Below are 473013 nucleotides of genomic sequence, written 5' to 3' on the forward strand. Positions count from 1 at the left end.
TGGCACTTTAACCCACATGGCTGAAACACTGGAGGGTAAGTGAGGAGAAATTCAGCAGACTGATACAACAAAGTGGAAGCTAACAGCAGATTTGGCCCGAGGTCCAATGTTGTGCAATGTGTCTTTAAGAAAATGGATAAAATGGTGTGTGAACTTACACACATAGGCAGATTTCCTTAAGCTGTATTAAAAAAAAAAAAGCATAGCCATGTTTTCCTCACTCTCTCACCATAAATTGGGCTAAACCTGTTTTCTGAACTGCAGTTCTCAGCTAAATTGTTTTAGGCATCGCTCCCCAATTCTCACAATTGATTGCTGGAACTTTGCTTCTTTCCTCTTGACAGAGCTGCTGTATCCGAGTCAGGTTTGTTGGCTGACTTGTTCACATACGACTTTTTTGTTCTCCCCTAGAAATCCCCCAAATTTTATGAGACTGAGATCAGGGCTTTGACTTTGTTGTCGTTAGGTCACTTTTTAACGATTTGTAGACAGTAGAGTCACTGTTGATTCAGAAGACCGACTTGGGCCGAAAATTTGACTTTCTATCTGAAATATTGAGATGATGCTATAATATTTACACATAATGTATTTTTTTTCTTATCATGCTATTTGTTATGTACTTTAAAAAAAAAAAAGACCAAAAAAGATGCTGCCACCTCTGTGCTTCACAGTTTAGATTATAATCTCAAGCTTTCGTTTCAGTTTTATCAGATGACATAAAATCTTCAGGCATCTCAGAATTACACAAAGGATGAGCCAGACTTTTGGAGGCCCTCAGTTCTCCTCCTGGTGATTTCATTTGATTGTCCCATGTCGTCACGTAACGAAGCACTAGGTTTGAGCTGTTGCATTGAATTGCACCCAGTGCCTCAGTTTAACTCAAATGTTGTGATTTAACCTATCAGAAGCTCACAGAGGCATGATATTATAGCCTAGGCTTTAATAAATTGTCTAGAAATCTTAGAGTATGCAAACGTCTGAATGAAAGTAATACAATGCTCTACACGAGATCGACGTGTTGCTTTACATGCTCCGCGCAAATATCTAGACACAAGAAGCTGCGCCATCGCATAAATAACTTAATATCTGGATCAACAGTGTAAGTAACACAGCTGCCACTTAAACCCTGATTCGAGCACAGCGTATTCGGTAAACTGTTTCACTGCAGAGCAGCAGAAGAGTGTGTGTTGCTCATTAAAATTGCCATCTTGAGTGTTCAACCCAGCTGAGGCTCAGTTAGAGAAAACAAGTGGAGAGTGAATGTAATTCCCCCTTGCAAATGAGGGAAACTCTAAATATGGTTGACCTGACACAGAGGGCATTTAAAAATGCTGCCGATGTCACAAACTGGACGCTCGGTGATGAACTATGTAATGAAAAACACATACTCTGTTTTAGAGCCACATCAGTGTATCAGTATTACCCCGTTTTGGTAAATGCACAGAATGGTGTCACTTTAAAATAATAAAAAAGAAAATCTCAATCTTCTTAAACTACAATTGATCATCAATCTCTTCCAAACACATCACAGTAATAAAAAAAAAAAAGATAAATGTGCACAAGAACATAAGCTTTCCACTGTGTCAACTAGTATCCAGAAATTATTAAGTTAAAAAGACGTCAGGGCTGTTGATGTACAGGCTGTAATGTCAAGAGCGCTCCCTGCTGGTTCAACTGCAGAACTACAGGGTGTGAAGCCTTTCAACATGATTAGCTTAATGCTGCTCATCACAGCCAATAACAGCAAGATTTCAACATAATCACCAGGCAGTGGAAGGAAAACATGTTTGTGAATAACAAATCTGAGTTTAAACTCCGTATTTACAGTACAACTTATTCACTGGCTTCAGTAGTCGCCTAATTAGCACAGTCCACCCATGACTGATTCAACCTCAGCATGAAAACGGCCATTCTGTAAAGGTCTAAGAGGCTTGTTAGAGAAGAAAAACGTCATTGTCGGGAAAAAAAAAGCCAGAAGGAAACCAATTTGCATTTAAACAAAGGTCCCATTGTCACATAAGATCAACACTGGATAGAATACAAAAATAAACTATTGATGGAGGAAAACTAACTTAAATACCATGAGCACATTATTTCTCACAATGAAATACATGGTGATGTGAGCGTCATGCTTCGGGGTTATTTGCAGGTGTAATTGAAGCAAAAGATGGAGCATGAAGTCAGAGGCCACAGATATATAAATGCACAACAAACCTTTCAGATTTTTGGCTGTAAACTGTTTTGAAAATCCCATATCATCTCTTCTTTCATTTCACTATTACGTAATGTTGGTATTCCCTGTAACATCTTCATAAAAATACTTTCAAGCTTGTGGTTGGGATGTGATAAAATGTAAAACAAAATAAATTTAAAAAAAAAAAATCAAGCATCATCCCAACAAACGCAAGGATCTCGTAATTTCTACTCTTCTTGTTTTATCATCCATTCTTTAGTTCACTTCTCACCTCCATTATCCAGGTCAACATGAGTGTCTGCCTTCATTCTTGATTTCCTCTGCCATGCCTCAGTCACAGCATCTAACTCTCTACATTTGCTTTTCCTCTCACCATGACGTCATTCCCTCAAATTTCCTTTTTTTTTTTTTTTTTTTTTTTTTTTTGCTTTAATTCACTAACTCCTCCCTACCTTCCCTCTCTAAAAGTTAGCCTCGTTCAGATGAAGTCTTTTCTGATTGGCCTGTATTTATAACAAGTAGGTCCCGGTGCCACATGGGAGAACGGTCTTCAGTCAGATCCAGGTCACAGCGAGCGGAACCACTCGTTTCTCTGCGTGGATCGGCCCAGTCCAGTGGAGTTCAGTCCAGCTGGTTCCATTACAAACACAGTGTTCACTTCACAGACAGACTTCGCCTCCACTGCCATCTCACAGACGCAGGCAGGCAGGAGGAACACAAGTCAGATGGTGTTGCATCCTTGCTCATGCAGAGCAGGTGTGATGCACACAGGTTAATATTTGCAAATGGCTTGCCTCTAAACCTGGAAATACTCTGTTGGAGTTCAACAACAGACAAAGGTAAGTGGATTTATCAATGACCTGCATGCTTGGTATAAATCTAGGATGCTCTGCATATGCTGCCAAGACTGACAACATTATTGCATATGCACACAGAACTAAAAAAAAACCTGCACTGCCTTAACATGCATGTGATATATTAAGCACAGCAAATTGTAGTCATCACACAATGATAATACCTATTTTCATGAATGCACTTAAACTGCAGGGTGTATCTGCTATTAGTGGCTGTGCAGTATACTAACTTACCTCAGTGTTGGTACCCACTCAGCTCTGGTGGTTCACAGTTAGTGGAGTAGTTTACACAGGATTACCAGGGGATAATCCATTTACAGCATTTAGAGACATGAGTCGCCATCTGTTTATTTATCCCAGAGAGGGAGCCGTCACCGCCGACTGACTGAAAACAAACAAGCCTGCAATGTTAGGACGGAACTGTTCGGAGAAAAGTAAGAAATTACCTCAATCTTCTTTTTATTTACTTCGCTGGTGACCTTTAAGCTGCGCGCGCACTTTAATCGAAGGAGGTTGCGTTCACAGACTGTCGTAAATTTGCGCACTCGCGTTAGTTTTCGATTTTCAATGTAAAGACTCATAAAAGTATTTATTCATGGAGGGCATTTTTATTATTTTAATTTTATATATATTATTTTTGTTGGACTTTGGTAATGAATCATCCCAGATTTATTGGTGGCTCTCATCTGATCACCTTATAAAACTTTCATTAGCTGCCCCTGGACCAATTTATTTATTTAAAGGTGGCAATAAAACATTAACATTTAGAATTCAAACAAAAGCTACAAATTTATGGTTTTATTGTGTAGAAATTGCAAACTTTTTATTATCCATGTGTTTGTTTTTTGTTTTGTTTTGGCAGATTAATTACATTTGTTTCGTTATTGTGACTCATGTCGTCTTTAAATGTCCTCAATCGGGCATTTTTACCGACAGCGCGTTTGAGTGCACCTAACAATTATGCATACGGGCCGCTGAATGAAGTAAATGCCGATACCTGTGTCAAGCAGTGCGCGGCAGCGAGTCACGGTTTGGTTTTCTTCACAGTTCTGACTATTGGAAACCTTCCACCTGCGCCGTGAGTTTAAGTAATCCTGAGAGCTTTAAAGTTTAATTTTAGCAGCGATTAAGTTGCTTGGTAGCTTCCGTTGTTTGCAACAGAACTGTGAGTTTTTCCTCGCCCGCATCGATGATGTTGAACATCCGGGTCAAATTTCGGAGCTTTTTCAACAAATTAATTCTGTCAGCCGAGACAACAAGCTCTTATTTGATTGTTCTTTTTTTCTTTCTCTCTTTTAGGTGTAAATATGTCTTTCTGAATTGGAGAAACAGCCAGCTTGGCAAATGCCCCACAAATATAGAAAATAATTGAATCATACAGAATTTTAATTTTTTATTTTTTGCCTTCTTGCAACCACTGCAGCAACTAATTTTTTGTGTGGTGCCCCTCTTTTCAGTGAGCTGTCCCATTTACAGCTTTTTTTTTTTTACAATTTTCTCTAACCCTACATAGACTAATTGCAGATGATGCGGACAGACAGCAGAGGCCGAAGTGCCTCCCCTCACCGGATAACATACAAATCTGACTTTCATGCTATCAAATGCACATTTGACACTGGAATTAGTCTGCAAGGAGGGCCCAAATCTGCTGCTGCCAGCCAGGGTTCTGCAGTGCCCTCTGACGACCTGTCCAACAGCAGCATCACAGGGAGCCGAGGTCGGATCCAAGGCACCAGGGGTACCAAGATAAGAGAAAACATTTTTCTTCAAATGGACAGCCAGCAGTCAAGACAAGACGGTGCTCCAGTCTCGGTTTCTGGCTCCATGCCTCTCCTTTCTGCGTCGCATACCAGCTTCCAACTCAACACTTCTCCTTTCCCTGAATCCAGGCATTCAGTCATGAGTTTCTCCCCCTCTTTTTTGAGCAGTCTAGCGAGTATTTCGTCCACAGAAAAACTGCTGCAAGATAAACCATCCAGATCAGAGAAAAAAGTGGATATTGACAGAGTTGCTCTGGCTCAGAAGTTTTCGGTGACCCGGAGGCTGTTTGAGAGTAAGATGTTGGAGGTTGGCGGAGGAGTAGGAAAAGGAGGAGGACAGGTTTTAAAACCTCAGATCATCAGGGGAAGCAAGGGGGCTGCCGATGGAAAAGGAGAAGTAGAAAAGCTGCAAGAGGCAAGTGAGAAAACCAAAGAGGATGTGTCGGATAAAGACGTATCTATAAACCACAATATAAACACGAAGGCCCCTCAAGCTGAGTCACTGATGAGGCATTCTGAATCGTCAGTACTGAACGGGCCTGGTGAGGTTGCAACATCACAATCAAACGAAGAGACGGGAGTCGGCTTGGCACCGGAGGAGACCCTGAGGGCAGAACTCGTCAACGTAAAGAATGATTCTTCAGAAAGCGACGAGAACGAAGAAGAGAGAGTGCAGAAGGACAAATGCTGGGCAGAAGGTGAGATTGAAATGCATCTGCACAAAGCTGATGAGGAAGATGAGAAAGTCTCGGTAGATGAGGACGTCTTTGAGGAGGACGTCTTTGAGAAGGATGTCTTTGTGGAAACACCTGAAAGTCTTCATGCGTTCACTGAAGGAAGAGATAATCTCACCGCTTCCTCAGAACGCCTCACAGAGTTATCAGAAGACATGCAGTGGAAAACAACTGGGAATGGAGGGGAACGCAGAGGAGACATGTATCAGCAGGTGAACAAACAATGGGAGGGCGGAAGGGAGGAGGAGCAGCACAGACACTTCACTGCACAAACTAAGAAGAATCAAACAGAAGAAAGGGAAGACGAGGAGAAAACCACTGATGGTGGATTTAGAGAAAGTGCTGCTGGATTAGAGGTTTCGATCCAAGAGATGTTTTCTGACAAGGAAGGAGGGGCGAAGGTGGAAGGTGGAGAAGAAGACTTTAGACACAGTCCGAGAACGGAAATCAAAGAAGTCGGCACAACATCAGGGACACAAGAGAACGTTGTCACTGAGAAGACGATGCATGTTTCATGTAGAGATGCTGGTGATGAAGAAGGAGGCAAAGATGACCAAACGGAAGCTGCAGGAGTCTGTGGGATTGAGAACAGAGCTTTTTGGTGTGATAAGGACTCCCAGTCCCATCCAGAGCTCTCAGCATCACTACAAGAAGAACAGCAGAGCTGTACGAAGGGGGGAAACCAGCTGGTAGCAGAATATGAAGAGATTCCCGGTGTGCCTGAACTGGACTGTCAGGATGAGGATTCACCGGAAGCTGCTAAGAGGAAGGTCAGGTTCTCCACAGCACCAATCAAGGTAATGCCATCGTGGAAAATATTACACCAATTTCAAACTATTTAAGTTTAATTTGCTTTCTGTCTGAGATGGAAATTGTTTCATTTACGTGTTTGTAACTGGCAGCTCCTGCAGCTGTTAGAATCCATGCAGGAGAGGTCGTAGCCCAAAGCTATGCTTTTTTATCTATTAGGGGAGGAGAACAGGCAGGAGCCTACATGCCTCAGTCTGTCAGCATCTTGCTCGGAGCTGCTCTTACATAAATGCACTAAAACTCCTGTGTACTGACAGAAATCTGTTGCCACCAGCGATAAAGACATGTAAAAGGCCTCAAATTGAATCCTCAGTCCAGCCTTTAATTTTAGAGCTTTTTAAATAATGAGAATGTATAATATTCCACAAGGTTGGTGGCTACAGAGAAACTAAACATTTTTGTAGTCTTTTGATTGTCCTCAGGTTTTCTGTAAGATTTAGGTCCCACCGACTGAGATGGACATGGAGGAAGGCCATCTCAGTCCAAAACTGGCGAGCCATTTCTGTGTAGATGAGCCGATATGTTTTGCACCATCATCATCCTCTTGAATATTTTGAGTTTACTGTCAAAACCCAGCCAAATTGTGTGTGAAATCTGATATTTCAGATTCCCAGTGCCCTGTGACGAGGCGCCCAGTCCCTTTGAAGGATCCTCCGCCCTACTTAGCAGTGGGGAAATATGTTTTACTGCATATCCATTGTGTGTATTTCCTGCTTAGTTTTATTCCCATCTGGGCAAACTGTACAATTAAAGTCTCAGTGAAAAATCAACATGTTTGCAATTCTAATAGAAAAGAAATTATTTTCGCCCAGGAAATCACTCCTTATCAGCTGGTTGGCATGGTGATGGTGTCTCATGGTCGCTATAGAGATTTGTTTACCTCAATGTACTCTTTGCTGCGGGACTCTAAAAGTAAACCTTGGGTATTTTATTTTGCGTCCCCTACCATCCTGCTCACTTCTCGCCTTGTCACATCTCTCCAGATAGAGCTGCACTGCATACCCGTCCACACTCATCATCCCGGTATTTACTGTGTGCACTACTGCAATCACAAAAGACTGCTTGGATCCAGCTATTGGTTGGACATCATTTTCAAATTTGGGTCTAACCTCCCGTCTGCACCAGTAACCTGATGGAGGGTGCTACACACGTTATGTAATGTAACATCCTGCTCCGTGCGTGGCGGATAAGTGAACATCTGTGGTTACGCAGTCTAGTGGCAGGAACTGTGCTTCAGTGTCATGTCATATTTTTACCGTGGGGAATCAGAAAGTTCTTACTCACCGATGAAAAGTTCATGAAAGTAAAGCATAAATCGGAATGAATTGCTTCAGTAACATGCATTTCAAAGCAATTGCTAAGGGTGCCAACAAGTACAACTGTAATTTCTTGTTCAGTGAATAAATGCACTCAAATTAAAGGTGGAATCTCATTGTGGGTTAAGCTACTACAGTAGAAGATTCATATATTTTAAGGCTCTTTACACATCAAATCTGGATTAAGAATGATTGTAGCAGAAGACACGGTAGTAACGTAGCGTCCCGTATTGTGTCGGGACATCTGAGATCTTTAGCGATCCTATAATTATGCGTGTACCATATGCTCTCTGTAACACTTCCCAAGTCTCTTGCCTCACACACTGTCATTGACAGATTTTCCAGGCATAAACAGTGTCTTGTGGTGTCAATAACTGCAGATGGTTCTTTTTACAGTTGGCTCATTTATTAAATATGAGTGTATAAAACAGCTATTTCAGAAGGCCAATTCCTTTTTCTTTTTTCCCCCGCTTCCATCAGTGTTTATCGCTATCTCCATAGGGTTTTTGAATTGGACATTTATTGTGATTTTCAGGTGTACAGCACATACTCCAACGCAGATTACGACAGACACAATGAGGACATCGATCCGGTGTCTGCTTCGGCTGAGTTCGAGCTGGAGAAGCGAGTGGAGAGGATGGATGTTTTCCCAGTGGACATAGAAAAAGGTTTGTGCCTACGTTGTGCCTGATGTCCATGGTAGAAGCGTCTGGGCTGGAAAAGTTGAAAATGCCAGGTCATGATGTTTTTCTTGCTCCCGTCACCTCCAGGAGTGGACGGACTGGGCATTAGTATCATCGGAATGGGTGTGGGGGCTGACCAGGGGCTGGAAAAACTGGGAATCTTTGTTAAAACAATCACAGAAGGAGGAGCAACCCACAAGGATGGAAGGTAAAATTGCACATAATTCATTTGGCAGGTTATGAAAAACAAAAACTAAATATATACATTTTTTTTCCCCCGTGCATGTTAGGATTCAGGTGAACGATCAGATCGTGGAAGTGGACGGTGTAAGTCTGGTTGGAGTTTCCCAGCTGTTCGCCGCTACGGTCCTTAAAAACACGTCGGGCCTGGTCAAGTAAGCCATTTAAAAATGATTTTCTTCAGACAGTCAAAGGTTTGCTTTTTGGAAACTTGTCAACACAGTGCAAGTTGACCCTCACTGTTGATGACACAGTGTAAAACAAAAAAACGCCTGAAACATTAATCACTATAGACTTTTAAGACTTCTTAAGGTCTATTGTAATAGATTATTTTTAGATGAAGTGAGATAAATATAGCTTTCCATCCCCCTTTCTTTCCTGATGTTTTTTTTTTCATTAATAGATGTAGAAATGCACCGACAGGAACAAAGGATGTAAAAATAGAAACCTTAATACCTACAGTGAGTTTACACATTAGATCCTGTACGTCTTGATAGTCTAAATTTTAAACCCATCCAATCAAATGTATCTTATTACTTTTTAAACAGAAACTGAATACATTTTTCTCTTGCAGATGTTCTGTTTTCGTTGTTTGCGACACGTTTCAGACCATCACATTGTAACGTCATAGAAATTGTGTAAATACTGTATAATGTCAGTTTGCAAACAAGGACTTATTAAAGCTGCAGTATGTGATTTTTATAAACACTTTTTATAAAAACTTGTCCAGCAACATGACTTAGGCTTAAAGCTCTAAAGGAGGTCGCTGAAATCTGTCTGGAAGGGGCTCCTAAAGCCATTTTGATAACCACCATACTCAAATTATCTGCAAGTGGGAAAATATAGAACAGCTCTAACAGCATTTGGATAAAAGTTCAGCGGGAATAAACAATGTTGCTGACATCTCTCGTAGTAGCACACCAGAGACGCCATGTCATGTAGTGCAAGTCAAGTCCCACTTTGTTCCTGTTGCTTTACGTCCTTCCTGTTAGCTGCTGCTGTGCAGCTCCAAAGCCATGTGGCCATGCTAAAGATTGGGGGAAAAAAAATTTATATAGATCACATGTAAACTAAAATAAGCAGCTGCTGGTTCAAATCCAGCTTTTCTAGAGTCTGGATGAAATGGCAGCCGGTGTGCTTTAACCAGGACAAGGGTGAAAATAGCAACCGTAAAATTGGACACATAAAGGCACAGAGAGGAAAATTGTTGTGTTGACCCCATTCAGCTGCTGTCGCCTGCTGAGAATCACTCGTTTGTGTCATGATCCTATTTTCACAGCTTGCGAGCTGTATTCTGAACACATAAGTTGACTTTATGAAGGAACTCATTGTGACACAGGCTCTCTAATCCATGACAGGCCAAGTATCTGGACTCTGTTATGTATGTTGAGTCATTCTAATTGTTTAGCATCCAGTCAGTCATTGTTGTCATTAACACCTGTGCTCCACATTTGAGGTGCTGGAGGCTATCCCACGATGCAGTGTGAAGAGGTGTGTCAGAGTAAGGAGCTGCAGGTGTGACAGATTTGTTTTTGTTTCTTTTTCTGTGCAGGTTTTTGATTGGCCGAGAGAAGGAAGGGGTGGAGAGCGAGGTGGCGAGACTAATCAACGAGAGTCTGGAAATGGACAAAACAAAAAAGGTTTCTTTAGGGTGATTTTTTTTTTTTTTCTTTAAGAAAAATAAATCATTTCATTATACTGTTTTTTTTTTTTTTTTTTTTTGCTTTTCCTGCATTTGAAGAGAGAAAGCAGAAACAGTGTAGATGACAACAATGACAGCAGTGTGTCGGAGAGAGACTCCATCTTTGAGGAGGAAGAAGGGGAGGAGGAGGAGGAGGATGAAGAGGAAGATGTGTCTGTTTTGTCCAGTCTGGACAACTACCAACTCTGTCTCAAATACCAGCAGGTACAACTTCTTGATCAGATGAGATATACCTTATCTAATCCTGATTAGATAAAGTAAAACAAAATGACATTTTGTGAAATATTACGCTTTTCACAAACCACTTTAGTGAAAGAAATGTTAAAACAGCTTCACGTGAGAACTTATATGGTTACTACCTAAATCTGTAAACATTTTGTTGTATTTGAACATATAAATTAGCAAATTGCATTTCACATTGATTTTCAGATGTGAATCTAGACTACATTCTGTTGATATTATTCTCATATCAGATTTCTCACTTCAGAGCCATTACTTGTAGAACTAGCTCACTTTTGTCCCATTTTAGTTGAGTCCACTCCACCACACTTCTGACATGTTTCTGGTAAAACAAAGACTGACGTGCTTAACGAACTGGTCCTTTCACTATTCAATCTTATTACTTTGTTTTACATTTACCTTGAAAATAACCAAACTCAGTTCTAAGTGCCACTTAAAGCATTCCAACAGTCCTACTTGTGGTGGTACTTGTACCACATTTTGAAAATACAGCAAACTGTAATCGCAGCAGCTTGAATGACTATCTCCAAACTGATTCATGTGCATCTTTTTAACAGCTCCAGTCCAAACTGAGAAGCAGAACAGCAAGGCTGCGCCGAGCTAAAGAGAAGGTAGGCCGAGATTTGAATCTCGCACACAAACCTATAGCTGCACTCGTTGTAAGACGCTACCTTTGTGTCCAGATTTGGAAACGGCCTGACCTATTTTACTGGGTATGAGATGGCTCATGCCCAGTTATTAGGACACGGGCCTTGTTCCAACTCTGAGCCACGTCGGTCCCACTCTCCAGCCTGTGCCTTGATGTAATCACCACTGTGGATATGACTGGGTTTTCAAAGTCTTTCAGAAAAAAAAAGAAGAAAAAAATCTTGCTTTTGTCCATCTTGCTTTATATGAATACTTTTTTTTTTTTAATTTGTGCTGAAACAGTTTGCAGTTCATATGTTCTGAAGGAATTGTCTCTGTTGTAATAATATACTGGAAGCTTCTTTCCTAAAGTCTCTTTATTTCTTGCTGTTTCTATGCCAGTTAAAGGCATGGGAGGAGCAGCGAGCCCGTTGGCAGAGCCTGAGAGCCGAGTTGGAACAAAGAGCGCAGGATGGAGAGGAGAAAGCAGAGAAACTAGAGAAGTACGCTGACGGTTTGTCATAAATGTTATTTGGCTGAGGGTGGATTAACACTGGAACTGCCAATGGGGCCAATCCCCTGTAGATCCACCAGAGGGTCTCATTTTGAACATGGGTCCATAAAAGCCTGAAAGAGGCTGTTTATTTTTTTTATAGTAAAGTATGGTTGAGGAAAAATAAGACATGGGATTTTTTTTTTTTTTTTTTTTTTTTTTTTTGATACAGTGAAAATATTATTTGTTTTTAAATGTTGCTTTGGAGCACCAGGAACAAAGTATTATCTGAACATGCCACATGCAAAGCCTCTGTCACTTTTGTTTTTAGCTCAGGCCAAAAAAAAATAATTACAACTTAAATCTTTATCTCCCTGTTGCACATTTTGTTTCATTCTTTAAATGCATCATAGTTACACATTTGCTAAGAAACATTTTTATGAATACAGAAATGCAACAATAATATAGTGCCAACTTCTTTTAAATCAAGACTATTGCTCTTTTCCTTATAAACTAAGCTATTGTGATATGGTGTGGCATATATGTATATAAACTTTTTTTTCTATAGCCACATATTGAGATCTTATTTCTAATGTAAGAATGTAACAGGACATTAATATTGCTATGGTTACCGCTAGTGCACCTTCAGGAGCAATAGTAGTGTCAGTGTCTTAATCCTCAGCCAGGTTCATATTGATCACTGACCTCATTCTGTTTAGCTTCCTCCCATATTCATCATAATCCCCCGTGCATCATTTGTGCTCATGTTTCAAATGTATTCTTCGTTCAAGTTTCAACTACTCCCTCTAGTCTGTAGTCTGCAACTCCAGACCCTGAACTGCAACTTTTAGATGCATCCCCTCTCACACACACACCTGAATCAATCTTTTAAATAAGGTGTTTTGGAGCAGGGGTAATTTTTCATCGTGTATTTGAACAATTCTTTGTCCAAATCGACAAAAGAATTGTCATTATCCTCAAGTGTTCTTGGCTTATGGTGTTGCCATAGCAACAAACCATTTGGTCCAGCACCGCTAAGCATTCAACATTTTATATTGATATTCAGTGGGTTGAAATGATTCCCCTTGGTGGTTCTCGGTATCCATGCTTTTAACTCCAATTTTATGACAAATATCCCATATTTAAAGGGATATTAGAGGAAAGAATGAGGAAAAGGCATAAAATTAAACGTGTCGGGATCAGATTAAGAGACTTGCGAAGGGAAGATTAAGATGTACCCCTTCGTGGGTCTAGTCTTATGGCTGTAGTCGGCAGAATGATGTTGTTTGTTGAGAACATGGTAATAAGACTTGCTCTAATTATTAGCTACTGGCAAGAGGCCCAAACGCTGTGCAGAGTCGTGAGTCAGCGACTGGCCGATACCCAGGGCCAGACGGAGAGCCTGGAGATCAAATACAGCAAAGCCAAGAGACTGGTCAGAGATTACCAGAGCAGGTATGATCAAAATACAGTAATTATTATTTTAACTGTATGTACCTCGTTGCGGCAAAAATGTCTCATTTCTCCTCCCAGAGAGGACGAGATGGACAAAAAACTCGCAGATATGACTAATGACATGGAGGAGAGAGAAAAGCAGCACAGAGAAACTGTAGAAAGGCTACAGACCCAGGTGAGGAGGAGATTTTATAAGTCTGTGTGGATTCATTTCCTTCATGGCTCCTGACTCTTTCATCATTTCTCGCTATTTATCAGATAGCGCAGCTTGGAGGAAAAGAGCCTGAACTAGAAACAAGGAACCACACCGTGGACCCTTCAGTCACAGGTCTGTGTGTCAAGAGGAACTAGATAAACATTCTTTAAATGCATCAAACAGTGGCATCCACATTTATGTTTTTTTTTTAATAAAATAAGATAAACGTTAATGTTTGATACACATATAGGTGGATAATCTTGTTTCTTTTGTAGTAGTTTGATTAAAAAAAAAATTCTACCTGTATCAAGTATTGCTATGCGTTTTAAAAAGATCAAAGTAAACTTTTGTATGCCAAAAACAATAAAAGAAATCTGTTTTCCTCAGAGTGGTATCTTCCGGTTCCTAATACTGGACGTCTCGACTCCAGCGCTCACATAGCCCGAGCTCAGCTGGCCCAGAAATCAAAACGCAACCCACCGTCGCGGGACAAACTCCGAGAGAGCTTCAAAAAACAGGTAAGGGAACAAAAACATACGTGTCCGTTTAAAAACTTGCTTGTATCCTAACTGGTCCGCCTGTTTTCCGTTGTAGCAGGAGGAAGACGTCGTTAAACCTCAGGAGAGTCTGTCTCTGTCCACTTCCACTGTAGCCCAAAGCAACAGAAGTGACCGGTCCAGTACCTCCACTTCCTCAGCACTTAGTCCGCAGCCGACCAGCTCTCCCCTCTCCGCCCCACCCGTCTACATCCGCGACTCCGTCACATCCTCGCCACGCAAATCCTCGGCATCCAGAAAGTCCAGAAGGATCTTTCCAAACTTGAGGTGGAAGATTGAAGACGCTCTGAACTCTTCTAGAGCAAATGTAATTATAGGATTTGTCTTTACTGTACTTGAACTCTGCGATTTCTTTTCTTCAGTGGCCTTCGGAAGTCGCTTGGCAAAAAGAGAAGTGAAAAATGCAGCAGATCAGCCAACAGCAGGTGTGAAAATTTTCTTCAGACCCCTAAATGACTAAATCTTGGATGTCTTTATTTTACAAATGGTAATTGAGTTTAGTCATTTCTAAGGTAAACCGATTCTGAGGTATGAACCAGGCTTTTTTTTCCCCATCTGAGGTAAATTATCCCAAAAGGATACAGGCAAAACCCTGTATTCTTGTAACAACTTTACTGTCTCCAGCGGATCGTGTGGCGATCTAATCGACGAGCCGCCAGACATTCCCCCATCTGGCTTGTTCACCTCTGTGCCCTCCTGCTTGCACCTGCCCTGGTTTGGGGATAGAGGGAAAGAAAAGGAGGAGGTGGAGCAAAACAGGCCAAGGTTGCGATCGGTGTCCAGCAGCAGTTTGCCTTATCTGACCGCCGCAGACAGAAGAGATCAGGTAAGGAACGTCTCCTGTTTTTGCAATGGTTCCCTGGTTCTGGACGCTCCCAGCTCTTCAGACTAATTGTGTTTCTACACATCTTGTTGGAGATGGCGTTTCTCTCTAAAATAAGCATCCATGCAGATGTAAAGTACATAGGTAGTCTGGGAGTCTTTCTTCTGGTTCTAGAGCATTGGCTCTCCGGTGGACAGCTCCAGCATGGTGGGCCACGTTTCTGATCACTCCCTCTCTGGACATTCTCACACTTGCACCTTTTCCTCCTCTGAGGTAAGGCTGTCCTCTTCCTTCTGTTCCTTTTTTTTTCTTCCTTTCCTCTCTCCCTGTGGAGCAATTAGTCTAGACATTTTTTTTTTCCCCAAACGTCCTCTGCTTCTTTAGTTCCAGTTTCCTTTTTCTTTCTCACTTCTCTGATCTCCCATCAGACGTTGGACGACTATCCAATTCCCAACAACAACAACAATCGCTGGCAGTGCCAGCCCGTCTCTGAGTGGAACAACCAACAGGTGTGTCTGTGGCTAATCAGCATGAGCATGAATCGGTACACCAAAGAGTTCACTGCCAGAGAGGTGGATGGCACACAGCTGCTCAACATGGACAGTCAGAAACTCAAGGTGAGGAAAAATGCCGACGCCTACGACTTTCAGCGTCAGTTCTCTGAAATTGCTGCGCTGTTGAATTATATCGTTATCTACATGTTACACGCTGAGGCTTGGACCTCTTCAGATTCATCGCATTGCAACCATAAAGTATTGTATTGTATTGTATTGCTCAGACTTGGTTTGGATTGAGAAGTGAGATTGTTGGAGCCACATGTGACTTGCACATTAACCCTCCCAGACCAAAAGGAGCGCCCACAATCCAGCCAAATTTGCAGTACCGTGATTCCAACCACATTTGCGCTGTCTGAAAAAATCCAGCTGTTTCTGAAAGGGGAGACGTTGCGTTTCCTGCCAATAATCAAGCCTGCCATCGCTTGATTATGGTAATTTAACCCCCGCCTCTGCAGGGAGTGAAATTAATCCGAGGGGCGCTCTTTTAATGGACGGTAAATTGGGAAAATAACTCGCTGCATATTGAAAGTTCCAGTTGTTATGGATAAGTGTGCAAATATATTTACTCATAGGACATTTAAAGAACTGCATGCAGTTAAAATAAGCAAAAAATATCCAGGCGGACATTTGAAACTTGGGTCATAAAGGGTTAATAGGCAGGACTTCTTGGTGATGCCTGAAAGCAGGTTCCTTCCCAAGTCCCATTTGCAAGGTCTTCCATCAGAGCCAATGCATCGATTGCACAGCGTTGCGCACAGGTGTATTTTGGATAGTTACAGCAGTGAGTGCGATTGCTTCACACCTCGTCACATTTTATGTTGATCTGTGGCACGCGCCCTCCAACAGGCTCTCGGCGTGTCAAGTCAAAATGACCGCTCTGTCCTCAAGAAGAAGCTGAAGGAAATGAGAAGAGAGGAGAAGGATCAAAGGAAGGAAGACAAGAAGCCGAAGGAAGGTGAAGGCGGGGAGAGAGCAAGGATGGCGAGTGACACGTCGGTAAATGACGTCGGCGGGGGTGGCAAAACCGTAAGAACAGAGTCTCTGTTGTAAAACCAGCTTGAGAGGTGAAATCACCTGCAGCACCAGCATTTTTGGAATGGAAACCAGTGCTTTGTGCAAATAGAAATGGATAGATCTACTTCACACATCTTGTTTTTAAATGCACCATGGGGGGCTTATTTGAATCACTACCACAGATTGATTCCAGCATCGTGATTCTGACGAATTAAATGTATTTAACTGGGAAGTGTGTAATTACTCATCTTGCAGCGATGGGGTTTATAATCAAGTGTTATTTATTCTTCAACTAATTTTTAAATGTGTGCTGATTTTATTTTTTTTGCACTCAGGAATTTGCTGTAAATGCTTTTGTGTGTTTAATAAATGATTTAAACTGCATTGCATTGCTTGAAATTCTGATTTAACAAAATATGAATAGGGAAACTCAAGAAAATGAACATTTTATTAAAAAGCATAAAAAAAACATGAATTTGAACTCGACATATCTGGCAGCTGTGCATTAGACAAAGGTTTACTGTATGGCAACATATGAACAACTGACTAGAAGTAAAAACTGTGGCAAAAATGTGATCTGCACTGAAGTGCAGAATACAAATGTGTGATCTGGTAATGCAAACTGTATGCTGGGAAAAGGTTGCATTTTGGTTTCATCATGAGTATTTACACTTCATGCTTGTTGACTTGAAAATAGTCTTTGCAAGAGAAGAATAAATTCCTTTAAAAATATAAAAACGTTTCTTTACAGTTGCCAAACTAAGGTGCTATCTGCCAAAAGTATGCACCACACTTTTGGCTCTGCAAAACCCGTCACTTTCACTTTTTTTTTCTCATAAATTTAACTTAAAAACGGCTTAGCCCTCCCTTCCCCCCAACAACGGTGTTTCATATTTGATCCTCAGCACCTTAATTTTCAAAATTATATTGTATTTCCAAATTTTCGTCTCTCAACGTACAGTAAAAAACAGCAAAAATATGACTATCTACATTCTTGTCATGAAGAATTCTTGTCATGCGACGTTACCCGCACTTCTCCCCTCCCACAAAGGTTTTTCTTTCTTCTCATCCAGTGTTGTAAACGTGGCTCTGTCTGGTAACATTTGAAAAATAATGTACTTCCATCTTTGGCGCCCTGTGGAGAAAAGAAAACATTTTAAATTCTAATGAACACAAGACTTTCATACAGACCAAGTCACTTGGTGTTGAACTGAAACAGAACGAGCTAAAAGATCATCTGTGTTGATATTCAAACCTATAAGCCGGTCTCTTTGTCTGCTCTTCCCTCTCTTAAATTAATGTTACTAATAAAACCTTTTTTATATATAATTTTTTGTCAAAAACGTTAACTTAACTTGTACAATAATCCAAATGTGCCTCAATTTGTATTTAGATTGAACAGAAGTTTATTCTAGCAATCGCATTCAAATAAATATACACGAAGACTCAAAATTCAGCTCAATTCTCAGAAAATAAAAATGTTTCATAAGAACAAAAGAACAGGAAAGTAGAAATGTTATAGCCTGCATAACACCGGGATAGTTGCCGACATCCTCCATGAGGAGGGTAAGCTAAAGATGCTGGCCGTCACGACTGACTGCTGTATCCAATTGCATTAATTGAAATGTTGAGTGGAAGGAAAAAATTGCTCTATGAATAACTGCGGATTTGAGAGGATTTTAAAATAAAGCTCATTCTACAGTGTGAATTTTATTTTCCAATAGGACGAGACGCCAGCCAACAATGCTTAAAACACCAGTGTCTGCTTTATTGGCCATTTTGTCACTTTATTGATTAGCCACCTCACCGAAATCCCACAGACAATCTATAAAGTTTTCAGGGCAAAGATGAGACACCAGAGCAAAAGAATCGTTTCATTGCAAGCCCACAATAGCTGAATTTACAGAAAAAAATATACTGTACAATGAACCTGTTTCACTTTTTGCATTAACTTTGACATTGTAATGTGACGAGATGCAGTTGTAACGGAAAGTGGCGCGACTGTGCCAAGAAAGGCCAACGCAAGACAAAAACCATGAAATCTCACCGCTGACTTTTCATGCGTTTGACGTCAGCTTCTCTTTGTCTGATGGATCCTCCTTATTTTTCCGAAAGACTCCACACTGAAATGAGGCATGTCGATAAAAACGTTATTGCAAAGGGCTTTTATGTCTGCCATTTGCTGACGGTGATGAAGTCTTTTATTCGTACCTTCCAAAGAAGGAAAGCCAGCAGGGCCAGCAACATCAGGATCAACAGGACGGACAGAAAAATGATCCACCAGGCCACTCCTCCCAACCGAGCCAAGCGTCTCTCTGGAAAGACGGTCAACCTCACCTGGGAATCACGGCAGAAAAAGCAAGAACATTAGTATGAGGTTATTTGGTAATGTGAAACATAGAGATGTATATATATAAAAATGTGCAGCCTCAAACAGATTTCCCAGGACTTCTCTGTATTTACCTGCATCACTTGTCCCCATCACTCCTGATTAGCTTATTAAATGCTAATTTGTAGAGATCACAAGTCTGTCAGCAGATTCTGAGCTCAAAATTTCTGTAGCTCCTTCACATGAGAATCACCGTGGGCGTTTTTGTCTGCCCTTGTCTGGACTGTCAGGTGTGGTGTACCGCCATCTATTGGTAGGTTTGCGAACGTGCCACACATTTTCAGTTTTTTAGATCACAGATGGTGATGATCATACGACATAGTGGGGATACGACTTTCATGCCAAAATTAAAAATTTTCTTGAAATGAAGAAAAAATTGGTAAAACAATGAGTGTCGATTTTTATTTATGTCTTATTTTTGCTTTCATTTCATTTTTATAGCAAGTCCAATTAAAAGCGTCTGTCAGGTTCTATTTTTTCTCTTCCATTCACCTGAGTGTGCCTCTTGTCTTATCCAATTTGTATTGTTTAACATTGTTTTATGTTTTTTTTTCTCTTAATGTTGTTTAATGTTTCAATGTTGAAAAGTGTCCTTGGGTGTTTTGAAAGGCGCTGACAAATAAAATGTATTAGTATTATTATTATTATTATTAACAGGCAACTTTGCTGTACTTACTCATTAAATGTGGTTAAACAGAAAATGTTTTCAGACAAACCGTGAGACATATATCCCATTTTCTTTCCCCGTAAACATTAAAGCCTTTTTCTGCACCAACAAAATGGAAAACATTAAGTAACTGTGCAGCTTTTAAGAAACTAAATAAGTTGAAAAACCTTCTATGTTTAAGATTTACAATGAATTTTTGTTTTGTTTTGTCAAAATTGTGCTTGTTTTACTGAGCAGAGGTGAAAAAAAACTCCAAATTATTTTTCTTTCTATGAACAAATCCATACACAATAGATGGATGCACAGATTAAATTACTATTTAAAAGACCTTTTTACTAACTTAGGTAACTTGTTCCACTTTATAACTCTACATGACTAATTATAAAGTATAATTATGCACAATTTTATAATGATCTATTATGTGAAATACCCAAAAAAACATTACGCTTTGTGGTTACAATGCCTACAAATTAAAGGGCCATGACTACATTTGAAGGGTGCTATGCATATAATTCAAGTCAAATTTAGTTGTAGTACAGCGACCAAGAAATAATCAAAATATTTTAATATTTTGGTCATTTTATGGTCCCACAGTGTCGGGATTGCTTAAAAACATTTCTGCGTCTATTCTCCTGACTCTGTTTTGGGTTCATCAGTGTCACACAGATAATTTTCTATTTGTGTGTCCTCACCTGGGTCTCAGCACCCTCCTCCATTGCTATCGTTGTCGTGCTGTTAACATGCAGCGACGCCTCCACCATCACATCCACATAATCGAAGCCTGAAAATTCCTTTTATTTAAGGAGAAGGGAGAAAGTCAGGTTTATTTTTGCAATAATATCAAACATACACGTGGACTTTACGACAGAATAAAGGCATTTTCTTTCTCTTGCACAGATTCAGGACAAATGCTTTTTCAAACTTAGCTTTAATTGTTCTAAAAGGAATCGAAGAATATAATTAAGATCAGTAAATAAGGCTTCTGTTAGGATAGGCTCAACAATAAGAATCTACAACGGCAAGTCAAATTAGACTAACAAAAAGGTTTTAATTTCACATAATCCACACAAAACAAGCAAACTTCATTCTTAAAGACCAGACAACCTGCAGCTCATCTTAAATCCCCACTATTAGTGGAACAAACACAACAGTCTGTCTTTCATACCTCTATGAAAGTGTTATTCCACAGGCGAGAGTCCAGAGTGATGGTCGCCTTGTAGTCCAGGTCCCCCAGGAGGCACTTCATTGTCACACATTTTGCTCCATTGCCACACGACTGTACACAGACAGATCATTGTGTCGTTACCCTCACTGGTGGGGAGGTTAAGTTAAATATAGTATTTAATAAAGTCTGAAGAGAAGGAAGTGCTTGTGTCGTAATACCAAAGTCTGGTGCTTCTTATCTCCAATTAAGCGTGAAAGTGTCCCATTGATTCCTTTGGTAATGTCTCTTCTCTTTCTGTTAACCGATTTCTTAAAGAAGAAGAAGAAAAAAAAACATAAATTATAATTTTTCTTTGTATTCCTCAACATGTATTCAGTCAGTGGAAATAACACTAGTCAAATAGCCAAAAAATAAAGTCTGGGGGGTTTTAGACTAATTTTGATGCACTCAATCAGGTCAACTTTCTGAACTAAGCTGCATATTAGTTTGGGATGCTGGGATGCAGTCATGACGGCTGATCACTGTTGAGATATCCCTGCTGCCGAGAAAATGAAGCGTTCGAAGAAACAAAAATTCTTGCCCTGCGTTTTGCACAATAAAGATTTAATTTTCAATTTACATGTACTTACCCTTATCGGTGTTTATTACTCATTTTAAAGAAATCCAATTTTTAAGAAATACACTCTGTTAGACAAATGAGACTAACAGCAAAAAACAGCATGTTTGTCATCAATGTCATCAATTTAGTCAGAAGATCAGATTTCTCTAAATCGAATAAGAATAAAATCTTGACCTGATTGAGAAAAGTGGATGTTATTTTAGGATTCAGCCATGCAAAGATAATCTTAATTCCTAACTCAGTCCTAATTCAGCTGAAAAAACATTGACAACTTCGAAAAAATCTATTTTTTTTACCTGGTGTAATCCATGTACTACACAAAATTATACGGAAGCGCATTGCTGTCACGCAGGAAAAAAATTTTTTCGATCGCTATCTCGTTATAACGAGATACGTATCTCGTTTTAACGAGATACGTATCTCGTTAAAACGAGATACTATCACATTTTAACGAGATACTTATCTTGTTATAACGAGATAGCGATCGAAAAAAATTTTTCCTGTGTGATAGCAATGCGCTTCCGTAAAATTATACTTCAATCTTTTGATATTTAAATACAGACAAGAAGGCAGATGAAGACGTTCTCTTCGGGCCGAGGTGGGAGTCCAAACTTCACTTTTCTAAGTTGTCCATCTCCTCTTGGGGGATCTCAGAAATTCCCAAACACTGATAGCTGTTAAATATGCTAAATGTTAAATGGCCTGTGATTGTATAGAGCTTTGTCAAGACCTGAAAGTCCACACCTCTGGACTTGGTTCACAATCATTTCTCAACTCGGTCTAACTGGTCCGCCCAGTGGTCTTCTGCTTGATTCACTTTTTTCCTCACCTTTCCAAGATGGTTGATCTCCTCTTTGGGAGAGCACTCCATCTTCTTCAGGCCTGTGGAGCTGATCTTCATCAGGTAGAGCAGATGATGGTTTTTGTCTGTCATCTTTGGCCACTTTACGTTAAGGGTGACTTGTCCAATGTCTTTCAGACGCTTTCCTCGGTTGATGATCTGTTTTAATGGGGACATCAGTTCAAACCTTGGAAATATGCAAGTCTAAAATTTGGGACATCACTTAATAAGAAGGCAAGGTTATGCTCGGAATGAACAGCTTGTAATTGTGACACGCAATTTCATGTCAAGACCAATTTTTCGGACCATGGGATTTTAAATTAATCAAATTAATTATTTTTTATTTATTTCTGCAAGTAAAGCTCAATTTATTCAAATGTTTTTTTTTACACATGATCAGATGGGTAAATGTCTGTTTGTATGAGCCTTATATCAGCTTTTTTTATTTATTTTGTTTTGTTTTTTAAGCAAAACGTACACGGTGGCATCAGACAGGGTGGACGCGTTTCTATACTCACAGTGAACCAGTGTTTGATGGCACTGCCCATGTCACTTTCACTCTTAACGTCCGTCACACCTTTGGCGTCTCCATTGTAGTAGACCTGAGATGATTCAATTTGCCTGGAAAGAAAGCAGTTTGCGGTCAGTTGGCTGAATTAGTGCATGGCTGCGTCTCTTCCCTGTGAAAATGTCTTACCCCGATAAGGACAGCTTCAGTGTGACGGCCACCTTGGCCTTTGCTTTCACGGTCATCAGATTCTGCTGCGTACTTGTCCTGGTAAAAATGCACACAAGATCTATGCTAAAAGAAGTGAACTGAAAGCTACCCAAAGGTTTACAGAAGCAGAATCAGACACTTACGTTTTTAACTTGAGCTCAATTTCCACTTCGGTCCTGTTAGTGATATCGAACAGGATGTAGAAGGTTGTCTGTAAACAAACGCGCATATTAAATAAATTACAGTATGCATTCTGATGGGACTTTCTACATTATCTAAACTTAAATAGGTGCTGAATAGAAGCTCAGAGTAACTTTTTCTCACCACTGAGTCACGTTTGAAAGGGTTCCCAACGTCACAGTCAACCTTAGATCCATTTTGGTTTGGGTTGCAGGAGACTTGCTGCAATCAATGATAACTCACCATTTAGAACCAGAAAGTACATGTGCGGGAGACTGATTGTCGGATAAGAGAAACTCACTCCAGCTCCAAGCATGTATGTAGCGTAGGTCACAGATCTGGGGAAGTTAGCAACCACAAAAGCCTCATATGCATCATCTCCCTTTTGATTGGTCACTGTCACTTCCAGGGCAGCGCTTTTTTGGCCACTTAGCGAGATCACCGGTACTCCATTTTCCCTTTAAACACATTAGATTACAAGCAACAGTCCGTATGCTGATCAGTGTAGCTTTGCTTGCTTCAGTAGCAACCCTTTTGGTTAAATCTGTAAATCCTCTTACATTTCTAAAGAATCAACTTTATCTCCATCTTTGCAGACGTAGCGATATTTTAGCATCAGGTTGCTCTTGCACACGTCATTGTCGCCACATCCGTCTTTCAAAAATGCCACCTGCAAGCATGTTGATGCACATCAGAAGCACTATTAAAGCAAGACGTGGTTATTTCACGTATACAGCGAGAAAATACAAACGTACGTTTGATCGAAATGGTTCTACGTCTTTGGGATCCAGGACAGGTGCAAGCGGAGCGTTTTGGGCCTGTCTTCGTTTGCGTTTAGCATTCTGGATGTTCACAGAAACATCGATGGGGATCCCATGCATCTTGTCCTTAATGTTGTCCTGTTAAGAGGGGAACGTCACACAATGTTTGTCATGTCACACAATACGTTTTTAGATAAGCAACGGAGAGAGACATGCGTGGACGTATACCTTCATGACAAGAGAACGAGTGACACATTTTCGCGGCTCTTTTGCATCCATGGTAATGAGCCCGGTGGACAGACTTTCCAGACCTGTGAATGTCCCCCTGGGATCGAGATTGTTTCTCTTGCGATCAGCATCCACTTCAAAATGGTACTTCATCGCTAAATGCAATACAAGAGGCGACGCAGCACAAGAAAAAGATACTTATGTGCAAATTCACGCAAAATAAGAATGATAGGCTGTATATTAAGGGCTAATTTACAACATCAGGAAAATAATACAGTACATGCTGTTTGTAACAGAATGTAACAGAAAATATACTTTCCAATAAGTTAATCTCATGTTTAGTCAGACCAGATAATAATTTCACTAAAGTGTTTGGAGTCAAGAAGATATTTTTGATGTGATGCATCAAAAATATCTATATAACCTTTTGTATATGATGCGGGCTTTGGGGTTCTTTTGGTCAGTTGTTTTGGATGTTGTTTTGCTCTTGGTACTTTCTTATAGTTGTCATTTTCTGTCATTGTTGAATCATGGACCTTGACTAATGAGATCATGGTTCATGGTTCTTTTGTGACTTCCTGGATAAGTTGTGGATGCACTCCTGTAGATAATTTGCCACTTGATTCAGTGCTGTTCTGTGTTTTTTTTTTTTTTTCATCTATCTATTCTCTATCTTATAGGCTTATCCTTCGAGGGGTCAGACAGACAGGACAAATAGGACAAAAACTAAGGAGAGTTTAGCGAGACTAATTAATCTGCCAGTCATGTTTGAACCCCAGACCTACTTGCTGTAAGGCAACAGTGCTACCAACTGTGCACCTGTGCAGCCTGTTTGTTTCATTTGTGCATGCTGGCTTCTGCTGTGGTTCACTGATGTCCCACAGCCTTGGTCATCTATTCAACACATTCTGTGTTCTTGAATTTCTCCAGGTTGAGAGATTATGCCAATCTGTGTTGCGGTTTGCGATCTTTTGGCGTGCTTCGTGTTGACAAACTGGTTGTCTTTAAGTGATTTCTTGAGTCTACAGGTCAGAGAAGTAATCAGGTACGTTTGTTTGCTTGCATAATAAGACTCGCCTTTCCATAGAGATGTTGAATGAAACATTTAGGCGTGACTAAACAACAAACGCAGTGCAAATGTACAAGGAAGCAAACACTTTTTTCATTACAATATATTGCTGTTATCTACATTGTGAAAATGCAATAAAAAAAACTGTTTTAGCAAAAATGATTCGAAAGGAAAATGAGGTTCTGCTCACTCAGCGGGGTAGAAGAGCTCTGCACGCCACCGTTGAAGCTGAAGCATGCTTCAACTTTCAGGCTGTGGGAACAAAAAAGGTAAACTATAATCAGACATACAGCATCTCTGGCAAGTTAATTTTTGAGCAGATTTTCACATGTCTAAAAGTTAAAAGCACATAATGAATATAAAATTAGACAATGGCACAAAACAGTATGAAATACCATGAAAAAGAAATCCTCTTGTGTTCAAATCATAATTGTAGATTTGAACGAATCTACAATTATGGCAACACAAAAATGTGAAAAGGGGAAAGAGACAAAAACTGAACTTAAGAAAGATTAAATAATATTTCTAGCAATACTTCTGGAAGATTTAACAAAAATATTTTTTTAACAGATTATATTTATGTAACCAAGTTAGAATTGTCAGTAATTATTAGGTCTTTGCAAGGATGATGTTGAAGGACGAGGTGGGCGCTCTTACCAGACCCCTTGAGGACAGTTCTTCTTGGTGAGGTCAATTTTTTCTGGCGTAATAGTGATTTTCTTCTCAATGCTAACAACTGGTCGGGTTCTGTGAAGAAACAATTCAGTGAGCATCTCTGTAAATATTGCTAAGCGGCGCTAGGTCAGAGCAATGCATCGGCGCATCAGCTTTAAATTTCTCACTTATAGATGAAGACAGAGTCTGAGAGGGATCCAACAGCCAGGTCTGGATATGAGTTCATGTCCAGGTCCATGTTGCCTGCTAATGAATAGCCAAACTGCTTCACTCCAGACTTGGCGGACAAAACCTAAAACACAAGCTTTGTTAATGCAGATGTCTTGTATCCTACTGGATACAAGAAAAAGACATCTGCATTTGGTGTCCAATGGAAACAAAATACTAAATGTATTATTTTGTCTTTTAGAAGTTTAAAATCTTTAATTTAATTTGACAAAAACTTTCAAAGACATCTTGAAAATGTGCAATGCAGATAAGAGACAGAAAGATAGCTTTGTATCAACTAGAGTACAAATATCTATATAAAGAAATAACAGATCCACTGGAAATATCCCCATCCAGACATCATTTAAATGAGAATTAAGAAATTCCTACATAAAAGTCCTATAAAAAATAGTTTGATCCACACCAAATATGCTTTGGCCCCTTCCTAATTATCCAAAGCAAAACGCTGAGGGAGAGTCTCAAATAGGAAGATTTAGAAAGTGATTGTACTACTTTCCACACCTGTGTGGCTTTTTTCCTGAATCCTTCTGTGGCTGACCCGTGGAAAATGTAGACCTTTCCTGCCCCGTTGTCCTCATAAGGAGCTCCGACTGCAAAATCTGACAGCGAGGCAGTTTGCTTGAGCATCTTTACAACATAAAGGGGGTCAAATACAGACACACAAATAATGCCTCCTTACCATGGTAACCGTCCTGGTTGATGTCGCCAAGGTTCTCCACGGCGAGGCCAAACATAGAATCTGCGGGTCCATCTATTCTTGTTGGTGTGACTTCGTTCCAATTTCCAGCCTTGTTGATGTAAACGTAGACAGCTCCTCCAATATCCGAGTCCTTCTCAAAGTACTGAGGGGCTCCAACAACTATGTCATCCCAGCTAACGAAGAAGAAGATCACAGACTCAGAGGAGTACAGTCAAAATTACAGTGAAAGCAGAAGTGAAGTGTCTGTGGCTCAATCTGCACTCTTACCCATCCCCGTTGAGATCCAGCACAGTCAGATCGTATCCAAAGGAGGAAGCCAGGCCCTCGCCTTCGAGGCTGAACTCCTCCCGCATGTCTTTGCGCTCCTTAGAGCCTTTCTTTAGCAGAATCACCGCTCCACTGAAGTAAGCCCTGGGAGCTCCTGCCACCACCGTCAGCTGACCCTTGTTGGTCAAAGCTTTTCCAACGGCCATGGAGAAACCTAAAACAGAGTTCAACATAGTTAATAGTTAATAGTCAACATAGTTAACATTGTTACTAAAAAATTTTTATAACTGGCATAATGATAAAACAAAAGTATTTTACCCAAGTAGCTGTTGTCAGGAGTGGGGACGTCATTGGGATTTTTCGCCTCCTCACCTCCCGTTTCCAATGGCACCTCGTCAAATAAATCCAAGTCAAAAAGAGTGTCGTTCCTTTGCTCCATGTGCACCAAGCCTTAATTAAAAAAAAAAGTACACCAAAGGAGAGAAGAGACAAGTTTAGTTGATGTTTTACAAAAGTCTACTAAACTCTTAAGACTGCAGTGTATATCTTTTACAAAAAAAAAGTTTCTTTTTACATATTTGTTAAAACCGCCATGATGTCGTGACACTATAGAATGAGATGAGATGAGAATTTGCTCCTCTGCCTTTTCTCTGTACTCCCAGTACTAACTAACCAGAAACAACCAATCAGAAGCAGGACTATAGTCAATCAAGCTTGTGTACACACTGCTCACATCCCTCCCTTTTGCTCTCAGCTTCTTCCTGCTACAAATCCTTTTGTAAGGATAAGATAAGACTTTATTTGTCTTCATGGGAACTGGGAGCGGTGCATGTTGAGCCAAAAACATCTCTTTCCATCCTAGTTTTCCATTTTTACTGAAGCCCTTGCAGAAGCATTTTGTCAAAACATTCTTATGAAAGGAATGCCAATTAAATCAACAAAACAAAACAAAAATTTGTTTATATGCTGACAACATCCTGCTATTACTTAAGACCCGTATTCTTCAGTGGCTGAAACAATCAAAAATAATTAATCAATTCTCAAAAATATCTATTTAGTCCAAAACATAAGTTATAGGGAAGAGGAATCCTAACTGTTCAACTGCCCTGGTTCCTAAAGTAAGTATATAGGTAATTTTCACAGAAATAAAGTCACAACGCTCCGTACAACAAAAAGCAAAGTTATACAAAGAATGAAAACGAGCATAAGAAGCACAATAAAAACAAAAGAGCTTTGAGTCGGTCTTTAAAAACTAACTAAAAAGCAAACTGTTTCAAAGTCTTGCAGCCCATGGCAAGTTTAACCTAAACACGTTACCTTTCCAGTCGTAAGCTCCTGGAGCTCCAAAGATGAAGTAGCGGTGTTCCATGTCGAATGCGACAGAGACGCCCTGCTGGCAGGAACCAAACAGCTGATGGCCCGGGTTCCGACCTTTACAAAAATGCCAGTCACCTCCATCTCTCACTCCATCTTCTGCTGAGCGCTTCAGAGTTACATCTTGGCTTAGCACGTAGCAGCGGCCGAGGATGTTACGGGTTTGAGATTTCAACTCCTGGTACCGATGGGCGCACGTCTACCATGGACAGAGAAGGACATAATGACCAAGAGATTCTGACTGACACCTTGACCATAAATCTTTGGGGGGGGGAAAAAATTCAAAATGTCTTTTTGGAACGGCATTCTCACTATAATTTTGCCTCCTGGCCCTTGACTGTTGACTGACACCCCCATCCACTGATTTTCTTTTTTTTCGGTTAACACATTTTCTGTGAAAGAACAGACAAAAGTCGAAAGATAAACAACACAATAAAACTATTTTTTTAAGTAAATAAAAAGATTGAAACTGGAAAAACAGAAAAGCCAGTCAGAATATAACTTACCATCATTATCAAACATAACTCTTTGGCAATCACTGGGGTTTGGGCTGATTTCACACTTGTAGAGTCCTCCTGTCACCTTAGATTTCTGATTATTCAGCGCTTTCTCTTGCGGCGCTCCAACCAGCAGTCTGCAACAGAAGCACATGTATATCAAGGCAATTCTTTCACATAGCATCAACAAAATCTTAAGGTGTCTTTTTTCTTCTGTGATAACATTTCCAGCATCTAGGGACATTTTCTGAGGGCATTTTTTTGTTTTTGTTTTTCTGCTCCCAACATAAGGACCAAGCCCAGTCTAGCAAATTAAATGAGGTGCGACTTTTTTAAATGTCACTCTCTGACAATGAATCAGATTGAACATTTCCTGATTCATCTACTAAAGAAAAAAAAAGTGAAGAGTTGCCTTTTGCCAGCAATCAAGTCTCTCTCTGCTACAGCAGAAAGATCCAGCAATTGGATGTTTATTTAAAAAATCACGAGCTGAAAGAGAAGGACTGGAAGCACAGCAGACCTTTAGAAAACAGTTACGACTTAATGCAATTCTGTAGTAATGATACTGATTACAAATGCAATCCTGGGCATCGTCCCAAACATGATAACTCAGTTTTTCACCACAAAGAGTCGACAGTGCTAAAAAATGATCCTCTGTTTTTAGAGGCAGAATCCTGGAGAATTTTATCTTTCATTTAAAAGGTAAAATTATCAAAACACTGGGAATGCAGAAACATAAAGATTGAGGTGAAGCACAGACAGAACAAATGAGACTTAATCTGAACTAAAAAGGCACTTCTGGAAAACCAACTAGAGAGGATTTAATGCATCGTGGAGGATGTGTATTTAAGATAAAGTGTCAGAACATTATCTTAACTGAGTCAGCTAAAGTTGGGTCAACATATTGCAAGCGCCAGCTTGGACAAAAACATATGAAGCATTAAATATATTAAATATATGAAGAATAATGGAAGAGACTGAAGCATCTGGAAAGTAGTAGTTCCTGAGCTGAAACAATATAATGATACAAAAACACAACAGGCATATATCACGATGAACATGATGTAAGTGCAAAGGCCCTGAACAAGACTGAATAAAATACTGACTACAAACTAAATCTAACTAAAACTAAAATAACATAGCAGTGACTTGGCAAGAAAAACAAAACGATAAACTAAAATCCCAAGAGTCATGAAAATTCATGGCAGTGGCTTGATGAACTTTAATGAAGCACTGGGATTCGGTATTAATCAATGCATGTTCTTAAATGCCTGGTCAGAATGAAGGAACAAAAGAAATCCTGATTAGGACAGATGTTGTTCATTCAGTTTCTCTCTCAGATATACCTATTATATTCGCTTGCACAAGTTAGTGCATGCGCAACTAACTTCAGTATAAAATGTTAGTTTCTCCCAGTAAATTCTTGAATCACTTTTGCACTGACTGTTTGGTTTTTGTGGTTTACTTTTAGTTGCTCCTCTTCCCATTTTTTTTTCCAAATTCCTTTCACTTTTTTCAGCAGCATCACTGACATTCATATACTCACACATTTCCCCTCCTAAATCTCTAAAACGTACATTCATTCCCACTATGAACACCTTTTCAAGGTGGACCTCTCTTCCACGTTCTCGAGGAGACAGCCTCATCTTGCAGATGTCAGACCATAACACAAGCAGACATTCACGGGTTCCCACCCACTCCTGTCGGTACAAGAACTAATGTCCCCTCAGGACATAAAAGTCTGGAACGCGTACGTCTGACTAAAGGTTGGCATGGACAGAATGAAAAACAGTGCTGTGACTCACTGTGCACACCCAGCTGTATCATCCAAACATGCCAGCAAACATGTTGGTGCAAAAACACCTCCGAGAACTCCGAGGACAAATTAATTACCTGCCTTTTCTTTTGCTTCGAGCTAAGCGTGCATCAAGCACCACGCTGACCTCTGGTGCTCTCCCAAGTGACAAAGGTTAATACCTCAATGCTTTGCTGGTGTTTGCCTTACTACCAATGAAAGACTCCGGGAACACTTTAATAGCCTTCAGGTTTTTGTTAATCAAATGCAAATAAGCACACAACAGTAAGCAGTAGCACCTTTGGGCAAAACAAAGGAAAGGAAGTCGTCACTCAAGAAGTTACTTCCCCTATCACAGCTGCTCTGCTTCAGAGGTGCAAATCTAAAACTTTACTACATTATCAAATTAAGAGAAAAAAAAAACTTGATCTGGTTCCCAAACTCTTTACCTGCGAGTCAACAATGGCAGAGATGCATAACCCTAACAAATACATGCAAGTATTCATGTAGGTAGCCATTCCATTGAGCCAACTAAATGACAGCACAGTAAAAAAGACGACTTGTAAACCACCTGATTATGAATGAAGTCGTCATAATCTGGCCATTTTCAAATTTATCTAAGGTTCTGAGAGCTAAACAACTCCTAATTGGTGTTTCCTGGCCCACTTCTGGGCTCTAACCCCCGGTTTATTTTAGCTTTTCAAGCACACTATTAACATGATTGCAAGCTGCCTTCATGTGGCATGAAAAAGAAAAACATTTTCTTCTGATCTCACCTGAAGACAACCTAAAAAGAAAGAAGAAGAGAGCAAAACAACTGCAAGTCTAAAAATTTGTAACCTGGAAAGAAAGTGACACAAGCAAATACAGTTGATGCAAAAACCTAAGACTTAGACTTAGACTTGAAGAATACAGAAATAAATTCCTTTCCACATATAAGTTTCCTCTAAACTCATGCTTTGGTTCTTACATTCTCTTGTCCTGTGGTCTAAGTTGTTGGTGCATTGCGAGAGAAAAGCCGAACAGGCTCCCCGGGCTTCCATCTCTCTGCAGGACATTTTCCGTGTCCAGATTGAATGCAGAGAGTCGCCTACATCCTAGTAACAAGATGAACAGAAACAGCCCGCTGTTGGTGCAGCCCTCCATTAGAGCGTAAATCTTCCCCGAAGAGGCAAAAAGGTGAGTCTTTGGGGAAGAAGGTGCAGAGTGCAATACAAGAGACACCGGATGAGAGTTAAATGCCATTTCACGTTCTGCTCCTCCCTCCCGTCCTTCACCACACCTTAAATGCTTTATACCTAACTCACGGTCGCACTTACAATTCTGTAACCTCGGGGTGTTTTTTTAATGCACCAACTTGCAGCTGTTTTCAATGAACAAAAAAAAAAATTCAATAGTCTAGCACAACTAATATTAGAAGTAGCTTCTCTAAATTCAACAGAAAATTCATCTTTATATGATTACTGCAAGCTCTAGATTTTTAATTCCTATGTGAAGGTATCTTCAATTCTTAATGAATCACTATTAACTGTTATATATGTCTGCAAATGTGACTTGTAACCAGACACCAGCTGGTTCCTAATGAATCTTTATCCACTCTTTATGAGTAAATATCTCTGTTTACTTCATATTATCAGGGCTGAGCGCTGCAGCTTCAGAATTAGCACCATCTGATGGAGCTTGTTTCACTGAATGAGCAAAAACAAATATATTAAATAGCCAAATATTCATAATTATTTACTAAATATACTAAGCTTTTGAAATAGTCAAAAATCTGAATGCAAATGATTTGACTGCACTGCTGAATATGTTATTGGATTTTTATTTCCTTTTCATTTATGTTTGATGATTACTAGCGTTGCATAAGTTTAATGTCTTTTAGTGATGTTTTCTTTAAAGTCATCATTTTAAATAAATTAATTAAAATTGAAATCTTGATGGGTCTTTCCTGTTTAAGTAGTGCAATAACAACAACAACAACAACAACAATAATAATAACTAGAACATTTCTGAAGAAATTTAAATGGGGCCTGCCAAAGTGTGCCCGTCTGATGCTACAAATTAGCATCAATGATAAAGTAAGCTGCAATGTACTCAATAGCATGTGGAGAGTCACAAACATGTTGAGTAACATGGACTTACTCCATTTTGTATGTTAAAATTAGTGTACAAGTTAAAATGAGCCAAATTGCTAATATTAGCCTAAATGCTGTCAGCATGTTGTTTTACATTTACTTCCTCCATTCAGTGTACTAAGTGTGACTAATAAATAAGAAAAACAGATAAAAGCTATTTTTAGGGAAAAGGCTAATGCTAATAGGGAGCAGTGAAATGCTCATGTTTGTGGTTTGTGGCAGTGTATTAACCGACAAAAGAGATGCCATTTCTATCATGAATATAGATTAGCCAAAAACCCTATAAATTACAATGAAATAATGCTACTTCCGCTAGCCGCCAGAAGTAAGACCCATAATCGTTTCCCCAGTAAGCCTCTCAGGAAGGTGGATAGAATGTTCAGTTCCAATGGTATCCAATGGTATACGTTCTCCACGAACATGCTGTGCGCAAACGGAGAAGGGTGGCCATTGTCCGGCCACGCCCCGGCCCAGTCGCGGAAGGCTCTCCTCGCCACCGGAGTCGGACTGTTTTGTTGATATTCACTTTAGTGCAGCTCCATCGAGTGGATGCATAAGGTAACTCCAGCCTCTACTGTACCGTCTATTCTATGCGCCGTATAATGCGGTGCCCCTTATATATGTAAAAGTTTTAAAATAGGCCATTCATTGAAGATGCACCTTATAATCCAGTGCGCCTTATAGTGCGGAAAATACAGTAATTTGCAGTGAGAACTTGGAAATTGTGGTTATTATTATTATCTTTACTATTATTATTGTTGTTCCATTATCAAAACAAAGCTCTATACCAAGTGTGCTAAGGTCCTGTCTTCAATTTATTATCTTTCAACTTCTAGATGCATCTCTGCACCACCACACCTGAATCAAATAGCTACATTCCTTCATCAGAAACCATCCTGCTCTGCAGGGGCCTGATAATGAGCCATTCAGGTGTGGTGGAGAAGGGATGCATCTAATAGTTACTGGACAGTAGCTCTCAACGATTAGATCCCTGATCAAAACGTGTATTTGTTTTAGAGAGAAGTGGAAAAAAGTGGCCGTATTACCTTGTTTTTAGGTATCTTAGGGTCAAAGGTCAAATGGGCAGCCAGATGTACAGGTTGAGTATTAATCCACTGATGTCCACTCATGATCTAGGAAAGGAAAAGGTGTTCCAATCTAGTGCAGAAAGAAAGAAAATATTAATTCACTGACAAAAACTGAACAATAAACTGCAGTAGTTTCTCCCTGCCAGCATGCGTAGGTGGGCCCCATATGGGGAAAAGGAGGGAAGACCAGATGGGTCCCATATGGGTTTGTCCGCGGGTTCCATGGTGGCCCCACATGGGTTTGCCCATGTAGGGCCAAGCCCAGATGGGCCCTACATGCTGGTGGGCCACATGGGTTTGCCCATTTAGGGCCCATGTAGGGCCCACATAGGCTGTGGCCCCACATCGGCAAACCCATGTGGGGCCACCGTGGAACCCATGGACAAACCCATATGGGACCCATATGTCTGCCCACATATGGGTGCCATATGTGGCACTAATATGTGCCACATATGGCTGCTATGTGCAGCCATTTAATACATTTGTAGTAAATGGGTGTTGGGTGACAGAACACCAAAAAGTAGCACGTAACTGTGAAGAGATTCTCCAAACGCTTTAAACATGTAAATCTGAGAGTCATGGCATGAATTTGTAGTACAATTTATATGCAATGTAAGTTTTACATTACACCAGGAATTAATTCACAAGGCCAGAAAGTTACAAATTTGTGAGTTTTGTGGTGGTGAATCTTAACTGGGATTTCATGGCATTCGTTCAACAGCGTTTTTCTTTCTTCTTGCCACTTTTACGTAGAGGTCAGATTTATGGTCAATAAATCTGTGCTGTCCACAGCTCAGGGCCTCTTTGCTGTCATACTGGTCTATCCCTTAAAAAGAAAAGAAAATCTGGGGGTGTAATGTAATAAAGTAAGTTATGAATATTTTGTGATGTACTTTATATTTGCAAGCTGTCTCCTCTATTTATCATTGGGTTTTTTGTTTCAGAATATTTCTGAAAAAAATATTCTGAATTTCAGTTTGAGGTTTTCCCAAAAAGCACATTATTGTACTCCTAAACTATGTCCTACCTGCAGATAAATATTTGTATTAAATGAGATCTTACTAAAGTGAAGAGTTGTGCCATGTGTACTGTTCTGTGTACTGGTTGTTCTGTAGCTAAAAACAAAAAGAAACAAGCCCCGAGGTGCTGAAGAAGAGCAGTAATATGATGTGAAGCCAGTTCTCTGACACAGACACACGGGAGTTGAAGAGGCTGCGCCTGGACTCGCCTGCACCTCGGCCAGTTTTGTTTTTAAAGCTGCAGGTCCAGCACTGGAGGATAGAGACATGTGAGTGAAGCACAGTGTCCTGCATGGTAAAACACATTCTTCAGTCAGTTTTAAAGTCATAAGAAATGCCTGATCTTAGTTTTTACGGAACTACAGCAATGATTCATTAACATGCATACACGTGTCTATGAGTTGATGCTTCTTTGCAGTATGCCCATCATGTTCCTGTATTTCCAGTTTAAATCTACCAGTTTACTTTGGACTTTGGGTGGGTTTTGTAACAAAAATCTGTTTTTACATTTTTGTCAAACCCTTTTTTTTTTGTTTTTTTTGTTTGGCAACTTCCACTGCATCCAGACGTTACCTCTCAAGAGAAACAAGATCTCAGATGCTCAGACCTGTTTTTACCCGTCATAATATTCTCACTTTCATAGTAATCACCATGCGCTCTGACAAGTTCATGCATTCCTCAACCTTATTCAACCTTCCAACATTTCCAGGTCTCCCAATGTAGTGTTTACCATTTGTCCACAAAGACAAGTGTTAACACCATCATTTGCCTTTATCATTTCTCTGCAAAGACAAATTATAAAAGTTTTAGTAAACATTAAATATATAACCATGTCAGGCATATCTGATATACAGTCCCTGGCCAGTTTATTAGGTTAGGACATGCTGCTCCTCCTCAGCAAACCAATATTTTTTGTCTTGTTACTAACCTGAGTGCTCGCAATCAGGGTTTTATGTTTTGTTTTTTTTTATTACAAGAGGCCTTTGTTAAAAAAAAAAACCTTTGGCCAATTACAGGAAGACTGGTGTTAACATAGTAACCATTTCAATATGTCGGTAGGCGGTCAGTTGTTCAAACTGCTGATCTTTTTTTTTCTCCTCACTGGACAAATTTTCCCGTTTGATCTCGCATCTGAAGCGAAAACATATTTCTAAGCTTCCCATCGTGGATATTGTGAGCTACAATAATTTTGAACACAACTGAGCAAGAAAAAAAAAGCTGTAAAGTAGTTAAAAGTATTTATTAAAAAAACAAAAAGACATTTAAGTCCCTGTCACACTTTCCATGGCGCCATGGTTTTTGTTGTGGCCTGGTTACAGTTGTCAGCTTGCACTCAAGATACAGAATATGTACAAACAGAGGCAGAGGAAACAGGCCAACCACTGGGACAGACTTAGAGGACTGAGGTGAGGGGGTATATATACAGAAATTATTATTTTTGTGTTATCTTTTGGGAGCATACCTTGCATACCTCTTCAAACAAAAACCAAAATATTCCATGCAAGAATAAATACAAACAGTTCAAGTCATTCAAATGTACAAAACACTATGATAAAAGTTTATAACTTCCATTATTTCTAGGCGTCACTGAATGAACCGAATAAGCTCAAAATGCTTAAGAGGCAGCTTTTGAGAAAGTCCATCTCATACATTTAGCTTAAGAACATCGAGGTCCCTTAACGACAGTGTTTGATTCAGTCCTTGAGACTTATTTTTCAAATGATTTAGTTTTCTATCTCAACATTACAAGTCCTCAATGTGCAAAGGCAGGGGCAGCAAAAAAAAATGGGACTCTGCTGATCCATCAATAGGTGATAGATTTTTGTTGTTGTTAGGAATAGTGTTCCTTGTCATGCCATGTCGTCATCCATGGCTTCGTTTCCAAGTTGCCCCAATTGTCTTTTGCAGAATGTACCGCTCTCTCCTCCCGTCTGATCCGAACAGCGCTGTAACTGGGAACCTTGTCCTCGTATTTGGCACGATTAAAAAAGCCGCACTGCGGACAAATAGAAGAATATCGTGAAATTATTTGTAAGAAATACGTTTTGACAACCTCCAGAGACAGCAAAGCAGATGCAGATTGCTGCACAGCATAATTAAGTTAATCAACTAAGAAGTATGTTGATTTGACTGTGCCTACTTCTGGAGAAGGGATCTATTTAAATAGCACTGTTATTTCAGACAGAGAGCAAAAAACACCTGCAGACCAAGTGACTGCATCTTCAGAGGCAACAAAATGAGGAAAAATAGAAAAGATCAGTGAGTGGAGATAATCTTTAAAGCAATAGGTAACCCAGTTGTTGCGTGTCAGCCATCACCTTGGCCATGCAAGTAAAACCATACACATATTACCATGTGTGAAGACCTTATTTGCATAATTTATTTTGCAGACACTGTGATTCAGCGCCTATATTAGTATATCTTTCGCAGAGCCAGAATTGCCCACTGCCTCATTTACTGGAAAGAAGCGCTTTTACAGCAAGACGGAGCAGGATGGAAAAAGTTGAATATCTGACAGATCCAATATGTTACCCTCTCACTTTTTATGCATTTGATGTCAGCTTCTCTTTTTCTGATGGGTCCTCTTTATTCTTTTTCTCAAAGACTCCACACTGGAGAGAGGCAAATCGTTAGAAACGTGTTTGATCACTTTACCTGCAGTCGCTCTGCTCGTGGTGTTAGCAGTGCAACAAGTGTAGAGCATTCAAATCACACACGTACATGTGCAGAATGTGTTTAATACGAGTTAGGACAGCGTGAACCGTAGCTCACTTTTACCTTCCAAAGAAGGAAAGCCAGCAAAGCCAACAGCAAGAGGCCGAGTAGGATGGACAGCACAATGATCCACCATGGCACTCCTCCGTACTGAGCAGAACGCCTCTCAGGAAACACGGTCAGTTTCACCTGGAAACCAAAACAAAACAAATAAATGGAAAAAAAAAAAAAAAACCAAAAAACATCAGTGTTATTTTAGTAATAGTAGGTTATCTAGGCGAAGCAGCAGATACTCTTTAAAACATTACACTCACTGTTCTATGCTTTCTAACAATCTTACGTATTGCATGTAATATTCACTTGTCGTCTTCTACTCCGCTCATATTAAACCAATTGACGAAAACTTGTGATACATCTGACATTTAGTTCTTTGTTTCGGATATATTAGCAAAATATTAGTAAAATCTTATTTAACTGCGGAGCGGTTTGCAATCGACGATCCAAGAGCGGAGAGTTCTTGACCCTTCAAAAATATTTCACTATACACTGCAAAAAAAAATAAAAATAAAATAAAATATATCACATCTCTAATTAACGAGAAAGGACCGGCAGCTGTGGTTGCCAGAATTGTGCCGTATAAACATGGTAAAATACGTATTCATATGGGTTTTTTAACAGTATTTTAGACGTTTTATGGAAAACTGAATGTAATGCAATAAAAGAAAACTAAATAATGTTCCTGGTTGTTTTATTGCATGTATCATAAAACATGTTTGTACTGTTGTCTCGGGGTTCTTCAGCATAGTATTTGTCGTCGCGCTGCCAACGTGGAGAGAGGCCTTTACCACCACCTCCACATGGTGGAACTTGGGATAGTCCTGTTTCGAGAGAAAAGAGGGGGAAACACTGACTTCAATCCTGTGTTTGTTTGAAAAACACATTTCCAAGATAATTTAACACAGAAACGTTTCTTTAATTCAGTCATTGTCTTCACAGTCCATGAAAACTTCATATGACTACAATGTGACTTAAAGTAAACATGGTGTTTTGTGTGAAAACTATAATAGTTTGACTTTGAAATCTTTTAATGAAAGAAGCACATTTAAATTCAGTTTGGTCATGTCACATTTTCTTATGTTGGTATGTTTGGTATGTCAACCTAGCACTCTTTGCTTGTGCAATAACACAAATCTACAACCATCAACTAAGTTTGTTAAATAACACAAGTTAATTGTAACTATGTTTTTTGTTTTTTTTCAAGAAGTATTTATGTTGCAGCTCATCTCAAACCAACGTGAAGACGTTGAGTTAGAACGGTCCATCCTGGTTACCTCTATAAAGGTGCTATTCCACAGTCGGGAGTTCAGAGTGATGAGTGCGTTCCTGTCCAGGCCCCCCAGAGCGCATCTGATGGTCACACATTTTGCTGTGCCGTCACATGACTGTACACACACAGAGCAGAGTTATAATTGAAGCTTTCACTCTTAACTTGTGGAGGAAAAACTGTCTGTGTCTCGTTACCAAAGTTTCCTTGTTGTGATCTAGGCGTGAAAAAGCGTAATCCGTCCTTTCCCCTGTGATTTCTGCTGCTCTCCTCTTTCTGGTTTTAACTGGCTCCTTAAAGCGAAGCAGGAGATCAATCAGTTTTCTGCACATTTTAAAAATACCTGGGTCGCATGAGAATGTATTCAGTGCTCCTTGAAAACTGATCAAATTAGTTTCCTCTAGAAGTCTTTTAATTAATCAATAGAGTACCAGTGTGCAGTTTCGTTTTATCTGTACGGTTAGAGGTTTGTTTGATTCCTATTTGCTGCAATGGCAGATGGAGGGAACAGGAACTATGTGGGAAGACGGTTTCCTTTCACTTTACCAACTATGCACTACTTTCTAAACGTTTGTCAAGCTTACAATGGTAACATAAAATATTTAAGCGTACGAATACTAAATATCTGAATATATTTACTCACCAAGTTCAGAAGGTTCTCTTCGTTGGGCGTGCATTGTATTCGCTCCACTCCCGTGGAGCTGATCTTCATCAGGTAGAGCAGCCATTTTTCATACTTCGTAGACTTTGGCCACTCTATTTGGAGGGTGGCAGTTCCGAGCTCTGTCAGTCTCTTTCCCAAGTTGACTATCTGTGATTGGTTGATGAAAGCGTTACTCTCCAATCCAGTCAAAAAAGAATGTCAGCTTACGAAGTCAATTTGATACAAATACAGATTGTGTACACAGCGTGTGTGAGAAGCAGCTTCTCTGCACTCACCCTGAACTGGAACGCGACTGCGCTGCCGACGTCGCTTTCGGTCTTCATGGCCATCTCACCTCTGACGTTCCCACTGAAGTAAACCTGAGACGGCTGGACTTGTCTGGTGGGGATGTCGACGTACAGTTAGTAGCCTGACTCGGTACAAGTAGCCTGACTCGGTACATCAAAAATCCTTACCCCGACAAGGACATCTGCAACACAATGGCCACCTTAGCCTTTGCTTTCACGGGCATTAGGTTATCCTGGTTACTCGTCCTGTAAAAGTTCACACACTGGTCAACTGAACATCAGATTTTTGCGAACTGCTGAATAAGGAAGCGAAGTCAGAGACGTTCAACATTTGGTGAGAGGCAGAATCGGGTATTTACGTTTTTAGCACAAGTTCGACCTCCAGTTCAGAAGTGCTGGCTGAGATGCCCGCTGTACCCAAAATAAGGTAGAATGTCGTCTACAAACACACACATCAAATATGGCATGTTAAAGAGTTTCCGATGCGCTTAAAAGAAATTAAAAAGTTATTTAAACACAACGTCTTACCTCGGAGTCACGTTTGAACGGGTTCCCAAGCTCACAGTCAGCCATAGATCCGTTTTTATTTGCTATGCAGGTGATTTGCAGCTTCTGCAATTGGTAATAAAGCACACTGAGAACCAGAAACCGGGACCCTGGTGTTGTATGACACAGAAAGTGCTAAGAGAGCATGCAACACCTCTGGTGAGACACGGTAAGCAGAATAGGTCAATGAACTGGGGAAGTTAGCAGTCACAGAAGCTTCGTATGCGTCGTCTCCATGTGGATTGGTCACCGTCACCTCTAGGGCAATGTGTTTTTGGCTGGTGAATGAGAACACTGGCACGCCATTCTCCCTTTAAAACAAAGTCCTTTTTGAATATATGTCCTGATGACCTTGTGACGTACACAGTTCCATCGATTGCACTGTATTGTCTCTCTCTGGCGTTAGGGTTGTTACCAGAAAGCCACTAGAACAATCAGACAACGTGAAAAACAAGAGGGAATATCCGCTTACATGTTCAAAGGAGTGAATTCATCTACATCAGTCGTTCTGTAGACGTAGCGATATTCTATCATGAGGTTGCTCTGACACACATTATCGTTGCCACATCCCTCTTTAATAAATTCCACCTGCAAACGGGTCACAGTTAAAGTGCAACGTTACAGACACATTCGATTAATTCACTTCACACGACGGGTTTCTGTAGAAAAACACCTTCTTTCTAGTTGGCTGGGCATCGTTGGCGTCAAGGGCGGGTGAAAGCTGAGGAGCTTGGGTCTGCCTGCGTTTACGTTGAGCGTCTTGAATATTCACAGAAACATCAATGGGGATTGCACGCAGCTTGTCTTTAATATTTTCCTGCGGGAGAGAAACATAACGCAAAGTGATTTCCAATCCAGGACGTATTTTATCACAAATCCGAAAGTAAACCTACCTGTATAGCAAGTTGACGTGTAAAACATTGTTCCCTTCCTTTTGTGTCCATGGTAATGGTCCCTTTGTATATATAGTCACTATCAGAGTCAGAAGGCTCTGTGAAGATTGCTCTCGGTAAAAGATTGGTTTTCCTCCGGTCAGCATCCGCCTCGAGAGAGTAACCCACCGCTTTACAGGACAGGAGAGAGGGTACAGAGCGCAAGATAAATCAACAAATGACTATAAGTTTGGTTTCAGGGTTTTGTTGTTTGTTAAAAGAAAACACAAAAACATAATACAGTTTTGCTCAAAGCTGCATCAATATTTGTCAGCTTACTTAGTCTTGGAGCATAACTGCTTGGGTTAGCAGTGTAGGTGAAACACGTCTTTACTTTCAAGCTGTAGACACAGAAAAGTTAAACCACAATCAGAACCAGCAAACATCTGGCAAGCACATTGTTTTTTTAAGATTTAAAAGAATAAAAAAGCATAATAGTTAAAACCTAGTTTGAACCCCAGGCCCAAAGGTATTTTTCACAATCAACAGATTAGTTGTTGACAGGTGACAGTAGGAGAGTCTGGCATGAAAAGCACATTCATGGATAATTTCCTCTTCTCTTTATTTTTGTCCAGACAGCCAGTAGATGAAAAACATATCTCTCCTTCTGGGAGATTCCTGAAATGTTTTCAAGCTACACATGAAGACTCACCAGTTTACAGATTCTATAAAAAAAACTTTGCTGTCATTTGGAAATAATTTATTCTACTTGTAAAGAAAAATAGAAATGGGGATTCTCTGTTTTACCATCTGATTTTCATGAACCCCAAATTGTGTATCATACTCACTAGGGAGAGAGATGTCCTTGTTTTAGTAGATAAAGAAAAATGAAGCTTTTGTTCAAAACAAGCAACCTTTATTTTTCTTTTTTCTTTTCAAGAAATGGGGTTTGCGGTAAGTAAAGTTCCTCCACAGACTGAAGGAGAGACAAACAAGTCAGCCGTACCAGAAAGTGTTGCCACAGTTCTTCTGGCTGAGGTTGATTCTACTTGGTGAAAATGTAATTTTCTTCTGGATGTTTACAACCGGTCTGGCTCTGTGAAGAAACAACAAACAATCTGAGCAAATACACTAAGCGGCAGTCCATCAGTGTATCAGCTTTGACTTTCTCACCTGTAGACAAAGACAGAGTCTGAGAGGGATCCAACGGCCAGGTCTGGATACGAGTTCTTGTCCAGGTCCATGTTGCCTGCTAATGAATAGCCAAACTGCCTCACTCCAGCAGACTTGCTGGACAAAACCTAAAACACAAGCTTTGTTAATAAATGGGCTGCCTACTGGATAAAAAGACATCTGCACTTGGTGTCCAATGGAAACAAAATACTAACTACGTTGTTTTGAAGACTAAAGACACGACGGTAGGTTGAACGGCAACAGCAAAGTCGGTAATTCAGCATTAAAACATGGAAAAAATAATATGTTTTAAAATGCGAAACAAATCAGATGTGTCTTGTTAAGAATTTAATGTAAAAAAAAAAAACACTGATGTGGACATGCTGACAAATAAGCTGAACACATTTTCAATAGTCTCAAGAGTCACTTGAATCAAACAGATCGAAACCCAAAACACAGAAAGAACAGACTGACATCATGGATTAAAAAATTCACGGTGCTGTTCACTGTCTTGTTTTGTAAGTGTTACTTATTTGACTGCGTCATGTAAACTTATAACGACAGTAAAACAATCTTAGATAAAGATACAATAAATGTTGGTTAGATTTTGTCACGATAAAAACACTATTTTTAACAAATATCATCTGAAATATGATGGTGTTGATAACTAGTAATGTCTGACCTCTGCTCAGGCCAGACATTTTTAACTCATCTCTGTGTTTTTCCTATTTTTTGATTTTGTGAGTTTACCGTTTATAATTCTGTGCAGTACTTTGGCTGCTTCTGCTACGAAATACGTTGCACTATTTTACGTACCTGTGATGCCTTGTCTGTGATTTCTCCTCTGGCTGATCCATGGTAAATGTAAACTTTGCCTGCACCGCTGTCTTCATGAGGAGCTCCCACTGCAAAATCTGACAGCAGGGCAGTAAGCTTCAACGTCTCACACACGCACACGCACGCACGCACGCACGCACGCACACACACACACAAATAATGCCTCCTTACCATGGTAGCCGTCCTGGTTGATGTCGCCAAGGTTCTCCACGGCGAGGCCAAACATAGAAACTGCGGGTCCATCTATTCTTGTTGGTGTGACTTTGTTCCAATTTCCAGCCTTGTTGATGTAAACGTAGACAGCTCCTCCAATCTCCGAGTCCTTCTCAAAGTACTGAGGGGCTCCAACAACTATGTCGTCCCAGCTAACGAAGAAGAAGATCACAGACTCAGAGGAGTACAGTGAAATTGTGGACAGTGAGAGCAGACGTTAAGGATGTGTTGATTAACTCTGCACTCTTACCCATCCCCGTTGAGATCCAGCACAGTCAGGTCGTATCCAAAGGAGGAGGCCAGGCCCTCGCCTTTAAGGATGTACTCCTTTTCAAGGATCCTGCTTAATTCCCCACCTTTCTTTAGCAGAATCACTGCTCCACTGAAATAAGCTCTGGGAGCTCCTGCCACCACCGTCAGCTGACCCTTGTTGGTCAAAGCTTTTCCAGAGTCCAGAGAGAAACCTAAAACAACCAGTTTATGAAATAATTCACATGAGAGGGAAGTAAGTTGGTAACATTGACATATTTGGTGTTGCTGCAGCATCATATTGCATTATTCATACTGCTGCCTTTTCATCTTTCACATTTTGTCCCAACACAGCCATTTTAAAAAAATTATATTAATCTATTTTATTAGCAGGTAATGTGATAGACCAAGGACAGGATACTCCTGGATCTAAAAAAAAAATCCATAAAAGTGTCTGGTTGAAACATGGGAAAATGTGGAAAAGTTACATAGGTGTAAATATAACTGCGTATTTTACCCATGTAGCTGTTGGGAGGAGCGGGAACCAGATCAGGCTTCTTCTCAGTCTCATCTCCTGCCTCAAATGGTCCATCGTCATAGATGCCCATGTCTATTAAGGTGTCGTTCTTTTGTTCCAATCGTACCACGCCTTAAAGCAGGGGGCGGACGAAGAAAAGCAGAAAAAGATGATCTTACTTGCAATCAAAATTTGTCAAATTCTATCTATTTCTCTATCTAAGCGCTTTTTTATGAATCATAATGTCAAACATATGGCACAGCATTTAAGTGAGTAGCAAATTCATCTGTCAATAAAACCGAGCTTCAAGAAAAAGTATGACATAAATGTGAGCTACCTTTCCAGTTGTAAGCTCCAGGAGCCCCGAAGATGAAGTAGTGGAAGTCCTTGTCGAATGTAGCAGAGAGGCCCTGCTGGCAGGAGCCGAACCTTTCGTGGCCTCTGTTCCGGTTGTTGCAGAAATGCCAGCTTCCGCCATCTTCACTTGAACTGGGATCGATAGTTAGGTCCTGACTCAGCACATAGCAACGGCCAATGATGTCGCGAGATTCATGAGGAGAGTTGACGTTTCTCTGCCGCTTGTAGCGATGGGCGCAAGTCTGCCAGGGAGAGGGGTTAGAAATGAGGACGGATAAGTTGTTGTCTTTAAGAAGTGTGTTTTTGCGTGTGTGCGTGTGTGTGCATGTGTATGCGTGTGTGTGTGTGTGTTAAGTTGGTTTATCTCAGTGTGGTCTAGTGTGATGACGAAATGAGATACTTACTAAAACTTTGCCTCCTGGTCCTTGACTGCTGACTGTCACCCCCATCCACTGGTTCTCTTTGTTTTCATTTTCTGAATCCTCTATGAAAAGAGAGAAAAAAGACGAGAGATGGACAAAAAGTTTATAACAAAGCAAATCCAAAAGTGGGATATCTTTTGATGTGTTGATTCCACAGACTGAGCTTGTGAGTCAAGTACAGTTTATGATTAAAATTGGTTTATTTTACAACCCCTAAAATGTAATGCAATAAAAGCATGAAGATATTAGGGTAATTATTTTTAAAAATTTCAAAGGGTGATTCTCAAAAAACTATAAATCAGTGAGCGAAACGAGGGCTTATTGACAAAGTGAATTTACTCATTTTATTGATTTGGGAGAGAAAAGTAATGTACCAACATATATTAAGGAGACTATTAACATTTTTTACGCATTTAATGATCAACCGACTGTATTTATAATTCCCTACGTGTGTGTAAAGCCTTATCTTACCGTTATTATCAAAGACAACTCTTGAGCACGCATCAGAGTTGGAGCTCATTTCACATTTGTAGATTCCTCCTGTCACATTAGATTTTTGACCATTCAGTGCTTTGGCTTGTGGCGCTCCAACCAGTAGTCTGCAATAAACACACAAGCGTGAATACAGTTTATTATTTTTATAAGTGCAAAGCAGTCTCTTGCATTCCCCTCTTCCATGTGTCAAATGGTAGTCAGGAAAAGAAACAAATGAGTGAGAGTGCTCTCCTGTGGATGGCTGAATCAGGGTTTCTACTGTGTAGAAGATTTCACATGCACACATACAATTCTTTGTATGGAAAATTGTCCCACTCATGACTACAAAAACAGTCAAATACAGTGTACTTTGGCTTTAAATAGCTGCAAGTCCTGATATTACTTCAAGTGATTTTAATGAGATGCTAGAAAATCACCAGATGCACAGATAATGCAGATGTTTCTACACACTACTGACCAGGTGCCAGAAAAAAATACTGCAATCTTCCCCCACTTGCAAGAGAAACAAATAATTAAAAACATTTCATGAGCAATATTAAAACTAGAGGAGCACCACGCAACTCTCTTATTATGGTAGCTTCAGCTTGTTGGACTTCCAGTGTCACTTCACGAAGGCCACAATAACAAAAAGTAATAATTGTTACAATTACAAAGTAGACTTCACAAACTTATTCTGCTTTTACCAATGCTATTTAAAAAACTGTAAGTTTTTTTTAATAGCATTTAATACCTGATCCAACTATCATTACCAGGGTGATAAAGTGGTACCATTTTTTGAGCGTTATTTTGTAATAATTATTGCAATAATGGTATAATTGATAGCGAAACATACTTTATAGTCCTTTTGACATTTCATCTGACTAGATATACAGTCGGATCTCCACAAACAGAAAAACTGCTTGGAAAATTATTACCATAACGCAATACTGGACCATGTCTCCTTGCAGCTAACAATATCTGTATCAAATACACAAATCACATGCTTAATGAACAACTCTCAGTCTATGGACACATATTCGTCACCCTTCAAATGATCTTTGAAGTTAAGCATACAGTCTGTGCACCAGACTGTCTTCATTAGATTAAATCAAATAAACTGTTTTTAGCTGGAAAACAATGCATCCTCAGAGAATCTGCTGAGAATGGCTGTACAGTAGAGCAGCGACCCACCAAATGCGATTAGCATGTTTGCAACACAGACCTAACTTGTCTACTTTTCAGTCTGGGAGATATTAAACTATTTATCTACATTTCAGAGAGCATAAATTATGATAAATGCGAACATACCGAACACTCAGAAGAGTTAGCAAAAACAATAAATCCTTTTAGGGAATCCTTCACATTCTGTTAACAGTCCCTTTGTATATTTAAATATACATTTTAGGATTTGTTAATTTTGTAAGACTAGGCAGCAGATAAGCGACTGCATGTAGGAACATACTTCTTTTTTTTTTTTGCAAAACAGACAAGTGTACAATGTTTATCCCATTTCTCACCACTGGATGGGTTTGGCCTTGTGTCAGAACCACACAACTATAATTTGTGTCCTCATCCACCCATCATGTGTCCAATCAAACATTTTTCTGAATTGGAAGCAGGAACTGTGTGAGACTTGAAATTTGATATCACAGAGGCTGGAGACAATTCTACACATTGAGTAAACAAACAGGAATTATCCTGGACAATCTGAGAGATGTGGGACGACAGACGGTGTCTACCTGGGAGGGGAGAATAATTAATGGGAAAAGTGTCAGATTAGATACATGTTAGTAGAAGAAAAGGTCAAAATGGAGAGCTGTTTCTTTCTGAAAATCTATGGCAGCGCAACTTAGATTTGCATGGCTGCCTGTGAATGAATCATAAGACATCCAAAACAGGATCCACCAAAGTAGAGATTGAAGATTATAACTTAGCAGCCACAGAACCTGGGAACCTCACAATGGCAAAAATCAAACTTTAATTCCTTTACATCGTGATCCCAAACACAGCAGCAAATTGACAACACAAAGTTTGGGGGAGGGCGTAAAATGACATGTTGCAACATCTCAGTCAAAGTCCAGACTTCAACCTGATTGAAAAGATGTGGCAGGGCCTCAAGAGAGCTGTGCGAAAACAAATGCCCGCAAGCCACAAGAAACTGAAGCAATGCTGGGCAACAACTACCCACAGCAATGTGTGAGAATCATTAAGTCATATGGAATAACCACTTGTAATTCCTGCTAAAGATGGTTCTATAAGCCAATGAAAGATGGAGTGTAGTTTTTCCAATAATGGTATTAGCAGCTGTAGAAACTTTATTTCTGCATGGGCAGGAATCTTGTTTATTACGTTTGGTATGTCAAAAATGACTCAACATATTCTTAAAAATCTCCCAAGCTTCAGCTGCATTATTATGCAAATTAAAAACAGCTACAGTCACAAATTACTTCATAAACATGTAATTGTTTTATATGTCATTGCATAATTCAGAACAATAACTTATGAAAAGGAACGGAGGCTGATGCCAACAGACACGTTGCATCTTCATCAGCACACAAGGCTTCGAGACAAAGGGTTGAAGTGCTGACAAGATGTGATAAAACTGACCCACTGCTCCAATGACAGCCACTCAGTTGCTTATCATTTACCACCAGCAGAGGCAGCCCTGAGAGGCAGGCTTTGACCACAGGAGGAGTGTGTTTGGGCCCAAGTGAAAGCAGGCCTGACACACACAAACCCTAACCAGCCACTTTATGAGGCGCCCTTGTTAACAGGGAAACAGCCAATCCCACAGCAGCCACTCCATCCATTTACACATCAACATTACGAGAATCAGAATCAGCTTCTTTGCCCAAGACTGAGAGGAAATAAAATGAAGGATAAAGTATTAGTATGCATATGTATGTACAGCCATTTTTTATGTTAAAAAGTGAAAAATGTCGACTGTGGCCATAAAAATGTGCTTATTTTGTTTGACAGAGGAATAGATGACTGTTCAGTCTGTAAGGTGATCATCGTGTCCATCAAAGAGGCAGCCTGCAGGAATGAACTGTCTGTGTGGCAGCTGGTTTTAGCAAATCGCATACCGTAGAAAAAACATTTCAGGCTGTTTTTTTTTTTTTTTTTTTACATTTCATTCTTTTACATTTTGTGCACCAACATTGTGGAACAGTCTACTTCCAGATGTTTGAGTCACAACTGAGGATCCATTTGCTTAAAATGGTGAATATAACATGAAATGTAGCCTTTTTCTGTCATAACTTTACCACATTTTACTTGTTTTTCAATTTTTTTTATGTATATTTTTGATTTTGAATTTTTATGTTTTTAAATTGTAACTTTAACCTCATTCTTGGTTGCAAATTTTCAGTGAAGCACTTGATTTAAAGATTTTTTTTTTCCTTTTTTTAGCGTATGTTGGGAACCTTTAGGTTTTTTTAACCAGTGTGCTCATCTTCTAATCACTGATTGCACCATGTTAATGCACCATAACACAATGCTCTAATCATCACAAACTGATACCTACATGACAGTGAGTTTACTACCCCTCCACCTCAACCAAATCTCAATTCAGTAGAGCACCTTTGAAAGGTGGCGCAACAGGAGTTTCATTACCATGGATGTGAGCAAGACAAATCCACAATTGCTTGATGCTATCGTGTCAATAAGGACCAAAAGCAGAGCTTCGAAACACCTCGTTGAATCTTGAAAAAAACGCAGAAGCATGTACTAGAAAGTATCGTCTGATAAAGTGATTACTTTCAGAGGCGGCAGCAGGGCACAGACTGGCTCCAGTGCCCACTGGAGAAACGTCCTAATGAAAGAGGTATGCTGTTTGCATAACAGCTGACTTTCTACCTTCTTGGACAGAGTGTGTTGCTTAGCAGCATCCTGTAGCTCTCTATGAACTGCCAAATGGGTTGCAGATCCGCAAATCCATGACAACAGTTACCCAACTTTCCCCTCTGTCTGCATTGAGTTTGCTGGATTTGACAGGCTGAATAATAGCTGGGTTTGGTGCCCAGATATCAAACTGATTTACAGCCTTTTCAACATTCCTGAAGCAGTTACCTTCAGCTCCTTCCCCTTTGATGTTAGATAACCTTAAATAACCGGAGGCCACGGGGACGGAGGCCTAAATCTGATGCTCGTGCTTCTTCTTTATCAAATACACAAGCCACATGCTTCCACATATAACGCTAACCTCAGCACAAACATTCACGGTACCTCCCAGTTTCACCAACTGGCTGCGTTGCTTTCTCCTCTGTCTAACGGCACATTATCTGAGCGCTTCGTGCTTCTTGCTCGTCTTCTTTCTTCCTTTAATTATCAAACACACGTGCGTATATTTACAGCACCCTGCACCCATACAGGTTTCCTCCTACCCTGAAGGTACAAATGAAAGTCGTCGTTTCAGGAAATAAGAGACCGTGAATTGATATAAGTGTGACCAAGCGCTGCTATGAATGACAGGCAATGAAAGGGCTGTGACTCACCAAGCACACCCAGCTGTAAAACAAGCCAACACTTAAGCATACATGCTGTTGCAAAAGACCTCCAAGAACACTCAGGGGGGAAAATAAAAATAAAAAAATTAACAGTAAGCATAATTTAACTATCTTTCTCCTCTTCTTAGGTTTAGGATGCACAAAGCAGCACAGTGAGAGGTCGCTAAATATGATTAGTGCTCAGTTGCAACATGCGATTGCACCATTAAAGCAGCATACAGTGATACAGAAAATGACACATATCAGAGATTACAGTTTTATAACAGTAACATGAGCACCATGCACCATTTCAGTAAAACAACCCACAGTAATCTGACATATAGTTGCATTTTCAGTTTAGCAAACAACAATAGTTATACTGCTCTTTTAAAAAAACAATCTTATGAGAACCAGACAAAACTCCAAGATTGATTTTCGTCCCAGACAATAATAATAAACACCGTCGTGAGATGCCAGAACAAGCCGACGTTTGGCTCGTTTCTCTCCAATTTAGCGGATCCGTCTGCGCTCAGTGGTTTAGTATTTAACTTTATAACCTTAAGGGTGTGGGGGGAGGGGGGGGGGGGCTCGGTCTCATGCTGGTGACCATGTGTCTTTCATTTAAACACAGATTGGAATAATCTGTGTTTAAATGGAATAATCTGTGTTTAAATTCTTTTACTGCAGCTCGGTAAGCTGCAGTAAAAGAATATAAAAAATGATACATTTGACATGAGATAATTTGAGAGCTTTAGACACATCTGAATGTAAACAGGTCAAAGGAAGTTACACCGGGGGAAAATCTGTCCTGTTGTTCAGACAGTGGCAGTTTTTGATAGGAGCAATGCGGCTCACTGACCAGGGCGGGGCAGCCTGGGTGTGGCCTGTGTACTTGAAAGTTGGAGGGGTTTTTTTTGTTTGTTTGCTTTGTCACTTGCATTTTTCTGTTGTACATATTCATATTACCACAATAGCAAGGTGGTATTCCCTGAGGTTGTGCAAACAAGGTAAGAAAATATGACGGTGCACTGTATTTGCCTGAGGTTGCCATCGGATTTGCTACTATTTTATCCATATTTTTGGATTTGTAGATTCTTATTTGGGACTTCCACAAAGGGTAGTTTTTTTTGTTGTTTTTTTTTTCATTTTAAGGTTTTAATTTGACTTTTATCCTGTGCAGTTCTGCCGAATAATTTAGAAATCTGTTAGTGGGAATGTGTGAAGAAACAACTTAAAATGAAAGCATTCCCACCCTTAAATAAATACTTTGTTGAAGCAACTTTTCACCCAACTACTGTATCCAAGGTAAAAGTCTATCAGCATGTCACATCTTGACTCACTACTATTTGCTCACTCTACCTTGCAGAAAGTTTCCTAATCTGTTAAGATTATCAGGATAAATCTCTTGCCCGCAGTCATCTTTCAATTATTTGGACGTACACTCAGACTCACTGTGATGCCGAAAATGAAACCTCTCAACGCTTTCAGCTTTCTAGCAGATACCTGAAGGTTTCGGGGTCCAAACTGGACAATGGTTGGAAGACCTGATCATTGTATGCACATAAGCAAAACCCTGCAACATTTAGATGTATTCCTTGTCATACACATGTGAATTAAATGTCTAAACTGCCTCACTAGCATGCAGTCAAGCTTCACAGAGTTATGTTAATGAGCTAATATTGAAGCCAGGTGTGTTGAAGCAGAGAGACATAAAAGTTGCAGGACGCCGGCCCTTAAAGAGTGAAGTTTGAATTTTACGACAACTGTGAAATCAAGAAAGCTGAATGATGCCGTCGGATTAAAAGGCGTTTCAGCAACGTATTTGTTTTAAAGGTGTGTACAGTTATGCAACCGGGTTTCTGCGACTTTTTACACTTCCCTTCAAACAGATTTGTTAGTTTTTATTTGACGCATACAGGATATGTGTCATATTAAATGCGGAAAATGTTTTTGAAGAATTTAGCAGTCCAAGCAACAAAAACTTGGCATTGTTACAGGGGTTTGTCCTGTTTTGAGAGGTGCTGTACTCTGAAAAAGCAGATGGAAAAGCCTGAGTATTGATCATTTCTGCGTTAAAAGCAACGACTAAAAGCATTTTACGCATTATTCAGACATGGTTTGTACTACTCTCTGTAAATACAGTCTGTCTGAAATGTTCAAAACCTGCATGTATTACATTAACAAATGAAGATCTCTGTTCACAGACAAATTAAATTAACTTGACAATTAAAATATATAATATCAATTAGCACACTTTGACTATTAATAGTGTTTTTCAATCCTTACTAGAAGCACATTTAGTCTAACTTTGAAGGCTTTCCTCAGATACTGAACATACAAATAAAATACAATATTCACTGTGGTCCAGATCAAATAGATTATCTGTTGTGATTTCTGGTCACACCCAGCATCTATTTGAAAGCAAGTTGAATTTAACAAAATCTCATGCTTCGATTGTTGATTATGTGTTTCATGACTTTGTACCTTTTGCGTTTTTTATGATGTAAACCACTCTGAACTCCCTTGTTGCTGAAATGTGTTACACAAATAAACTTGAGTGATTATGCAGGATAACTGTTCAAAACTCTTCAAATTTTCTCTAGGCAGATGCTTATAGTCTCTTTTTTTTTTTTTTAAATGGCCTCATCTAAACACAACATCAGAAGACAGAAGAGGGGTAATGCGCAAGCGTATTGGAAACCTTTGGAGGAAGTCCAATAAAAACTGATAATGAGTAACCTAGGGAAATATTAACAAGTGCATACTTGGTGTTTAACTCACGACAGGTGCTCAAATGTACAGAAGGAGCTACATTAACGATGGAATGCGGCGGGTTTAAAGACATTCAGGCGAAAAGAAAAAAAAACTTTTAACAACCTGTCACATACCTGAGCTCACATTACTGCGTTATAGCACTCTGTTGATACTTAATTGGCTCCCAGGCTCGTTTCTAAAACGAGTTCATTGGCCCTGAAGACACTTCAAGAACCTAAAATAAACTAACTTCCGTCTAATCTGCAGTGAAGTCTTAATTACATGGATACTAAGAGTTATTTTTAAATAAAAGAAGAAAAAGACGCAGTTTAAACTCGTAGGACGCCGCAAGCAATGGTGTCCCTCTAAGACAAGACATTGTTTCCTTACATTCTCTTGTCCTCCGGGTGAAGCTGCCGGTGCATGGCGAGAGAGAATCCGAACAGGCTGCCTGGGTCCCCGTCTCTCCTCAGGACGTCCTCGGTGTCCAAGTTAAACGCAGACAGCAGCCCGCCACATGCCAGTAACAAGGCGAGCAGCCGCAGTCCGCGGGTGGTGTCGTTGCCCTCCATGAGAGAGTGCAAGTTCCCAGACGAGAAGAAAGGTGAGTCTTTGGTGCAGAAGGTGCAGAGTGCGACAGATAGGGACTTGGAGGGCTGGAGTGTAGTCCACAGGCAGCCCCTCCTACTGGTCTTTCTGCCACACTCACCAGCCCACCACACCTCAAAACAACAAAACAAAGCGATACAAAACGGGAGGAAACGACAAGATTTAGAGTAACTTATTTTTTCATAAATAAAAAAAAAAAATCTGAGCTTTGTGACAAGCATGTTGTAACTCTTATGCTACTAGATGAATTCATTTCAGACAACATCTAAACAAAATCTACATTTGTGTCATCTAAGTGTGAATATAGTGTTTCCAGAGAAGGCCTCAAAGTACGTGTGAGTATTAATATTAATGAAGAAACAGCAACATTAAAGACAAAGGAAAACAGCGGACAGGTGAGCAGCAAAGTTGTTCCCGAGTTTAAAATAGAGTACTGAAAGATTTAAATATCTACCAGAGAGCTGCTCAGTCCATCGCCCTCAGGTAAGATCAGGTAAAGGGAGCATGAAGAAAAACAGACAGGAGAACCGTCTATTGAAATAATCCGTAAAGAGGGTTAGTCATAGACCTTTATTTAAGAGTGGCAAGAAGAAAAGATAACCATAACAACGCTTAATGCTTTGAGTTTGGGACACTATAAACATGTGAAAGAAATTGCTCCAGTCAGATGAAACCAAAATGAAACCTTTTTTTTTATTTTTTAACAACATCCAAAATACTATTTGGAATTTAAAAAGTAAAAATAATTCCACACATACAGTGTTGACCTAACTCTGTTTTGTTCTGTATGATGTCAAAAGTCCAGACATAAATCCAATTGAAACTCTACAGCAGGCCTTGAAAATTACTGTTGCAAGGTTGTTTCATTTCAATCCGACTGGACTTCAGATATTTAGCTAAAAAGAACGGAGAAAAACATGCTATCATCCTCGACAATCTTTGGGAAAGAGTCCAAGTTCGACAAGACATTGTCCATGTGCAGCGACTGAAACAGTGCTTCAGATTACACTGGCACTATCAGACAGTAAATCTCCTCCATGTAACACCATAGTAAAGCCTTTAAACTCCCTTGGAAACGGGCATAAACACACGAGTTCCACGGCAGAGAAAAATGCTGGCAAAAATAATTTGCACTCTTGTTCTGATTGTAGCCCGCATGTCCCTCATCAGACATTTATGTTGCTCTGGATGTTCATTTTGCCATAAATACCAATCTGTACTCACTTCCTCTGGAGAACAGTCGCAGAGACAATGATCTAGAGTGGAAGTGACAGAGGTGAGAGCGGTTCAAAGATTTAATGTTGTAATAAATCTACATCAGATTTAGAAGTGCAGAAGAAACAACCACCCTTTAAATATTTAATGCTCAAAATGTGTCGCTCTTTGAAATAACAATCCCCATTGAAAAATCCTTCGAAACGAAGCATCGCCATAGCTGTCACGTCGCCTCTTTAGCATGCGTGAGTCACCAAACCAGAAGAAGTGCGATTATTAAAGAGGGCACAGACCAATGCATTTAAGAGAGTGCCTTCACCAGACGATTTCCGAGGCATTCCATTAGATGCTGACCCAAAGCAACACAGAATTTCAGCGGACAACGCCGGCTTTGTCTGCACAGAGAAAGAGGGCAGAGAGAAACAGGAGAGGGAGGAAGAAACTGCCCTCACATAGTTCTATAAAAGGCCCAAATAATTGTGGAAAAAGGCACAGCAGAAAACGAAAAGGTCAGAGGAGGAATGCGGTCCCCCTGCACAGCTGTTATCTACTTAAGTCTTCGTTAACAGGATGAGATTAATTTAGTATCGACCCGTTGGAAGTTCAACTTCAAGTTGACTTCTGACTTCTTATATTAGATTCCGGAAAACAAGGTCCATTTGATTCATATTTGAAGACTAATGAAATCAGAATCACACACACATTCTTCTTGTCCCCATTAGACAGATGTCCTGATCATTTCAAAATCTAATTTTTGTGGTATTCCAAAGTCTGGAGACCACTTACCTGTTAACTCTGTGCTGGCATTCAATCATGCTTGCCTTGCAAAAGTATTCACGTCCCTTGAAGCTTTTCCTTGACTCCAGTCCCCCTAAAGAAAATCCAGTGCCAATAACCAACTTAAGAAGTTACCTACTTCTAGAGTAATTTAATCTCATAAATGTTGCATTTCTCTGAAGGCCTCAGAGGTTGATCAGAGAACATTAGTGAACAAACAACACCATGGAGATAAAGAAATTCAAGTTCTGAGCAGGGTTAGGTCATAAAGAAGTATACCAAGGTTTCTACATTTCAAGAATCACCATTCAGTCCGTGAGCTTAAAAAAACAGAACCCTGAAAACCTCATGCTCTCTGTGAAACATAGTGGTGGCAGTATTATGTCGTGGGGAGGCTTTTCTTCAGCCTGGACATGGAAGCCGGACCAGACAAGCCATTGACATTGCTTTCTTGATCAGTCAGAGGTCTGATCTGTCATTTTTTGGTGGGAACTGAAGAATGATGCATATTCGATTCCCACGAAGATGCATCATTAAAAACAGTGACAATGATGATGAGAAATACATTTCATTCAAATTTATCAAATATCCCATATCAACGGAATATTCACTGTGACAGAATGAGTCCAAAACGTCAACAGTGATCAAGTCATTATTCACAAGTCATTTCTTTTCCTATAGAAACTAAAGCTTATTATTTTACTCAACAGCAAATTATGCCACTGATTTCCACTGAAGATCGGAGTCATGTACTCCCCTCTCCATACAGCACGTTCTGCAGCTGAGGAGCCCAAGCATTCCCTCAGATGCTGAAGAATAGCTGTAATGGTGAGAGCAATCCTCTGACACACAAAGCACACAGGACGGGGTGGGGGAGGACGGCAGCGCCCGGACCTGCCCGATTCACAGCCCTTTATTTGTCCTTAAAGCCGCAGCTCAGGATAAAGTCAAGAAACTCCCCTGAGGGTGGAGCACAGTTCACTGTGGGGTGTTTTATCAACTTAAATACTCATACTGAACTCCAAATCTGGACTCTTTCACAACTAAGGCAAACTAAAACGCAGCACTTTGCCTGAGTTCTTCTCCCTCACCTTAGTATTTAAGATATCTGGCAAAAGAAACGAGTGAAACACCTGAGATTTGAAACATTTGAACATGAATCTCTTTCAGAACATACATAAATCTGGCATAAGACTGCAAGGCACTGACCAGAGACAAGCTGAGTGTTCTTCTGGGTTTCATACTTTGAAACGTTGAACTGTGTCAGTTCAAAAACAGTAGCCGGCTCTTTGCACTCTTGCAGTGTTTTTGTAAGAACACCAACTTAAGGTGGCAAACATGTATTCTCTATTTCGACATTTCTAAAGCCAGAGAAACATTTCTGCAGAAGGGAATATATATCCCTTCTGCATTCATGTGAAAGTTTGTCTGTATAATCATGCTTTGACATTTGCTTATCAGGTCAGGATGTTTGGCATTAATACCACACCAAACATTGTGAGTGTCGAACGGATTAGGGTGTGTTATGCACAATCAAACAGAGTGAAAGTGGTTTTATCAATTAGCAGTTAGGTGAAACCTAATTTACATCCTGCCTCATATCACTGTATTGATTCAATATGATAGAAGATAAACAGGCTAAACTAGAGATTTTAATGAGCGCGTTGATTACAGTTGACATAAAGTAACTGCAGCTGTCTGGTCTAGTCTGGTGGTTACCACAACACCTTCAGTTCTTTGTACATTTACCTTGGGAGTTAACTGTGTCTGTGTGTGTGTGTGTGTGTGTGCGCGTGTGTGTGTGTGTGTGTGTGTGTGTGTGTGTGTGTGTGTGTGTGTGTGTGTGTGTGTGTGTGTGTGTGTGTGTGTGTGTGTGTGTGTGTGTGTGTGTGTGTGTGTGTGTGTGTGTGTCCCAGCCCTGGCCAGGGGATGTAACGCGAGATAGCTGTTGTTGTTGGGCTGTGCCTCAATCTTAATGGGCCCAGGTGTAAAAAAAAAAAGTAAAGTAATCTGACTGGTTCACAAAGTGTAAAAGGTTCATTTGGTGAAGGAAAAACACATTCTAAGAAACAATGTTACTGAAAAGATAATGTTTGTTTCATGTGTTATCAGGTGCATTGTCTTTATACCTTATCTTCTCATACATGTGCTCTTTAATCTTATCTGATTTACAGGGAAGTCATATTGCTATTGTGAGCTGTGCTCTAGTATTTAGAATAATGTGGGGGGATTTTCAAAAAAGAAACATTTATAATCTAAAATCTGCACAAGATGCACATTATTAGATGTCTTGCCAATCAAAAATGACATACATGTATGTTGCAGAGTTTTCTGGAAGAGTGGGCTCTCTCTTCTCCTTTAAAGTGAAAGGGGTTCTAGAACATCATGAAAAGGTCAAACTTTATTTCTCTGATTTACTGCTTTACTCTGACACAAGGAGTGTCCACCCTACCCTGAAAAATGGCAGTAATTTGCTTTGTAACAGAAAGATTGTATAGTCAAAGAAGTCAAGATAGATGTTATTACAAGGCCAAATGTCCCTGTTCAAAGGCATTATTGACTAAGCATAATGCATCTTAGCTCTGATACTTGGTAGCAGCTGGAAAGCAAAGAAGGGTGAAAAGGTTAAGTTTGTTTCCACTTTTTATGTCCACTTTTCTCTCAACTAGTGTGTTTTCTTGTCATTAACAGCAGCAATACCATTTCACTGACTACTGAGCTCAATAGTAAGTCAGTCTTCAGCTGGGTCACATATTCCAGGGAGTAAAATGCAGAAAACTGGAGGAAGAACATTTTATTTTAACACACTGTTTCTGTTAGCCAGTAGCAGTTTGCATTAGCATAAAATCCAGACATTCTCCATTGGATGTCACTTTTCATTTTGAAAGTAACTTTTTTTTACTCTATGTTCTATATCAAAATTTCTCAGTATAATCCAGTCTAAAATATGGGCAAATTATATAATTAACAATTATTTTAATACAAATATTAATGTGACCGAGCTTGGTCTTCTTCAGAGTCTTTGTCTGCTGTTTCATTCATAACTGAATCAGTTTCAGAATCTCAACTGTATATTGAATGACATATTTAGCAAGCAGAAATAAAACAAATAAAACATCCATGTGTGCATTTCATCTACAGATTGAAATGCACATATGGATGTTTTTAGGATTGACAAGAGAAAGATTAAACCCGTTATTGTAGTTGCAGAGAGCAGGAATGCTATTCTGACAACTGACTCTGACATGGCTTCATATTATGTAAAAACATGACGAGCTTCTCCAAGGTGATTGAAAGGGACTGTCTTTGTTTGTTTTTTTTACTAGGCAGTTTATTTTTTCTCCTTTTGTAAATATTAACTTTTTAGCTTTTTAGCTTTGCAGTTTATTTCTTCTCTTATCCATTTTTCTTCTCTACTCTTCTTTTCTTTGTCAAAATGTGACACTATGACTAGCAGTAAGTTGGGTGCACAGTTGTTTTTGCAATCGGCTTGTTAAGGTAACACAGAACAGGAGCATATCCCACAGCAGATTATGACTGATGAGGACCAAGTCCGGTCACAACAGGCTCATCAGTACTGATTTTATTCTTTTTTTTTTTTCAAACTGTCACGTAAAACAAAAGGATTTTATCCTTTCCAAAGTGCCATTTTTATAGCCACTGCCTGTTTTACAAGTGGGATCTTTTCAATTTTGATGCTGAAAGCACAAAGTTTGATGCGTGACCCAGACGTCATGCATCAAAGAAGCTACAATACCATTTTGTTTAGCCCTGAGGAACTCTGATTTCTACCGTGCTTAATGGATTATTCAGTCAGACTCAGCTTTGTGCGAGAGAGATCTGCCTGAACAAGCCTGAAGATGATGCATCACTTCTTTGATACTGCAGCTTCACACGCCCTGGTGGAAACCAGTACTTTCCACTCTTCACTGTAAAAACCTAGGCAAATTAAACATCACACAGAGAATTATATTATCTGAGCTCATGGCATTTCTTTATCATAAGATCAACTTAATGTATATTGCAGCAAATCGAGATTTACTAATCCATGTTTTGAACACATTTCTTCTCAGAATAGACTGCGATTTTGTACAAGTTGAAACCCAAAACTCAAACTGTTAAAGCCAAAGAAAACACCATCACACAGATCATTTATTACACAAAACCTTTGAAATTAACAGAGAGGTTGCATGTTCTTTTTACCACGAGTACATTTGTGCCACAAAACTTTTTTTTTTTTATTAAAAATTAGTTTATTTAACTTTGAAAAATTATGTAACCAATCAAGGGAAATGTGTTTGGTTTGGGTAAAGGATTTATATATATATATATATATATATATATATATATATATATATATATATATATATATATATATATATATATATATATATATATATATATAAGCTGTAAAACCTGTTTTTCTCTAGTCCAAAGAAAAAGAGGATTGCACTGAGTGCTGTGTTCCTAGTGAACATTTAAGTGATGTGAATCTTTAAACAATAGAAACAACAAGGCATAATTTATCAGTCTCTTTGGAGCAGCCTTGGGCAATGCATACCATCCACTCACACACCCACACACCCACACATGCCCACGCGCACACACACACAGTACATGTAACACAGCGCTCCTGTTCATAGTTTGGCAAGCTGCTTTGGTTGTTCAGGATCAAGAAGTTTTTCAGAGGAACAAAGACTCACACAGACTGAAAAGATATAAACAGTTATCACGGCAACACAATGGGAGAGTAGATGAATTGCTTATTCCAGGAGCTCACAGCAAGATTTACACTGTACTAAGACTCCAGAAATTTCAAATTCAAAGTCTAGTTCATTTTAAACCTTGTAAATATCAGAGAAAACACCCCATGCTTGTCTGCAGATCTCAGTTTACTTTTTTTTTTTCATATCCATGCACCCACGTTTTAAGAGTTTGTTTGCTAGAACATGCGGGCCAATTTTAAATCCATGCGTACATATGTTTAGTTAACCTAATTAAGGAGACTTATCAATTAAATCTAACCTAAACTAAAAACATACAAACAAATGAATGCAAATACAAGAAGATGTGTTTGAATGTTTTGTTGTCTTTATTTCCACTTTCTTATCCTCCAGTTTGTAGAAACCCTCAGGAATTGGGCGTCACCCAGTCTGGTTCAGCCTGAGGCCAGATGTCCTGGTTCAGCAAAGCTCAGGTGTTAGTTTAGCCCTTGGATTCACTGACGAATCAAATCATTACAGAGTATGAATAAGCAGATAACATTTGTCTGTCGTGCATAAGGCATATCTGCCTGCACAGGTTTGGGAACGATGCGTCACTCTGTTAATGTCACAACGCTGCAGATCACCAGGGAAACCACAAATGTCTGTGGTGCTTCACGGTGAAAAGTCCCAGAAAGGCGTGAAATATAACAGCTTCACTCACAGAAAGACAGGGATTTAGGCATGCGCACCTGGAAAGTGAAACAGGCTTGAGGAACATCTTTAGGTAACAAATTTATAAAAGCTGGGTTAAAAAAAAATAAAATAAAATCTTACGCTCCCCAGTATTAAGATTTCCACTTCTCCACCGGCTGAGGATTTTTACAATAAAACTGCAAAGAAAGGGTTTAGGATTGAGTCCCAACATGCAGGAAAATAATGAAAGACAGCAGCAAAAATTCCCTCAAGTACCCCCACCTCCCCTCGCTTTATCTACTTCTTCTATGTTACGTATCTCTGCCTTCACTTCTCCACTTTTGCTGAATCTATCATCATCATAAAAATCCCATGCTCAAGCTGAACGTTAGGCTCTTCGTCAATCATTTGCAGGATGCCGATTATAAAAAAAATGTATGCGTCATCACAATCTGATTCATAAGGAGTGCAAGCTCCTTCAGGTTTGCACGTCCCGCCCTGAAAATCAAAGATCTTTAACAAATAACTAAAACTGTGATCAAATGTAGAGTCTGGGAATTTGGAGGGTTTTTTCTGTACGTTAAATGAAAGTGTCACAAAAACATAAGTGAGTTGTGTCACATGATATTAATCATTTAATATGTTAAAACTTGAATCATATCCTGGCTGAACACGACCCACCTTTATTTGATTAATCCTTCCTGCTTCGCCCACAAACTGTTGGCATGATCACACATACCCACTCTGCCTCACACACACACACACACACACACACACACACACACACACACACACACACACACACACCAGCAGGAAATGAAAACACACCCTTACAATGGGCTGGGATCGCATATTACCGAGCCTCTTGAGATTTATCAGCATTTACGCAAACATTCATAGCGGTGTAGCGGCTAAAGCGGTAGCCAACCTCTTAGTTGCGCTCAAGATACTTTAAGAGCCTCGTCTGAACTTGTTCTCGCGTTTTGCTCAACATTGCATCAATCTGAAGACCGGATGCAGAGACAGGTCACAGTAAAGAAAAGTCAATAGATTGCTTTTACTTCCACGGAGCAAATACTTAACGCCTTCCTTTTTTAATTTGACCTAAAAATATAAAGTCAAGATATTACATTGCACAGTGCTTATCAAGCCTCTGAGCAATTAGTTTCAGGCTCTGCAACTTGGGGATGGTGCATAACTGATGACAGCTGCTTTAGATTAACGTCAACATGGAGACTTCAGTGTCAAGAGGCAGGCTTGCTTAAACTCAGATTTACACACGGGTTTTTCCACCCCTGCAATGAGAAACAAATACAAAAGGGTCAAATGGGGTGTAGAGCTGCTTCTATTTAACAGACTGAAAGGGCGTGAAACATTATCGGCAAAGTCCGAGTTTGTGCTGCCACCTCCTGGAATATCCTATTCAAATATCTTCTGAATTTGGATAGGAAGAGTTCAGAGCTAAGTATTTCAAGAAAAATTAATTTCAAGCTTAAACACACAAAGGGAGTAAAACTCAAAAAAAAAAAAGAACATTATTTTATTTTCTTAATGTAACTTAGAAAGTTACATTAAAAGGTTTACACAAAAGGGGAAACTGGCATTTAGCTTAAGAAAAACGTAATTTGTAAGACAATGAAATGCCTCAACCACATAATTAGGTCAGCTTCAGCAGTAAGACTCGAGCTCCCGTACAACATACGGAACAAGATTGAAAACCTTGGTTTCTACATTAAGATCTGGTAGCATAACTGTTTTTCTTTTTTAAAATCACAAAAAGTAGCTGAGACCCACAACTGATGTGCCATTCGAGGTAGCAGTCCATTTCTGTCACAGATTGTTTTCTTCTGGTAGTTTGGTGAGAATCTTCACTCCGTCGGCTGTGATGAGCACCGTGTGTTCAAACTGAGCTGACCTGTACAACCAAATTTAAACAACATTTTGTAAGGAGCAAATTCAATTTTAAACAGAATAATCCACTTAGCCCCCTTTCAGCCCTTTCCTCTCATCTTTCACCCTTAATTCTATGTTTGTAAAATGTAGGGTAACCCGATTGTTTCTATCAAATATGCGTGCTCAAGTAAACCAACAAGTGTAAATATTTTCTCAGTTGCTATGTTTACAAAAGCACAAATACAACTGTGATGTATACTTTCTGTGCATTACCAAATGTAATGAGTACACTTCATTTCTGAAATAGACTAATCATCTTTATTCTAGTATGTTTGTTTAGTTTAGTTTAGTTATGTTGTTTTCAAGCAATATACACCACGTGGTACAGTATATTTGTCTGCTCTCTAAATCCATTTAGATACATTAAAGTACATGTATTTTTCAAAAGGTTACAATAGGCTTATATATAATTTCGTCTAAATGAGCATAAAAGTAATGAATGCTGAACTAATGGAACTAACAGTGCATCAGCTTCTATCCGTGAATTAAGTGTTTAAGGGCAAAGACACAGTATTCAATCTAAAATCCAAACTATTTATTCTGCTGTCAACCTTTTTTTGTGTGTGTGTGTATCAAATTATGTTGTGAGCAAAAAACTTCAGAGTTTATTCTGTGGCGATTTGCAGATTTGTAACAACCTCCTGCAAAAAAATGTAACAAGCCGAGCATAACTCACTCCCCAGTTGAGCCCTCCTAAAACGTCCATATCTCACTCAGTATGGTCCAGGAGACTCTGCATGCCACATGCTGAACAAAGCTCAGCAGTACACTGCTACTTACTAACACTATCATTCTGCTTCAGTGGAATAAAACGTTACAAATACAAAGCAATTCTTACCTTTTATCGTCGACCGACACCGCGGTCCATTTGTCCTTAAGGATTCTGAACTCTGGAGACCCCTCCATCACTATAGGCTCTAACAGATCGAGATTAACAGACGTTAACAACCACTGATTCCAGACATTTGCATATTTAGGTACAGAAAAAAAAAAAAAAAAACTGGATTTTCCTACCTATTGTGAAAGACATCCCTTCGTCCATGGTTATGTCGTTATCATTAGCTGAAAAGAGAAGCATTCTTTATCAAACTGGACCAATACAAGCCCTGTTTTTTTCTTGTGAATGTATAATAATAAATTCATAGCAATAAAAAATCTCATTGTCTAAATCACATTACTGCAATTAGGAACCAACTTACCGTGGTGCCAAATCTCAGGATGGCAATGAAAATACGAGCCTATTCCATGTCCAATGAAATACGGACAAACTTGAAAGCCATCGGACTGGGCTATTTCACTGCAGATACAGAACCGATTTAACGTAAAGTGGTCAAACAGAAAAAGAACAACATCCCAGTTGCATGTAAACATTTGACGCGCGTATTCGCCGCAAAGTATACCTGATAGTATTTCCTATAACACAAAGCTCCGCTCCTGGTTTGCATACGGCGATGGCCTCGTCTCTGCAACGCCTCGCCGTCTCCACCAGCCGCTGCCCGACCTCATCCACCTGACCAATCAAGAAGGTTTCTGAGGTGTCACCATGGTAGCCATCCAAATACACCTGTTCCAAACAAATCAGAGGTAAGAAACGTGAGTTGTGCTGTTGACATCTGCAGCATAAGGTTTTATTTGTAAAATGTGGAACACTGCATAAGCTTACTGTGACGTCGACGTTGATAATGTCACCGTCTTCAAGTTTGCGGCTGCAGATCAGAAGGTATCGCATTACATTTTAAAACGCCTTACATTTGCTACCTTGCTACACGTGGATTTCGTGGAAGTTCCCTTTATTCAGCACTTTTTTTTGTTTGTTTGTTTTTGTTCTTTAAAGATTTGACATTGTGGAAAGATGTTACCCAAGTTTAGTTTATTTAATAAAAAGAAAAACAGCTTTGAAAACAGAATTAATCTAAAGATTTACCCCGACTTTAAAAAGAAATTCGCCAACTATTCAAACCGTTTACCTGTCAGGTATGCCATGACACACCACGTTGTTCACAGACGTACAGACCGACTTAGGAAAACCTCCATATCCAAGAGGGGAGGGGTAAGCATTGTGCCTGATTGTCTCCTGGTGCACAATGAAGTCTATTTCATCTGTTGTCATGCCAACCTGAAAGCCACAAATAACAGACGTTGTTGTTTCTATTCTGATGACACATAAACTTAAACAAGACATGCGGCGGTTTTATTCCTACTTTCAGACTGCCTCCAGCCAGTAGAAGTACATGTCTGGCAAGTTGACATGCTCTAGCGAGGCCTTCAATCTGCTCTTGGTTCTTGATCTCGATGTAGTCTGGCCATTCTGGAACCAGCCCAGTGCTGACGTAGTCAGGCTGCACGATGTGCTTCAGTCAGAGGGAAGGTAAGAAGAGATGCATGTAAATTAAACTGAACTGAACTCTGAAATTAAATAGTTTCTGTTTAGATTAAACTAGCATCAATTAATGAAGCCAGTTGAAAACTAAAAGGGAAAAAATAGACTAGTAGGCTTCAGGAATGTGAAATTCAAACATGCAAGTTGTTACAATATGGATAACTGAGAAAACGTCCTTCGCCTTGCATTCACTTTCATGTTTTTCTATTCAGCTCATCTGCGTTTACTTTTTGACGCATGGCTTTATTGTTCAAAAGCATCAATGTTTAAGCAGAAGTTCGAACTAAAAGACCCATCAATGAATCAAAAATCTTTTTTTTTTTTCCAGAGTGTAATGATACCTTAGGTACTGCGTAGGCTGGCCGAACAGTAGCAGGCCGAACCACGTTGTGAGAACTTTTCCATTTCCGCCAGAAAAAGCTACGATGTTGCTCACAGAGGAGATCTTTGGAGCGACTCCACCTTCCGAGAGATGCAACTCTTCGAAGGAAACAACCCACTCCTACAAAAAAACATGATGTTTATTGTTCTTAATAAAAAGCTCATGCTCTTGTTAAAAGAATAGATATGATTTCCTTCGTTCAGACTTTTGAGAGTCCTACTTATTTATGCTTTCTTTGCATTACTAACTACTGAATGATGCATGCGACAAGGAAGTATGCAACTCGAATATAAAGTGCCATGCAAAACTATTTAAAACCCTTGATCATTGTTGTTTTATTTTGTCATGTTACAATCAAAAACCTAAATGTTTTATAACAGGATTACTTATGTTTTTGGCCAACACAAAGGAGTGTACAATTTTGAAGTGGAAGAAAAATGATCAATAGATTTCAAATTGGTATATGTGAAAAATATTTTTAAAAGTCTATATTCTGTCCCTCTGAGTCAAATATTTTGTTGAACTTTTCACAGTTTTTTGGGGTAGGTTTCTGCTAGCTCTACACATCCACAGACTGAACTATCTGCCCATTCTTCTTTGTACAGTGAGCCCACGCTCAGTCAGTATATGAAGAATATCTGTAAACACTTGTTTTCAAGTCTTGCTAAAGACTCAACACATTTTAAGACTGGATTTTGACTGTACCATTGTAGTTCATAAATATGCTTTGATCTAAACTGCTCCACAGCAGTTTTGGTTGTTTGTTTAAGGTTGTTGTTCTGCTATAAGGTGAACCTCTATCCTGGTCTAAATTGTCTTGCAGCCTCTTGCAACCTAAAGCCGTCAGCCTTGACCTTTCTGCTGTGTTATTTTGTTCTTTATAAATGCTGCTTGGTCACAAATAAGCCTGATCCTTCACAGGAAAGTTGGATGAGACAGCGTTAAACACTTGATATCAAAACTGTGCACCTTCTCCCATCCAGTTTACGATTATCCGCTGTATCACTCACATAAACTAGTAATAAAATGCTAGTAATAAAATCAGAATTGGCGGCTGTAGCATAAAAGCTGTTCTTACGTTACCTTATTCATAGCAATCAATACAAATATAGATTAATGATATAAATAAATATAGATAAATATAGATTAGTGTTCTACTCATAAATAAGCTAAATAAATAATTTACAGTGTATTCAAAAGGGATTTTCGTAAAGGTTGCTATAGACTATATGTCGCTGTTTTAAATTAAGCCGCTAATGTTAGCTGACTAACACTGAAGTAGCTGAATCGAAGTGCTAAATTCATTAAATACCTTTCCTGCTGGGGAGCCCCACAGAGCAACGAGCAACGGCGGCCGCCATTAAATATAACCTGTTGTGGTCACGTGATCGAAAAATGATTGGTCACGTGACTATAACTGGTTAACTTTGCAACTGTCACGTGACTCAGGTCTTGTGTAACGACTCAGCTTTAATTACATTAGGCCTTTTTTTTGGCGTATCCATTCCCATCTTTCAGTCAAACCACAGAGTTAAGTGTCTGTTATGGAGTTAGTTTTGTGAAACAAAACTAACTCCATAGTCTGTTGTTACTCCTGTAGTTTTCAAATGATTAAGCTACAGAAATGTTTAAGCCTTTTTGGCGCCCTCTATTGAACATTATGAGGAACTGTCAAATGTGTCAAACCCACCAGCACACAGATTTAGCCCAAAATGTCAGATAACAGGAGTAGATTTAAAAGTTGCCATCTCCTCCTTTTTTTCTACTGCCTAATTACCAAATAAATAAAATATCTCTTTTATTTTAGTTGTTTTGATTGTTTAATTTCTAAATAATCAAACATAATCACATATATAAAGCTAGGACTTTATCATACACTTCACATTGTATGGACTGAGCTATTGTAATACTGGATTCTAAATGTTGAGGTCAGTAGTATATTTGACCCCTTTTGTTTACCCTTACCATAAATAACTAAAAATAGATAACATTACCTCTATTTTAAGGAAAGTTACATAACACAACCCCTGGTAAGTCACACAGCAGAGGGTCACAGCCTTATCAGTGAAAACAAACATTAGTCATATCACCTGTGAACACACAGTCACAGTCAGTCAAGATAAACAGTTGTAAATATTTTTTTTTAATAAAAGAAATCCTAAAAACGCTTAAAAAAATGAAATGTATGTTATAATTAAAAAAAACTTAAAAATCATATTCAATTAACTGAATAAAAAAACTAGTCTAACTAGTAAGTGCCTTCTGCTTGAATAATATTTTTAAAAACCTTTACTAAAACGTGATGTGCTAAGAATAGTTTTTCAATTACAAATACAATGTAGCTTGTTATTAAAATTATTTACTTTCATTTTTTTCTTTTTAAATTTGATACGGGCAAAATGTTTCCAGCCTGTTAAGTAATCATAATCTGATTATAATTAGTTATGTCTTTATAATAGGAACATCGGTGTAGGAATGTAGCTATGCTAGAGAAGATGGCTTTCTATGACTCTATGTTGGAACATACTTTATTCTTAATTATTTAATTAAAAGGAGAAAGTGGTTCTTCACATTACCGGGCAGTCTTCCAAGTGTTTCTGAGTCAAACTTGATTTTATAAATGTTGACTCAATAAATAGAGTCGACATTTATTGAGTCAACATCAATAAATGTTGACTCTATATTGGAACATACTTTATCCTTAATTATTTAATTGAAAGGAGAAAGTGGTTCATCACATTGCAGGGCAGTCTTCCAAGTGTTTCTGAGTCAAACTTGATTTTAAGCATTACAAGCATTGTCCCAATTTTTATAAAGATATAGTTAAATTTAAACATTGGACTTATTTCAGTGAAATAAATTATTTTGTCATTTTAATGTTTTGAACCTTCTTCTAAAACGTGGTTGAGCTGATCTACTTTCAGATTTGTTGTAGAGTACTGGTGACGCAGGTCGTTATTGTTGACTAATAGTCCAGGTATTAAAAAAACAGGCAACAATCCGCAGCTTGTTCACACACGCTGAGAGTGATGTAAGATTTCTCACATAAGCTCCACTGTATTTGAGTGTTATCGCATTATAGAAGTATAGTAAGACCCCTGAGTCACATTTAATCCGAAATTGTTCTGTTTCGGTTATTTTGTGATGATTTGTGCGTTAAGTTTTATTTTTTTAACCGGTCGCTCCTCACTTTCCTCCTCAGACCTGGGGCTGAGGTGCGTCTGCGCTGCTCGCTCGCCCACTGCGTGTGACGTCAAACCAGCATGGCGGTCAAGGTGACTTGGGCATTGGTCTTTTATCCATTTTCCCACTTTTACTCTCGTGACTATTGGTGTTTTCTGCTCTTTTTGCCGCGTATGAGTTATTGAAGCACGGCTGCGTGGTCGTGTCCGGGGAGGGCGTCTCGGGTGCGGTGCAGTCCGACGCTGTAGCATCACTAGGGCTAACTGCCGTCCCTGCGGCGGTTGGCCTTGATGAGACATTAACGACTCAGAATTAGCCGGAAACCATAAGAAACCGCTTGTATGAGAGCCTGGTTAGCAGCAGAAGTGGCACTGTTTGTGAAGACTCGGACTTTTGCTTGTACTCTTCGTTTCGCATTTTGTGGACGCAAACGTTAACATGTCGTGGCAGTTTGCCTCTCTATGCTAGCTTGCTACCCGGTTTCTCCATCTCTAGGTCTTTGCCAGTAGAGTGTAATATAATTTTGTCCACCTAACTTTTCCAGCTTAGCGACGACGAGCTAACAGCTTTGACATTCCTGTGACATTTCCTGCTTTTGTTGAATGGAGTTAGCTCGTTTCGTTTTCTGCTGCGATGAGTGTAGCGCCTTGTAAAAACCTGACTGAATCAGCAGCTTGCTTGCTTGGAAACCTGACAACCTACACTGTCACTGTTGAATTGCTTATTCGTTCTGTGTGTTTGCTTGTAGGTGCAATCTACCAAACGTGGGGACCCAAATGAGCTGAAAACCATTTTCCAGAAGGTAAAAAGCTTTAACAGTTTTTATTCCTATAAAACTAACATCGGTTGTGCAGAACGACATATTACCAGTTTGCAAATAGCCTTCTTTTCTTAGATGAGTAAAAGTTTTCACCAGTTGTCCTTGGAGTCAATGACGTTGCAATCTACTGAGCTCCTTTTAATAGATAACTTTTTACCCGGTGACATTATATGATCAACAGACCTTGATCAAACTGGTATAAATAGGACTATATGATTGATTTTTGTACTTGAATTAAGATGACACTGATTATAATTTAACACTACATCAATAAACTGATTTGAAGTAAGTGCCCTTTGCAGAGAAATCAGTTGAAAATCTCAATTGAAAAGTGTCATTTGTGCTTTTTGTAGTTTGCATGACTTTTAAATATATTTATTTTTTTATGCAGTACTATCAGACAGTAGTTTCTGTCTGGTTCTTGAATGCTGCAAAGCTTAGCTTAAAGCTAGCACTCTATCCAAAATTGAAAAAATAATTTCTGAATTGTAAACCTGCCAGTAAAGAACGTCACACTAGCTCTCATGCTATGTTTAAATAAGAAATACTACAGTCAAACTAAAACTGCTGTTTACCAGAAAACACAGAGCAAGTGTGGGGCAGTGACAGAACCAGCATCAACGTTGTTTCCAAAACTACTAAAATTAGCAGTTTAAGCACTTCCCCTCCCAACCTGCTGCCCTCAGCTGCCTGAAAGTTCTTGACTAACTTGTTACATTTATGTTACTCTATAAAAAGTAGAATAGCAATATTAGATGCTGTTATGTCCAATTACTATGTTTTCTTAAACTTAGCATCCTTTTGCTTCAGTTTTGGTTTCAAACTCAAAACGTCAATAAATGTTGTAGATGACTTGATTACAATTTCCTAAAACGTTTTTTTTAAGATATATATATATATATATATATATATATATATATATATATATATATATATATATATATATATATATATATAATATATACACATATATTATATATATTCTAGCAGCATTGCTTTAAAGAAAAAAGCAATTGGATCATTTCAAATGTTTTGGTTTTAATTGCTATTCATGGTAATTATACCATGAGACTCTCTATGTAATCACGGTGCTGCTTTGTGTGCCTACACCTTGCTCTGCTGTCCGCTACATGACGAGTGTGTGACCCGGCGTGTGATCTGTAAGTGGGTCAGCAGATTTTAGTGTCCTGACATTAACAGGTCAGATAACCGAGGAGCTCGAGCCAAAAGCATCAGCGCACATTTGTTTGCACACCTTCACATGTGCCCAGGCGCGTGCGGTCAATGCCGCGCTACAAATACTGTATTAGCTACTCCAGTTTTTCAAATGTAATGCCTGAGTATTACTGAAAAGGGTTGTTTGTCTTTTCTCTTTTGTTAGTACGCCAGCGTAGTGGACAAGGATGGCGATAGGTTTATGACCCCGGAAGACTTTGTCCAGAAGTATCTTGGACTGCACACACGGATTCACCACAACCCCAAAACGGTCCAACTCATCGCCGCGGTAGCCGACACCACGAAGGACGGGTAAGCTGCTGCAGTCAGCGCACAGACACACAAAACCCCTGGCTTATCATTAGTAATTCATTTCTTATGACATTTGCAGGTCAGTAGCAGTAATTATGCTTAAAGATAAGATAGGACTGCGTGTGATTCAGCAGCAGGCCTTGTGTCATACATATACAGCAACATGCACACAATTGCTGTTTAAGTGTGTTTTTTTGCTAATAACGCCTACGTGAAATCAGAGAGTTCTTTGTCTGACGGTGTTGTATGATCCAGCTTTGCTTTTTAATTTTGCCTTCCGTTATGAGATAATTGATTTTGTGCTCCTTTTGTTCAACCTACACCCAATTGTAGGCTGATCTCATTCCAGGAGTTTCTTGCTTTTGAATCGGTGCTGTGTGCGCCCGACGCCCTCTTCATAGTCGCCTTCCAGCTGTTTGATAACACTGGGACCGGCACCGTCTCATTTGGTATGTGTTTTTCACTTAACAAAAAATACTGTACGACGCTGAAGTGTTTTGGTCTAAGCTTGTTCTTATCGCTGAAGCTTTTGGTTAAAATTTTCTTGAATTATTTCAGCATCCTGACGAGGTATCCATTAAAAAATATATAACATCCGGTGTCAAAAAGACACTTTTGTATTTGAAGTGACCCTTTATCTTATGTTGAACTTTACCACTTAAAGTTCAACATAACTTTAATTTGACCTTATATTTGTGGAAATCATTACCCAGCATAGAATTGTTAACCAGATTAGTCAGTGGGCACATGAGTGGAATTTCGTAATCACTCTCATGACCGGTTTCTTTCCTCCTTTATTTACTTTCCTGTGTTACACGCAGACTTTTTGTTGTGGCATTAACAAGATCAGACAAAATATAGTTCAATTACAAAATGATGCCTTGGTGAAAGTGTTCATACACCTTGGAATTTTTTCACATTTTGTCATTCTACAACTACAAACTTCCATGTTTATCATATGTCAGTTTGATATGATAAACCGACACAAAGCAGTGTGTAACTGTAAAGTGGAAGAAAAATAAAATTGAAAACATTTTTAACAAATATACTGTAAATTTATGTCCTGTACCTTTTGGTAAAATCTTAAATAAAACACAGTGCAACTAATTGTCGAAAGAGGTCAACCAGTGTTTAAACAAAGTCCATTTGTGTGTCATTTAATCTCAGTGTAAATTCAGCTGTTTGGTAGCCGCCGGAAAGTTTTGTTAGGGAACAAACAGTATTATGCTGTGAACATATTTTTCCTGAACAAGGTAGAATGGTCTAGTCAAAGTGGAGACTGGAAACCTATTGCAAGCCTTGAAAGTTGACGTTCCCAGACACACTCCATCAACTCTGATTAAGCACGATCCATGTCGTCAGGAGGAATTGTAAAAACTCTTCATCTCTGTAACCTGAAAAAGTTCTGTCATTTTGCAGGGCACCGTGTGCGCGGAATTTTATTCATGTCTTGTGTTTTCGCTGTAGAGAATGTGCGAGACATCTTCAGCCAGACCACAGTGCACCACCACATTCCCTTCAACTGGGACTGCGAGTTCATCCGTCTCCACTTTGGCAACAACCGCCAGAAACAGCTCAGCTACTTGGAGTTCACCCAGTTCCTGCAGGTTCGCCGCATGCGCACACACTTGTTTTTACCTTCGATCCCTGTCCGTATTGAGTTTCCGTTACACATTTTGACCGTTCCTTACGCTCGGCCTCGTGACGTGGTTTTCAGGAACTGCAGCTGGAGCACGCACGCCAGGCGTTTGCCCAGAAGGACAAGGGGAAGAATGGCGCCATCTCCGCGCTGGACTTCAGTGACATTATGTCCACAATCCGGCACCACATGCTCACACCGTTCGTGGAGGAGAATCTCGTTTCAGTGAGTGGTTTTTTGCGTGCACTGATGTCTTCATTCAAGCCTACAAGAGAGATGGACAAAAGTCAAAACAGAAACTATGATTTGATAGTAAGATTTTTTTTTTTTTTTTTGACAATTCCTCACACTAACTTTCAGAGGACCGTAAATCTCCTCACTCAGGAAATCTTTTTCTTTTCTTCATTTGGGTTTCATGATCAAAGGTGATAAAAGTTCTTAAGATCCTTGAGAAATTCTTGTTGCGATCATCTTTTAAGTTCTGTTCAGACCTTGTCTCCAAGTTCTGTCCCCATCAGTCCCGAGTTTTTGTGTCACGATAAAATGTGATTTACCTCATGTCTTTATAACAAACCAAACTTTTTTTTTTTTGTTCTTTTCACAAGAAGGACCCAAAATTATGTGTCAGGTAGATGAATTTCATTCTTTGAAATGAATAAATTAAATGTGCTATTGTGTTGTTCCCCCCCCCCTCTAGGCTGCAGGGGGCAGCACTGCTCACATGGTCAGCTTCTCCTACTTCAATGCCTTCAACTCCCTCCTGAACAACATGGAGATGATCCGTAAGATCTACAGCACAATGGCCGGCACACGGAAGGACACACAAGTGACTAAAGGTGTGAGACCGCATTGCTCTCGTTTTAAAGTTTTGTATTTCACAAGTCTGTTTAGTTTGCAGTCATTCATTCCCGTCTTTCTCTGTTTCTGCAGAGGAATTTGTTCATGCTGCCAACAAGTTTGGTCAAATTACTCCTATGGAAATTGATATTCTGTACCAGTTGTCAGGCCTGCACTCTGCTTCTGGGTAAAACCTCTTCTACTCACGTAATCTGGCAAATTTACATCTTGATTATATACCATTACTAAATTTACTGGAATTCCCAGGAAATATTCTGAACTTTGTGCATTACTGTGATGTAGGTAAATAATAAAACAATGTTTTTCAGACGTCTGAACCTGGCCGACATTGAAAGGGTAGCTCCACTAGAGGAGGGCAGTCTCCCCTATAATCTGGTTGAATCCCAGAAACAGGTGGGATTAACTGTTCAAGCATTTCTGATTGATGTCACTGTAGATTTTTTTTCCTGTTTAATTAAACGATCCTACTTGATTTGCAAAAACATTAGTCAGCTGTTAAAGGTGTACATCCTTATTGGCTAAAATATTTATCCTATGCCTGTAATTAGGCCCTTCTGTCCTCACACAGGATGTCGCATAAACAGGAACATTTTTTGACAAATAAGAGTTAATTTATTTGGAGAGAGGAACCCATTACATTAAATGCTTCTTTGGGAGCCTTTTTTTTTTTTTTTTCCCCTCTTTGTTCCCTATTTTCACGCACTTCATGTGAGTATTGTATGACGGGACAATGCTAAGGTAACTGAAGACGTGTTTTGCACAGTCTGGAATTTGATTCCAGTTTAAAGCATGAAAGGGTTTAAAAGTGCAATGTGATCAAAAAAGAGGTAATTTACCGGTATGTTTAAATATCTTGAAGCAGCAAAGCTTCTCACACTTTAGAAGACATTCAGTATTAATAGCAAAATACTTTATATATATATATATATATATATATATATATATATATATATATATATATATATATATATATATATATTATATAAAAACTTCAGAGTTGTTGATCTTCATTTGTAAAGTCACATTTCTGTTGCATCTCCACCAGTCCCAGGGGGAATCGTCCAGGCCTGTGTGGCTCCAGGTTGCAGAGTCGGCCTACAGGTTCACTCTGGGCTCCATCGCTGGCGGTAGGTTATCCTCGGACCGGTCAGTCCAATATGTCTTTGGATCAGTTACGCCTGACCTTAAAAAATCTTTTCCGTTTGTTCTAAAGCCACCGGAGCTACAGCAGTGTATCCCATCGACTTGGTGAAGACCCGAATGCAGAACCAGAGGTCCACCGGATCATTTGTCGGAGAGCTGATGTACAAGAACAGCTTCGACTGCGCAAAGAAGGTTCTCCGCTACGAAGGTTTCTTTGGCTTCTACAGAGGTAGGCAGCACTCCCAGTGCTTTCTATCTAATCTCTTGTTCACATTACAATCCCTTTCTTATTCATATGAACTTTAATGCTTGTGTTTTTATGACGGATTCATTAAAGTAGTAGTTTATTTCTCTTACCTTATCTTGTTGGAGATAATGTCACCATGCAACTTCTTGTTCTCTCCTTTCAATGTTCTCAACTACTGATTCATTTTATTTCCTCTTAATTTCGCCTACACTGCTGTTTTTTCTGTTTTTGGCAATGGCCTAAGTGTCGTCTGTCACTCCACAGGTCTGGTTCCTCAGCTCATCGGTGTGGCGCCTGAGAAGGCTATCAAACTCACTGTGAGTGTCTGCTCTTTTTTTTTATATATATATTTATATTATTCTAAAGATAAGATACACCAGATTTAGAGTCTTTAATCAAGATTGTGAGAGATGCTTTCACATTTATTCCATCCTGCTTCTACCGGCATCATGTGTGTGAAGGTATTGCTCAATGATTAACTTTTTCACATTTAGTCCTGGTAAAACCAGAAACGTTATTGTGTTCTGCACACAGTAGCACATTATTGTGAAGTGAAAACAAAAAGATAAAGGTTTACTGAACAGAAACGCACATTGCAGTTCAGATTCTTAAAACTATGAATCCTTTTCCTTCTACTTCAGTTATGTATTACGTTTTATGTCAAATAAAATGGATTAAAGTGTAATCTTCTGTTTTGTATTTGTCTTTCACAGGTGAATGACTTTGTAAGAGATAAATTCACCGACAAAGACGACACAATTCCTTTATTTGCTGAGATTATGGCTGGTGGTTGTGTAAGTAGCAAACAGTTTTTTATTTTATTTTTATTTTTTATTTTTCCTTAGGGTGCACTTATTGAATAAGTTGCAGTTTCATTATGCGTTGTTAAATTGCATGGATACCTTTTTAAAAATCCTTCACTATAAATAGCGGCAAAAAAAAAATTGCTTCTAGAGCAACATTTCAGACCGTATCCAAGGGAATATGTTTTTTTTTCTGTTTTTGATAACTTTGCTTTAAGCTTTACATACCTTAGAAGGTGACGTAAAGCTTTCATCTAAATTCAATATTCCCCTTTGAGCTCAGTGAAGTTTAATTTTAAAGAACTGCTTCCCAGCTCGTCGTTTTTTTTTGTTTTTTTTCTGTTATAAAAATGAATAATCATCCCTGGACTCTCCTTTAATTCAGGCCGGAGGCTCGCAGGTAATCTTCACCAACCCTCTGGAGATTGTGAAGATTCGCTTGCAGGTCGCAGGTGAGATCACCACTGGGCCTCGGGTCAGCGCTTTGAGCGTGGTCCGTGACCTTGGCTTCTTCGGCCTGTATAAGGTCAGTGCACAGATATTTTAGTATTTTCCTCCTTCTGGCATTTACATTTACTGTTTTTTCACCTCCCCTCTTCCCCGTGGAATTCATTGCGTCTTAATGTTGTCTGTCCAGGGTGCTAAAGCTTGCTTCCTAAGGGACATTCCCTTCTCGGCCATCTACTTCCCTGCGTACGCTCACCTTAAGACTCAATTTGCCGATGAACAAGGCAGACTAGGACCTCTGCAGCTTCTTACTGCTGGAGCAATCGCAGGTAACATAGAATTACAGTTGTGCTTAAATTTAGCTTGAGAAAAAATGTGTCTCATGGTTATGTTAAAACAAATTCTTTCATTAGGTCAAGCAAAGTCGGTTATTTAGCTGGAGGAATATTGCTAAAATATGTTTTCTGTTTCAACTCTGCACTGCAGAACTGACTGTCTCTCCGGCCTAATCTGTGTAGCTGTATTATTCAAAAGTTGAGGTTGTGTATAAATGCAGTACAGGATTACTTCAAAACTGATTAGGTTTTAGTTAGGAAAAAAAAGCCAACTAGTGTTAGCTGGGATGTTTTATCAGAAATCCTTCCTTCATCAACAAACTTGATAACATCTGTTTGTCCTTGAGTACTAAATGAGAAAATATAAATAAAAACCATATTTTTAAAAATATTTGTAATTGTTTCCCCAGGTATCCCTGCGGCCTCCCTCGTTACACCTGCTGATGTCGTTAAGACGCGTCTGCAGGTCGCAGCACGAGCAGGACAGACCACCTACTCAGGGGTGATCGATTGCTTCAGAAAGATCATGAGGGAGGAAGGGTTCAGCGCTTTGTGGAAGGGAGCAGGAGGTGCGTTTCTCTCCGTACTCCTGAACACACACACACACACACACACACACACACACTTGTACTTTCCTTCCCACTTAAGATGCGACGTGTCTTTTCCTCCTCTAGCTCGAATGTGTCGGTCCTCCCCTCAGTTTGGTGTGACTCTGGTGACTTACGAACTTTTGCAGCGATGGTTCTACATTGATTTTGGTGGACAGTAAGTATTTTTATTATTTGTTTTTTGTTCTGTAATTAAAGTTTTTTTGTGCGTTATTTTCCTAAAGAAGTAAAGCTGATTAGAGAGAAATTGAATAAAAATATTTAGGATTCCAGCCTGGAAAAATCTGGATTTTCAATTTGAAGATTTTTCAGGTACGGATAAAAGAAGATAAATTGTGGGAACATGTATGTATTTTCACTCTCAATGCTTTGTCCCATTTTCTAAATTATCATAAAATGTAATTCATGCGATAAACTCTGCATATTGATGTTTTACAAACTGAAAAACTCAAAAGCCATAAAATCTTATCAATTTTGAAAAAATACTTAATTCATTATTACAATAAATCCCACAAGTAATCATTATAAACTTTTTAAGACCCCATCGTCCTATTTGGACAAACTTTAATCGGGAAAAGTATCGAATTTGGACACAAAATGTGTAGGAGTGGTGGCGAACTGAAAAGCGATACTCTGCTTCGATTTTGATTTCGTCGCTCATTTATAGATTAGAATACACAAGTGACCCACTCATCATCTCTGCTCTCTGCAGTCGCCCGGCAGGAAGAGAACCGTCACCCAAGTCTCCCAATCTAGAGCTTCCTCCCATCAACGCGGAACACGTCGGAGGCTACCGCCTGGCCGCAGCCACTTTTGCCGGAGTGGAGAACAAGTTCGGCCTCCACCTCCCCAAATTCAAGTCGTCTGGCGTCGCCTCCATCCATCACCCAGAGCCAGCTGTGTCCGGTCCAGCTAAGGCACCATAAGTGCCAAGCATCTTCATATCGCCTCTCCACTACCAGGAGCCAGACACGTAGATAAAACACAAACAAAAACACGCACACACACACGACTCCACACGTTAGGGACCATTACCATAGGATCAAACACCACCAGCCTGTTGCCCTATCCAGGGTGACGGTGTGCTCCAGTGGTCAGCGGTCAGCTTGCGGGCGTGGACACGGACGGGCGTGGCTGCAGGCCACCAGGCAGTCGGCCGGCGTCAGGAGAGGAGCGCTGACTGTGTTGCATCTTCAGTGGCTGTGTGCTCCTGGGAACTCCATCTTTTTGTGTTCCTTCTTTCAAAACGTTTATGTAAAGCTGAACCTCGGGCACTCCTTTCTGTCTCTCATGAGTAGATGATTTTTTTTTTTCTTTTTCTTTTTTTTGTCTGATACTCAGTATGAGTAGGACTTCTCTTTTCGGGCAGTGGGCATAGGATATATCCGATTTGACGTGTGCAGTGTGTGAGGTTTTTTTCTCACCGCGACTCCTCACACGGGAGGCTACATACTGTATATATTGTATAACTGTACTGAGGAAAAGTTACAAGATCAGCCTGCATCATTACACAGCAGCTGTAATGCCATGGCAACGGTGGGGCCTTTTGGTCCTGGTCTCTGAGAATCACTCTTACTGATGTACAGAGCTTTTCCTTTTTTGTTTTCTTGTTAAAACAAGAATCACGAGCAGAGAATTAGGTATTAATAAATTAAATGTATCTCAATTCATTCATTGTATTTTAAATAAATAAATAATCCATATGTTTTATCTTTACCTGTATTCGGAGTTTAGTTTTTTTTTTTATTTCAATGAAAAAAAGGGAGAGCAATTCTTGTTTCAGGAACATCATTACAATGCAAGTGTTTGGAAAGAAGTCATCCTGTATATACAATACATCTGGCATGGTTAGTTCAGTAGACTAGAATAATGAATGAGGGGAAATAAAGATTGAGGTTCTGTATGGAGGAGGAAGGGGCAGAAGATGCACCAATCAGATTTTTGACTGACTTCCAATCCTTTTTTTTGTAAAGCTATAACCCTGCTGGTGCCAATTTTAATCTCTCTTTACAGAATCAATCAATTATAGGAGGAGCAGACATGAAGTCACCCTGTGTGAGAAAAGTCTCGGTAATAAGATTTTTTTTTTTTCTTCTCATTTTAAACGGAAGACGAAATTAGGAAGAACTACATGTAGCATATTTACTTGTGGCCAACATTAAAAACAGCAGCCTCAGTCTTTCCAAAAGATGGACATTTCCAAATCCACTATGCTCTATAAAGGAAAGCTACTTGTCTGTAATACAAGTAGCTTTCCTTTTATCATCTAAAAGTGTGGCTCTCTCTCACTGTTTCACAGTCACAACTGTGTGCTGTATAAAACACTCTAGATGGATTTTTAAATCTCTGCCCCAATTTCATTTTTAGAAACGCCTCACTTGACCTTTTGAGTCTGCGCTCAGCAACGGCATCCACACTGAAGGCTGTTGCTGTAACAACGAACCTGGCAACAGTTAGCCTGGTTCAGTAATCAGAACTAGACTACATTATTGGCTTTCCAATCGGTGGATCAAATTGAAAATCAGACAAAATTTCTTGGTGCATCTCTAGAAAAAAAAAAAAGAAAAAGCTTCCAACCTCCGTGTTACACCTTCATTTAAAAGAATATATTTTACATTTCTCTTCAAGAGAATAGTCAACAAATGCGTCCTGCTTTTTAGTACAAGAGCACAGGATTAATCACTAACCATGGTTACAGAGAGAAACAATTGTAGTGTCATTAAATTCAAACTACCAACATATTAAAAGCTTGTAGTGCCAAATTCAGGACTGTACTCCTCAAGTACAAAGAAACGTTTTCAGAATAATAAAAATATTTAAATAAGTGCAGCCACAGTAATAAATATTAAATAGAGTAGCAATTAGAATGTAAGCATGACGCTCTTCAGGCCTGGAGTGTGTATGTGTGTGTGTGAGCACATTCACTGTCCTGCCGAAGACGTACAACTCAGATGTTCAGACACTCAATAGTGTGCCAGCTTCAGCATAAGCGTGTCTGTAAAATATGTAAAACACCCGAATGGCAATAAAAAGGTGCGTGTAGAAAGGTTTTGCATATGTAAAAAAAATAATGGTCGAGGCCTCAGGAGAACAGCAGTTCCTGGAGCCCTGAGGATGCGGTCGAAGCTAGAAGTCCAGATCGGGCTGAAAATCACCTTCGCGTATCCCTTCCTAAATTCATCTTTTAACTACACACGAACTCTAAACCTCTTTTGTTCTCTCTAAAACCTAAATCTAAAACTCTCCTGTCTGTCTAGCTCAGTGCATCTCCTCAGGCCCAAGTTCTGGCGGAAGGAAAAGCTGGAAATCAGAGAAGACGGTGCGACTCCCCCTGGCTGTGTCTTATATAATGTGCTATAGATGTGTAACATACTGGAGAGGAATCTAGTAACGGTTAGCAGGGAGTGGTCGCAGGATCAGACGTTAGCCAGCTCCTCAGCTTCGTCTCTGTTTTCGTTGATCTCAGCCAGAGTCCTGACGAAACGCGTCCACTCGTCGGCTTTGGGAACGCAGATTTGCTGTTGGAAGACAGAAAAGAACGTCGGGTTAAGTTCTCAATAACAACTGATTTCTAGAGTGACGTCTGAAAGATTTTTCCAGAATAGTTTGGGGCTTTTAGATAAAGTTCTTCCTCCCAGGTAGAACAATGATGATGCAACAAAGAATGACTTTTTAAAGGTTAAATGTCCCTTCGCAAGTTGTAGGGGCAACACACACACACACGCTTTCTGGCATAAGTCTGGCCAGAAAGAGTGTGTGTAATGGTAGTGCTCCTTTCAGTTAGTCGGTCTCCTGAAACGTAACAAATTCAGATGAAAAAAAATTGCCGAGGATGTTCCAGAACAACCCAGAAACCACAAAAGGGTCAAATGTATATTGCGGAAAATCCTTAAACCTCGATGCCAGATTGTTCAGCTTCACTTCAAGTCAAAAGCTGAAGTCAAACTCGGTTTCCCAGCACCGTTCCTGAAGATTTTACAGCAAAAGGCTGAAAACTCAAACTCACCTCCCCTACGTCGTACACCTGCACCTGTCCGTCTGAGTCTCCGGTGGCGATCTCCTTTCCAGAGTGAGACCATCTCACGCGGTTCAGGGCCGAAGACCCTTCCACACACACACTCGCAGTCGGAACCTAAAACGCACACACAATCGTTCACTCAGAAGGAGCATAAACTACTATATTCCAGGCATGAGTGTCTGCGACGCGTTCGCGGGTTAAAAAGGCAAACGGTTAAAGTTTCGTAGCCCAAAAAACGGATGAGCACTGTGTGCGTACTTCGGTGTCGTTGTTGAGGTTCCACAGATCCAGCCGTCCGGACAGGTCCACGCAGGCGAACAGAGCGGGATGCGCCGGAGACCACATCGAGTCGTAGACATAGTCGGAGCTGTCCTCGAACGAGTACAGAGGACGGGTGCTCTGCAGCGGAACAATCACAACGAGAAATTTAGCGAAGGAGTTGTGTACAGAAAAAATCAAAACCCGCAAGTTGGTGCGTCTGACCAGCGGGATGTCTGACCTTTGTGCTCCACAGTTTGACGGTCCAGTCAAAAGAGGAGGAGATGAAGAGGTGAGAGAAATCAACAGGTCCTGCAGCACTGTGGCAGCTCAGTCCAGTCACAGGACCGTGGTGGCCTTCAAACACCTCTGTGATGCCCGCCTTACTGCAGCACACGAGAGAAAGGAAAACGACTTCACAAGGGCCTTACCGGAACGCCCGTCGCTCATAAAGGAACCGCTTTTCCGAAGGCCTCACCTGCCATGACGACAGGCGGTGTAGACCGAGCCGTCCTCGCTGCCCACCACAAAGTTATTCACATCCCCCAGAGGAAACGCCATGGACGTCACGGCCACCGCCTTGCTCTGTTTGAACACCAGCTCCAGGCTGTCCTGCGGGCCAGACACGGGCAGCTTTAGACCCCTCGGATCCTCTCCCCACAGCATCTCTGCGGTCGCGAGCGCGGCAAACCTGCGGCTGGGAGAGCATGTCCAGACTCCAGGAGCACATCTTGCCGTCGGTGGAAATGCTGATCAGGTTGTGAGCGTTCTGGGTTCCGACGACGTTCACGCAGTAGACCGGGTGCTGGAGGGAATACACAAAACTTTCAATAAAAGCGGCTCAGATTTGAAGAGGCGGAGGGAGGTGCAATGAGGAGCGTTACCGTGTGCGCCGACGCCGACAGGGGAGTTCTCTGAACAGGAGTGCGTTTGTTGCTTCTGTTGTCCCACAGGACTATCTGTCCGGAATAAGTCCCGCCCACCACCAGGTTAGGGTGAAACTTTGCGAAGCCAGCCGACATCACCTCAGACTGCAAGCAAGGCGACACAAAAGAGTCTCTAAACGCACCCTTCTTCTCAGACTGCAGGGACTCTTTGGAGAGCACGCGGAGCACTTACCTGGCAGTGGAAGATGTACTCCGGCGTGGCCTTCTTGTACTTCATGTTCCAGACTAGAGCCACGCCGTCCGGCTCGTGCGGAGCGTCCTCGTTGTTGTTATACGAGGCAACCAGCAACTCTGGGTACTGAGACAATCAGAGCAGCGGGAAGGCGTTAAAGTGAGACCAAAACAAGTTCTCTCCCAAAGCCGACTGGCGCGAAACGGTTTTCTTTCAAAGCGTCAAGGAATGTTTCAAACTACCGGTCCAGGTTTTCTGCAAAATACATTCAACTCTTATATGTAGTTTGTCAGCTACAAAATGACACGTCAGATTTTGACTGGGATAAAATCTACCCTCCCAAAAACAAACTCTTTATGTCCACAAGTCATAAGATGGCTAATCTTTTATATGCATGTATAGCTTTGCCTATAGATTCAGATACACACAAAATAAAGTTAGTTGTTTAAACTGCTGCTGTGGAAATTTATCATTAATTACACAATTTGTTTGGCCAAACCCCAACCCTAGGCATTCATCACATCGTTTATCAATTATCGTGATAAATATTTAAATTTATCACCGTCATGACGAAGTCCAATTAATGATGCGGATTTTCTTTGCTGTCTATTCAATGAGAGAGTCAATAATTATCAATAAATTTGAAAATATGACTAAACGCGTGCAGTATGGTCATACAAATCGCACTTCTTCATGTGACTGGTGTCCTAAAGAAGCACGTTACAAATTGGTTTATTTTTCAAGAGCAGTATTTGTGTTTATGGGGCTCTGATTGCTATACCACACAGTTACCTAAAAAATATCTTATCGTCGCTTTTGTTGTTATCACAATGGTGCCACAAAATATCACGATAAAACCTTAAGTCCATATCGCCCACCCCTAATCTCCTGTATATTTGTTGGTAAAAAATACACCAATGGAAAGTCTCTTTAACAGTATTAGTACTTAGAATCTTGCCGCAGCAGGTGATTTGTCTGAATTCAGCCCACCTGAGGTGACCAGTCGAGGCAGGTCACCACTCGGTTCTTGGTCCAGCGCTCATCTGCAAACTGTCTGTTCTGAACCAGTTTCGCTCCCGCCTGCAAGTCGCTGAAAAGGGCAGGAAAAGAAAAAACATTAAAATGTTAACAATTCCAGCAAAATTACTGTTCGATGTCTGTGAGGTCGCTTTGCCCTCATGCCTCACCCTTCCTTATCCTCCAGATCCCTCCCGCTGTAGTCGAAGCAGACGTCCACCTGCTCGGCCAGAGCTCGCTCCACGATCCGGCTGCCGCGCTCGAAAAACGACAAGAACTCGTCAGAGTGAAGGACCTGCAGCTTCTCTTCCTCTGTCAGCTCCTTGGGGGTGTCTGCGCACGGAAACATAAACGTTACAGGAAGAGAAATACAGAGAGGGCTCTTTTTTTTTTTTGTAGGCAACACGTTGTACTTGTCATAGATCGATTAAGACTGGAACGTACAGTAGGAGAAGAAAACGGTTCAAACAAGTAGCGATTAATAATAACATAAATTAGACACAAAGTTAAAATCAGAAAAGGAAAAAAAAGAAAAATCTGAAATCCTTTCAGGTTTTTTTTTTTGTTTTGTTGTTTTCTGCAGAAGTCTCTTAATCTCTAGCAGCCTGAATAAGGAGCAGCTAATGGCTTCTTTTGACGTAGCTTTTGAGACCCTCGTGGTTTAAATTTCAGAGCTACATCAATGGGGAAAACTCTCCTTGTTAGTTATTGGTAACAGGTAACATGAATGTTTTGTAATTTAATAAACAGAACACCAATTTCTGATTTGCTACATAAAATGACCCCTGGATTCTACAAAAAAAAAATAACAAAAGAGAAGCAATGAATGATTTCATGGAGAATATCAAGATGTTACTACAGTTTAGGAACTATTATGAAAAACCTCAACCTAATTGGCACATAAAATTGAGATTCATCTCATGACTTGTTTATACCCTGCAGAAATCCTGCAGAACGTAGCGCGATCTCTGATCGGAAAAGGTCGGATTTTTGAGGTTCCGACCAGGGAGTCGACCGATCAAACTGAAAATTGTCCAATTCTGGGTCAGCAAGCAAATTTTTTTTTTCCTGTACGCCTACATAACCCGCTGTCCTCACCTTCCTCCTGCTGTTCGCTCTGCTCATTTTTCTCATCCTGGGCGTCCTCTGTGAGCGGGGGAGCGCTTATCTCCTCATCCTCTTCTTCGTCTAGACACAGAACGCAGATCGCCGTGAATCAACTTGAGTAAAGGGAAACAAGAACAGAAACGCCACGCCAGCGGTGAGTTACCCGCTTTCTGATCCGTGTGAGCCGACGCCTCTGTGGGCGTCTGCGTCTCCTTGGAGTAGGACACCATTTCCTTCGGGACAAAATCCACCTGGATGAGTTTGGACATCCCAAGTCTCACCGTTCCACGTCTACACGATTGGAATAAAATGAAGTTTGAATTATTAGACTGGAAGTAGGTAAAAAAAAAAAACATATATCTATATACTACATTTTAAATCTTTTCTCAAATGGACATAAACAATGGTATACAGACAAATTTAATGCAAAAAGCTAACACGTTTGGACAAATCTAAGATGAAAGCACAAATAGTCGGAAGACGAGCTAAAGGAAAGAGGAGGAGCAGTACCCCATCAGCTCAGAGTCGGAGTGGAGTTGCAGAGTGGAGGGGTCAGGATCCCAATGCAAAGTCCTTATACAGCCAAATCACCAGACGGTGTTAGTAAAGAGAAATGCAGGACAGAGTAAACAAGAGAAACGCAAACAAAGATGAAGGGCCAAAACATATCAGATGTTAAAGATGGGAAAGACGGGGAAATAATAAAAACAACAAAAAAAAAAAAAAACAGAGCGAGAAAGACCCGGAAACAAAAATGAAATGGCATTAAACATTAGCGTGGTGGCGAGAAGACATAGAGAAAGGTCAGAATTTATTCATGTGTCGTTACAAAGTTTACACACACACACACACACACGCACATAAAATTCCATGCAGGTACTTGTAAAAAAAAAAATTAACAAAAAAACAATATAAAATAAAAGCAGCAAATTCAACCTCTTATGTCTCAAACAAACAGACTCCCACACAGACCTTGGTCCTGCGTTTCCGTCCCCGGAATCTTGGCTTCCAGCATCGCTGCCCACTGATTTGTTGGAGGGAGACATGGGGGCGGGGACTAGGTAGTGAAACAGACACGTATCTTCTGTTACTACCCTCAGGGGCTGAGCTGTGAACGCGTGTGCGTTTCGCAGTACGTGACCAACGGATGAGTGAGTGAGTGAGTGAGTGAGTGAGTGAGTGAGTGAGTGAGTGAGTGAGTGAGGGAGTGAGGGAGACAGTGAATGTTTGAAGGTGGGGAGACGGAGCGGGATGCGCGTGGAGGAGTGAGTGGATGAGTTTTCATGCAGCAAGGACGACAAAACACAAGAGAACAGACAGAGGGGAGAGAAGAGAGAATGAAAATAAATGGCAGGCAGGTTTTAAGGTGTCATGCGCAAAACACATAACATGTGCACATATTGTGTGTGTGTGTGTGTGTGTGTGTGTGTGTGTGTGTGTGTCGTGGAGAGGAAATGAGAGTGATATAAAAGCTGGGCAAAACAAAAAACAAAAACATTAAGACAGACATTTTATAAAAACGCTCCAAAAGACATCAAGCGAATGGCCAGAACAAGATGAGCTGTTAAAAACGACGGTTTGGGATAAAGGAGCGAGACGACACTGTACATTTACCGTGCGGGACGTCGGGGGTGATGCCAACGCTCTGGAGAAGGGCCTCGGCTTCTCTCCTCTTCCTCTCCAGATCCGAGTCTTCGCCGCCAGCCGGCCCCCCCTCCGCGCCACGCTTGGATTCTCCCTGCGGAGAAGGAACAGGCTCACCGTCAGCATGGCAACGTCTTCGCAACGTAGCCGCTAAAGCGACGAGGTGTCCCTCACATCCTTCTTTTTTTTCTCCTCTTCTTTCCTCTTCTTTTCCTCGCGGATCTGGGCGATCCGTTGCTTCTTCCTCTCCAGCTCAGCCTTCAGCTCGCTCTTGTCAGACATGCTGCAAACGAGGGGAAGGCCATCAGCAAAGAAGCACTAACCACACCACATGCAAATAATATATTTGTCACATTATGTTGCACCAATTAACTGGTCATTGAACAAAATTAGACAAGAGTTTTTCCTTGAAAATTCTCCAATAAAAGGTTTGTGGATAAATGCTTACATGTATAAATAGAGAGATTTTTGCAGTTGTCTCAGTTTCTACTCAATGCAAAACCACTGACTCTAAAGAAATATTTCTTTCCATTCATAATAAGTGTTAAAACATCTAAAGTCAATATTTTGAATTAAACCAAAGTTTACACAAATATGTTTCCGTGTTTGAAAATTTAATGTTCAGCCTAGTTAAATAAACATATTGGGAGTGCATGCAGTGCAATTTAATTATGAGGCAAAAAGACATTGTTTAAAATTAGTTTATTACTGCTTCTTAGGAATGTATCACATATTAGTAAAAAAAAATCATTAACAGATATTGTGATGCACAAATATATAAACACACAAAAGATATCAAACATAAAACAAGCATGATGGCTGTGGTTCAAAACAAATTTTATGGTAAATGACATTTTAATTTAATTATCGTAATTTATTTATTTTATTTTACTATACAAATGTCTTATGTCATTGTTCCAGTTTTTCTCTGTTTTTTATTTAGTACATCGTAGCCCTGGGCCTGTCACACTGGTAACATGTGGGAAAAGCTGCCTGCAGTTGGAAACAATGTCCTCTTTATCTGCTTTATTAACACCATAGATCAACCAGGTATGTATTATTTTTATTAGAAATATAGTAAGTACAATAAGCTATGATAATAAAAAAATCGGAAGCTTCTTAAACAATATTATAACATCCACAAATAATTATATTAAAGTTTAACCCTGCTGGTATTTAATATGCTAAACTCACTCCACCCACTGCTCAAAATAACTGCAGACAAATCAGGAAAAGTAGCAGCTGTGAGCATTTTTATCGTCTCTCTTTGCAATAACTCGCCGATTTGAATCACGTTTTATCATAATCTCTGGTTAGAGTGGCTAATGTGTTTATAATCCAGCTGGCGGCTACACCTCCAAACCGGACAGCTAGCCGTGCTAGCATGCTAATCTCCATGGTAGCCCCGGCTGCGGGCCTACTGTCACAATACTAACTACAACCGCAACAAAGCGACGGGACAGCTTTACTGTTTTCTGTCTCCAGACCAAAGGGACAAAATGCCACAGTCAAGAGGAAGTAATTCAATACCTGGTGTCGGAAGTTAGGTTTAGGTGCCGAAGTGAAGAAAGAATCCAGTTTTGTGGCCGCTTATTCCCAAGAAAAGATGATGGAGGGTGGAGATGATGATGCTGGAAGAGGCTGCGTCGATCTTCGTCTTTAATGGTTGGACGCAAAACAGCAGGAGAGAATTACCGCCCTCTCCTGGTGGAGTGAAGACATTCTTACCAAAATAGTTATTCACTTTTTTGTCATTACTTTCCACTTTTTTTCCTTTTTCTTCAAATGTGTAGGAATTTGTGTAATTGGGGCATGCCATTAGCAATGCATAAGGAGAGCAGTGACTGACCTGCGAAGCAGGTCAGTCACTGCCTCCATGCATTGCATGGCAGGCACCTATTGTTCTTCACCTAATAGAATGTCTCTTTATTTCTTTATATCTTTATTTTTCTTCCATTACCGTTAATGCGGCTCGTACCGCTGCGTGCCCACCCACAAAAGTGGTATCAAATCGTGCGGCTCGATGCCGAGAAGGGAGCTATTACTTTTAGTGGGGATCGGAGTTACGACGGCGACGTAAAAAGCGAAAAACGAGCGAAATTTCCAACTGCCGAAACGCAGAGTGTAACTGACACCAACTGCCGCTTTTTTTAGAGTGAGAAAAAGAGTGGATTTTTGACCCCAAAATAATTTTGAAATCGCTCTCATGGGTGCAAAAATTGCTCTATCGGTATGAAAGTCGGTCATGACACTGATACGCATGCCTGCTCCGGTAAAATGTCTTCGAAACTTCTCTAGGGCTGACGGTTTTCTGTCAAGGTGCTTCAGAGCAAAATCAAGTGACAGGGTACCTTCAGGCACTCCACCATTCATTTTCAGACTTTTCTGAAAAATTTCTGAGCTCAGCGCACACCATTTTTCTCTCATCACTGCAATTACTGTGATTGAGCTACAGATATGAATCGCGGTAATAGATGAGATGAGAAATAGCCCTCTCATATGCTTCAAACGGTTTTTGGATCGGACTTACGGAACCCAAACGGGAAGCAGTCGTTCGGACTGCTTTTTCCATTAAAACTGACTGGGTGTCTCATAAAGATAAGTCTGACACACCCAGGGCACTTTCATCACCATAGCAACAGAATGCAGAGGAAGGCACAGCTGCTGGTTGGACTACAAAGACTCTGTAGTTCTAAATATGGCAGAACACTTTAATACCGAGGGCAGAGCAGAAGGTCAGAACTACAACATGGCGGAACACTCAATTATTACAGAGGAGGGCTGAGCTGGCAGTTAGAACTACTTCCTGTTTTGGGCATTATGCAGGTGGATTAACCAAACCACTGTTACACATTGGATTAGTGTGGTTATGAAAATTAAGTTTACTGAAAGTTTCAAAATAAAACTCTGCAAATTGCACTGACAAAAGTGCACCGCCGTAGGCGGTGCATAATATAAATCTTTTTTTATGTTTTTTTTCTCAGGATAGTGAACTGCCTTGCGCAGCAAGGCAGTTCATTAACATTAGCATTTCATGGTTGTCTCAAAGATAGAAATCCTTCCCCAGCTTTCTGTCTCACATACAGCAGTTGGCTGAGGGCCAATCGCTATAGCAACAGAATCCAGAGAAAGGAACTGCCATAACTGTAGTTCTATCTATGGCCAAGACTCAGTTAAAACAGAGGCCTGAGCAGCATGTCAGAACTACAACATGGCGGAACACTCAATTATTACAGAGGAGGAGTTGGCTGGTATTATAAACTACTTGCGCTTTGAGCATTATATAACTGATTTAACCCGATCACTATTACACATGAAATTAGTGTGACCATTTCAAATGAAGCTTATTGAAAATTTTCAAAATAAAAGCCTTGACAATTTTTACATCATGTAATTGCTCTTTTTTGTGTTAGATAACTGGTTTAACCAAACCACTGTTACACATGGGATTAGTGTTACCATTTCAAATGAAGCTTACTGAAAGTTTCAAAATAAAAGCCTGCATACTCCCCTCACGTCAGTGCACCGCCGCAGGCGGTGCAAAAATATTCTTCTTCTTTTATGTTTTTTTTCTCAGGATAGTGAACTGCTTTGCGTAGCAAGGCAGTTCATTAACATCAGCACAAACATTAGCATTTCACTGCCACCCACTAGTGCACTTCCTTGCACGCATTAGCATTTGACCTAAAATAAGCTTTTAGCCAATTTCTTTACTTATTAGCCATGTTTAGAATACTGGTTGGACTGAGTCAGTGGGTGACATCTTGGTGGTGATACCCCACATTCTACTGATACCATTCATGCTATTATTAGCATTTTGGCTAATTTTACCGTATGCGACATACTGAATGGTACAAGTACAGCTTAGTCCACATGCTTCTGACTCTCCACAGGTTATTGACTACATTGAAGCTTTCTTTAGCATTAATGCTAATTTTTTGCATCAGAACGCTTGATTAAAAACCGACGGGCAAACTTTGGCATGCCCCTTAAAATTTCTGCGGAATTTTCTAGTTTGTGTTTAAAAATCTCGTGCAAACAAAAATCAGAGGTATTCGTCAGCTTCTCGTGTCTTGAGATCTTGACTTTCTCCTCTGCAAAAATGCTCAAGCTCATTTAGATTGGAGATAACGAGTGCTGCCTGTTGCTGTGATAATTTGCCTTAACAACTTTAGGAAAACTCCCCCATGATTACCATGGTTTCATGCACAACGGAACGTCTTAGAGACACTGATGTCCTGACATACCGTACCTTGCAAAACATATTAAAGTTGTAGTTTCCTGTTACACATAGATTTATTTGTCTAATCTGTGAGTAAGAAGACGTAACTTACACATTGGAAGAAAAAGATAAAAAAATAGAAATTGCTAGAATTAAGACATTGTTTTATTTTACTGCTATATAAAATATAAAGGGATGGATGTTCTGTCAACTGCATAGAAATAAAAACCCCTGTAAAGGCATTTGTCTGATAGGCATTTTTATTCATTTATGTTTTCATGTGAACAGAGGTTATTGTGCATTGGTCACTCACATTGTATAGGCACTGTATTGTTTTTTTTGTTTTTTTTCATCTGAGAAATTGTGTAATATTTGCAGCTTAACCTGCATTACTGAACCATACTCTTGTTTTGGTCTGGCTGTCGATCGATTTGAACAGTCTGTTTTTATTGTGGATCCGGAGCTGGCTCAGCATAACGGTAGGGGTCATACAGGTCACTTTTGAAGTCATAAGGGTCAAAATAAGGGCCGGGCCTCTTCTTTTTAGCTACATTTAAAACAACAGGAACATTCCCTTCATCTGCTGTTTCTTCGTCTGATGCTACAGGGGATGATGCTTCCTGCGCAGGATGGGGAGGCTGGTCGACGAGGCAGTCTGGATCCCAGTACGGGTCACAGTCGTATTCCATCCCCTTCTTGGTGACCGGTGGAGGGACGGGTGGGACAGCCCTTCCAGGAGCAGGAGTGGCTGGGGTTGGTTGAGATGGGGTAATATTTCTAACCCCCTCTTCTTTTGTAGCACTGCATGCAAGGTTGAGTCTAGGGTCACACAGTATTGGGACAGCTCCCGTCGGCAGGTAGACAATCCGAGGTTTGCACAGAGGGTCCCTGGGGTTGCACAGATAGAACTTCTCAGCGTTCTCCAGTGGGTCTGGAGTGGGAGCCGGGGCGGTGGGGGGTGCAGGAGGGCGAGTTGTTGTAGCTGGTACTGCGGTGCTGGTTGCAGCACCCATTTTGTTTTGGTAGCTGGCAGCGTCGGGCCCATAGTTCAGCTCCAGGTGACGCATCTGCTGATACAACATCCGGATCCGGTCTATCTCATAAAGCTGAAACCAAGAGGGACGTTAGAGGAAAAATGTAACATTGACGCAGATAAAACCCATGAAATTCAGCGATCGTTCAAGCTTATTTCAATCAGGGCTCTGCGTGTCGTCAACTTACTCCTTCAACGTGTCCGATGCTGTTGTAGAAGCTGTAGTAGGACTGAAAGTCGGGGTCACCTTGGTACCATTTAGGATCGACGTTCCTCTTGGGTCGAAAGTTCGCCAAGAAATCGTTGGCTTTAGCGGAACCGATCCGGACAGGATTTGCTTTGGAGGGGGAAAGAGGATTGTCGAAGACAAAATGAAAATTGGTTTAGATTTCATATTTTTTTTAAATTACAGATAAAATCTTTTGGTGGACTTGAGAAATGTACTCATGTTAAGGTATTTCTTTTATTTTCACTTTCACACATGAATCTGATCACGGTTTGAAATGATAGCAGATGAAATACCATCAGGGGGTTTTACTTTCGTCAGAGACGTTGCTCCTATGAAACCTAAAGGGACGACAGGTATTTTAAGCTAAGCGCCAAAAATAAAAGAAAATGAAATTAAAGATTCAGTAAACACATGTGACAACATGAACAAGACTTCAAGATAAGCAGAAAACAAAGGCAGTAAAAATGACTAAGCTTGAATAAGGACAAAGATTCTTGTGTCTTATTTGTTTTGTTTTTTTCTTTTATGCTTAAAATCTTTTACATGCATTTAAAGGCAGTTTATTTTTGCAGGACAATATAGGAATTATACTAATAATCTTACTGACAGACCTGGTATTACCAGCAGGCAGCAGAGTTTTCTCAATAATGAAGCCAGGAAAACCACCTCTGACATCTGGAATTACATTAACACACCAATAAATTCATATAATTTCACAAATTGTTTTCTATCAGTGTTCATCAGAGTTTGTCCCAAAAAGTTAAAAACATATCTTCCTCTCTCTCTCTCTCTCTCTCTCTCTCTCTCTCTCTCTCTTTCTCTCTTTCATTTTTTAAAGCATGATTTCAAAATAATTGTAGCGCACTTACCTTTTGCTCCATCTTCATGTTTCTGATCTCATCCTCAGCTGCACATCACTGGACATCAGAATCTCCAAGGAAACTCGGGCCTTCTGATTGGAAGGCTTGCCAAAGCCAGAGGGCCAAACTCCACCCATTCTGCATTTTTTTCTTCATATGGGTTGGGGTGGAGGGGGATCATTAGACCAGTGCACATAAAACACCAGCATATTACCAGCTTCAAACAAAATAGGAGCTCCCATAAAGCAACAAGAGTGCTGTTGCAGCAGAAGAGCCACATGCGGCAAAGGTAGCTCACCTTCTTTGCGAGACCTTCTTAAAGCGTACGACTGACAAAAAGAGTCACTCAAGCGTCATAGTCAATAAAAATAAGAAAGTAAAACAATTATGTTGGAGAGAAACACGTATTTTATGCCTGCTTCAATGGGTTGATTGTGTCCCGCCATCAGAGAGTTCCCCTACAGGTAACAATTTTCTCCCTGCGAGGTACACAGCTGGATATGGCTTTTTAACTGCGGTTAAAAGGGGCGAGAAGCTGAGTCAACTATAGTGTAAGTTGCCTGGAAATATGCAGGAATAATGGGTTTGCACAAAGAACAAGCCAATGTAACACAGGTTGGTACATTTGTTTATGAATCCCGAACAGCTTGCTTTAACCAAAGTATTTAAAATAAAAGATGAATGATACGAACCCTATCCAATGGCCAACGTTTAGGCCATTATGTAATTTTTTTTTTTTTTTTTTTACATATGCCTCATTACGATCACAAGCCTTAATTGAATTTACTAGGATTTTAGGTGATGGACTGGCACAAAGTGGTGTTTAGTCCTGTTTAATCTTGGAGTATAGGAGAACATTGTTCTGTTTTATTTACTCTGTTCATGTGGTTCAACCCCACCCAAATGGGAGTGTCGCAGAAACTCATTAACTAGTTGGTCAGCCCAATCTCTTTGATGTTAGAAAGTCAATAGAAAGTGACTCTTTGTGTAGAATCTTCCAAAACACGACTGCCTGTGATTTGCTTTTTGATTGTAACCCGATTCCCCATTTGAGAAAGGACGGGACCACTGTTTGAGCCAACACATATATGTTGTCATTCCTGTTAATAATTGATCAATTCTGCATGCACTCTCATGTGTGATTTCTCTCTCTGAAGAGATCTTGAACAGTCGGGGCCATATCGACATGGAGAACGGGTACGGCGGGTAAACCGATGAAAATTCAAACATCCATGCATCCATGTAGGAGTCAAAACAAACATAGAAGGGAGTGTCCTGGTAAGATGAGATATGAACTTTCTGGGCAATATACGCAACATTTTGGGTGAAGATAAATAATTAGAACGGACATAGTTGGTGGTAGTATCATGCTGTGGGGATGTGTTTTATCAACACACATAAAAAGAGGCAACAAGATGGATGTACGATTGCTAAAACTTTAACTGTCGGTGTTTGGATCTAGAGCAAAACACCATACAAACATGAAAGAGTGTAGCTTTATTTATTAATGTTTAAATCACCTCTGTGTTTGTCACTTCAGCTGCAGAGCAAATCCCATCTATCAGAGCAGCAGGTGAGGCTGTGATCAAAGAGACCCAGAGAGAGACAGAGCGTCTGAGGGTTTCTGCCAGGTGGCTAATGGTTAACATGGTCCTATAATTGCTCAGTTGACATGACAGAAATGGAAGGGTCTTCTCTTTAAATCATATACATTTATTTCAACTGCCTCACACCATAAATCTGCCAATATTGCTTAACCGTGCCCTCCGCAGCACAATATTTTGTCATATTTGAATAGATAGCACAGGATCACTGTTTTACTTCCTGTACAACACCTTTTGTTGCACAACACTGAAGGCAGCAATCATCATAACATCCATCCCTGTGAACTTTAAATTACACCTTTCCCTGAAGCTCTCTGCAGGACATATGCTTTTCTCTAATACCCAACTTTTATATGCATCTCTTTTCAAACACACCTAAATCATACTACTGCACCTTTAGAATGCAATAATCTTGAGGGTTTGTTTAATGACCTTTAGAAAGAGTCGGGAATTTAAGAAGTAAAAATTTAAGACTGTATGTTCTGTGCTTCACCTGTAAGAAGTTATGGAGCTACAAAAAACACTGCATTGGGTGAAAATGACTTAAATTTGTAAACAGGTAAATAAAATGTAATAAATTACAGTTTAACTTTGTAGGACATAGCACTTATTGTAAAATGAAGCAAAACATAGCTATAAACAACTGTAATGACTTTTTGGGAGTGTTTTATTCAGTTATTTGACTTGGCAATAGTCCTTATTGTTTCTGCTACACAAAACCGCTCAAGCAACTATAACTATAGTAACTATTGAATAATGTGGAATTGATATTGAATCTTTTCTTTCAATATCAAAAAAGATTTGATAGTGAGATCTTCTTTAAGGAAAAGTTTTGTCAATATTGTATCTATCTGTTATTCATTCATTAATCCATGATTACGTTTTACCCAACTTTGACCTTTGAATTGTCCAGACTCAAAAAAACAAATGAATTTCCCCTTATTTCTAACTACAGAGTCATATTCAAAAATATTAAATGAGTTGGAAAATTGGGACTTGGTAGAAAATGGGTGAATAAGCAGATAGAGCTAAAAGCTAGATTTCACAAGACTCATTTTAAAATTTTGCAAAAACATCTGCTCAAACACAAAAAAAACATGTATTTTTATTGTATGCTTTGAAAACCACATATTGTTTTTTCTTCCACTTTTGCTATCTGCTGCTTTGGAGTAGTCTGTCATAAGACTCCTAAGACATATTGAAGTTTGAAGTAAGAATCCTTAAGCAAGGCCGAGCATTTGCATGCATAAAACATTATGTCCACTAGACGGCGCCACAACAAAAACAGTTAACCGGAAACGCGTTGTTTGGTATTTCCTGTTAGGATGTCTTAGGTTTGTAGTTCTTGTGTTGGTGACCTGTCAGCGTTGTAGTACAGGCTGTCACTGCTAATACACTATCCATCTTCTCGGCGGTCGCTTAGTTGTCGCCACTGACGCAGCCGGAACCGGTTCTTTGGTCGCTCATGGAGTTTTATTCACGCTAATGATGTCAGATGAGCACCTAGCTAACGGTTTAAGCTAACTAACTTAGCCACACAACTTGACAGCTAGCTTTCGAAGGCGGCTAGCGGCGTTAGCTAAGACCACTGGCAGGACGAGGTGTTGGAATCCGCCCACCCTTTTAAATCAGGGTTCCGGGACAAAGGAGTGCACGGTAAGTTGGCAACAACTTGAGACAGTTGTTAAATCTTAAGCCAATATCGCAGGTCGAGTGTTTGGTGTTTTAAATTAAATGAAGCTTTAATGTAAACAACCAACAGGTCAGGGTTTTAACGGCTGATCTACTCAAGCAGTGCCACCAGAATAACCACTCCGTCAGCTGCTTTTGATCACTTTCAGACCGAGGGAAGAGTTTACCTTTTTGCAATCATATATTAATTTTTAAATCTGCAAAAATGTGCAGTGATATTTCACTCCTATCGAGAAAAATGTTGGGAAATGAAGCTGAAGCCCTTAGACTGGAAAGGTGGCGATCAGCAAGACAGAAGAACTTATTAGAAATATTTCTGTATTAAAGAGGCAAACATGTTTAATGTCTGATTTCCAGGGGAGGAAAGCTGTCCTGAAACATTTTTTTAGTCCTACAGTGTTTTTCCACTTTCAAAGATATCAGTAAGCTCATTATTAAAACACAACCATCTCAGTTTGGCTCAGTAAACCCTATTACATGAAGCTAAAAGCCCCCAAAGCCCCCTGCCCTTGTTCGCTTCTTTTTGTGGTCAGATAAGACTTTGGCACCATCTCTTGTTCCTTTCTTATTATAGCAGTCAGTTTCAATGAGAATGACATCTGCTGTTCATGTAAATCTCCTGTCAGTGTGGAAGCCCTGCAGGACTTCCTGCTGCAGCTAAAAGAAAAGGGAGTAGAGGGGTGGGGGGGGGAACGCTTGTACAAGTTGCCCAGTGTGAGATCGGGTCACCATCACCACCTGGAACGTGTACTGTTACATTATTTACTGATAACACTTAGTCACACTCTCATAACTTGTGGATTTCAGCAAACATTGACGTCCAGCAAAAAAATAAAATAAAATAAAAAAAAGTGATAGGTGTAAATAATGAAGTATGGTTATTATGTAAATACAAGATAAGGAAATGGCGTATGAATGGTGACCACTCCCTTTAATCGACTTTTGGCTTCTGTTTTAGTGGTGTGATGGAATGTGAGGAATGGGGCAGAGTCGCAACCCATAACACAGGAACCCTTGCAATGTTATGCATGCACTGAGTTACTTGCTTTTGCTGTATTCTGACATATAGATTGGAGGAGTGTGCGAGTTGGGATCACAGGCAGATTTAAAACTCTGCTCCAGAGGTCAGCAACCTCTGTGATCCCAACCGGCATTTCTGCCCTCACCTACTTAAAATAGAAAATGCCCAGGCCTGCAAAACCCTCTCGAGTTTTGTAAATATATTCCATCTAAAAATGGTTTATGCCATTGTAAAATCAAATAACCAGCAACTATTGTATTTTTATTTTTGCTTTTGTAGAGTAGAGAAGCATAAAACTTTTACAATGAGACGAAAATTATAATTTCTCACAAATCCTATGTGGCTTCTGGACGTTTTGCGTACAGGCTGACAAAGTCGCCGACCAATCCAGGCTGTAATTTGATCGCATTCATTCAGTGAGACGGGAAAATATCCGAGCAGTTTTATTAATAAACTCTTATAAGCACTGCAGCAATTAGTGCCTCCAGCAACTCCTTCAAAGTAAATGTGGGTGATTCATTTTATTTAACCTATGCTTCACTTGTTTTTTGAGATGATCGGAATTCATGGAAACTTTTAATTCAAGATTACCGACTTACTGTTTCCGTAATGTGTAATTATAGCATTATGACAGAGGCCTGTTTCTTTTTTTTGAAACTGCCATGTGTCATTTTGTCACCAAAACAGGATGGTAGAAGATGTGAGGAAACCTCCACAGCAAAGCAAGACTTCCTGTGTGTGTTATTGGTTTGTTTTAAGTGTCAAAAGATAAACTGGGAGGTAAACTACAGATGTTGGAACTGTCTTTTTAATTAATAAAATACTATCAGTGTTTTTCTAAAGCAAACCCACGTTAAAAGATGTCTAGAAGGACATTTAACAATCTGTAGCCCTAAATACAACACCTCTGAGCAAAATCAGTTTTTATTTTAAATCTAGTAAAAACTGGAAGTTATTTATTGTTTTTGTTTTAATATGCATATAAATGTAATCAGAAAATAAAAATTATCTAATGCATAAGTGCATCACTTCTCAGTCAGACATTTTAGAAAAAAAAAAAATCATCCTTTGTCCCCGACATAAAAACAAAAAATTTATTAGTTCTGTTTTTATTTATTTTCTAAATATCACTACGAGTTTATTCTCGTTTTGTTTAATTTTGTATTTAGTCAAATAGAAGGCTAAAGAGCACGACTCGCATTGCGTTTTTCTCTACTGGGCCAAAGTTCACCAAGCACATGACAGCCTCCGTAGCGTCACAGCTGTCCAGATTTGCAGTCAGTCCAGTCTTCTAAAATGATGCAACAGTGCCCCCGGCATTGCCCTCTGACGCAGCATGAAGTTGAGGGCGTGTATCTGTGCGGCGTGTTTTAAAGGATGCTGTACGCCCGAGTGTGTGAACTGTGGCGCGTTTTAGACATACATCTCTTTGCCTGTGAGCCCAGATGGCGGCCCAGAGCTCCAACGAGCTGGTGATGTCCAGGAAAAGAAAAAGAGACGGCTCCAACGGGGAGACGGAAGAGGGGGAACGACTTGGGAAAATCCCCAGATGTACCGTGGTGAGTCAGTTCCGTCTTTCAGCTTTTAATTTTTTGAAATGTGCCTGACTTGTGTTTTCTGTTCGCCCAACATGCTCTGCTGATTCCTTTATGTTCCAAGCGTTGCAAATAGCATTACGCAGCAGAGTTTCAAAAGTGCTGCTGATCTCTGTTAAGAAGTGCTCAGTTCAAACACATGACCATTTATTACCACATCCTTATGCTTTGTTAAAGGGAAAAACATTACAAAACTAGAGCAAAAGCAACATTTTTCCTGCTTGAGGGTGATGCTAGTGAATCATTTTGGGTTAATCTAAAGGACATTGATTGTATTACAAATGTATATATATATTTTTTTCCCCCACACACATTTGGATGGTTTAGGGACTGAAAAACCCTGCGCCTTTTGCCGATGAGCTCGAGCCAGCTGATAAAAAACCTTACCAGAGAGTCACCATGGAAGAGGCAAAGAAGGGAACACCGCGTGAGTTTCACATCAACTCCCTGCTTTTTGACTTCATTCGTACTGTGCCGTCTCTGGTTTTTGTAAACTTGTGTTGGGCGTCTGCAAGTTTCCTCTCAGTCCTTATTGCCTTCACCTCCAGTGGCTCGTTTATTAATTCCTCTCTTGTCTTGTTTCTCTCCCTCCAGTCAGCAGACCCGTCCGAGTCTATGCAGATGGCATCTTTGATGTTTTCCACTCAGGTCACGCCAGAGCTCTGATGCAGGCGAAGCGCCTCTTTCCAAACTCGCATCTTATCGTCGGAGGTGAGTCGAGTGTAAAAGTCTGGATTTTGGGTAAACTTAACCGTGACGTGGCAAGGAAAGGACAAAACTTTGCACATATTGAGACTTTTTGCACACTAAATGATCATTTAAAGTCTAAATGAAACTTAAATGACAGTAAGCCGTGCTTTTAACATAAAAATCCCTTCTTCTGAGTGTGCTTACAGAATTTGAAAAATATGGAAAAAATAAATCCAGGCGCATTGTGATCCATGCTTCAAGTGGATTAACGATTAAAACAACATTCTTTGCAAACATACATTTTTGTTTACCCTTAGAATAACATCCAGAAGCAACTGATTAGTTTGTACATTTTGGAGCACAGGTTTGCAATATCTAAGTAAATAATACAGTAATAACTTAGTAAGGGAAGGGGAACACCATCTAGATTTGGAAAATTAATGACTTGATGAGAAAAAAAATACCACATCTTTTCGATATTTACATGAAGCGATAAGCTCGTGTGTTTTTTAGATTCACGGTAAAATAAAATTGGATAAAAAAAAAGCTCTAGGTCAATCTTATATTGAGCAATTTCAGGTTTATTCTCTCATTACATGCACATTGGAGAATTCAGATGGTTGTCATGGTAACAAGCTTCTAAAAGGTGTTACATCCTGATATTTGATCTCTGAACAGAGAGAGATGGCGGATAAAAGTACCAATAGCTTTTTTTTAGAAAAATAAAATATCTGGACTAGTTTACTAAGGAAACTTGGCAAAGTTTATTTTTTGTCATTCTCTCATACAAACTAATGTAAGGTTTCAAGTGGCAAGAGCTGCAGTTTGTTTATCTTCTGAAAAAGGAGGTAATTGGTGATAAAAGCATCAGAAGCACCGGTTTATATAATCAAATGCAGAAACGTGATCACAAATCCAAATCTTTACCTTTTGGATATAGTACCTTCCTCATCTGAAATAATGAAATATATTCCAATTCATGTATCTGCAATTTCTTTATAAAGCCTATAAAACACCATGCATATTTCTCTGTAGTTGTGCAATATGACTTCCTGCTTGATTATTCACTTTTTTCTTATGAGGATTTTGGTGTCAAACGTCCTTAAACGCAGCTTTTCTTTTCCTTGCATGTAAAACGCTAACTTCCACAGCAGTTCTTTACTCATGCTTCTGAGAGTGTTCTGGGCTTATGTTAGATGGATGTTTTCTGTCAAGAGTATTTGCAAAGCAAATAAAGAAGATTGTTTAGGTTCAGCTTTCCATATCCAGACCTACACAACCCACATTGCTATCATCATAAAAGCTGAAATTGCACAGCTCAGGAGAGTTGGCAAATCAACAATATGAAGTCCTATAGAAAGATTACTGAGAACAATTTAATGATGAAAAATGTATTTCACTATGTCATTTCAATAGAGTACAAATATTTCGGCGGTGAAACTGTTCGGGATAAATCAACATTATGCCACCCGCTGATATAATTTGGCATCTGCACAAGATTTAATCTTAGTTGAATGTTTTAGAGGAAAACAGGCATTTACAATTTAGGCATTTTGTAAACTAAACATTAATTTAGATACTTAGTAGATAAACAAAAGTTAAGTATAATTTATCATAACTATATCCACTAGGTGGCAGTAAAGTGAATCCAATATGATCTTTGGTATGTGTAGATTAGGCATCAACAGGCATTAGGAGGTTTTACATACACCAGCTTGGTTGTGTGGGGAGTTTTTGCAACACTACTCCTAAAGGGGTTAACCCAGTGATTTAATGTAAACATTTCCTTGGTTTCACAGTCTGCAGTGATGAGCTCACCCACAAATACAAGGGCTTCACTGTGATGAACGAGGATGAGCGTTACGACGCCATCAGACACTGCCGCTACGTGGACGAAGTGGTGCGAAACGCTCCCTGGACGTTAACACCAGAGTTCCTTGCAAAACATCGCGTGAGTTTTTAACATAAAGACACATGCGAGTGAAACGACTGTCTGGATTCTTGTTCTCGAGCAAACCATCAATCCGAATCTGCTCTGATGAATGATGTGTGTCTTAATGCCCTGTTCAGATTGATTTTGTGGCCCACGATGACATCCCGTACTCATCAGCAGGGAGTGATGACGTGTACAAGCACATTAAAGAAGCAGGTGAGTCATGGCGGCAAAGGAAATGGATGATGTACCCTGCAAAGATTTAAGTTTTTTCTTTTTGTTTGACACAATGGATGCTGGGCTTCATGTATGCGTTTCCTCTGGGTTAAATGCTTTAAACCCCCTGGAATACACACAATGTTCTGAAAACCTCTGATTGTTGAAATGACAAATGCGCAATTTTGGTTACAGTGTGTTGCAAAAGCATTTATGCTAGTCTCTTGAACTTTTTCAGTAAGAACCAGTCAAACCAAAATTGAACTTCCTGTCCCACAAACCTTACATGCTGAGGAAGAGTAACGCTGAACTTCGCCCTAAACAATGTTGGAACATTCTTCTCATGGTCCATTTCTGCAGGCATGTTTGCTCCCACCCAGCGGACAGAGGGCATCTCCACCTCTGACATCATCACTCGCATCGTCCGCGACTACGACGTGTACGTCAGACGCAACCTGCAGCGAGGTTACACAGCCAAAGAACTCAACGTCAGCTTCATCAACGTACGATTTTTCTGCTTCGTCACAGACGTGGCCGCCTCCGTGGCTTCGTCCTCTGCTGTCTCACCGTTTCCAAGAAGGTCAAGAAAAACAATCTCTCTAAATAACCAAATAACTGCTGTTCTCACACCAGGAGAAGAAGTACCACCTGCAGGAGCGCGTCGATAAGGTAAAGAGGAAGGTGCGTGATGTGGAGGAGAAGAGCAAAGAGTTCGTCCAGAAGGTGGAGGAGAAGAGCATCGACCTCATCCAGAAATGGGAGGAGAAGTCCAGGGAGTTCATTGGCAACTTCTTGCAGATGTTCGGCCCTGAGGGAGCTCTGGTGAGCACGCTGCTCGTTTGTGGTTCCAAATGATTGTGTAATCAGCAAGGTTTGTTAAGAAAACGTCGCGGTAACGGTGTGGGGATGCGTTGCTGCGGTCTGAATACTCGTCCTTCATACTCGTGTTTTACGATGCCTCGTCGCTACAACAATTGATGGGGATTTGGTTGATGTCTGGTCTCCAAAATCTTAACTAATCTTTTCCAAAAACAATTGAAGGTACAAATTTTCATAAAGGTGAGAACTGAGGAACACATTTCCAATCTAAGCTGGGCCATTGTTTCTGACGAGGACTGGAATGGAATAAGTGAAAATGACCAAAACTGCGACAGAGTATGTGACAATCATACGACGTGGTTTACCAGATGGAAAAATCAACATCCTATTTCTATAACAGTTCTCAAACCTGATCGCTATGGAACAGGAGCGTTCAACTCCAGTCACTGTTCTGCATGTTTACTCTACTTTTCCTGTTCCAAAATACCTAAAGCAAAAAGCAAAAAAAAAAAAAAAAGTTCCATTACAGAACTGGATGACATGCTGTGGAGATAATTCAGCGTTTTGCAGCCGTGTTATGGGAAAAATCTGTCTTACCAAATATTTTTGCTCTAGTTTCTAGTGAAAATATCTCACCACATTCGAAATGAGACAAAACTAACTTAAAAGTAACTTTTCAACAAGATGTAGGAGCTCGTTTCAAGTCAATAACTTCGTGTTTGTTGCATTGACAGTTTATTTCAAAATAAACTTCCAATCAGACATGTGCTTTTTCATCAATATTAAGGAATTATTTATTCAAAACAAGCTCATACACCTTGCTGTAAAGTACTTGTAAACTAGCGTTGTCTTATTTCACGTATACTAAGATATTTGCAGTAGGTCAAAAATACTTGGGTAAAATTTTGTCTTTGCAGTGTAGAGAGAGCTCCCACTGTATTATAAACTTGTTAAATGTTGTAGAAAGCTAATCTCACCCCGGGGTCCCAAGTCAGATAAAATCCTCAAAGTACATGTTAACAAATGCTGTGTAAATGTTCACACAGAAAGGAAAAGCTTCATAAGTTTGAATGTTATAATTTTAAGCTAAATCACTCATTCCAGCCACTTATATTTAATCTTGGAAAACACTTATACGCACCGTAACTGTTTGCAAACAACATTGTTTGCTTTTTTTTCTTTTCTTAGTTCCTTATAAACATAATATTAAAATTAACTCCGGTTCTACCATATCCCAAAATGCAAATTGTTTTCCTTTTCCTTTCTTTTTGAATTTAGTTCTGTTTTGTTAGTTCTGCTCTGCTTTTCCCCAAGATGAGGAATGCATTTATATCTGAATATTTATGCAGGCAAGCAGATAGAATTTCATGTCAGAACTTGCTGCTCAGCTTCATGACGCAGCAGGGAGCAGGGAGTGGCGGCCAGCGGAGCGTCGTGTCGATGGATGATAACAAACAGCCAGGGAGTTTCTGTGACCATAGAAACCTGTCTGGAGGTTTCCCTAAAATGAAACGGGGAAAACTAACGTACTCTGCAAGAAGCCGATGGGAACATATTTTTAGTTTTCCTCTGATTTCATTATAGGTCACCTCCATCAGGCTACGGTGACTTATGTTGGAATTCAACAAATATTTTGCAGTGCTTTATAATTTTCTTTTTTTTTTTTTTTTCGGAGCTCCATGTTCAGTCGGTCAAACTTTATTCATAGAGCACTTTTCATGCTGCAAAGTGATTTGCAGAGGTTAAAAACATGCGGACAGAGATAAAACCACTAGAAAACTGTAGGAATCAAGAGGGACAACGCAAAGGGTAATAATACTAATAATAAGACAAAGAATGAGAGGAGATGAATAAATTGTAAGAGTCAGTAGCAAAGTTTACTTCATGAATGCCAGTGAGGATTAAAACCCTGCTGTAGAGCCGGCCCACGGCATATTTGAGTTATGAGCGCCAAGCTGGCATAATAAAATATATACATAATAAAAAAAAAAAGACTAAATTCTATTTCACATTTCTATATTATTTTTATAGTTGTTGCACAAATAATAGGCTGATATCTTCCAGCTGTTGGGGAAATATAAGATATTGTTAACTTGTTTTCTGTACATTTAGTGTTTACAAATAGTTAAAATAGTATAACACACTTAAATGCCACCCTGCATTTTAATATCATCTATTTTTTTTCCTTTCAAGGTTAAAAATCATTAGCCGTAACAACATTAATATGATGTATGCTAGTTATAAGTGATGCTAAAGACACCATAGACTAGCTAGGAATGATGAAGCATCTGGTGTTGACATGCTGGTATGGGGTGGCCTCAAATGAAAATCTGCTTAGGGCCCCAAAAAAGCTTGGGCCGGTCCTGCCCTGCTGACTGTACACTGAACTCCTCTGTGCCCTACAGAAGCACATGCTGAAGGAGGGCAAGGGCCGCATGCTGCAGGCCATCAGCCCGAGGCAGAGCCCCAACAGCAGCCCCAGCCGAGACGAGCGCTCGCCCTCCCCCACCTTCCGTCTCCCCTTCTTCTCCAAGACCTCCCCTCCGCCCTCGCCGCCCCATCCCAGCGGAGCACGTGGATACCTCATCAGCGAGGACGACGATGAAGACGACGAGGAGGAAGAAGAGGAGGAGGACGACAACTGAACCCAAGTCTGATGACGTCGGCGCCGTCGGGTTGAGTTAGCACTACCAGTAACGAGAGCTGTCAACGCTGGGTGGCCTTCGAGGAGCTCCTGGCTGCGGCTGTTGTTTTTTTGTTTTTTTTCAAAATCGTGTTCATTGATGATTTTTATTGCTATTTTTTTTTCTTTTTTTTTTTTTTGTCTTTTAGCACTTCAGCGTCATGTTACCTTTGACAGCCAGGTTGTTAACAGCTCCTGTTATTTTTTTAACAGCCAATTCCCATCTTCTCTGTTTCTGTGTACTGGTCAGTAAATTACAACTAGACACCCCGAGTTCTTTGAAAGATAGTTTATGAATCTGTTGCTATTTTTTTTTTTTTTCTGTTGGTAATTAGTCACTCACTGTCACGTAGCAATATTTTCAGGTGTTAGCGTTGGTGCACTGCCTCCATCTGTGACTGTATTACTAAAGCTTGCATCGTGGCTCCGGGGGACGTTCTGGTTACGGCTTTAGCGGTGGGTGGTGGGTGGTGGGCTCGCTGTGTTTTTTTTTTTTTGTTTGTTTCTTTGTTTTTTGGGTCACTTGTTGCAGCAGAAGGTTTAATATGGATTCACAATCATGACACGGTTTTAATTATCTGCTTATTCGCTGCAGATTTTACCCTCACGCTAACGTTAAAATAAGGCACCCGAAACCAAGAACATCCGATTACATCAGATCTCAGCTGAAACTGAGTATAACATGTCAACCAAGCAGCAGCATTTTTTTTTCCTGAGTTTTAGCCTGTCTGTGCTGGAGCTTGGTGTGTCCATGTATATGCATGGCATTGTTTGTATGTCAGCATGTTTAGCGTGTCTCTTAACGGCATTTGTCTTGTTACCAGATGCTGGGTTCAGCTTACTAGTTCCCGCATATAGTAAATAAATTAGCTTTGAAATTTTTACTATCTGCTGACGAGAATCGGTCTTTGAAAGACTAGTTTAAAACTAGACGCCTTTAAGCGGCGTGGATGAATGGATGACACTTTTAAATCTTGGTGTGGAAATGTTTATTTTTGTAGTGTTTCATCCCAGTTTTTTTTTTTAAATCTCTCTTTTGTTTTCCCCCCTTATTCTTCCTTGAGCAGAGAATCAATATAAGCAAGGTGCAATTTACATATTGTTTTGTGTCCTGTAAGATTGTCCTACAGATCTGGAACTGTAAGAAAGTGATTTTAACTTTGATATGTTGTGACAAGACAAAGTATTAGGTTTTTAAATTTCAGAATATACACATTTGTAAAAAAAAAAAAAAAAAAAGTTAAGAATAACCCAGTCCAGGTTTAAAGAGTCTACATGTGGTAGTTTTTTTTTTTAAAAACTAGAATAGATTGAAGATGCTGGAGGTAGTGAAAAATTTGGTGGAATCGTCCTTTAGCCATTTCCTGGATTGGAAATGGCTAAAGCTGAAGAAACCAACTTCAGCTTTGTCTCAAAAGGCCCTTTTAGTAATTCCCATTTACTTTAGTAAATTAAGCTGGTATGACTTAAATGGTGTACTGCAAGTTTAGTCATTGGCAAATGGGAAGACTGGCATGAGAAACTAAATAAATAAATGTAAAACAGGACTTCCTCTGATGCAGATTGGATGGTTTCATCACTTTGAGTGAGCTGCCCTCCTTCCCCAAATTATTATTTTTCTTAGATAAGCACAGTTTCCTCACCATGTGGCTGCTGGGGGCTGGGGGGAACGTGAGTTAAGTATTTTAAATTTATAGTTCTCCATCTCCAGTGAAAAAGCATGTCGTCTCTGAATTAAAGTGATCTTTTTAGTGATGAAACGTTGACGGATTAGCATCTGTTGGCGTGAACCACCTCTGAAACCTCTGCTAGTACGTGCAGACATGGTTTTCATGTCTACAGTAAAAAAAAATAAATAAAAAGAATCAGTATAGTCTGGAAAGAGGAAAAGCAAATTCTGTCTGGATTCTGGTGCTAAACAACCTAGTCTTGATTTTTTCTTTTTAAAATCAGTAACTTCAGTTCGAGCATGTCCATGTAAAGGCAAGCCGATAAGAGCCGCAGTTTTAATCATGGTTTGTGTTACGTTTTGAGGTTTATGTTTGTCCTGCATCCTGGATGTACAGGAAGAGCAAAGATGCATTAAAACTTGTCCAAAAACATTTTGACTGTCTTGGTTTTAAGGATTCCACACTTAATAGTTCATACCTGTGTTATCTGTAGGATGAAACAGAATTTGATCATTTATGACATCCCATCTCAAACTAGAATATAATTGAAAAGTTTGGGTGAATAAGTAAATAAATAAAAATACATTCACATACAGCATTTAAAAAAAAGATGGCCCATAGTAAGTTATACGATATTAAGAGACCAATTAATCTTAAACTGTTGCAGCCTACAAAGTCATGGAGTAAACTGCAAAAAAATATTGCAAAGTTGTAATATACAGTTATATTAATGGAAAGTAGCAGCAAGGAGAGCTGGAGCCTTGAGAGGATTGTAAGGCAAAGCCTGTTCAAGAGTCTGGAGGTGTGGACTGAAGCTACCACAGATTTATCAGCGCATAAAATTTGCATTTCATTTGGGAATCAAAGAGTGTGGCGAGGGACAGAATCCACTCTGCTCGACGTCCATTAGAAATGTTGAGTGATGACGTGGGGAGCCGCGTTTCCTGCTGCTGTCGGTCCACACAACACAAATTTTATGACACCCAATGCTTCCTTTTGCAGACGATATTTGTCGATTTCAGTTCCCAGCAGGACATTTCACTTGCCAAAACTCTACTACCTCCCATGCTGTCATTACATCACACCAGTTTGTTGGACAAACAGAATCTGAGGTTTGGTCAAGAGGGAAGTAAACGTTTCAGAACCAACAATGCAGACAAGCTCAAAGTCACCATAAAAACAGAGTCATTAATTTATGTAAAAGTAATCCTGTGCAGCATGCAATGTTTTTCAGTAATTGTTTTCTTAGATCTTCATTGGCTGCAAAACAGTTAACATAAGAAATTAACTTTTTAAATATGTGGAATTAAACTACATAGAAGTTTCACTTCTGAACAGAATTTAAGTTTTAGCTTTTCACAAGCACAAGACTTTTTTGTTTTTAAATTGGCAAACAAATTTTGACCAGCTTTGTAGGAAAAGCTTTGCTCCAACAATATCAGAGAAAGGAAAAACCAGGCAGCAGGTTTGGTTACATAGATTTTATTGGACAGAACGGTCACCAGGGCTACAAACAAGAAGAAGCAGACAGTGGTGAAGCAAACACCAGGGGGAGACCTCACCTCGCTGCAAACCCTGCAGACTGATCTTTGAATTGAAAATAGTGTGGCAATGATCATCTTAGTGCTTATAAAATATCTGGGGGGAAATGAGTCACAATACCCTAATGAGGACGATGGTCTGACCTCAAATGACCTGACGTGTCTCTGAAAGGAACGCATGCTAGCAGTATAAAACCAACTTGAACAATGTCGATTTCTGGATCAGCTACCAAAACATCAAAGTCGGGAATGATTTCACCCTCTTGGGTGAGAGAAATGCACAGGGGTCCATCCACAAGAACACAAATCTGTCAATTTATTCAGACGGTAAACTTTACTGGAGTACATGTGAATAGAAACCATCTGGACTCGTCTTTATTAGGCACCTTAACCAGGTAGAAGTGACAATGAGGACCTTAACAGGAGAGAGTAGATAGAAGAATAACACTGAACAATCTGAGCACTCATTCAAACCTTCCGTCCTCTCCCCCTGAGACTCCAGCATCACACGTCTTTTTCTTTCAGATGGTTCACAACTGTACTCGTCACTACTAGATATATACGATACAATGGTTCACATTTTGCATATATCTGTGCATTACACCATATTTACTTTTTTTTTTCTCTTTAAACGATGTAAATTCGATCTCCAACACCTAGTTAAGAAGGAATGGGGGAGGAGAGGAGGAGAAGAAGTGATAGGAAGAGAACAAAGACAAAGTAGGGAGAAGAGGACAGAAGAAAAAATTCTTAACAGGGATAGATGAGAGCAGTTGGGGGGGAAGTGGTCGGTTTTGCTGCCTTGCTAGGGTGGAAATTCAGCAGCGGGTTTCGTAGATGCCGGAGCGGCCGATGTACCGCACCCATTTGATGACGTCGTGGTCACTGTAGTTGAGCTTGGACTCAAACACCTTCAAGTAGCGCACCTTCAGGCCAGACGGAGCAAAAGGAACCTGCGGGGGACAGGAAGAGGGACGTTTGAACAAGCCAGAACGTGTGGACCACACAGGCTGCTGTAGTGGGAAGGAAGCCAGACAGCTGGGGATTTGCATCAGATACTGAAAACATTTGATCCACTTCGTCTGGTCGGCTACTTTGTATTTTTTATTCTACGGCGAGTTTGTTGAGCAGGGTTTTTTTTTTTTTTTAAACTGCAGCTGTGAAACAAGATTGTATCTTTGAGGAGACAGAGATCCAACCATCATCACCTCAAAGTTCATAGAGATAGGAGGCCTGGCCCATTTCTTCTTGTCGTTGGTGGGCAGCAGCTCGATCTCAGCACTGATCTGAGATTCCTTCATTCCAGCCATTCGTTTGATCCTGCAGAGCACACACAAAAAAAAAAAACAATGCGCTTAAAAACATAACTAGGACTACTTTGATGCCATGTTCACACCAAAAAGTGTTGCTTCATGGAAGCAAACAAGTCGAGGGTGTGCAAGGCTCACACAAAAGAGGTTAGGCGGTTAATTATTAAGCTGCTGCGACTCACTTCCAAACGATGGCGTTCTCACTGGCCTTGTATTTGGCTTTTCCCTTCATGCAAATCACCTGGACACCGCTGGTGTTGAGTGGTGTTGGGATTCGCACCTGAGAAATAAACACACATTGAAAAAAGGAAAGTGAGGCATACAAAGCATTTCAAAATCTAATTTAGATTTTACAACGTAGATGGAACGAGATGAACCGAGAAATGAACTGGTGATTAATTGGATGATTTCTAGCCTGATCAGGCAGTTGAAACTCAAATCTTACATTAGTGCTAATCACACCACCCTTTTGCATGGATGTTTGTATTCATACAAGACTCAATGTTACCCATTTTGAAAATCAGACAAAGCACAGGGGCATTTGAAGTTTGTTGGTTTTTCAGAGGGCGAACTTGCATTATGCCCGTATCAATATATTATTTATCACAATGACTTTTTTGGTACAGATTATCATCCAGCAAAATTTGTTGTTATTGTGACGGGATCACAAAATCTCACCTCAATCTTTTGAGCCAGCAGTGAGGGTTTAAAGTTCGACTTAATGACCACTTTAACTTCCAGTTTAGTGCGCCCCACCTCCCTGACCAGAGGAATAACTCGGAATGGAAGGATGATATCTTTAGTGGTGCGATATCTGCAATGAGGCAAAAGGGAAAAAAAACTAAACAAAAGCTGTTATGCCAACATAATTCCTGACTTGTGACTTTGCCATGTTTTGCATTTAGAAAATCTTGAAAGGCAATTTTAAAGCTGAAACAAAAACAAAAAATCTAACTGACCTCATGAGCTCATACTCTCCATCCGGAGGGATGAAGCTGATGCTGCGCTCCGAGTCAAACTTACTGAGACGCACACACTGGTGGAAAGTGCAGTCGTCGATGGCTATGGACTGCTTCCCACTGAGAAAAATAATAATAAAGGTTAGAAAGAGAGTAATGAATAACAAACTTGTACTCTTCCTATATGTCCAGCAGTTGAAGACGCAACACATGAGCACATACAGAAAAATAGCTGGTAGCCACACACACACACGAAGGTACTATTCTTAAATTATAGTTTGGGCGAAAGCGTACAAAAACAAGCAGGGAGGTCAGCTACACAGATGCTCAATACAAAAAACAGAGAAAGAAAATAATGTTTCAATGGCAATGCAACAGAGGATGAGATCTTAATATGGTTGAAGGTTCAGACAGAACAGGAATGAATAATGATGTTGGGGGAGAGGAATTGGTAGCACAGTACCTTCCTCCCCCTAAATCACTGAAGAACAGCACATAGAAAAGAAAGAAAGGGAAAAAAGACAGGAGAGATCCATGCAAAGGAAAGCAAAAAAAGAAAAAAACAAAAACTGTAAAGCCTGACTGTAATCAGCACTGATAACAAGCAGAACAAACTGAAAGTTGCTTTTTGAATCTCAGTACAAAACTTCCTTTTTTTTTTTTTTAAGCTTCCAAAGACAGAACCAGTCAATGAAAGCACAGAAGCAAAAATGTGATTTATATCATAACCAGTAGTAATTTAGTCAGTGTTACGTTAGGTGCTGCATCTCCTACCTCTTTCCTGCATCGTCAGACGCTCCTCCCTTTCCCTGTTTGTCGATGACAATCTTGTCATTCATGCCAAACTTGCACTCGGGCATTCCGCTCAGGTAGCTCTTCATCACGACTCGGCCCGACACGTGCGCGCTCAGGACCTGACCTGAATCGTGATCAGTGGCAGATAACCGGGCCAAGGGTTTTATTCCGTGTTCTTTTGGAGGATTTTCTGAAAGCTTTCTCTAAATCTATCGGAAAAGAGCTTTATTATGCTACAGGAACGCTGTGGTTTTGTTGGACCTGCATTTTATGTTTTAGTACTTAAGAAACCAATCAGGAAAATAAAACAAAGGAAGAGTCGAATAAAGTCATTAGGTCTGACTAACTGAATGTTCCTAAAATCCATTGTTGTCACTGATCTCCATCTACAGGGCAAGAACACAAACAGACCTTGAGGTGACATGAGTAGATTGACGCTTTCCAGTACGTCCAGGAAAAGCTCGTTGCGGCGATATTTGATGCCCTCACGCCGCCAGCCGATCTGCCCCGTCACCTGGCTGGTGATCTGAGACTGCTCCTCCTTTGTCTGAGAGACAGAGGGGAACGACATCATAGCAACCAACAAAAGACCCGACAAGCAGTGACTTCAAATTTCAAAGAGACAAGTAGGAAATGCAGCACTATATGGAAAGTGATGCTTTTTGAAAAAGGAAATAAAAAGGTTAAAAAAAATTTTAAGTAAGCATATTACCTGATGCTGAAGTTTCCAAAAAACCACAGTTGTGAAAAATGGCAGGAAAAAGAAAGAGAGAGATATTCAAGTAAAAAACACAATTCAGTCCACTTTATTTTTTATCTCTATCATCTATACAAAATCAAAATGACTGCAACAAGATCGGGCAATACACAAAGTATATAGACCTGGCGCAATCAGATCAAGCAAGGTCTAAAACTAAACATTTTCCATTAGATCAGGTCAGTTTACTTTTCATTTCAATCAAATGGACAGAAGTTTTAACAGGCTACCACAAACTGAACTAAATTTCTTCATCCATTTATTGAATCAGAGTTGAGGCATTAAAGTTTTAATCAGAGAGTAAACATGTCTTGCTTACTTGTCCCTTGATGCCCTGCTGGGTGATGAAGGTCTTCAGGGCACCGGTCTCTGAGTTCTGGGGGTATCCGAAGTCCAGGATCTCTTCACAAACACGGAGAGACAACTTTCAGTAAAAGATAAGCGTTGCAACAGAGGGGACCTGAAACGTGCTGCGTTGAAACAAACGAGCGCTGATAATACCGTCCAGCAGCTCGTAGATGAGCACGAAGTTGTTCTTGATGTTCTCCTCGCTGATCTTGCCGAAGTAGGCCGTCATCACGTCACACATTTTGTAAAGGAACTCGAACACCATGGCGGCGTTGACGTTCTGCTTGGTGACGGCAGCCAGCCATATGTTGGAGCGCTTGACGTGGAAGAAGCTGGTGCGGGCGATGTTGGTCACCGGGGACCGAACCTGCTGCCGGGCGTGAATCACGTTCACGCGGAACGCGTCCACCGCATTACGCCTGCAACGCAACGAACGGGAGGAAACTTTTAGGTTACGGTGTGAAAAAAAAAATAAAAATAAATATATATGTATAAAATCAAGCGCTTTTCTGCATCCTGTGAAGACATTTGCGAAAACGTTTTCAATTTTAGAATCGTATGTTCATTGTTAGATATGGGACGTAGATGTCAATAACAACTTTCATTGACAAAGCTACAATGGGAAACCCTCCAACATGGTTAACATGAATCCAAAGAAAGACTGCTGCAAGGAAACAGCAAGGAAGTCATGGTCGAGACAGTTTCATGGCCTGAAACACTTCTAGTCAAACTGTAAATCTGTCAATATGAGAGTTTAGTATGTTCAAAATAGGGAAAGAAATCCTGCATCATTATTGCCTTATGTGCAGGGCACAGTGCAGTTGGGATTTCTAAGTAAGCATTACTGTGATAAGTTTTACCAAGCTCAGCAATTCTTTTTTACAGAGCCTTGCAGAATTAGTCATACCGCTTGAAGTTTCTCATTTTGTCACATTACAAACTTAAATGTATTTTATTAAAATTTAAAGTGACAGACCAACACAAAGTGCCAAAATTGAGAGAAGGTAAAGTTTCATGGTTTTCAAAATATCTTCCAAACAAAAATCCATGGTTCCTTTAAATTCATACACTCCACAGTCAGTAATTTGAACCCATATTTCACTACAATTACCGTTGGAAGTATTTTGGCCTATATCTCAGCCAGACTGGCAATTGTCAGTTTATTCCCCTCCACTCGCCCACTGGCTTTACTAGATAACTCAAACTCACTCAGATTGAGTGGAGAACACTTATGAACATGCTACAAATTCTTAAACCACATCTAGCCCTGATAAAAGTGTGCTCAGGATGTGACGCAGGCATCAGTTTCTGCCTCATAATTTACATACAGACCAAACTGCTTAATTTTGGTTTCATCTGATTGGTGTACCTTCTTCCACATGTCTGCCATCTCTCCTACGAGTATTTGTAGAAAACTACAAACAGGGTGTTTTGGGTCCGTTTCTACAATGTCTCTTCGTTAGTTATCCGTAGAAGGCTGATTTTTAAATACAAAAACCTCCATGACCCATTCCTGTTTTCCACTTTACTACTTTGTCCCTCACATGTCTGCCGTTAGTCAACTAATGTTCTCCAAACTTCTCACGCCATGACAGAACAGCACGTTTTATGCCGAGGAGAAATTAAATGCAGCTGGACTCGGTTTAATTGGGTGACTTTTGACTGCACTGGATTTTTATTAGGGGCTCTAGGAGTGGATAAGTACATGTGCATGACATTTCATGTAATTATGCAACAGAAATTCTTAGACAATGTATCTTTTTTTTATTTTACTAATTATATGCAACTTTATGTTGGTCAAGCACATACAACCTTAATACAATACAATGAAGCTTGCCGATGCAACATAAAAATGGGGAATAAAAGCTCGAGCAGTGTGAATACTTCGGCAAGGCACTGCAGCTTACAATATGTAGAAAGATCCGTCTAAAGCCAAGACATTATAAAGTAAGAAGGCACCGTATGAATTCACATCGTCTCTAAACACAAGTTAAAAAAAAAAAAAAATTTAAAATGTTTACCCCCAAATAACAGCTCTAGACAATACTGCTTAGTTAAAATGACACAGCAAATTTAATCTTACAAATTATCCAACTAATCTCCTAAATTTCTGAGAGACGACAGGGCAGAGCAGAAAGAAAGCAGCGCTACATGAACCTTCGTTTCTCATGCTCAGACTACATGCTACGGCGCTGGCTCAGCTGATCAACAATTACACTCCTCCATTTCAGCTGATTTGGAGCTTTATTTCGGTAAAAGGTGGTCTAATCATCACCAGTGTATGAAGAGGTGACTCATGCTTACGGGTATTTAACCATCGCATAAATGCTCATGCAGGTCAGGGGTCATGGGGGCGAGGGGTCATTGATCGGTGGCCATGAGAGGGAAGAGTCATGCTTTAAAAGCTGCAGGAACTCTTACCTATTTCTACATGGGGAGGGGGGCCAAGATGAACAGATGGAGGAAAATGGTTAAACAATGGTTAACAGAGGATAGATAGTAGAAAAACAAAGATGAAAGAAGAGGACAGACAAAAATGTACAAGACATTTTCGTGCATCATGTAGACAGAGTGAGGAAAAAAAACAAAAAAAAAAAACGGTATATTGTTCATGATGCCATATTTGGACGAGAACTTCTCCACTCTTTGGTTTATGCTTTAATACGCAGGATGATGGTGTGTGCATTACTGAATAGAACACCGCTGCCGTGTTATTTCTAGCAGACAAGTCCTGTTACCGAGCTCTTTTGCTCAACATAATATGAATTATAGTAGTTTGAGCCATTTAGTGGCATTTTCATGCACAGACCTTTTGACCACACCTGAAGCAAACTAGTTACAAACAAACCTCCATAAAGAAAAAATAGTTATTTTACACATTTCTAAATGTCACTGTAAGCAACTTCGAACATCCAATGCCATTTAAGTCGCACTCAACACCTCTGCAGTGGATTATTTGTCACTATATTTTTTTAGGGTTTCAGCATCACAACTGCTAAAAGCTAAATTAGTGGCTTTTACAGTAAGAGCTATGAATACTTACATTTTTCTACTTTAAGTGAAAAATGAAAGAAATGTACAAAGCATATTCTTTTCAGACAAATGAAGTGTCAAATCTGAAACTGGATACATTTTTGGGGAAAAAAAAAACTCAAAACAAAAAAATATAACTTGATATGACAGAGAGAACTGTGTTTAGAAGATTTGAATAATACCTGGGAAATGAAATGCCCACAGAGTTGCATGCTGATGGAGAATAAAATTATTTATTTGAGTCGTATTGTTGCATCGATAATTTTAAGTTTTCCCCTAGCCAAGTTAGCTTGGAAATTAGTTTCCCACACAACAGCGCATAATCTTGTAATACGAGGGTGTGATTTGACAAACATGAGTGAACCAAATCCTTACATTAGACAATTGGAAAGGAAAACAAATTGTGACCATGTGGTTCTTCCCTACCATTTATAACTTTATTTTACGTAAAGTAAATCATTCATCTGGAATGACAGGTTTACGAGAATACTTGTAAATTTAATTTTACAGTTAAACCTTGTCATTTGGAATTCCGTCATTTTAAATGTTCTCCTGGCTTAGCTTTGTTTCTTCTGCTTCCCAACGACACAACAAACATTAATTTACACAGGTTCAGCGACATAATCCTCTGATCTGGGATAAACTCAAATCACTCCACCCGCATATTAGGTTCTCACTGAAGTTTCCCAGAAATCTAGAAGCCTTTCCACAGGTTTGCTGCAGTAAAACATACCCTATATCATCTCGGTAAACGCGGGAGATGAGGACCTCCCCCTTGTGGTTGTAGATGAACAATCCTCCAATCATTGTGGCTGCTTCTCACTCCCAGCGTGACATTGTGAAACCAAACGCCTCCTGAGAAGAGACAGACATTAGGGAAGGAAACTGGCTAAGGGAAAAAAAAAAAAAAAGGGATGATAGAGAAGTGAAAGCAGTGAAAAGTGTGAGAGCGGCCAACGGTACAGAGAAGCATTTGTCCCTCATATCCGCTTTTCCGTCTTCCTCTCCCTCACAAGTACACATCATCCCACTGACAGCCGAATGCATCCTGCAGCTGCACCACTCCATCGGTGACTTTGTTTAAACATCCATTTGCATACACTTGATTCCAATATTTGCCATCCTTGGTTTCCCAAGGAAACCAAGGAAATTCCTTGGTTTCCCAAGGAAAATTAACAGCAGATTAGCAGCCACCAGTTTGAGGCAGGTAGCTGGCTTTAAATCTACTCTCGTTTAACACTTCCTGCAAAATGCTCCCTAATCTCATGACACCAAAACTAAAATCAAATTTATGATTTATAACCCAAAGACATTATTTTCCATTCATAGCCTGTGCTGCTGTTGTACAACTGATTTGTTTAACTTGGACCTCCAGACATAGCAATCTGTCCCACTTAAAAAAAATAATTTTCTGGCATAGCGATGAAGGACATCCTTGAAAATTTCTAATCAGAAACTTGACATTAAAAACAAGACGTTACTTGGAAAACACCATGGAAAAGACAAACATCAGATTTCTAATAACAGAGCGAATAATTATCGCCAAACCAAAGGGTTTTATCGACGCTATCTCGCCGAAGTCAAGATGTCTGCTCATTCAGGCCATTCCGTAACGTTTGTGATTTTCTTCATTCTACTCATTTGCTTCTCTTAGTTAAGTAAAATCCCAGCGTCATACAATTTGACATTAACATTTTTTTAATACAAGTCGACATCAACGAAGGCCTGACCTTCAGTGAGATTTAAGTGATGGAGAACGAACCGAGAGGTAGCAGGCTAATTTAGCTAGCCATAGCAGGCTAGCTGTCGACACCGCCGAGCCAATCGGATTTTTAACGGGTTTCCGGTGAGAGGAACGGAGAAAATGACACGACAGGTTGTCATAAATCATTAAAAGTTATGAATACGCTTGTTGCTTATGTTATTGCAGAATTGAGAACACTTATTATGCATAAATTAGCCACATAACTGGTTAGCTGCATTTTTCTACTAAATGAAAGAAATTGCCTCCTTTCCGTTATCAGAGCTAACCGCTACTAGTAGCTGGACGTTAGCTGCTAACGTTGCTAATATTAGCATTGCTGAATTAAAACACTCGCCGGTTATCCCTGACGATAACTAAGCTAAGTTACTTATTTTCTCCGAAAGAACGTAACGTTTGTAAACTTACCCCGATTATTCCACAAAAGCCGCCACTGCTTTACTCCCAGTTCAGCTTCGAGTGTCCAGCGTATTCCCACCTCATTCACCCGCAAGCTTCGCTTCTTTCCCTGCTGCTCTGGAAGCTGTCAGCTGACCCGCCGTCTTTACGCACTGTCGTTCCGCTGTGACAGGAAAAGGCGCGGCTGGAGCGCTGCATAAACCGCACCCAGGCCAAGTTATAAGCAAATGGGCGACTAATTATTTATTTTTATTACTTAGATATTAGCCAAGGAGCTTGTAGTTATGCAGAATGGCAAAGCGTCTTGTTCTTACAAAAGGACATAACTTGTTAAATATTAATGAGTTGCAATTCCTCAGGCGAACCAGAGGGGGGCCTACAGGCTATTAACATTTAGTATCGAGAACAAGGAATGTCCCTTTTATGCTAAGATATTAATTATTCGGATATCCCCGCACTAAACAGGTGGTAGTATATTTTTCTAGGGTTCCTACTGTTTTATTGATATTTTTGCAGTTTTCGATTTATCTCTTGGCGTTTTTAATGTATAAATACAAAACATTCCCATCAGTTTTGTGATACGTTCATGACGATTTCTACGTTGAAACTGGGGAAACGACATGATTTAAGGGATGTAATAAATGCTGGACAGGAGGATGGACGAACAGAATAGAAATGGATGGAGGGGGACATATTTAAAATAACCGGGTGGTTAGATAATACATAAAAATATGGATGTACATATGGGCAAATTACCAAAATAATGAAAGTAATGATAGATGTGAAAAAATGATTTACGGCTTGCACAGAAATGGATGGATAAAACAGATGAATGAAGGGGAAGGCAACGGAAATGGATGATTGAATGCAAAACAATCTGAAAGTACATTAATTTTTATTCCATGCCTTTTCCGTTTTCAGTTCTTGAGACCCTTGACCTAAATCGAACTTGTTTTTAAGATTCTGTAACTGCACAGACAGGCATCCAGTTGCATAGGTTCAAAAAAAGTCAGCTTTTTCTTTTTTTTTTTAGGAAAAGAAGCAACATCAGCTTAACGCACAAGTTTTTCCACCTGAATACACAGAAAACAGTTTGTCCAGGGTCATTCAGTTCTAAGGCCAATTTAACTTCACACATAATGCTCTTTTTATACCCTTTCCCCCATCCCACACACACACATCTGCAAACCAGACTGCCCAACCTTCACATTCCTATTTTGGAGTCTGGAATCCACTGCTTTCAAATGCAAATAAGACCTGAGGTAGCATGGGAAAAATAAGCCCAAGAAAGTTTTTTTTTTTGTTTTTTTTTCATATTTTTTACCCTTACACACTGAATCACAAACACACAAAAAAGACCCCACAACAAACATTTATGTCATAAAACTATATTTATAAATAAAAAGACATTTTTTTCCTTGATAAAAGAGTAGTGTGAAAGGCATGGTAAGAAATGTTCCACTATACATCATCATGAGACTGAAAGTTCTCTGGTTAGCTGATAAAATGCAACATTGTAGTGTAAAAAGGACTCTTAATGTTCAATGCTGCTGTTAAGCTTCAAAACGAACCTAGTTGTGACCAACTATGTATATAACAAAACAAATGCAACATTACAGTAAAAAACGACTGTAATCCTACATACAAAATGTCTCATTTCTTTCTATCCTTCTCTCTTATGCCAAGCAAACACTTTAAACATTTGAATCAAGGTTAAGGTTTAGTGTTCTTCAGATTTATTTCCTTGTTAGAGGTCAGAGAGTGGGGACTAAAAGAACAGAGGAAAAGTGCTTCATCCTCTTATTTTTTTTCCTGACAAGGATAGGAGAGAGGGGGAGGGCTGAAGAGTTAGATAAGGAAAGCAGAGCGGAGGTGGGAATAGCAGCACAAATGAAAACCATCCATGTGGATTTGAGCCGAGTCATCTTCCCAGTTGAGCGTTTCCACCAGATCCCTCCCACTCCGGCTTTGTCCTTAAACAAACTTTTCCCAACCCTGAGAAAGACACTTTGGTTCCATCTTGAGCTTAGGGTGTTTCTTCACTGAAGAAAGTATGGGCATTACTATTTGGGAGAAAAGTATAAGTGATGAAGACATTTTTTTTAAATCAGCATGCAAAACTGGGTTGGTTTTATGCTTTTGGAAAAAAAAAAAGTTATCAAGACTTTGAGTTACAGCTTTTGCGATCTCTCCTGCCTCCGTTGACATGTCATGATGTCCTCCTCACCCGAAAGGAGATGGGAACATCTGACCTGCTACTTTACTACCAACTCCAACACATTGTCACATCACGTCAACAAAGAACTCTCCGGCGTTGCCCACCGCCATACGCAGAGACTGGCGAGAAGCGGTCAGCTCGGGAGGCACCGACGTCAGCTCTCTGCCTTGCGGAGCACCGGGTGCGGCGGTGGACAGATGAGTGGGCTGGGGAGGCAGCCCGGGGGGGCCGTAGACGAGGCCGGGCCCGTAGGCTATAGAGTGCGAGTTGGCACTGCGGTGGCTGACAGAGCTACGGATGCTGCGCTCGCTAGGGGGAGCTACTGAGCGCTCGCTAGGAGCTCTGTGGCTCCTGATCTCGGACTCGCTGCCGCTGCCGCCGGATTTCCGACCCTCGTGCTTGCTGCAGTTAGAGCCGCTGCTTCCTGTAAAGAAAAGAATCGGAAAAGCAGGCAATTAAAGTATGAGTTTTGATTTTGTTCCTATAAACAATTAAGAGCAAATTATTTTGTGGAAACTCTTTAGACTGCTGAAGTTAATGTAGCCATTCATACACTGAAAAAAAGCTCTGGCAAAGCTGTTTTTAAAAGTTTTAAAATAAAGTATTCTTCAATTCCATTAAAATTAATTGACGATAAGAATTTTAGTACATTTATTCAGTGGGGCTGAAAAAAAGTCGTTAGAAAAAAAAAAAAAAAGGATAATTATCAGAACTGACAAAACAATGAAGCCCTTTTTAAACAAATATGTACCTTTTTAAAATAAAAATTTATAAAAAACTTGGATAAGGACTGGTTTATCGTTCTATCACGCAGAGTGAACAGCAGAGTAAGGAAGGTTAAAGAATGTCTTCAAAGGCCACTGCAGCAAATAGTGGCATCTAAGTGACTTCCACAATGTCTGTGTATTTTTTACCCCACTGATAATAAACTTATCATTCCCTTTAATGGTTTTTATTTCAGTGGCCTTTTAATTGTTTCACAAGCATTAGCTTGAACATTATATTGTGTTTCTACTTTATGATGTATCAAAGTTTGATTAAATAAATACACTCAAATAAAAAGTCAAATGCATTTTTCCTCAGTGCCAGATTGAACTCCTGTAATAACAATAATACAAGTCTTTATCATACATATATTTTTCAAACTTTCCAACAAGTTTGTCTCGTATCGCTGCATTGATTAAAATTTAACTCAACGCAACACAACATTCACAAAAACAAATGCTGAGAGCAAATAAGCATCCGTTTAAAACGTCATAAAAACACACTCGGGCTGTTTAAGGATTGCTTCATGTTGCACATTTTAAATCACGAAACACAACACAACTCCTGCCCCCACAAAACAAAACAGCACAACTAAGATGTTGTCTCTGTGAGTCCAGCTGTTGTTAGTCAGGAAATATCTGAAAATCGCAAGCAGACGCCTCATAAAACCACAAAGTCTGCTTTTCCTCCCCCAGACATTAAATACACGCAAAATTCCTGGACGTAAATATGGCCAGTTTTTTTTGTGTTTTTTTTAATAGGTTTTCCCTCATTTCTCTCTAAGCTCAGTTGTGTCTCATAAAGCCAATCGAAACCAGCGATCAAACCTGTAAATATATTCATAGTATGAATACAAAAACTGTTTGACTTCTGTCAGTGGAGCAGGGAGACAACAGGAAACTAGTTATCAGAATTGAAATTAGCCACCTGTGTCAGACACAGCAGGAGATGTCTAAAACTTAACAAAAATAAATAAATTATTTATATATATATATATATATATATATATATATATATATATATTTTTTTTTTTTTTTTTTTTTTTTTTTTTTTTTTGAATGTGGACATGAATTTCACATCAGATTGTCAAACGAGTAAGAATAAGAAACAGCTTCTCCACCCTGGAGGAATAAGTAGAGGACTAACAAGCAGGATGTTTGCGTACTAGGGGTCTGAACCTACAGCCCCAGCGCCAAAAGTGGCTCATTAATGTTAACCTCCTCTCGGAGGAAATATGTTCTCGTGAAACTTGTTGGTTACGTTTTTTTTGGTCTGTCTGTGTGCAAAGTTGGAGATGTTTTAGATTGTACAAGTACAATCTAAAATGTCTAACAGTAGATGGAAAAAAAAAAAGATGTTTTGTTTCCAAAAAGGGCTTTGAGGATTTCAAACACTGCTGATCTAGACTACAGACTAATTTGGAAATAGTATTAACAAGGTACATATGCTCGTCTATGATATGAATGTAAGCTTACATCTGTTTTTAATGCTGAACTGTACACAAACTGGCTGTGTGATTTGTGTGCTGATGGGAACCAGGAGGGATTTTAAACTCAACTAGGGCTGTTGTAAACGAATATTTTAGTAATCGAGTAATCTAACGATTATTCTTACGATTAATCGAGTAATCGGATAAAAAAAAATTATAAAATGAAATATTGGTAAATCTGGCATAATACCGGTGTTACTATCAGATATCAATATCAGTCCAATTTTTCATATTTGAGCATCCCTAACAGTTGCTTTTTTGTAGTTTAGAAAACTAACCTGTAACAATAATAGCTCACTTTCTAAGTTAACCAGAAGAAAAGTTATAGAAAAATCTGAAATTATATTGAATTTAATAACAAAGAGGCAGGCTCATAAATATGCTTATAAAAAATGTCTACAATCCAGCTTTTAGTTTATGTATTCATCTTCAGTGAGTTTAATAGATTAATTAAACTCACCTTGCCACCTAACCTGTCACGCTTTGGGTTTGAAAATACGGGAAATGCCGCCTGGAGTGGGAGGAGAGGGCGGATGAAGAACGTATGATGGGTGGAGGGGAGGAAATAGACCAGCGGACTGACGAACCGTTAGACCGGGGGACGAACACGGGGGGAAGCAATACGGGATATTTACGACACCTTCACTGGTCACACTCAGAAACTCATCTACCAGCCATGTACGATGCGCTCCGCCACCCGTTTCTTCAGACCGGGATATGAAATTTATTGTGCGGTTCGTCGGTAAAGCTACATTTACACGGTAAGCATCAGCTACTCAGCCGCCCGCCCTGTTCAGTCTACCGCTCACCTCAGCGCTCTTCCCGCCGTTCGCTTTCAACCAGCAGCCCCGGAGGAGAAATGCTGCCGTACTCCAGGCATTCCCCCAGTCATTTTAAGGATGCTTATTGGTTCCCCAAAAACGATAAAAAGTCGGGCATTATCATCAATCAATAAAATCCCCACGGGCCAATCTTGAAGATTGGACTTTATGCCGCTGAGACTTAGCTTTTGTCAACAACTCAGAGGCGGAAGTGAGAGCTCCGCGCAACGCAAATGAAGTCCCGGCCGGAACACGGTGCGCTAACTAATAAAACATAAATTAACGAAGCTTCGAGGCAGGTAAATTTTCCTCGAGGAATTTTAGTAATCGAGGTACTCGAATCATTCGAGGAATCGTTTCAGCCCTAAACTCAACTCACCACTGTGCTGGCTCCCAGCGCTCCCAGCTGCCGGCCCCCCGTGGAAAGGCTGCGGCAGGTCGTAAGGATGCGGGATGGGAAACTGATAAGGCAGAGGCATTGGCCAGGGAGCAGCACCTGGGTGAGGCAGAGGAGGGACTGTGTCCTGGTCCGAAGCGCCTCCGCTGGAACCGTCGTGGTCATGTAGTGAGAGGTGGGCCATATCTAAAAAAACAGAAAAAAAAAAACACAATTTGATTTAGACTCCCCACTGTGTGCGTTGAGTCTTTCTATCCGTATATAACATGTTGCTTTGTAGATGTTGGTTAGTTAGCACTCGTCTCCCTTGTTTAAGCAAATATTACGACACACACACACAAAAAGATCCGCTTACTGCCACAAAGGTCCCCGAAGACATAGTAGCACTGTTCAGAAAAGGTTATCTTGTTGACAGTGTGGCGTATGTAGCCGGCTTTCAGCAGGTTGCTGGCGTACTTCCGCGCTTCCCGACGATCTGAGAACCCTTCCACATGATGGAAGAGCCAGTCCACCACATCGGACCCTGAGATGGAGAGGGCCAAACACATTTTAGAAAACACAAAGCTCACATTTCTAATGAACCTAATCTTCACCGACTAGGTCACACGACATTCTTTACATGTCCACACTAGATTGCTGTGAAATCTCATAAGAAATCAAACAAATATGCAAAAAAAAAAAAAAAAAAAAAGTATTTAGGCACTACAGACAATCCTGAACTACATACTAAGCAGAGACCATCTAAAAAATAAGAATGATGTGAAGGCCACAGGACTCATGGTTTTCAAGCATTTTCTCAAATATTATGACTATGCTCTGAATTGCTCCACTGTAGCTGTGGCCGCATGTTCAAGGTCATTGTGCCGTTGCAAGGTGAAACTCTGCCACAGCCTCACAGTAGTCTCCAAAAAAAAAAGAAAAAAAAAAGAAAAGAAATTGTTTGGATCCAGAGTTAGCCTGAAATGACTCATCCACCTTCCCATCAACTCTGAACAACTTTCTCCATACATGCCCTTGATGAAAATAAGAAGTCCCACTGAAGTTTTCTAACACACCTTTCCTTTCACAATTATGCTCTCCGTCGTGCTGGTCTATCACACAAACTTGTGATAAAATATACTGAATTTTGTGTCTGAGACATGATTACATGTAGAGAAATTCAAGAGGTATGTATGAACACTTTTGTGAGGCGGTGTATGTAAACTGACTCTCAACCATGTCCCCCCTTCTCCGATAAACACACCAATAAAGGCGTTGGCGATTGTTATCTTCAGCCACATCCTGTCCCGCACCTCCAGACCCGACTCTGGACAGGCCATGGCCTTAGCAACCGTTGTCATGTCGCTATGGATCGATAGATGAAAGTCATCAAATCCTGTGGGACGCAAGACAACAAATCTTAGTAGTTTGCAGGACAGAAATATCAGACAATATCATGTAAGAAACTGAGCTACATTGTTGTTGTTGTTTTTTTTCCCCACAGTGATTCCAGAACCACTCAATTGTGTTACTGGGACAAATGCAAAAAAAAAAAAAAATGTTTTGGAATTTGCCTTAAATAATGTCTGGTTTCCTGTAGTCTGAGCTGAAATGGGTTTGCTGGGCTGTTTTCATTGTGATTTTAAAACTAGCTTTAGCCAAACAAACATCTTAGCAGCTGCAAAACAACCAGATTGTAGAAAATGTACGTCAATCTACCTCATAAATCATTAAACTCGGGGCTCACCACATTCCAAGATAGAATATTTTTGATAAAGAATGGAGAAAAAAAATCTGTAGCTAACTAAATCCACCCTTAGATGCAAAGCCATCTGCAATATTACACATAAAACTAGCTATGCTGAAGATGCCATAAATGTTTTTAACTGCAATATTTTTCTTTCTACTAAACTTCTTTGTTGCTGCATTTGAAATAAAGCCAGCATTCCAAAGCAATGATACGTCTTTTATGACTTTTTGTAAGTGTATGACACACATGTTTCATCTCAGAGCGAAAAAACTACAGAAATGCAAATCGAATCAAAAGCCGGTCGAAAACGTCGCAGAAAGAGGATACGCGTCTCTCCTGGAAACGAAGCCAAAACTTCTTGTTTCCAACGATTACAGGGAAGATTAAAACTTGTGAGTTATAGCTCAGTTTTGGGGGAAGAGTTATTGAACAGATGGAAGCTGTGGGCCTGAAAACTGGGACAGAGAGCCATCCCAGGAATGCAGTGTAAGGGCGAGGCCACGCTTCGAGTCTTAGCAGCGTGTTGGTGAGAGATGATGTTGCTGCATTATTAAAAGTCAGAAGGTTTGTGATAGCAGAGCTGCTAAACAATCACACTGCAATACTGAAAACAAACCCGAAGCAACGGCTTTCACATGGTAGCAGACTACGTGGAGCCTTAGCAAAAGTGACGACAGTTGGGATACAAATGCCGCAATAACAAGCCACAGCAGGCAGCGGTGGAGGGCGATATGACTCACTTTCTGTCTCGGGAATGGAGCTGCTGATGGAGGAGCTGGTGGAGGTGACGGTGCTCATGGAAGGGCTCATGCCGTACGGAGGGTAAACCCCGGTCATGGCGGCTGTGTGGGACACCCATGCAGCTGGGTCGATGGGCCGGATGGGCTCGCCTGTTGAATGCGAGGAGGAAAGCGGTTAAAAGCGGTTCGCCTTGATGCCAAGACAGGCGAGTTATGTTGCTTTCATTTGCAGAAATCCAATTTGTTTTCCCAAAGACATTTAATTAAACCAAACCTGCACGTTCAATTCATTTGAAATAAAATAGCTGAAACGAAAACGAGGTATTATTACTGTTAGAAATTGTGACATCCCCTCCCTCATCGCCATGTTGTCCATCACCACAATGTCTCCCACAATCCACTTGGGTTTTAGCAGCTCAGCCATCTTTACGCATATGCAGACCTTTCAACAGTGCCAAACGCATTGCTAGATTTCAAATGATGCTGAATTATAACAGTCTATTAAACATTGCAGGCGAGCAGTTCTTTACAATCGCAATTATTGCAAACAGCAACATTTTGATGACGACTGTGATTCAATGTGTCCTGCCAATTTAACACATTTCCAATTAGGAAAGAAAAAAAAAAAACGTGTCTCTTCACCCTCTCCGTCTATTTCCCAACCTGTCTAAAAAGAATAATAAAAGAAGAAACGACCACTCACTCCTGGGGAGAGCGAAACAGCTTCGAGGGTTCGGGTCCCAGCACTTTGCAACAGTCAGAGTAATGGGGCTGTTTGAAACACAGACCATTAGCATTAAATATAACCATTAGAAAATTATCTCCAACTTGAACAGACTCCTGTTTTATGGGGATTATTATGCGGAGCATATTAATGGTGGCAACTAACCCAGGTTTGTGCACGATGTCCCTCAGCACCCGGACCGCGTCGTCGTTGCTCATATTCTCAAAGTTTATGTCGTTCACCTACACAGGGAACAAAGGTCAGAAAATTAAACAGAGTCAGGCTGTCTGCGTTTTGCCAACAGCATAGTACACTCTAAATTAATTCCCACACAACAGTTCCTCTGTTGTGCCAGTAAATCCCACTGTGCAAAGCCATTATTTGGACTTGCTGCATGTCTCAAACTACAGCATATAAGAGTTTGGGAAAGAAATTTTTCCCCCCCATAAACATAGTTTACAAGATATTAAGGGCTTGCTTAAAAAAACTAAATGTCAGGAAAAATATTAAAAGCAATTGCACTTCCAATTTGAAGGACTCAGGTATGGAGTAATTATAAGGAGTTAAATCTGTGTTTTTCACTGTTTAAATAAAAAAAAAAAAAAAAACGAAAAATAACTTACTAAACAAATAGAGAAAGGTTTGATTATGGTTATTTTCTTTTACGAGTTTGTTAACAGTGACTCTGCTGTTTTGATTTTGATTATGCTGTATGTGTAAAAAAAACGCTAAGGTGAAATAATCCAACACTTTAGTTCTTGGTATTGACAGTAATTTAAGTCTGTCTAGGTCTGTACTATATTTTTTTTCTTTTTGCTTTGTGTATGTTTTCTTTTTTGACCAGTGCATGTAAATGTTGAAAATTACCAAACAAATAAAACTGCATAGCCAGTTAAAAACAGTTGCATTCGGAGGAAATACCCTGAGAAAAATTATGATTTCAAACTAGATGCAACTGTGCAGTGTTATAAATGCATACGTGCATCTGATGCAAGAAAGCTCTTTTCTATTCAATGTGTAAAGTATGCCCCCCCCACAAAAAACTTTTGGGAAATCCATTTCTCTTTTAGTTTTTGTACATATTCACACCTGCAAGAGCATGTCGCCTGGCTCTATCCGTCCATCTGCAGCCACAGCTCCTCCCTTCATGATAGAACCGATGTAGATTCCTCCATCTCCCCTCTCATTACTCTGACCCACAATACTGATGCCCAAGAAGTTGTACTTCTCTGTGAAGGAAGGAAGGGAGAGAGGCAGGGTTTAAAAAGTGAAAGAAGACAGTTTGTGGTGACAGCCAAGTCTAACATGGACATGTGACTTACCCATGTTAAGAGTTACGGTGATAATGTTCAGAGACATGGTGGAATCTGTGATGCTGCTGAATGATGAAGACTGCAAAGAGCGTTGAAGAAAATGAGTGAATAGCTTAGTGGGGGGGGGGGGAATCAAAGCAAAAAGAAACATTTAAATCTGGAGGGAACTTTCATCAGAACATCTGTAGTTGAATTGCTGTGGTTTACTCAAAGGTCTGTCTCACCCTGTCCATGTTGGAGGCCTTCGGTTTCCGTCGGCGACGGCGATGTCGTCTCATTAATCTTGATGAGCTCTGCTCAGTGGAGCTACTAAACCTAAACAAGCAACAATTTTTTTTTATTTTTTTTTTTTAGAATTTTACATATAGTGTAGAAACTACAACTCTAGAATACATTAAGAGTATTTAACACTTTACAAAATTAGTCATAAACAAGTCTTTTTTTTTTTATGAGCAGCATTTAAGCACCGGTACGGAAGCTGCCAAGTCAAAATTCACATTTTAGTAATAAAGGTGAGGCTAAAAGCCAAAACAAAGAAAAAACATGTGTTTCTCTTACATGTGCTTGAATCACAGAGCGTTTTATATGAAGTGGAAACTGTCAAAGCTTCACAAAAACTTGATAACAAAAACTGATCGATAGTTCTGATGGACATTTCCCAGAACTAAACTAAAATCTGCATTTTACAGCAAAAAGTTGCTGTCAACTTTCTTGCTTTTCTTTGCTTTTGATATTATGGGTTTTCTTTAAATTAACCAAATTGGTAAAAACTTCATTGTTGTAGTAAAACTGAGATCACTTTTGCACTTATGTACATGTGAACTGTTGCCCCTGAGTAGAAATCTGAACTATGTGAATATTTGTGAACAACAAAAGACGGTTACAATTTTGCTTCACTCTGACATAAACAATCAACTAAATGTCCTAAAATTCTCAGGACAGCCGTATAGAACCTCTGACCTGCTGGTTGCGTCGTCGTCCTCTGAATCGAAGCAGGAAGTGGACTCCAGCTCGCTGCTCATGAAGGATGAACAGCTGTCGTAGTCGGCTGCTCCGCGTCCCATCGTTCGTGATGAATACCCGTTCTGCCTCCCACCTGCAGCAGCACAGCACTTTAATTAAACGTCAGAACTGAGCAGTGGCACTCCAGAATACAAAAAAAACATCAAATCAAACATCTCTAAATGGATATTAAAGCTCCATGTAGTTTTGTTTCCAAGTAACTACTTTGAGTTAAGTTAAATGTAATGCTTTTTGTCATGTCAAACTTTTTTTTTTCATCCTCACCTTAATGGAAATAATCTACCTTACATATCACCAAAGCTCAATAAGATAAACAAAATCACTTTTCATTGTAACAAGGTAACTGTAGCTATATGAACGTCCAAATGACTGACACAGAATTTTGCAAATCCAACAAACTGAACAATGCATTAAGAGCTCAGCAGGCGGCAGGACTTTCTGACCATGGTCGTTTGTGTGTTTCCGTCTCGGCCTCTCCCTGTCTCTGTCTCTCCTTTGCGACACAATGGAGCCGGTTTCTGTGTCATTGTCCAAGCTGTTCCGCCCGCTTGCTGCTTTCCCACTGAAGACGGAGCGAAAGCAAGAGAGAGAGAGAGAGACACTCAGACACAGAGCGACTCCTGGTCAGTATCAGAGCAGCTGGGTCATTAAAATAAATGTTTACAACTAATCTCTCTTGGTCGAAATCATCTGCATGGAGAGAGGCTGTTTGGCGGAAATGACAAGAACTTCTTTTGTGAGCGTTGCATTTGTTTGACCATCATGCCTGCGTGGAATATTTTAGAATCATATTACAGCATTGACGGGTTTCCTAAAGAGATTTCCTCTTTTAATAAGTAAACTGTAAAGAAGATGGGAAGAAAAACGTAACTGCTACATTTTGTACTCCTACACAAACCCAAGGACAAAAAGATTAAATGTTCTTTCTTCAGAGAATAGGAAGCAAAAGCCTGTTTAGTTTTCTCAGCCATGGCACAGAAAAAATAAAAAATAAAACAGACAAAACCGATCTGTCGTTCAATATGCTCACTGGTAGGAAGGTGGTCTCGAGTCTCCGATTCCCCCGGTTCTCTCCAGAGGGGGCGTCTGCTCTAAACTGTCGGCCACCGAGCCTCCGTCCGTGTGAGCTCCATCTCCTGACACCAACTATCCACAGACAGAGTAGAAATCAGTCAGAGAGCGAGGAAAGACTGCCGAGTACTAGTGTCCAACTAAACAGTGTGTTAAAGCTATTAGACACGCTTCTGGAAGATTCTTCAAACTGATCTTGAGGCGTTTGTCACGTGCGAGACGGGGATTTTTTAAAAAAATATATTGACATTTTTTGTTTGTAAAACATTTTCTAATAAACCCTACCTTCCCAAAAACAAGCACTCACATGCCTCAGATGACATCACTTTAAGGCAAAAGGCAACTGATCAGACTTCTTGATCACACCCATTTGGATTTTCTCCCCTTTGTTTGCATTATTTAATAGTTTTTTTCCCTTCAAAGCCTCTGAAATTATGATGTCTAAGAAAAAGATTGAATCTCACAAGATGAAAAGTAAAAGTTCCAGATGAAGACTGTTCAGTTCAAGATAGAGCTGCTTAACGTTGTAATTTCACTATATCCAGCATCGTCAATGCAGAGGACCGCTTACATCCAATAATCGGGAGGCCGTCAAAACAAAGTGCAATACATTCCAAATATGCTTGCTATTAGTTTATCTGGCCAATTGGATGGACTTTTTCATTCCCACCAATAATTTGGATGTTGGTGACCAGGATTTTGCAAAAATACTGATATTCTAGCAACAGCTGCAGCGTTTTGAAATGGGGGAGAAAAGTAGTGGGACATTTTTTCCACAAAGAAATTTGGTTCTAGAATCATGCAGCCTTAGTTTAGAACCAGTAAATTAAAAACATTCACAGTGTAAGAACACGACGCGTTTAAGTAAAGTTAAACAACAGTACATTTTCTTTTACCTCAATTTGCACTGAGAGTTAAAACTCAGTGGAAAAACCAGGTGCTGCAGCTTAATAGAGGTAACCGTTTTGAATCTGGCAGAAAATTACACATTATTCCCACCTATGAAAAACACATGTCCTTAACCTTTACCTAATTTACTACCAAGTAAAAAATAAATAAATAAAAGCACACTGAAGTACATTTTGGTGTTTGACGCAATTATAGATTAAAAATAATGGAGGTTCTGAGTTTTGATAGATATAACGAAAATAATTTTTAAAACGGGTTTTTCAGTATTTGACCTGCCAGTCCCTGGGCGGAGCTGATTGGAAGATTTGATTTTGATCTCCAGGCGACTGATTGGTGAATTACTAAATAGGTTTATGAAGAGGAAATGGGTCATCCAAAATGAGACTTTAACACTCATGTCAAAAAATGACGTTAACTGATGCAGTCTCATTGGTTTGCTTCTTGAGATGTCATCAACACATCTGTGCACAAAGCCAAATTCAAAAACTCATTTTTGTAACTCTTTTCATTGCATACATTTTTGGGTGAAAAACAAAACGAACCAGATAGTGTCTTTAACACCATGTTGGAGGCAGAGTTTAAATTTTCAACAAAAGGACCAGATGGAAAAAACTTCCAAAATATTTTTATGATACGTTTAATTACTCGGCCGACAGTAAAGCACGGCATCATTCCGTTTGTCGAGCAGCGCCGAGATCTGCCGCCGGACGCCCGGAGGACAACCGATCAGATGACTGAAACAACAGATGAGCGCTGTAGACAAACAAATGGATGTAGCAGAAATAACTCTGCGCCCGTTTGTGGAAAATTTCAACAGCCCTACAGAGGTGAGCGTCGTCGTGCACGTGGACGACGGAGGATGTGATTTATTATTTTTTTAAAAATCCAGTCACACAATCTCTAAACACGCTAATGAAAATTACCACAAAAAAGGAGAAGTAAACAGACAGCAGCAACTCTGTGTTGATTAAGCTTAGAGAGAGAAAAAAAAATTAAAAAAAATAAAAGCTATAATTGTAACCACATGGTGGGGCATTAACAAGAGGCATCCATCTCTTCCATCCAGACACAGAACATTCTTCCTCTTTAAGTTTACTCTCTCCTCCCTGTGAGATTCAATCTTCTCGTTAGATGAAGAGAAGTGAGAGGCTTTGTCATTGGGCATTTTCCTGCTATCCTGTGATTTCACTTGCTTTTAATTTCATTTGGGCAAACAGGAAGGGAGGCTATGAACCAGCACCAGATCTACTTCTTGACATAGGAGAGTTACTGGTAGAAGCTCTAAAGGAGATAAATACTAAACGATGATCTACGTGTTGACTAGTCGTGTTGATTAGTTTGTGCAGCGACTTTGGAGGAAATGTTTGAAAGCTGTTGAGGTTTATTTGTTCATCGACGAGTTGAAAACGAAAAACTGTCGGGGACAAAAAAAAAAAAAAAAAGAAGCGTCCGTGTGTTCATTCGAGGATCATTATCTGATAATAACATTACTGCACAGATGCTTAAGGCCACTCCCTGGAGATGATGTATGGTCATGGTTGGTGCACAACAGATGGTAATTACCGATACACTTCAATGGTACTCAATTACAACTCGAGCACAGTGAACAAACACACACACACACGCACAAAGCAAACAAAGCATACTCCAGGACTCATTCGGAGCTTACCCATGACACCACTCTTCCATTGAAGCAGGGCAGCCTGGCGTTGTCGTCAGAAATCTCCTCCTTTACCACTCTGCAAAGAGAGAGAGAGAGAGAGGGAGAGAGAGAGAGAGTTTTTTCAGTCAAAAGTTACTAATACAAAAACAAAGAATGAGTAAATACGAGGGCGCATTTTGAAGCAATGAAGATGATAATGCATCCATTTGCAATAACAAACACTGAGGCAACTTTTGCTTTTTTTCCCTCTCTTTTAAAGTGTTGTTCAAAGCACAAGACCTCAGGTGACAAGAGTTAAACAAAGAAACTTTTTCTTAAAGTTACAAGTTTGGAAACTGCTAAAAGGTGGCTACAACAGCACATAGCCCAGCTAATTCACAAGTAACACCAGCTTGTTACACTCACATGACACGGATGGGAAAAACTGATGTTTATGCTCGATAACTACAACTTCACTGAAAGGGTGTTTATTCTATATTAGTGAACAGGAACTATACACCTGCAATGAAATTAAAGTAAATCTCAGAAGAGATTATTGTGGTTATAAACAGTGGTAAATTATTTTAGGACGAGTGTGAAAAGTTGCTGCTCGTTTTTAAAGAGAAGCGTCCAAACCATTTTATGCATCTTTGTTTACATTTTTATGTAAAAAAAACAGAATCCAGTTTTTCATAAGACATGGGGTTCATAAACTGCTTAGTAAGTTTTCAACTTGAGTAAAAATTGTTTCCATTCTGAATGTTACAAAACATGATTGAAAGTCTGTCTAATAACTGAGCTGAAACCACTTTTAATAAAATACCTTTTGCTTCTGCTTCAAATTGTACATCTTTATTGTTCTGGATCTTCCGTTGTGTATTTTATGCACACCAGATATAAGTAATTTGGTATATCATTGCTATATTTAAGCCAAATGTTTTTTTCTTTTGCAAAATGAACTAAATACCATGACACCCAGATTTAAAAAAATAAAAATAAACTCATACAGTTCCTCACATTCTGCAGCAATAATGTATTCTTACAGATGGCCATATAAAGCAAAACTTAGACTTTAACAACGCTTTGCCTCACAAGAATAAAATTGGCAGAAATTCAATGTTCCGTTACAGCTATATATATATCCAAGGAAAAATATCAAAGCTTAATGAAACTTCCTCAAAAAAAATGGCATAAAAACTACATGAGTATGTCATTAAATAGTCACAGTTCAGAGCTGAGGTTTAGGTGGCTTTTTTCCTCATTATATAATAAACAGGAATGAGTATTTCCCTCTTGCAATTTATTTTACAAGTTTTTGCCCCACCCTAGTGGGAGTTTATTCAGGGGCAACATTGGAAAACTGGCGCAAGTGTTGCCAAAAATGTTACATACAGTCTTTCTAATTCTTAGAAATCTAGACAGACTCTGTCTAAAGGAGGATAAATTGTCCACTTTTCCCTGCTGTGTTTTAACACAAAAGGCAATGCTCATAAAGCTGCCAGAGTGATGAAGAGGACATTCCTGTGTCCAACTCTACATTCCTCTGGCTAATAGACAACAACAGCAGCAGGGGCCTGCAGGTCTCACCGACTCAAACTGGCCCTGGACATTTTTGACACTAGCAAGTTACCATATATGCTTTCAACGCATGGACCTACATCTGACAGTACTAAAGTCAGACCAAGAATCCACCACTCAGGTCAGTGACCACAATTTCAGTTTTGTCTATTAAATATTTAAAAGTCATTCCAGTAATTTTTTTTTCATTGTTTCTGATTCGGGGGACTGTAACACCAAACTTGGTCAAACAAATTCGAGACAAGCAATGTAAACAAACGAGGTCTGGACGCAGAGCAGATCCGGGGTGTAAGCTAGCAGCTAACAAAGAAACGACAAGAGCACCAACAACCTGGCAATGTAAAAGAAAAATGGGGAGAACACAACTGGATCGGGAGTGAATTAGTTAACAACAGCCTATTTCAGCAGCATAGTCATTAAGACAACATAGGGTCGTTATCCTAACCCCGCGGTACACACACAATGATAATAACCCCCTTTAGTTACCCGAAGTCATCGTCCATAGATTTGAAGAAGAACTTGTAGTTTGGCTTCTTCAGGACATTTTTGAAGTCCGCTAGCGTGACTTTGTCCGCAGGCACGGGAAGCTTTACAAGGTACGGTGTCTCCTGGTCGTCGAGGTGGTAGATAATTTTGGTTTCCCCCATCCCGGACTGTCGCTGTGGCAGCAAGGCAGGCTGGGTGCATCAAGCCGAGGGCCTGGCAGGCTCCCTCTCGGGCCCCGACTCCCCGTTGCGCTGGCGGCGGCGGCTGGGGCCGCGGTTCTCCGGTGTATTTCTGGTTCGTCAACTCGCCGCTTTTAGTCCTGGTTCGGTTTTTTTCCCCAGTGGCAGCTCAACAAAACGACTAAGCACTGAAAAGAAAGGGGAAAAAAACTTGCTCCTCCACAAAGCGTCCCAACACTGACCAAAAGACCGAACAACGGTTGGTTCAGGTTCAGTTAAACTCCTGATATGTTGCAGAAAGGTTTTGGGGAAATGTGAAAAATCAGCTATGAAACTGGAGCAAAATAAAGATTCTCAGAAAGGGTGGCTTTCCCTTCTTCGTAACTGTCGAGCTCGGTACTTTGTTGCACACGAAACAGTAAAAAAAAAAAAAAAAAAAAAAAAACAATCATCGAAGCTTGTCTAAGAGGGGCGTCATCTACAGGTCAGGAGGAGAACTGCAACAGAGGGGTCTGACTAAAGATGGGAGAATGAGGATAATGCATTAAAAATACAGTGGCTTTTGAAAGACTTTAAAAGTTTATGCCATAATAAATCATTTTCACCTTTTTCCTACTCTTTATGAGACGTATCCTATACAACTAAACTAAAAAACATACAGAAATAAATATTTGTAATCTACAATAACCTGGTTGCTTTCATCCATACTGTGAAGCTACTACGAGACAAGCCAACTTTTGATTCAATCTCGAGCGGGGGCAGGGTAAATTATGTTTTGTCAGTTTGTTTTTAAAGCAATAATCTGACACCAGTGGTAGCTAATTAAAAATGAGCTACTTTCATATAGTACTTAGCTCAACAGCGTCATACTAGTTTGAAAAATATGATTTAATGAGTTTTGGAGCATCCTTAGACATTAGTTCACCAAGTTGCATTGAAATATACAGGATCATGAATTCGAGACAAAGTTTTGCTTAAGTTTCATTTTATGAGAAAATAATTGGAATGCTTTTAATGATACAAAATGACTGCTTCATTTTTCTTACTGTCATCTAAATGGGTATGTGGTTTATATGTGGTCACTTTAAGTTTTAAAATGGAATACAGTGTCAGGTTATTACAAAAGATTTATACTCCTTAAACTTTTTCAGATGTTACATCACATACGTTGGTGTTTTTTGGTGTATGAAGTAAAAAAACAAACTGGAAATAAAATAACTTTTAGGTAAACATAGATGTGGAAGATAAATGTGTTGATTAATCTAAATTAAGTTGATTACAAGTACACGAAATTAGACTTTTTATCAAAGGAGTGGGATTTTTTTAGATTCATAACTTCATAATTTACAAGTTATGAATTACTTTAAAAATGGAGTGACGATTCTGTTTGAAAAGAAGAAACGGAAATTCTTAAGAGCAAAATGTTAATATATATACAGCAACCAGAATTTATTGGACTTATTCAACACTGACATGACATTACAGAAAAGCGCAGAGGGAAAGCATAAATGAAGTTAACCCATAGACTGTTAATCTAAACTTTCATTTGATAAAGAGTGTACAAAATGGAGCAGCTGTGGGCCCTCTACTTTAGTTCTCATTCAAACATTGTTGATGTCATAGTTTTCTAATAAAACTGGTATGACAACATACATTTTTTGATACAAGTACAAAAAAAAATAAGGAAGGGATGTTGGTCTCTTTTGTTTAAATATGATGTGAAGAGCGCTGAGGAGGACGGTGGAAACTTCAATCGTCTAGAAAGTCGTCATCGAGGTTGACGTCTGTGGTGTCGATGTCATCCAGCTCCATGTTGTCCAGGTCCACTTCCAACTCATCTAGAGTCTGCAGAGAAACCCAGATGAGATGTTCTTCACTTAAGATGCCCTATATAAATTGGACTATGCACATGTGAAATGAAGAGAAGAAAGCCCAACCTTCTCTTTCTCTGACTGTGCGAATGTAAGCTTTTCCTCCTCTTCCTCCTCCTCATCCTCCTCGTTGTGAACTGCTGCTTCAGGAGTTGCGGGTTTGGGCTGTGAAGGCGTCTCGGAGGCTGCTGGCACCAAGCTGGATTCATCGCTCTCTTTTGTCTGCCAAGGAAGGCGTGATGAATGATCAGAGACAAGAAATGTACCGAGGGTTTGACTTTTAGGCTGCCTACCAGCAGAATCCCATCTTTGCAGATTACAGAAGGGAGACTTGTGATTTATCATTTTAAGAGAAAAACGGTACTGTAAACAAACCTGGGGCATGAAGGGAACAAAGGTGCCTTTGGGTTCGTAACCCTGAGCCTCCTCCAGAATATTTCTGTCTTCATTGGGCTTAAAATAGAAAGAAAGATCATTTTGTTACATGATTAGCATCCATTTTACCCAGTTCTAAATCACTGCTAGCCTTACAGAGCAAGACACATGGCTTTTTTTCATTTACCACCAGCCATTGGACTTACTGTAACAAGTGGATAATCTTTGGCGGGCCTGGAGCTGCCGATGCAGGTCTCTCTCAGGTAATGTTCGGCTGCAAATGCTTCTCTCAGCCCAGGGAAGAGATTTTCATACTCTGTGGGGTCTGCGAGTGATTCAGCTGCCTGCAGTGGAGACGAAATAGACAAATATTTAATAGTCTTGCAATGTACAATACAGCAGAAATATCAGGAAAAAGGGGTTTAATTTTAGCCATTTATATTATTTATAAAGATACGATGGTGGTGATGGATCTGACCTTCTGGTTGACTTTAGCCAAACTCTCCCTCCACAGTTTGACCACACGGGACACCTGGCTGGGCAGGTATGTCCGCGCCAGGAATGCTGCCTCCGGTAGTCTGTTAGTCTTGATGAGGAGCTCCAGACACTGATCCAGTCTGGAAAAGTAGATTTTTTTTTAAAAGTGCTACAAAGGCTGCCACTTTTTAAGGTATGTTGCACAAGTACGCACACACAGATCCGATACTTACTTCCCTTGGAGGAAATACGTCATGAAGGCCACGTTGTTCTTGCCGTCCCTTTCTGCCCCTTCGGCCAGCTTGCCCACCATGGTGGCGTTCCCCGAGGCGGTGGCGAGAAGGAGCAGGCCGCCGTAATCCTGAGCGTGGTGCAGGCACTCCTGGGCCAAGCCGAACTGGCACTTACTGATAGCCAGCTCAGCTAGCTGCTTCCATTTCTGCTCAGACTATTAAAATGTCAAAACGACAATGATTAGCAATGGACTTGATGATGTCAACTGAAATATTAAGAATTGCAATGATTAGGGAAAACGATGCAGTAATGAGGTTGCTCCTACTTCTGCTTCCACAGCCAGCTGGTAGGCGATCTTCAGCTCCCCCAGTTGTAAAGCCAACTCAAACCTGTGCTCTGGGTCTGTAGACACGGCCAGCGCCTGCTGTTTGAAACCCTGAAGAGACAAGACAAACCAAAGCCATCAGGCTGCAGGAAAACAAAGCTGACTTCATAAAAGAAAAACAAGGGCTGCAACTAACACGTATGTCTGTTACTGATTATTCTATCGATGAATTAGAGATAAAAATAAAAAGAACACACAGTCTGCAGATTTTTCACTTGAGCCTTTTCATACAATATTAAAAATACATTAAAAGATGCAAATAACTAATTCAATTCCTTTTTAAAATAAAAAATAAATACATTTTTAGTGAATGTTTGATCATTTGTAGCCAAGGATGCATCTGCAGCTAAAATACACTTTTAATATCAACATGTGAAGAGCTCAACGCTTTATGCTTCACTTAACATTAATACAGTGTACTGCTGATCTGCTGATTAGTTTTTGTATGAACCAATTAATAACTGTATAGCAAAAAGTACATAATAGGAGACTTTATTTATGTATTTTATTTATTTTTTTTCACAGAATTTGAACCAGGTCAAGTCAAAACGACACCCGTTCAGGAGTTCTGGCTAGAACATATTTACAGTAAGATTTTTTTTTTCTTTAATCTTAAATGCAAAATGTATATTGCTGCCCAGGTTTGGCTTAATTGCTACTCTTGACTATGTTGTTCTTACATCAAATGACCTTTTGAGTCTGGATTCTCCAGTTAACGATTAATCGCTTACTAAATTAGTTATTTAAATAATTGACTCGTCAAAATTAATCTGATGAATCGTTTCAGTCCCAAGTAAGAACGGGAGGGGGAAAAAAAAGACACTTAAGTGTGTAAAATGAACTCAGTTATCTGTAAGACTTGTGAAAAGCATTGTAAGGACTAAGTTATTTTTAAAACACATTTCTTACAGTTTTTTTCCCTGTTTGCTAAACTTTTACTCCATATGCAAAAAAAAAAACATAAAGAAGGGGTGTTTCTCGCTTGAATAAAAAGAAATTTGCCCTGACTGAATCGTCTTACCTGTTTCTCCAGGAAATGTGCAACCCTGGTCCGTTGCTCTTTGGGGATTGTGGGGAGCACCTTGTCTGCCATCCCAAAGTCTCTTCTCATCACAGCAGTCTGATACTCCAGGACAGAAACCAGGAGGGAGAAGCTGACTATGTTGAGCTCCTTGTCTCCAAGGTAAAGACGGTCGTCCTTTGGGATGTAACCCAGCAGGTACATGGTCCTGCAGGGAGAAAAAAAAAAACAAGAACGATGAAGACGTCTGGATCACTCACGGCAGGGGGTAAAAGTATATTTCTTTGCATTGCCCCATCCCAAGACAACCAAATGTAAGCAATCGGTCCCACCTGTCCAGATGTGCAATAGTCACAATCTCTCCTCCTACGTAGTAGTTGAGTCTGTTTACAGAACTGGTGTAGATGAAGCAGTCTCCAACCCAAAGCCCAGTCTTCACGATCTCCTGGATTTCTCCCAGCACCTGGGCACATATCAATACAAATGAATGTTACACATTTATAATAAAAATGTTTGAATTATTACAATGTTTGAATGTATGATGATGAATGTATGATGGATAAGGTTTTTGAAAATATTTCCTCCAGTATTGTGTCTTATTTTTGTGCATTCTTGTAATTAAAAAAAAAAAAAAGATTTTGCATAAGAATAAAAATCCAAAGATCTTCATTCTAAATACAAACAATTTGAATACTTTGTAACCCAGAGGACAAAAATCTACAACAAAAAAAAGTATTGTAGTTGTAATTTCAGCATCTTCATTCAACTTGAAAACTCTAGACGTTGTCTCTTCTGTAGACAACATGGCCACATTGTAAACAGTAGAAACAGCAGCAATGAACAGTGATTTAGGCAATCTGTCACAGACAATAAACCAAATGTTGCATAAGAGGAAATTCATTCAAATACTGACCTCAAAGGCGTCTTCGATTCCATCCTCTGTTACGCCCTCATTGTTTTCCTGAGAGGCGGCTACTTTTTCTGCCATGTAACGGAGAATGAAGAAGGACTCCTCTGTGGCAATGCAAACCAACTCACCAGAGTCTGACCAAAAGATCTATATGAAATATGAAAGAGGAGAAGGAAAAAAAGATTAGAAGAACCCATTTGAAGAGGACTCATGGAGAACAGCCAACGGTAGGGCTTTATTCAGGGTTTCTGCAAGCTTTAGTTAAATTTTAAATCTATATGAGTCACGAAGGAATGTGTGCAAACTAAACTAATAATTGCATTTATAATGCTTGATAACATCAGAAAATATCAAGGTTAATTCCTTAAATAAGCAACAATAAGCAGGCTTATTTTAGGTGAAGCGTGAATTTCTGGGTCTTCTGGTTTAGGTAGGAATAACCCAGATTTATCAGCCAGCACTCCAATAAATAGAACAAAGAATTGCTCCAAGTATATTTCTAAAAAAACATAAATACGTAAAATAACCAGTAGAAACATGAAAAACACAAGGGAAGACGAGTAATTTTAAAATTATGTGGATAATGTGAATTTATTTAAGCCTAATATTGAGCTAACAACTTTAAAGACCCTGCAGAAACACTGTCATTATACAATGCAAACATAAATATTCCAAAATTATCCAAATAGGTAAAACCCAGGAAGCGAATGGCTTACGTGCTTGGGCTGGATCTCAATGCGGCGAATTAGCTCCGTGTTCTCCCAGTCATAAAATGCCAGGCCGTTCACAGACCTCACCCCGAGTAAGAAACCCCCGTAGATCCCTGAAAAGCCAACACATTCAGTGAATCAAATCTATTTATTTGCTTCCAAAACCACAAATTTGGCAAGAAACAGTGAGTGGATTACCTTCTGCTCCAAAGTCGGGTTTAAAGGATTTCTTTTCTTTAAAGTTTTTGAAGATTTTGACAATACTGTTGCTTTCTCTGATGGCATATCTGTTACAAAGCACACATTTCATCGGATGGTTGTTAATAGCAACCCAATGAAAATAATATATCAACGCTTACTTTTCAAACTGTGAATACTCACTCGGACGAGTCGTGGGCCCAGACGAACTCCTGAGCTGAACCGAAGCTCTTGTTCCTCAGAGCCATAGCGGTGTAGATGATATACTCCCCATCGCCACATACCACAACAAACCTGGCAACACACAAATTAGTAACATATGATTACGAATGTTTTCTTTTACATGCAGCATTTTTACCAGAAGAAGCCGTTTCATACCGTCCATTCGGGTTATGCTGGATGGTTTGAGGGTAAATCTCACAGCTGCCCATATCTTTGACAGCCAGCGGCAGTCTCTCCCCGTCCTTGATTTCAGCTTCGCCCATGGCCTTCAGGTTGGCTTGCTGTATTTCGCTGTGTTTAGCCCAGATGATCTTTCCATTGGTGTCCATAGACATGGCTGGTTCTTCCCGACCAACCTACCCAGAATATTAACAATGTACGTTAGAATTTTTACTTCAAAAAAAAAAAAAAAAAAAAAAAAAACCTTTACAGCTTTCTCTAAACAACTTTTCCATCCACTCACTTTGATGATGATGCTGCCTTCGTCATATCCCAGTGCCACATTGTTGGAGCCTCTAAGACCACACACACACCACACTCGCTCCATGCCATAGTTGAGTGTGCTTTCCAGGCGGTATGTGCTGGAGTGCCAGATTCGCACCGTACCTTGAGGGGAAAAAAAAGAAAGAAAGATTAATCAATGAGCAATTGGTCAACGTTAGAAATATGTGTATCGGCGTGTGAGACTGAGAGGGATTTCTGCGCACCATCCTCAGATCCTGTGATAATAATGGGCAGCTCAGGGTGAAAGCTGACACAGGAGACATTCTGGGCGTGGCCCTCCAGAGTCTGAACGCAGGTCTTGTTCTGCAACAAATAGAAATATTAATATAAAGAAATTACATGTAGAGAAACAGAATTTTTGAGCACTGTACGCTGCAATCTTTGTGAAAAAAATAAAGAAAACATTTTTTCAAAATAAAAACACACACTAAAAGGATTGATAAGTTTTCTAACCTGGTAGTCCCAAATCTTGACCTGGCGGTCATCTGCACCTGAAATCAGGTAGGGCTTGTCTCCTCCGCTGTAGTAGTCAATGCAGTTCACTCCTTTCTCATGACCCTCCAAAGTGAAGTTGGGAGAAGAAGAGCCCAGCTGCCAAACCTGTGCAAGACAAGAATGTGCTACAATCTTTACAAAGTGCTCCCTAGCAGATGGTGAATTGCAATCTGATCTGGGTGTGTCATAACACATTCAACAATAAGGTATAATAAGCATTTTTTTTTTAGATGCACAAATAAATAGGTCAGAGATCAGAAAGACACTTTGATTGGTTCTGTTCGATACATAAAAAATGGTAAATTAATTGTTTCCCCTATTCATTAAATATTTCAAAACTAAGAACTCTCACTATGTTTATTCATTATAGACATATACTAACGGTAGGTACTTTGATGCACTGTTGAGATAAAAAATAGAACATAATAATAATAATAATAATAATAAAGGAGTAATATTATGCATTCATACAAAATTTGGGATTATCTTGTAAATCTCTTGTTTTGTTGGAATCAAAACTAACACCTCCTAATCTCCTAATCTTCTGAAGTATTTACATTAAATACTTCAGAAGCATTTCAGAAGTATTTCTGAAATGTCTAATGACATTAGACATTAGATGTCTAATGTCATTAGACATCTAATGTCTAATGACATTAGATGTCATTATCGGCATAAAATACAGATTAGAAACACGACTACAGTGACAGCAAATGTGGCAACTTGCTCGCTGCAAGACACATACCTTAATCGTTCTGTCCAATGAGGCGCTGGCAAACTGGTTGTTGTCCTTGGGGTTGATGACAATCTGCATAACATAATGAGTGTGACCCTCAAACACTTGGCTGCACGTCCACTTCTTTTCCCAGTCCCACAGCTTGATCAGCATATCATCTGCACAGACACAAAAACACAATCATCCTCATGTGCACCAAAATATACACAGCAGAAGCCTATCGTGTGTCTTAGTCAATAGCCTACCACTGCTGGTTAGGATGTACGGCTGGGTTGGATGAACAGCAATGCAACGGATATAGTCAGAATGGGCCTCAAACATATGGACCCTCTCCAAGGTGTTGTAGTTAAACACACGGATCTGCATGTCATCCTGTCAGGACAGAAATAAGCATGAATACATTAACATAATGTACAGTATGATGTGGAATAATTACTATCCACATCATACTGTACATGTGGATAGTAATGTACAGCATTACATTACTATCCACTTTAGGTGATGTGAATAAACAAATAAACATGTTACTCACTGCTCCGGTGATGACCCAGTTCTTCCTGGCCACAAACTTGGACGCTCTGACAGGCAGGTCACACACCTCAAAAGTCTTGACCAGAGTCTAAAAATACACACAGAGGTTAGTGAATATAGAATACGATGTTATCCCCTTTGTCTCCAAAACAAATGTGATCATTATTTAGAGTAACATTTTTACTATCAGGATGTATTATCATTATCATTGCATTACTCAAAAAAGTGCATATTTTGTGCAACCCCACTCGGTGATTTCTCTTTAAATCGTTTTCATACCTGCGTTTCGTGGTTCCATACGCAGACGCTGCCGTTGTAGAGACTGGCCAGCATCCATGGCTCGGTTGGGTGAAGATCCACACTCTTTACTCGGTCCGACCGGGCTGTTAGCCTCCTCTTAATGTCCAGCCTCAGAGGCTTCATAGATAAAAACAATAATGTGATTCCATACGCTGAGAAAACACACTATACAGCTAAGAACCGAAATGTGATTTATATCAACAGTTAGCGGCTAACACTGAACATGAAGGAGTTTACGCGACATAAGTTATTTAATATTATGTACACATTATGAGACGTAAAATACGAAACCCAACTCTACCAAGAAAGGTCTTAACATTTAAGGCCGAGGAAACATTTCAGCCTAAGCATTTTTTTAAGAAAGTTATCTCATATTAACTGACGCTCATTAGCTGCTAAGCTAACTCCAAGAGACTACTTCCATTTGACATTTCCTCAACATTTTTAAAGTTAATCGAGCATCTCAGCTGAAATATATCGAAACAATGCAAACGCATATGCCTTTAAAATGTAACTTACCATGTTTTATCCCCGTGTTATCGCAGTTTGATTGAATAAAATCGTTGCTAGCACTTCGGTCGGGGGGTTCTATTACAGTGATCAGTGCATTGGACACTGACGTGGAACTTCCTGGAAGAAAATCTCGCGAGAATCGTGTTCTGTAAATGGTGACGTGACATGTTGGGTTTTTAAATGACGGTGCCACAGTGGCAAATATGACTGATGTTAGTTCTCTAAGAATCAATATTGTTATATAACATATTTGCATCATATTGTATTCGACATTGTTCTATTAGACATTATTACGTTGAAACACCAATCATCCATAAGTTTATACAGTTACTAAAGTGTGTTATCAAAAAGTGTTGACCTGGGTATTCAAAAGCTTATGTATGGTAGAGGCACAGAAAACCAGGTATGCCAGCTCATGCTTTTAAAATAATTCATATTTTGCTCTAGACACACCAGCTGAATGTTTTACCTGGGTTCAGGACAAGTCAATCATATAGAACCTACATCCATGGTAACTAGCCGAAAATGTATTAATATTTACGATACTGCACTATATAAACTATATATAGTTTATATAGTGCTGGGACTTCAGTTGAATACCTGTGCTTTATTAAGATGAGATTTAGATTGAGTTTACCAGTTGAAAACATGCTCAAGTTAACATGGCTGCAAGCAAATACCATGTATAAAAGAGCTTCATCAGACTTTTTTTTTTTTCTTCGTGTGTGGTGGTAATCTTTCTTTTCCAAAAGTCCTTTGGAACCTTATTAGAGTGCAAAGTATCATATACCCTGAAACCTTTCAAGATTTTAAGCAAAAATCTGCTGGCCCCTGACTAAAAACCAGAGGGCATGACGAGGGTCTTTCAAACAAGATGATGATCTGAAATGATTGGGAAAAAGCTAACCTTTTTCAGTGGTCATTTTACATATAAAACTTTTAAAAACTCAAATGGGCCTGTAGAGGAGAGTCCATGGGGAAAAACCTGTGTCTCTGGATGACCTGGAGAAATTATTATGAAAAGAGGTCAAGGATTCCACTCTCTGTCATGTATACAAAACGTGTTATGATCCAACCTTCTGATTTACTAAAGGAAAGAAAAAGAGATACATTTCATTTATTTATTTAGCTAGTTATTTTTATATCTATTTTTTTTGCAAGTAATTGTTTCTCAATTGTTTTTTCATATTTTGCTATTAAATTACAAATTCATGTTAAGGGCTTCTACTCATCTGTACTTGTAATGATTTGTAATGTTGTGTAAGCATTTCTGGTTCAGTACAGGGTCAACTAATTATGGCAAAATAATCCTGCATGATACAGTTTAGAACACAGGAAATTCATTGTCTGCTGGACAATCTGATTAGGGAAAAGCTTGCCGATTGAAGGTGGACCACTTGTTCAGCTTTCTTGTCCAGCTGAGCTGCTGCAAAATCTCTGACGTTAGATTAAACTTTGGGAGTTTTGCACACTTTAGAGATGAAATAAGTGATGTCAAATGTCAAAAGGGAATAAAAAGTAACAGCATTAAGGGGACTTGTGTTATAAAACTGAGTATGCAACATTTAGAAAGAACATTTTATGGAGGCTAAATTTAAATGTACTCCTATGGCGTCAGACTTTGTTTTGACCCCAGCCTCACATCATCATCTTTATTAGCCTAAAAAGCCAGAAAGAGAAGTCAGTGGCCCTCTGGGGAACCATAAATACACACAACCCACAGGTCAAATCGTGGCAACATGAGAAAGCGCATGAAACCAGAGGAGGCAGAACAACAGTGCGAGAAGCAAAAGCAGCAATGGATGAACAAAGAGATTCAGGCACAACCTGGAAAAATTAGTGCTGGCAATGCAAACATTGAGCTACAATGCCTACTCATTTGGAGCTCAGTGTGGGCAGAGTGATTGGCTCTTATTTCCATAATCTGAATGTGTAGCTGGAGACATCTTCTGTTCTGACAACTGTTCACTTCGGTGTCAGATCAAGAAAATGATGGAATATAGTCAAATAATAGGTTTGATACTTTTATTACCTTTTTATTACCAACATTACTGTAGTTATATTCGTCAATAGCTCATTCTTCTTGGTAACGCTACATGTGATCCCACGTTTGTCTCGTCTACAAAGTTGAGAGTATTGAGGAAATGCATAGATTCATTGAGATCTCTCAACCTCTTATGTGCCATCTGGACTCACTTCCTGCCCTGGTGGTTTCATCATGTTTATACAGTGAATATATAGTAAACTGGAAGAAAGCAGTTCAGAGACTGCAAAAGAGTTGGACGGCGAGTTCGGCCTGAAAACCAAAATTTATCCTCAGTGCATTTTTGTATTTATCTTTCATGCTTAATAGTGGATTATAACACCAGGAAAGAACATGGAAAAAATCAGAAAGCCAATTTTTTTTATATAGATTTCTTTTTCTAATTATGTCAACCATTAAAGGCAAATTTGAATGAATAAATGGATGAATGACTCATGTAGCGTGTTTTGTGCACCTCAGCAAATTTCTCATTTTAGTTTTGCTAACTTTTTGTGTCTTTCTGCTGCTGGAGGCACAGAACAAGCCTCTTTGTCCCAATGCTCATTTAGAATAGAGCAAAGTTATGGTTCTAGAAAAACTGCTACCACACCTTCTGAAACAAACAGACTGATCTGCAGCAAATTACATATCCATTGTTTGTTCTCATGTAGCATTTTATATTTTTAATACTTATTTGAACATTTTGACGTAAAAGCTTTGACTTTTACTTGACTTTTGAGAAGCATTTCACCTGGGGACACATGCATCGTTTGATTTAGAGTCGTGGACCCCAGCTCTGGACATTGGTAAAATCTGCAGGATGGTGGCTAATAAGATTTGCAAATTGGAGACCATGACACAGGGTTCCAGACACAGAAATTGACACGTGACACTGTTGAGAGGTGCTTCATTTATTGATTAACTCCTGTTAATATCAGCTGTACACTCTCAAAGAACTTCAGAGAAATAGAATCTGCGCACCGCATCTCGTTTGATTCTAATTCTGGGGACTGATTTGATCGAAAAAGGAAGACCAGAGCAATTCGGCCCAGTCAGATGTCATCAGTTTACATCAAAAACAGTTTGTTAAAGATCTTCCTCATTTCCACTAAACTTTTTCTCAATCTGGCTCAACTTTCAGATCAGCTAGCAGTGTGCAAACGTTCAGCTCATCTAAACCTGCTCATCAAAGCATCCGCTCTGAGACAAAATAATACAGCATTACTTCATTGTTTCGTGCCTCCCTGGCTTGACAACTAAGGCAACAATTCAAATTGAATACAACTGATTTCAGTGATTGTGAAATCAACGTGAGTAGTAGCAGGGTCAAAGAATGCTGGACGTTGCTGGGTATGGTGAATCTGGTGAGTCTTTTTGAGCCAGTTTCTGTTGGATCACTCTGTGTTGGTGAATAAGGCCAGGTTAGGTTTTCTTGAAAACCTGCTTGCAAACAGCGCCTCCAGCTCTCAGCTCCTGCAGAAGAAATATAAAATGAAATTTAAAAAAAAGAACTTCAGCACTTATAGATTTACCGACAAGAGACGACGTTTCCACTGACAATGTCAGCTTGATGGAAATTTCACAATAAGTTCAACATTAACCCACATTAAACCCCATGCTTTAGGATTGGAGCGGCTGCAAAAAAATATTTATATTATTGATAAAAGATAGAAGTTAAAAAACCCTACTCATTAATAAATCTAGATTTTCAATCAAAAAATAAATACCCTTCCTTTTTGTAAAAGAATTATGTTTTAGTTATAATGTAAAAACCAAATAAATAAATAAAATGAGCTTTTTTATTATTATTTATACTGTTGGCAGCTATAAAACTATTTGATCCATGTTAGAGCATTCAAACAAATGCAGCCATTTTTCTGAAAAACTATCCATCCCACACTTTCACTTAGTGAAATAAAAATATGATCTCAATAAATATCGTGTCTACTATCGTTTGTTCAAACATGCAATATATTTTCCACCACCAGAGGTCCCTGTTGCCCTGAAATCAGCCGCTCCTCAAAATGTTGGGAGAAATCCTGTAATGCCTAATTTCATGGCCGCAGCCCGAAAACATCTGCTGGCATCACTTAAACCAAATAATTTGGGAAATTACTTTTACTTTGCTTTCATAGCAGTAATCACACTGGAGAAAATCTTATATTATCGAGCTAATAAAATGGTAATGCGCTTGTCATTACTCGTGATTAAGGCTTTTGAATGATTTTTTTAAACTGCAAATACATCAGAATATTAAGAATCTGTTACGCATGCATAATTTCACTGATCTCATTGCAAGTCAGTTTAAGGGAAATATATTCCGAAGGCACAGAGCTGGTTGGCGAATTCAAACTGGAGTCACACATGAAGAGATATATGCGTTTCACATACTGTGCCGAGAGCCATTCTTGATCTGGATTAAAGTGTCTAAATTGCTTCGATTAATATTCATGCCAGGAGCCGCTGTTTTCTCACCAGATGAAGCTCGTCTCCCTCCACCCATTGGGTCCATCCTCTTCCTTCTATTTCTCCCTTCTGAACACACACTAGTTTGTCTCCCTCCCAGGTGACGGTGGTCTGTCAGGAGCCACAAGAATAAAAATAAAAGTAAGCATTACTTACAGAGGCATTTCAAAAAGATACATACAAGTAGAACGATAAAACAACCAGAGGCGAAATAAAAAAAGCTGAAATTGTGGAAGCTCTGGAAGCAGGTTAAAATAAAACGTGAATTAAATTTTAAATAATAAAATAAAGAGTTAATGAATGTACTTTAAAAGCTGATTACAAACAGACTATCTAAACGCACTCCCTTCCATCCGACATCCATAAATTAAACACCAGTCTCCCTTGTTCCCCGTTTTCTAATTATTCCCACACACGTGAATCTCTCTTGAGCAGCCTCCTACCAGTCAAGAGCTTATCTGTAATCAGCCTATCAGTATACAAACCTCTCTTTCAATGGGATCGCAGGCTAATCTTTGATCCTATTCAGCATTCAGAAACACAGTCTGGTTAAATAAGTCCTGACTTTGACGCTGCCCGTTTCAGCGCTCCCCCCTACCCCCAGTCACGGAGAAGACTGCTTAAAAAAATATAATAATAATAATAATAATAATAATAATAATAATAATAATAATAATAATAATAATAATAATAATAATAATAAAAAGTCTGTGGAGAAAGTTTTGGAGTGAGAGGGAAAGTTGTGTAAAAAAAAAAAAATGACCAGCTCTCACCACACCATCTGCTCATTAAACTGTAGTCTGGAGAGGTGGTGGTGGGGGTGGGCTCCTACTAAATCAGCCCACAGATTGCAGCATCCGAGTCTATCCGCGCCACAGGCATCCACACTTCTTTTTTTTTTTTTTTTTTTTTTTAGCAATGCAACTACCAGCTGCTTGTGATGCACCACTGGTGGTGCTCCGCATAAATCCTCTCACCATGCATTTTCTGTCATCGACTCCTGTGAGATCCTCCTCAAACTCCTTGCCCACGTGGAAGTCCATGTTGTAGTTCTTGAAGGTACTGAGGGTCTTGATCATCAGGTGGTCCCCGTCTTGAACGATGTCCTTGTCAGGTTTCAGTAAAAGGGCAATTTTTCTGATGGCAACATTTACATCTGCAACAATATGCAATTGCAATACATTTAGTTTTTTTTTTAATGAATGTAAAAACTATATAACTTTATGACAATTATCTACTTAGTCAGATCTAAATAAGGCTGGCCTGATGTGAACTCACCCAGAGCCTTCATGTACTCCTCAAAGTTGTCATTGGAAACCATTTTCCAGTATCCATTCATGTCGACGGGCATTTCGACTGCGTCTCTGCGGCTCTTTCTGGGAGGCTGGCCGGGGCAGATCCGCTGCGCTGTGCTCGGCCGCTGGAGAGGAGAGTGAGGGAAACGCTGCTAAAAGTCCCAATTTGAACCAAACTCGCTCTAATCCGATTACCTGCCGACTCTAATTTTTTTTAATTGAAATTATCGTTCGCACCTCCCTCTTCACCTCCCACAGCCGATAATCCGTATAATGTCTCAATCCCCTCAGCATACATACAGTAGGGAACCTGACGCGTGCAGATAGGATGTATAATGTAAGAGGGGGGAAAAAAAATACACAAAGACTTCTGTGTGCTTTATGCTGATGCAGGCTGTGCTTGTCTATGTGGGATTAGAATTAAAACCACATTGATTTTACACGCAGTTCTAAGCTGATTTTGTGGAGGCCTGCTTTATCGGCAAAATTAGCCTTAAATCTGACTGCAGGGCAATTTAAAAATAGAATATCAAACTCCCAGAGGTGTGTTACAGTCCTTATGTAACACACATTACAACCACACAATTCAATTTGATGGATTGTTGTGAGGTTAAAAGAGACAAGAAAAATAGTTTCTTAACAAATAAAGTATGCAGTGTGTTTGCACTCAGCCTACCAGACACACCATAAAAAAACTTTATTAATTCTTCAAAGAAAAAAATACTCAAGCTTAGTCCAATATGATGCAATTCATCTGTGAGTGTGAATTTTGAAGTCTTGCTACAGATTGTCATGTGAATTCAGGTCTGGACTTCTGTTAGTCAGACCAATCTCATATATTGTGATCCAAACCATTTCTGGTGGTACTTTTATAGTCATGGGTGAACCTCCACTCACAGTCTCAAGTCTTATTTATTTTATTGGTAACACTTTATTTGAAGGGGGATGAATAAGACTGACATGACACTGTGGTAAACACCTGTCGTGAACATGAATAAGCCTTCATGAATATTTATGACTGTTGTCATAAAGCGTCATTCGGTAAATTATGACACTTTTAATACAAAGTTGACATTATTCAAAATGTCTTTGTTATGACAACTTGACATTAACCAAGAAATCATTACTGATATAAATTTGTTATAAAAGTATTACTGATTTCACTTTAAAAACTAGGAAACTATGTTATTAAAGGTAAAGTTTAAACAGTAATGATTTATTTGTTAATGTCAAGTTGTCATAACAAAGACATTTTGAATAATGTCAACTTTGTATTAAAAGTGTCATAATTTACCGAATGACGCTTTATGACAACAGTCATAAATATTCATGAAGGCTTATTCATGTTCATGACATGTGTTATGTCATGTTTATGATGGTGTCATGACAGTCTTATTTCACCCCCCTTCAAATAAAGTGTTACCATTTTATTTTTTATTTTTTTAGCCTCCAACAAGTTTTCTTCCACAATTATCCTGTGTTTACCTCCATCCATCATCCCAGCAACTCTGACCAGCTTCCCTGTGCCTGAAGATGAGCATACCAAGCACCTGACTTTACATGTTTACTGTTTCCTCTAGTTTGGAAAACTGTACACAGAACTTGTAATTTTCCTTTCAGGGCATGCTTACTGGTGGGTGCTCATTTGTGTTGGTAGACTCCTAAAATCCTTTTAGGAAATTGCAACAATACAAAATGAGGAAACAATTCGAGGGATGAATACCCTTGCATGGGACTATGCAAATGACAGGATGTAGAAAGGAACATTGACAGCACAGCTAAATCACCTGAGCTTTAACCAATCTAAATTAAACCATTACACAGAGCACAATAGGCCTGCCACTTCTTTTGTCTTCCCTAAATAACTCAATTAATTTGCTAATCTCTCTTTTGAGCCCGCCGAGTTGCATGGCACGGCGCAAACATATCCGCGCAGACACACACACACACACACACACGCATGCACGCACGCACGCACGCACGCACGCACGCACGCACGCACACAGAGCAACACACCATCCTCATCCTTTCTGAGGATGCCATCCGGCATCAGCAGTGTGGCAGCAATTGCAGCCATGGGCCTGGGTGAGAAAACACCTCCTGTAGCCGAGCAACTGTCAGGATTACTTTAAATCCTTCTGTGAAAATAATATCGGCCTCCCAGACACAGCGTGGGGAGGATAATGGGGAGACCGAATGGATCCAGAATGAATTGCTGTTTGGAAGGAGCTGCAGAGAACAGACACCCACACTGGAATTCGAAGGACAAAGCGGGGAGGTAAAAAAGGGATAGTTGATGATCTGTGCAAGCAGTGTTGTGGTGGCCTGCTGCTAACCTGTAAAATAACACATACTTTCCCAACTTTTTAGGACTACAGGCGACACAGACGGGTGAATGTTCCCTTCAAAACCTCATAAGCATTTTATTTTGAGAAAGAAAAAAGAAAATTCTTAAATGTTAAATCTGTTATGTACGTTCACTCCTCTTTATACAACAAGAACCGTCTCAACACATTGTAAGGTTTCCAGGCACCACTGGAAGCTACTGGATATTTTAGCTGTAGTACAACAAAAGTTTGACTTTTTTCCATTTAGTTTTTAATTAAAATGTCAAAAATTCCTAGTTGGGGTGGGGTGGGGGGGGAGTGGGGGGGACAGGAAGTTGAAATTCTGAACAAAAAGGTCAGAGGCTTTTTACCAACCAGGAGAGTAAAATCCAATATGGCTGCTGCATGTAGTAAGGTGTATTTTTTGCACTTCTGATCGTCAACTGAGAATTTGAAGCTAACATATTTCATTTTATATCCAGCTCCGTGTGTGAGATGCTTGATATGAGAACGTAGTTTGTCCAAAATGACTTGTCGTAGTGCAAAGTCCTCTAAAACACGTTCCAGTCGACCAGTTTATATTCTGCTTAACAAGCCGATGAGGCAACAACATGAAAGTTGTTGCCTTCAACCACCAATGAGCAACAATCCTTAAATGTACTGAAGGTGTGTGTTTTTAACTTAACAAGGAAAGCTTGTTTTGATTTTTTTTTTTTTTGTCATTACAGTGATAATATATTGCTTTAGCTTTGATCGCAGCACATATTCATTGTGGCGTCGTTTTGTTTGAGCTAGAGTAACACAACATTTATCTCCACCTATATAGAGTTACTCACTGATGAGTGTTTCTCTTAAGGCTATAAAATATATGGGTTGCTCTGTTGAACTGTGGTTAGCGTTGTTACCTTGCAGCAAGAATGTCCTGTGTTTGAATACCGACACGGGGCATTTCGATATGGGGTTTGCCTGTATTGTATAAGTGTGTGTGTGTGTGTGTCGTAGTTTGTCTTGTGTGCCCCTGTCATGGACAGGCGATCTGTCCAGGGTGTACCCTGTATTGAAACTACTGAAGATGACCTTTGTAAAGCAGTCAATTAAGCAATTTTCTTAGTTTCTATGTAAGTGGAGTGTGAGGTTGAGAGTGGTGAGAAATACAAAACAGAAACATAAAAAAAAATGGTTCAAATATAAAGATTTTATTCCATTTTATGGCATAATATGAGGAGGAAATAAGATGGGGAAAGACAGCAAAACCTTATAAAAATAAAGTGACCATAAGTGTAAGTCTCTGCTATTACAACATATTATTTATTTGCATGCATTAAAAGGCACAGGAGCCAGTCCAGATGTGCTCTTTTGCAGACCGTTTCACGCTGTGCGAATCGCGTTAAAGTCTACGAATCCTCCACGACGGGCTGATGGATGGGAGCTTAGTTTGCTTTATCAGTCGTCCAGACTCTTTATCGGCTGATGTGCCTGTTTGATAAGCGGCCTGAGCGCCGTGCCCTCGTTTCTCCTCTCGCTGTCCTCCGTGTAGAGCTCGTGCTGGCGAATGTACTCTATCACGGAGTCTGGGATCAGGTACTTCACGCTCTGGTCCCGTCTGAGCGCCCGACGGATCTCCGTGGCGCTCGTCTCGTTCCTCACCCACTCCCTCACCAGGAAAACGTTCCGCCTGTGGCGGAAGAGCGTGTCCGACTCGTGCACCGCCCGCTCGGGCTGCAGACTCCCTCTGCTGACGCAGACGAGGCCGAAGCGTTGGACCAACTCCTCCACGTGGTCGTCCAGCCACAGGCCCGGGATCTTGAAGCTGGAAAGGAAATCGGCTCCGCACAGCAGCTTCAGCTGGGGCAACGGGCCTGAGAGGAGAGGGAAACGGCATCGTTACGACAGCTTGACACAAAAATCTTCCTGTCAGTGTTGTGAAACTGCAGTTTGGTGTCGAATCCAACACAAACATCTGTTACAGCAGTCATCTTATGAGTTAACAGCAGAACATTACCTCATCTCAGACCCCTTCATATTAATCCATTAATCATTTGTACAGTTTTTATGATAAACCTGCAACTAGCGGGATATTCCATTGCAAAGATGATATGAGAATATATTAAAGTCAATTTTCTAAATACTATTTTACTTATTTTAGGAATAAATCTGCACAAACCATCCTACCGTGTACGTCACAAAATAGTGGTCCCACTATTTTTCCCACTAACGAACGGTGATTGACCAGATTTTTAAAAAGCTAAGCTCAACAAACCAAGTGTTGTTACTCAAAGACTTTGAGATGGAGATGATCAGCAATCATAGGGAGAAAAATTTGTCCAAGGGCAATAATGTGTAAAAAAAATAAAAGAATTACCAGTTCATAAAATATTTTAAATATTCAAGGTTGGACCAAAGTCATGAGCATAGACTTTTAATTTTAAAAAAGGCATTTGTTTTTATAGAAAATACCTATTTCAGTCATTTTCATTTCCCCAGTGACTCAGGAGTCTTACTTGATGGAGAAGCAAACTTCTCACTGGCGTCGCTGTGCCTTCCTGCGCTTTGCTCATATTCTTTCAGAATCCGCCCATGATGATACCTGGTGAACAAAGACACAAAAGAAATCTAGGTTTGTGTGTATACGTATACACGTCGGAGTTTACTCAAACTAAACATTAATGGAAGTCAAATATCACTGACCAGATCAGGAACCAGAACAGTTTTCAAATAAAGCTCCTTAAAGTTTGGTGTGCATGTGGTGTGACACGGCCTCCCTACGGCGCCACGACAACGGCCCACTTAATTTCTGATAATAAGCGCCTGATGGCTCTCAATGTAGATTACTGGAGTCCCAAAGCCATAGAAATGATTTTTATTCACGCATGTCAATAGCTTGTTTAATAATTGTCCGTTTAGCCTACTTCAAGTTGTAATACGGGTTCTGTTTAACAGATTTCTTGTTACTGCAGATCCGATGGAAATCCAGCCTGCGTGTGGCAAGTGAAATTGAACTTAGCCAGCTGAAAAATATAGTTAATCATAATTAATTTATGACAAGTACGAGCAATTACATGTTTCCATTTATGGAAAGGTTAGTGTGGATTCACGTCTTAAACAAAGTCATCGTTTGAAAATTTCTATTCACTTAGATTATCTTTCTTGGATATTAAAATCTGTTGTGTGATCTGAAAAATTTGCAAAAAAGTGGAAAAGAAGATATTTATAAAAGATCAAACACATTTTTTGTGTGTAAGTTTTGTATTCTGAGCTTTCAACGCTGAGTACTTTGATCAAGAGTTGATTTCTTTTGCACATGTAAAAAACAAAAAAAACACAACCTAAGCTCACTAGATTGTTATACAAGCTATGAGCATATCACCGACAAACACCAAAAATGAGCAAGAAATATGAACTGCAAAAGCCATACAGCAGCATTCCATATAACAAAAACAAAATATACAGACATTTTCCCAGAATATTTCCTTTTCAATCTGAAAATCTAATAATTAAGGATCTAGATTTACCCAGATGCACCAAGAAAAGTTGCACAATCTTAGATTTTGGGGACGAGTGTGCAAAGAATTACAATAATATGAACAAAAGATATCTTACGTCCTTACAGCAAAGAAGACCCTCACCCAGGGAAAACAAATTGCTTTAGCAACAAGAGGCAACCAGTTTAGCAGTCTTGAGAGAGCAGTCTCCATCTTTCTGCCTCTTCCTGGCTTCACAGAGGCTTTTGCCACTGTTTATACAATGAACTTAACAGCCTGGGACCTTGTTTTCACTCCATAGGAAATCAAGTTCAGCCTGGCGGCCATTCAGACAGTAAACCTGCATCTCAGGAACAGCGACAGCGGTAGAAAACTGCTGACGTGGTGAAGGGCCGACATCATCTCCCTCGTAAAGCCCATTAGAACAGCAGTAAAACTATAATAGCTGCTTCCGAATTAAAATGCGATTCAAAACATGTTGCTTGCAATAAATACGCTCACAAATTAATTAGTAATTTTAATTAGTGATTACTTTTAAGCGGAGTCTCACATACGATGATGAACGGTGGCTCGGAAAGTCGTTCATAAACTTTAAGCTCCTTATATTTTTGCCATGCTGAAATCACGATTCCACGTACGTCGTCGGACTTTCAAGGAAGCGATTTACTGCGAAGCGTAAAGGAAATGATACCGTGAAAGCTTAGCCGGTAACACTTTATTTGAAGGGGGTTGAATAAGACTGTCATGACACCATCATAAACATGACATAACACCTGTCATTAACATGAATAAGCCTTCATGAATATTTATGACTGTCATCATAAAGCGTCATTCGGTAAATTATGACACTTTTAATACAAAGTTGACATTATTCAAAATGTCTTTGTTATGACAACTTGACATTAATCAAGAAATCATTACTGTTTAAACTTTACCTTTAATAACATAAAGTTACCTAATTTTTAAAGTGCAATCAGTAATACTTTTATAACAAATTTATATCAGTAATGATTTCTTGGTTAATGTCAAGTTGTCATAAAGTCTTTTTGAATAATGTCAACTTTGTATTAAAAGTGTCATAATTTACCGAATGACGCTTTATGACAACAGTCATAAATATTCATGAAGGCTTATTCATGTTCATGACAGGTGTTATTTCATGTTTATGACAGTGTCATGACAGTCTTATTCACCCCCCTTCAAATAAAGTGTTACCGCTTAGCCAGTGTGCACGTATTGATCATTCTGTCACATCCTTTAATCTAAACCATTGTTTTTGTAGCTCTCACTGCATGTTTAGGGTCATTTTCTTGCTATACAGTCTCAAGTCTTTTGCATCCTCTTAACGGCGTTTCCTCCAGTTCTACATTTAAACTTTACGTATCCACATGAAACTCCAGTTAAGCGTATTGAAGTTTGTGGTTGTAACATGACAAAATCCAGGAGCATGCTCTGCATTTTTCAGTTTCGCTTCAGTGTGAAGCCACTAATGAGGCTACTGCTGCCACACAGTCGAAAGCACTTCTGGACTTGAGCTTCTGTACGTTTTACGTATCTACTCTGTCCTCCTCAGTCCCCAGTCGCTGTTTCCTGTTGGACTGTAGACAGATAATGTTTCATCAACGTGTGTTTTAAATTCTATTACAATTAGAACTGAATTGGAGTGAACTGAATTGTGGATCTGCTTGATTTGAGCTCGGTTTTCTCACATCACTTTCCCTTATCCTCAGCTAGCCTCACCATGTCCCCAGCAACATTTGCTCCCTGGTTCTCATTTACTTAACTTCTATCCACTCACCTCATTATCCCCCGCACTACTTAAGCTCCTCTCTTTCTGCCAGATACATGTTGCCGTTAACCGTTTTAGTGGATGCATACGCCACTGTGATTTCTACCGAAGACGGCTCACTCGTCTCCCTTAGTTATTCGTATGATTCTGTTGTTTTCGACTCCTCTTCACCGCAGTGCTCCGGTTGCTTCTTTAGATTTTACCCAAGTAATCCATCTACCGTCCAGAGATGCATTTCTGCACGTACCAGAGCAGGTTAAACCCAAAGAAACGGCATTTTTCCTCCCCCCCACCACTTCTCAGTCTGCTTTTCCCAAACGTGGCCGTTTTTAAGCCGTACAGTAAATGTGTTTTGTACCTCATAGTGACCACTGTCTCCGTCCAGTCTGGCTGCTGGCTCTCCCATTCATCAACCGTGACCCAGTTAGAGCTCTGAAGGGCCAGTTTAGCCATAGAAATCCGATGCTTCGCAGGGACCAGGCCTTGCTTTCCATATCCGTCACTCACTGGAGACACGATGCCCCCCACCACCTCGAAGCGGCCTGAGGAGGGAGATTATTAAAGCCGTTTTTTTTCCAGGTCATGACAGTCAATAAAGAAAAAGAACATTATTCAGAAGATAAAGTATCCTCATGGAGATTATGAGGTTGTATCCTGAATGTTTCATTAGATCTGACATTTAAATATGACTCGCTTTTATTATAACTCGGCGATACGAGTGCTCGCCCATGACTTAATCGATCTACGCTGTGCTGTACTTCATAGCCTAGGCTTTGCAGCATTACTTTGTTTTTGCAAAAAAACAAACAAACAAAAAAAAAAAAACAGGACTGCAATGCAACTGTGGCACAAACAAAAAGGAATATGCGTGCACTTTAAGGCAAATCAGATAAAAATGGTAAAAAGCATGAAAGAGCATTAATTATCCATCCATCCATTCAACTATCCTACATGTATGTAAGATGTTCTCTTATATAGAAACATAGTCCCTCCTGTATGTCCTGGGTCCTCCAGGATGTGTGTTCATGGAAACTATAATGTGCACTATGCATAGATTCACAAAGGAACCAGCACAGGGACGATATAACCGTTAAGTATAATGATGCTGTTAGGACCTTGTGACAAACCCAGCCGTATTTTACTGCAACTAAAGCTGCTACATGGGAAAGATTTATAAATGTTAACATTAGTTGTTTTTCTTCTTGTTACTAACACTTCTGCTGTGATGTGTTGTGTGTGTGTGTATATATATATAAGATGATTTATGTTTTGTATGATTCTGGCATTATGAAAATGTAGCTAAATCCTGCTTCCATATTTAAAAAATGGAACAACATTTTCTAGGTTGTATTTATGATAGCCACAAAGATCTAATGATCCTTCTGTAATATCGTTAACAAAAGCAGGTTCCAGCTCATCAGGTATGCATGACATGCTGTCTGTATGCAGATATGCATCGACACACAGGGTATAGCAGTCTTTATTAACAAAACCCTTTTCATACACAAACAGAAGTGACACGGATGCAGAAGAATTTAAACTTAAGTGTTTGTTCAGTTCCATGTTAGAACTTCCTAAAACAGATTTATTTACTGAGATTACATCACACACAGGTGGACTGTTTTTTTTTTTTTGCTTCTCAATAACTTTTGCAAAGCATATATCATTTTCCTTCCAGTTCACAGTTATGCATTAATCCGTGTTGGCTGGAGTTCATGACATAAAATCTCCATAAAATGACAAAAATGCAAGAAATGTTTCGGCTTTTCGAGCGCCGTGTGCAGAGACCCATGCAGTCTCTGACCAGGTGCTTTTAGGTGGATTCTGCACTGCTTCCTATAAGCCTGTGTGCGGCATTGCAGAAGGTTTGGACCAGCTACTTGAGGTGCAGAATATAATCCTAGTTAAATAACGGATCGCTAAGATTATTTCTTATTTACCAATTTCTTCACCCTATACATTCAACTCTTTGGATTACGTAGTTGAGAAGAGGTTAAACAACAATAATTTTACAACCCGAGGCTGCTCAGTGGCACAGTTGGTAGCACTGGTGCCTGGTGTGGGTTCTCTCCGGGTACTCCGGTTTCCTCCCACTGCCCAAAAACATGACTGTGTCTGTACTGCTCTACAACGGACTGGCGACCTGTTAAGCGTGTACGCCGCCTCTCGTCAGCACCCCTCACAGCTCCACAAGGGATAAGCGTGTTGGATAATGGATGGATGGATGAATTTTATAACCAAAGCTTTAAATAACTACTTTGGTGAGAACAATAAGTAAGTCTAAACAGTTTTGTTGATCTGCACAAATCACATTACATTCACTTGACGGACGTCAGTCTAATGATCTAGCTGCTTTGACGCTAAGGGGATAGCTTTAATGCCAAGCAAAAACACAGATGGCAGACGCTGCGTCTGTTATGTTCGGACCTGACCTGTGCTGTGCATGTGGTCCCTGGCCAGCTCAAATAGCCGCATGTGCTGATTGGTGATTGGATTAAAAGAGCCGCAGGCTAACAAAACCAGTGGAACACGGCAGGAGGCCATCCTGGTTGACTCGCTCACACTGTTGGTCTCCGAGTAACCTGAGAGGAAAGCAGAGGAAAGTCTTATTCCAAACTTTTCAGTGAAATTGAGAGGAAGAACTAAAAGGTATTCTTTATTTACAAGTTGTTCTGAGTGAATAAGTTGAATAAGATGAACATATTGGCAATCTCATTCATTTTCTGTACAGTTTACAAGTTTAAACAGTGTTGCTATCGGCGTAACTATGACCAACAAGTTCTCGGCTCATTTTAAAGGAGGAGTTTGAAGTAAATAGATTAGTACCTCCATGAGAAATGGCTGAAAGTTGTTTACGTTTTGAAAAGAACGTATAGCAAAACCAAGCAGATTTAGAAAGTTATGATCTGATGCAACATTGAGAGGTGCAGTGCAACCCCTGAGTTTTTGCTTCTTTTTTTGTCACACATAATTGTTTCAAATCATCCAACGCATATTAAGTTCAAATAAAGATAAATACAAAAGCAGCTTTCAAATGTTGTTTGAATCATAAAACATAAGAAAAGAATACTCCACAAACTAACCTGGCCCTTTTTTAAACAAGTAAAAAATATAATTTAAATAGAATCTGTCAAACAATATGAAGCAGGGGGAAAAGTTCTGAAAAAGCAGCACATAATGCCCATATCTAAGGAAATTTAAAAACAGATCAGAAACAAATCAGGTGACATCTATCAGTAAAAAAAAAAGTTTGGAAGGACATTTTTAAAACTTTCTGATCACGTGAGACCAATTATTCACAAATGGAGAAAACATGGAAGAGTGTTGAACCTTCTCAGTAGCCAACAAACAAGAATTACTCTAAAGACGGTGGCACTTTGATGATCTGGAACTGCTTTGCTAATTCAGGACTTTGATGACTTAATAATACTGAAATAAAGTGCTTTTCGGTGATACTCCAATGTTAAAGTTATAAAACAACAACACTCTGATAAACACCGATTTGACATTGAGATGCAAGGAAGCAATAAACGGCTTAGCTGATCGAGAGCAGTGCCCTATACGACATTTTAACCATTTAAATACTGTGAAATAAAATACAAAATAACTCTATATTACAACCCACACATCATTTCACATCATTTCAAAAGCCTTCATCGGTTTGTTACCTTCAATTTCCACATTTGGTCGGCGTGTTACTATTATTCCACTCCCCCTGCTCTGTGAAGTAAACGATTAAAGGTTCCGCAGTTTAAAACAGGCAAAAGTGCGACCCCTTGTGGGGAAAAGTTAAACAGCAGTGAAGGAACTGTCCATGGTTCTTAAGTATGGAGCTACAATGATACTCACTTTAAAAACACTGTAATTGTGTTGCAATTAGTTTCCTTTACATTTTTACCCCATAAATCAAACTTTTCCCTGTTGTTTTAAAATAATTGCTGCAACAATGTAAAATTAATGTGTGTGACATTATAAGTTTGAGCTTTAGAAAAACAATCTGTAGGTGTAATTAATTAATTATCATCATCATCATCATCATCATCATCATCAAACAAATGTATTTGAGTATATTCAGCTCCTATTCTTTTGCACAAATGTCAGTTTTCTTGTGCTTATTGGACACATTAGGAGACCATTAATCAAACAAAATATTGACACCAAAAGAGGTTGTGCCAGAGAATGAATGTAAGCACAAAGGAGAAGTGGTACAAGCAGAGGACTGAGAAACTGGTAGACGATGGGGTTCATGTCTTCATGTGGGGCATGACCATCCCTACAGATCGTACCATCTCTGCAAACGGATCAGACATTGTGCTCCATGACAAGAACAACAAAATATGATGAAGATGACAAAGAACAAAGATGTTGAGAAAGAAGTCACGTGTATGTGGGATACAAAAACTTGAGCTACAGCAATTGTAAATGGAGATTTGGGAAGGATTAATAAAGGTATCCAAGAGCAACTGGACAAACTCCTAATGCAGAGTCAGTGCCAAAGAAATACAAAAGACTATATGGTGCAGGAATTGTTTGCAAACTTACTAAGAGGCTGGGCAGGTCTGCTGTCCATTAACATCTTTGAGTTCCATCTGATTTTAGTATTGTAGTTACTCAATGGATTGTGATGGGAGTTGTCCAGCATGGATCCCCTCACAACCTCTCATGGATCCCTGTAACATTTACCATATGAAACACTGACATTTGTAGAGATGCACTAATGCAAAATCCATATACTCCAAGTAACTTTTCACTCTTTGTGGTTGCAAACTGCTTGGTACATGCAAACAGGACGTACTATTGATGTCTATTTGATTATTTGTAAAGTAAGTTAAACCACAGCAGCAGGTACTTTCAGTGAAGTCGTCATCAGTCAGAAAAACAATGTTGGTTTGTTTAGCGTGGTTTTTCAGTGAATAAAATGTTGTGGCTACTACTATAACTACTGTTAGTTAGTGTGTGTTCATCTATATGCACCTTCACAAGTTTTGTGAAGGTACATATGTTCTGTGCTGTGTTTATGTTCTGTATCTCTGTTATTCGCCTAAGTCACTCGAGGTCTTCTCCTCTCTCTAATCCCCAGAATGCACACCTATATTCAGGAGAAGAAGAAGCACAGGGGAATTGCTCAACAACACACAGCAGCGATTCTGCTACAGGGGAAAAAAAACAAAAACTTTAAGACTGGGAGTTTTGTGAGGGGGAGTAAAGCTGCAATGATCAGAGTCTCTTGTTAGGTGAAAACAGCAAAAAAAAAAAAAAAAAAATATCACATCGTGCTGATTCCGATCCGGCAAATAAAAGAGAAAAACATCAAAATGACACAGATTGGAAAAGACAGCAGTAGGATTTTAATGAAATAGTTGAAACAGCTTGCAAAAACGACACCAAACAGACATGGAAGGGAGCAATCAGGAAAACTCCAAACCGACATTAACATGAAATGCGGTGACATAAGTGAATGTGAATCGTTGAATTATACAGGTTATATGTCACAATAAAAATTACAAAAACTTAAACGAACGACAATGACTCACAGTGCTCTTTTGTCTCAAAAGCCGTATCTTTTATCAGAGGTGTGTACGCGTGAGAGCCGCTTGAAACTCTTCTCATTATCTACACAAATCACTTTTTTTTTTAAATTTTCCATCGCCTTTTACTATTTTATTTTTCTATAAACTGTAACGTCAAGAATGCCAAAAAAAGCCACGATATCGCAACAATTTTATTCTTCAAAATAAAATTGCACAACGTGTGAACTTCAGTTGTGTATGGTTTAAAAGCTAAAAAAAAATCTAAATAAACTGAGCGAAATTCCTAATATTTTAGCTTTTGTGTTTATACAGACTTTTATAAAAGTATTTCCATGACTGAAAGTAACACAATCGTCCAACCTTGCTTTATTTTGAAACGTCATATCCGTAAACCATAGTTAATTGACGCTGCTTAGACGGCGGCACCGCTCTCTCTCTTTCCTCGCGCTACCATTGATAGTCTCTCGACCCTCCAAGATTCCTTCGCGCGACCGTCCAGCTGAGTAGATCCCCGCGCTCGCGAGGTGAGCCAGGATTTGAGGAGAGGAGAGCACGCGAAGACGTTTCACGCTCAGCTCGATAAAACATGCACATCCTCGGCGTCCCGTTTGCGCTGCTTTGGCTTCTCTCCGGCTCCTCCTGCGCTCTCGGTGGGAAAGGTAGGAGCACGAAAATAAAGTAGACGGGAAAATAAGCTTCGTTGGTTTGGAACAGAAGTCGTTATTTGGAGGCTTGAGTTGCGCAAGTTGGAAATTGAAGTGACAGTCGTTGTTATGATTTTCAGATGAGATTAGAATGGGACTCTGGTTAAGTTCTGCTGAATATTCAGTAGTTGTACTTCCCTTTATTGACTTGAGGTTCGTTAAGAAGCCAGCTTCTGGCCCGCAGTTAATGTGGAGCAGGTGCTCAATTCAAGTGAAGGCAGATTATAGTTGTTTTGAGTGGTTCTTGCCTAGATAATTGCTATTTATTTATCCTTTGGGAAGAATACTGTGGTTATTTTGTGCATCATCATGATGTACTGTATATAAATATGTTTAATGTAGTGTTAGTCCATGTCAGGTAATTTGTAAGGTTCACGTTTGATTTATTTGTTTTAAGCGACAATATTCATAGTTGGTATATAAGCTAAATGCCATTTATTTATTCATTTATTTCAGTTTCAGTTCTTTGACAAAACATGAATTCTTGGTTTTATATTTGTATGTTTGAAATCTTTTACATTTTAAGCTTTGCACACAGACGCATGAACAAGAGTACCGACAGCAAAAAGTGAATGTTTCACCTTTTTTTTCCAGTGAGAAATATTAGATTCTGGTAAACTTTCATTAGTTTTGCCAGGAATCCCTGAGGCATTAGTTATTTTCTCAGTCTTGATCGTCTGAATGGGGTTAGAAAATTAATTTAGGTAGAGGGAGAAAGTGAATTCTTGTAATTTTTAATCTGAGTGAAGTGGAGGAAGTATTGGCTAGTCAGGGTACATTGCTTGAAAAATCTTTTTATTTAACTGGAAATGTAAACTTTTATTTTGACAAAAACAATTAAAAAATGATCAAAGCTGTAAAAATAAGAAATTGTACATTGGGTTTTAAAATGCTTAAAACCCAGTGCAAATATTTTTTGTCAATCTTGCTGATTGAAGGACCAACTGCCCTGCTTTCATACAGCTAATTCAAATTGATTGGTGATTAATAAGCTTCCGGTGAAACTGATGACCTGCTAAGGAGGTCAATCGTTCATTTGTATCAGATTTGTAGGAGCAAATAATATTTAAAACATGCAGCTGGGGAACAAGCTCTATGGTCCGGGTTTGAAGAAAAATATATTATTTATAAAGAAATGGATGATTTTACTCATCTTTTAAACTCCTTTTGCTTGAAGTGCATCAAAATTCACATTCCAAAAATGTTGTTGGAAAACAACAGAATTTATGCTGTTTATTGCTGAATACCTTTTGAGATGTCCACCATAAGTGTGAACATATAGTTTGTCTAATGTTGATGCTTAGTAGCTTGTTGCAAAGCAATCCTAAGAGGGCAGCCATGCTGTATTTAATCACATCCTTACCCTATGATATTTTCACATCTTCTACTTCTTCTGTCTCTCTCTCTCTCTCTCTCTCTCTCACACGCACACACACACACACACACACACACACACACACACACACACACACACACACACACAGACAGACAGACGTGTGACACACGTGGTGACTGGTGTTGCCAGCGAAGGGAAGCGGTGGTTTACACTGGTATTAATTGGGTCTCTAGAGGGAGGAGCGCCAGGATGGGCTGTCTGCGCGAAAGCAAACATTATCATTATTTCTGCTGTTTATAAAAGTCATCCATATGGTCAATAGCCAGTGAGAAGACTAAGTAGGTTTGCATTAAGTTTAGAGAAGTGTCAGTTTCTTTGGAGATTTCATCATCTCATTTAGGTTTCAAAGATGGATATATTCAGCTCAGCTCTTCTAATGAAAGTCTACAAGCCAAAACAAGAGTGTCTGTCTGGTGTTGGCTGAAACAGTTGCATGTCTTCATAATTAATGTCTCCTCACATGTCACTAATGCATTTGGCAAGAAGACAAGATGAAATAACGCCATGCAAGATTTGTACGCAGCCTGCACAAGTCTCAAAGATGGTGCAATTTCTTTTAGGTATTTTTCAGGTTTTGGTAATGATGGGAAAGGAAAACATACCTTATTATGCGCACACTAACAATAATCCACCCTTATAGCCTTCATTTATCCAAGTAGGATGGAAAAACCTCTTACTGCATTACCAGGTTGCTAAAAACTTGATTGGTTTTAATGGTGTAAATGAATATCACTGACAAATTTTATGAAAATTTGTCAAATCTTATTTTGTTTAATTTATGAATAGACATGTCATTTACAGATTTACAATTCAGAGAACATTCATGTAAACTGACATAGGATTCAGTTGCTATTATAATTAAAAATGCTATCTTCCACTCAGTTTTATCTTAATGTTGTTTTTCAAAATCTAATCTAATCAAGTGATCTAACCTGATAAGCCTTAGCAAAGTAAAATCAGATGTAAAAAAAACAAACCGCAACTAATTTAATCTAAATAATTAGTTTGTGTCTTCTGAACACAGTTGGAGGGTGATTGTGACTACACAAAATTACAAAATATAAATCTTGGTTTAGGGTACTTACTGTTTTGCAGACACTAGCAAATGTATTTATCATTGAACGTGAGCTCCAAACACTCACTCTTCTGAATTCAGTCCCTGTTTTCCTTTTCTGTTTTTTACCTGCCAGTTGGCTTGATGCTAGCTGACCAGCTGTGGTCCAGGGAAGTATTATGTCACTCATTTTCCAGCACTTGATTGGAGTTCTCGTTGTCGAGCGAAGCCATTTCCTCTTTTTAAAAGTAGATCCATTTCTCAGAGTGCTTCCTGGATCTTTGGTTTTTGCATAAGAGACATTGAGGGATGTTTTGTGTATGTGCAGATTTTCTATTTTGAAGCTTTACAAGCTCAGCAGAATACAGTTTACAGTATGCATGAGACGGATGACTTTCAGCTGAATACCTTTACATAAGACACTGTAAAGTAGAGCAGGGTGGATGAGTGCCAGACAACACGGCCCGAGAGGTTGTGAGGGGGGATCTAAAGCAAAAAGGTAGACGGAAAAAAACAACAAAAAAACAGAAAGAAACAAGATCAGATTTATAGGCACCTTTCCAACAGAGCCATCCAGTTGTTACCCATGCCAGGACATAAATCGTGAGAGCAATGAGGAATAACTCAGGTTTCCCTCTTCTGTGCAGTGACTGGTGAAACAGTGTCTGATGGGAAGTGCTCTGCTCGTCCTGTTGCTCCTCACCTCTTTACTGTCACTCATGTCCTCTCTGTTCTCTTTCTTCCCTCTGTTGTGTTTTTCTGCCTGCCTCCTTCTCTTTATTCCTTTGACTCTGCATCACTCTTGGCTGTTCTGCTCCGCTGAGCTGATGCCATTCAGAGGGCAAATGCCACAGAGAGAGCGATGTTTTGTCACTCTGCTCCTCACTTCTTTTCCCCATGCTTGAACAGCCCTGCTCCTGATTTTGAGAACTGCTGCTGGTCTCCTTTCTTCAGTCACGGATTTTACTCCAAAGGTTTATGGGCTTAAGTGAGATGTATAAATGGGGCAGCTGTATAGCCTGTATCTTACTTTGCCTTTTCTTACTTTTGAAAGGGTTGCATTATTATTCTTCCGTGGTTGCGTCTTTAGGAAACCTCTCCATATAGCCCTCCTATAGTTTTTCTAGATTCCCAGAGTCTTTCGATTTTGTCCATCTTTACATGTTCCTACCAGCCTACTTTATTTTTACGGTTCTCATCTTTTAAACTTTATTGTATTGAGGTGTGAAGAAGTGTTAACATCTTTAAAGATTTTGATATATATTTTTAATGTTTTATATCACAAACAATTTAAATATCAGATGAAGACAACCAGATTTTAAAATGATCCAAGTGTGAAAAATGTGCAACAAAAGAAAATACTTTCGAGGGGGCAAATATTTTTTTTACAGCTTGGTATGGGATGCTTTTTATGGCTGCTTGAGTTGTTGGATAAAATAATTGTGCTTCTTCCTGGTTCTTTGCAGCATGAGCAGGAATGTTAGGTGCGTGTGCTCCTGGGCATATATGCAAATGATGGTAGATATGCAAATATGGGTCCTAATTTTGATGTTAATTACTCTGCACTGATAATTATAATATGTGTGATGAGGCGTAAGGTGGAGGAGACGACTGAACCAAAGGGCTATGTGAGGTGATATCGTTGTTTGCTGTGTGTTTGTTTCTCCGTCTGGGGGAGAGATGTTTGTTTTTAGGGCAGTGCGTGTGTGTGCGTGTTCGTGTGTGTGCGTGTGTGCCAGGACTACAGCAGCTGGTGTAAGAGCCCCAGTGGGCCTTTCTGGTCAACACTGCTCAATATGTGGTGGGTAAACACTGCATGCAGTGCTGACTTCAGAGGGACAGCCTCATGGGCTCTTCTTATCTCACTCAGGCCAAAAAAAAAATTCACAAATGCAGACACTCATGTACTTCTAAATTACTGAAGTGAAGACACTATCCACTGCATACTTAAACATTTACACACATTGATTGACTGTAATGTTGCTCGGTAGATGTAAAATGGACAAGAATCCTGTATTTTAATATATCTGCACAAAGATGTCCTAAAATAAAAATTTTTAATCTTCTTTGATAACAAAAATAATAAGACACCCAAAGAAAATCTCTTTCCCATCAGATTAGTGTTTTTTATTTATGTCACTGTATTAGTTTTTTTCTGTCAAATAACAAGTTTAACTACCAACTGTATGTCAAGAAGCTGGATTAAAGAGTAAAAACATTGTTGTGCAGATTAAGTATTTTTATATCGATACCCATTAAGTAAAAGCTTAACATTCAGAGTTTTGATGTAATGAACATTCACACTAACGAACCTCGTAATGATTTTATGAGGTAAACTATTTTATTGAAGAAAGGAAATAAGATGGAGCTTCCTAAATTTAAATCTGCAAAAGTTGTAAATGACATTTACTTACTAAATAATAAAATCCAGCTGAAGACCTGAAATAGGCAGAAGACCGAACTTGAAAGAGTCAAGTTTGGTTCAGTCTACAGAGGAAACTAAAGCGTGATCAAAATCATGGAAAGCATCATTAAGAATTGCTTACAGGATTAGTTTGTCCTTGGGATTTCAAAGTGACAGTTTCTGTCCTGTTGGGACGACCTGTTGCAGACGTGTCTCTGAGAAGTTCCACACGTTTTTTTTTCTCCATTGTGGAAAATTTAGTGAAAAGTTCACTGTAGAAAATAAACTCGAAATCCAGCGCAGATATTTCTTACACTCTTGCAATATAAAATCCCAAAGTTTAGTTTACTAAACAGAGCATTCTCTAGAAACAACATTCAGGTGAAAATGGGTTGTAGTGTTCCTTAAATATCTAACCTGAAAGTCAGGAGAATGTATAAATACTTTTATAGTGTGGTCATGTTTTGTGATTACTGTTTATCAGAAAAAGTGATTATGTTTCAGTCTAGCTTTCTCAACACACCATCTGGAGTCACAATTTCTGGTGATCCTAGAATCTGCTGTGCACCGGACAGCTGTCAATTTACTAAAGGCATATTCCCCGTTTTGAATCTGGCCTGGGATTTACCTCCGGCATGACGACCTGTTGCAGACGTGTCTCTGAGAAGTTGCTGAGGAGAGCCATGAGCCACCAGCTGTTCATGAATAGGCATGCCCTTCTTGGAGTTTGAGGTGACAGGTAATTGGACCAGCGGTCTCATATGTCTCAGAGGAAAGGGAACTTGTCTGGCCTCTTCAGGCAGTGTTCTGGTCTGGTTATCTGGTCACTGAATCGGATCGACCATGCGTCTCAGAGCAAAAGGTAGCTTTAGGGACACGTTGGCCCTGTAGAGTTGGGCCAGCCTCAGAAGTTGCAGGAGTTTTTAATCTATATGTAGTTAAAGTATTGCCACCAGGCAAAAAATAATTAAAACTAAAATTCCTACTAGGGATCTTTGAAAACACAGATTAAGCTTTGAATTCATGCTGCAAGGGCAGCGTATCAGTCGTGCAAACACTGATGAAGAGTAAAACCTATACATATTATTTTTAGTATTTTGAGGTAGCAGTGACATTTAGTCAGTTTTCCAGACAGGAAATGGGCAGTGAAAGAAGAGTGCAAAGACATTCATCCTGAGGTCGGGAATTGAACCTTCAGGAGCTGTGTCGAGGACTAACAGCCTCCGTATATAGGGCGCCCACTCTATCACTATGTCACATGATTATTTTTGTTACAGAGTGCATTAAAGGTTACCGAAAAATGGGCTGCACAATATGAGGAAAAACAGAGAGATATTGTTTATATCAACTTTGGTTTAGACACATTTCTTTCCTTTACTATCTCAGCCACTACATTGGGATGTGAGTTTTAAGGGCAGTTAGTCCACACAGCCTGGAAAATGTATTATTGATGCACTTTCACACTTGAAATATAACATTCAATCAACTACTACATCCACACAGTCCTGTGTGATTGCAAATTTGTGTACGCTGATATTGTATGAATGGTTGAAATTTGATATATTGTCCTGCTACAATAAAAACATTCCTGTTGCCATTTGCATCTGCAGAGTCACAATTATCAACAAAAACTGTTGAAACATTGAAAATACTAGTGCCACAAAAGGATTAACTCAAGTTTCCTCTGGAATAACTTTTTATTTATTGAATCAATACACTGATCAGATGTAGCTTCTTTGCAGAAGAGAGGAAGATTTACACAGCATACAGTGCAGCAAAAACAGATTCAAGGACAGATATAACAGGTTGAACCATAATACAGTTAATTTAGGATCATGTGTTGATTTTTTTTCTTCTTTCAGATAATCACACACAAAAAAATACAAATTTCAATGTCTCCTGTTGCACAGTTACAAACTGAAGTGAGATTTTGTACCTTTGCTGTGACGCCATATTTTTGTTTTTCTAAAGAAACTCTATTAAACAACAGAGAATCTATTGTGACTCCTGATTGAGCCTGAACTTATGAAGATGGGTTTCTCAGAGCACGATTTCAATTAGGACTTCAACAAACGTCTTATTCAGCTGTTGATTTGTACACTTAATAAAATGTTAGCACTGAATAGTGCGTTTGGTTCCGACCAAAAGCAATAATAGAAAGAAAGACCAGGAAAAACCACCCACACATACATACATACACACACACACACACACACACACACACACACACACACACGTAAGCAAGCATATATGCATTTCTTTTCATGTTACCCTGGACTCGATTGAGTCATCGCCTTCATCTTCCTTTCAAGTCGTCTTGTGTGGGTCTCTTCTGTGGTCCGTCCAACGAATTACAATATGCTTTGATATGGCTTTATGTACAATTTTTCATTGCCTCTCGCTCCAGCTTGTTGAAGGCACAAAAAGCCTTGCATTTTTTTCATCATTTTGTGGAATATCGGAGGGGCAGGTTTAAAGTGAAACACTGGTGCAACATCACAGGTGTCAGACTAAGCTGTGCCTGAAGAAATGCTTTTATGTTTTTTTGTTTTGTTTTTGTTTTTTTCAATTCTTTGCCTACAATTGAGTTGGGGTGCGACTGAAAAATAAATATTTTCAGCAAATACTTTGAGAGTAAACTGAGAGACATTTGTGCAAGTGTGTGCTTAAGGGATCGCTGTTTGCAGGAGTCTGTATACGCAAACCGATACACCTGGTGTTCCTGCAGCTACAGTCGCTGCTCAGGAAAATAACGGATTACGGTGTGCAGGGAAAATAAAAACATGTTTCCTAGAAGAAATGTTTTAATTTTTATGAGTCATCAGTCAGAAAAGTTCTCTCTTTTTCTCTGTTTATATCCTCTTTTGTCCTCCGTGTCTGTTATACTCTTATCTCCACAGTCTCCTCTTTGTCAGTGGATGTCTTGTATTATTTGCCTCTTAGCAATAACAATAGAAGAGATATATGAATGTGTGTAAATGTCACATAAAATATCCAAGCTTCATTGCACAGATCACTCAAATTCAAAATCCATTTTCTTCCTTCCTTATAAACTCTGTGGACCTGAGTGTCATCTCCCTACAGTCTGTCACCTCGGTTATAGTCGTCTCTTTCATTTTCTCCTTCTCCTTGTCTGTTTCCTCTTCCTCTCGGTCTTTCTTGCTCTCTTCTGCTGTCGCATTTTTAAATAATTTATGGTGTACTTAAAAAAATGTGGTCGTGTACTGAGGTTGTGTCATTCGTTGTAAATGTAGATTCTTTCAAACGCTGAAAGAAACGACACAGATTTTTTTTTCTGTCCTTTCTGCATTACAATAAATACTACCACAAATATTAACATTAAAATTGAAACTGATGAATTTTCACACAATTATTATGATGCAAAATTTTCATTCTTCAACAAACTTATGAGCTAGTAGGAGTAAATTGAGTTGTTTGAAATTACAATACGTAGTTTTGAGTTGGACATGTTTGCATGTATAGTGCACTTTAATCCTTATCAGTGGTAACATGTTGATTAAATAGAAATTGTGTTTGCCATTGAGAAAACTGATTAGAATATGTTTATGAATACTGTTTTCCCTTTGCTATGCGACGCATCTTTTCCTTTAAGAACTGTGTTAAAGGGACGTTGTAACAAAATAAATAATTTAAATGGGCTTCTACCTCATTGCTGCGTTAAATAGAGGTGGTGACTTTTTTTTGGGACAGGCAGAGAATTTAGATTTGAATTAAATTATATTTGAGATTAGGCTTGGCCTGCATGATTATTATCTTAGATTGTGAAAGGATTATAAGATGCTGATGAGTTACCAGATCACAAGATTATCTAGATTGGCACATTCTATGCATTTCAGTTCTATGTCCATGAATACATCTCCTTCTCTTCCTTTTTCTTAATTAAAAAAAAGTATGTATGTAGTCGGGACAAAATGGTGACTGGTTTTGATGATTACCCAGGTAGTGGAAGTAAGGCAGGAATTTTAAAACAAAAGATAATCAGCTGTTACCTGCATGTGATATTTGAACTTTACAACTGGAAAATAAGATTTTTTTTTTGTTACTACAGGAGCATCACTCTCCTCCAGATGCTATTTGCTAGTGACTAATAGTGAGTTAGTAAACATTTATCTGGACGTTCTGGTTCATCCAACTTTATACCTCCATTTATAGTGTCAATACAGCAAACTTTCAGCATAAGAGCCTCATCCAGATGTAATGCTCTCTGAACTTCAAATAGCATAAAGCTAACTAGAACATCTTACTGTCCATTTTCTTTTCTTAAAATCTGCATGAATGTTGAGTACTTTGTGTTGAGGATGTAATTTATCCCTGACAGATTCCAGTTAGCATTCAAGACATTATGAGGGTGATGCCGAGAGAGTGATGAAACCTTGAAAAATACAATGAAAAAATCCACAATTTAAATTAATATTGTTGCATGAATATAAGGTGGCAAGAATGAATTTTTCCTCTATAAAAAAGTCCCTTGTGATTTAGTGCGAGTTGCCTTAAACCATACAGACGGTTCATATACCCACAAACAGTCAGACTGAGAGTTGAAACAAGCTCAAAAGTACACTGGTGTTTCAGACAACACAGCGTAGTTTGAAAAGTACCTATTTTATGTGGATTATTTGCAGATATACTGTAGCTAAGTTCTGAAGCAATGTAGCAGGGCATCTAAATGCTTTTCAGATTTAGTTAAGCAGTCTAGAATCAAGAAAACTAACGTATTACATTATAGATGAATCGATCTGTGCATTTTGTGTCTGAAGCAAAGGTTTAAAGCCTTTAGAAGCGGAGCAGGTTGGAACCGTTTTTCCAGCAGTAACGGGTGAAAAGTAAACATCTGGTAGTACTTGTACATTTTTAATCAAATCCAAAATCAAATAAAATTTTATTTGTATAGCACATTTCAACAGCAAGGCATTTCAAAGTGCTTTACATAATTCTTTAATGCTTCCTTTCTATATAAAACATTTTCTGCAATAATCACCTGCACTTTAATGGTTTTGCAACTTATTTTTAGTAAACCCCTTGGTGTGATTGCTGTTTGTTCGTGGCGCTTGATTGCAGCACAAAGTCACTACAAATTGTCTCATGCCAGAGGCACAGTACACACTGCAGCATAGGTAAAAAAGATATTTTCTTTCCCTTTAGCGCCTCTCTCTAGCCACACCATCTAACAATTTTATGCAGCAGGAGCTATTATTTTTGTTTAGCCGCAAAAACGGTGAATATGCAGAAAAATATTTCAAGGCTGTGTTTCAGATCGACCTTATTTGGTTTATTTTCTAATGCCCGATAATTTCTGATTTAAAAAAAAAAAAAAAGTTTCATCCAGTCAAACTAATTCATTCTTTTAATGTTTTTTTATTCATGTTTTTTAGATGAGTTTATGCAGTATACTTTATTGGCTTCCATGAATTTGAATTTCTTGATGAAGAGCAGTTTTCTTTTTATAAAAATCTTATCTGACTTGCAGTTTTATTTTCAGAGGGATCCTCTCCACTGGCCTTCTGATTTTGTCCTCTAATGCTCAGCGAGCGTTTTACCTAAGGAGCAAAAACTGTTCTTGCTGCTGTAGGTTTTGAACAAGCTCCCCAATTCTACTCACACATGCAAGAAATCCCCCATTTCTCTGTTTTTTTTTTTTTTTGTGTCACTGCATCCATCGTTCCCGTTTAGCCTCATAGAAATGAGAACAGTTCACCACCCGCCACACTTGTGCTAACATGGCAACATTTCCCATCAAGTTTTAATTTTTACTTACTCTGGTATAATGACATTTTCTGTTTTGTTTTTATTCATGGCCCACGGCTTTCGCCATTACAGTTCTTCTCTCCGTCAGCAAGAAATTCCATTGTTTTTGTGCCTATTCAGCGTTGTTTGTGCATACATTGCTAATGGTGCTTATGTGCATTTTTTGAGTACATTATTGTTAATCAATTGACATTTGCCATCATGGATACAAAATGAAATATCCTCTTATTCAGAATAGCTCCGCTGGGCCTCTGTGTATTATAATGGAGGAAAATCTTACACAAGCTTACCCTGAAACACAATGATGACTCTGTTCTCTGGGGGAATATTTTCTTTTACATGCTGACAGGAATAGACTTAGGAAGGGCACTTTTTTGATTCACGCACACTACAAAGTGTTCATTCTGCTGCTGTAGTGCAAAGACATGCAGTTTATGTTATCTGCTTGGTGTGCCCTGAAACTTTATAAAAACACACTCGCTTTGTTGTGTCTTACAATTTAACGTTAATTTAAATAACTCCAGAAGACTTGCTGTGAATTACTTTCTTTCGGTTAAATAATGCTTTCTGGCTTCTTTTTGAGCGACCGCTACAGTCATATCAAAGGAATCACTGTCTTGCAAACAAAAACCAAGCAAGAGGACATTCCAAGTAAGAATGCACCTGTCATAATTAAACCCACGACTGAACTGTTGAATTTCTATTGAAATGTCAAAGCTTTGTAAGTACACTGCTCAACCCATATCTCGGTGGCACTGTTTCTCTGTAATTACAGTCAGTTTTCTCCACGAACAGACAATAACTTCATTGTATTATGTTGAAAAGACATCAGCGCGCCACTGGCATGTCGGAGTCAAGTGTGCAAAATTATTTTTGATCGTTGAGAGCAAGGAAGTAGATGAAACAATCCGCCTTCATGCTATAGCAAGATAAGTGCAGTGCTTTGCTTGGAGTATTTCACATTTTGTCACGTTTTAACTACAAACCACAACACAACGCAGCACACAGTATTTACAAATAGAAACCTTGAAGATGTGGAGCTATATATACCTTTACGCTAACAAAAACAAACGCTATGAAAAGGTATATGGGAGGAAACAAGGCGATCATTAAACAAAAGCCAGACGATTCATTGAAAGTTTGCCAGGAGCCATGTAGAGGACGCTGGAAATGTGTGGAAGAATGTGCTCTGCTCAGATGAACTCAAAGCATCATTTATTAGAGTGGCCTAGTCAAAGTTCGATGTTCAACAACCAATATACCTGGGCTCCTACCAAGAAAACAATTTAGTCTCCTATATGTAAAACGCTGGTAGACAGTCCCAAATTGAACAAAATTTGGCTCCACATCGTCATAATTTTAAGATTTTAATTTGCAGGATATGTTAAAAACACAAATCTTTATCCTTCCATTTCATATTTATCACTTAAAATCCAGATCATACATTCAAGTTTGTGTTTGTGGCATGACAAAAAGTTCAGTTGGTCTGAATATTTTCGTGAGGCATCGTAAAATCCTCAGACTGAACATTTTTTCCACCAGATGAATTAAAGGAATAAATTCAGCTCTACAGCAGAGAAAATCTACAGCTTTCATTTTAGCATCTAGCAAATTAAAGAACATCATTTCACGTTTATTAAGTATAAGACTGAATTTGTGCTCTGTGCAATGATTTTAAAAAACAAACGACCCATTTCAATGTTAAATGTAACTTTTCATTAAGCTTTAAATCAGAATAGCTTTCGTTTTCTTTGCCGTTCCCAGTTACTGTTTCATTACAGGATGCAGGATATTTGATTAGAGAAAACCATGTTGAGCCTCGGGGCAGAGAGGAGGAAAGGTTTGTAAAATAAATAAATAAAATAAAAAAAAACAGCAACTGAAAAGAAAGTATGTCGAAGTAAGCAAGAGGGAAAGCTGGCTTCACTCCTGATGTATTGATTTCAGATGAGCTAAACGGTTTAATTAAACCCCTCTTTGACATTCCCCTGTCCTTTCCTTTGTGACTATTTTCCCATAATGTTGTAACCTAAACTAATTGTCCAGAAAGTGGTTGTGACTTGTCTTCAAAGTAAGAAAATCAAAAAGCTTTCATCTATAGGAAGTAACTCCTTGTGTCGGGCTTTGTCCTTTGACCCTTGGCTTTTGCATTGCTGTCCTCCCACCTTCTCGCGTGAACAATTGAGCTCAGTCTTTTCTTAGCAGCTGCCCACAGGCTCTGAATGAGGTCTGTTGTCTTTGTAAGTAACTGTGATACATGGTGGAAGCTCTTTAGAGACTCTGACAAATGCTTTGGAGAGGAACAGGAGATGGCCTGCTCTCGTCGTCATTTTTTTGTTTCCATCTTATAACCTTCATCTTCGTCCCCCATTTTTTTTTTTAACTCTCCTCTGTCCTACTGTTCAACCTGATTTCAGCATGGACTAAAATCTCTGTGTATTACAGAGATGCACCATGTGCATATCAAGGTGATGTGTGCCTCATAATTTTTTGAGAAGGTAGCCTTCGGCAGCAAAGTGAAGCTGGATAGTTGGAGACAGTGAGTCAGAATACAAACTAACCACAATTTTAGCATTTATTAAAGTCTCTCCACTGATCGAGACCGAATTAGTTTGAGTTTGAAGGGGGGAAAAATGATGGTACCCTTTCTGTTATAGCAGAACGTGTAATGGATCCCTTTTGTCAGATATTGATTTTGGGCGAAAACTGATGATAAACAATGTTTCCTTCCCCGCTCTGATCCCTGTGGTAGATTAAAACAAACTGCTAAGAGTAATATGGCCTGACTTGATCTTAAATTCTGAAAATGTCTCCCCGTGGCAATCTTACTGCTGGCACTATGCAAGAATAATGTTCTGAACTTACTTAATACTTTCCAGAAACAATCTCGCCGCCCTTTTTTGTTTGCATTGAGAGATGATGTGGAGATCAAATGCCATAAAGCAAAGATCAGAACTCTGATATGAATGACTTATTATAAAGATTAATAACTGCAGGATAAAGGAGAAAATGGCTTAACATCATGACTATCAACTGGAGATAATTTGACATTTCAAATCATTATAGGAATTTTGTTTAATAGACCAACACAGTTCAGTGCATTGAGGGTAAAATGTCAGACTATGATCAAAATATTCATACATATGAAACTTCTTAAAAGGATGCCATGCATTTGTTTGCTTCCTATGCTTCTTATTACCGTTAATTGCAGCATCTCCGATACATGCAGAGCAAAAGAAGAGCTTCAAGTGTCGATTTAAATGTAAGCATACTTTAACATGTTATATGCATGATACAAAATGCTCATCTGGTTATACATGCAGTTTACTTGGGCATTGTCATTATTACCTTTGAAGTTTATAATACGTTTTTCTGATTTGGCCAAAATGCTAATCTACACTGAAATGATTTAGATCAGAACTTATTCATGTGCTGGGAAGGTCCAGTCAAAGTTCAAGTCTAAATGTAATTGAGAGTATATAGCAACATTTGAAAATTGATGTTTGCAGATGCTGCTTGTCCAATATAATGGAGCTGGAGTGATTTTGCAAAAATTGACACCTCTGAATGTGCAAAGCTGGTAGAGATATTTATAAAGTCAATTAAATGAAACTACAATAAAAGATGGTTCTGCAATCTGTTAACTCAAGGTGGCTGAATACAAATGCAGGCCACACTTTTGAGATTTTATTTCCTTAAAATGTCAGCCATATATCACCATTTTCTTTTTTTATGACTTTACAATATATGAAGCGTTTACAGTGCCACTCACAAGAATTTCTTTTCATCTAAATTTTAAGTGGAAGCTCAACAGCTATGCACATAAATTACTGAGTAAACTTGCTGAAGTTGTCAAGTATCATAGCTAATACGGTGTCTGTCCGGGACACGCCGCCTCCAATGTCCTTCAGTTTATTGAATCTTTTTTTTCCCCCCCTTCCTCTGGTTTCCTGCTCCCCCTTGAAGATGAAAGAAGAAATGGAGGGCAGAGATGAATCAGGCAACACAAAAGAAATGAAAAAGAATCAGACCAGCCCGAAGAGGAGGTGTTGAAGGGAGACGAGATGGGGGAGAAAATACAAGATGCAAAATAGGAGACTGGAAGAATTTTTTTTGTGAAAAAGAGAGCCAGAGATCCAAAAATAATAACATTAATAATGATAATAAAGAAATGCCACCGCTGTGGCTGAAAAGGAGAAAGATGAAGAGAACGGTGGCAGATCGCATCGATGTTTGCCATCGCCACTTTGTGTTTGGCACCGTGAGCGTTTGGTGGTCGGTAGCAAACCCTGGAGCGATTCATCATGATTATGCGGTTGTAGGCAGGTAATGTCACAGCAGTCGGGGCTGGGCACACCTAAGATAGAGACTGCCACTTGCTTTGAGCAAGACCTATTTTTCCTCCTACAAAAGACGTATTTCTGAACCGCATGTTTGACTCTTGAAAATGTCTGGTCACAGCAACAGCAACATATGACAGCAAATTCTCTCCACTCTGCTCTCACGCCTCTGGATTCTGCTCTCCTCTTACGTTTGCCTTGTCACCTGAAGCTTCAGGGTCTGATTAATGATATTTTAAATGTCAAATGTCAGGTTCTGTCTCCGTTCGTTAGTCTCTCATCTTTCACTCTCTCCTCCCTTTCTATATTTTATATTTCTACCTTCTCGTATCTCTGATTTCCTTTGTGGTGTTTGATGTCATTTCTAACCTTGATCATTTACATCTTTCATGTTTTTCGTTGCTTATCCCAGTCGGCCACCTTTCGGTTCCTCTGAAAGCAGCAAAGCGCTGTTTTGCTGTGTGTGTTTGCACCGATGAAGCAACATTGCCATTAGTCCAAACATCAGCCGTTTTAGGTAAAACCTGATGTTGCTGTGTACTAGATTGTGAATTAAGACAAAAAGTTTGTAACTTGCGTGAATGCATGTGCTGAAACGGGGAGCTGAAATGAGTCACGTTTAGAGCAGTCCACCTAAAACACACACCTACATGTACATAATCATCATAGTTAAACACTTTCTGTTGACTAAGGCTCAGATGCACGGTGACGGTCGACGACTAAATGATTGATGATAGTTGCTGTGGCATGTCTGCCAAGGCTGCATCTAAAACCAGTGTCATTTGCTCTCACTGCTGTCACTTCATTAATATTGTATATGGTATTTTCTTGCTTGCCTTTAAAAATAACGCTCATCTTTTACCACCAGTAATCCATTTTCAGTCCACTCATGTTTAGTCCAATTGTCCAGGGAATCATTTGCTTACGTGGCAAAGTGATGCTATTTTGTTGAGTCCCGGTGTGTTGTCAGAGTCTCACCTGCAGCTGGTCAGAGCCGGTTTAGTTTAAGGAATCGGGAATTGTTGTTTTAATTTGGGATGGCATCAGAGTTACCTCTTACACAGAACACAGAGTGCAGAAAGCAAATTTCTGCCCAGCAAAACGGCTCCAACTCAGAACTTTCCTAAAAGTGGGCCAGCCAGGAACTGCCTGGGGTGAGGGTTGCTTTTACACATCATCACTTTTGCATGAGAGGGATATGTATGTTTATCATTTAATAGAAGATGCACTCCCTTTTACAGTCTGCCGTAAAAAAAAAAAAAAAAAAATTAGATGCACAACAACGGCCCAAAGTGTTTGGTCATCATTGAATTCTGGTCTGGTTAATTCAGGAATTTTCTCGTTCAAGTCAAAAATCTTGATCCATCGACTATGTGATTATCAGGATGAAGATGGCCTGGCTGTCGATCAAAAAACATGACAGGATTTGCATTACTTGGTTGTAAACACTGTTCTCATCTGCTAATATCATTTCCATATTTCCTGAGGAAAGAATAGTTTGGTTTTTTTGGACATCATCGGGAGCTTGGGTTAAATATATTTGGTTCATGCAGACATGTGCTTGGCAACTGGTTTTATGATATAAATATATTTTCCACTGCTCATAAATGCACAAAACCCATCTAGACAGTAACTGCTAATTAAATTATTTTAGAAATGCTGGGAAAATGTTGAACTGCCATAACTCAACATAATGAATATGTTGACTTGCTGCAGTGTAATTTTTAATTTGAGCTGTTGTCTTCAAATTAAAAACTTGTGCCCTGTAGCACTAGCTAATGGTGAAAACTAATACAGTTAATTTCTTACCTTGGCAAGAACAACAGCCATGTTTTTCTTTTGTCTAGGCCACTGAAACATTTTGTGTACTAACTAGGCATAATGTACTTGTGTGCTTCACTGAAAACACCAAGTTGTTCTCCATATTTATGATCCCCCCATATAACTTAATTATAATCTGTATGGCTGGACATTGCTTTCCAGTCTCTGTATGCTCTCTTAAATTGATTCAAACTTTTAAAAAAGGCTTTATCTTGATGGCATTAAATCTCAAGACCACATTAACGTAACTTGATAAGAATATCACAACTCTGCTCATGTAGATGCACTGATGTGGGCTTTTTGGCTAATTTGTGATCCCCAGTTTTAGTTAATTTTTATGAGAGTTCAGTTTGGCTTTAGGGGCTATACTTTCTAGAATTCAAAATACTCTTTTTTTTCTAAGCCTCTCCACCATGAGGCAGATTAAATATTTAATTTGGTAGCAGATGTGACATCCCACTGTGACTGAAAGAGCTTTATTAATTTAAATCAAAGATATAATTCTTCTCCATCTAGGGGTGATTCACACAAAACAGTTAGAAGCCATCAGTACAATAAGCCTGGTTCACAGTACTGACTATAAACGCCACACTCTGCGCATTTCTTTAAGAAAACAGACCTTTATATTCAAAGATTTGAAAAGGGTTGCTAACTCTTACAAATATGACATTGAAAGGTTGAAAGCTCAAGAGAATAAAGCGGTAACTTTGCTTTAATGTGTTGAAGCTACTTGGTATCTTACATAATCAATGTTATCTCTTTATGACTTTGTTGACAGTCAACATCATAGAGAAGCATCGCTGTGCCAGTGGGCTGATGTGCTGCAAACGGGTAATGATTTATCAGCAGATCCCCAGAAACTAATGAAGCAGATTTTAAATTTTTTATTTTCTTGTTGTGAACTTGGTGCCTGGAAATTTGCTCAAGTGTCCAAGCACCTGGACACTTGAGCAATCTTAATGAAACATGTATCAGTCTGAATATTTATTTTGATGTTATATTTTTGAGAATATGCTGGTAGTTTTCTGCTCAGATTTTTGCTTCAGAGGTTGTCAGTTTTTTCTAATGGATACAAAAAGTTGGTCACAAGAATAGTCTGAAAATATAACTATAATGCTGTATATAACATACATGTAGTAGACAAGAGTGATTGCTATGAAACAAGGTCTTACGACAAACCTCATGCAACAAAATTATTGTAAAGTTGAAAGTTGCCTTAGCGTCTTATTTTAGAAGTAACCATGGTTACTTTGGATAGCATCACTAAAACAGGTATATTTATAGAAAATGTAGATTCTTACCTTAACTCTCCCAACATTTGCAAACGCAACATGTTCCAAAATAGCATAAAGCTTTCACGTCAGGTGAAGAGCTAAATGAAGACTGTTTACCCATCCAGATCACCCACGTACCGATCAGCCAATATGAATCCGTTATATTAATGTCGCTAAGCTTGTTTGGGTAATTTTTACTTAAGTCCATGTATTCTAATCAAAGTAAAGAAGTGTGGCGTACAATATATGCGGTAACCAGAATGTCAGGCTATTTTAACAGCAATGGGACTGATTGTTGATTTTGCTTTAAGTGAAAACCTCACAATCATTTTATACATTTTCTTTAAGTTTTTTTTTTTTGTAAATACTGCAATGCTGTTTTTATTAAAATGATCAGGCTTTAGCCATGGACTAGAAGCTCCTCAGTCTAACTGTACGACTGAATTATTTAACTTATTTTAAACACAGCACACTTCTGTCTTATATAATAACATTATAATAATACTTAGAGATTAGTATGTTTTCCAAGCTGAGACCATGACGTACTCCAATTGTGTAATTTTAGTATTTTATCGAGAGGTAATCGATGTGTGGTAAAAACTTCTTGTTGCTAAAAAAATAAATAAATAAATGACATGAACAGCTGAAATGCATCTTTCCTTTCTTCAATAATGGGGACATTTCAAAGCATCATTGGAGTGTTTGGACACTGGTGTTGTCCTTTTAAGAACTTGTGATTACGTCCATCATTATAATTTAAACGAACAGCTGCAGTCTGCTGTCCCTGAGATCCACTAATCAACAAGACATAAATGGAGCCGGCCTCCTGTAACGTCACATAAATTCCTCATAAAGCTGCAAACGGCGTCTCCTAGGCCACAAATCACATGGTCTGAAATGGAGAGGTCAGCAACCATGTGTTTTTGCAAATGTCTGAAAGCAGTGTGGCATGAAATGGCGATTGAAGAAAAGGGAGAATATCACATCTTATAAAGAACCTTATGAATTATGTTTGAGAATCTTTTTTGTGTTCACTCGCCCACTTTATACATGTCGGCTTTAACAAAATTAGACAACGCAGGTTTCTTGACTGCTAAGCCTGACTGGCAGACTAAATGAGACACAGGCAGGTCAGCAGATGGTGGAGAGAAACGCAGGACAACCTTAGAGTGAAGAGAAGGGCATCTGATGTTTGACTTTGAAAGGGAGAAAAGAACAGATTAAAAAAAAAGTTATTTAAAGCCACTCTCACACGCACCGTTCACCATGCATTAGGCAAAGAAAATTCACTGCTTTAAATTGTTTAATTAAAAAAAAAAAATCTGCTGATCAGAAGATTTTTTGGGATGTATTGGCTCGTTATTAGTTGTAGTTTGAATTAAACTGGCAAAAGAACAATATTATCCATTTACTCCTCATCGGAGCATTTGTCACTAACCTTTAGATAATTTGCATCAAAATACATCCTAAGAATTCTTCCTTTTGGTGCCTTTTCCCAGTTTGGCCTGTCGATTATTATTTTTTTGGTTGCGTCAGCCATTAATTTAAACAGTGGTGTGTAAATTAATGGCTGAATAAGATTGTTCTCATGAGTTATTTTAGTTTGAATGAGCAGAGTATTGTACTGATCTGTGGAATCATGAAATGTAGGGTGTGGGTGTCTCAACCCTTCGTTTCATAAGGATTATTGTTCCCTTTTGTTGTGAAACCGGAAAAGTCTTTTAATGAAGGACTGACTAAATCTGTGTGTTTAGTCATGCTTTATGGCTGTTTTTAATACCAGCAGTTGTATACATTTCTCAAAAGAAGTAATCATATCATCTAATAGGCAAAAGATTAGAAAGATACAGTGGGCTTTTATCTGTGGAAGGAAGGGGGAAAAAAAACACCTAAAAAACATTAGCTAATGCATGCTGTTCAGCAGCGTAGGCAAAACAAGATCCAATGGGATAACAACAACAATTTTCATAATATGTGTGTGGGAGCATAATACCAAGCTTTTCTTTTACATTTTTTGTCCATGTGAACTTTCTCTGCACTGACTCATGATAAGAGGAAAATGCATTATTGGACAACTGAGTGATTTCTGATTTGATTTTACCTCCTGGAAAAAAAATGGTAGGCTGGCCAAAAATGGCCTCAGAGAAACAATTTCTTGCTCCTTTTTTCCGTTGTACTTCCTTCCTTCTTTCATTCTGTCTGTTCCTGTTCTGCAAAGCCCTTTTTCTAGATTTGCTAATAGATGCCTCAGTTTTATTTATACACAAGCGCAAACACACAGTGCAGTGAAACATCTGCACAGAGAAAGACCACTCTGTGAGGGGAAGGTCATTACTCTAAAACAAACATAAAAAGAGCCAGATTACTTTTTAAACTTCTAACTTCCTCACATCTGCATTGTCGTCATTCTTTCCACTCTTACACCTTTGTCTCTGAATTGCATTATCTTTTTGCCATGCTCAAAATAGATCTTTTATACCTATTACATGATTTTTGCATATCCATTAGCACCTCATTTCTCAGTCCTTTTTTATTTCACCATGGTGAAATAAAGCTTGGAAAGTTCCATAAATGTTTATCAATGTGTAATTTGCTCCTTTACACATTTTGACTTATTAATGAATAATTGGCATCTTTTCTAGCTTGTATTTTTGTTTTCATCTTATTCACATATTGTAGGTTGTAAAAGATGCAATTCTGAGAAGTTTGGTTTCTTTTGTATCTACGCATTTAAAAAAAAAAAATTCCAATTAAATTATATATATATATATATATATATATATATATATATATATATATATATATATATATATATATATATATATATATATATATATATATATATATATATATATAATCTTCCTAAGACTTCAGGAATTGTTCCTTTTCTCTTTTCTCATGCAGTGGAGAAGATGCTGCTAATTCTAAATGGGGTACTTCAGGCTGTTATCTCCTCTTGAGCACTCGGTCTCCAGTCGCTTGTACCCAAACCCCATCAATGTTTGAGAACGTCGGCTGGTTTTAAGTGTCGTTAAATACTTAAGACAAGATGTCCCTTGATGGCTCGAAGTGTCTGAGAATCTGCCAACATTGCCTCACTAGAACTCCACGTTTATCCCCAGCATCACTTTCTCCTTTTCAGCCATACGGAGTTTCTAATGAATATGTACATATGCAGCATCACTGTGAATTGTAGAAATGCAACATGCACATGCCTCCTCATTGAGAACAAAGTTTCATTAACCTGAATTTATCTCTCGTCCTACATCTTTTTACTGTATTTTTTATTTTTTTTTGGAATTGGAACTTTGGTTCCAAAAATGAAGTATTTCAAATCTATATCTGCCAGGTGTGTGGAAAATTTAGAGCCTTGTTATTTGTCGTGTCTCATTTTTATGCCACTAGTTTAAAACCTGGCAATTAATAGAAATGTAAACATTTTTAAAATACACAGTGAATGCTAATATTAAGCAGCTTATTATCTGTATGCCTTTATCACTGCTGTTCATGTTAGTTACTGCAAAAATACTTAAACACTAATAAGCAATATGACTGGAAGAAAGTTAATGGATGGAGATCAGTTTTAACTGAACCTGCTCCAAAACTAAGAACATGTTCTTGATTTTCACTGAAAACGACAAACAAGGCTTCTCATGTTTTCCAAAATGTCCAAATAAATTTTAAGTGAAGCAAGTCTAAATCTTGAAAAGAGTGTTTTTGTTTTACCGTTTGTGTTTTCTTTTTGCCATGAACGCCACTGTATAAATCATTGCTAATTAAAATTTCTCGTTTGCACCCGACGGCTTAACTCGGCAACTTGATGAGGTGTGTTGAGCAAGTTTTGCCTGTAGCTGTTGCTCATTAGAGTGTAAAGTTGGTGAAATTGTATTTCTTTCTCCAGAAAATCCAGGCTATACCGTTTTTAGTTTGGAGCCCACTCTGCACAGAGCTTCAGTAATTTGGCCAACTTAACTGAAGAGCTGAAACAAACTCTTGCGTACACACAATTGTACAAGTGTGTGTCAAATTGGAGGACCCTCATTAGTTTTTCTTAACATTTTCAAACCAGGCCAAAAAAGTAAGGAGAAAAAAAGCCCTCAGGGGAGCAAGGGATGACTGCAAAACCTAATTTTCCAGAGATTTCTATTCCTTAGTTTAACTTGCAAAGCAGCACACAAACATACCCAGCAGTGCTTTGTCAGCTGTACTGCTGGTAATGTCAGCCAGACGTGGCCAGCCCCTCTGTCTGAGTGTGTGTTTTTGTGTGTAATGTAAACGCATGTGTGTGCGTGTGTGTGCATTGTCCCAGCAGAAACAGATTGTGCTCCGACTCGGGAATAGATCACTGGTAGATGCAGGAACTTTATCATCAGCAGGATGTTTACTCCGAGTCGACCATACACTCCATCAGTGTGCAGAGCCCCCCCCCAATACATTACACTGGACTACAACAACAAAGGGGACGTTGCAATAAAAATGAATGCAGTGCAGCAAGTATGGCATACCAATATTTTAATCCCCTGTGTGGCATGCAGTATTGCTGCATTTACCAGATGGTATTTCTTGCTCTTATGGCATTGTCTCTTTGATGAACTGTTTTGTCAATCAGAAATGAGGCATGGTGCAATTAAGCAGTGAGAGACAAAAACGACAAACTTAAAAATGTCACAACTCAAGCTTAACTGTGCAATCAATGAGATTCACTTAAAGTTTGAAAACTTTTAAGGTAAATGAGCAGAGGTGCATTTCCTTGTCAACAATTACAATTAGCATTTTATAAGAAGCATCATGCAGAAATGATATTTTCCGTTGCAAGATTAAAGTTTTAAATAAGCAGGCTAGTTGAAAAAACAAACATTTCTTTCTTGGTGAACATTTGCGTCACCTGATCTTACAGGAGGTTGTAAGGATTGATGGTAGAATTGGAAACAAAAAGGACAAAATAAGCCAGATTTAGATTGATCGCTTGACTTTCGGTAAACACTGGGCTGTGGTCAGAAACCAAAGTGGGTTTTGAAGCATTTTCATCTTTCCTGGCAGAGTTTTTCCCTGAGGAATACCGCTCAGATGGAGGCAGGTGAGTCAAAGCCCCTTTTTGACTCCGATTCTGATGAGCCGCAATCCATGACGGAAAATAATTCTGAGGCTGAAAGAAGCAGTGACAACAAAAATGACAGTCTTTAGAAGTTAAACTGGTATAAATCTCAGTGCTCAGATTTGATTTTTGTTTGATTTCTGTGCGTGTTATGCCCTTCTGACTGCTGTATTCTGCTTGTGTTGCCTCAATTATGTGAGAGCATTAGTCATACAAAGCAATGTTCTGTAGACTAATGCGTACTAAGATTGAGTTACATTTACAGAATGCAGAAGCTTTGTTTTCAGTGTGAATCTTATCAGGTTACATAAATAGAGTGGCAAAGCAAAAAAAAATCTAAAAAATCTAAAAGTGACTGAGACTATAATTGTATAAATTTTGTGAAACCTGTTTTTTCTACGTCCTTTAAAAGAGACGCTTCCTTGTTGTGTTGGGCATAAAGGTGCACACTGCTGCTCCTCCCCAACCTGTTGCTGTTCACCGCCTATCAGCAAACTAAACAGAAGGCTGCTACACTTTTCTCTCACAACAATGAACATTTCTACTGGTGTTTTGAAATATTAAAGGCATCAAAAAAAACGTAGAGTCATTGTGTGGAGCAACACAAATCGCTCTTATTCTGGTAAACCTATTGTTAAGAGGGATGTCTGTGAAGCAGCTGGGATTTGAATGGTTTTGAATGAAGTCACTGCAGTTTGGGATCCTCTAAAATTCTCGTTACAGGTGTGACCGCCACAGGAGAAAACTGTTAAAGATATGCAGCATCCCTAAAATCTTCCATTGTGCTTTTAATGTTCAAAATTCAAGTGTCTGGCAAAGTCTTACTGCTGCATTTGGATAAAAGTTGAACATTAGGAACGAAAAAGAAATCCCATAGCTGAAATCACGGCACTCATTGTTCCCTACATATAAAAATGTTTCGTCCAAACTTTTGACTGCTAATTCCTTTCTGCTCCTAGAAATGCCTGTTAAACTAAAGACAAACCTATGGATAAAATATTATTTTTTTTAAAATTTGAGCAATAAGGAGAGAGATGCAGGAATATTCTTTGTTTTTTTTCCATCCCACTACTCCATTTCATTTCATCCACATCCCTATCCTCTGCAGGTATACATGCACACAGAGAATGTTAACAAGAAAATAGTGCAGACAATTGTTTGTGGGTACCAAAAAATATTGAGATCCAATACCCAGGATATAACCTTGAGCAGTAAGGGGAGAAAAAATGCTAAAACGTCTTTCATTCCCAGTAGTTACGTTTCAGTATAGTCTATTTTTAATGGGTTGTGTCGGGTATTTTTAGGAGCGTTTTATGAACTACAACCTATAAAACAGTTTTTGATGTCTGAGTTCATTTAAAATTTTAGCATTGTCGTGATGCTGCACCGTTCCTGCGCACAGACACAAGCACACAGCACGTAAAAAAGAAATTACCACAGCTAGCCTGTGAGGCATGCAGAGACTAAATGTGATGTGGCAACTTTTAAGATAATGTCTTGGAACATTAGCCTTTATGAGTAGCATCGCTTGGTGAAAGGAGAGAGGGAGGCGCCGGGATTCAGCACTAACCGTCCCACTACATCAAATTTATTTTCTGCTGGATTTTTGCAGAGAATCTGAGGAAATCTTTCTCCTACATGCAGCATTAAACACCCTGTGTTAAAGTGCAACAAAGACGATCAACAAGAAATTGAGTAGTATTATTTACTTTGGTATATTACATCCACATATATTGAAACTTTTAACACAGAAAGCTCAAAGGCACTTCTCTAATATTTCAGTTTGCATCATTGGTCTAAAATAAAAGAAAACAGTTATTTTCAGCTTAAAATCACATATACTGGTGCCCACATTCAATGTCCTGGATATGGAGACAATTTCTGACTAACTTCATCTTTCTGTTAGTTCTAAAATACACAGCAATATTCAATAAATTGATTAAGTGTTCATGAGGCCCATTTGTCAGATTGAAGCTGCTTTTAGAAATGAACGACCTGTGTTGTGTTTAATTCAGCTCACGTTTCTGCGTTGAAGATGTTTGTTTTTTGCTGTGACACATTATTCTACTCTTGAATGTTGTTTCTTTTCATTGGCTACAGCTGGAAAAACACAAGTAACAGAAATAACTTGAAAATGTAAATCTGTGTGTAATTAAGCTATGTTTCACTCAGTGAATGGAGCTACTAAAAAAACTAATTTATTGAGTAAATTAGAATATCCTACTTGTTTTGCTTGTGCATAGAAGACTGATTTTGCAAGTTCTGATTATTGTTCAATTTCTTTACTTTAGAGAAGTAAAGAATCTTTAAAGAAATTGATCCAGTGAATGTTGGAGAATTTGTGGTGGCTTTCAAACCACTCATTTTGTAAAGCTGTGACCTGCCAAATCCAAATTTAGTTTATTCTGATTTCTGAGTGTTCTCTAAAGAAAATTCAACCAAATATATTTGACTTACTTATACATAAATTTAAAACTTTGCTGTTCTTAATATAATGTTTATGGTAAAATAAACTGAGTTCTCCGAAACAGTCACAAAGCTGTTTTGTAATACAATTCAGGTTGTGGGACAGATAAATAAACCAAGCCAAAATATTTAAGGAACATCTCATTTTACAAAACTGATTATAGGTCACGAAGAGCTAAAACATATAATTTTTTCTGCAAAATTATACAAAAACGTATAAATAAGGAAAATATCCATTTTCTTTTTTTCGTGGTCTGATCACTTTAGAGTCACGTTGAGTTGGCAAGTTACAATTATCATTAGAAAAAGTATAAAGAAACGGAACAAACTGAGTTCCAGAATTTCTTAATGATTTTTGTATTTTATTTTTTTCATATTGACTTGATTTTAATTTGGCTCTGATTAGGACTTGTCTTGTGAAAGACTGACAGATTTGGCTGAAAGGTTTTATTAATTTTATTTAATAAAGAACCGCTTGCCACCAGCCTTGTATTTTAACATCTTTATTATTGTTCAGGGTTTTCTGTGCTATTGTCTTTTTTTATTATTATTAATTCATTGATGAATTCTGCTAAAAATGTCTTTACCGTTTTCGAATCTTGTACAAAAACATGTTTGCTGTATATTTTCATGACCACGATCCCATTAATTTGCCGAGCTAAAAAAACATTTTCCAGCCTCTGAGCGATTGTAGCCAATAGGAGAATTAAGTCTAGTCCTTCTGCTGGTGAATGACCAGGCTGGGTCATTTATATAAGCAGGAATACTTTGGATTGTTGGAGCATCATGAAAAAGCTGCCATATGGGCACACCACCTGCAAGGCTATTTTGCTGTGCCAAACAAGTGACGGGCACAAATCTGTGACCCAAAAGACTTATTAGTCTGAAAATGGTCACCTGAGATGCATGGACTCACTACTGCCAACTGTCAGCACTGATGAATTGGATTAATAGAGTCAAAAATGGAGTAACAGGCTGGATCTAATACTCCTGAATGTGAATAGATGGGGTTAAAGGCGTGCAAAATTAAGCAGATATCAGAAAAGAAATTATTCTAGCAAGAAAAAGGAAATACACCGCTTCATTTACATGCTTGTCTCTGTAAGCATCTGATTGTGCTCAAGTGTGGCCCAATTTATTTGAAATGAAGAGTTTAAGATAGTTTGTTCTCTCCTGGTTTTCATTTTTTCTCTCTGTGTGTGGCCATCAAAGTCAGGGAGCAACACCTGCAGAGCTCAGTGAATCCATAAACTGCATCCATGGCTACATTTTACTTTATCCTCTTCATGGAAAGTAATAAAGCATATGCAGAAATGTCTTTTTTTTTTTTTTTTTTTAATAGATACTACATGTACAGAGCCCTGCAAAAGTAATCCTTAGAGGGATTAGTTGGCCTAAATATGTTGTAATTTTCTGATTGCATAAAAAGATTACTGCGTGTGATGCTCCAAAACTCAAAATTACTTCAAAAAAATGTACATATTTTGATATAGTCTTCACCCATGGAGGTCGCCATTTTTTTCACCTGTGCAATGCATGCTGGGTTGATGATGTCATTAGGTCCGTTCTGGAACCTACAGAGTAAACACAGTAAGGCTAACGTCACCGGAGTTGTTGTTTTATCATATTGCGTTTGGTGGAAATTTAGACTGTCGCACTGTGATTCTGGATAATTTCCCACATGGGGAAGAAAAACAAAAAAGAAGCACAGTGGGAAAGAGCCAAACACGACTTCTGGAGGACCCTCATTTGTGCCCTCAACATTTCACATTTTGTCATGATATAAACACAGATTCAGAAATGCGGAAAATTGAAAGAAAAAGCCCGAAGATTTCTAAAGTTTGTACAAATAAAAATCTGAAAAGTGTAACAAGTATTTGTTTTGAGCTATTTATTTTGAGAACCATAAATAAGATGCTGTGCAAATAACTATAAATTCATTTACAACTTTTGTCCCTCTGTGTCTATATTAATCTGGAAGAAAATATGTGACAGAAAATAGACTTTATAATTGCTTGAGGTTCAGCAGCAAGACAACAATGAACAGAGCACAACCATGTGTTAAATACCCCAATTGAGATTTTGTGGCAAGAAAGAAGAAGGACGGGGAAATAAAATAATATTTTAGATGTGCACAGCTAGTAGAAACGTTCTCCAAAACAGCTGGACCGGAACCAAGAGGTGGTTCCACAAAGGATTGACTGAAGTTGGACTGAATCCAAGTTCATGCTACGTTTTCCAGGTTTCCATTTGAAAACAGCATCTTCTTTCCTCATCCACTTTATCATTTTGCACAACTCTGTTGGTCTGTCAAATAAAATCCCAACAAAGTTGAAATTTGTGGCTGTGACGAGACAAAATGTGAGAAAGTTCAAGCGGCATGACCGTTTTTGCAAGACAAAAAGGGTCATTGCTACATGTAAAAGTTATCGCTTGTTGTATTTAAAATCGCAATTAAAAATCTGGGTGGGGCATTACATGTGTGTAGCTTGTCGTATTTTATTACAGATTCAAACAAATTCAAATTGACCCTGGACACACATGGGCTGTAAGATGCAGATGAAATCAAAATCTTGTTTTTCTTTTCTGTTCTTGTGAATCTCATCAGTGACCCACACAGCGCTACAAGGAATGGAGATGCAAACCGATTCGCATATCAAACTTTTTTTTTTTTTTTCCTCCCTCCTCCTTTCCTGGAGTGGACAACTTTAAAGAAAGGCTTGCGATGGTGATAAACGTGTATCGTGTCACGGCAGCTGTCCGAGCGAACTGCAAAAACAAGACGAAAAGCTTTGTTAAGAAATCCGAAGAGACAGAGCGGGGGAATTCGAGTGCCTCAATAAATTGGAAGGACTGACATTTAGTTTGGAGGAAGACGATAATTTGCATCATGCTGCTGAACAAATCATCCTGATGGAGACTGCGAGCCTCACGGAGGGTTTAACACTGAATGTTTTAAGAGCAGGAAATTGTATTGCTTTTCCTGCTTTCTTTAATTCATCAAGGCTACTCCGGCTGATGTTGTGATGCAACATTCATTGCAGGAACGTCTGAAAACACAAAATATGCTCAGCAAGAAGCCGTAAAAGGTCTTGTTAAATCAGGGGTGCATGGCTTCCAGATGTTGTTTTGCGAGGGGAGCTGAATTGGCGTCGTTTTCTCCAGTGAAAACTTTAGTAATCACAGAAATGTCCTGAGTGGAGCATTCTCATTTTTCTCAAAATGGGGAAATTAAAGCATTTCTCTTTGTCTATGTGCCAGGCCACGAAGCAAAAAATAAAAACAACTCAAATTCTTTGTGAATGAGTTGTAAAGAAGTTTAACATTGTTTTCAAAGCCATGAAGCAATAGAAAGAAGGCTGCTTTTCCCCCCCTCTTATCCTCTTAATTAGGCTGTTTCACATAGGAAGTTGTAACAAATTCCTCGAATAAACGGGAAATGTACACGCTCAAGTGAGTTCTTTTTATACGAATTTAGTAATAAGCATGACCATCAAACAATGCTAGAAAAATGATTTCATTCAAATGAAAAGAAATAGGGGACACATCAGCGCACTGAAGCGGCTACAAGCTGCCCGCTACATTTAATAATCAATTATGTTCCTGAAATCATAGTATTTTACCCGTCACTCTTTAATTTTTTACAATCAAACAACGAAACAGTCAAATCTAAGTCTATAACCCAGCCTATAAATCAAAAGAAAAAGAAATAGTTCATCAATAATAATAGTCCATCAAAAAAGTCCATAATTAGGCAATCCAAAAAAATAAAGTTCCGTTTGCGCAAAAAAAAAAAAAACAACGTTGGGGCCCAAAAAATATTAATCCGTCTTCGTGCACCAAAAATACAAGAAAGAAAGAAAAAAAAATTGGAAGGGTCTCACCGGGTCGGCGTTTGTGTGCCCGGGCGGTTCCCTTCGTCAGGCCTGGATCACGAGCGCCTCGGGTCCGGTCAACGCTCCGTGTGGCTCTACCTTGCCTCCAGAAGACTTTTGACCCCTTTGCGAATTGCTCTGGCAACGCTTTTAGTCCAGCAGTCAGTTCTCTCCGGGCTAATCTTGCAAGCTCCTCGGACCGTCGCTCGGCGTCTCTTCCAGCGTGCTGCCACACCCCTTTCTCTCTCTCTCCTCCGTTTCCTTTGATCCTTTTTATAAGTTCCGGTAAAAGTTGTGTCCCAGATATATTTTTACTAAGTGGACTTTCACAAATAATATACATACATACAAGACATCCTTGTATACATATCAATACAACAAAAATTATGTGTACTTTATTAACCTATATTTTATTCTCGGAGGTTAATTTTTTTTTTTTTTTTTGCTTGGGATACCTTATTTCATTGTGATGTCACAGATCCCCCCCCCCTGCCGGAGGCACTTGGACCTGAACTCCATAATAGCGTTTTAAGTTCACCACATTTACTGTATCCGTCTTTCTATTCTGGTCTGTCCACTGTATCTGGTAATTCACAGGACCCAGTTGTTTCCTCACTACTGCTGGACCTGACCATTTAGGCGCTAGCTTAGAGGAAAACTTATCAGTAGCTTTGGAGAGGGGATGAGACCGAACCCAGACTAAGTCTCCCGGAAAGAGCTGTACACTTCTCCTACGGGCATTATAATACTTAGCTTGTCTGACCTGGCTCAACCCTATCTTCCGCTTAACCTGTTCAGTCATTTCTTTATGTCTGTCCAAAAGTTTATAGGGCGTCTGTTGAGGGCTAGGAGAGTGGCCAATGATTCTCTCCAGAGGACCTTTGAGAGGCCGACCCAGAGTGAGCTCTGCAGGAGACCTTCCAGTTGTCTCATGCTGAGCGGCATTGATGGCAAATCTAAACTCTTGGATCCATTGGTCCCAGTTGGAATGGTGTTCTCCCACAAAAGAGGCTATCATGGTCTTTATTGTTCGATTTGACCTTTCAGTGAGATTGGCCTGGGGATGATAACTTGTAGTAAACTTTTGAATCACCCCCCATGTGCGACAGAACTTTTCCATCTCATGGCTTGTAAACTGAGGGCCACGATCTGATACTAGCTCTTGAGGGACTCCAAAGTGGGTAAATATTTCATTCTTCAAGATGCTGGTAATTTTCTGAGCTTTGCTGTCTTTGAGAGGAAACACCTCTATCCACTTGGTAAAATAGTCAATGATTACCAGCAGGTATTTATTTCCATTCTTACTGCGAGGTAGAGGACCCATTAGGTCAACACCGATCTTCTCCCATGCTTCGGTTACTGCAGTAGGCTGCATAAGCCCTGCAGGCTTTTTGTTGTCAGGTTTATATTTTTGGCAGATGACACAGGCTTTAACGTAGGCCCAGACATCTTTTCTGACCGAGGGCCACCAGGCTACTTCCAGTATCCTTAACAGGGTTTTTAATTTCCCTAGGTGCCCACTTAGAGGATGATCATGGAAGTAACTGAGAAACTGGATTATCATAGACTTGGGCACGACCAGCTGAAACTTTTCGCCTTGGTTCTTGATAAAGGACTTCCTGTACCAGACATCCTGTACTTGACAGAACCCTATTCTGTTGGGGTCTTTATCAGCAGACATCTGGACCATGTCAAGAAGAGCAGAGTCCTGCTCTTGTGCCAGTTTGATTTCGGCCAATGATGAAGGTAGCACTGACTCAGATTTGGACATGACTGCTGCAACATACATCAGGTCGGTTTTCTGCACTGCTCTTGACAGTGCGTCGGGTACTAGATTATGTAACCCTTTTCTGTATCGAACGTTGAAATGGTATTCTTGCAGCCGAAGCACCCACCGGGTCAAACGAGAGGATGCCTTTGGACAATTAAAGGCCCAAGTCAACGCTGCATGGTCAGTAAATAATGTAAACTCAGATCCATCTATGAAATGCCGCCACTTCTCAACTGCCCACACTACAGCCAAGCACTCTTTCTCTGAGGTTGAATAATTACACTCTGCACCCCTCAGAGCTCTAGACGCATAGGCAATGACCCTCTCGCCCTCAGGTGTCATTTGCACAAGTACTGCGCCGAGGCCTACATCACTGGCATCTGTGTGTATCTCAAACGGCCGTTGGAAGTCAGGTTGCATAAGTATAGGGGCCTCCACCAGGGCCCGTTTTAACTTTTCAAAGGCCTGCTGGCAGTCTGGACACCAGTCCCATTTGCTGTCTTTTTTAAGAAGATGGTATAAAGGTGCAGCTATGTCAGCAAAATGGGCAATAAATTTGTGGTACCAGCCCACTAGCCCCAAGAATCGCTGAAGCGATCTCTTATCTGTCGGTTCGGGGTAATTTGTGATGGCCAAGCTTTTACTGGCGTCTACTTGAACCCCCTGCCCCGACACTATGTGACCCAAAAATTTGAGTTCTGATTGGAAAAAATTACATTTTCCCAGATTGAGGGTCAAATTTGCCTGGTGTAATTTGGAAAAAACTGCCTCCAGATCTTTCATATGTTGTTCAGGTGAGGGAGAGAAAATGATCACATCATCAATGTAGACAAAACAAATTTTTCCTCTCAACTCTCCAAGCACTCGTTCCATGAGTCTCTGAAATGAGGCACCCGCATTTTTCAGTCCAAAAGGCATACATTTAAACTGATACAGCCCAAAAGGTGTTATTACAGCTGTCTTGGCTTTACTTTCTTCAGCCACTGCCATTTGCCAGTACCCCGATTTCAAGTCCAATGTGCTGAAAACTGAAGCTCCATTCATGGATTCTAGCAACTCATGAATCAGAGGCATGGGATAAGCATCTTGGCGAGTTTTGGTATTTAAGGCCCTGTAATCCACACAAAACCTAAATGACTTGTCTGGTTTTGGGACGAGGACCACAGGAGATGCCCAAGAGGATTGAGAGGGCTCGATGATGCCATCTTGGAGCATTTTCTCAATATGCTCTTTGATTATCTGCCGTTTAAAGGGTGACACCCTGTAGGCTCTAGATCGAACTGGTATCTCATCTGTCGTGTAAATGTGATGCACTTCCAGGGATGTCTTACCCAAAGTATCGGTGCACACTGTTGGCCAGGCCTGCAGGAGATGCGTAACTTCAGGGGTTTGATTCAAATCTGCTGGTCCTCTCTTTGCAGGGAAGTCATCCGTGTCGTTAATGGGCAGTGCCATGATCAGACTCAGCGAAGATGAACTAGGACGCCCAGTGGAATTGCTCGGGGGTGGAGCAATGAAAGGGTAAAATGAATAACCTCTGGGCCCTTTGACTCCATAAGTATGATCACCTAAGTTGATGATGGTTGAAGTTCTTGTCAGGAAATCCAGGCCTAGAATAATGGGAAATGTGAGGTTAGCATCTTCAACCACAAACGTGTCTAACGACCACATCATGCCATGCCAACAATAGAGGATAGTTGTTTTTCCCATGGCGCTGTAGGTTTTCCCATTTGCCAGGGCAAACTTTTGGTTGTCGGCTTGTTTTAAATGTTCATCTGTCCGGGCCATTTCCTGCCACTGGCTATGCCTCATTAGTGTAAAAGTGCAGGCTGTATCCAAGACAGCATGATATTTCTTATCTCTGATCTCTACAGGAACATATAAAAGTGAAGACGCCAGCCTCGGCCCTCGTTGAACAACAGACATTACATCTGCTGGTCTTCTAAAGTTCCCTTTAGATGGTGGTTTTGCTGGAGCTTTGCCTTTGGACTTTTGTTGATCAACCTTCCCCGTACGGGCCACCACTCTGTAACAAATTCCTCGAATAAACGGGAAATGTACACGCTCAAGTGAGTTCTTTTTATACGAATTTAGTAATAAGCATGACCATCAAACAATGCTAGAAAAATGATTTCATTCAAATGAAAAGAAATAGGGGACACATCAGCGCACTGAAGCGGCTACAAGCTGCCCGCTACATTTAATAATCAATTATGTTCCTGAAATCATAGTATTTTACCCGTCACTCTTTAATTTTTTACAATCAAACAACGAAACAGTCAAATCTAAGTCTATAACCCAGCCTATAAATCAAAAGAAAAAGAAATAGTTCATCAATAATAATAGTCCATCAAAAAAGTCCATAATTAGGCAATCCAAAAAAATAAAGTTCCGTTTGCGCAAAAAAAAAAAAAACAACGTTGGGGCCCAAAAAATATTAATCCGTCTTCGTGCACCAAAAATACAAGAAAGAAAGAAAAAAAAATTGGAAGGGTCTCACCGGGTCGGCGTTTGTGTGCCCGGGCGGTTCCCTTCGTCAGGCCTGGATCACGAGCGCCTCGGGTCCGGTCAACGCTCCGTGTGGCTCTACCTTGCCTCCAGAAGACTTTTGACCCCTTTGCGAATTGCTCTGGCAACGCTTTTAGTCCAGCAGTCAGTTCTCTCCGGGCTAATCTTGCAAGCTCCTCGGACCGTCGCTCGGCGTCTCTTCCAGCGTGCTGCCACACCCCTTTCTCTCTCTCTCCTCCGTTTCCTTTGATCCTTTTTATAAGTTCCGGTAAAAGTTGTGTCCCAGATATATTTTTACTAAGTGGACTTTCACAAATAATATACATACATACAAGACATCCTTGTATACATATCAATACAACAAAAATTATGTGTACTTTATTAACCTATATTTTATTCTCGGAGGTTAATTTTTTTTTTTTTTTTGCTTGGGATACCTTATTTCATTGTGATGTCACAAAGTCATCAAATGCATTTATGTTGCACGCATATAAATCAAGCTGTCTTGTACACCTTGAGGTTTTTTAATTATATGCTCAATTATTAAGAAAAGAGATTAGCTGTCTGTAATTAATATAAATGTTGCTCACTAAATTAGGCTGTCAGTTTTCAAGCCATTTTGTGAAAAAAAAAAAAAAAAAATAAAATAAATGTCTTCTCTGTCACTGAGAATATGGTGGCTCGGTTTAAGAAGGGAAGAAATACCATATCTGACTGAGGGGCGAAACCATAACTCCTCACACGAGAGAACATTTCCTCGAGCACAATGAGGCCCTCCCTCCGCCTCGGTCTGCGTCTGAAAGGTCAGCGAATGAGAGCCGTTTCTTCAAAGCAATGAGCTTTGCAGCTCTTTGGCTCTTGCTGTTTTTTTCATGCAGTCTTATGATCCATTCTTTATGGTCTCTAATAAAATTTACCTGCTCTGTCTATTGCATTACTTCCCATCCCCGTCTGCTCTGTGAGACAGCTCTGATGGGGGGCTATCGGGCCACAGCGACGCCTGGGACAATTACTCAGCCATTAGGCCAAGCAGGAGGTTTGATTAGCTCCTTCTGCGCACATCTGCCATCCCATCTGCAACAAGAAACTACAACACAGGAAATCGGTTCATTTTTATTGGCCGTGGCAAGCCTGTGGGTCTGTGCTTGGGATGGGCCACGTAGACGGTTGCCAAGAGCGGCAACTGCTAATGGAGGCTCTGATGTCACCTCTAACTAAATAACGTATAAGAAAATGTAGAAAAAAAAGAAAATAAAGGCAGCAATGTGCAGCCTGACTGATGCCCTTTTCTGATGTGCTGTATTTAAAATGGTAATTAAGAGAATATAAACAGCAACCCCTTCCCCTGAGACGCAATTGTTCCTCCTCTCGACGGACGACCAATTACTGTCAATCACGTGAACCAAAAGAAAAAAAAAACTCGACCCGTTTACTCACGCGCCACAACCAAGCCAGCCGATTCAGTGCAAACAGGTTAAGAAATGTTTAAATGAATCTGGAAAGTGCCTGAGAGTGATTGCCAAATTATTTAACATGGTCTGTAAGTTACAGTTGAGCTAAATAGAGTTAGCAGCCAGATTTTTACAGCTGAAGTTAGCATATCCTTCGTAGCTTGTGAAAGAGCCGTTTCACTTATTTATTCATTAAAGAGGTTACCTTCAGTGTTTTTTTTTTTTTTTTCCTCCTGATGTTAGAACAGCGTTATATGAGCAATATGCAACACCCAGCATGCACTTTGAATTGACTTGTTGCTCAAAATGTGCTATATAAATTAAATTAAATTTCTTAATTGTTTGGACAAAATGAGTCACTGCTTACTTTTTCTATCAAGTAAGTTCCACTATCTGCTCTTTTTTTACTGTAGAAATTAGTTCAGAGAAACATGGGAACACTCTATTCCTGTGAAGGACAAAACAATTAAGAGACTACTTCACATTGACTTATTTGCTTTTATCTTAAATCTATATATATATATATATTATAATCAAATCGTCAAATTCTTAGTGATAACAGAAAAAATATATTTTACTCCACCATTTCCATCTTAAAATGGTTACCTTGAGTGACAGATTAAATAATTGCTTTCCTTTTAATGCTACTTGTAGATACTCTAGCTGTGTAATTCAACCTCATTTTATTTAATAAACCCATAAACTTAACATTTTATTTTATTTTTTTATCATATCTAGTAGTTTGCATGTTTTACTTGTTCTGTTCGGTAAAATCTCATCTATATCTGTTCTGGACAGCTTGACAGAGGACATTTCTGTCACATCTGTCCAGCCATGATTGCTCTGAACGTCGATCTTTACTGTGGGAATAAAATCCCTAAGCCTTTCAACTTTTCCAAACCTCTTCAAAAACCCAAAACAATGTAAACGGTACCTTCCACATAGATTCTAATTCTCTTTAAAACTGTTTTACTGCATATTTGACTTTCTGCATTTTAGAAAACCAACAGGATCTATCATTAAAAACTATGTCTACATGTCTGTGGGTTATTGACGTTTCGTCCAGTCAGATTTTAGCCTCCGTGCTGCCAGGAGCAATCTAATCTGCCGAGGGCCTTCAGAATCGTAGAGCAGGTCTTTGTTAGCTGAACTACTTTTACCAACATGTTTCCTCTGGCTGGAGGTAACATCAAAGATCTAGACTTGAACCTGATAGCGAATCTGTGGAAGGAGCTAAAGATTAGCATGATGGCAAAAAATAAATCATAAATCAAAACGCCAGTAGACGCATGCAGAAAGCATAATTATATGAAGAGTTTAATTGCTCTAAAGCGGTTTTCCATCTATTGAGAAGGGTATAAATAATTTTGAACATGCCATTTTTAATACAACAAAAGTAATTGTATTCTCAACTCGGCCCCCTTTAATAATTTTTCAGAGATGCCCGTTTCATTTCCCCATCAGAAACAAACGATTTTGAATGTAAATCTGCCAGGGGTGTGAACAAAACAGTGAAAGATATACTGGGGAAAAAAAAGAGAAAAAAAAGGAGACTCGAACCAGAAATGAGCCACACTAATCATTTGTATATAAAATGAAAATACAGCAAAAATAACAACAGCAGCAGCAGCAAAAAGATGCGCCTATTTTCTCTGATATTGCTTTGCATATTCAGTCTCTTTTGATCCTGGGAGACCAAAGCACAGGCTGCAAATGGTCCCGTCACTCAGCACTGGCCTCCCTCTCAGCAGCATTTTATAGTGGTTTTATTTGAACATTTCCTTTAAGCATGAAGTGGATGTTTTTGAGAGATACGTGTGGGTAGATTATGTTTTGGATATGAAAAGCCACATCACGATTGACCTTTGATCATTTCCCACATACTGATGTAGAGTCGCACACATTAGGATACGTCCGCATTATGGAAGTGACCTTTCCCTTACAGCGGTCAGATAAGTATCTGCTGTCCTTGCTGTATGCACTTTGTTTACCACCAGCGTTTTTTTTTTCTGCTTCCCTCTTAATAACCCTCATGTGATCTTGGTGGGAGATACGGAGATGGGGTGGAAAAAACGGTGAAATCTTGAGATTTTGTGGAGAGATGACAGTTTGAAAGGGATTTGTTTCAAAAAACACTTTGATGACGGTAGATAAAGCACGCAGGGTAAAACACCGGGAATTTATTGTATCGCTGCATTTTTTCTTTTATGCCAATGTACACGGACAATGAAGTGATTGTTTTTGCTGTTCTGTGAGATCTTTCTACATTTTTATTCCCTTTATTGTGGAAGTTGAGAGCAGCATTAAGGGGGGACAAAGAGAAAAAGATTATTTTCAGTAAACACGGATGAGTGAGGACTGATACCCAGGCCTGCTGAGAGAAGGACTTCATCCTCTGCACACAACAGGGGTTCACAGTCAAGCAGTTAAACTTCCTGATGCCCACCGGTTTAATGATACAGAGATCGCCACTGTGACCTGAATTTATAATTCCCGTTTTTATGTTGCCACGCCTCACGTTTTCGCATGTGTCGCTGCGGTGAATTAGACTTTCCTCAGCCTATTTTACAAGGGCAGACTGACGAAAGGGGAGACGGTGGCCGAACTCTGGTGATGTTGGGTTAGGTTGGAGATCGCGGCGACTCTCCACGTAAGCTGGAAAAGCCTGGATCACCTGGGAACTGATTAAAACAGGACTGATGGAGGTTAAAGGGAGGACGACGGTGGGAGGACTCCACATGAAGGAGCTCAGGAAAATATCTATTTTTATACCGTCACATGGTGCAGCTGGGAGGGGTTTCACACCAAATTCAGTTATTTTTAACTTAACTTTAATGTGTAAAAGTCAGCTTTTTTTTTTTGGTCTGGTGATGAAGAGAATCTAATTTGTGTCAAGAAACAGGACAGGCGTTCTTTTTGTTGACGATCTGAGCTGATTAAAATCCTGAAGAACATTTTTATGACCATTTAGGAGTGCTATGACAAAACTGTAGTCTTTTAAAGGAAACATCTGAAAAAGGAAAAGAGATGACTTAAAGTTACAAATGTCACCTCAGCATCCTGCGCCTCAGACCGAACTCTACAGTTGGAACAGTGAAGGACGGGCTTTACTGGGTCTGACGAGGCCGTTTCAGTCCATTGGAACCAGCGGAGTTGCAGTTTGGTGGCTTGCCCGCCCGTCTCCAGCCTCCTCCGACTGGAGGGATTTTCACTTTAATGTCCCTGCTGGATCAGTCCATAATCATGGAAAACCGAGCTGAACTGAACCGTCTTGCTGCCGGTTTGTAGGATGCCTGGGGGCTCTTTGCTTCAGATTCAGATCCGGATTATTAATCCCATGAGTGCGCGCTGAGAAACAAGCTCCTAAAGGCTTTCACACTCCTCTCAGATGAACGAAAAGTACAAAAATCACGTCTCGCAAACCTTTATTAGAAATAAGTATTTCAGAATACAATGACAAACCAACAAATTTAACAATCACAAACGTCAGCTAGAGCTAATGGGCAAAGTAAAAACTAACATTCAGTTTGGTCGTATTATCGAGCCAATGAGACTGGGTCTGAAATCAACCAATCAGAGAGAGCTCTTCATGTGGTCTTTCTTTCTAGAACCGTCAGCTGATTATTTCTTTGCACATCGGTTCCTCCGCTAAGCAAAAACATTCACTTTAGGCATGAGGCATCTGTGCATGCATCGTCATGCCTTGGGTGAACAATATGAATAATTCTTGTTTTACAAAAAAATGTGTTTAATGAAAACTCTTTCTGTGAGTAATTGTGAGAAAATTATGCTTTTGCAAACCCTTCACCTTTACTGATTATGGAGGTATTATAATTTGAACTCAGACTTTCTTCTTTAGCCAGCCTATAGATTCACATTGATGACAACTTTTAGCAAGTGTTCACATCAGGAATTCGAAAATGTTTAATCGTCCAGATGTTACAGACTAGAAATAAACAAAAGCCTCTAATTATCTCCATTGGAAATAAAATTATTTCAGTTCAATGTACCTAAGAGAAAGAAATTGATAAGATATTAAGACATTTACTTAATATGCTTTGGCCAGAGGTGTTGAAAAGTAATATAAGGAGTAATGAACAAAAATTTAGTATTTTTTTAAGGTTTATAAAGACAAACTTGTACTACTGCATTACACCGTGTGCTTAAAATTAAATGGTTTAAGTGAATAATGGGTCCTCGCTATAAATTTCCTCCACACGCTTTTTCGGAGACTGTCAGGTGGCGGCGGAGGGAGTATGATGAAAATACCGGCAAACCTAGGAAATATGTAAAACAGGAACAAGCCAGAAGGAACATTTTAAGGCGGCGTCCTCATGGGAAATCTGTAACTTGAGTTTACTAGCTTGGGAAATTACCTGCGGCTGATTAATGTCTATTTTATTCATGAAAGTTAGCTGCAAAAGTGTTTGGTTCTGCCCGTTTGTAAACGGAAAGTCGGCGTCCGTGTTCTAAAGTTTGTGTGGATTGAAGTGACGAGAGACTCCAGCTGTAAACTCTAACAAATATAGGAGGTGGGTTCGATTTGAGCGGGGACAGGGACGAAGAAAGGAACGAAGTTTAGGCAATGTGAGAGAGGGAAATTCAATTTGATTGTAATCAGATGAACATGTTCTACTGTTAGTTTGGTAAATTAAATTTTAGATTTGTTTCCTTTTCCCCCCCTCGCAGTATTCAGGAAGGTGAATTATCTGGTAAGATCTATGGTTGTGTCTGATTGAAGAATCATACTGTGGGAATAGTGGGCAGATGGTAATCTATCAAACGGACAACAAAATGTTTTACTACTTTTTCCGTTGCCAAGGGACTGGGGGGGATGAAATTTTATTTTATTGTCTGATATAAAAGCTTTGCTTTATAGAAAAGAAAAACTGTTCCACAAATGACTGTCCTTTAAAAGCCTGAGCATTGCATTTCTTTTTTTTTTTTTAAGTTGACAGTTTTTGCTGGTTTTCCTCATCACTAGTTTCACAGTGCTCCACAATTTTATTTTTTCCGTTTTCCACTCTTGGCTTATTAAACTTCTTGAAACAGCAGAGTTGGCTTTTTAGATGTTGCAAAGTCTTACAGATGAATAATCTTCAGAACTTGAAAAACATTCCAGCTAACAGCAGAAAATATGGACGCCAAGTGAGGACATGTTCTCTCCTGCGATTTATTGGAATACCGACCGAGTTTCCTGATCTCTTGTAAACGAAGCTTATTTTTGCTGTGATAATACATTAATTAGAACGAAGCTGGGTTTCTCAGGATAAAAGGTTAATGCATATTAATATAAAAACAGTCATTTTCTGCTTAAAAATATAATAGAGCGTGGTCATAAATAGACATGTTCAGAAACAAAACTCAACAAGGCTGTGATGCTGATCTGGTCCAGAAAATGTTAGGAAACTTTCTCCCAAACGTTCACACTGCCACCATTAGTTGTATGCCCAGTTCTGACTCTACCATCTGAATGTTGCATCTTTCATTGAAACTTACTGAGCGAGGCTAGATGAGATTTTCCAATTTGTTTTGTCTAATTTTGATCAGCCTGTGCAAATTGTAACCTCACTTTAGTGTTCTTAGTTGACAGGAGAGGCAGACATCTGCTGCTGGTGTTCAGTGTTGTGCATTCAGAGATGATATTTTGCATTCCTGAGTCGTAATGGCTATTTGAGCTAAAGCTGCCTTTCTGTCAGCTTAAACCGTTCTGCCCATTTTCTTCTGACCTCTGACATCAATGAGATACTTTCTCCATCACAGCTGTCCTTCCCTGAATCTTTGCTTTTTGACACTGTAATCTGTAAACTTGAGAAACGGTCATAAGTAAAAAAAAAAAAAACTTCATTGGATCACCTGCAGTTTCTGAAATATTCAGATCGGCTCATCTGACACCAACTCATGTTCAAAGTCACGTAAATCCCCTTTCTTCCTCTTTGATCCTCACTTTGATCTTCAGCAAGTCATTTTCACCAGATCCCCAGATACATTAAGTTGCTGCCATGTGATCGGTTGATTTGTGAATCATACTGATTTGCACACAAACTTGGTTTATTGTCAATTTCACAGTTTCAATGAAATTCAATTAAGTGCAATGTCTACTATAACATTTTGCATGTAATTCATTCAAACGTTTCTTACCAATATCTGGTCCGTTCATGTCCTCAAGCCACCATCTGATGAAACTCAGAGGTGAAGGACATTGTGATTATGTGAAAGAGAAGACTGAGCCGAATCAGTGTTATGCCATCATCGCAAATATTCAGCAGTAACATCCTGATTTCATATTTTGCAGTGCCATCAACGATGTGGGCAACGACAAATGTGTTTTGTAATTCCTAGACAGATTTAGCTTGTATTTTCTTAGTTCAGGTTGGAAATATTAGAGTTCGTCCTACACATGTATGTATGCGCCTTTCCAAGAGGGCCACGCAGAAGATATTTTATATTTTACAAATCAGATAAATATAAAAAGACGGTTTTCTTTTTCTCACTCGGACATTAAAGCAGACAAAACTTATCTTCAGGTTAGTGGAGATTATCCGAATTATAAATGCTAAAATAATGGGAGAGTGATTTCTCTTACTGCTGCAGTTTATGTGCGAGTATAAATTGCACAGTGATGTCCAGGAGAAGAGACAGAAGAAAAGTTCATCACACTAGATATGGACGTGTTTCGGTGTGAAATGTGTGCATCAACCCCAAAGCAAAACATCTTCAGAAAAGGCTGAGTACAGCTGGTAAAAGTGTTACCCACAGAAAAACAAGTCCTGGACTGTAATTGGATGAAAGGCAAGGAAGAAGAAACCATTATTCCAAAAGTAATTACAGTTTACAAATGCACTTAAGGGGGGAAAAAAAAGATACATTTTTGGAGACAGTGCAGTTTTCTGGTGAAACTAAAATTAAAATATCACATTTGTAGAAAAACATGATGGGCTTGCAACATCTGGACTGTGAAGCGCAGGGTAACGTCATCGTGTTATGGGTGTGTTTTACTGTAGAAGCGACTGTGTGTCCTATGGTGTGGTTGTTGATGGTGAGGAGATGAACGCTGGACCCAGGTTATGGTGATGAATAAGATGTATTTAATAATAAAGATGCTCAACACAGTCCAAGGCAGGCAGCACGGCAGGAACAAGCACGCAGCTAGATACCGGTAGCAACTGTCCAAAACGGACTAGACGGAACAGACACAAACCAGGACTTAACAGTTCCACTGGCGAGCGAACGGAAACCAACACAAGCCAGGACTTAGCAGTTCAACTGGCGAGTGAGAACAAACTGAGACGAGAGACAAACGACGAGGATCCGACGAGGAACACAGACAACAGGTGGGGTTAAATACACACGGGGTAATTAAGGGAATGAGACACACCTGGGGAGCAATCAACGGGGAGGACAGGACAGAGACTCACAGGGAAACAGGAAAACATAGAAAAACTCAAAAATAAACATACAGAAACACGGAACCTAACAGTACCCCCCCCTCAAGGGCGGATACCAGACGCCCACAAAAACAGTTCAACAAAAAACAACCCAACTGGGTGGGCGGAGGGGCGAGGGCCGGAGGGCAAGTGTCCAGAAAACAACAAAGAAAAACAACCCAACTGGGTGGGTGGAGGGGCGATGGCCGGAGGGCAAGTGTCCAGAAAACAACAAAGAAAAACAACCCAACAGGTGGGCGGAGGGGCGGATCCGGCGGGCGTCGCCGGCTCAGGAAGCGGAGTCCCGGAGGCGGGTCCGGCGGGCGTCGCCGGCGCAGGAAGCGGAGTCCCGGAGGCGGGTCCGGCGGGCGTCGCCGGCGCAGGAAGCGGAGTCCCGGAGGCGGGTCCGGCGGGCGTCGCCGGCGCAGGAAGCGGAGTCCCGGAGGCGGGTCCGGCGGGCGTCGCCGGCGCAGGAAGCGGAGTCCCGGAGGCGGGTCCGGCGGGCGTCGCCGGCGCAGGAAGCGGAGTCCCGGAGGCGGGTCCGGCGGGCGTCGCCGGCGCAGGAAGCGGAGTCCCGGAGCCGGGTCCGGCGGGCGTCGCCGGCGCAGGAACCAGAGACGTGGAGCCGGGTCCGGTGGTCTCTTCCGCAGGCGCAGGAAGCAGAGACGTGAAGCCGGGTCCGGCGGTCGTTCCCGCCACCGCAGCCGGAGGCCCTCGGGCCCGTGGGGCCGGCTGGAGGCCCTAGAAGGCCAGCAGAGGGGCCAGCCGGCAGGAGGCTCGGACGGAGCTGGCTCGAGGAGCTCGGGAAGCTCGGGGTGCTGCGCACCGGCAGCAGGCTGCGCACATGCAGGCTCAGGAAACTCGGGCGGAGCAGGCTCAGGAAACTCGGGCGGAGCAGGCTCAGGAAACTCGGGCGGAGCAGACTCAGGAAACTCGGGCGGAGCAGACTCAGGAAACTCGGGCGGAGCAGACTCAGGAAACTCGGGCGGAGCAGACTCAGGAAACTCGGGCGGAGCAGACTCAGGAAACTCGGGCGGAGCAGACTCTGGAAACTCGGGCGGAGCAGACTCTGGAAACTCGGGCGGAGCAGACTCTGGAAACTCGGGCGGAGCAGACTCTGGAAACTCGGGCGGAGCAGACTCTGGAAACTCGGGGGGCTGCGCTCCGGCAGCAGACTCGGGGAGCTCGGGCGGCTGCGCTCCGGCAGCAGACTCGGGGAGCTCGGGCGGCTGCGCTCCGGCAGCAGACTCGGGGAGCTCGGGCGGCTGCGCTCCGGCAGCAGACTCGGGGAGCTCGGGAAGCTCGGGGGGCTGCCCACATGCAGCGAACGGATGAAACTCTGGCTGCTGAAACGGAGCAGACTCTGGGGGCTCGGACGGCGGCTGGGACCTCAGAGGAACAGGAGCGGTAACAGGTGGATGTGTGACGGGCGCAGGAAACCATGAAGAGGCTGACGGAGCGAGGTTGGAGGTAGGTCGTTCCTGCAGGTAGATATCGTATAGTCCCAGAACTAGTTCGAAGAGGGTCGGGTGAGCTCTGTACTGCTGGAGGAGGCGGAGGTAGTCTGCTTCCGTATACTCACTCCAGGTCTCAGGCCCCATAATGAAAATTGCGTTCCTCACCGTAGTGGTCGGATCCTTCTGTCGTATGGTGTGGTTGTTGATGGTGAGGAGATGAACGCTGGACCCAGGTTATGGTGATGAATAAGATGTATTTAATAATAAAGATGCTCAACACAGTCCAAGGCAGGCAGCACGGCAGGAACAAGCACGCAGCTAGATACCGGTAGCAACTGTCCAAAACGGACTAGACGGAACAGACACAAACCAGGACTTAACAGTTCCACTGGCGAGCGAACGGAAACCAACACAAGCCAGGACTTAGCAGTTCAACTGGCGAGTGAGAACAAACTGAGACGAGAGACAAACGACGAGGATCCGACGAGGAACACAGACAACAGGTGGGGTTAAATACACACGGGGTAATTAAGGGAATGAGACACACCTGGGGAGCAATCAACGGGGAGGACAGGACAGAGACTCACAGGGAAACAGGAAAACATAGAAAAACTCAAAAATAAACATACAGAAACACGGAACCTAACAGTACCCCCCCCTCAAGGGCGGATACCAGATGCCCACAAAAACAGTTCAACAAAAAACAACCCAACTGGGTGGGCGGAGGGGCGAGGGCCGGAGGGCAAGTGTCCAGAAAACAACAAAGAAAAACAACCCAACTGGGTGGGCGGAGGGGCGATGGCCGGAGGGCAAGTGTCCAGAAAACAACAAAGAAAAACAACCCAACAGGTGGGCGGAGGGGCGGATCCGGCGGGCGTCGCCGGCTCAGGAAGCGGAGTCCCGGAGGCGGGTCCGGCGGGCGTCGCCGGCGCAGGAAGCGGAGTCCCGGAGGCGGGTCCGGCGGGCGTCGCCGGCGCAGGAAGCGGAGTCCCGGAGGCGGGTCCGGCGGGCGTCGCCGGCGCAGGAAGCGGAGTCCCGGAGGCGGGTCCGGCGGGCGTCGCCGGCGCAGGAAGCGGAGTCCCGGAGGCGGGTCCGGCGGGCGTCGCCGGCGCAGGAAGCGGAGTCCCGGAGCCGGGTCCGGCGGGCGTCGCCGGCGCAGAAGGCGGAGTCCCGGAGCCGGGTCCGGCGGGCGTCGCCGGCGCAGGAACCAGAGACGTGGAGCCGGGTCCGGTGGTCTCTTCCGCAGGCGCAGGAAGCAGAGACGTGAAGCCGGGTCCGGCGGTCGTTCCCGCCACCGCAGCCGGAGGCCCTCGGGCCCGTGGGGCCGGCTGGAGGCCCTAGAAGGCCGGCAGAGGGGCCAGCCGGCAGGAGGCTCGGACGGAGCTGGCTCGAGGAGCTCGGGAAGCTCGGGGTGCTGCGCACCGGCAGCAGGCTGCGCACATGCAGGCTCAGGAGGCTCGGACGGAGCTGGCTCGAGGAGCTCGGGAAGCTCGGGGTGCTGCGCACCGGCAGCAGGCTGCGCACATGCAGGCTCAGGAAACTCGGGCGGAGCAGGCTCAGGAAACTCGGGCGGAGCAGGCTCAGGAAACTCGGGCGGAGCAGACTCAGGAAACTCGGGCGGAGCAGACTCAGGAAACTCGGGCGGAGCAGACTCAGGAAACTCGGGCGGAGCAGACTCAGGAAACTCGGGCGGAGCAGACTCAGGAAACTCGGGCGGAGCAGACTCAGGAAACTCGGGCGGAGCAGACTCAGGAAACTCGGGCGGAGCAGACTCTGGAAACTCGGGCGGAGCAGACTCTGGAAACTCGGGCGGAGCAGACTCTGGAAACTCGGGGGGCTGCGCTCCGGCAGCAGACTCGGGGAGCTCGGGCGGCTGCGCTCCGGCAGCAGACTCGGGGAGCTCGGGCGGCTGCGCTCCGGCAGCAGACTCGGGGAGCTCGGGCGGCTGCGCTCCGGCAGCAGACTCGGGGAGCTCGGGAAGCTCGGGGGGCTGCCCACATGCAGCGAACGGATGAAACTCTGGCTGCTGAAACGGAGCAGACTCTGGGGGCTCGGACGGCGGCTGGGACCTCAGAGGAACAGGAGCGGTAACAGGTGGATGTGTGACGGGCGCGGGAAACCATGAAGAGGCTGACGGAGCGAGGTTGGAGGTAGGTCGTTCCTGCAGGTAGATATCGTATAGTCCCAGAACTAGTTCGAAGAGGGTCGGGTGAGCTCTGTACTGCTGGAGGAGGCGGAGGTAGTCTGCTTCCGTATACTCACTCCAGGTCTCAGGCCCCATAATGAAAATTGCGTTCCTCACCGTAGTGGTCGGATCCTTCTGTCGTATGGTGTGGTTGTTGATGGTGAGGAGATGAACGCTGGACCCAGGTTATGGTGATGAATAAGATGTATTTAATAATAAAGATGCTCAACACAGTCCAAGGCAGGCAGCACGGCAGGAACAAGCACGCAGCTAGATACCGGTAGCAACTGTCCAAAACGGACTAGACGGAACAGACACAAACCAGGACTTAACAGTTCCACTGGCGAGCGAACGGAAACCAACACAAGCCAGGACTTAGCAGTTCAACTGGCGAGTGAGAACAAACTGAGACGAGAGACAAACGACGAGGATCCGACGAGGAACACAGACAACAGGTGGGGTTAAATACACACGGGGTAATTAAGGGAATGAGACACACCTGGGGAGCAATCAACGGGGAGGACAGGACAGAGACTCACAGGGAAACAGGAAAACATAGAAAAACTCAAAAATAAACATACAGAAACACGGAACCTAACACTGTGCATTAATTAAAATAGATGGCATCACGAGGAACAAACATTATGTGGAAACATGGAAGCAGCACATCAAGACATCGGCTATAAAGTCAAAGCTTGGGCACAAATAAGTCTTCCAAGTGAACAACGACCCTAATCATACAGACAAATTAGACACACAGTGACTTCCGGACAAAGAAGTCAGTATTTTTGTAGTGTTCATAACAAAGCACTGTTCTCTGTGCCATAGATAATTTGTGGCCGGAGATGAAAAGGTAAGTCCAAACCTTGAGGCAGCGACAAACTTGACTCGGTCACAGCGGTTCTGTCAGGAGTAACGTGCCAAAATGTTGGGACGTTTGGGGAAGGACATCCAACATGTTTAACCCAAGTCATGCAGTTTAAAAGCACTCGATTTTAAGGTAAAATTTGTAAAGGGAAAAAAAAATATATATATATATATATTTTTTTAATGTGGAAAATCTAAAAGATTTTGGTAGTCTTAACTGAAAAACCCGGGAAAAGTTTCGTCTGATTTAATGCCAGACTCAAAAGGTTTGTCTTTGTAATCTTGTGATATTTATTGCTTGTTTCATAAATGGTTGATATATTCAACAGACTCACAGTCCACATAAACATAAAAAATAAAGACATGATGCACAACAACAACAAAAAAACTCTACACTGTAAAACTGGTTAAAAAAAAAGGTTACTCTGTGATTTTTTTATTTATTTTTTTATCATGTAAATCGCTTTGAACTCCCTTGGTGCTGAACGAATATGTTTATCATCAAACAAACTTGACCAACTGAAACTCGACTTAACGCGGCAGCTGGCGTGGGAAAATAAGCGTGATTTGGAGCTTTGTTTTCTTGTACTCACTTCATTGGAACAAGTGCAACAAGTGGCAGCGATAAATTACTTAAAAGTTGCAGTGTTTTCGTAACTCCTCCACAGCTGGCCAGGACTCTGGTGCTTTTAAATCGTAAGAGAAAGCAGAGAGCTGACAGTATCTGAAGGGGGGAGACGGAGGACGATGTGCAGCCGCGGTCTCTGGCCTGACTCGACTCGATGATGTGATTTGGTCAGCGTCTCAAACCTTCAGGCCAGCTAATGTCACCCATCTTGCCCATGCTTTCTTTTCTTTTTCCCTTTCTGACCTGCCCATAGCTTGCCTTGCTTGCATTGAGGGAAACAAACAACAACAACAACAATATATTTTCACCCTCTGGCTGTCTCAGAAAGTAGCATGAACAAATCACCTGCTGTATACCTCAGTTGTGTGCACCTTGTCTAAATTCAAATCGAGAGCAAAAAGCCAGGGAGAGTGTGAAGGTGTTGGGGAGCAAGAGAGGTTGCAGGGGAAGACTGTCATGGTGGGGGTCAGAGAAATGTTTATGTGGAGAAAATAAAAATAGTTTGTTCTTCCTCCAGTCTGGTTTTCTCTTCGTAGGCATAGATCCTGACGTTTCTTCAGACCTTGATGATTTTTCTCTACTGAAAGAGAAAAGTCTGAACATTTGGATGCTGACTTGGAGTGACTTTTATAACTTAACCTTTGAGATAAAGTTGATGTTTATCCCTCACCTGCCACATGTTGAGACGGTGTCTGGTTAGCGAATAAATATCCGATTGTCAGCAAGCAGCTTTGACTCACAAAGCAAGTTTCAGCAATTATTATGGGCTGGATCAGTAGGTGAGGCTTTTATTCGCTTGACACTGTTGTGTCTTTGTTTGTTTTTAAATTTTAAAGTAATTAGTAGAAGTGGCAGAAGTGGAGGGAGTAAGCTCTGGCAAACATTTGGATTTTTTTCCCCCCCAAGTACTCTAAAGTCATAGAAATTTTAAAGAAAGTTTTCAGACTTTTCTAAAAACAGCTTTCTCATTCTGGGACTTAACAAATAAAAGCAACTTGGATAATACTAAATAATGTAAAATAGTAAAGGTTAATTTGCTTAATTAATTGATAGAGAAGATGCTGAGTGTCTTTATATGCAGTGGATATAATAATCTGGTTACAAATATGTGTTTGTTTATGGTAAAATCTCACATTTTTAAAAGATATTTCCTTTATTCTAGATGAAAATCAAATGTCATAACTTGTATCATCAGAGTTGTTGTTGATGGTGATACTTTGAGCAGGATAGATCAGTGGGAGTCAGTTTTGCAACACATTTGTGCTCGACATTGTCCAGCAGAGAATATATTTTACATCCTGAATGAGACTTAGAAGTCAGGATCTCTGCCTGTTATGATTAATGAAAATGATGGTTTGTACTTCCCTTTTGTTTTAATTTCTGCTCTTTGATCCTGCTCTGCATTCATGAAGCCTCCTTTTCAACTCTTCTGGGTTTTGGGATCATAGGTCATATATCATTTGAGCTTTTGAGATCGTAATAAGTTGCTCCTGGGTAGGGAAAAATATGATTGTCCAAAAAAAAAAAAAAAAAAAAAACGTATGCAAGAACAAAAAAAAAAAAAAAACTACAACAAAAACAAGTCACAAGTGGCATAACGGAGCTAATCCAACATGCTCCTAATGCAAGTGGTGCAATTCTAGAGAACGCATTAAATTTTTATTTAACCAAAAACAAAACAAACAAAAGACTTGCCCTTAAAACCTCCTTTTTTTTCCTGCTATGGTACTGATAATTTCGTGAAGCTACCTTGAAGAGTCTCGAGCATTCACGGTGTGTAGCGCCCATCAACCCAGCAGCTCAATGGTTGCTGCACAACCACTGTGCTGTTGGGTCAGATGTGTAAAATAAAACACTGGAAATGTTCAGGGGCAAGAAGAGCAGCTAAATTACTCTGACATAACGTTGTTCTCTTTTTTTTTTTTTTCCCCTTCGTTTGCATCTGCTGCCATTGAAGTAGTATCATTCATGTAACTTTATTTTGTGTTGTGTTATCGGCAGCAGGGATTTCTTTTATTTTACCTAATATTAAGCTGTAAATGTTTTGAGAAATATTCTTTAGTGCCAAGACTCTGCATGAAGCTGACTCGCTGAGCTGTGGACATTACAAGTGTTTAAAATGTTCTCATTATGAGCGCTAAGTGAATCTAACTCAAAGATCGGGGATTTCATGGCAAATAGCGAGTAGTGCTCAACTGAGAATTTTGATTGTTTACCCAATAATATTTTCCTATGAATGGTGATTATATCAAATATAGTGTCAAACACACCATCAGTGGTAAAAAGAGAGTTTTTTTCTGTGTGTATGTGGTGTGGGGGGCGGGGGGTGGGGGGGTGGCTTACCGTTGAACTTTCACCCCAATAGGGTTGCACAACAAAAAACTTCTATAATATTGATGGAAAACCTCCAGGAATATTCAGGTCCTGGCTTTCTGCTACATATGGAGGCGTGCTAAACTGTCCAATACAAACGAGCAAATGGTGAATTTTCTAAGTGCCTTTAGGCAGAGAGAAAGGTATACATGTGGGACAGCGCACTTTTCACTTCACTAACCACTTGAGATCAACACAATGGGTATGCTCTCACAAATGCCTTTCTTACTACCATCCATTTGCCCAGTGATGTTTCTGTCTTTTGGAGCACAAAGAAAGCGAAGCTGATGTGAAAGATTGGAAAGAGTCGGTGAACAGCGACGGCAGACCGAGAGCTGACTGATGACACAGTGTGAGATGGGAGTCTGGTGCTTCAAAAGTAAATTACAATGACTTCAAAAAAAAAAAAAAAATAAAATAACTTCTGTTCCTCTCAGTGCTGTCCCTTCCTTCTTTGGGTGAAGCACTTTCTGGTGATAAATACGGCCTCGGAGTGACCGACTCACCCGCCTATGACTTTGTCTCGTCTGTCCTTATTGGATTATTGACTGGTCCTCTCACTGTGCCAGGGCACATTTTTTCTTCTCTCACGTATTGTTGCAAGGCTGCTACTGACACTGAGGTCATGTCCCTGGATTTGTAATGCGCACTTCTATTTTTCAGCAAATAGTCATTTTTTATTTTATTCATTATTTTTTGCAAGTCGCGGTGGGATGAGAGGCAGTGGCCAGCCTCATAACTCTCCTGCGGCCAGCCTCATAACTCTCCTGTGGTTTTTACAGAAATGAAATGGAAGTTAATTAAGTTAGCTTCTGTCAGATTATATTTATTTAGATATCATTAAGTTATATTTTCATCCTGTATTGGGTGTCACTTTTGATATTCTGTCACTTATTTCTGACGTTGGCCTTCTCTCGTCTTTTTACACAATGATCCCAGTATATCACATTTTATAAATGCACACAAAAAATAAAGTTTAGCATTAATTTAAAAAATCTCACAATCTTTCAGCACCCTCCCTGGTCAAACCTCTTATTACATGCTGCTAATTTCCTGATGTAGACACAAACCAATACCAAAAATATCAACTTTTACATGCTCATTCTCTAGTGCAGTAATTTTGTTTTATAAAACTTTTTATTATTTTATGTAGATGGCTCTATTTCTGCCTAGGCACATTTTGAAATTTTTGAGCAATTCTATACAATTTAAAAAGCAAAGCATTGAGTTGTGCCTGTAGCTTCATAAGAAACAAGTGGATGCCATGTCAGTAAATGAAGAAAAAAAACAACAAAAAACTACCGTGTTTTCCGGACTTGGTTTCGTTCACGCTGCGTTTATGTACAGCGGCTCCGTTTACCTCCTGTCCTGCTAGATCGATGACCCTCAACTTAAAAGCTGCATATGAGTTTGAAGAAATTTCTCTGTCGTGCCTGCTACTAGCATGTGCTTGTTCTAAATGAAAATTAGCACTTTGTTCTTTGATTTCCAATTTTGACTTCCAATGATGCACTTCCTGCTAAAGAGCCCCCTGGTGGTTGAAGAAAAATCCACAGAAAAGACGCACCGGGCTACAAGACACATGGTTCAAAGCGTGGGGAATAATTAGCGGCTTATAGTCTGAAAAATACGGTAATTTGCATCATGTTTTAGATAATCATGTATTTGCAAGGACCCCCTCTTAATGTTGTTTAAACAGACATCATAAATAAACAAAAATAAAGGGATTAGTAGCAATGTTAGGACGCTATAACTGCAGGGATTTATTTTACTTTCTAGTGAAATAACTTGATGGTAGCATCATTTTGTTTTTGCCATGCCTGAACAAATGAGCACGGTATATATATATATGTTTTTCTTTTTTGTAGTAAAATCTCATCCCTTTGATCTCTGTGGTGTTGCATGGCATATTTGCTGACCCCGAGACTGCAGGCTGTGTTGGAGAGCCATCTCTAATGAGGGTGGTTCCAGCAGTGTTTGTTTCCCCTGCTGCCCAAGTGTTGATAATAGTTCTTTGAACAACAGAGGGGAGGCTGCCTTCACAAGTAACCACTAAAACATAATCAGTGGCTCTTCAAGCTTATCAATAGTAATGGTAGAGAGCGATATTGGTCTTTTGAACAATAGATTTAAAAATATGGACTGGAGGGGAGATCAAGTATGGCGTGTTAAGATGTAGGTTTAGGTTTTAAAAGATTAAATGTGATGAAAACGGGTAAAAAAGATAAATAAAAACAAACATGATCTTCTGCAATGTTATTTGGAAAAATATATGAAAATTGTGAAATATGATCAAATTAACTTTAGATTTAGATGCTCACTTTTGCATCACTCTGCTAATGTTTTTTACGTGCTTACAGTAAGGAAGCCACCAGCTACATGTTGGTAAGCAGAAAGCTTGACTAAATAGGAAGCTAATATTGTGTTATGTAAAAAGGAGATGGGCAAGAGAAGATCAAAGAACTTGAAAAATACGACTAAATTATTTTTATGGTGAAAAATCTGTCACCGTCAATATCTGTCACCAGCTGATGCTAAACAATTTTTCACTATTGGACGTTTAGTTTTGTTGAACATACGACACAAGTGGTGTCTGTTGATGGAGTAGAAATGTGGGCGGTTTGCAGACTGGCTGCAGCATTGATCTACTTTCCTTTAAATAAATAAAACTGGCTACATCATCAGCAAATCCAGCATGTTAGTGGTGTGTATGCGCCATAGGGGTCTGCTCCACAAATGTAAAAATAGGACAGTCTTCTATTTATATTATCTGCAGGAGGTGTGTGTGGCACAGAGAAACGGGTCAGAAAATCTCCGTTTTTTAAAATTAAAGTACCAGCGCACAGGAAATGACTAAAGCATCGGCGTTTCAGAGCTCTGTTTTGGGGCCAAGAAATGGACACAATAAAGTCCGCCCCCAAAAAACTTTTTTTTTTTTTTTTTTTTTTCCCTGTTTTGTCTTTTTTGTGACTTTAGACCGAATGTGCAGTAGCCAAAAGGAAGATGCAAAGCCCTGAGAATATTTGGGGCAAAAAATCCGACATTCTCCATCAGCAACAAATGACCCTCACCAGTTCCACAGAGCTCATGAAATATGAAAGGGCTCCAGCAGAGACAATAATGCTGTGAGATATTAAAAATGATTTAAGTTAAAGGCTTTATAATGTGTTGCACTTACCTAGGCATTGCTGTGTCTTAGTGCAAACTGCAATGTTCGAGGGCAACCATGATGTAACGCAGTGCAAATGCTTCTCTGTGTTACCGCGGGTTGTTTTGAGTATTTTAATTCAGCTGATTGTTACACAGGCTCTCACTGCTTGTTAATCTCATGTTTCCTCCCAAGTGCCAACTTCCCAATTACCTCCCTTGTTTTGCCTGGTTTCCTTTGTCACCGTTTTCTTCAGGACATCCCCCCCCACCCTCCTCCGGCTTTTTTTTTGTCAAAGTCTCCTCCTCGCTGCCATCGCCTCGTGAAATCTCAAACAGCGAAAAATTTAGTTTAATTTATTTATTATGTCTTCCTGGCCACTGAACAACAATTCGATTCAGGTGTAGTCTTTATGCAACTTCCATTCTAGTTTCAATGTAAAGTTCTCTACATGCAAATAAAGCAATGAAAGTTATTTTGTTTTTCTTTTCAGAAATAAATTAAAAAGTGTGTTATGTGTTTAAGGAGTTCCCAATCAGTAATAGAAATCCAGATAAGTGTTGATTTAAGTTTTTAAAAATTTAAATTGGAGCTGATCAGACAAATGTTTCCAAACTCCCATTTCACAAGTTATATTATTTTTCTAAGACACAGGCGCACACTTGAAAAGGTGCAGCAAAACACGAAGGAGTACTGGAAACAGAAAACGCTTCAATAGACAGAACAGAAGGATTGAAATAAACCTTGACCAGTCAACTAAATGGAAAAACGTATTCATGGACGAGTCGACTACCAAAATAATCATTAGCTGCTGCCCTTCTTGTGATGCAATCAAGTTGAAAATCGTGATGTTACATTTCCCTAGCACATGAAAATTTATGCTGGTGTTATCGTGGATGTTGCCCAGTAATTGTGCTGTGATGAATTTAGAATCTGTTTTTCAGGTTCTGGGCGGCACTAAACGAAAAGTCGACTCCACTGTTTTTAAAGACGCAGGACTGCAGTTCATCACCTCAAGGTTAAGGACTAAAGCACTTGGAGGGATCTACACTGAACAGACATTTATGAGGCCTTTATTTTTTATGTTAAAAAAAACACACGCACACACAGAAAGCGCTGATATTACGACCACTTTGAACTGAGAAAGACGATAAAACTCCAATATGTGGATTTGTCAAACTTAGACTGAATTATTCAGCAATTATAGATTCCTATACAAGATGGCGAATAGTAAAATGTTTAGTTGCCAAAATAAAAAAAAAGTTTTCTCCAAATGTTGCTGAAATCTCTCATAAACCCAATATTGTCTCAACTCCTGAACTGACTTTATTGTCACTCCCCCAGTGAATTCACATTAAAACTTTGAGGTTTAATGATGTTCACTAGTATAAAAAGCAATGTTTTTTTTTTTTCTTCATCAAATAGTCAGCATCTCTCTGCTGGGCTCTATATGTAGCAGGTGACATTGTGCCAGGGACCCTTGGAAAATTGCTGTCGGATTTAAAAGCAAAAGGTTTCATTATGAGGATTTGAGATGTTTTTTTTTCTATGTCTCAACCAAGAGGCATTCAGCACACTCACTGCTTAATTGTCTGCAGAAATGGAGGCAAAAACAAAAGCACAGCCTTGTTGTTTTTGCAAGTGAACATGTTCTGTTGCAGTTGTAAAGAACCAATACAGTATTTGCAGATGTGTTTGCCCGTAGGCTTGTGTCCCCAATGATGCATTTGACAAGCCTCCTATAGGGACTCTGCTGTCGTTGAATCATTTATTTTATTTATTTTTGCATAACCAGCTGTTTAATAAGTGTCAGATTTATATTCTGCTCCCAAAAATACTCTACTTTTTTTTTTTTCAGCAGTAGTCGAATAAAATTTTTCAGAGGTGGGATCTGTGCTTTAAAAAGTCATAAATATATCAGATCTGTAATTAAAAAAATAAAAGCTTTCACACTCTAATTGATTCTACATTTAATTAATAACTTTTGTTTTTTCACCTTGACACCTTTAATTGCTGTTTTCATCACGCTTTAGCAGGATTTTAACCACCACCGCACGAGTGAATGTGTGTCTGTCAGCATGATCTCGGCACCCACAGGGAACAGTGTGAGTCTGCGGAGGAAGCGCCGCGTCTGCCAGCCTGGCACATTTTTATATAATGTGGACTTAGTTTGCCGTGAAAGCTTATGCTTATTGGATATCCCGAAATAAAAACTGGAGTGGGGTTAAAGGAAATACAGTTTCTTACTTAGCGTATTTAACTTCAGCGAAGGAAAAAAAAAAAGAAGCGAAAACAAGGAGAAGAAGTTTTTGTGGGCTTTTTTTTTTTGCTTTATGATAGTAAAGCTTACTACAAGCGCAGAGGGTTAAAATGAGGTTGCACACAAGTTGTGTTTACTGTGTGGGTTTAAGTATTTTGTGTCAAAATACATCTTTAACTTTTGATTTTTATAATGTGTAGCGTTCCATTAGAAAGCACTCTGAGACGAGGCGATGTGTTGTGATGCATGCGGTCTTCTCCCTGTGTTGCCTGACTTCTCGCAGTGCGTTGCTTGTCCTGTTGTCAAGCCTTAGATAATTTAGCATGAAGCTTTGGGCTTCAGTGCAAAAGACCTCATTTTCTACAAAACACAGCAACACAGAAAATATTCTACAATGTAAGGAATAGAAAGAATTTAGCAAATGGCAAGATGACGATATATTTCTGCCCTTTTGGTCACATTGGGACAAAAGAGAAGGTAGAAAATAATTCAGGTAAATCAAGAGTCGGTAAAGAAACGTGTTAAAGAATTAAAACAATGTTTTACGAAAGCATGCTACATGCAAAACGGTAACTAAAGGAAAACATACAAACTCTGATAAAGAATTATTTCATGACATTTTAGAGAAAAACTGAAACGGGAGCAAGGTTTTGGAAAACGCTACTTCACTGATGCGCAGGCGTTGTTCATTCGCGTCACCATTTCATCTTTGGAGTTTTATCTTTACGTATGTGGCTTTTTAATTTTGTACCAACATTGGCATTTGATGATATAAAATAGTTTTCCATGATTTACTCAGTCTGAGAAACACATCTGTGGCACTCTAATAACCTGTGAGAGGTTAATTACAGTTACTTTAGTTTAATAACGAGTCGTAAGCCTGACCTTTCGACAGGCTCAAATAGAGATTATAGCCTCAATCAATGAAACTGGTATAGAGTAAAAATATTTAGAAAGTAATATTCAGATACATTTTTATTAAATGTTTCATTATTAACCTCTGCAATTCATGAAAACGCTCAACTAATACGAAAAATAACTTGATCTGCAATGTTTAGGTATATGGGTATGAAATGGTTTGTCTACTGGTGGGATTGAGGAATGAACTGGAAATTAAAACGTGATACGTAGCATAAACAAAACCCTGCTTTCTAAATGACAAACAAGAACAAATCAGTCATTTTGACAGTAGTTTTAATTGCATTTTAAAAAATGTTGTTATGCTCTGTTAGATGTCGTCTTTTTCATGTTTGGCGAACCCCACCCAGTTTTTGTTGCCCCCCTCACCAACAACTTTAGTAATTAGCAGCAGATAACACTTTATGCTTGGCATGCTGGCGTCTTCACGACTATGCTGGCATTCGATGCAATCACCGTACCACATGATGGAAAAGTTACCTGCATTTCTAAGCATTTAAACTCGTGTTTAGGTTGTAGATTTATTTCCTTTTCAACAGCTTTTAGGATGGGTTTTTCTCAGATGAACTTCAATTGTGTAGCACTTATTTGTAAGAAAGCTTGGATGGTAAGCAAAAAAAAAAAAGAGATTTTCTTTCTTTTTCTTTCCACCCAACTAAATCCAGTATTAGAGGGCTGCTGTTAGATTACAGTCATTTATCTTTTCTATGTGAATATGGCATTGTGAGTAATGGTACTTTCACGCTTTTCAGCTCCCCTGATTACTTTGGCCCCAACTTCTCCTCCCACATGCCTTTTTTATTCCAATGACATATTCTTTCAAATGTATTTCAGACAACTTTGACAAAGTCAGATGCAAACTTCAGAGGATATTTCTGTTGACATGCAGCTTGTATGGGGTGCAGAGGGGAAATGTCTTGGAAGTGAAACAATATTAGAACAACAAGAAAAGAAGCGTTCTGATGCTATTAGCGTCACGTTGTGGAAAACATGGCTGCCAGGGTTTTGCATACTTGGTATTTTGTCATATTTTCACCAGGCAGTTGATTGAAATAATTGCTAGAAATATCACATGTAGATCTTTTTGGTGTGGGACAGACAGAAATAGTAAAAAAAAAAATAGTTTGAGCTAACATAAAGGCATTATTTGCCAACCTCTATTAGTCAGTGTGTGGATCAAATTGCACTTTATCATTAAGCTATGTATTTAAAGCATTATCAAGACCTTGTTATTTGGCTAGTGGAGTTTATGATCCAGTTTTGTGCTGCTCCAGATAAAAGCATGATTAGTGGTACTGACAGAGGTAGTCTGACGGTCTTTGCCCACGTTTTCTATTTTTCTAAGCACACGTTAAACGTTAATGTCGGTCAACATTTTGGAGTCTGTAGTTTCCGAAATCCATGTCACTTTCCAACTCCACCAGAGTTGAGTTTGAAGAGCCGCTGATTAAATTTTAATGGGTGCTTCTGAAAGGAGCTGTCCTGTTGTTTGAAGAACTATTATCAACACTTGCATACGGGGAGAGAGACACGCTGCGTAGGAACTAGCCTCATTAGAGATGGCTCTTCAAGAAAAGCGTCAGTGAAGGGATGAAGTGCGGGCGCAGACCGAAGACACTCAGAAACACTGCTGGCTTTTCCTTTTGCCTCCTTGTGCTGCTTGAATTGATCAAAGGGCTCTTCTCCAGGGTGGGTATGACTGACTTTGCTAACTTGAACTAATAAGTCTCTAACAACTTTAGTTGGCAGTAAGAATTCACATGCCTGTAAAATTCTCTGCTGATTAGGAAACGAGTGTCGTTGGGATCATTAGGAAGCCCTTTCCATGCTTTGGATACCAAGCTGGGCCTGATAAACCTCTACTGTAGATCTATGGCGTGTCGGAGTACAAAGGTAGAGTGTGGAGTCAAAGTCGAGCTTTCCGTCTCTGAGCCAGCAGCATAGGTAGTCACAGAGCTCAAATGGCACGATTGAACCGAGTGGGATGCCGCTCGTTTTTCCTCCCAATGATATGGGCCAACTTCCCCACGACGCACACAAAACCCAACTTTGGTAGAAGTTAGCATCAGCTAGCATCAGTTGCAATGGTCATTCTTTGTCATTTCAATCATTTTATCTAACTTATATTTCATGTATACTGTTCTCTACGAAACAGGTTACACCTGATGCTGATGTGCATGAATATCATAGCTATTTGGGGATTTTTTTGTTTTTTTTTAGGGTGGGATGATTATAAAATATATATATTAAATGACTTTAAGCTTAGTGCTTACAATTTTAAAATGGGTTAAGGTGGGTCCATTTCAAAATCTTGATGTATCCAAGTGTTAAGTCATTTGACCCCAACTGTCACCTTCAGAAAAAAAGAAATTGATTATAGGATGTTCTTAAGCATCCCTGCATCTATAATGGGTGAAGCCACATAATGAAAACGACTCGAAACTCTTCGAATTTCCCTCAAATCAACAGATAGCTGGTTGAAGCTTGAACGCAACTGGGTGAACCAATTGGATAATAAACACATCGTTGGTCTTGGAATGGAAGAAGAATGCTGACATCAAGTGTCTGGAATCGCCCTGAAAATCACTTGTGGATTATGCAAAAAAAAAACAACAAACAAACAAAAAACCCCACAGCATTCAGGAAACCAAATAGTTTAAATGAGCTGTGTGAGTTCTGCCCAGAAAACCACCCACTTACAACTATGCCAGGATGTTTTTGATGGCTACAAAATCACATTTTCTGTGCAAATTGCTAAGGGACAGCTATATTAGTTTTGATTAGGACTGCTTCATGCTAGGAAAACATTCCATTGCTGTGATTGTGAATGGGATGATAATTTATCCACATTTCCTCCACAGCTTCCTTGTTTTCCATTATCACAACGTGACTCCATGAGCCACTAAAAACCTCTCTGTTGTGCACATGAAGAACAGCAAAAGTGGCCAAAATGATCACTGGAAACAAGAGCTTTAATGCACAGGCTTTATAAAAGTATAGCCTATTAAGAATGGCACACTAGACACACTATCATTGTGTCTAGTTGTATATATTTTAACCTAAATGTTGAGTTTTTGCACTCTCTGGATTAAAGTACTATTTGAAAGCTTAAAAAAACAGCATAAGGAATGTTTTAAGAATATTAGAAAACAAAGATATAAAATAAAATGTTGATAACGTTGACTTCTCCGGCTCATTTTTATTTCCATCAATGTCTTTTTGATGCTTTTTTTCACATATTCATAAGCCGTTTTATTTCCTTGGATGGTGTTTACTTTTCCACATGACTGACTGTCTTTTGTGGCATTGGTACATACAGATAAAGGAGAATGTGGCAGATGAGCGCCCTGTGGTCTCAGCATGTGGCAGCGTGGATTAAATGTATCAGTGTGTGTACTTAAGATAGTGTAAAAGGATCAAAGTCTCTTACCAGCTGCAGCTTAAAGCTCAGTTGCCAGGAGTCCTATAATCCTGCTGTTTTCACTCTTTCCATGTGACCACTTGACGTTGTTTTGTGTAAAAAACACACGAAAAAAAACCCAACTAAATCTGTGGAAGTTTGGGTGTTGCAAGGGCCGTGGTGTTCGCTATAATCTAGGTGTGTATCGTTATGCAACTCTTCATGGATCCCTATCCCCGTCCTTGAGTTGGAAATTAAATCTTACTACTTCCTGCAGATTAAATTGAAAAACATGAGAGATGGCTTGAACTTCTATCCTGCGCTGCCGCCTTTAGGTGCAGGAGATTTATCTCCCGCTCTACCCTCTGGTCTGGAACTAATCCCTGAGATATCCTCCCATCTTTTTCTTTCTCATTGCAGTCTTTTTTCCCTGAACTCTTTCCCTTTTTTTTTTATTTCTTTACTTCCTCCCCAAGCTCTCATCTAGCCCCACTTACAAAAAACGCCTCCAAACACCCCACCCTACACACACTCGCGCAAATACGCGCAAAGACGCTTTTTAACCAGTGCACTGCTCTTAGACCCTGCGTTTTGCCAACCCCTTCACGTATGCGTCTGCAGATCCCCGTCTTCCTGTGCGTGGAGCACACACACACACACACACACAATGCATTCTCTCTGACATTGTGTTCATAAAGCCCGATAGCCTAACCCCACTGGCCGCCGCTGTACTTTATCTTTGCTCGTCAGGTGACACAGTGCCTGTCATTCCATCGGTCTGCAGCAAGACAAAAAAAACAAAACAACATGCAAACCCAAGTCCACACAAACGGACCTGAATGCGCAGCGGCCAGTGGTAGCCGGTTGCCGAGGGCTGTTTCTGAAATGACTGGCTAACCACCAAGAGTTACATGGACTGGTTGAACTCGATCAGTCAATAGTCCATCACCCCTGGTTCTCTCCGTCATGGTGGTTTGGATGTAGCCGCGGGCTGTCTGGGTAAGTCAGTGTGTTTGTGATTCTGGAAGCATAAAAAACAGGTATGAAGAGACATGGAGACTGAAACGGGGAGACAGAGTGAAGGGAAGCACTGAAATATTTATCCGCGGATTAGGGAAATTGTTCTCCAATAAGGCAGTCATCTATTTAGTCCTAATGACTCGCCACAAGCTGATTGATTATCTTTAATACCACAACGGTCGAGGCTAAAGTGAAGCTGCATCATTTATGGGGTTAAAACAGATGAAGACATTCTCCGTTTTTTTCTCATTTCAGTGTCAAAACACAAGACAGACACAAACAGATTATTCTGTTGCCTTTTCTTGCTCAAGAGTCAGCCGTGCCAGGACTAAGCAAGACCTACCATCTGCACACTAAACGCTGGTTGTTTGATTACACATTTCATTATTTTCGCTGCTTTGTTTTGAATTATGTCTGCCTTTGTGACTTATTTAGCCATTAAGTAGATTATGTGAAATGGGAGCATCTAGATAAAAATGGAATGTCATTGAGAAGTGATGTTCTTCAAGCATTGATTTAATTTCCTCGGTAGCGATGGCTGACAGCCAACCGAAATTCAAAGTTCAGTTTCTTAGAAGATGAGAAGTTTACAGAGAACCTTTAATAAAGATTTTTAAAAAAGAAATTCCAACAACTTATAAAGTTGGACAATAAATGCACTCTACTTGTTCAAGGCCTCTTCATGAATTACTTCAACTCGTGTACATTGATGGGTCCGGTGTCTCTCATCTTCCTCTTGAAGATGACTAGTCCTCTCTAAGCAGGACTTGAAACACAGACTCGAGCCGCTGTCTGCACACCTTTTGACGTTTTTCCAAATTTTTGAATGCACCTTTGAAAGGCTGCAGTTGTTCCTGTTGCTTGTTCAGCTATTTCTACCACATTTTCTCCTTCGGCTCTATTCATATCTCTGTATACGACCCTCTGTGAGCAGCGAGCGTATTGAGAAGAGCCTTTTTGTGGTTCAACCTGCCCTGTGACTGTATGCTTGACTATTTGACTACAGCAGACTTTACCGTTATGTAATCTGTAACATTTTTGAATCCCTTAAAATATTCAGATTTTACGATAAGCTAAATTTCATGTTTTAATTAACAGAAATAGGTGCTTAAAACATCTTTAAAACTGCTTGTGTGTAATCTGTATATACATACAGTAGGAATTCTAACTTTATTATTGAAATAACCTAATTTCTTTTAAAGTTGGCTGAGATATCTGACGTTTCTAAGCACTCAGAGCAGATGATTTAGGGACGATCTGGACTGCACGAAGCTACATTTTCATCACGTTTCTATTGTTCTGGTACACAAACGTAGAACCTCCTTTCTTGTCGATGTACGCTTGTTTTCATCACCTGTATAGGCAATTATTCTGCCTACAGAAACACCCATTTTCTGCAAGTATGTGCTTACAGCCTACAAGGCAATCAAGCTCATTGGTGTTGCAGAATAGTAACTTAAATTACTGTAATTTTGCAACATAAATTGTATAACAGGAATTTTAAACTAAATCTAAACTGTTTGTTCAGATTTACTATAAAATCTGTTTGGAAATTACGTATGGTATTACATAAATGTATATAAAGTTTAGTTTGTATTAAATACTGACATGAGAATTCCCTTATATATAATCCAAGAAGATCATCTGCATTTTTAAAGCATAGTTTTAAGGTTGTTAGTTTTTATTTCACGCAGAATCAAAATGCTAAACATAAAGCTAAGCTCCTTGGGGCAAAGACGACCAACGAACATAACCTCTGAATGCATTGCACAAAACAAGTTGGTGTTTGCCCTTTTGATGAATTTGCTTTCTATCTCAGATTTCTATCCATTTAAGAGAGAGGATATTTATTGTTAATTTTAACCGTGCCATTCTACAGTGTCGCTTTAATTTGCGAAGAGAAAGCTTGAGCTTGCTGGCTTAATTAAAACCCAAATGTTCCATGTTTTGTGTATTTAAATTTCCTCCTAAATGAGCAAACTGAAAGGAAACGACACCACTTGCACGCAGAAGCATGCATCTTTCTAACCAGAGCTCATAAGAAATCCATTTCCTAATGACTCTGTCTTTATTTCTTCCCGCAGCACCAGCTGTCACTACACACACTGTTAAGAAAATGAACGCAGTAAAGTTGTTTTGAAAACTAAAGCCAGGTACAGGCATAGATTATTAGTAACGGCTTGTACGTGCCGACTAATTTCAAAGACAAATAGGCTCCCATGTAAAATGTCTTTAGGATTTATTTGTGTTGAATCTGTACAATGGTTTCTTGATGAACATAAAAAAAAAACATTGTATCCATGCCTTCTTCTTTATCGTTCATTGACGAGTTTCTTATGATGCAACCAAATTTACTTTCATATGAGGTTTTCTGCTTCTTCTTGTGAGTCTTTTGTTCTTTTAAAACAATCTCACAATTGGGCAGTGGCAAGTGACACTTCTCACAGTTGTTTACATACCCTGGACCCTTCATTTTCTTACTTATACCTCCATATTGCATGTCATTTAATACACCTGCACACATGGCAGGATAGGAAGCATGGAAAGTATCAAATTCTTGCTAATGCCACACATCCTTATCAGCTCAACCAGAGATTGTATCCAGCACCAGAATCTCCCGAGAGAGTTACTCAAATGACATTTTATGGCTTAGTCAACTTAACCCCATAACCCTTACTAATTGCATTCTCTGTGTCCCCAATCATCTCGTCTGTCAATTAAAAACTTTTCTAAGTGAAAATGCCCTATGAAAATAAGCCATGAGGTCTGCTCGAACACCTTGGACCAGAGAAGAAAACGTCCAATGGCGGTTCTCGTTTAGTCCGTCAGAACTCCTGCTTTGTTTAAAACTTAATTTATGCACACGAGGAAGCAAAATAGACAAAAATGCCCATCTAGAAGCTAGGTTTAAATTTCTGATTTGATATTTTTTATGTTGTACAGAGCTACTGCACTGTGCATGTTTTTACACCCTCATATGATAGAGAAGCATTTGAGTATTTTAACATGTAGCCCAAATTGTGTCCATTTCTGATGCAATATATTATTATTCCTTTATTGTGAAATTGGCCTCTCGTCACGGCACTGTTTTATAAAACATAACATCAGTGTTCATGTTAGAGCCTTCTGTTAATATTTGTAGGCCTAGATGACTGGAGACAAATATTGTGTAATAATATAATTATATGTTTTCTTATATTAGATTATGTGTTTATTAGAGTTCCTGTTGTAAACTAGCAATCTGTGCGAGGAATAGCCATCATAGGTTTCTGTTCAGGCCTGTGCCAGTATTAACTGTTCCATCAGCAACCTGAGAACATCTCACTGATGATGAACTCATAACCTACAAGAAACTGTATTGTGCTTCTTCTTCTTTTTTTTTTTTCTTAAGTGTCTAATGGTTGGAGTGCAAATCCACCCTTAGCATTAATGTGTAAGGCGAAAGGCTACTTCATTAAAATATGAGAGACATTCAAAAATCCAGGTGTCACTGGAGCAGGGCTCAGCTTTGTGAAGGCGTTGGGTGTATGTGTGTTGATAAATGCTTGCATGTGAAAACCTTTTTTTTTTCACATTGACTTTTCTTGAGGAACTTGGACTGTAGACCTGTTCAGCTTTAAAATGCCCCTGCCAGCAACTTTAACCTCCCTCGGGTCGATCCTTACTCTTTATCAATAGCACCATATACACGGATTTGCAACTGTTTTCTTGCCATATGCGGTTGATCTTTGCATTTTAAGTGCTTTAGGCCAGTATTTGCCTTCAGGGTCATTCTCTTGCATATTACTTCTTGCGTAAAAATAAATCTAAAGATATTTTTCTTTCACTGTGTTAGAAAGATGGAAGAAAAATGACCGAAAGGTATTCTGAAAAGAAATATCTGTATTGCTGGTCGCTATGTTTGTATAAAGCAAATGCTTTCTGACAGCTGAGACACTTTTTATTTTTTTATTATTTTTTTTAAGTGTTTGTGTTTTATTGTTCATCATCCAAATTTTTTCAAAGTGGTAATATGTGCCACTCTAGTATATTTTGCAAATATTTTTGTCTCCAAAAGAACAGCCTGTCTGCTGTCAAACTCTCTTATGTTGTCGCTGTGCCACTCTGCGAGCTACATTTAGGCCAGAGATGAAGTAATTTCCTGCATCTGTCCTGGTAAAGTACTGTTGGCACAGATTTTATTTTTTTATTTTTTCTGCTGTAATTGAATTGGATGTCTTGGAGGAAGGACAGCTGTTTTCTGCTCCCTTTTGAACCATTATTCCTCTGGTTGACTTGTAGATTGTCCAAAGGGAACTGAACCGACGTCGTGGGCTTGCAGATCTAGGTATCAACTAAATGCTGCAGTGTTGCGCTCCCCGTAGATTCGAGTTTTTTATCTTTTAAAGTTTCTTTCATTCGCAAATGCATCCTGCAACCTTTGTCATTGGAACTCATCGTGGAGATCTTAAATGTGTTCAAAATGTCCAAATTTGACTGAGCTTCTTTCACTGTGAATGTGGCAAGTGCAGGAATAAATAGAAACACTGGCAGTTTACACCCGTCACCTGATAACCAGGAACGGGTGAAAAAAACATGACAGGCAGCAAAAGAATAAGAAAGACACTGTGGAGTGGGTTGGGATAACAGATTTATTATGACAGGCAGTGATAGGCAAAGGATCAGAGACAGACGGTAAGAGACTTTTAAAAATGTCAGATTTGGAGCAGATGATGTGGAGATTTAAGGTGACAGAATAGTTTTTTTTTTTAAAGAACAGCAGATCAACCTTTGTGAGTGGATTGACTCAACGTGTCTGCCATCTAGCACTTTCAATATCAAAAGAACAACTGATGGAGAAAAGGAGGATGTATTCTCTCGGCATTGGTTATCCGGGAACTTGAATACATTACGTATGTTCAGCATTAGTGGTTTATGTAGCTGAGAGACTTGTAGTTTGCCAGAGATTTGGCATGAAAACACAAAGATAAGAGAACTAGTTTCAACACATTGCGTGAACACAAGACAAATTCATCTTCTCTTCGCTAAACCAGAGGAGAATCCTTTATGCAAAAGATGCAAATCCTCATGTTCTTAGTGGAGCTTTTGTTTTAGAAGGTGAGGAATATCCACAAGCTGAGATTCAGAGTAAATGGATAACAAGGCACTGATATATGACGTTTAAGTTGGTACTATACTGAATGTTAAAAAATTGCAGATTACCTTCATTATAATGAAAAGGTTTAGATTTTATGTCTGGCAAGTATACAGAAGATAAAAAGCATATTGTAACAGGGATTGTTACATCGGTGTGCTCATATCTGAAGGCCTGGATATTTTTTTAAACAGCTGACCTTTAGAAATGCATATCTATTAAAACTTGAGCCTGTATAAAAACCTTTATTTTGCATTTCTTGCAACCTGCATATGAACTCCTCATCATCAGAAAACCAGGTGCTCTATGCCAAAAGAAATTGGTAATTTCTGTTTAACCTTCCAGAGTTGTCCTGCCTCATTTGACTGACGGAAACAAAAACAAATGCCACCAGCTAACAGTGTGTAATTAGTGATCACTCAATCTTGTAAACTAATTATTTTCACACTAGATTGTTTCAGCTGAATTATATTTATTGTGTGATGCATGCATCTCTTTATATGGAACACTGTTGATTTTTGCTTTTCGTTTTTGAGTAAAAATGTGGTGTTTAGCGGACAGTGTGGCGTGTGTCCAGGGTAGTATTCCTTCACATTTATTTTTATTTTTTCTAAAGAGAACCGAAATGCCACATAGCACCCAAAACTAGATGTGAACAGATGGAGGAGGGGTCATTGTCGCCAGGCAGTCATGGTTTAGATTCCCTTCTGAAAGTGTGTTAAAAATGTTGAAATGAGTTTAAATTTGTCGTCTGTTTATCTTGGCCAATTGTCACGTGATCTGCGGAGTGGGACTGCTTCTAATTCAATCCAGTCGGCCACACTGCCGCACGTTTCCCCTCTGCACAGCTGCTCTCGTCTCCTGCTGCTTTCTGTTAATGGAGATATCACCTTCTCTCTCCCCGTTCTCCTCTCTCCGCTCTGTCTTTGTTGTCCTTCTCCATCCACTCCACTTTCACTTGACTTCTTTCAAATCCTGCAGCTGTGCTTCTTCATTTGTGCACTCGCCGAGACTAATCGACACCAGCCCATCACTGAGAGCACTCTGCGACTTATTTTTTTGTGCAGAAACTAATCAGTCATTGTTGATTATCCATGACACGTTTTCTACCTCCCGCTCCCAACATGCTGCTCGACGGCGAATAATTCCTAATGTGGGATAAAGTGGGAAAGGCAGACCAGAAAGAAAACAAATTAAGTTTATTACCGAGTGTAATTTTGGAGAGCATGAAGACGGAGTTTCATTCAACACGACCTAATATTTCCTTGCACTGTATACTAAATGTTCTACCCTAAATAGTTGAACTGTTGAAGGCGTAAACCAAATTTATGTTCAGAAACCAATTAACCCTTTGATGCATGAATTATGATCCTTTGTGTCAGGATTTGTTTGTTTTTTTTCAAAATTTGTGTTTGATTTTCTTAAGGCATAAAAAAAGGGTAGGAAAATTTTTTTTAAAGATTTATTTTATTTCTTTTATTTTTTTCAGGTGATCAGTTGTAATTTTCTCCAAATACAAAGTTGTTGTTTGAAGAATACATCAGTAGTATTGTTCTTTATGGGTTATCTGATGTCACAATATTTTTTTTTTACCTGCAAAAGTCGTCTACAGTAGAAGGAAGGACTGGGTCGGTTGGCCATATTGGATTTAACTAAAATAATTTATTGCATTTGCAGCTGATAGCCAGTAGTTGATGGTGCATTTTATGATGCATTAGTGTCCACTTCAGTGGTCTGTGTGCATTTATAACATAAAAATCCACAAGAAGCACAAGAAAATGGCTTTTAGACAGCTGTCCACTGTAGTGACCACTATGCATGAAAGGGTTAATCTCATAATCTATCTTAAACTGATTTTAGCTATGAATTCTTGACCTTTTCATTTAGCAATGTGATTTACAAATAAAACCAGAATCATAAAAAAAATCAATGGGATCTGGTAATCAGTGTAATCAAAATAAATATTAATAAAAGTAAGATCAATTTACTAATTTAATCAAGCTGAATAAAGAAAAGTCAAATAAAGTGCAGAGATGTGAACACTAAGTTTTAACCCATTATTATCTAAAGTTAAATAAAAATCCCACATCTATCAGAAACTTGTTGATCCATTAGGAGTCTAAGGAAGCGAATTTTGATTCGAATCTCCACTTTAATCTGAGACGGGAAGGAAAAAGAAAAGATGATCTCAGAGTCTGGGAACCGGTGGGGATCCGTCAACTTTCAGCAGCAGAACTAAAAAAAGAATCGAGCACATCAGCAAAATCAGAATGTTTTCTCATCACTCGTGGGAAGCTGCAGGGCCTCTCCAGATGTGTGGTTTGACGCCCCCTCTCTTCAGCTTGGATGACGGGGAAATTTTGGCACAAACGGCAAACGTTCAACAAGGTCACTCGTACAAAAAAATAAAAAATAAAGAAAGCTGCTGGCTGTGGCTTAGGTCTTTAGGATGTCTTGGTATTTGTTCACCTCTGATTCCTGACCATTTTAGATATAAAGAGATGAGAAAGCGTTAGTGAAACCAGTCCAGTATCAATATGATCTGGTCTGATGCAGCAGACAAACTTCCCACCGGCGCCTTCTGTTCTCTCTTGCAGCTCGTCAATCATTCTCTCCTCCCACTTCAAACTTGTGAACTTCTTATAATCGTTCCTCTTTGCCGTGATTGCTTACCATTGTTTTAAGCCACACGTATGATAAAACACCGTGACGTGTACTGCAGCGGGAGGATTTCCTCAGGTGTGTCTTGTGGACCTCGAGGGGTGTGCGTGTGTGTGCGTGTGTGTGAAAATACAATAAATAATCAGGATGTACCACCACTAATTAATAACTAAAGTTCTTACTGTTTGAAAGCTTTTTGGATTTCTGTTGTAATTTACCAAGTAAGTACTTGGTAATGTGATATGTGCTAACATTAAGACAATCTGTGTGGAATAAATGGTTAATTGGGCAAAACCTAAAATTCAGCCGAGGGCATTTTTAGAAAAACAGTCAAATTAAAAGACAAAAAAAAAAAAAAAAACTCAGAATAGGACACTTGGATCTGGAACCAAAGAAGATCAGAAGAAGCTTTACTGGTGGGAGATAACATCCATAATTCTTAAACTAAAGGTCCTTATCTAATAAGTGTTACTTTGATATCTACTTTGCTTTGTGGCATCGGTTTTGTAGTAATCTTCTGCTTTGGGCCTTTTGCTTCAGAGTTGGGATTCAGTACTTTGAGGATGCCGTGTTTTGGTTATTTCAATCGTGTCGCATATTGTGCTGGATGAAAGCAGAGCAGAGATCCATGTCATTAACACTATTTTTGAACACTGATAACAGATATTAATTTCAGAATCGGTATGATTTTCCGTGACGACTCCTCCCATGTCCCCTCTGCAGTTTTCACATTTTCTACTCCCACTTCTCAAAAATACCACATCAGAAAATTAACTCCCTGCTCGCTACTCAACACATTCGTTCTTTTCTTGGCTTGTGCAAATAAATGTTCCCTTCTCTCTGTGCTCTTACCTTTTTCCTGCAGCTATTTTTCCTTTATATTTTTATTATTTATGGCCACGGTCGTCTAGTCTAAATCACACTCGTGCATCTGAGCATCATGTCCTTAGGCACCTCTGGATAATGTCGTGCTGAAGTTGTTTTTCCCGTAGGCTTATAGACTGAGCTATGCTATCTAGAAGTATGGGACGCCAATTATACACAGCAGCGTTTTCTCTTGCCTATGCCGGTTTTGATGTAGTCAGCAGGAAGGAAATGAAAAAAAGATTTGTTTTGTGCGGTGTCCCACTGCAATTAGGCCACATCTGTGTCTCAAACACAGCCTTTTAGATTGGAAAGCTACCAGTGGACTTCCTTACATAGGACTGTGCACAAACCCAAATTAAATCAACCTTTCTAAAAACTAATTGTCTTCACAACTGGGGGTTTTAAGTCTTTTAGTTGGTGGAGATCAGAGTTTATGGACCCTTTAATGTGTTGGGAGGGGGAGGGCACAATAAATTACTACAATCTGCAAATCTTATAATACAGAGAAATGGTTCTGTATGGGAGGAATTAATGTTCTGGGAATAAACCAATGGTCAACTCTGACTTAGATCTGCCTAAAGGGAATTTAAATGAAGCGTTCAAATGTGCTTATTTTTTTACACCACTAACTGGATCTTTCATTGAAGCTGTGGGGCTTTAAGTTTATACTCATAGCTCTCATGGCTCTCATAGAAAGACGTTCTGAGAGGTTTTGTGTGTGTAAACTGTTGGTTTCCTCTTGAATTGTTCCTGTGGGGCAGTGATATTTTACATTATTATTTCTGGGTGTTAATTTTACTTCACTTTACAGTCCCTCGCCAAACTCTAATGTGAATGCAAAGAAGTGTATGTATGGGTGAAGCGTTTTATGTCAGGTCAGTAGTGCATTCACCGACTGCAGGTTTGTAATGGCATCTTGTGAGGAGTTCTGCTGATTGCTTTTCTATTTAGCAGACATAAAGCTACAGCACTGCTTAATTGCTCTTCTCACTGGCCTACAAGATAACTCCTAGTTGTTAAAAGTGTCATAGACGTTGGATAGTTAATGTTGAACGCTGCATTACCATGATTAAGGGCTTTGGACCACGTGGCCTTTGTGCCCTTTGAACTTTTTCACATTTTGTATAATCACTGCCATACATAAATGAGAAGTGGAAGGAAAATGAAACAAGTTTTTTAATTTTTTTTTTTTTTTTTTTTTACAAATAAAACATAAGTGTGAGGAGTCCTTTACTCTGACGCCCCAAAATGAAAAAATTGCTTTTTAGATATTCCCCATTTAGTAAATGGTCCATTTGTGTGCACTTCATTAAAAATACAGTTGCAGGCCTAGTAGGCTTTGTAGAGAATATTAGTGAACAAACAACATCATTAAGGGTTATTACACAGCAGACAGGTCAGAGATGAGGTAATATTTCCAAGAACTGTTCAGTCCATAATCTGAAAATGGAAAGAATATAACATACTGCATATCTAAGGAGAACCATGTTGATACAGTCCATCACCATGGAGACACCATCCACATCATGAAACTTGATGGTACAGGGACACTTGGATTCAGCAGCTAAATATATGACTGTACTGAATGTACAGTACAGCCATGTACTGCAATACAATAATTTTAAATGGCCCAGTCAAAGTCCAGCTCAAATCCTGTTACATGCCCCAAAATGTTCCCAGGGTAGATTATGTGAAAAGGTGGTTAATAGAAATATTTTAAAGAAATGTTAACCATGCATCATTTACCACACTGAGCTGGTCACTGTGAGAAAATCCCAGTAACATTATTGAATGTGATCGTGAAGGGGGTTTTGGGGAGGGATGTGAATACTTTTGCACATCACTGTATGTTACATCATGGCCCCTGCATCTGTGTGATCGGTATGGGCTTTTAAGCATATTATGACGATCTTGCATAGCGGATGTGACATGTATGCAGTCATACTGTGTTAGAGACTTGGCTTTCGCCTTCATTGCCAAGAGGTAATGTGTGTCTGTCTTTTTTAAAGTTAAGGATTTTAAAGCTAAGCTTTTCAATTTGCTGGTGTTAAACTTTTGTTCCAACTGTGGAAATGATCGATGCCTGCAATGTGTTCATAATTAACCATCTGCACAGTGCTGTAGTCATTTCTGTTTCTTTCTGACAGCAAACACTAACTTCTAATGAGTTTAGTTGAGAATGTTTCCAGCGCAGAAAACTTGCACTGATTGTGACCATCACATCCGCTCACTCTGTGCTTAAAACCGCTACACACAAAGTCCTTTTAGCTCTTAAGCTGCCATTAATTATTGTTGGAAGTACGATATGATAAGAGTCGGCGATTACCACTGAAGCAATTATCACCTCCTAAACAGAACAAAAAGCTGTGAACCATCCTCATCGCCTTAAGTGCTAAAGAATATCAAAAACCCTTCTTCTATATGGATATTTAGCTTTAAAAGCAAGAAAGTTTTTTTTTTTTTTTTTTTCCACTTCATTAGAGAAACCAAGAATTATTCTATAATATTTGACACACTTTATGACAATAGGGCAATACTTTTGTCAGGTTAAGATAATTAGCCTGTAAATGTTTTGTGCGGGGGAACTAAAAAGTTTCAAACATTTGCGTATAATGAAAATGCGTTCAGTCAGAAATAATTGGATACAAGTCTATACTTGTTCTGTTAATGAAGCTTGTGTTTAGGTGGCGAGACGGGATGTTCTATCTCTCGAGAAAGAAATTGTATAGACTTAAGACGAAACCAAAACTAATTAGCATGGGTATGGAAAGTGTTTTGTTATTTATAAATCATAGCTCAAGTGCGTAATTTACAGGGCGGTCAAATGTGTTGTTTTTAGTCGGCATTTAGGGTTTATTTTATATTAAATTCACAATATAGATCGAGCTTTCCTACGTTTCATGACGCACCAGCATTATGACTAAAGCAGTATAAAGTAAGACTAACAGTAAACATGTCCCTACTCTAATCGTTTTCACACATCGTCACGTTTCAGCTAGAAATTCCAACCTAGGTCACAATTTTGAAGTGGAACAAAGATGATGGATGGTTATGGGATTCTTTCACAAAAGTCTAGAAAACTGGGGTATGCATTTGCAGGAGAACCATCAGACTTCTCCTGCAGTAACCAGTGAAAGGTTTTCAGTTCAAATCTTTCTTTCCTGTTTAGGATTACCAACAAACAACTTTGACCAATTCTCCTGTCTCTGTTTAAAAAAAGAAAAAGTATCTCCACAGCCTGATGCTTCCACCTCCATGTTCCGCTACGACGACTGTGTGTTTTGCTGTGTTTTCTGGATAGCAGAGAGCAAACTACGAACGACTCTCTTTCAACAAAGAGTTTTCTCGTCACTATTCCTTAAGCACCATATTTGTGGACAACTAATAATTGTTCTGCCAACATAATCTTTCACCTGAGTCATGACTCTCCACAGCTCCTCCAGAAATACAATAGGGCCTATTCACTGATTCTGATCAATGCATTCAGTTTGTAGGTCAAAGATGGAGCTTGAAAGCATGAAAAGTCCAAAAACAACATTAGGTTATGTTGTTTCATAACCTAACCCTGCCTTTGACTTCTGCACTTCCTGATGTTGTTTGTCCACTAATGTCCTCCACCATCTCACACCTGACGTACGTTATATTGAGACTAAATTACACGTCGGTTTCATTTTTCCTTGTAAGAGTGAGGGGTGTTGGATAAAAATGCTTTCCACACTTTTCATATTTTTATGCATGAAACATTTTGAAAATCATGTACCTTTTTTACCTCTGCTTCCAATAATAGCCTACGGATTTGATCCATATATATAAGAAAAATAAATAAATTGTTTTGCAAAGGTTTAAAACGTGCAAAAGTGTGAATAGTTTTGCCAGGAGCTGTATGAAAGGCCCTTCAGACAGAATCAACCTTTCATCTCTGACTGCCTTCCATGATTATCTCCCACTCTTGACCCAATATCCATCCTATCCTGGCCTCTTCTCTGTTACTTTTATCACACACCCTTTCTTCTCTCTGTGCTTTTATTTGCTTCTGTCATCTTGCTGCACATTTTGAACTGTGTTCTCCTTTTCCACATTCGGCTGAGAAGCAGTCTTGTACCCAGTGTGAGAGGGTTAAAGTGCACTCGTGTGTGTGTGTGTGTGTGTGTGTGTGCATTTGTTTGTAATACCTTGTGGGGATGATTTTCCTGACATATACTACTTTGTGGGGACCAATCGCTCCTTGTGGGGACCGGAGCCTGGTCCCCACGAGGGGAAACCCTGTTTTTGGGTCAGGAGTCAGATTTAGGGCTAAGGTATGAATTGAGTTTTGGTTAGGGTTAGGTATGTGATGGGTAGGGTTAGGAAAAGGGTAAAGGTAAGGTTTAGGCTGTAGAAATGAGTGGAAGTCAATGGAAAGTCTCCACAAAGATAGCCAGAGAAACATATGTGTGTGTGTGTGTGTGTGTGTGTGTGTGTGGTGTGTGTGTGTGCACGTTTGCGCAGGTTTAATTACTGCTCATTCTGCCGGGGCACGGGGAGGTCACCGTAGATTTACACATACTCTGTCTGCTTCATGACTGGTCGATGGTAGGTTTTGTCATTATTCTTTTAAATGACTAAAATATTGATGCGCCCTGTTGGATAGTTTTTCTCTTCATTCTTAGTCCTGTGCTACTGATCCACTCTTTCTTTGCTGCTTTTATCTTTATTGGTGCACATTTTCCCACTAATCCCCCTCAGTGAGCAGCAGAGTACAAGTGTAGCACTGGAAAGTCAGCTCTAACTACCTGGTTTATGTTGATGTTGACCTTGAATCATGTTTGGATAAATCTTGAAATTCTTTTTTTTTTTTTTTTTTTAGCAAAAAAAACCAAAACAGATCCATCAGCTTCAAATTATACTATAAAAATGACACAACAAACAAAAAAAAATCTGAATTTCTTATCTAATACTCTATTCTTGCAAAAGTATTTGCAAATGTACATTTTCAGCATTTTTCACACTACATTCAGCTTTGATGCCTTTTATGTTACCCCTAAATAAAATATAGTGCAATAAATTAGAGGTCCTCTAATTGGTAAATAACGTGTATTTTACTCAGTCATAAACCCAGCTTGTTCTGTGACAGACTCAGAGATTTATTGGAGAACAAGCGGCATCACAAAGACTGAAAAATCCAGCACATAGGTCAGGGGGTAAAGCTGCGGAGACATTTAATTACAAGTTGTGTTATAAAACTCTATCCCAATCTTCAAGCTTCTGACGCTTCTCTGTTCAGTCCATCAGCAGAAAAACTGTGGCACAAACTGAAAACCTTCCAAGATCAAAAAGTGACATGTCAGGCAACGAGAGCATTAATCAGAGGAGCAGCCAAGAGACCCGTGGCTGCTAGAGGAGCTGCAGACATCCACAGCTGAGGTGGGAAAATCTATTGACTGGAAAGCTATTAGTGGTGTACTTCACAAATTTTGCCCTCATGGAAGAGTGGGAAGAAGAAAAAAAACCTTTGCTGGAAGAAAACCAAAAATAGTCCTATTTGAAGAAAATGTACAGAAGATGACGTTCTGCTGCAGCGTCTCCCGTAATGGATCCTTGTGGTGTACATCCATTATGCTGTGTGTGAAGGAACACTAACAATGTACCAGTATCACCATGGATACAAAAGCCAGGAGACGACTCCGACCATAATGGATGAGAAGAAGAAAGAGGCCAGTTTAAGCTTCTTTTCAGTCCTAGAAGAATGGCCTCTGTTCAAATTACGTTTTTGGTTTACGTAGAAAACGTGGAGGAACATCACCCTGAACCAACACTGACGTCGTTTCTTCTGCAGAAACAGGGAAGTAATGGAAAGTTGTCGGAAAACTTGTTGGTCTGCAAAAGATTTTGAACTTGGGAAAATGTTCCCCTCAACAATATCAACCCCCCCCCCAAAAAAACCCCCATAAAAACAGAATTACAGTTTATAGTTTATATTAAAACATATTTATGCGTTTCGTCAAAAGCTTTCAACCTAATTTCAATCAGGAATCTATGGCGAGATTTAGAAATTGACGTTCACACCAGCTCTAAGTCCACTGGAAAAAGTCAAAAATATCATTGTCTTCGTATTAGACATTTCAAAAGGCCTTTCAGCTGTGATTTCACTGAAAGGAGGTTTTCTCATGACTCGGTGTCTAAATCCAAAGCTATGCTTTTCACATCTTTGTGAAAATTTTTGAAAGCTTTGCATCATTGTCCTCCCACTTCACAATTAAGTGAAAGGTGAAAAAGTTGAGTCAGTACTTTTGAAAGGCACTGTACTTTACCCCCATCCCCCCTATTTTAAATCCTTTCTTTGAAAGCTGTTTGACACATTTATTGGTATTTGACTTCATGGGCAAGTTTTCTATTCAGGCTTTGGGCATCACCACCCATAAATCGAGACTTATTGTTGTTTGCTTTGCCACGGCGTTGGCCTGGTCGGTGAAAAGGACACTTTGTTTCGCTTATCAAATGGAAACTAGGAAACACACGCAGTAGGAGCAGTAGTGTGGTAGGGTTGAGGACATGACCTGGACACAGGAATGAAAAGATTATTTGTTTCTGCACAAAGAGTTTTTCAAGCCTCCACATGCTGATATTTGATCCTACACAAAGACACTAATGCTATTTACTAGAAATCACTGTCCTGTTTCCTTTTTTTGTGTCTGCATTAGTGTCATATCAGATTTTATCCATAGCTGTGTTCAATATGCTTTTAGACTGTTTTCTTAAGTGAATTAGTCTCCTTCATTGTGCAGTCTTGTGCTCTAATGGCTGCAGATGTTTTATATAATGGCCAAAGACAGAATGCGTTTTTCAGCGGAACTTGTCATTAAAAAAAAAAAAAAAACAATATAGGATGCTGTCTTAATGGATATTATTAACCACACAAGAGCAGCTTGGCTCAAGGCTTGGGATCATCTGGCTTGTCTGAGGCCATTTCTATCATTTTAGTCTAGACTGATGTATTTCCGTGGCTGTCTCATAACAGGTTTGTGCGCATGATGCTGTTGCTTCTTCACGTCTCAAAATGGCACCTGCACACAGCGCAGAGGAGCCAGAATGTGTAAGTGACTTAATGACTCGGCAGCAGTTCATGGAGGGGGAAAGTAAATAAGCTAAATAAACAAAATGTAATTAGCATGAAATATTAGCCACTTGGTGTACAGGCTAGAAAGCCTCATGCATATTTATACCCCTGGCAAGTTTAAATTCAAAATATCAAGTTGGGGAAAAAAGAAAAATCATTTGCATTTTTTTAAATGACCTGTTAAAAAGGTTGTATTCATTTCTTAATCAGTTGAAATTACAGCAATCTCCTTGTAATTGCTGAGCAGCTTTTTTGCAACCTTTGGACAATTGTTCACGATGAGCTTTAAGTTTGATGTTGGAAGGAAAGCATTCTCACCATCGCCCCTTATCTTCAGATTCAACCTGGACTCTGGCTTGGCTGCTCAAAAATGTTAAGATATATTTATAAACTGTAATTTTAGAGACTGAATCCCATTGTGAACAGATAAGTGGGTATATGGTCAGACTGATGATCATGATTGCAGGATTCAAAGAGTTGTGTAAAGCAGAAACTTTTCTAAAAAAAAAAAAAAAACCCGTACTGGATAATCTTATAGAGAGCTTTAAATGTTAAAATCAATGCTGGGTTGGAGAGAAAGTCCATGGAGTTGCTTAGAAATGAGAGTGATATGATGGGCTTCAGGTCACAACGCAGGCAGCAAAGCTAACAACCACTTGGACTTTACAGATGGACTTGTGGGGCAAGACAGAGAGCAGAGAGTTGCAATAATCAATACAAGAGGTGACAAAAAAAAAAAAGCCTCAATGGGAGCAGCAGAATCACCGAGTGTGAGAAACAGACAAAGACAATGCTTGAGTAAATGAAAGTAGGCAGGCTGAATACGGTTATTGATGTGTTTTTCTAAAGAGAGTGTGTCAGTGAGGGTGAAACCCGGAGTCGCATCTCTGAGGCGAAACACGGAGTTCAGGGAATTTTCCAAGAAATTAGCGAGATAATCCAAAACCTCGTGTGCTGAAACGCATCACAGCTGCAAGTATGGGATGTTGTTAAAGTTTTTTTAAGCTTTAAAGACAAGCAGTTCAATACTTTTGGCTATTTGATGTAGGTAGAGTTGGGTCCTCCATCTGCCCATCTATCCATTATTTTTATTTTTTTCATCTCAAGTAAATCTATTGGATTAGTTTTTTTTTATTTTTTATTTTTGCTTTTCTATATCTTGACTGCCCCGCTACCAGCTATTGTGAAGTTAAAATTAAAACTATAATGAAAACAAATGGAGAACAAGCAGCTGTTTCTCATGAATGAGTGATTTGTTTTTAGTCTTGAGTCAGTTTGTGAGATGATTTGAAAACTGTATATAAAACTGCAGCAATATTACATTTGTCTTTACATAATCTGCTCTTCTAGGGTTTTTTTTCCCCTCTGTCATTCTATGCGGGCTTTCTTCCATTTTTGTTTTATTGAGTTCAGTGCCATGTTGCCAAGGAGGTAAACCTTAAATGGATCACTAATGAAGTTCGTGCAACGAGAAGCGTTTTGGAAATAGTTAATTTACCCAATCTGATGAATGCTTTCCCCAGAAACGGCACTTTTATTAGACTCCCCTTAATGAGCCACAACTCTACTGTGTCATCCACCAACCAATTTGTTTGTAATAAATGTAGGACCTTGTGCTGAAAATGAAACGGAGAGCAAAACGGCACTTTTCCGTGGGACGCACGTCAATAACCGAAGACATCTTTAAGTGTACAGAAAACACCGCGGTATGTTGTTTTGAGTAGCTGGCGGAGGCATAAATAGCTTTTTCAATACATACAAATTTTCATGCATTTTATGGTTGTTACCTTACTTTAACATTATCTTGGTTTTGAAGAGTAGCTTTTAGGAGATTGTCCCTCTTCATTTCACCTCTGCCTTTTCACGGAAGTTACCGACGCTGAATTGTAAATTGAAGAAGGCTGGAAGGACGAGGTAGATGCCGTAGTGGCAGCGCAGAATAAAAGTCATGCACTTCGAAATGCGCCACTGAATCATCCATTACAGGTACAATATTACAGGTGTAGCCTAGAGATATCTTCATTTCACTCGAAGACAGACCACTCTCCTCTTTCCCCTCTCCAGCTGAGACGACCCATGCTGGGTACTGCAGTGCTTCTCATCTACCACATGTGCATAATGGCTTGTATAATGTCTTGGTGTTTTTTTTTTTTTCTTCCTTTCACTTCATATTAACCACTATGGAGTCTCTCTTGAGTGTAGCAGGATTCGTATAAGGAGGTGTCTCGGTGAAATCTAGCGAATGTGAATGAGAATTGCAATTGTTTAATATTGTTTTTGCCATCAAAAGCCCAATTCCCTCAATAATGTCTTTGTTTTTAATCATTCAAATCCAATAAAATTCAAGAATGCTCTCTATTGATCCCAAAGGGAAATAAAATAATCACGATGAGCCCACCACTCTGCCTTAGATTTAGGATCTTAGTCATTGAAACCTACGTCAGGCGTGTGCAGAAGTTCTGCGAAAGTCCGTCCAATTGGCCAAGTATTCAGACCACACTTTTCATATTTTTATTCATAAAACGTGTTCAAAGAAATGTCTAATTTTCCTACTTTGTGCTTGTTTATCTCACAGCATCTCTGTGAAATCTATTATGTTTGTGGTTAAAACATGACAAAAGGGCTAAAACAAACGAGGTCTGAGTAATTCAACATCTTAGACGTAAAACCTGTGAAATCTTATCGTTGTTTGTTTGCAGTTATTCCAGTTTTCATTTCATCGTTGCGACCCTGTCCTTTGAGTGTGTTGATGGCTTCTGGGGAAAACGGGATAGTGGGACAAAAACCGCCAAAGTTTCACGCAGACGGATGAAAAGCTATACGAGAAGGCTTTAGGAACGGGTTGGTACATTTTAAATCGCTGCCAGCTGGACGCGTCATCTGCTCATTGGCAGGAGACAAAGCGATCCTCGTCAGTGGATTAGAAGGTCAGGGTGTCAGGCCGGTTCCCTGCGGAGCGCGACTCTTGGACACCAGAGATGATGCGGCCTGTGTGTGTATGTGCGGGCTCACCAATGCACATGGTATCCACATATGTTTATGCGGCTTGTGTGTTAGCTCCCGCTGTGAGGAAGTTTAATTTAGAGCACATTACATTACACTAGATTCAATAAGCGCATGTTTTCATCCAAAGGGACTCCACAAGTACTAGAGGGACGAGAGAGTTTAATATCCAGCCTGTGAACATGCAGATTTAGGAATGCGGGGAATCGGATCAACGCCTGAGCTGCAGTGGCAGCATTCACTTTGTGTGTGATGGTGGGTCTCTGGTTTATCCACCCTACAAAACAAGGGTGGTGTTTGAGTTCACCATTTTGTGGAAATGGACAAAGAGGAGAGAAAAGGGGCCAACAAAAGAAACAAATAGTATAAATTTACTGTGGAAAAAAAAAAGAAAGTGCTGGTGGTAGAGGAAGCTATGCAAAGGTTCATAATAACACAGATCTAAAAACAGAAATGTGTTTGTTCAAAGTGTCGCACTGTGTTTGTGGTAAACCTCTCGTCAAAATGAATATTAGTGAAAGTCTCAAAAACCAAAACTAACTGGTCATAAAAGCTTTCTTTTTGAGATAAACATGTTTTTCTCACCTTTATTATTATTTACATCAGTGGATAAGACTGCAAAACGAAGAGACACTGTTGTTCATCTCATTCTTTCTTCTCCTTTCACAGTCAACAAGCACAAGCCGTGGATAGAGACCTCCTACCATGGAGTGATCACAGAGAACATGGACACGGTGCTGCTGGACCCTCCGCTGGTGGCGCTGGACAAGGACGCCCCGGTTCCTTATGCTGGTAGGGAACCTTCAATCCCAAATGGCAAAACACTCAGATATGTGCGGTTTATCCAACCGGCAGTTATTTTTCTTACATTTTCACACAATTTATTGGCGCAGAAAGCAGGGTGCTCTCACACGTTTCCTCACTAACACACTCAGGACAAAGATGCCACAGCTCTGTGCTCGGGCAGCTGTAGCAGCTTCACACTGCAGGACAAAAACAGATGATCCAGCAGTTCTCTGTGCCCACTGCTTGTCATGGAGCGTGAATTTCATTTATCACTTGCAGACGTGTAAAACAAATGCCGTATTTTTTAATTTATTTTTCAGAAAGGGAGCATTTTTTCTCACCATGTAACAGGACAACTCTACAAACAAACAAAGGAATAAAATATTCAAGGCTGCATACGAGTATTTTTAACTACAAATTCAGGAAAAGAGAGAGTGAATCCTTTTCACTTCTAAGACCAAATACGTTTTTATGCTGCGAGAAGATTCTGGGTTCAACTCCCAACCTGGTTCTTTCTGTATGGAGTTTGCATGTTTTCTACCATGTTATATGGCATCTTTTGCAAACGCTGTGTTGTTTTTTTTGTTTTTTTTCACAGCTTCAGCATACCGATGAAATGTTTGTCCGATAAATATTTTTATCGCTGCAGTAGACGGCTGCATCTGACGGATACCGCCCAAGATGCTGAAGGTCACAGAAACGATTGAAAGCATTGAAATGACAGATAAAAAGAAAGAGAAAATGAGGAACTCAGTGTATTTATTACAGCCAATATCACATTTAACAATGTTATACCAGTGGCTCGATTTTCAGTTTGTTCAACCCTATGTTGGAGTTCACTTTAGGTTTCATTAACCAAAGAACTGATGAGGAAGAAAAGCGAAAACGAGCTGAAAGAGGGATTCGCTTTGATATTTGTATTTGAGAAAGATAAATGTATTTCTGCATCTATGGTTTATGTTAAAGTAAAAGTTCCTACTTGTACACAATCTTTGCTGATAAAATGTTATTTTTCTGTCTGCTAAGCTCATGTGGCATTTCTGTACGGTGTAACCTAGCTGCCTTACAGCATAATCGATTATGCTTTTTAGTCTGCAATACGTTTTTAAAAGCGGAACCCATTTTCGTTAAACATAAGCAGAAACACTGAAAACCCTCCTCAGAGCTGCTGTTCCTTTCCGCTCAGATGGGCTTACAGTGATTTGCAGCACATTGTTTTACCTGGTAAACAAATCTGCGATGCACTGAATGTTTAATGACACCACAACAACCAGGCTGACACAAGGGAAAATTTATTTTAGATGCTTTTCTCAGTGATTAACATGTGGTTTGTTTGCTTGAGAAGGTCAACGTTGGTGAGAAATCACCCGGGAGAGAGAGAGGGAGAAAAAAAAAAACAGAAGCGTCTGACTGGTGATATTTCTCTCCTTGAATGTTTTTTATTGCTTGTGGTCTAATGAATGAAACCGGCACAATAGCTTCCAAGGAGACAGAAAAAATGGCCGTAAAAGAGCAGCTCCGTTCCAATTTATCTTCCTTGGCTTACCCTGTATTTTGTACAAACACCTCCATCCACTCCCCACCTCAACCCCACACAATCTAACTATTCTGTCACATTTTTATCTGGATCTCTACCCTCATTTGTGCCTTTTTTCCCCTCCCCTCCAATCCTGGCACCTCATTCCCTCTTCCTGATTCCTATAGTCCTTCTTCCTCCTCTCTATCTCAACGCATTGCTCCCAGCGAGCCCATAGTCAGCCAGTCACTTAGATTATAGACGCCCTCATCAATCCTGGTTTTGTTTTATGGCAGGAAGGAGTGGGCTACCCCTCTGGCTTCACATTAATTGCAGAGCGAGAACACAGATGAGAATTGTTAAGCAGTTTCTGCAACTTTTATACAGCGCCGTAAAAGATATTTGGTCTCTTCCAGGTTTTTTTTCTGTTCTTGGATTTTTGGCGCACCGACATGTTTCAAATAAACATCATAAAAAAACATAAACAAAAAGGGAACATATTACACAAAGATAACCTGAGTACACATCAAAATGTAATTACTTCATTTATTAGGAGAAAATTACATTGTAAAAAACAAAACAAAAAAAAAATAGTTTCCATGTTAGATGAATGAATTAACTTTAATTAACCACGTTTTTGCTAAGATATTAATCGAAGGCTCAAGCTCCAACTCTTAAAACTACCAGCATGCACTGTGAATTGGTGCTATGTATAGTAAACTGAATTAATTTTTGTTTTTGGTGCTTAATTTCTTTGTTGCTTAAATTATGAGAGATGAATCAAGGATGTGCACTGAACCTGCAGCTTCGCGCTCTTCTTCCCAAGTAAGTAACTGAAAGAGCAACAAATTTAATTAATTTTCACGGCTATTCAATTTACATGCATAATATTCTTAAACTATTTTTTGTCAGAGTTCTGGTGGGTTGATTACCTAATGATCAAAATTATGTATAGTTTTGACTGAGTCTAGCTGTATTTATCTAAAAGATGTGCAGTGTGTCGTCTTGTTCAAGACAACTTCACATTTCAATCTTTATCACCGTTACTGCATGTTTTCTTCTGCACAAAAATGGTTTAAGTGGATACAGAAAAGCAAATTAAAATGAACTTTCTGGTAAATCCTGTCTTCAGTCAGTGACTGAACCTTCAAACTCCATCTAAATTTACGGGTTTCAGTCGATGTGCCGTTTTCTGTTGACCAAATTATTTTAATCTGTGAATGACAGCAGCTGTTTTGGCAATTCAGGCATCACTGCAGCTTTGGGGTGGATTTCTTTTTAATTTTATGTCAACTAAGTGCAAGGTAGATGTGGCTACACGAATGAACTTGTCTATCTACATAAGCTATTAAAATGTAGTTCATATTTGAAAGAAAACGGAGAAAATCCATTAAAGGAAAATACTTTTTACAGTTTTTTTTGTTTTGCTGTTTCCTTTCTCCTGTAAAGTCCTTTTCTTTTTTTCTTTTTTTCTTCTTCTTACCAAACATTTTTATGCATATCCTCTTTACTCTCCATTGCCTTTGGCTGCGTCTGTCCCTCCTCTGCCACAGAACATTTCACTTTGATGTAAACAACCAACACTGCGCCTACCGACAGAAGCACAAAGGTGTGTGGGTCGAGGAGCGCTGCGTGCACCGATAGTCTTCTCAATCAAAAGTAGCGTGAGCAACGGTGGCTTAGGGCTTCAGGGGGCTACAAGGCAAACAGACAGTTTCGTTTGCTTATTCTTTATCTCAAGGCCACAGTCAACAGGCACCAATACTTTTCCATTCATCATACCACCAGAAAAATGTCCTACGGTACATTGTTTCCTCTGGACGCACAGAGGGTGGAAGAACAAAAGTACTCTGAGAAGAAAGGGAGAATGGATAGCTGAAGGGGACCGGGGAGACAAAGAGCTGTTGAATGTAAGTGGAGGATGTTATAACCAGCTTCTTGGAGACAACTCTTATTATTCTTGTAGGGTGTTTGTGTGAGTGGCATGTAATTTTCATGATTGCGCAAACATAGTTATGATTCTGAATCGGTTTTCGACCCCTTTGCCTCCTCCCCCGTGTACTTGAGATGAAGATCATCGCCTGCACTCACCAATCGAGACTCGGCCAACATGAATCAGACTTCGAATGAATAATGGGTAATTTACCCATAAACTTCTTTCACACGCCGCCCCTCAAACCGGATCTAGTAATTCCTTTAATTTGCTTCAGCATCATTTGTGAAAGTACTTGCATAACGAGAAGGTTGAAGGTTTTCCACCTCTCATCCCTCCAAGCTGTGGTAGAAACACAGGTAGAGATCCATTCCTGGCTGATTTGATTTTCTGGGTTTTGGACTATTACACAAAAGAGAGAAAAAAAAGTTGAGGGGTTTCAACATAAAATATCAAGATTGATCCCATGCATTCATTTAAGTTTATGCCGTGAACCTTTTTCTGATTTTATTAATCCCAAAACGTGCTGCTGTGTTTAGTTCTGATGCATGTAAAGAACTGGAGAGCTGGGAATCTGCATTGCAAATTAGCTAAGGTTGTAAATGTTATCATGCTTGATATTATGAATACTAAGTACTTGTCCCCCACTCAAAACAAAACAAAACAAAACATCCAGAGTCTGAAAACAAACTATTTAATTTTACATTTTTAATTAGGTTTTATCCATCTTTTGTTTTCAGTTTAGAGTCAGAAAGCTCTATATCAAATTTGTAGCATGATCAGGAAAAAAAAAGAGATTGCCACTTGCTTGGAAATGTAGCACTGGTGTAATGATTTTAAAATCTGTGTTTAACTAGTTCAGTGTTGAAGAAAATTTGTGGCAATTGGTAAAAAAAAAAGTGCATGTAGAGGTAAATTTCTGATCCACTCTTTGAAGGATTTGGTACTTTTAGAAGAACAGACGCCCTCGGATCATAACAAACAGGTGTGTTTGTACCGTGTGACGGTCATTCAGCCGAGAAACATAAATCTGCTAAATCCAGTCAGTTAATGGGAAATGCCAAGCTTCCCATTGCTATGAAAGTTGTGCAGCATGTCCTCAGTTTTAGAAATGACTTGGTAACCATTTCCAGACCGACGGAGTCGCTTTGTGATGCTTCTTCAGATCATTCAGCTTTCATCTTGTCAGTTCTGTCCAGTCGCTCCTCGACTCCAGCGGTCTTGCTAATGAAGTCGCGTCCAAAAAGCGGTCAATAAAAATATTTTTTATTTATTTATTTTTTTACAATGCCATACACAGGAACATTAATCACGCAACACTACTACGGGAGTTCAGTCAGGTAGATTTATGCTTTGTCTTTTAGCAGAAGTAATGACAAAAATTACTGCCGTACAAGTAATGAAAAATTATGAGACTTAGTCACCATCCGAAAAGATGAACACAATAAGCAAGAAAAATGAACGTTAAAAAGGGAAATTAACTGCATGATTGCATAACAGAACAAATTCACCTCTGATTGCAGAAACACTTTTGGCTCGTCTACAAAGTCATTTATAGCCGGTCTCCCACTGCCAAGTCCCACTGTACCGGCTACACTGCACCGAGGTGAAAATAGCTGAGAAGCTAATTACACTATAGGACCCAACAAAGCAGAAACTGTGACACATTTCAAAGAGAATGGAGCAAAAGAGGAAGTGGAATGGAGAGGAAGAAATGTTTGGGGGAGAAAAAATAAGGCTGGCAATGTGAGAGGAGGAGATGAAAGAGTGAGACAAAGGTAGACCAGATAATGGGGATGTGCAGTGTGTACGTGTGTAACAAGGAGACGGAGAGAAGTAGAGAGGAAGATGATGTGATGGATCATCAAAGGATAAGAGAGGATATTGAAGCGAAAGTCTGATCAAACCAGGCTGGTGTCTTTCTCTGCCCTGAGGAGAGGAGGAACATATCGCTGTGCCTGGCTGCCACTCCCCCCGCCCCCCTGCTCTGCTCTCTGTTCTCTTTGCCTTTCTAAAGTGCTTAAATTTCTGCAGTGGGACCGCCGTAGTTTGCAGGTTATGGATCGGCATGTTGCAACGCAAAACAGATGCAATCATATGCTCGTTTGAGAGCTGATCTCTATCTTTGTGAACAAGGTTTCTGTTTTGGTTGTGCAAAAAAAAATAAAAAAGTAGAATTTGAACATCAGATCTGAATATCTTCCCTTCTCTGGAAAGAATCGGGCACTTCTGGGATTCCTGCTCAATGTGAGGGTTTAAGTTGTTTATTATTCCAGATCATTTAAAGAAAACACACTCCAGTGATAGACGTATATTAAGGACACAGTCTCACGTCGTTACGATGTTTGTGGGCCATTGTTTGTGAAGTAATGAGTTGATCTAGAGCCAGAAACAGACCAACCTGAGCCAATGAGATGTGCAGTGAGACAAAGGACCAGCAGAGCATCACCAGGGGAAACCACAATCCCTAAAGATAATGGTGAAGGTCCGGTGTTCTGAAAGGATTCATTAAAAAAGGTATTACTGGTAATTATTTTTAGTCTAAACATAAGTCAAAGACAATTGAACATTGTTTTTTGTTGTTTGCATATGGCTTTTAAACAAATTGGTTAATTACCAAATACGTTGCAATGCAGCAACTGCAAATCAGAAAGGATCATTTAAATGAGCTTTGATCTTAGATTTAATCCCCACCATCTATCAAAGATGTTGGTGACAAAATATCTGAATGTCAGAAATTTTTCAAGATGTTGTTTTTTTTTCTTTCTTTTTTTTTTTTTTGTCCTTAGATTTTGAATTAGAGAACAATAATTTTAGTTGTAACTTTGATTAAAAAGATAAAAGTTCAGTTTCAAAGTTTCTCCTGTAATGGATAATAAAAGGTAGTAAAAAATAAATAAATAAAAGTAATTCACTTTTGTCTTTGAACAATTTACATCTTGCTTTATTATTATTTTGAGCTTGAAAATCCTTGAAGAGGAGTCGGACCACAAAATTGTCCAAATGCACACTGGGTCGTGGATTGCTAAACAGGTAGGGTCAGTGGTGCCATCTGCTAATTAGCATTACTTGTAAGACAACATAAGCAAGTCCACAGCCATGTAATAATGGGAGGCCAGATATTGCGGATACAGCCAATTAAAAACAAGACACCAGTTATTTAATAAATGTACAGGAGAATACAGTGTCATGTCAGACAAGTTTCCCAAAGCCGATCGACGCAGGTCCGTTCTTTACCCAATTTCAAACCACAAGTTTACAGCTCTGCATGGTAATTAGTTTTTACTGAGTAAGGTTTTTACTGAGGCAGAAAATAAACACATTTATTTTGATGTTTGAAATGAAAATTTTTGTCAGAAATAAAGCCAAACTTCCACATCTTGTCAGACTAGTAGCTGTTTGCTTCTGATGAGCGGCTCTGTGTGTGGCTCCTCTGAGGCAGCTACTGAAATCTTTACTCTTTAATGTGCTTTATGTTACATTTGCTGCCTTGTTTTTAACTGGCTGATTAAAGCATCCACCTTAAACAGCAGGTGTCTTAAACATCATGATGTCACAGCAGCTAATAAAATGTTTTTGTTTTTGGATGATTTTTAAGATATGACTTAACTATGGAAAGCTTACAATTCTGAAGGCAATTTGAGAAGTTGTTGTAAATACATGCGAGTATTTATTGGGGTGAATTATGCTCACTTAGAGCTCTGTAGCCTTTTGAAATGGGTTTTTTTTTCTCCTTAGAATATGACGGTGCTGGTTGGTAACCTTGAGCCTGAGTTACATCCTGCCACTGGTTTATGCTGTTTTAATGTTTCTGAACCATTTTCTTAGAAAACTAAGAGGAATGTTTTGTGAAGACTAGATTCTGTTTTGACCTTGGTTTTGAAATGTGTCATTAACAAGCATTTTCTGAAGGTGTAATTTATGATGGCATAACAATAAGTTATTATGTGAGCGGTCTAATGCTTACTCACATTGTATCCTGGACCAAAGCTAAGATTGTTTAATATATGGCTGTTAAGAGAAATTGTTTTTTTTTTTTACTACACTTTTAGTAGGTTTTACTGTTATTTTGTTTGTTTGCCTTCTCTTCCTGCAAGCATAGTTTGGATTTCACACACCTGCCATATAGAGAGCTTACATTTTATGCAGCAGGCTTGTTTTCTGTACTGTTTTCAATTCAGTGGTCTTCTAAAAGTTGGGTCAGATATTTATAGAACAACTCAAAATTATGTACAAAGTTTGGATTTAAGTTTATGAGCTAGAGGTGGATTGATAACATTAGATAATGGTATTAATGTATTTATTTAACATTGAGAATGCCCCATCTTAACATGAATTAGTCATTTTGTCATATTTTTATGTCATTTCTGTCAGTCACTTTAGCTTGACCTGCACATTTTCCTCAGTTTGTTACCGTACCCATCTCTTTTGGAGCCATTCGTCAGGCTTAGAGAGTCTTAAGGAATGTATTAAAGTGATTTAAATGATGTATGTGTGTTATTTTAGACAATTATTTTCCATCCTTCCATTTTTAAATCTAATTTTGCTTTTGATCAACGGCTGCATCCAGTCTCTCCATTGCTGACTGTTGCGTTATTCAGTGTTATCTAATCTTATCTTTGTCTAATAATAGCTACATGTGCAGACTTGAATTAGTTTTTAAATGAAAACCACTGGCAAACATTTAATCCTGATTCTTTTATTTAGTGGGAGTCACCTTCCCTCTAGGTAATTGGGTCCGTCTTGACTCCAGGACTAATTACACATCCAGTAATGCCGGGCCGAAGCTCTGTTGTCAGTGTTTTGTCCGATCGCTCTCGGCGTCAGACAACCTCTTAGCCTATGATTGATTTTATGAAAGACCCAATCTGTTCTGTTATTAGCCTACTGCCCCATTTTTTGAAATTGCCTTGGCTCTTTCTCTCTTGTCTTGACACCATGGGTTTTTCCATTTTCTTTCTTTCTTTTTTTTTTATTTGTGTGTGTTTTTCGTAAACTTACCATTAGCCAAGGTTGTGGGTATTTTGTGCAAAGCACCTCATGCAGGTTTGCTGTGTCTATATTTTAAACATTTAAAATGCATGTACATTTTGCTAAATAAAACTGACAATGCTAGCTAAAAAAAAAAAAAGCCACTCCTCGTTGCATTCTGAGCATTATTTTTTTTTTTATCTGTGTTTTTTGGTAGATGGACACAAACAGTGGGTTGCTGCTTATTTTTTTTATTTTTTATTTTTGAAATAACAGATGCATCTGCTTCTCAAGGACAAGCAGTGACCCTGGGCCTGATGTGAGCTAAATTGGCCTAAAGTAATGTGCAGTGAAGAGCTCCTCTAACAAATCCAGATCATCTCTGTATTCTCCTTTCTCTCCCCTTTTGTCTGTGTGACGGAGGCTTCAGAGCCTCGACGTGCTGACAGGTCAATTAGACGTCAATTTCCATATATTCCTCAGTCCATTTGCCTTATCCATTTGAGCATGAAAAATGATTATGAGCCTTTTTGACCTGTGCACCATATCAATGTTGCTCAGACGACTTTATCCTTAATTATCTGTGACCCATTCACCCTTAAAACTTCCGACTTCCCTCCCCGTCTCTTTATCATTGTAATAAAGTTAGACTCCTATTTTTTTATTGGCTCTCATTTCCATCCCAGACTCTACTCACCATAAAGCCCAACAAAGCTTTATAGAGTAGTCACTCCTCCCAAAATGCTTATGGAGTCCTTTTAACATAACAACTGGCATGACATCACACCCTATTCTTCTTCAAGTCGATGCAGAAACCTGAAATGTGTCGCTCCTTAATATTTCTATACGTTTTTGATGGCGTTGTGATTTGTATTTGTTGGTCTCAAAGTTAAGCTGCAGCTGCACATTTAACTGGCATTTTAGAGTTTATAGTAAAGCTACAAGTCATTGATCTGCCTGAAACAATATTATTTTCATTAGTGCTTGTGAACTCTGACTCTTGTAGTGAAGTGCCGTTTTCAAATGTCTCCTAAGCTAAAGTCCTGCTAAGCTAAATGGAGCCATATGTCCCTGGTTTGATTTTTTTTATCTATTGATTTATTCTGAAGGATGATGTCTGATCATTGGTGTGTGATCTAAAGCTTAAACCTAATTGAGTTAGGTAATATATCAATAATCTGAGGCACACAAAATGGTGTGCCACTAAGAATTAGTGTTTTGGAGTGACCTTGTCTGGACTTAAATCTGTTTTGCTTTATTATAAATCTTAAAAAAAAAAAGCAATGTTCATTTTACTCAAACATATACCTATAAAAAGTAAAGTAAGACAAACTAATCATTTAAGTGGTCTCTTAATTTTATTCGTACCAATACAACAATCGAACCAGATATATACTTTTTTCACTCTCGTAATTTGGTATTTAGTTTTCACCGAGGGGTTCGATCATCTCTGAAGTGGCTCAACATGATCTGACAGCTGTGCGAGTGAAATAAGATGTTTCTACATCTTCCCCTGCCACCGCGCGCTCTCTCTGCTCCACAGACAAAAAGAGGGAGTGTTCGGTTTTTCCAGAAGTGCCAGAACATTTGAAGGGCAATTTCAGTCGAGTGACAGAGTAATGGATGAAGGCAGCCAGAGCCATCAGTCAAGTGCCGAACAGTACCAAGTCAAAGTTCTAACAAACACCCAATCTTCAGTCTCGGCACTCGCTGCAAACTCAATTTCCCTGCCCGGCTGTGGAGTGCAACAGGCCATTTCGTAGGATTGTTATTTTTCCCGTTGACCACATGAAAGAGCGATAAAGACGTCAATATTTAAGCACTTTAAAAGGGGCTTTTAGTGCTTCACTTTGACCACAAATTAGTTTCAGTTGACTGCATGTTAACCTCTGCTGGTATTTTTGGTCCGTTTTGAAAGTCGGCTGGTCTCGTCCTTAAGGTTATAGACCTTGAGCTCTGAAAAGGTGACAGCTGCTGATCTAATTCAAATTTTCTGCAAGGTAATTAGTATTCTTTCTGAGTTTTTTTTTTTTTTACCCAGTGTTAGATCCCCGAGTACCTCTTTGTCTCTATTCCCTGCTAATTGTGACAATGAGGATGATGCTTAGATAAAAGAGGGGGTGCTGGTGAGAGTAAGTAAGCAGATCTCTCTCATCATCCGGTTTCTACCTCCCAGGGCACAAATAATTGAAGACGCTGTAACACCAGTCCCTTCCTGCCCTTCTAAGACCTTTTGCTGACCTTTTTCTGTCATTTAACTGTATTGCAAAGTGCTGCTGTCCCTGTGTGATGATAATTAAGTCAACTCACACTCCACATGTATTGGGTATAGCAGACAAAACAATTTCAACATGATGAGAATTAGTTGTCATGGTAGGAAGTCGCTGGATTAGCTGGACTGACCTTAAAGACGATGTTTAAATGGGGATTTGGCAAGATTATGAGCTAAGATGCAGTATGCTACATCTTTGTTAGCATGCTGCATCTTGCTAATATATTGGCATTTATTGTGGTAAATGACCTATATATTGTTAGCTGAAACATTTAGCTGACAGGAAGTGTTTTGCTTCATCTATTCACAATAAATGTTTTCTATTGACTTATTGAAGAGACTGCACATTAATTAGCATGTCAAAAAATGTACAAAAAGAAATTTCTAACAATGCCAAAGTTTATCTCAGCCTGGCTTTGCATGCAAACATTTGTTTTTACATAATCACTGACTTCATGCTGAATTGACTCAAGTTCATTTTGTATTTTCAAATAGATGCATTTGTTACGACAATATTGGATTTTGAAGCAAGAAACATGTAGACAATCGGCTAAACCAGAGAGATAACATGCTGAGTAAGACCCATAATTTTCCACATGATCAAAAACAAGAAAAAAACCCAAAAACTGAATCCACTTTAAAATGTGGAATGTTGTAGAATTTCTTAATCTGTGGATGAGACATAATTGTGCATTTTTGGTCCTTTTACAGTGTTGTGCAACTTAAAAAAAAACTATCAAAGACTTTGATGGTCACCGCAGCTCCCAGTCTACCAGCTGGATGCGACTCACTCAGCCAACTCTCATTTCTGCTTCAAACAAACAAGCGACCAAAGCGTAAAGGAAAATTCTCTTTTTTTTTTTAAGGCAGAAGAACAACCCATTCTGTAAGATGTTTATTTCAGAAAACAATAAATGACCAATGAAGTGCTATTGCAGCAAAGAAACAAATTGCTCTAGTTGCACACAAAATATTTTAGTTAAAAAAAGAAAATTGTTTACTCTGATTCTGAGCATGATATCCCTCTGCTGCCTTGATTTTAAATATTAATCAGTCACTTTCATTTTCAACAGAAGAAACCTTATTGCTTATTGTAAAAAAAAAAAAAAAAAAAAAAACAAGCAACACAAATCTTTCATTCTTTTTATTTTTACTGCACCGGAGTAAAGGTTAGATTTTTATTTTTTCTTTAAAGACAGTACGTCTCTACGAAAATGAAGCGCATTTATGTATTTATGTGCGTCTCAAAAAGATATGAGGGTTTTGATGTGCTTCAGAAATGCTGTTGGTTTTGCAGCTTCTCAGTCTCTCACTGAAATTTATGCTTGCAAATTTGTTTAAATAAATAGAGCCGTTCCCCCGAAAACAAATAGACGGTTTTAAATTTACTCTAGCCGAGGAGTCGACAAATGATCAAACATGACAGCGACGCATGCTTGAGCTATTGCTTGCTGTCTGTTATGATGAACATAACTAGCATGCAGAGATCAATGAATGATGACAAATTAGGTTATCTTAACTCCCACAGAATATCAAACATGTACTCCTCTTTATGTTGGGAGAAATTCTGGTGAATTCTGCACGCAGTCTCAGCCTGCGGTCCAACACCCTGCTGGCCTATCAGACAGCTGACGTCTGTCATTTTAATAATTCTGCATTAGTATGCAAAAGCTCTCCTGGGGAACTCAATTTCCACCTGTCACATTTCATATATGTTGTGCTTGCTTTAACTCATGCGAAAGTTTAACCTCAAACAGTTAATCTGAACATCATTTCAATTCATTTCATTCTGAAAGAAAAGACGTGAAAGAGAGTAATGCAAGCTTAACAGGATAAGAACGCTACGTGCCGGGATTTGTGTGATTCAGACTGTTTATGGCTTTGCAACAAACTTGTCTTGTTTGCGTAACAAGTCAAGTTTTTATTGCAAAGAATAAATCTACCCACAGCTACAGTGCCAAACAAAAATATCCATGTCCTTTGGACTTTTCCGCATTTTGTTAAAATCAGTGTATGGTGACGTGGAAAAGTGTTTGCTCCCGTCCCGATTTCACTTTTTCTAGCATCTTTGTCACACTTGTGTGTTTCAGAACGTCAAACCAGTTTAAATATTAGTCAAAGCCACACAAGTAAATATGACGTACAGGTTTTAAATGAAGGTGTTTATTATTTAGGGAGGGAAAAAAAACAAAAAACCTACATAACCCATTAAAACATAACAGTGGCTTAGCACACCTGAGTGAAACATGGCGGTGGTAGTGCTATGACCAGCAACTGTTGACAAAATGTAAAGAGAAATCAAAAAATAAAAGCGTGACAGGTGTGAGCGTTTCTGGGAGCCACTGTAGGTTACCTGGTTTGTGTTCAGTACTCTTCTCAAAGACGAAGGAAAACTGAAAACTACATTTTATTTCTAGACGGCCTGCTCTGAACCCCACAGGCTTATTTTACCTGCATAAAGCCGGGACCTAACTGCGTCTGATAGTTGATGAATGTCGTATCAAGCAAGTCAGGCGGATCCTGATTTCAAACTGCAGCTGAAAGAGTTATTAATAATGGACTTTTCCAAATATACAAAAGGAAATTAATTGCTCACCAATATCTTAGTCACACAAGGATAAGGACTTACCATCTGCTTACTTATAGAGTCACTTTATAAGTAAGTGACTCTATACACTATGTTTTACAAACAAACTTACAAAAGTTTGTTTGTAAAAAGAAAAACAAACTTTATAGAGAATTTCTAAAACATAGAACGTCTGAATCAGAAAACAAATATAATAAATATAAAAATAAGTTAACTAATATTATAAAAACATGTAAAAAGGACTATTATCATAAATTACTGGATAGGAATAAAAACAACATTAAGGAAACATGGAATATTTTAAATAGAGTTATTAGAAAATCTAACAATAACAACTATCCAGACTATTTTATAGATAATGAACAGAATATTACTGATTTGAAAAGTGTCGTCAATAATTTCAATAGATTTTTTGTTAATATAGGACCTCAATTAGCAGAAAAAATACCGACTACAAAAACTGCAACTCAGCAATATCTAATTGAGAATAATCCCAGCTCCTTATATCTCAACCCTGTACTAGAAGAAGAAATCATAAACATTGTGAATAACTGTAAAAATAAGACTTCCACTGACTGTGATGATCTGGACATGAAAACTATTAAAATAGTAATTAAAGGAATCTCTAAACCACTAACTTATATTTGCAATTTATCATTTCAAACAGGATCATTTCCCAACAAAATGAAAATAGCTAAGGTCAAACCAATGTATAAAACTGGCAACAAACACCTCTTCACTAACTACAGGCCTGTCTCTCTTCTCCCACAATTTTCTAAAATCCTGGAAAAACTCTTTAAGAAAAGACTGGAACAATTCATAGAAAAACATTCGCTACTTATTAGCAGTCAATATGGATTCAGAGCAAACCGGTCAACATCGCTGGCTGTAACTGACTTAATAGAAGAAATAACCAACGCAACAGATAGTAAGAAACTGGCAGTAGGGATATTTATAGATCTAAAGAAAGCTTTTGATACAATAAATCATGAAATCTTACTTAAAAAATTAGAACGCTATGGAATTAGGGGAGTAGTTTCTGACTGGATGAGGAGTTATTTAAAGAGCCGGAAACAATTTGTGAAATTGGGAGATGTGGAATCTGATTGGCAGGAGACTGTCTGTGGAGTACCACAAGGATCAGTATTGGGACCAATTTTATTTAATCTTTATATAAATGATATCAGTAAAGTGTCCAATGTATTAAAATTTATCTTATTCGCTGATGACACAAATATTCTAGCCTCTGGCGACAATTTAGAGCATCTTCTCTCAACAGTCACTTCAGAGATTAGTAAGTTAAAGATATGGTTTGACCATAACAAATTATCCCTAAATTTGGACAAGACGAAAATCATGGTCTTTGGGAACTGTTATAAAAATACTGAAATCCAAGTTCAAATAGAGGACGTAACTCTACAAAGGGTTTTTGCTAATAAGTTCCTCGGTCTAATAATAGATGACAAAATCAGTTGGAAACCTCATATTAAACATTTACAGAGTAAACTCAGTAGAAGTATATCCATATTGGCTAGAGCTAGACATGTATTGAATGCTAAATCACTTCATATTCTATATAACTCTCTGATTTTACCATATCTATCATATTGCTGTGAAGTGTGGGGAGTTAATTACAAGAGCTCTTTACATCCGGTAACCGTCCTACAGAAACGAGCCATTAGAATCATCCATAATGTCGGTTATTATGAGCATACAAACCCACTCTTCATAAAATCCAGAATTCTCAAATTTGACGAGCTTGTAGAATTTAAAATGGCTCAGTTTATGTTCAAAGTATCTAAAAAGTTGTTACCTGAGCACATACAGAGCACGTTTTCTGAAAGAGAAGGGGGGTATAACTTAAGGGGTCACTCAAACTTCAAGATCCGCAATTTTAGAACAACAAGAAAAAGCTTCTGTATTTCAATTAAAGGTGTAAAGTTATGGAACAAGTTACATGAAGATTTAAAACAAAGCAATAGTTTAACACAATTCAAAAGAAAGTACAAAGAGGTAATTTTCAATAGATACACATATGGGTGACAGAAAGCAATAAGGTGTGTATTGCAGATAACTTGGTGTAAGGGTTTAGAAAGACAAACCAGCATAAAATGGGAAAATGTATAGGTAAATATTAGTAACTGTTACTTCTGACTGCCACTTTGATTTTGATTTTTTTAATGACAGTAGGACTCTAAAGTTTCAAGTGTTTTGGGGGTAGGAGTTTATAAGTTCTCACTTCTTCCTACCCCATTTTGAGCATGATATGTTAACTGAAACAAAAAAATCTGTATTTTCTCTTCTTTCTTATGCACTTCTTGTTACTGTGCACTATTTTATTTTTATATTTGTATCATGTTCGAATAAATTTCATGTACATATATATGTACTTTGTACGCTTCATTTTTTGGTTATACGTATCTAGGGCATCATCCACCTTTGCAGGTAGGAGATGCAGTGTGCGAGCCGCTCCATTTGATCTTCCTCTCATTAACATTTTCTGTAGTGTAGATGCACATACAGCTCTGATGCTGCACATTCTGCACATTTTCACTTGGTAGAAGTGAGGCTGAAATGCTTTTTGTTGGAAAAACTGCATGAACCAGTCTAAAGTGCTTTTTACAAAGTACCTAAAACTGCAAGTGATGCTTCTATGAAGCTGCTTTTATGTGCAAAGTGGTTTTCCTCCATGCATTTGCAGCGCAGGTAACTTAAACTGAATCCTGATTGTTTTTATGCTTGGACTTCTATTAAGTTAAGCTCACCTGTCAGAATATGACTGGTTTTATTTAAGTGCTTCTTTTTTTTTATTAGTATTATTATTTTGCTGTCACTTAAACATTGCGATTGTCAATTTAGAAGAGCAACTTACTAAATAGAAACTATTTTGCCGTCATGCTGTATGATCAGGTGAAACCAGCAGTTTTCCCACTGACTTTCATATCAAGCTATTTTTCACACATTAAGCTGAGATCCACAGGAAAATTTTCAGACAATTTGATCCAGACCTTTCATGCAGTATCTGTCCATATTTTGACTTCCCAGCAGATTTTTTTTCCTGTTGAAGCTTCACTTTCACAGCTGGAAATATGAGGACTGGGTGGCAGGGGAGCATTTAACCTTGAGTTACCAGGAGGCAGAACATAATTCAGTGTAGTTTGATGTGAAACTTTTTATTCCGCCTGTCAGCAGTGGTGGATGAGGGCAGTCAGTAATGTTTCTGGAATTGTATACACGATATCAACAAGTAAGTGGAAAGTGTCATTTAAGTGGCAGCTGAAGGTGCGAAGCAATAACTCGCACATTTAATGGCAGAAGATTATCCAGCTAATTTGGTTGTTGTGCCTAAATGGACATTTAGCTGTTTAGATTTTAGCTTTTTGGTTTTTTTTAGCAGTGTTTTGTTGCGATGTGAAGCATGTGACGGAAAACCTAACGTGTGCGTTCATCTGTCAGACTGTAGGTATTCTGCAGACCACTAGGCCATGTCCTCCTCTTTTCTGTATGCCACTAACCTGACGGAGGTCGCGGTTGGAGAAAAAGTGACATTTACAGGTTGGAGGCTTTTGGAGGCTGAAAATGTGTGATTTGTTTTAGAGCTATGGCAGCCAGTGGTCCAGTAAAAAATGTTTGACATATGTGGAAAGAGATGAAAAGTACTACTGAGAAATACAACTTTTCTATGTGGAAACAGGTGATTTATCCAAAGATGACATAAACCATTATAGTTAAAAGAACAGATCTGCTTTTCATTGTCATATACCTGCATATTTACACTTATCTCTCAGAATTATTAACCAGATTAATATTTTTTACCTAGATGATAAGACCAATCTAAAGCGCCTTCGGTCACACTCTGCTTTTGTTCTGCTACAATTAGCGATGGCGATCTGAAAGGCTGAGTCTGAATAAGATCAGTTTCATCAAAACACACACTGCTGTGATAAGTGCTGATTTACCGTGTAATCACCTTTTTAGATATTTCCAACTGGTTGTTTAAGAAATTAAAAATCCCACTTATTCCCAGAGGCCTTGTTTTGGTCAAACATGTAGAAAATACCTCCACAAGAAGATGGATAGAAGACATCTAGAAAAAATATCCAAATTCCAAGTCCCTTTTTCAGTGCAGTTTAAAAGTCACTCCACTCAGACATGTAGGATATTTTCCCGAATGGCTGCCATTTTCTCCCCAACAGTGAGATCCAGTCAGCCTTTAGATTAAAGCTGGTAAATTAACAGTTTTGTCTTTCGCTTATTTGTTTTTTCACCATAACAAAATGGTTGTGTTTGCATCATTACAGATGTTAGTTTGGTATTTTATTTAATCTTTAAAGTCATTGTGCTCACACACTTTTAACCCTCCTGTTGTGTTGTGGGACGAATTGACCCATTTACTCAGGTTAAAACGTGACAATTAAAGTGTCATTACTTGCAAAATAATGCCAAATTGGCACTTTTGATGGACTTTTAATGCAACTTTGCATTGAAAGTGTCATTATTTACTGAATGACACTAAATGACAACAGTCAGACATTCATAAAGACTCCTTCATCTTCATGAAAAGATGTTTATATCAATGTCATTCCAGTCTTATGCACACTCCATCAAATAAAGTAATACCAATTTTTTTTTCTTTCCTAAAAGGTTTAATCAGCATAATGAATTGAAATGTTTCATTTCACATATTTTCAAATGCTGCCTGTGCATGTCAGATAAAATAGTCTGCAGAAAACATAACAGACAGCGCCAATATCCTCTGTGATAACAGAGAGAGACATCACGTCAGTTTTTCCATGAATATTTCATGTTTTTCTTGTGTGTGTGTGCGTGCGTGCGTGTGTGAGGCTCTTCCCTGCTGAGCAGATCTCCACTGGTGAGCTTGGTCAGCAATCTGCAGCTCTCACACCTCACTGCAAAGAAGCTGCTGTTCCCGCCATTCTTTGCCTGACGATCAACCAACGTGGTTCAAGCTATTGCTGGATTGCTACCAAATGTGAATTCATTTGAGCCATTACGTCCCTGACAGATCTTCTCCCTGGAAAAACTCTCCTGCTCTGCAGTCGTCTTGCGCAGCTCCATTTATCTCTGTTGTTGCCCGCCTGGCTGCCTGCTCTCCAGCTCCCTGTTCTGCTCCACCCAGAAATCTCACACAAGCTCCCACCACGTGGGTCATTTAACTATGCCCCCCAAGCCTCAGAGTAAAACCCACCACCAGAGTCACTAAGAAAATGAACTATTCTTTCCTTCTCGTCTCCTCCTTAAGAGGAAAACCTGCATCATCCATTGTATATTCTCATGTTGTAAATAAACCACTCACCGGTGCAATCTTTGATTCTGAATGATTTCGGCACGTGGGTCAGGAAATTAGACATGGACATGACACTTTTGATCAGGTCCTGCTCATCGCAGTACAGAAAACATGTTTCTAATTTGTTGTATTTTTTAGGGTAGAAGTTGAAGTAGCTGGATAACATGCAAATTTATTTTCATCATCCTGGAAGTCAAAGGATGAATTATCAGTCTGTGGAGAGAAAGGCAGGGGGATATATGTTATTTCCACAATGTCTGGAGACTACAACCCGAGGCCCTAATGTCACAGTGGATAATAAGCCAGCAGCATGAAGAGATTGATACCCATTTGGTAAAATAAACATGCGGGAGCATGTGCAGGCTGTGTATTGTGAGTTTACTCTTGAGAGCCTGTTGGAGGAGCTGCAGAGAAGAATTTGATATATTTAATTTGAGCCTGAACAGAGGAGAAGTTTATGTTCATTTATCAACATCACTCTACAGATAAAGCAAAATGTCAAGTAAAACCATTACATTATAAATGGTAGGTCAGTCAGTTCTGTATTGCTGGATAGAAAATTGCTTTCTGACAATTTTATATAATTAAATAAACAGACATCAAATATGGAGACGAGAACGAGAGTCCAGTTGTATTCTGTCACTCGCCTCTGTCGGTGTGGCTAAAACACAGAAATCAGAGGAAAGATTAAAGATCTGAACCCGTTTTTGTTTATAACAATGAACACAAATAGTCTGAGACTTTTTTCCTCACCCAAATGGGAAGCACTTTTTACGTCTCGAGGAAAAACTCTACATTTTTAGCTGCGAGTGAATGTGCATTAACTAACAATCCCCCATCTTGGCCACAGGGGTATAATTTTAAGTACTTAAGCATACAACCTGCTTCTGCAAACACTTCTGAAAGAGTAGGTTACTCCCAGGAGCTCAAGTAATTTCAGGTAGTATGCCACCTGTGGAACAAGTCGGGTTGTGAAACTGTGAATGGTATCGTAATGTATTGGAAGCAACTGCAAGTAACAGCAATTCTGCCGTCAAAATGTACATGAAGGATCACTGAACGGGGCCAGTGGATAGTCAGAAAGCATCAATTTTCTCCAAAGTTAGTAGCTACAAACTTTTATTGACTTTAACTTATGTGTTTCCATTGCCAAGCAGCTGCATCTAAACCTGCAAAGCACTGAATGCAGAAGTTTGAAGCAAACTACCACTGGACTCTGGAGTTGAATCAACTTTTTCTCTGGTAACTCAGTAGACTAGTCTGGGTTATTTTACATCAGGAGAGTGTAACCAGCTTGATGGCATTGTGTTAAATGTGAGTTTTGCTGCACAGGAGATTATGTGTTGTGGAACATAGTGAAATGAACTCGGGATGCAACAGTTTGAACAAGTTTGCGCTCCTGAATCTGTGCGAACAGTTTAAAGAACGGCCCCTTCGGTTTCAATAAGACTGGCACCACTGTAACAAGCAAAATCCAAAAAGACATAAAACAGCAAGTTTACTTTGGAGGATCTTGGCTGATCTCCACAGAGACCTGATCTCAACCTCAGAACACATTTGAAATCAATTAGAGTGGAGACTTGGAACATGGCCGCCTTGTCCAACATCAGGGTCTGGCCTTTCAGATGCTCTGCTGGAAGTCGTTCCTAGAAGATTGAGGGAGGCTGTTGAACTGCATAGGTTGTGCCAGCTCTATAATATCAGCTTTGCATGACAGATGGGATGCAATTAATATTTTTGTGTGTGTAAAATCAAGTGACCGAGTATTTTTGACAATATCATGATTTTTTGTGTTTTTCTTTAATAGGTTTTACTTAGGACAGTAACACTGGTGCAAAACATTTTTGGGGATTCTGACTCTCATGTCTGCACATCAGGTCATGCGTGATCTAGTGGATCCATATGTAGAAAAGAGGCAGCAGGGGTCATGATGAAAGCCGATCTATAAAGCAGGAAATGGGACAGAAAACAACTAACTAATATTAGGTTCTTCTATTTTATCCAACTAAAGTGAAACAATTGTTGAAGATTTTGTCAGAATTTGGCAAAAGCCTTAAAACTCAGCTGATGCATTGTTTGCAAATTCACAGGATGTTTCGAACACTGGCTTTTGTTCATAGTATAATGGCAGGCGAAGCACTTCAGAACACTTTTAGTATCACTGCAGCCTGTTTTTACATTGCTTGTTTTTTGAACGTTGTTTGTCGCAGTACATAGAGCGTAGTATCGCGAGTAAGCGTGCCACGTCAAAGCTGCGAACTTTCTCCGTGCAGGAAGCCACTCGGCTGTCACCCGGTGACCCGCTGAGCTCTCGAGAACAGCATCTGTGTGAGAGGAGCGCAGGAGGAGAAGGAGGAAGGTGTAGAACAGGGCGACCAGATGAGCGCGTGAGGTGTGTCGGGGAGTAAAGGAAGGGCAAGGCTGAGTGCTGAATCTGAGTGCTCGTGTTAAGGGCTAAATAATTGCTTACTGCTGCGAAACCTGCTGTGGAGGAAGGGAGAGGTGGCTTTGGGAGGAGAAGGTGAGGAGCAGAAGGAGAAGCGCGCTAATATACTCAAGAGGCTCATGGTGCTGTTTTTAGCTGCATTAGTTATCTTACACACAAGAGGCTTCTCTGATAAATCCATCTCCTCATCCCGTCTAACTCTTTTTTCTTCTACAGTTTCATTTTATTTTAAATTTTTAAGTCTCCTCTTCAGTCTTAAATCCACTAGTTTTATTATGGTCCTTATTTACCTTTTTTCAGATCTTCTCACAGAATGAGTTTCTTTGGGGCTTAAATAATATCGGCGCTTTAGTCAACTTTAAGTCACACTGCCTTGCTGCTGAGCACCTTCTGCATGCTTTTTTTTTTTTTTTTTTTTACAGTTTTTCATGCTTAGTTTCTTTTGTCATGTAATTTAGTTTTTATAATACATTTGTGACGAAGCAAAAGAATTGCTGTAAACCAGTTATTGAAAATAGAGATGCATCCATCAGAGTTGTGATCCATGTATGATCTGCGTTTTAAACCTTTCGTCTGATGGTGTGAATTTTAGCAAAGTAATTTCAAAGAACTTTAACTTTAGACGCAGACTTGATGTTTGACGGAGGAGTGGTGGTACATTGTAAACTGTCTTTTCTGTCATATTTAGACCCAATGCATTTTTATGTTCACTTCCTAAATTTTCTGTGCATGTACATGTCACTTGTTATAGCAAAATTAACACATCAATGTACAACAGCGCTTTGTAAATTTGACAATTGTCGTCCTACATGAAATAAGGCTATACATCTCATGGATACGACAGGACTTGACAGCTACATTTCTTCAGATTTATACCAACATAAACCATTTTGTTTATGGTAACACGACCGGCAGCCTGACGGCAGCCTCAGCGGTGACACTCCATCTCTTTGCTAATTTGTAACACTGACGGAAAATAAGCAGAAGAGTTCATCTGATGAATTACAATCTCTGTCTCAGAGGCTGCTGTTAACATTAATTTTTATCCCAGACCACCAAAGCCCCTAGCATTGAATAATTAATATGCCCCATTCCTTTTTGTGTGTGTGTGTGTGTGTTGGCTAAAAGACAACGGCAGTCCTGGCTGAAAAGACGGATTGAATGTAATCTTGCTTTAGTGTGTTTGATCTGCGTTCTTTTCTCTCGCGTGAGCTGCGAGTTTTTCAGTCTGAGGTCAAACAAAGACGTGGTGACAGTCCTCCCAAGTGCAAGTTACAGCGGCCTGCTATCTTAAAGAGCCTCTGATGAATTGCTTCAGATTCTATTTTATTTTAAACTACAATGGTTAGCTACAATGGCTGCACTGAGTAAAAAAAAAAAAAAAAAAAATTCAAGAATTATTTATATTAGCAACAAAGGTGATGGAGTATTGTATGTTTTTGAAAGCAGTCACTGTAAAACTTCATTATTCTAAAACAAAGATGAAACGAGACATTTCAAGATGTCTTTGGATGGGTAAGTTAAAATAAATTTTAAAAAAGCACTGTTGAAAGATTAGCTTCTAATATCAGCCAAGGAAAAAAATGTTTACAATTCTTTTGGTACTTTTATCTTTCATTTCAATAAGTAGGAATTATCAGATTTTATTTTTTTATTTTTATTATTATTTTTCAACAGAGTTACTTGGCCATGCCTTGGATTTTCAAATGTGGCTCATCTCAAATAAAACCTGGGTCTGGAGTAAGTTAGGTGTCCAAAAGTAAGTAACCATGGCAATCTAGCCCTGTAAGGCGTTAAGCTGCATTCATGTCCCTGCAAACCCCAGGTTAAACCTCACTAAGCCTGAAATCCTTTGTGATGGTTTCGGGCCTCGGGTGATTCAAAGTTCAAAGCTTTATAAATACTTGGACTTCTCAAACCTTCACCCTGCAATCAGCCAATACGAGCTCTTCTAAGGTGCCTGAACATTAACATGACTGATGTTCACAAATTGAATATCGTGCAAGTTTGTAATCCCTTTGGGATTAATGAAGTGTTTTTGGATGGAATTGAATTAATTGGTGTGCCTTTTGTGTTATTGAGGAACTTTAAAACGAGCAAAAACAACAAAGGAGCTAATTAAACGTTAGCTTGATAATAAAAACACATGGAAAGATGAAAGCTTCCTGCGTAGTCAATCAAAACAAATCAAAGAAACAACATTTAAACCGGCCTGATGCCTTTCAAATTGATGCCATTAAAACAGAATGTCTCGGCCGCATTTTGCAAGAATATGTTTTAGGAAAAGGATTTAGAAATTTCGAGCTAACATTCACGGCTGACATCTACCGAAGTCGACACTTTCATTATCTCTCGTCGAGAAACGATATCCAGACCTATGACGGCAGTTAACTGCACGCCAGTCTTTGTCCTCATTGTGTCCTCATTATACACCTTAGAGATAGAGAAGATAAAATCAAATTACAGCCAGCAGAGGAAAAGCTCATTGAAAGGCCATGAACCCTAATTTGTTTTTATCCTCCTCCTCCCATTTGCATTTTCATTGCTCGAAGTAGCCGAAGAGCAGCTCCTTTCGACTTGTTTTCAGGTCTACTTAGTGGCTTACTGGTATTTTTCTACGTTTTGAATAAAAGGGTTACTCAGAGTGCTCTTTCATCTGCATAGAGTCTTAATAAAATCAAAGACTGCAGTGTATTTTACACTGTTATTATTATTTAAATGACACACCAACACAAAATAGTGCAATAACACGGAGCCCCCGGTGAAACATGTGGGAAAACCTTTTCTTTTGAGTTCCCTCACAAAGTGCTTACTGCAATATTTGCTGGTCTGTTTTGTATACAGTCACAAATGCTAATTTAAAATTTCAAATCTATACACATTTAAAGAGCCTCAGTGAAAACATGTTTATTCTTAGCTCTTTGGTGCAAAAAAACTGATTGAAAATTGATTTATTCACTGCATGTTTATGTCCGTTTGTGTCAGGCTGAGATGGGAACGGGCATTTAAACCATTCAGACCACCAAAATAAAAGAGACACAATCAAAACTGTCAGATGACTTATTACCTTGTGATAATAACTCAGAAATATTCCACATATTTGGATGTATTTCTTTCTTTTTCCTTCTTAAGTTTATGTTTAAATCATCGGTTTGTGGTGCATTTTTATCCTAAAGTAAAAGATAAAACTAAAGATATTTCACAATGACATACACATGAAAAAAAACCCTCACAAAAACCTTAGAGTATAGCAGAAAGTATGACGGCGACCAGTAGAAAGGTTTACAGTATGTAATTATGCCACATAAACTGAACAAAAATCCTCCATGTCCCCTAGGGGGCGCCGTAAATAATGAGATATTAAAGTAAAATGGTACTTTATTTTCAAAAAAAAGCCGAATGGGGCTTTTCATAGTACGTTACAAAAATCCTAAACAAAACACTGCTGAGTTTTTTTTTTCTTTTTTTAAATATACCCTCCACTGCATTTTTAGGTCAGTCTGCAGAAACCTGTTACACACAGAGACGGCTTGTGTTGCTGTGTGGATGCAGAAGCATTACGGTGGTTAATGATTCAGTAAAGAAGTGCAGTTCATTCCGGTCTTTAATTAAAGTGGAGCAGTAATGACGACAGTGAGCTGGGCAACGAGGGAGCGTGAGGGACGGGAGGCTTAAGGCCCACTGATACTCTGCATGCTTTGAAAGTTCCTTTAATCAAGGTTTACCGCTCCCTCCCACCATGTTCGCAGCCTCCAACACAAACACACAGAACCCACCGTGAGATGGGAGCTTCTTGCATCTCCTTCTCTCCACTCAGGAACAAAAACACCAGATGGATTGTCGGCACTGTTTTGATTAAGAAGAGATTTAAATTTTCTGTTTCTATTTTGAGGTCTGTCTGGGAGCTTGTGCTTTAAGCTCACTCCGGAGATCGCTTCTTCTTGTTTTCACAATTGTGTTTGCAGATACTAAGAAATAAACAGATCCTGTTTGTCTGCTCTTCTTTAACTGTGGGTTCTAGTATTGAAGAGCAGCTTGTAATGCATTTTCTGTCCTAATGATGTGCAGTTGCTGTGGTGCAGCTTTAATCTAAAGGACTTTAAATTCTCCAAAACTCTCGAATTAAAAGGGAAGCTTCCCAACCTGTTCTCTCCACGCTTCAATTTATCACACTTTATTAAGACTTATACGCCTGTATGTATACATTAGCCGTCAAGAGTTTGTCTTAACCTTCTAATTCGGCGCGCGCCCTACGCCTTCAAGAAATAAAAGTGTGGCCCTCGGGTTTTATTGGAAAGTCCTTCTTTGTTTCACCTACATGCAGATGAGTTTGATGTATCACTCGGTGTGATTCAAGACAAAGTGTGAGCAACTGGTAAACTCGACAAATTGAAATAAAATTGGAAGAAATTAAATGCTCTGTCAAGTCCTTTGTACACAGGGAATGCACAAATTAGTTTTGGCTGCTTGTGACAACACGTTCGCTCATGGAGAATCATTTTCTCATTAATCGTGCTCATCCTGTCCGCTTCCATTATATTAGCAATTTTACATTTCGTGAGATGCATATTTCCTGACAGCTTGACATTTCTGTGGATGGAGTTTATTGGACTCGGGCTTCCTGTGGAGCGCCATCTATTTTGGATGATTGTTGCTATTGAATTCATTTCAGCTGACTTCTTTCCTGTTCTACATTAGTATTGCATGGTCAGGGGTCAAGTTCCTACTGGAAAAAAAAAAAAACTATTTCGATATGTATTTACTGGAAAACATTGCATCTTTTTCTACCTGACATGCAGTGCTCTGATAAAGTATTGAACCCACTTGAACTTCTTTAATAGTCAGTAATGTTGCAGCTACAGACTTCAGTGTATTTCATTGGGGTTTTATGCGATTGATATTATTATTATTATTATTATTATTATTATTTCAGAATGATCCAGTCAAAGCTTGTAGCTACAACATGATGGGATGTTGAAAAAGTTTCAGGGGTACCAATAATTTAGCAAAAGATGCTGCAAAGGAGGCAATAATTGAAATGGACTTCTTTTTTCTTTTTTTTTTTTTTTCTGATGCTTCACAGCGGTGAGAAAATTCTTTGTTCCGTCTGGTAAGGCAAAGTAAAACGGCAAGTGTGTAAAGTATGCATTAGTTGGCAAAAATATCTGCCACAACAATTTACATATACATTGGGGCCATCAAATTTGTCCTCATTTCCTTTCCTCCGCTCCACACTTCTGTCATGTTCTCATATAAAAAGCAATCCAAGGAAATGCATTTCCTGCAACAGATGGAGCAGAAAATGGATTTGCATTCATCCTCAAAGTGTTAAGTAGAAACATCTTTTCCCCCCCTTTGCACCAGAATGTCAAGGTTTATGCGTAAAGGTAGCACCACTATATTAAATTCATATTATTGGGGATTTTTTTTCCACTTATGTAAGACTTGCAAGTGGAAGTGGGTTCAAGGCTATTCTTTCCTTCCTGCTTTTTATAGCTGAGAATGTATTTTCCATACATCTGTGTTGAACTGCATCTCTGCAATTGCTTTGCCTACTTTGCACAGACTTTAAGTGTGAAAATACATGTCGCCTCGAAGCCCTGTGTTGCGGACAGGACCATTATTTTTTCAGAAAAACTGGATTCAAACAATTGAGTCAGCTTGTGAAAAGGCTAAGATCTCAAAACGTGACTGGCGGACAGTTTGGAAAGGGGTTTGGACGTTTAGACGCGCATCCTCTACCGCTGAAAGGTTCTTTTAGTTTCTTTTCCAAAGCGCTTCTCGATATCAAAGAGTCAAAAACCTGTGCATGAAATGAACTTCTAAAGCCACGTGAGAGACATACCTTCACTCGGTGGAGTCAGCTGGTGCACACGAAGAAAAATCAGAAGCAATATAATTCTCCACACCGCTCACCAGGAGCTGACAAAGTTTCTGTGCAGAGAAATGAAACAGAGGCTGAAATTTGAAATAATAGCTGCACTGTAAGAACAAAGCAAAAAGCCAGCTGCTGTGTTTTCTTGTTAGTTCAGATTCATTACCCACATGTTTGAATTCTCTGAGTGGTTTCAGAGCTACTGCTGGGTTTGATAATATTACTCTGGGAGGGCAATGAGCGTGTGTGTGTGTGTGTGTGTGTGTGTGTGTGTGTGGAGGGGAAGACAAAACATACAATGTTATACAAAATTATATTAAAATTCTTCTTCTATCTTCTGCCAAAGAATTTCAGCCAAAGATCAGACTTTGGCTTTGGAGGGTTTATTTTCAGCAAACACACAAAAGACACTGCCAGAGTGAGATTTTTTTGTTTTCCAAACATGACAGAAGGGTTTTACTGGTGAACAATCATTTTTAAATACTTTTGTATTTTTTAAGAATTACTTCCTTAGCTGACTCAGCAACAGACATAAACCCTTGAATCATTCACTAAAACACAACAATCGCTCAATTTGTTCATTTTGTGCCACCAGGTTGAATTCAATTTTTTTTTTCTTTTCTTCCCAGGGGAGATTTGCTCCTTCAAGATCTTTGGTCAGGATGCCCCTTTTGAGGCAGTGGTGTTGAATCGCACATCAGGAGAAGGAGTCCTGAGAGCCAGCAGTCATGTGGACTGTGAGAGCCAGAAGGAATACACCTTCATCATCCAGGCTTACGACTGCGGCGCCGGCCCCGGTGGAGCTAACTGGAAAAAATCTCACAAGTAAGTCCAGCGCCAGGGTTACAAATCTTTATGTAACTCTGGATGTTGGCCTTAAAAAACTCCCTTTCAACAGCAAGGAGCCTCCAGCAGCGACCTGCCACGGCTGACTGGGTGTTTGAGACGACAGAAAAAAAAAAAAAAAAAAGAAAAGAAACACAAAGGAGGAGTACTTTCTGTGGCAGAGAAAAAGTGTATCTAGAACAGAAACGAAGCTAAACGGACAAGTCGGAGCCAGTTTTCTAGTCTGGTTGGTAGACGGCACATAACGTTAGTCGCAGCAAAAGCTCAGCCGTTGTCCAGGAGAGACACAGGAGAACATGAAGTTGTTGGGAGCAGTCGCAATTAATGCCTGGACAGATGTAGCTTCTATGAAGAGGAACATAAAAGACAACACAAAATTAAAAGCTGGAATAATACTAAATAATGCAACACTGGCAAGCAGTAGGGGAACGTATGAACATTTCTAGTGTGTTGTTAGCTGTCAATCAGGAGAAAACTTAATCAGCGAAGAGGAATAGTTCACAGAAACAATCCATATCAATAGCTACAATATTTTACATATAAACTATCACTATCTATTTTAATTAGTACAGGAGACGGATCTAAAATTTGTTTATGCAAGAATATTTTGTGCTTATTGCCTTTCGATGAGATTTGTCTGCCTTTGCCTTTCCGGCTCAGGAATTAGACTGGCAGACAGGCATAGTGGTGCGGACAACATCAAATCAAACTCTCTGCTCTTTGAGTCAGAGTTGGAATTATGCTAAAGTAAACTACTGCTCTGTAGTGGGGGAAAAAGCAACAAGAGAGAAGGATGCGTGATGGTCTTTCTCAGGAGAAATTCAAATTAAAGAGCGCACGCATGTCTGCTTGTGTGTGTGGCTTTGTGACACGCTACAGAGCACAACACCTTAAATACTCCTCATTAGGCTAATGGCATTAACTGGCCAGATGTGCCTTCTTAGATGCACAGTAAAATGTTGATGGTGACGACTGCTGCTGAAGAAGACTGCATCTAATGTTGGTTCATTTGCAGACATTAGTGCAGAAACACCAGTAAAATGGGCAAATGTATTAGTTTTAGTAGAGATTTCCTTGTGTGTGCTAGAAAACACACTGAGCTGCACATTCTTGTGACTAACAAAAACGTTGCTATACGATAAATGATAAAGAGCATTCTTTATCAGGAGCTCTTAAGCTTGTGAAGAGCAAATCCTCTTTGTTATATTTGCCTAGATATTATACAACAGAAATATGACATTTATTTTAACTCAACTTTGTTGAAATTACCATATTTTATGAGTCAATAAAATATGACTCATAAAATACACATTTTCTTTACCTGAAAATGTGGGCTGGGATCCGGATCTGGATTCACCTGCTGTTCAATCCAGATCCAGATTGGATTCTGTACTTTGAGAATAACTTTACTTGTTTTGGAAGAAAAAATATGTTTTCTTTCAAAAAAAAAAAAAAATGCAACAACAGAATCTAAAGATAAATACTAGATTTTTCAGTGCCGTGGTCAAATCATTAATGGTGAAAGCAAAATCTCTAATGCCGCCACAGCACAGTTGAGACAAAAGGTTTAATTTACTGTATATAATCATCTCTCTAGCCTGCAGCTATGCCAAGCTGCCTATTAAATCCTTCATATTCAGCTTTCAGACTTTGGCCTTGCCCTCTCGTTTTGTCCTTTTATCGCCCTCTTGTGAAATTGGCTTTTGTTTCTGTTTTCATTGTCGGTTTGTCTCAGTGTCTACTCTGGGAACACTCCTGCAAGATCACAGTAATCTACATAATCGTTGTGCTTCCTCTTACTCTTTTGTTCATGTCGTCCATTAATCCTCTTGAAAGCTGAATTTTATAGTTGCTCTGCATCAGTTAATCAAAGCGCAATTAGCTTTTAGATGCAAATATGATGCATACATATCTATATATATTTTAATAAGCAGACCCATGACACACAAACTTTATCCAGAGATCCAATGCACATTCTCACATCCCATCAAAAGATGTGGCAACATTGAGCTGGCACGCTGTCATTTTCTTCTCAAACAAATGCTTTGACATTGCCGCTTGTGAGACCCTGAAGACTGCACACTCTCATGCTCGTGAGTCTGACGACGAATTAAACTTTGGGGCATTTCAGTCCCCACTCATGACTCAAATTTTCTTTCTGTCATCTCTTCTTCCATACCTATTTTTCTTTTATCATTGCACTCCTTTTTGCTTTTTTTTTTTTTTTTTAAATCAAACATCCATGCTTTTTTTATGTCCATATTTTACAATGGGCTCCCTTCTTTCATCTTGTCTTCCTGAATTCAGGGCTGTGGTCCACATTCAGGTGGATGATGTCAACGAGTTCAGCCCCGTGTTTAGAGAGTCTCTTTACAAGGCGTCAGTGACTGAAGGCAAGATCTATGACAGCATCCTGCAGGTATTTATTCAGATATTGATTGTGGGGTCGTTAAACTGAATCACCAAGCAATGTCAGTTCTTTTTTTCTTGGTCATTCTTTTATATGATGTGAAGGGGGTAGTGAATAAATCAGATCCTGTTTTTTTTTGTTTTTTTTCTTGGTGCATCCCTAGTGAGAACACTAGCCTTTAGCTAAAATGTTTTAAAACTTCCTCCATTATTATTTTTTTATGTCTCTTATTTGAGATATTACATGTTAAAGGACCATTTGTCTGAACTTAATTTCAGGTGGAGGCTTGGGACCAGGACTGTTCACCACAGTACAGTCAGATCTGTAACTATGAAATTGTGACTGGGGGAACCCCATTTGCCATAGACCGCAATGGTAAGTTTTTTGCATGCATGTATGGGGAAGTGAGGTATTGTATTATAACAGGGAAAATAAACTGTTCAATATGAAGGAGACCAAGTTCAAGAAAGTAAAATTGAAAATTTTTCTTAATTTTTCTGAATTTTAAACCAGGTTTACAGTGCCCTCACAAGAAATAATCTGTGATTCAGCCCCTTTGGACTCCTCTGCAATCATAAGCATCTCGTTTGGAATATATGATTAAATTGTATTACAAGCAGCAGGCTGTTTTCTGCTAACTGTGTTATTTCAGCCTCATTTAAACACAAACAGAATGGTTAATGGCTTGATGAGAGAAACGGGACATTTTCTCTTTTGTACATGTTTTCCTTGTGATCTCTCAAACCTTGTGTAAACATGAAACGTCTGTGCTAAATATAGATGCGGCCAACTTTGAAAACAAATCCCTCAGCATTCTGTGGAAGCTAGCAATCAAAGATATACTATTAAAGTAGGTTCAAAATGAAAAAAGGAATTTCTCACAATTTAAAAAAGTGCAAAATATGTCAGCATTTTATCTCTCCGAAGTTGCAGAACATTTACAGAATCTACCACAAAACCAAAACTTGTTTCTTTTTCATCATTTGCTAATTTATTTCTTCCCACCTGTCCTATTTGCTTAAATGCTTGTATTCTATTTCTGTTGGATGCACTATTTAAAGCGTATCTGTCTGTATAAAATTTCACTTTGGGATTTAGGCTGCCTCTAGCCCGGCGTGATCTGAGTGCAGTGTAATGCAAGCTGAAGGCAGACTGCGTGTGCACGTGTGTGTGTTGCGTGTGCGTGTGCGTGCGTGTGTGTGTGTGTGTGTGTGTGTGTATTTGCTGTTCAGTCAGACAGAAACACGAACTTTCTCTGCAGTTACTCACCTCTCTCTGGGTGGTTCATGCTTTTATTAATATTTTTTTTTTGTCTTATTGCTTTGTGATTTTAATCTCCACGTATTTTTTTTCTCTGTATTTGACACCAGTCTGACTTACTCTCCTCGTTCGCTCAATAATACTGCTTGGAGGGCAGGGTAAGCCGCAGGTTATTGGTTAGATTTCCTCTGTAGAGCCGTGGTAACTTTGTAATGTGGAAGGGAGCATAAAATAGAAAAAGTAATTGAACTGCTCTGCAGCAAATACTTAATGTTAGATGGGGAGTTCATTTTATTAAAGACTAGAGAGTGAATTGAAAATGAATCAGGGATACTCTATTTCAAATAGCCATTAAAATGAAAAAAAAAAAAATAGTCCTTAAATAGCAGATTTTCTAAATGAGGTTTTTTAAGACGTTATAAACAGGTAGTACTACACCTGCACATTACTTGAGCCTGGAAGCTAATGCTCACGGCTAGTCAGAGAAGGACTAAGAGTAAGGCAGACTTCCTTTTTATGTGAATGCGGTTTTATTCAACTTTAGACCGTAGTTAAGTTTGACATAATGGTAATATAAGGAGATAGTTTTTAGGAAATGGAGGCTGTTTTAGACAGTTTGCCACTCTTGGTCTTCTTGTATGAGAATAGAGCCTCTAAAATGTTTCTTGTCACAGTAGAAAAGTAGGACCGGCTCTTCCAATGTTTTACTTTCATATTTCATGTAAAGCTCCTAGAAATACATGTTTTATTCTGAGTGCATGGTTCACACGTGTAGCACTTTATCTATAACTGACCACCAGCTTCTCTGCAAATAAGCACCTAATGTAAACATTACGACAGCCAAGACGGGGCGAACGCCTAACCCTAACCCACAACTCCAGCATCCCTCGTTTCCAACACTGTCCTGCTATTAAAAAGCCCAACATGTGATGAATATCAGCAAGTCTCCATGCATGTAACTCTTGTATCTTCGTCTCAAAAGATCGACTTCAGACAGACACATTCAGGTTCATTGTATGTATTCTAAGAAAAGAGAAAATCAAGTTGGTGGTTAACATCAGTCCACCAGCTTAAGGCCCTACACATTCAATAAAATACATACAATAAATGACTCTAAACAAACTGTAATCAGTTACCGTTTGTACAATTAGCTTGTTCCACCTGTTGTCAAGTGGCAGAAACATTGTTGATATATGTTTCTGTTTTATTTGGGTCTCAGACTGTCAGGGAAAGAGATTTTCCCTGTCTGACTTTGATTCCTCGCTTGTCGTCTTCTGTCATGTCAGCTTATCTTTCTTTTACATTCTGATGTTCTCTGAGCCGACTGGATCTCACTCGCTTCCTTCATTCCTCTTTACCGAAGCAGAGTGAGGGGGCTTTGTACCGTCAAGCCTTTAGATTGAGACAGCAATGATATTTTCAGTGTTGCTAAAAAAAACTAAACTAAACATGTCCTGGGTTTGCAAGAAAACCAAAAAGTGATACCTGAGCTCAAGCCAAACTGGCTTCATAGAATCCCTGGAAAATAAGTAAAAGGATTAAAAATGTATAATAATTTTTTTTATTTTTAATAAAAGCTAAAATGCATGACATGTCCTAGAAATGACTAGTTTGGATTTAGGTTAAGTTTAATGCATAATGAACTAAACAAATGGCCAGTAGTAGAGAATGCTTGTTCTTGTTTCTCATTGTCTTTATGTTTAGAATGTCTAAACAATTATTATTTTAATATTCATGGCAAGATCCAAGATGTATTTTGAAGCATTTCTATCTAAGCAGCCATTTACTGAAGATTTTTAGTATTGGCTTCTGAAAGATTTTGCCCAAACTTAACTCCCGCAACCTTTCTGGAAACCTCAGTCATTTTGTTGGGCGCGTTTCAACAGCAGGGATTACGACCAGGCCATTTTCTTAGATTATATCCTCTGACGCTGAAGACTCTCCACACGATCCAGAGTGGCTTTAAAGGCTGTGAAATCAGACCGAAGCAGCATCAATTTCAGATTGTCTCACAGTGATTATGGTTTGAAAGCCACAGACTGCCACTCCAAACTGTGTGGAAATCTGTACTTGGATTGATTTTCAAATTAACTACGCCCCTTCTTGACATTTTGTGCAGGAAAACCAAAGAAAAGATAAGGAGAGGTCTGATTGGGATGGCAACATCTAAAGACAGTTTATGACAGTTTCACGGCAATTAAGCTTTGAAACTGCATTAAAAATAATTTGTAGCTCAGAGGAAGTTTGTAACAATCTGCTGATCTTTAATAATTAAAGCCTGTGAGGTGCGTGTCTCGTTGAAACGGTAACAACACAGACGTGCAGTAGTGCAACAACTCAGTATCTCTGAATGATCAACGATCCTGGACAGTTGTGATTTCTTTTAATCTGTACTCCAGAAAATAAACACTATAAAATAATCATGACATTAGCAGTCCACATATCTTTAAAAGGCTTTAATGAGAGCGGGACTCTCTTTTTTTTCCGTCTCCGTTGAGACTCTGTTGGTGAGAGTCTGTGCTTATTTTAACTAAATATTTTCACTGAAGTTGGTGGATTTTTTATCAGTGCATTCAAATGCAAACTATCTGAAAAGCGGCATCAGTGGCTGCTTTTTATATTACTACCAAAATCCTAATAAGCAATAGAAAATATAAACTGGTGAGAAGAAATATTTTTGCATCCTCTTACTACAACGCTGCGCATTTAGTTTAGGATTTATCCAAAATATTTGATTTCCCCTCAGCAATGTTTCCTGGGTTCCTGGAAAAGTTTCCTGCAGTGGAACCACACCTTTAGGCTCGAGCTGTTTTATTATTTAATAAGGTTACTTTTGCTGCTATTTCTTTGATTTAGAGAGTATAAAAGTGGAGGAAAAAAAGGGCCAGAAAAATGTTTTCATCTCATATCTCTGTCACTATGTGATAATGTTGAATCTTAACTTTTCCACAAACATGACTGAAAATGGGGAACGTTGACGCAGAAAGAGAGAAAATCGGCAACATTTAAGCCTTGATAAGCCTCCTGTGTGGCTTTAAAAGATGAATTTCCACATAAACATGAATATGTAACAGTAAAGATCTTATGTCTTGTTACATTGCTTTCTGAATTCAGTAACATTTGGCTGCTTTTATGCAGACTGAAAAAGACAATCTGTCCATCCTGCTTTATACAAAATGTTCACAGGGAGGTTGTTTATTTTTCAGTGCAATAGAAGTTCACTGAACTGAGGCATCAGGCTAAAAGTTATTTTCCTTTCAGTTCCACGGTTTGCTTTCGCCTCTTTTTCCTTTTTTTTTTTTTTATTTAACTCTGCATATAATTGCAGTTTCCTCAGCTGAGGAATAATCCCTTTTTCTTTCTCTTTGTTTTCATTTCCCCCCGTAGGTAACATCAGAAACACAGAGCGACTGAGTTATGAAAAGCAGCAGAGCTACAGGATTATGGTGTCTGCCTTTGACTGCGGTCAGAAGAAAGCAAAAGAGGATGTGGCGATTCACATTGAAGTCAAGCCTGTGTGCAAACCCGGATGGCAAGGTCAGAAACAACCACTGAATTGCACACATGATGTCTTGCCTTGAAATCCTCAACAGAAACTCACCGACTGGTGTTTATACATTGCTTTCAGGCACCTAAATGTAGCCGATGCATTCAAAGTTGAAGATTGCAATTCAGAGCAGTCTTTTGGGCAGACTCTGCTTTGTTCAGGAACTTCTCTCTCATTTTATACTGAATGTCTCTGAAGGAAATCAAAGGACCTGACACAAACCTCAGGAGGGAAAGCTGACCAGACTGGTCCTTTTTTCTTCTTCTTTAACATGCCAACGGCTTGGCATTCAGTTCAGCCCATCTCCCCTGCTGCTTCACCTGTCTGCTCTGACAGCAGCTCAGGAACCGGGCTGAGAGAGAGAGAGAGAGAGAGAGAGAGAGAGAGAGAAAGACAGGAGGAGAGAGAGAAGGAGGCGAAGGATGAGGTTAAATGAACAGATTACAAGAGAAACAAACAAAGTTCCAGTGATGGATCGAGCGTGACGGCTGTTTTTTATAACCTTGATGAAAGAAAAACTAGTCTGGGTGGAGATATTTTACTTATTTTATCATCTTAGAAATTAATGTGCTACAAAGTTGTGACTTTGGTGCAGCTCAAAGTTAACAGCAATGCCTTCAAACCAAAAGTCACAACCTCATGTCGATTTTTAGTCAAGATTTATTGTATTTGTTCAAATTGTTGAAATCATTCAATTAAGCCATTAGCAGTATTGATTATATTTCAATTGTGTGAACAGTTTAAGGTGCTTACAACAAACAGCAAGTGAGACAAAAGAGAAATTAATCAGTTTGGTGTTTGCAATCAATGCAGAAAGAAAAAAACATCAGAAAAAAAAATTCTCTAAAATTTCCATTTTTGTTGATCCAAGCAACACAACAAACTTTAATGTTCAAAATGAATTGTAGAGTTTTCTACCATGCAGATGTTGTTATTAAACTTTTGAACAATGCAACCTTGAAGTCGAGTTTAAACCAACATAAAGCACTACATAACTATATATGTAAATATAGAAGCAGCATGGTTTCAGAACGTTTTAGTCAGGCCTTTGTAATCAGTTTTAGAAATTACTGCTCTCAGATGCTTTAAATCAAATTTGATTTATTTGACTTGAATTGGAGGAATTGTTCAATTTTGCAAAGCGGCTCAAGACACACTCTGTCAGACTTGCAGCTATAACTTCAGTATATTGACTCAGGTTCTGAATGCACATTAATTAATGTCACACTTTGCTGATTGTGTCTTTGGAAAACAATTTCAAAGGTATTTTACTTCCACTACACAATTATACACCACTTTTTGTGGAAACACTGAAATTTATGATTGCATTTATAGCTCATGAATTGTTTTGAATAGGTGCTGTAACTCTTCCTCCTGCATAAAGAGGAAGCCAGCAGAGCAGCGCCTACTGTAATTCACGTTTTATTATGGTAAAAGCAGTCTAGACGGGTCCATCAACTGGCTCAAGCTCATAATTATGTTATACAAAATGAAACGCATCATTTTGTTAGGAAAAATCTTTAGTTTGCAGTTGTGGATGAAACAGATGTGACCAAATAGGAGTGCATACTCATGGGTATGCATAAATTAGTTTTAAGCACTGATCCTTCATAACATGCAGATTAACGTATCCTTTAAGAGAGACGGGTATAAAAAAAGATAGTCAGAAAGTAATGTCTATGGTCAAAAGTCAATCTAGTTTTACAGAAGAAGCGATGAAAGCAGCCGCACAAACCAAAGTCATTTCTTTCCAGGTCTTCTAAGATCTAAGAATATTTAACTCAAAACATCACCTAACACTTAAAATCCTTTCTTTATGCTAACATCCTTATAAAAGTTGCATCGTTTCTTCAAATTTGGTCTCATAAAAGTGGCTATAAAGCAAAACCATTAACCCATGCGAAGCATAATGCAAAACCATTAACCTCTACTAGCTTAAAACCATGAATAAAACATAAAGCAGCGATGCATTTAAAGCTCTACCCCCCCTCTGCAACCTATTTTCTCATGTGCAAAAGTCAGCAATGTTCCTGCAGCTGCAGTTTCGTGAAGTCTCCCTCACACTGACGTGAGATCCACGTCGTCTCTCGCCACCGTCCTAATCACAATCTGTTTCTCTCGGTAATTTTCTCAGGAGACTTGATATCATTGACGATGTGACATGCACACAGCAACATCAGCATGTTGGGTCTCTTCCACTGGCCCCAATGGAGGCATTTTGGTACACACTGAATGAAAGCCTTAACAACTTGGTGATAAAAAAGCTGGCTGTCCAGCTGGCAGTAGAAAGCAAGCATTTTACAGTCCTTTCAGCTTCGCAATCTTATTAGCGGTTGAGTCATTTCATCATTCAATTTGAGCAAATAATAAATAAAAATCTTCCCCTGGAAATTCTTCAGATAGCAAGGAGGAACAGGCCATTCATTTCTAAGGCTGAAGGCCGTGTGCATGAAACCAAATATGTACAAATCTTCGTCGTACTTTCAGGCTGGAACAAGCGAGTGGACTACGAGCCGGGGACCGGAAGCAAGCAGCTCTTTCCCAAGATGCACCTGGAGACATGCGGCGGCCCGCTGTCGGGTGTGAAGGCCATGGTGGAGCTGCAGACGAATCACATCGGAAAGGGCTGCGACCGGGAAACCTACTCTGAAAAGTCTCTGCAGAAACTTTGTGGTAAGGAAAAATACAAAGAACAGGGAAAAAGAGTAGACAGGATGGATTGTTATGCAGAAATAAGTGAGAATGTTCTAATTAAATAGAGGCGAGCTTTTTGATAGCCAAGAACTAAGACTGCATAAAATTTTAATTCAGATATAAAATTACCTCCTGACATCTTAACCTTCTCAGTAGAGTAATAGACCAATTTCCATCATAGTACTTCTAACTTGCACATTATTTAAAGGAGCCTTTAAAAAACAAAAAAATTAAACTTCCCAAATTAATGTCGAACTTTCATTAAATGTGACATTTATTTGATCCATTTTTACCCAGGTACAAATACTTTTGTGCCTTGCAAAAATATTTGTACCTCATGAACTTGTTCACATAACCAACATAAACTTCACTGTATCTTCTCTAAGTAGCAGATGGGGATTTCTTTCTCTAAGGGATTCCGAAAATCTTACTAATCTCCCAAAAAGACCTGCTTTATTTATTTACTTTTTTCCAATTTAGTCCTTAAAACAGATTCTCCCACCTGAGCAACAGACCTCTGCAGCTTCAACAGGGTCGCCGTGGACCTTCCGAGCTCTTCTCTGATTAATAGTCAATGTTTTCTGACCGGCGCATCCAGGGGCAGCCTCAGGCAGCACCGACCTCCTTCCTGCCCCGAGCCCCGCCACAAACTGGACCGCGTCCCTCCTCACCGACAGCGGGCGCGAGAGCGACCTCATCTACAGGTTTGACGGGCGCCAGGCTGCAAATGTTCCGGACCACGTGGTGCCCCAGAACCTGACGGACCAGTTCACCGTAGCAACGTGGATGAAACACGGGCCGAGTCCGGGACTTAGAGCTGAGAAGGAAACCATACTGTGCAACTCTGACAAGACAGGTGGGGAAATCCTCTCGCGTTACGCTCAGGTGTTGAAGCTTGATATGACATCATTATCTGCATATACCTTTTCTTAAACTTAGGTCAGTTTCCCCCCCCCACCCCCTTAAGAGCTCAATGTTTCCCCTCTCTGTAATTAGGGGCATCACAGTATAACATAATTAAAATACCTTATAAAACTATTGAATAATTAGGCTCTGAATGCATTCCACAAGCACAAGTCCTCTGCAACTTTTCTGCCTTCCTCATATCTGGATGCTACAGCTTAAAACACATAATTAAACATTTAGACAACGCAGACCATCTGCATTTTCTAACAGATGGCTTATTTGCTTGAAAATGGGTGTTTTTGAACTTGAAAGCAAAGCTTGTTTTTTTTTTTGTTTTTTTGTTTTTTCACAAAAAGCAGATTATATTTCTGACATATAAGAACAAGCATTGGCTAATCACTGGGGAGTTCTGAGAAATAAACTCCTCTTCTGAAAGCGTTTAATGATCTCTTAGGCAGGCTTCACTGTAAAGAAGTCATCAAGTGAAAAAGCTTGAGTATTCATTTGGAGGACTTGTTTTCTTGAGGATTCAGAAAATGAGCATGCATCCCGTTTTACTTTGCACATAATGATTGTTTTCCCCGTGTGCTGTGTGCGTGCAGAGATGAACCGCCACCACTACTCTCTGTATGTTCACAACTGCCGCCTGGTGTTCCTGCTCAGGAGAGATTTCACGCAGATTGACACTTTCCGACCCGCTGAGTTCCACTGGAAGCTGGAGCAGGTGAGGAGGGTGTGTGTGTGTGTGTGTGTGTGTGTGTGCGTGTGTGTGTGTGTGTGTGTGTGTGTGTGTAGGCTTGTCTGCACCCCATCTGACTGCAGACTCAAACCAAGGGTGATTCTCTTCAGCAAGTGAAGGGCTATCGCTATTTGTGTAGTGAAGGGAAACGCTTTCCCCTCTAATTACCAGAGGCCTTCCATCACTTTCTTCCTCTCCTGGCGGGAGATAAGAGAGCAGCAGACACCCCCACGTTACAAGTTAAAACACACACACACACGTCAAGAGCGGAAAGTCTATTTAGCTCTGGTTAATGGCTCTCCCAGCAGCGGATCGCTGCTATCTTTCATTTACCTGGGACATTTTTGAACCGCTGCGCAGTGGAGCTTTCGGTTTCCGTTCTTTAGAGCCCTTTTTAAGAGAAAGCGCATTGCATCACATCATGTTGTCTCACCTGCTATGGGAGGTTACAAAGAAGCCATCAAATGTTGCACCGTGCCATTTCTTGCGTAAGAAAGGAGTTGCAGTGCAGGCAGTTTTCCTGGAGTTTTATCCTCTGACTTGGCATCTGCTTTGGCTTCGTTTCTTCACGCCGTTGCAGCGGACGGTGCGCCGTGGCAGAGCTGCCAACGTTAAAGATTTATTTGAACTTTCCAAGAAATTACTGAGCAGATAAATTCTCTACTGTTTACATTTAAATGAGTTGATAAAGTCTCCTGTATAGCAATTGCATACTCCTACTACTTGGTTTGTTTAAGTGAGATAGTTTGAATACTGCTAAAAACTTGATTTGTTTGGTTTCTCTCGGGATGCTTATTATGCACGTGTAGGAAATATATTTGTTGCTTTTCTGTTTGCGTGATAAGGTTTTGCAAATCAGAGTTTCACCTTGGATTATTGATTAGCAGCTATGTGTGCTCTTTGAACCTATTCAAATTTTGATGTGCTACAAAAAACAAACTTGTGTATATTTTATTAGGATTATATGTGATAGGCCAAAATGCATAATGTGGAGTGAATGCAAAATGATCCATCATTTTCTCTAACATGTCTGCTCATGGAGCTCGTGACAATGTCTAAACTGGACACTTGTAGATTTTATTTCTTTTCTCACTCATTCATAAAGGTCAGATTTGTGAAGTTAATGATTCCACAAATCAATAACAACAGTCTCTCTCCTTCAGAGTTAATTGTCTGATTAACGCTCTTCTTACCTGTCTTATCGGCTTCGGTAGATGACATGTTTTGCGGCTGCGCAGTTCTCTATCCATTTAATTTTTTGTCTGATATAACAGTGCTCTGTGAAATGTGTAAAGCTTTCAACACTGTTATAAAACCAAACCCTGCTTTCAGCTTCTCTACAGTTTTACCTCTGAACTGTCTATTGGGATCCTTGTTTGCTTTTTATTCATTATGATTATGTAGCAAACCTAGATTTACATTTTTAATTTTACAATGTTTAACTCTATTTATAAGTTAGGTTACTTTTAAAGAGAGTTAATAGCATTGGATTTTGTTTAGAGTTTTCAGACTTGAGACAAATTTTGAAAATCTCTATTGAATTACACCAAATATGTGGTGGTTGCAATTTCACAAAACAAGAAAAGCATCAATGGGTGTTAATACCTTTACAAGTTAGTTTTAATTTATTTTGGTCTAAAAATTCATATTTCTCATGTGAAGTTAACCAGCAGAGTGTATATTCTCTGGACTGTCTGTCGCAGTGTTTGTTCGCTCTCACCAAGAAAGGTTTATTGCAGGTCACTGGTTCAGCAAAATGCCTTTTCCTCCTGTGTACCATTCAAACAGGCATTTGTTTGATCTAGGTCAAAGGTAGATTAAAAAGTGTTTTTCTCATTCTGCTGTTCTTTTCCCTGGAGCCTCTGGAGGTGAACGTGACAAAGAAATGCCATCCAAGCAGCAGAATGCAGCCTTCTGAGCAAACAACCTCCAGACTCCTCTCCTCTGTTCTATTACTCTCTTGTCATTTGTTCTGTAAATGTTTTTTTTTTTTTTTTTTTGCTTTCTGTCATATTACTACTTTCACTTTTTACATTTCACACATCAAACACAAACAGCAAGAACCGTATAGGGTGTGTCTTCATTTGCTCATGTTCTAGCTGAATATTGCGTCGGATACGGAAACTTCATCCGGAGACGAGTTACTACGATCGAGAGCGCTGGTTGGTGCCTGAAATAGTTTAATCATAAACAGTTCTGAGCTCCAGTTTTATGGACTCAGACTTCCTTTTAATTTGCTTCTGTTCACCCTTTCGGAGTTTTAAAAGTCTACACCAGTTTTTGTCCAGAACGTGAACATTTTCAAACAAAAGTGTGTCTTTTGGAAAGACCACCTCTGTATGAACTGTCAGATTAAAGGGGTTAGCCTGTGTTGTGTCAGCAGAAAGCTTCTCCACAAAGACGAAGTTCTTTCCCGTTTCTTTAGTTGAACCCATTACCAATACAAGAGTTATTAACATAGTGACAGATATAAAATGTTATAACAGAAACCAGGTGATTCCATGTTGCTGTTCTATGAAGACCTTGCAAACAGAGGATGATCGACTGAAGGATGTTTCGTCTCTTAGGTCAGATTTTTTAAACATAAATTTTAAATATTTTTTCCCTCCCGTTGATGGGTTTTTTTTTATTAGACTTGACACTTTTCCCTTTTGTTCTCCACCTAATCACTTTCCTCATTGTTTAGGCACAAACTGGTCAGGTGCAAAGACTGGAGTAAAACAATAAGACAAACCAGACAAAAAAAAAACAAAAACTTTAAGAGACTTTCTTAAAGAAGTCTAATCCAGACCACTAACAGATTACATGGAAGTATGTTGTTCGTTTTTTTTTTTGACTCAAAGATTAAAGAAAAAAAGTCTTGCTTGTTACTTTTGATATTATTTTACGTGTTTTGAAACAAGCTGCTGTCAGTCGCTGACATAAAATGATCCAGCTTCTTTTTGTACTAATTAGCCCATTTCTGTGAGTCTCCAGTGGAAATAAGGCAGAGGAGCCATGCAACCTTTATCTTTTCCAGCACAAATTTATTCACTGAAGATGCCATACACACTTTTCTCTTTGCAGTGGAGGACGATTGTTTGCTCTACATGCCATTTCCGGAAAGCTTCACATTGTAGCTTCCTTCAAAATTGAGCCAAACGGTGCTGTTTGGGTAAAATCAGATCCAGTTGCTTTAAACGCTTTGAGCGGGTTATTACAATTGGTGCATAAAAAAAAAAAAAACAGCCAATCAGATTGAATCACTGACTTTACAGCAGTCACTCCTCCTCAAAGACCCTTTTATCTCTGGTGAAAACCACTTCATTGCTCTACTTAAATGTCCTAAAATTTGTCTATTTGTTGTTAATACATTTAAACACATGAAAAGGCCTGCGTTTTATTCTTCCTGATTTCCTCTGACGGTTGAGTAGAAATCCAGTGAATCAATCCTTTTTATCAACTCCCCACAGAGACATAGCTACTCGGCCCTTATTGCAGGGACATGTACTTGTACTGAGTACATAAAAGAATAATGAAGGCAAGCATTATATGTTGTGACTTGCGTAGTGAGCTCTAGCTGTACGTCTTTCTTTTTTTTTAGATGTTTTATTACATAATTCTGCGTCTGACTCACCAGTGATTTACCGCTGCTGCTTATCATTATCCTTGAGTTTCTGAAATTCGAGGGGTGACCTATGAATTAGAGCTCCTGTATTTCTTTGTGTGGAATAATGAGGACAGGAGCAGTGGAGATTGTTGAATGAGGAGAGTGGTAAACGGGGAGAGAGCGGAGTGAGGGGTTTTATAGCTGCTGCACTTAGTAAGGACACTCAATGGCTTCCGTGGCAACTCCATTTAGCTCTATTGATTTTGCAATTCTCGTCCCGGGAGAGGTGGGGTAGAGCGGGATGAAAGGAGGCTGGCAAAGAGCGAGCGAGTGAGGGAGGGAGGAAGAGAGAAGCTCCCATTTGCCACATCGATCCGCAGTCTGTAGGAATGTCACTCCTGACAGAAACCTTTACGCACGCGTCCGCAGGCTCCGACTTATTTGAATTTTAGCGTGGCTGAGCACGCGCACAAAGATGATTCTTATCTCTCTCCCTGTTTTCTATCTTCATAATGAACTGGAGGACGAATCGCAGCTGTTTGTACACAGAACCCACTTTCCCAGAGCCCAGAGAGTCGATCAGCCAAGTCCAGTTGCCCTGAGGATGTTTGCTCAATCAGAAAATCTTTTTCAAGTCGTGTTGAAAACATGGACTCAAGTCACATAGATGATAGTTCAGAAAAGCTGAAATAAACTAGCATTTCTCATTTAAAAACACCTGCATGTATAAATATTTACGCCAAGAACAGAAGTAACGTGACGGTAAACCCTTGAAGTGACGATACTGAGACAAAGTTCAGGATAATTAATTTCATTTCAGAAATAATTCAAGCCATTTGGCTGGACTGTTAAATTTGAGCAGGACAGTAAGGGAGGTAAATAAATGTAAAAGCAGTAATTTTATTAAAACACTGGGATTTTTATCCCAGTGAGGATTTTTTTTTTCTCTCAATGTTACCACAATAAAATATTTATTTTTGGGACTTTATTTTTGGGAAGGCTAATAAAGGGTACAGGGTGGGGCCATAAGTTTCCATACACAGGAGAATGTAAAATTTATATTTCTTTTACATTTTAGATGCCCAAGAAGATGCGTTTGACAAAAGAGCAAAGAGCTGAAATTACGCTGACGGATGGATCGGGAAGCTGTCGCATGGTTGCACGAAACTTTAACAGGAAACATGGAACGAGCGTCACACACACACGACACTGTGGCTAAACTTATTTGCAAGTTCCAGAAAACTGGAAATGTTGCAGATCAACCACGAAGTGGTCCAAGACGTGCAGCGATTACACAGAGTCTCACAAAAATAAAAACGGTCGTCCAACATACAATGTTTACTTTTTCTATGTTTGGAAACTTAACGCCCACCCTGTAGTTTGTCTGAGTTTAGAGTCAGTTTTTCCCACCAGAGGCTATATATTTTTAGAAACAAATACGACTTCAGATTCAATCCGTATTCACAGACTGCCTGAAATAATAAAACGTTCGTGCTCATCAGAAACTCTGTAAAATCCCCTGCTATTAATCGTCTCTGTCTGTGGTTAGTGGCAGCACCACAGTGCGGGAGTCGACCAGCATCACATTTTCTGCTCGTCAGTAACGCATCTAGCTTTATCTGCCTTATCTGCTTGCTAACACCACGCCTGTGGTACTGTAGATTGTTCCCTGCTCCGTGTTGATTAGAAGCCCTCGCTTTGTTTCTCAGGAGATTAATTGGATGCTGCAGACAGTTGTGGCGCTGTGTGAGTGGAGAGATCCTCTCCCTGTTTGCAATAGATATCAGGACGTGTTGAGGTGTTTAGGCAAACAGTGATTTGCTTTTATCACCTTCAGCAAGAGACTAATAAATGCCTCTGATCAATTTAAAGATATTTTCTTTAATCAAGGATCAGGATGTTTAGGTTGTACTAAATGTTTTTAAAAGTTAAGCAAAAGCATTTAAATGAAGTATGTAATAGAGAAGCTGCTTCCTTTGTTATCTAATTTGATATTTGCTGAGGGTTTTTGCAAGAACTGGGAAGTTTTAATGAGTACATTTTCAGGTTAACCACCAATTGTATTTGGATAATAACAGAGACGTGTTGCATGATTGTAAGCAAAACTATAATTTAATCAAATCAAAGTACACTCGTGTCCTAGACTGGCCTAGATGAAGTCTAGACTTAAATACGATTGAGAACTTGAACATTGATATTCACACATTCCTTATTGAATTGTCCTGAGCTTGAACGGTTTTGCAAAGCTGAACAGTACAGTGTTGGATTCTGGGCTTGTTAGAGGTTTCCTGTCAGTTCCACTGAACAGTTTTTTTTTTTCTTTTTGCAAATGGTAATCAGAGAGACACAGTGACAGAAAAACAGAAGAAAGAGAACGTGGAGTGAGAACTCGGGGAAGGACTGCTGTATTTATCCCCAGTAAGAGACTACAGCCTGTGGTCATGGCAAAATAAGACGTTTAATTGGGTCCAAATGAGCTTCCGGTCAACATGAGATCCTGTCCGTCTCTCACAGCTTTCACAGTTAGTGTATTTGTGATATTAATGGAGTTTCAACACTTAAAGGACAAGGTTAAAGCCGTAGCATCGGCCACAACTTTATGGAGGAATGTATTATTATCACCATCACTTTGAAGCACCGTAGTGATGGTTACCACTGCCTGTTTCAAATGCTGGCAAAAAAAAAAAAAAATAAGTAAATTTGAAATGAGGCATTTTCTGTTAACTTCAAATCTTATTTTACTCTATTTAAACAGGAAAGTCCCACTGAGATTAAAAAAACCTCTTTTTCAAGGGAGTTCAGCATTTTAATTAGTAGTTATATAATTAAAATGCAATACAAATAGTTATTCAAAACAATAACTATTTAAAGACTTCATCTCTAGAGCTATCAGTCTTAAAAGTGCTCAGTTCATTTCCAGTCTTTTTGCAACATGTTTCATGTAAATGGAGCTGAATAAACAACGGCCCTTTTCCCAGTTCTGTGCAGGGAAATGAGATGGAAAACAAAACAAAAAATAAAATAAAATCATTGTTTCAAATCAAAACTACGTCCTTTGGTAAATACTGGGGCCTTTACCTCAGTGCACATAAACTTCAGACCTTATCTGATAAAACTGTGAATCTCCCAAAGTCCTAACCAGTTATAATACCCATTTTAACCCCCAAAATGGAAAAAAAAGCTGAGGTGTGACATCACAACCCCATTCCCTTCATAAATGCTTTTAACACATTTCTGGTTTTAATTTGTAAATAGTGTTTAAAGAAAAAAACACATATCATTTTCTTTCCATTTCACTATTAAGAATCCAATAGTATTAACACAAAAACAATAAGATTTACATTTGTAAGTTTAATCAGAAAAATTGCTGAAACATTAATGGTGTATGAATACTCTTTGAAAGGCATCATATTTTCACTTGTCTGTGGCAGCACAGCGTCGAAATGGATTTTAATTTACATTTCATTGTTTTTTTTTTTGTTTTTTTTGTATGATTTGTCGTCACTATTTTCCAGATGCATTTAGCTACTCAGCAGGAGTCTGTCTGCCTTCGGTTCCTATTATCCTTCAAAATGTAAATAACTTTCCTGTGTGTGTTTGTGTGTGTTTGTGTGTGTGTATGTTTGTTCAGACCTGAGGGGCGACGGTTAGCGGCAGTGTTCGTGTGTCAGAGTGGAGGCACTTAAACTCATTGTGTGATTACCGTACATGCTGGGTGTGCCTCTCCAGCCTGTCGTCAACATACTAATGCACTGACGGCGTGCGCCATCCGTCCATTTACTGTTTCCTTCAAATCCATCAGCCTCGTTTCAGCAGGAGACGTAAACGCTTTTCATGCTGGTTGGAGAAAGGAACTTTGATAATGTGCAAATGCTCCTTTGAGTCGTTTCACTCTGTGGGACTGAAACGTTGGCAAAGGGCAAAAGCAGAAGGTTTAACAAGATTGTAAAACAAAAGAGGATTTCTAGACATTACAAAAAAACCATATCATTTATTGTAGGGTGTTCAGCTGAAGAGGGAAAAGTCTTTGCTTTGCTTTTTTGTTGTGCAGCTGACATAAATCGCATTTTAGAAAATGTAAATGTTAAAATGTGAATTAGTTGATCATGAGATTAGCAAAACAAGTTATGAAGTAAATGCACACAATTCAGTTTGCAAAATACAATTCAAATAATTCAAATAAAATTGTAAAAGTGTATTTTATGTATGACGAGGTATTTTTTTCACTATGACAATCAAATTGCCTCCCACATAAAATGCCGTTTCGGCACAAGAGAGGATCGGTGTGGATAGGGGTGAACAATGTGAAGAGGGAAAGAGAAGATTAAAAGAGAAAGATGAGATAAGAGGAAATTAGGCAGGGGGCGATGATGTGAAGGTGGGGATAACAGAGGAAGGGGAAAAATTAGGAAATTAGATGTGACAGTAGGGCTTGGACTAGGATAGATGAGAAGAAGATGAGCAGACACTGAAGGCAAAGATATTCATTCTCTAAAATAATCTATCTTAAGCTAAATTGGGAAAAATAGCAATCGTAAAATGACATCAGTAAAACAATATTGACAGCTAACAAAACTAAATGACGTCGTCGTAGCGATAATGGGGAGTAGTCCAACTGAAGAGTATTGTAACTAAAATCTAGGTCAAGTAACATTTTCTCAACCTTTAATCCAAAACAAAAAATGGAGGAAAAAGAAGCAACAGAACCAGGAATCTACCTGATATTCTCATCATTCTCCTTGTGCAGTTTCTACATCAAACACCAGAAAACAATGTTTCCGAATCAAAGGAAAACTATTTGAGTATGCAGCACGCATGTTTCAGGGCGTTCTTCGTGACCCTCGCCATCAGCAAGATCCAACTGCAAAACAACCATCTGAAGCTGGATTCGAACAAATACATGAAATTTTGCCATTTATCTCACAGCCACAAAAGATCTAGTTTTTGTCTATTTGTAATGAATGAATGAGTCACCTGTCCCAGGTTGTACCCACCTTCTTCTCCATCAACCGCTTGAGTTATGAACCAATGGGGTGGATGGAGCTGCCTAATTTTACTGAAACACTTTGGCTCGTTCCCTAATTGTTTTAACATCACATTGTGTTTTCCATCAACCTGCTGCCAGGCCTTTAAATCTGCTGTTTCGTCTCACATCCTTTATTCCCACCTACTGCACGGTTGCTCCGACTAGCAGCTGTTTGCAATGAACAAATCAAACAGGAACAATTCAGATAAATCAACAATCATGCCGTTTCTCCAATTAAAACACAAACTGCTATTTTTTGGTGCTCTTTTTTTGCTGTACATACTTTATTCTTCCTCCTCCGGACTAGAAAGCCCCCAGTTTTTTAGTCATCTGCTCCGCAGAGCAGAATTCCCAAACCTCTTTGGCTCATTAATGAAGCTGTGAGCAATTTGGAGCTGACTTTGCTTGTACTTTTGGACCAGCACTGGTCTACACCTCGGAGAGTTCAGGCATGGAGCCAACTCTTTCAGTGGATCTCATGATGTGGATTGAGGGATTTGGCCACCTGTCTCATCAGGACCGGCTGACTTGTCAGATTTCAGTATAAAAAATAAATAAAAAATCTTTGCGTCGTGCACATCCATACCTTTGTCCATTTTTGAGTGAAGTTTTTACTGAGTTACTAAGTTTTGCTTGGATTTACTCAGCATGACTCAGAAACCATCCAAACATTCAGTGGCCTGGATAAGCTGAGCTACAAAGTAGCAGAGTCGGTACTAAAGTCCAATTTACAGCCTGACTCTGGACTCTAAAAGTAGTTGCTTTCCTTCTTCTTCTTCTTCGTCATCAGTTCCTGATGCTAGGAAAACTGACACATCCAGATGGCTCCTGTTTACTTTTATTAGGCCTTTCTTTAATACTCAGAGAGCAATCGAGTCAACATTTGATCAAATTTAGACTTTACTCAGCATCGCTCTTAAACACTCATTTCTTATCTACAAAACTGAGACCCACAGATGTAGAATTGGTGTTAATTTCTTTAAGGTTTAAAAAGGGTTCATTAGATTCACATTCATCAGTTCGAAACTGACGGCCGTACTAATATCTAATAAATCCTTAATCGTACGTAATTACAACTAAATGTTTCTGGGAGAGGAATGAGAATGGATTGTTAAACTGCATTTTGACACACAGTAGATTTGTGTGGGTGATCAATTCAGCATCGGAAGAATTCAAATGGTTTCTAACAGTAAGAGCTAAAGCGAAAGGTTTACCGTTTGCTTCAGCTACATCTTACTTCTTGTTACCTAATTTGTTAGAATGAAGAACCGTAGTGATCTCTCATCGCTGACACATCCAGCACCCGTTTAGTGAATGAATGATACACGCATTAACAGGATTCATTAGTTCAAATTGTGCAGAATCCAACACCAACATGCCCTTCAGGTGGTGTGAAAGTCCTCTAAACGACAAGAAGCATTAAAGTAAACATCTTTCACCCGTGCTTTATGAATCCCTCTTCATCCCTCTCCAGTGAATCCAAATGGTCTTGACCTTAAGTGGCTTCCAGGCAGCCAAACACAAAGACTTTGTCGTTCTGTTTATGTCAGCAGATTTCAAATTCACAAATGCTGCCCATGAGTAAGGAGTTTTTTATTTGGATCTACTCTGCCTCATCGCTCGCATAAAGATGTGAAACTCTGCTCCACTTATTAGTTGACCTGAACTGTTGCAGGAAGAGCCTGAGTATTTTCCTAGACGCTGAAATCCTAAACTATCAGAATAAATTCATTCTACAAACTGTGTCATTTTCCAGCTCCTGTTCGTGCCGTTTCTCCTTTTTATGGGGGCCTGAGATGTAATATTTTCCCTTAAAACACTTTGTGGCAGAGTTCCCCAAGCAGATGGACTTAAATGTGAAGCTTTATTCTCAGCAATAAACCACAGCGGTGCGGCATTGAAATGCACAACAAAAATAACCTGGCTCAGCAAAGTAGGATTTAGTCTTTCTGGTTATTAGTGGGGGAGAAAGGGAAAGTAATGGAGGAAAGATCAGGAAGCTGTGTGTAAGAGTCTGCCAACACTTGATCGTGTCCAGCGAAGCTACAACCCATCTGAATGCCAGAAAGAGGCGCGCAAAGGTTTTATTCTGCGATGGAAGCTTTTTTTAAGGAGCCCAAACAACAATAAGCAACTATTGTTTACTAATCTTTTCATTTCTTGGGAACAATTGGTTAAAAAAGAACAGAAAATCTGCTTTTTAATAGAAAAAAACATCTTTCTGAGATGCTTTCCAATCAGGGTTTTTTTTTTTTTGGTCACCACAGCAGCCCTATTAAAATGTTTGATCAATACATGTCTCGGGAGTCTTTTTAATGCTTTCTCTGCTTCTCGGTTGATTACAGTGTGCTGTTTTATAGATTAAAACGATAGGTGAGATTTTCTCAGACTACCTTCAGATCTTACTTTATGTAGCCCAATTACACCGTTTTAACATGGGTAAGGGCCCCTGAGTTCATTAAACTCATCAAGTTATAAATAATAATTTTAGTACACTCTCGTGTTTTAAACTTATGTTGAGTTTAGAGTAATAATATACCAGTATTTCTTTCCCTTCTCACCAAATAGTAGATTTAAACAGAAATAACACACTCTAAGTATAGTTCTTAATAAATCAAACATACACCTGTATGAGAATTAAACATGTATTAAACACATTAACAAATGCACAAACTGTGAAATACTTCACTCTTTTAAGTTCACACAATATATTAATTAATGTGGGCCCACAGTTCTAAGTTCACCTAAGCCGGCAATACTTAACTAAAATAGTGTCCCAACAAAACAAAAAGAAACCCCGTTGCAGGCCTGATGTGAAGCGTGGAACTTGGCGCCCCTCTCCGAGTGAAACCCCGAGCCCTTTCAACACCTCACCCGTCCTCAGTCTAGCCAGCAAGATGTCCTCAGGCCCCAACCAGTCCGGTGGTCCTCAGGATTCGGGAACAGAGACGTCCAGCGTAGCCCAGTCCTCCAACCACTCCACCACTCTTTCCACATGCGTAGCTCGCTGCTCCAGGCGCTACTCCATAAAGCTCCCACTTCGGAAACTTTAACTGAACTGTCCGTTAGCCGGGTTAGCTAACAGTCCTCAACGGCTATTCACTGAGTTAGCGAATAATAAATGCCTCAGCGAGCATTACATACAGTGTTCAGTGAGCTCCGGTCTGGAACTCACAGCAGCGGTAAAACAGAGCGTAGGGTTGATATACTTTCACCGACTGTCGAGCTGAAAGCCGAATTATGTACAAACCCGTTCGCTAAATTCTGCCACGTTTCTCTCTTTTTCGCGGTTCATCCTTTCTCCTTCCTGTCTCTCCCCTCTTCTTCTCCTGACCCTCAGCCAACCCCGGACCAGTCAAGTTCCTTTTGATCTACCCCACTTCCTCTTGCAACATGAGCCTTTCAAAATAAAATACAGTGAAAATTACTTTTTAAAGAACCTGAAATACAGTTTCTGGTTAACACTGATTAATAACATTTTAAGCATATTTAAGCAACACATTCTACACTATCACTCCTTTGAACTTAACTCCTTACAAACACCTTTAGTTTGGACCGGGTTACATTTATAAACCAGAACTACTTTGGATCGTTTGGAAATTGTAAACCTCAGAGAACAAAGATTAGGAAGCTGCTCTAGCTTGGTGGGAAGAGTAGCTCATTTTACTCAGGCTGTAGAAATGCTTTGAGTGGTCGCTGTGATTAAAAAAAGATATGAGTTTAAGTCCCTTTTAATGATTTACTTATTGGGCTGCACAAGGGTCAACGCGGGTTTTTAACATCTCTTACATCCACATCAAAAGATTTTTAAAAAAATCAACTCTTTAGTGTTCACAGCTCTTGCGTGTTATAACTCACGCCGCAAAGCTTCTAATTTATCAAGTAACTTTCCTGCAAGAACTTAATTTTTTCAGTCGTTTCCTAAAGGGCAGGATAAGATAAACAACAGTCCTGCACGTTCTGGCCTTTTTCTACACAAAATATACAAGTGTATTCCATGTCAACGGGTCATTTGATGCAAGTGTGACATATTGATTGGAAATGGATTATGATAAGCTTGTACATCTTTCAGCAGACAATATCATTCAGAGGACTGCAAAGATGGATGTCAACACTTAACGTTTTATTCTGCATTTTACAGCATGTTACACTTAGTTATAAAAATGCTGCATATTTAAAAATGACTTGAACAGAAAAAAAAATAATGTTGCTGTTACTGATTGTGTGTGCTGTTCATAAGTCGTGATTAATCATAGGTATTCCAGCTTGACAGTCTCTCAAAGCTTGCATGTGAATAGTGTGTATAAATCCAAGCCATAAATAACTTGATTGATTGTCTTAGTCCCTGAAAAAGCTGGAGGTCGTAGCAACTCCCACTGCTGTCGCCGCTGTGCATGTCAAACCAATCGAAAGCTGTAAGAGTAAAGAAATGTGGAGAGACTCTAATAAACCAAGAAGACGGTTTCTTTCTTTCTTTTTCTTTCTTTTTTTTTTTTTTTTTGAAGTCATAAACCCAAACAGACATCTAACATTGAAAGCACATCTGTGTTAAAACCTGTAGTCATAGCAACAGTTTAAAAGAGGAACTTTCAGAAGAACAGTCATGGAGTTTGTTCATGGTTACCAGACGAACTTCTTCTGACCAAACTAAAATAATCTACTTGAGAGAAATCAGTTTAGATCTGCAAAACATCAAGGACGATATTCAGCATTAAACGCCACTCTAGCGGGTCAGTCAGGTCTTCTCTGATGGAAAACAACTTTTGGGATGTTTACAACGAAAAGATCATTACTCTCCTGCATAATTATGCAGATAATGCGAGGCCAAGAATGTCAAGTCAGTGAAAAGGGGCTTGGACCCGATGGAGTCTGCAATTCATCCTGAGAGAAAGAGAAAAACAAACACTGGAAGCAACTAGAAATGAGAACTAGTAGGCAGAGAATGATCTAAATGCAGAAAAGAATATTCTGAAAATGAACAACTGGAAGCTGCAAGTAAATGTCTGAGGGGGAGCAGAGAGAGCTGAAGAAAGAAAGTCAAACATCATCTATCGACCACAAGAAAGACAAAATATTTGAGAACGAAGGCAGAAATCAGGAACGAAGAGCTGCAGGAGAAAGAGAGGAGCTGCCTCTACTTTCTCATAGGGAAAACAAAAATCACCATAAATCGCCGTGTTTTGTGGAGAGAAAAAAAGGTAGAGAAAAAGAAAGGAGGACTGTGGAGCCAGAGGCAGACAGAGCAAGAAGCCAAGGGATGCTGCTCTCCAGTATGAACATCTGCAGCTCCCTCTGGCCCAACCAGACCTCCAACTCTGCAGAGCCTCTGCATCCCGTCTTCTCCTCTCTCCACTCACCTCATCCATCAGAACCTTCCTGCTCGTCTGTTTGACACCTTCGGCGTCCTTCCACCTGCTTCTCCTGATCTGTCACTTTTCCTCCCATCCTGAGCCTCACGAAATCCTTCTTCCACCCCCCAAAAACACAAATTGTTTCTTCTTCTCACATCCTTCCTGTCTCTGTATCCCTTCAATTTCTCACCCATTTCGATTATTGCCAGTGATGGTTAATAATTATCAGAAAACATACATAGGAGAAGTGTTTAGTTGTAATGCGCTTAATATGCAACACGCTTTCTGTAAACTTCACTCACAATAAGTTTGAATTCTTTCACCCTTAAAATGTAATTAAGCTAATTATGCCATTAAAATAATTGGTATTTCATTAAATGGAGAAAAGAAAGAACTATTAACTCTGGTGGTTAATAAATAAGCATTAGAAATGCAGATTGACCTGCTGCAATGTTTACATTCATCCTCTCTGTGTCCAAACTTTTTTTTTCTTTCTGATTTGTGGAATAAAAATGATAAAGTCCAAATGTAGGCAAAAAATAAATAAATAAATAAATAAATAAACCACCTGAAATGTATCTGCGTTCGTGTGGGCGTGGTATCGCTGTAGCCGTGTCTTTGCTGAGGGACTGCTCTGATAATTGAGTTCATCATAAGCGGGTCTTAAACCCGCCTTGGGACCGGCTCATTAGAGTGTTTCAACACTCAACGTCTCGTTACACTGACGCCGAGGAAGAAATGCTTTCAACCTCCCACTGATTAATATGTTTTCAGGCAAGCTGTGTGTGTTTAAACGTGCCTCAGCAGCAGAAAGAAAATCTGCTGATTTTATCTGCTAATGAGGTCTATGTGCGACGCACGTGCCCGTGTTATGCCAGCGTAATTTCTGATATTTTGAAGTCTGTCAGCGGCTTAAGCTCGCCGAGTGCTGCTGCGGATTCGGAGGTTAACACCTGGTAATTAGAGTAATCGCATGTGTTGAGATCAGATTAAATTTAGCACTGAGGCAGATTTGTATGGACATTTCAGTTCTTCTAGTGTCCATCACTCAGCTGACTCGCTGTAGTGCTCACGTTTTATTTAAGACCTTTGAGCTGTCGCTTTTGGGTTGGATGCTTCCTGGAAAGGATTTTCAATAAATGCACTTGCAGAGAGTATGTTCCAAAAGCAACATTAAAAACTATGGGGAATTGGGCTTTATTTGCATGTGTGTGTGTGTTTTGTCTCTCAGTTTCTGTCTGGATTCTGCTTCTTCTGTTTTTACACCCAGACAAAAAGAAGTTGAGTGAATAACACAATAAATACAAAAGAAATCATCTTCTTCACTGTGGGGGTCAAACTCAGAAAATCATTTCCCACCAGCAGAACTTATCCAAGGTTTTCCCTGAATGTTTCTGAAAGTCTAACTTTACCAATAAGGCTGCAGGAAATCTGTATGTGCCAGACTGAGACCTGCAGTGTAAATACAGAAACTTTGAGGTCAACCTTTGATTCCTACAAAGAGAAGAAGAAGCTTCTGTCAATTCTAGGTTTATTATTAATACTTTGTTAGAGTTTTCTGTTTTGATTCACGTAATTATTAATTTTTTTTGCTTTATTCTTTATCTAACAATGCATCTATGCCTTGTTTCATTCTTTTTTGTGTTAAATTTTTCATAGATAGTGTAACCTTGATAAAGTGTAACCCTCACCCTATTCCTGAGGTTCAAGTTTTTTGAAGAGTTCACTTCCCTTTATATTTGTTGCAGCTAAATTAGATATTAAAGTCGGAGTTGCCTGTAGATTTAAACTCTCTAATTTGGTTTTCCAAAGCTGCTGCTCCCATTCTCACATCACTCCAGTACTAAACGTCCTACACTGGCTCCATGTAACTCAGAGAATAGACTTTGAAAGGCTATTGTTAGTTTTTACATCATTAATTGGCTTAGCACCAAAACACACTACAGATCTATTGTCGTTGCATCAGGTCTGCTCTGCGTACCCAAAGTCAGAAACAAACACGGAGGAGCAGAATTCAATTTTTGTGCTCCGCTAATTTGGAACAAACTTCTAGAAAGCTGCAAAAATGCTTCATTTAAAGGATATTAAACCTTTAATTTAAAGCTAAATACTCGTTTAAGAATTTGCCTCTTGATGACTAGAAAATCCTACACTGATGCAGTGGTTTTTGCCGACTAGATACGAGTTATCCCCATCGCAGACGGGAAACTTAACTTGAACTTGATGCAAAAGACTTCAGATTAAACATGAACCTTTTGGTTGGATTACCAATCTATAGCCTTCCAACAACTTTTTGATGCATTAATCAGTCACTGGAAGTCAAATGGAAGATAAAATGCAGACTGTCTGCTTCTGACTTACACCAGATTTTGTTTTTTCTTTTATTAACAACTTCACCAAAAAAAAAAAAAACCCTGATGTTTCTGACATTTGCTTAAGTTCTGCTGATTGGAGCTATTCATCTACACTGCATTTAGGATTGCTATTGTGCTACTTACTAAACAAAAACAAAAAACAAGCAGGGATATTACTGAGTGTAGAGCTGAACCTGTCTGCTTTTAGACATGGGGGAAATCTGTTTTTTTTTTTTTTTTTCCAGATTAATATACAGAATTCAAATCTTGTGATTGTAAAAATGCCCCATGTAAAGCTTCACATGCCGAGTTTAGTAAAGAGATTCCAAATAAATTAACTTTGCAAAGGAAATCTGCCAGTATCGCTCAGGATGGAGAGCAGGCGCACAGCCAGCGCTGCACAACGTGAGTCAAAGACACTTTTTAAAATAAATGAACTTACTGAGCGGAAATTACTAGAATGTAATCGTGCGCGGCTGTTTCTTTTCCATTCTTCCTACATTTATTCTAATATAGAAAATCTGGTCTGTACAAATAGTATTTTATATATATATATATATATATATATATATATATATATACATGCCTGGCACATGTAATTATTTCAGAATCATTTTATTTTTAGCCAGGTCTTTGTTGATTCCAGATGCAGGATTGTTGTTTACAATCGGCACCATCATTTATTGATTAAAAACAACGTCATTCTGAAGTGATTCCTCCACTCTAGATGTTGTTCTTATCGTTTAATGAATGCCTCATCAGACTTTCTCTCTGTTAATTAAAAATGATAACAAAAAGCACAGTATTTTTTCTTCTTCAGCTCTTTTATCTCTTCTGCACCTGGCTGTGGCTGCAGAGATGATATCCGTTGTGTAGTTTAAAACATTTAGGCTGGTGTCAATGTTTGCACACTGTTTATGAGCAACTTATACTTTTCCTTCTGCTTATCAGTTTAACATGAAGCATCTACGAACACATTATTCTTGATTTATGCTCTGTCATCATTAGTTTTCCGCTCTGCGCATGCATCCAGGTTGTAATTATGACTTAAAAAAATGATCAAATGCTTCTGCGGCTTCATTGAACAACAAAACCGCATTGTTCAGATTACACAGCTTGATCAGATAATTGTTTAACTGCATGAACAGTAATTAGGCTTGGCTGCAGTGCAGAGCTGAAATCAACTCGGTGGAATCTTAACTTCTCAAACAAAAGCGACAGAATCAGCATCAAAAAGGGTCGAGACGCAGCTTATCAGCAACATCCCCGAGGCCCCCGCTCAGGCATGTCAAGACGTGCTTCACACAACAGAAGTGGAATCAACTCTGAAGAGACAAACAAAAGCAACCCACGTCTATGAGAGTGGGAAAATCAGGTGCTGATCTGCAGAAGGCTTCAGAACGAGATGGCAAAAGCTTCTTTGCGTGCAACTTTCTGTTTTTTGTTTGTTGCTTTTTGTTTGTTGCTAACTTTGTCGATTAAAAGTGTTGAAGTTTCTTGAATATGTGAGGAAAAGTCTGGGTACTTTATGAGGTATGAGGCTTTGCTTATGCTTTGTGCAATATATAAGACTGCCCACATTAACGAGTTGGCGCATGCGATTAATCTGAAATTTTTAATTTTGCATAATGCATAATAATCAGGCTACTATTTCCACCTAAATGAAAAATTCTCAACTTTATTGTGTCTCTGCACATCTATGAATTACGCCGGTTGTATTACAAGCGACTGCTGCCTCGTCACCCAGGAAATAAATGGAGAGGGACTTTTTTTTTTAGTTATTGTTGGCTCTAGTGGCTTTTATTTGAAAGGAGTTAGGCAGGAAAGAGGGTAATGAGAGAGGAGGAAGACATGCGGCAAATGTTGCCAGGCTGGGAATTGAACCTGCAACCATCACCACGAGGACTCAATACGTGGGTTGTGCTTTGCCCCTGCGCCACTACAGCGCCCAGAGAGGGACATTTTAAATTAATGTTCAAAACAAAATGACTTCCTTGAAATCCTGAATATAAAACCTGGTAAACTGAGAATCTTCAGAAATGCTTGGTGTGATACAGTAAAATATTTTTTTGCAAATGTGCATATAGTGGCAGTTTTAGATATGGGTTATATGGGCGGTTTCCCAGGGTGGCATCAGAAAGTGTCGTCCCCTGAACATACATGTTGCATGCATGTGTACTGGAGTAGTTTGCCTTCGTTGCTGTTGAGTACCGGGGGATCATGTTACCTGCTTTCGGATGCAAAAAATCAGATATTTACTTCATTTTAATTGGTTGGAGTGCGACAATTGCATGTAATATAGAAAAATATTTATAAAGGTGTTGGAAATCCTTTAGAGATTTATGTCCATATACATACTTGTTTATAATAGACATCTTTTAAGTAAAGATGTCAATTATTTATTCCGTGTTTCCATAACATTTGCTCTGTGCAGTGGATGATGTGTTTTGTATTTATAATGTGAAGAGGGAACATGAGGAGAAGAAAAGGCATCCTTATAGGGATTTCCCTAAAAATTCAAAGGATCCTTCCATCTTTTGTTAAAAGTTTCTGGCTGTAGCTGCCACTCTTCTCTCGCTCAGCGCCTTTAATGAACACCTCATTAGTTGAAAACCTCATTAGTTGTCTAATGACATGCAGCAAATGATCCAGGGAAGAGGCGAAGGCTTTGTTGCATCTTAGTTACAGAAGGTGAGATGCTCCTTCAAAACAGTGGATTGAAACAATCTTGCATTCTCACCAAAAAATGAACCGGTATTCCTAGAGAACCTTTTTGAAGCCGTCCTTTTGTGAAGATTAGGCTTGATTTGCTTTGTAATAAGTGGGAACCTGAAAGACGATGCGATGCTTCTCCCTGCCTTCCAGATCTGTGACAAGGAGTGGCACTACTACGTGATCAACGTGGAGTTTCCTGCAGTGACGCTCTTCGTCGACGGCGTGACCTACGAGCCGTACCTGGTGACGGATGATTGGCCGATTCATTCCTCAAAGATTGATACCCAGCTGACTGTGGGTGCCTGCTGGCAAGGTCAGTACGTATGTATTTATGGATGAACGCCTGTATGTGTACGTACAGGTTTGTTTATGCAACATGGAGCTTTATGCATTAAAGAAGGTGAACGGCTGCTGCAGCATGTTGTCAGAGCTGCTGACAGCTGTTTACTGCTCTGTCAGATGTTTTATATGCAGCAGCGTATTTCATCTCAAGGCTGTGCTGCGCTTCTTCTTTTTTTTTTTATCACACAGAATATCAGAATATTTTCCATTTCAATGCAAAAGAAACATCCCTATGCCTTTATTCATAATCCCATTTGTCATTTAGTTTCTTTGTAGCGTTTTATTGGCACCTACAACATTCAAATGTAAAATAAAATAAGAGTTGGAAAAACAGAGAAATCATACTTCTTACTTGAGCAACACCGTCTTTCATCCAACAAAATTTGCTAAGAGGCAAACTATAGATATATAGATAGATAGATATTTCGAACATGATAGAAGTATAAAATCACACACATGAACAAGGAATGCAAAAACAAGTAGGAAGAAGTCAGAAACTCATGATCTCCTACCCCATAAACTCACACCATATTGTCAGATGGACCCTCATTATTAAATAAAAAATAAACGTATGTTAATTTTCCATTTTATCTGGATTTACATACATCCATACATATACACATTTGTGCTAACTCTCACCCATATTTCTATATCCTGCGAAAATGACCTTTTATTTCCTTTTAAATTGTATTAAATTTTGATTTTGTTTTAACTCCCCATTTAACTTGTTCCTTAATGTTACACCATGAATTGAAATACAATTGTCAGATTGCACCTTTTTAAAGTTTTGTTGATGGCATGTTCTTCTGGTTTTATTGTTACAGTCACAGAGACTCCTGGAAGGAAAGTCCTAAATCAGTGTTAAAACTACTTTACCACACCTTCACAGTAAAAAAAAAAAATGCAAAAAATGTGCATCCACACATTTTCTGCTTTAGTAGACTTACTTGTGTTAGAAAAAGTATGTCAGTCATTTATATCCATAGCTCATAAAAATACCTGGAAAGATTTTTCAGAGTAATTGAGAAACAATAGTTTAGGTTAGTGGGCAGGAACTGGTTTGTGGGTGCAAAATATGGGCTGTTGAAGAAAGTTTAAACGAATGCATAAAAGCAGGACACACACTTAATTGAGGCTCTGCTGCTACAGAACATTTTACTGACGCTCAACGTTTTATTTCCTGCTCACGGTTTATTGCTGATGTCTGGGTGTGACTGGTCAGATAGTCAGAATCACTAACCGTTTTAGATACGAGGACTGATGCTACTGAAGTCTTGTTTAATAAATACTATTTGCTAATAAGTAAAAGCAGCGTGAAATTAAAAGCCAAATGACCCTGTTATTAACTAATGAGCTGCAGGTTTTATTAGCTTGTTACATTTTGTACGTTTTTTTGGACCTGGATTCACTCTGAAACTGGTGACACACAAAATTATATGGGTAAGCAGCGACGGCTTTTGAATTCGAGATGTTGGAAATTACATCTGAATCCCAACCAGTAAGAAAGAGCGAGAAAGCAGGAGAGCCTCTGTTAGAATGCATTAGGGGATTAAGATTTCATACCCCGAGGCTACGAATGTTTCCTCTTTGAAGCGGGGTGAATATCAGCAGCAGACTCTGCATGTCATTTCCACCGACGGGAAATTAAAGTAAGTAGTGATTGCGTGGTGGGATGAATGCTGCCGTGTTTATTACTTGAGAAATGGGACAAAAGTGCTTCACAGGGCAGAACGGCGCAGGATAGATCAGTTCGGCGGCTCGTCCAAATAACACTCGAGACTCGCGAGCGTCCTCCAACGCTTCGATCCTAATGTCGTTTCGGCTGCCGTTTAAATGTTCCTTCATTCTGCGCCTGATTGCAATTTTCTCTGTCGTCATCATTTTTGCTTCATTGCCTCATCCGGCCCTCTCGAGCTGCCTCTTTCTACGAATCTTTGATTGTGAGAGAAGGCCCTGAAGGAAGGATTAGCAGGAGTGAATGGGGGACAAGTTTTCCAGCTATTACATCCCAATGAAGCCGCTTTAAGCTTCACTAAGCCGCAACTGATAACTTTGCAGGCCATTAGCAAGCAAGATTGCCTTCCAGAGTCTCTCTCGTTCCTCCATCCTCTTTTCCCCGCAATCAGGAAAATGTGGAATGAAAACAGAAATTCAGACTTTACTTTCACCGCCCTCCGAGCCAAATAAGTTGTCTGTGGTTGCTTTACAAGGTTAACAAGAAAAGGGTTACAGATTCCAACCATTTTTTTTTTATTTTTATTGGCGCAACGCAGTCGACTTTTTATCGAGCTTAAATAGCAAATATGTGCATATTTTTTTATTTAACTTGCCGAAGGATGTTCACATTCATGGCGATTATATAATAAAGTAAAGAGGATGAGACTGAAGGAAAGAGTGAAGCCATTACGTACAGGAAGTGAAAAATGTTTTTACACCCAGCCAGCATGCCTAGGTGGGCCCCATGTGGGGAAAAGGAGGGCAGGCCATATGGGTCCCCTATGGGTTTGTCCGCGGGTTCCACGATGGCCCCACATGAGTTTGTCCATGTAGGGCCACAGCCCACATGGGCCCTACATGGACCCTATATGGTGGTGGCCCCACATGGGTTTGCCCATGTGGGGCCACAGCATTAAATAATGCTGGGCATTAAATAAAGTACAGCGTGGCGTTCTTCATACGTGGTACAGCAGCAGAAAAGAGCAGCTAGTGCAGTGCTGCAATCAACAATCCATTTCAATTTACTTCATAAAACGCAAGTTTCCAACAACATTTGGTGTCTTTAAAGAAAAAAGCAAAGATGCTCCAGTCAAATACAATAAAATTGTTGTATTGGATTCAGTTATAATCCTGCCCAGTTCAGTACAGAGGGACTGACTCTATCTATAATTACTTATAGATAGGCTCACCTCCTCTTCTGGAAGCTTGTTGCTGCACAACCCAGCAGTGTTTGACTTAGACTAGACCAGCTGTGGAAAAACAAAAACGCTGACCACTTTTCATTTATTATGTTGTTTTTATGCTGACTGAATTCTACAGGTGAAAAACTCGAAGTCTGAAAAAGACTCAGATTTTAAAAAAAAAATTGAAGTAAAACCTTCAAATAACAGTCTGCGTGCTTCACTCTAGTACCTATTCTTTATGAGAACTGTACAATGCTATAAAAAATATTTTTAAAAAGTCACTGAGTTTATTTGAGCTTCCTGTCGGAAACTTTTGCTGCTGTGATTAATGTTTCTTGATGGCAACAAGTTAATTAACCTGACCTGTGCAGTGCGTTGCTCGTCACTCTCTAGATAAAGGAAGAAAGCTCCTGATTATGGAAAAGATTGCTCTTTGAAATAAAAACCTTCAAACTTTCCAAACATTATCGGAAACAGAATGACCCATCCACTTTACTATGGATACAGAGCTAAAAAAAAAAAAGAAAAAAAAAAAGGTAAAACGCTGAACTCCTGAAATGTTGATAATGAAGCTGTGAGCATTTTCACATGCATAGAGACCAAATTATGTAATATGTTAGTGTATGTGCATAAACAGTAAACCCTGTACAAAGATCATAATGCCTAATGAAACACTTTGCCTTTTTCGATCACATTATCGCTTCATGACCACAGTCATGTATCAACACTGAGGCTGTTCACGTATTTGAATCAAGTAAAGTCTGTTTTTTTGTTTTGTTTTTCTTGTTTTTTGCAAAATGTTAAGTTGCAAAAAACAGCTTAACAGTGGTCAGTGAATGTAGTGGTCATTCACTGACCACTACATTCACTGACCACTACAGTCCCCTGACTTTACTGATAATACATCCATCCTGCTTTATGCCGCTGTGCCTCTCTCCAGGCATCAGTATAAATCTAGATCTTTGGGACTCTGGGGTATAAAATAGTGTGACATTGCAAAAACTATTGACAAAATCTCATAGTAAAAGGATTAACTGATCCAACATTGCAGTTAAATCTTAATGTTGTCCAACAAAATGATTGAGGGTTTTTCTTTTCTCCTTCAGCTTTTGCCAATATGTTCCTGGTGTTTTAGGAAATACTGTAAACAAGACGGACGTTGTGGTTGCAGTTGCTGCTTTCAGGACTTGCGTCAAAAAGCGATTCTGCGCCTTGTCAGAGTCTAAGGAGAAGGACATAAGCTTGGAGGAGAAGCTGCTGTCCAACCTGCTCAGGGCAAACAGTGTTTCTGTGATGGGATCAACTCACACAGGTCCACATGTGCACACACTCCTGAATGTTTCCCTCTGACCGAGCTGAGGGAGAAGCGAGGCCTCCAGCTAAATGCAGGTTAGCTGCTCATGACAGTATCCACGGTATCTGTCTGCGTTTCCCCAGGCTGTTCCCTGCAGAACACGTGTTGTTCAAGGAGAAGTTTGCAGAAGGAAGTGACTTTAAACCTTATTCTGTTCCAGAGCAACAAAATAATTTGGACAGCCTACAGAAGAAGTGTTGAGAAGTAGGATGTGATTATTTTGTTGAGACGCGTGAGACAACTGGGAAAAGGTGGGAATCACACTGAGCAGACCACCAATAAAATCTTCTTTATTAAATATCCAGCAACTACTGTCAGGCAGCACCGTTTTAAAATCCAATGCTCTTGCCAGCTTGCTTGTCTGGACCGCTCAAAATATTTTTAAAGTGTTAAAAAATGCAGAGAAGCTCATTTTAAGGAGGACGTTGCAGCTATAAAATATTCTAGTGTGCAAATAATCTTTTTGCATTCAGTAGGGAGTTGTTGTTTTTTTTTACTTTATTTGAAAGCAATTTCCTGGACTGTTTTCCGTATTTATTGTTTTTGTTTGTGTTATGCATTTTGTAGTTTAATCAGATAATTTTATCTGTCAAGAATATCCAAGTATCTTCTCTCTATTTAAAAAGTGAATTGCAAAAGGGAGACACTCTCCTAACTCAGATCATAATAATTGTAACATGTTTACATGTTGGGTTTCTATTTAGATGGTGACTCTGCAATCTGACAACAGATCTAGTCATAAATGTGTCGTCTGAGGATCTACTTTTCTCATACTTATGTTTTCTCTTGTGTTATTCAGCTTTAATACAGTATACGTATTGTATAAATATAGTCAGTGATCCAAAAATACACACACTAACTTACTAACTTTCAGCCTGTGCATACATTTTTCACATTCAAAGTTTAGAGATGAACAGTATTTCTGGCTCCTGTTCGATTTGAAGAAATTGCTTTTGGCGTTTAACTTTGAATGTAGTTGGAATATTTTATCTTCTGGTCTCTTACAGGTCTATAACTAGAATTGCCCTTTTAGCATCACTTCTAACATTTTTTCTTTGCCGCTGCCTCTCTTTTTTCTCCTTTTTTTTTTTCTCAACACACCATGTTGTCTCGGTTTCCCGTCAGGTGGCGAGGTGGCAACGCCGAGGTTCACTCAGTATTTCCACGGCAGCCTCTCCGGTCTGACGATCCGACCGGGCCGCATTGAAACCCAGAAGGTTATCTCCTGCTTGCAGGCCTGCAAAGAAGGCCTTGACATTAACTCCCTCGAAAGCCTTGCTAAGGACATAAAGGTGCATGAAAATACAAAGACACAGTCGCTTTTTCACAAGACACTTCATCCTCTGTTTGGTGGTGCAGGGAATACTCATCTCATTTCTGCTACAGAACTATCGCACTGTCACACATAGTCAGCGAAGGCTCATGTTGAAGCTAATCTGGAATAGATTTGGAGATAAATGCAGTCCATTACAAACACTTCTGATTAAAGATCAGGGCCATTAGTCACATAAACCCGATGGGAGGTGAGATTTTAAAGTTGTCCTTGTGTGTCCAGTTTCACTTCAACCCGGCCCAGTCGGTGCTGGTGGTGGAAGGAGAGGATGTGGACAGCATCAACACAGCCATGACCAAAGTCTCTTACATCAACTCTCGGCAGTTCCCCACACCCGGCCTCAGGCGGCTGCACATCTCCACATCTGTACAGTGAGTCCTCGGTTACTTACTGGATGCATTTCTTACTTTACTTGTAAGACGAAGCACAATTTGAACATTGCCTTGTCCGTTTCCCATAACCGCATTCTCCTAAATATCTGCTTGTTTAAACCACAATCCACCTGATGTCTTCATCGTTTGCATTTCGAGGCTCTTCCAAAGTGTTTAGACAAGATGCCTGTGAAAGTGAAGTGATGCGTTTAAAACATAAAATCATCTAAACCTATTCTAGAGGATTTATTCATCTTTATGGTGCATATCGAAGTTTACACACATAAAATGAAATGGACACTCAAATAAGAATTGTTTTGTTTATTGTCATGACTCTAAACGATGTTGCTGTTGCTGAGAAATAAAACTGTAGGGATTTTTTTTAACATCATCACAATGAGTTCTGTTGCAGCAATAGTCATAGTAATAACCTCGGTTATTCAAGCACCCAGCATATTGTTATTGCTAGATTAATGCCATTCAGCTTATTTCCTCTGCAACTTCCAGTGTAAGACAGACTCCTGGGGTAGAAGTGCAGCTTAAAACCAGCCCTGTTAGGGGGTTAGTACGTTTGATTTTACCCCAGACCTTTGGGATTGAGCTTCATTCAGGGAGGTTTGGGTTGCTTGATCTTAGTTAAAATTCATCTGCACATATTTTCTGCCTTAATTGTAACACGTTTCAGATGATTCACTTCTGCCCTCAGCTGTCTGGTGAAGCAAAAAGTATGTTTATGGTTTGGAGACATTTATCAGTCAGGATAGTTTTCTAATTTGTACCCTAGTTTATAGTCATTTGAAGTTCCTGATTTTAACTCTTCACTAGGTTTGAAATTACAAACTTTCGCTTTTAGAAATCCTCGAAGTCAAAGGGAGTAATTCCTCAAGTCAAAGTAATATTTTAAGGTTTTTAAACTCTAATCTTGAAAGTTTTTCACCATTTATGTAATTATAAGGGTGGAATACTTTTATTTTGATTAATTACTGTCATAGGTTGTAATGTGTTAAAAGTTTTAGCGTAATTACTCAATTTTTTTTCTCAAATACAAAAATCTTGAGCCGGAACTTCTGTACTTGCCTGTTTCTGGTACGGCCCTAAATCCGACGCACAAACGAGAACAATGAACCACAAAGCTGCTTCTCTTGAGCCTACGGGGGTTAAATATTCAGATAATTTGTCCTCAGTGTTGCATTGATACATTTTACACTTTCCAAAAATGCATTTACACGACAAATTTATTGTTATGCAGCCTACAGCATCTACAATTTCTACAGTCTCCTGAAATAAATCATGGTACATGTGACACACCCAATCCTGTTCGATGAACAGTACCGCTACCACAGCAACAGTATCTCCATTAAATTGGTCGTAAATTTGTCGATGGTTTCCACCGGTTTTTAAGCAATAAAGTGCAAAATTAGGATTCACTTCCAGCACAAGGACATTTTTCTAACACAACTGGGTGATAGCTCTGGTGAAGACTCCCTGTTTGTGAAACGATGAGTATGTAATAAAGTGTGAAGGAGGTACGAAGGCCTGGCTGAACTGTTGGGTTTGACTTTGTCCTCAAGCCATTGAACACTCAGTGAGATGGGCAAAAACGAACCATTAGTGTAAAATCAATTAAACCATGAAAGAAAAGCAGATGTACATCCAGGAAATAAAGCCTTATGGTGTTTGCACAGAGCACAAACTCTCCTCGTCCTTCCTCGTGTTTGTTGTTTGTTATCCGTCTTTTAAATTTGGTTTGAACTCGATTGATTTTCAATCTGGCAGATCAGGATGACGAGGTCATTCTCTCAGGCCGACTCTCCTTTTCAGTTTACACAATCTGCCACATTTTCTTGAGATTTTTAACATTTGGATTCCCCCACCCTCCATATATAAAATAGCAACATTTCTTGGCTGTTTGTTGTGAAGAGTGTCACACCTATTAAACTACATTAATCCATCCAGAGTAATGGATTACTCATTACATGGCACTACATACATGTTTTAAAGTAAAACTGATTCTGTACGCCACTTTGAGACTAACTAGTTGTAGATTTATCTTTTATCTTATATTTAGAGTCCACTTCCATCCATATCCCATCTGTGGGTTTGGTATCAGAGTGTTTTTCTTGCCTTTACTGCTCTTTTATTAAGCTCTAAGCTCGGGCCAGGGTCAGCTCAGACACGCGTTGTTTGATAAAGTGAGACGAGCTTGTGGAACAACAATCGAAGTTGTCTGACTGCAGCGCTAACCCGCCGCTGTCGAGATAAAGCTGGCAGAGTCCTCCATGTGCTCTCTGCAGACATGTCGAGTCTGCAGCCTGTGATTAAGGAAAAATGTGGATTTTTTCTTTTTTTAACGCCTGATAGTGCTGTTTTGCTTCCAAACAGTGTCACTTGTTCCAGCAGTTTTTTTTTTTTTTACAACTATAACTATGTCAGACATCATATGTCAGAAATCATAGGTTTTACGGACATGACCCTTATTTCCTGAGGCTTTGACAAATAGCATCGGTTTTCAGAAACATGTACAGTACAAGAACATTGTGTAATCCACGGAAATCTATGTTTTGTTGCAGAAATATGAAGTCTCGCTTTCCGCTGCATTCTTTTCTTTTTTAATTTTGCAGCGTTACCTCTGTCTTTCCTCACTGGGCTTTTCTGACATATAGAGTTCATGGACTAGTTCCACATGACCCAGCAAAAATGATTAATTTGGTGCTGCTGGGTGAAACGTAAAAAGCAAACTGCATAGAGGAAAACTACAATTATTATTTTTTTTACATTTGAAAACTAAGATATGAACAGTTCCTGTTCATTTTCAGCAGAAAATTGTATCATCCTCTTTATAGTGGAATGCAACTCAAATCAAGATCCAGGAGAAACAGTAGAATAAAATGAGTTTTATTAATTTAAACCCAAAAATATCAACCATCACTGACAATTTATTTCCCGTTAATACTGTTACATTTTATCATACAGAGAAGATTTAATATGTTTGTAATTCTACCCCCTGAAGCTCCAATGTGTTTTATTGGGATTTTATTAAGAACACAGTTATGAAGTAAAATCATAATATAACATGGGTTTTAAGATTTTTTTTTTTTTTTTTTTACAAATTTAAAAAGTCATCTCATTAGTAAACAAAACTCGCCTGAATTTCATTATAAATCCAGATGTTCTGTGAAAACCCAACACTGAGCACTTAGTTCCCACTGGGGAACATTGTGGTGGCAGCATCATGCTGGGGGCGGATGTTATTCTTCAAAATGGGCAGGGAAGATTCTCACACTAAAATGCAAATCAGACTGAGCTACATCTGGGACTAAAAACTTGCTTGAAGCTGCAAAAGTCTTCAGAGCGAGACAGAAAAATCCCATCCAACATTCTGCAGATCAGACTCGGGGAAAAAAAAACCCCAAAAAACCTAGTAATATCGGAGTATTTCGTCAGCATAATAAAAAAAAAAACAGCTTACCGATCAAAAAAGCATGTTTCATACAAATTTAATAGACTTTTAAATAATGCCTTAAGAAATAGACAATTTGAAGGAAAATTGAGAATCTCTAGTTGGATATCACAACCAAGATGACATGAGGGAGAAACTGTGTATAAGCTACAGAAGAAATTTGATGAAGAGGTGAAAATAAAGCATTTTTAAACATGCTTTAGCATCTCCACACATGTGAATTAAGCTTATAGCAAACCAGTCATTATCTGGTAATGCCTAGTTGTGCACATTTTTTTTAGAAGTGTTAGAGTAATTTGCATGTGACTTTATCTGAAAACAAAATCTCTTAGAATGATCCCAGTCAAACTGTAGCTCTAAATCCAGTTGCGAATCTATTATTAAAACTTAAAATCTATGTTTACAGCTTCTCTGTCTATTCAAGCTTAAACCATTGAGCCTGTAACAATGGTTGATGGAGACTTACCCCGAAGCTCTTACAGCTGTAACGTGAGACGAAGGTAGTTCTGCAGTGTTTGGACCGCATTTCTGTTTTTTTGTATTATTATTATTTGTAAATAATTTAAAATCATGCATGATTTTTCCTTCTGCTCAAAACCTTTGTTCTATTTTGTGTTTTTGACATAAAATCTCGATAATAATACATCGCTGTATTTTAGTTGGTGAAGGAATAACCTTAAACAAAAGATGCGTTGTTTTAGAAATGGATGTTTTCTGCTTTGTATTGTCTATTGGAACAAGACGAGGCATGTGCCGAGTATCGAGCACGTTATCGGCACCGTAGGAGGCTAATAGTTAAGGCTTTAGGTGAAGACGGATAAGCCGTGCTGCTGTAACACCTCCTCTGTCCACCGGTCAGGTGTTTTGGAGAGGACACGTGCGTCTCCATCCCGGACATCAAGGCGGTGGTCATGGTGCTGCCGCCCAGTGAACCCAGAATCACCATTTCAGGATCCAAGCAGCTCGTCAGACCCGCCAGCGTCCTCCGCAGCCCGCTGGGCGTGGCGCCCTTCAAAGAGCTGCGGATCACCAGCACGGTGATGAAGAGCGACAGCTTTGGTGGATGTGAGTGGACACACCTCTGAGCTTTTTTTTTATATATATATATATAATATATATATATATATATATATGACATCTTATTTATAATTCCAGACCTCATCAATGCAAACTTTTTTTTTTTTTCCTACTCATATGTTAAGTAACTTTGTGGCTGTGTGTGCAGTCCGCCGGCCAGGGGTGATGGAGGTGATGCACAACCTGGACTACTGTGATGTGCTTGTAATCGGAGACGAACTGGAACCAGAGAGAGAGAGCCTGGAGATTCAGCACAGCGCTTTACTGGGAAAGCACCTCGATGCCACCAACTCCACCTCTGGAATATCAATATATGGTAACATCACTCATAAAACCTCAACCGTATCTGTCAGAAATCTTAATAAAAAAAAAAATCTGGGGGAAAAAAAAAAACATCTTCTGTTTTAAATCAGGAGGTAGGAGGGAAATGTCCACTAATCTCAGTGAGTGAAGCAAAGCAACACATTCATCTTTACATTTTATTTATTTACGTTGATAAAAAGTCAAGTAGTTTAATTAAAAGGTAGCTGAAAGGAGGCCAAAACCTGGGAAGCAATTAGTAGAGATTAAAAATGTGTGAAATGTCTTCCTTATTGTTTAAAAGTCCATAAATTTACACTTTTCTTTTTAGGTAAAACTGTGAAGCAGTGAAACAAAAAAAATAAAAATAAATAAATAAATAAATAAATACATTTTGATTTAACCACATTTTTCATTTTTCTGTGTCATTATTGCTCAGCTACAGTCTGCACCAGAGACATCAGAGGCAGAAAAATCTATTTAACCGTCCTGCAGATTTTGAACTGGATATGTAAATGTAGGGTAGTTTCTGTCAGTGGGTTTTTCTGTCCACAGGTGTGGACTCCATGGCCCACTATGAGCAGGTCCTGAGGCAGCTGCGCTACAGGAACTGGAGACCCGCCTCTCTGACGGAGAGAAGGTTCAGACTTACCTGCTCCGAACTCAACGGACGCTACACCAGCAACGAGTTCAACCTGGAGGCAGGTTTTAGGGCTATTCATAAATATTTTTCTCTTTTTTCTCTTTTTTTGTGCGTTAAACTGTGTGCCTTTCTTTGGCCTCGTCTTTGACGATGACGGCTCTTTGTTCCTGCTCCGTTAGATCAGCGTCCTTCACCACACTGCGCCCATGGAGCACGTCAATCACATGGCCGCCCAGTCCCAGTACATGAGACCGGTCCATCACCCGCTGATGATCCACACCCCGAACTCACACATGTCAGGTAAGCCAGTGATGAAGAAGTGGGAAACATATCCTTACCTGGCTGATTGGTCTGATCACATGGATTTCTCCTTTTCCTCATCAAACTTGTTCCCACCTGATGATAATTTGTGCTGTAGCATTTTAAAGCGCAGCTCGTCCTGTCTAAATGTTAGATATTTAATTTGGCGTGCTCCTGACCTCTAAAATGTCACCGGACCCCATGATGAGATCGAGAGAGCTTCAGAAAGAAGGTCAGATCTGATTATGAGTACGGTAGAAGATGTGAAGAGGTCTCAGAAAGAATTTCTATTCCATATTTCCACAGTATGAAAAGAATATGTAGAAGTGAAGAACATTTAAAACTACTGCCCTGTTTCCTGTCAAACTACTGTTAAATAAAAGACCAAAACCTTTAAGGAAAAGGAAAATGTGAACAGAACAAACACAGATGATGATCTCAGTGAGAGCCTGTGGAGTAAACGTCAAACATCTCATAGCTGTAAATGTGGAGTGAAGCAAGTTCAGCCCTGAAGTCCCTGAAGTTATTCATCCAAAGCGGGTGAGACTAGCTAAGAAGAGGAAGGTTGCTATGATTGCTTTCCTCTGCTAGATAACACAGTTTTGATGATGCCTGTCACAGACCCAGGCTGCCATTATACATGGATTTCCTTGACAAATTACTCATAAACAAAATTTATGACACAAACAGAACATGGTCACTACAGAGGAAGCGGTCAATTGACTCCAGAGAGAAAACTTTCTGACAGGTTGTAGTTCAGTTCACTTTCTATGTGACATCAAGAAACCCTAAAAAAGTGACTGACCTCAGTAGTCGATGATTCATGTAGGCTCCCCTCATCACCTACCTCTAAAATGCTTCCTTTGGGCTTTAGATGTTCCATTAAGGTTCACAAAGTTCTCCAGGTTTTTAAATTAATCAAGATATGATTTTTAATAAAGTCTCCTGTTCTGTCCTGGGCTGACACTAGATTGGAAGAAGAGTTTGCTTTAACCTACAGAAGACAGCTTTGTAGGCTACTGCTGACATCTGATGTGTTTGTGACAGTTTCTGCAAGTCCATTTCGGTGCATTCATACTCTGTCTGCAGGTTGGATTGTAATGTCTTGCTTTCGGCGTAGTTCAAATGAAAAATGGATTGGAGGCTACTTAGAAAGCAGGAGTCTTAATTTTTTATGTTAGATCTATAACTAGTGAGACTAATGAGTTCAAATAAAAGGTTAACTTATGTACATTTAGTTTCCTTCTCTGTGTGCCTTTTTCATCCCGATGAATTGCTGGTGCTCTAATCTCCCGGTCAGGATTGCCAGAGAGGGTGCAACCAATCAAAACGTAAAAGATGTGGCTTGCAGCGAGGGGAAAAATAAAAAAAAGTGAACAGCTGATATTCCAGCTACTTGCTCTTTGAAGAGTTCAGTCTTGTGTAAACATTCTTTGTGCATTCAAGAGTGATGCTGGCGCTGCACATGATGCATTCACTGAATCAGTTTCCGCTGAACCTTGTCGCTCTTATCTCTCATCGTAATCCTGAGGCTCGGGCCGCCACCAAACCATGAATGTCTTTTGTGCTTTTACATGTCTCCAGCTTTGTCTCTTATTAAAAACACTTTGAAACTGAAGTGACGCTGCTAGTTCGTGATTGTCTTTTCTCCGCCAGGTCCAGCGCCCCCTGCAGCCACAGTTGTCATTGTGGTGTGCATCGCCGCCCTGGTGATCATCGTGGTGATCGGGATCTACAGGATCCACGCCACGCACCAGGAGGGCTCCCGAGACGAGGAGGATGAAATCAAGGATCCAGAGTCGGACTGGGAAGGCTCTGGGCTCAACATCACCGTCAACCCCATGGAGGTAACCGAGACCGTCTCGAGTCTCCAGCAGGTTTATCCATCTCTGATGCAGTGAACACGACCGCCAGCTATGGATGTGAGATCTGGATTTTGTCGCCTAGGACATGAGAGGACCCCAGGCGCCGGGAGAAGCTGCGAGAGGAGAAGAATGTGAGGAGGAGGATGAAGACGACGACGTTGAGCTGGTGGGAGGCATGACGATCGTTGAATCAGACAGCAGCGATGAAGACGAAGAGGAGGGGAACAAAGGAAGACAAGAGGTTAACGGGAGGAAGCAGAAGGGGAAACCTGAGTGGGACAGTTCATGTGGAACATACTGAGCACACACACAGGAATCCGTCTACACAAACACAGTGGCTTTATCTCTCTCAACTGCAGACACACACACATGCATACACTATGCATCTACAACACACACACACACACACACACATAAATTGTCTGATAAAATAAATTACAATCTTTTGCTGGAAAAATACATAAATTCTCCCATATTGTCGTTTTTGAAGTAATATCGCCCTCTTCTGGACAAAGTCAAACATTATACAGTTAGCTGCAGTGCCACAGTTCTGGAAGTCATTATCCGAGTGTTTGCCATTATTCCCGCCTCCGTCAGTGAGGCAGAGCATCCATAAACACACAAAGTAAGCACATGTGTCATTTAATCGTGTGTGTGTGTGTGTGTGTATGTGTGTGTGTGTGTGTGTGTGTGTGTGCAGACAAGTCTGAAGTTTTTCTTCATAACACATAAAACTCGTCTCTTGTCCCAGAATTTAGTCCAGTGTGTTACAAAAGTATTCATACTCAAACCTCAATGTTTTTAGCTGGGATTATACGTGATAGACCAACACAGAGTGACATTTAAAACCTTCTGCAACCTCTAAGTAGTTTTCTATCAACTTTCATCCGTCTTCCAAAGATCAGCCTGTCGGTCTTTGACGAATAAGAGCGTCCCTACAGTATGATGCCGCCTCCTCTATGTTTCCCCCGGTAGTGATGATGCGTTCAGGCTCGTGTGTAGTGATAGTTCTCCTTGGCAAAATGTTATGTTTGCATTTAATCCAAAACGTTCAATGTTGGTCACATGTGAGCAGAGCATCCAGCTCACGTTTACTGTGTCATCTAGTAGGCTTGTGGCAAAGTGAAAATGGGGATTTTTAAAAAAAATCAATTTCTTTTAACAATTGCTTCCACACACACAATTTTGATACTTGGCAGAAATTGCAAAACTTGCGATTAATGGTGGATTGCAAGAAAACAAAGTAAAAAGAAAATAAATAACATATTCTCACTATGTTGATGTAAAAAAAACAAAAACTATTCAGGAAATTCGCAGAATATATATATAGCCTATCAACAGATTCTCCCACCTGAGACTTGATTCTCTGCAGCTCCTCCACTGCTACCACAGGCCTCTGAGCTGCTGCTTTAACGCTCTTCTTCCCAAGCCTCTTAATTTAGGTGAAATCTCATTTCCAGTCCTGTTTGCAGTTTTTCCTATGCATATCGCAGATTTAAATGTCGAGACGATGGATTGAGCAGCACTTCTTGAAATGGCAGAGTTGCAGTGGATTTCATTTATCTTTCCCTCTTTCACATTTGTGAACTCGTTTGTCCTGGTTCATCACATAGAATCCCTTCGAAATGTCTGGTTGTAAGAAGGACAAAATGTAAAAAAAAAAAAAAAAAAAAGTTTACTTACATTACTTTTTGTGTTCACGTCTTAACCGCATCGTCTGCAGATCAAACATATGAATACACATGTCCACAGGTTAAATATATGCATAAAACTTTTAGATATAGATTATTGAATCTAAATATTCTGTGGTGTAGCGATGTTGTTGCTCAGTGTCCGTCATCCCCGTCTGCAGCCTCACGCCTCCCTCTTCTGGATGAGCAGCGCTGTGGTTCTGCGGCCTGCGCATCGTCAACACTATGGGATCTCTCATTACAAAACATTCCTCTTTTCTTCTATGTTGCATAAAATGTCCATGCCACAACAGATTATGCGTAGCAGCCATCCCTCCACTAGTTTTTGCTAGGCTTTTAAAGCTAACTTAATCATGTTTTGTTTTTTTTGTTTTTTTATCCCAAAAGCTTTTCTATCTTGAATCGGAAGTCTTTAATCGCATTAAGCTACTTTAACTCAGACCTGAAGGCCAACACTGGCCTCAAAATGAAAGGTAAAGAGAGGCCGATTTTTTTTTTTTTAAACTTGTGATTTCCTAGTTTGGTTAAAAGCAATATGTAAGTGAGTCTACAACTTACACAGGACTTTCATGATCATAGGCATCACCATGACTACTACCACCCAGCATCACCCTGCAGCAAGGTTGAACTCTGAGAAACAGCGATAGAAGAGATTTTTATTTTTCTAAGTTTAAATGAGTTTTAAATGTAACGTGTAAACGTAAGTCAGTCTGACTGAGAGGTTCCCGCTCCATCTCCTCATAACCTCATAACGTCGTCAATCAGAAGTTTACATCCACTCAGCATGAGCATGACTATTATATCACTTTTGGACTTCGATTACACCTATTAACACACACACACACACACACACACACACTACAAAGCTGGGTGCACTAATTTGATTTTCTTTTGAACTTTCTCTAATACACTCAATGGCAAATTAGATATTAGGTCAAATATGTGCACACACCCTAAATATTAGAATATATGTCTCTTAGCGTCTTGCAGCGTAAATAAATCAACCAAACGAATAATACACTCATGTCGATAATGAGTGGATGTAAAAAAAAAAAAACTGACCAGAACTATAAGCATTCAAGTGTTGGTTCTTTCCTCCCACCCACTGAGACAAAAGCAGTTTATATCCTTTAGACGCTTAAAGGGAAGAGCTGACGTGAAAGTTTTTCAGAGTTCGCCTTCTCTGAAAGGTTTCCATAATCCACATCTGCGTCCTAACGACAGCCCCACAAATCCAGCTTTTAAAACGTACATTTCGTTTCAAACGAAAGGCGACCCACAGAGCGCGTTATACAAACGTCACCACTGACCGAGCCGCCCTGCTCGACGACGGCAAACCCTCCTCTGTAAAATCTGTGGAGCGCCCCTTTGAACTCCCACCCTGAACCTTTAGAGGAAAACCGTTTCTTGTCCTGCAGTCGCTGACCTTCCTCCGTCCCTCCGGCTGTGATGGAACCAGAGTCATCCTCAACTTTGACGACACCCTGAATTCACCCTACAGATTCATATTAAGTGTCCAGTATGTAGTTATAACCCGAGGAGGCTAGAGCGGCTGGAAAAAAAACCTGCAGCTTGGTTCCCCCCTCCTCACCTGTGATGTATGTGCTCTCTAACAGACATGTCGCGTGTCCACCTGTCCTTTAAAACACCTGTGCTCGTGGCGTCACCATTGTGAAACGACTGCCCTGTCTTCTTTGTCATAATATGCTTCGTAAACATTAAGGATAAAGAGGTTCTTTTACATATGAAACGAAACCCTGTAAAAATGTTTAAGACCGTTATTTTATATATCCGGTTCCTTTTCTTTTTGTAAACTAAATAGTTGGGATTTATCTCTATCTGGATTTATCTCTATCTGTAAATGGATCAATAAAGAATTGTTTTAGACTCTACTCGGCTCTGCTTCCTGTGTCTGCGGCGTCTGCGCGCGTTCTCTGTTTGGATCCTTCAAGGCTGCTGTTGCTAAGCGTTCTGATGTTTACGTTTGTTTTGATGGAAAACTCAGGTTGATGCAGGCGATGTCTTTTACACATCTCACAGCATCTGTTCCAGCGTTTGGGCCAGTAAAGAATATTCTAACCTTACGTATTCAGTTTCTTTATTTGCTCTTGTCAGAAGTGAAGCCGTTTCTCTGCCAGGGTAAAACCGACATTAGAGATAAAATTCAGATAGGTTCTATTAAAGGTTTATTTCTTTAACAGAAATAAACCTAATATTATTGCATAAGAATATAACACTGTCATAAACGCGACAACGCCTGTTATGAACACGAAGGAGTCTTTATGAATGTTTATGTCAGGAAGTGTCATTTGGTAAATATTGACAGTTCATGCAAAGTTGCTTTAAAGGTTGGATTAAAAGTCTATTAAAAATGCCAACTTTGAATTATTTGGTAAATAATTTCACCTAACCCCCAACCCCATCTGTTTGGCTCTTCAGGATTAAAACGGTTTATGTTTCTACGTATAAATACCAATCAGGATCTATTTGGTGTATTTGTCCTTATTACTATTGCTCAATGTTTTTACTCAGCCAGACAAATAAAATATGAATATTCAGATACGTAAAGGGGAAATGTTGGCAAAATATTTGCTAAAAAGTCAGAAGGTGGAGTGTTGGGAAGAGCAAAACTTTCTTAAAGAGACGGAGGTCCAATTTCAAGGCGTAAATTACAAAGTCAGATCTTCTTTTTTTAGTCATATTTGATTTATGTAGCATTTTTTTTAACAACTGTAGATAACATTGACTGTGGTATAAAATGTCTCTGTGGCTGAAAAAATTAATCCTATTCCTTTAAAAATATGTGCACTGATGATTTCCTATGGTTTTACAGCATAAAGAGATGAGAACGAAGGATGCCGAAAAGAGAACGATCTGCACTTAGAAAATCTTAGTCTTGTAAACAGAGAAGAAAGAAAAAAATGAAACTTTAATTTGGAGGAGGTTCTTCAAGAAAAGATGGAACGAGCCACAGACAGAAATGTCCAAGCACAGAAAATCCCTTTTCACCAGCTTAACGGCTCAACCAAGTCAATAGCTATTAACTGCATTCTTGGCTCTCTGAGGTCCGTTTCAGCATTATTGAACATGCAGTGCTTATCGGTTAAAAAGCCACATTAAGCTACTAATTAGTCGATTGTATTTCTCCCTCCTTGGGGACGCAGGAAGCGTAGAAATGCACATTCAGCAGAACTGAGGGCAGAAAGCAGCGTGGCAAGACTTCATCTGATGAAGCCCTGAACAGTCGGTGTTGAGTCTTCATGGGACTTTAACTTAATGGTTACCTGTCTGGTAGTTTCATTATTTTCTGGAAAATTGATAGAAAGAAAAAAAAACGCTTTGTGGCACGGTGTGGAAACAATCATCTTTTTAATATCGAATTAAAACTCACCTTTCTGGTTTGTAGATGTGAAATATCTCCAACTTGAACCTTTTATTCATTGAATCAGTGATGGTTCTACAAGATTGAACGTTTTAAAACAAAGCTAATCAATGGTTGAATCACTTTTACTCTAGCATTCTTTTGAAATATAAAAGTCCAGTACTGTACTAATACGTTTTCATTTATTGACTTATAAATGAAGTCAATAAATGACTTCATTTATTGAAGTCATTTATAGAACCAGGATGGTTCTTCATAGCAAGAACCATTCTGTAACTGGGACTAATTAGGGACTAAATCAATTTCCATTAGCTCACTAGTGTTGTCTGTTGTCATCTCCTGGGCAGCGTTTCATTTTAATAGGTCTTATGCTGCCATAATAAGAGCCAATCGCTGAAAACAGGGAAATAATGATGCTCGTGTGTGTGTGTGTGTGTGAGCTTGACATGTTCCTGTTTTAACAAAGAGTCTTGATCCTGCAGCTGGAGGAAGCATCAGATTCTGTTAGATTGAAGTCGTTTGCATTTTTCCTCCTGCTGCGTTTTATTTACCGCAGCAGGAGCGGCATCAGAAGCTGAGTAACTGTTGACCTTCTAGGGAGGGGGGTAAAAGACTGCTAAATGAACATCAGGAAACAAAAGGCAGGAAAATTTGCCACACTGTTTTCCCTCCCTTAGCATGTACACGAGATTAAAACTCACCGAGGCAAAATTAAAAATGCTGTAGCAGTCTGAACCCCCCCGGCGAACCGCCAGGCCCATTTCCATCTTCCTGTTGGTCAATATATTGTTTCCTTTGCTTCAAACTGGCTGAGGTACTGTCTTTGCATATTGATGAGCGTCTTAGAGAGGAGTTCTTCAAATCACGTTGCTTCGTTTGTGCTTATCGTTTGCAAGCAGAAGTGGATTGAAAGAAAAAAGGCGATGAAGTGTTTTAATGTCACTTGGCTTTTATTCACATTTCATACTTCTAATTGATTCCACTAAACTCTTGAAATGGTCCCATTCTCCTCATTCCAACCAGTAAAAACAGAAGATAAGACCATAACCATCGCAAATAATAATAATAAAATAATAATAATAATAATAATAATAATAATAATAAAAGCAGCATTGAAGTAACAAGTTTGAGTTTCCGTCTCCCTTCATCATCAGCATCATCTTAACAAAATCAACCTGAATGTCACAAACACACATAGCTAGCTTGTGATAAATAAACCCTAACTCCATCCTTTCATTATCGGATTTAAAAGGTTTCATACTGAACAACACAAATAAAGTTGGAAAAAGTGACTCAAGCCATTTTTAAGGAAGTAGAAATCGATTGGTCTCGTGGTTGTGGACTGGTCGTCTATGTTCTGTGCGGATCCAGCAGCACACCTGCCGGGTCCAGAGGTCCTGCTACGGCCTCTCTTACAGGTCCAGTCTAACTCTGGTCTCCTAAGAAGTGAAAGCAGTGGCGTGGAGAGCTGACACACACACTGCTTGCTACCAAGTGAGCTACAGCGGGGCGCTACAAACAGCCGGCGTCTCTACGACCGATGGCTTCCACCGAAATAACTTTGGTTGTGATTTGACATTGTTGTAAGTGGGTTAGTGTCACGTGAGGATTGATTTTTTTCAAAGAAACGAAAGACTAGCTTAACCAAAACCGAAAGGTAGATTTCTTCTAACCGATTGAGAAATGAAGCCCCTTTCAGACATATTGGAGGAAAAGTTGTGCCTCAACACTTGGATCTTCTGTCTTATTTCATAGTATTTCTCCCACAGCTGTGCTATTGTGAATTAAATTCAGTGAACAGATTTTTTTTTTTCTTAGTGCTATTTTGTTTTTCATAAGTTTAAAACTCCCTTACCGTTATGAAGATGCCACTGGATAACATGTAAGTGATCACAGGGCGGTAGTAAATCATTTTATTTAGCTTAAAATGCCCTCATTTGAACTTTGCCTAAGTTTTATTGAGTAACAGAGATTATTTAGTTATGCACGGACATGATGCTAAAAAATACCTTTGTTTCTGTTGTGCATGAATGCATCTAAAAAAAAAAAACAGCACATTTTTTGAAAACTTTGGACTTAATCTTTTTCACATGATGGACAGAGCGCAGCATGTAACATAGAGACGTTGTTAATGTGAAGTGTACGCTCTGTGAAAAAAGAAACTTGGACAAAGAGTCATTTTTGAGTTTTTAAGCAACTTCAAATACATTTAACTAAGCACAGGTCATTAAACTGAGGCAAATGGACTGCAAAGACCAGCTTGTAAATGCTGCAAGATGGCTTTTATGCCCTTAAAGACAATGATCTATATAATTTTAAAGATGGAATTAAGTAAAAAAGAAAAAAAAAAAAGAAAAAAATAATGAACATAAATTAGTTAATGATATAAGTTTTAATTTAGTTCAGAATGATTATGTGGGGAACTATGAACATGTTTTATTCTAGTCTTAACACGTAATAGCCGAACTTGGATCAGGTTCTTCCTAAGGCAAACTTTTCACAATACTGCAAATTAACCATCATATCTGTTTAATATTAAAAAGTATATATTTAATACAACTAAAAACTAAAGAGTCACCAGTTGTGAGAAATCAGAACTAGTTCTGGTTTTATAATTCAATGTCAAACTCCACGTTCTCATGCCGAGGAGTTGATTAAGAATGTTTTAATTTAAAGCGTTGAGAAGAAGGATTAAGAAGAGTGCGGTAAACGGCATTAAATGTCTGAAAAGGGGCTTCGTTCTCTTCAGATAAGGATGTATTGTGCGGATCTGTACACACTCCTCCCAGATTGTGTGCTGATGTAATCTGTCTGCAGTGTGAGCTGATGGGCAGGCCTGGGGTCAGTCACATAAATACAACATCAGTGCTAAAAATCCTTTTGGACATTTTTGATTCTGCCGCCGGCCACCTGTGCCAGTGTGGATTATGAACAGACATCAGCTGCAATGATATGGTCAGTGAGTGAATGTCAGAAAGGCCTCCATGGATGGGATTAGTGTGCTTACTTTCTCCTGTTTTTTTTTTTCTTTTTATTATTATTCTCACCACTAGATGGCGATGTTTGCTTTCACCACCTAACAGCGCTGTGCCATCAGAGGATGGGTTTTCAGTCTGGATGAAAGAGACACTGATGTGACGCTGTCATCAATAATTTATTTCAAGTCTAAAACCAAAAAAGCAGCCTAAAATTAATTAAAAAAAAAAAAAAAAAGAAGAAGCTGGTGTGGTCCGATTGTTGGAAAGCCTGAATTTCCTCTCCTCCTCTCCCTCCAGTTCATCTGCCTTCGTCCTTATCCGTCCTTGTACGGATTTGTGAGAGCTGCGGTGCTCCGGTGTGGATGTTCTTCAATCAATCATCCCCTCTGTGCGACCTCAAGTTCACCCTTTCATCGTCCATCTGCAGAATCTCTGGTGGCCTGCTCCTTGTCCTTGTTGTCCCAGTTGGATCTGCCGGTGTCAGTCACTGGTACTGGAGGTAATTTTTGAGGGACTGGGGCAGAGGGAGGCTCTCAATTTCCTTGAGCCGTTCCCGACCCAACGCCAGGCGGGCCGCACGTCGACACAGGTCCATGAGCGGCAGGGGCTCCGCTGAGGAGAGCGGAGAACAGAAAGGGTTAGAGGAAGCTACGTTAAATTGTCTTTTCAAACATCTACAGCGTACCTTCATACTCGCCGAGTGAACGGAAGACCAACACAGCGGCTCTATAATTATTTACATGCATTACTTAATGGCACATGTTGCTAATGACTCCTGAGCTTATGCGCAACTGGATCATTAGCGCGCCACACTGAAAACATAAGCAGACCAATGTTGTTGGGTTTTTTTTTTTTCCCCTCACCGCCGTTTCAGAGGAATTGTTAGTGAGGTAACAGATGCTACAGGCTGCAGCACAACATTAACAGAGGAGACAGGATGCTGCATCATGAGAAACTGGCTGAAATATGGTCTAGTATGCAGATACGGATAAAAATGATTCACTCCCCGTGAAGGATTATACTTTGTCACAGCCAGAGAATAAATAATTTCGTTCGAGACCGACACAAAGTAGTAGATTACGGTAAAGTGGAAGGAAATGGTCAAAGTTATGAAAATATTTAAAGTGTAAGTGTTTTTGTTTTGCTACGTTGGTTATTTAGGGCTCTATCTTTATTTTTCGGTGCAAATTTTGACATTTTCAGAAATCCGAAGATAAAAAAAAAAAAGTAAAGCTGGTGGAAACATCCTTCAAAAATCTCACTGTTGTAACCGTGGCAAAAGGCAGCAGCACAAAAATATTTACTCCAAGACGTTGAACACAGGGATTTGGATTGTGTTGGTCTATCGTGTGAAATCCCTGTAAAATAAATAAACTCTGATTCTAATGTGACACAATTAGAAATGAGAAAAAAAGCTCAAGGATTTGAATATTGTTGTAAAGTGCTATAATGGCGAACCTAGTATATTTGATGAACATTTACGATGAAAATAAGTGGAAACCAGATGCAAACCATATGGCAAATCTGACAGCTGACAACCTTTTAAAGTTTTTGTTCGTTTCTTGGCCATTTAAGATGCTTAAAGGTCTAAAGTAGATCTTAAGAGCTAAAAAAATAGGTTTGCTAATAATAAATGTGAGACCAGAATATAGATACTTAAAAAGGTTTCACTGATTTGTATCAAAAATAAAACCCCACCTCACCACTATCTTAGGATGATATACGGACATTTACAACACTTATGAAAAGAGAAATCAGTCATAGAAACGATCACTGTTTATGTCTAAACTCTAAACATGTTTATTTCAACAGATTTACTTGAAACCAGACTAAAGTGGTTATTCTGAACTGCTTCTCTTTCTCAGCACCATATTTGTTTACAGAGTTAAAAGAAAAAAGGAGACAGTGTGTGGATCTCCTCTGAGAGGACATCTGTGTCTTACAAACTCAAAGCCCGCTTTAAAAAGGACGCTGGAGCAGAGACGGCCCGTCGGTCCCCGCCGCTCTCATTGAGGACACGCACACGGTGCCGTCACCTGTTGTAGCTCTGGCCGTCCTCTACCGCCCGCCCCTGAAGCTGCAGCGCTCTCTGCATGCATGTGCTCAAGGTTAAACCCACTGGATGAAAGACAGCCCACCCTCCACACACACATTCAGAGTCACAACACATAATCCACCCATCATGAACGTGTGTCCTTGCACTGTCACTGTCACATTAAAGCTTAGAAAAGGCACAACTTGTGGACAGTCGGTAGTTTTTGTCTGCTTTACCCTCTGTTTGACTCAGGACAATGCTTTCATCCTGGAAACCACATTTAAATCAAAACTATAGACGAAGCTACTGATAAATAAAAGATTTGCTACCGTGGCCATGTGTGGTGCGTTCAATTTCGCTCACGATGGGAACGCAGTCAAATTGTTTTTGCTGAACCAACTGCCTTAAGAGAAAAATAAAAAAAGTATTTCATCTCATTAACGAGAAAATGCAAAAGAAATTCTTTCATCTGCAAAGGTGCACGATCTCAGCATTTCATACTTGATGAAAAAAGTTTTTAAAGAAACACAAACAGTAAAACATGATCATTCTTATAAAAAAAATCGCCTGATTTTATCCAGCTTTGAAATAAAATCCCAATACAAACTTTTCACTATATTTCAGAGTGTGACTGCTTATTTACTAAAAATATGGAAATAAAGAGCAGCATTTTTTATATGATTTTTTGTTCTGTCAGTATAGTGGAGAAATATGCATCTGCTGCTGATTTTTGATTCAAATGTTGATTTAAAAAAAAAAAAAAGAAAAAAAAAAAGTTCCCTCAGTTTGGGGATCAACACAACCAAAGCTGGAGTTTTGGAGATGCTAGATGCTGAAATCTATAAATCACATTTTCAACCTCATTCAAATCCTTACACTTGCCTGTTTATCAAATGATGGACAAATGTTCACTTGTTGACTAACATGCCTCACACCAGGCGATATGACGACAGGGTAGTAAACGCAGCTGTCGGTGGTCATAATCTTATGCCTGATCGGTGCAGGTAACAGGATGTGACAGGACCTGATGCGTTAAGTTTGGTCTAAAATAAAAACCATCATGCTTCACACATAAAGCTGAATTATAATGCTTAATGAGCGTTATTTTACGCAGTAAGAACAGCATGCAGTGGGACTTTGCTGTGTTCTCGCTCTGAAAGCTGCTGAAGAACAAAGCAGACTCCAAATAGACCAGAGATGCTAAGCTGGCTTTAGTGCCTTGCTGGCCAGAGACCAGCGAGGAACAGAGTGTTTACCGACACCTGCTCGTGATTAGTGCCCCTTTCTGTTCCAGCAGGGTAACATAATGCAGACAATTTGCTTCACGTAAAAGTATCTCTTCACAAATAAGCTATAGGGACGACTGAATCCAAACCAAATATACTGGAAAAAAAAAAAAAAAAAATTAATTGTTGCAACAAAACTCGTTGAAAACTGACAAAGACAGCTGAATGTTGGGGATACAGTTTCTGCAAGGCTTATTTTAGTTCAGGCATAAGTGGCTAATTACCTCTTTTGGAGAAAGAAAAGCCAATTTCTTGTCCTGATTTGTAGCTGGAAGCCCGTGTGTGAGTGCAGGAGACTTATTAAACTGCAGTAGACTGGAGCTGGGAACTTCCATTTGCTGCTAGAGACGCTACAACATTTTTTTAATCACAGCGAGCTAACTGCAAGGGTATTTGTATGTGTGCATGCGTGTGTGCGTGTGTGTACTTGTCAAAAGAAGCAATTTAACAGCAAATCCAATTAATTTGAGTGTGCTTGGAGGCTCTTCAGCGTAGTTTCTGTTATGTAGAGGCGGTCTAAGCAGACAGCAGTGTGACTGCTATCAGGAGGGAGCCAGTGTCTTCTGTGTGTGTGTGTGTGTGTGTGTGTGTGTGTGTGTGTGTGTGTGTGTGTGTGTGTGTGTGTGTGGGGGTGTGTGTGTGTGTGTGTGTGTGTGTGTGTGTGTCTCCGGCTTTTTACTCTACTCTCCCTCTCTCTGGAGAGAACACTGAAAATGTAAAAATATTACCAGAGAGAAGCAGACTGAAAATGAAAAGATTCACAAGCTGTAACTCCTGCCTCCTAAAATAGAAACTTAAAATCAAAGGAGCTCCAGAAGTTCGAGACTCATCAGGTTTACCTTCAGAGATTTCATTTAATGCACCTCATTAGTCCTGCCTGTGGAGACCCCGAGGAATCCCAGCGTAACTTTTGGGTCATTTACATATTATTTGTCTGCTAAGCATTGTGTAATTTGAAATTTAAGAGGTTTACAGCCTATTTATTACCCTTCTTCATTAGGGATACACCAGATCTGAAACACAGGAGGAGGCAATTTGATTGTAATCAGATGTTTTACACTTAATCTGCCCCGACCAGTGATTGGCTAGCTGGAAACTAAAAATGTTACCCGTTTCTGGATGGCGTGTATAATAATCGAATATGTTTTCAGGTGCGATTTATTTATTATAAATTTATAAATAAATTATTTATTTATTTATTAGGAAATTCAGGCTAAAACCATATTTTACTATAAATCTTTTATTGCTGATGAGTTCTAGTTTAAATGAATGCGAAAAGGGAGGAGAGGGGGAAGTATCCTGTTATTAATAAAGGAGAAATTCAAAATAACTTTAAATTTCTTCCAGCAAGTCAGAGCGTCACAAAATCCATAATCGGGAATTGGCCACAAACTCCCAGCTGAGTTCATCCCCGGTCTTAACTGTTTCAACCCGAGTTCTGCAAAGTGTTTGTGCGTACAGTTCCAGCTTGAGCTGACGGCGTTGCTCTATAAATGGCAAACTGAATAAAAGCTCTTCATTAATCATCAGCTGCCTTCAGATGTTCATAATGGCCTCGTATTGCACAATAACTCTAATTTGCTGGGCTAAATAACTTCCAGGGAAATGCCAAAAACAAATCAAGGCAAAAACCGAACCCCGCTTAATGACTCTGATTCCATCGCGTTTGATTCTATAAGTTTATCCTTAAGTGAGAAAAGGCAATAAAGCGACAAACCGTGGATCATCAGCCGCTGGGTCATTTGCGTCTGCGTCATTACGCTTTCAGAGCGGAAGGGCTTCATATCGCAGTTCGACCAGGAGTTCAGAAAAAGACAGTCATGCAGTTTCTGATACATTAAGCAAGCTTCTATTTATGATGCATTTAGTTGCTGAACTAGTTTAGTCAGAGTTTAATCGTTTCATAATAGCAATTTTCAAAGAACAGGTAAACATTTCTCCATTTTTTTTTTTAGCTGGACTAATATACAAGAAAGTAACAAAATACTCTAATGCAAATAAAAAGAAGAGAGGAAAACCTTTCTCTTTTTTTGCAGGTCCTCTGTGCTGAAAATCAAACCAGTAACTTGTTTTTTTGTTGTTGTTTTTTTTTTACCTTCCTTAACCTCTCAAAAAGAATCCCTTCAAACCTGAGAGACATCAGGGTGAATTCTGGGATGAACTTCTGCTCCGATCACACGTCTTTCTATGAATATGAACCGAGACTCCCTGATCCGCTGCAGCGGGAACAACGAGTCATATGGGAACGCAATGTGACACGACGCCTGTAATGAGATGCAGCACAGAGTGGTGAAGAGCCCGATTTATAGTCTGTGGAAAATGATAATGGGAGTGAGGGCAAAAAATGGCATGAGCAGCATCTCTTTGTAATGATGGATGTAAAAACTAACCTGAGGGGAACACCGGAAGAGAAATAAAAGCCGACAAAGGTGCAGGTTTAAAAGGGGGCGGGAGGGGAGTTCAGACAGAAGAAAGGCTTTTTAGGTTTCTTTTGCTCAGAGGAGAACACACGTGAGTTTTTTCAGATGTTTATATATATATGGAAACAACATTCATAGTAAGTTTAGAGGCTCTACTGCAGCTGCCTCTTACTTGTGAACCTGAACACAAAAGAAAAGGATCATCAACTTCTCTGCTGTACCGCTGACTGGATCTAATTAACTCTGCTACATTTGTGAGGAAAACTCTAGCTGTGAAGTTTTATTATAGCTAAAGTGGAAGCTAGAGGGTCTAAGTAGTTATATTCATATGAGAAGAAAGTCAAATCTAACTTCCCTGAAAGTTGAAACGTTTTATCACGCTGCCCAGCACATCAAATCCAACTTTCTGAATAAAGTCACAGTTTTTTATTCCCTGGTCAGATAGTTGAATTATTGCCAACCATGAGGTTTGTTTCTGACAGGAATGGGACAGACATCTTGCAAAAGGTAATAAGTTAACGGAAAAGGAGCATCAGTAGAAAAATAAATAAATAAATAAATTAAATAAATAATCTACAGATTGGAAGGCCTCCCTGCCATCACCCTAATGTTTAGCTCAAGTCTGCTTTCTGACTGAGGCACTCCAAGACATTAATATTGGATGTTAGTCCAAAGAAATACATGAAATGATTGTTTTAAGGCTAAAACTGTGAGGGGTATTAATAATTTTGATCTTGAATGCATGTTCTCCATCACCAGTGCTGCAGATGTCCCTGAATAAACAGAAAAAGCTGCAAAAACAGTGACGCCACTGTAATGTTTGCTGCTTCACATTTCGGTGGAGGATATCAAGACGGCTACGCCAACAAGGAATGACGGGATGAAATGTTATTTTCCATTTAACTCGACCAACAGGGAAATTAGAAAAGGTAAGCTATGACTCTAACTTGCCTTCGTAAGCTATCCGACATCTTTCTGTTTGTGCTGAGTTATGAATATGACTGCAGTTCAAACTATAAAGCTTAATAGAGACGAGTTGTGGGAGATCCAGATTTATTCAAATCTATTAAAACAGCCCTCTGTTTTTTAATAGTCCGTTACATGTATCACAGCTCAGTTTTAGAAAGATCCAACATCATTCATATGTGACGCATCATTAGTAATCATTCGCACTGAAAACATAATCCTGCAAACCAAATAGAACAAAATGAAGTAAAATGTCACTGTTGTAAATAAGAACAAGGTGTTACGATCTCATGTTGGAATTAGCCTCAAATTTGAATTTCTGAAACAAATGCCTGCAAAGTCCATGCAAATGAGTCTGGATTTAAAAGAGTGCTTGCAGACCACCAGGAGCTGCTGCCGGCTGATTGACGGGAAACATGGTCCCAACAAGAGGCCTGTCAGCCGAAACAATGGAGGGGATTAGAAAACGTCATCGTCAAGGTGGCAAAAGACGCTGGTTTCTCTCAGTCGGCTGCGTCTAAAATTTGGAGCAGGAACAAACAAAACGGGAAGGTCGTGGAAGGGAAGCGTCCAAGTAGACCGATGGAGACGTCAAAGTGTCGGGACAGAAAACGAAAATTAAAAAAAAAAAAAAGAAAGAAAAGGGAAGAAAAATATTCAGAATCGGGAGTCTGTGTTTGTGAGCAAACTGCAGAAACTCAGCTGAAGAAAATGTAGTTAGAGGTAAACTGATCTCAGCGTTGGAGGACAAGCTTTAACCGAGCTGTGTGATCTCTCATTCTGCACCAGCCAAAGAAATGCGATATGAAATCACATCGGATATCTTAGAGGAAAATGATCTTTTTCTTCTTCTTCTTTACGCTTCCTCTTCATCTCATCTGTAACTCTAAACTTTCATTTTCTACCCTTGTGGGGGGTTTTTTAGTGCTACATAAATAAACCTGGTAGGGACTCCTCCATCAATAAATCCCTGCTGCTGCTTTTTAAAGTTCTTCTTTTCTTACTCTAAAAATCTCGAGCATTAATCACCTGGTATATTTTTTAACAAATCTATCCAAGTTGAGAGAAAAAACACCTCCTTAATCTCTAAATGGCAATAAGGGTAAAAAAAAAAAAAAGACACATCTCTGTTTAGCTTGATGACAATACAGGCATTATCCTGTTAGCTATGAAAGTGCTTTCTAAGCCTGAGAGGTTGAAGAATTAACAGGGCCGTGTAATCCCTTAATCCTTTAATTAAAGTCAATATTATTTTAAAATGGGGAGAAAACTGCAGTTTTAGGGTTTTCTTATGTTGTGCCAAGTTAGGTACCAACCTTTGTCAGCTTATAAGCTTGTGCATGCAGAAAAGGTTACAGCTAGCAACAGCTCAATAGTCCAAACAGCATCACACCTGTTAACCCGATGTCAGTCCACTGACCCATCGCAGTGTTTTCCAGTTAACAGGAAACGTGCAAAGAGACAAATATTTGCACAAAAGGAAATCCACAAGTCTGCCTTGCATGATGACAGCTAGCAACGCAGATGCAAAGAGCACAAACAAATGCAAGCTCACGAACACAGGAAATCAAAACAGGAACACACACACACACTACATCTCAAGAAGGAACCTGAAAACTTCATGAAAACACATCAACCTTATTATTAACATGATTTAGTTGATAAAAAAAAATTAATCCAACAGCAATCATATAAAAATGTGTGCCAACGGAGTAATGTTGAAAAAGATATGAAAAGTCACTTGGCAAAGCCATTAGTCTTTTATCTTTTGTTGCCCGGAAACGGACAATTTTCAGCTCAACTGATCCTGTTTTTTGTTTGATTGGTGCAATCAGGTCACAGTTCAGAGTTTCAAAAGTCTGAAACTCAAATGTGAAAGTCATTACAGACATTTAAAGAGGAGCAGCAAAAGCAAATGAGACGGATTAGCAGTGATCGTCAACATCTGACGGTGTCATCCAGGACATGTCACTGTGGAGTATTGTCTCTGCTGCTCAGACAGTGAGCTGTTTTAATTTTCCTTTAGGATGGGTAAAGTATTTTTAATTTGATTGAAAAAAAAATTTTTCTGTATTTTAAAAGAGCAAAGGCTGTTTTGCAGCGACAATGAGCGCTCAGAGCATGAAGGATTAAACAAAATACTTTGAACACCGTTGGTTATAGCACTTAAAGTGGTACTGACACTAAATCTCCAATCAGCACATCTCCAAAGTTATTTGGTTGTTTAGTCGTTTATTTCAAACTTCGGGAGGGAACAAGCACTGATGCTTAATTTAACACTTTAATTAGTGGAAATTGAGATTACAAACACCCAGAAGTACTGCAGACTTGAAACTTGGCAGGGAATAATGATTTCCTCTTTCCCCTAAAGTTAAAAGTCAGATGTAAATGGTGTTAGAGGGGACTTTCTTCAGTGTGTGTCAACATCAAAGCTTTCTGAAATACACATTTAAACATCTCTCTGCCTCCGTTTGACGCGTATCCCGGGAAATCATGAAAAAGACGCAGCAGTTACTCTTCACACATCAATGAGAAAGGCAGAAAAAGATATTTAAACCTCACTTGGAAAAAAAAAAAAGACACATCTGAGCCGAGGTAGGGATTAGTCGATGGTGTGTCTTCACTCTTTTGAGCACGGTTCTCTCTTTTTCAGGCGCACTAGAAACTCATCTCTGTCCACACATTCCGCCTTATTCAGAACCGGCCCTGCGTCTTCTTCCGTGCTTCATTATACAGCACCACCAAATGTTTAGCGCAGTTACCCTTCAGGAAGCCGCTGTGCAGAACTGATGAAGTAATGGAGGATTTCTCAGAAAATCCTTTTGTACTTAAAGAAGGATGCAGCCGCATGACGAGAGGTCTGATGGATGCAAACAAAGACCGTCTCACACAGATTTAAAAGAAGCACTCTTCTCTCAAGTTGAAACTACACATTCGAAACATTTCAACAAAACTAACGGTAGCGCTTGAGACGTTTAAAAAAAAAATATGACTAATGTGTTCGCGTCCACATTGGTGTCACACAAAGAGGTGGGCACTGTGGGCAGATCTGGCTACTATAGAGACGAGCGATGGCGGGAGTACAAGGCATGGCGGTGTTTCTTTTTAAAGCTCTGTTCTCTCTTTACCGTGCAGAATTACTGTAAATCCGATGTGCGCCGTCTCCTCTGGGATGAGAGGAGAGGAGATAAGAGAAACAGGAGGAGGCAAGATGTGAAAGAGAGGTGGAAAAATAATGGTGGCGGGGGAGGAGGACGGGCCACGGAGGAGCAGCAAACGGCTGAGACGATGAAGAGGAGAGCGATGTGAAGAGGTCAAGGGAGCAGAGAGGTGGAAGGAGTTAAAGGAAAGCTACATAGCAGAGAGAGTACTAATGTCCTTTACTCCATTGGGAGAAGGGGAAAAACGTATCTAGAAAAATGGCAACTTCAGGAGGAATCTGCTGAAACACAAATCAAAACAGTAATCGTTATTCCTTATGTAAGTTGTAGGGAAACTCCCCTTTAGCAGACATTTCGTTTCTTCACAAACAGAACTCCAAAATGTGAGCAAAAGCCAGAAAAGCCTAGTTTTAGCATATCCTGTATGTGTATACCAACTCTGCAAAAGTGTTTTTTCCCCCCCAAGTCAACGAACAAAGAGTTGGTAAAGACAGAACGGATAAAGGGAAAACACGAAAGACCAGAACGAAAAAATGTTGCTAAAGTCACGCGACAGAGACCCCAAAAAGACAGCTGTGGCTCTGGTATAGAAGGTCTTTTAGAAAGAAGACGGGGCAACGTCCCCCCACAAACACGTGCACACACACAGACATAAGCTTTCTCATGTGCAGCAGGCGAGCCTCTGCCACCAACCTGACAGACAGACTGAGATAACAAGCCAGCTGATCCGTCAGCAGCTTTATGTGTCGGGTCAGGCTTTGTGTGTGTGTCTGTATTTGTACATGAGTAAGGACATTTTCCTGATCCTCTGGGTTTCTTCCAATGAGCTCTACTCGTTAGGCTTAGATGAACGGCATGAATTAAGCTTTTGTTTGGGCTAGGGTTAGGAATATCAAGGTTAGAGTTAGGCATAAACGCAGCTACTAAAATTCACAACAAAGTCCTCAGATTGAAATGAAATGGAGCGGTTGTGTGCTTGTAACTTTTGCCTCAGACACTAAAGCACCAAAACAAATATCACAGGTACACAAAGCTGTTTCAGGATGATATCAGCAGTTTTACACTTCAGAGAAAACGCAGCGTTTAGTGGTGCGTCATAATGAGTAATGTTCATCTCTACATCCAACTAAGTCAGAGCTTGTCGCAGAATGCAACAAGCTTATACTTGATGGCAGGATGAGACGCGTTAGGCGGGGCTGTGTGGGATAACTGATTGAGTCTACCTGACAAAACACCTAAACACATGAGGCAAATCTTGTTATTCTCACTGCGAGAGTGAGAGAGAGAGCTACACTTTTGGTGGCTAACAGGAAGGCTGTGTTATTGTTTGGAGCCTTCAACCTCAACATGCAGGAATTGGGAATATCGTCACACTTTAGAAACCTCAGAATAGAGTGGAGACCTGGATACACTAGAATCAGATTGACGACACTTAATGTTCTCTACTTTGAACTTAACACCATCAGGCACAATAATATGACCACCTGCCTAACCTGATGATATTGATGTTGGCAGTGGACTTGCATTTTGTTGTCAATGACAACTACAGTGTCATGTAGGACAAATGTGATCACATTTTGTGAGCAGAAGATTAAAGATATGCCAGAAGTCTGGAGTAAATCTCTACAAAATGAGGCGGATGAGTCATGTAAAGTAAAGGATGTGAATTCCAGAGGGCAGATGTGAGTCACTCCTTCCTCTCAGGCATCACAGTCGTTACTTCTTCGCCGTTCACGACTTCTGTAATTGATGAATCAACAAGGGGCACACCTGAAAACACTTAAGGCTATGTTCACACATTTCATTCCTAATAACAACGGCTTCCTGTTCCACCAGTCTCACGATGACTGCAGATTGTGCTGGTGCACCGGGGGTCCGACGTGTTGTGTGGAGGTCCAGGGGAGAGTTTCTGACATCAGAAGAGGCAGAGCTGATGCAGCTGCTGATGCCTTCGCTGCTGGACAGCATTAGGGGTCTAGGAGAGGCTCAGGCGTTGGAGGTCAACCAAGGAAAAGGAAACAGCTGTCGAGAGTCCTGTCTTAATATAACATTTGAAACGCAGAGAAACGGAGTAGGATCAAAGTAACGGCGGTGAGCAGAAGCAGGCGAGAGAGCTGTGGAGTGAGGAGAACACGCTGCAAGGGAGTGAAGCGATGGTGCCTCTCCTTTCACATGTACAAAGGCTGAAGGAGGAATGGAGCTGCAGAGAACAGCAGCTAAAAGGGGCTGGAGGCGCACACATATGTGGGAATCGGGAAGGGGAAAAAAGCATCAACAACTGAACACTACAGATACAAACAAGTGGAGCCAGGACACAAATAGAGGCTGGAGGCAGAAGCCTGAAGACAGAGACTGAGGATAAAGAAGGAGCATGTGGAGCTGAAGATAAAGACAGAGAACAGGATGTTATAGCAGAGCTTTGGAGGCTTAGGGGCAAAGAGGACAGGTGGGAAACATGCTGCAGGTCAGAAAGGCCAAAACAAAAGATCTGCAATAGAGGTGGAGAGTGAGAGAACAAAGAGACAGGAGCAAAGTTAAAATGAGTAAAGAGTCCATCCTAAATACTCGCCTAATGGTGTATTTCTGATGAAGACGAAGTGACTATTTTAGGTTTAGATTGTGAGAATGTGATATAAAATGCTTCTGACCCCACCTTTGACTTCTGAAGCCAGACAACAAAAGCCTGTCGCTGCATCCCAGAGCTCTTTAGCGGTAAACCAGCAGCAACAAACAAGAGAACAACCGAGGTTCCTAAAATAAAGCTTCAGAGGCCGCCTGAAAGAGTTTTACTCCCGTTCAACAGGGACCCCTGCTGTCACTTCCTGACATCATCTACCAAAAGCAGCTTTAGGAAACACACTTCACTGCTGAATGCATGCAGATGAGCAGCATTTTGAGGATTCACCCCTTGAGCTTTTCTGTCACACGGAAATGTTTCAGAGGTTTAAAAAAAAATAAGTTTAGTATGAGAGAAAGATAAGCTAAGTACACGCAACAGGCTTCAAATGATGATTTCATTCATTCATAGAAAAGAAAATGGCTAATCCAAACCAACTTTGCCTTGTGGGAACATATAATTACCCCATTGTTATGCTATGAGTTAAAATGTGATTAATTGCATTGCTCTGGTTTAGTCTGCCTCGTTAATTCTGCTTGCTATCAGAAAATCCTGAATACCTGCATAGAGCTGGGAGACATTAGAAAATCTTGCGATATTGGTGAATATTGCAATATCAATTGCAATATAAGCCTATTTTCATCCTTCCTCTCTGTCACATGTTCTTCCTAGATTCTGTGAACTTTGGCCTTTTGGGCAATGTCCTGTGTGTGCAGTGTGAGCCTCTGCTGCACTGAGACAGACCAAATGGATTCATATTCCATCAGCATGTCAAATGCAAGTTCATAACACTAGGAATATTTTAACCAAAAGTTACCAATCAGTTCTTTTCAATACGAGTACTGAACTCACTAATATTGTGATGACAACATATATATGTGATATCCTGTGCTTAAGTCCAGTCATCAGCATGGCATCTTAAATCCAAGCACAGATGATCACACATCAGAAGAAGTGAAGGTTTTGATTTGGCCTAGTTCAAGTGCAGTCGTGTACCCAACTAAGCTTGTCTGGCATCACTCTGAACAGGACGCTCTTGCAGAAAATCTTTCCAAGATCACTGAATTGACACATTTATGCAACAGAAACAAAAAACACAGCAGGGCTAAATCTCTCCACAGTGACATAAGAGACTCATTGGTAGTTATGGGCAACAATAAAAAAAAGTCATTTTTATTCTTTCACATTTTCAGAGAAAACAAGACAGCTGTCGACATTATGCTCACCCCCTCTACTTCCGGATATTTAAATTGTAAATATAAAGCAGGATTTTATCAGGCTGTTTGGTTCACTGTGTAAAAGCTGTGCAGTCATTTTCCTTCAGACTCTCGGTGTGTCTCCTAGAATGAAAAGAAAACTGCTAATCCTCGTCTCTGGCTCGCTGTCAAGATGCAACACAAGGTCAGTCGTGTTGTAACCACCGTGAGCCCAGGACGTCGGCCAGGATCAGAGGAGCCTGCTTCAAACTCGCATAAATCAGAACAAAATCTCTTCGCTCCTGACACAGGAATCACTCCTTTTCAGACTCGGGAGTGACCGTAAGAAATGCTAAGAAGCTAGAAGGTTAAAAGTCGCCATGTTTTTGTTGTTTTTAAAGAGAAATGCAAGCTGAAATGCCAGGGACGCAAGTGAGGAGATATATTTTATTTTGCTCCGACAGCCTGGTTTAATTAGACATGGAGAGCAGCTGCAACGCTGATAAAGTCTGAGGAGCGTTCTGTTTCCAGACAAAATGATGTTGACAGAGTTTAAATGGGACAAAACTAGGTAACAGATGCTCCAAGCAGACAGTTAAACTCTTCCCACTGTAGAGTTTAACTGCGAACACATGCATGCATAAGTCTGTCTGATGGGAGGAGGTGCACATGAAACCACTACAGTCAATGTCTGTGATGTTTTGTTGGGTTTTTTTTTTCCTTGAGTGACGCATCTGTACAGGTCTGAAGAATGAAAGCAATTTTGTTGAATTCACTAGTTTCACTAGTTTGTATTTTTTTACATTATTCGCAAGGTTTTTGCAGTCGTAAGGTCTAGTTCTGCAGACTGCTAAATATAACTAAGACTGAAAACTGAATTAAATTAAAATTTATTTCTATAAAATTATACAATAAACAAGTGAGATAAATGTAAATTCATAATGTGTTAAAGTTATTTATATGTATCTCAGCAATAATGAATTATTTCAAATTGTCTCTGCAGCAGTTCACTACAAAACTCTCCTAATGGCTTAATCTCCACTTCAGGGGATTAATCAATAAGATTAATCAATCAAACATTTGATTGATTGACCTAAACCAGAACACAACTGGAGACCAATCAGATTGATTATTAATTGCTTCTATACTGCTAACTGCTAAAAATAAAAGTACCTAATAATTACATGTGATTCAAACATATAATACAATAAATTCATCTCACTGTTATTTTTTTGATTATCATTATTGATAAATGCGTCATCCGGAATAATTACTTATTGACTCATTGAATTTTGTCACTTTTGACATTCCATAACAGCTCTTGTGAGACACGGCTGTTTTATGTTTCACAGACAATCGTTACTGCTGTCACACATATACAAGGGCCACAAAATGACAGCAGTCGCCTGTCTTGGGTTTTAACAAGACCATTACAGGCTGAGAGTCCATTTCCATTAAAGTAAAGTGACACTCGAGTAATGCAAGGAAGCAAAAGGGAAAGTATTTAATAGGGAAATGGAGTTTCCATTCAAACAGTGAGCTTCTAATAGACTGTTACCAAAAACAGTTTAACAGGAGGCTACAAATAACGTCCTCCCTGGTTCTCAGCAGCTCTTTTGGACGTTAAAACTGCAGCTTGGGGTAAGCACTCATCATCCCAATGTGCAGCAAGTATCACGTCAAATATGCTTCACTTTTGTTTATATATACATACACACAATCTTCTCGGACTGATTCACCTTTACCAACCCTAAGACTCATAATCAAATCATACAATCTTCAACCCAAAGCCGCTGAGGTGAAACGACCTGCAGCGTAACTTCCCAGTCTCACTACAGTGAATCACTGCATGATCACATCCTCTACTCTTTTTGCTCCAGCGCACACCTCAATAGATGTCCTTGGTTTATTGCAGCCATCAATCTCTCTCTCTGACACACACACACAGTCACAGGGGATTAAAGCTCACTGATAAAGTTTTCATCAAAAATCAATGCTTCAGGAAAGTTGAGAGCAGAATGACATCAGCAGGGAAGGAAGTATGCACACAGTAACTTTGTAAACAACACGCACACAGCACGACGTCGGTTTTTTTGCTGGTTTACACCAAAGGTTGCACAAACAAGAAAAATGTCCGGTAGACACTGTAGTGAAGATAAATCCAGAATCAGACTGAAGCCTGAAAAGGCAGCAGCGCTGGGTTGGACCAGACTGCGGACGTCCCGGAAAACAGAGCGAGTCGCTTTCCACAAAGCCCATGAAGGGAAAGGGGAACGGCAACGGCCGGAAAAATCAAATACTGAGGTAGAGATTAAGTGATGAATGGCTACTACTAGAAAAAAGAGAAAGGCTGGCCAGCAGAAGAAGAGGGGCGTAAAAAGCGTGTGTGCATCTAGAGAATGCATCTGCAGCTCCCTTACTCTGCTTTCCTTGCAGCTTTGACAAAAGGTGACCAGCTACACAGTTTTACCAAACTATTACTTTTAAATGCACACACTCAGATTGGTATTTTTATTTTATTTTTTATTTTTTTCTAATAATGCAAATGACTGATCACAAAACGTCTCCTTGGCACAGGTGGAGAACAAATCGAGGGAAAACAAAGAAGAAGATGGTCGGAGATGATTTCCACAGCAGCTCCTGAGATCAGAAAATGACAGGATAGCGTTGGCGCCAGATGGTAAAATAATACTCTCAAGAGAAAGGATTCACTGTATTTTTATGATTTGTGACCCTTCCAGTTTTTCAGTGTGGGTGAGGGCATCCTGTATTTCACATAAATGCAACAAAATACAGAATCAAACATTTTGAAAAACAAAGGCTCAAAACAATCTTGTTGACTTGAAACCCAAAAAAGAAATTAAAGCCATATTATATTGTGTGAAAAATAGTAATTATATAACTTTTTGAAGCTCAATTTTATGTTTAATGTTTCTGTAACAGAGGGTTTGTGCCAAATCTGCTTTGGAAACCACTTTCCAAAACACTCCTCCCGTCTTAAAAGAAAAAGGGAAACCGAGTTTTCTGCTGAAGAAACGCCACCTACACACCGGCTGAGGAAAAAAGCTGATAATCACACCGCTAGCAGGTGAGGCATTCAAAGTCCAGCAAATATCCTTGTCTCTCTGTGCTATTTCCCAACATAAAGAGAGGAAAAAAAAACTGAGGATGTTTTTTAATCAAACATTGCAGCTTGTTGCTGCAGAGCTCACAGGCTGGCCAAAAAAATAAAAAGTCACAAAAAAAGACACAAATTTGTTCCAAGAAGAAAAAAAAAAGCACCATGAAAAAGAAGGAAAACGCAACAATGTAGAAAATGTTTGAAATGGAGTCCATCCTCAAAGTCACTATTACATAATATTTCAGTTTCATTCATTTGACTTTATTTAGCTGTAAGTTGTAACAGTAACAAGAAGCATTTAGCAAAAATAACATCTCTGCTTCCTCTTTTCGTTCTGTTGCGAACAGAGCTTTTGGATTCTGCTAAAACCTCCCACACTTATGTTCAACTTTGACGCTATGTCTTGTACTTTGCCTGGGTTAAAAGCAAGTTTCAATAAGAGCGCATTTATTTCTTCCAGCACAACTCTGCTTTGTAAATGCATGAGCAGCGTTCCAGTCATTTCATTGCAGACTCTGTGGGCCTGTGCTATTACGATAGACTAAAATTTACTTCAATTTGAATGCTTTATAAAGGAATTATGTTTGTTTTTTGTTTTTTCTTTGCTAAGCTCAAATCTACTTTGCTTGGCTGAGAATATTCCCGGTGGAGGTGAAGATATGCAAGAATATCCTGGATGATATTTTTGTTATCTGGTTTGAAACGTAGTCTCCCTGAAATGTAAACATGTTAGGAAAACGGTAGATTTTTCCTGTCAGCTATCAAACACAGACGTGGTAAAAACAATGTCTGACTCCAGCGTGCTTCTGAGAGCTGGCTCAGTGTAGTACAGGAACAGAGTGGGTAGAGAGATCCATCCACCAAAATGTCCAGCAAACAAGTTTCATTCACTTGTTTAACATCCAGTTACATTATTTCTACTCACCAAAATATGGAATCTTACAGCAAGATAGTCTTTCGACTCAAATAAAATTCAGTTCAGAAGCCTGAAGGAGGGGACCATCACCATTCGGAGCCGGTGTAGAGGAGAGCCAATCACCACCAGTCAATCTGAGGGTGACCTTCCAGGTCCTACAGCTGTGAATCCAGCTATTCCTCTTTAGCGGAAGTGGAGAAAAGAGCATGAGAACCGGACCTGTTGAGGTCCAAACGCCACAGACACCACAGTCTGACACCAGAACCACATGAGGGCCTTCATAGCAGTGAGCAAAGGTGGCGTAATAAAAGACTTTAAAATTTTCTTTCCCTCAGTCTCCAGATACTGAGAAATCCAAATTTTGCATGTGAACTGATTAACTTTCCATGAAGAGAGAGAGAGAGAGAGAGAGAGAGAGAGAGAGAGAGAGAGAGAGAGAGAGAGAGACCATTTGATGAAGTTATTTATTTTCCGATCATTAGCTCTTCCCTTTACCTGGTTATACTTCATGTTTATTTATTAGAGAGAGAAAGAGTGATAACATTTTCACTGTAAAAACCGAGCAATAAAAACTGCCTGTTTTCCCAGAAGCAAATGATGACAGCTGATATTGGTGATTCCACCACTTTTCAGCTGTGAATAATGCATGCATAACAGGAATTAAGGTGGACTTGCTGTGTGTTGCATCGTCTTTTGCTCTTACAAAGCAGCCTGTTTGTGACAGGATGCTGATCGACATGTTACATGAAGTAATGCGCTAATGCACACATGCTGTCATGGCAGACGTTTGCGTTCACACACATCTCTCTCCTGTTAAATAATTGCCGTGTAATAACGACACAGAAAATATAAAAATGGAAGTATATAAATATGGAAATCTCAATAAGCTTTCACAATTTAATTTAAAATGTTCATGGTGTACTTTTTAGTTGTGTAAAATAAAAATAAAAAGTTACATCCGTGTCTCATATTTCGATGAAGAGGATCCCTGTCCCAGTAAAATAGCCTCATTCTCTCTGGTCTTCTTTAATAAATGTTAAAAGAAAGCAAACAGGAAATTCAGCTGGGCTACAAAAAGTACCAGAGTGAATTAAATGACAAATAGTTAAATAAATGAACTTGGTGAGAAGGAGGAAAAAACAAAGTAGGCTGAGGGACCTTGATACATAAACACATCATGCAACAACACAAAGCTAGTCAGTGCACTGGCGATGTCAGGAGGCCAAACTGTGGCGCTGATTAGAGGCTGAGCCTAAAGCTGACTGCACAAAGAGTGAAGCAGGAGAAGATTGGTGAGGATTATCTTGCTCTCATTCATTACAAGGCCGCAGACTGATTAGATAACCATGATAATAAGACATGTGGGCTTACGTGTGAGAGTGCCGGTGGCAGATTTAAAAACTGAAAACGATGTCGTTCTGATGAAGTGATCCCCAAACACTGAAGCGTAAAGTCTGCTATTTCTACTTTTTTTTTTTTTTTTTTTTGCTTCATTTTGAGGCTGACAAACAGCTATAAAAAGGCCACCTGCACCTGGGGGACGCAGGGCTCACATTCATAGTCTTGTCTGCGACAGCATTAAACGTGGGATTTATGGGTAAGCAACAAGCAACCGCTGAGCTTTCAAAACAGATTTCAGCTCCGGCAGTTTTTCCTGGATGCATGCGTTTCTGTGGATCCCCAGGGCCGGTCGTTGGGCCGCATCGATGATGATGAAGCGGCAGGGATCCAAAACGCCCTGATTTTAATTGCTGTTAATGAATGAATTCTGGATGTTGATTGCGATTAAATTGGCTTCACACAGAAACAATGCTTTTAAACAGAAGGTACAAACAACCACTGGTGGGTGTATTAAGGAAATGCTAGCCGGTCAGCTCCCTCAGGTAGGGAATTAAAGCTGAACAATCAACAGCAATCAGGATTTTAGCATTTTAAAGAAATCTACCGTGAGCTCCCAATTATTTGGTGTAGTTCTTTCTAAGATTGTTCCTTTCTCACCATCTGGCTCTTCCTTCCATTCATCCCTGATGTTTATCCGTCCTCATTTGAGATTTTTTTCTCTAGCCCAGGTTATGAGCAATTATGCTAATGTCAATAATTATTTGGTTATTATGAACACTAAGTGGGAAATAAACCTTGTGTTCACAATGATTGAGTGCAGTAAAAGTATTTGACATTTGTTTGACTTGATTTTATAGCAAAATCTAAAAGACTTATAGATTTTGCTATAATCTATAAGTGTAGATTATAGCAAAATCTAGACTTATTTCATGTGACTGAGGTCAAACTGTTGTGTTCACAGCCAAACAGCCTTTAAAAAGAAACTGGAAGAAGAGTTAAAAGGTATGCAAAATTACATATGTGCATACCAAAACTCCCTCTGTAACAAAGTATAACCATATCACCTGCAATAAGATGTTCAACTTAATAGAAAAATAATGATGAAACCACTTGGTTTGTCTCAGAGATTTTTCACCTTTAACATAGTTAAATTCACCTACTCTATGTGTTGATTATTTACCTAGAGTTACACTCCAAGCATCTCTTTCTAATGAAGTGAACTGAGGAATGACGCGTCTACAAAGAATTGGCTGATATGAGTCCAAAGTCCATTTCCCAGCCTCGTCCCTTACGCTCAGATACACACTGCCTGCTCATTAGCGGAGAAGAGGAAACTGTTCTCCTTTCAGCTGCGTTGTCGTGATGTTTTCGCAGCGCAGCTTTTAATAACTTGGAGGATATTTACAATGCATTTACAGCCGGAGTGCCATAGCGACAGCTCCATCTGTGAACAACAATACGACGGAGTAAAAACGGAGCACGTCACCCGGCGTTAATTTAATGTTGTTTGTTTCTACTGACGGTTATCCTGCATTAGGTTAATCAACATGAAAGTCAAGCGCCAGTTACAGTTCTCATTAGGTAAAGCAGGTGTACATGATTCAGCCTGGAGGTGCTGGGATCAATAAGGTCCCATTACTGCAATGAGGTCAACGAGGATGGAGAGGAAAAACACCGAAGCAGCCAAAACAAAAAGGGTGGGGGGGTGATCTGAGAAAGACAGCCTAAATGTTCACACCAATCACAGTGACAGCAGCACATTTCTGGAGTGCGACAGTAAATCTAGTCTTCAGAGAGGCTTAAAAATTAATGAAGGACTCTCTGAGCTCCAAAGGAAAAATAAACTACTAAAGAACAACAACAACAAAATAACTTAATTAATGCTGTATCTGCAAAAGCTCTTCAACTCCTTTCAGTTCCAGCAGTCAGGCCGTTTCTGGTATCAAGGCAAACAAAAGGTTTCAAAATGTGGCAGCTTCGAAATTGCTTCAATTCTCCATCACGGTAGTTATGAGTTTTAAACTCTTTTTAAAAGATCAGAGAGCGTGGCGAAGGGACAGGGGTTTTCTCCAACTGTATGAAACATGGGAATGTGTCAGTCGGCTGAAAGACGGCAACTACACAACTTCCTTGTTCGTAGCAAAATCAAATCAAGCTGTTTTAAATTATTTCCACTCATGAAGAAACTAAGGGAATCCATCCATCACTCAAACACATATCAGATGATTCATAGAGATTTCTTAGGACGTACTCTATGAATAGTTATCAACTAAAATCACCTGCCATCCGTTCTGCTTCATCTATCAGACAATGTTCAAATGAGGCATTCTTTACACAAGAGTACGACACATTTGCCTCTGCTGCTGCTAGAATATGTCCACTTGCAGCTCAGACCGACCCAAGATCCCAATGCATTACCAGCGTTACGCTTTTGTCAGATTTCTGCACCAATGGTGTGCGTCTGGGCAATGGATGACTAATAGTGAGAGTCTGCAGGGCCCACATGTTCTCAGGAGCCAACACTTCAAAGAGAAGAAGAAAAGCAAAATAACACTTTAAGAGAAATAAGCACAGACACTTGACGTCAAAAGGCAGAGGGACACAAATCAGAGAAGCATTAACGGCCAAGTGCAGCCATTATGCCTGAGGCTAGCAGCAAAGTTAATCTAAAGCGCTAACCCACTGACCCACATATTGCAAAGCCAGCAGTTGTTGTAAAACTCTCAGTGCGAGCTCGATGTTGGGCTGCCACGAGAAAGCTGAGTCACTGCTCCTCACTGGACTATTTATGACTCGGGTACTGATGAGCCTCCCTTCTGTGGAAAAGAACGAAATCCAAGAGCGGAGACCAAACCCAGAGGAAATGAGCTGGTGTTAAAGGATCCAGTTTTCCAGCAGTTTTCAGAATGATTCTTAATCATCTTCTCCGTCTCCTTGTTTCGCCAACTTTGTGAAGAGCTTAGCTTGACGGGTGCAAAAGACAACAAATTAACCAAGCAACATATAATCAACAAAGTGCAAATTGCAGCGGACAGAGAGCATCAGAACAACATTTTTAAAGTTTTTCATTAGAAATGTATCTTAGGGGTTGTGGTCCTGCAGCCTCAAGTCGTCTGCTGCCTGCAACCATTTTCAGGATTTTCCTCTGAACATCTCAGATTTCCTGGTGAGGAGAAGAGTACCCACACCATGACACTGCCACCACAATGTGTTACCATGAGGATGGTGTGTTCACAGTGATGCGCAGTGGAGTTATTTTGCTGAGGGACATCAGAGTGAAGATACCCTTTATGCAGCCTTTACACATGTAAAAAGGACCACCCGTTTCAAAAGTTGTCAAACGTTCCCTGCCCACATATTTCAATTTCAAAGCAGGGAGTGGCCGGTTTTGAGAAAGCCTCCTATTTCAGAGGAAAACGGGAAAAATGGGAACAGAACTAATGGATCAATAAATACTCAGTAGAGTGTAGATGGAGAAATTCTGCCTCTTATGTCATCATCATCTTCTTTTTTGCTCATTTACCTGACTGTACGTGAGCTATCCTGCACCACAGCGCCCCCCTATGACTATCAGTGGCATTGTTCAGAGAATGGGTCCACATCCAAAACCTCCCTAGTAATGACAGACTAAATAATATGAATGGAATGAATACAGAAGACGGAAAGAAAACCACGTCTGTCTAGAGCTGCATATTTTATGTTTAGCTTTAAAAGGGCCTTAAAATGAGAGATAAACACACACCCAAATATTTAAGATGTTTAGGCTTGAACTAACCGAGATCATGACTTTTTCTTTTTCACACTTATATGCTTCTTTGTATTGATTCATCATGTTAAATGCTCATAAAATTCATTGCATTTTGTGGCAATATTTGGACAAAGTGTGAAAATATTCAAGGGGTATGAATAGTTTTGCACATATATAGGCTCTCTGTGTCGGTAACACTTGCCTCACTCCACATAATAATCACACACAGCAGCAAATCGCTTTTAAATTCTGCCCCCTTATCTTTCTTGCTATTTCGTAGCTATTATCTTTTTACTTATCGCCTGGCTTGGAGCTGATTAGGTCAGTTTTTCTCTCCCTCTCATCTGTCCTCCTTGCTTTTATGACCCAACTTCTCTGCTCCACACCGTTTCCTCTGCTTCCCCAACAGTCTGTGAGGCAACGATGACTACTCCTGTCATGTGGTCATGGCGGTATCTGAGGCTGAAAAAGGGATTCCACGAGAAAATCACATTACTCCAGCTGAGTGAGTAGGTTTGCAACATTTCATAGCTGCTAACAGGAAAGGCAGTTTCAGTCCTTCTGTGTGTGCAAGTTTTCCACAACGTGTTCCAACAAAGACGGTTCCTAATGAAGCAAATCAAACACTTGTAATTGCTAAAAGTATGTACACAAGACAAGAGGGGAAAAAAAAAAAGACTTGCGTGAAAGAAATGTTTACACATTAATTTGATGGAAGCCGTCAAATTAACTCACAAAAGAGGTAAAGCATCATCAATTAAGGAAAATAGTCCATCTGGGCAGCTGAAATTACTTTGCTGCAAATACGAAGCAAGAGAAAAGCCTTGAAGTTGGATTACGCAAAGCATAAATAATTAAATCCAATTTACGGCTAATTTCAATGCAACTCCTCTCTACGTCTCCCTGCATTAGCGCACATTAAACCAACCTCTCTGACTCTCAGGCTTTAAAGGGACTTAGAAATCCAAACTCGGGCCTGAAAGGCTCTTCTTGTCTTCACGTCTGGTGCCGCGTTGCTGCAGGAACGGGAGAAATGATCCAAGGTGGAGCAAAATGATAATAATGGTGCAACGGGGGCCTGAGCCGGAGTGATGAGAAAAACAAACTGTGTCATAAGCAGCCGGCGCGTCGGTAAATCTTTTGTTAATACCCCACAGTCATGTTATTTCCCCTTCAGCGGCAACAGTCTGCAAACTCTCTCCTCGCAGGAAGGCGTGCTGGATGAGTACATCAGCGAAGGAGTGAGGCAGCTGCTTCAGGAGCAGACACACACACACACACACGCACACGCACACGCACGCACGCACACACACACATCCGCAGCTACCTTGATTGAGATCGCAACTCTAAAACTCATCAGGAGAGGCAATAATCATGAGATAAACTGCAGAATGTGATGCAATGTCTGCTCATGGCTGGCCTTGACAAACATTGATGTTCTCCGAAAGCAGACAGCAGTTATGACTTCATTCTCACTATTTGAGTCATCAACAAGGCAGACAGGCTGATTCAATCATAATGACTGAACACACCAACTGTAAACTTACCCTGTTGGGCCCTGCAGTAATAAAGAGAGCTTATGTCTACTTATTTCCACCCTGACAATAAAAAAAAGAGAGAGAATAGTATATATATGTATGTATGTATGTATGTATGTATGTGTGGTAAATAATCTGCTCTTCAGCTTTAATGAGGAAAACTGTCATTTGTGGTTCTGAATTCTGCTGCCTTCAGAGTTTGCACTGATCCCTGCGGTGCCATTTCAGAAGCTTTGCAGTTTGTTTATTTGCCTCCTAAAAACACTCGCAACGAGCAACGCCGAGCACCGGCTTCCGTTTAAACAAAAAGTAATGCAAGCCGTGAGATCAGGACAACACGAGGGAGGCGGGCAATTACTGTAATGCAGTTCTCTGAAAGGAAAGGTGATGAGAGACTTGAATGTTGTCCCGGTAAAGAATAAATAAAACATCCCCCCTCCCAAAGCTCGCTCTCAGAATGAAGAGAGAGAACACTAAATTATTATTTTGGAGCAGAAGATCCAAGGAGATTTTACTTTACTCAGTCCTTGTTCAGCATAGCTTTTGCCTCCATCTGTCCAGACAAACACATGCCATCTCATCTGTTTTGTTTTCCCGTCTCATAATTTGCATAACATGTTTGCAAATTTCCTATACGGAAGATACAGTTTCATGCGAACCGAAGACGAATGTTAACCTGTTTAATTTGGTGTTTATGTGATAAATAAATACATTTATTTCCTAATTGTGAGGTGGAAAAAATTTCAACATGTTTTGAAAACCTGCTGCGTGAAGTGACTTCATGTAGAGCCTTTTTACTCTAATACCACTAAAACAAATCCAGTTCAATTACTTTACGCAACCTGAGTCACCTTAGTATTACGTAATTAAATCCAGGTGTTCACAACTGATAGATATGAACTCTATGGAGAGTTGAAGTTGAAATTGCAAAGTAAAACGTGTCCACAAAGTATGCAATCATGGGAGCTCAACAGAAATGCACAGTAGATTTTTTTGTAGTTGTTTGTCTTTAAAAAAAAAAAAAAGAAAGAAAGAAAAATAACTATTGATACTGTTCCACTCCAGGCTTTTGCACTACTCTGTGTTGGTCCATTACCTCAAATCTCACCAAAACGCACTGAAAATTACAGCTGTGATATGACAATATGTGAATAAATTTGCAAAGCACTCGGTAGATAGAACCCAGTTCCACCAGTTGCAGATTAACTGTGATGTGCTGTCATGCACCTTTCTCGTTCACTTTAGCCACAAATATATGAGTAACATTTCTATGCTTTTGGTCTTCCCTCCTTTTGAAATCTCTTCTTGCATATCAAGATGAACCGACCGGCATTAAACTTTGCATATTTTCAACCAGACCTCATTTCACAGCATGAAGCCCATATGCTCGTTGAAGCGAGAGCTTTGAAAAGACTTGATATTTCTCATATTCTCCCCGATGGCCCATGACACAGAGTCACTATGAAATCCTGCAGGTGGCTCCTTAAATGGAAAACTAGATGTGATGATGCGGTCTCCAAGCATTTCAACTATGTACTTTAAGTTATGTCTCCGGTCTGAGGTTTTCTCTTGTTCTGATTCACATTTTAGTTTGTCGGCTCCAATTTAAGAGGCAAAAACATCCAATTTAAAGCTGCGATGAGACTTGTGACCTCTTTTTCAGAGTATAAGAACATGTTGTTGGTGTCATGGAGTCCTTGGAGAGCAGTGGTCCTCTGAGGACATTTTCAGAGAGAAACTCGAGATGACTGGAAAAAGAGAAACCAGACATAACAAACTACAAAGAGGAATCGGTTTCCTCTTTGCTCTGTGATGAGTAATAAAAAAATAAAAAAAACACTGTTTTGATATCAAACAAGACCCATGGGGTTCTGCAAACTCAGAGACAACCAGATCTTGCGTTTGTTTTCATGACACACACTCTCCCATCATAGCAGGTGCAGGTCCATCTGTATTTATCCATGATGTGCGTCTAACCAGGCTTTTGAAAAACATCGCTGTTTGGACTGTGATACGAGGAAGAGCTTGGCTCTTCTCTCAGAACACAAACATGAAAACAGAGAGGGGAAAGTCTCGTGAGAAAAACATAAATCGACGTCCGAATTGTGAAAAAAAAATATCAGCAGCAATATTTCCACAAACAGCGAATGTTCTCGAGTAATCTCCTCTTGATGGCCATTGAAACAGCTAAGATACATCATTTTTTAAAAACAAAGCCTTTTGAAAGATCAGATATGGGCAATTAATAACAGGTTGTCAGGACTAATTGCTTTTTAAGAAATTTCATGTTTTGTCCTACTATAAACCAGACCTGATTGAATAGAGCTAAATGCAAGGAAAACCTGAGTTACCAACCATATACCAGTAATCAGTCACAGGTACATTAGATTGATTTAAATCAAAGATTATTTGTGTGTTAGAATGACCTAGTTAAAGTCCCATGCTAAGTAACACTGATAAATCTTTGGAAATACTTATTTTACACAAAAGAATGGACATAAATTTCAGTATATGGATGAGATTGGCAGAGTTAGAGCACAGAAACTGACTTTTAAGAAGGCCAAATAAAAATGTAGGACTTTTCAGATTTTATTTTCTAAATAGTTTCAAAACCATGAGTGTTCCTGCAAGGTATTGAAGTTGGAAAAACTACCAATAAGCTCAATTTAATGGACCATTAAAAGAGAACTAAAGTTCAAATCCTAATTAATGCACAGTCCACAAGTGTCTACAAATGTCCATTTATGGACATTTTTAGCATAAAAATATAACTAAAGTCATTGAATAAACCATAAATCATATTTTTATATAAGCTTTGAAACAAGTCAAACCCTACTGAATAAAACTGAAAGTTAAGTGTGTGAAATAAGCCCATTTTGCAGAACAAGTGAATTTAAGTTCCACCATTGGACTAAAATTAACTTTTATTTAGGCTGTCTGCTGCTAAATCAAGCATGTAGAGTACCCAACCCCAGAGTTTACAGAGCTTCACACGCAATTAATAACTTTACCACAATCTCTGACGCGCGAGAGCATGTCGCAATCACTGAGTTTCTTTTCCCAGTATCAACATATCGTCACCTTCCTAAAATAATGGGCCAAGTCATTTTTTGCTAAGAGTGATCATTTGTAAGAAAAAAATTATTTTTTTTCGGCCTAATTCACCTTTTGGCAAAAATTACTTTCGGGAAAAAAAATGACTTAGGCCATAATTTTAGGAAGGTGGTAATATTAAACGTTGAGTAAGTTTAGTTCAGTTGTGGTTACTTCTTTTAAATCAAGTATAATTCATCTTAAAATCTATTTAAATGCAACAGTATTAGCAATGTCCTTTAAGTTTCATAAAATATGAATTTTCTCCCTGAAAGCATTCATGTCGTGTCATGAGTGGAGATAAATGTGATTACTTACGATCCAAGCCGTTGACATACTTCATGGTTATTTCACAATGTCCCCATACGGCACTCACGATGGGATACAGCTTCCTTCCTTTCAGGCCTCGAAATGCAACTCCTAGGTACTGTCCATCCACCATAAAGCTAAGCGTCCCTTCATCCATGTCCAGAATCACGAGGAGAGAGTCCGGGAGCGTGAACGACTCATCTGGCTCTAGGAAACAAGGGTACGAAGGCAGCGAACTTTGAGACCGGTTCTTACTGTCATGGTAGAGTCTGTTTCGTCCCAGATCCCAGCCCCAGGACTCACAGTCCGAACCCACTAACGCGGTGTACCCAACAGAGTGTAAAGGGGCTTCCGAGGTCGCCACGCCCACCACAGCGTGGGTGCCTCGCTGCCGCGAAGGCCAGTGGATCTTCCACACGTGAAGACCCCGTGTGTATCCGACCCGTCCTCTGATGCAGTCCGTGCTTTGAGCGACTGGGTGTCGGTGAAACGTCAGCTTGTCGTCCTCTTTGATGAAGATGTTGAGGGAGCGGTCGTCTGGGTTCCACGCGTGATGAAGCTGCGTCTCCAGTCCAGCGCACGGCATGTCCAACAGGAGGTCCAGCCTGGGTGGCTTGGAGAAATCTGGACCTCTCAGCTCCAGGTGCTGGCGGCGATGAGCCGTGGGACGGTACGACGGGGAGCCGCCACTTTCCCCGCGACCTTCCACCGATTTAATGCTGCCTGAAATCTTCTGGCCCATGGCTGTGACGAAAGGGTTGGCGGGAGGAGAAGGGGAGGAAGGCAATGTGGTATATGTGCAGGTAGGTGCTGCGGAGCGGGAGCTCGACGTTACCTCATCAATGCGGCGTTGCTGAAGTTAAAGTTACTAAGTGAAGGGTGATGGAAGGAAATGAAGGAGGAGGAAATGAGTGGCAGATCTGGTTTCATGCCACAAATGTCTTCATTGTGAGCTGCATCTGGTCCTGCTGGAAAATTAAAAGAAAAAAAGACAAAAAGAAATCGTTATGAAATCTACTTTTAGCAAACAGTCATGCAAGACTAATCCAAGAAACACATCTCCTATTTCACAGCCATAAAACTAAAGCAAATGAGTAGATTTAAAAGCACTTACAAGACACTTACAACAAATAAAAGAAATTGTAGGAAAGCGTTTCTTGAAAACAGGAAGTGTGCAACAAACAGGGATGATGTACGTTGGGCACAGACTGTTTTCTTGAGAAAAAAAGTTTGTGCTTTCAAGGAATATGTTAAATGGAAACCGCATAATGACACCAGTGAAAAACAAAGCACTTTTGCTACAAATGCCAAGGAATTATGGGAAACATTGCCTGAACAGGCGGTCAACAGCCAGTAATAATTGTTTGCACAAAGTTGATCAGATAAGAAAATATTTCATATTAGCGCACTTTTTTATCATTTCCAGACGTTTTTGTGTTTTCCATCATTCCAAAAGTCTGCTGATGTCCACTGATTGCAATAATCAATAACCGCTTTCACTTTGTTTTGCCACTTAGCTTTAGCTTTCACACATTGAGCCCAATGAAGGAGAGCTTTTTACTGCTCTCAGATCCTCATTCCTCCTCACTGGATGAATCTTCACATAAATCTTCACTTTCTGAACTCAAACAGGAGCTGGAAACTTTGCTATCACCACTTTTGTCTCGACTGGATACTGATTCGAGAATTTGGTGTAAGAAAAGCAACATCATCACTTTTCAACTTTTCTTTCACACTTTTATAAACACACTTTATATTTCTAAATATAAGCTACGAGCAAGAACACAAGTGAAAAGGAGAATTCAATAAAACGATTATATATTCCCCTAAACGTTCCACAAGAAAACAGATTCAAACCAAATGTCCTGATAGTGTCGGTAAAACATTTTGTATCCCATATCTGTAATTCTGAGAATTCAAGAAACACAAACACATGAACAACTACAAATTCAAACAGCACTTTTTCATCCCACGATTTCCAAACCTACATGCCAATCCGTGAAAACTACCCAGTTGTGCAACGTTGGCCACATCTGAAGCTGGCAAACTCACTTTTAGCTAATCTAATTTTAATGAGCGCTGCCTGAGCCAGCAAAAACAACAACAGAAGGAAAACAAAAGCACTGCGTAATAATTCATCTCCAATCCTTTGTGTGTAACACGGGTGAAAAAGCCATCTAGACGCTAATCCTAATCTGCATAGAAGGCTGCAATAATATGTTGTAACCAGCTGATTAACTTGAAGTTCCTGTACAAAATATGAAATATTTCTGAGGAAAAACCACAGAAACTATTGTAGTTTTCTTTTAAAAATGAATTCCATCTTTGAGTCATTTTCCGTGCAACGTTTGAGTTTCATCTGTGGGTGTTAAAAGTTTTAGGTCAATTTTTAGCAAAGTATCAGTTCTGCAGACCTCAAATCAGAAGTAAAGTGTTACTCTTCCTCATTTCACATTAAAAATCATTACACCAAGTGACAAAAGATGGTTTATGTAACATCTCTTTTTATTCAGTCAAAGTCACGGGACGAGGTGCCAGAATTAAGGATATTAGGTTTTTTCTCGGATAGTCCGAGATCTATTATTTCAGTCAACATATAATTGGTCTTCAACGCTTAATTTTAGCATACGAAGGCAGAACAAAGATGATCTCACACCCACCCACACGCAGCTCTGTGTGGTTAAACTGGTGCAGAGATCTCTTCCAGGAATGGCAGCTGAAGCTTCCTCTTTGCAGGAAAAAACACTCGCACTTAGGCAGAAGTGGATGGCACAAGTGTGTGTGTGTGTGGGGTGTGTGTGTGTGGGTGTGTGTGTGTGTGTGTGGGGGGGTGGGGTGTGTGTGTGTGTGTGTGTGTGTGGGGGGGGTGTGTGTGTGTGTGTGTGTGTGTGTGTGTGTGTGTGTGTCTGGTGGTGGTGTTTACCACACATCATTAACTTGCAAAACAGCAAAGATGTATTTTTTTTTAAATCTTTTTGTTCCAACGTATCTGTGGTTGTAAAACTGAAACTTAAGCCCTAACCAGCCTGTCTGACACCTAGATATGAGCAATTCATTTCTCATTTATGTGTGACTTTTGCTTTGAGTGAACAAAGAAATTGTGTCCTCCACAATCCTGTAAATAAATCTTCTAGCATTTAACTCACTCTAAAAAAATAAATAAATGAAAAAAATGCTGTAGGTCTCTAGTCGTGAGATTTTAAAATGTTTCTTCTCCTTTCTACCCGTCCTCCTTTCTGTTTGTGTTGGCAAGATAAAGCTGGGTCCTTACCTTTAGAGTTTTAATGGTGTTAAACTTTTGAAATAATTTTCAAAAAGTAAGTTTTCCTGTAGCCGTTATGACGATAACTCAGTCCTTCACTCACTTCACTTACATGAAGGGCATATTCTCTTGTTTTGGCCATTTTTAACAGTGGCTTAGACAAATGCAAATCCCGTTCCACTGAATAAATCCAGTTAGACACAAGCCTTTTACTTTTCTCTTGCTTACAAGAAAGATAAATTTGGCTGTTTGGAAATATTTCCCTCTGACTGTAAAAAAGTTGGCAGCAGGCTAGCTACCTGAACAGACAGCCAAGCTAAATAATCATTTAATATCAGCTTTTTATACTTGCTGCAATTACACTGTTTAGTGCCAATAAATATGAAAGAAACTGTTTTTTTAGAAACCTCCTACAGGTTATGTAAATAAACAGGAGCCCATGTTTTTAACAATATATAATTAACCAATCAGTAACATAAGCAATGGCATATTACAAAATGAATATGTTCTTTTTAATGCATCTCCAATCACTCGATGTATGTGGCTGGTTGAATATAATAATGTGTCACCTTACTTTGACAAACCGCTTACAGAGAACAGCTTAAATATGAAACCAAAACCCGGTCCAGACAGTCAAAGAGCTCAAAAACGAACATGTCAAAACTAAAACTAAAAGTGGTCCTTGGAAAGTCAGTCAAAGTGCAAACAACCGTGTTTCATCTCTGCTGCTTTCATTTTCGTCATTCTTTCTCTCTCATTTTTCCATCATGAATAAGGTCATTGCAGCTGGCAGCCGTCATGACTAATGTCTGCCACTACTCCGCTCACTGCTAAGTGTGAGAGGACAGGCACACGTACACACACATTCACCCCCCCACACACACACACCCACCCACCCAAAACAGGCAGCTGCCTCTTTGTGTGTGTGTCAGCCCAGCTGACAGGTAGGTAAGGAGAGGAAACTGCATGTAAGACTCTGGACTCATCTGTTGCCAAACGTCAAAACTTATGATGCGTTTCTACACGAGCCTCGGTCTGGTCTGGTCGGGTCTGGCCTGGCATGTGGCTGACAATTCAGCATGTTAAACCACCATCAACGGAGCACTTGACCTTTGATCCCGTGTCATAACGGTCATGGTTGCATAGTAACTTCTCAGGAGGCCGGTGTTGAGCCGGCGCATCGTCTGCTGCTGCAAATAGCAGGAACGTGCTTATGCCATCTGTTGTTTACTTTGCCGACCTCCCTCCGTCTTGTCGGTTCTTCCGATTAGCTCCTTCGTTCTCCCCTCTGTCCTGCTGCTGCTGCACCTGTATGGTCAGGTCAATGTTTTCCTCAGTTTCTAATGAACCCACTGACATAAAATTCACACCAGGTGTCCGAAACAACAATAGTAATCCATATATGCAAAGAAAATCAAAGCACTAGTTAAGTTATTGGTAAAAAATAAAATTAAATTAAACAGAAAAGAAAGGGATAGCAAACCAAAAAGCTGAAGTCTGTCAGTATTTAGAAATCATCTCTGCTACTATTTCATTTAATATGAACTGACGGCTTATAAAAATGTTTCTCTTTATCAAAGTTTTGAACAAAGTGGCACAATTGGTAGATGCAAATGGATCTTTGCAACCCAGTCCCACTGTTGCAAAACCAACCAATGGCAATAGTTAGATTTCTAAAATTGTCATTTCTAACTTTGAAATGTTCCAGTGATTGCTGATGAAGCTTTAATCTGGTAAGGCGAGGCTGCAGCTGAACTTCTCAGATCTCAATGGTCACAATATCTGAGGAGAAGGAATGGGTCTGCCCAGAAAACACAACATCAAAAATGAAATTTTCCGTTTTCTGGAATGGACATCAGCCACATGTGAATATAAATAACAGGTGATGTTCAATAAATTGATAACAGCTGCAGCTGCTCCTGAGACATCACAAGTTATCACATAAAGAGGAGAGGAATCTTTCTTCTCTGTAGATTCACTCTACTATAAAGCATTCAAAAGGAACGAAGAACACAGAAACTGAGCCAAAGTGATTAGAGACGGGAAGCAAGCTGTCAGAAGTTGGTAAGTTTAGTACAGTCTTTATCAGAAAGTGGCTCAGACTGAGATGAGAAGGCAACGACAGGGCAGACAGGCTGTAATGTGCACCTGGTGAGTGGGCTAGCTTCATCTGGCCTCTCCTGCTGCACCCGTACTAACAAGCTTCAGCAGACTGAGAGATTGTGACGACGGCGTGTGTGCACCACTGTAAGATCGGGAGAACGGACTCTGAGCGGGTGGCTAAATGGGACAGTGTCTTATTGAAACTTGTCCAGTGAGCTTCTGACAGGATTTGAACACACAAATATAGCAGCTCAACACAGTGAGACAAAACACTCCTCTTACCTGCACTGCTGCAAAAGGTCAGATATCAGCTTAAAGTATTAAAATAAAATATAAACCTACTTGAATTTTTTTTTTTTTTTTTTTTTTTTTGCTCAGTAGAGACTGTAACGTTCCAGTACAGGACGGGACTAAAACCTCCTGGTCGGGTCTCAGCTGGTCAATTAAGGCCAACCAGGGACCCGAAATAACACAAAGAATGAGCCCATAAAGTTCTACTGTGATTCAGCCTTCCTGTTTCTTGTCTCAGTCGTGAACATTGTATTTACATTTGTGCTTGAGTCAGCTCATCTAGAGCCATATCCCTGCCACCTGCCGACAGTAACAACAGGAAACCGCTATTGTATTTGTCCCCTTAAAGAACACAATAATAATTTTGACATCTTTGGAAGTTCCTTTTTTTTTTTTTTTCTTCCCCTGCCAATAATCAGATGAGTCAGGCGGTACCACTCATAAGTCCTTACAGACAACGTTTTCAGTAAGCAGCTGACTGTCAGCCCAGACAAAGAGTTAATTAGTCATCTTAAGCAAAAAAAGATGGATTGACTGTAACTTTCAGCTTTCAGAAGTACAAAGAAAATTAGAACCACAAGCAGCTTTCAGCGGGTTGCAAGCCCAACCCAGCGAGTCTGCCCTTTGCCCCGGCCTTCTCTGCTCCCAACATCCCGCTAGTCTGGCTTTACTTTCTTATGTCTGTCCATCAGTGTCTTCTCCATCTTACTTGACTTAGAAAAAAAAACATTTTTCATTCATGTAATTATATTAAATTCATATGAACTTCATGAAACAGTGAAAACAATATTACATTTAAACTAGGCCCTCTAGCCAAAGGCTGAGCTGCAGACTCAGTTCCTGCTTATAGAGCTCAACTTTTAAAACTAATAAAGCAAAGAATCCTCTAAAACTAATAATTTTCCTTAAAGTCTTTCTATTGATTCAAGAAAACAAAATGACAGCTTTATGCAACATGGCCAAAATGTTCAGGCAAACTTGATCAAATGACTCGGATAGTATTTTATTTATAAAGGATTGCCAAGGCATAAAAAATATTTTAAAATGCAGAATATTTTTGGTAGGTCAAGCAGAGTACGTTTATTATTCATTGAAATAATGCATTACATCACAACTATAAATGTCAACGTTTTTCATCTGGTAGGCCGGTATAATTGCGAAGGTAGAAGGAAAAAATAAATAAATAAAATCTGAAGTCTTTGGTTTGTTTGCCGTCCCAAATAAGAGAACAGGATTCATTTTATAAAATCAGTTCCTCCACCTAAATATAGTCATTTTACCACAGCTTTAGAGGCTTTATTCACTTAAGATAAGTTCAAAGACGAATAAACCAGAAGAGTAGTACTGAATCGCAGGATGACGTATGACTAATGAATTGTTAAATAGACCATTCTTCAGTCTTCCACTCCTGGGACGACATCTGGGCAGCAACGTCGACACGCCGGAGCTCACACGCAACCCCACACACACTGACAAACACACATCTATATTTATATTGCACGGCGTGTCTTCATAGCAACAGATGTGCCCACTACATTAAACAAACTGCCTGCCTCTCAACATTGCTGACATTCATTCCGACTAAAGGAATCCCTGAGCAGCTAAAGAGACAAACACCGCCCGGCTCCAGAAAACATCTTCGGCTGCACACAGAAGTGCACTCTAAGGCTTTGACAGAAATGTTTCAGATCATCAGACAACTCTTAAAAGACATTGGATTGCTGTGTCACGACCTTAGCAGTCTGTTCATGTTCTGTCCTTCAATCCTGCTGGCTTAAAACCACTTATAAAGAAAAGTGGGCCAAACTCCTGCATGCTGATGTACAGGACTAACAGCTAGTTATCAGAAATATTAAATGGCTGTTATTACTACCAAGAGTTAAACAAGTTGATGTTAATTTTATTGGGTAGCTTTTGTTTGCACATACATGTGCAAGTTGGTTACAGCAACCTCTTAGATTAATAAATAATTTTTTTGTAAACTGATTTTTGTGTTTTCTCAGGTTATCTTTGATTTGAATTGTGTTTGATGATCTGAAATATTGAAGTGTGTAAAGAAAAGTCAGAAAAAAATACTGTATAACTCTATAACTAACAGCTGATGAAAATGTTGAATAAAATCATAAAGAAACAAATGACTTTAGGACGTCATCTCCCTTTTAAAAATGTGACTTTTATTTTAACAAACCCCTCACATGGATTCTATTCAAAACTTTTCTTCCTCTCTGCACTTTAATTCTTTCAAAACTCTCTTTCTTGTTGCCTTATCCATGTTTTCTGTTCCCTGGCCCACGTATCAATAAATCCATGGAGACTTCTGTGGAGCTGCCTCCCTATCAGTTGGTACAACTTATCTCGGGTCCGTCACCAAATGCCCCAGCGTCCAGCAGGAGGAAATCAATGCAAGTTCAGCATTCAGTAAAAGCACCATCTGCAAAACGTAGGACACGAGCGAATTCGCACGCGGCTGCAAATCAGTACTCGCGCTGACTCACAGTGACAGAGCCACTCATACAGAGATAAAATTATGCAGTTTCTGCCTGAATATTTTTTTTGTGTGTGTTCCCGAAGCATAATTCCTTCCCTTCTCTGTTCCGCTACAGTCTGAACTCTTTATAAAGTAACTGCAGTAGCAGACATTTCCCTAATGAATCATGCTCCTTCCCCACATATTCCTCTTGTATTCGTCAGATTTTCTCTAGAAATGTTAAAGAAAAACCCTCCACACATTCATTTCCCCTAAATAGTGAACTGAATCCCTGCTTATCAAGGAAGTGGAAGAGACATTTTGACCAAGATATTCAATGTAGGATGAAGTAAAAAGAAATACAACCAATGTATGAACACAAACACAAAACTATGTTTTCTTCTCAAGAGTTCACCTACTTCTGTGCCCAGACACCTTAAAATCCATGGTGCCCTGAGGGAGGATTATTAGTGCTGCTATGATCAAGTACCCCTTTAAAAGGAATTGGCCTAAACCTGTTCATCTCTCACAAACACCCACACACACGAAGACACGGAAAGGGCCTTGGAGATGCCATCCATAAAGCTCTCAGGGATAACGGTGGCAGATTCACAACCTCTGAGGTAATGAAACTGAATCAAAGTCTGTGTGGATGCGACGCACTCCTGCTGCCTCACTTGTTTCTTGTTTAGCACCAAAGCACTTGAACAAGTGATGAAACATGTCACGCCCACACAAGTCAAACGCAACTGAAGAAATGTTTCAACTCTTGTATGCTGAAAGCCGTATTTGGGTCACAGACTGTTTTACTGGATGGTTGTCTTGGAGCAGAACGCGTATCAATGGGTAGTGGAGAAAGTAAATGTCCCGTATTTTCTGTTTTGTCACACTTAAAAATTTAAGATCAGAATTTCGACTGACTAAATAGAAATAAAAGCCATTTTCACAGGATGTTTCCTTGATTATCCAAACCAACTTGGCCTTGTGTAAAAGTAATTTCATCCCTTGTTAAATCAGGATTTTTCTGTAGTGAACTATATTTTTTTATTCAATTTCATAGTAAGCCACACACAAGCTTGATTACTGCCAGGTTTATAGAACCAAGAAATCACTTAAACAGAACCTGTCTGACAACCTGAAGTGGGATAAAAGAAAACGCATAATGGCCTGATCCAAAAAAAAAAAAAAAAAAGAGGGAGAGAGAGAGAGAGAGAGAGAGAGAGAAACAAAGTTACTGATATTTATCAGTCTGAAAAGGCTTAAAAAGCTAATAAAGTTTTTGGGCTCAGCAAATAATAATGAAAGCCATTCTCCAAAAATGAATAAAACATTGATTTATTCAATAAATCAATGAAATGATCATTTGAAATCTGCTTTATGTATTGAATCATATCTAAAAGTGTTTAGATGATGTGAAATATTGAAGTGTGATGAAAAAACATTTGCACAATTGGTAGCAGTGAGATGAAGTTCCTGGGTTCGAATCCTGGTCTGGGGTTTTTTTTTGCCTGTTGTCCCTGTGCATGCGTAGGTTCTCTCCAGATGGTCTGGCTTCTAAAAACATGACTGTCAGGTTAACTGGTCTTTCTAAATTCTCCTTAGGTGCATGCATGGTTGTTTGTCCTGTCTGTCTTTGTGTTGGGCTGGCGACCCGTCCAGTGCGACCCCGCCTCTCTCACATTGACCACTGAAGATGGGCACCAGCACCCCTCACAACTCCAGCAGGATAAGCGTGTTGGATAATGGATGGAGAAAAATAGCAAAACTGAAGAACTCCATAAAGGGTCATACAGTTTTTCCTCAACACTAGATAGTGAATTTAACCCTGAATCTCACAGTGATTGATGTAATTGTTTATATTTACAGTTTAATAAGATTAATTTAATAAACTGTCACAAGATTATCAATTACATCTCATCAATGGTACATTAATTAATGGTCCTTGTAGCAACTAATGAATCATTTATGATTCTTATTAAGAAACACCAGTGATTATGTATGCAGCTCTGCAAGGCTTGTCTGCATTACTTAGAGCTAAAAGCTACAAGCTGATATTTCCAGGATTAAAATATAGTAAGAATCAACCCACGTACTAAAAAATTTGCTTTATCTTATTCTGTGCTAACAAACTAAGTGTAGATCCGAGGTGGACAGTTAAACAGCTGTCACACCATTTCTCATCTTAACATGAATGTTGGTATATCTGCAAAAATGCATTTTGCATGGATCAAAAATTGCAGGGAAGAAGCACATTTTGAGAAAGAGTAAGGACTGTCAATGGTTGATTTAGGAGAATGCTTAAAGTTTAGATGTACGGGGAAACCCTGTTGCAGTTCTCCGCCGTCTGAACATTTCTGCTGCTGCAGAGTGAGCCCTCTGCTACGAAGCATGACCTTCTTTGAAGTTATTTTAATCTTGAAAAGGAAAAAGCACAGTTTTTCAAAAACATTCAAAGAAACAGAAGTTTCTCTTAGTTCTACAATGAACTAGTTCAAGCACTTGTTTGCAATATACATCGGTATTGTGAAAATGCTAAATAAACCCGGATGTCAGCTACACCGCTGTTGGTTGTATTCATATCTTGAGTTGCATCTATATTCAAATGTAAACATCAGAATCGGGTCAGAAACTCAAAAATCCTTGATTGCGATATCTCCGACAAGTTCTTGTGTCTGTAAAAAGCGTGTGTCGCTAATGATGCTTCCCTATTTTGTATTGTGTGTGCCACACTGTTCTGCTATTTCAGGATAGCATGACATCACCATTCCCTTCAAATTATTATTATTTTCTCTGCTTAATCTTGGGATGAAAGTACGTTTCTCTTTTGAGTATGAGCGGTCAGATAATTATTAGCTGGGCTTAAAACATGCCGACATCCATCTGCTTGAACTACTCTAAACGCTTAGCATGCTGGTAAATACATTTTCTCTTCGCAGACAGAGCGTCTGCATGGCATATGTTGAGAATCACTATTATTCAATCACTGCTGCAAAATCTGATTAGTCCTTTTTTGATTTTGTAGCAGTAATGCACATGTGCAACAAATATGGCGCCCTAAGGTATAATGCTCATGTCACACAATATTTATAAAAGTAAAAAAACACACAAAACACAAACAAACACTGGCAGCTTGGATAACTATGATCAACTTGCATAAGCTACGTATGCGTAGGAAGGCTTTACCAGAGTGTTTCAAACAAAAAATGTCTGTCTGTATGCCACTGAAAAATAAGTCTGATACATTTAATTTGTCAATCATAAACAAAATTAATCCAAATCATGTTCTTTGGGCAGCAAGAGTTTTTGAAGCATCTCTTTTCTTTCCACATCTTGGTAAACAGAACTGTTCTTAACAAAGAGAAGCACAAGGAACTGTAAATTCACACAACTCTGTACACGCAAACACACACCAACACATGGACAAATAACACTTTGAAGAAATATTTTCACTGTCTTCAAAATGCGACCAGGCAAAGAAGTGAAGATGAAAGGGTGGGAGGAAATCTCAATTAAAAGAAACGCGTAAAAGGAAGGGAATAACTAATGTAAAACAATAAAAAAAAAATCAGGCACAGACTGTGGGTGGTTGAATGTTGCACATGGATACCCATGAATAAAGAGAGTGAATGAAAACAAACAATGGAGGACATGGAAAGAGAAAGAAAGAATAACAGTGAGAGAAACAGAGGTCAGCAGCTGACAAAACAAAAGGATGAAGTAAAAAAAAAGAGAGCTGATACGGCTTTATCCCCGAACGAACCAAACAAACACACACACATTCCCAGCGCAATCCATAGACCAAACACAGTCCTGTGAGAAAAGCTGCCGCAGACGGCGCGGAGCACGCACTCACATCGGAGGTGTCTCTTACAAATACAAAAACAAGGCGTTTAAAAATAGACACCAGGATCCATCCTATTATTGTATGCGAGCAGAGGAAATCCAGGGGTGGCTTATACGAGAGCACTCAACATGGGTCTGCTCCAAACAAAAGCACACACATGCGCATACACACACCGGGGGTATCCCAGCTGGCCAGCTGAGACCTTCGGACCATTAGGGGAATTAAAGGCACCAGAAGATAATTGAAGTGAGGTGAAATGGAGTGAGGAGGAGCTCATAGAACGGTACCAAGGGCTAGTGGAGACAAGACTGAGTTTATCTTCAGAAGCAACAGAGCGAGGCTGATCTCCTCCTCTAATGTAAACATAACGAAAAAGAAGTCGTGAGAGTTCTGCTTTTAAGCCTAAAGCGCTGCGTGAGTAATTGGAGAAACTGTCACCAAACAGAAGCAATCTCATTCAAACAAAGATTCACCTCACCTTTTCAGATGGCAGAACAGCTCAAACTGTTTGTAATGACTTTTCATATCTCACCTCATGTTGCAGCTCAGTCTGAATCCATGAATGTCTAAACGATGGTATGAAGAAACATCAAAGTCCCTCACACAAAAAGCAGCGTATCTCATTCACGCAGTCGCAAATAGAGAAGACAGTGCAAGGAAGAGACGAGCAGCTCGCAACTCTGACCACAACTGAAAGGGAGAGACTCTTTACTCAGAGAGCTGCCCACCTCCTTCCTCCCCCCCCCCTCTCTCTCTCTTCCTCTCTCTCTCCTGTCCCTCCCTGGAGCTTATCTGTCCTAAGGCTATCACTTCTCCCTCACCTCCCCCAGGCTCGCTTCTGCTCCAACTCCATTGAGGGTTTCCAAGGTAGCGCAGTCATGACGCGTACAGTGGACAACCAGCAGCTCTGAACACACTCTCAGCCCAACTCCAGTTTCAGTTCCACTTCAGTCTTTCCGAGAAAGAGCCACTGAGCAGAGAGTGAGAGAAGGGAGTGGGAGCACGAGACATGGAAGCCTGAAAGCTGATCCCTCTGATCTCATCAAGCAAAGTTACCAACAGCAACCAGACCAGCCGGCAGCTGAGAGAAACACCCGGTTCACCTCCCTCCCCTCTCCGGCTCCCCCTCCGGTTTTACAAAGAGCTCACACAGAGCCAACCAACCACACCATCCTGACCCTCCCCCGTCTGCAACGGCGACACACACATGTGCACATACGCTTAAACCCCTGCACGTGCCGCATGCCTAGCGCTTGCACAGCATGTGCACAATATTGGCATCAAGGTGCAGGAGGCCAGTCACGTCTAGGGTGTCACATCGGTTTACACGGATCAGCTACAAAGTTAAAACCGCTTGCAGGTGAAACGAATATACAGTAAAATGTTCTTACCCAAAGTCTGCAAGGTCCAGTTGATTTATTGATTTAGCTTCCAACCTTCAGGACCTAATGGAAGTGGTGCCACTGCATGCTGACAGAATCACAGGGTACGTCCAACATCCTGAGTTGCTTCAGCTAGATAAATTCTCTTACAAAATATGTGGGAATTGGTTCAGACATGTATAAATGACCGATGTAAACAGGCAAATATTTAAGAGTTAAGACTTGGGTCACATGCTCATATAGAAAAATGTTAAAAAGTAAGTGCAAGATGTCTCTGTTTGTTTTGTTTGCAATTAACACAACTTTCAGTGCCACTCCCTTTTGCTCCAGTCTAATGTTCTCACAGTCACCTTTTACTTTTGTCATGTTGTAAATTCACTCAAATCTAAATGTGTGTAATTAAGCTTTTTCCAAGTAGTTATCTGCATAGCATTCAGAAAAGCATTAACACAGACAGGCATATACAGGAAGTGGCAATAAAGACTAAAGCAAACCATGAAGAACTCAGATCCAACCACTTTACTTCCTCCTCCTTCGCTCAGGACTACCATCACTACCAGAAAACCAAAATGCCCACGAAACCTCAAGTCCAAGAATACGACTGCCATATCATTACATCACATCAGCTCAGATGGCCAAACATGACATGCAGCAATACAGCTTTGAGACAGTAATTCATGGTTTGCCTGACTTCTGTTCTCACACATCTGCAATTAACAGGGAGGACACATTTAGTGGCTGGGTGACGTCAAAGAAAACACTGTTACTGAACTACCACATTCTCAGACACAAAGGGAAGGAGGTTAACATCTGGTGAAATACAGCAATTTCATTGTCTTCTTACATTAGACTTATACCACCATGAAATATTTAGTTACAGATGGGGCATCCTATAATGTCCCTGATGGATTGCTCTCTGACATTACCGTATTTTCCTGACTATACGTCAGTTTTTTTTATGGTTGCCTAGTCCTGCGACTTTAGTCCAGAGCAACTTGCATATCAGTTTTCTCTTCATGATGCTCTTTTTTAACTAATGCACTAAATGTAAATGTATACTGTGGACATGAAGTATCCACCTCTCTATCACCTGGGATTTACTGCAGGCGTCTCCGCTCCGCTGCGCACTTCACCAACAATGGTAGGAAAATCTGACAAGGTAGCACAGAACGTCAGAACACTGGGGAAATGTTCCTGACCATCCTGATTTAGAGTATGGAAGTCAGCATTTCACATTTCCAAGCCAAAGCCGCCAGTTCCCATATAGTTTCTTAAAAAGCAACCAACTGATCACAATGTGTAACCGAAACCTTTCATCAAAATGAATGATGCAAAGTCAGGAAAATATAGTAATGTTTTTTTGTTTTTTTTTACAATACTCTCTCTGACAGGTGGAACAATGTTGTCTTGCTTTGAATATTTATAATTAATGACTACTAATAGCAGGAATGATCGAAAAAATAACCATCTGAATGCTGCTTAATTAACATTAAATGTCTTAACAAAAAATGCATTATCACAAAACCTTCACCATATGTGCTAATGTCCCCCTATTTAGAATAAAAACAAAGACAAAATTTATGCAAAGATGCTGAAGATTATGCATTACCTTTTAGCTGATATATCAACTAACCTAAAATTCTTGCTTCTTTAACTGCATCGTTCCTGTTGCTATTTTATAACCATGTGTGTTGCATGAATGTAACATTTGCACCTTAAAACCAATGACATACAGAAAGACTGTAATTTAATTTATGGTTAAACAGATGTTTGGATTGTCAATTCATGTCACCATTTAGATTCTTATTCCAATTTCCTGGAAGAACGGAAGAACAAAAGGCTTCAGACTAACTTCTGTCACCCTGAATAACAGACAAAAGATCGAACAATATGTAAATCTTCAAACCGAAAGACTCCAGCACCCCACTCCCCAGATCCTCGGCTGGACCCTGCTGGAAATTGCCCCATGATTTTCTGCCTGAAGGCACATCCACATTTAAGAGACCCCATGGGGGTCTGGGGAAGCATGTGGGTGTGTATTTGAGTGTGTGGTGGTTAATCTACGGGACAATGGGGGTCCTGTCCTCACCCCACACACGGGGCATTAGGGCCAGGGGCCTCACAGCTGAGCATCTTACAGATAATACAAACAGTGTGTATATGAATGTGTATGTTTACGTGGATTTTTGATGTGTGTGTCTTTGTGCGCGCCCCCTTCCAACACACGTGTCAAGCACAAAGCCACCCAACTATCTATATCACCACACGGAGAGGCGCTCAGAGAGAGTGCAAAGGATGCACTGCTGGAAGTGGAGAGCAGACGTGAAGAAGAAAGGAAATGGGTGAGGCAGAGTTTAAAAAAAACTACTGGCGGTCAAAAGGGTGGGGGTTGAAAATGGTAAATGGTACAATTACCTTGTACAGATGGCTGAACGAGAGACCGACAGGAGCAACGCCAGTTTGGATGGTGAACAATAAAAGCCGGCTGATCAAGGACACACCAGCTTTTTTTTTTTGGTGGCAAAACAATCAGCTGCTTTTTCTCAAGCACCGATCCAAACGTTGGCAATCAAGGTGTCCTGCATAAAAGCCTTGATAATGATGGCAATATGGGATTTTAACAGGGTTTCTGTAAAGATCAAACTCATAAAATGTGTTAATTACCAAACTCTACAGGGGCCAACAATGTCAAATCAAATATGTTCACGTAAATAAAGCTCCCTTTATTTACGTGAACACATGATCTCACAAAAGGTTTATGTGAACTCTCTTCTCCACATTTTGTCAATTTTAAACAAACTTTAATAACATGTTTTGGTAGCGATTTCATGTGAAAAAAACACAGCGCACTGCATAATTTGTGGAAGAAAAGTTGTAATGCTTACATTACCTTGCAATCGCAGTTGCTAGTGTCGCATCCCCAACAGTTTCACATGAATGGAGACTGAAGGAGTTTTGGCAAAATAGTTGCCAAATTCAGTGAGATTAGGTGGAGAGTGTCTGGAAACATCCATTTTCAAGTCTTGCAAACCACAGTTTTTCAACTGCATTTAGATCTGCACTTTGACTAGGCCATTCTAAGACATGTATATGCTTTGACTGAAAGCAGTTTGACCATTTGGCTGGCAGGTGAACATCTGTCCAAGTCTTAAGGCTTTTTCAGCCTCTAACAGTGTTTTCTTGCAGGAGTCCAAATGTATTTAGACGCATAAATCAGCTATGATCAGCTTCACTAACCCTAAGGAGAAGCATGATGCTGCCACCACCAACATAACTGCAGGCTGGGTGTATTCAGACATTTTCCGGTTCACATTGTGAAAGAGTTTAATTTTGATCTAATCTGTCGCCTTATATAACTTGTGCTTTCTTTCTACAACTGCTCTTGCTACTCTTTGTTGTGACAGCTCAGCTTAGGTGTATTCAGTTCAGATAAAAATAAAAGTTTAGAAAGGACTACGTGGGTGATGCCTGATAGTAATTTTAATATGTAATAGTGTTTGTATTTTTTGCAATGTTTAGCATCAAAATAGAAATTAAATACATGCATATTGTTCTCTCAACTTTGTTTGAATTACTGAGGTAAATTCAACACTAAAATCAAGTCATGATTTATTTTATTTTTTTTCCAAACGGGAGATGTCACAGATGCCACAGATGCCATAAAACAAAGCAGTTCAACTGTTGCTGTAAACCTTTACATTAAAGTAGTAGGAGTTTTGATGCAGAAGAAGCTGTCTGAATTCTGCAGGGAAAAAAAAGAATATATTTTGCGAATATTTTTAGGGAGATTCAGGTGATACTGTTGTGAATGACTTCTCATATCCCAAGTGTTTTACGCCAAAGTGCCAGATGTTAAAAGAACAATTAAGTAGAGTCTGAATATTTTGACAGCTTCACTGATGTTGCTAACCCTCTTGTGGCAACACGTCCTCACGTAGCGGGGCTTTTCCCATTTCTCTATACCTGTAAGGGCATTTATTAGAAAGAGAAACATGAGAACTGCAACACTCAGCCATCCACTGAAACATGCAAGCACCCTGCTCCCATCACTTGTACACATTAATACAGACACAGACCGTCTGAGTACAGCAGGTAGGCATCAATTCAGCCCGGCTGTACGATCAATGATGGTAAATGGAGGCAGCAGGAGGGACAGACAGTGATCTGCAGCTCTCATTTCCCCCTTCAGTATCTCTCCCTCTGCTGGAGCATCTTTCCCTTGTCTTGTTTCGCCATAGGAAAGCTCATTTAATGAGACACAATCTGACTTTGTAGAGCAGTCATTGAGTTTTCGCTCTTTCATCCGCTTCAGTTACACCATCACGTTATCAGTTCATTGCACGGTTCTCTGCTTTGTCAGAATGTTTTATTTATGTTTGCATTTTAATCTCCTGACCAGCTTTTGTAGCAGAATTTCACCGTCTGTATGAACTTTTTAAAGCTTATTACTTCAAACCCGGCCAAATTATGTGAGAAGGATAAGTTTACCTAACACGTTCAGAGAATAAAACAGGATATCTCCCCTTCGTGTTGCCGTGACTTAGTCTCTTGTGACAAACGCATCATTGCCACCCTCTCCTCCTCCTTTCCGTGCTCCATATCGCCTCCATCTCCTCCGTCATTCATCAATCTAACACCTCCCCTGCCACTCCCCTCTTTGTACTCTCACATATTCCTCCTTCCTATGGCCTCTTTCCAGTCACTTCTTTAACAGCTGCTGCTCTGCGATGGTCCCAGCTGACCCTTGGTTACAGCGTGCCACGTCCTCCCCTCAGTGTCCCAAAGAGACCCTAAATCATTAACATAAGCACAGACATAGGAGCTCGGATCAGGTTGTGATAGATGGCTGTCTGCGTCCCACAAAGACAAAGAGAAGAGAAAGCACACCAAGTCAACATCTGACTGCAAACAGTTAAATGTCTTATAAAGTGAGCATCATTTATGCAAATTGGCCCAGACAACATATGCACTACATCTAAAACAAAAGGCTTTTTGTTTCTCTTTACACTCCAGAGAAGAGATTTTGTGCTGTTTGATAACACATGTCCATTTCATACACAGCCACAGTAGTAACATCTTGAATCACAAAGGGGGACAGCACAATAAAATGACCGCTTTAGAGCCAGGAAACCTTAAAATCTTAAAAGCAAATTCTCACGTTTTGTCTCATCAAAATAGAAAAATGAATGTTTCATTGGGAATCATATTCAGCCAAAAAATGCTGCAGAGAAAAAAAGAAATAGATAACATATCAAAGTACAAAGTGAAAAATTAGCCACAAAAAAGTTGGAAATGAAGCTCAGGTTTTTGAAGGTAAAAGTGAGAATTTTCTCCAGAGCTCAGGTCAATCCTCTGATCTCAAACACTCCACTCTGTGCTTTACTTGCTTAAGGCAAAACGAAGGTAAAAAGAAACCCTTTCCCTGCTGATGTTGGTGGATTTCTTTTATGTGCATTTCCATCCGTCTTGTTACACTGGAGCAACAAAATGGTTCACTTGCAGCTAATTGGTTAATATTATTTTGAGCTCAGTTCTGGTTTTAATTGATGTCTTGATCTGTACTTTTGTTTTTAAGCTGTTACACTTCTGACGTGATCATGCTGTGAATCACTTCTGACATTACAGCCATATTGCACTGGCAGCAACATTAATGTAACATTACACCACAGAGCTGCTCAGCATAGACTTTTATCCAAAACATCAAACTGCTTAAAGCACTGCTGTATTTTCAAGATAAGGTCCCACCTTCTTTTTATAGCTGGTGGGTGACTTTTATCCTCAACGTAATGCATTTGTACGCGACATCGTGAGAAACTCCTGTGTTTCTCTTCACACCAAGAACTAATAAGTCTGATGAAGGTACATTGGGATCTTGCAAACATTACTTTGGCTGCAGTCTAACCCTAAACACATCTCATCAGACTGGCATGTCTGATATACAGACATATCAGTGAGTCTACGTGTCTGCGGCTCATTTGGTGCTTCAAGCCCGCATTTTTACAGATAACCATTTATGTGTTGACGTGGGCTGCTGGGAAATATCTAGACTAGTTATGAATAAACTAATGCTTATAATCTGAGTCATGTCTCAAAAACAAGAAACCAGGCCAGATCCAGGCAGACAGAGAATCTGATATATATGAAAAATAAGAAACAGAGGTCATCTAGTGAGATGTAGATTCATTACCTCAGCCCACACAAACACAAACCGCTGAATAGAAAAACTAAAGCAGGCTTCAGTTATTCAGCATGTTATTGAGCTACCAAATGCATTACTTTAACATTAGATGGCATCAAGCAAGTTGCGGGGATGATCTGATGTAATTCTTGGATCAATTTGGCCCTGTGATCCTAACCATCATATTTTGACTGATTTAACTGATATATATCCAAAACTGTTGAACAAGAAAGCACTAAAATCTACATGGACATCTACAGTCTATAAGCAAATGTTTAAAATATATCAGTAGACTTATTTATTTATCTATTTATTTTTAGATATGGCAGGTTAAAACTCCAAAGTATTGAACTTACTTTGGAGTAATCTGCTGCAAAGCATCACCTTCTGTCAAACCATTTTAAAAGTTAGATTACACACAATGGATGTTTGTTATGTTGTTAATGTATGTTTGTTACACTTAAAACAAGAAATTATACTAAGTTATTGAAGTAGTAATAAATGGGCTGCTGAGATTCAGCAGCAACACGAGGACCAGTTGGAATAAAAAACAGATTTATTTTATAATTTTAAGTTTCCAAACTCCACTTACAGTGGGAGGGCGTGGGGGACAAACGAATAGGAAACATCGTTTCCCTTTTGGAAAACGTGAACATAAAGCAGGAGTATGTAGAAAATGCACAGGGCCAGAGTTGAAGATCAGAGCACTAATTATGCTAAATGCTAATGAAACTAGCTAAAAAAAACACCTTTCATTTGATCTACATTTTCTCTAATTACACCTTAACCATGTGATTTTCATGAATAAATTAAGCAGCTTTTTAGACTATTTTACCAATATTTTTCACATTTGTCTTTTAAACTGTTTTCTTTAAGATATGCTCATTACCCAAGCCTTGTTATGTGCCTTTTACTATGCCAAACAAGTGTTCAATATGAGATGTACAACTTTATAAAGAAGCCTATCAATGTATTATTTTTTTTAAATATGAAAACCCTTGTAGGAAATTATGAAACATAGCAAGGCTGGGCGATGCTCCAAGGACAGTACAGATTGAGTTATCAGAGAAAACTGACAGATGAGATTCTACCCCATCTTGAAAATCTACTTGGAAAAACCCCCATAAGAAATAAAATGTGAAATATATTAGATATTTTTACCAATTTAATGCAACATTAAGAAATCAGCCTCTAAATCTACATGTCACACACACACAGTACTTATAATAATAATAGTTTACATAGAAATTATGCACAACTCTCACTATATGTGCTTAATCGGCATCAACATGTCTATTAAACATGGGGGACAGATATATGCTAGGGTCAAAGGTGAATGGCCAATCAAATAAAACTAAAATAATCACTAAAAGCTATCAATACTGCAGTCAGCCAGCAAGCCGTGTTTATCTTTGGTAAGAACATTGAAAAAAAAAACATCTGTCTCTCACAACAGCTGAAAGTTTCCATCAAATTCAAAGGTTTCCATTTAGTAAATGTCACACCAGACAAAGAGGCCGTTTACAAAGTGGGATATTACCCCCGTCAGCAGGGTAGACACAAGCTTGTTTGTTGTCATCCTCCGAGACAGCAACTGTGATACCAATCATTGCAACAACATGTTTATGTGAAACTAAGCAAGGCGCAGATTGAACTACACCATGACTAAATACGATTTGTACATAGATTTCAACGCAAGAACTTGCTGCATATGTCTTTGTTGGTAACTGATCTGCAGACAAACAGCAGCTACAGCTCTCTGAAAGATGACAATGGAGGGTAGTAAAATTGACGGCTGGAATCTGTGTGTCACTACCTGAGAACACTTATTGTTATAACAAAGAGAAGTGAGTCAACCCAACTCCAAGCAGTTTGTTGTTATTCTGCTTTTCTGAGTGCCCCAAAGTCCAGAGTTGAACTGAAAATCTTCAGCAAGACTTTATGCTCACAAATATCCTCCATACAATCTGACTGAGCTTTAGCAATTTTGAAAATAATAAAATAATAATAATAATAATAATAATAATAATAATAATAATAAGCAAAAACGTCAGTCTCTGAATGTGCAAAGACAAAACCTAAAAAAAAATAAAATACCAGCTGCAGTTTCAGCACAAGATGGTTCTATGCATTAAATAGGATTGGATACAAATGTGCCATACAACTTTGATTTTTTTTCATTTGTAACTTCAAACACATTTGCACTATATATTATGTTTCATTTATGACTGAAAATAAATTCAAATATTGATTTAAATTTTTACTTTTGAAAGTTTACTTAGAACTTGCGTCCAGTTTGATTAGCATCAAGCAAAGGATTAATTTACCTTGAATCTGGAAGTAAATTGAATTTGATGGCAGACTTTCCACACATTAAAAAAATTGCTAAAACCTTCGTTAAAAAATTGTTTCGATAAGCCTAAGGCTCCCTGAAAACACGTGTGGATTCAGACAAGCAGAGCTTGACAGGAAGTAGAACTCGGCTATGATTGACAGGTGATAAACACCGCTGGTAGAAAGGAGTCCAGGAGGTGAGCGATACTGGCCACTTTTCTGGTACACACAGTTTCCCAACGCACAGCAACTTAGTAGCTTATAGCAGCTCCATTTCCTTCAGACAGACGGGTATGGAGCACCAGGCTGCGATAGTAATCTACTTAACTTTGGGATTAGCAGCTCTCCACAGGAGTCACTTTCTTCCCGTCTGTCAGTCTAACCATCTTTGTCATCACCTCTCCAACACCCTCAGTCACTCTGAGACGCACTTGGAAGGTTTCTACTCTGCTTTTACTTTTACAATTTGATGTAAACCGACTAAGGAATAACATACAAGTATTAGAGAGAACAATTCTGCTCTATAACTTTTATGTTCATTTTTACTGCAATGTAGAAAAGTCAAATATTAGGATATTTATTTCCCAATGCTGTGCCTACGTCAAATTTTATAAAGACTTTATCTGTATTCAGATTAATTTCTAAAAATAGATGTAGAAGTTACAATTTAAATAATGATGTTGTTTTATTAAGTGTAAGTGTTGCAAAATTTATCTAAACGAAAAAAAATACAATCATTTCAATACATGTCGCATCTGTGTCAAAAATATCAAAAAATTTATTCTGCATTCTTTTTAAAACAAGCAGAATAAAACTGCACTACTATTGCACTATTATTTTAAGATAGAAAAAACTGAATCGGCATAATTAGGCTTTAGCTAATAGCAACGTTAGCATAGCTAGAGCAGCTAGCATTACTGAAACTGAAGTTTCCTTTCGCATTCCTTGGGAATTGTAGTTTTCTCTCTTAGTGCTGACATTTCCAAAAGGCTGTAAACGTTTCAAAACTCAGTTGTATTCAGATTAGCCTTTCCATTTTGTCCAGAAAGTATTGCACTTTTGCACTCTCAGGTTGAGAAAAGTGCAGAAATGTCTTTATTTCTTTTACATAGCTTCTTACTTCATTATACAACCTCATTAACATTTAAAATGTTTTAACTTCAAGTCCTACTCTTTAAGTAAGAACTTCCACACCAAAGTGTGTTGCTGTTAATGAGATCTGGTATTCATTGATTGGGAAAAGACTTGATTTTTGAGTGTCAGACCAGCTAATCATTGTTAGCTAGTTAGATAATGATTCCAATTTGATTTAGATCCATACTTTCTTTCTCCGTGCATCTTCAGTAAGTATGGAAAGAGAAATTTTCAATAGACACTGATTAGCACCCGGCGTTGCACTTGTTTGTAATCATATCTCATCCATCTTATATATTTTTTAAGTCAGGGAAGCAGCTTCCGGTTTGCATGCTATATCTCCGGCTATAGACCAAACAAAGGCAGATTTAATGAGATGAAAGCCACTGCCAGTCACAGGAGAATAGGCAGCCTCATGAATCCTGATCAGCTGAGGGGAAAGGTCAGACTGATGAGCACCTCTGTGTGAAAACAAAGACCTTCACTCGTTATACATCACAAAAACCACCTATAAACCATGTGATCTAATGTTGCCATGACGACCCGAGGAATTGCACGGAGGAAAACGTACACAGACACGGATGCAGGCGAGATTTACCAGTGCGGCGGAAGCCTACACAGAGACAGAGTCTTTACCGTTAGCGATTGAATAAGAGGGAGGGATAGTGAGAGCTGAATATAGGAGCAGAACTATGAGCCTCTTATCTGCTTCATCGTTCCCTTATCTCCTCTTCGGGCCCCGTCACTCCATCTCCCTGTTGTTTTTCCTCTTCTTTCTAAGCCGTGACATGACCAAATATTTCCCTAGGGCCACTCTCCTGTATTAAGAAAGATATTACTTCAGGAATTTTCGATTGTGTATTGGGGGCAAGGTTTTCCTTTGAAAAGAAGGTGTTGGAGAAGTATTGGACAATTACTTCACCTCAAGCACATTATATCGCAGCTTTTCAAAGCAGTGCAGCTCAAGAGAGCTTTTAAGTAAATAAGTAAATTTTAACCAGACACTTTCACTGATTAATTGGCCAACACTCAAAGCTGTCATCAAAGGCGCAACCGCTTGCATAATTCAGCTTTTATTGATTTAAAAACCTAGATGATAAGAGATAAAAGAGTGTCATAAGTGGGTCAGAATCCTCAGCACACATATAAATACACACAAACATGTTCATAGACCTCAAATAGACGACATTTCCCTTTAAAAAGTTGCTCAAATGGGCAACCTGAAAGGGATAATTGCCGATCTCTACCCCCAAATCAACATTCTTACCACCTCTGACCCTCCAAACACAACAAAAAGCACACTGTGATCCAGACGCACACAATCTCCTGTTTCACCGCCACCTCCTGTTCCTTTAACTAATTCAGCATGATTGTACAGCTCTGTTACAGATGCAGATAAGCAAACAGAACACCTTGTATCCCCCTGCAACTCAAATGGTGTTGCCATAAATTGCTCTGTTATTTGAAGACAAACACCTGTTGAAACAGAGTGGAGGAAAACAGCTGGTTCATAAGTGGCTGCCTGTCTTCAGACGTCTGTAGCTGCTCCATGCTACCACCTCAGCACCCATCCACTCACAGCTGCTACTCTGAGTCCTCATCACCTTTATTATCTTGGATAGTTCTTTTTTCCGCCTCTCCACCTGTATGTTTTTTCCTATGTTTTTTATTTTGTTTCCCAAAAGATAATTTCACAATAATAACCCCAGACAGGATGACATAAAACTTCTGCTCAGACTCTTCTCTAAGAGCTACAAAATACACCTTGGAAAAATCAAACTGGTGTCTGTTCAGTGGTTTATAAGTGGACAGCACAGAGCGAGTACAGCACAGTCACCAGTTCTGTGCAGAGATGGCAACATAAGGTTAGCAATGAGCTGGTAAGAGAATATAACAGGGTGGTGACCTTGAGTAAAAATGCAGCAGTTTCATAGTATTTACACAAAACATTGAATTAAAAATGTAAAGCATGAGCCCATAGATGCTGTTTAAGGCAGAAATGCAACAATTATTTCAACTGCCTTAAGTTGTATTTTGATAATGACAGGCACTGAAACATGCAATAAATACCCAATAAATTTAATTGCAGCTCTGAATTGCTTGTAGACTTTATACTCATTCTGCTAAACATTTAAAATGAGCATGTTGAGCAAAATTCCTTTAAACGGATCCAATAATAATAAAACAAACAAAAAAAAGAAACAAACAATATACAATAAAGTATAAATAAATAGTGACACAAGTTAAAATAAGACAATATTAGGTGGTTGAATATTATGGCTTTCTGCTTGGTTGGCTGCTAAGCGCAAACACTAAAAGACAACTGCAAAAATGCCCATTATAATCTAATTATTGGGTCAGAAAACCGAACATAACACATAAAGGCAACCCGATGTTGCGTCTTAGCTCACTACTCCCACCTGCCTTTATGTCTTTATTAATAACTGGTAATAGCTTAATTTGATCAATACTTGCTGTTTATGAGAATTGTTTACAATAATGTTTAAGAAAAAAAAATTATATAAATATGTTGATGTGTAATGTTTAAAAATTTCCTACTCTGTATCTAAGTGACACAAGTGGAGGTAAATATGAAAGGATCCAAAATGAAGCTTCAACATTTCTACATCAGGACACTCAGGCACTCTGACTGACACCAGGCAGCACTGGAATTGCTGCTCCATGTCAAGCCTGAGCTAATGAACAGTACGCATAAATAAATAAATATGAACGTGGCTTAAAGAAAGGCTTACCCTTCTCCAGTCTTACAGACACACACCGAAAACAAGACTGCCGGATAAGATTAGCGACGTATCGAGTGCAGCGACCACTTCGTTTTACGTTGCAGTGACTGATTTTATGTGAAGTAATTACAAACTGCTAACCATTTCTGCATCAGTCTCAAACACATTAATCATGGCGAGATCCATTCCACTCCGACTGATGACACACCTCATCAAACTGTGGTCTGTTCTAAGTTGACATGTGTTTGCAAGTCTGCGAGGGTCTGCCTGTGTCCCATAATCATTCCCGTGTGTGCGTCACTGTCTGCGTGGCGGCGGTGTGCAGCATGTGGTGGTGGTCTGGTTTCCGCTCAGAGGGCTGTGAAGTGGCCCGATGAAAGCTCACACATGGTGGCGGTGAGGCGAGCCCGATCGCCTGTCGTGGTAGGGGGGCTGGAACAGCTGCCCAGCAGAACCTCCCGGTCTGTGGCGGATCTTTCACGAAGCAAGCCAAAACTTCAGCCGAGTGGTCAGGAAAAAGAACTGGACTGCTTGGATTATGTTGCCTTTTCATTCCTTTTCATTCTGTCCACTACCACACCAGTCGGCCTCCAAGGGACGGTAACAACATGCCAGACTGTGACGGATGCTTTACAGATGAACACAGGAAACAGAGTAACTCTTACACAGAGGCGGGAGAGGTCAGAGAATGGCTGAGTCACAGACTTTGGCCTTCACACTTTACTGGTTCAGCGTGAAAAGACTTTGATGTCACACATTGAAATCTTACGTGGCAAAGGAGGTCAGACCTGTACTGGAGGCACACAACGACCCGACAAACGGAGCAATTCAAGCCCGTAACACTCAACACAGGAAATCCATAGATTCAGGTTAGTTATACTAGTGTTTCATCACAATGACACAGCTATAAATGTGAAGGTTAGCCTAAGGGATCATTTTAATAAATGCATTAATTTTAATAGATGGTGTCACATTTAATTGTTAAATATGTATTAAAGAAGCCATTTAAATATTAATTTAAACAATGAGTATTAGATGAGAGGGATGCACAGGGGCGCAGTCGTAAGCACCGCTGCTTGGAAAGGAAGGAAGGAAGGAAGGAAGGAAGGAAGGAAGGAAGGAAGGAAGGAAGGAAGGAAGGAAGGAAGGAAGGAAGGAAGGAAGGAAGGAAGGAAGGAACGAACGAACGAACGAACGAACGAACGAACGAACGAACGAACGAACGAACGAACGAACGAACGAACGAACGAACGAACGAACGAACGAACGAACGAACGAACGAACTACCCTAGACTGCAACACTAAAATAAATCCATTATTTTCCAGGCTTTTCACTGAGTTTGTTTTTCTCACTGGTTCCCACTGAGAAAAAGCCCCACTGTCTTCATGAAAACATGTTTGGAGGGTAAATAGGTGAATCAATGTCAACATGAAGGTCTTTACCAATGTCTCAAATATGCTAAAGTAGCCAGAATTCAAACGTCCCCGTTTAGGTTAAACTCAGACAGCATATCTGGGCCAACAGAGTTACATTTTCAGCGTATTTTTCGGAGCTAAATGAAGACAAGGACTGACTGACCTGATGTAGCTATAAAATAGATGTTTATGTATGTCCTGTGTTTGCAGGGTTGTTCCTCGCCTCCACGCAGACATCAGTGAGTGTGCAGTAATATCCTCCACTGTGTGCCCTTTCCATTCATCCTCCTCATATCCTGTTTAAGTGTCTCCCACATGTTCTCACATCTCTCTCATCTAAGTAGTCATCTTCCTCCTTCCTTACCCTTCACGCAGTCTGAAATCACTCAGAGGATACTGTAAGCCTTCCTCAAAATGCAAAGCTCGGTTCGCTTCCTTCTGACCTCCAGTTCACCTTATTTCTCTCTTTACTTCCTCTTGCATCTTTAAGTCCAACAACCTCCTTGTTTTTTTTTGTTTTTTTTTTTCCCAAAAAGCACATTGGTCTGAAGTAGCTTTTATTCCTCCTCCTAGCTTTTCACCGCCACTTCAAACAGCTCCTACTCTCCAGTTCAGCTCTAATTTGGCTTCTCTGTTCTTGCACAGCTCTCTTTATGCATCCCTACCTTTCTAGCAAGCTAGTTCCAACAACAAAACATGACTCCTGGCGACTGTTTCCCCTTGACTCAGTTCTGTCTGTCAAAGAGTCAATGAGTCACACCTTTGCTCCTCCAAGCCTCAACTCTAGAGGACTGAACTGCAGGGAGTAGGAATGACCGGCTGCAAGCTGCAACCTGCAGTACACTTACTGTTTCCTGCTGTGCGAGCGTGAGACCTGACACGTATGCTTCCTTTTTTCCTCGTTAAAACCTACAGATGCATCTCAACAAACTAGACTGTAATCAGAAACAGTACTGTATTTCAGTAAATCAAACAAATAAAAACAGATTCATTATGCACAGTGAGATATTCCATGTTTGTCATCATGGACTACACCAAACGAAACACAAACTTCAGCTCCTTTCTCTGCTGGAAAACAACATCAGCATCGCCGTTAAACTCCCGAGTGGAGGGAGACATGAAGAGCACGAGTTGGTGAATTTCTGCTTTGAGTTTGGACTTGATAAATCACAGTGGAAGCTTCACACTGGATCTCAAAACAACTGGATACTGAGCCCTTTCAGTTTTCTCTGGACTCTGAACATAAATTTAGTCCTTTTAAGCCCAGGACGCTTCTGATGTTGTCTCTAGCTTAACCCCAGTTGTAGCCCATGTTGTGGATATGACTGTGTGGTGGCTCTTAAACCGCTGAGACCACACCTTGTGCTTCCACTCCACTCTCTGCTGAAATGTTTGTTCAGGGCACTCTGTGAAGAGTCAGCTTCTTTAACACTAGCCCAGCCTTCTTGTGGATAACTTTCAAGTTAGCTGTCTTACTACTAACAATGCAGAACATAACATTACTTTCCTGGAATAAAATATTTTCAATTATAAAACACTTCAATCTATAAATCCAAAAGTTGGGCTCTCACTACTTGAGAGCCATATTAATCAAACGGACAGAAATAAAAATTCTAAATATAGCATAATGAATCTGCATGTGTTCAACTTTTCGAATTGAGTGACTGACATAAAACACTTTTCAATGATATGATGATGAGATGCACCCGTATGTTACACCCTTTGTTTAAGGTTCCATTAGTTTCCCTAAACGGGCAACTTTTGATCGTTATCTGGCCTTCCTCCCTCATTTAGAGTGTGAGTTTGCGAGGATGTTGAGACCAATCTCCATAATTAGGGCAGACCAGCCACACATGGGAGTCCCCCGACACTTCCCCTCCAAGGCCTAAATATTCATGAGCCTCTAAACGCCATCAAGAGCCCCGTAATTATGGACAGAAAAGTGGATGGGCAGAGACAAAGACAAAAAGAAGGAGAAAGTGGGAGTCGGGGAAGGAAATGCCCTTAACATTTCCTGGAGGGTAGACAATGCAGCAGAGCCGAGTCTCTGTTTGAGAGATTGAGGACCTAGCGTGGCTAGTCCAATTTTTTTACTTCAACCTCTTTCTTTGTACAAAACACAAAGTCAAAATCAATCATTTCAGTCCATTTTGAGAGAACTTGAACAGGAAATTCAGCCAGTTTATGGATGTGTGGTAATGAATACCTTCCAAGTACAGGAGACAGGAGGAGGAAGGTGTTGGCTTGCATCCAATAAACGTAGGAGGCTGAGTTTGAGAATGGCTTGAGTGATAAAGACCAGCTGAAATAATGAAAAACATTTTCCATCGGTTTTATTCTGAAGGCATTTATGATGCTCCACTGGTTTGTCGTCACACCTCCGGCACCGGTCCTGGTTTTAGACAGACATGTGTTCAAAAGAACAATGATGACCTCCACGTACTTGCAAACATTGCTAATAGTTTCCAGATATTACTTAAGGACGCCTACAAAAGTTGACTAATGATCAGAATGATGATTAGTCATTTTCCAAAATTACATCATGTTCCTCTTTTATACAATAAACTATGATGCCACTCAGAACGGCTGTGGACGGCATGGAGGAACGTTGTTCTGATGACGTGCCGAACAGAGAGCATTGGAAAGGGCAAGAGGTAAAGAGACAGAGACCATTGAGAAATGGTTATGATGTTGTTGTTTTTATGAATACAGCCCTTCTCTAACAACTGAAGGTAAAATAGTAGTTACTTGATTGTGTAAAATTGCACTATGTGCCTTGAAATTACATAATATTCCCCTGACCCTAAAAAAAAACAGCAAAGTTTTCAACTTGCCTTGAATCGTTTGCTCAGGTACTAAACCATTCAAGGCTCTAAGAACAATCAGAAAAATTACCTTCTTTGACTTGTAATCATTTACTGCAGAGCAGGTGTTGACATCCGGGTGTCGACACCCTGCTTCTCATCTATGAAGCGGGGTAGATTTGATCTTCCTGCCCAGGGTTCATCGGCTCTCAAGAAGAAAGAAATCTGCACATCATCTGCATAACAATGGAAAGAAATACCGGAAGATTAGACCCACGTTTGTTGCATCAATCATCAGCATTATCCGCTATGAACACAGTAATCAATGTGAGGGTGAATTGCACTAGGCCCAGTACAGATCCCTGAGGAACTCCACAACTTAAAACAAAGGAGTAAGAAGCTATTTAAAAAAGGAAATTGTATTTTTCTATGACAGCATGTTGGCTGTTCATTCTGGCTGCTATTTGAAGTTTTGGTCTTTCGTACCCAGAAATGTTGAAGATTTTATCAAAAGATCTCAGTTTATACAATCAATGGAAATGCTGAATTGGTCAAAGAGCAATTTGACCGAATATTTACTTGATCTGTTTCTCTCTCTCATATAATCAAGTCAAGACTCGATGTTGTCAAAGGAAATCACATACTTTGATGTTTAGAAACAGTAACCCTGTCCACATTAACTGCAAAAATCAGACAGCGACAGTAATTTCAAACATCAAATCCAAAGTCATTTTGTGTTTGTTTTAAAATATGAGTGAAATCCTGTTTTTCCTCTCTCATACACACAGTATGACAACCCATCAGCATCTACCTTAAATAAGTAATGGCTGCTCATGGCAACTGTTTGTCAGCAGGAAAAAAAAAAAACAAAAAAAATTTATCTTTGAAAACCCAAATCTCTGATCGGTTCATGCATAACGTTTAGATTTTAAGATATATATGTACCCACTTTTATTTATTCATTTTACTAGAGCTGTGCTGATTTACCTTATTTGCTTGATATCAGTTCTTGTCTGGGCTGTAATTTTTTTTTCAACCACTGGTTTATTATACATTACATGCATATAAAACTAGTTTATTCCAGACACAGCGAATAAAACTCTGTTCATATACAAATTAATACAGTTCTGTATCCTATGTTTTGCTGTATTTCAGCGAAAACGAAAGGTTTTGATTTGTCTCACTGGCAGAAACCACGATGTTCTAAAAAGAGAGTTGAAAGAGGAGCACTGCTGTAATAGATCCAGCTAAAGGAGAAAAAATGTGTTAATTTATGCTTCATCACAGAGCAAAAATGCTGCAACAACACTTAAACCCAAAAATAGTAAAACCAAATCGTTTTTTTTGGCCTTTTTTAGCCTCCCGCAATCACTCCAACTAAATGAATGTGGCGCAACCATAAAGCTCGACAAAACACAGTGACTGTCCTTGTGACTGACTAATGAGTTGTAGACGGTCACATGTTTTGAACTAAACATTTAATCAAAGATTTTGTGTCAAGGATTGTTTTTTTGTAACATCTACAGCAGTGTACGCAAAGCATATTCAAGCTAACACACAAAGGGATGCAGAAGTTGTTTAAATAGACTGGAGGAGGTGTAGTTGCAGCAGCCATAACGACACACACGTGGCCTCTTCGCATCTAAATTGAGAGGAAATAATTCTGAGAAGTCTTTGAAAGAAACGTAAAAGTATTGAATGGGTGTGTTCATCACTTCAACGTTTGAGTGTTTTGAGGATGTAGTGTGTGGTATTAGGTGCAAATAATAGAAAAGCTGAAATTGTGATTTTTGTTACTTGTTTTTTTTTTTTTTTTCTTTACAGTTAAAATAAACCAAGTCATTTAGACATAGGATTCATTGTTGCTAGATGTTTTGGGGGAAATAGATGAGCAATAAAATATTTGCTGACAAATGAAGAACTAAGGAGAAAGCCTAACCAGTCACATTACATACTTGCAGTGTAAAAGTCACCTGCTAAGAAAGTGGCACATGGTTGGATTCCTGGTTTTATTCAATGATTAAATGTCCTCAACAGGGCAGAGGAGAAACTAGAGACAGATTAACCAAATAAAAAAAAAAACATTGTTCCTACTTTTCCCTGTTTGAAAAACCAGACACTACTCTAGCATTTTTTGACATCTGTCACATCTAAGGTAACAAAACGCTATTACTTTACCGTCCAGATCAAATCTTGCATAGTAGCACATTTCAGCTGATTGTTCTGAAAAACAATATTTAGATACCTTAGTCTGAATACTTTAGTTTATCACCAGTGATATCATGGCCTAACATGAACTTGGCTAAACCTAAATACTTCAGACAGCATATTTGTACCAAAAAATCAGTTCAGCAAAAACTAAAAACTAAGACAATTTAAAAGAAACAATGTGAGAATACCCCACAACATTAATGTACACTAGAAATAAAAACATAAAAGGCCTGAATTAAAGGCCTTTTTCCGTTTTACAGCTCAGATTATTGATAAATCTTGTTTTTGTATTGACATGAATGTGTTACCCATTGAAATCTTCATCTATGCATATTACTTAGAGCAACCAAATAATCTTCTGGGGCTTGAAATCGGACGATTTTCAGTTTGACTGATTCTGACTGGCTTGCAGTTGGTTAAAAAGTCGATAATAAGTAATTAGGAAAACTAGATTTTTTTTTTTCTCATTAGCAAATTATTGCACATCTTGCTTTGATTTGAATTTTATTAAAAACTAGTACTAGCAGCTTTAAGCCATACAAAACCAAAGTTAAGAAATCATTCACAAAACCCTTACTGGTGCATTTCTAGTATGTACCCACAGACTAGTCAAACCCTCAGTTTCTATGCATATCAGATCTAATCCCTTGTTGTTAAATTATACATTTAAAAGTTAACAGTGGTCAAAATTAAATTTGTAAAGATGTCAGTCGTGGTAAAATGCTGTAACTCTGTCCAAACTTACTCGGGAACAAAGCCTTTGATAACGTCATTAGTGCCTAACAATAACTACTGCACTTCACTGCATTATCTCAGCTCGTCAACATTTACACTCGTGGTCCCCCGGATGGATTTGTCACGTCACTTAACCTTTTGGCCCTTTTTACGGATAGTTTCTATCTTCAGATTGGCTTTCAACAAGAATCAGTTCATCCCAGTGCCTCTAAAGCCTGAGGACAAATCTGATCCCGCATCCAGTCATAAGTACAGTTTATAAAGTGCGGTGGCCAGGCTTTATGGGGCTGTCTGGTTTATTTTTGGGTATCAGAGCCTGCAAGGATTCCTGTTACAAACCCCCTCTGGGAGACATGTGAGAGCCTGATTGTAGAGATTGCAGTGGGCAGGAAGTGTTTCCATTTTATCCTTTAGGACAACAAAATCTCACTTAACAATCAAGAAGACTCGAGTAAGTGTATTTTCCTCTCAATCGTCAGACTTTAAGTAGATACGTCCCACCAGCAAATTCCGAGCTGAGTCAGATGATTTTTTTTTTATCTTCCTGGAAAACTTATCTGATAGTGTTAGGACAGCCATGAAATCACATGCAGATTGTAGTAAGAGGCAAGCTGGAGAGAAAACACACACGTCCACACACACATCAGGTCTGCATCACCCTAAAATGACACAGCCAACAGTATGGTATCTCAAGCACTGCCGTCATTTATATGTAAATCAGGACGCCCCCTCTCTGCACCCTCAGCGAGTCTCCAGACACAGAAAGAGAGCGCAAACTTTCGATCATATCAGACAACAGGTGATTGGGAGCGACAGGGAATCAAATGATGCGTGACGAGATGGAACAAGATGAGGTGAAATGAGCTCGTATCACGGCGCTTTACAAGGAGGGGAAACTATCTGGAACCGAGGCCTGTTTGTTCCAACACTAATGATTTCGTGTCCCCTGTTGTCACCCCCAAGGGCTCCAGCGATGCTGCCGGGTTGTCGGGCTGTTCTCTCCGCGATCGGAGCTTTGATTAACGACTCGCTGCAACAATCGCTCCCCCCCCCAAAAAAAAAAATTTGACACATTTCACGCCGGATGACAGTCAGATGACAAGGGGCCGTCAAGCTTCGCCGGGATAAGTGATGAGCAAGCGAAAATCTGACGGTGCGCGTCAGGAATGCTCATTATGTTTCCATCTCTCATTTAGACAGGGATCTTACTGTAAAATGCACTCTTACTTGAGGTTTACTGTCTGGTGCAGTGATGCCTGTAGGTCACCAGTCCATTAGCAGACAAAAACCCACAAACATTTTCTGGTTTTATATATATATATATAAATATATATATATATATATATATATATATATATATATATATATGCCACCACATTTACATAGCAAGAGCCTGCCAAGGACAGGAGCGGCACAGCAGCCACCAGTTTTCTCTCCGAATGGGACAGTTAATGTCATTCAGAGAGCAGAAGTGAATGAGAGAGCAGTCTTTCTTGAGTGACATCTGTGTGTTGAAGGGAGCGTCCCTGAAGTGTGCCCAAGTGAGAATTTTTTTTGAAAGCTCAGCAGTCCATCAGAGGCTCAACAAAAAGGGCTCCTGAATGTAAATCTTTATGCCACGCCATCTGCCAGAGCGAATGCATACATTACCAGAACCCTTCCAAAAAAAAAAAGAAAAGAAAAACACACACACACAGAGTGACACAAACATACAAAGCCTTGTGAAGCTTTTTCACGTTTTGTCACAACCACGAGCCTGAGACCGTAGTTTATTTTTAGCAAGACTTTATGTGATGGAGACCAACAAAGTTCTTCTTTTTTCCTGTCGCTCTTTTACGAAGGTCAAGATTATGTCGGGCACGAGTGGTAGTTGTTCTGTTCCGAGTTGTGGATCTCTGCAGCTCCTCCAGAGTTGCTTCTCTGATTAATCCTCTCCTTTTCCCAGCCCAACAGTTCAGGTAGTTTCCAGTTGTGTCATGGTTTTCCCATATTTTAGATGAAATCCCCATGAAATCTTCAAAGTTATAGACACAGTTTAACAAGCTAACCCTGCTTTAAACTTTTCCAGGACTGAGCTCGACTTGTCTGCTGTATTTCTTGGTGTCCATTGTTCTCTATGTTTTCCCAATATTCTCTGAGATCTTGACAGAACAGCTGAATTCATCCAGAGGATCATTTACAATCCAGATGGATGGACAAAACAAAGCAACTGAACTGGATTTTATTTAGGGATATAAAATTAAACGGAGACAGAGTGAATAGAAATATTCAATTTTGGATTTTTTTTCTTGTAAAAGTATTGAAAACTTCCACTTAACAGTCCTTATGTTTAGTCTGTGCTATAAATCCTAATAATACACACTGGCTTAGTCTTAAACCATTACAAAATGTGAAAAGCTCAAAGGAGGTGAAGGGACATTAATCATACATACCGGATCATGAAATATACAAAAGACCTCCAATAGATTAGCGATCGGACAAGGTTTTACCCACACCCACACGCTGACTGCCAGAGGCACTCTGTCCCCCAAATAGTCAGATGCAGCAATGTTGCATTTATTCATGCCTGCACAACATGGAATATCAACTTCACCGTTTCATCCTTTAGCCTGTTGTCTGGGATGCTCTATTCTGGTTCAATCTAATCATGGCTGATGGAAAGCAGCTCCTGCTCCCGGCCTTATTACCAAGTCACCTTGGCCATCCTTGGATATAAAGACTCCCAAAGGAGGATGTAGAGGAGCAATAGTTCCGCCGTCTGAAAAAAAAATAGACCTAAAATTGTAACCAAAGTTCTGGCTGCTGATTAATTCAGACCGAGTTTTGCCTGTTGGTTTTGAGGATGACCTGCAACACCCACCAAGTCCTTCATTCCTAATGATACAAAACTAACACTAAGTCATCAGGGGCGCCTTCAGAAAAACCTTTAATTATCTCAAAGAGGGGATTTTTAAGACGTGATGAATTACCGGAGATCTTTGCATGTTTATTTTAATATAGGCTGTGATGTGTTTAATAAAACTACTCCATCTAAGAACTGAATCATTACTTTCCTACTTGCACTCACTGAATATCTTCTTAGAAAATAGGAGATGATTTAAGGGGAGGGAATGAAACTAAAATGGTAAATAAGAAAAATGAATCTCAGTGGGAGTAGAAAAAGCATTTTTAATGTTTACCAATTAAATCAAAGCCTTTTTCCAGAGACACTTTGAGAAAATTTAGACCTTGCCCTTTCATCTGAAAGAACTAAGTATTTTATTTGGTGACCAGTTTTTTCATATGACTATTTTTTGTGACGTATTTCAAATTTAAGGGTTGATTTTTCAGTGGGATATTACACAACTGAGATTAAAAAAAGAAAAAGAAAAAGAAAAAGACTCTTTACCACAGCTGACGACAACTCCAGAGGGCGCTGGAGCATAATGACAATGAAGGAGAAAAATGTTCATCAGAAAACTATGTTCATGTTTACATACAACGCCAGCTGTGTCCAGAAATGAAAAGAATCAATCCCTGGAGTGTTTTTTAAGGTGTTCCGATTTGAAAGCAGCTGGAATCAGCGGCTGTGCGTTGCGCCGAGCTTTTGAGGTTCTGATATGAAGTCTAACCTCAACTGCTTCGAATAAATTGTGATCGGTAGCCTGAGGTGATTAAAAGGAGCTTATATGTAGATTTTTGTGGTACAGCTCATAAAAGCATAAACCCGGCAGCGGCAGGGGAATTCATTTTAAATCTACATTGTGACATTAGAATGAGGAGATGATGAGGTGCACAAAGACTGAGGTGACAGAAATGTTTAGGGTGGATTCCAAAGAGAGCATCATGGAGGCGGCAGACAGAAAAAGGAGAATGTGTGGATGTAAGAGGGGAAGCAAACAGGGAGACAAGATGCTGGTGACAAGGCTGACCTCCCGGAGACAGATAAATGACCTCCTGTCACCATCACAATGTCCCCACCTCCTCCTTCTCCCTCTTTGCCTTGACACACCAGCCTCCTCCCTCATTTCAACAGGACATCCATCATGCAAATTCGCTCACTTTGCCTAGAACACATGGAGCGCAACTCAGACGTTTCACCACAGACACAGACGTCATTTAATGGGGCAATTTCACCATTCATTTTGCAGGGTGGACCGATGACACAATTTCTTTGAATTTTATAAAAGGAGAAATTGGGCGACGTTTGAATTTAATGTAAATGTTGTCAAACTCACCCTGGTTCAAAATTATGCACACCTAATTTTGTACTAAGCTAAAAAAAAAAAGAAGAAAAATCTGATATTAATTATTTCTTTGTCATGACAATGCTTCTTGTAAATAACTCTCATGCTCTTGGAAAGCCTATTTATTTCCTTACAAATGGTGACACATTTGTAAGGTGTGAAGAATGTAGGTTGGACTAAGGGTGGGCATTTATCGTATTGTTTATCATTTATTGTGATAAATTCCTTAACGTGATAAGAATTTAGATTTATTGTTAGCATGATAAATTCCCATTATTGATATTCCTCAAAACTGTTACTATTTTTACTATTTTCCCCACAGTTTGCTCAATGACCGCATCAACAAATATCCAGAAATTTCAAAATATGATTAAATGCAGTTGCTGTGTGTAGTTTAATGATACAAATCACACTTTTAAAGTAACTGGTGTCCTAAAGAAAAGTACTACAAACTGTGTTTTTCAACACTGATATTTGTTTGTGGGGATAAGACTGCTGTGGCATGCAGCCACAGCAATGCAGCTACTTAAAAATACAGTAAGAAATAACTCTATTGCCACTTTTATCTTTAGAATAATAGTACCACAAGATATTGTGATAAAACTTTAACTCTCTATCGCCCACCCCTGCAGGTTGGACCAATGATATCCTTGCTAAATCCTCTTTGCCAATGTAATACAGCCAGCTCTCTTTTTGACTGTAATCTGGTATCGTTTACTGAACTGGATAATTGAAGTTTGAAGGAGTAAGACATACTGACAACAATTTATTCTTTTAAACAGGGACATCAGTCACCATAAACGACCACGTCAGCACAATCCTTCTCATGCCAGCTTGGTCACACACCAATGTGGGGACTGGAGCTATGAAATATTTAGATGTATAGTTCAGATTCAATCTTCGCTTCAAACAATCACAAAAAACAATGTGACAGTCAAAAAAAAGACAATTTGTTAAATCATTTTGGACGTTTGACAGTGCTTCCTAAAGTCTTGTTTTGAAAAGTCACCAAAGAGAGAGAAGTGAAAGAGCCTTGAAATGTCCCACAGGCAGGTATGAACTGACATATTTTAGAAGCATCCTTTCTTGAAGAAAAAGTCCACGACTAATCAACCAAAATTGCAAAAGAACAAAATGCCCAATGGGGGAGAAATAAATAACCAGCATCCGGCAGCAGGGCCGCTGCAGATGTTGAACATCTGTTCAACCACCCGAAAAATGGAGCTTGGCAGAATCTAAGAGCAACTAATGTAGAATGCAATAGTTTTTTTTTTTTGTTGTTGTCAGTGAATGGCAGATGGTAAAGAGGCTTGTTTTTATGTTTTTTTTTACCATCAAACAAACAAATATTTGTTTTTTCAGATTGTTGAAGAGCACTTATATTTTCAAGGCCATTCGCTGTTTTGTAAATGTAAGCAATTAATTGCTTTTAATTAAATAAATGTGATTTCCGATAATGAGCTAAAATAATCCTGATTGCATTTTTTTTTCCGTACTATCAAGAAGTGCTTGAACTATGTTTAAAATCCATGTCCATGTCAGTCCACTCTAGTACTGTACAGTTTATCTCTAAATGTAAGTAGGGTGCATATAAATATGTTTGACCCTGTATATACAACTTTAACCCTCCATGGAAAATACAAGATGATAATGAGTTTTTGCACATGTCTTACACATCTCTCACACTCTCTCTCTCTCTGTCAACTATTATGATCCTTCTTTTTCTCCTTCACAGCATCGCTCTTGCCTCCACCCATCTCTTCACACCACATTTCCTCCCTGCTCTCACCATCTGCGCTCCATCTTCCATGTCACCTTACCCATCACAGCCTTGTAAATGTCAAGGTGTAACCATTACAAAGAACTCGTCATTCATGAAGAATAGCGAGGAAGTAATAATAGGCAACCAGCCAGCCACCCTATTGCTTTATGGTGCAGATGAAATTATTATCGCAAGCACAGGAATCGTAAACAGAGAGCAATCACCTGAATTCCTCTTCAGGTGAGGATGTGGTGTTTGTGTTATGCGCTGTGAAAACTTTAGTGGGCGTTTAAACAAACCAAAAGACTCCACACAAGGCTTGTGTAAGTGAGGGAAAGTTATTCTGTCAGATTGAAATGTTAGCATAAAAACTGCAGTGAAGACACTTTTTGGAGAAAATCTATCACAACAACCCTGAAGGCTGTTCATCCGGTGTAAACACAGAAGCACTCACCGAGCCGCGACTCTACTTGACACCAAATGCTACTTTTCCCAGCGGGTTTTTCTTCGAAATTAGAAGAAACGTCTCCTCTCTTTTCCTCCGCTGTTGACAGCAACGTTATTCCAGTGGTGCTACAGATGTTTTAACAACACAGCCACGGTGTCTTTGTTGCGGTTAAAAGCAGCTCGAAATACCCATGCAACCATGGGAGCCGACGCTATGCTGTGTATCCGCTGGCTCCTCAGAGCGAGTCCTGATTGGCTGCTCCCATCGTAACGCAGTCTTACACTCTGAAGCGATTGGCCCAGAATTTAACGTTATGTTCAAGTACTACTTTGAAAATTGGGATTCAGAGTTTAAGTCTTTCAGACGTCCAAAAGAAAATAAACAAGCAAAACATAATTACTATTAATAACAAAATATCCAAAGTCAGAAAAAAATATCTAAGACTATTTTTAAGCATCCAACTGGAACGTTTATCATTATATTCCTTTTTTTCTTTTAAACCCTAATATCTTATCAATATGCAGATTTCATCAATTTAAATGCACCTTATTTTAGGGATTTCACGTGATAGACAAACAGGAAGCGACGGGAAATTTTGGAGCTGTGCATTAGTGTCCTGCCACAAGGATTCAATACTTTTTAGAAGCACATAGTAGTACTTTCTCTGCTTTCTCTGCCTTTGGAAAGCAGCTCAAACTTGTTCAGACATGAAGGCTTTCAAGTCTTGCCACAGATTTGTCATTGGATTGAGGTGTGAATTTGCCTGGGTCATTATAACATATAATGATAATAATAACATAATTATAATTATAAATTATAATAACATATAATTGTCCATCTTTTGCAGCCATGGTACTGTTTCATAATCGCCCTAAATGTTTCCCATCTATCATACCCATCAACAAACTTCTTTGTCTCTTAAAAATAAAAGCATCTCCATGGTACGATGCTGTCACCACCATACTTCAGGAGGTTAGGGTAAGTGTAAAGAGCAGTGTTAGTTTTTCTGCACATAGAACTTGACATGTTGGCCAGAAAGTTTCATTTTGATTTTAGACCAAAGTATCTTCTTTAAAATGTTTGCTGTGTTTCCCCTCTATGTTGCCTTAGATAAGCATTAAATGTGATTTTTCAAAGCTTTCTTTCAACAATGGCCATAATGCCATTAAGACATGTGCACACCACTTTATTCATTAAAAAATCTAAAACGCTTTAGGATGCAAAAACACTTCTAAGCTCCTTTATTAATAATTACATTTTATTTAATTCACTTGTTTTTTTAGATGAAAAAGTAGCAACAACACCACTGTTTTTGCCAAAGCTGACACAGTTCTATATATCACTTACAACCACAGCTAAGACAATTCCAGTCTAAAGTGTCAGTATAAACACATTTTCCACTCAGGGTGTAAACTGACTCCCCCATCCTTATCTGCTGCTTGGAGTGCATCCTCAGCCTCCCTCAGGTCATTACTCCATGGGTCTCAAATCTCTCACCACACAGCAAGATTTGTACTGCACAGTTCAAAAATGTTTGTTTAGTATGTTTATATATATATGTGTGTGTGTGTCCCAGTTTAACTAATTGAGAAGGACCCATGGGGAAAGACTTGAAAATTGATGTTCACACTCTCCATCCAGACTTCATAATTGGTCCATCACATAAAATCCTCATAACATACTCTGAAATGACAAAACATAGAAAATCTTTAGGCAGCGTAGAACTTTTAAAAGTATCTGTAACTAATTCAGCTTTTGACTACTGATAAAAAAAAATAAATGAATAAAAAAAACTGTTTTGGTCCCTAATAATTTTTATTTATTTATTAGGCTTAAGTCTTGGAGTACACTTGCCAGATCAAGGAAATTATCTTGAAAATTACTAATTTCATTGAATTTGACTCGAAACCGGAAACAAGATCATGATTCAGCGGGATATTAGCTCCACCTGCTGGTTACTGTAGGTAATTACAAACAAATGGTCTGCTCTCATTTTTACATTCGTAAATCTGTTAATTTTCAAAGAAGTCTTCCTTTGAATTTTAGAACATAGAACTATATTACACAAACATACCAGATATTACATTCGCCAAATACAGTCTCTTTTTGCCTCAGACTATCATTGAATCAGACAAAACATTGTTTTATAGGACTTCTAAATACCAGAATAACGAGATTGTTCTGGATAATTTTTTTTAATAGACTTTAAATTAAAGTTCACAGATATGTCCTTAGCATTTGGCAGGACTCTTTTAAACAATATCACCTGGCAATTCTAACTGACATAAAAATTAAAAATTAAAAATACACCATATTTAATGTCAGATGGCTGGGTGGGACTGGTTCTTAATCTTTTTACACAAGGTACTGAAAAATGAGTTTTCAGTTGTATATTTAGAACAGGAAATTATATACAGTTTCTAGACTGGGACATAAACTTGGGATATGACCCAAAATCTTGGCAATAATAATTTACCAATACAATAAATACAAAAACACAAAAATCTGTAGTTGTAAATAGATTTTTATTGGCTTTTGTGTTTAAAAAAAACAAAAATGAAAACACACAAATTACAGAGCTGGGAAAAAATAATCTTAGCATAGTTCAACCCTTTTTTAGGCTGCATCCTATCCAAGGGAACCTGCCAAAGACAACGATAAATTATCAAGTGAAATGTTTGCATGATTTGCTCCAGTTGTTTTCTTATGTCCCATTCAGGTAATGTGACCTCAAGTACTGCGACAGCACAGCTGAGACATAATCAAAGCTTGTAGTGTTCTACGGCAACACATGGACATAAAACAAGCATGTCTTCTTTCTTTTCTTTAGACAAAAAAAAAATGAAAAAATGTAGGTTGGTAGCATGCCAGACTCAAACTGGAAAGCCAACACTGGTTACAAAAGATCTGTTTACCTTTGAAATGATACTGCAACACGTGGAGTTCGTATGGGGCGTTCAAAAGCTCTCCATTTTCTTTCAGTGGAGAAACCGAGTTTCAGAACTGCCCCATACAAACCACCTAATTGTGATATTCAAAACAAACTGCAAAGAAAGAAAAAAGAAAGGAAAAAAAAAATAAACCCAGCAGAATCTGAGCGTAAAAGAACATGTAAACGTTCTGACAAAAATAGCCAATTTTTCTGCAAACTGGAACAAATTTGTTCTTAACGAACATGACAAACCAAGCCAATGCTCTGTGCCTAACACTTCAAATTCACTGGATATGCAGCATTTGCCATCTCTCTGCAACATATAAACACAGGAAAAAGTAGCCAAGCCACATTAATATGCGCATCAACAGTCAAATGTCAAAACATCTTCGATTGCACAAAATGAAAACAATCATTCGCAAAGGCAAACAAAAGCATGATAGGAAGAGGGACCGAGGAAGAAACAAAAAGTGATATTCATAGACACTATGTTATTATTTACAAACATCTGAACATCCTTCACAACAAATGGAAAGTCTAAACTGTACAAACATCTGCTATGAGAACGGTTGCGCAAAATGCCATTTAAAATACAGTAATACTTTTGTTTTCTTTTCTTTCACAATGTACAAGTTTCGTCCGTCCACACGACAGAAAGCAAAGCACGAGCCTTGAAAGGCCACAAAAGTGCATGTTATCAGGTCAGTTGGAAGCCACTGGGAAGGAAGGACTGGTTTGACTGGGAACCTAGGCTCCCAGTCTATCAACACCCCCAAACTCCTCTGTATTGCGAGATTAACAGCTAGTCAGTGGATGGAAATCTGGAGTATATATTTGATTGACATGCAGGCACACACTCTTGAACACAAATACATCATCCACGTACTCGCACGCAAAACAGGCTTTTAGATGAGGAACCTTTCAACATCGTCGACCTCCCAACATTTTCCCCAAACTGTCACATTAGGTTCAAGTAGAAACTCTCTGGCAGAAGATACTCTGTAATTTTAGGATGCAGTAACAACCAGAAGGAAGGCGTCTTATCTCATTAGGGACACAACTTCCTGTTTCCACACAAGAGTAGTAAGGTCTGAGAGGTGTCTACAAGTTGAACAACTGAGGATCTTTAAACTGTATTTTTCAGGATGATCAGAGGCATAATTCCAAACAGAGCCATTTACTTTGAAAGCCAATACCACTGTCAGGTGGTGGGTCTGTAATGACATTACAGAACCACCACAGATTCTAGTAAACAATGTCGACACCAACCAGGGAGGTCAAGAAAGTGAGCAATATTTTTTTTTAAATGGCATTTGCTTCACAATCTTGTCAACACTCTGCCTCTCCCTCTTGTGAACCTTTTCGAAGACATGTTTTCCTTCCACTTAACTTTCCATTAAAATTCTTGGATATAGTCGTCTGAAGAGCCACCTTCTTAAACGATGAGCTTTGTGGTGCGAAAGTGACCGTTGTCTGTGAAATGAGACGTCTTCCCCACAACAGTACAGAGTTACTAACCAACTGTGGCTGCTCAGGGCGCTGTACCCAAGTATATTAATGGAAAGTTACTTCACTCTGTGTGTAACATATCCACACAATATGCAATCATCACTTTGTACTGACCCACTTAAATAAATCAACTTTTTGATGATGTTCTTATTTTTCTGATATGCAACTGTAGATGCAGTGTTTATAGGAGAATGTTTGAAGCATAACTTTCTTTAGTGCAAACTAGAGAGGTTGAAGTGACCTTAAAACATACAGGCGCCTTTGTCTTAAAGTCAACTTCAGCTTTATTGGACTTTCCTAAAAAATAGCTGAAAAAGTGCAGACTACTGAAATAGAGTTAAATTAAGCCTTGGTTAAGTTAAATTATTAACTTGGTTATTAAGTTAAATTAATGAAAGATGTCTTCAAACATTCCCCTTGTAGGATGTCTACAACAGGGTGAAAATGCAGATTTTCTTGTTTTACTGTTTTTTCATTTTAAATCGATAGAAACTAATCATTTCTTTTCAGGCCACTGAATTCAGCTTGAAGTCAAATCCAACAGATCTCTACCATCTGCACCTCTCCTCAGACGTTTACTCTCCACCTGATGATGCTGATGTTCTCCCCGTAGGGTGCATCTTCCTCTTTCCTCCTTCTCTGCTCCATCAGAGTATCTTCAGATTTCCTTTGGTCTTCTCTGTCACAGTTCATACCTACCATCCCGAGCCTAAAAGCTTCCTTCTCTGTTTTTTTTTTTTTTTTTTAAGTCACCGAAAGGAGAAATCCACGCCTCGCTAACGGCCGAGCAGGTAGACCACCACCTCGTAGGTGCACATCATGATAGCAGTGTTGGGAATCTGTCTGACGAGGTGCGTGGTCAGGCCGCGGTACAGCGCCCGGTACCCCTCCTCTCTGGGGACTGTCAGAAGAGTTTGGAAGAAGGAGCGGTACTTGCTGCCTTCTTCTCGTAGTCGCGTGCGTATCACTTCTGCAGTATGAGAGGAAACAGAGAAACACATTTTGTTAACACTTGACACTCTCCATAGTGAAAGAGCCCAGGACTAACAACTTTTAGTAAGTGAATTTCTCAGTAGCCACGTTCCCAAGCATGATAATAGGGGTGCAACTAACAATTATTTTAATAATTGGTTATTCTACCGATTATTCTTAAGATTCATTGGGTGGAAACATTCTGCAGATTTTTCATTTGGGTACTTGAGCCTTTTTTAATACAATTTAGAAATATATTAATGATGCAAATAAGCAGTTTTAATTAAATAATATTTTTAAAATACAAAAATAAACATTTTACTGTCAAAAATGCAATAACAGCATCTACAGGTACAAAATTAATACTTCTAACATCAACATGTGAAAAGCTCACCCCTTTCTGCTTGGCTTATCAATACACTGTAGGGCAAATGTGTTTTCTTTTTAAATTAACCAATAAATAATTGGACAGCAAAAGATGCTTAGTAGGAAATGTTTCTGCCCACTGTTCTGCGTAGAACAGATTTACTGGCAAAGTATGTTTTTAAATCTTAAATTCAAAAACAACTATGTTTTTGAATTTCAGCAAATTGTTTTTTTTTTATTGAGCTTGCATACCACAATAACACTTAATCAATTACTAAATTAGTTGATGATTATTTCAATAATTGACTCAAGGTGATCAACTCTTTCAGCCCAGCATTATAATAGTGAAAAATGAAGCGAAACCCACCATGGGGATAGGCGATGGAGGTGGCACAGGTCTTGGATGTGGCCGCTGCAAGCATCATGCCCACAAAGTCCGACGCATCCTTAGACGTCTCGTCCTCTTCGTCCATGCTGTTGTGGACTTTGGACTCGAGCAGTTTTCGTTTGATACTTTCATAGATCACAAAGTGGATCACAGTCTCAGAGATGCCAGCGTACGAGGCCGACATCCCCCTGTAGAAACCTCGGAGGCCGTCCACCTGGTACACCCGCCGCATGCACTCAAACGCGTTCATGCGCCGCTCTCCTCGGTTCCTGTGATCAAAGAGAAAACTCTGAGTTTAGAGAGCCTTGCAATGTAGCCATAAGTGTTGCAATTTCTGACATTTTTGTCATGTTAGAGCAGCAAACATTCATTTTGGGAGAAATTAAGACCAAATTAAATTATATCTTGGCTTTGACTAGACCATTACAACACATACGCTTTGCTTTAAGCTAAAGTGCTATATGTTAGCCCCCCCGTCCCGCAAGAGCAATTAATCGCATGCATCTTTTTACTTCACAAAAATTAGTCGTTTGTCACAAAAAAATGCCAAAATACAATATATAATGTGACCAAATGTGAAATCGTTTGAGTTAACCATCATGGCAAAATAGCAGCATGAAGTTAGTTTTTGTCAAAAGAAAACGTCGGTTCCTCACCTGGAGTCCAGCTGCAGACGGGTCTTGATCAGCCAGATCGGGTTGGTGGCTGTGATGGCGGTGAATCCTGGGAAGTTAAGAAGAAGTCAGAGGTTCAGACAGATCCCTCGAGACGTGAAGTAACACAAACACATAAGCTGCACTGAAATTCTACACTGTGCAAGGACAGAGAGAAAGCAGTTCACACAACAGGACCAACTGGCTGTCTTTTTTGAGTCAAACCCTTTTAAAAATTTGATTATTTCAAATTAAAGCTGCGTCAATTAAATAGAATCTTAAAAATACTAAATAATGAGTTAAAGACAAAAGCATGCTCTTTCATGGTAAACAGTACTGTAATGAAATGTATTTGGCTACTTGAATAAAAACTGCAACAAAAGCACCCATAATTGTGAGTGCTCTGTTGATTTTTGTCATTTTGAACAATGTCAACAAGTTGCAAAAAAAAAAGCAAAGCAGCAACTTCCTCTTAAGCCTAATTTTGCTACACTGCAGAAAAGTTGATTTATTTTAAAAATCATGATTTGCTATGGGCCATCAGAACTTCGTCTGCAACTGTACTGATCTGAAAGGAAAGTTTTTGATGCCCATTTTCCAAGTTCTTTTTATTATACATGCTTAAGTCAAAACATGGGAATGTTCCCCTTAGTTTCACTAACGCTAAGATGTAGAAATGCATTGATAAATTAGTTAGTCACCTAAATAGGAACATTTCTATCTTAAACGGCCTTGACCTGGGATCCTCTTGTTGGTAACTCAAAAATCTGATCTGTTTTTGCACTCAGTGAATGCACCATACAGAAACACTAACAGGTCACTTGTCAACAACACGTTTCAGTGCTGAAGTTACTCAGGAAACAAAGTTCAAAGTTGACTAATTTTAGTATCAGGCATTTACAAATGTATCAAAGGAATCACACAAAGCTGAGTCAGCTTTGCAAAAGCATTTTCTACTGAAAAATGTCAGCTTTTCATTTAAGCTGCTTTGTATAAACAGAGAGTGAGACTTCAGCAGATAACAGGAAGGCCGAACTCATTACAAGTGTTGCAGCAACATAGTTTTTATAAGCCCATAGCGGCATCTTTTTAAAAATTTTCCATAAAACATGGTGGATATAGAAATGCCCATTTCATGGGTAATACACAAATGCCAACCTTCACAGCTAATAATTAGCTATGTTAATTGCTAATGAAAGATGGTGAAACTGTAAAATTGTGTTTAAGTGCAGAGAAATACAGTGCCGACTGTTCTCATACATTATTAATGATTTTTTGTAAAATATTTAGATGGAATATTTATTTAGTAATGGATCTTGGAGAGAAAAATCTGAATATTTTTGAAATATCCGCTCCTCTATTATGTGTGCAAAAAACTTAAAGAGCTATAATCTGTCTAATAAAGTATACAGGATATGCTGCGATTCTTTTAGTTGGATTTTATATCTTTGTCCAATAGCCTTCTATTGTATTAGTAGATTTCCAGTGATAGAGACAAACCTGGCTCTGTGACCTTGTGTTCTTTTTTGGGAGAAAAATCATTGCTTCATTTTACAACAAACATGTTATGTGAAGTTACAATTTCAACCAATCTAGAAATGGAAAAACCTTTTAGCAGTTAATTACAGTTCTAAAGAAAGAGATGAAAACAGCATAGTACTCTGTATTTAATGACAAAACATCTAAATTGCACAATTTTTGTTATTCTTCAGAAAATCATGTAATGAACCAGTTTTTCACTGCTTAGGCACCACAGGTGAACTAGAGACTATTAGATATAAATAACCAGGAGAGTAAAACAGAATGAAATTAGGTTTCTGGGAGAAAGTTTTAAACTAATTAAAACCAACAGAGACCTTTCAAATGAAGTCTGTACTTGAAGTAATGGTCAGAAATTTTATCTTACTGCATTTTTAATCAAGCAAATCATTCTGTTATCACTTAAATATTTTTTAATTGCTAGATTAACCTGTCGTTTTGGTAGAAAATACATTTCAACAGCGTCTTTGTTTAGCAGCTAGATGCAATAATGTACATTTTCTTTTGTATGCTATGGCGTGGCTTAATGTGCATTTTGTCTCATTTTAGGAAAATGAGCCAAAATCAGCAATAAGTCGAGGAGAGAAATCATTAATGCTAGCCATCTGCAGGAAACGTCTAATGCAAGAGATGGTCTAACAGACAGATCTAGTGTAGCAATGCAACAGAGACCTATGTGGAGGCAGCTGCATCAGAACAAATTACACAGGTCTGTTGGAGAGAAGAAGAGAAGAACAAAACAGAGGAAGAAGACAAGAGAGGGAAGTAAAATGAAGTAGCGTCTAATGGCGTGTACTCACGAGGGAGGGGCAAAGCTCCTCCAGCTCCTCCCCGCTGCAGCTAGAAGCCTGCAGATATGGGGGGTTCAGATGGCGGGGGTCTCCCACCCAATCACGCAGGCGTGAGAGCTTTACAGTAAAGCCCTAAAATAGACACAGGCTTTTCTGTACCACAGTCACACACAAGCAGCAGTCACATCTACCCCAAAGCCCACCAACCTCCCACCCAAACCCACTTTCTGAGCAAGAAGATGGAGAAGAGATGGGAGGTGAGGGAGTGAGCCCCCTCCTCCCATCTTTCTTTTAGCTGTAGCCCAACTCACTGCACCATCTGCTTACTCCAGCTGCAGTTCATGTCTTTAAATTAATTTACACGCTCTGTTTTCACTTTATCCCTTGTAAGAAGGAAAATAAAAAGTAAACCAAACTTCAGGTCTATCTGAACGCCAAGTAAATACAATAAGCTAAAAAAAAAAAAAAAAAAAAAGTATTCCTCTCACAATTACTGAGTCCATTGTCTGTCATATTCTAAAGTGACAAGAAAAGATCAGATGTTTATTGAAGTAGGTTTGAAAAGAAAGCGAGGCAGGTGGAAATGCTAACCTTGCCGTGGAGACAAAACTCAAAACAGAAATCAGTGATGGTGGCAAATGATGTCATGGAGATGGAGCGATATTACAACTCAGTCTGAATCTATTTCAGCGCCTTGTTTAATATTTTGTGACGTTACAGCCATGAACCTCTAAGTATTTTGATGTGATTTTATGTGATGGGGAGGAAAAACAATCCTGCAAACACCTCAGCTGTGGATTTCTACGGTGACAGAACAGCTGTGTTAATACAAAGTTTAATTCTACACAGGTGCATTTATCTATTTTAGTGGCCTCCGAAGGCATTGGCCTTAGATTTTATTAATGAGCATCAGAGTAAGAGTGGAAAGATTGAAAAGTTACCCCAAATCTTTCAGATTTTATTTGCATTATAAGTGCTGAAAATTATGTTTTGTTTTCATTCTGATTCACAATTATTCACTACTTTGTCACATAAAATCTCAAGTAAATACACTGGAGTCTCAGCCAATATTATACATACAGGATATATCCGCTCTATCATGTTGCTATATTGGTATCCATTCAAAAAATAAAACAGGGCTGATATTAACGACCGATATTTATTTCTATCGTTTTGCCATTTGGTTCTGGAGGCGAAGGACAAAAGGTTGGTCATGTGGTATTTGTTTAATTATGCGACAGTCATAGTGATGCAGCAAAGGATTGTGGGGAGTTTAAATGAAGCAGAAAATTTCTGGTGAAGTCAGCAGCAAGGTCATTTTTTTCAAGATGTCAAAAGGGAAGAAGGAATATGTAACATAAACAATATATGTAAATATCGGTTATCGGCTATCGACATCAGGATTTCCCCCAGTTTATTATAAGCCTGGCGGCCCGCCATGCTTACAAGCCCCACCACCAGGCTAAGCGTAGCTTGTTTACGTTTCTAAGAAAAAAAATATATCTTTTTTTTTTTTTTTTAAAGCCGGGCTGCAAGCGTCTCTTTTGCTCTTAGCATTTCACTAGCAGAGCTGATTTATTCCTAAAGGATAGGCTTATAATAGATAGGTAAAGGAATTTAAACCCGATAGCGTGCGGACCAATCACACAGCTGGCGCCTCTGCCCTTTGCCTCTGCCCTTTGCCTCTGCCCTTTGCCGCTGCTTTACCTCATCGCGTGCGTCTTCTTTCACTCAAACTGGACACAGACTGATCTGTATGGATATTTACATAATCCGACTGTGAGGAATTATGATCCTTTGGAGAACTCTAGGTAAGAGTTTAAAGCCCGCCACGTTAGCTCTGGTTGCAGCTCAAAGTGAACCGCGGAATAACTCATAGCGAATGTCGCGTTGTGAAGTGGTGAGAAGGATTTATCTTTGTGAACGAACAATTATATGCAGTGTTTACATCTCAACACGCTGCCCAGCGTGTGGCTCTGTGTCCGTCTTCCCTGTAAAGTTTATGTCTGTGGTCCCGGTTTGCCGGAGCGTTTGTGGATAACAAGCAGCGCTAACCTCATCATACAGGTTCAGCCCGGTGAGGAGCTTTAACGCTCTCCTCGGAGTCACGCATCACGCTGATTTTATATTATTATTTTTAGTATTATTTTTCCGGTTACATGATGCATCAAACCATATCAAATGCTTTATCTACTTAGAGTTAATGTGAGCGGCCGCACGGAGATCTGAGAAACTCGTCCCATAAACTCGACCAACCAGAATAGTTTCTGTGATGCTTATTAAAACTCAACAGACACTTAATGAAAGAGCCACATTAGCAGCACTGAATTAAATCTCCTGTTTGTTGCGCATCTCTGCGTAGTGCAGCAGATTACCTCATCATGCAGGGCCGGTCCAAGGCTGTAGGAGGCCTGGAGCAGAATTTGATTTAGGGGCCCCTTTTGTTGCTAAAAATATCAGCACCTCTAACAGCTTCTGTGTTAGATTTAGTGAAATATGGGAGAAGGGAGTAGTTTAAATGGCCAGCCTAAAAAGCAATAAGTTATAATGGCAGTTTACTAATTTGTATTTGTAAATTCAAAGATTAAACTCACAGCAACAGATTGTTGCTATGGTAACAAAACAATCTAACTATGAATATTGTTCTTTGAAGTTTTACAAAGTAAACTTGCCAGCTCCTTAAAATCTTGTATTTAAATGTTAAACAATTTAAAATAAATTAATTTATGTATGCCTAAATAATTGAATCAAATTTAACAGCATTGATAATCTCAATAAGCAAATGTTACATTTATGCATCTGTGGTCTGTTTTAAAATATTAGCGTTTATGGGGCCCCTGAAGCCCTGGGGACCTGATGGAGCCGCTGACTTAATTTGGATTAAACAGAAGTGCAAATTAGTTGTTTTTAGACTAGTTGTGGGTTTAAATAGCATTTCACTGGACATTTTTTCCCATAACATATAATTACACAGAAATACTTTTACATTTCCTGTAACTTAATATCTTTTAATACAAAAACATGGTGGACAGCCGGTGGACAGCCTCGACGCCCCGACCACCGGGCTTAGCAAGTTTTCTGGGGGAAACCCTGGACATCAGCCCAAATTCTCACATCGGTGACTCCCTAATATTTACTCTATATGATATGATAAAGTTGCGCCTTATGATGCATCTGAAACAATAAATGTGGAAGACAAAAGTCTGACACGGCGCACAAAGATAAAAATGTAACTGACTGCACTAAGAGCTGAACCACAAAGCTGATCAACACCAATCCTTTTGACATTGCGCAACTCCACTTCTTTGTTTTTCCAGAGAAAGCTGCATCTGTGTATGGACATGCTGCTGCAAGTACTGCACCTAAAGTCTCCCATAAGCCTTTAATGCACGTGCAGTATTTCCAGAGGGGTTTGACCTACATTCTGACACAGGGGAGCGTTTCAGAAAGTAAGTCTGAGCGAGGTAGAGAGTGGGAGCAGCCGCTCTCCTCCAATCGCAAAGAAGCCCACAGTTCCAAGCCAGGGGGCCATAAGGGGAACTCCTCTATACAGTTAGTTTATGAAACTGGAAGCAATTATCCTGAGTCAGGGTTAAATTCAGTCAGCAAGCTCAGTTTCATAATTCTCAGTTAGTTGCAAGAAGAGCTTTTTAGAGATGTGGTTAAGATAGACACATGAAATAAGTTTTTAAATGGAGTATACAATTATTCAGATACGAGTACAGGATGTTTTAAGAAATATTTGTCAAGCACTTCCTCATCTTCCTCTTTAGGAAGGTTGTAAAAAACTAGAAAATTGCAATAAAGTCTTATACATTCATTTTACTCACGTAAATATGACTTGTATTCAAAACTGATGCAGAGTTAAAAAAAAATTATTCGTATTTGACTTTATGTTTAAAATTGGGATATTTTAGTCAGAATTTCTGCTGAAATATCACCAGTTCTCGGGTTACAGACTGATATCAGCGTGGACCGATAACAGCTTCCCCTGAAAAGAACTGATTGAAGCAATACCAATCAGAAAAGGATGATGACGCCAGACAAAATGAACAAACTGTGTGCAAACCTCTGCACAGAGACAAGGTTAGCATTTCTTTTGTGCTGACAAAAAACAAAACAAAAAAAAAAAGTCAATCAATCAACACAAGTGTCTTTACCTTTAATGTGGTGCTGTAAGAACTTAAAGGGAAGGGGGAGGTGTGTCTCCTAAAGCTAAAGCAAACACTACACCCTAAGAAATGGTAATACCGTTACAAATCAGTTCTAGTATTGATAAAAATCACCATGGTTTTCATCATACCAGTGTAAAGAAATGGGGTGCTACCTGACGCGTCCGCCCGAGTGCCGGGGGCCCCGGTTGACCTTTGGGGGCCGTGTTTTCTTCTCTATACACACAAAGCAAAGAAGGGGGGGCCCAGACCACACTGTTTAAGTCACAACTGGGAGGTTAAACTATTTACAGACGCCTCTGGGAGGCCTGAAAATTAAAAAGAAATAAATAAAAAAAGAAAAAGATAGAGGGGCAAGGACGGGGGTTAAAAAAAAAATAAAAACATGGAGGACATGAGGGACAGTGGGGATAGGAGACGTGGAAAGCACAACCTAAACTTTGAGGATCATTTTTTTTAAACACTTTTTTTTTCGTATAATTAAAATATACCTTGAGAAGTACTTCGTTCTATCCCTTGAACTTTTTCACATTTTGTCATGGTGCAACTACAAACCGAGCACATAACTGTGAAGAGGAATTAAAAAGATGTTTTGTCCCCGATGTATGTTGTGCAGTTGCTTTCAGCATTCAGCATTTTGTGTCTGTCTCTATGAACTTTGCTCAGGAAGAGACTAAAATCACCACATTCTTTTTTGCTAAAGAGCTCGAGCTCCATCAGATTAGGAGGACAGCATCTATGAGCATCGATTAGCAGCGTTTGTTTACCGAAACACATTATTTGCATGTGGGCAAAAAAAACATTTGTTTTGCTCTGACCAGGCACCTTTTACAATGGAATATATTTATCCCACTACATCAGTGAAGTGGATCTACCGAAACCAGGCTGTAAACGGTAAACATGTGCAGGAAATTCCTTTGCATTGGTGAGTAGAATGATATTATTCTGCAAAACAGGAGTATCTGTTTGCCTTTGTGAGTGTCCTTGACAGGAAGGACGATGCTAAGCTAAACAAGGAGGAAGACAAAAATGTGAGTCGACATGAATGAGGAGCCGGGAGCTCCTACGAACTTCTCCGATGAATAAAGGATTTCTTGTTACGACTTTTACATGAAAGGACAGATTTTCAGAATCAGCAATGAGCAGATGTCCCGTAAACGGATTCTCTGCAGCTCCTCCTTCCAGGGTTTGTCAATTAAAGTGAAATAAACGTGTCTTGGTAGAGTCTGCCATTTTATTTTCAGATGTCAAATGTCTATTTTGAGAGACATTTAAAACCATTTTACACTGATATTTGTTTTCAATATCATAACTTTACCTCTGTCTGGTGTGTTACTTTGTTTTTTTATGCTGCATTCCCCAAAACTATTAGCTGAGTAGTCACTTGCACTGCACTTTACTTAGGAAAATTAGAATTAAGGGGGCTGAATACATATGAATGGCCAACTTTTCAGATTTGTATGTGCAGAACCATAAATCCTTTTCCTTTCACTTCACAATTATGTGATATTTTGTGTTGGTCTGCAATATAAAAGCCCAGTAAAACATTAAAGTTTGTGGTTTTAACACAACAAAAAGCGAAAAAGCTAAAGCGGTATGGAAACTTTTGCAAGGCACTGCAAAAGTTTGCTATAGTCAGAAATTTTTAACTCATGAGGTTCAATTCAATGAAAGTCCGACTGCTCCTCAGCTCTGTGTTCACAGCAAAGCCACCATTAAGAGACAATATCATTTAATCAGGAAAATATATTTCACTACGAGTTTGATTTTAAGGACGTTCCACAACTCTCAAATATAACAGCAAAGCAGTGAAATGTAAAATAGTTATTAGTTTTCAAGCAAACACATGCAAACAATTTTTATTAAGATCAGTTTGATCCTTAGAGTATTAAATTGTGCTTTCTGATAGACCAATTACTGTGCATAATTAGTAGATGTTTTTGACACATGAAACAGCTGGATAATGTCTTCTTATAACAGACAATATCATTTAGCTTTTACCATGCTTCAGATAAGAGAGAGGGTTTGTGCCTGGAATACTATAAACCATGACAATGAGTCATAAAAAACAAAGGAAAAAACAAATAAAAAAAGAGATTAAGGTTGTCTTAATGAAGACACACAGAATACTGTCTTAATACGTTTTCTGAATGAAACCCATCGGTGAGACAAAACTGCCCAGGCAGCCTGGCAGACGGTCAAACAGGCAGATAAAAACAGACGGTGACAGACAGACGGAAGGGCAGGAGAGAGGGAGCCGTCAGTACCTGCCATCCCGGCGGACAACATGTGCACCTGGGTCGAGTCTGGCTCCAGAACGCCATTCAGCTTCTCCTTGGCTGTTGAATAGGCTCCGAAGTAGATTGCCCTGCGGATCATAAAAGCAGGCCAAAAGCAGAAGAGACGTTACTGGAAATTAAAAGTGAAACCTAATTATACATACACCCCACACAGCTAACAATAAAAATAATTAAACTCCATCTGCATAAAATGACATTTATTAACTATAAAAAGAAAGAACTAAAATTAGATCAGATCATGTTTCTGTGTGTGCATGTGAGCAAAAATCCCATGTCTCTAATTTAGCCTTGACCTCAGCTGATCTTCGCTCTGTAAATAATCCCAGGATTTAGTCAACATTTTCTGCAGACTCATATTAAACCCGATAACACCGCACAGAAACTCGTGCTGTGAGGCAGTGTGTGTGAATGTCTGCGCAGCTTGTGTGTGTGATGCAGACGAACGCAGGAGGTTCACGCACTCATTAGTATCAGAGCACGTTATTGTTTTTTTAATTTTTCCCAAATATAAAATAAAAGATCAAAAACTGAGTTTGCATCAAAACTACAGGTTTTGATGCAAAAAGCTATTTTATTACGTAACAATGCATATTTCTATTCCATTAAGTTATATTGTACATTTAAGTTGTTGGGGATAGAGTGATGTTAAGGCACTTCAAGCTAATTTTCTCTGCTCTACGAAATGTACTAATTTGCATCCTCCTTCATTAGCACAGTCGCATAATACCAGTGTTAAGATTGTTCAAAGCAAATATATTAGTTCCAAAACTAAACTAGAAAACTAAAAACTTTGACAGCCGCGGTAAATCAAACTCTGCAATAAGTTAATTTAGGACATAGGATTCAAACATCTACACTTCAAAGAACATCTTAAACCCATCTGGCTTCAAGATGCTATTGATGGGGACTGAGTAACTCCCAAGCAATCGCCCACATTTCCTTTAATCGTCTGTGTAATTTGCAGGTCAAATAGTAAAAATAATGTGTTGTTTTTTTTTTTTTTAACCTTTGCATTGTATTACTAGAAAAGCTACTTTAATCTACTTTTTTAGCCTAACAAAAGTATGATAAATGAATATATTCTTGTAATCCATTAATTTCATATTGGATTGAAAGCTATAAAGAACTTAAAGAACCAGCATCATGTCTTAGTCCACCTTCTGGAAAGAATCTGTCAAAAAAAGCGCCTTAATGAAAACTGAACTTGAATCTGTGAACTTAAACCTTATAGTTTCATGACTATTTATTAAAGGCAGACAGACATGACTGGCTAAATAACTTGAAAATGAAACACATTTCCTGGCTGCCACTGAATCAGATTCTGGACTTCATGTTCTGGTCCGTACTTCTATTCCTTTTAATCAGTAACAGAAAGCAGACAGAACATTAGGACACAAAGAGCCAAACTACTGAATTCCCAGCCTTCCTCTAAGATAAGGAAATAACTACTTTATTTCCTGACCCCCTTGTCTGACTTCTGACAAGGAAATCAGATTTTACAAACTTCTAAACCAAAAAGAGAAACGGGGCAGATCGTGTTAAGTGGGAGCTTAGAAGAAGGTTGGAGTGACAGAGAGCGCCTGAGGATAAAATCTCAATTAGAGTGTCACATGACTAGAGTACAGCAGCTGGCCGGCACCTGCTGCTGCTGCTGCTGCTTTATTCAGATTTTGATCGGGCCTAAGCCCTTTCCCAACGCTAACCAGATAAAACACGATTTAGAGAATTTGTTCATTTCCGCTCAGACTGAAGCAGAGATTTCCCCTCCACCGCTGCAGCTGGGACGTTCATTTCTTTATGTGCGGGCTAGCATAATGTCAACAGAAATAGAAATGCTGAGAAAGCAAGAAGACTGCCATTCCACCAAAATTGTAACGTTTACATATAAATGACGCAGAGATTTGTACGTACTGATAACCGTGGCAGGGTTAAGCTTTCTGAATATGTTTTGTGTGGACATAAAAGATTAAAATGACCTACTTTCCCGTATCGGTTATGATCTCAAACACGTGTGACAGTTATCTGCTTTTCTTTTTCTGAACATTTCAGATTTTTGCTTCAGATTTGGATTGTCATGTTTGCAAAAGAATAAAGCGATAGAAACATCAAGGTGCAGTGACCCTTATTCTAATTAAAGCTTCTGCATGACCATGAAATTGTAATGAAGCCATTTAATCAGACATCAAAAACAACCTCAATCACTGTTGCAAGCTTGTCACTTTGCAAATCGTTGGCTTTAAAATAAACAGAAGAAGCAAATGAACACACCCAAAAGACAGCATATTATCCTTCACATACCTGGAAGGTGCCACTCCTACAAGGTTGGGGCCAAGTCCTCTGAACAGCGAGCGAGGACCTTCTTTCTCCAAGATCAACCTGCAGAAACAGAAAACATTTCATTGTGGATCAACCTTTAATATTTAACAGAAACAAGTATGTGTTTTTTAGACAGAATTAAGCAAATGCAAAGAAAAACTAAACTAAACTAAAAAAAATAGGAAAAAAAAGGAAAAACTGCCTTCTTCTGATTTGTTGTTTACATGGGCCACAAAAAAGAAGCAGCGAAGCAGTTGTTTGCGGTTTTATTTATTGTAGGAGCAGTAAATGAGAAACAGGAGCCAAAGTTGGAGCTGATTGCACAGGGAGTGACAGATAACCTGCAGCAAGATCAAAATAAATGACTGGACACGTGTTGCCGAGCAGGTTGTGTTTACTGTGATCTTGTCAAGAGAGCTCACGTGTTTTCCTCCGGTCACTTTAAGGGTTTTTCACCTGCGTCTGGTCTAGCCCAGTAACCTGATTTAAAATAAGGTCAATTTTGCAAGGACACTGATGTAGAGTACAGCCAAAAGAACAGCAGGGAGACATTCTGGCAAGAACAGGACACCCGACTGATGTAAAAATAAACCCTAAAGGTCAGCTGGTGAAAGGACTGTAATATGTTTGATTTATTTATTTATTTTATCCTGTTCTTTTCATTCCATATGGAAATATCTCAAGCTTTGCAACCTATATAAAGAAAAAGTGACATCATCCGTTCGTTGGTAGCTCGTAGGAAAATAGAGCGGTGCTGCTAACATGGAGAGCTTGGAGTGAATTCACTTTAAGAATCTAAGTCTGCATCCCTGTGCATGCTGACCCACTTTGGCTCATGTGTCAGTTATCGCCTTTCCCTCTCTCTAAAGCGCTTCCCTTTTTAACCTTTCTGCACTCGGCATTGTGTCGCTCCGTTTCTGCCAACGCCTGCTTGTATCAAGGGCAGCACGAGGGATCAGTTTATGTTGGAAATAGAGGATTGTTGTGCACAAAAACACGCCCGGCCGACATGCACCTGGTTGAAACAGGGCACCGGTCCAGAGGTACTAAACTGATGAACAGAATGAAAGGCAATACAAGCTGATTTATCGTGCAACTAAAATTGAGTTTTCTTTGGAAGAAAGCCAAGGTGTCATTTTTAATAAAAACAGAGATGTTGGGAAATCAGATTAATTCTGAAATGTGTGCAAATGTTCTGCAAATGTTCTTCCAAAATCAAACCATAATGAGTGGTAAATTATCATTTGTGTTATACAAGATCAGATTGTCCAACATGCTCAGTGGGTATGATATTGTTGCAGGCATGCATTTTGCAGTGGAAAATTCCACACACAGCTGCTTGTGAATTATGCAATATGTTTAAAACCAAGTGGCACAACCAAGTGACACAACGGAGACTGTTCTATGAGAGAAAGGCTGCATTTTTCTTAAATGTTTACCTGAAAACACCCAATTTCTAAGTAGTCGCCATTAAATACAAATATTCTAAAAACAACAACTAAAACTACTCTAAATTCCCCTCTAGTCTCACTTCTCCCTTCATTTTAAAGGCATCTCCCCACTACTATAGAGAGAAGAGGAATTGGATCATGTTAACTCAGAGGGAAAGTTTCTTGTGAACTTTAATATGCCAATAAGTAAAGAAAATCCCTAGAAGACACAAACAGCAACAAGGTCAAAAGTCTCTCTGACGTTTATCTTACATAAAAGCAAATGATAACAAAAATCTGAAGCCAGATGGTTTATCATTGATGGCCTTCTCAGGTGCCGTAGTTGGGGTTTTTTGTTTAGCTCTACAAACTACGCACGTAGTTTAGTGGATTAAAATCTATAAATAACTGTCACAGAATGAAGAGAAATCTTCCTTAAGGAGTTTTACATCAGTAAACTTTTACAACAACAAATAAAGACACTTTTGACTTGCATCTTGATGTAACAAATTAAAGGAATATCCCACTGTTACAGCTGCACAATATTACGTATTTATGAACTAAGAGATATTTCCGTGATTAGATCAGCTTCGAGAAATCCACATTTACCCAACTCCTGTCTTTCAAATCTGTGACTCTTCTAACACTCTGATCTTTACGACCTCTGGTATCAGTGTGAGGTGTGGTCGTTGGATAAAGAGGCACTCGAGGCACTCCATCCAATAGACTGAGTACATTGGCAAGAACAGTTCCTGATGATTCGAATAAAACATCCCACAAATACTGCATTCCAAATAGTTCATTTGTAACATTATTACTGTACAACCTGATATCACAATGACGATATATTTACTTAAGTCAAATACTTGTATTTGAGACACCATAAGAAATTGTAGGCATCAAAATAAATCGTAAATTGCAAAGATCCAGGCAGAATGACTGACAAAAAATGTGTAAATAAACACACAAGTCTTAATAATTCCAACCACGTAGTCTAGTAGCTACGTGTTCTTAGCTGTGCTCCACCACCCACTTAATTTACGGTTACAACAAATATAGATGTGACAACAATCCATGCGACTAATATGATGGGCCGGATACTTTTTAAAAAGTCCAGAAAAACACTGCTGTCCCTCCCCAACCTGTTGCTGCAAACTGCAAGTTAGCCTGAACAAATTCAACTGCAGACTGGCTACCTCAGCAGATAGCCTGACTAATCAGCCAGCTGATATCAGATGTTTATACTCATAGTATTACAGTACAAAGAGGAGAACAAAATAAAAATGTAAAATATTGTGCAAAGTATTAAAGTGTCCATTTTACATATTTTTCCCCAAGTCTGTTGATAGATCACACTATCATTACTGGGTTAGTATTTGAAATTATCTCATAAGAAGTACAAATGCCTGAAGCTTTTTGGTTTTTAAAATAAAATAAACTGGGTTATGTTACACATTTTTATGCAAACATCGTAAAACAGTCTTCTTGTTGTTGTTTCCTCCCACACCTCCCCCAAGATTTTCATGCAGTAAGAATTTCATCACAGCCAAAGCCCAGCCACAAATTAGAACCAAATCATCCGGCTGCAACTAAACATTTTCCTCACTTGAGACAATGCAGGGGTCCCGGTGGAGAAACACGGGCGACGCTGGTTCCATTAACGGTGCTGAGCTGGACTTCAGAGATGTACAGTGTGATGGAAGACGACTGCAACCTGGTTTTGACCACTTCCAGGGGACAAGTCAAAATGGCGCCTACAGTACCACCACATCTAGGAGAAGAAAGGTCAAAGTGATTATACAAGAGGATTCAAACAAGAAGGAAATCACAATCTTTCCTTTCGACTCTCATCACACAATTTAGCAAAACGAAGATCTTAAACTTTTGCTGAATATTACAGCGACTTATCAAACAATTCCTGATCTGTTTTTAACCCACAAAATGCTGCATCTTAAGAACAGAAGCCTTGGATTTTGTAGCCGTTCTTCAAGTTGGCTTTTATGCAAATCACTCCAGTGCTTTAAAGGGCTTGTAAATTGTTTACAAGCTGTGAATATGCAGTGGTTTATGCCGACGTCCTGGCTGGGAGCTGCTTTGGAGTAGCACTAGCTATATTTACCTTTCAAAACACCACTACACATTCATGCCCAGAGCCACTGGTGACCTTTCACCTACTTCCTGGGCTGGGTTTGCTGCTGCATGTGTGCTCTGGCAGGCAGCAGCAGCCCAAAGCGACTTTCAGAGGGAAAGAAAAATCAGGCGTAAATTCTGCTTACTCATGGCCGTGCTGCGTTTTTGTCAGCTCGGGTTTGTAGCCACCTGACAAACGACGGGTTAGCTGTGCTACTGATGAGATTACTTATTCTGGACTCAAAGGTTTGGTGCATAGATAAACTGAAGACAGTCGAGTTCATTCAAGACAGATAAAATGGGTCAGAAAATCTGCTCACTTTTAATGCATTTTTAATTTCCTAGATGAAAATGTTGTCAGTCGTAGAACATTAATGAGAAAATTGTTCTTCTAAAAACATAATTGTGAGCATATGCTTAGTTGTAGAACAAAATAGTTGTCAATGAATAAACTCGTGTTGATTTGGATCATTTTTAGGACCCATGAGATACAAAAAGTAAAAGTACAGCTACATATTGTAGTATACCAGGGTTTACATGAAGGTGGTTCATTAAAATTAAGCACCTAGGCATGCAGACTGCATCTGCAAACACAGAATGCATTCTCTGAATCCTAATGAGGCACAGTGATAGGATGTCACCCATCTAATAAGTCCAGTCAGAATTTCATTGGTCCTAAATATTTAATCAACCTTTGGTCATATAATAACAATGAGAACGTGATGACTAGAAATTGTAGACCAGCTAAAAATCCCAGGAAGTGTTAGCAGATGTTGAAAGTCATTAGTAACAGATCTCCAAACTTAATGTGTTCTTCAAATTAGCTCTGTAACAGTACATAGAGAGCTTGACTGAATGGGTTTTCATGGCTGGGCAGCTGCAGCCAATCCTTACACCAAGTACAACACAAAGAGTCAGATGCAGTGGTGTAAAGAATGCCACCACTGAACCCTGGAGCAGTGGAGTTGTGTTCTCTGGAGTGAACATTCGTGCTTCTCTGTCTGGAAATTCAGTGGAAGAGTCTGGGTGGAGCAATAACCAGTAGTAGTGGTAAGTAGAACAGTACTTACCAGACTATGCTGCGTCAAGAGTAAAGTTTGGTGCACAGGTGAATTTAGTGAGGGGCTGTTTTTTAGTAGACACTTAGTTCTAGTGAAAGGAACCCTTAATGTGTCTATTAACATTTTTGGACAATGTCATGCTCCCCCACTCTTTGAAAACAGTTTGAAATGGCACCTCCCTGCTCCCAATGTAAATACGACCCAGGCCAAACCAAGGTCCTTATAAACATGAATGGGGTTTGGTGTGGGAGAACCTGACTGGCCTGATTGACCAATCAGAACACACATGGATTACAGTGGACAAGAACCAGGCCTTCTTGTCAAACATCAGTGTCTGACCTCACAAACGTGCTTCTGGAAGAAAGTTGACATTAACGTCTAAAGTTGCAAATGGTTGGCAGACGTTATGTTAAGAATACGAATTAAGAATGGGATGTCACCAAAATTCATAATTTATGTCAAAGCAGACGATCAAATGCTTTGGTTAATAAAGTGAACGTAGTAGCGCGGTTTTTGCAGCATCGATGGAGTTTGAATGAGCCCGGAAATGAGATTCCACTTGCCGTCAAAATAAAGAAAATTGCGAGTATTTAAAAGTCATAAAAGACAAATCACCGAGCTTTAAGTTAAACCACTGTTTATGGTGGCTTGAAGTGACCGTCGAGCAATGTGTTAGCTAATGTCGGCACTGACACAGGTAGAAATAACCGGAAGTTTTGACACCAACACGATGAACGTGCACTCGTTCACATATCTGCCATGTTTTGCGGGATACTCACGCGCCTCGTTTCCCCCTTTGTTTCGCTCACATAACATAAGACAGCTCATATTTACCGCTGTAATTGTACAGTATTGGGCTTCAGGACTTACCCTCCGGCGAACAAATGAACCAGCGTGTCCCTTTGGCTCATTCTTTAGCATGCTCTGCCTAGCAGCGCGCCTCGGGCTGCGACAGAGAGTCGAACACCGAGTCGGTTCCCGTCCCTTCCCTCCCCTCTGCTTTCCGTCTCCGAGGGGATGCGCACGTCCACAGAGAAACGACCGCAAAAATCAGCGATAGGGCGAGTCTGCGGTGATTCACGCTGCAGTGGGCCGACTCGTCTGCCACTCTAGCTTGCTCTGGTTCCCTTTGAGCAGTGAAAAAATACCCCGTTGTGTTCCGAGGAAAAAAATATATACTCCACTGCAAAGCAGGGAGCGTACCAGGCTGCGCACTGACACTAAAATGTCTCGGGTCTAACAAACGATTATATAGCACATCCGCAGGTCTAACTCGATTGTCTCCTCTGCTTTCATCGTTGCAGCAAAGGGAAAGGAGGCAGAGCTGATAGTATTTACTGTACCATCATAGGCTGGAAACGGAGGCCGCGATTGGACAGACTGGCTGCTGACGTCACTCCGTGTCGACCCTGATCATGCAGCCTTCACATGCTCAGAATTGAATGAATCATATTAAGTCCGTAGAATCAGAGGTAGATTAGATTGTGTTAGAAGGGGCCTGCAAAGCTCATCATCTTGTCACAGTTCGGGCTAGAGGTGCATTGGAAAAAGTATTCACACCCACTGAGCTCTTTCACGTGCTGTTATTTTACTAGAATTTAATGGGATAATCAAAGATAAATAGTGAATTACTGTAAACTGAGGAGCAAATACACATTTTCTAGATCTTTTCCAAACTGAATATTTGAAAATTGCACATTTCTATTCAGTCCCTTAACTCCACTCTACCAAAATAAAATCCTATGTGACCTTCAGAATTCATGAACAGAGCCCATTTATATTAACATCACTATTTTATACATCCAAGATACAAGAAGTCTCGGTTAAGGTTTGCCACAAAGCAAAATAGAGGACACAGCCAATATGTGAAGGAATAAAATCAGATAAAACCAAAATTGCACTGTTTTGCCTATTGGGGGCAAACTAGTACTGCACTTCACCTCAAACACACCAGTCATGAGGTAAAACATGGCGGCGGAAGCATTTTGCTGTGAGAAATTTTTATCTAGAATGCACAAATGATGGAAATTAATAGATGTCAAACAAATACACACAATCCTATCCCCCAACACCTATAAGATACATCCACACAGCTTAGACTCAGGGCTTTAAATTTGTAAATGATAAAATGCTGACATGTGTGATAAAATTATGTGGGTTGTATAAAGCTCTGTTAACAGTTCTCAATAGCTAGAAATCTCCAAACTGACTAAAATAAGTCAGATTTTGTCACTAAGCCCCATCTGTGTTGCAAATATTTCAAAGGAATTATTTTTCAAAGGAAAACTATCAAACACAAACATGAAATGTCTCTGTCAATACAGGGAAAGAGTATTTAACACAAAAGGTGCAAAGTACATTTGTCTGGAGAGGGAGATTCCTTATTTATGAACTGCATTGAAAATGTATAAACTAGTCCAAAAAGAACCTTAGAGCAAAATTATTTTTACTCTAATAATGTAAATACACATTAGTCATTTTTATCTGAACTTAACATGTGTAGTTAATTTACCAGTCATATTATGTTGAACCTCATGTCATCAGTAAAACATGGAAGATGTTATAATGTGGGGGAAAGTATTCACACCCACCCACATGCTCTGAATTTCAGAATTCAAATCTGGAATTCTGAACCAAAAAAGTACATCAAGATAATTACTGCTCACATTGTGTCAAAGAAAACTTTAGGAAGTAAATGCGATTGGTACAATATGCTAAATAACAACTCTAAAAGTTGCTTGATCTTTCGTGGACGTTGAATTTAGCTCAAAGTTTATTGAGTTTCGTCACAGAAGAATTGTATATATTTTTGGCATGTTTTGGGAAAACCAACATTTAAAACTTAACTCTCTTATCACTGTTTGTTAGAATGAGCTGTTTGAAAAGGGATGAAATAATTCATTACTGAAACATCAAGTGAACTTTTTAAGTCAGAGATGTGTAATTTTTCCACATGATTGTATGTCAAGTTGAAATCATGTGCATGGCTTCACTTTTCCTATTTGTTCTATCAAGACCAATAATTTAATATGGTCCATTAGCAAAGTCCCGTGACAGAACAGTCAGAAGAGTGAAATCACAGGGGTCGGTGCTTCTCTCATCAGTGAATGATGTTTGACTGCAGTGAATGGAATGGCCCCAAAATCAACATTTTAAAAGAATAATATAATAATAAATATCTTTCCTAAAAATATATTTCAGTCACAGATGTCAAAACTAGGGAAGTGCAAACAACATGTGCGTGAACAGCTATAAAGTATTTTATAAATTATACACTTTTTAAATCTTAAAAAAGACTAGACTTTTTGTTTGTTTGCTTTACCTTTTTTTGTACTGAGGGAATAGTTCAGTCTTTAAAATCAATACAGTCAGTGTGCGGTCAAAGTTAAAAACACTATAAGCACTCTGATGGACACATAAAGGACTAATGCTATCAATTCAAATTCAATAAAATATACATTTTGTGTATATAGTTGAGACCTTTGACAAATTTATGTAAAAAATAAGTAGGCAAATGAGCAACTTTGAAATGTTCAATATGGGCTTTCTGAAACAACCAACGACACAAACAGCTGCCTTTAACAGTCCCTAATAAGTCAATAAACGGGCCTAACAAAGAAAAGGTGAAGTACTTAAATAAATATAAATGTGACTCTAGCTTTTTCTCATGAGATTGATAGCACAAGTAAGTATAAGGACAAGAGCCCATCAGATAATGAGAGAAACTTGATTAGTCCCTCACGAGAATGAAGCTTAAAAGATCACGAGATGGAGGTGAAGTACCTGAATTAAGCTGTTATTGAAAGCCAAACGCTGTGAATAAGTTATGCAATCTGTCTCTCTTTAACTTTTACTCACTGTACCTTTTTCTCTTTATACCAAATGTACATTCTTGATTTGTTCTGCTTTTTTCTTTTTATTTTTCTTAGGCTTTGGAACTTTGATAAACGTTGAACAATGGCCATCCTTTGCAGGAGTTACAAAATTATTTCAAGAGTGCATCAACGTCACACAGATCAGGTCATGGAAGAACACTGTATTTTGTATTTTCTCAGTTTCTGTCTGATGCAATTTTTGGGAGAAAAGAGACAAAAAGGAATGTGTAAGGAGAAGATCTAAGGTCTTCTCTGATTCTTTGAAAGTTACCGATATAATTCTTTGTGAGATTTACAAAGAGCTCAACAAGAACCCCGAGCAAAATACATATTATCAGACATTTCCTTTAATGAGTTGCATGTGTATATTATTATTATTAACAGCAGTATTTCTACAAGTTCAAATCCTGGCGAACCAATACAATATCCTGACTGTGCTGTGTTAATGATTTGCCAGTGCATTTCTCTGGTGGTCCCAGTTAAAGTTCACTAACACATGTCCCATGGTATCCCACGCATGTGGAGATGCAGCATCTCATGATTTGTGTTGGACTTTGACTCAATAGATAGGTGAACTCTAACTAATAAGAGGCATGCCAGGAGGGACTGTCGCAATTTCCCATAATACCTGTTCATTTGTGTGTGTGTGTGTGTGTGTGTGTGTGTGTGTGTGTGTGTGTGTGTGTGTGTGTGTGTGTGTGTGTGTGTGTGTGTGTGTGTGTGTGTGTGTGTGCGTGTGCAGAGGTTAAACTTACTTTAAACAAACTCATTTATTATCTGTGTTTGGGATCAAAGGAACCAAAAGTGACAGAAATAGAAATGGTGACATGGTAAAAATAGACACTATTATACAACAAGGTATTTTTCTAAGACAGATGGTCAAGAATCATTTACCTAAAATGAACTGAATATATCTCAGTACCCATAAGGTGTATTTGCATTATTCTTGTACAGGGTTTTCCAGGGGCTTCTAGAAGTCTTAAAATTAAATGATCTCAATTTTATGAATTTTATGTCGTTACAAATATTGTATGTATTTATATTTTTATTTTGTACTATGATTATTTCCTGCTTACAGTTAAAACAACTCGACTTTTAATATTACAGTAAGAAAAAATAATAAAAGAAACAGTATGAAAAGTATGTTTAATACCTAAAGGATGTTATCTCCAAAAGATACTTTTAATCTGACTATTGAGCCGAATCGGAAAGCATATTTTAATTTATTAAATATGGAAATATAGAATAGAAAAGCACCACTTTAATGAATGCCACTGTTGATTCACGTAGCCTGACTAATTGCTTCCCCCTAGTGGTTTTGCAGTGGGAAAAAAAACGCTCTTAATAAATTAAGCGCTTCTCACGGAACCCATCCAGTGACAGAGAAAAAATAAAATAAAACTAAAATCCTGATATATTAATGGATAATGCTTAACGTTATCCTTGATGTTTAAGATTATTGCCAATGTTTATCAGATGTCAAATTTCATCTCCAGAAAAGTTTCCTTTTGCGTTAAACATTGGAGATAAAGTAAAACATTCCAGGTACAGTAAACATAGCAACAATGACAATTTCACCTTAAACATCAAGGACAACATTGAGCATTGGAGATAAAACAAAAAAATTGGGGACAAAGTTAAACATCCTGGACAACTTTAAACATTGGAGATAACATTGGGGATGTTTAATGTTGTCTCTTTTTCTGTCATCTCAAAGGAATCTTCATGTCGAATCTTCACATTCAAAGACAAACTCCCAGGATTTTCTAGTTTTATTCATTTTTATTTTAACAGATTGTGAGAACATCCCTGTAAAGAAATCAAAATGGTCACATAATTCCCAGGAATGGAACGGAACCAGAATGGAAGGAGGGATGGAGGGAACCAGGATGGATGGATAGAGAGAACGAGGTTGGATGGATGGATGGATGGATGGATGGATGGATGGATGGATGGATGGATGGATGGATGGATGGATGGATGGATGGATGGATGGATGGATGGATGGATGGATGGATGGATGGATGGATGGATGGAGAAAGGGAACCAGGATGGATGGATTGATGGAACCAGGATGGATGGATGGATGGATGGAACCAGGTTGGATGGATGGAGAAAGGGAACCAAGATGGATGGATGGATGGATGGATGGATGGATGGATGGATGGATGGATGGATGGATGGATGGATGGATGGATGGATGGATGGATGGATGGATGGATGGAACCAGGATGGATGGATGGAACCAGGATGGATGGATGGATGGATGGATGGATGGATGGATGGAACCAGGATGGATGGATGGAACCAGGATGGATGGATGGATGGATGGATGGATGGATGGATGGATGGATGGATGGATGGAACCAGGATGGATGGATGGAACCAGGATGGATGGATGGATGGATGGATGGATGGATGGATGGATGGATGGATGGAACCAGGTTGGATGGAGATCATCTGGGTCAGAAAGCAGCTTCTTATCAGGACGGTAGTTAAATCCTCATTTGCTTCTCTCAGATCTGAAGTTAATCAGCTATCCGTGTTTTTTTATCCTTTCAAACTGCCTCAAACTGGTTCCTGCACCGCACAGAGCTCTCCGGACCTCTCCCCAATGCATCAAACAGGAGATTTTGATTATAAAAATTGTCACACATTTCATATAATATCTTTAAACTCTCATAAAACAGACATAAGCAGTTTCCATACCAAAGCATCTATTACACTCAATATTTTCTTATTAGTTTTCTACTTCTTTGGATATAATGCACTAATACATTTTTCAAATGACATACTGTTAAGTCTATGATCTATGTAAAAAAAACAAAACTACTGATTAATCTAATATTAATCAAATTGTGCTCATTATATCTAAGAAAAATGTTCTACTGATTAAGTTATATATACTGATTAAAACATGAGTCTAAATTTAACCTAAATTGAGGCCTACTCAAAATCATTATCAATCCAATATTTCAACATGCGTTAAAATCAAACATCATTAAAAGCTAGCATAATTAAACAAATATTTTCAACACTTCTCATTTAATTTGATCAGATCAAGAATCCAGAGAAACCCCTACAAGTTTATAAAATACAGACTACTTATTAAACAAGGGGGACCAATAAGTTCTATACTTTTACCTTTTGGTCTTTCTTTTGGTTTGTTGTTTTGTTTGCATTTCCTTATAATTCATGTAAAGTGCCTCGAGCCTTGTTGGTGAAAATGTGTAAATAAAATTGCCTTACCTAGTAACTAAGTCGTGGCCGCGAGTAACAACTCTGACATTTCGTGGCCACAATTTTTCTTTTTCTTTCTTTTCTCTGATATCACCAAACGGGCTCCCTACTTCTACATTGTTGACGTTAATAGATTTTTTTAGTTGCCTACATTATTGATAATTTCAAAGAAGAATAAAACAGGTATGTTTTACTCTTCGTTTATTGATACAATTTATGAAAGTAGCAATTTAAATAAATAAAAATAATATATAAAAAAAGCGGGATGATGCAACATTCTTATTGAACTTTGTTCGTTCATTTTTTGAGTTCCTTTGATACCCTGATTTGATAGACTGATTTACTGTATTCATCATTCCGACATCACAAATGACTGTGAAGGCAGCACGGGGTCACATGACCAGTGCACAGCTGAGGGATGCCGAGGCTTACCCGTTGCTAGCCAGCTAGCCCCGTTTTCTGGGTCTAGCTATTCTGGCAGAATCCGGTGGATTTTATTCTACATTTTCTAATCAAATCCAATCAAGTGGCCCGAACTGCCTGTCATGGGGAGGGTACACTGCATATGGTCGTCGTCTGTATCCTCTCGTAATGGCAGCTTTTGCTCAGGCTTCATAGTCATAAATCGTAGCTAGGGTTGTCCAGTTAGCTCAAGGCCAAGCGAAGAAAAGGCAGGCCGTCGGGTGAGTACACTTACAGTAAAGTCATATTTTCCACCTTAGTAGCATAATTGTTTTGTCAGCCACATAACATATTTGCTCTATTGTAAACAACTACCAAAACAAGGCATCAGGTTTTATCGTTTTTAAATACTTATATTCTTATCGGTTATTACACACCAATGCTACTGTCAGTTGAGCATAATTAACGATGGGTGTGTTATTTATTACGGCCAACCGCTTAATAGAAACTCAAAATGTAGATACTAATCGCTCTGATTTTTTTTTCTCGCCTTTTAGTGTGATAAAGCTTAATTATTTTTTCTCTCTTAGTATGTCGGATTGAACTGAAGTAAAACCTTGCAGTCCTGGTTAGTATGTCATGAATTGTAGTCAAATGTTTACTTGTTCAATTCCTACAGCATTTTAAAAATGTAATTTTAACAACTAGGAGGTTATTGTAGATAAATTACAGGTTTACATGTTGTTTTTGACACGGCCACCCAGACCTCAGGAACTCGGTTGAAAAACAAACACTCCCACTACACTGTCAAACATTCCTTATGTGGGTGAAGGCATTAATAGATCTTAAAGCCAGATAGCCCACATTCACTCTCCTTCTGATTCTTGGACAGTTTTTGGGTGTTTTTTTGTGCGGGGGGGGGATTGGTTTTAATTTTATTCTAGCTTCTTTTTTTTTTAACTCACATTGAAACTTCTTTTTTAAATACGCAAGGATTTCTATGATTTTTTTTTCTCATTGATAACCTTAAAGACTTTGCCCTAACAGTAAAAAGAAAAAAATAAACAGGAATGCATGTTGGAGCCAATTTCCTGTTTGCTCAAACTGCATTAGATGTTAATTTTAAAAAATGCATGAGCAGTGGCTTTTTTGGATTTAACTAATACTGGTATTAGTTTGAAAGAAAATATTTCAATACAGTTTTTTTTTCCAAGGAACACACAAAATGAAGATATCCACAGGCTTATGGATTTCAGTTTTTTTTTAATTATAATATATATATTTTTTATCAGTAGCGGTTTTTCTTATTCTTTCCACAAGGTTTCCCCCCCAGAAAACTTGTTAAGCTCTGCAGTTGGGCACTCAGAAGTCATTCATCTAGCGGCCCATCATGTTTTTGTGTTAAAAAAATGTTTAAACTTGAAAGTAAATTTGAAAATATCACTTGATAATTATGTGTTATTGGAAGATTCAAAGATTAATATCTGAACACCAACTATAAAGTTTTTTTTTTTGTTTGTTTTAAAAAGCAAACATTTAAAAAAGACTCAAATAAATAAGCAATGCTAAGCCTGGTGGGGACACAAGTAAAGCCTGGTGGCCCGCCAGGCTTAGAATAGACTGGGGGAAACTCTGATTTTCAGACCTTTGATTATTAATTGATTCGTGTTTGTCTGTGGTCAGTGTGTAGCTATTTAAAGAGAAATCCTAGTGGATAAAGTTGTGCTTTATCCACTAGGATAAAGCACAACTTTTTGCTCTTTAACTGTCAGTTTCTGAGAGCTGTATAAATAAATTTTTAATTATTAAGAAAAAAAAGCAGGTGCACATGAAAATAAATAAAATATTTTGAATCAAAATTGAATGACTGAGAGACAAACTATTTTTTTAGTGAAGTGCCTGGAGATAACGTGTTCTGAATTGGTGCTATATAGATAAACTGAACTGAATTGAAATCTTCTAGGGGTATGAGTAAGTTTGAGATGAACTGCTTCTGAAATTTAGATTCTGTGTAGATTAGAGAGAAATCAAATTAAATTCAAACTTAATCACCTAATTCCTGTTTTCTACTTTTTTCAATATTGAAATTGTAAAATAATACCATCCTTGTAAAAATAATGTTTCCAATTCAAAACCTAAAACCGATGACACTGTAACTGAGAAGTGTGAGTAAAGAAGTGACTAAAAGGCACAAGAGTCTGTCTTTTTTTTTTTTTTTTTTTTACATAATCATGTGACATCTGCTTTTATGTTGCTAATATCCTGGGACTTTTCCCTGTAGGTGGATCAGAGAAGTTTGGGGGATCGAATCTTTCAAATCAAATCCAGTTCAGGATCAGTTCTTCAGTTGAAGCCAGCGCCGGCCTCTGCCAGTATTTTCGTCACTTTCGACCCCAGATGAGCCATGTCTTCGTCAGGGTGCTGCCAGCTCCCCGGATCCCTCTGCGATTATTCTGAGAACACTGAGCCCGATGCCTCTAAGCATTCAGAGGAGTCCGATTCTACTACACAGGCCCAGTACGTTGCCAAGGTTACAGCTAAAGATGGCCGCCCACTCTCCACTGTTGTCAAAGCTGTGAGCTTGCAGAGGTGAGTATAAAACTAGCATGTGGCTCCAGAGTGTATGCTGTAAATAAGTGGCTCACATTATTATGTTTTTTTTATTTATTTATTTATTTTCCCTTCCCCTCCGATTCGGTCGCGTGTCGGCGCTCAGCGATGTGGGGATGTGTCGGATCTGCCATGAGGGCGCCGGAGGGGAGACACTGCTCTCACCCTGCGACTGCACTGGTACTCTGGGAAAAGTGCACAAGAGCTGCCTGGAAAAGTGGCTGTCGTCCTCCAACACCAGCTACTGTGAACTTTGTCACACAGAGTTCACCATTGAACGGAGACCACAACCACTGACACAGGTAGGAGGGGCTGAACTAACTGCGGCGATGGATGTGTTTGGTATCTTGTTTTGTATGTTTACTAGAAGTTGAGTCTCATTTGGTATTTAGCATTGCAGTACTTTGCCGTCTTCACGGTGAGAGCAGATATTTTCTAAAACGACCGGTTCACATCACACAGATGTATTCGGCAAGGGCGTAGGTTTGGTCTAAGTTTTGGTGGGGACCATGGTATTCGGCAAAGCTCTTCCTTTAGATTTCTATTTTCTAAACTGATACCACCGCTAAGTTTGAATTGCACCAGTAAGCTCTTCATTTTGCTGTCCTTCAGTGGCTGAAGGACCCCGGCCCTCGGAGCGAGAAGCGCACACTGCTGTGTGACATGGCCTGTTTCCTTCTCATCACGCCCCTGGCGGCTATTTCCGGGTGGTTGTGTCTCAGGGGGGCCCAGGACCATCTGCAGCTGAAAAGCAGATTGGAGGCTGTTGGACTTATTGCCCTAACCATCGCCCTCTTCACCATCTACATCCTCTGGACACTGGTAACTACGGCTTTCGCTCGCCACTGTAATTTATATTCTCAGGTGAACCGTCTATCATTATCAACTCATAGCCGTTTTCTTACTCTGTGGTGTTTAAGACAAAATGAGAAATCTTCAGGAAATTTGCTCTTGATTTTAGCTCATATTTTATTAGCTTAGTTTTTTTTTTAAATCAAAACAAGTCTCTTATAAATGAGATCTTGTGATCCTGTATGAATAAAGGTCAAATGAATATATATATTAAAAAAAATACTGTTGCAAAAGTGGCTGGGGAGAGGGAAGTCTGGGCCTCCCTTTTTCAAATCTGAATAGATTCTTGAAGCTGGATCTTTTTTTTTTTTTTTTTTTTTTAAAGTCCTAGGATTTCCGCACCATCTCCCCCCAACAAAGTATCAGCTAAGGACGGTAGAGCCAGACCCAGGGGAGTCAGGGATAAAACATAAAACTTATTTCAGTCAAAACCACCTTCGTGTCGTTTGTGTGTTCAGTACGAACGTCTTTAAATGCTTATCAGAAAATTACTGGGGGAGTGAAACAGGTGGGACAATAAGGACATCAGGACTTCTATTTAAAAAATATTATTAAAAATAATATTTTTAATAATATCTGAAGCTGCTGCCCCCCTTACCCCCCGGATGAATGAAGGGATGGATGGATGGATGGAGGGATGGATGGATGGATGGAGTTCCAAATTAAGTCGTCTGAATGACAATGTAAAACAAATTTCTAGATTTTGTCAACAGTACTTTGTAAAATGTTTAAAAACTTTTTTTTTTCATGTTATAGCAACAAGCTTAATTGTATGTTATTAAAAAGAAAATGATTAATTTCATTGATATGTTCTTTTTTCAAAAGTAAATTTAAAAAGTGATGTATGCATTTGTATTTAACTCCCGTGTGGCTGTACTTTCTGCAGCCACTTTGTGTTGCAATTAAGTCTTTTGGCGTCTGTCTCTAAGCAGGTTGCAGTACAAATTGAAATTTTTCACAATCTTCTTTGCAAAATGGCTCAAGCTCAGTCAGATTGGTTGGAAAACATCTCTACTTACACAGACCTTTAATTGTGTTTAGTTCTGAACTTTTACTAGGCCGTTTCTTTACCTTAATAGAAACCTTTCCATGGTAACGCGGTGGATGTTTAACTCCGTTTAGACGTTTTCCTCTGAGATAGCTTTTTATTTAGCTCCATTCATCTTCCCATCCATACTGACCAGTTTTCATGTCTTTGCTGAACAAAACCTTCCCCTCAGAATGATGCTGCCACCATCATGTCTGAGATCGGGGACGTTGTGTTCACTGTGTCACAGTGTTAGTTTTCTGCCACACGTAATGTTTTAAATACGGGCAAGGTTATTTGATTTTGCTCTCATCTGACCAGATAATTTTCTTCCATGTGTTGGTTGTGTTACATATACGGCTTTTCGCAAAAGCTTTTAAAAATAACTTCTTCTTGTGGTATACCAACAGTGATTTTCTGCTTGCCACTCCTCCAAAAAGGGCCAGAGTTGTGTATTACATGACTAATAGTTATTTTGTAAATATATTTTCCAATTAGAGCTGTGGATTTCTGCAGTTTTTCTAAATTTATAAAGTGTTAAATTACACACGAATGAACTGAATTTACTAATTAATTGATTTCTTTAGGCAGCTGCTTTGTGTTGGAGTAAAGGGCTCTAAATGTATATGGATACAGGGCTGTAGATTTTTATTTAGAAATAAAATCCATTCACTTCCCAATTAGTGCTTTATGTTGATATTTTACATAAAATCCCAACGGGTTACGTTGAAGTTTGTCCTCCAGAAAAGATTGTTCTCCAGTTTTTTTGAAGTGGGGAACTCATAAAACATGATGAGCGAAGAATAGCAGGACTTCATGTGCAGCTTCTTATCATTCAGAGCTTCCGAGAATCTACATGCCTGAACAGAAACGCATAGCTTGCTGAGATCAGAAGCCAAATTTCTCCTTCACATCTACTGAACCGGGTGTATAAAAAGCCACCGAGAGAAACTTTGGAAAGCGCACTTATGAATTCACTTTTAAAAATTAGCCTTCGTCTTTCTTTCTCTGCGTTGCATTCATCACGCTGTGTCTCGGACATCTTTTGTCAGGTTTGTTGACACGTCTTTTAATCTCCTTTCACTGTCTGTTGTGGGCCAACCCCCTCTTCTTTGTCGCCCGACCTCTAGGTGTCGTTTCGGTATCACTGTCAGTTGTACTCGGAGTGGAGGAGGACCAATCAGAAAGTTCGCCTGCTCATGCCCGACATGAAGGGGGCGCACACCACCCAGCGTTCGGTGCCGACCAAGTCGACCAAGAAAATGACTGACGAGACCATCGTATGAGTGCCGGGGCGGCGGCGAGGGAAATAATGCAAATCAAGCTCACACAAGCACTCTAAAAACAAGATTAATCATAGTAATACTGAACTTTTGCACTTCATATGGACGATCCTGAAGGGAAAGGGATGCTTTCTCCTCATGATTCTTTGTTAAAGCACTTGATTAAAAAAAACAACAAACAAAAACAAAACTACGTTATTGGCTGCCCACAAAAAGTGGATTTGGGAGGAACTCATTTCAGAGGGGTGTTAGATTATTAAAAACTGTGTATTCACCAGAGCTGGGGACGTGAACGAACTGACACTCGGAGAATGAACTAACCAGCCTGACTTTTTATGTCAGTGGCAGAAACTTATAAAATACTAAGACACAAGCTAATGTAGCAGGATATAACTGATTCAGCATGCTACTACAGTATAATAAGAGACATATTCACTACCTATAATTCCCCTATTATGCCCCCTGCACAATGTATTTAGCTGGTTTTAAACCGTGGACGAACAGTAGTTCTGCAAATGGATAGGAACCTAAGAAGATTGACAAAGTCTAGCTGTGAATACTCCTTTTTTTTGTTTGTTTGTTTGTTTGTTTGACAAGTAGAGGGCGACTGTTGCCTCTATCACTGTCCCTGTCTATAATCTGAAGCTTTTAAGTTTCCAGGTACAGCTTTTACATTGCTTTCTCTAGAGGGAACGTTAAATCATGTTCCTCTTTGGTCAGTAAAGGGAGACGCGTTGCATCAGTCACACATGTCAAAGGGGGGGGGGGGTGTGTGGGGTGTGGGAGGGGGTGTTTTGCTGGGAATCGTAGTTCATAAAATGACACTAACTCGCTCTGAAAAAGTATTGAAGGCATGAAAAGTGTTTACATTCTAATTGGATGATGTCTCTTCTGTTGTCATAAAAGTGCATTAGGAAATGGCCTCACTCCATGTGTAAATGCATCACTCATGAGCTGAGCTGGATAGAAATGGTCTGTGGTAAAATGTCTTAAAAACCACAAGAAATTAAATTAAAAAAAATAAAAATACAACAGCGACCGTGTTCAGATTGGTGAGATGGAAGGCACTGGGGAAACGATAGACATGCGATTTGAGAGCAGTCTGGGCCTCAGCAAAATGCAAAAGAGAAATGTGCTTTGAGATGTCAATCGATGTATACTAAAAGTTTTTGTGTTACTGTAGTCTTCCTGCTTCATCCCCCTGGAAAGTTGGGTTATTGTGCAATAAAACATGAGGGACTCCTGGACATCGTGTGAACTGGGATTTGCTTACTTGTTTGCGTGAATTATTATTTTTTTTTATTGCAGCAGCACTAAAAAAAAAAAAAAAAAGCAATTTTGAAAATGTGAAGTCTAAGCACATTTATTCAGTGGGGGGAATCTCGTATTAGGGAATAATAGTGACATAATTTTTAGCAACCTAAAATTTTCTTTCTTTTAATTTTTTTTGTAGAACTGAAGCAGGGTGTCTGCATTATTAAAAATATCTTAAATTTATGCATCTGAAATCAAGGCCTTAAGATGTCTCGAATTCATAAAAGAAAAATAAATGCGTTAATCACAGGTCTCAAATTTTGCTGTGGCAGGTTTACGTAATCTTGTTTATTCTGTGTATTTTTTTTTTTTTTGTATGGAACTTGTCTGTTATTGTTCCAGTCACAGTGTTCTGTGACTTAAGGTGTTTGAAGCTACCGCTAACCAGCTGCTAATATACCTTTGCTAGCCCTTTTACTTCCTACCATCCCGAGCATAAACATTCAGTTGGCCAGACTTTCAATGGGACTTTAACTGGGACGATATTGAAGCACAAATTAAATTAAGATTGAGCTTTTCAGATGAGCCTGGTGTAAAATGGAACAAACATGAGAAAACTGTGTGGTGGAGGATCTGTGGTGTTTGTTAAATTGCTTGCCATTATAAACTCTTTAAAATACTTTTGAGATTTTATTGAGCAGTGAAGAGACAAAGGCCAGGGACGGGGAGTCGAACTCAGGACAACCGCGTCGAAGAGTCTCTGCACATGGTGTGCACGCTCTACCAACCTAGCCACCCAGTACCATGGTTAATTTTTTTTAAAAAAATCTCCCAGACTTAACCAGTAATCTGAAAATGTACTTATCATTTCAATGTATCATAACACAAAACACGAATCTCTAAAGAAATGCTTCACCAGACGCAACGTATGTAATGTGTGCCCCATTGAATATATATGCACATAAATTAAAGTTTGGGCTCGTTAAGTGTGCAATTATACAACTGCAGTGGAAGATTGCTTGGAGGCGTTTTACACTTCACCAGGGGAGCCAGCAACTTGGTCTGTGTTGATGCCTTGTAATCAGGCAGTGTGGGAGTTTGAGAAGGGAATTTTTCATTTCTCTTCCTTGTATGATATTTCTGTGTAATGTTACTATACACAGCTGCTGTTCAGAACATAAAGCAAATATCTCAGTAAAGGTTAAAAACAAAAGTCTATGGATGATCTCTGTTCAATTCAGATACTCTCTGCTACTCAAACATAACTGGTGTGTGGGTGAAAGTGAGCTTTTCATTTACTGGGCAACAGTAAACTTTAGGCGGTATCCTGGATATTTTTATTCCTTTTTAACAAGTTATTTTGTATTGGTCTTGCATAGAAGCAACGAGTTGTTCGGCTGTTTCTTCATTATGCTTCTCAGACTGTTAAAAAAAAAAAAAAAAACTGCATGAAGCTTGAGGGAAAAGTAAACACAAAAATACTTTCCAAATTCAATTAGAGTCGTGAGGTTGAATACTTAAATGAGGACGTTCCTCCCACATTTTTTAATCATCGGCTGTCTAGTCTGTAACCTACGTCTGTACTGCTTTTATTTTGTTTTGTTTTTAAAAAGGACACTGCAAAGTAATATTGTAAAATTTATTTCCATGGCATTAATATAATGTATGTGAGCAGACAAGCTATCAAAACAAACCGAACAAAATATATTTTACACAAAAACAAAGTAAGCGTCAGCAGCGTCACAACCACTTTTGGAGATGATGACTGAGGGAGGAAAAGGCCCAAAGACAGGACTGCTGATCCCGGTGAAACTGGCAGCATTTCAAACCCAGGCCTTCAGTTTGTGCCAGCAACAGTCTACCAGAGAGATGTCTAGGCATACAGGGTCTTGGACAAGGCTATACTGCTACGCTAACATGTTAACTAGCTGGCGGGGGGGAGAGTGTACCTTCAGTCCTGTTTTTGTGCCACAATGTTTTGACCATACCTGGGTCAGATTACTACTTGAAATCAAACTCTTCCTTCTATCTGGGACTGATCGGTTGTGGCTTAATGGAGCTGACTTCACTGATTCAAAAGGTGCAGGCTCTGACTTGTCGTGCCCCAGCATATTCGAAAGCGCATCGACACTAGTGGATTTCAGTTAATAATCGGACCGGGTGAGGCAGGACGGGGTGTTTTCCAGCGGGGGTTACAGGTTCTGACAGCACTGCAGCTTGCTCCCCCTCTGGCCGTCCGTGGTCGGAGGGACGCTGATGTCCACCACGTTGTTTCCTGGGGACTCGTCGTGGGCAGATCGCTCAGCAATCTGTTTCTGTGATACAATCCGGTATATTTCTGTTTTCACAAAGATAAAAAAAAACAGGTGATGTTTCAGAAAAGAGTAATCATATACTCTGTTCACACTTGTACCTCTTGGACACCTAAGATAATACAAAGCTAATCTGGAAAGGGAAACTAGATCAGAAAGAGGAAGTCACATATGCAAAGTTTAAAAGTCAGCTTCCTGCAGCAAATGAAACGGTGAAATCATACAGTGATAAACATTTGGACCAGAAGGTTTGAGTTATATCAGTAACATCTGAGTACGCTGGGTGCTGGCGAACAGGATTCCCAGTGCTTCAGGAGCCAGACTTTAGGTGTCACCTTAATATACAGTGGCATGAAAAAGTATATCCCCCCTTTCAGATGTCTTTTGTTTTTGTCGTACGCATGGGATCATCAAACAAACGGTAATATCAGAGCTTAGTATGTACAAAAAAAGCTGCTTTCCAACAATGATTTAATTCACGAGGAGAACAAAATCTAACTAAAGTGTCCCTCCCATGTGGAAAGTGTAATTGCCTCCTTAACGTCAACGTTGAGTTGATGTTTTTAAAAATCTTTTACTTAACTTTTTGTTTCGTTTAGGTCTGATTTAAGTGACTTCTTGATTGTACAGATCAGGTAGTAATCAGACTAAAACAGCTGGCTTTTCCCAATGAACTCATTTTCTAAACAAGAAACCCTTATTCTGATTCTGTGCAGGCTGGTTTGGTTCCATTTTATTTACCTTCGTAAGTAAAACTGCATGTTGCTTATCCTTGTCTGATATTAACATTTCCCACATGATCTTATATGTGACAAAAAAATAAAAACAAGAAATTGACTGAAGCGCTTTTTCCACATCTCTGAATGCAATTAATGGTTATTATTTTAATAAACACAAGTGGGGAGGGTTGTCAACAAGGTAATACAATTACATCTTACACCATGTAGCGCAAACATATTTTTACTTGAGATTTACCGCCGCTTTTTCATAATAAAATCACACATTTCAATGTATTTTACTGGGATTTAATGGACCAATACAAAGTAGGGGATAATTGTGAAGTGGAAAAAAATAATGCGTAGTTTTCAACCCTTTTTCTGCAAATAAAAATGTGTAAAGTTTGGTATGTAGATACGAGCAGCTGTTTTTACTCAAACACCCTTAAATAAAATATAATCACCAAGTGTTCAATTTAATCCCATTTTGAACATAAATGTAGTGGTTCTGTAAATGTGTCAGAGGCTAAATCATGATTGCTAACATACTAAAAATAAGATTATCCACTCCCCACACATTTTCCCATTACTAATATCCTACTGTGTGTCACAATTGAGTTTAAATATATGCATGAATCACAGGGGCATATTTATAGAAGTCAGTGACACGAGAAAATAACTTTTGTTGGCAGCCATGTTAAAATTGATGAAAACAATAACCAGAATTAAGTCAGAAAACATTAAGCTTCTATATGAAAATGTTCTTTAAAAAGTTTTTTAACATACAGGAGTATTGTTCTAACCCAACAGGAAAATATTAACCCATCTTGATACAACCTCTTTTTTTTTTTACCAGATCAGAGTTCACTTATCTCTTCAGATTCCAATTTGATTTATTGAAACAGTGGTTACTGCAGTAATTTGTGCAAATACGTCTATAGAGGAATACTGACTGACTGCAGAGCTGATGCGTTAATAAATATGAATCTAGTAAAATGCATTTGTATTGCTCCCTTTCTTCTCTTTACCCTGTTATCGTCTGATTATAACGTACCTGTAAGAATATTCTTGAAGGCTTCCTCGACGTTTGTTGAGTCCAAGGCTGAGGTTTCTATGAATGACAGATTGTTCTTCTCTGTGGGTTCACACACAAACACATGAAGTTTTACTACTCGACCCATCCAGTGATACCAACTGTTCCCCAGTAACAGAGACAGCTCAGTTACCTGCAAAGGCTCGCGCCTCGTCCGTGGGCACAGCCCTGAGGTGGCGCAGGTCGCTTTTGTTGCCGACCAGCATGATGACGATGTTGTTGTCGGCGTGGTCTCTCAGCTCCTTCAGCCAGCGCTCCACATTCTCGTAGGTCAGGTGTTTAGCTATGTCGTACACTAGCAGCGCCCCCACGGCTCCTCTGTAGTACCTGTGACACCGTCAATGGGAAGAGCAACTTAAATCGACGGACTCAAAGCTTCGGTTATTGGATGCGTTTCTTTTTTTTTCTTCCATTTAAACTCATTGCTTTCCAAACTTTCACGGTAAGTTTAGTATTCCACTTTCTCCATTTGTAGAATGCACCGAAGTCTGGAAGCAAAGTTAAAGTCGGCTGGAGATTGGCATCAACTCGCTTCTCCTAGAATAACCTGGCTTAGATAGTAAATTGATGGATAGCACACTCATTGTTATAATTGAACATAAGAGAAAATCATTAAAAAAGTCTTGTTCTAACCAAATATTACAGGAGAATGAAATGTAAACGAAAAAAAGCATATAAATCAATCCAATAATCTATCTTTACCATAAACTAAGTCAGAATATAAAAGTGAAGGGTACCTCAAATGTAAACAGTAGTACTGTCATAACCAATCCATCCTCTGTGGTCACAGGCCTGAGGTGGCGCAGGTCACTCATTATATCCGTCGCTTATAAAAAAATGTTGGTAAATTCTGTCTGATCCTTCTTGCCATGTGGCTTTGTTTCGTTCAGATTTGAGGACTTTCATTTTTGCAGTCATACAGTCATTTTGCTGACTGTATGACTGCAAATTGTCCCGGGCTATTGTCTGTATAATAAGCCTACATCTATTGTTGGTGTTACATGTTACGCTCTTACAGTATGCTGCATGTTGTTACACCAAAGCAGTACTATTTACCAAGACATCATGTTGATTCCTCAGGTGATAAACATAAAGCATTCTGCCATGTTGTTTGGAATATGACTGTACCAACTTTGCGATTGCTTTTTTTAATTATTATTATCTAAACCGTCCCCATTAACTCCAGCTCTTTGCTTAGGCTTTTTGCTGCATCCAACACATTATCTTTGATAAATTACATTTCCATTTGTCTTCCCATCCACGTACAGGCCACTTTGAATGCTGACCAGCATCATGATATTAAGGATGGTGTTGTTGGGTAAGAATACTTTTCAAAGCGTATGTAAGGTCAGCAGTTTTCAGGGTGAAATTGCTGAAATGCCTCTGCTTGCAGGTCATTTATCTACTGCAGAATCACTGACTTCCTATTGTTTGATTTGTAGCGCTTTCCAGGTTGATGTACGCCAACAACAGCTTCTCTAAATTCATTGTTGCTTTTGTTCCTCCTTGGTATTGTGCTAACAGAAATTAAACGCTGCCAACTGGGCCTGCAAACTGACAAAATTTCTCATTTTGCAGAAGTACACATGCTGGCCAGTGATCAGTTACTTGCTGCAACTAGACGCCGTTTTTAAAGCCTGTCTGGTTGTTTGTGTGGGTCAGCTAACATTCCAGTTAGTTGAATCATTCTGATCTCAGAGTTGTACGCCGTTTGTGACTGCCATGGTGCAATATTTCCCCCACACTGCAGGTGTTGCAAGACTTGAAGATTTGCAATCACAGCACAAACACAGACTTACGCCGAAGTGATGGCTCTGTAGCGTTCCTGTCCTGCTGTATCCCAGATCTGAGCCTTTATCGTCTTGCCGTCCACCTGGATGCTGCGCGTGGCAAACTCCACCCCGATGGTGCTCTTGCTCTCAAGGTTGAACTCGTTCCGTGTAAATCTGGACAGCAGGTTGCTCTTCCCAACACCTGAGTCTCCAATTAACACGACTGTGGAGGAAAAGAAGAGCGCGCGAGTCAATGTTGCGATGTTAAATCAAAGAAGACTTTGAACGTTCCTGTCAACACTGAAGTGGGTCATACTGATCTCTGTAGGCACTTTTATGAATGGGAACTTCAAATAGGAAGACAAAACACCGGATAAAGAGATTTCTTCACTTTTGAATGCAGGATTTGATCTGGTTTGATTTTCCTTTAGCAGGCATTATTTATTTGTACAGTCTAAGACTCTACAAGTATGATCTAAAGTGATAAGCGTAAGTAAACATAGCCCGTGACATTCCCCATGGTGTCTTGCAAAAACTATTCTTCACAACCCATTAACTTTTTTGAATGTTGCATCCAAAGACTTCAGAGTATTTTGGAAGGATTTGGGGGACAGATCAAAACAAAGTAGCATTGATCATTTCCCTTTTGTTGAAAAACTGTTAAGGGAAATGAAATACATTTTTGAGCCTCCTATCAATCTAATACCCCTAAATAAAATCCTGGGACTATATTTCACTCTTGAAGTTACCTACTTAGTTAGTACAATCGACCTGTTTTTCTATTATGAGGTTTTCTAAGGATCATTAATGAACAAATCAATATCATGACACCCAAGAAAAGCAGCAGGCAGCTCAGGGACAAAACTGTTGAGAAGCTCAGAGAAATAACATCTCAGTGTTTGCACATTCCACCAATGAAAATGGAAAGAGCACGGCACAACTACAAACCTACCAAGACATGACCAACATCAGCCTGAACGGAACCCATCGTCAACAAATAGTCTTAAGTAGACAAGCAGCCGAAAGACCCGTAGCAACTCTGGATGAGCTGCAGAGATCCACAACTCAGGTGGAAGAATACTGCTTGTAATTTCGCACAAGCCATGTAGGGGACAGGCATAAAATGTGGAAGAGGATGTTCTGGTTCGATGGGTCTGAAACTGAACTCTGTGTTCTCCAACAAAAACAAACACTTCACCACGAGTTGTAGCTTCTAGCTGGATGCTCTTTGTCAGGACAGAGAAGACAGTCATAAAGACTGAAGTTGACTGAAATGACTCCAATTGAATCTGACTTGAGGTGTGTGCAAAGCTGGTAAAGACATGAAAGACTTGCAGTAGTGATCACAGCAATATGATTTTTAAATGTCTATCATTCAAATCCCAATAAAACACATTCAAGTTTCTAGGCATAAGGTGATTCCCCGTGAATATCCTGGAAACGAGTGATTTTAAATGATCAACAGTCTCTGTTGTTCACCCATTGTCCCATGCTGCTGCAGTCTAATGAGTGTGACTGATTGAGCAGATGGTTCTCATACAGCAGCAGCAGAGGTGGAGCCTTTTTGTTTTCCCCTACTTCCTCAACAAAAGGAAACGTAGCCCAACTTTGTTCTCCCCGTCGGGTTCGGCCGGTCCGGGGCTGCAGGAAGCTGATAACACGCTTCATCAAACCCTGAATCGACAGCTTCAGGCCGCCTTGCCCTTCCTGTTTCGGACGGGTTATAAGGCTCGGGCAGGGAGAGAAAACACAAGGAGGGAAGAGAGGGAGGGGGAGAGACTCCTCGCCTCCGGCAGATGCTCTATTCATCCCACAGAGGATACTTTGTTACATCTAAATGGTCTTTCTGGCTTATACAAGCCCGGGATGTTAATGTGCCACAGGAGCTGATATCAGGATCAAAGAGTCCATTCTGGACCCAGAAACGAGGTGGGACCTGGGTCTGGTGCCGCTTCAGGCTCGGTGACACCCTTTCAGGCCTAATGACGGTCAGAATAACAGAAATGAAAATAGAAGGAAGTTTTGCGCCGATGCATCTGCAGTGAGTCTTCCTCATGTTGGGAATGAGTGTGCTATTGATCAGCAAAAGGTAAAGGCCAGCAGGCCTGAATACATCTGAACGGGAGAAGTAAAGAGAAAGCATCCAGTGTTGCTAAACAATACATCTAACCTCATCTATGAGACGATGAAAGTTTATTTTAAAAAGCTTTAGTACGGATCTGGCTGCGGATTAATTACCCAATAAATATAGCTGCAGGCTCTGTAATGTCACAGCATTGTGTTGTAATAACAGCAACCGATTATCATCAGCGCAGCTCAGCGACAATAAGGAGAAAAATCACAATCGTCCGTAAAACGCCGCTTTGTCTGGTGCGTAAGGAGCCAATCTATGCATCTTCTCTACCCTTTATTTAAAATAATAATAATAATAATATTTCTTTTTACCTTTGAACAAAAAATCGTATTCGTCGTCTCGGTTCCCCATTCTAGACGAGGCCGCTCCAGCGCTTGTCTCCGGAAGAGGATGAGTGGACGCTGTGGGTGTGGATGGTCGCTATATGCCAGAAAAATAAGGTAAAGATCTGTGCTCAGACTCTGCGCCAGTGTCGGCTGTCAAGGCGAGAGCTGGTCGCAGAAAAGGGGAGAGAGCTCCCAACTCTGCAGAGGGAGGGAGGGGAGGAGTCCCTGCAGTTCAAATTCCTTCCTAAGGGAGGCGCTCCTCACCGGCATGCCACCAGATACCTGTCACTCATCTGGTTCACCCTCTGTCAAAATATGTCATTTATTCATGCCAGAGACAAAATAAAGTCATTCATGAAAGGACTTTATTATTTTATGAAATGATCATTTCATAATCTGATGTATGCACAGAGTGAACTTATAATAAAAATAGCAAACCATTCAGACTGCATTTAAATTTCGGAATATATGCAAAACAATTAGGTGAACAGTCTCCTAATAAAGACTAAATAAAATGTCGGACATTTATTTATCATTATGGGGGAAATGTATGTAATCTCTGATAGCCTTTCAAATTGAATTTGGATTTCAGACATTAATGTCTTCAATCTGAAACCTCAGTGACTGCTGTACTTGGTGCAGATATTTTGCAGTCAGTCAAAAGATTTTTGACCATATGCTTCTACAGAAATTGACTCAGTCACTCAGCCTGCATTGTTTAACACTGTGGTGTATTTTCTCTCCTCCATTTTTTTTTTCTCAAAACAATCTTCCTCCATACTTTTCTTCTCAGAATAACTCCAAATCTGCGTCATAGTAGCTGGTGGGAATATTGGTGCTATGCAGATAGGAAGCGGCATGTCTTAATTTTAGGTGGGATTGTCCCTTTAATCAGGGTGTTACTTGGCTCCGCCCCCTGTTCACTTCCCGTCCTCCTATTGGTCAGGTGGAATGTCGGTTCAGACAGCGAAGACGCACCAGGATGCACGTGCTTCCCTGATTGAACATCAAGATGGCAGCGTCCGTGTGTCGGTGTTACGAGGTTAGACCCCATTCATGCCCTTCATTACAGCTCTCAGACTTGAAATGCTATCTTATTAAAACGAGTTTAACTCCGGTGTGTTTGAGTCAGTTTTGTCACCTTCATTCATGAGAAAAAGGTTTTATAAATCTTAGTTGGAGTACGTTATGACCGTTAAAAGGCCTTGTTGCATCAGAATCGTCGCAGTTAAATCTGTTACCGCTTAATAACGTAAGCTAGGTTTTTAGTAAATGTGGTTACTGTGCTTTACCCGGGTTAGGCTGTTTTGAAAGGGAGTCTGTTACAAATCAATAATACATTGTGAGTAGTTTTAAACCATGGTATGGACTGGAGCAGAACAAGAACGGCTGCATGTTTACTACAATACCATTGCCATAGCAGATTCGGACGAGAAACTGAGTAATAAAAAGGTCTGAAACACATTCTACACGACGACCCCAGAGACTGAAAATCTACACATTTTTACTGACAAAATGATGCTCTTTAGGTGAAAGAGTTTAGGTTTATTCTTAAATACATGCATATTTTCCTTCCACTTCAGAATTATGCACTATGTTGGGTTGGTCTTATCATGTAAAAGCCCAATAAAAATTATTAAAGTTTCTTGTTGTAGTGTGACAGTGTGACGTAAGGCTTAAAATGTTGGTGGTGGGAGTAAAAACAACAGTGGTCTGTGCAACCAGAAAGGTAGGGGGGTGGGGGGAATCATGCATAATGAAGTAATACATTTTAAAATAAATTAATGCTGTATCAGGAATGATGTATTGAATCTTTCTCAAAAATCTTCCAAGATTTTTTCTTGGACTGTTGGTGTTGCTTTCCCTTGTACTCTGTTGAGAATCAGCAATTATACAGAAACTTGTTTGCTGACATGGACTGCCTTACCTTACTGCTGTTTTTTGATTGCAGCTGATTGGCAGGAATGCCATGGCTCTCTGCACACGTTCTGTGGTCTCTGCTACGTGGAAAAGAGATGCCTACAGGTTACACAGGAGCCCGGCTGCAGCTGCACAGGTACACACTAACAATCATTTTCATATGATCCACTTTTGGGGATTTTATTGAAATAATCAGTAGTTTGCATATTTTGTTGTACACTGTTTTAATTTGTCTTCCATTGCCGATTTTGTGTTTTGGATGCCTGTAGATTTCTGGATCCCTGTATTATTATTATTTTTTTTTTTTATACTAATATTTTGTGTAACGTTTTTCCGTTTCTCTGTTCAGGTACGGTATTCTTCAGGACGGAAAGGTTTTCTGGGGGAGTTTGTTGATAATCTTCGTCAGGAGTTCAGTAAGAACCAGGAGATGAAGGATAACATCAAGAAGTTCAGGGAAGAGGCCAAGAAGCTGGAAGAGTCCGACGCCCTGCAGCAGGCCCGCAGGAAATATGTAAGGGAGTCGCCTGGCTTCTGCTGTGTCGGTCTACATTAAAACTGATTATTGTTGGTAAAAACCCTTTGACTGAATGCTGCGAAAACTCTTTGTTTCATTAGAAATCTATAGAGGCAGAGACGGTAAAGACTTCTGAGGTGTTTAAGAAGACCTTTGGCTCTCTGTCAGACTCTGTCAAAGAGGTGAGGTGTTTAATGGGATCTAAACAGAAAGCACTAAAGAGTGGTTACTGGATTTTTTTAATTTATTTTTTTAGAAGGATTCCCTGTTGTGAATTTGCCTTACATATTTGCACATTTATTCAGTGGACATCCATTTGAATTCTTTCTTTTACTATTTTTTTTGTTTTTGTGTGTGCTTAAGGGTCTAGAGGAGGTGACTCGTACGGATATAGGAAAGAAGATCAAAGAAGGCGTGGAAGAGGCAGCGAGGACAGCCATGCACTCTGCAGAGTCCGTGTCTAAAGGTGGAGAGAAACTGGGCCGGACCAGCGCCTTCAAGGCCATCTCACAGGTCAGAAGAATAGACATCTCTCTAAGTTTCTTCTTTTAAAATGCAGCATTTGAATTTGCAATAGCGTAGCTTTCAGTTTACTCTTCACTCAGTTGCAGATAAATAACAACCCTTTCCTGACACATACGTCTGAAGTGCTTGTTTGCTTTTCCTTTATTCCTGATTTTATCTGCTTTAACGTGCTAATGAACTTTCATGCTTCCCAGCTCAAAACGTTTAAAACCGCTGCTTCCTCTGCAGGGCGTTGAGTCCATGAAGAAGGAGATAGACGTCGGGGACGGCGGCCCCTACAGAGCTCCTGCTCAGCTGAGGATGAGAAGTGATTTTTCATTTAAAGGGGCAGACAGTGACAGTAGAGTGTTTGAGGCCAATGAGTAAGTAGCTGCTAAAAAGAAAAGAAAAATCACTGTTAACTGCATTGATAAACAATGTGTGAAGTCTTACAAAATGTGTATTTAGTTGTTTTTTCTTAAACATTTCATCCTGTTAATACATATGGATGATATAGGTGAAACATAAAGTACAAATGAAATGGGGTTTTTTTTCCCAGATGAAAATCTGAAAAGTGTGGCTTGTATTTGTATTGATTCCCATTTATTTCAGTAAAAGCCAATATAAGCCAGTGAAATCACAAGGTTCTTCAATATCTCAAAATGTCCCAAAGACTTTAGGCCTTAAATACGTCCAGAATGTCCAATTTAGGTTTTAAATTACTTCTACTCATTTAAGACTTTTAATCTTTGTGCAATAAACCAGTTTCAGTTTGCCTGTTATGTTTCCACCACTCGCTAATAAGTAAGTGTATATTTTATGAAGTTCGCTTCCATATGATTAAAAATTCCACATTTGTTTTTACGGTGTAGAGAAGCTCTGGGTGTGGTTCTGCATAAGGATTCAAAGTGGTACCAGCAGTGGAAGGACTTCAAGGACAATAATGTGGTCTTTAACCGTAAGTTGCTTCCAAATAAACTATTTATGTCATTAATGCCCTTCTACTTAATCTGCAGACATGCCTTCTCAGTTGGTGACAGCAGGGGGCAGCAGATAGTTTTATAAGGGCATGCCTAAACAGAAAAATGGTGCTGCCTTTAGGTGTTTTTGATGAATACAACTGCTGCCTTTATTATCTAAAAACACTTTGTTGTTGTAAGAAAAGTCCAACTCCCTCATTTCTTTTTCCTTTGCGCTCAGGATTCTTTGAGATGAAGATGAAATATGATGAAAGTGACAACGCTCTCATCAGAGCATCCAGAGCCATGACTGACAGAGTTACCGACTTTTTAGGTAACTCTCCATCATGTCCACCTTCTCTTTCTAGTTGTTTTTATATATTCAGACCTACAAATTTCATTTGTAGCATACCAGTGCTGTTTTTGTCTGTGTTGCTGATGGCGTTGACGTGCGTTTCTAGGTGGCCTTTTCTCGAAGACAGAAATGTCAGAAGTGCTGACGGAGATCCTGAAGATTGATCCCAAGTTTGACAAGGACACTTTCCTCAAGCAGTGTGAGAAAGACATCATCCCAAACATCCTGGAGGTACTAGGAGCCACCAGCTTTTGTTTGTCGTTTATTCCTTAAATCCTTCTTTTCTTTTATCCGTTTCCCGTCGTATTTCATTCCTTTGCTTCCTGATACAACCTGGCTCAGTTAGGGGGAAAAAAATGAGTTAAAATAAGATAAAGATAGCAGGTTGGAGTTTAAATTTAAATCTGTAGATGATTTTTAAACAGAGAAAGATAAAACCTGAGTCTCAGAAATATCAAAGCACAATTAAGTGAAGCATTTTCCCACAGCTCACTCATGAATTGTGTCCTCTGCAGGCTATGGTCCGTGGAGAGCTGGATGTGTTAAAGGACTGGTGCTATGAAGCTGTAAGTTATTCAGCAGCCACATGAACATTTATCTTTAATCATTTTTTTAAAGCTCTGATTAATTTAAAGTCGATGCTCCAAATAACAAGGGTGGAAGTGATTTCTAGGTTAAAGAAAACAAATAGAAATCAGTTTTTGCTGCATGACAGTTATGTGTCTGGTGTATTTTCCAAAGTAATTTTTCCAAACCCTTTTAAATGCATGGTGCCCTTTTTAGAAATGTACAGCATGACAATGAGCTGGCATGTTGATCTGCTTTCAGGTATTATGTGTGAAGTGTTGTTTCATCCTTTGTTCTTCCTCTCAGACATACAGACAGCTGGCCCATCCCATCCAGCAGGCCAAGGCTCTGGGCCTTCTCTTTCAGTCCAAAGTTCTTGACATTGATAACATAGATGTAAGTTCTGCTACAACCTGTTAGTACTATCTCTTACAGCCATAGAGATTTCCCAACATCCAATGCAGTATCTCCTTATTTTCTTGCAAAAATAGCCCAATTTTTCTAGATCAGCACTCCTTCTTCATCAACATACCGATTGGCGAATTGGTGAATGCGGAAATGAAATCCATACAGGGCTAGAAACACCTCTACCACAGACGAAAAGATCACACAAGTTCAGAGCATTTAAGACAGTAGCTGATCTTCAAATGAGAGAATGTTCCAGCAATTTTACTCCAGTGCTCAGAAATGACATATCCTCTTCAGTTAATATATGGCAGCATGGGTTAGGTTTGAAAAGTTGAACATCCAACATCGGAGAAACCGAATTACTTTAAATCAGCTGTTCCTCCTGTGAGCCTCTTATTTTGTGGCATCTTTGTGTGTGTTAGTTGGCGATGGGTAAGCTGATGGACCAGGGCCCGGTGCTGATCATTACCTTCCAGGCTCAGGTCGTCATGGTGGTCCGCAGCCCGAAAGGAGACGTCGTGGAAGGCGATCCGGTCAGTGAACTTCAAATTTACTGCAGATTTGAAACAGCGCTAGGGGTTAATAGTTAATTTGAAACCACAAAATGTCACATTCAATTATACCAGAAGACACGGTTAAAGAAAATTGAAAACAGTTAATCATTTATGTTGCTGTTTGGCATTAAACGCCTCTGCCCTCTACAGGAGAAAGTGATGAGGATGATGCACGTGTGGGCCCTGTGTCGGGACCAGGAGGAGCTGAACCCCAACGCAGCCTGGAGGCTGTTGGACATCTCCGCCTCCAGCACAGAGCAGATCCTCTAATAGGAGGCTACAGGGGACGCAGACGAGCGTCTCCTCTGTTGGACAAACTGTAAAGGAGGGCAGAGGACACAAACGCTGGGCTGGAATCGGCTCCGGAGCAGAGCAAAGCCCCTTCTTCTCTGTGCCGACTTTCCAGAAGATTCATGTGCACATGTACAGTTGATGCTCGATCATTCGCTGGAATCTACATCCTGACTTGAACTTCGATCTTGCTTGCTGTTCTTCACAGTGCTTGGATGGACAGAGATATAAGTAAAGCACCTAAACCTTCTTGTTATTATTGTCTGTTTAAACACAGAATCACGATACTGAAGCCTTCATCCTCTGCTGCTCCTCTTCCATACTAGTGGCAAGATTCAGAAAGATCCTATCTTGTAGGTGGAAAAAGTGGACCTTCATCTTTTATGTCTGCTGAAGTCTTGAGAGATGTGTCAAAGTGTTTCTATATTTTTATCACTTTTCTTTTTGAACATTGGAGGTATAGTGTAAGCAGCTTCAAATTTGCATTTGTGGCTGCAAACTCGATGTACCGTGGCACAGTGGAAATGTTCTTCACACCATTAACACTGAAGAAGTAAGTTCTGATTTTTGGCAGAAACCAGAGATGCACCCATCAGACGTTTTCTGGTAGTTTTTGCTGAATCTAGTTTTTCTTTGAGATTTAGAGCAAGATTCAGAAATTATGATTTTTGTAGCATTCCTGCCTTGAGCAATCAGTTATTTACAATGAGGGCAAAGGTGACATCATGCAACTGAATGATACAGAAGTTTCTCCAAAAAAATTGGTATGTCCCATTATTGCTAAACTGAAAACATACTTCTGAGGTTTAACTCCTTCGTATTAGTACTTAGCCTACCTAAACAGCACTTCCATGTGTACATCCTAGACCTACAGAATGTAGATCCTAACCTTACTTGAGGATTTCTAAGTAACTGCTAACATTTCCAAATCATGCTCATAGAAATTTATATTTGCTTTTATTAGTTCAGCCTTCCTGTTACCCGCTGAAAGTCTTGCTCTCTCTCACTCTGCCGCAGCATGAAAGAACCGCAGACGTGTCTTGATATGTCGCTGAATTTCACTTTCTTTCTGATGTTTAAAATGAAGTGCTTCTTCTGACTTCATTTTAAACACACCACTGAGAATAACTACTGGTGAATCTTCTCAGTTTCCATGTTGAAGAGCGCTGTCAGCAGGACTGTTCGCTCATTAGGTTTCTAAAAATCAAGTGATTCCGGTCAGAAGCTGATGACTTTAAATCAAATGGCAGGAAAACAATTCTCCTCTTGTGTAAACATAACACAAACGGTTCGACGTGTAAAAACTGGGTGGAACTTGATGGACCTTCTCAGTCAATGTTTTGGGTTTAGGTATTGTTTTCTCTAGTGAAATAACTCTTCCAATCTCAACGAAGGCAGAAATGAGAGTGATTGTAAATAGATGTGATAGATCTCTGACTGTTGTTTTGCTTTTATATGCAGCTTTGTGGGTTTTATTTCACGCATAAAAGTACAATGACATAAGATGATTTGAATATAAAACATTGAAAGTAACGATGTATTGATTTAATGCCACAGGTGCTCTTGGATAACAAGTTTATTAGCTACATTATCAGGAATACCACATTGTGTTTTGTTAAGTTGCAGTGCATCCTTCTCTTAATCTACATCATAACCTGTAAATAAATGAGACGTGCATCGTTTCGTTTCATTTCGTCATCCAGGCAGCTTCAGGTTTCCAGAACCGTTTTGTTCAATCATTCACCTGTTTGTCTTACACATCTGCTCTGTTTACGTTTCTGAATGTGGCTTTTAAAAACAATGGTGACAAATGAGTTTATTACTGAACAGACTGCATTGTTGTTTGAAATATTATCGAAGTTTATGTTGAGTCCATGTGATGATACAAAAATTCATGGCTATATCCGACAGGCACAGCATGCTCTTATTTTGTTAGACAGGAAGTCTTGTACGTAGGTTAAAGTGTCTATCTGCTCAACTTAAAGGTAAAATACTTCAATTATCCATAATTTGTGCTTTTACTGATGCAAGACGGTTCTCATGCAAGAGTTTACACACAGCCCATAAAACCCTTCCCATAGCATAATACTTCCTCCTCCTTGTTTGACTGTGAGGTCATGCTCAGCTCTTTATCTCTCTCTCTCTCTCTCTCTCTCTCTGTAAACATGGTGGGTTAAGTTTATGCCAAAGAGCTCCAGCTCATCTACATGTTCTCTTGCAAATATGTACACGTAACTTATTCTCCATGTACATAATGTAATATCAGAATCCTGTTGGAATAAAATAAATTTTGTTTGTCCTGTGCTCAACACATGCTTTTCTTCTGAAGCCAGGTTTCTTATATTTCAGAGTTTCTGCCAAACTTTTCATGTCTTTTGGCTTTTGTTAAGTTAAGCAGATCTTGTCAAAACCTCAAAACAAAGCAGGCTAACATAATTATTTTTTGCCTCCGCTTCCTCAGAGTCTGCAGCTCTGGGTGTGTTGTGTATGTGCGCTCCTCTCTCAAGAACAAATTAAACTCTGGATGTCCTGTGTGTCTGTCTTTAGTTTTCTCATTTCGGTCCTGACACATGTTGATAGATGTTCATGGACGCGGCTATCAATGCCAGTTGATATACTCATAGATCAGTTTGTGTGGGACTGATGGATTAGGCTTTAAATAATTCATGCCTATAAATTCACACACACACAGTCAATACGTGTGGGGTAGTTTATCTCATTGCTGTCTTGAGATAAATGATTAGAGAGGTCTTTGTACTAACTAAATCAACTAGTCTGCAGAGATGAGGCTTCCCTGTGAACAAACCTTCTGCATCCTGGTGTTTCTTTACACAAACGTTCCCCTTTCTTTGTGCAAATCAAGTTAACTTTGACAGAGAGAGTTGTTTCTCTAAGAGATGTGTTTAGTGAGAAGGTGTTAGAGGAAGGAGCAATGCTTTCACCCTTTAATGATGCAACCGTACACACACGACACTGTGCTCCAGCCTACACTGTAGTTAGTACAGTATCCACCTAGTAAAGATTTATATAAAAAAAAAGCCATTATTTGAATGGATATTTTTTTGCTGCAGCAGTCTAATCACGCATTGCCTTTTTAAGGAAATTTACATCAAGGTGTTGGTTTTACAAAAATCATTTGAACCAAACCTTCTACTACTTTCCATGAGTTGTCAGACTTTTATTTAAAATCTGGTGGTACTTCAAAGATTTCTTCTTGTCATACACTTTAACAAGTCTCCCAGGATACTTGCAAGAAAAACCAGGTTCACAACATCATGTGTTTTCCACCAATGCTGAACAGCAAGGATAAGCTGTTTTACGTAAATGTATAAGTTACTTTACTTTTTGCTTACTGTCAACTGACTGTGTAATGACACAGTTTTCACAGAGTTCTAAAAAAAAAAGGAGCAGTTTGGTTTGTTGAATACATATTTGAAGTTTACCACTAAAATTGCTGAACAACCACAACAAATGTCATCAGGCCTCCAGGGCAGACCAAGAAAAGCCACCAACCTTTTGGAACAATTTTGGGGAACTCGGGGGTTTTTTAAATCTCTGTCAGGCATCCTTTTTTTCTATAACTGATGCAACAACTCTGCACAAAACTTTTCAACATTGCTTTATATGCAAAAAAAGTTTCGCATATAAAGCAAAAATGTGTACACAACCGTTTTCCAACACAGGCCGTTGGAGATCCCAAGCACCCTGCAGTCGTGACCTGTGTTTTTGAAACACAAGTTAGAAATTGTACAACAGTGATATTCATAACCAAAATAAACAAACAACAACAAATTTCATAACTCTAGGTCAGAGGCTCTCATCAGTTATGGCCACAGGAGGACAGCTCTGCATGATTAGATTATGAACTGGTTCTGTGCTACAATTCACTCACTATTAATTAAACCAACAGGGAGTTCCCATGTAGCCACAGGTGGGGGGTGGGGGGGGGGCACTGGATGTGTGTTTTGTAGAATATGAACTATGCCAACTAATTACTTCTCCCTGTAAGTATCTGGAGTAAAGCCACAGGTACAGGCAGGTGGCTCAGCTTGTTTTGCTTCCACATCTTTATCACATAATATGTCACAGCTCAGCAAAACTTGTGACGTAGTGGGGATAAATAGATCTTAAGTAACTTGATAACCGGCTACTGTGAACACAAGATGATATTAACACTTTTTCTTTCTGCCATCTGAGAGGTAATGTGGTTTTAGGTAAACCTTTGTTTCTTAAAATATTATGATATAGTGTTTTTTCTTCCAAAAAAAGAAGCAGATAAAAAAAGAACTGGGAATTAGTGCTACATAAATCCACTGAACTGAACTGAACTGAATCTCAAGTGGCTATTTTTCAGGACGAGCCTGAAAATGTACCAACCTGGGTGGAAGGTGGGAATAAGTGCTTATTAGACACTTTGGGACTTTTCCACGTATAAATGTAAATTGATTTCATAAAGAGGATAAACATGAAATCAAAGCATAAGAACACAGTTATATTTCCGGATGGCTGTAACAAGTTCCACTGTTTTAGCTTATATTTTGAGTCTTGATAATATACAGAACAGCCTTTTGTATTTCATATTGACTGTTTGATTTAAAATTAAATCAAAACACGTTTTTCTGTTTTGCTTTCATTGAAATCAAGCAAAGATCAGCTCAAAATGGCAAAGCTCATAAATATGAGTTAAAAATGACCTTCTGCCTGCACATGGGTTTAATACTTTTAGTGTTTGAACATCTCCAGCTCAAAACTCAACAACACTTGTTTTTTTTTACCTACATAATCTAACAATCCTCAAGTTGACAAAAGGATTTTTTTTTTCTAACAGTTTTTCATCTATTACGGCTGCTTTCAACTTTATTTTTCTGCATGTCAAGTCTTCAAGATGAGATGTAGTGAATGCTGCTATGTGATATTCCAGCCCCACTTTCCTACAGCAGGAAAAAAAACATGCTCTGTGTCTTCCAAAGTGTTCAGAGACGAACCAGCAGGGAGGGAGCGAGGGAGGAGCAGATGGGAGGATCCTACAGAGGGTGAAGACATTAAAGCTCCGGTGGGAGTGGAGGCGGTGCGTGAAGTTCAGACCTCAGGCTCCACCTGCAGAGGAGAACCCCCAGAGCTGTCCGTGGTGCTGAAACCTCGGCTGCTGCAGAAGCAGGATCATCGCCGACTGTAAGTTCTGGTCTCATCTGATCAGTTCGACCCTGAAACGATGCCTCAGTGTTGAATGACTTTTGTTGAGTATGAACTACTGTTAGCATCCTTTGTTTTGGTGTGGATTTCTGTAATAAGTTAATTTATTGCATGTTATTTAAGTCGTTGCATGATAACCGATTCAGCAATAGTTTAGTTTAGTTAGAACAATTTTCACCCATCGAATCTGTGAAAGCGAGTGAAGCATTTTTTTTTAATGGTTTGGTTTAACGTGGATTGAAAAGTTAAAGACTTTATCTTTTCCCTGAGCTGCCTGTTTAACTCAGCCCTTTTTATAATATTACTGCAAATAATTTGTTAAAAATTCCAGTTTCATTTTGAGGTCAAAAGCGCATTTAGATTTAACTTTTGACAACTCTCTTTATTTTTAAAGTCCTTGACATCTTTAAAGCTGCTGTCACATAATCCACAGGAATAGAAAACGGGAACAGGTATTACGCCACCCGCAGGGCCATATGTCGCTGCATGTGGTGTGATGTCAGACGTTATTGGCCTGGCTGGATGATGCCGGCTGCACCAGCCAGCGTTTAAAATCTCTTCAAACGAAGATGCTCCAGTTTTGTAGCTCTGAACAATCTGAAGATGTAAATCCATTTGCTTTGAGACGAAATCTTGCTGTATTGTTGTTGATCTTGTTAACCTGTCAAGCTCACGAGTGACCCAAAAGCAAACTTAGAGCCAGTTATCTTTGTGCTGAATATAACTCAAAACGTACAATCTCAATATCTGAAGTGAAACAACAGATTAAATTTGGTTGTAAGAGAATGAAATCACGGTAACACTTTATTTGACGGGGTGTGTATAAGACTGAGATGACGCTGTCATGAAGATGACGGAGTCTTTATGAACGTCAATGACTGTTGTCACGAAGTGTCAGTCAGTAAATAACGACACTTTTAATGAAAAGCTGCTTTAAAAGTTGCCTTGAAAGTCCATTAAACTTTGCATTAAAGTGTCATTATTTACCAAATAATGTTTATGTTCAGGTCCTGTGTTTATGACAGTGTCATGTCAGTGTTATGCACACCCCGTCCAATAAAGTGTTACTGAAGTCATTACTGCATATCCACCAATCATTCTCCAGGATCAGAGAAAATGTGTCGAACGCCAAACTCCATCTGATTTGCTTTCAACGCTCATGGTTTAGAGACGACTTTAAAACTCAGGAGTGCATGTTGCTAAAAAGACGACAAACTCTCTACGAGTTATTGTGGAATTAGAAATTAAATATTAAAGGGAGCAAAAAAAAAAAAAAAAAAAAAAGATTTTAAAACAATAGACAGATTGCAAGCAGGTGTTTATGCATCTGGTTTGATTATAAATATCTTTCTTGTGGTGGTGACCCTTAAAAACACACAAAACTGATAATGACAGTTTTTAAGTAAACGATTTAAACTCCTGCAATCATTTAAAAATCTAAGAAAACCAAACTGATGTATATTCTCATTGCAGCATGGGAACAGTAAAATAAAATTATATTAAAAAAATAGAAAATAAGAAACAACATTTGCACACTAAAATACTTGAGGTTTACAGAAAATGCACCTAAATCCAAACTAAACGTCACCTCCTTTAAATTCATGTGCTTGAGACTTCTGAAAAAGCAATGAGTGCGTGTTATGCACACCAAGAAAAATCTGGCAAACACAGAGGGATTTAAGGAGGAACAAAACCAGTTTGCTTTCCTTCCTGTCCAAATTCTCTGGCAAGTGATAAAAATCAGCATGTGGAGCTCTGACTGACAAATCTGCTGCTGATGCAGACTCTGTGTTGTCTACATCCTCGTTCTGAAGCGTGCCCCGTCCTGCTCAGTTCATGTTCTGCATGTTGTTCCTACAGGCGCGCTGCTATCTGGAGACTCCAGCCCCTTTGGAAGCATGTGATAGTTGATCCTCAGTCAGGTACCGTTTTTTTTTTTTTTTTCTTCCACCATGCATTCAAGTCTCCATATTAAAGCTGTGATTGCCCCCTCAGTGCAGAGAGCACAGGACCTGAAACGTGTTTTTTTGAGGGGGGAAAGAAGGGGTGGTGGCAGGCAGAGCTTCCTGGAGTAGAAAATGCTGACTTGGTGAAAATGGTCTACCACAGGAAATGTATTTTCACCCCAGGTCTCATTAAAGACACCACAGAGAACTCACCAAGATTTTTTTATTTTTTTATTTAAACACATCTTTACACAACTTCTTTACCTGTGCTGAAATTTTCCTGAGAGATCAGGGCAGAAAGCCTACTTTTTGTCTCACGTAGTTTCTTAAAGAGAAGGACTGGTTTAACAATGGCATGAATTTCAAAACCACTGAAATGTTGATCCGCGAGCAGCTGTGTTTGCTCCACACTCACCAAGGCTTTTTGTATTTGTTCCCTCTCTCTCTCTCTCTCTTTCTCTTAGGTTTCCAAATCAGCGAAACAGGGACGTTCTTGCTGACTCAGGACTCTCGGAAATATGCAATTCAAAAAAATGTTTTTTTTTTTCTTGTAGGAAATTAATTCGGTGAATAAGGAACAAAACATTTAAGTAATTCAAATGCAACAAAACACGCTGGAAGTCCTGCGATTTATCTATCTGAGATCTATGATTCACTTTGTAATCTTGGATAACGTTTAATGAACTGGCTTTCTTATGCTTCCAGCAGCAAATTCAAGTATTGATATTTAGTTCTCTTCTGAGTGATTATGTGCGGGTGAAGCTTTATAAAGAAGCTTTATAACCCGACACCAGCCAATTAGGCGTGATTAAGCCTCGCTGAGCGTGCCTCGGCCTGCTTCTCGGTTTACCTGAGGGCTTATTAATTTGCACCGGTGATCCGTGCCCTGTTGTTTCTGCTTTCCCCCGGCTTAAGGGAAACTCCACACTCCGGTGTAATAAGCAGCTCCAGATTTAACGCCGTGACGTCAAAAATCAGACCCAGGGACAAAGAAGAGCAAGCAGGGCGATGCCAGTCCTCCCAGCTTCTGACCTCACAACTAAAGTTCAACGATAAGCGATTTGAAAAGCACCCAGGATGAGCGACGCACCCTACTGGGTCGTGGACTATGATTTCTCCTCCCCAGCTCCGCCCGGGTTCCCCAGGGGCTCGACAGCGATGCAGCCCCCGGCGGGGCACCCCGAGCAGGGCTCGGCTCTGTGCTTCGTGGGCCTCCTGGTTCTGCTGCTGCTTTTCCTGGTGGTACGCTGCGTCCGCATCTTACTCGACCCTTACAGCAGCATGCCTTCTTCCACATGGACTGACCACAAGGGGCTGGACAGAGGGCAGTTCGATTACGCAATGGTGTAAAGAGAAAGGGAAAACAAAGGGAAGGACGGATCTAAAGTTGGTCTGCATAGACACAGGCAGACTTTTGACCAATATCCTGTTTGAGTTTTCAAAAAAATGCGAGAGATGTCAAAGCTGATGATTGGTGGGCACAAAGGAGGCGAGTTTCCAGGGTCAGCCTTTGTAAGAGTCAGTGCCTTGCAAAAGGATTATCACCCTTGAACACATTTTCCTGCAGGTTCTCAACTGGACTTCAGCGATTTGATTCAAACCATCCCTTTGTCGCTCTGGTTGTGTTGGGTTGCCCTGGATGTGTCAGTCTTATGTGACCAGACCACCTTGCAGTGTGAAGCGTTTTAGGGAATCCTCTGGACTTGATAAAATGCTGGAAAAGTAAAGGCTATTTATTATTTCCACATGTCAGCTTACTCATTGGGCGTCTTCAGAGTCCCATTGGTTGCTCTGTGTTTTATTGATGATATGACAGGAAAGGCGGTAAATACAAACGCACGTCATACTCTTCTGATACTTATTTGGGAATAATGTGAAAGCCGTCCCTCTTTTTCCGTTCCCCTTCACAATGATGCATTAGTTTGCATGGTTCTATCATATATACATATATATATATATATATATATATATATATATATATATATATATATATATATATATATATATATATATATATATATATATATATATATATATATATATATATATATATATATATATATATATATATATATATATATGTATATATATATGTATATATGTATATAATCTCAATAAAATACAAAGATGTCTGAGTTTGTGTCAAAGGGGTATGAAGACTTTTGCAAGACACTGTGACAATATGAAAACAGTGACTACAGAAGCCATACATCCACCTGAACCTGCAGTGAACGTCTTTGTTCTCGGCATGGCGTTTAGACGCTGAAACAGAAACCGGAGGGGAAAAACATCTTAATCTGTACGTTACATAACTCGTGACTGTTCTTTTTCACGTCATTTTGTGATTCTATAATGCTTTTACAAATCCCTGGGCTGGATCGTAACTAGACATCCTGATTGAATAAAAGTGAAGTTAAATGAGTTTGGGGTAGATATTCAGACCCAACTAATACATGCTGTAATGCCGGCTCTGGAGGCCTCAAACTATAAATGTGGTCTGTGCTGATGTAAAGTAAAAAAAAGAAAAGAAAAAAAAAAAGAAAAAAAGTCTAGTTTTTATTCTTAGGTGGGTGTTACATTTTTATTTTTGAATAAAAGTGTATCTTCAGTGTGAATCCTGCTGGAATTTGCTGAAATGATTTCAAAAGGATTCATTATCTAAGGGTTTCCCGTCTACTGTTTCACAAAATGAAACTATTGTTGTTCTTTGTTTGGTTGTTGCTTTTTAAAAAAAAAAAATGAAATTAATTTCGACTTCATGAGATAAAAAAAGAAAGAAAAAAATCAGCATAACACTTAGTGCAGGAGACTGTCGGAGGGTTTTGCCTTTTTAAGAGGCTTATAGGGCTCAGTGTGCAGGGTCACAGCACTGACTGATAACCAAACGCATTAAGTTATGATGATGAAATACATGTACACTGCCACCTTCCCCCTAATCGGTTTTACCTCCCTTCACTGCACCAACCAAATCTGTCCAGCAGTGCCTTTGGAAAGATCTGGGATTTCCTGTAGATGGATAAAGTTCCTACTCCTGTATTCACCGGTTTTGTAATATTTTCAGTTTATTTATGCCTAAATCGTAGTGATAATGACTGGGAGAAGGTTTGATAATATACCTTAATATTGTGTTTGTACTACTTGTATGTAAGCTCTTGTAAAACATACATATGTTAATAATAATATGCTTCAAAGTGGCACCCATTTTTGTTGTCAGTCGTTTTTTTGTTTTTTTTTACACTTAAGCTCATTTACAGATCTGCATAATACACTAATGTTTCACAATCGTTCATCATGGCATTACACACAAGAGAGTCCAGAAAAACTAAATTAATGTAGAAACACAGCCATCAGATTTTGAATTTGATGAAATTATTTACTTATTCTGGAAATTTCCCTCAGATTCTTTATTCTCTGAGGGGCTTTCAAGTCTTCCCCGCCTACAGCGACCTCTACTGGATGCTTTGAGAACAAGAATCAGGGGAGAAATTTACTTCCTCAATCTGAATTTGAATGCAAGTCATGGAAAATTTGGTCTGGAAAATAATCGTGTCATTATTTAAACAAGTCAACACTCAAAAAAATATTATTATTATTAAAGCTATTAACAAAGCAAGTTAATAGCTTTGCAGATAATGCTAAGTATTGGGGACATAAATACAGCAGCCTGATCAATTTATATGGCTCTCTTTAAGATCATGTGACTCTAAACTATCAGCCTTTATAATGGTGATTACATTACCTCCTTATCCTCTCTTTAATAATTGCAGTATGGAAATATTAACACAAATAAAGAGTAGCGTCACACTCACAAACCTAATTATACACATCTAATAAGAATATTGTATTAATTCATGTACTTTTCTCTTCCGTTAAAACATTTGCAATCACTGGCAAGGCCATGGTTTTCATTCTGCTTCTTACCACCATATAATTTTTCTTTTAAATATTTAAAATGTCATCATAGATTTTGAACAAAGACAGCAGTCAGACTTTGTTATGGGGACGAAAGCGGCTCTTTTCAAGTTGTGTTTGTCAGACGGCTGGAACCCCGCGCCTCATTAGTCTGCTCTTCAACAAGACCAGCTTTGCTTCGCTGGTTCCTGACAAGTTACTTCCCTGACAAAGCAACAAAAAAGGCATTCAGTTCCCCTCAGCCTCACTCACACCGTGAGTGCATGGTCGCAAATAAATGCACATGGATAAGCAAATGAGTCTGGATCACAAAGGAAAAAAAGAAAAAAAAAGAAAAAAAAAACAAAACAAAGGATGACCTTAGACCGGTTGAAACCGGGCTGATATGAAGGACTTATTTCCATATGTCTGACACCTGATCTCTGAGCAGGGAGGTGTCTGTGTTTCCCACTTCATGGACAAACACAGTGGAAAACTCCCGCCTAAAAAGAGCAGCTTTTAACTCTGAATGGTCTATTTGAATAGATCTCCCCTTACAACATGAGTGACAAACAAAAAAACACGAGCTCAGCTCAGCTCAGCTCACACCCAGAAACATGCAAATCTCTTTTTGTTTCATACAAAGCAGGGGGGCACCCTTTAAGCTGGCCTTTCTAATTCACACCTGACTAAAAGATAACATTTCTACCTCCGGGAGATTTAATTTTGAGACACAGCAAAGTGTGTACTCCACTATTTCCTGTATGACAGAAGAGATGTGCTCATGTACATACAGGCACTGATGATATCTTCATATCCTGTAAGATAACCAGAATGACTTTTGGCTAAGCAGGATTATGCACAGTGCATTATTCAGACTTTTATTCTTAAAATGTTTTAAAAAACCGTGCACCATTTCCTGCCCACTTCCCAATTATTGGCAAAACGTCAAATGTGTCTTAATATTTCTGCAAGGCACTGCATTGGTTCTGGTTAAAGTTTGCAGATGGGACAGGAGCAGAACATCTCAGAGGTGTGTGTTTACTGGTGGAAGTGTCCTGGACTGATGCAATGAGTGTCGTCAGCCTCGACTGTGTGAGTCGTAACCCAGGAGGGCTCTGCCATCACTGTCATCTGGAGTGTACCTTTGTGTTTACTGGTGTTGAGATGCTGTTAAATGCACTGTATAAAAAAATAAACCATGAAACTAACATTTCCCTTTTTTTTGTTTATGACTTTTTTCTCATGTTGTAAACGCTGATTCATGTTTTAAGTTCTTACGATTGTTACAACTAGCAAAAAAGTCACATCAAGTAGAATTTAAAAAAAAAGACACAAAAATAAATTTTTGTTGTCCATCTGAAATGTTACTGAAAAGGGGAAGGTGTTAAGTTGTTTTTTTTAAAATAAAGGTTACTAAATATCTAATATGGTTGACAAGATGGTGAGCGAACAACAATTTGAGCAATTTTGGAGGTAGTGGCTGCAAACATCCAATTTTTCATGTGTTTGGTTAACCTGAAATAGCTAAAATATAATAATAATAATAATAATAATAATAATAATAATAATTTTTAAAAAATTAATTTGTGCTTAATTGGGAAGAAGAAACCACTTATTTTTTTAAGATTTGGGAGCAAAGATCAACAGATGGCTTTATCTATACCAACAAAACATGGCCTTTCAATATAATCCGACCTAATGAATTGCCCAGCTTAACTCTTAAAACCTCGTTTCCCTTTAGTAGACCCAAACAAATGACCCGCCCTTTATTTTGAAATTTGAGCCCACCACTTCCTCTCACCGTGTCAGGCTTGACAGATGTGTCTGCCGTCCTGTTGTCGTCGACCTCGTCGGGATACAGCAGCACCGAGAGGCGCATCCCTCTGCAGACCCGACCAGACCTCCGTCTGAGCGGGTTTTTATGCTTCCGCCTGCAGGTTTGATCCGGACACCGCGTCCACAGAGCTACTGCTGACAGGTACGGTTCTGCTCTCCGGCCGTCTCTTTGAACGGGTTCACCCAACTTGGTGTCTCTCACTGTAAAAAATTAAATAAATAAATAATAATAAAAAAATGAATATGAATGTCCTCCTACTGCCTCGCTGGACCTTATTTAAAGTCTGATTGGACATCTAATTAAGATATTTGAAGTTTCTTTATTTAGTTAGCTTTTTTTTTTTTTTTTGGTTCTTTATAATGTTATGTTTTCAAACATTTTGTATCCTTTATAAATGCTTAATATATACTGGGAAGCTTTGGGCTGATTTGTGTACGGACATTTTTGTTGGTAATGAGAAAAACCCCATGCAGGAAATACTCGACATTATGCATAAGCTTCCACTGTTTAGTTACTGGACCAGAACTGTGGCATCACACCTGGAAAATAGAGTGAAGGTGACCTCTGGGGCTTTCTACCATAACAAATGTTGCAGACAAAAAAAAAAAAAGTCACGTTTGCTTATTGCATTTCTCTCCTGCAGACTCTTGCAGCTTGTCCACAGGAAGAAAAAAAAATGGATTTGCTTCCAGACTTGTGGAGACAGGAGTACTGGCTTCCACCTGGTGTGACCTGGAGAGACCTGGAGCAGCTGCCGGACTCTGAGAGACCTCATCCCAAGGATCTTCTGATCGCTCTGCCCCTCGCTCTGGGCTTTGTCGCAGTTCGCTGCGTGTTTGAGAGGTACAGCACCTCTGAGCTCGCTGTTCCAGAAAATAGAAATTTCAGAACCACCCAGTTTCCTTTTACGTTACAAGTTGTGTTTTATTTTGTTTTGTTTAATAATGTCACATAAAATCACAAAAAAAAATACATTTAAGCTTGTGTTTGTAATGTGATTTATTTTATTTTTTTAATCTCCACTGCAAGGAAAGTGTAAAGTGAGGCAGTGCAGCATGCACCTGCAGCATATGAGCAGGTGCATTAGTAGAGCAGGGCAGGCTTTGTTGTCATTAGGAAAACAAATCTTTAGAGAATACAGACAGAAACTATGAACGATTAGTTGTTGATTAAGTAGGGCTGCAGGTGTTTTAAACTTCTCTTTTCATTGAACAGGACTTGTTTGTGGTTACAGTGGTTGAGTACCTGCTGCTGCAACCAATACAGGGTGAAAATTAAGGCTTTGATTAACTGTCGCGTGTGTGTGTGTGTGTGTGTGTGTGTGTGTGTGTGTGTGTGTGTGTGTGTGTGTGTGTGTGTGTGTGTGTGTTGTTTTAGGACAGAAAGAAGCAAAGCATTTCATTGGCTTATTCCGCATAATTAAAACATCATTAACCCCGACTTCCTGCGCTCGTGACCCCACAACATTTGACAAACCCCTGCTTTGTTCTCTTCATCCACAGGTTTTTGGCCCCGCCCATCGCCAGCTGTCTGGGGGTGAAGAATAGATTGCAAGTGAGCGCCGCCCCCTCCCCTCAGCTGGAGTCGTATTACTGTCACAGGAGCAAACAGCCAACGCAGGTGAGTTTAAAAGGCTCCTGCATGTGGGCAAAATTGTTCACTGTGTACACCAGTTGATAAAGCGACTGCGTGATTGCATCCTGCTCTTCTCTCTGACATGCAGCTTCAGCATCAAGTCCATTAAGAACTTGCACGTCCAACTCAGGAAACGTTTGTTACAAACTAGCCCTGCTTAGCCTGCGTCACCACCCAAAGTCTGACGGGAAAAGTTACTGAAGCTTCCGAAAGCACTGATTTTGCAAAGCACTAAGTCACAGGGTTCCCCGTAATGGTGCTGAAGATCAGCTAGTACACGAGAGCATGCACACAGATAAAATTAAGGTTCTTATGGTTAACTCCATGTGATTAAAAAAAAAGAGAATGTACATTTAAGAGGGACGAGTCGGGGGAAGTATTATGTATTTTTCAGGCCCATAGTACTATTTTATACCCCAATCAAGTAAATATGTTGCCTTCAGTTGTTATAAAAATGCTGTATATATCAAACACAACTTAAAGGAAATTTAACTTTGCATGTCGGACACCTTGAAATTGATCTGTTTCTTTAAGAAGCTCCCACCCGTTCCGACACTCTCTTATTTTTCCTATATTTACTTTTCAAACACTTCCAGTGACTTAAAAAAAGAAAAGAAAGAAAAGCGATTAACGACAAATTTAGCAACTTTTTCTGTTATCAGAGATTTTACCGACACAAATAAATTGTATTGTAAGTAGAATATTTCATGTAGCCTAATGGTTTTTCTCTCAGATGTAAATAAATCCCCGCATTTGATTCACACAGTCACTGATTCACCTCTCCACTGTGTGGGCCTCTGATAACAGCCGTTTGGTTTTATCTGATATTATGCAAAACAGATTTATGTAGAGTCGGCTCAGGCAAAGTATTAATATGATCAAATTATTTCATGAAATTCATTTGTCGTTCTAAACTATCATGAATTGTTTTTAATTGTTTTGGGGTTTTTTTTTGTCTTGGCACAGTTCTAATGCTCAAAAAAGTCGATTTTGCATAACCGCCGCTCTACTAAAAAGTGGCCTAGCTGCAGTTTTAAGCCTTTGGCCTTGATTTCTCAGATGTTTATTTCACACGTCAACATTTCTTGGTAGTTGCTGATAGGATCTTGCTAAGTGAAGAAGCATAAGACCAACCTGAATAATCCCATTTCCTAGAAAACACGACCTGAGGGGGAAACATGTGCCGCAGTTACACCGACTGCCTCTTCCTCAGTGAGGATTTTGGATGGAGCCAGAAAATAATCCACAATTCAATCCTCTCTTTTCAGGTTGAACTTGTCAGCTTAATGGTGTTATGTGGAAAAACCCAGAGGCAGATTGAGAGCTGGTTCAGAGTTCGCCGGAACCAAGACCGACCCAGTCAAACCAAGAAGTTTGCTGAGGCTGCGTGAGTGCTTTTACTTTCTTAAGGCGATCTTTAATTGAGTTCCAGATCGTCTTCTATTGGAGTGTCGAATCTAATGCAAGACAAATCGGCCTGATCAAACATTTCTAATCTAAAGTTTTGTTTTTACAGTTGGAGGTTCTTCTTCTACCTATCAGCATTTGTAGTTGGACTGACCTCCTTAGTCAATGTGAGTTTAAATTGATGCAGCGTACATCTGAAATTTGTGTGCCACCCTACTTTGACTTGATCTCGTGTCTTTCTTGTCCTTCTGTGAACAGAGACCCTGGTTCTGGGATCACAGGGAATGTTGGAGGCTTTATCCTATTCAGGTGAAAACAGATAACATTTTACGTGATGGTGTTTTGCTCCAGATAGCTCACTGAGTTTGTGTTTTTGTATTTGTATCTAAAGATAAAAGTCAAATCTTCACATTTCTTCTGGCCTGTGGTTTGCTGCCTTACAGATAGTTTTTTTTTTTTGTCACACTAACATCTGTTCATCGAAGTAGAAGCGGTGTTACACCACAGCAGTGAAGTGTCCATATTCTGACTGATCTTAAAACAAAACTTAACATGTTGTCTTGTAATTACTTTTATACTTCAACATTTCTTCAACATGATAGGATAGTGGAATGTCTATTTTATCATGAGTTTTATCATGAATAAACTCTTCAGTATGTAATAAAATGCGCTGTATATTCAACGTCTAAAAAGGCAACTTGGGAAGTTTAAAGTTTGCCCTACTTTACCTTATTGTAAGCGTTTTTCAAGTATTCAAGTATTTGCTTGTTGTCACTCTGTCACAGCCCTTAGAGAAAGCTCATTTCTGGTACTACATGCTGGAGTTGGGATTTTATGGCTCTCTGCTCCTCCGGATCTCCGTGGATGTCAAAAGGAAGGTACAGACATGAACTGATTAATCACTGATTAATGCTGCATTTTCACTTTAGAGAGCTGCTGCCAAGTCTTGTGGCAGCTTCAATCCTGGTTACAGTTCTTGCTTCGCTCGCTTCATCTCCACATCTATCCACACTTGTTAATTAGTGACCAAAAATCTGAGTGCCTCTGTTGACATTTGAAGGTTATTCCTGTTTCTCCATGCTGACTCCCTTCGTCTATATGTTTGCCTCGACCAGGACTTTAAGGAGCAGGTGATCCACCATTTAGCGACCATCTTCCTGCTCGGTTTCTCCTACTGCGCCAACTACATCCGCATCGGCACCTTGGTCATGCTGCTTCACGACTCGTCTGACATATTGTTGGAGGTGACTGCGCTGAAAATGAAACGATAATTGTTCCCTCTAATGTAGGCCGATCAAATTTGAATAAACCGACAGCCTAATTTAATCAGGCTCGTAATCAAAGGCTCAATCTGCCCTTTAGGCTGTTCTCAGAAAAAGATCTGCAGTCAGATCTGTGTTGTAGCCGGTAGGAAAGTTGCATAAAAATCTTGTGATTTTGATATTTAAAAATCACATAGGGTTTTTAGGTTTTTGATTAAAGGAAAGGGTTTTGCAGAAGAAACAAAGTTAGAATTTAAATCTAAGTTGTATAGGATTTATAGAATGATTAAAAAAAACTCCATGCTGACAACATATAGAGTAAGTATAAGTTTCGCATCTGTTGATCTTCATTTTTCGTTTATATTACGCTCATTATTTGTCCTCGTAATCCTCAGTTATTACTTGTCATGGAGATGTGGGGTTAATAAAGTTTGTAACGTAGTAAAAACTCCTCCTTTTTACAGTCGGCTAAGATGTTCAACTACGGCACCGGCTGGAGGAAGACATGTGACTCTCTGTTTGTTGTGTTTGCTGTGGTCTTTCTTGTGACCCGACTGGTGATTTTCCCCAGCAGGTAAGAGTTTGTTTTAATAGCACTGCAAAACGTGAGGATTTCAGTGTATCAGAATAGTATTAGTCTCCCTTTTAACCTTTTTATATATTTTGTATTCTTACAATCACAAAGCTCAACTCATTTAAACTGGACATGATGTGATAGACCAACACTTTGTAGTATATAATTGTGAAGTGGAAGAGAAACGTTAGGTGGTTTTTAAATTGCGTTACAATACTTTGTTTTTGATTCTTCCAGAATCATTCGAACCACCCTGCTCCTGTCCATGGAGGTCTTTGAGCCTTTTGCTGGCTACTACTTTTTTAACATCTTGCTGATGGTGCTGCAAGCTCTTCATGTATTCTGGGCTGTGCTAATCTTGCGCATGGTCTACAAGTTCCTGAAAGGCAAGGTGAGAGACCCCACAGTGGTGGTTGAACTAGGGATAGCATTTCTGATTTTATTTTATTTATTTTTTTATCCAAGATTCAACAAGCTCCATATTTTTGTTATTCAGAGTTAACCCTTTGTATTTACTTTCTACAGCTGGAAAAAGATGAGCGCAGTGATGAGGAGAGTGAGGCTGACTTGGAGGAGGAGGATAAAGCAAAAGAAGAAAAGACGGATCCAGGAGGGGATTGTTACTGGGAAAAAAGTAAAGAAACTCTGAACTCCAAACTGTCCGCGCTGACCAACAGTTGTGTCCTCAATAACTTGACCCACCACAGATCCTCTGTGGCTAATAGAGCACGTAAAGCTCAGTAAAGATTTAGTTTTATTTTTATGACTTATTTTTATCCATTTAGCTTTGTACAGAAAACAATGGACTACGAAGATGCTATGAAAATGTAGCTGGTTGTAGCGCTCATGTTGTAATATAGATAATTTTCTTATATGACACCTCCTGTCCTTTGGTTTCTCCTGAACACACTAACAGAGATGGTTCTTTTGCCTGTCTTCTTCCACAAAGACGACTAGTCTGTTATGCTTCTGCTGCACAACTCAGCTAATAATTGTTATATGGTTGGAGAAGAATGTATTTTTCATAAAAATGTTTAAAATGTTACTTTTAAGACCCACTCCAGTTCATTTAGGAATGTGACAGACTGACAAAGAGATTAATAGAATCTGACCATATTATTTTATTATTTATTTAAAAATATTCAAAATCTACTGAAATGCAGCTTAATTTTTCTATGACATTTATTACAGTACTTTGACTTTGTAAAATAAATGAAACCATGAAACACTTTCATCTCACAAAGACAAACTGTAACATATACTTTGGTCATCTGTGTAACACTGATGTATTGTTTTTGATGTTTAGAAATGATACAACAGCTTCACAAACACACACTGTATATGCCTGTAATAGCAGAATTATAATTTATAGATACTATGGTAAAGAGACACAAAAAAAACATGATAGCAGAGGATGGTTTCGATCCATCGACCTCTGGGTTATGGGCCCAGCACGCTTCCGCTGCGCCACTCTGCTGTGCCCGGGAGCACGGAGCCATGTCGTATTTCTAACCAGAGCAGAGTTGTATATTTACAAGTCTTCTTTTTAATGCACATTTTGTTGTACTTTATAACATTTTCGTCTAAGTGAAAAAGCAATGGCGTTTTTGGCATAGACATAATATAAGAGTAGACCCCGCATTGGCCGCTCCGGCGCAGGAAATACGGCGGCCATCTTGGAGCGGTATACCCTCCTACTTTGCTCAATCAAAACAGCAGAAGATGCCTCAGCACTGAGGGATATTGTTGTTCGGATCTATGGATTATTGATGTGAGGGCTCCACAGACAACATTTCACAAGTAAGATGGACATATTATTGTGTATATATTGTGATTAGAATATTACTTTACTGTATTTATGTCCACCGGCGAGATACCAGCTAATATTAGCTACAGTGCTTGGTGTAATACGGGGTTCAGCCCCGCTATGAAGGCTAACTGAGATTCCGTTAATCCAAAAAAAATTAATTATTCTCTAACATTGACTTAGATTATCTGACACAAGGGCCTATATTAGAAAGGAAACAATATAACACATATTATAAAACTTATATTGTGTGTTATAACATTCACCGGCAAAGTTTACACAGGTGGTAAAGACTATTATTTATATTCTTTGACTCTGTCAAAAGTAACATCCTAAATCTCCCGTTTTTGTTTTGAAAGTTTCCTAAAGACACGATGTGAGGAAGAAGAGGGAGAAATCTATAAAGAGAGACAGATTCACTGCAGCACGGATGAATTGACTCGTCGGCTGAAAAACATAAACATATATAATTCACTATATATTATTCACTATTAATCATTATTTATTTGTGTCATTATTAATCTTTATTTATTAGTGTTTGTATAGTTATATAATGATATTACTAAATAATTTATTAAATAAATTATGAACGGCTGTGTGCTTTGTAATATGCTCTTCAAACTCGATATCAGAATATTCCATTCCTATTCTATTGTTATAGCCACTAAGCATATTTAAATATGATGAACTATGTATTAAAAACATACTTAAAAAATACAATTGTTTATAAATGTTGCTTTGATAGATGTTTGAATATGGTTTCCAGTAACAAAAAAGTGTGTCATGATCGATTAAATGCGCTGATACGTCATTTTTACTGCTAAACACAACGCTGAGTAGAGTGGTGTACCGCTCCAAGATGGCCGCCCTAATCTCGTCAGCGACAATAGGCGAGAGCGGTCCATGAGGCGTCTATCCTTATATTACGTCTATGGTTTTTGGTGTGACGCAATTAGCTTGTTAGCATGTGAGGCACACAAGCTAACACTAGCTTAGTTGAGTACGGATACGTGAAGCTTCCCCAATGCCTCGCTTTATATCTGCGATCCCACATTTCTTGTTGGTTTTTGCTAGTCAATTGTGAATCGTTTGATTTATTAACTTTTTTTCACTTAAGTAAACGCCTATTTCACGTTAGACAGTGGCCTAAGCAAGGCGCTATTTATTCGGTGACGCTAAAATCGTCTACTTAATCAATGTCAGTTGCTGAAAATATGCAGAAACATCCATCTATTTTCTTTACACCCTTGTCCCTCAGTGGGGTCGCTGGTGCCTATCTCATCTCCAGCTATCGTTCCGGGCGAGAGGCAGGGTACAACCTGGACAGGTCGCCAGTCTGTCGCAGGGCAACACAGAGACAAACAACCAAGCACACTCACACCTAGGTGCAATTTGGAGAGGCCAATTAACCTAACATGTTTTTGGACTGTGGGAGGAAAGCGCATGCACAGGGAGAACATGCAAACTCCATGCAGAAAGACCGGGGACGGGAGTCGAACCCAGACCCTTCTTGCTGCAAGACAACAGCTCTACCAACTGTGCCACTGTGCAGCCATGCAGAAACAAAAACATTTCTGTAAACGTCTCGTCTGGTTTCCAGTGTTCAATTATAGCTAACATTATAACCTGTGCGGCTGTCTCTGTGGCGCAATCGGTTAGCGCGTTCGGCTGTTAACCGAAAGGTTGGTGGTTCGAGCCCACCCAGGGACGCAGCGATTTTGTTTTTCTGTTTACTATTCAGCTAGTAGACATGAGTTTTCTTGTGTCTGTCAAGATCAGGACAGGTGTTCTGCCTATCTGTCATACCTGTATATCCAGCATACTTTATGGTAATACGCATGCGCACATCGATGTTACGCCACATACTGCTTACTCAGCAGATTTCTTATAAATCCGACATACCTGTAGAAGTTTCATTTTGTGTGTTTTATTTCTCAGAGGTTTACGGTAAATTTTAATTAATTAAGCTGCTATGTTAATCAAATATATTAACATAAATGACTTGCTGTTTCCAATATCGTTACCATACTGTAAACAAGATAGTCCCGTTTAGCGTCACTATTATTACAAATACTGTTTGACCACAATTTTGGTGTCCCGCGGGATATTTTGTCCCTATAGCTAATCTACCTTTTTAATATTTTAATACCTCTTTAGAAAACTGCACATAATATGTCCTAAAAAAGCACATGAATAACGCTGGATGCTGACCGAAGCTGATAGGCAACAAGCAGAACAACACCTCTTTCTGGACACTGCATGGAGATAACTAGATTTTTCTTTTCTTTTTATTTATTTACCGTAAAATTCTGAGAAATAAAACACACAAAATTAAGCTTCTACAGGTATGACGGATTTATAAGAAACGTAACATCGACGTGTGCATGCGCATTACCACAAGGTATGCTGGATTTACGAGGTATGACAGATAGTCAGGAACACTGTTGCACATGACCTCACGACAATCTTAAGTGATGCTATTTATTTATTTTTATAACATTTTTAACCCTTTGGTGTGTTGCTGTTTGGATTGTTCATCTGACAATTATTATTAAAGAATATATATAGATAGATAGTTGTTTATTTTTATATATATATATATATATATATATATATATATATATATATATATATATATATATATATATATATATATATATATATAATTAAAGAATAATAATAAAGAATATTAAAGAATATATTTAGATAGATAGATAATTGTTTATTTATATATATTTATTTGTATTATTATTATTTTTATTAAAGAATATATTTAGATAGATAGATAATTGTTTATTTATTTATATATATTTATTATTATTATTATTTTTATTAAAGAATATATTTAGATAGATATTTATTTATTTATATATATTTTTATTAAAGAATAATATTAAAGAATATAGATAGATAGATAGATAGATAGATAGATAGATAGATAGATAGATAGATAGATAGATAGATAGATAGATAGATAGATAGATAGATAGATAGATATTTGTTTATTTATTTATATTTATATACATATATTATCAGTAAACATACATATACTACAAATAGATTCATATATAGATATATATAGATATCTACATATATATCTACATATCTATATATATATATATATATATATATATATATATATATATATATATATATATATATATATATATATATATATATATATATATATATATATATGTATGTATGTATGTATATATATATATATACACTGCTCAAAAAAATAAAGGGAACATTTCACTTTAATTTTGTGTGTGGCTCCAAATCCAGGCCTCCATTGGTTAATAAATTTGATTTCCATTGATGATTTTTGTGTGATTTTGTTGTCAGCACATTCAACTTTGTACAGAACAAAGTATTCAATGAGAATATTTCATTCATTCAGATCGAGGATGTGTTATTTGAGTGTTCCCTTTATTTTTTTGAGCAGTGTATATATCAGTGCTCAGGGACTGAGCAGCTCATATATATATATATATATATATATATATATATATATATATATATATATATATATATATATATATATATATATATATATATATATATATATATATATATATATATATATATATATATATATGAGAGCTGCTCAGTGCCTGAGCACTTACCTGTGTGTTTGCCGGTGCTAATGATCCATCTGCCGGTCCCTCCATGTCCTCATGCCAGCACACCCAGCCTCCATCCCTCCATCTCTGCGTCTTCACTGTTCCATGCGGCCAATCGGTCACCCACCTCTGGCTCTTTAGTAGTCCAGTCTGCGCTGTTGCAAGGGTCCGGACAGGCCACAACTCCTTGACGATGACTCCATGCCGGTCGTGTTCCTCCCACTATCTTCTTGATCAGTTGTCACTCTGACCCCAACACTGTACTCATCCTGTCCTTCTGTGGCCTTTTCATAGATGAAGATGTACCCATTTCTGCAAATGTCAACTCCACAGTCGATATCTGCCAGTGATACCCACTCATCCTCTGCCTTAAACACCAGCTCTCCACACATTAGATATGTGTAAAGGCTGCTGGTGTCAGACGTTGTTGCCTTTTTCAAGCAAATAACTGAGGACAGATGGTATATCTGACTCCCAGTTTTTACAGGCACTTCAAGGGCTGGGTCAGGTATCACAGGATGTCTGATATCGTCTGGACTGTCTGGCCATGGCAGTATCAGGGTCATCACATCCGTACCATTTAAAAAGCTATCGTTCTTTGTGTCGGAGTTGCAGGTGCCACAATTTTCTGAAGTCCTTTCCCAATATCTACATAGAAGACTACATGTTGTGTCATCTTCTTGTTCCTTAGGAAGAGGAATGACAGGACCAAGGGTTTGGATAATTTGTGAACTCTTCTGACATTGTTCACAACAGTCAACTGTGTACAGTTTACAGTCTGTGGTGATGCCAGACTGGGCCAGATAATGCAACATGTAAAACATCAGGACTCCTGGCTTTTCCTGATGTTTTACATCCCTGATCTGCAGAGTGTCTAGGAGTTCATTCTGAACTGCAAACAGTTCATGTGGGGGAAAGTCTCTGCCTGGATGGTGGATTGCTTCAGAGAAAAAGTTTGCAAACAATGGTGTCTCTGCAAACAGATCTGCAATCTCCTCGGGAAACTGAGCCACAAACCTTCTCACAATGGTCAAATTCATGATGCTTTGCGTGGCGGCATTCATCCAGCAATTGAAAAATGAGTTGGAAAATTTACAGAAGTACATAGCTGGATCAAGATTTACATCCATCTGGATGAAATCATCTGTGTCACTTTGATTTCCATCTTCAGAGTTTTCTTCTGAAGAAGATTCCTCTGACGACAAAAACTCATACACGTCTCCAAAATGTTCAGACACATTTACAGCATTTGAGCTTCCCAAACGACCGTCCTCATCCTTAGAGGACGCATCCAGTTCTTCAGCATCCATGCTGTAAATATGGTCAGGATCATTTTGAGAGTCAATGTCTGAGCTTTCTTGATCAGAAAAGCATTCTTCTGATGAGGAATACTCTGAGATTTCATCAAAATGTGACTCAGGAGTCCCAGCATCTTCTTTGTTAAAGGAAACATCACCGTTTGTAGCGTCCATGATCTCAGAAGGGTCTGTGGAATTTTGAGTTCCATCTACAGAGTTTTCTTTTGAAGAAGAAGATTCCTCTGCCAACGAAAAGTCATACACTTCTTCAAAATGTTCAGACACATTTCCAGCATTTGAGCTTCCCGAATGACCGTCCTCATCCTTAGAGGACGCATCAAGTTCTTCAGCATCCATGATGCAAATATGGTCAGGATCATTTTGAGTATCATTGTGTGAGCTTTCGTCATCAGAAAATCGTTCTTCTGCTGAAGAAAACTCTGAGCTTTCATCAAAATGTGACTCATCAGTCTCAGCATCTCCCAAATCCTCCTCGATGGTTTCTTCCTCAACTTCAGAGGAAGCATCCATGTCTTCCGGCATGATCTCCTCAAAACCAAAGTATTTCCATCTGTTGTGGTCTTTGCTTTCCACTAAAAGTCCTTGGTCTTGTACCGAATCATCTCTGTGTTCTGAGTTTTCTTCCACGACATCCTCAAAACCAAAGTATTTAAAACGGTCGTCAGCAGGTCTCGCGTCTGGAATATCTTCATCCCTAGTCTTATATCCCAGGAGTTTTTCAACTCCCTTCGTCACAAGATAGCCGAGGCCCCAACCGATCGTAAGAAGCATTTTTACTGCTCTGGAAATACTAAAATCACTCTCTGAAATTGTCTGTCTCGAAGTGTTCTTCCTCCAACCAAGTTGAAAAGCAAACTGAGGATTTTTGTATTCCAAATTATGATAATAATCTTTTGAAGCTTTATGACATCATCGATGAGAACATCGATGACACGATGATGCCTAACAACCACTGTCAGGTTGGTTTTTAGTTGCTATGGAAACAGAATGTATGATGTAAGACCACTGTCAATTAAAAATCCATTCGTAGACATCTAAATTCGTGAATGTAAGTCAATAAATGTGCATAAATTTAGGTTTTGTATTTGTCCTGTTTTCCAACTCATACATATGTGTAGAAATCAATTATTTTACCTATGAAAATACCCATAAATAAATAAATTAATACAAGTATTTTTGATAAATTTCTGAGAAATAAAACACACAAAATTAAGCTTCTACAGGTATGACAGATTTATAAGAAACGTATCATCGATGTGTGCATGCGCATTACCACAAGGTATGCTGGATTTACGAGGTATGACAGATAGTCAGGAACACTGTTGCACATGACCTCATGACAATCTTAAGTGATGCTATTTATTTATTTTTATTACATTTTTAACCCTTTGGTGTGTGTCATGATTGAATGAATTATGCCGATGTCCACTAGGTGGCGACCATGAGTTCATGTGAATGTATAAATGTAAAGAACAGAACAATAAAAGTAGAGAGTCTTATGTGACACACCTGTGAGCAAACTGGGTGAGCAGACCTTTGGAAAGATGCTTTAATAAAAGTGTCTGAGCATTATACAACGTCTGGTTTTTATCAAGCACATGAATATAACATGGTGTCAGGAGTCAACTAAGAGCCGACCTTGGAGCTGAAACAACCGGAGAGCTTGAAGCTGACGGGAAACGTGGATGAGAACTGGCGTGCTTTCAAACAACGCTTTCAACTATGTCGCCGCAATGGGATTGGAGACAAAGCTGGAGCCAAGAAAGGTAGCGATGTTGCTGACCATAGCAGGAGCGCAGGCTTTGGAAGTCTACAACACATTTGTGTTTGAGGAATCAAAAGACAAAGAAAAGTTGGATGTTGTGCTGAGTAAATTTGATGCTCACTGTTCACCCAAGAAGAATGAATGCTGTGAGAGATACGTGTTTCGTTCCCAAATGCAGACCCAGCATGAACCCTTCAATAACTTTCTAACAGATTTGAAAGTAAAAGCTCAGTCATGCAATTTTGGCCTGCTGAAGGACTCGATGGTCAGAGATCAGATGGTCTTTGGTGTACGTGATGGGAAGCTCAGAGAGAGACTGCTGAGAGAGGTGGAATTGACCCTGGAAACAGCTGTAAAGACGTGCCGGGCAAGCGAACTGTCGCTACAGCACGTGAGGACATTTTCTGATCTTTCAACAGGAACTACTTCACAGTTCAGTGACGGAGCATTGGCAGTGGGAGCGGTGTCCTGCCAGAAGAAACGCCATGCTCAGACGAGGCAGCTGCCAGAGGAAGCCATTATCAGGTGTAAGCGCTGTGGGTCACGACATAAAGTGAGACAATGTCCTGCTTATGGTAAGTAGTGTTTGAATTGCCGTCGAAACAATCATTTTGCAAAACAATGCTTTATGAAGAGGAAAGAAGAAAAGAAGAGGAATGGTGTAAACTTAGTAGATGAAACTGACTTAAGTGACACATTCTTTATTGGTGTTGTGAACTGTGAAAATGAGTCATTTATTTATTTTTATTAGATTTTTAACCCTTTGTGGTGTTGCTGTTTGGATTGTTAATCTGACTATTATTATTATTATTATTAAAGAATCATTACACATTATGACAATATACATATACATAAACATATACATTATATATATATATAGATAGATAGATAGATAGATAGATAGATAGATAGATAGATAGATAGATAGATAGATAGATAGATAGATAGATAGATAGATAGATAGATAGATAGATAGATGTTTATTTATTTAAATATATTATTTTTTATTAAAGAATAATATTAAAGAATATATATAAATAGATAGATATTTGTTTATTTATTTTTCTTATTTTATTTTTTTAATTTACCGTAAACTTCTGAGAAATAAAGCACAAAATTAAACTTCAACAGGTATGACGGCTTTATGAGAAACGTAACATCAATGTGCGCATGCGCAGTATCACAAGGTATTCTGGATTTACGAGGTATGACAGATAGTCAGAACATTGGCCCAAGCCTAGGGCCCTAAGTGAAATTTAGTTTTGGGGCCCTTTAGTTCTGCTAACAATGTGGACTGGCTGCAATCAGAAGCCCAATCATTAGATCATTCACACATCTGCTATAAACACAGCACATCTCTGACAGTGCTGTTTATATAATATAGGATACATTTATTGGCCAACTGATTTATCGACCAGTTGATTTCTTGACACTGATTTCCTTAAATTTGGGGGATGGTGATTGGCCGATACTTACATGTGAAGCCCATCTTATCCCCTAATCTTATCTTTGTCACTAAAGGTTTAAAAATCAGCCTCTGTCCATGATGTAAAAATCAGCCTCTGTCCTATTCTGCTCTACAGTGAGAGGTTTGACTGACAGACCGATCCAACAGGTCAGGTCTGAACATTTGCAGTTAACAATATTCACCCCACTGCTACCAACTCAGTGACTTTCTTGCTATATTTCTCAACATTTCAGACAAAAAAAATTTACATCAGCCAAAATCAAAATTGGCAGGCCAGGCTTTTTAAAGATTGGTAATGAGGGATCAGCCAGAAAACTGCAATAGGTGCAGCCAATATGTGTGTATTTATTAAGATGGAATAAATACACACATATTCATGACATTCTTTGATCAAATACATTTCTCCTAAGCGTTACTCCAATAGCTAAACATTTTATTTACAGGTGAGACTTCTTCCCCTGAGAATGTCGATTTGGTACTGGACTGAGCCTTCAAATGATTTTAATAGAAGTTTCACATATCTTAGAAGTTGATGTAAAATAATGCATGTTTTAGACACAAAATGATTATGATCAGCAGCAGCAAAAAACATATCCCCAACTACAGCATAAAGAAGCTCATCGATGTAGCAGCTATGTAGACAATGTCAAACATCGAGAAGTTTTACTTTGTTATCAAATGTTATCAAACACGGAATTTTGAAGCCAAAAATACCTCAGAAATATACAGAGCCAACCATTAGAATCAACTCATTTAAATTTTAAACTCAGTTTCACACGAACACAAAGATCCTAGCATAAATGTTTGGCTGTTGAACTGGACTGTTCCAGGTTGCTATCAAGCTAATTTTCTATTAGTAGTAGGGATGCTCCGATCAGGTTTTTTGCTGCCGATTCCGATACCGATCACCCATGAGGACAATCTCTGCCGATCACCGATCTTTGCCGATCGCCTAGATTGACTGTTAATTTTTCGCTTCAGGTAGAAATTATACTAAGTGATGTGGCAAAATTAAAAAATTATCTGGCAATAAATTCACCTAAATTAGACATAAAAATGCAAAATACTTGCAGGCACAATACAACAGCTATTCAGTCAAAAGGACAACTGAAAAACTTGCAATCAGTAAAATATTTCTTAACAGTAAGGCTCTCAGTTCCATAAATTATTAGTCAGCTAAATCTGCCTACATCAAATAATGTCAAGTAATAAAGGAGACATTCATTCAAAGTCAAATGCAGGTTACATTAAAATAAACAATCTTAAATTACTAAACCATAACTTCCTGATAGCATGGCTAGCTGATTGATGCTGGTTCTGATTGGCTGTTTCTGACTAAGCGGAGTAATTCTGCAGAACACAGGGAGGAGGCAGAGGAGACCGATTATTTTTCAGAGATTATCTGTCTTATGTTAGGACGGCGAATGTTTAAATCCTGCAGCTTTAAGCAGAGGTTTGGTGTGAGAGTTCACTGTCTGGTGGAGCAGAAACGGCGCTCCATAAGTGAAATATTATTACCAGTATCATGTAACGGCGGTTCAAGAGCGAGAACAGAACCAGCATCTTACACCGCCAGCTCGAATACTTTAAGTATTTTTCGCAGTGATTCTTGAAAATAGGGACAAAACAGGTCCTATGGATAAAACACAAAATTTGAATAAAATATACACAAAATATAATTTTTTCAAATATCTGACTAAATTAACCTGGGTCATGTGAGCACAACAATGTATATTTTCCTTGTGTTTGCTGAATATTTTTTTATTTTAAACATTGTAGTCAGTGGATGATGCCTGTAAAATACCTTGTCCAGGAGCAGAACTTAAGACATTATAATAGTTTAAAACAATTAAAGAAATACTAAAATTATATATTATGACAATTAAGTATAAGTATTTATATAAATAATTATAAAAGTATCAATAAATTGAATAAAAAATAATTTTTAGATATTTTCCAACTCCGTTGAAATTTGTCCCTAGTTTTTGTCAACACCGTCAGAAATGAAAAGAATGTAAAAAAAAAAAATCAGGCATTATTTGGGGGCACCAGAACTTCTAAGGACCCCATGACCTCTTCTTTTCTCTTCCTTTGCTAATATGGCTAGTTAGCTCTGGTTAGCTTATGTTATTAGTTAGCTCTGGTTAGCTTATGTTATTCTTTAGTTTTTTCTTCTGTTTTATTCCTAAGTTGCTCGTCACAACCATGATGCGTCAACTCCATAACTAACAATTTTCAAAACTTTGATGAAATTTTGTGAAATAAAAGCTTAATTTTGGTTTACTGTAAAGATTTCATGGACCTGACAAGCTACAATATGGCCTCCTTCAGAATAACATCATATATATGGGGTATATCATAGACATTAATACTAGTATTAGTTTGGTATTTCGTCAACTCCGTCAGATGTCAACTCCATCAGAGTTTTTGTGACTCTTTCAGTGAAATTGTTGTCATATCTCACTTA

General features: G+C 39.4%; 21 protein-coding genes and 1 non-coding gene across 33 annotated transcripts; 9 read left to right on the top strand and 13 right to left on the bottom strand.

The window, feature by feature from the left end:
* The first annotated feature begins 2068 nt into the window (after nt 1–2068).
* On the top strand, nt 2069–16639 carry LOC106905602 (uncharacterized). Of its 4 annotated transcripts, XM_014970509.2 has the most exons (20): nt 2069–3033; nt 3409–3482; nt 4348–6339; nt 8204–8336; nt 8439–8559; nt 8642–8746; nt 10144–10231; nt 10333–10497; nt 11091–11144; nt 11563–11663; nt 12980–13108; nt 13187–13283; nt 13367–13436; nt 13692–13822; nt 13899–14128; nt 14224–14286; nt 14486–14687; nt 14859–14957; nt 15113–15301; nt 16088–16639. In XM_014970509.2, exons 3-20 carry the CDS (start codon nt 4573–4575, stop codon nt 16289–16291), a joined length of 3948 nt encoding a protein of 1315 aa, XP_014825995.2. In that variant the 5' UTR covers nt 2069–3033; nt 3409–3482; nt 4348–4572; the 3' UTR covers nt 16292–16639. The 4 variants fall into 4 exon arrangements, with proteins under 4 accessions (XP_014825995.2, XP_014826002.2, XP_014826003.2 ...); XM_014970516.2 differs by lacking the exon at nt 3409–3482; XM_014970517.2 differs by lacking the exon at nt 14859–14957 and having other exon boundaries at nt 2076–3033.
* A 46-nt stretch (nt 16640–16685) lies between these two features.
* LOC106905600 (integrin alpha-6-like) lies at nt 16686–31662 on the bottom strand. Its single transcript, XM_088014507.1, has 26 exons — nt 31399–31662; nt 28643–28770; nt 28449–28528; nt 28080–28335; nt 27081–27212; nt 26763–26976; nt 26475–26668; nt 26297–26394; nt 25735–25859; nt 25550–25639; nt 25083–25144; nt 23824–23978; nt 23590–23733; nt 23395–23504; nt 23136–23292; nt 22979–23056; nt 22798–22865; nt 22634–22711; nt 22455–22557; nt 21925–22095; nt 20695–20784; nt 20477–20587; nt 20004–20102; nt 18467–18592; nt 18303–18378; nt 16686–17390 (listed from the first exon to the last, which is right to left on the bottom strand). The coding sequence occupies exons 1-25, from the start codon at nt 31572–31574 to the stop codon at nt 18313–18315; spliced, it is 3111 nt and encodes a 1036-aa protein (XP_087870633.1). The 5' UTR covers nt 31575–31662; the 3' UTR covers nt 16686–17390; nt 18303–18312.
* Nucleotides 31663–35891: 4229 nt separating this feature from the next.
* On the bottom strand, nt 35892–53237 carry LOC106934103 (integrin alpha-6). Of its 2 annotated transcripts, XM_015013789.2 has the most exons (26): nt 52952–53236; nt 45318–45445; nt 44829–44908; nt 44405–44666; nt 44068–44199; nt 43552–43765; nt 43260–43453; nt 43068–43165; nt 42252–42379; nt 42085–42174; nt 41418–41479; nt 41100–41269; nt 40880–41023; nt 40679–40794; nt 40361–40517; nt 40189–40272; nt 40020–40099; nt 39829–39906; nt 39649–39751; nt 39353–39520; nt 38907–39002; nt 38717–38827; nt 38165–38263; nt 37449–37574; nt 37211–37282; nt 36530–36666 (listed from the first exon to the last, which is right to left on the bottom strand). In XM_015013789.2, the coding sequence occupies exons 1-25, from the start codon at nt 53131–53133 to the stop codon at nt 37214–37216; spliced, it is 3171 nt and encodes a 1056-aa protein (XP_014869275.2). In that variant the 5' UTR covers nt 53134–53236; the 3' UTR covers nt 36530–36666; nt 37211–37213. The 2 variants fall into 2 exon arrangements, with proteins under 2 accessions (XP_014869274.2, XP_014869275.2); XM_015013788.2 differs by lacking the exon at nt 37211–37282 and having other exon boundaries at nt 35892–36666; nt 52952–53237.
* Nucleotides 53238–60231: 6994 nt separating this feature from the next.
* metap1d (methionyl aminopeptidase type 1D (mitochondrial)) lies at nt 60232–66680 on the bottom strand. The gene is made up of 10 exons (XM_015013779.2): nt 66589–66680; nt 65236–65396; nt 64716–64865; nt 64482–64630; nt 64178–64220; nt 63915–64078; nt 63714–63811; nt 63529–63576; nt 63353–63431; nt 60232–62476 (listed from the first exon to the last, which is right to left on the bottom strand). The coding sequence occupies exons 1-10, from the start codon at nt 66635–66637 to the stop codon at nt 62392–62394; spliced, it is 1026 nt and encodes a 341-aa protein (XP_014869265.2). The 5' UTR covers nt 66638–66680; the 3' UTR covers nt 60232–62391.
* Nucleotides 66681–68355: 1675 nt separating this feature from the next.
* LOC106934094 (electrogenic aspartate/glutamate antiporter SLC25A12, mitochondrial-like) lies at nt 68356–78602 on the top strand. Its single transcript, XM_015013773.2, has 18 exons — nt 68356–68551; nt 69208–69261; nt 70661–70806; nt 71140–71255; nt 72274–72413; nt 72524–72670; nt 73143–73281; nt 73376–73469; nt 73612–73696; nt 74349–74430; nt 74517–74675; nt 74958–75010; nt 75407–75487; nt 75882–76022; nt 76134–76272; nt 76689–76847; nt 76953–77043; nt 77599–78602. The coding sequence occupies exons 1-18, from the start codon at nt 68540–68542 to the stop codon at nt 77810–77812; spliced, it is 2052 nt and encodes a 683-aa protein (XP_014869259.1). The 5' UTR covers nt 68356–68539; the 3' UTR covers nt 77813–78602.
* On the bottom strand, nt 78592–87729 carry LOC106934095 (dynein, cytoplasmic 1, intermediate chain 2a-like). Of its 4 annotated transcripts, none has more exons than XM_015013775.2 (17): nt 87580–87729; nt 86224–86332; nt 86020–86143; nt 85378–85462; nt 84916–84978; nt 84569–84696; nt 84397–84486; nt 83469–83631; nt 83272–83371; nt 82282–82407; nt 82047–82193; nt 81854–81967; nt 81641–81774; nt 81404–81548; nt 81163–81303; nt 80893–81018; nt 78592–80404 (listed from the first exon to the last, which is right to left on the bottom strand). In XM_015013775.2, the coding sequence occupies exons 2-17, from the start codon at nt 86329–86331 to the stop codon at nt 80303–80305; spliced, it is 1896 nt and encodes a 631-aa protein (XP_014869261.1). In that variant the 5' UTR covers nt 86332; nt 87580–87729; the 3' UTR covers nt 78592–80302. The 4 variants fall into 4 exon arrangements, with proteins under 4 accessions (XP_014869261.1, XP_014869260.1, XP_014869262.1 ...); XM_015013774.2 differs by having other exon boundaries at nt 85378–85513; nt 87580–87724; XM_015013776.2 differs by lacking the exon at nt 84916–84978 and having other exon boundaries at nt 85378–85513.
* A 2784-nt stretch (nt 87730–90513) lies between these two features.
* Nucleotides 90514–92435, bottom strand: LOC106934093 (uncharacterized). The gene is made up of 5 exons (XM_015013772.2): nt 92403–92435; nt 92145–92208; nt 91827–91871; nt 91493–91641; nt 90514–91377 (listed from the first exon to the last, which is right to left on the bottom strand). Exons 1-5 carry the CDS (start codon nt 92418–92420, stop codon nt 90718–90720), a joined length of 936 nt encoding a protein of 311 aa, XP_014869258.2. The 5' UTR covers nt 92421–92435; the 3' UTR covers nt 90514–90717.
* A 2865-nt stretch (nt 92436–95300) lies between these two features.
* pcyt1aa (phosphate cytidylyltransferase 1A, choline a) lies at nt 95301–106748 on the top strand. Of its 2 annotated transcripts, none has more exons than XM_015013785.2 (9): nt 95301–95653; nt 98156–98266; nt 98633–98732; nt 98900–99016; nt 100795–100946; nt 101066–101144; nt 101505–101647; nt 101778–101966; nt 104369–106748. In XM_015013785.2, the coding sequence occupies exons 2-9, from the start codon at nt 98156–98158 to the stop codon at nt 104606–104608; spliced, it is 1131 nt and encodes a 376-aa protein (XP_014869271.1). In that variant the 5' UTR covers nt 95301–95653; the 3' UTR covers nt 104609–106748. The 2 variants fall into 2 exon arrangements, with proteins under 2 accessions (XP_014869271.1, XP_014869270.1); XM_015013784.2 differs by having other exon boundaries at nt 95302–95653; nt 98156–98269.
* A 1034-nt stretch (nt 106749–107782) lies between these two features.
* LOC106934098 (adaptor related protein complex 2 subunit mu 1) lies at nt 107783–117382 on the bottom strand. The gene is made up of 12 exons (XM_015013783.2): nt 117230–117382; nt 115793–115914; nt 112180–112445; nt 111998–112080; nt 111634–111639; nt 111333–111468; nt 110901–111045; nt 110127–110246; nt 109846–109981; nt 109350–109447; nt 109066–109177; nt 107783–108810 (listed from the first exon to the last, which is right to left on the bottom strand). The coding sequence occupies exons 2-12, from the start codon at nt 115864–115866 to the stop codon at nt 108676–108678; spliced, it is 1311 nt and encodes a 436-aa protein (XP_014869269.1). The 5' UTR covers nt 115867–115914; nt 117230–117382; the 3' UTR covers nt 107783–108675.
* A 1210-nt stretch (nt 117383–118592) lies between these two features.
* Nucleotides 118593–134827, bottom strand: LOC106934101 (segment polarity protein dishevelled homolog DVL-3-like). Its single transcript, XM_015013787.2, has 15 exons — nt 134126–134827; nt 132089–132158; nt 129470–129585; nt 128883–129001; nt 128377–128512; nt 127641–127731; nt 127426–127495; nt 127193–127332; nt 126269–126345; nt 126083–126150; nt 125380–125529; nt 124154–124285; nt 123266–123433; nt 122893–123096; nt 118593–119862 (listed from the first exon to the last, which is right to left on the bottom strand). Exons 1-15 carry the CDS (start codon nt 134284–134286, stop codon nt 119504–119506), a joined length of 2061 nt encoding a protein of 686 aa, XP_014869273.1. The 5' UTR covers nt 134287–134827; the 3' UTR covers nt 118593–119503.
* Nucleotides 134828–135728: 901 nt separating this feature from the next.
* On the bottom strand, nt 135729–143914 carry copb2 (COPI coat complex subunit beta 2). Its single transcript, XM_015013786.2, has 22 exons — nt 143793–143914; nt 143253–143390; nt 142975–143061; nt 142688–142814; nt 142452–142600; nt 141665–141811; nt 141415–141514; nt 141171–141313; nt 140864–141063; nt 140669–140779; nt 140486–140574; nt 140294–140400; nt 139581–139724; nt 139000–139130; nt 138668–138875; nt 137587–137697; nt 137261–137475; nt 137029–137167; nt 136757–136894; nt 136551–136628; nt 136242–136397; nt 135729–136149 (listed from the first exon to the last, which is right to left on the bottom strand). The coding sequence occupies exons 1-22, from the start codon at nt 143793–143795 to the stop codon at nt 136054–136056; spliced, it is 2817 nt and encodes a 938-aa protein (XP_014869272.2). The 5' UTR covers nt 143796–143914; the 3' UTR covers nt 135729–136053.
* A 2790-nt stretch (nt 143915–146704) lies between these two features.
* rbp1.1 (retinol binding protein 1, cellular, tandem duplicate 1) lies at nt 146705–149850 on the bottom strand. Its single transcript, XM_015013771.2, has 4 exons — nt 149554–149850; nt 149253–149431; nt 148285–148386; nt 146705–147282 (listed from the first exon to the last, which is right to left on the bottom strand). Exons 1-4 carry the CDS (start codon nt 149624–149626, stop codon nt 147232–147234), a joined length of 405 nt encoding a protein of 134 aa, XP_014869257.1. The 5' UTR covers nt 149627–149850; the 3' UTR covers nt 146705–147231.
* Nucleotides 149851–153077: 3227 nt separating this feature from the next.
* nmnat3 (nicotinamide nucleotide adenylyltransferase 3) lies at nt 153078–160897 on the bottom strand. Its single transcript, XM_088014724.1, has 5 exons — nt 160837–160897; nt 159601–159750; nt 157527–157710; nt 154399–154484; nt 153078–153756 (listed from the first exon to the last, which is right to left on the bottom strand). Exons 2-5 carry the CDS (start codon nt 159710–159712, stop codon nt 153341–153343), a joined length of 798 nt encoding a protein of 265 aa, XP_087870850.1. The 5' UTR covers nt 159713–159750; nt 160837–160897; the 3' UTR covers nt 153078–153340.
* Nucleotides 160898–163162: 2265 nt separating this feature from the next.
* clstn2a (calsyntenin 2a) lies at nt 163163–319727 on the top strand. The gene is made up of 18 exons (XM_014991066.2): nt 163163–163358; nt 243738–243860; nt 271392–271587; nt 273916–274027; nt 274297–274393; nt 278666–278815; nt 281313–281498; nt 282118–282375; nt 283028–283149; nt 302350–302512; nt 307921–308087; nt 308351–308499; nt 312819–313024; nt 313185–313352; nt 313892–314037; nt 314159–314279; nt 315936–316126; nt 316227–319727. Exons 1-18 carry the CDS (start codon nt 163286–163288, stop codon nt 316443–316445), a joined length of 2847 nt encoding a protein of 948 aa, XP_014846552.1. The 5' UTR covers nt 163163–163285; the 3' UTR covers nt 316446–319727.
* Nucleotides 319728–322148: 2421 nt separating this feature from the next.
* LOC106920196 (SPRY domain-containing SOCS box protein 4-like) lies at nt 322149–391558 on the bottom strand. Of its 3 annotated transcripts, none has more exons than XM_014991062.2 (4): nt 391290–391558; nt 381993–382137; nt 351952–352907; nt 322149–324807 (listed from the first exon to the last, which is right to left on the bottom strand). In XM_014991062.2, the coding sequence occupies exons 3-4, from the start codon at nt 352682–352684 to the stop codon at nt 324680–324682; spliced, it is 861 nt and encodes a 286-aa protein (XP_014846548.1). In that variant the 5' UTR covers nt 352685–352907; nt 381993–382137; nt 391290–391558; the 3' UTR covers nt 322149–324679. The 3 variants fall into 3 exon arrangements, with proteins under 3 accessions (XP_014846548.1, XP_014846547.1, XP_014846550.1); XM_014991061.2 differs by having other exon boundaries at nt 351952–352910; XM_014991064.2 differs by lacking the exons at nt 381993–382137; nt 391290–391558 and adding an exon at nt 364442–365209 and having other exon boundaries at nt 351952–352910.
* Nucleotides 391559–393789: 2231 nt separating this feature from the next.
* slc25a36a (solute carrier family 25 member 36a) lies at nt 393790–415164 on the bottom strand. Its single transcript, XM_014991060.2, has 7 exons — nt 414713–415164; nt 412258–412422; nt 409204–409281; nt 406873–406973; nt 398107–398173; nt 397430–397719; nt 393790–396694 (listed from the first exon to the last, which is right to left on the bottom strand). Exons 1-7 carry the CDS (start codon nt 414751–414753, stop codon nt 396501–396503), a joined length of 936 nt encoding a protein of 311 aa, XP_014846546.1. The 5' UTR covers nt 414754–415164; the 3' UTR covers nt 393790–396500.
* Nucleotides 415165–421344: 6180 nt separating this feature from the next.
* On the top strand, nt 421345–428378 carry LOC106920193 (E3 ubiquitin-protein ligase MARCHF2-like). The gene is made up of 5 exons (XM_014991058.2): nt 421345–421640; nt 423641–423948; nt 424076–424271; nt 424582–424791; nt 426979–428378. The coding sequence occupies exons 2-5, from the start codon at nt 423764–423766 to the stop codon at nt 427132–427134; spliced, it is 747 nt and encodes a 248-aa protein (XP_014846544.1). The 5' UTR covers nt 421345–421640; nt 423641–423763; the 3' UTR covers nt 427135–428378.
* A 1632-nt stretch (nt 428379–430010) lies between these two features.
* LOC106920194 (ras-related protein Rab-11B-like) lies at nt 430011–436929 on the bottom strand. The gene is made up of 5 exons (XM_014991059.2): nt 436724–436929; nt 434306–434501; nt 432640–432833; nt 432468–432548; nt 430011–430723 (listed from the first exon to the last, which is right to left on the bottom strand). The coding sequence occupies exons 1-5, from the start codon at nt 436761–436763 to the stop codon at nt 430578–430580; spliced, it is 657 nt and encodes a 218-aa protein (XP_014846545.1). The 5' UTR covers nt 436764–436929; the 3' UTR covers nt 430011–430577.
* Nucleotides 436930–437586: 657 nt separating this feature from the next.
* On the top strand, nt 437587–445347 carry LOC106920191 (mitochondrial import inner membrane translocase subunit TIM44-like). Its single transcript, XM_014991054.2, has 13 exons — nt 437587–437780; nt 438690–438794; nt 439008–439172; nt 439277–439357; nt 439539–439688; nt 439929–440062; nt 440552–440637; nt 440880–440972; nt 441100–441224; nt 441509–441559; nt 441867–441956; nt 442391–442501; nt 442673–445347. Exons 1-13 carry the CDS (start codon nt 437751–437753, stop codon nt 442790–442792), a joined length of 1341 nt encoding a protein of 446 aa, XP_014846540.2. The 5' UTR covers nt 437587–437750; the 3' UTR covers nt 442793–445347.
* Nucleotides 445348–448844: 3497 nt separating this feature from the next.
* LOC148154803 (cortexin-1-like) lies at nt 448845–451841 on the top strand. Its single transcript, XM_088014671.1, has one exon. The coding sequence runs from the start codon at nt 451030–451032 to the stop codon at nt 451300–451302; it is 273 nt and encodes a 90-aa protein (XP_087870797.1). The 5' UTR covers nt 448845–451029; the 3' UTR covers nt 451303–451841.
* A 3587-nt stretch (nt 451842–455428) lies between these two features.
* Nucleotides 455429–461810, top strand: LOC106920192 (ceramide synthase 2-like). Of its 2 annotated transcripts, XM_014991055.2 has the most exons (11): nt 455429–455824; nt 456327–456526; nt 457186–457303; nt 458587–458705; nt 458835–458892; nt 458984–459034; nt 459511–459603; nt 459841–459969; nt 460452–460561; nt 460799–460952; nt 461087–461810. In XM_014991055.2, the coding sequence occupies exons 2-11, from the start codon at nt 456360–456362 to the stop codon at nt 461303–461305; spliced, it is 1218 nt and encodes a 405-aa protein (XP_014846541.2). In that variant the 5' UTR covers nt 455429–455824; nt 456327–456359; the 3' UTR covers nt 461306–461810. The 2 variants fall into 2 exon arrangements, with proteins under 2 accessions (XP_014846541.2, XP_087871013.1); XM_088014887.1 differs by having other exon boundaries at nt 455429–456526.
* Nucleotides 461811–464004: 2194 nt separating this feature from the next.
* trnan-guu (transfer RNA asparagine (anticodon GUU)) lies at nt 464005–464078 on the top strand. Its single transcript has one exon. It is a non-coding gene; the product is annotated as a tRNA-Asn (tRNA).
* Nucleotides 464079–473013: the final 8935 nt, after the last annotated feature.

This window comes from Poecilia mexicana, unplaced genomic scaffold (genome assembly GCF_051168715.1).
Source record: "Poecilia mexicana isolate PSO_F unplaced genomic scaffold, ASM5116871v1 scaffold_17, whole genome shotgun sequence".
NCBI classification, from domain to species: Eukaryota; Metazoa; Chordata; class Actinopteri; order Cyprinodontiformes; family Poeciliidae; genus Poecilia; species Poecilia mexicana.

What these genes read in the sequence shown, in the direction of transcription:
- LOC106920192 (XM_088014887.1), top strand. Translation starts at nt 456,270, where the DNA reads ATGTTGCAGACAAAAAAAAAAAAAGTCACGTTTGCTTATTGCATTTCT. An exon ending in GACTGACCTCCTTAGTCAAT is followed by an intron (nt 458,893 to 458,983) that starts GTGAGTTTAAAT and finishes TTCTGTGAACAG; the next exon opens with AGACCCTGGTTCTGGGATCA. An exon ending in CTGGTGATTTTCCCCAGCAG is followed by an intron (nt 460,562 to 460,798) that starts GTAAGAGTTTGT and finishes TGATTCTTCCAG; the next exon opens with AATCATTCGAACCACCCTGC.
- copb2 (XM_015013786.2), bottom strand. An exon ending in TGGGCCCACGACTCGTCCGA is followed by an intron (nt 140,575 to 140,668) that starts GTGAGTATTCAC and finishes GCTTTGTAACAG; the next exon opens with ATATGCCATCAGAGAAAGCA. An exon ending in ACGTATTTCCTCCAAGGGAA is followed by an intron (nt 137,168 to 137,260) that starts GTAAGTATCGGA and finishes CTACTTTTCCAG; the next exon opens with ACTGGATCAGTGTCTGGAGC.
- LOC106934093 (XM_015013772.2), bottom strand. An exon ending in CTGCCTGCTGGTAATACCAG is followed by an intron (nt 91,872 to 92,144) that starts GTCTGTCAGTAA and finishes TCGTCCCTTTAG; the next exon opens with GTTTCATAGGAGCAACGTCT. An exon ending in GAAAGTAAAACCCCCTGATG is followed by an intron (nt 91,642 to 91,826) that starts GTATTTCATCTG and finishes CCCCCTCCAAAG; the next exon opens with CAAATCCTGTCCGGATCGGT.
- slc25a36a (XM_014991060.2), bottom strand. Translation starts at nt 414,753, where the DNA reads ATGAGCCAAAGGGACACGCTGGTTCATTTGTTCGCCGGAGG. An exon ending in GGACCCCTGCATTGTCTCAA is followed by an intron (nt 409,282 to 412,257) that starts GTGAGGAAAATG and finishes CTGTTTCTGCAG; the next exon opens with GTTGATCTTGGAGAAAGAAG. An exon ending in GTAGGAGTGGCACCTTCCAG is followed by an intron (nt 406,974 to 409,203) that starts GTATGTGAAGGA and finishes TATGATCCGCAG; the next exon opens with GGCAATCTACTTCGGAGCCT.
- metap1d (XM_015013779.2), bottom strand. Translation starts at nt 66,637, where the DNA reads ATGGCGGCCGCCGTTGCTCGTTGCTCTGTGGGGCTCCCCAGCAGGAAA. An exon ending in GGGGCTCCCCAGCAGGAAAG is followed by an intron (nt 65,397 to 66,588) that starts GTATTTAATGAA and finishes GTTTTTTTGTAG; the next exon opens with GAGTGGGTTGTTTCCTTCGA. An exon ending in TTATCAACGTCGACGTCACA is followed by an intron (nt 64,079 to 64,177) that starts GTAAGCTTATGC and finishes TGTTTGGAACAG; the next exon opens with GTGTATTTGGATGGCTACCA.
- nmnat3 (XM_088014724.1), bottom strand. Translation starts at nt 159,712, where the DNA reads ATGGCCTCCTGCCGTGTTCCACTGGTTTTGTTAGCCTGCGGCTCTTTT. An exon ending in GGACCACATGCACAGCACAG is followed by an intron (nt 157,711 to 159,600) that starts GTCAGGTCCGAA and finishes CTCCCTCCTCAG; the next exon opens with GCCGCTTCGAGGTGGTGGGG. An exon ending in GAAGTTTGCTTCTCCATCAA is followed by an intron (nt 153,757 to 154,398) that starts GTAAGACTCCTG and finishes CTCTCCTCTCAG; the next exon opens with GCCCGTTGCCCCAGCTGAAG.
- LOC106920191 (XM_014991054.2), top strand. Translation starts at nt 437,751, where the DNA reads ATGGCAGCGTCCGTGTGTCGGTGTTACGAG. An exon ending in GCCCGGCTGCAGCTGCACAG is followed by an intron (nt 438,795 to 439,007) that starts GTACACACTAAC and finishes TTCTCTGTTCAG; the next exon opens with GTACGGTATTCTTCAGGACG. An exon ending in AGAGTGTTTGAGGCCAATGA is followed by an intron (nt 440,063 to 440,551) that starts GTAAGTAGCTGC and finishes TTTACGGTGTAG; the next exon opens with AGAAGCTCTGGGTGTGGTTC.
- pcyt1aa (XM_015013784.2), top strand. Translation starts at nt 98,156, where the DNA reads ATGGCGGCCCAGAGCTCCAACGAGCTGGTGATGTCCAGGAAAAGAAAA. An exon ending in AGTTCCTTGCAAAACATCGC is followed by an intron (nt 100,947 to 101,065) that starts GTGAGTTTTTAA and finishes TGCCCTGTTCAG; the next exon opens with ATTGATTTTGTGGCCCACGA. An exon ending in TCGGCCCTGAGGGAGCTCTG is followed by an intron (nt 101,967 to 104,368) that starts GTGAGCACGCTG and finishes TGTGCCCTACAG; the next exon opens with AAGCACATGCTGAAGGAGGG.
- LOC106934098 (XM_015013783.2), bottom strand. Translation starts at nt 115,866, where the DNA reads ATGATTGGAGGATTGTTCATCTACAACCACAAGGGGGAGGTCCTCATC. An exon ending in GTTTACCGAGATGATATAGG is followed by an intron (nt 112,446 to 115,792) that starts GTATGTTTTACT and finishes GTTGCGTTGCAG; the next exon opens with GCGTAATGCGGTGGACGCGT. An exon ending in GAGAACGCCATCGTTTGGAA is followed by an intron (nt 109,178 to 109,349) that starts GTGAGTCGCAGC and finishes TGTGCTCTGCAG; the next exon opens with GATCAAACGAATGGCTGGAA.
- LOC106920193 (XM_014991058.2), top strand. Translation starts at nt 423,764, where the DNA reads ATGTCTTCGTCAGGGTGCTGCCAGCTCCCCGGATCCCTCTGCGATTAT. An exon ending in AAAGCTGTGAGCTTGCAGAG is followed by an intron (nt 423,949 to 424,075) that starts GTGAGTATAAAA and finishes GTCGGCGCTCAG; the next exon opens with CGATGTGGGGATGTGTCGGA. An exon ending in GACCACAACCACTGACACAG is followed by an intron (nt 424,272 to 424,581) that starts GTAGGAGGGGCT and finishes GCTGTCCTTCAG; the next exon opens with TGGCTGAAGGACCCCGGCCC.
- clstn2a (XM_014991066.2), top strand. Translation starts at nt 163,286, where the DNA reads ATGCACATCCTCGGCGTCCCGTTTGCGCTGCTTTGGCTTCTCTCCGGC. An exon ending in TCTATGACAGCATCCTGCAG is followed by an intron (nt 274,028 to 274,296) that starts GTATTTATTCAG and finishes ACTTAATTTCAG; the next exon opens with GTGGAGGCTTGGGACCAGGA. An exon ending in TGTGGGTGCCTGCTGGCAAG is followed by an intron (nt 302,513 to 307,920) that starts GTCAGTACGTAT and finishes GTTTCCCGTCAG; the next exon opens with GTGGCGAGGTGGCAACGCCG.
- LOC106905600 (XM_088014507.1), bottom strand. Translation starts at nt 31,574, where the DNA reads ATGGAGGGCTGCACCAACAGCGGGCTGTTTCTGTTCATCTTGTTACTA. An exon ending in AGACCACAGGACAAGAGAAT is followed by an intron (nt 28,771 to 31,398) that starts GTAAGAACCAAA and finishes CTTCTGTTGCAG; the next exon opens with ACTGCTGGTTGGAGCGCCGC. An exon ending in GAGCTCTTCTACCCCGCTGA is followed by an intron (nt 23,979 to 25,082) that starts GTGAGCAGAACC and finishes TATTGCATTTAG; the next exon opens with CGATGAAGTACCATTTTGAA.
- LOC106934103 (XM_015013788.2), bottom strand. Translation starts at nt 53,133, where the DNA reads ATGGAGGGCAACGACACCACCCGCGGACTGCGGCTGCTCGCCTTGTTA. An exon ending in AGTTGTCTTTGATAATAACG is followed by an intron (nt 44,909 to 45,317) that starts GTAAGATAAGGC and finishes CTCTTTTCATAG; the next exon opens with AGGATTCAGAAAATGAAAAC. An exon ending in GACCAGGAGGCAAAGTTTTA is followed by an intron (nt 44,667 to 44,828) that starts GTAAGTATCTCA and finishes TCTCCCTGGCAG; the next exon opens with ACTTGCGCCCATCGCTACAA.
- LOC148154803 (XM_088014671.1), top strand. Translation starts at nt 451,030, where the DNA reads ATGAGCGACGCACCCTACTGGGTCGTGGACTATGATTTCTCCTCCCCA.
- rbp1.1 (XM_015013771.2), bottom strand. Translation starts at nt 149,626, where the DNA reads ATGCCCGTCGACATGAATGGATACTGGAAAATGGTTTCCAATGACAAC. An exon ending in GGAGTACATGAAGGCTCTGG is followed by an intron (nt 149,432 to 149,553) that starts GTGAGTTCACAT and finishes ATATTGTTGCAG; the next exon opens with ATGTAAATGTTGCCATCAGA. An exon ending in AGGGAGACGAGCTTCATCTG is followed by an intron (nt 147,283 to 148,284) that starts GTGAGAAAACAG and finishes TTTCTTCTGCAG; the next exon opens with GAGCTGAGAGCTGGAGGCGC.
- LOC106905602 (XM_014970509.2), top strand. Translation starts at nt 4,573, where the DNA reads ATGATGCGGACAGACAGCAGAGGCCGAAGTGCCTCCCCTCACCGGATA. An exon ending in AAAGCAGAGAAACTAGAGAA is followed by an intron (nt 11,664 to 12,979) that starts GTACGCTGACGG and finishes TCTAATTATTAG; the next exon opens with CTACTGGCAAGAGGCCCAAA. An exon ending in AGGATCTTTCCAAACTTGAG is followed by an intron (nt 14,129 to 14,223) that starts GTGGAAGATTGA and finishes TCTTTTCTTCAG; the next exon opens with TGGCCTTCGGAAGTCGCTTG.
- LOC106934094 (XM_015013773.2), top strand. An exon ending in TCTGGGCTCCATCGCTGGCG is followed by an intron (nt 74,431 to 74,516) that starts GTAGGTTATCCT and finishes TTTGTTCTAAAG; the next exon opens with CCACCGGAGCTACAGCAGTG. An exon ending in AGAAGGCTATCAAACTCACT is followed by an intron (nt 75,011 to 75,406) that starts GTGAGTGTCTGC and finishes TGTCTTTCACAG; the next exon opens with GTGAATGACTTTGTAAGAGA.
- LOC106920194 (XM_014991059.2), bottom strand. Translation starts at nt 436,763, where the DNA reads ATGGGGAACCGAGACGACGAATACGATTTTTTGTTCAAAG. An exon ending in ATACGATTTTTTGTTCAAAG is followed by an intron (nt 434,502 to 436,723) that starts GTAAAAAGAAAT and finishes TTTCCTCCACAG; the next exon opens with TCGTGTTAATTGGAGACTCA. An exon ending in CGAGGCGCGAGCCTTTGCAG is followed by an intron (nt 432,549 to 432,639) that starts GTAACTGAGCTG and finishes GTGAACCCACAG; the next exon opens with AGAAGAACAATCTGTCATTC.
- LOC106920196 (XM_014991062.2), bottom strand. Translation starts at nt 352,684, where the DNA reads ATGGGCCAGAAGATTTCAGGCAGCATTAAATCGGTGGAAGGTCGCGGG. An exon ending in GTATGTCAACGGCTTGGATC is followed by an intron (nt 324,808 to 351,951) that starts GTAAGTAATCAC and finishes CGCTCTCCTCAG; the next exon opens with CGGAGCCCCTGCCGCTCATG.
- LOC106934101 (XM_015013787.2), bottom strand. Translation starts at nt 134,286, where the DNA reads ATGGGGGAAACCAAAATTATCTACCACCTCGACGACCAGGAGACACCG. An exon ending in CACCGTAACTCTTAACATGG is followed by an intron (nt 127,333 to 127,425) that starts GTAAGTCACATG and finishes CTTCCTTCACAG; the next exon opens with AGAAGTACAACTTCTTGGGC. An exon ending in AATCGCCAACGCCTTTATTG is followed by an intron (nt 123,434 to 124,153) that starts GTGTGTTTATCG and finishes TCTCCATCTCAG; the next exon opens with GGTCCGATGTGGTGGACTGG.
- LOC106934095 (XM_015013774.2), bottom strand. Translation starts at nt 86,331, where the DNA reads ATGTCTGACAAGAGCGAGCTGAAGGCTGAGCTGGAGAGGAAGAAGCAA. An exon ending in AGGAGAAAAAAAAGAAGGAT is followed by an intron (nt 86,144 to 86,223) that starts GTGAGGGACACC and finishes CCTTCTCCGCAG; the next exon opens with GGAGAATCCAAGCGTGGCGC. An exon ending in GCCTCGACTGGTCACCTCAG is followed by an intron (nt 82,408 to 83,271) that starts GTGGGCTGAATT and finishes TGATTGTCTCAG; the next exon opens with TACCCAGAGTTGCTGGTTGC.